This window comes from Rhipicephalus sanguineus, chromosome 2 (genome assembly GCF_013339695.2).
Source record: "Rhipicephalus sanguineus isolate Rsan-2018 chromosome 2, BIME_Rsan_1.4, whole genome shotgun sequence".
In the NCBI taxonomy this organism is placed as follows: Eukaryota; Metazoa; Arthropoda; class Arachnida; order Ixodida; family Ixodidae; genus Rhipicephalus; species Rhipicephalus sanguineus.
In genome coordinates, this window is record NC_051177.1 from 56,767,779 (window position 1) to 57,344,494 (window position 576,716).

General features: G+C 46.9%; 14 protein-coding genes across 15 annotated transcripts in view; 8 read left to right on the forward strand and 6 right to left on the reverse strand.

The window, feature by feature from the left end:
• The first annotated feature begins 5,001 nt into the window (after window positions 1–5,001).
• On the forward strand, window positions 5,002–16,731 carry LOC119383007 (acid ceramidase). The gene is made up of 13 exons (XM_037650964.2): window positions 5,002–5,176; window positions 9,476–9,513; window positions 10,264–10,348; window positions 11,649–11,732; window positions 11,809–11,887; window positions 11,995–12,069; window positions 12,961–13,006; window positions 13,105–13,249; window positions 14,158–14,212; window positions 14,629–14,795; window positions 15,447–15,620; window positions 16,487–16,543; window positions 16,634–16,731. The coding sequence occupies exons 1-13, from the start codon at window positions 5,117–5,119 to the stop codon at window positions 16,721–16,723; spliced, it is 1,155 nt and encodes a 384-aa protein (XP_037506892.1). The 5' UTR covers window positions 5,002–5,116; the 3' UTR covers window positions 16,724–16,731.
• An 8,307-nt stretch (window positions 16,732–25,038) lies between these two features.
• Window positions 25,039–27,014, forward strand: LOC119383009 (copper transport protein ATOX1). Its single transcript, XM_037650967.2, has 4 exons — window positions 25,039–25,057; window positions 25,848–25,893; window positions 26,435–26,510; window positions 26,639–27,014. Exons 2-4 carry the CDS (start codon window positions 25,882–25,884, stop codon window positions 26,773–26,775), a joined length of 225 nt encoding a protein of 74 aa, XP_037506895.1. The 5' UTR covers window positions 25,039–25,057; window positions 25,848–25,881; the 3' UTR covers window positions 26,776–27,014.
• A 4,088-nt stretch (window positions 27,015–31,102) lies between these two features.
• On the reverse strand, window positions 31,103–55,171 carry LOC125757150 (uncharacterized). Its single transcript, XM_049412382.1, has 3 exons — window positions 55,003–55,171; window positions 53,394–53,576; window positions 31,103–31,533 (listed from the first exon to the last, which is right to left on the reverse strand). The coding sequence occupies exons 1-3, from the start codon at window positions 55,093–55,095 to the stop codon at window positions 31,300–31,302; spliced, it is 510 nt and encodes a 169-aa protein (XP_049268339.1). The 5' UTR covers window positions 55,096–55,171; the 3' UTR covers window positions 31,103–31,299.
• Window positions 55,172–55,607: 436 nt separating this feature from the next.
• LOC119381607 (PDZ domain-containing protein 8-like) lies at window positions 55,608–88,319 on the reverse strand. Its single transcript, XM_049412838.1, has 20 exons — window positions 88,161–88,319; window positions 86,669–86,787; window positions 85,846–85,924; window positions 85,684–85,776; window positions 83,819–83,995; window positions 82,374–82,454; window positions 78,120–78,324; window positions 75,793–75,902; window positions 71,742–71,828; window positions 71,101–71,183; window positions 70,717–70,798; window positions 69,489–69,549; window positions 64,328–64,434; window positions 63,170–63,307; window positions 61,318–61,424; window positions 60,448–60,633; window positions 58,720–58,813; window positions 56,242–56,336; window positions 56,043–56,080; window positions 55,608–55,618 (listed from the first exon to the last, which is right to left on the reverse strand). The coding sequence occupies exons 1-20, from the start codon at window positions 88,314–88,316 to the stop codon at window positions 55,608–55,610; spliced, it is 2,109 nt and encodes a 702-aa protein (XP_049268795.1). The 5' UTR covers window positions 88,317–88,319.
• A 43,817-nt stretch (window positions 88,320–132,136) lies between these two features.
• LOC119383011 (serine/threonine-protein phosphatase with EF-hands 2) lies at window positions 132,137–368,309 on the forward strand. Its single transcript, XM_037650970.2, has 15 exons — window positions 132,137–133,275; window positions 283,040–283,167; window positions 294,972–295,068; window positions 299,693–299,859; window positions 302,334–302,495; window positions 310,444–310,610; window positions 315,078–315,114; window positions 317,675–317,824; window positions 319,522–319,584; window positions 322,277–322,462; window positions 343,803–343,948; window positions 349,866–349,972; window positions 357,021–357,187; window positions 359,287–359,371; window positions 360,048–368,309. Exons 1-15 carry the CDS (start codon window positions 133,197–133,199, stop codon window positions 360,365–360,367), a joined length of 2,061 nt encoding a protein of 686 aa, XP_037506898.1. The 5' UTR covers window positions 132,137–133,196; the 3' UTR covers window positions 360,368–368,309.
• Window positions 368,310–370,280: 1,971 nt separating this feature from the next.
• LOC119383010 (cleavage and polyadenylation specificity factor subunit 3) lies at window positions 370,281–378,295 on the reverse strand. The gene is made up of 2 exons (XM_037650968.2): window positions 376,676–378,295; window positions 370,281–370,869 (listed from the first exon to the last, which is right to left on the reverse strand). Exons 1-2 carry the CDS (start codon window positions 378,293–378,295, stop codon window positions 370,396–370,398), a joined length of 2,094 nt encoding a protein of 697 aa, XP_037506896.2. The 3' UTR covers window positions 370,281–370,395.
• Window positions 378,296–389,192: 10,897 nt separating this feature from the next.
• On the forward strand, window positions 389,193–390,452 carry LOC119381609 (serine/threonine-protein phosphatase 2A regulatory subunit B'' subunit beta). Its single transcript, XM_037649382.1, has one exon. The coding sequence runs from the start codon at window positions 389,193–389,195 to the stop codon at window positions 390,450–390,452; it is 1,260 nt and encodes a 419-aa protein (XP_037505310.1).
• Window positions 390,453–402,315: 11,863 nt separating this feature from the next.
• Window positions 402,316–403,575, forward strand: LOC119381610 (serine/threonine-protein phosphatase 2A regulatory subunit B'' subunit alpha). The gene has a single exon (XM_037649384.1). The coding sequence runs from the start codon at window positions 402,316–402,318 to the stop codon at window positions 403,573–403,575; it is 1,260 nt and encodes a 419-aa protein (XP_037505312.1).
• A 21,747-nt stretch (window positions 403,576–425,322) lies between these two features.
• LOC119381611 (serine/threonine-protein phosphatase 2A regulatory subunit B'' subunit beta) lies at window positions 425,323–426,582 on the reverse strand. The gene is made up of 2 exons (XM_037649385.2): window positions 426,217–426,582; window positions 425,323–426,156 (listed from the first exon to the last, which is right to left on the reverse strand). The coding sequence occupies exons 1-2, from the start codon at window positions 426,580–426,582 to the stop codon at window positions 425,323–425,325; spliced, it is 1,200 nt and encodes a 399-aa protein (XP_037505313.2).
• A 19,158-nt stretch (window positions 426,583–445,740) lies between these two features.
• Window positions 445,741–446,865, forward strand: LOC125757344 (uncharacterized). The gene has a single exon (XM_049412839.1). The coding sequence runs from the start codon at window positions 445,741–445,743 to the stop codon at window positions 446,863–446,865; it is 1,125 nt and encodes a 374-aa protein (XP_049268796.1).
• A 7,287-nt stretch (window positions 446,866–454,152) lies between these two features.
• LOC119381612 (serine/threonine-protein phosphatase 2A regulatory subunit B'' subunit alpha-like) lies at window positions 454,153–455,337 on the reverse strand. Its single transcript, XM_037649386.1, has one exon. It carries the CDS (start codon window positions 455,335–455,337, stop codon window positions 454,153–454,155), a length of 1,185 nt encoding a protein of 394 aa, XP_037505314.1.
• Window positions 455,336–470,412, forward strand: LOC119381613 (uncharacterized). The gene is made up of 3 exons (XM_049412840.1): window positions 455,336–455,347; window positions 455,391–455,484; window positions 469,085–470,412. Exons 1-3 carry the CDS (start codon window positions 455,336–455,338, stop codon window positions 470,410–470,412), a joined length of 1,434 nt encoding a protein of 477 aa, XP_049268797.1.
• Window positions 470,413–472,569: 2,157 nt separating this feature from the next.
• Window positions 472,570–507,401, reverse strand: LOC119383012 (septin-2). Its single transcript, XM_037650971.2, has 11 exons — window positions 507,205–507,401; window positions 506,661–506,787; window positions 504,081–504,194; window positions 501,736–501,817; window positions 499,819–499,959; window positions 498,999–499,116; window positions 496,122–496,211; window positions 495,884–495,980; window positions 486,672–486,883; window positions 485,774–485,863; window positions 472,570–478,784 (listed from the first exon to the last, which is right to left on the reverse strand). Exons 1-11 carry the CDS (start codon window positions 507,232–507,234, stop codon window positions 478,605–478,607), a joined length of 1,281 nt encoding a protein of 426 aa, XP_037506899.1. The 5' UTR covers window positions 507,235–507,401; the 3' UTR covers window positions 472,570–478,604.
• A 225-nt stretch (window positions 507,402–507,626) lies between these two features.
• The window catches only part of LOC119383013 (neurobeachin), a 292,413-nt gene continuing 223,323 nt past the window's right edge, over window positions 507,627–576,716 (forward strand). For both annotated transcript variants that reach the window (XM_037650973.2, XM_037650975.2), the window contains exon 1: window positions 507,627–507,907. In XM_037650973.2, the coding sequence (XP_037506901.1) occupies window positions 507,749–507,907 (159 nt within the window). In that variant the 5' untranslated portion in view covers window positions 507,627–507,748. The remainder of the gene's footprint in view (window positions 507,908–576,716) is intronic.

Here is a 576,716-nt window from a genome sequence, read left to right on the forward strand (position 1 = left end):
TGCGAAGACTGGGAACAGCAGAGACGGTGCGTTCCCTTCCCTACCCTCACTTTCCTTTCCCATCCCCTTGCTATTAGCCTCGAGGAGTTACGGAGTCGCCCTCTGTCGGACGCGCCTCGATTGCGTCGATTGCGTGCTAGGCAGGATACGGCCGGCGCGCTCCCCATAGGTTTTGCTGTCGGCGCTCTACAAAAACACCTCGCGGAAGCTCTCCAGGGCATTTCTGTAAGTACTTTCGAAATGAACTGTGTTCTGTCAAAATAATTATTTTCGACGAACTGAAAGCACAAGATGGTCTACAGTCGCTGTCTCTTTGCAGAAAACCGAGCACCCGCGTCACTCTATCACCGCGTTGGAGACCCCTGAACCGGCTTCTTGCGTGAAAGGTAGTGACTCGCTGCGTGCAAACTGTGAAATATCTCGTTAGAGTAGACAGCTGCCTGTATAACCAAACGGAGCATACCAGAAAGAAGCCTCAAGCCAGCGATCGCACGGGTTCTCGACGACGGTGCCTCTGCATGTATGAGCGTCTGCATGTATGTTCGTACTGATGGTTTCGCTTTTGCTACGAGCGCGTTTTGGCACCGCGCTGTGAACTTTAGGCCGCAAAATATGAAAATTTGTGAGTAAACAAACAACTACTGTTGCGCAGACGCTATCAGAGCAGTTCAAAAACAATTTTTTTACAACTGCGGCTTCGGCGCGCATGGCAACTTCGTGATCTGCCGTCCCGACGATTCAGTGTTTTTTTTTTCTTTTTCAGTCTAAATTCGGGTACGTTTCAATGTCATTTGACAAGTTGTCTCGCACTGCGTATTGATCGGTCTTCTCTGCGGGCAAATGCCGCTGCTTCTGTTTCTTTATTCAGCGCATTCGTTTCGTTTGGTGCTCACACAAAACGTGAGCAAATGCGACGCCTTTTTTTAATGCTCCTTAATTATCGTTCCGTTTGCATTCCAGTAACTTGCCGCTCTCTGTCATCAACAAATTCATAGACCAAAGCTTCACCACTTCGAGATTGCTGGTGGAAGAAGAACCAGACTACGAGACCGAGCATGCATGCGACGCCTAGGAAAAGAAAGAAAATACAGTAACGTTTGCCGGACTTGTTTTGCAAACGTCGGCTGTGAACTAGGACCCACATGAACTTGAAATAGCGGTGAATAAAATAGAAGGTATTGCAGCAACCAGCAGCCGCAAAACAGGATAGTAATTATTTGGCGTGTACCCGAGCAATTTTGGCAGCAGTGTCGTGTCTAACGCCAACAGGGTAGCATCTTTCCCACGTAAATAAATGAGGCTCCAAGAAAATACATGGGGTTGGCCGGTGGGCCGATCACGGAGGCAATGCAAAATTTATGTACAGTGTCGTCCACTCTTAGGGTGAACACGGATCAGCATGGCCGCGCTCTGCGCATCGAAACGAAACGGCGCAGACGCTTGGGAACGTGCTCCTCTTGCTGTACTACAGGGAAGCGATCACGGGCGTGCCAGCACCGGCGTTGGCTGGATGCACTGGCGCTCCGCAGAGCGCGGCCACGCTGAGCCGTGTTCACCCTAAGAGTGGACGGCACTGTACCTTATGAAGCAATGCATGCCTCCAGGGTTACCACTCACTTTCGAGTAAATGTCGCCAAATGGCGAGCAAAAAGTCGCCAAAAGTCGCCATTTTTTTTACAAACCTCGCCAAAAGAGTCGCCATTCTAGATATGTGCGTCATACCTAGTAATAAAAATTTCCTCTCACGTATAGCCCCATAGAATACAGTACCATCCAAGACCCTTAAATTACATTGACGTTTCTCAATGCCAGTCGTATCGCCCGCTTCACCATGGGAGTGCATGGTGCTGCTTCTCCAACTAGCCGCAAGATGTGCGTGGTGGCGCAAGGGTGAATGAATGAAACGCTCATGATATCCTTCCATCCCTGTCCGCTCGTTTCAAAGGTAAAAGTGTCGCAAACCTTGGGAGAAAACCTTGAAAGCGTTGTTTGCAGACAGCTTTACGTACCCTTATATGAATTAAAATGATTATAAAAGGTTTATTGAAGGTAACACGACAGAAGTCTTATAGGAACCGATCATTAGTGAGTCTTACACCTTTTCAGTGTGAACTAATATGATACCGGACGCTATCGACCCTTTCTTACAGTCACTTATATCTACACGCGTCAATCCGATGCGTTATTAATGAACAGGTAGGCAATACAAAATGTTGTATAGCAATTGTTGTTATTGCACACGCTCACCGAAAACAGTAGAAAATGCCTCAATAAATATTTCTTTGTTGCACAAATAGCCGCGTATCCTCCTCTCTTCGCTATTCCCAAACAGTCTTTACCAGCTGAATTGGGGGTACTGCAACAGTGAATAAGTCGCCAAGCTATTCAGAAAAGTTGGAGCATTGGCGGTACAAATTGTCGGAACACGCGGCCAACCCGTCGCCTAGCCCCTTCAGAAGCGATACTTTTGAGAAGCTTAAAGCGCCGAAAGCTATTAACTCACAGTCAAACACTGTCTCCTCGCGGTTTACATTTTGCTAGAATGTCTCTGGGGGACGTTCCCGTGCCTCCTGCTTCTAGATGAATTTAGGAGATACACACGAGTTACAGGACGGACATACGGAATGACGCGTAGTGTGCACCAGGCACGTAGCCAGGATTATTTTTCGGGGGGGGGGGGGCCCAAGGCCTAAATATTCGAAAGAAAGTCTTTTCATGGCAAAAAGAAAAAAAAATTGCCCGGGAACATAAAAGGCTGGACGAATTTCGGGGGGGGCCCGGGCCCCCCCCCTTGCCTACGTGCCTGGTGTGCACACTCTACTGTTAGGTCTAAAACCAAGAAAAAATGCAGAGAATGTTGCCGCTCATTCGTTGCGAAGACACTGAGCTTAGGATGTATAACTCAGCGGAGACCTAAGCCGAAAATCGCCAAAAATTCGCCATGTCGCCATTCATAATTTTAGGTCGCCACGGGCCCCTCAAATTCGCCAATTTGGCGAAAAGTAGCCACCATTGGCAGCCCTGCATGCCTCATCAAACGGGAAGGTTGCCCGTCGGCGGCGTCAACACGAGTGATGCAAAAAATAATCGTCACGTGATGGTGTCACCATATGACGTCATCATGATGTCACAGATCGCCAATATATGTAGCGTCAATATGACGTCACATGATGTATTCACACGTCATAGTCGCTTTGCATTGCCTCCGTGATCGGTCACGGAGGCCATGCAAAACCGCGTTAGGTGCAGAACGCTTTTAAAGGGGGCGCGGGAGAATCAGTACATCGACTGACAAGAAAAAGATGGCTTTCGCCTTCTAGTCATCTTTAACGAATGCATAAGGGACCCTGTGCGTTTTTTAATTTAACGTATCTAAACAATGACTTGCGCATCTGCAGCCGATTTTGTGGACGCTGACCACGGGGCCGACGATCAAGAGGTCGCATTGGAGGGTTCTGAGATGGCATCGCACGTGGTAAAAGGTATCGCTTTTACCATCCTGTGGCAGATAAGCATCATTTGCCGGCGGGAAGCGCGCGCGAGCCATCGTCTCAGTGCGCGCTGTCTGCTACTCACCGAACATCGCGGGCCCGACGCAGTAACAAAAGTCTTCGTCGCGGAAGTGCTTGTTGCACACAAGACTCGTAGCGGATGGCTACTTCGGTTCTTAGCTTTACAACCCATGCTTCACGCTGTTTCTTGTCCCGCGGTTACCGGTGCAGGCTGACACTGGGCTCCGTTGCGTAAACGCGGCACTGCGTCACCGAGCGGTAGAGCCCCATGTTCGTCGCCTTCAGAGGCAGCCACTCTATTACAATGGTTTCAATTGAGTAGAAAATCAGAGAAAACTTCCGAATTTGAACAGACAGCAGCGCATGTGGGACTTGAAACTCGTTTTCAAAGCACGCGGCAGTGCGCCACAAGCAGCCGACGCGGCCGCTGAGACCACGTGATCCTGCCAAGCACGTCACGCCGACGGTGGCGCCGGCGTTTCCAGTGGTGGGCCTCGAGGCCAATACTGTACTATACTATGCTTTGCTCGCCCTCACTTCCATTTCCCGCCACCTTGCTATCTATACAAGGCTATGAATAAATGAAAAGAGAATTTTGAAGGCTCGTTTCTTTGCTTGACACAACGTTAATGAAAACCAACAGATAATGAAGCCAGGGGAAGTACAGGGGACGTTAAAGTGTATTGTAATTGGGATATAGATATGAAGTTGAAGTGGACGAAAACCCGCCGCCGGCAGAGACTGAACCCGCAACCCTTTGCTATGGTATGCCACCCATCTCCTCACCTTGACTTCCCTTTCCCACCCGTTCCAGCTACGCGAAGATATGGAAGGCGCAGCGTTACGAAGCTAGGACCAAGTGGTCGCTAGGCAACACGCAGTAACGTCAAAGCTAGGCGAGCTTTTTCGCGTTACACCGCAGCGCCGAACCTCCAGCTTAGCTCCGCCGTTAAAAGGCAGAAGTTGAGGGGAAGGTTGAAGCTTGAATAGATGAAAAATTCGTGAACACCGCGGGAAGAAAGCACTTCGCCTTGAAGAAGAAAACGCTTGTCGAAATGTTGGCTCCAGCGACACCGTCACCCTGTGTTCTCTAACTAATGTTTCGTATCTACACTCGAAAGTGAAACGTGAGGCTAAATAGTGCTTATATAGGCGCAAACATTTGAAACAGCTACTTATTACAAAACGCCTTGTTAACATCTCAATGCACATTGAAGCCCGCAGCAAAATAAAAATTGCCTAAAATATGCTCTTGTGTGAACGCCCTAAGCCTCGCCATGAAAAAAAAAAAAAAAAAACGCTCTCTAACGATGACTGCTCACTGGATGAGGCAACGTGCGAAAAAGTCTTGTACAGCCTCGATACGCGGGCACTGTCTTATTCACGTGGGCAGTGACGCGCCGGTGTTTTGCTTCGCTGACAGTCAACGGTAAACGGCGCGGTATGCGGTTTCATCAGTAGCGTGATAGCCCGCATCGAGTGGGCAAGGTCGATCCTTGGAGTGGGCGCGTGTGTACGCCTTATCAAAACGGTAGCGCTGATTAAGAGGCCTTGGACCGCAACAAGTGCGGTCTCGCTCGCCGAGTGGTTCAGTGTTGACAGCGATGGCGCCCCTCCATCTAGCCTTTCTTGTGGTTCTCGGCCTGGCCAGCGCCAGCAACGAGGTAAGGCTTCGAACGCTCTGGTCTTCTCCATGCGCATTGCGCAGGTTCGCGGGTTTTCTGAAGAAATGCGAGGCACGCGGCTCGTGCGGGGTCGTTCATCTGAAGCATGAAATGGCCTCGGTTAAAACGTGACAAATGTATTGCGCTATCCTGAAAAGATGTCCGGTTCAATAATTCAGCTATATAGCACATAAGTCAGCTCGAAGTCGATGAATATCCAGCTGGAATGTAGCCGAATTCCATCCGGGAACTAACAAAGTTCCAGCTGGGTATTCATCCACTTCGAGCTAAATTATCGAACCGTAAGTATTTCCAGCTGTAAAGATTTCTGGTTAAGTAACCCAAATGCAAATGGAACCTTTTCGTGTGGAAAACCGCAAATAATAGCCAGGAATATGCATGTAAATAATTACGAGGTAAGGTTACGTCGGTGTTCATCAGCAGTCTTATGGTCCTTTGCTCGAATCGGGCCCAACAAACACCTGCTGTGAAGACGCACCGTAAGCTTCACGGAATTCGTTCTGGTGATATACCGCGCTCTGAAGTGCATTGTAAAGATGCGATAACGCACATACTGCAACAGAAAAGCCCCCATGGGTAAAACAGCGCAAAGGAAACGCGGACAACTAGACACGGGATAGCATTAGTCCTGCCTGCTTGTCCATGTTTCCTTCGCGCGCTGTTTTATCCATGGGTACCCCAACTGGCTCGCATTCAGACGTTATGAAGAAATTTCAGACGAGTTCACAGCCTCCGGTGTTGTAAAAACAAAGCGACTGCTTTACGGAACTTTAACGCATGCATGTTACAAGAGTACCTAACATAGTGGGTCGAGTCTCGCTTTGGACGACTTTTAAAACTATACCATGAGTTTCGAGATAAGGGCTGTCAAACTTGCGGAAATATGCGCTGTTTCCATTTATTTATTTGTCGAAACATTTTTCTGGAACTGGGGCACCAGTTTTATTTTGTCGCAGCTAGAGCTCGGGGAACGAATGACCCGAATCCGGTGTCATCTTCAGAATCCGTTCCAAGTTGACTCGAAATAAGTCACCAGCTGTGCAGTATGTGTTGTAATGTCATTAGATCAAAAGTTCATTTTAAAAATTTCAATAATTTGTCAGTATTCATTTAGATTTCTCGTGTAAATAATCTGCGCCCCTGAGAGCAACCTGTCCCAACAAGACGAGTGGTGCTACATTATGCCACGGACCATAGGCGTGCGCAGGGTTCCCCTTCACGGGGGTTGGGGGGGGGGGGGGGCGAAGGTTCATCGCAGCGCGCACCCTCCCTATTAAGTCAAAGTATGGGGCAGACTTTGCGCCCCCTCCCCCTCTTGGGTGACTAAGGGGGGCGGCAGCCCCTGCCCCCCCCCCCTTGCGCACGCCTATGCCACGGATAATTCTTTAAAAAAAACAAAAAGGATGTTAAGAATAAAATAAAACCTCTACACTCGAGTATTTGGGGAGTATTAGGGGCGAAGCACCATACGACCTCACAATGTCCGTCCGCCCGCCGTAGTCTACAGTCGAAGCGCAGGTGCAAAACATCTGTGCATAAACCGTCTACAGAGCGAGCATGGCGCGCATATGGTTTAAAAATAGACCGTACTCGGCGCGGCGCCGCTCGAAAGCTGCTCGAAAACAAGTGCATCGATTAACAGGTGACAACGTGCGCAAAACTGTCTACAGAGCGCGCGTAGCGCGACCTCGTCTTTGCCGACTTCAGGCTTGATCCGATCGAAGAACCACTGGCTCTACATTTCACGGACCACAAAGCAGTAATAATGAAGGCAAAACGGAATCCACAACTGAACACGACCTACGAGTTATGACCAACAAAATATTGTATATAACCACCCACGCATTGTCACTCATTTACATGCGCGAGTGGGCAGGCAATGTTACGGGAGATTCACGTTACCGAACGATCCCCAGTGCTTCGCCCACTCATCATCATTCACTTAATTCGTAGATATGCGTGGATTTTTTTTTAGTATATCTGCCACGCAAATATGACCCCCACCTTGCTTTCCTGGCGTTATCACCGCGGTCCCGGCACTTTGTAGTCACGAACGGCGAGCGCGCTATCAGCGTGACATAGCATTCCTGATAGGCAGGGGCGTAGCCAAGGGGAGGGGGGGGGGGGGGGTTGGGGGGTTCAAACCCCCCCGAAATTTTTCAATTTTGCATGTGTATATATACACGCACACATACAAACGCACGCACGAACATATATAAAGTATGGTTGAACCCCCCCCCCCCCCCCCCCCCGAAAAAAATTTCTGGCTACGCCCCTGCTGATAGGAAAGTGGCGACAGCCGAGTTTTCAGGAATGGAAACGCGAGCAAGCCAGATGACGATTATAGTTAGTGTGGCAGAAATACTCGATTTCTCTCTTAGAGTGTACATGAAAAGCTGACGGCAGCTAAGATGTGATGCTGCTAAACTCGAGGATGCGGGTTCGATTCCCTGCCACGTACGGCTGCGACATTTTGCTGGAGGCGAAATGCAAGAAGACCCGGGTACTTAGATTCGAGTGCACGTTGAAGAACCCCAGGTGGTCAGTATAAATCCGGAGCACGGTGTCCGTGATCCGAAGTTACGGCGTGCCCCATAATCATATCGTGGTTTTGGCCCGTAAAACCTCAGAACTTAATATTAATTATTGTAAAAAGCTGACACTTTCCTTATAACAACTGTAACGTGTTATGCCTGCGACGCGAGGTAAGACATCGAAAGGGAAGCAGTGTCATAAGATCTCGAGGTCATGCCGATAGATAATTTCGGAGCGCTGACGGACGATACGTGATAACACGTTGTTCCGCGTTGAATGCCGCACAGCATTGAGTGCGAGGGCGTGAATATATGTTCGGTTGCAGATAACAGCGTTAACATTCCGCTGCGTATGCATGTTGCAGAAATCCACGCTCGAATGATCACTTCGCCGTGCTTGCCCCTTGAAAACAGGCGTGAACCACATCGCTATAAAAGCTCAATGCGAACCCACACGCAAGCGCGCTTACTCGGAGACTCGCTTATCTAGGCGAAGCTCTCACCTACGTCACCAAGCTTACAATTCGCACAGCGCACGCAGCGATACATTTAACGCCGGTTTTCTTGGAGTTAGTGGAATCGCACACGATAAAACAAGAGACATCCGCGTAGCAACCTCGGACGAAAAACGTTGTCTGCATGGGAGCAACCACAAATATGGCACCGACACCGATCGGCACCGCAGCGCCGCATCGCGGTCGAGTTCCAGGCCATACACGCTATGGAAGCGTTTTGCTGCGAGGGATTAAGATGTATTCAATGCTATGGCTACAGATTACATACTGAGAAATTCAAACTTATTGTAGTGAATAACGGAAGGCTTATATTGCATGCTGATTTTCACTCACGATTGTATACGTAACGCCCGCGTATTTCCAGAATTTTACTGTGGGATAATAAACTTCAATGGAGATGTCTTAATATCGGGAGCAACAAGAGGTGCATGACGCAGTGTCTCATTAAAAAAATTACTTGCGAAGGAGAGTGCAACGGGAGCGAGCGCGCGCCGCATTATATACGAGCGCACAGCTGTGGCGGAGAGAGAGAAACAGGAGAGGAGAAACGAAGCGGAGGCCAGCGGAGGCGGCGCTCACGCGAGGAGAAGGGGTAGAGCTGGCGCATGCGCAGTATGGGTGCGGACGCCGCAGAACGGACACTGCCCCGAGCATAAGATGCTTTCGCATCTAAAACCTTTTAAGAATAAAAGCGTACAATCATTATGCTAATGCAGCAGTGGGCCGAACTTGAAGCCCCCTTTTTGTCATCCAGACCATCAACATATGCTTTAAAAAATGATCGCGAAGAGCAAAGCTTTCAATTTCGAAGTCATCCACTCTGGCGTTGACCCGCCGTGCCTTAGCAGCTGAGATACAGTGCCAGGCCACGGCGGCCTGGCACTACGACGAAATGCAAGACCGCCATGTACCAACTGTATTAACATACGCGTCAAAAAGAACATCAGACGATGAAAGTTAATCCGTAGTTCTCCGCACGGCATGATTCATAATCACTCCGTGGTTTTCACACAATACCTCGGATTTTTTTTGGCTGCCGAATTTTACATATCCTGCCGTCATATTTCGACGTATTGCATAATATAACACTCTACAGTGCTGCCACGTTATAGCACTGACAGTAAATCATGACGGAATACGGCAGAAATCGATTACCAAACGTACGCAATTCCTATATGTAGTTAGTGTGCTGCCACTGATTTTGTTTTGTTTTACTTTGTTTTTTGCAGCACGTCAAGTGCGAACGTGGTTTGGTTCCACTTAATAGGTAGGTGATCAAAGTTCCTTGAGTGTGGAGAAGTTATGCATGTTTCTTGCCTATTTCAAAGCAGCTCCAGAGCCATCGTACTATTAAAAAAAAAGTTGTAACACCGGTGAATAACGTGTTGGCATTAGGTGGCATGTATACGCATATTTGCATATTCTACTGCGCTCCCGTTTTGCAAGTGCGTGTGAGTCAGCTGCCGCAGACGACCGCATATAGCATCCGTAAATTTTATCCTTGGCGTATTGCCGACTGGAAAAGTACATGTCTGGTCGTACGGCACAACCACTACATGCATTCCTATTTCTCTGATATATATATATATATATATATATATATATATATATATATATATATATATATATATATATATATATATATATATATATATATATATATATATATATATATATATAGTCAAGTAGATCCTTTCGACGTTGTGACTTCTCACGGAGGATCTACTTGCAACGCTACGGCCACTCCACCACCATGCCTGCCTATATATATATATATATATGAACGAACAGCGCCTTGCCTGTCGTCCTCCCTCCGTCCCGTCTCAAGCTCTTACGACAAAATTTCGGCCTACTTACGTCAGTTTGATAGATGTCCTGTTTTTTGTTGTTCCTTTAAAGATTCTTTATCGCCTTTTCGGGGTAAAAAAGAAAAGGAAAACACGAAGCTACAGTTAACATTCAAGCAGCATACACCACGTGCACCGGAAGTTCAGGCCATTTTATCTGTTCACTGCAGCTCCGTCGTGCCTTCCTTCGTCATAAACCTGGATTTGCCGCCAAGCGAAAGATGGACCGAAGTCGCAAAAGCCAAGAAAGCCGAGGTAATCGTTTCGAAAAGCATTGCCATGTTCGAGTAGTCGTATCAGAGCGCTTCGGGGGTGGTCCAACGGTCGTTCGACTAATTCGGAGGCGAAAATGTTCGAGGCCCGTTTACTTAAATTTAGGTGCATGTTAAAGAACCCCAGGTGGTCGAAATTTCCGGAGCCCTCCACTATACGGCGTCCCTCATAATCATATCGCGGTTTTGGTACATTAAACCCCACATGCTATATTATTATTATTATTATTATTATTATTATTATTATTATTATTATTATTATTATTATTATTATTATTATTATTATTAGTCTAATTCGAGCACGTACAAAGGGGTCTTCTTTAGTACTAACGAAGGACCATTTGCCGCTTTGGTGCATTTCACCTTTAAAGTGCTTCTAAAACATTCTGCTGTGACCATGCGATTAAATGCATATTTGGTCTAAGTTTCGCGCAAGTATATGGCGTGAAACATGATAGTCACGACAGACTATACCCGAAGGTAGCCTCTAATAAGGCTTGGTGTATAGCCATTGCTGTCACACTCTTAAAAAAGGGAAAATAGACAACCACCCGTTTGTAGCACGAAACCACAAGGAAATCCATACGGATTTCTCAGAAATAAAGCCTCTTAGTTGCCGAAAAATTCGTCCTGGTCCGGGGATCGAACCCGGGACCAACGCCTATCCGGGGCGGTCGCTCTACCAATTGAGCTAACCAGGAAGCTAGCAATTGGCAGCGCGAGGGCGAATCCATCGACAACTCGAAGCAACTGGACACATATTGCAAATCAGTTCTGCGGAAACCCGCAAGGTGGCGGAAGGGTTAAGAAAGGGAAAATAGACAACCACCCGTTTGTAGCACGAAGCCACAAGGAAATCCATACGGATTTCTCAGAAATAAAGCCTCTTAGTTGCCGAAAAATTCGTCCTGGTCCGGGGATCGAACCCGGGACCAACGCCTATCCGGGGCGGTCGCTCTACCAATTGAGCTAACCAGGAAGCTAGCAATTGGCAGCGCGAGGGCGAATCCATCGACAACTCCAAATATGTGACACTCTTGTGTCACATATTTGGGGTTGCACGAATGGTGGAAAATATTAGTTTTCGATAAGCAAGATGTCACATGTACAATTCCCGATCTTGGCTGAATGGGAAAATACTTGTGTTAGTTTCAAAGAAAACACGAAATGGTCGAAAATATTTCGGAAACATGCTGCTATAGCAATTCTCACACTCACCAAGAAGTCGCCCGACGTGTAAAACTCGTAATTTATTTTTTAAATTACAATTTACGCAATTTCAGGTGTACAAAATGCACGAAGCGTTGAAGAATTTGACCGAGGACATTCTGGGAGCAAGAGTTCTGAAGCTGATTGACTCAGCCATGGTATCGTAAAACTTTACCACATTCGGAGAACTCGAGAAAAGCACTTCAAATAAGCGTCTCTCTTTCTCCTATTCAGCCAAAGCTTCTCAACACTTTGCCCTGGGAATTCACCGAGGAGATGAAGTCCCTTTCGGAAATATCAGGTCTTCCCTTAGGTAAGATTAATTGACATATAGTCGGCCGTCATTGCTTGTTTTGATACTGATCATAGCGATCTTGAAAAATCCGATAAGTAATTTTTTTTTTTTTCATCTGTTCAAAGGCGAAGTTGTGCTGTACAACGTGTTCTACGAATTCTTCACTGTATGCACTTCTATTGTGGCTCAAGATCCAAACGGTAAGTTCAATTTATTTCTTTTGCGAACTATATACGTATCTCGAAGCTGCCATTACAAGCTTATACATATGACAGTAAACGCGAGAAGTGCTGCTTCTGTAGTTCAATATACTAACAAAAAGATTTATCAGAAAAATAATTTTTTGTTGCTAAAATACACCGAGCTGTATTGTTTTGATATTGAAAAACTATACTTTAATTCATAGATATAATTAATATTAAAAAAAGGATTTGTTGATTAGAATAACATACGTTTAAATGAGTAATTAACACTGCCAATGGACTGCAGAGAAATAGGACCTAAGAAAAAAATAACAAATGGCGACGCCACTGCGATTATCCGCTCCGCACCTTCGAAACTTCCACACTCGGGGACATAAAATTTCTGGCATGAATCGCTTGGCTTAGCTTGTATATGAAAGAAAAAGAAATTAACAAAGGAAAGAAAGGATTGGCATTGAACACACTTAAAAATAGCGAAAAATACCAAACTAGGCAGGCAGTTCGTGCAAACTTTGAACAAATTTGTGGGACATCGCAGCGACGTCAGCTGTGGTCTATAGTTACTAATTGGTTAAGGTGCGTTAGAGATGAAAAGATAGATTTTTCTTCATTTTTCAGCGCTTGACTAATTTGTAGTGAGTAGTACCTTTCCGACGAGTTGCATCTGGACTTGAAAAAAAGAAAATTCTAGACACCGATACGATATTGTGCGAGCGTTCTTGTTGTGTATCCCTGCCGACATAAGTGGTAACATGTGGTCCTGACTCTGTGTACATGCTCTGAGAGACCAGTCGTTCAAGTGATGAAGCAAACATTTTTTGACGTCTGTTTTTATTTCGAAAGCACTCTAGAAAGCGAATTTCTGTGACGTTTATTCCTCTTCCCTAGGTGAGATATACCACGCACGAAACATGGACTTCGGACTATTTCTTGGGCGAGTATACCTTATAATTATTCATGGACATTAAAAATGGTCGCTTCGAGTTCTCTCAGGTTCTCTCAGGTCTCAGGTTCTCCTCCTTGTTCTTGCAGATGGGACCCGCAAAACCACACGTGGGCAATGACCGAAGTATTGAGGCCGACGGTCATTAAGCTTGATTTCCAGAGGTCACAAAAGACGGTGTTCAAAGCCGTCACCTTCGCTGGATACTTGGGTATCTTGACCGGTGTGAAGCAGGTACACTCAGCTTGCACTTAACCTAGGGAATAATTTCAGTGTTACTTTTTAACACGAAGCAGTGCATGACTAGGCGAAACCGAAATTTGGTCGTCCTATGTGAGCAAAAACTTCTATTGCGCATGTGCCACAGAAATTCGGCAAACCCCACTACTCCCCAGCAGTGGCGTAGCCAGGGGGTGGCACACCGGGCCCGTGCCCCCTTCCTAAAATTTTTTTTTTCTGCCATGGGATTCGGAGCACAAAATGACATTCGACCACACTTTCCTGTGCGGACCCCACGTCGTATCAAGGGCGTGCCCCCCTTCTCCGAAACAAATTTCTGCCTACGCCACAGCTCACCACTGGTCTACTAAAAATGAAGTCGTCCGCCGGCAAAAATTTACGTCCCACAGAAATCTGGCAAATCCCATTACTCACGGCGGGTTCACTAAAAATGAAGGGTGAAAAACACCGTGAGGATTTCTGGCAGGCGCAACCAATCTTTGAGAAAGACCTTGATGAACCATCGGAATTAACCTAGTGGTAAACACAGGGGCCGCACGTTTCACTGCCCAAGCGTTCGATACAGCCCAAGCACTCCGTCAAGCACAAAATTACGCCCAACCATCTGTATAGAGTGGGAATTTTTTGTGCGCCATGATCCTATATATAGATCGTGGCCACGGCGGTCGCATTTCGATGGCAGCGAATTGCTGGAGGCCAGTGTGCATGCTTAGATTTAGGTGCGCATTAAAGAATCACAGGTTCTCTGTATTTCCGGAGTCCTCCACTACGGCTTGCCTGATAATCATGTCGTGGTTTTGGCTATACGTGTATACTGTGACTTGTTTGGCTTATGTCAGCAGCGCGGGAGTTCACGTCCTTAATGTATACCTCATATCTGTCCCTTTGTTGTACGTTTGCAGGGCGCGTTCTCGATGACAGTCAACGAACGTTTCAACCTGAATGGGGGATTTATTGGTGAGTTTTGCTAATTGAGGTTGTTGCCTATGCTCTGAGCGTTGTTGCTTCCTTGTGAACCTGCACGTGAAATTGAATACTGCGTGAACGAGGCGCAGATGCACGTCCCCCCCCTTTTTTTTCCAAGGAGAGGTTCGCCTTTGAGATGATTGCCAATAACAGCGATTGCACAGATGTTTGGGGTCGATAATAGCAGTAATAATAAATTTATGTCGAGGTAGCTTCTTCTACGAAGTAGTGTTCTGCGTGCCGGTGATTGTCAACTTGCCAGTGTGCAGCCGACAGGTAGTATTCATCTATATAGGCACAGTTGGACGGACTGGTTATCATACAGATGGTTTGTACGGAATAAGTAGGTCACGTGCAGCTGACGACCGTGGCGTAATGACGTACGAAAGCGCGCGCGGGCATTTCAGGACTGCTGGAATGGATCCTGGGTGATCACAGCCAGCATTGGGTAGGCTTCCTCACCAGACAGCTGATGCAGAACGAGACCAGCTACGAGGCGGCCAAGACGATGCTTTCCACAACCAAGCTGATTGCCCCTGTCTACTTCATCCTAGCAGGCACCCAACCAGGCCAGGTATCAGTGATTTATGATTGCCGTACTCCTCATTGGATAGGCTTGTTGGCAGATATTTAAAGCGTGAATTGCTGGGCCAGTTGGTTCATGTTTTAAGCGAAAAAAAAAAAAAACACCATGCGAAACTTAATAGACAGGACAAAATCAGCGACTGTTTGTGCGTGCCCTCTATTTTGTCCGGTGTCGATTTTCGCTGTTTTTTTTTTCTCGCTTCAAATTGGCAGATATTCAGGCGGTGCACGCGGCAGTGCCGTTTCCTTAGACGGCCCAAGGCATTCTCTGTGACGTCACGGAGGGTGACCGATGTTTATACTAAATATCATACCTTAGAAGACCCGGTATCGTTCTCGTTGTCTGGCGTCGACCTTTAGATTGAATTTAGGCAGTCGGCATACCCTTGCGTCACCACAAACCAAAGCAGGGGAACCGTTGTTATTCTTCTGAATGCTGTGCTCGGCGTTCCTACAAGGGCCTGTATTCACACGTAATCGTCGATTAAGGGGGTAACAGCGCGAACACACACCCACAAGAGAGACGACACGGACATAAGCGCTGTGGGTGTATGTGGGCGTGTGTTCGCGCTGTTACCCCCTTAATCTACCATGAACCAACTCGCCCAAGAAGAAGTATTAATGTAATTATTGTCGACAGGGCGCCATTATCACGCGGGATAGGAACAGCAACGAAGCGGACGTGTACACGCTGGCGGACGCAGCGGACAAGTGGTTCGTCCTGCAGACCAACTACGACCACTGGAAGACCCCGCCATCGTACGATGACCGGCGCGGTCCTGGAATGCACTGCATGAGGAACCTGACGCAACAGGTACAGTATAGGCGCGCGTATACATGCACGCGCTCGTGTCGGCTGGGGAGCATCCGGCAGGCAGGCTGACAGGGTGTGCTGAGAGAGTGGGCAGGAAAGCCGTTTATGGAGCAACGCGGTGGGGCAGCCAGGACAGCGGCTCTGGAAATCTACAGGATATCGTATGCGTGATACCCCTTGTACCAGCTAAAAAAAGAACAGATCGGCCTATGACTAAGCGACGATGTCATGTGATGACGTCATCGTGTGACGTCACGTTGTGTGACGATGACGTTATAAATTTTGGTTATCTGTGACGTCATTATGATGTCATCATCACATGATGACTTTTTGCATCACTCGTGTTGACGCCGATGGTCACTTTTCGTGTTTGATGAAGTATCTAAGGCTTTCGCCTTAAAATCGCAAGCACCTCCACCTCCGCTGGGCATGCAAGCGGTGATGGAGGTGCTTGCGATATTTTATGTAGAGATGGAATGGTGCATGTATAGTGTTTATTCTATATGAGTGAAACACAACCGTATGCATGCGTCGAACGAGACTCTGGTGCATATATATTGAATGACTGGTTCGGTAGCCGCCGCGGTGAAATTGGTTACGGTGCTTGGCTGCTGATCCGTAAGACGCGGATTCGATCCCAGCCGCGGCCGTCGCATTTCCATGGAGACGAATTACTAGGGACTCGTGCTCTGTGTGACCCCAGGTGGTCGAAGTTATCCGGAGCCCTCCACTTCGGCATCTATCCTTGTCTAGCTCTCATAACCAACAGACTTGGTTCTGATATCTAGTGATTTTGCGGGTATAGCATACCTACAGCAGATCTTGCATATGATAGCATTAGGAAGAATTCCTGTTCTTTTTCGCAGGGTCTTGGTTTCAGTGGCCTCTTCGACGTCTTGGGCACCAAACCCGTGATCAATATGGTAAGAATGCAGCTTTTACTCACGTCTTGTGTTAACGTCCCACTTCTGCGCTCCAATGGCTGATACTCGAAAATGCCGATTTCATTTCAGCTGACCGTGTACGCAGCGTTGATGCGTCCATCCACTGGCGAACTCGACGCGTACCTTCAGTCTTGCGAGCCCCCGTGTGCTCCGTGGTAACGATGCCGGATAACACGAAAAGGATGAGAATGTTCGTGAGCTGATGACGTCAGCGACAACTGTGATTGTTTCTGTAAATACTATTTTGTGTTGTAATTTCGGGAATATGAAGAATCATTGAAATAACGCAAGTGGTCTTTTTGACTCTGATCTCCTTACACACGCGCATATCAAGTAAATATCCGGTAAAAATTGAGTGAAGTCAGGAGAATAGATCCGTTTAGGAGGCGTTTAACATGGAGGATGGGAAAAATAGGAGAGAGCATACGGCAACACGATTGAGCACAAAATTGTAGTGGGTCATCATGTGAATGCCATGTGAGAGCTCACTGCAATATGGCAGGGCAGAGTTAGGCCGCGTTGCGACATATGGCAACGCGGCCTAACACATTCTCGGTCAATACGCTGTCCCTCGGAGTTCACTTCTTGGGCCGACACTGAATGTCTTCATGGAGAGTTTGCTTGCAAATGCTGGCTGCTAGCATATTTCTTCCTCTATGGGTGTTGTAGCGTTCACGGCTGCTGCGCTATTGAAAATCCAAACGTTAGGAGTCTGCGAATATTAGAAAATCTTGAATAAAGAATCGATTAGCGTCCTGTTCGATTCGGTACTCGAATTGAGTAGTGCATATTCGGGGTACCGAACATTTTTCGGGTACTTTTCGAATAATCAGCCCCGGCAGGAAATCCCCAAGGGAACAAAACATTGGAACAACGAGGATTTACTTATTCTTGTTTCAGTTATTGAATTGCCATGATGCAAGCAGCCCGAGCTTTTACGGGGCTATCGACGCTATATTGATCACCTGATGACTTTCTTGCTCAAAAATCCTTTGTCACTGAATCGAAAGTGCCCTAAGCCACTATCATCATCATGAGATTCATGATGTTGATCCATGGAACATTGATTTTTGTCTGTTTTATTTGTAAGGTGATAACGAAGTGACACCTCGAATACTATATAGTTGTCACTACTCTATTACAACCTTAAGTTGCAAGATATTTCGAAGGCTATGTGGTAGCTATGCTGTATACCACCTCTCACCAGTGCACATTGATTGATTGATTGAAATAACTTTACTGAGGTCCTGCGGGACCCGCCCTAGCGCGCAGTGGGCGACTCCCACGTCGGGACCGTCAGGCCAAGCCCCGATTCCTCCATGGCCAGGTGGGAGGCGGCCATCCGCAGCCCGCTCCTGGCCGACCAGCTTTGGGCTGTCCCCAGTGCACATGTTTCGAATAAAATTTTGCGGGATTCTAAGATTGCTCTAAAATGGTGGCCTTATTATTCGAAAACTATTCGAATAGTATTCAATTCCGTTCTGAAATTCACCATTCGGACACCCCTACCAAATATACTTAACAGCATAGCGAGGACAGTGGGCGGTAGTGGAACACATGATTTAATGGTGAACATTGTGCCTTTGCTGGACGTGCTTGGCGTTCTTTAGTGGAGCCAGCCCTCACGAAGCATTTTGTGTGGCAGAAAAGACTTGCAATCACGACAATATGCGTCTCGTGCTCAGCGAAGGCAGCCAGCCATTTACAAATAGTTCGTGCGAATGAAAATGTGAGTGGATTGTGCACATATGTTCCAACGTTTTCGTTTCCTTGCTGTACATTATTGAAAAAAAAAAGGGGGGGGGAGTTATGGCTTTCTAAAAAGACAGGGCGTGCAAACACGGACACAAGAAATAAGTCGGGACACCACAAAGCGCCGCCCCTGTGGTGTCACGACTTCTTTCTTCAGGGCGTGCAAACACGGACACAAGAAAGAAGTGACCCCACAGGGGCGGCGCTTTGTGGTGTCCTGACTTATTTCTTGTGTCCGTGTTCGCAGGCCCTTTCTTTTTATAATGAATACTTATCAACTAGCTCTGGCATTTTCGATGGAGGCGAAAATGTCTGAGGCCCGTGTACTTAGATTTAGGTGCACGTTAAAGAACCCCAGGTGGTCTAAATTTCCGGAGCCCTCCACTACGGCGTCCCTCATAATCATTGCCGAGTACTTGGCAAGCCTTCAGTCGTCAGGTCTTCAGCGACGCCAATCCCGCTCTCCGTCTCCTCGACGTTCTACATCCCCGGGTCAACACTGCACCTTCGCCGACGTTGTTGCGGGACGATCGCCTAGGTCCCCTAGCCCACGCCGGGGAAACTAGGAGCAGCGGCCTCCGGGGGTGGGACCGCTGCTGCACGATCGTTAAAACATCCTCCTCCGACTCGTCCGCCGACATCCGACGATACCTTCTCGCCGACACCCCCCATCGACGACAAACGCGTTTCTGCTGACATTTCCATTCTTGTCGACAACCATCCGGTAACTGCTCTGGTCGACACTGGCGCCGATTATTCTGTTATCAGCGCTGAACTCGTTGCTGAACTAAGGAAGGTTACGACTCCTTGGGGGCATGGACCAAACCTCCGGACAGCAGGAGGTCACCTCTTGACACCGATCGGGAGATGCACCGCCAGGCTGCAAATCCGTGAGTCGACATTCATCGCTTCTTTCATCGTGTTGCGCGAATGTTCCCGGAAAGTTATCCTTGGCATGGATTTTCTCCGCGAGCACGGAGCTGTTATTGATCTTCGAGACTTACTCATAACGTTTGCGGACGGCCATGTCCCGAAACCAAGGGATACCAATGTGCAGAGGACAGCGCTTCGCATTGTCGACGACGCCGTCACACTTCCGCCGCGAACCAGTATGTTCGTGACAGTACAGAGCGACACAGATCATGGCAGTAGCGGTATCGCCGAAGCAAACCTGTCGGTGCTCTTGGCTCGGCAAATCTGCGTTGCCCGCGGCATAATCCAAATCCAACGTGGGATGACTGAGCTCTTGCTTACGAATTTCAGCGGCGAATACCAACATTTGGCCAAGCGGACGGCCGTCGCTCACTTCGAAGCAATTGACGATGAAGCATGTTCAACGATTGCTCCGATTTCCGCAGCCGTCAAAGGTGACACCTCGGTGGCCAATACAGTCGATGTCAATCCGAAGCTGTCATGCGCGCAGAAGGAGCAAATCCGCTGTATGCTACACATGTTTAGTGACTGTTTCGCATCTACATCCAAAATAAAGCAAACCCCGACTGTGAAGCACCGCATTATAACGGACCCTGCTGAACGACCAGTACGCCAGCACGCCTACCGAGTGTCACAAAAGGAACAAGAGGTTATACGTTCTCAGGTGAAGCAGATGCTCGACGACGACGTAATCCAACCCTCGACCAGTCCATGGGCGTCCCCGGTCGTACTGGTAAAGAAAAAGGACGGCACTCTTCGATTTTGCGTCGATTACCGGAAGCTCAACAAAGTGACGAAGAAAGACGTTTACCCTCTTCCACGCATCGACGACTCACTGGATCGCCTTCGACATGCACGATATTTCTCCTCCATGGATTTACGAAGCGGCTACTGGCAGATCGAAGTCGATGAACGCGACCGCGAAAAGACAGCCTTCATAACTCCTGATGGTCTGTACGAATTTAAAGTGCTGCCATTCGGCCTGTGTTCTGCTCCCGCTACATTCCAAAGAATGATGGATACAGTATTGTCAGGTCTTAAGTGGGAATCATGCCTTGTTTACTTAGACGACGTCGTTATCTTTTCACAAACGTTTGAGCAGCACTTGCAGCGGCTCCGATCTGTCTTTGTCGCAATTCGTACGGCAGGCCTATCACTGAAACCAGAGAAATGCCATTTTGGTTACGACGAACTAAAGTTCCTCGGCCACCTTGTTAGTCACGATGGTATTCGGCCGGACCCAGAAAAGACATTGGCTGTCGCTGCATTCCCACCACCTGCCAACAAACGTGACGTGCGTCGATTTTTAGGCCTCTGCGCATACTACCGACGTTTTGTGCAAAATTTTTCAAACATAGCCGAACCTCTGACCCGTCTGACAAAAGAAGATGTTCCCTTTGTGTGGGGCCCTGAGCAAACACGCGCCTTCGCCGAACTTCAGCAGCGCCTTCAGACTCAGCCCTTACTCGGACACTTCGATGAAGATGCGGACACTGAACTGCACACAGATGCCAGTAACATCGGCCTTGGTGCAGTCCTCGTCCAGTGGCAAGACGGCGTTGAACGTGCTATTGCTTATGCTAGCAGGATTTTATCATCAGCGGAGGCGAATTACTCAACCACGGAAAAGGAATGTCTAGCTGTTGTCTGGGCAATAGCAAAGTTCCGACCGTACCTGTATGGCCGCCCGTTCAGAGTTGTTACAGATCACCATGCCCTCTGCTGGCTGGCCAATCTCAAAGACCCGTCAGGACGTCTGGCCAGGTGGAGCTTACGCCTTCAAGAATTCGACTTGACAATCGTTTACAAGTCTGGACGGAAGCACACCGACGCGGATTGCCTTTCACGCGCTCCCCTTACAACGACGTCAAGTGATGACGACATCGACGGTCGTTTTCTTTGCGCTATCAGTGCATCTGACTTGGCTCAACAGCAGAAGAACGATTCCGAGCTTCGACAACTAATCGAATATCTCGAAGGCCGCAGTCCGCACCCTCCACTAGCATTTGCGCGCTCGCAATCGTCGTTTTGTGTTCGCAGCAATATCCTTTATAAAAAGAACTTCAACCCTTACGCGACTCAACACCTGCTCGTCGTTCCATCAGCGCTACGAGCGGACGTCTTATCTGCTTGCCACGATGAGCCTTCGTCCGGCCACTTGGGATTCACGCGTACCTTGGCTCGGATTCGCCAACACTACTACTGGCCTAAGCTCACGCAGGACGTGAAGCATTATGTAAAAACGTGTCGCGAATGTCAGCGCCGTAAAGCACCACCTCTGCGCCCAGCCGGTTTTCTCAAGCCTGTTGCTCCTCCAACACAACCGTTCCATCAAATTGGCATGGACCTGCTTGGACCTTTCCCCAAGTCTCACGAGGGAAACCGCTGGATTGTAGTCGCCACTGATTACATGACGCGATACTGCGAAACTAAAGCATTACAACGAGGCACTGCCAGTGAGATTGCTCACTTCTTCATGAAGAACATCGTTCTCCGCCATGGAGCACCAGCAGTAGTAATAACCGATCGTGGAACAGCTTTCACCGCACAGATGATGCAAGACGTCCTGCAGCTTAGTGGAACAACTCATCGGAAAACTACCGCATACCACCCACAAAGCAACGGCCTTACAGAGAGACTCAACAAAACGATCGCGGACATGCTATCCATGTACGTTGACCGAGACCACAAAAACTGGGATGATGTCCTGCCCTACATCACGTTTGCTTACAACACCGCTGTTCAAGAAACTACTGGGTTCACACCATTCCGGTTGCTTCACGGCAGGGAGGCCACAACAATGCTCGATGCCATGCTCCTACCCGACAGGTACGACATTAGTGTCGATACGAACGAATTCATCCGACTCGCGGACGCAGCTCGCAAGCTCGCATTTGAGCGGATCAATAACCAGCAACGCATCGACTCCCAGCGGTACAATGCTCGTCATCGCGAAGTTATTTACCAACCGGGTGACCAAGTATGGCTGTGGATCCCCATTCGCCAACGGGGCCGGTCGGAAAAGTTATTGCACCGCTACTTTGGCCCCTATAGAGTTCTCCGTCGCATCAGCGAAGTGAACTACGAAGTTGTTCTTGAAGAGACAGCTCATCGATCCCGTCGTTCCAAGCAGACAGACATCGTCCATGTTTCAAGGATGAAACCATTTTATCAACGTTGACTATTCGTCAAATTCTCTTGTGTAACCTTGTGAGCACTTCGCTACCGTTACGTCGTGTGTCCTGGTGATTGTGTGTGTGTGTGTGTGTTTTTTGTTTCTCGTAATCTTGATGTGGCATCGGGTCGATGCTCTCCGAAAGGGGGGGGGCAATGCCACGAGTAAAGATCGCCTAGCACTGTTCTTGGCAGGCTTGTATGTGCCGCTGTCGAAAAGAGGATGAGGACGAGCTCGTGAAAAAGACGATGAGGTCGTTGTGCCAGTGATCGGACCAGCCTGACGTCCTGCTGTACTGCTAGTTACAGGTTCCCGTTACAGTATCACGTGACATTATCGTGGTTTTGGGACGTTAAAACCCCACATATATAAATTATCAACTAGCTCAGCTCTCTGTTATTCTAAGTTCGAATTACGACGTGTTACAGAGGGCGTGTGACACGTACGATATTATTGTACGTGTACTCTTCCCCCCCCCCCCCCTTTTTTTTAAAGAACACTCCTCAGGTGTTATCAACCGTACGTACGTACACATGCATCCCACTGTTTCCGGCCGTCAAATGTATCTAAAGGGACACTAAAGAGAAACCGGAAGTTGATCTTCGATGGTAGATTATCTTATTACGATTATAACGGTACCATTGTTACGGCGAGCAGAGCTTTCGTAAGCGAGAAAATAGCGAAAAACAAAATGTGGGTGGCGACGCCACCTTGAAGTTTCCGCACTATTTGCCGTGACGTCACATGTTTTGAAGGCGCCTACTAGGGACTACGTAGTTCGTATTCGGTAAAAATGAAGTACATTGTCCTCTGAGGGGGCCATAGACTTAACATACAAAGTTTGGCGTAATTTGTCGAGCCAATGGCGCCAAAATACGATAAATACACTTTGAAATCAATGACGTCACTGCGGGGAGATTTCGGCGCGAAATTTAAAAATGAGACTTTGAACTTGATTTTCTCCTCTATTAAATAAACTTATGATGGCGAAATTAACGGCATTAGAGTTCCCAGAGCACAATTTATCGATCTAAACCGATTCATTGTTTCTCTTTAGTGTCCCTTTAAGAGGGACGCAAATGAAAGGGCCAAACTTTTGGCACAGTAACAGCTTTACTACCAGGGGCGGCGCCAGCGGGGGGTGCGGGGGAGCAGTTGCCCCCTTAATATTTCCGCCTTCTGCCCCCTCCCCACCCCCCTTTTGCCCCCACAAGAGCAAACATATTCAAAGCACAACGCAAAAGTTCCCAGCCTCCTTGCCCCCACTGAAGAACTCACTTGTCGTGCCCCCCCCCCCCCCCTCCCATTAAAAACATCCTGGCGCTGTCCCTGTTTATTACATGCGTTAGCTGTCTCTAATATAGTGCATAAGTTCATTTGAATGGTACATTTGAATTCGAACTTTTTATTCACTTTCGAGACGACTAATGCAACGTTGCGATTAGGCTACAGAACAATATCGCCAGGTCACCATCATACCCTTGATTTCGCACTTTTTATTCACATTCGAGACGACTAATGATCCGTTGCGATTATGCTAAAGAACAGTCGCTATCACGGGGGAACTCCACAGCACCACCAAGCACCAATGTAATGATTTTCCGTTTCTTTCTTTTTTTTTTTTAGCTTGTCGTTTTTCTATGTTTGTTGCTCTTCTATTATAAACACCATTTCAGTCAGCTAAAGAACTTCAGGTGGTCAAAATTGACATGGAGTCCCGATTGCTACGCCGGTATGGTAATCATACAGTGGTTTTGGCAGGTAAAAAAAAAGAACTTAGAAATTATAATCTAATTCAGCTGTTATAATTGCAATTGGATATCACTGAAGTTTCGTTTCGGTGCATATTAAAAAGAAAAAGGATCGGGCGTGTGTATGAACTTCTGGTGACTGCATCTTTTCCGGCCCGTCCTGTCTTTTAATATCTTAATTGTTAAAGATAATCTGCGCATGGCAAATCTGCAGTGGCGTTGCCAGGAAAGTAGTTTGGGGGATTCAACAACCACCTCCGAAATTGTGAAATTTTGTATGTGTATACAAAGAAATGTATACGAACAACCACAAATACAAGCATGCATGGACGTAAATGAGGGGGGGGGGGGGGGAGTAGGACGCCCCCTCCCCCCCCCCCCCCCCCAAAAAAAAAGGTTTCTGGCTGCGCCCCTGCAAATCACCCCTCCCCCTTATCATCACATGTATTCATGCTCAAACGTGCATAAGTGCTCATAAAAGCAAGCATATTCGCTCACTGAATGTAAGGCGATTCGAATAAAGTAAAAGCGAAAAAAACTGAATCAAGAATTTCCGGGCGAGAAAAAAGAAGACATTGTTCGGTGCGAGTGAATGTGGTTATTGAGAAATGTGGGTCGTGCACTGCCCGGACTGTGTTTTGCATAGAAGGAATGCGCGCGCCGTCGTAACTTCCTCCTTATCCTCGGAGTGCGCGTGGTCGCCTGCACGCTCGCGTTGCGAAGGGTTGCGAAAGCGAGTCACATCGGGCTGAGTCAGAGGGGGCGCCGTGTTCGCCGCGTCCACTTTCCTCAGCTGTTTCATCTTTCGAGTCCACTACGCTAGCGCGTCATTCGAGCTCGGAGGGCGTCGAAGACCCATTCGCACTTGCCGAGATCCAGGAGGTAAGTTTTGCTCACTTTACCGATTTAGACTTTGTGTTTCAGTAATTAGTGCCTTTTAACGGTGAATCAGCTCATTTAAAAAAGTATAAGGTTCACTCAGGGAAGAAACAGCTGTTAATGTGCCACACAATGTCTTTGACATTTGACAGGAACGTGTGCATACCTCATGGGTACAGACATTGGTTGATGCATCATATGGGACCGTATAAACTTTCTATTTCTGGTAATATTGAAGTACAGCTTCAATGACTTTGTCGCTGTTCAGCTTAAGAATAGCCCACGCTGGGCACTTACAATTTATTGGATTTATGATCACCATGGGCAAATTTTTATCAGGTGTGGGGTTCAACTATATGTATTATGTTCGTACACGCGTTTGTATGTGCACGTGTATATATACACACGCAAAATTGAAAAAAATTAGTGATCTTTAACCCTCCCCTCCCTCCCCGGCTACGCCAGAAAATGTTCACCAACGAGAGGATCGAAGTTTTGCATTCACGTATTATCTGGTATTATTCTCACTCAAGCGGGAAAGTTTTACGAAGCACTCGTCACACCAAGATTGCTTGATGTTGTCATAAAGTGTTACGAAAGTCGTAGCGTTCATAGCGTAAATAAAAAATCCTTTGAGGCTCTGCTCTTTCTGCCATCATTCAAAAACAAAATTTCTACGAGCGTCTGCGTCGTTTAAAACGCCTGCGCGCTATATTTGACGTAGTTTCGATATTGTGCTAGCAACAATGAAAGTGCGATGTTTTTGTTTTGTTTCTTTGCACATCGAGCTTAGCCGGCCGGTTTGTCAGCTGCTTCGTCTACAGAAGATGGCTTCTCAGGTACGCATACTTGTGAAGAATAAGTGCAACATTTCGTACTTTCGCTGCGTGCAGATTGTGTTGTTTTAACGGCCATCAGTGGGATCGGCTGTGCCCGCTTCTTCACGCGCCTGCATGCATATTCCGCAACCGCCTGTTTCGAAATTCGAATGGCCTTTCGGAATTCGCGTCCGCTTAATGGTGCTGTGTATTTTATGTAGATATCGCCGCTTGCCTAGCGTTTGAACCCCGAGTCTAGATTTATTTACGCGTACAGTATTAGTGGCAGCTACTGGTGGGTATATATAGTCGACACGTCGTATTTTCTTCGGCGTTGACCGGTGGAATGCGCCGTGCGGAACTGTACACTCGCCAATATGTAGCTGCGGCCGCTGTCGCTACGGCCTTTTTTTTGTGCCTCTGTGTGCCTCTGTGTTCGAATATGCTATGCGCGTCGTATGCGAGTAATTGGCGCGCGGCGTTTCCTCGCCGAATTTCGAGATTTCCGGTGCGTTACGACACGTCGCAACCTCTCGGATTTCATTTTTCTTTTCTCGTGTAGGTGCACGAGTTTAAGGTGGAAATGACCTGCGAGGGTTGTTCTGGCGCTGTGCAGCGAGTTCTCGGCAAGCTGGAAGGTAAACACGTATGGTATTTCACCAATAACAAAAAAAAAAAAGGAAAAGAAAAAGCGGTAGAAGCTAGGTGTTTCACTGGCGTGCAAAACGGAAGTGACTGAACCTTGGTCTTGAATTGATATCCGCAGGACAAGGCGTAAACAAGGTTGACATCGATTTGAAGGAGCAGCGGGTGTACGTCGATTCGTCGCTGACTTCTGAAGAACTTCTCGGAGTTCTAAAGAAAGCTGGCAAGACATGCTCGTACGTAGGTGTGAAGAAGTAGGCGGCACCACGCTGGCACCGTCGAGGTGCGGCCAATGACCGACTGGTTGAACAGCCCAATTTGCATAACTGCCTGAACCTTTAACTGTGTGTTCGTGCTGCTCTCTCATGATATATTAAAGCTCGATCTTATTATTATCTTTCCGGTACTATAGATATTATGACTTCGGTGTACAGACTCGTGTTTGAACTGATTATTCTGTTGTATGTCGGTGTTATAATAAAAATAGTCCCGGTGTATTTGACTTGTTTGCCGGCATGTTGCTTTGCACTTTTGATGATCACGCGCTTCTATGCTCCTTTCATGCCGGCAGTACTAGCGTGGATATCTGTGCGAACGTTGGCGTTGCTACCGGCATTTTAGTTTATTTTAGTACATTAATCTGCTTGTGAACTTGGTTCATATTAGCTGTGAATATTTACTCTGCATGCAACCGAGTGTGTATGTATATATGTATATATTACCCTCGATTTCTACGTGTCTCAAAAGATGAAGTACCGCCAGCCTCTCGTTGCCTAGAGCAACAGGTGTTCTGACCTCAAAATGGTGAAACAGCGACTTTTATATCTATTGTGACGATAAAATGCGCATAAACACCAGGGACAAGGAAGGAACGCGAGACGGGCGCAGACTAACAACCGAAAATTTCTTGTCAGAAACGCTTATTCACAAGAGAAAAATTAAAAAAAAAATGACGTCGCAACCGGTAGTGGTAACGTAGCCCTTTTACGGTACGTGGCGCGAAGTTATGTAATATTACTTGCTTTTGATAGATACGCGAGTTCTAATTTTTTTTTTTTTTTGCGTCTTTAATGCTCGCTCATAGCCGTATGCGACAGCATAAGACGACGAATAAGTGATCTGAGAGGCAAGCTTAGTTTATTAGCCATATATGTTGCACTCGTGTACACCAAAATGCTTTGCGGATAAAAAAGAAAAACAAACAAAAAAAAAGACACAACGACTCACAAACACATTGCACAACAGTTCAAAAACTCGCGTCGTCCGATCAAGAATAAATCACTAGAGCTAGACACCAGCTGTGAAAGGGTCACTTTTGCAGCCGCACAAAGTGCAGCGTTCACCGTCACGAAGAGCGACAACCGGACGTGCGCTAGCGAAAGCAGTCACAAGAACTATTATCTGCAGCTGCTGTGGGCTAGTTTAGCTTCTATGGAGTGTCACGCCACTAACTGACACGTGCGCAAAGAAATAGACGATGGTGGATAAGCGCGAAACCATTGCACAAACGCGATACTTTGCTTGACCGGATAATGCGCCTAACTAAACACAAGCACTCATTAGCAGACTGCCTACATACGCTCCCCAATTTCTGGCAACATCGGCCAAAATAATGAGGCAGTCAACCATTTAGCCAATTCAGGGACCAGATAAGCCCGTAAATTGCTTGTTTATTTTGTCACATTTAAAATAAATATTAGAAAAACAAATTTCGTTGAGTTTGTGGTTTGCATTATTTGTCCCACCTCGTATAGTCGCACTTCAATCGTACGCCGCGCGTTGATGTCTGTGGCAATAAGTTTTCGACTGATATAATGCTGGTCGCTTCACTTTTCTTCATCAGCATGTAGCCTTCCCACGTAGTTTACGTACAGCTAATCAAATCTTTAACTAGCGTGCGCGAGCGGCAATTCTTCTGCGCGTAAGTTCCGTATGACTTGCGGACAGGATGACGGTAAGCGCATGCGCTCAACCCATCTAATCGTACGGTCTCTCGCGCACTAATCTAGCGGGTTAGTTCGCTCCGTACGATTACAGACATTTGTTTTTCAAACTATTGTCCCTAATCGTTCAAGTTGCGGTTGTTTCCTCGTGATCCCGCTGATAAAAGGGGGATCCCGTGCCAACTCCTCTTTTGGCAGTGGTGTCTTGTCAAGTGGTCTCTCGTCAAGTGTTTGTGAATACGGGTCTACGACCCGTAGTCACAAACGAATCATGCCCTTGTCTCTAGTTTTTCTTATCGTTTCTGTGCCCTTAACGTGCTTGATAAACAAGTTAGACCCGTATTCACAAAGCAGTCTTGTATAGTCGACTTCTGCCCTGCCTACCGTATTTGTCCTGGTGATTCTGTTCGGAATCACAGGAACAAAGAGAGTGTTACGGGCTTCAACACACACGCATTTAGAACTTCTAAACGGTTAGCAAAAAAACAAAAAAAAACCAAGTGTAATCTTGGTTTGTGAAAACTGTAGGGGCCATAGTGTGGTTCCTACTTGCTTCGAGTCCTTTCTCTCTCTCTCTCTCTCTCTCTTTGTTACGGCGAAGGTGTATATAACTAGGCGACGCCAAAGTTCGTCCTTACCATGTAGGTATGCAAGAACTCCTAGCGCCTATGTGCCACAGAAATGGGGCAAGCCCCACTACTCACCATTGGTCCACTAAGAATGAAGAACGGAACACACGGGCGGCAAATACCTAATACGATGTCAGACCAAACGTAACCAATAATTGAGAAAGACACTAACGAACCGTCGGGATTAAGTCGGTGATAAACACCGGGGCTGCACGTTTCAGCGTCGCTACTTGACCATCTGTACGGAGTGCCTGGGCGGTGATCTATTTGTTAGTTTATGACACCATTTTGTGGTCGTGAGCGTATTTCATGGCTTCGATCAGCGTAACACGAGTTTCCGCCAGCGCGTCGACATTCTAAAGATCACCTCTTTCGCCCAATGCGAGCTCCACGAGAGACGGCTAACAGTGCGTACAGAAGCTTGTGTATATATATATGCGGCAAGTGTGTAGCGCGAACTCGCGTCTTCGAGCGTACACACTTGGGTTTGTCGAAGTGCTCCGTTTCTCGCAATCGACTTGGACTCCCTGGCCCTGCAAGATTAGAAGTGGTGGGCCACCGGCTCGGCGGTCTCGCATATATGATAAGGAACATTCGCACTTATATTTCTATTTTATCGCTAGCAACGTGCAGAGCGCCTGATAAACTGCCGATAAACTTCGTTTCGCGTGCTACGCGTTCCGGCCGGCGTCATGCTTAAGACGGACCACCTCAACCTCCAACTCGATGGGTTGAGCAACTGTAGCATCACTTCGAGTGGTCGGCGCTTTCATCGTATCGCTCTGGTTTGAGAGATGTAGAGAAACGTAGAAACATTAATGATATCTATTAGATGGAGATAATCTGTCTGACCGCCAGGCCAGAGTTGCAGGTGTTTTCTATTTTGTCCTCCTGGTAATTAGAAAGCGCTTTCCAAGATGCGAAAAAAAAAGAAAAAAAAACACGTGCGTACGCGTCAAGACTTATCATCGCTCGCTTCCAGACCCCTGATCATGATTTTGTTGAGAACAGATGCCCGTAATGTGATTCCTTATACGAAGTATAACCCATGGGATTCACAACTGTCTGTTCAAGGAGTTTACGGACAAGTTGCTCGCACTATCTTGATGAATTTATTGAATTTAAATGCGCTTTCACGCATGCTTAAACGTGTGGTATTCTTATTCCATTGCATTCTTTTGTTTCAGCATTCATCTTCAAAACAAATACTAGGACAGGAGCAAAAAGCCGCTATTATAGCAGCTTGACAAAGGCCGCAACCTGTACAGTACTTATTTAAAAATTGTAGCGCTACATTAGACGAAAGGTACATGACAGGACGGGCGCTGTTCTTTTCTCACAATCTTCAAAATGTCAGGCTTGGCGGTTGAAACACAAAAGAAAGGGCCCACAGTAGAAGAAAGTTCACTTAACAAAACACAAGAATGTATCACCAACTAGCCCCGCAACGTGATTTGTTAAGTGAACTTTCTTCTACTGTGGGCCTTTTTTCTTGTGTTTCAACCGCCAAGGCTGACATTTTGAAGATTGTTAGGAAAAAAAAAAAAAAACAGCGCCCGTCCTGTCATGTACCTTTCTTCTTGTCCTCGTCTAATGTAGCGCTACAATTTTTAAATAAGAATGTATCACCAACTATAGCCCCGCATCGTGTTTTGTTAATTGAACTCTACAGTACTCCTTTATACGTGTAGTATTCACGCCTGTGGTATTCTGCCAGGACTTTCCTCAACAGGCTTGAGCAATCGAGTACTTACTCAAATTTTGCACGCCGCTCATGAGTGAGTGAACACGTTAAAACACATTTTTGTGCAGTTGAAGACGAATGCATCTTTGGCGTACAGCCAGGTTCCTGGCTGGCAGCTGCTGAAAGTAAAACAGGAATAGAAACTGAGGTGACACATTATAGGTCCCGTTTATCGGTTATCATACGAAACAGTAAATAACTCGGAAGTTGAGATTTGAGAATTTCGTCAGCTCAGTTGTAGGGTCAATTGATCGAGGGCCCGTACTTATTCATATATGTATAACACGTAACGCGAATGTCACGGAGCCGCAATTTCCGATTCAACAAGGCGGCGTGCCACTATATTTTCAAGCTTTGCTTCGTCACGGTTTGGTTTTACACACGTATACAAAGCGCGCGCGAGTGAATAATACATTATATTTGGCCGCTGTTGACCATGTATGTAAATGCGCGCAGCCGGTATACATTAGGCTTGCGCCTCGGAGTGGTCCGAGGCCTCTTCGCGCTCTTCGTAGATGCACTTGAGGCCCGAGGCGTAGTAGAGGAGCACCAGGTTGAGGCCCTTAAGCCTCTGCTCGCACTGTTCGAACGAGGGCCGCAGCTCCTGGCGCGTCGCCTCGTCCGGGGCGCTCGCGATGTGAGTCTCGAGATTGTCCCTGCGCTGGCGCTCCGCTTCGAAGGATATCTTCACCCGCTGGTACTGCGTATATAGGCAAGCGAAAAAAAAAAAGTTCACCCAGTTCCGCGCCGTGAAAACCGTCGGCCAGCGAGGCTGTAAACGCGCGAGTGCATGTGACTGGCTAGAGATATCACGTGCATCATTATCATCATCATCATTTAGCATCATCATTACCACCATCTTTGTTCACTCCGCCCTCTGGTAACGTGACCTGTGCGACTACTACTACTACCACTAGTATCAGTAGTAGTAGTAGTAGTAGTAGTAGTACGATGATGACGGTCACGAAGACGCAACAATGTCGTACCCTTTACAGCTTGATCTGGTATGACATGGTTGAGGTACTGTTCATATAGCCGTGCAACACAAAAGGCACGTGGGCGACATCTTAAAGGCTGTGTAAAGGGAATTCCGGTTTAAAGATAGATAATACAATCTGAATTATAGGAGAAACTTACTTAAGGGAACTTTACCATATCTCAAGGCGTAGTGATCACCACAGCTAGAAGATTGAAAAGAAAGGTGGCGCTATTTTCTGCAGCCCTCGAGGGAGCAAAGCTCAGCGCCACAGGGAAAGGAGTGAAGGAGTAGGAAAATACAAGACAGAGAGGAGTTGGGAGGTTTGGACCAACGTGCGGAGCCGGCGTCCGTACACCTGCGACCTCCATCGACGAAGGCAGACATGACTGTGGATTGACCAGGTGCACCAAACCATGAACTTGGGAAAGGAGGCATAGAGTGGCTTGCTTTATCACACTGCATTTTCATCCATCCGTTTTTACACCTGTACTTTATCAAAGCTATATGATAGTTGTCTGAGCAGGCATAAGTTTATCAGACAGGCTGGCCGACGTTTCGATGTGTGGACCTATATTCGTCAAAGGAAGAAAATATAGGTGCACCCATCGAAACGTCGGCCAGCCTGTCTGAGGGACATATCCCCGTTCAGTCAACCTGCATATCCATCCATCCGTTCCCACCTTTACTTTGGATTTGCTTCATCAGAGAAAATGTTTTCCTTATTTTTGATAAAGCAAGCCACTCTTTTGTGCTCTTAATTTTTTTATGGGCTGCAGAAATAAGCGTCATATCCTCCTATCAATCACAAGTATCTCTACTACTACTACTACTACTACTACTACTACTACTACTACTACTACTACTACTACTACTACTGCTGCTGCTGCTGCTGCTGCTGCTGCTGCTGCTGCTGCTGCTGCTGCTACTACTACTACTACTACTACTACTACTACTACTACTACTACTACTACTACTACTTCTAGTGCTAGTACTACTACCACTACTACTACTACTACTACTACTGCTGCTGCTGCTAATACTGCTACTACTACTGCTTGCTACTGCTACTATTACTACTACTACTACTACTACTACTACTACTACTACTACTGCTGCTGCTGCTGCTGCTGCTGCTGCTGTTTATGACGTACATTTGTGTCACTGCGGATACTCGGGTACCGTTTGTCACTTTATTGCTTAATTCCGAGGAGAACAGAGTCGTGAAACCACGGAAAACTGCCTGCACGTGAGTACACTCTTAGCAAACGACCGCTTAAAACAACGCATATAAGGCGGAAAGTAGGTCAAATTTTCGACGCTTATAAATGGCTCTCTAAGCGGCCTACTTATACGGCTCTTTCATGCGGCCCTTCTTTATACGGCCTCTGGCTAAGCGGCTCTTTCTTATGCGGCCTAAATTTATGCGGCTCTTCCCTATGCGCGGCCATCTCGTTGCCAGAAGGCCGTTTAAAAGTGACCGCTTAAAGTAACGCATACCGTCGATGTGGTTAAGCGGTATTTCAGGTCAAATCTGTCCGGCTTATATACGGCTCAATATGCGGTCGAAATATATGCGGTACTTTTCGCAAATTTTTAGAAAAAAAAAAGAAATTCTTCTACGTTGTAGTTGATCGTGCAGTGTACCTCTTTTTTTTCTTTTGTTCTCTTCAGCCTTTCAACTCATGAATATGCATTTACACATCACAAGAACACTGCACAGAGAGTCACAAACCATGTATCAACACACACACACTCCACCACGGGGATTTGAACCCAGGCCAACCGCGTGACAAGCAGACACTGTAACTACTACGCCACCGCACCACACGATCTGGGTGGACTTCCGCGGCTTTATATATGCACTTCACGTTATCTTGGACGATTTTACGATCGGCTACAACGCTATAATTTTGCATATATGAGAGGCATCGTTCGCGTATAATGCGCGTGTATACGTGTGCACGACCTTAAGCGAACCCTCGCGGGCAGTCACAGTCAGTTTGTGTGTGGCTTGCGCATCCCGCACGGAGACAGAGGTGAACAATGAACGATGCGTTTCCGAGTGCATTTCCATTTGCCGGCATCATACAGCAGCCGAACGTGCCCTGATGTGCAACCAGCCGCCAAAGAAAAGTTTTCTGCGATGTTTGACGCAGTACAGGCGGTGGAAGTCAGCTGATCTCATCTCTACTTGGCGAAGTACAGTCTCCCACGTCCTTCGCGAGCATCGCGTTGATGTCGGTGCGTTTATACGGACAGTATTATGTAGAGGTTCATCTCAGAGAATCGGATTAAAACACATAATCGCTTATTCGCGCAACTGATGGGTTTGGTGTAGTGCAGCGCGTACGAGGCGACGGACCAGCTTTCAGAACGGGCGCGCTCATTTCTCTCTCGAGTGTAGCATAGGCGATGAAGAAACGTTGTTGTTGAGTCGAAAGAACAACGAGCCTTCGCAGAAAAAGAATGCAGTCTCCCGAGCTCGAGGCTGACGGCGCGGACGAGCGATGCCGTGGGATTGTCATGCTGGGGAGGACGGCGGGTCTGAGGTTGTTCGTTCTCGTGGTTCGTTCGTTGTTGACAGTTGGAAGTGATGCTCCCCTTGGCTTCCACAAACGATGAAACGTATAGTGCATGACTGGCGCGGAAAGAGCACGCATGAAATCGCTTGCATCACCCGTTAGAACATATGTTTCCTGCCAAGCGTCGCATCAAAAATAGCAATGCTTGAAATCGAATGAAGTCACAATATGATCCAGCTTTCAAGGATAAAACCATGCTATTTCTTCAAAAGTCAGAAGTGGCCTGAAGGATTCAGAAGGATCATGTGAACAATTATACTGAATGATGCAAAGATTAACTTGAAACATTCTAATATTTAATAGGTGCTGTTAAATCTAAATAATAACCCCAAATTAAATATGCACTTGTTTTGCACCTTGAAGCTTCATGAACGTTAAGCTCTATAACATGCCTCAGTTGACCACATATCAGCGCCGAACAGCGATCTGGTGGAGGCCCTGTGTTGGGAAACATAGCAGGTTGAAGGTTGTTTTCGTATTCCACCCATTGTCGACGAGTGAAAGTGATTCTTTCCTTGGCTACGAGATGTGATCGGAGCGACAAGGGCCAGTATTACTTCACTCCACGTCATCCAGTCGAGTATGCTTTGAGCTTAACAACGCTTAAACGTATAAACTAGCAGAATGCTAGAAGTGGCTGAACTCGGGCAGTAATCTTGACTTCTAGGAATAAATGTTCACCTGTCTTAAAAATGTGCACTCAGTAGCATCCTGCTTGATTCGGATCATGGGACACGACATGCAAACGTAAAATACTAAATAGTAGATATAGAGGAACAATTCTTTTACTCAGTAGGTGTCATAATTGCAAATAACAGCTGCAAATAAAAAGCACGCTTTCACACTAATAGCACACCCATAAATGTTGAGCTTTACGTGTCCCAGTCAACCTCCCTCATGTTCAATACCCGGGGCGTAGCCAGAAATTTTTTTCAGGGTGGGGGGGAGTCATCCATGCTTTATGTATGTTTGTGCATGCGTTTGCATGTCTGTATATATACACAAGCAAAATTGAAATTTTTTTTTTGGGGGGGGCGGGGGGTTGAACGCCCTCCAATGCCCCCCCCCCCCTGGCTACGCCCCTGTTCCATACCATGTAGCTTTACGTGCACCTTTATTTAAATATAAGCTGTCATGCAACATCCTTAGCTTTGGCTGGTACAGCAGGTAATACAAACTGTGCTTGAGAATCCAAGATTTATTGCCAGTACCAACACTAGCTATACACAATAACATTCTGTAGTAGTTCAAGCGCAAGTGTTGCAGCTTTTTTTTCAGAATTAGCAGCTCATATAGCGCTCACATAAGCATGCAGACATACACGTCTAAATGTGCAGCTATTATTCTTTTTTACGAAGAACTGCGTGAAATAAACTGGCACAAGGAGACGCACGGACAAGCGTCTTCCTTGTGCCAGTTTATTTCGCGCAGTTCTTTGTAGTCATGGATTACCAACTTGCCCAGCGATCAATTCTTCAATATTATCCTTTACGTGCAGCCCCCTTTACGTGCAGTTACCACGGCACACCATCTGTCAGACATTGTGCCACATAAAGGGTATTTGCATATAGTACAAGATTTGTCCTTCACTAAATGTTGAGACCTGAAATGTATTTGTTATTTTTCTGGTACCATTTCAAAACATGACCTTTCCCTTGCAGTGTTGAGACATATATTTGCAATAAGTTAGTCAGGCATCGAGTCCAAATCCATCACTGTGCCAGCCTGGCACTTAATTATGTATGCATGGGTCCCTTATTTCCATTCTCTGCTTCAAGCCCTTCCCTTCACCCATTACTGTAGAACTGTGGCATTTAGGTGTTCCATCTGGCACCGCTAATTGTTGTTACATTTTGTGCCATTTCTTCGAGTACCCATGCCAGTATTTAGTGCACTAAGTGAATGAAGGTACATGTTATGCTGCTGCGCAGCTGCATACTGAGCAGAACAATGAAATGAATTAGAGCCATGAGAGAAAATATAGAGAATATTGTCACGCTACAATGCAAACACAAGACAGTGAGAAGTTCTACAAGAGTAGGAGGACAGCTTGTTGACACAAAAAAAAATAGCAGGCACAAACATGTCTAGCAAGACTGAAACTTGGGCTAGTTGGTTGTCCTTCATGATGAACCAGCAGCACAACCACACACAGAGGAAAGGTACACGAAACACAGCACTGTGTTATGTGCCTTCTTTCCTATGTCCGTGTGTGGTTGCACTGCCGGTTCATCATGGACAAACATGATGTCTTCGGCAAAATCCCAAAGACCCACTAGACATTGATGGTCATTGATGTCCCCATTGTCTTTCTCACCTGCAGAGCACACACATCACTACATATACAATAGGATGCATTGCAAGGGTTCTTCACCTATATGCTCTCTTGTTGGAGTAATAGGGCATTGTGTGAACAAAATAACGAAGGTAAAAATAAAATCACCCTAAAATACATGCCATATTCTTTATTGCTCAATTTTCAACCTCCACGTGTTCCACTTCAGCACCTGTGCACATAATGGCCCCCTAAAGGATCCCGGCAGTAGTTTCTCTGAAGTGGTTTTCAAAGCTGCTATTGGATTAGATTAAGCTAATTGAATCTCATGAACTTATCCTTTCAAAACAAATAAGGGGGCAGTCCACTTGTTATTTTCTAGCAAGCTACCTTAGCAATTTGGCTTTGAACGTGTGCACTTTCCTTGCAATTGTGTCCCAAACAATATTAACTACAAGACACATCATTCTACACTCTTAAAAGAAAAGGTAGTGCTACTTACTAACTTTGAGGTAGTAAATTGCTGTCACAACATTCACTACCTAAGTAGTAACTGCAGGTAGTAAACGGCAAGGTAGTAAAGTTACTACCATGTCATTTACTACCTGCAGCTATTACATACCAAAGGTAGTAACAGAAAGTTAGTAAATTTACTACCATGACAGTTACTAGTTCCTGTTACTACTTATTGGAAGGTAGTAAGCTAAGCTAGTAACATTACTACCACGACGGTTATTACTTAGTTACTAAATGCAGGAAAATAGTATTTGTAAGTTAGCAAATTTCCACCGTGCATGTTAGCTATTTGCAGCAACTATTGATGAAAATTTGCTACATCATTTGATAACGTCAGTCAACTTCATGAACTAGAAAAATGGCATCTTACTTAACACAAGGAGCATGCATCAGCTAATCTCACAGAAAAAAAATTAATGTATTTCAATAAAGAGACTAATGTCTTTAGACATCAGAATCATTGCCCCGCCACGGTGGTCTAGTGGTTATGGCGCTCGACTGCTGACCCGAAGGTCGCGGGATCGAATCTCGGCCGCGGCGGCTGCATTTTCGATGGAGGCAAAAATGTTTGAGGCCCGTGTACTTAGATTTAGGTGCACGTTAAAGAACCCCAGGTGGTCAAAATTTCCGGAGCCCTCCACTACGGCGTCTCTCATAATCATAGCGTGGTTTTGGGACGTTAAACCCCAGATATTATTATTATTATCAGAATCATTAGACTGTCTTTTGCCAGTCTAATGCGCTTTCTCATGCACACCTAATGAGGGTCTACAAGGAATTGGCTGCTGTTAGTGTGTAGAATTCTGATGTATGAGTTTCAGCGTATTGCAGCCTTATGCCTGCAACAGCATGTTTGCTGCACACAGGTCAATAAATCTTTTTGTGGTTAACAATACGAAAGTGTGTAGGCTTTAGAGGATTATAACAAAAATATCAGCAGAACATTTCCAGCAATGACTATATCAACAGCGTTCTTTACATGTAAGAGTATTTTGAAGCCAATAAGTAATCTTGTAGGCCTATGATGCAGGCATTTGGAAACAAGCTCTACATTGTCAATTTATTTAGTTTCAATGGGACAATAAATGGGGCTAGTTGATTCAATTCCCATGAAAGTGCAGTTTTATAATCACAATCAAACCAATAAGATGATACGAGAAGTTTCCAGGAGTAAGTGCTTTTTTATTTAATTTCTCGACGCGGCACTGACGATAGGCTCTCCTGTGCTGCACTGTTGTGGTGGTACAGTTGCTGTATTTGAAACCTGCAAGAGAGAGTGTGAAAATGTAGTTTGGCATTGAAGCTAACAGCTTAGCGCAACACATCAACAGATGCTGCAATTTATGATTGATGACTTTCTGTTTCGAAATAGTGATATCATTTTTACCATTTTACTTGAATAATCCACGTGTATTCAATGCCCAACCCCATAGCCTTGGCTTAATGCTGCTTTGATCAAAAACATAAGAAAACAAACCGCTATACAGCACTTCTGAGGGCTGTGGTGTCATAGATAAACCAGCTATCATATACAGGCCAATTAGCTCGGTCAGCTTCTTTGATGTAACGTTGCATAACAGCATCCTTTCGCTACTCAAATGGTACTCCATGCATGACTCCTGGATGACTCCAGGAATAGGCTATTCTGCCATGAGAAACGCCCTCATCCGATCATGCCCTCAGTGGACGGAAACAAGTTTTACGATTCAAGTGGAACGCTCGAGGAGCACGGGGTTCCCTAGTGCTCTTTTGAGCTCCCTAGCTGAAAAGATGCTCGTCACTCTTAGAACGACCAGAAATAACAGGCCAAACAAGCACACTCGCTCTCCCTTGGCTGACGTTCCCTACATTCACGGTTTCTCTCATAGGTTGAAGAAGACTGCAGGCAGAGTAGGCATAAGAGTTTTGTGCTCCATCCCAAACCATCTGGCCTCCCTATGCAGGCTAGTTAACAGGGATGAAACAGTATCCTTTTGCTGTGACAAGAAGCACAGAAATCATTTCATTGAATGCGTGAAGAACGTCATTTATGACATTCCATTATCATGCAGAAAATCATATGTAGGACAAACCGGACGATGCATAAATTACAAAATGGGTGAACATGCCAAATCTTTAAAAGCAACAACGGGCAGGAACCTGGCATTGTACATCATGCGGCTGCTCCCCATTGCTTGACAATGTGCAAGTTCTCATGAAATATCGGGAGTAATGTGCTCACAAAATTTGTGAGGCGCACATAATTCACAAAAGGGGAGCAGCTTGCGTTAGCGCGCTATCACTAGCACTATTTGACGAAGAAATTAGCTGCCATGAGCCTCAATTGTGATCACTAAGCTTGTTGTCACGTTTTGTTTTCTTGTTTTGTTTTCTGTTTTATTGTTAGTGGTTGCAGTTTTCTAGCCTTGCTGTCACTTGCTTAAAAACCTTTTTTTTTTTCAGACCCTGGTTCTTCGTTTTTGTTGATTTATGAATGTCAGACTTTTAGCGGTTTTAATCAGTTTGGTATTGACCACCATGTCATTGTTCTTTTTTGCCATTTTTTGCTTGTGTTTATGTTTTAATGAAATCGGCTTCTGCCGCATCTTGTAAACCCTATCCAAAAAAAAAGCCGGGCGGCCGAGTCACTTGATAGCATTTGTGCCATTTTTCGATTTTTGCTCGCCTGCCTACAGATTCTCAGACTTTCCAATAAGGAAATCAGCTGATAGTCAGCTCTGTGCCCTGTATGTTCTTCGTCCCGTTGTCTGCGCTCTTTTACCACAAAGAAGAATCCACATTCAAGTGCGTTGTTACTTGTTAAGCATCTTGACAGGATAGCACAGCTACTCAAGAAAAGAGCACATAGCAGTGCTGAACTCACGACTAACTTTTCTAGAAATCACGCAGATACTTAAGATATCACCTGAACCCAAGTGTTTTCACAGAGATAACATCATTTACAATGGTCGGTTCCACGAAAGATAAAAAAAAAGGTGTATACTTGATGTTTCCGATTTTTCTGATAATTTTGTATGTTGTGCACATATGACTTCACAGCACGAAATCCCAATTTGTTTTCACATAAAAATTTTTTTCAACACAGGAAAATTCCACGAGCGTCGCCGGTTGACGACGACCATCTTACGAAGAGTGCGTTTTCGTAAATTCGCAACCATGCTGGCAGCTACTGAAGCTATACATTACAAATATCTTTCTATTTAGCATAAGTAGAAGTGAAGAAGAAATAGCTCTTATAATTTGATGGAATTCTGAGCAAATTATGCATTTTTAAAAATTCACGACAAACGCTGCGTTAGTGAAAATTAGTCAAATTTGGGACGCTATGGTTACTTCTGTGAACATCTTAGTTTGTTCATATTTGCTGTATGAATAGGCCTTTATGTGAATAATGAACCTCTGCATTTGTATTTCTCTAATAATTTTCAAAGTAGTAAATTTTCATGTATTATTTGTATGGTCGCCCATTTGATGTCGTCACCGATCATCATGCACTATGCTGGCTGTCATCATTGAAGGATCCCTCGCGCCGTCTCGCCCGCTGGGCACTTCGCCTGCAAGACTACGACATCTGCGTGCTGTACCGCAACGGACGCCAGCATGCTGATGCCGACGCCCTCTCGCGCTCCCCCTTGCCTGACGCCAATGCCTCCTGCTCAGTATCTCACATTGCTGTTTCTTCCATCGACGTTCACACCATCACTACCGAGCAGCGCAAGGATAAATGGATCACCTCGCTGATAGACTTGCTCACTGATCCGTCGGCAACACCAACCACTCGCCCGTTGCGTCGTCAAGCCCACAATTTCGCCATTCGTGACAACCTACTGCACCGACGCAATTACAATGCCAACGGCCGCCAGTGGCTACTTGTGATACCCCGAAGTCTGCGTGCTGAAATATGCGAGTCCTTCCACTCTGATCCGCAATGCGCGCACTCTGGGGTATCCAAAACTTACCACCGCATTCGACAACGATACTTCTGGCGAGGGATGTACCGTTACGTGCAGAAGTTCGTCCGCTCCTGCCTCGATTGCCAACACCGAAAACCTTCAACGCACGTGTCACCAGTCGGTCTACAACCATTACCTTGCCCTAACCATCCGTGCGGGCGCGTGGGCATCGATTTGTATGGACCACTTCCTCTGACCTCGGCTGGTAACCGTTGGGCCATCATCGCCGTTGACCATCTAACGCGATCTGCCGAAACCGCTGCCCTCACAGCGGCTACAGCGTGCGATGTTGCCTCCTTCCTGCTACACCGATTCATGCTGCGTCACGGTCCACCCTAGAAGCTTCTCAGCGATCGAGGCCGTGTCTTCTTGTCGGAAGTCGTCGAAGCCATTCTCAAAGAGTGCCATGCTGTTCACCGCAAAACTACTGCTTACAACCCGCAGACGAATGGCCTAACCGAACACTTTAACCACACGCTCGGCGACATGTCCACGACAGTCCACGTTAGTCGCCGGAGCGCTCGTATGGCTCTCGGTCCCTACCACTGCAACTGGCCTCTCTTCAAAACTACTGCCGAAATACGAAGGCCCCTACCGGGTCATCGAGCGCACATCACCGGTCAACTACCTGATCGAACCCATCGAACCAGCTTTGGATATGCGCCGTCGAGGGCGCGACATAGTCAACGTGGAGCGCCTCAAGGCCTACTAACCCACTAATAGTGACAAGCTGTTAGGTCGCCGAACGGCTCCCTTTTAACCATTACGTTTATTGCAGAGAGTAGTGAAGACAGAACAAGAAGGGACACAGATAGGCGCTATCTTTTAAGTGTTTTTTGGACTCAGATCACACATATTTATAATTTAAAAAGAAAAACTTCAACATGCGCAGGCACAGCTGCGTCCAGGAAAAATAGTTATTTCTTTGACAAGTAGTGTAATGACACACTAACGCAATCTCGGCCAAGATTATGAATACTTGCTGACTCAATAATCAATGTAGTATAGTTTCTTTACTGTTTGGCAAACAGGCAATCGCTGCGTTTCTTTACATTGTTGCAATGTTCCCTGAATCTTTCCTTGAGATGTTGCCCCATTTGCCCTCTATAATGCTTACCCCATGATAGGAGTATCTGATAAACGGTACCTTATATGCAGGGCACGTAACGTGTCCTGTGATTCTTATTGCAGCCAAGCCTCTCCTCTGAGTATCTGGGTTGCTGCTTTTCCATAGTTTAACATGCTTATTTGAGGCCATGAACATTATGCTGATGATTCCGAGCACCAACAGTTTCTATATTGTTGAATATTCCGTGTAGATATGGCATCGTGGCAAACATTTTTCGGCCATCAAGATTTGGCTTTTTTTTTTTTTGGCTTGGCAACTGGAAGGTGGTTTTCTGGGTAGGGCATATGCAAACGATACAGCAAGGTGAACAGGATATCCTGCTTGTGTCAGGGGAGTTCTTTGGAAATTAAGGCTTGTCCACAAGTAATAGGAACAGAAATTTTACTGCGTTAGCGAGCTACAGTGGCATAGGCAGAAATTCACTTCGGGGAAGAGGGCGAGTGGGGGCATGGGCCCGGTCTGCTACCCCCTCGCTACGCCACTGTCCAAGCAGTGTCAGACAATGCACCTTTCTACCATTATTGAGTGGGAGAAACTAAGAGGCAGCAATGGCTTGTTTCCCATCAGTTCGTATAACTAGCTCATGCACTTTTTATGCAAATGAAATTGTACATTCAGGAACCTGATATGGTACAATCCTTGCCCGGATGCTCGTGGGTAAGCACCAGTGGGTGTTAGTAATCATGTGCCAGTGTTAATATGTTAGTGGCTTCAGATTCGAAAGAACCTTTGTGGTATTTAATAAAGAAAGACGCAGTCATCCTCATATCTAAAACATTTAAAAACTTATGTGCTTGCATATTGTACTAAATAATCATGTTCCTATTTCTTGTGGACGAGGCTTGATTTCAAGAACTCGCTGGATGCAAGCAGGATATCCTGCTCCCCTTGCTGTATTGGCTGCAGAAGCCCTACTAAACAAACACCTTCCAGCTGCCAGGCCAAAGAAATGGCTAATCGTGATGGCCAAAATATGTTTGCCACTATGTCATACCTGCACGGGATATCCGACAATATAAGAACGGTTGGTGGTCGGGCAATCATCAGCATAGTGTTCACGGCCTCAAATAAGCGTGCTAAACTATGAAAAGGTTGCAACCCAGACACTCACTTGGCTGCAATAGGAATCACAGGACACATTATGTGCTCTGCAAAGAAGGCATCGTTTATCAGATGATGGGATAAGCATTATGTGGGGCAAATGGGGCAGTGTATCAAAGAAAGGCTCAGGGAAGACTGAAACATAAAGAAAGGCAGTGATGACTGGTTAGCTGAACACTGGAGCATGTGTGGTTGCTTCCCACTTTTTGATGAGAGTTTCATCGTGCGTATGCACAGCAACGAAACTACTACATTAAAATTGAGTCGGCAACTATTAATAATCTTGGCTGAGATTGCATTAGTGTGCCTTCACAATCTTTAACAAAGAAATAATTATTTTTCTTCAATGGTGCTGTGCCTGCGCACGCCCAATTTTTTTTTCATGGCAGCACCACACAGTTTCACCACAGTTTCATGGCAGCACAAACATCACAGATGTTCGATGGAAGATGGAGGAGGCTTGAAGAGACGAAAAAAATCTTCAAACGGTATGTCACTGCAACCAACTCTTGTACGAGTAGACTTGCCTTCATCAAGATGGCAACATCAAGAATTAACAGTTGCTCCCTTTATGAAGACAACTCCAAGTTTCAAAACGTTGGCTCTGGCGACATCCCATGTTCAAAGATTACAAGCTCAACAATACAAACTATTCGACGTTCCATGTTCAAGGAATGCAAACTAAATAATATGCATTGCACTGAAGTGCAGAAGGTACGTTTCTCACTCCTAAGCTAAAGGCCAGTATATGCTGTATATCAATAGACCTTATGCAAAATTGCTGCTATCTGTTGGAGGTTTGACGAAGCTAACGATTCGGCGCCATGTTGGAGGTTTGTGCCCGAATTCTATTGCTGTCGCCGCTATCACTTCTTGCTTGTATCCGCTTTGGTAGTCGACAATCAGGGCATAAAAATGTCAGGCGGGCCTGTACACGTTACCGGCATTTCCTAGTTTTTACGTTGACGGTTATTACGTGTAAAGAACCGCCTCACAGCGAGAAGAAGGTGCAAGTTTGACACTGCTAGTCACGTGCAGGCCTGTCGTCGTCGATAATGAAGCTCTGCGCTAGGTTACAAATTGGCCTGTCTGTTTTCAGTGTAGCGAATAAAGCGTTGTTAGCTATCTGAATATCATGCTTGTATAATGTAGGATGGTTGGGAAGAGGCTTTATTTAGCGCGGCTAGGCGCAGCGATGACGGTAAGAAAGTGCAGTTGACCCAATTGAAAGCATATTTCATGAGGGACAGCCTATGTCGAGCCGACGTAGTGTCCATCTAATTTTAAATAAAACGTTGTCCTCTTTTTATCTTTGAAATAATATTATTTCGCTGTTGTAGTCATCCGACCTATGTTATGTACAGAATTACCGTGCGATTAAAATGCAGAAAATTGCGCATCTCATGCACGTGGAAAGTGAACATGAAAAGTGTAGTGTCTCCTAGAAGTAGATGCCGATCAGCTGGTATTTTATTGAATATCCTTCCGATATGTGATCCTATATAACAGGAAACGCCAAGAATATTCGTGTTCACATTGTTGCTTTAGGGGCCTACTGGTGCTTTACAATTTAAACCCGTTGCGGCAAGGCAGTTTTGCTTCGCCGACTGAAACCGCCTCAGCGCGTAACCAGCGGTAGCGCACCCACGGTAGAATGTAGCACATTTCCCGGAACAGCATTTTATTTAGTTTCATAAGAAAAGTACCGCGCACTTGAAGCACCTGTTAACATTTCACAGCAAACTGGAGTGTACAGAGGATTTTTCCGAAGGGGGGATCAGCTTTTGGGAGAACCTGATTTGCTCTTCCTGGGGTATAAGTTAAACAAAAAAAAGTAAGGGGTGGGGGCGGTCAGGACATCCGGGCAACCCGTCTGAACCTGGCAGTGATACCACATGAAATGCTTGAAAAATACGCATAGTGAAGAAATACACACGCAAAGCATCCCACCAGACGCTACCATGTTAAACTCCACCATCGAAAACAAACTACAAACAACATGCTCCAGCACAATCGGTCCGTCCGCTGCAAATCAATGACGCGCACGAGCTATCTGTCTAACATGTAATTGTTATCGCAATTTAATAAACAAGCTAATATCAACAGCAGCGCAGGCATGCGCGAGTAGCCGCGATGCAGCTTTGAAGCTCGTACACGAAGCGGGTTTGTGCCTGCAGCAAGCACACGGTGCGAAAACTTTCTTGTTCTGGCATGACATGAAAGAGTGTTCTCTGATGAGTGCCGATGCTGTCACATACCGCATATATTAACGGTGAACGGAAACACGGCGTTAGTCGTAAGCAGTAACCGAAGCAACGGAACGATCTGCTGATTCTCGTCGGCCACGAGGAAATGTACTAACATGGAGGCTTGGTTCCTGCAAACCTTCTTTCAGCATCCCAATTTCCTCAATCTCAGCAACACAGCACTCGAAAATATGTTGGCATTTTCGTTCTTATCAGCCGCCACACGTTGATATGTACGCTCCTTGTCTACATGCGGAGCGCGCTTAGCCTTCATGGCGGAAATGCACACAGCGGCCGCTAGATGGCAGCAGATTTTGCATAAGGTCTATAGGTGCTATGTGTCCAAACTGTCGCAATCTAGTGATGAAAAGAAATGCCTACCACTCATTATGGCTTGCAGGAAGTATGCTCCTATCTTGTACTGCAATCTGTCCTCTGTGTCGGTGCCATGAACAGCTCTCATCGCTGATACATGCATAATAGATACCACAAGGAAATGTTGATTTTCACTCAAGACAAACCCAACCACACACAGATAGTGAGTACCAAACATGTCCTCAGGCAAGTCTATATTCATATGTTAAAGAGATCGATCCTTGAATGAAGGGATCAGGGTGCAATAAGAACAGGTATTAGTGGACCAGCCACTTGCAGACTATTGAAAGAGTGCCATTGCGTGTTCAACATTCACACATGTACACAGTAAGCAATCAGTCATGGGCACGTTACCAGTAAAATGTAACAGTGTTACAGTTACCTAAGCCAAAAAAGTGGGATAGGTTTCAAACAGAAGAAAGTGCCTCAGACAGGCTGGCCGACGTTTCCATAGGGGGACTTATCTTTATCGAAGGCACCTTGTCATCCTTGGCGTGTTAGTTTTAAAGGGTTAGTGTTGACGTCATGTCTAGCGGTGGTGCTTGTCGCTGTTGGTAATTGCTGCCTGGAAAGAGAAAACTAGAGAGAGGAGTGTAGCCCTTGCCACATCATTTCAAGAAAGTTTGCAACGGCGCTCAGGCCTCTCATCTCAGAAGTAAGGGGAGCTGCAAAGAAGGAAAAAAAAAAGCAAGAAAAAGGAGAGAAAAAAAAGAAAAAAATGGAAAGGGGGGGGGGGTCTATTGAGCGAGAGCCGTCAAAGGCAAAAAAAAAGAGTGGAGTATGAAAGCCACTTGGAAAGGCTGCAGAAGGGCGGCACGTCTAGCCCTCACAAAGGGCTGCAGAAGATGGTGGATAAGGCAACTACAGGCGGGGAAAGCGGGCGGCGTACTTTTAAAAGCAAAGCCCACATGTGGAATTTAAGTGATATTGAGAGGGGTGTCTGAAAAACACGTGCTTGATGGGTGAAGTCATTGGCTCTGTTAAAGTAACTGTTACAGTTACAGAGTTTCCAAAAGTAACCTGTTACAGTTACACTTACTGTGACAAGTAACGTCGTTACTTTGTTGCAGTTACTGTGACGAAGTAACGTCGCTACTTTTCCGTTACTGTATAAAATAAATAATAGATTACAAACCAAACGATAGAATTCATTTATTAAATATGTATGAAGGCATGCGGGCAGTCAAAATTGCACGTGGGAAAACCCTAGACGAAGTAAACCTAATAGGGGGCCAAACACAAGCATTTGTTGTGTACACCTCATTTTGTTGCATCAATTTTGTTGTTCATGCACCGTTGGTGAAAAAGGGAATTTATTTGCAAATAATAATAACAAATGTCCTCTGATACTCAAAATGGAAAATGTGGTTGATGCACTAGAACGACAGCAGTATCATAGGATGTTTATTAACGACACCCAGAAGCGCATGCAAATAGCAACGGAGAGTGTGTGACGAATGAAGACGACGTCCATTGTGTCTGTTCCATATATATGTTCAAGGTGTATCAGACCCTGTTCGGTTAGCTTTGCGTCCGCTGGGCATACAAACCGTTTCTAAGTCCCGTTATACTCTGGGGCATGTGTTCGCGAAACCCAAAGATTGCACACCTGCAGACGATCAGAGTAGGGTGATATACAAGCCCGATGCGGGCATTGCGACGCGACTTGCATCGGCGAAATGGGAAGGAAAGAATCAACGAGGCTTAAAGAAGGCAAACGGGATGTTGTTAAAGCAACTCATGCAACGCATTCTAAGACGGAGCTTGTTTAACACTTCCGGAGAACAGGGCATAGCTTTGACGTAAACACTGTGACGACGCTGGCTCGTGAACGAAGGTGAGGGGAAGGAACTCCTGGAATCGCGGTTCATTCGCCGCGACGCGTCGGCTTGCAATATAGTTACTGTATATGGCACCTTTAGGAGCCATGTCGTAGCATATATAGTAACTATAGTCGGATACAACTTAAGAAGTCAGGAGAGACTAAAGAAAAGAAATAGTCCCGCTCATGCACGCGCCGATGTTCTCCAAAGGCGAAGCCACCGCCATCCCGCTCATGATGTCCGTCCCGAGTGCGCGCCCATTGGTGCAGGCTTGTGTTCATCTGCCTTTGAGGAGAAAATGCCGCTGACTTCTAAAGTTGTATCCGACTATAACATGCAACAACCACATTCCCCTACTGGTTTACATGGACGTATGGGACACTGGTCGATCTCCGCGAATTTTTTTCTTTCTTTCCCTTTCTTTTTCTTGTCGCCAGTGTATACTGAGGATGTCACATGCATAGGAGGCAAAACGTCCATGTGATTTTGTTAATAATTGTTGTATTAAGTTGGAGTAAACCTTTTACAATTAGTTTCAAAGAGGTTTTGAAAAATTACTTAGTTCACAGTATTTGTGCCTCTCAACCGTTTCGCGCTCTGCTGCTTTCTAGCCGTCAGTCAAACACGATTATTGCGCAGCCTCGGACGAAGGAGAATATAAACTTGGCGTCGTGATGTTCCACCGGTACACCAAGAACCGAGCTAGAAGCTCAAGTGACAAAAAGGATATATATACGCCGGAAAAAAAAAAACTACTTGAATTTAGCAAGTTGTTCAGTTCCAACATGATTGACTTACGACATGTAGTTTACAAGTAAACTTAAGTTGTGTTAAAGACTGACTGCTGACCTCGGTCTTCTGCAGGGTAGATAATTCTCTAAGCGACCTCCACCCCTAAATTGGTAGGGGAGCCGTGCTGTGGAAAGATGAAAGGTGGAGAGGATATGGGAAAGTAACTGTAACGGTATTTCCCATTACAGTTACTCTGTAAAAAAAGTAACAGTGTTACCGTTACAAGTTCCTATAAATTAAAAGTAACTAGTTACAGTTACAAGTTACCGAAAAAAGTAACTAGTTACCGGTAATGCGTTACTATACTCTGTTCCAGAAGTTCCGTGCAGCAGAGCCAAGGCTACACGACCCTCGAGCGCAGGTTGTTGCGAAGCGAGATGTAGTGCCCCATATACGTAGCCCGTTGTTTGTCCTCATGACTTTTGCAAGCGGTCTCGTCGGAGGATTTTTACTTGAAGGCTTCTCTGCGTGTTGTAGCTGTGATTTGTATGACGATTTTGTCGCATTTTCTGTATAAAACAATTTTTGTGGCTCCATGATACTGAAGAAAGAGTTCTTGCTTGTACGTGTTATAACATGCAAATGACGAAAGAAATAACGCTGTTGTGGCTCGTATGTGTTATGTTTTTACTTATAAAGTACGAAGGAATGGTACGACACTGTCTAAACTTTTATGAGTAGTCCGCACAGCCCGAGCGTCCACAGCGCCGCGGAGGACCCAGTCTTGGGTTGTGATTAGTCCGCGGTGGCAGATTTGGTCACTCCTTAGTCAAAATGGCGGCGCCTGGTTCACCTGTGCGATATCGTGCAAGTATCTCGAAGACGCGCGCTTTTACGGTGCCGAGGAGAATATTTAACCGCTTTCACAATTACAGCTCATCTCGCTGCGCAGTTGCACAGTGTCCCGAGACGCTCTTGCCGCTTTCGCTGCAGCGCTCGCCGCTATACTCGGCGACAACTTTCCTTGACAGCACTGTGGAAGCTACAGAACCGAAGTGCATGCCTGCTACCGCGCCAAGAAATAGTACTTACGTTTACTGATAATTTTCTCGTTTTTCTTGCTGAAATAAATGTTGCTTTATTTATTATGAGACTGAAACAGTTGCGGGAAGTCGTAGGTAAAATACAGTTATTGTTCACCTCGCAAGAATGCCTTCCTTTTCTTTCCATTTCTTAGACAGCACCACCTTTTCAGCATGCCCGTTTTCCAAAGTAAACATGACGTCCGTGACGTAGTGGGTCAGTGTGCGGCCGCAAACGCACCGTTTAGTTCTCCAAGAAAAATGTACTCGTAATATGACACTAAAATGTACTCTGAACAATCGAAATGTCTCTCCCGTTCACATTCCCTTCACATTATTCGTGAATATGTTTTCTAAACGCGTTAACGATGCGAGCGAGCAAAACCGAAATCAGCCGCAAGCTGCCGTACTACTTGCGGAGCAACACGAATGTGCGGAAGCCCCGCCTCCGTAGCCTTCGCTCCAATGTCAAGATAAGTTGTCGTCGAGTATAGCAGACGACAGGGCGCGGAAGGATACACTTAGATGTGCTCGCCCTCCTGATTGGTTGAGAAGGCCTGTAGCTTCCACAGTGCTGCACGGAACTTCTGGAACAGAGTATAGTAACTAGTTATTGCCCAAGACTGTAAGGAATACCCGAAATATGCACATAGCCCTATGGGCGATCCACATGAAAATAACGATATGCACACTTTTATCGAAATATAAAAAAAATGAAAGAGTGTGCGTGGTCCATGTGCACTTGGTGTGAGGTGGGAATGAGCCATGCATATTGTATTGCATCATGAATGTAAGCCATTCAGGGAACAAACTTTTGGTTCTCTAAAGCGAATTCCCGTGTAGTTTGTCTTGTAGAGTTGAGCTGTCAATTTGATTTCATTTTAAGTTATGTAAGGCCTTCACAAAACCGATAATATTTTCCAACTTTCTGTGAACTTCTGGAAACATATATGAGAATTGAGATCTTTTTCTTTTAATTTATGACCTTACAAAGCTCAATAAACCCTAAATCACTGCATACTAAACCTTAGTTATGCATTTAAGTAAGAGAGCAATATTGGTACTATGCTGAGTAAAAAAAAAGCGTGAAAATACAATAACTTAAAGCACCACACAATAAAGCAACATTCTCGCAACATGAGCACAATCTAAGTTATTTGTGATAGAGAACCTCGTGTGCTTAAAGATGCTAAGAAAAAATATATAATGGCAGAACACGAGCTCACGCATATTTTCTCAAACACACAATATTGAAACAAAGAGTAGCATGTGTTAGCTTAATTAACCTAATTGAATTGACATATTCGTCTACTAACACTATTTGATATAAACATGTGCTTCTTCACATTAAGTACGCATTTGTTGGAGTGTGCACTTAGTACCAGTACGTAACGTAATTCACTCAAATACATTACTTCGAGTGAGCTCCTTTAAAACATTTATGAGGCAGCTAGGTTAAAATCCTAACCACAAAACAACTGCATGGATTTCTGGCGAAAAGCTCGGGGACGCAACCACGAAAACATATCCATCATCGTGTGCGCGTGTCAGGGCTGTGTGTTTTGCTATCACGTCAGGGGCGTAGTCAGAAATTTTTTTCGGGGGGGGGGGGGGGGGGGTTCAACCATACTTTATGTATGTTCGTGCGTGCGTTTGTATGTGGGCGTGCCTATATACGCAAGCAAAACTGAAAAATTTCGGGGGGGGGGGGTGTTGAACCCCCCCAACACCCCCCCCCCCCTTGGCTACGCCCCTGTATCACGTCCCCAGTCTTGTGACAATTTTGCGTGTTATTGCCGAGTTTGGTGAACTCTCGCATCACCACAGTGAAAACATTATGGGACGACCCCATGTGTTTAAAAGCACACACTTTCTAACGGCGACAAGGGATTCTAGAAACACTCTCAAGCGATGACCTCGTACAGTAAACAGTCAAGGAATAACAGCACAACGACACGAGGCCTGCATGATCGAAGCATAAGATTGCGTAGCGCAATGCGCATCCTTCAAACAAGAGCACCCAAAGCACAAAACATACCTGCCTATCGGGTATCTGTTGATCATCATCGCTGTGCCAACACGACGGTTACTGCAAACAGTTGTCATGCAATGAAGTAACAAAGTTACGTAGTTCAGCGACCTTCTTCAACTTACCCAAGTTTGGCACTGTCGCTCGTCAAAAGGCTGAAGCTTCCGCTCCTGTGGAACCGCGGTCGCCGCTTGTTAAAACACTCGGACGCGGATTGTCTTCGGAAGTACACTCGATCACTCGATCAACGTGAGTAATCGATGAACGAAGCAAGAAAGCACTTTTGAGCGCGGACACAAAGCTGTGCGTCCCGTGAGGCTGTGTTGAGTGGCAACGAACAACGACCATCATCCGCCACTGGATCAAGGCAGGAGAACGCCCCAACACGCGGAAAATGCCCAGTCGACGAATGTCGCGTACGATAAGCACGCAATAAACGCACACAATACACTATAAACATGTAAGCGCGGCACACATGTGTTCACGGGAAGCTGGTGGTGCTCCGGCAGTACGAGACCTGTTGCAACTATTAGCTTACAGTCTAAACCAAAAAGAAGGTAGGTGGCAGCAGTGTCGTGATATGCTACAGGCCATAATTTTTATTAAAAATAAAACGTATTTGTGGCTTTTCACACAGGCGAAGGTCAGGGAGGCGGGGCTCTGTATATAAGCGTTGCGTCCGCCTTTCGCGTCGGGCCCCATATAAGCGTTGCGTCCGCTCGAGCCATTTCCGCATCGGGCTCCATATAAGCGTTGCGACCGCTCGCGGCCGCATATAGCGGGCCCAATCCGTCACCGCAGAATTTGTCACGCTTAATGGCGATTGAAGGGCCGCTTATATGCAGTACGTTGTGGTGGAATAAAAATGGGCCGTTTATGTGCCGGACGTTATACGGTACTTGAATAAGAGTGTACTATCCACATTACAGTGTACAAAGCAGGAGTCGTGCACCAAGCGAAACGCGGACAGCCTCCACCGCGACACACACGCGAAACCAGCTGGAGTACATGCACCTGTCAGCCGTGCGAGCTCACGAGCGGCCAGCGGCGTTTGAAGACATGCGGGGGGAACACCTGTGATTAGCTTTGGGTAGAAGTACGACACTTGGTAAATTTATTGGCGAAACAAGCCGATTAGAGTGGTTCAGATGGCGCGACAAGATCTTCGTTATAGAAAACACAAGTATTAAGGCGAAAGCCTTAGATGCCTCACCAAACGCGGAAATTGATTGTCGTCGGCGTCCCGCGGCGTCGGCGTCAACACGAGTGACGCGAAAAATCACGTGATGACGCCACCTTATGACGTCACGATGACGTCACATAACACTAATATTCGTGACGTCATCACGACGTTACTATGACGTCACGCTGCGTGGCATAACGTTGACGTCAGATGATTACGTTGTCACTTAGTCAAACGTGGGCCGATCAAGGAGGCAGTGCAAAACCAAGTGACATGCAGTAAGCTTTCAATGCCTCTGATCCTGGAGGCAGTGCAAAACCACGTTAGGTACAGAAAGCTTTCAGAGGTGGGCTTGCGAGGATCAATACATCGACAGAGACAAAGAGGAAGAAGGACAAGAAGATGGCTTTCGCTTTCGCGTCGCCTTAGGCGAATGCATAAGGGGCCCTGTGTGCTTTTTCGTGTCGACCCGATCCAACCTCACAGATCCCCGGTATATACACCAACCAAGTGATTCTACGGGTCAGAGAAGACACAAAAAGTGCAACTTCTTACGACGTTTCTGACGCGCTCCAGTCGCGCCTGAGGTTCCAGGTCACGGTGTATGCGTTTGGCGTAAGTGACAGCCTTGGAGAAGACCTGCACGCCAAACCCGCGCTGTGTCAGGTCGCGCAGCACGTCTTCCAGCCGGCTCGCGTGGTCCGTCATCTCGAGCTGCTTGAAGAAATCCTCGTCGTACTGGGAGACGCAAGGGAGCGCGCGCACACGAACACTTTGAGTGAGGACAGTAATGAAAGCCGAGGAGCACCTAACCTAACTTGTAACCTTTAACGCAAATCATTCTGCAGGGTCTGTCCGTTAGGTAATGAGACTGGATCTGGGAAAAATAAGTTACTGATCCGATCGGTACATGTACATAGTATTTAAATTCCTCAAAATAGTTTCCTCGGGCCTCGATACATCGATTACCACGCGATTCCGACGCTGCAAAGGCTCCCTGAAAGTCAGCTGCCGTGACCTCTCTCAGAGACCGTATGACAGCCCGTTGGATGGCGGGAACACCGTCGAAACGGTGTCCTTTCTGGCTCCTCTTGAGCTTTGGGAAAATGAAGAAATCTGCCTGGCTCACATCAGGGCTGGTGCAACCCTGACACAGCCCTGATGAGAGCCCGGCAGGCTGTTTCCTGCGTTCAGCAGACTTCTTCGACTGTGTTCTCGCCATCCAACGGGCTGTCACAGAGTCCCCGAGAGAGGTCACGGCAGCCGACTTTCAAGGGAGCCTTCGCAGCGTCGGAATCGCGTTGTAATCGGTGTATCCACGTCCAAGAAAACTATTTTGAAGAATTTAAATAATATGTATCGATCGCATCAATGAAATCTTTTTACCAGATCCAGTGTCATTACTTTACGGACAGATATTAACTGAAGTGCGTGACGCACTTTATGGGTCTGCATAAAGGAAACACAAAAAATATTAAAGAAAAGGGGAAAAAGAATCTGTGGTGATGTAATAAAGGGATTTACAAGTTAGCGTATATGTAAAACTATAATCTATACGAAACACGCACTCTGGAACATTGATTAATTTTAAAGAAAGTATCTCTTTCGTGAAGCCTACTTAATTTACTCACACAAGAAGAGCTTTGGCTAATGTTTCCGAACAGCGTGCTATTCCGTTAGCTCTTAACACCAATGTAATACGATAACGCTTATTGTGCTATACTGTGCTTCTACCTCACTAAAATGCTTCGCAGACTATATGGCGGCCTCCCTTAGGGAATCTCGCCACGAAGGTGCACGAACATACATAAAGTATGGTTGAAGCCCCTATGCATGTAAGCACAGTTATACGTACAAGTTCTAAAAGTTCTCCGTGCACTGCATTTTGCCCTCATAGTGTCGTAGTAAGCGTCACTCACGACCACATATATATGCGGGAAGATGTAACAGCACGGGTAGCATATTTCAGACGTTATATATCCTCTCGCACGTAATTGTAGCGTCATCATCACCGCCCATCATTATCTTCACTTGCCACCAGCCTCGCTTCCTATAGTACTGTGGAAACTGCGATACGTCCGGTCTAGTTTCCGGATGCTTTCTCGCTGTCCGCGGGCACGAGAAACGGCGTCATAGCTTTTGGATACGCAGCGTGTATGCTCACCGTTGGCGCAGATTGCTCCGCCTGTGTTTTCGTCTTTGCACTGCCCGGCTGTGCGGGCATTGCTGCCTTGACTTGGTTCGCCAGCATTCGCATCTCCTGCTCTTCCTGCGTGGAAATGGTGCAGCGAGCGAGTGAACCGCCTGGTCGTGCGAGCTCACGCACTTGACGCCTACATGCGTCACTTGTGTAGGGAGCAGCCATCTTTGAACAGGCGCTGCGGTTCAGGTCGAACGAAAAACCACGATGGCGTGAGGCCAGTCCTTAACGCCTGCTTGCCGCCTGTGGTCATTCGTCATTTGCCGTGACGTTACCAAGCACGCAGCCCCTGTGCTGGCCGCACAGACCGGTGATAACAGTAGCCAAGATTATGTGCAGTAATTATAAAGCTGGGGTTTTACGTGGACGGTAGAGGGCTGCAGAAATTTTGACCATCGGGTGTTCTTTAACGTGCACTAACATCGTACAGTACACGGGCCTCTAGTATTTCGCCTCCATCGAAATGCGACCTCCGCGGCCGGGATCGAACCCGCGACCTTCGTGTCAGCAGTCGAGCACAGTAACCACTGTAACATCCGAGGCGGATGATTGTGCACAGCACACTCTCGTTAAGTGGAACCTGAAGGGACCAGAAAAAAGTGTTTCGCTTAACAGAAGTTCCGTTTACCGAGAGATAAACTGGGGTGCAGAATTTAAGTAGGAAACCAATCACATTAGAGGCGGCACTTCCATTTTCGCAGATATTCCGTTTAAGAGATTTCCGTTTACGGAGAGATATGTTTGCTCTAAACACGCGGGTTCGAGAGTGAGAGAGTCTGGTATACAGACAGGTACAAATATCATGCACATGGTGTTCAAGGAAAAACCGATGAAAATAAGCAAAGCGATGAAACAAAGTAGTCTAAACACACGACGTTCTCTCACCTTCGAGGTGGTGTCAAGGGCGCCTGGAACTGTGAGCAAAAAAAAGTTGCGTATGCACAACCTTTATTCAATAAAAAAAAGAAAGACAGAAAGAAATCGTTGAGAACAATGTCGCTCACCAGCTACAGGCTCTGCATCTTCCTCCGGCCACATTTTCCTGAAATGTTATAGGGGTCGTCAGTATGGTGGGCTCGCGAAAAAGGAAAAAAAAAAAGACTTTTGTTACGGGTACAAGGTAAAACTTCGACAGAGGCGCTGTATACTTGGCATTCTGAATGTATGTAAGCAAAACATAAGTCCCGCGTGTCCTCAACTTACTGCTTGCACGTGGTCATCTGCATAGTCTTATCGAGGCACTTGTTGTGGATGATCATCCTGCAGACCTTGCAACGCATGCCCCTGTTGAGCCAGATCTGATGATGTATAAGAACATGAGAAGGGAAAAAAAAGAAAAATTAAAAAAAGCAATTAACCTTCATTGCGGAGTACGTTGCTCTTGAGCACAGCCGTCGTGTATCTCGTTCTGCAAACACTACCGACATCGAATATTGAGTGTCGAAAGAAAAGAAGCAAAGAAATCGTCGTGATGTTTACACGACGAGATTGTGACGTTTTGTAATCTGCATACTCTAAATGTCAGTACAATACTTGCGCAACCACAGGAATTACAAACAAACAAACAATCAAACAAACTAAACAACTAGCTAACTAACTAAGCTTTATGATTGCAACTAGACTAACGCCAAAGAGAACGCTCATGCAACAGAGCTGCTACCAGGGATTCGTTTGTTAAAACTTTGATGACCTATGCATGACCATAGGTCGGCAAAAAAGTGCAGCTCACTCGGACTCACTCAAGAAATGTTTTACGCCTAGGGCTCACTCAGACTAAGAGTCACTAAATTTTTTTTTTCGACTGGACTCACTCGAACTCAGTCTCACCAAAATTTTGCCCATCCGGACTCACTCGAACTAAGACTCACCAAGATTTTCCTCAACCGGGCTCACTCAGATTCTGACTCACGGCCCGATCTGAGTCTGAGGTATCTTTATCAAGAGCTTCTTGTGAAAGAGGTTGCGGAGGGAGGTGAAGGCACCAGCCCCTTCATAACTCACGCCTCTGTTCAATAGGTATTGAGGTGTCTTATTAGCGACATAGTGCGTTGAAATGTGTGTGAGTAGGCGTGAGTATAGACGTGACGTGAGCCGACATAAGGCTAACAGAAATGCTGAAGACGAGTAGACAGACGACAGTCGCATGCTTACAGGCTGGCTGCCTTCTCTATCAAAAATCGCTCGTACATCACTCGATTACGTCTCAACAAAAAATGTACTCAAGGCTAATATTAGGTTAGTATATACACGACATGCTTGTTATAACCTCTGTTAAAAAGGCTTTTGGGAGTGGTTGTTCCGTCTTTTAAGCTTTGTATTCTGCGGTTTATTTTTCGGCAACTCTCGAATTCTGCTGTTGAGGGTATGCATATACAGTCATGGACAAATCAAACACAAACAAGAAATTACAACGCAGAACAGCTTTTGCATGCAATAACCCGAGAGTATACTATCTCGCACTGCTGATTACGTGGTTTCCAGAGATGGTTTAGGCCTCACAATAAGCGTGCAAGCAGAAATTATGCTGAAATCACGCGAGCTAGAGAAAACGAAAACGAAAGAACGCGTATTGGTTAGCCCCCAATTTGTTCGTATTTGAATTGTTCACGACTGTACATTACCCGCTCGAGAGACGGCGCTGGTGCGCCGTCAGTGACGAGTAAAAAAATTACAGCATATCCACGGGGTGAATGATGATGAGTGGGGCGAAGCTCCGGAGGGCATCATCGGTAAACCGTGAATACGAGTAATTCGCCCCACTAAAGGGGCACACTCGTCACCTGTGCGTACCTTGGATCATCACGGCCTTGTGTCACACGGCGTCGAAACCAAAGCCCACTTCACATCACATCCCACTTCCTCTGCTCGCTTAGCCCTGACGGCGGGATCCGCCCTACGTCGGCACTGCCGTTCTCGGGCGAGCGTGTGCTGGCGTTCTCTGCTAGCAATGTGAAGATGTGAAGTGGGAAATGATGTGAAGACGCCGATGAGTGTTCTTTGCGGTGCACCCGCAGGTACCGTGGAGTTCCGCCATGGAGGAAGGAAGACTCAGGAGAGGCCCTATCGTATCCCAATTCATTGCGAAACGTGTGGCGGAAGTAAAGGCAAAGGCGACAACCGGCGGTGGCCATTTCTCCTGATGTAGGGCTTGGCTGGAGAAGTTCCAGAGGGATGGCCTCGGGACTAAGGCCTCGCAGTCGGCGACTGTAGCGGTGGACAGGAGTATGCACTGCAGGAACGGGTGGCGGGATTGGACTGGCAGAACCGCTTCGTGAAGGGGTGGTGAGCATCAGGCGTTGAAGTCCGAAGAACCGAAGATCCGAGCGTCGTATTCCTCAGAGAAATCGTGGTTGCTGCTCGAGCTTCCCACTTCGTCGTCCTCAGTTATCTAGCCGGCCTTGAACACGTCCGAAGAACCGAAGACCCGAGCGTCGTCTTCCTCAGAGAAATCGTGGTTGCTGCTCGAGCTTCCCACTTCGTCGTCCGCAGTTATCCAGCCGGCCTTGAGCCGTGTTTTCATCATATACAAGTACCGCCATCTAGCGGACACTCCACGAACTAAACGAGAGGTGGCTACTACATACATCGGGGACGCACGACCCACGGCTTAAGGAGCTTCGCCCCTAAAAATTTCTCGACTGCATCTGGTGGGGAGCGTATACATAATTAGATGATACGTACCCTGGTATTGCAGAACTTGCAAGTCGTTGCCTTCTTAAGTATGACTTCCTCGAAATCGTGACACAAGGACTTCGCGGACGTTGGAGTCGTGGGCCTGCTCGCAGATGAGGCGACGTGTACGGTGTCAGTGAGGACGTTTGAAGCGCTTGGAAGGATTCATTTGCAAATCGGAACTCAATATGTACAGTGCCGTCCACTCTTAGGATGAACACGGCGCAGCGTGGCCGCGCTCCGCGGAGCGCCATTGCACTCGGCGCGGCCGCGCGCCGCGCACTGAATCGAAGCGGCGCAGGCGCACACGAGCACGCCACTCTTGATTTATTTCAGCCAGGCAAGAGCGGCGCCACGGCAATGGTCCAGATCTGTTGCAGACCACGCACAGTCGCTCTCGCTCTTCCCTCTGCACATGCGCCGCTACGCTTCGATGCGCGGAAGTGCCAGGTGCGCTGGCGCTGTGCGGAGAGCAGCCACGCTGCGCCGTGTTCACCCTAAGATTGGACGGCACTGTGCATAAATTCACGCATCAAATTGTAGGTGTAATTAAAGAAAGTCACAGTTTCGCCGCAAGGGCGAAGCAATAATTGCATTTAGCAACAAATTGGAAGAAGTAAGGCTAGCAGCTTCACTCATTTAGCATCCGACCTGGCGTAACTCAACACAACGCTGGCGCAAGGAAACGCGGCCGCTGCAGCGAAAGAATTGACCTTCGTGCTGTCCATCGCTTCAACGCAAACTAAGCGGTGATAACTAGATGCCGGATTTTTAGGCATTAAAAAAGCTCGTTTTAGACGCCGAAAATAGACGGGCGAAACAAGGTTTAGGCCTCCAACATCGTAAATATATGCACAATAAATTTTCACATAAATGCAAATAATTTCAAATGAAGACGCGCGCAACCTCTATCTACGAAAGAAAAACAAAACTGTTATAGCTTAAGATGACACAATGGCGCCAACAGTTGAACATAGCCGTGCAATTGTGGTTTGTCCCACACGACTCGCAGAGCATTGCCTCTCCCGTGTTCTGCACGGCGAGTCAAGTGCCCACTGTCGAATCAAAATGTCTTTTCGGCATGACTGAGGAGGGCAGGGCAGGAGGAGATAGCCAGATCGCTAAAAGACCAGAAGGGAGGGATTCCTCATATTGGCCGGGTCGAATTGCGTAGAGCCAATATCTCCTCTGTCAGTGAACCACTAGCGTAGGCAGGGTGGTGCAACCCCCCCCCCTCCCCCGAAACGTTTCAGTTTTGCATGTGTATATATGCAAGCACACATTCAAACGCGCGCACGAACATACAGAAAGTACACGAAAGTATACAGAAAGCACAAGAACATACAGAAGACGGCCGGCGCGTTGCATCTACGCTTGAGCAGTGATCGTCGGCGACCTAGCACGCTCTCGCTCACGCTATAGAGCGTACGACGCGCGGGGCTCACGGCGACGCCGACGCCGACGGCTAAAATGTGCCTGGGGTGTCCATATAATTGCGATCACAATAAAACTAAAAATAAATTAAAGATATGAAAATGGAACGTCGTTTCATCTCTTCTTCGATTTTATGTGAAACACCATTCCGTTTATGTAAGCGTAAAACGTTCGCATTCTCCGCGTAGTACCTGAAATCTTGCGGGAACGAGCACGCAAATAAACCAACTTCCTACATCTAGCAACTGCTTGTTCTCAATAAGTAAACAGATCAAATCACGTGTGTTTTCCTTTGCTGCTCACCGCGTTTCGTCGACGGCAGTGACGACGGGTCCCGCAAGCTCATCCTCCTTGTGCTCGCGGGTGCGCTCGAAGCTGAGCTGGGCGCCCTTGACCTTGTACTCGCCCTTGAACAGGAATCGAAGCGTGATGTCGCCGTAGCAGTGACGCGGGTCGAAGCCCGACAAGGTGGCGTACTTGTGGAAGTCCCTGCGCAGTGCCCGAAACTCACCTATATCCAAGCTTATAATAAAACCTCTGCAGGGTGTTCAATTGTGTCTCAACATAAAATCTGTGGAGGGTGACAAGTAATTCGATAGAAAGTCAACATAAGTACCCTCATTATTGTTCTAAGCGTCTGTTCAAGCAAGCACCGCTGTGCGCGCAGCCAAGTTTATGCGTGTTATAGCCGATTTAAAACGCGCTAAAATACTAAATCAGGTTAGATTAGTGCCCTCTTCTTGAAAACAATGTTTTCTTTACTTTCACATATGAGGTTGTTTATTCTAAGAAAAAAAAATGCAGGTTAAAGTCCCATTTCTCATAATTTTATGCCGGAACCCGAGTGCCACGGGCCATACGTCAGCGGGAAATCACGGATTTCGATATAGTTCTTTTTTTGTTTCGCATTTGGGGCTTTTGTGGGATTAAGTAAATGCTATTGAAGCTTGATGAGTTCAGTCTTGGGCTCACTTGTAAACGATCTAGTCCACGGCTTCGTGTATTGTGCGCAGTAGATTCACTTGGACTTTTGAGTCATCTAGCTCCTTGCTGTTGAAAGAGGGAGATAGCTGACGTGTGACAGAGCTGACTTAAATTCGGTCACGGTGTTCACTTATGAACATAATCGCATTTAATATTAACGGACGCATACAAAGGTTCGTGGTTGCTTACTTGGGAACCCTAGTGAAATGTGGACACAAGAGCTTGACGACTTCGCCGTGGTAGCCTTCGGTGGTCTTCAGGCACTCCTCCAGCACGTGGGACACGGGGATGGCGGTCTGTGTGCAAAATATTATTGCAAGGTATCAACGTAGCCCTCCTTAAAGGGGTACTGAAACCATTTTTCGAAGGTGACATTACTCTGCCATACAATTATCCTGTATACACAGACGGCTTTGAGTAAGTGTGAAGCTCAGTAAATGCTGATAAGATATTTTATTTTGATATTAAAGTCAATTTTACCATGGCGCACCTACCGACATCGACACTAGCTTGACGTCAGGCTACAGTACTAATTCTGGTGACCACGCAGCAGTCTGGCTAGTTGTGATGAAGTTGGGTGCCAAAACTTCCAAAATGGCCGCTTGCGTGTCACCCTACCCATAGAGTTTCCTACAGAGGGAACTCTGGCGCTAGTGTCCATGGGAGCTGCAACGCATGGCGCTTCAGCCAGCATGGGAATGATGCAGGGGCGTAGCCAGAAATTTTTTTCGGGGCGGGGGGGGGGGGGGGGGGGGTGTGTTTCAACCATACTTTATCTATGTTCGTGCGTGCGTTTGTATGTGCGCGTGTATATATACGCAAGCAAAACTGAAAAATGTCGGGGGGGGGGGGTTGAGCCCCCCTCCCAACCCCCCCTGGCTACGCCCCTGGAATGATGGGTAGTACACGGATTTGTCTGAACTTCGTTCTTTCAGCTCCGTTTAGCTACGCGTCGCCTGCATCCGCTTTGTCGCAAGGCGATGTTCAGCATAAGTTAGCAGTTCCAGTTCACCACTTTAACTTTTTTAGGCTCACCAATTCAAATCTGGTCACGAAGTTCACAACAGTCCATTCTTTTATCCGAAACGAACGCCACAACACAGCAATAAACAAAGCCACAAGTGCGTTCGAAGCCGCAAGCACGAAGACTAGGCAAATCCGTGTACTACCCTACAGTGGCTAACTACCCATCATTCCCATGGTGGCTGAACGATCGCAGCGCCAGAGTTCCCTCTTGGTAATTGTAGGAAACTCTATGGCCCCACCAACGGAGTTATGGTGCGGAGCGGCCGTGCAAACGCCACGATACCTTGCGCGAGCACGTGACGAGAAACTCGTACCGTTTTGTTACGTAAAGGTACAGTAGGAACCGAAACTAGCTTTTAAAAACACACTGTATTTACATTTTCAGGATGCACTCACATGTATAGGCTGTTGAGGGCTTGGCCTTTCATCTGACGCAAAAAAGAAAACTGAAAACTTTCGTGTCAGTACCCATTTAAAACAGTTACGCGCACTGTAAGAATGCTTTTAACTCGGATATCTAACCGAATGTATATCGCGTGTCTGTGATCGCGCACAACGAAAGGTTCAGATAAGATCGGAAGTGCCAGCGTAACACGCTTTTCTTTTTTCGCTTATAAAGTGCTGCCTAAGTCTTCTCCAGGGGTAAGCAATGCGACAAGCCACCTAATGTGATTTTAGTTCACATTAGGCGGCTTGTGGCGGCAGTTCTATTATCGCATGATGCATTACGTTAAACCTTACGGTGAATGGCGATTGTTTGTATCATGGTCTTTGGTATGTTGTCACACGCCAGGGGCGTAGCCAAGGGAGGGGTTGGGGGGGTTCAACCCCCCCCCCGAAATTTTTCAGTTTTGCTTGCGTATATAGGCACGCACACATACAAACGCACGCACGAACATACCATAAAGTATGGTTGAACACCCCCCCCCCCCGAAAAAATTTCTGGCTACGCCCCTGTCACACGCTATACTGTGAACATCGCAATCTGTTCTAGAGAGAATAGCGGCGAACTCACGTATCCAAGCATGGTGTCTATGCGGGGCTTCTTGACACCTTGCAGGCTAATGATCTGGCCCTTGCTCCAGACACCCACGTTGATGAAGCGGTAGTGATTCTTCACTTCGAAACTGAACGACTCCAGGAACACAGGCTCCTGCGTGCGAGATAATTTGGTCGCGCGTTAACTATGGTTTACACTGTAAAGACAGCGTGAACGTGACCTGCTGCGGGAAGACAAAAAAAAAAAAGAAAAGAAAGAAAACCTGATCCGATGAACTTGTTGGGATCTGCAGACGCACAGCTTTCGTTCGGCGTTCAATTAAACGCCTTAAAGCTATTAATCATACGCGCCGCGATTTGCGGCATAGCCACTGCGTGACAACCCCAGAAGCAGGGGCGTAGCCAAGGGGGGGGGTTGGGGGGGTTCAAACCCCCCCCCCGAAATTTTTCAGTTTTGCTTGCGTATATATGCACGCACACATACAAACGCACGCACGAACATACATAAAGTATGGTTGAACCCCCCCCGAAAAAAATTTCTGGCTACGCCCCTGCCCAGAAGGACGCGAACATCTGCACATCTGGGCCTTCGTGACCTATGCGACCGGGGTCAGATTACGCTGGGTATTTTCTATTAACCATCCCTGACTGTACTCGACAACACGAAGTGGCACTTTCAGCCAGTGAGCGTGGAGTATGCAGTGCCCCGGGCAGTCCTTGACAGTCTGGGACGACAAGTCGAAGAGGCCTATAAACTGTGTCTTGGAAAAAGGTCGTTTTCATTTGCACCATATCCACGATCGATCCACTTGATTTAGTCGGAGGAGGAGGACTGCCCAATTCGAGCGACAGCTTCACTGGTCAACGTGCTGAAGATATGCTGCTGGAGAGATGAACCGGTTGTTGCTGTTAGTTGTGCTGGTTTGGTGATGTTACACTGCACATGCCTCAAGGATCGGCCTTCTTACCAAACGGGCTAATGACCTTGCGACGAAATATATCGTACGCTGGTGTTAGGATCGAATTGCTAAGTCACATTCTTAAAAATTTTATTATTACGTTGTCTGCGGAACCGGTACAGGCCGTAGAGCAGTTCGCGCAAATGAGATGGAATAGCCAAAGAAAGCTTTGCTTTAAAACAACAACATCATCAACAACAACAACAAGAACCTACCCGGTTGGAGAGAACGTAAGTAGTACGTTTTATCGGAAAGCCCTTGTTCTTGGCTCTGATAAGAATCGCCGCGCTGTCGCCTTTCTTCTCCGGACGGTCGCTGCTGTCTGCGTCGTTGTTAGACAAAAAAAAAAAAAAAATGTCCAGTAATTAAATGACACGTATACCACGACCAAAGTTATGCTTTTGATCGCACAGCTGTTACAATAAAACTGCGGTCTGGTTTAATTATCCGCGTCGATAATCACGGTGGTTGCCTTATTGCTTGACTGGATCTTCGAAAAGGCAGAAAAAGAAACTGGCGGTGAAAGTCACTTTGATAAATGTACAACGTTCAAACACCCCCCCCCTTCCGAAAAAAAAAAAATTCTGGCCTGGCTACGCTCCTGCTCTTGACTGTGTGTTGGCAATCAAAGACTTAATACATCCCCGGTTAGCGTGTTTACATTTCACCCAAAGTACAACGGGGTCTACTTGCCTAAATATTTATAATCTCATCACAGTACCTAACTTTCTGCCGTTTTCGTTGGCGCTTTCCTATCTCTTGATGCCCATTCCGTCGCTCTAACTGGCCACAGGGCATTGGCGTATCCAGCGGTGTGTTACATGCGAAGCATTTCTTAGCGAACTTCTGCGAGTTTGAGCGTATCTATCTATCTATCTATCTATCTATCTATCTATCTATCTATCTATCTATCTATCTATCTATCTATCTATCTATCTATCTATCTATCTATCTATCTATCTATCTATCTATCTATCTATCTATCTATCTATCTATCTAGCCGCCTACGACTTTGTGCTCTCCTGGTCGCTTGGTTAATCAAATGTACACCAAAATTGGTATGTTGTAACATGACTGTATGATGAACATAAATGACAAGTCATATTTCTATGTGTGCTTGTATTAGCACACATGCAAAGTTTTCAATTTTGCATGTGTATATATACACGCACACATACGCACGAACATACATAATGTATGGTTTAACTCCCCCCACCCGAAAAAAATTCTGGCGTGTATGCCTTACGATTCATTCTAAAAAGACAAGGCGTGCAAACAAGGACACAAGAAAGAAGTCAGGACACCACAGACGCCGGCGCGGCACCACTGACGCGGCGTCTGTGGTGTCCTGACTTCTTTCTTGTGTCCTTGTTTGCACGCCTTGTTTGTCCCTCGTAGTCGTCGTAGTAGTCGTAGTGCGTAACCAGTCTTACGGTTTGACCTCCAAGGTGGTGCCGGTGGGAGATTTTTCCTGTGCGTTGTTGAACAATAAAAAATTCGCAGCGTGCGCGTTAACTAAAAGCCGAATTCGTCTGTCTCGCATTCCCCATTAGCAGCCATTGGCATGTTCCAGTAGGAAACATTAGTAGAAGTAGAAGTGTAAGTGTTAGCTAAAAGCCGACTTCTTCTGTCTCTCATTCCCATTAGCAGCCATTGTTTACCTCCAAGGTAGTGCCTGGTGAGATTTCTCCTGTGCGTGATTAAACAATAAAAATTTTGTTCAAAACGCCGTTGATTGATGAAATAAACCAACGAAAGACGCCAGATGTTTTGTAAAAGCAAAACGAAAGAACGCCAGATGTTTCTAAAGCAAAACAAAAAGACGCCAGCTGCTTAACGAAAGACGCCAGATGTTTTCTAAAGCAATGGTTTTCTAAACAATGAAAATTCACAGCGTACATGTAAAATTAAAGTGAGCTGCAAGTCGTCATAACTCATCGAACCTTTAGTATAAACGCGCCCGATCTCACGTCGGTGATGATGTACTGGGCAGAATTCACGGAAGATTCACGGTTTACCGATGAACCTCCGTAGCTTCGCCCACTCATCATCATTCACTCTGTGGATATGCTGTGATTTTTTTTAGAATGAATACTTACCAACTAGCTCAGCTCTCTGTTATTCTATGCCTTACGAATTACGTGGCCTGTCCAGCTCCATTTTTTATTGTCTACTACAATATCGGCTCCCTGTCTTCATCTCTGCTATCTTCCCGTCTCAATGTTACACCTGTCATCTTTCGTTCCATCGTACGCTACGTAGTCCTTAATTTCTTCTCGAGCTTCCTAGGTATCCTCAAAGTTTCTGCCCCCTATTACGAGTGTTAATTGTAGGACTTCGCCGACAGCTCGGGCAGCCCCAGCAACTTGCGCTCGACTACACCTGCAATCGCCATGCACACCGTGTGTTGCTGATCTTGGAGTTCGTGCGAGGAGTTCGCCGAGAATTCGCTTGAGGGCGCCACAAGTGCCACACCGCACGCAGCCCGAGGTTGATCGAGGGCAACGCGGAAGTTTTTGCATTGGTACATAAACTTGTACCACCGCAAACTTGTATACGTAACGCGTTACGAGTAATGAATTAGTTGTAATGATTAGAATTTACTGTAATTTTGTAACGTTTCAATTACTTGCTTCAAAGAGTAACGATCATTGCAATTCAATTCCTTTTTTTTGCTGTAATCGATCACAAAATTACGTAAGTCTAGTTTTCTTGTCAGATTTCAAGCTGATATTTGTGAAATTTGACACGGTAGCGTGCGCCACAAAATAACCTTTGACGAAAGTATAAGGTACGTACGTGTAGGTACTGTAGGCAGGGCCGTACCCAGGAAATTTTTTCGGGGGGGGTTTGCGTGTAGAACGGCTGCCATTTTTTAAGATTTATACTGGCTTATTTTCGTGAATAAAACAAGTACATCGCTTACTTGTAATAATTCGATGGTACTTTTCAATTATTTGTACCCAAATAAAGAAATTGGTATGTCAACCTCAAATTCTGGTTAAAGCAAGAAATAAGTTTGGACAATAGCACCACCAAAGCCGGGGACACCGCGACCAACGGCTCCTGATGAAGTAACACAATGTAACCGCGGTTCAAAAACGGTATGTATGTGTTACAAGCTGCCACTGTAGCGTCGCCAGCACGAAGTCGGCGACGGGAATGGCAGCAGGTTAGGTCGTTCCGTACGTAAGCAGAGACAGTGAAGAGATCAGAGACGTGTGAGGGGAGGCGAACCAGAATGTGTAGGTGCCATGCCACTCACCTTCCTTGGGCATTGCCCAGTGGTAAAGGCGTCACTTTGCCCAGCGTTGACTGTAGAACAAAGGTCACTAGTAGTTGCACTGTGGCCACCATCATTTCCCGGCGGCGCATGGGTGTCCTGCTTGTGTTCGTTCTCAGGTGATTCATATAAACCGGTGCATTCTCCTGAGTCGCTACAGAAGTTCGGACGCGCTTGGCTTTCCACCAGTGCTGAGGAGGGCGAAGTTTTATCCTTCGAAGGAGGCGGTTCTTCTCCGTCCGCTTCATCGGTTCGAACTTTCTTGAAGTAAGACGCAAGACTCCTTTGCTTCGTTGTTGCAGAGTGTCTTTTCATTTTGCTGCCGCAATCCTGTGCACGCACACAGAAGTGGCCAGTGGCTCCAAAAAGACGTTTGCGACTGCTTCGACTGCCTGGCGTGAACGGCGGGCGATGTTTTCTTCCTCTCTTATCCACTTTACAGTGGCTAGAATGTAGAAGTGTGATGAACGCGCCGGCTCCCGCGTGGCGCATGTGTTTTCTGAACGCCGCTACAGCTGGTGTGCATGCAGGCCCATTATTGTACTCCAGCTGCAGCAAACTGGATTAACGCTACTTAAAGACCTTTTCACAGAAGACTCCATGGGCACTGCATACTCCCCTTAATATACGTGAACCCCCAAGAATGCACTGCCGAGACATTTGCACTCCCGTGGTACAGTCCAGAAAGGAGGTGTTGCTCCGTTCCTGTGAAAAAGTCACCTTTTCACAGACGGCTCCCTGGGCGCCTGCATAATTCTCTCTGGGCTGCGCTAATTAAATAGCCGTGACCCCCCAAAAATGCACTTTGTAGGCTGTGACGTCAGCCTCTGTACTCCCGCGCGCAGCCCAGCTTGGCGGCGTTTTCTCTCCTGTGAAAGTTGACCGCTGGTGCCGGATTGTGTGCCAGCTGTATCCTCGCTTTGTGCGCTTTGTAGGGAGGCGCATATACCTTCTGTGTACAGAAGAGGTAGATTTCCTTGCGTGTGGTTAAGGTTGTTCGAAGTTGCTCGGATATGCCAGTCTTTCAGTAGATGTCATCTTCGATGATTCGTTTCGGTGGCGAGGACTACAGTTTGAGAAAAGTTTACCCTGCAGCCTGCGTCCTCGGAATGCGCCGCTGAGTTTTTCCGCTTAGGGGTTTCGTTCCCTGGCAAATTTGCGCACGTCGTGTTGGTGTTGCCGTTGCTGTCGAACTGTTTACCTTCACAGAAGGAGACGCGCTTTTCGTAGGAACCCAAAGCCGACACGTGCGGTCCGCACAGACGGATAACTTCTCCAGCGGCAATGCACAAGGAAAGCATCTGGAATCAATAAAGGAGCTGCTACGGGGTGAAAGACGAAGGAACGCGAGGGCGAAGTGCAAAGCTGTACAAATAGGGCAGGTGCGAGGGAGGGAGCGCTGAGGTGTTCTGGTAAAAGGGTAGGTTTGAAGAAAGGAAGAAGAGGGAAGCAATGCCAGGAAAGTTGCAGTGTAACTTTGGCAGCTGGTGGTCGCTGTGAAGGCGTGTAAATATTTTAGTATCACCCGAAAACTTAAAGCATCAAAAAAATTTCGGGGGGGGTCAGAACCCCCTCAACCCCCCCCTAGTTACGGGCCTGACTGTAGGTACCGATTTTTCCCGACTCGATTTACCGGTGGCAAGGTATGCTACGCTAAAAAAGTTGTATTGAAAGTAACTCAGGAAGTAATCGATTACGATAAAGTAATTTTCCGATTACGTTAAAGTAATTTTTTGATTACTTTTTGTGAGGCTGTAATTGTAATTGGTGTAATCGGTAAATGTAATTGTAGTGAAGTAACTAATTGTAATCGGTTACTTTTCTTTTTTTCAATAACGTGTACAAGTCTGACTTGGACCATGGATTAGCTTCAGGAATGTGCTGTACATGACACTTTCTGCGAGTACCGTCTCGTAATTAATTTTTCGATTTTCTATTTCTCAAAATTGTGTGGCCGAGATTTATTCAGAAACTTAATGTCCGAAAATAAAGAAGGGCAAGAACTCGTTAAAGACCGCTTGTCCTACGTCATACTTTAGTCGTTGGCCAATCGCTCTAAAGCAGGCACATAATTGCCAAATGCGCACACTTACTGAAATCGGTAGTCTTGTTACTTATCTTCGTTTTGTCTTCCTGAGTCAGCGTATGGTCCTCCTGCGCGGATCCGCACCAAGAATGTTCGATTTATCACTGAATGACGTTTTTTCGGCTCTCACTTGACATCTCATTTTTATCAGTTTTGACCTCGTCTCTATCAGTAGTTTTAAGCCTGCTCCGTGGTTTTGCCGGGCATTTTCGCAGAGCTCCAGCCACACACCTGATGATTGGACGCTTAGGAAAGCGAGAGGCGTCTTGCGTTGCAGGGCTATCTGTGGCGCTATTTTGATATGCAGTGCAGGTTACAGTGTAACATCGTTATAATTAAGCTGAGTCTGACGAGAAAATGTCTTCGCTATATCGAACATTCGTTAAGCGCGCATTCGTTACGTGCTGATGCTCAAAATGAATAATATTCGTTAAACACTGATCTTCGACTGGAGCCTGAACTCTCTCGAGAAACGGTGTACAGATAGCGTGTTGGATAAAGTAAAGTGTAGCAGTGAACCAGTACTCTTTCGTGGAGCTATGCCGGATCTCTTGCTTGAGCTGCGAGGCATTAAAGTACAATGTAGAACATGAAGAAATTGAGACACTGGACGAGTTGGGTCTCTACTGTCTCGCGCGTCGCCTGTAATTCGTCACATACTGCCCTCATACACAAACGGATACTTCGCAGCGCAATAGTATAATTACGAATGCGGCTATGAAGCTGTCGTGCTCTGCGGCTGAGCGTAAAGCCGCAGGTTCGATCTCTGGACGAGGTGGTCACAATTAAATGGGGGAAAAAAAAATTGTCAGTAACCCTCACCGTTGTGGAAATTAATCCGGAACCTTACACTGTGGCGCCCCTCATAACCCTATAAGTAATTCCGGAACGTTATATACAGGTTATTTTTCAGTGATGTATTCGTGTTTAACGACTCGTTGCGGCAGCATTTGAAAAGGAAAGAAAGAAAAGAAAATAGCTAAAAATTTTGCGTGTCCTGGGCTGTTCACAAAGCTTTTATATCTGAAGTGTTCTTGGCATGCACCACAGCTCTCTTCGCTTGCATCAGGATTAGCTGTAGTTTTCTATTACCAACAATTCTTTAGCCTAAGAGGTTTTTGCGATTAAATGGCTCTAAATTTTAACTACACTCTGCGCTTTTCCGCTTTGTACAGCGGATGCACTGATTAGGATTGAACATCCCGAGCCGCGGTGAAGCGTAATGGGGAACGCACGTATTCTGACGGCGTTGAGAAGCTGAGAGCCATTTTCTTGTCCCACTTGAAATCCTTCTTTCTCTGGACGTTCATGATGACCCTGAAATGAGCGGTCAGTTCATCGGTGTTCGCAGAGACGAAGAACGCTGTTACATTGCAGTAAATTTGCAATTTCACTCCATACTCAGATATATGAATAATCAAAGTTGCACTCCCACGCACGCACGCACTAAGGAGAAACGTGTGGTTACAGAGTTTGTAAGCTTTGTTTAAGTGTCCCCTCTCACGAAGTACACAAAGGCAAGATATAATTGAATACACGTTGGACGCTTGCCAGTTTTCTGCTGCGTAAGTCTATGCAGCAAAGTGACTACCACACGACAATGCCTAATAGGCACTCACAGCTGTCCGGCTTTAGAAAGGACCTTGGCGGCTTGCTTGAAGTCGACGATACGGATTCCATCGATGGTGGCAATCAAGTCGCCCTGAAGACCGGGATGGGAGAACAGTCAGTCTATTCGTGCGCAATTTCCACTTTCGAAATGCTAATAAAGATGGAAATACCGTGCACCAATCGAACGCTGACGTTAATTTTTGCTGACTCATCCCGTCGCAACCTATAGTGCGAGTGGGACCCAAAACTACCAGCTGCCATAAGCGATAAAATAAAGGCCTAGTATTTCTTACCGCATCCTGCAAGTCAAGCTTCCCGAATTCACAATTATTTCATTATTGCCATTTGCCACTGACAAGCTAATACATTCTTACGCTAGGAATGCCAGCAATAATGTTGAGTTCCTTTTATAGCGAAAAATGCATCCTGCGCGGCATTCTTGAAGGCGTCCTGACGTTATTACATTGCAGTAAATTGGCAATTTCACTGCATACTCAAAGATTCGAATAATCCAAGTTGCAGACTCGAGGGTCCTGTTGCAGTCGTTAGACTTTCCTTGGCACCCTCGTCCGCGTACTACCTGTACTTAATTCTTCCACGTTCAACTTATATTAACAAACTGAAACTGAAGTGGTCTGTGCGCTCTTACCATCTGAAGCCCGCCGGCGGCGAGCGGAGAGTTGCGAGCGAGGCTCTCGACGTAGACGACTTCGCGGCGTCTCCCTTCGACCGTTTTCTGATATGCAAAGCAAGAAGACTTAAATGTAAACATTTCGACAGAAGTCTGTCTGGCTGGGTGGAAGAACTAAGAAGTTGAAATCCCTCCAGCCACAAATTCTTGGAGGAAACCCGACGTTTCGAGACCGGCTTGGTCTCTTCTTCAGGGGTGACTGTGCTGATCAGGGAGGCTTCGTCGCAGCTTGTTTTTGGTTCCGCCTTTCTCTTTCCCTCACGTTCCGGAGGACGTTCCGGAGGCCGTGCACGGCCTCCGGAACGTGAGGGAAAGAGAAAGGCGGAACCAAAAACAAGCTGCGACGAAGCCTCCCTGATCAGCACAGTCACCCCTGAAGAAGAGACCAAGCCGGTCTCGAAACGTCGGGTTTCCTCCAAGAATTTGTGGCTGGAGGTATTTCAACTTCTTAAAGCAAGAAGACCACGTGAGGTCACACGTGATGCGGTGTTGCATGTGAGTTGTGACATGACGTCACAGCTGCGCAGGGATAGACCTGCATGCGAACTTGTGCAGGGCGTTCTTGCTGTGAAGTACACTGTAGCACTTATGTTCAACGAAAAGGATCTACGAAAACCAAATTAATGCATGGGTATACACTGAAACCACATACCTCTCTCGAAGTGGGAAAATAGTGCCCGTGAAGTCAGAGGTGACACATTATCCTTAATCGCCGGGGTTTAGGGGGTTAAACACCCCCCGTCCACACGCATGATATTCTAAAACTTTTTATGTATAGGTAATATATATATATATATATATATATATATATATATATATATATATATATATATATATATATATATATATATATATATATATATATACGCACGCGCGCGCGCGCGCGATATATATATATATATATATATATATATATATATATATATATATATATATATATATATATATATATATATATATATATATACGCACGCGCGCGCGCGCGCGCGCACGCACGCACACACACCACACACACACACACACACACACACACATGCAGACACGCACGCACTCACGCACACGCACACTCAAAGTAGGGTCGCGACAGACCCCCCCCCCTGAAAAAAATTGTCTGGCTACGCTGCTGGTGGCCAAACTTTAATCCTTACATCCTTCTAGCGACCAGAGTGGCACATAGCACGGCTATGACATGTGCTGCTAGCGTGTCGAATGGCTGTTAGCGAAAGAATGCGCTTTTTAAATGCGAAGCATTTCTTAGCGAACTTCTGCGAGTTTGAGCGTATCTATCTATCTATCTATCTATCTATCTATCTATCTATCTATCTATCTATCTATCTATCTATCTATCTATCTATCTATCTATCTATCTATCTATCTATCTATCTATCTATCTATCTAGCCGCCTACGACTTTGTGCTCTCCTGGCCGTTTCGTTAATCGGATGTATACCAAAATTTGTATGGAATAACATGACCGTATTACGAACATAAATGACAGGTCATAACATGAAAATCATGACATGCATGTCATGAACATCATGATTTACATTCCACGGCCTTGGGGCTCTTGCGGCCATTCCGTTGATTTCATATATACCAAAACTGGTATGACGTGACAAGAATTCACGGCGAACATAACGACGTCCTAACGCGCAAATCATGACACGCATGTCATGTGCGACATGATTTGCATGACATGGTCTCGGGGCGCTCGCGGCCGTTTAAATGAATGGATATATACAAAAACTATTATGACGAGACATTTCGACATGACAAACATAACTGACACGCGGTAACATGAAAATCATGACATGCGTGTCATGCACGTCATGATTTACATGCCACGCTCATGACGCACTCGCGGCCGTTTCGCTAAGTTGATATACACCAAAATTGGTATTGCGCGATGCGACTGTATGAAGAACATGAACAACAGGTGGTAACATGAAAACCATGATATGCATGTCATGTATGTCATAATTTACATGCCACGCTCATGCTGCATTCGCGGCCGTTTCGCAGGCTTGATATACACCAAAATTGGTATTGCGCGACGAGACTGTATGAGAAACGTAAATTAGAGGTGGTAACATGAAAATCATAACAGGCGTGTCATGCACGACATAATTTACATGCCACGCTCATGATGCACTCGCGGCCGTTTCGCTAGGTTGATATACACCCAAATTGGTATTGCGCGATGTGACTGTATGGAGAACATGAATAACAGGTGGTAACATGAAAACCATGATATGCATGTCATGTATGTCATGATTTACATGCCACGCTCATGGTGCATTCGCGTCCGTTTCGCGGGCTTGATATACACCACAATTTGTATTGCACGACGCGACTGTATGACGAACGTAAATTAGAGGTGGTAACATGAAAATCATGACATGCGTGTCATGTAGAACATGATTTACATGGCACGCTCATGGTGCGCTCGCGACCGTTTCGCTAGATTGATATGCACCAAAATTGGTATTGCCCGATGTGACTGTATCAAGAACATGAATAACAGGTGGTAACATCAAAACCATGACATGCATGTCATGATTTACATGCCACGCTCATGGTGCATTCGCGGACGTTTCACTAGCTTGATATACGCTAAAATTGGTATTGCGCGACGCACCTGTATGACGAACGTAAATGAGAGGTGGTAACATGAAAATCATGACAAGCAAGTCATGTGCGACATGATTTACATGCCACGCTCATGATGCGCTCGCGGCCGTTTCGCTCGCTTGATATACACCAAAATTGGTATTGCGCAACGTGACTGTATGACAAACATATATGACGGGTGGTAACTTGAAAATTATGATATGCATATCATTTACGGCATGATTTACATGCCACGCTCATTGTCCGATCGCGGCCATTTCGCTAGCTTGATATACACCAAAATTGGCATTGCGTGCCGCGAATGTATGACGAACATAAATGACAGGTGGTAACATGAAAACCATGACATGCATGTCATGTATGGCATGATTTACATGCCACGCTCATGGTGGACTCACGGCCTTTTCGCTCGTTTGATATACACCAAAACTGGTATTGTGCGATGTGACTGTATGACGAACTTATATGATAGGTCCTAACATGCGAATTATGTTATGCATGTCACGTACGGTATGATTTACATGACACTGTTATGGTGCGCTTCCGGCCGTTTAGATAACTCGATATATACCAAAATTGGTATGGCATGACAGGAGTGCGTGATGAACATAAATGACCGGTCGTGCAGTGTATACACCAGAATATACGTTTCATTGGCATGGAGTATATCACATTGTGCATGCACGCGTGCATGGCAAACATGCGATATATGTTGAACTAGATGCCATGGCATGAATGATTTCATTTGGCTCGAAAATAAACAAAGCGATGTATGCAGCTCTTTGCTGGCTGCTTCGCATTACATCGATTCCCACAGTGCGTGGGATCTGCCGGATTTTTTTCTGAAAGGCTCAGGCAGTATGTGCGAAAGTAAGGCAGTTCTCCGAGCGGCTCGTTTTCTGAATCATACACAACTAATGAAACCGACAGACAGTTAAGCCAAGGAAAGCATAGGGACATTATTTGTGGTCTCTTAACTGTATTTTAACGATTCTCACTTAAATTGAGAGAAATTAAAGTGGACGAGAAATCACCCTTTTCGTCGGTGGGATCCGAGCCAACAAAACATTCGAAGGTTGTGGTTTCGGATCTCACCGACGGAAAGGGTGGTTTTTCGTCCACTTAAATTTCTTTCTGTTTAAGTGAGAATCAATGAAATACAGTTAAGAAACGACAAATAATGTCTCTCTGTTTCCCTTGGCTTAACTGTCCGTCGGTTTCATTAGTCAGGCACTATGTGTATCACATCGATGATGCCAGTATTACGGGGGCATTCATGACAAGTTATAAAAACACAAACATTCATTGAGATTTTTTGGATGCGTAGTTTGAAACATTGTAATGCACATGCGGTGATGATATGTTCCAAGAGTTCTTACGTTCCTGAATTCGACTCCGACGGCTGTGCCGACCGGCTTACACAGCTCGAGGGAAATGTTCTGCCACGGCGTCCCCAGCACTTCGTCCATGTCAATCCACTCCAACTCGTCTGTGGCGAAGATAAATTTCGCGAAAAGGCTCGTTGATGATCGCGAACATACATTATTGGCGCACACCATTACATTTTTTTAAAAATAATATCGCATGAGCGTCGACTCCAGGATCCGGCAGTTTCTATTATCGTCGAGAAGCAGCGAGGTCGGCAGTGCGACGATTAGCGTCACGCTGGCTTTCTGAACGCATGATCGCACTAATAAGGCTGACAATGCGCATATGCATCTTGATCATGCGGCGCTCGTGCACAAGTATGCTCTCACGCGCTTGCGCATCATGCGGGGAATCTCGCTCTTTTAAAGACGATAGTCTCTCTTGGGGAACTTAAACGCAGAAATTTTGGTCTGTTAGTCTGTCTATCTGTCTTTTTGTCTTTTTGTTTGTCTGTCTGTCACCCGATTCAGCGACCCGGCCAAAGTTGAATCACTTGCTTACCGCCCACCCATCTTGAACTGGTACGGCTGTTCATGCTTGGAACGTTGTCGATCAAAAAGTAAATATTACGCATATCTGAGGCGCAACATTACTAGGTAGGTATTAGGTGGTGTGTTCCTTTAATAGAAAATACATAGATACGTAATTCTAAAGACCCTAGTTCCTTAATCTGCGCTGAAAATGCGGCTGCGCTGAAAATGCCTATGCGCGCCGACGAACGCCCTCTGCCACGGAGGAAGGAAACCCTCTGCACAAGCTCATGTTTCCCGACGTATTGCCAGATGGCGTGCATATCTCACGCAGCGCCTCCTCTATCGTCTTTACACGGCTTTTGCAGCGGAACACGTAGATACGCGGCCAATTTTTTCGCCTATATTAGGCGCTGCCATGTCCAGGGGTCAACGCTCGCGCAATGTTATTAAGTAATTGCGAGGGTGTACACAGCCGACCAGTGACAAGGGCCGTTGACAAGACAAGCATTTGTGCATTTAGTCCGAGGAATTTCTTTCGAAATTAGAATGTACGGAACGTGCATGATTACATGGAGTTAGGATTTGAGTGAGGAAGAAAAACGACTCGACTAGCCCTAATGATCGGGACCAATCAAAATGCAACAAGCGTACAGATGGAAAAGAAAAGAGAGCTGAAAAGTGTGCAGCGATAGAAATATGCTACAGCCTTTCACTTTTGAGGAAATAAACGAAAATTAAGGAATATTGCTATGACAGTGCAGGATAAGATTACGTACAAAATATATTCTTGAACATCTTAAAACACAGCACAGAAACGACATGAACACGAGGGGAAAATGGGACACACCATAGTGCTGAGGTGTGTCCTATGTTCTAGTGCCCGTCTAATTTTTGTGCTATGTTTCAAGATGCTCTAGAACCAATGCAAACTAGTCCATTTGTTTAAGGCTCTACAGTGCAAAATCCAGTTGAAGCACAACAAATAAACATAAATTAAGTCGGACTCACTTGAGGTAAGATACACGCGATAAGGAATACGTGATTAATCATTAGAATTTGCAACGCGTGAATTTTTTTTTTTCGCATTAGAAGTGTTCAGTCTAAAAATGATATGAATAAGTGAAATAGAGGTTTCCATAATTTTATGTTATGCAGTAGCTTGTAATATATATGCTCTTTGATCCTGCTGAGATGTTGCTGACCCTGTACATATCAGATGTCTTGTTTTAGATGCGAAGCAGCTTTTGCTCGGGGCTGTGTCCCTCGTCGGTGGTGGCGTGCGCGCTCCACTGCGCATGCGCCTACTCTCCTCCTTTACGCATGCGTTCGGTCGACATCTCTCATCTCCTCTCCCGCGCTGCAGCCGCGGCGCAGCCTCTCCTCCCACGTGATGCAGCCGCGCCGCAGCCAAATACAGCCTGTAACCCACTCTCTCCTCTCCCTCCCCCAGTTCATGTGTATATAAGCGCGTGCACTCGGTCGGCTTCCGTCATTCTCGATTCGCTCCCGTTCAGATGAGTTGTCAACGTCGGCGCCACTGGTACACTTGGCGCTAACGGAAAGCAATGCACAAACACAACGTAATGATAACACAAACAGTAAATACAAACCTCACACACTAACGGAAACGCCGAGTGAACGTAACGGAAACTTGGTGTGCGCTCCCAATGCTGCTTCGCATCCCCTCATGGTTCCCTCGAGTGGGAGATGGTGTAATTTTTTTGTTATACTTTTGATAACTAAGAATTACAGGACTATAAAAACAACAGAAAAGAAGATTAATGAGCGTTCCATCTCCTCCTCACCCAAGGAGATCATGCAGTACAGCTGGAAGGAGCCTTCACAGAGCACAAGCCTGGAGCACTCGACGACCGTTATCTCGAGGGTCCCGTTCTGGCTCAGCTTCTCGTGGTGCGTGGACAGGACGCGCAGCTCGGGGATCAGGAAGAACGGCTTGATCATTATCGAGTAAGTCGGCAGGTTGAACTTGGCCCGAAGCTTGCGTCTCACCTGGAACCGATTTCACGAACGTTCCCGTTAGCAACAGCACCCCCCCCCCCCCTTCTTTTTTCCTGATAGGTGGTCAAAGTGTTACGCGTCGCTATTTGTCAGGTTTTTGTTCTTACGAACTTCCTTAGTAGATGAACTTATTCAAGCTTATTATTAGGAGGAAGGAAACGGTTAGGAGGGAGCATTGTGCAATGAGAAAGAAAGAAAGAAAAAAAGAAAGAAGAAAAGAAAGAAAAGAAAAGAAAAGAGTTTGTCACGTAGTTTATTCACGTACAAACGTGAAGGAACGACGAGGAACGTCAAGGGGCCAAAATCCAAGCAAGCGCAAGCTCGGGTCCCGTGGCTGCCACCAACGTTGTGGATTGCTTTGCTCCCCGTGAACTTTTGAGCGACAGAGGGCGTGTTTTCCTGTCTGACGCTATTCAAGCCTTGCTCGCTCAGTGCAACATCGTTCATCGCATGACGACTGCATGTCACCCGCAAACGAATGGCTTCGCTGAACGATTTAATCTCACTCTCGGCGATATGCTGACAATGTACACCGTACCAGACCAGACCAATTGGGACACTGTCCTTCCATTTGTCACGTACGCGTATACAACACCGCTACGCACGCGACCACAGATTTTTCGCCTTTCTCTTGTACGGACGCGAACCGTCATGCACGCTGGACACTATGCTTCCCTACACGCCTGACTCATCTGACACTGCAATTTCTGACGTTGCCAGGTACGCCGAAGATTGCAGGCAATTGGCCCGTTCGCTGACAACCGAGGACCAAGGCCGCCAGAAGCTAAGGCGCGACACTGACCGACCTCTCCCTACTTTCACGACAGGTGCCCTGGTTCGGCTTCGGATTCCATTGAACACTCCTGGACCTTCGTCGAAATTACTGGCCCGATATCGCGGGCCCTACCGTATTCTCGCTTGTACGTCTCCAGTCAATTATGAGGTTGAGCCTTTGACACCGTCCCACGACTTACGTCGTCGTGGTAGGGAAATCGTCCACGTGAGTCGCCTCAAGTCCTATTAACGCCAGAACAACTTCAAAGCGCCAAAAAAAAAAAAAAAATGGGGGACGCTTAAGCTTCGCCTTTAAGAGTTGAACGCGATAGCGATATCCTGCCCCTAGTGCGTACTTCGACCACTACGAGTGTTTAACAGAATGCGCGCACTAAGGTGTGTGCTTTATGTAATGGGTAGCACGCTTTAAATCAGGAGTATTTATGCGCGAGAAACTTTTTCGAAGTTGCGATGCACCCACTACGCGGTCTTGAGGGAATACGCGCAGTAATGTGTGTGCCTTTTGTAATGGGTGGCTGTCTTTAAACCACCAAGTCGCTATGATATTGACATGGTGTGACGCCCGATGGCAATGTACGCTTGTACCATGCAATATTACTGCGATATTACATCTCGTACTGTGACACCTGTATACAGGAACTGTATTTTTGTGAAGCATTAAAGTTACTTCAAGTGAAGCTCCCAGCAGAGGCGTGGCTGTGTGGTAGAACACCTACTTGCCACGCAGTCGGCCTGGGTTCGATTCTCACTTGGACCCAACTTTTTTGTTATTTATTTTATTTCCAGCTTTTTCGATTTTTAGGTCACGGACAAGATGATGATTTTTCGCTCACAACCAACGGCGCCGTCACCGACGCCGACGGCGGAATTTCTGTGATACGAGCTCTTTAACGCTATCGCGTTAAAACAAGGACAGACGAAAAATAGTGGACACAACGAGCGCTAACTTGAAACTGAATTTATTACAAAAAATGTGTGGAAAAGGTAAACCCCATTAGATGGCGCACATGCGCGCACACTTGCGCGGACTGCTCACAAAAGCCCGAGAAGAAACACCACAAAATCACTTAGGTACGGCGCCAGAATTCTACAATAGTTTACATTCGCTTTCCAGCAGACTCAGTGAATGCTGGCTGACACACGCTAGCCAATCTCATGCTGTACCGAGATAAGCTCGAACGCCACTCTTCAATGGTAAAGCGCGCTTGTGAACAAAAGGCTTCTTGTTTACTATCGCGAAGATTAAGGCTTGATCCCTGTATGAAAGTATAGGTAGGTTGAGCTCTGAACGGAGATTGCCTTGCAGGTGTTTTCAGGACTGCAAGGACGGGCGTAGCCAGAAATTTTCCTCGGGGTGAAAAGGGGGGAGAGGTTGAAGCCCCCCTCCCTTCTTTGGCTACTCCAGTTACTGCGACCTTATCAGGAAACACATAACTCGAAATTGTGTTTTCTTTTCCTTCCAACCCAGAGTGAGAAGATCTTCAGCGCAGTTCATGATTGCGAATGCGTTTCAAGTTAGCGCTCGTTGTGTCCACTCTTTTTCGTCTGTCGTTTTTTGGCGCTTTGAAATTGTTCTGATGTCTTACAAACTCGCCCAAGCTTCCGTGCTTCCGACAACGTCTTAGGTCGCCAGGATGGATACGATATTCACCGGGGGCAAATGTAGTGAACAATACCAGACGACGACGAAGCAGCCAAGAAAGCAAGCCACAGCGTTAGTGGTAGCCAGGCGACCCGAGCTTACGCTTGCTTGGATTTTGGACCCTTGACGTTCCTTGTCGTTCTTCCACTTTTCTACGTGAATAAACCACGTGACAGGTTGTACGTCAAGCACGCAGACGCCAAGCTTCGCTTGCCCCCATTTTCCCGATGGCAAGTGCTACCAAATTTTTTGTTCTTACGGATTTCCTTAGCAATTCTGAATACGAGCCATATGTTTCTGACAAAACACTGCCATCACAGAGACTGCACTAATCGTCGAATCGAAATGTGCGCTTCGTCCTATGCACATCGACCGCGGACTAAAACGACTGAGGCCGTAGTTAGGTTCATTTTTATTTTTACGATGCACATTAGGGGCCAAATAAACAAAGCTTTTCGCTCCTTAGTGCTTTCTTGCGATTAGCCGAACTCCTTCGCTAATATTATGCCGAGCGTCAGAATTGGCTGAAAGTTGCTATTACGTGCACTATTTAGCGCATAAGAGAAGGTGCTAGCCAATCTCATGCTGCAGCGAGATGCTTAATCTCGAACGCCACTGGCCAATGGTAGAGCGCGCTTGCGAACAAAAAGCTTCTTGTTTACTACCACGAAGATTAAGGCTTGGTCCCTGTATGAAACAATAGGTAGGTTGAGCTCTGAACGGAGATTGCCTTGCTGGTGCTTTCAGGACTGCTGCAATGACGCGCGTAGCCAGAAATTTTCCTCGGGGCGAAAAGGGGGGAGGGGTTGAAGCCTCCCCCCCTCTCCTTTCCTTGGCTACTCCAGTTACTGCGACCTTATCAGGAAACACTGAACTCGAAAGTTGTGTTTTCTTTTACTTACAACCCAGAGCGAGATGATCCTCAGCGCAGTTCATGACTGCGATTAATATACAACTCTCTTTTTTTCTACGCGGAGAGAGCTTTGGATATAAACTTTCGAAAGCAAGCTGTCAGCGGTGTTATGTTCGTAGGGCGCAGTAATTACTTTCGCGGAACGTGGCAAGCTATAGAGAAGTAGGCTCCTGTTTCAAAGAGCTGAAATTTCAGATTAGGCACAATGAACACACACACAGGCGTGGCGTGTGCAGGTCTCTCCATAGAGGAGAGGGGCGGGGGGGGGGAGGGGGGAGGGGGGGGGGGGGCTTGCTGCGCCGTTGCTTGAGTCCGAAAGAAAACGAGCTCCTCAATAGCTGCAGAAATGAAAGAAATGACGTGCTTCTCACAGAGGCCTGCCATTGGTCCCCGGATTTAAAGGTGAGAAGTAAACAGCTCATTGCAATATATCAAGGGTCATTGGTCGCCATTACCGTCAAAAACGTGCATATAGCCATACAGCCGCACATTAAAAAATGATGTGAAAGGTGTGGCTGAGTAAAGGTGTGGGGCGGAATTGGCGCCCCTTTAGATCATTAGGGGGGGGGGGGGGGCGGCCTCCCCTCCCGTACGCACGCCTATGCGAACACATCAGACTAAGTGAAAGCCCCGGGAAAACGAGTCACCTTGAACGAAGGCTATTGTTTTCCTGAACACATGCATACTCACCAGTCCAGTTACTGCTCTCGCTAACTGCGGATAATTTTGGCCCTGAAGCGATGACTCGACTGTTAGGGAGACTCTCGGCTCCTGCAATATTCGTGAACAAGAATGCGCGTGTTTGATGTAGCTAAACCGACATTGAAAAGTTCTGAGTCCACACTCACAAAACAACGTCTTACGCAAGAATTGTTCTTAAGAGAAAATTTCAGCCAATGGTGATGCTATATAGGCATACCATTAGCAAAGCCGGCGGACTAATGGCAAGGGTCATTTACGAACTGAAGGCTTTGCGAATTTGGCCTGGTACTTGCCTTCAACACCGTGGGTGAAGCACGGTGTTGCGTGCCGTAATGGACTATGACAAGCTTTAGTTTGCTACACGAGAGCGCGCAATGATTGTAAATATTAATGCGGAGCATCCCGCGGGATGTAAACTGAGGCCGAGTTAACGCAGGTCATCATTTTTCAGCGCTCTTTGTAATTGGCCGGACGCCTTGTTTAACAATATGCCAAGCATCATGAGTGGCTGAATTTTTTTTCGCTCAGGAACAATTATAGCGCGAGACGAGTTTCGTGAATACGGGCCTTGATGTTCTCCGAGATGCAGCTTCTCGGGCTCACCGAAAAATACACCCATTTTCAGGACTAATATTGGGGGGTGAGGAAATTACTCTTGAAGTAAAGTAGGACGTAAAAGCTATCGGATGCGACTATGCAATCAATCAATCAATCAATCAATCAATCAATCAATCAATCAATCAATCAATCAATCAATCAATCAATCAATCAATCAATCAATCAATCAATCAATACAAAATACTCGTATGATGTTCAGGACTAATTAATTTTGAAAGAAATGTTTATTAGGAAGCCATTACGAATTCCAACCGAGGAGTGAGAGGTCCGTTTATGACTGCACTGGTTAATTTTGGCTGCACGCCCTTATACCAACGTGACAAAGCAATACACGTGCGCTACTACGCCTTGGAATCACTCCGCTAAGTGTTCCACACACTACGACAATTCGCCCTGGGGAAAAACTCCTCGAATAAAACAAACAAAAAGACGTTTAGGCATTTTTTTTAGTAGGAATGCCGACATTGCGGAACGGCCCAATAATAACTGTTGGGGTTTTACGTCCGAAAACCACGATACGATCATGAGAGACGCCGTATGGTGGAGGGCTCCGAATATTTTTTACCATATGATGTCCTTTAACGTGCTCCTAAACCTAAGTACACAGACCTCTAACATTTTGCCCCCATCGAAATGCGGCCGCCGCGGCCGGGATTCGATCCTACGACCATCGGGTCAGCAGTCGAGCACCACGACCATTAGACCACCGTAGCGGTAGGCCCAATAATTCGAGCGTGGAGTTGTTCCGTTATCCGAGATAGTGTTTACGTGGGCCGTCTAGTATCAGTGTGGTCGTGGGTTAGTCATCAATTAACCTCGTAACAGGCGAAGGACCAATGGGTGTACGGCTTCCGGGAAAACTGCAGGCGGCCTTTGACTGCCAAGTGTTGAACCTTGATGACCACGGACGCCAGCGCTCCCATGTTGAGCTCGGCGTCGATGCCGATGGTGAAGCCGCCCGGGTACTCGACGTTGCAAAACACGTCCAGCTCCTGCCGAGAGCCGCGAATGCGTCAACATAGCACACCTAACATAGCATAGCATAGCATAGCATAGCATAGCATAGCATAGCATAGCATAGCATAGCATAGCATAGCATAGCATAGAATAGCATAGCTTAGCATAGCATAGCATAGCATGCATTCGCCTAAGACGACTCGAGGGCGAAAGCCATCTTCTTCTTAGTCGATCTATTGATCCTCTTCCGCCCCTCCCCGAAAGCTTTCTGCCCCTAACGTGGTTTTGCACTGCCTCCAGGATCGGAGGCATGGCAAGGTTTCTGCACCTCACCTGGCTTTACACTGCCACCGTGATCGGCAAACATTTGAGACGTTACGTGATTGCATCCTAATGTGACATCACGGTATGTGACGTCATGATGATACCATGACGACGTAACAAATTCGGCCTATCTGTGACGTCATCACGTGATGACGATTTTTTGCATCACTCGAGTTGACGCCGACGCCGCGGGATGCCGACGGTCAGTTTTCGCGTTTGATGAGGCATCTAAAGCATTCGCCTGAACAAAGCACTTCGATTCGCGTTTCTGCTCGGAATTAGCAGCGGCTGGGATACACGCTGAAAACGCCAGTTGCCAACCTGCCACGCAACTTTGGAGATGAAATGTAACGGTCCACTTCCTTTCGTTTGTGCCATCGACGCGAGATGCGCGAGATTAATGAACCCGCTGACAGTATATGAGTTATGACGACAGAAGCACCAACAGAAACACGGTGGTTAGATGGGGAACGAATGAAAAAAAAAAAAACATTCTGGCGTCCCACGCACAATGGGAATCGATGCTATACGAAGCACGCTCCTCGTTGCCCGGCGCAGCATTGTTGGGGGTTCCACCATAAAGTGTTATCAAATGGACCGAAATGTTTGTATAAGGGGAACAGTCGTGTGTGGGTACGCGTGTATGCGTGTGTGCGCAATACTGACGAAAGTGGTGCTCTTCGTGAGAAACTTGTTGACGTGGAAGTGATGTAGGTGAAGGACATTGTAGAAATAAAAGTAACATAAAAAATAACGTCTCCCATGTGCTTTCCTTGGCATCATTATCTGTTGGATTGGTATGGTTGTGTCTAACAAGAAGGCGTTCCTCTTTTCACACTTCTTTAGTTTATTTACCGTCACAAGACTTCGAAGCATACTTCTAGAACTTCTAGATCAGGCGTTAGAGCTTTGTACCGGCCCTGAAACACGCGAGTCCACATCCCCAACTATACAAGAGGGTCGCCTCGTCAAAGCGTGAGCAACCATCCGCATGCTCTACCAGGGCCGTTATCATACTCTCCATGTAAGTGTGTGCGGTCCATGAAAATTTCTGTGACAAAGAAATATGTTTTCGAATTCCTAAGTTAGAACATAATACTCTTTCACGACAACTTAAAGCCGGTGAATCAAAAATGAACCAAGAGATGACAGGTAAAGACCATGGAATCAGGGTGTATCGTTTCTCGCTGTTAGCGTTTGTTTTGACAAGCTTATCTGCTTTCGGCAAGGCTGAGCTGATTATCTTCGACCGCGCTAGGATTAACACAACTTATCGTAGCAGCCCCTAATCGAACGACGAGAGAACTGTCATAGAGAATACACCATGTACGGTGCGAACTTAGACCGCCGTCCTTACTCCACCGGTAATATGTACGTTGTGTTCGAAATGAGCGCTTACCTCGATTGTCTTCCATATCTCGTGCAGGGTGACGCTTTCAACAGCTATCTTGTTGACGCTCACAAAGTCGTTACCGAAGTCAATCTCTCGCACCTGAAAATGCACAAGACAGAGCGTTGCTCTAGTGCGCTTACATTCAGGAACCGCAACCTGCGTTCTAACCTGAAGTTTGCTTAAGACCTTGCTGGCCGGACCACGAAGAACCGCGCGAAACGCCTTGTTCAATTTCGAGAAAAAGACGCTGTAAAACGAGGGAGAGAGAAAAGAAAGAAAACAGGTGTCAAAAGTGTGCACTCTTTGCTTTTGTGCACGTTGCGATCTTAACGCGAAAGACACACATTTAATCACTATTTTGCACAGTTTGGTTTCCGAGGCTCCTTGTCATTCGGGCAGTTGCTGAATGCAAGTGTCCCGAATGATTCCTGCTCATGATGCAAATCCTAAGATTTTGAAGCCCTGCCTTCCCGCGTCAAGTCGAGGAGCACAGGGTCGCCCATACCTAAGGTGAAGAGCTCATTAGTGTTCAAGACCCCATTTATTTATTTATTTAAACATACTGCAGCCTTTAAGGTTATCTTAGAACCTTATATTAGAAGCTTATATTAAATACACAATTCAGAAAAATTATTGTTTATCGACACTATTATTAGGCGTCATGTAACGCGCATTTCCCTCGTGAAGTAGAATAAACGTTCTAGTTTTACCGGCTTGAATTCGACTTGAATGTGGTTGACCCTGTACATGACTGGCATAAATCACGTTGCTCCCTCTCCGGCTTAACATAACGTTGCATATTCACATAGCGTTTATTTCGTAAGGGAACATTCTCATTGACTGGTTTCCTGCGGTAATGATACGTCCGGCGTCAACACTGGATGATATTTTGTCCTACAAACATTCCTAGCAATTTTTTTTTTGGTGAGTACAGGCTAAGACCAAAGTGAGTGATACGCTATCTATATACAGGCACCATCGGATGACTTACCGGCGGATCAGAGCGGAGTCCTTCCACTCCCGGAATAAAAACTGGGAAGCGAGGTTGGCCACGAGCAATGTGTCACGCTCTTTCTTCCAATCTTCGTTCGTGACTGCTTTGAGAAGTTTCTGCGTTACGGAAAATTCTTCTTTGGTCGACGCGTATATGGGGTTGAGAAATTTGGATTAGTTTCGTTATCTCGAAAACACTTCGGTATGCATTAGGCGTGGGCCCTTTCTATGACATGGACCGATTTTCTTCTTAAAAGTTCAGATCAACTTACCTTGCGCACACTACAAAAAGAACTGGACAACGCGAAGCAAACAGTAGATGGTTTGCGCTGATGTGTTTTGTATGTGCTCTTCGCTGTTTCCAGTTCTTTTTGTAGTTTGCGCAAGGAAAATTGACGATGTTTAACCATCAACTAGCCCATTGTCAGGTTTTTCTTAGAAGTTAAGATATGCATTGCTTGGCTGATTTTGTTTGGCTGGTCTGGTAATAGTTCCACTAGAGCTTATAAAACAGGTCTGAAAGAGGACGGGGAAGTAGGTACTATAAGCATATGGCATTTGTGCTGGCGATGTCTACAAAAGTGGTTCTGAACATTAATTGGAACAACAATAACGTTCAAAAGTGCTTCAACTGGGGATAGCTGGCATGGCATAACCACAAAAACACGCGTCCGTTTCGCGTCCGTTTCATATCTTGTGGTTATTCGTCTGTGTGCACCTCTGCAGCGCATTATTTACACTACAGTAAACAACAGGAAGATGCATTCTTTCGAGGGTATACATAAAGCCGAATTCATAAGTGTTTTCATAATGCTTTTAAGGCGCGAGAGAACACAAACACACGGACACGGGACAGAGCGCCTCCCGCGCTCTGTCCGTGCGCTGTCCGCGCTCTGTCCCATGCCCTTCCTTGTGTTTGTGTTCCCTCGCGCCTTAAAAGCATTATGAACGTTCACCAACTCGCCCAACCAAAAATTCTCATAAGTGTTTTCTTTGGAGTCTTTATCGTTGTCAGTGCTTATCATAAGTTGATACCCAGCCTCGACGTTGACTGGCATTTGCTCTTACGAAACAATACTAGCGTAAGAGCCTTTTCTTTTTGAATACGTGGCTATACTCTTGCTCGTTAATATTAGGTATAATGTGCGTGTACAGGCACTAAATATGTTAAAACATTTATGGGTGTGTAAAAGGCCATATGTATATTCGCACGGCTAATATCCTCACGTTTAAGCAGTAAGGTCTAATCGTACGTAAGAACAAATATGATGTTATTGTAACCGCTTTGCAAAACAATTTTCTTGTTTGCTGAGTTTTCGTCGCAAGTAAGAATGATAAGTTCTGTAACAGACTACGCAAAGAAATAAAAAAGTGACCCTCTTTAGCGCTACCGCCACGAAGCTTTTACAGACGTAAAAGTAAGGGTGTGTTACTCCAACAACGGAACGCCCTTAAGGGTGTAAAATGTGTGCTAGCACGTCGATGTTCACCTGAGGTACGGTGGCGGGTATATACTTCTTGCCGACCTTCTCGCGGTGCAGCGCGGGTAACGTGATGACCCGGAACATGAGGTAGAACTGCAGCAGGATCACAAACATGGCGCCCGCCACAAACGAGGCGCCGAATGCGGCGGCCAGGACCATCATCTTGGCTGAATACGCAGCGTGGACAGTCGCGACCTGCGCACCGTCGCTGGCGTCAGTACCGGGTTATTAAAGGACCCCTGACAGCAAAATTTTTGTTGGTGTCTTTTTTACTGTAATTTGTAGCTTTGGGCCTGGTAATCCCTAAGTTAAATCGTAAATGCTCTAGCGTATCGTATAACTAATTCTAGCGTAGTTAATTGTGACCATTTTAGCGTCACTTCAAAACGCCCGCCTAAAAACCACAAGAAACTAGCGACCCATGCGGGGAGCGTCAAAGATCACGTGCACTCAAGCTGTGGTGACGTAGAAAGCGCGGTTTTCAAATCGGGGCCCCGCGCGCGGTAGAGATTGAAAGTATGTGGGTGCCTCGGTATGGGTTAAACCTGTTAAGCGCGTGACCCCTCACGAAAACTACCTCGAGAGCAGCCCGACAACAAAGCGAGAGGGGTGCGGAACAATAGGCCTCGCCGGGTGCCAGTCGTCGTATTGTGCATGTGCGCCCCGCAAACGCACGCCGCACGCTTCGACACAGCAAAGAGAGTGAAAGCATGGCTGGCAGTCGGCTCCAAACACACTCAGAGATCGTCGACGTCATTGTTACTAGCGTATCGTCACTCAGGGTGATTTTTGTGCAATGTATCACACCGAACACGTAGCACTAGTGTCGATGTTGCAGGGCAGCCGATTTTTTGTTTTTTCTCCTACGCTGTTTGACATCGAATTAAAATAACTTCCACGCGACGGATGCCGTTCAAATTTGGCCAAGAAGACCTATGCATAGACGTCAGACTCTGGAGTTTCCAAGATGTGTGGCGCCACCTGTCGGAGAAGTATTGAGTAGTGCATAGACCGACTCTCTCGCATAGTTTGCTATGGGACCAGGTGCAACTAGCGAGTGCGAAACAACGATTGAGCTTAATATCGCGTGTGTTTGCGCATTTAGCACTCAGAACGAGAGCTGTGAATTGCTCTCCGCTAGTCGGACGCGCCACCGAACCGTCGTGAAGTGCTTGCTGGATAATTCGCCTGAACGACGGCGAAAACAGCAGCAGACGAGAGCCCTCCGCACGCTACGAAGAAACTCCGCAAAAGACGCACTGTTGCGTTGTGAATTGCCACGGACGTAAAAGACTGAGTAACAACGTTCAGTTTTACCGATTTCCATAGTTGTCGTACGAAGAAGAAAGGCGAGAGCGCTGGATACGGGCCGTTGCGAGCGTGTTCGGTAAGCGAAGTACCCGCGTTCTCCACAGCCGGTGGCATGAATGTGTGGCTCTGCTGTTGTTTTGCGTAGCCCTGATGCAAAACAGTGGTAACCTTGACTATGAAGCTCAGCAGAGGCTCTGACCGCGGTGCTTGTCGTGTAACACGAAGTGAGCAGCTAGAGGCAGACTGGAGACGCGTGATACGCACACCGCGACGAGTTGGTCGTCACAACACAGCATCGCAGACGTATGTACGTTTTGAAGGCTCAGAGTTCTGGTTCTAACTAGCTAACACCACGTGCGTCATACAAGTAAATCGCAGAATGTTGGTCGTGACCCCCTTCAGGTTTGTTTCGCCCGTGTCCTCCGCGGTTGCCGTAGCTATCTCGGAGGCCACGGTTTTGCCTTTGGTTGTACCCCGCGAAAGTGGACACGCACGTATCCCCATTTGCAGTACATACAAACGGAAGACGACCATCAAGAGACCATTTGAGGATGCGTAATAAAACACTCCAATGCACAGGAAGCGAGATGAATTAAGGGAGAATGCAACTGAAAAGGCGAAAATCGCCGGAGCCATTCGCCCCTGATGAACCGAGTTTTGTACCATTGATCGTAAGATGCATAGCTAAGTAAATTGATCGTGTATGTAGGTACTTTATCGCTGTGGCATACGTATATACCCGATTTTAACGCATTTAGGCTCTAGAGAACGGATGTCGGAGGGCTTGCCTCGAACTCGGTGTCGTGTGATGCTCGCTTGTACTTGCGAGTTGCAGCGCGCGGGAATAACTAAAACTTATTTTGTTGTACTCGCAGTTCGCTTTGATCAGCTTCCTTTGTTTCTGAAGCGTGGATTGGCGGAAGAAGCTTTCCAGGTCCTTGATTTTCAGGAAACCGCGCCTCGACACCAACGAAAGAGGAGGGTTATATTGCGGCCTATGCACATTCGCTTGCGGGCGGCTCTCTTTGCACTACCCAGTTAGGGCCAGGGCTACGGTGAGGGCGCTGGTGGCGGTGTTTTTCGCAGCGCCGCCTGGGCAGAGTCTGACGTCTATACCAAGCGATCGAATGATGGGCACATCTCGATCTTGAAATTTGATGTCAGTGCTCCTTTAAGGAGAAAGTCGTATATGCCTCATCACACGCGAAAACTGACCGTCGGCTTCCGCGTCCCTCGGCGTCGGCGTCAACACGAATGATGCAAACCATCACGACCACGTGATGACGTCACTAAATGACGTCGCATGACGTCATAGATCGGCAGAATCTATGACGTCATCATGACGACGTCATCACATGACATAGTCGCTTGATCAAAGGTGGGCCGATCCCGGAGGCAATGCGAAACCCGGCGAGATGCAGAAAGCTTGTAATGCCTCCGATCCTGGAGGCAGTGTAAAACCACGTTAAGTGCAGAAAGCTTTCGGAGGGCGAGGGAGGATCAAAGCATCGACTGGATAGAAAAAAGATGGCTTTCGCCTTCGAGTCGTCTTAGACGAATGCACAAGGGACCCTGTGAGTTTTTTGTGTTATCAGTAGGAGGGGCACGTTTAGAAGTGTGGCCGATCGATTGTTTGTGGCTGGCCTACCGTATTTACTCAGTGTTACCAGCACCACTGACCGACGTCGGCTAGTTATGGGTATTGTTAGTCTTGGCTACCGAGCTATTTGTGGGTAATCAGAGGTAACTAAATGTAATATCAGCGCATTTTTCTCGCATTTTCCTATAAATCGCCACATAATTATTATTTTTCCTGTATCGTTTACTGCACTTAAGGGGAAAAGAAGCGCTGCATATATAACAAGAAGACGGGGGACATAAACGTTACACGCGAATCGCCAACAAACTCGCTCTGAATGTACCTAACTTGCCGCGCTGGCACAGACGTTCAATGCGGGCTTTCCCCCGCTGCGCATAAGATCGTAGGTTCTATGCCCTGCCGCAGCGGTCATATCCATATACGTGAAAACGCTCGTGCAGATAATTTAAATTCACGTTAAAAATAATATACGAAGCTAATCCAAAGCCCTCCAATACGCTCTCTCAAGTCCTCTGTATTGTTTAGGGTCGTTACATCATAACAAATATATTTATTGTAAGTGCGAATATACAAATACTATTACTAGTGACAGCCCTTGCAGTTTCTTACTAACGAAAAGATCCGGCAGCTTCACCACTGTGAAACTTGAGGAAGTGCGTCGCACGGGCACCCAGCGATTCCCGTTCGTTGAGTTCCCACTGCTCCGTTTACGAAGCCGCCGATGACGTCAATGTTTGAGGTAAGCATGTAGGTTTTCCCCGGCACCGAGTATAATCTTGTTGGGGAGATTCGCAAACTCGGTGTGCGTCACGTGCGCTACATTTTGCTGCGCTTTATCGACTTCGTGCTTGTTACGGCATTTGAGATACGTTTCGTCTGTAGCAAGTTCCATCAGGTTGTTTCCCCTTTCAGATGTAGCGCCGTAGAGAGCCAGTGAGAGGAGAAATCGTGCGCTCTGCGAGGCGGTGGCGCCTTCTCTTGCACGGTGCCGGAGTCAGCTGCATGTTTTAACGCGATAGCGTTAGAGAGCTCGTGTCGCAGAAATTCCGCCGTCGGTGTCGGCACCGTTGGTTGTGAGCGAAAAATCGACCGTGAGCGAAAAATCGAGAAAGAAGCAAATAAAATAAAGAATAAAAATTTCGGTCCCATTGAGGATTGAACCCGGGCCGTTCGCGTGGCAAGCAGGTGTCCTACCACAAAGCCACGACGTTACTTGCAGCTGCTTCGGAAAACACTACATAAATGCCATGTAGTGGAAGGAGTCTTCTTAACGCATTTTGTTCGACAGGTGTCACGACGAAAACGAGCCCATTCGGCGATTTGTAGGCGCATTTGGGAGGCCATCAAACTATGTCGAAAAAGGCCGGGATAGTGCAGCCATCGCGGCTAAAAACACACACGAACTTTCAAACAGCTCTAAAAATGGACAACTATGTCTATCCAGCGGAAAACATATCAACAAGCAAACAGCAAACGCTAGATAATGTGCTGCCATCTGTGAGGCATTGTGAGACTGTTCATGGCCTCCGAGATGACGAGCGCGCGGCGTGTATCTTGGAGGCCATGCGACTCTTGCTTTAGATCAAAAACCTGTACCATTCGCGCGCGCGCGCGCGTGTGTGTCTGTGTGCGTGTGTGTGTAACAATACACATTAATAAGTATGCACTTAGTGGTTGAAGTGCGCACTAGGGGCCGGATTTCGCTATTGCGTTCAACTCTTAAAGGCGAAGCTTAAGGGTCCCCCAATTTTTCGAAACGTTTTTAGCGATTTTGAGTTAATTATTGCGATTAATTCTCGGTTATTTCTGTTAACTATATTATTTAGACCTCGTTCGTTTCTTTTAACCCGGTTTTGAGCATTGCTAGCCTTGTTATGGCTTAGTTATGGCTGGCATTGAGCGTTTACTGTGATCGTGGCCACGCCACATGAGATCCATGGATGAACGACAATCCGGGCCCCTAAAGAGCTACGCACCTAAAAACGTTGGTGGACGCTTGAGCTTCGCCTCAAGAGTAAAACGCGATAGCGTAATCGGGCCCCGTTCGCATCTCCTCAATCGGTGATCTCACCTTGCTTCTCGGTGGACAACCACGCCGCAAGGAAAGGAACATCTGTGCGCCTAACATTAGCCACTTCAAACTATCCTAGAATACCCACTGCAAGTACAATTGCGAAATGTCCACTACTCCATAATTCGTCCTTTTGCGAATCGGCGAAGTATCCACTACGCGTCCGTAACGCAACAAGCGAACCTACGCAACTGCTTACTTTGTTGATGCTTTAGCTGATGATGATGATTAAGTATGTCTGAGCGCTTTGTAATGGGTGGGCATTTAAACCCCTCACTCGTTGTGCAATCCACAAGTCGTGCGATTCTACGCTTATGCCACGCAACATTACATGCGTTAAGGAGATCGTCGCATTGCATGACATATATGTATAGAGTTTTTTTTTTTTTTCGAAAGAAGTTCCAAGCAATGGCGTCGCTCTGTGGTAGAACACTTGGTTGCCACACAGAAGGCCTGGGTTCGATTGCCACTCGAACCAAAGCTTTTTATTATTTATTTATTTGCATCTATCTCAAACTTTCGCTCACGGACGACGCTGATTTTTCGCTTACAACCAACGACGCCGACACCGGAATTCCTGTGAAAGGAGCTCTTTAACGCTATCGCGTTAAAACCATAACAGACAGGACCGGCCTCAGCACTGGTTCTCCCTAACTGGCCTTAGCACTTGCCTCCCGCGTAGACGCTCGCATGCAGCACAGCGGTGACATCACCAGGTTAGGTAACCTAAATTAAGATAATGAGATTGTGCGACCAGTCGCTTGCCCTATTCCATAGACCTCCCTAATTCCATTTCCTGTCCACCGTTCCACTCTTGATTTCACAATACGTAATAAGGCCTAACTCAATGTATTGTCATGCTACTCCAACGAAACGATTAATGCTACTGGGCATGCCATGTCATCGAGCTTGGCTTTCCCGTTCGCTGTGTACAGATCGCATCAAGCGTGCACAGACTGAGACTTGGAGCGTTGCGTAACCGTCGGAAGGTAAACAGAACGCTGTGGTGCTCTTTGCGTGTAATAGAGGCATTTACATTACTTACGCTGTGGCACGCCTTCGACGAACCTACGCGGCTTAGTAGCAGGTAAGGCAGACGCAAGCCGTTGAATGTAAATCTGGACGCATATCATCAGACGGGCGATGGAACCAAAGCACGAGGCGGGTGGCACGAGACGGGTGCAGAAGAAGAAGTAGTAGTAGTAGAAGAAGAAGATGATGATAATGATGTTCCTTCTCATATGGATCGTACCCACACTGGGGGATTGGCCAAGAATCGTTCATATGAAATTTTAAATATTTTGAGTATTGAATAATGATTAAACAGAAAAGAAACGCAAACATATAAAGGAAAGAGTGCAATCCCGCACTTCTTTTGACCATGCTGAAGGTACAACACATTTCTACAGTGCAGGAGTGACCAGAGAGCTGTGTAAGACATCAAATAGAAGTTTAAGGCATATATAAGAAAAGGCATATATAAAAACGAAAGCCGGGTTAAGCTCGGATTTAAGCAGAAGATTATTGAATTTATTGAGAAAGCTTAGGAATAAAATAATTCACGCTTAAAAAGTTAACGTCTACAAAGTTGATGTCGGGAAGCTTTACCTCTTCACCGGCAACTCTGTGTATCGTGCAACCAATATTGGGCGTCGTAGGTCTACTCACTGACACCGTGATTGTATTAGACGCCCGCTGCTATGGGACCTTAGCGTTGGCTCCGTCGCACATCACCGGGGGAAGCGTCCAGCCTATTTGCGTCACATGTCACATCGCGACAGGTTGAACATGATCCGCTTTTTTCACGATCGACCGAACTCCAGAAAAAGACCGTGACAGGTTGTTCCGCCAACGAAGAGCGGATACACGTCAAACAGCACAACGGACGTTATTAGATTCCACAAAGTCTGGCCTCGTGCGCTCGGACGAAATGTGGCGCCTGTGTTGCCCGTATCTTCTTATTTCAAGGACGACGGTAGCGGTGTTGAGATTTCGCTAAACCGAGGGTTAAAAACACAAGCTCCGGAAAGGACAGCCGAGATAAACGTATTGAGGACAGTGTTTTCTTGATTTGACAGCGCGGAGTTCCGTATTGGTGTAACGAAACGGGGTGTGGTTCGTGTAAGCATGCCGTTCCTACATCAGGCAACAGCCTGCTGATGGTTTAGAAGAACAGAAAGTTGGGCGAGTTTGTACTGATTCATGGAGGTACTTGGAAGCGCAACACACACAAAAAAAAAAATACACTAGAAGAACTAAACAATACGAGCGCTCACTTCAAACTAAAGTTTATTGACAGGAAGTGGCCAGATTTTATCGTACACCAAAAGGCAACAACAGCAGGAAAACGCATGCGTGAAACAACAAACTAACAACTGATGAACAAGTTTCACCTCAAAAATAAAAGCCATAACAAAAACAAAAGCGAAAGCTACCTTTTGCGCATGAGGGTCACGAAAGTAAGGTGAAACAACTGCGCTGAAAAGACCCAGATCATGCCAAGCGTGTGCATGGCTTTCGCTGATCTATTCCCAGCGCGAAAGACTTATCGAGATAAGCAACTTCACTGTTTAGTAGGTTAACAGACGGCTGGCTGACGCACGTGGGAGCATTTCTGTGGATATGGAAAGCTTCGATTATTTCTCTCGTTATCTTGTTGCGTTGCCGGAAACGAACGGTGTTTTTTTTTTTTTTTAGTTCGAGATTGCACACCGCACTGTCGACAGTGACACGCGAGGTGTGAATAAGGGGCACCTTTTGTGTAAGTAAACTTTAGTTCGAAGTGAGCGCTCGTCTTGCCTAGTTCTTGTCCGGCGCACAGTCACGTTAGTTCCTTCACACACACACACATGCACACGCGCGCACACGCACATACACACACGCACACGCACACTACTCACTCACTCACTCACTCACTCACTCACTCACTCACTCACTCACTCACTCACTCACTCACTCACTCACTCACTCACTCACTCACTCACTCACTCACTCACTCACTCACTCACTCACTCACTCACTCACTCACTCACTCACTCACTCACTCACCAATGTTGTTTATTTAGAGGCCTTGGAGCACGGTTCTTACACCCTGTGTTTGGATACATCACCTGACTGTGCGACGAAGGTAAAACAATGGAATAAACTAATAAAAATACTAAACAAACTGATTAGAAACGAAGAGCAATAGTGTGTTTGCATCATACCAGGCTGGCCATCGCTTCTCCAGCTCTGCGTGCTTCCTTTATTTTATGTAAAGCTACAGCATAGGCTCTGGTAGCAGCAAGTAATGATCGGGGATAATGCAATAAATATACATAATTAGCAAGAACAAGTAGCGGCAAGTATAGCAAAAAATAAAAGATTCACACCATCAAATGTGCATACATGGGCTTGCGGAAATGTGTATATATTTTTAACGCCGGTGATTGCTCTCCTCTCTGTCCATTCCTATAGATAAACTCGTCCACATCCGCACCTACCTTGTCATCGCGCATTCTCTGCTTCTGGAAGGCGAGTTAAGCTTGCTTTTATATGTGAATGACGATCGCGACAGTTTGTATGCATGGCTGGTGCACGTGCAACAGTCGTAACGAGCTGTAATCTGCGTTCTCGCCCCATCCCCTTTCGACGCTTCTCGGGGCACACGGTTACGACAGTCGCCGATAGTGCGCTGACAGTTAGGCGCGCCATACTTTGCTCTCCGGTCGTTGTTGCCACATACGATTGCCGGCGGATCGGTAGAAACTTTTGCCATCGATCGGCGCAGTGTATGCAGCGCCCATCGCCTTTGCGCGTGCGCCGTTATAATAATTGTCCAGTCGTATTTCTTCACTGGAAGACGGCATTACGACGTTTCACCGCCTTGTTTGCTCGGCACAACTCTGCGGCGCACGATTTCCGTACGGACAGTTAACACCGCGAACAAAATGGGAAGGAAAAGCATACACTTGGTGTCATTACACGTGGTGTCATTACTACTCGACCCGTGTCTATATGCTTATCGCCCCCGCGTTGTTTATCGCGCTGTTAACTGTCCATATAAATCACCGACTAGCGCAGGCAGCCACCGTACTAATTTCCATATAGCATCGTTCATGGCGGGACGAAGAGGACTGTTTTGCCATTGCAAACGAGGAATAATAACAGATTAAAGAGAAAACCTGGCGGCGGCCCTAATGCTTGACTTATGTGTCTGGTAGTCGCACTCGCACGTCGACGTTCGTGTGCACAGCTGTATTTCTTGATTTGACCTTGTGTTTCGTCGCGCAGGCGAAGCAGATCTCCGAGGCTACGTAGAAAGAAGCACGTGGTTGAGATCTTCTACGCCAGGTGCTGAAACGAACCCAGCAGCTTTCAAGAATAGCGTCTGCTCTCTCAGTGAACTCATTTAATTAAAGTTCTCTAGTTATGCTGACAGTTAATTCGCCCTCATCTTAAGTAAACTTACGTTCCGATATCACATGTATAAAATATAACTCGTCACTCGAACCAGAACCATTGTTTTCGTACCAATTATATAATTTAAAACGCATTTTCTGAATATTAGGAAAGCCGGAAGTAAACGCTCGACCGGAAATACTTGGATGAGAATTGCAAGACTGTCACTCGTTACTCGCGCCACTATTAATAATAGCAGTGCAGGCCTTGTCCGAGAAAGGTGCCTGATCTTGAGGTGTTTATTTGCGCACCAAAGACACAGGCGGGGATCGCCGCGGTATTTTAACGACTGTGGCGTAGGTCGCTGGTTCGATAGCAGCCGCCGTGCGGCGGCTGCATTTCGGTAGGGTGAAATGCAAACAAAAACACAAAAAAAACATGGCGGATCCCTGCGTCACAGGAATCGGTATAACACGAAAGGTAAACGTGTGTTCACAGAAGTTGTTGGTTGTTTATTGCGTATCGATATGTGCCACACGTGTCTTGAGGAATGAATTTGACGACCTACGCGACAGGATTTTCACGTTATTCGTGTCATGACCAGACAGTCATATTCGTCAAATCCTCTTACCCTCCCGTGCCAATATTGGTCTACACCGAGTTAAGGAGAGGGGAGAGGCGATAACGAGAGCCCCCAGACGTAGGCGGCTAGATAGATAGATAGATAGATAGATAGATAGATAGATAGATAGATAGATAGATAGATAGATAGATAGATAGTTAGATAGATAGATAGATAGATAGATAGATAGATAGATAGATAGATAGATAGATAGATAGATAGATAGATAGATAGATAGATAGATAGATAGATAGATAGAAACGATCAAGGTGCTTTGGGTTCGCTAAGAAATGCTTTGCATTTATTAGCGAGAAAGAGAAAGAAATGCACAGAGAGAGAGAGAGACAAAGAAGGAGAAATAAAAATAGGAATAGCGAGAAAGAAAAAGAAAGAAGGTTGTCCAGGCCTAGTAGCTGAGCATCAGTAGCGACTACCCGGTATCACTTGGCTAGACTCGCCAACCCCTTGATGCGGGGGCTCCTAACGGGAATGAAGTTGAGTATAGCCTAATGCAATAATGTACAACTTATCCAAACCAGGTTACTACCTAGGAGCGACTTCGTAATGCATCGCAAAAAGCAAGCATCACCTCGCAAAAGTTAGCTCCTCGCAAAACTTACTAAAAGCAAGCATAATCTCGTAAAGGCCACGACCAGCTAGGTGCCGATCAGCTCCTCCGTTTCTCTAGTCTTGCGCCACTAGTGCAAGCTGCGCTAATTTTTAGATGCGAAGCAGCTTTTGCGCTGGGCTTTGTCCGTAGTTCTATTGACGACCGTCCGCTTTCTAAAACCTACCATAGCCATCTGTAACATATTGAGCGCGCTCGCGCCAAGGGGAAGTCTTCTTCGTCTTGTTCGTCGGCCGCCTTGGTGATGATACCTGCAGAGCGCGCGCTCGCGCCAAGGAGAAGTCTTCTTCGTCTTGTTCTTCGACCGCCTTGATGATGACACGTGCAGGGCACTTTAGGGGACCGGGCTGCCGTATGCTGTCCGATCTTGACGTAACGCAGACAAAACCACGTGTGCTGGCACGCGCTGCAAATGCGCGATGAACCAACGCGCTGTATCCTAGTCAGAACGCGCTGGCACGCGCTAGCACGTTCGGGCCTGTGTAAGGGGCTGGGTAAGACGCTGTGGCCTCTCCCCGTTACACTCAGCAATCACGTGATCGCGTCGGGGAACAAGATTCTGCAGACGCGCGATGAACCCGCGTGACGTGTTCCAACAAGAGCTCGGGACGAGCAACAGCAGCTGAAGTGAATTGATGGTGTGCTCCACATGCAAGGACGCGTGAACATCGGGCAAAGTGCCCGTGATGAACGGAACTTTAAGTCGACCCACGCGCTCCTTCGCATCCCCACATGGTTCCTTTTAGTGGGAGATGGTGAAACTGTTTTAGGGGCGAAGCTCCTTATGCCGTGGGTCTGTCCATCCCCCGTTTGTTTGTTTGTTTGTTTGTTTGTTTGCTTGTTTGTTTGTAGTAGCCACCTCTAGTTCGTAAGAAGCGCGCGTTCTGGTATGCAGTAGAAGAAGAAGACGACGTGTTGACAAGTGAGACTTTCGTTTGCGTGTTCACCTGTGTGGCGTTCTTTCTTCTTTACTGCGTCTCGTGTTTTCAACGACGCCCGAAGACAACATTTCAGAAGTAACGCGCAATGCTGAACGAATTTCAACGTCTAGACCAACATCGACTACCCACGTTGACGAAGCGGTACCTCCGAGCCCCGCAAGAAGACGTTGACTCTACCAACGAGTTTACCATTGCCCTCCTCAAAGTTCGATCTTTACATGCCCACGTAGACGATGCGGAACGGGACCCCATACTTACTGCGGTGGACGTTCTCTGTCTTACCGAGACGTGGAACGCCAAAAGGCCGTATATCAAAGGATACGTTCCAGTCGTGTGCATCGATGATGCAGAGCGTCCTGCAGGTGGTGTGGCCGTAGGTGGTGTGGCCGGTGTGACCGCAGCGTGCGCGTTAACTAAAAGCCGACTTCTTCTGTCTCTCATTCCCCATTAGCAGCCATTGGCATGTTCCAGTAGGAAACATTAGTAGAAGTAGAAGTGTAAGTGTTAGCTAAAAGCCGACTTCTTCTGTCTCTCATTGCCATTAGCAGCCATTGTTTACCTCCAAGGTAGTGCCTGGTGAGATTTCTCCTGTGCGTGATTAAACAATAAAAATTTTGTTCAAAACGCCGTTTATTGATGAAATAAACCAACGAAAGACGCCAGATGTTTTCTAAAAGCAAAACGAAAGAACGCCAGATGTTTCTAAAGCAAAACGAAAAGACGCCAGCTGCTTAACGAAAGACGCCAGATGTTTTCTAAAGCAATGGTTTTCTAAACAATGAAAATTCACAGCGTACATGTGAAATTAAAGTGAGCTGCAAGTCGTCATAACTCTCATCGAACCTTTAGTATAAACGCGCCCGATCTCACGTCGGTGATGATGTACTGGGCAGAATTCACGGAAGATTCACGGTTTACCGATGAACCTCCGCAGCTTCGCCCACTCATCATCATTCACTCCGTGGATATGCTGTGATTTTTTTTTTTTGGCAATACGGATTTTTAAATAAAAATTCTATGACAATAAGCCTTTTGCCGTTTTCACACATGAAATCTATGTCGAGGCGGAAAAACTTTGCCGCAGTTAAAATGACACTACTGTCGCTATTAGCAAAAACTCGTTAATTAGCTTTTTAATTTTTGGCTTGAGGGCAGGTGTTTCTATTGGAAAGTTGTAGTGCGTGCCATGTTATGGCACATCCATTTTTTAAAAATCGCTAAAGTTGCACGTAGTTCGAGATATTCATCATCAAATTTCAAGGGTGAAATCGCAACTGATCAAACCTGAGTGGGCACTCAGGTTAGAGCAGAGGCGTCACTTTTATCGCCACGAAGCATAGATGTATGACGAAAACGCGATGATGTGCATGAACTGTATAATAAGTAGCGGTCATAGGCGTATTCTCGCAACCATAGGCGTGCGCACAGGGGGGGGGGGTACGCTCCCCCTAATCACCTAAGAGGAGGGGCGCAAAATCTGCCCCACTGACTTAGTAGGTTGGGGGGGGGGGGGCGCTGCGATGAACCTTTGCCCCCCCCCCCCCTGATGGGGAATCCTGCGCACGCCAATGCTCGCAACCCTTGACTCAGTGTTGCGTTGTCATATCCGTACATATGTGTATGTTTGCTATATTGATATAAAATCGGATGGCCAACGCTGAAACTATACTATTCAACCACAAGCAAACGCAGATAAATAGACAAGGGAGCGTAGGGAGTTGTGTTTTGAAAAAATGGTTGGTGGTTTATGGTACATTCGACTGGTCGTTTTCGAGCGCTCCGCAGGCGCTGAAAAAAGTGTGTAAAATAGCAACTAACCATTGCTACTAACATCATCGGGTCAAAACATAATCAGGAAGGAGAAAGATGACTTGCACAACTTGCATACCTGCTTGTTCTCGTTGAAAAGGTTTAAAGCTGTTGAATTCAACAGTTTCAAACTCAGTCAGAGCGCTCTCAAACGACCAGTAGAATGTACCATTAGAGTACTCTACAGTGGGCGAACATTCAACCGTCCCGATAATCTAGAGTACAATACTTTAATGCACCTGCTACGACTCACTGCGCACGGAGCCAATGTCAACATGACACACCTCGAGTAAATCATCTTGAAAAGCCTCCGTCCTAAATCTGGTTTTATGGCAGAGTTCGGGTGCCTAACCAAAGTAACTTTAATTGTTGCCTGCACAATAAATGTACAGAAAATAATAAATTAGATTTACCTTTTACCCTTTAAGCAAACAATTACAGGGTAAAGAAATTGTTTGGAATGGTGGCGTTTGCATACCTGCTACGACGTCGTCACCAAGCAAGGGCATGGTCTACCAAAAGAAGCATGAACGAATGAATTAATAAATGAATAAATGAAAAATGCACGCAGAATATCTTCTGAGAGTTGTTCAAGGAGGTTTTTTTTTTTTAACCACGGCCGCGGCCGTGGTTGAAAGCGGCCGTGTTTTAACCTACTTGGTGGTGTTATAAGTGATGCGTAAGCGTAAAGCTTTATTGTAGGTTGTGGCTTTCCCTTACTCCATCTCACAAGCTGGTTGTAGCAGGGTGGAAGCTACGAGGTGTAAACAAACCACACGCTTCCGCAGCAAAACGTAGTTTTGTTCGTAACTGCATTATAGTGGAGGAAGGTTAAGCAAACTGCGTTTGTTTGGCACGTGCTACGTCACAGCAATACGTGATACACTCATAACAATTCGCATATAGGTCATATGCACTTAATAATTGTATCGGTACTGCAAGAACCAACATGGCAGCGCCCATGCAGACGCGATCGCCCGCTTTGATCCGAACTTGTGATTGCTACTCGCCCACTGTCCTGACAGCAATAACGAAACGGTGGAATCGGCTATCGCTTTGTGTCATCTCACGCTGAGGGCCAAGCATCAGGTAACGTTCTGTCCTTACTATTGAGATTAGCTGTTCGTTCAGTCACGCCTGCTAAGCCTTGTAACCGAGAATTTAAAAAAATGAATCTTGGTAACAGTGCAAAATAGACACAAATGCAGTGCTGTCGAAGTGCCCGGACGCAAATCGCAAACACAAGCGTCGGTTTAAAACTTAGGGGCCACACAGGTCACGATGGTGACTTCATAATTTCGAGGCGCAAGTAACCAGCGTCGATGTGTGCTGCCATGTTTTTTAGGGGCGAAGCTCCTTAAGGCGGCACCCGTTCGTCCCTCGTAGTCGTCGTCGTCGTCGTCGTAGTAGTAGTAGAGTAGTCGTAGTCCGTAACAAGTCTTACGCTTTGACCTCCAAGGTGGGGCCGGTGGGAGATTTTTCCTGTGCGTTGTTGAACAATAAAAAATTCGCAGCGTGCGCGTTAACTAAAAGCCGAATTCTTCTGTCTCTCATTCCCCATTAGCAGCCATTGGCATGTTCCAGTAGGAAACGTTAGTAGAAGTAGAAGTGTAAGTGTTAGCTAAAAGCCGACTTCTTCTGTCTCTCATTCCCATTAGCAGCCATTGTTTACCTCCAAGGTAGTGCCTGGTGAGATTTCTCCTGTGCGTGATTAAACAATAAAAATTTTGTTCAAAACGCCGTTGATTGATGAAATAAACCAACGAAAGACGCCAGATGTTTTGTAAAAGCAAAACGAAAGAACGCCAGATGTTTCTAAAGCAAAACGAAAAGACGCCAGCTGCTTAACGAAAGACGCCAGATTTTTCTAAAGCAATGGTTTTTCTAAACAATGAAAATTCACAGCGTACATGTAAAATTAAAGTGAGCTGCAAGTCGTCATAACTCATCGAACCTTTAGTATAAACGCGCCCGATCTCACGTCGGTGATGATGTACTGGGCAGAATTCACGGAAGATTCACGGTAACCTCCGCAGCTTCGCCCACTCATCATCATTCACTCCGTGGATATGCTGTGATTTTTTTTTTTCGGCGCTACCTTTGCTGCCCAACGCTAAGGGCGTTGTTTGCTACAGTGTGCTCGCTTTACCAACTCGCCCAAAGCGCGTTGCTGTTCTTTTCTTTTTCCTCTTGTTTTGTTTTGTTTTCTTTTTTGTTTTTTTTTATTTCTGCGGATGTGCTGTTGCTGCCCAACGCTAAGAGCATTGGTTGCTGCCGTGGGCTCAGACCCCGGTGTAAGAAAAGTGACGCTATGGGGCGCCGAACAGTCGACGCGGGTAGGGTGCCTTGACGCGGGATGGATGAATACATTTTGAGGAGTGCTCGCTCTTCCTATTGGCGAAGCAGTCCCGTAGCTTCCACAGTGCTGCAACCAGCTTGTGAGATGGAGTGGAACGTTGTTTTCTGGTGGCATTGGCGTGGCGTTTTTCATCTTCTTCCTATCGTTCCTATCGTCCATAGAAATAGAGTCCGGACTATATTTGTTTGTTTGAAAAGTAGAACTGGATCAGCTGCATGCGAGTACAAACTGTTTCAGCCCTTTTGATATCAACCGCCCCGGTCTTCTGTCGAAAATTTTGCGATATTTTTCTCTGTTTCTTCTACTTTGTCATCCGTTAGTGTGCACTTTACCAACGTCATATCCGTGACGGAAATACGTCAGGGAAGTCTTGGCGGACCCTGACAAAAAATACTTTCGTGTTAAAATGCTGGCGCACTTAGGTTAGGTACACGTTAAATAGCCCTAAGTGGTGTATTACTACGACGTGATGCTTCACAATGGGATCGTGGCTTAGCATGTAAAGCTTGAGGATGAGAACCTTTTGAGAACCTTTCGTTTAACATACACGACGGATGGAACGCTTGGGTCGCTTCGGTATCCCCAACGTGGGGGCCACATATCCCCATATGGGGATGTCCAATAATATTTCGCGCACCCCCTACCCCCATCTCGCAAGGTTGCCCGAAATATCATGCGTAAAGTGCTGTACCTTGCCCTAGTGTATGAACGTGGGCGAAGGATGTAGACCCACTACTTGATCTCGTATATTTTACAGCCGCTCAAGCTCGCCCACAGCTAAAAAATGAATGCAAGAACGAAACATTAGGAAGAATTTCCACGCGTGCATAACACTCAAAGTCAATGTTATGCGTGCTTTTACATTAAGAAGCACTGGCGATACGGCGCAATATATAATATTAAGTGTCAAGCACCAAGAGTCCATTCCGACGATAGAGAAAAGTACGAATCTTCTTTATCGCTGAACCGTTCCACTGAAGACGTCATTGCTGCGCCACGGTCTTCTAAGCCTCGTCCACCGTCGAACAGAAATTAAGAAAGCAAAGCCTGTATAATGTAAAAGGCAAACCGCTGCCACGTTGATTACGGTTGTACCGTTCCTATCTACGTGGGATCGGAATTGATCGTTTATATTTCTTGGGAAGCGAGCGCAGTCCGACCGCCGCGCATTAAAGTCCCAATGAAATGCGAGATTTAGGACGAAGCTCGTGCAAAAGAGAGAGAAAGACGACTGGTGATAAATTTGCTTCCTGTACCTAATCGGCCACCTCCCGTTCTCGACTAACGGCTCGCGTTGACAGGTCTCCAACAGCGGGCGCATTACAAAAATTTGTCGCGCGCAGCGGCTCGAATGGTCCTTGTTCGATGCGAAAGGAAAGCCCAACTTATCGCGCTGTCTTTCTCTTTTTTCGCCGGACTCTACGCAGCCTTCAACGAGGTACGGAGGACGACAAAAAACTTCCAGATAAACGTTAAAAGTCTACGTTAAAAGTCTACGCACAACGCAGAGCGTTGTGCGTAGTTCCTTTTGAATGGCTCAACTTTCTCTGTCAAGAAAGGGGAGGGCTCAGGTGTGTGCTCTTGAGACGCTCACTGCGGGTGCGGAGAGAATATAGCCCTTCGCACCGGTCCTTGCCCGCCAAGTATTTAAATGACGATGACCGAGTGGGGATTTTCATCTGCACGGAGCGGAGGTTTTGCCCGAGCTTCTCATTTACGTTTTTGTCTTTTTGTTTTGCCTTAGGAATGAAACGACACAGCCAAACGATTCCTCTCTAGATTCTAAAACTCAGAGTTTTAGTTTCTATTTCTTTCTCAAATTCTTTTTTATAACTTAGCGTTATCTACTTTGGTCTTATTCCCCCTCTTTTTCGTGTTCGCTGTTCGCCGAAGTCGTCGTTGGAAGCTCGTCTCGTATGTCACGTTTTACGTTCGGACCAGCGAAATGAAGATAGTGCCTGATGCAAGACAATATACGCAATTGAGGTATGGATTTTGACTTCCGGCAATGAACGTTATTCGACACGTCTGATCTTTTACGTTCCAGGCTTGCCCCGGGCCCGCATACACAAATACATTTACGCTCGAATTCTTCGTTCAGCTACTTCTCGTGCTGCACACGTTATTAGCGAATCCGGCTGGTCAGTGGCGAAGAACACTTATGCGAGAGGAAAGCGAGTGGCGTCACAGAACTCCTTTTGTCGCGTGTTGTTAGTCCCTCACATTTCGACACTGTTACTGCAGCTCCGTTGTGGTACATGTATTAAGCCACCCAACGTGGCTTTGAACTGCCTCTGAGATTGGAGGCTTTCTGCGCCTCACGTAGTTTTGGGCTGCCTCCGGGATCGGCCCACCTTTTGGCCAAGCAAAGTTGTCACGCGATTGCATCATCATATGACGTCCTTTAAAGTAACGTCATATTGACGTCATAATGACGTCACAAGTTTTGGTTACCTGTGATGTCGTGACGACATCATATGGTGACGTCATCATACGATGCTTTTTTTTCATCACTCGCGTTGACGCCGACGACGACGGTCACTTTGCGCGTCTGTTGAGGCATCTAAGGCTTTCGCGTTAATAGGCGGATCATGTTTGCAGCAATGCTCCACTCACACTTCGGAGCATATCTGAATAATTGAGAGAAAAAAAAGAAAGTCTGTGAAGGTTTGGAGGGGCAGGCATGGTGGACGCAGGCCGCACATATCATAGTGACTCTTTCATAGTTACCCTTCGTACAAAGCATGGTTTTCAGTGAAATGTACCTTCATGCAAGTGATGGTGCCGTCAGAGCTCATCTACTCACTGCCATCCACACAGCACGTGCTCGTGTATCGTGCTTTTCTCGTTGATAGGGAAGAGGCGGGTATTCTTTTCTTGCCCCGCCAGTCTTCTAGCACCATTCCTCAAGGCGTGGATGCAGGGCAGCAATTCTCGTTTTTGCTGCAGGTACTTTAGTCACACCAGGTAGTCAAGTGACTGCAGTAGCCTGCTATACTGCTCGGTTACGTTATGTAAATTACAGCAGAAGAGGAAGCGACACTCTTATGTCGTGTCCTTCTGTCCTTGTTTATTCAAGCAAGCCAAGTTCGGGGCTAAGTCAGCGTGGCTGGTAGAGGAATGCAAAGCGCTTGGCTAGCAGCTATGATTGACGCCGATCATTTTCCGTTTGACCATAAAGCAGGCAAAAATGTTGCAAGTGCGATATTTTACTGGAGCTTAAGGTTACCGCGTAGTGTTATGCTAGCATAACTTAACTGACTATCTAGTGTAATGTTTATCTTCCTATTGTTGTACTTAGAGTAAAAGAAGAACAAATGCCAAAACAACGTGCCAAGCTCTGCACAAGAGCCCGCAACGGACCGTCTTGCGAGGAATTTTCCTCTCATTGCACTTTTCGACATAGATTGAGTTCGGCCCGAGCGGCCCGTTAACGACCTTCCAATTTCACCCGTCCTAATTCCTTTACTGACCGGTTCTCCACTCGTTAAAAATATTGCTTTGCTTCTATCTTATCCAGCGCGGGTTAACTGGCGTCCGATGGGCTAACTTAACGGGGATTAATAAGGAACGAGGAAACAATTCGCCTCAACAGCATAAGTGAAATGAAAACTCGCAACGGACGTCCTTGCGCGAGGAATGGGGCTAGACGGGGAGGGTAAGTTATAAAAGAGGCAGTGTCCATTAAAAAGTAGGCAGTGCCCGTATCATTCCAAGGAGCAGTGAGCGGCCGCCCGAACGACCGTTTATGCTGCCGCTCGATCGATCTTTAATTCGGGCTCGAATAAAATCTGATAGTGGTCCGACGGCAGCACGCTTCTATTGTTCGGAGCTTCTGACCGCGCCGTGATGGCGGATCAATAGGCACAGATGTGCTCGGCGGGATACCACGAAACAAAAGCAGCCAAAGCTTCTCTCAAGCGCGCTTCCCCGTCTGTATATATTGGGCTAAACCGCCCACCCCCCCCTCGCTTCCCCCTCTCCCCGTTTACCCCCCCCCCCCTTGTTTCTTACAACTTTGCATTCGTCTCCCCCCTCAGTCCCCCACTCCCGTCGCGCTGTCCAATCACCGATAGTGCTGTGCGAGCCGCGTTAATGAGCAAAGATTCGAGCTAAATGACCGTGGCTTCAGCAATATCCCTGAAAAGATATTTCATTAACTAGTGTAACGTATATGTGTAAAGCTGGCGAATAATTTACTTCTTAGCTCGCGGTTGTGGCACATAATTAGTATACTTCATTGCAGCTACTCATTGAAGAAAAAGATACGGTTCGGTCTAACTTGCTTCTTCTTTTTTGCGTAATTCCGGTTATGCGAGGGTCGCCTCAAAAGTATTTTCTTACACCGTGCCTCAAACTGACGAGCGCGCACCATGCATTAGCCGCTGCGAGCTGTCTCTTTGCTTACTTCGTGTGTTTTAACGGGAAGTTGCCAAAAGGCGTACATTCTGTTTGACTAGTGTGTGACGCTGAGATGTAACACTAATGTTTTTAAATGTTTAGTAAGAACACGGAAATCAGTGCGGCAGTCCAAGACCAGCTCGTCAGTGTCAGCGCTGGAGGATTCCATAGCTGTTGTCAGCATGCAGGATGAAAAGTGCGGTCAAGCGAATGCACGTCTCGCTGTACCGCATAATGTTCTGTGCCGGAGCGTCGTCAGTTCCTGGTGTTGAACCGGCATTCTCTACTGTTGGTAGCCTGTTTATTGCAGGTACTCAGCTGACTGTTGGTAGTCAGCTGACTACCAGCGGTTAGCGCTAATGTGTCACCTCGGTGCTCACCAAGCTGAGCACCATGGTGACATTCACTTTGGTTATCGTCACTCCAACGACACATTGTTGTCAAACTGTTGTTGTTTCGTCCACGTAGAAATTCAGCTGCCACGGCTGGGAATCGAATCCACCACCTCGTGATTAGCAGCGCAGCTCCACAGCCACTAAGCCACTACGGCGGATGAGGACGGGAATAAGAGAAACGACACAACCTGGATTACGTTTTCTCGCTCGTCACTTGTAGTGGTTCTGCTCCAAAAGCGAAATGCAAACTGCACAGATGATATCTCTAAGCCCTCAGGTTAACTCTAGTCGCGCTGGAACATTTTTCGGCTCGACATGTAAGCAGCCCCTTTTAGTTCTCTATTTTCTTATCAGTCTTTCTACCCTATTTGTTGTTGTCATTGCAGTATTTGGCGTTTTTGTATTGATCTAACTGTATTGCATGTATAATGTATTAGTTGAATGCATTTTGTATCTACTCCTGCTAGGCTCTCTTAATGGCCCTGCAGTATCCTTCAAATAAAAAAATAAGTGTAGGCTCTTTGGGCTGCGCGTCGTCATGTCTGAAGCTTCGTAGAAGTTGAATGTGACTATGTGTAAGAGAGGTTCGGAGAAAATATACTGATATAAAGTGTCGAAAGAAAAATGTCTCCATAAATCTTCTACCCTGCTCTTAAGGATGCTTTACGTTTAATGTATGCCCAACCTAACTTCTAGCTACGTCATTAATGTTCAAAGAGACGGAATGATTAAACATTTTTTGCTCTATATACGTTAGGTCTTTCGTAACCAGTTTAGTTTGTTTCTGTCCGAAGCTTCGACAGTATGATTTAGTAACACAGAGTTTTCGTCTCTTTCTCTTGTCTCTGTCTTCAATTCTAAGTATTCGTAATGATCAGCTTTCGTGAAGATTAATGATCAGGTTCTTTGAAGTGACCTGCTCGCCACAGACGACTTCAACACGGCGAAAGAACAAAATGTCAAACGTAAGGGAATAAATGAAAGGACTAATCGATTATTGCCAAGACGTCTTCAGAGTTCTACGCTTTATTGCGCTTGCCGGAAAAACTAAAAAAAGCACCGAGTACTCTCAGAGTAATCTTTGGTGGACATTTTGTTTCAAAGTATCGCGAGTCTTTCGTCATTCTCCTAATATATCCCCAGTCCGTAATCTCGAAATCATTTTAAGAGCGTCGCACCGACCCGTGTGTCGGACCCCCTGCCGTTCTTCATCTTAGAATTAAATTGATTCGCAAGATGGCCGCGAAAACTATTGCGCATTCTCTCTGCTAGCCATGTAACGCTCGTCGTTCGCAAGGGTGAGCCCATCGCAAGACAGCAAATTTCGCCAACGTCATTTGCATGCGAAAGTACTAGGGTCACGGCGTTGTAACAGGTGTGCCTGTCACGTTCAGGGTTGGGCCCCCTGACAAGCAGCTGGCCTTAAAAAGTTTCGCGGGCCTCCCGCCAACACAACGGAAAGAAAACTTCGGACAGGCGAAGTTTTTTGAGAACGTAAGTTGCAGCCGTGTCTTGGAGTTATCGGCGAGTGCTCGATGCTGGATAGTACGGAGCTAGGCAAAACTTTTGTACCAACTGACCCTTTGAGTTTGTCTATCTAACCCAAACTTTTACTCCGGATTCGCAGTGAACTCTCCGGATTTGCAGTGAACTCGATTGTTTCTTTCAGATGATATTGGGGAAAGGCAAATACAGCTTGCCGCGCTGTAGCTGTCTTTCTAGATGATGATACTAACGCCTGAACGACAGCAAGCAATGGGAGAGTGCTCAAGGGTAAGGAAGCATGGCGAGATCATGCGGGACAGTCGCTGTTTCGGCAAAGATAAAACGCATGGAACGCAGATCTCTTCTTTTAAAAAAGTCCCTATTTAGCGTTTTTTGAATGACATCCACATAAAAGACACCGTTTCGACTGTCAGCGAAAAAACGTTCTAAGAACGCGCAGACCTGTCGCGTTTAGAAACAAACCCTCCCAGCGTATGATAGGCGAAGCGGGATGGTTCAGCGTTTATTATGGAGGAGTTTTTTTTTTGTGTCCGATTAAGCGACCGATCCCCCCCATTTATATCTAGGAGAAAAATAGTGAGCGAAACTGAGGAACAATAAAAGACGAGATAATGTCGCAGCTGTCCGCCTCGAAGAAGAAATCGGACGGAATGAAAAGTGATCGATATGTGAACGATACAAACGGCGGCATGCAATCTTGCACTTTCGCGTAGCTTAACACGTAATTCAATCCTGAAAGCAGAATGCGCATGTAACGGCGAAGAACGCGTGGCTGATACCTAAATAGGAGAAGGAGGAGAAGGATAAAAGAAGTCTTTCTGTTTACAACAATGATTTTTTTTTCGCTTGGGAGCGCCTCAATCTCATAACACAGCAAAATAAAAAAAGCTCACAGCTATAAAATCCTGCATGGTTGCCTGGTGGCTGTGTGTGTGTGTGTGTGTGAGAGAGAGAGAGAGAGAGAATATAAGAAAGCGGCAGGGAGGCTGGTGAATGTGACGTTCTGATCTTAAAGGGACCGAGAACTGGCCAGAGCGTGTGATTAGATCCTCTTGGAAATGAAAAAAAAAAAAAAACCGTGAATGGTAGTGACAGATTCAAGCATCCTTATGGCGATCTGAGTAGCATTTATGTTTTTAAACCGCGCCTAAATCTTAAAAAAAAAAAAGAACCTTCCTCGCGCAGCTTAGCGGAAGAGCCTTGAAGCTGTACTACGGAGTTGTTCACTTTGCTGTACGTAATTCCATAATTAGTGCTCAAAATTATTGTATGTATATTGATACTGGACTTTCGACGAAGGGTGAAAGAGAACAAGGAAGAAGTGGAGTTGGATTCTGGGCTAAGCCTTCCGCGACCATCCATCATCCCGCCTTGTAAAATAAACATCTCTCACCGTAACAATATTATTATCCGCCCCGCTCTATGCTATGCTGGTAAAAGGAGTTGCACGCTGAGAAGAAGCGCTGGCTTCGCGGCAATTAGTGGAGCATGTCGAGCCGTGGCGCATGCGGGCGGAGTGCACGCATGCGCAGCAAACGCCGCGCACGAACATGAACCGTTCTCGCGCTCACCTCTCATCGTTTGCAGCATGTGTTGTGTGTATACGACTTCATAGTTGCGGATGACAGAGAACTTTATTTCAGTCCTGAGGAACTCTGACCTAGAGTGCCGGAAGCCCCCCAAGATCAGGTGGGTGGCTCCGTTCACGATGGGACCGGGAGTCGAAGCCCCGCCGCGATGTCGTGTGCCCTCTGGACCGCCTGGAGTAGAGTGTGGAGATCGCTGCTCTTCAGGGATTCCTCCCATTGCTCCTTCGTGATGGGTGGAGAGGCGCTAAGGGCTGGTCACAGCCAGAGCATGTGATCCAAAGAAGATGAGTCATGGCCACGTTTGGGGCAAGACTGTGGGCAGTCACAGTCAATCCTATTAAGGGACCGAGGGGTGGGATATGAACGGGTTCGCAGAAGTCTGAGTGTGCTAGCCTGAGGTTCAGTTTAAGGTGGGGCGGGGGTGGAAATTTTATCCTGACCGGACGGTAGCGGGGAACAATTTCGTGGAAAGTATATAACGGATCTTTGTAGATGATGACCTCACTACGAGCCTGGCTATCCGCAGATAGAAAAATTTTGATTACAAATGTTTCACGGTGCTTTATGCGTTGTCATTCCTTGATTAGACACTCTGACCACTGAGCTTGTCGTTGCGCTAAAGAAAACAGATATTGAAAATTATTTGTCGGTTCCTTTAGGTACGAAGTCGTGTATTCGACGTCCGTATTCTGACGAATACGCAGAATTTTCGCTAAATTGCCTGCGTGTTCACATTTTTCGGCGTTCTAAGGATATCTGTCCTCTTTGATCGAAGATTAGTGGGCTCTAGAAGGCGTAATGGCGTTCCTATTGTTATGCATGTGATAACCCAATAAGATCTGTAATAAAGCTCAGGTCTTGCCTTATTGCAGTGTCAGTGGAATCGCCAAATTGAATAATGTAAGAAAAGAAGGGAGGATTAAGGATAACAATAACCTTTTGATTTAGATGCGCCCTTTACGATGTTCGAGATGCACATTTAGATCTAGATTTTGTAATATGTCCTATTGCGTTGGTGTTTCATAGTAGCCTTTTTTTTCCCCTGTCGTTAGCTGCCTCTTCTAACTTCAGTTTTGCGACGAGTTCGATCATTGCCGCATCACTATTTGCAGATAAGTCGACTGGCCACTCCTCGGATGTTTATGGCATAATCTTAGTGCGCGCGCGGGTTTGTGTGCGTGCGTGTGAGTATGTGTGTGTGCGTGAGAGAGAGAGAGAGAAAGAGAGCGCGTGCGGTGTTGACATATGTCGTTCAACAACCAATTGAAGAAGTTCAGTGCAAACGAACTACCACTCACAAGTTCGACAGTTGTGATGCCTCTCTCTGGCCGCGATCTCACTCTTGACATTTGGCGCACCTCTGGGCAAAAGAAAGGGCCGTGAGGGCCTCTCGCGATAGCACGAGCACGGAACGGGCTATAGGCAGCTATAATAACGGCACCCCTGGGATGCCGCGGAACAACCACTGGATCCGGCTCCTTCCGAGACGGAAGAAAAAGAGGAAGAAGCTGCATTCGCCGCTGCGGTTGCTCACTGGGTATGCAGTGTGTACACGCTGGCCTTGGAAGCTCTGGCCAACAGAGAGCCGGAAGTGAAGGAAATAGGTCCCCCTTGACGTGTGCAGTAGCTATACATGTATGCGTAGAATGCCGTCGCTTTTAGGTGCGTAGCTCTTTAGGGGCCCGGCTTGTTGTCCATCCGTAGATCTTATGTGGCGTTATCACCCTCAAAATCAAGTGGTCAATATAGGCCTAAAAAAGTTAGCAATAAACGAGAAAGGTCTAAAATAATATAATTATCAGAAATAACCAAGAAGTACTCGCAACAATTAACTTAAAATCGCTAAATAAGCTTCTAAAACATGCAACGGACACTCGCGCCGCGCAAGAGAGGGCGCCACCGCCTCACCAAGCGCGCGAGTGCTCCTCTCACCGGCGCTTCTCCGGTGCCTTCGTCGATACATCTGAAGGGTGAAACAACCTGACGGAACTCGCTGCAGACGACACAAACAGGCAGGAGGTCGATAAAGCGTAGCAAAAAGTGGCGCGCATGTCACACACCGAGTTTGCGAATCTCCCTAACAAGCTTCTCCGTGTACCAGGGAAACCCTACACGCTTACCTGATACGTTGACGTCATCGACGGTTTAGTAAATGAAGCATTGGGAACTATACGAACGGCAATCGCCGGGTGCCCGTGCTATGCACTTCCTCAGGTTTCACAGTAGCGGAGCTGCATTTAGCGCAGGATTTAGAACTACAACAATCGCTACACAAGAACGTGTTTCGACGCGTTTGCCGGCGGCGGTCGCACGAGTACGGCCATCGCGTCAGCTGGGGCGACGGCACCTGACCGTCGGAAAGCACGTAACCGACGGGCGGGCCGCTCCGGTTCGAGCTCGGAGGGTTCTGCGGCGCGCGGGCGACTCGCTCGAAGGCGAAACGGAGTGCGGGGGCGGCGTTTTAACAGCGAAGCTGTTTAGCTTAGAAGGCATCAGTTAGCCCAACAAATGGCTGCGAAGCGACGGTGGCGAGCTGAAAACCCCGAGTACGTACAACGAGAGAATACTTGCGAACGGGAAAGGCAACGGCGGCTGGGAGAAGACCCCGAAGCGATGGAAGGCCTACGGCAACGACGACGTGCCTGTAGATCTACGAGAGGTGACCACGCTTGGTTTCAGCGCGAGTTTCTGTATCTGGAGTTTGGACATCCGTGTCGTGTCTGTGACTGTCTGTCGTTTAACTCGAACCTCTCTGCGCTGAGAATCAATCTAGAAACAACCTAGCACAACCTAGCTCAAGCCTAGCAAGGACCTCGAAGCAACCTAGAAACAACCTGCATCATAGCTAAGGCCTAGAAACAACCTAGAAGCAACCAGATTAGTCTTCAGAATCGTCTAGTTTCGCTGTTTCATGCCTTACTCGGCTTAGTTCAAGCTTCGCCAATGTTTTTTTTCTTCTTCTCATCTTTTTTGTCACTAAACTTTGCGAGATCTTTAAGCGTGCACATTCGTTATCTATGGAGCCTCCTCTTGTGCGTCCTTTCTTTTTTATTTTTTTTTAGATTAAATGTATATATGGAGAGTTTGGTGCCGATCTGTGGCGCCGGCTACTCCTCTTCTCTTTCATAATCGCAAAGTAGTGAAGTAGGGAACATAGCAAAGTAGTGAGCAAGCCCAAGACCCCCCCCCCCCCTCACACACACACACGCATTTTCACCAGCATTTCTTGTTGCTTTTCCTCTGCGATTCATTCTTGTAATGACGCCACTGTAGAGGCTGAGAGACTCGACATTGCCACATCCCGCCCAGTGGCAGCGCGACATCGTACGGTGAAAGAACATAAGGAACAAGTGTTATCGGGGGCGAAATGTCGTGACAAATTTTGCCTCGCGACAACACACGAATAACACGGCGGTTGTTAAGCGAAAAAATGGAAATTTTTTCGAGGGGCTCGTTTCATTGTTGGACACAACCAAATGAATCCAACAGACAATTAGGCCAGTTTCTCAAGGTGAAATGGTTTATAATATTGAAGTAACTTTGTTAGCTCCGTCTGTGGGTCGTTATAGGCTCGCGTGGGGCGACCCGTTTTTCGTTTCAGCAGAGATACGTGGGCCTCAGGTGTCTCAGCTGCACGTAACGACGGCGAGTGGCTTAGGCGCGCTTATTGCACCTACATTGCACGAACTCGACTGCAGTGAGATAACGGGGCTAGGGATTCGTGACAGGATTACGTATAAGACGGTTTCGCTTCCGAAAAGTACCTGAAAAAAATAAAAAAAAATATCTTTCTTTTATTCACCGAAGAGCTCCATGAAATAGGTGAGATGAATACGGTCAAGCAGATGACAGAAACAATCGGGGCTTGTGAAAAAATCCACTTGTACTCCTGCGCGAAGCCGAGAGTTAAGTTTGCGCCATCTTTATTATTGTTCCAGCAAAACGGTTAATAATGATAACTGACGGGACTTTACGTCGCAAAACCACGATATGATTATGAGAGACGCCATAGTGGAAGTCTAAGGAAATTTTGACCGCCTGGTGTTCTTTAACGTGCACCTTCAATCTAAGCACACGGGCCTATAGTGTTTTGCCTCCACCGAAATGCTGCTGTCGCGGCCGGGATTCGATCCCGCGATCTTCGGGTCAGCAGTTACGCACCATGACCACTAGACGACCGCGGCGGGTCCACCGAAGCGGTTGGACACATGCCAACAATTACGGTGTCATACACGCTTTCCGTTAAAAGCGCTTCGTCAGGCGGGGAACCTGCACAACGTTTTGGGCCTCATTCCCATCTGCGTGTAAGGTTTAGAAACTCTATAACCTCGGGCCCAAGTTTTAAACCGCATTCGTTACTTGACATCTTAGGAGACCGAAATGCCACGCGGCTTGCTTCTACTTTCTTTTCGCTGTAGCGTCGTTCAGCGTGATTAGAGTGTCTAGTACAATCTAGCGTGACAAATGAGCCATTAAGCGTTGCCAGCATTTTCTATTCATCACGCCGCGTACGGCCTCCCCTCTTCACCGTCTTGGTTATTGCTCAGTCTCGTGCCCATAAATTGTCTCTCTATGCAGACCAAAGTTTCGAGGCGATCAATCAAGTGGCCCTTTGCCCGAAGCTCACTTTGTTGGCGCTAATATATGCCACCGCTTGACCAAAGTGGCCAGAGAGGACGCTTTTGTCGCTGATGACGCGGAAAAGTGCGAGTAACAAGAACAAATTTAAAGAACGCAATCCAATGACAGCGCGCTCTATTATAAAATCATAAAGGAGACAATGCAAAAGCAGAAGGGTGTAGCGGAGTTCCAACGTTGTTGCTTACTCCGAAACAAAAGCAGCGCGAGAAGAAGTGTTTCGGGCAATCAAGGACGGCCCCTGAACTTGCGCTTCTGGCGCCAATAAAAAAAAAACTGCCGTCCCGCGAGGAACTTTTACTTGAACCGCATAAAGTTCTCAGAACCTGGGGTCCAAAACGAATGACGCCGAGAGGCCGCACGGCTCCAAATTACGTCCACCTTTTTTTTTTTGCTTTCAATAAAGGCCGAAGTGTGGCTCCGTAGAAGTTAAGGAAATATTATTCTATAATCAATATCTATGCCTCCAAACAGCGGCCTCAAAACCACCGAGAAAAATGTCCCTCAGTCTCCCCCCCCCCTCTCTCTTACTCTTTTTCCCGCCGCCTCTCCTTACTGGTTTAACAAAGTCCGCCAGTTTTCGAGTTTTGACAGGACATGTTGCGGATCATTCATTTATGATGGCGCAATTTCGGAGGAACGTCGTTTTCAGGTCGCCGGAAGATAAGATGTTTATTGACAGAAAAGGAAAAATATAGAGTGGTTGTTTGCGCACGCTATTATTTTTTAATAAATAAATAAATAAACAAGCAAGCAAGCATGCAAGCAAGTAAGCAAGGCAAGGCAAGGAAAAGCAAGGCAAAGCAAGGCAAAGCAAGACAAGGCAAAGCAAGGCAAGGCAAGGCAAAGCAAAGCAAAGCAAGCAAGCAAAGCAAGCAAGCAAACAAGCAAATAAATAAGTAACTAAGCAAATAAATGAATAAATAAGTAAATAAATAAGTAAATAAGTACATTTATTTATTGAGCTGTCATCTTAGGGGTATTCGTAGATAAAGGATAAGAACGCGAAAGGGATAAGAACGTTCGAGAAAACCGTGACACCTTTCTTTTTTTTTTAGGTCGTTGTATACATGGGGCTAAATTTGTGCAGCCACAGTGATACTGCGCTTGGAAGAACACGCGCCGGTTGTTTCCGTTTGTCTCGCGCATCCGTGAAATAATGTCTTGTAAGTCCTATAGCACTGTGTATGGGCCCTCTTAGCTACAACGTCGTCCACTATGTACATCCCCCTTCACGCAATTTTGGACCGCAGCAATCGTGCCCCCGAAGACCGACCGTTGTTGCATACACGTAGAGGTTACTTTCTGATAGGGCCACTCATGGCTCGCGACTCGCAGCATCGCGTTTTTAGGCGCGCACAATATACATATTAGGCGTGATGCAATTGAGCAGCCGGCCTATGCTTAGTTGTGCCTATTCGGTGTGCCAGGGAGGATCCTTGCACGTACAAATCTGTCACTGCTGGGGGAATCGTATAAGAGCGATCGTTTTCGCGGGGTGACGCGTTGGCGATACGCGGGACTTTCAAATGTTGTTCGTAGCTTGGAAGGGCGATCTTGTTCGCCGTCTAATATTATTGTGTTTAGAACACCGGTTATAATATACACTGAAGCAAAAATACAGCTGTCATGTTTTTAATGTATCACTGAAACCGTAATAAGCAGAAAAACACCAATTTCCAGTGATGTTTCCATGTTGAAGGTTTTAATTTATTTAGATACAAGCAACCATGACAGTTTTCCTGTGCTGACGACAAAAAACAGATCCCTCATTAATTGTAATCGGTTGTTTCGTTAAAATAAGTACAACAATATCAGCTATAATGCTGATCCGCTTATGCTGCCTCTTTCTTTAATCGCTGCTGCTTCTCAGCGAGGCGCGGGTAATCTAGCAGCAGTGTCTGTACAATGTACTCCAGCAAGCAAAAAGAAAACTATAAAGAAACCCCTAGAAGCAAATGTGAAGGCCCAGCTTCGTTAAATGCGCGAAGGAAAAGTCTCGCTGTTGCACCGAACGCTAAAACAATGAAACATCTTATTTTTATTCGTGAAAAAGAACGTATCCTTGTTCGAACACCCGCTGCCAGGCCCGTAGCCGGGTGAGGGGGGGAGGGGTTAGGGGCCCGCCCCCCCACTCTCCCCCTCAGAAATTTTGGTGCAGGTGTTTTTACTAAAAATAAAAAAAATTCTACAGCATATCCACGGGGTGAATGATGATGAGTGGGGCGAAGCTCTCGTACGGCAGGATCTTGGCGGCGTCGTCGCGCAGCTTCACGCCCAGTACATCATCAACAACGTGAGATCGGGCCGGTTTATACTAAAGGGTCGATGAGAGTCATGGCGACTTGCAGCTCACTTTAATTTTACATGTACGCTGTGAATTTTTATTGTTTAATCACGCACAGGAGAAATCTCACCAGGCACTACCTTGGAGGTAAACAATGGCTGCTAATGGGGAATGAGAGACAGAAGAAGTCGGCTTTTAGCTAACACTTACACTTCTACTTCCACTAACGTTTCCTACTGGAACATGCCAATGGCTGCTAATGGGGAATGAGAGACAGAAGAAGTCGGCTTTTAGTTAACGCGCACGCTGCGAATTTTTTATTGTTCGACAACGCACAGGAGAAATCTCCCACCGGCACCACCTTGGAGGTCAAGATCTGGTACTAGCGTTAAGACTGGTTACACACTACATACAGGGGACGAACGGTTGCCGCTATAAGGAGCTTCGCCCCTAATAATGAAAACAGGTGTTTTTCTCAAATAATCAAGGTTTTCAGCAAGTACCCCCTCCCCGGGAAAAAATTCCTGGTTACGGGCCTGCCCGCTGCTGTAATATTGACCGAAAAATTAAGCCTTTAAGTTTTCAGAACATTGAAAGGCCGAGCTTTTTAACAAGAACATTGATCAGAGCAGAAGCTTTAACAAATTCAGGGAGATAAAAATGCAGGGACGATAACAAAATCAAGACTGATAATACAGGCGAAAAAAGGTAGATAGGACAGGAGGGAGGTCAAATAAAAAAATATGATTCAGTGTACAAGAAGTTGCAGCTCTAGTGATAGTGTCAGCAAACACTAAGAACACTGAGGCATTTTTTTTTCTACTTGTTTGGCCAGTACCTAGCGTATATAATGTGGTCCTGTACGAAGGGTTGACTGCCGAAGACCGCATTTTTCAAATTTTTGGGCTGATCATCATCATCATCATCATTTATTTACCCTTAAGGGCCCCTCATGGGGCATTACATAAGGGGGGGGGGTAACAATAGGTAACCACGGGTCACAAGGTCACATGACATAAATACTGTTGGAAAAACAAGAAAAAAAATACAGTAAGGGGGAAAAAGCAAGAAAAACAATAAAAACATAACATGAAAATGGGAAGGCAGGTATAAACGCGCAAAGAACAGGGCTACTACTCGTCCTCCTGACAGTGGTGCTGTAACAATAAATCTTTAAATTTCACACAGTTTACCTCATTAACAATACCATCAGGAAGTACATTCCAATCCGATATGGCAGTCGGTAGAAATGATTTGTTGAAGGCGTTAGTTGAACCATGAATGCGTTGAACACTGTGACAATTAAACAGACGTCGTGATGATCTCATGGGCGGCAGGATTAGGCTCTCGCGTAAATGAGGAAAGTTATAATACAGCTTATGGAAAAGGCAAAGACTTGCTATTTTGCGACGGGATGCCAAAGGGGTTAGACCAATCGAACTCTTGATGTTAGTGACGCTCAATCTAGAATCATATTTGGAAGTTATAAAACGAGCAGCTCGATTTTGTATTGCCTCCAACGCCTCGATTAGGTACTCTTGATGGGGGTTCCAGATAGGGGATGCGTATTCAAGTTTGGTGCGTATAAAAGTTTCGTATGCCATTAGTTTAACTGTGGGCGAAGCAAATGTGAGTGATCGTCTGATGAAACCTAGTGATCTAGAAACGCTTGCAGAAAGTGACGTGATGTGCTTAGACCAATTTAGATTATCTATTATTTCTACGCCAAGATACCTATTAGATTCCACCTGTTGTAGAGCGGTATTGTTTATCGTGTATGGGAAGTGTAGATTAGATTTCTTACGGGACACGTGCATAAACTTACATTTTGAAACGTTTAACTGCATAAGCCACGTCGAGCACCAGTTTTGAATTAAGGTTAAGTCATCCTGCAGCAATTCCTGATCGTTAATAGTAGAGATACGCCGGTAGAGAACGCAATCATCCGCGAACAAACGAATGGTTGATGAAATTTGAGCAGGAAGATCATTGATGAAGATTAGGAATAGAAGCGGGCCAAGGACACAGCCCTGTGGGACTCCGGAGATAACGTTAGTGGCGGCAGATGGATGGCCTTCGATGACGGTGTACTGGGAGCGATCAGTTAAAAAGCAGTGAATCCATGACAATATCAGCGGATCAATTGAAAGGCAAGACAGTTTAGTCATGAGACGCTGGTGAGGAACGCGGTCAAAAGCCTTAGAGAAATCGAGGTAAATGACATCGGTTGCAAAGGATGAGTCTAGGTTTAAGTGCAAGTCAGTCGAGAATTCAACAAGTTGAGATTCTCTTTTACTCTTTATTCACTTCTCTTTTTACTCTTTATTAATGATATAGCCAACCAGTGTGAAGTCAAAATGAGATTATTTGCAGATGACTGCGTGCTCTACCACGAAGTCAAACAGATTTCTGATCAAATTAAACTTAACAGTGCCTTAAACAGTGTATTCCAGTGGTGTCATGATTGGAGCATGACCATTAACAAAGAAAAAACCGTTTCCATGTCAGTTACTAAGAAAAAAAATTCCGCTCAAATTCACTTATGGTTCCGACAGCACTGCACTGCGTTCTGTTAACGAATACCGTTATCTGGGTATTTACATCACATCCGATTTGAACTGGACAACGCACGTCCAGCAAGTAACAAAAAAGGCCATGAACGAGCTCTTCTTTCTTAAACGTGCCTTGAAAGACTCACCCCCCGAGATAAAACTTCTGTCTTATCTTTCCCTTATACGTCCGATATTGGAATATGCGAACATTGTCTGGTCCCCGTACACGTCTACCTGCATATCAACACTGGAAAGGGTGCAGCGCAAAGCAGCACGATTTATCTACAACCGGCACCGGCGCACAGATTCACCTACTGAATTATTGCGACGCGCAGGGCTCGCTACTTTATCCAGTAGATCGAAACTCCATCGTCTAAAGTTTATCTACTTACTTTTGCACAACTCATTTAGGATCAAAGCATCAGACCACATCAATATAAGTCAGTCTAGAATTACTCGAAACAAATACCCACTCACTCTTGAAGAATTCCTTTGCAACAACAACACTTTCTTTTATTCCTTTTTTCCGTTATCCGTGCGTGAGTGGAATGCGCTAGACGCATCTACGGTGTTGCAAACGACAGTACAAAAATTTCTAGAACTTGCCAAGCTGTCCATTGCAACACCGATCTAGATGCTTGACATTGCCAGATTGATTCACAAATAGTTTCCTGCTTGCTTGTTGCTTTATCCTATGCCTGTAACATAAGATGAATACTACGATGATGTAACCTCAGTGAATATATTGTAACCTAAGTATATTTCTGTGTTTAGCATGTATGCCATCAGACATTTGTCAAGACATTTATGTATGAATTGTACAGATTTATTCGATTCCGTCTTCATCTACATTTTCACTGTAACACTTTTGTGTGTTTGCTGTTTTTCTCTAAATGTACCCACTCCTGTAAAAACCCCATTTGGGGTTGACAGTATACTGAAATAAATAATAATAAATAAATAAAAGCCGGATCGAAATCCGTGTTGGTTCGGGAAGAAAAATGAATTATTGTCCAGGTGTTTTGCCAGGTGGGAGTAAATTATATGCTCAATAAATTTGCATGCAATACATGTTAGCGAGATGGGACGGTAATTAGATGTATTGGAGCGGCTTCCTGCCTTGAACACTGGTACAACTCTGCTAACCTTCCACTCAGACGGGATTTGGCCGCTGGAAATAGACTGCGTGAAAATGATTTGTAGGACGCGACTAGATATTACTTTTGTGCCTTTAAGAATTTTAGCAGATATGTTGTCAGGCCCAGGGGCACTAGATATCTTTAAGTTATCAATCAGCTTGCAGATTCCTTCTGCCGAAATATTAACTGGTAGCATTTGAGGAAAATTGGGATTCAGCGGAACAGGAATATTTGCAACCGGTTCGTGGGTGAAAACTGAGGTGAAGTAGGCATTCATAACGTCAGAACGAAACTCCTTTGGAACGACAGAACCATCTTGATTTAATAAAGAGATGTTATGCGAGCCACTGTGGTTGGGAGTTAATAAAGTCCACAATTTTTTTGGATTAGTTCGAAGGATGTCCAGTATGTCTTTGTTGTAGAAGTGCCGTTTAGTGCTCCTCAGCAATTTAGTATAATTACTCAGACACTCGAAATACTTTTCCCATTTTATTGCTGAAGCGGAGTTCTTGGCTTCCCTGAATAATCACTTTTTCTTATTGCACAGTTTTCTTAATGAATTTGTAAACCACGGTTTCCCGGCATCACCGCAAATGCAAACTAAGGGTACATATGATTCTACTAGCGAGATAAGTTTTGCTTTATACGAAGACCAGTTTTCATCGATAGTCCTGTTAGGAGCTGATTGTTCAAAGTGTTGAAGAAATATGGCCATTTCCTCATTGATTCGAGAAAAATCTGCTTTTTTGTAGTCACGAATGTACTTTACTGAAAGTTGTCGTGGAGGAATGGAAACTGCAAGGCTGAAAATTACCAACTTATGATCGCTAAGGCCATCGATGGATGACAATGATTGAATTTTCTCAGGATTTGACACAAGGACCAAATCAAGAGTGTTACTGCCACGAGTTGGTATTCCTACAGTTTGAGCAAGGTTAAAAGAGAGAATAAGATCCAAAAAATCTCTGGAATGACGCGAAGGTGCAGTGATGTTGACCCAATCGATGTCTCGAAAGTTGAAATCACCGCAAACCATGAGGTTTGCGCTGGGAAACTGATTCTGCATATCAAGTAGAGTACTGCTTAGGTCGTCAATGAAGGAGCGATCAGAATCAGGTGGTCGGTAGCAGGCTATGATAATAGTGGTGAGATGAGCAAGTGATATGTTCACACAAAGGATTTCGCTTTTAGACATTTTTGCAACGGGAGAAGAAACCAGGGTATCCTTAACAAGAACCATCACGCCACCTCCCCTGCGATCAAGTCTGTCACGCCGAAAAAAAGAGAAAGATTGCTTATCTTGCAAAAGTTCAGCATTGCGTATATCACTTGTGAGCCAAGTTTCAGTAAAGATGGCGATATCGGTGCGGTTGTCATCCAATATAGCTTCAACAGCGTCTTTCTTTGGGAAATAGCTTCGTATATTTGTTAGTAAAACCGATATCGATCTATCTCTTGAGGGATGGGTAGCGCGCGTGGCGGCCCTCAAAGGGAGGTGCGCAAGAGACATGGGTAACTGCGGTGAGCGCTACGAATTCAGCTCGACAACGGAATCAGTTCCAGCATCGTAAACAAACTGTTTGTTGCTCATAATAAGTTTGTCAAAACGGATCTTGAAGGAAGTCGAACTGTGCTGACCAAATGAAAAAAGTTTTTTTCTGGCCAAGCGCACACGCGCAGAGTAATCTTCCCGGATTGAAAACGACGAGTTTTTTAGCTTTGAACTGGCAGACAGAATTTGCCCTTTGTCTTTAAATCTCATGAATTTGACAATTATCGGGTGGTTTTTTCCTGGCTGGAAATGGCCAAGTCTGTGGGCCCGCTCAATATCTTGACTATTAATGGTAATATCGAGCTCCTTAGAGCAGAATGAAAGGATACGTGACCCAGACTGTGACCACGTTTCATCTTGCTTATCGGCAATACCGAAGAACAGCAAGTTTGAGCGTCGCGGACGATTCTCGGCGTCGTCGCATTTATTCGACAGTAGTTGAATATCTGAGGTAAGTTTAACCATACTTGGGTCTTCTGCAGAGCTTGGGCTACCTAACTGATTTGTTTGTGCGATTTTTTCTAGGGTGTCGACTCGCGAGGAAAGGCTGGAAATTGACTCCTCAACCTTTGCTTGAGCGGCGCGAATCAGCGCAAGTTCGCTTAACATAGTATTTTGAGAGCTTTCAATGCGGGATATGGCCATAGCGATAGACTCAAGGGAGGGCTGAGGATTACCATTCCCTTTGGGTCCAGGGTTCAATTCAACATCCCCCGCTAACATCAGCAGAAGGCAGACGGTATACGCGTTGATACACTGGTAACAAGTAATAGACAATGTTTTCCGAAAGCAATCAATGGCGTCGGTGGGGCACGACACCGCAAGCAGAATTGCGTTATCAGAGCGAATGCAAGTCGAATTTGGCAAGTAACCAACCTGCATGAAGAAAGGCATTCTCGTGACCAGCATAGCTGCGGTGGCGTGCCCCAAGTGCTTGTGGCGCGTAGGCGGTATTTGTAGTCCATCCGATGCGGCTGCGCAGAGCGTAGCACTTGGTTGCCAGGTGTGGAAATGATCCGAGGTTGAAGGCAGCGGGTAGTTCCTGACATTGCTTGCGTTGACCGTGCCGGCGGGTTGTCGCCAAAAGTGCCGATGGTAGTCCAGGTTGCAGCCGCTGCCTCGGAGGCACAAGGGCATTGATGCGGTGATCCACATTAGGGCGGCCTGCATGAAGAAAGGCATTCTCGTGACCAGCATAGCTGCGGTTGCGTGCCCCGCAGCTATGCTGGTCTGGATGTCCGGATGTCCGGATGTCTCGTTTCGTTCTCGCAAGAATGCCCGCATAATGTCGTTTGACAACCCTCGTGTTATCCTGACCTACAGCAAGGTTATCCGAAATCGCAACATTGACACACGTCACATACCGCGCATAATCTTCAGTTCAGCTACATTACACACACGCTGCCTCGCCGAAACGAAGCATATATATATTTTTTTTACATTCACGGAAAGCCTTTTAAATGCGAATGCATTTCTTAGTCGGGCTATGTAAGGCATCCGGCGTTGTCCGCGCGCCTCTCCGCTCTCACTCCCCCTCCCATAGCAACAGCTGCGGGCGCGCGCGCTTATCCTCGCCCCGAAGCAGGTGGTGCGGGCGGAGTAACGGAGAGTGAGTGGAGAGGAGGAGCGTGCTCTGGCGTGTGAGGGCGCTCGCATCGCGGGAGCTCGGCCAGCGCAAATTTTTTTCTAGGTGGCATTGGCTCGGCGGAGCTCCCGCGTGTGTGGAGAGGGTAGGTGCAGTGCTTCGCCGCTCCTTCTCTTGCCGTTCGCTCTCTCTCCTCCCTGCGCCACCGCCTCAATGCAGTGCGTTTGAAACGCGTTTGTAGCGTTTGTGCTACCTTGGCACAGCCTGAAAACAGCGCGTTCTAAACGCGTTTGTGCTGCATTGAAGGCGGTGGCAACATCCCTGAGGTGATTACGAACGCACGTAGGAAGCGTTCGTTGAAAGAGGCGCCCAAAAGGGAGACACTTGAGCGCGTCGATGTGTCCAGCTTTACGCCATTAAAATTACTACGCCGTGTACTCTCGGTGCAAGAAATGCATTCGCATTTCCTCACGATTCCCTTCGGGGAGGTGGGGGCATTTTTTTTCATTGACAGAGGAAGCGGAGGAAACCACTAGCCACTACGACGGTCTGTGGGTGCGAGTAGACGATCGGTCATAGTTTGTGCCCTCGTCATATAGCTTCATTAAGTGCAGACGACAGCTTAGCAAGAAGAACGTACACACATCAGTACACACATAGACTAATGTACCGCTCCAGCACATCAATCGACTATAGGAGATCATCCGTCATCGGTACACGCATCGACTAATGTACCGCTCCAGCGCATCAGACACGCGGTGCTTTGTTGACTGATATGTAGTCTGGACTATTATTGGATATTGCGTGCTGAAAACCTTTCATCTCCTTTTTGCTCCATACATGTGTTTGTGTACCACAAGCCCAACTTCATTTTACACTTACGAGTGCTCCCTCAATGCCCCTTCTCTGATGACACAGTCACTAATGTTGCTTGTATTGACATCATGTACTTTTACGTTTCGTTGAGTGAACGTGCTGGTTGGATCCTTGCTTGAGAGGATTGGGGCGTACAGGAACACAGAAATAGGTTCCTGTAGAACAAAGGTGTACAGTGTTCTACACAGAACATTATATAGAGATTTTGCAGAGCCCAGCTATATGGTGAGAGGACTGAGTGCTAGGGATATACACTGCAAACTTTCAGCCGTTGCAACGGTGTCTGAAGTGTGGCCGCAGCTCGCAAGGGAAAAGTTCGACGAAGTATTCTGTAACGTGCCGCTCTTTATGTCGCTTTCAGCTACGTAATACATCTTGGAAGTAAATTTCTGGCGCTGTTTGCGTTGGTTCTTTTTGCCAGAGAAAGGCGCAGAAAATAAAGTGAGAAAAAGTGGAGCGTTTAACCACAAACAAGCTTCGTTTCTGCCAGAAACCACACAAACATTGTGTGCGTTCGTCCACGTGTCCAGCAAGTTGATGCCTCCAGAACAGTAACAAGACTCATTTCTGACTAGGCGCCTCTCGTTTCCGCAGTCAAGTTGCTTCTGTGTTCGTACATGTGCCCCAACATTTCCAAAATTCCCAGCACACCCAACCTCGTCCCCCTCCTCCAACCCCCCTAACCTGTCGAGTCGCTCTGCTTTTAGAATAGTGATGATCAGGTAATGTATTACTTTGCACGGAGTTATAAAGGCAAGCCCATTATAAAACGTACAGGAGCGTGCATACATAGGGTAGCGTTGGAAAGGGTAAATTTGGCTCTTAACACAGTGTGAAATAATCACAACGTTCATATCTCTGTGCATACATTATTGTGCATTTTTCTTAACCGTATACTACTTAGTAGTCATTGCACTGCATGTGCCTTGTTAATGATTTACTTTTCTACAAGTTTATTCATCGTGTGCCGAATTAGAAGGAACTTGCGACGCTTATGAAAACATTAAGGAAACAATTACATTCAACTTTTACAGGCCTGCAAACTTTCTCGCTTGCATCGTACAACGTAGTCGTCCGGCGAGAGCAGTGTCCCGATTTTTTTTTTAATTCTTAAAGCGGGCTAGTGTTTAGACCGTCAATCGCAGTACACAATACTTGCGCGGTAACGCATTGTAACCCACCGTAACTGGGGCAGATACGAAGCAGCTGCACGATCGCCTCATGACAGCTGCAGCTGTCACAGGTACGGCTGTCGACCACTTCATTGAGCTATACTCAACACAGCTGTCTCTGGCTACTTGCCCCACAACTTGCTGTGCCTTGCCTCTCATTCATTCAAACGTCTAGCTTGTCTAACACTACTACGTTCAATACTAGAGCACGGATGCGCAGTATTGGAGCCGCGTCAATGTGACTTGGATATCGACAGCTGCCGGATTTAATCAGGACCGCGCCTCAGTGCTTACTTTGTTCGGATATGTCTTTTAATTCTGCTATTGCTGCTCTGAAATACCGATCTAATGTTCCGTAATTAAAATATCTGGACGAAGAACCAAGATGATATTTTTTTCCTTTCACGAGTTCTACTATTCCCAGCTCCGTAACTATATCATTGTTCAAGCAGAGGTCACTTCATACAGGAATTAGAAAGCCCAAGGAATGAGAAAGCCCATCTACTGGTATACATGCCTTATCTATGTACTGTACCTTTGTTCTGTTTTTGTGCGTACCTCTAGAGACTGGAGTGACTCTCGACATGACGTCATGCTGCTTACCAATCGTACTTGCTTTTAAAGCACATAAACTGATATATTCAATCAAACATCGACTCAGTTCATTTTTATTCATATGTGCAAACAACCTACAAGTATCCAGAAACTGTCCGGACTAACTTTTGGTCGAAGAAAGCAATAAATTTCAGGTTAGAACATAGCTAGACACATGACAACGAAAAAACAAACAGAAAAACATTTGAGGTATACATATTTTACGCACACCACACACACAAATTGTTTACAGTAACAAGGACATGTTAACAGCTTAGATGACGACATAGCGAATTATTACAATGAAAAGAAAGAACTACGTATTTCAGCACTGAAATTGCAAGAGTGCTTTAAGTGTAACGGTAAATTGTTCTACATTTTATAACGTATAACTCAACCCCTTGTGCAACGCTTTTTAAATGGGGCATTTGAGTGTACCACTGAATAAAACAAGAGATTCTTTATTGGGTGAGCTATACTTGCAGTTAAACGTGTCACACTGCCTTAGCCACACACTGCACAGTAGAGTCCCTTCACACCGTGCTACTTGCAGCTCCGTCTTGCGCAGATAAGCAAACGCTTCCCACTCAATGCAGCTGCCATACAATTCAACATATGCCGCACTTATTGCATGTAGTGGTGGTGTGCGTTCGTTGCCTGCCGAAGAATAATTCTTGCTCCGCGAGGCAGGCGCCGACAAAGGACAAGATTCCCAACTTTCTCGCGTGCACAGATTGGAATAAAGAATGATGAGCGTTCAATGGTAGCGACGCTGCCCAGTGTGGCTGGGTTAGCTATGAGACAAGTAGTGGCTGTCAGCTTCCATTTTGTGGGCTGCCAGATTCCCCGCAAAGTGGCCCTGGCGGCTGCTTTGTAGCTTAAAAGGACGAGCTCCTTGTCGAGTCGCAGGACGCGTGTTTCTCAGCGACGGCATACGCAGGTCCTAGCAGTGGGAGCAAATTTAAAAATAAAAATAACGAAGAAAAATTGATGTGAACGGTTGCAGAAGGCCATAATTGAATGTTTCCGTTACGGTTGGCGAACGTTGCCGTTGTTGAGTACTTACATAAATGCAATCGGTATTGCATAAGTTAGCGTGAAAGGGTGAATTGGGCAGTCACTGTCTTGCCCCTTCTTTCCTATATTTTACACAACGAAGTTATTTTTCGGGGCTCACTATAGAAACAATAAAACACGAAGAAAATATATGTATTGTTGGCCGTGTTTGCCATATCTGCATCCCGGAGGAAAAAAAAAAACTATGGGAGAAAGAATTTAAAAGCTAAAGATGCACCAATTTCGTACGTTTATTTACGGTAAATTAAGCGCGGCAACGGGCCAAAAAACATTTCGATTCTGAACTGCGGTTGAATGCAAAGCTGGCCAAGTTGGTTTGTGGTCTGGTTCTGCGAAGGGCATATGGACTCCTGGCTGTCTCTTTTTCGTCCGTGACAGTTGTTATTAGGGCGAAAGCCTTAGGTGACTCATCAAACGCGAAAACTGACCGGCGTCCCACGTCGGCGGCGTCAACATGAGTGATGCAAAATATCATCATCGCGCGATGACGTCACCGTGTGATGTCACAATGAAGTCACAGATCGCCAAAATTTGTGGCTTCATTACGACGTCATCATAACGTCACAGTGACTTCACGTAATGTAGCTTCCCATGATGGCGTCATCACATGACATCGTAGCTTGGTCAAAGTGGGCCGATTACGGAGGCAGTGCAAAATCAGGTTAGGTGCCTCAGATCCTGGAGGCATTGGAAAGCCACGTTAGGTGCAGAAAGCTTTCTGAGGGTGGCGGGGCAGGACCAATACTTCGACTGGGAAGAAAAAGAAGATGGCTTTCGCCATCCAGTCGTCCTAGGTGAGTGCAGAAAGGACCCTGTGAATTTTTATAACACCGCAGGGACTGGAACACAGTGTAGAGATCTGCACAAAAAGAACGTTCAACTATATACATATAAAAAAAACCTCAAATCAGTTGTTAGTCAAGTTGTTAAGTTCAGCGCCTGATAAACCTGATACGACAATATACCCTTACACGACCACTACCGATAACACTCTTACCTTGCAAAATGTCTGCATAAGCCACAAAAGGCGCATAAAATGAAATACGTGTGGCGATGCCGCCTTGAACTTGCCGCACCAGTCCACCGTGACGTCAGGCAAAAGCATACTAGAGAGTTTATCACCTCACGCTTACGCGACGGCCGGCGCTGATGTTCCCTGCTTATTTCAGAAAGCGCCACTTTGAGCTTGATTTCTTCTTCTACTATTGAACATGTTACCGCTAAAATAACGAAAACAGCCTTGAAAGAATACCTTATCAGTGAAAACTAATTTGGTGTTTCTCCTTATGGTCGCTTTAACACCAGGTCATTCGATCGCAAGATTAGAGATAACGCATATAAAATGCGTAAAGAAATTTACTATGTTTGTTACTTTGCAACTAAGCAACAAAAACAGCATCACAATTCTGAAATTGCAGAAACGCCGCACTCCGTTATATTCAGTTTAAGCCGACTGTCATGTCTACGAAGCAGTTTTAATATCCGTAAGCTTCCAGCAAAAATTGTTGGAAGATGAAAAAATGTTCGCATTAAGCGTCAGATCACTGTAAGCGGGAATGTTATAAGTTGGCTCTGCACAATAAAAATAATGTTACTTAATTATCACAACGTAAGACACTTAAGTGAACAAACAGGAATAGTAAGGACTACACCATTAATCGAAAATCAACACTGGCCTAAGCTAAGTATTGTTTGGGTACTTTAGATGTGAAATCAAATTTCGATCGTGCATACATAACACAAAATAAAAATGAACAAACGACGCAGCCACACTCTCTCGACTCGCCCGAGAACTGAAGGTAAGCCGTGTGCATTGAATTTAATTACATTGTGGTGCACACATTCGCTTATCAAAAGTCTTATCGGCTCGTGCACATTTATCGCTTTTGATCGGTGTCGTCTTCTGTTGTACATTTCGTTTAACAAGTTCCAGTTCTCGACACCTATGTGGTATTTTCCTTCTGCACAAGACGAACGCCAGGCAAGATAGAAAACTTAGCGACGCAATGTTGCAGTTTATTTTCGTTGCAGTTGTATCACTGTAGATGGTATAGCGTATAGTCTGTTCTGCCTCGCTTTTTCCTACCGGCAAGATCGCTCAGACGAGCGTACAGGAACAAAATGAAAAACAAGGTCGATTGTTCTTTCCATGCACCTCATTGTGGTTTGTTCTGGTTCTGTGGCCTTATATACTAATTAGCCGCCATTGAAACAGCGAACAGGCTATGCGATGCAAAGGAATGGCTTTCGTTATCATAGGAGGAGGAGGAAGAGAAAGAAAGAAAGAAAGAAAGAAAGAAAGAAAGAAAGAAAGAAAGAAAGAAAGAAAGAAAGAAAGAAAGAAAGAAAGAAAGAAAGAAAGAAAGAAAGAAAGAAAGAAAGAAAGAAAGAAAGAAAGAAAGAAAGAAACGTTTTCCGCTGCGCAATTTATCACTCGAAGAAGAGAGAAAGTTTGAACGAATACTTACAGGAAAGCGCCATTCCCAGCACGGTGCATTAACAAATTGCCCGCGATTTCTGGTGTCATTTAGCGTCCGATTTGAGCGCGAACGAAAGATTCCTGACGAAAACACGAAAACTGCGTTGCGATCTCTGAACGGGCGCGCGAGAGCGCAAACGGATCAACGAAAATATGTGTGTGTGTGCGCGCGCGTCTGTGTGTTTTTGCGTTATGGCACAAACGTCTTTATTTTTTTCTTCTCCCCAAGGGCGCCCACTCCGCACACGAAGAAGAAACAACTCTTGTGTCCGGGCGCTCTCGCCGGGCCCCAACGAGCGCGGGCGCGTTTCTAGCGTCGTCTGCTTAGCGCGAAAACGCGCCGCGCGGAGGCGCTACGCGCGTGCGCTCCTTCGAGCCGTCCGGCCGGCCTCGCGCCGTTTTTCGGAGCGGCCGAGCAAGTGGCATCTCAAACCGCCTGCGAGCGGTGCTTCACCGAACACGTCGATCGGCGCTTCTCTCTCCTCAAGCATGTAGTGAGCGGCGGCACCTCCGTTCAGCGCGCGGACTTTTTTGAGTTTCGTTCTTTTCTTTAGGTCCCTCGTTTGTTGGTGAGAGAGCTAGAGATACTTCTCTTTTTTTTTTATTTTCCTCCATCAGATATCCTCGACGTGAACTGCTCCCAAATCCAATCTTCCTTCCCAACAGTTCCTCGCTTGCGTTCGGGTTCTTCCAATCACCGTGAGAACGCGTAAATTTATTGCCCGCACCAGCGCGAGTCACTCGCTCGTGCCCTTCGCCGTATCGAGACAAGAACGAGCCAAGAAAAAAAAAAGCCCGCTTACAACGCCGTGGGGACCTCGTCGAAGACGACCACTGGACCCTGGAGTTTTTCGGGAATCTTCCCCAGAGGACAAGCCGGCGAAATCGTTGACTGACGCGCCTTGCGGGCGCTCCGTGGTGTCGTCTTCACCGCGTCGCTTGTGTTCATCCAAGCGTCACGCTTTCCCGCGCGACGCTTCCCGTCATCGCGGGGAATGTCGTGACTTCACGCGCGCCGCTCCTTCTTCACTTCGTGCTAGCTCGGCGTCGACAGCGCACGGCCGTACTTACGTACGCGTAATGCCCTTCGACGAGGACGCTACTGCTTGGAAGCCTTGACATACTACGAACGTCGTCCCAACATCAAAAAACCCTCCCGAAACCAACAAGTGCACGTGTCCCTTGAGTGACCACCGCCGCCCCTCCAGCGCATGTGAGACGCGGCAAACCCCAACGTCACTCCGTGAATTGTGAACTCGTGCTTTGTTCTTGGTTCTCGGGGGGTGGGAGTGTTTTTGGTGCGTTGGAAAGGTGGGGTCTCTGGCCCCCGGGAGTGTTGTTTGTGCGGAATGCAACCTCGCACCGTCGTTGTGTTCTGAGAGTCGTCTTATCGTCGCACAGTCTCGCTGTGCCGGCGCGCGATAAGCGGTATCCATCGTCCCCAGGTGAAGACAGCTTTCCAGGTCGCAGGAGGAGAAAATGGGCTGCACGGGCACCAAACAGAGCAGCGAGTGCGATGCGGTCGAGAAGGTTGAGGCCATGGGCAACGCCGAAAGGGGTGAGTGTGCACGCCAACTTCTTGGGACGTTCCCCAATTCGATCCCTCATTGTTTCCGCGAGGTAATTGAGTGAACAGTACAGGTGCCTCCGGATTCTGTCGGTAACTGGATCTTCATAAGAATAAGAAAGCCGTTCTTCTGTTTTCTTCTGCATTTGTTATTTCTACTCACTTATTCCTGAGTACCCGGATTAAAGGCGGTAACTTTCCTGAAAACTACCACCTCCGGTACGTAAATACTTCGGGGAAAAGAAAAGTTTGCGAGAGATACTGTAAATTGCCGCGGCGTTCTTATATCATTCTCAATGTTCCTCCAGCGGCTGGCTTTTACTCAGTTGTAAACAGTGGGCCTTCATCCAACGAGACCACCGGACTATGATTCGTGGCTCTATGGGCCCAACCATAGAGTACTGTTGATGTATATCGCTGTTGACTTTCTTGAGGGCCACGAGCCTGAACGAAACGTTGTAAACTTGTGTGGCTGTATGTGTTATGCGTTTATCAGTGTATATGTCATATCATATCACCCAGCACCTGGAGTAGCATGTCAGGCGAATAGCCGGGCAAACATCTCCAGCTTTTCATTGAAATCTTTCTCTCTCTATCGCGGACCCCGGCCTCCATTTGTATGTTTAATTATGTATACAGTTAGGCAAACGCTCGAATTACAAAAAAAAAAGAATCTGTTGTACGTTTACGAGTTCGGGTGTTCAACAAGAATAAATGAAAGTATTGGAAAGAAACAAAAAAAACGACAATAATGAAAATACATAGAATATAGTGACAATAATTTGTGCCTAATAGATGGACAGTAATATTATTGAACGCGTCGCCATTGAGATAGCAGTTCACACATCTCATAATTGCGGTACTTGGGCCCAACGTGCTGTGATTTTACCAAGATGAAACGCTTTCACGTTTAGCGAAAAAAAAAAAAACTTGCATAAATTAAATCGTTGTACTTCTGGTGCATGAATCAAAGCGGTCAAAATGAAATTTGTTTTACACTCCCCCCCCCCCTTTTTTTTTGTCGAGTAGTCGGCGATCAAAAGCCTTCGTTCCGTTGAAAGTTACATGGCTGTTAGAAGTGTAACAGCCATGTTACGCTTCAGTTGACGAGCATGCAATAAGGAAAGCGTGTATGTTTGAATACAGATCACAATAACACGCGAACGTCGCAAGCGTTTACAGTGAACGTAACCAACACTTCTGATGGATCTCTTTTTTTTTAACCCAATCCTTAAACCCTATTAGTGTGGAACACACATAGCAGGCCAGTGTAAACACGGGAAACATCGACTGCCTGAATTCAGTTTGAGAATAAAAGAAGTTTCCAGGCAGCAGAAAAGAAAACCTCGTTTTTATTTAAAAAAGTTCCTTGCGCTGAGTCGCACACTTCAGGATTTTTCAATAAAGTTTTGCACCCATCCATTCATTACGCACCGCCACTTACATAGTGCCAGAATCGATGCCCGCTTATTGAAATTAAAGTGCACCAAATACGACACCCGTTTTAAGTCGCTGACATAAGCGGCTAAGGTGCCCTCTAACTATCCATTAGTAGATGATGAGTCGATATCTGTACACCGCATCGTGGTGTTACATAATGGTTGAAGAGTTGCGTCAGTGTGACTGACAATTTCGCGAGTGGTGAATATTGAATCTGAATACGCTCGAACTGTTAACCTACGTCTCGAAGGGACTCTATTACGTAGTTATCGTATACACGCATCACTTCTTTCTGTCCCCATCGTCGTTATCTTTTATCGCTCTCTCCATTCTCCCCATGCAGAGTAGCAGCTATGCCGGATCACACTAGCTCTGGCCACCCTCCCCGCTTTTCTTTAATAAGTCCCCGTTATCTTCTATGCCCATTCTACAAATATGCCCATAAGCGTACTTGCAGCCTGAGGTCTAACTAGCCTACGCCAAGATCAAGCAATCTAAAAAAAAGAAAAGGGTGCTAAAGCTTTATCTTCGACATCAGTCACTTTCGTTTTCGGCTACAGCTCATTAGCATTTCAAATGAAGTACTTATATTTTCATCGCGTTCTACATTGTGTAGTTTTAACGGGGTGGCCTAAGCCCACCTCCCTACGAAGGTGACAACTCAGGTTTATTCGGAGATTACGTTAACGGCGGAGGGCTTTCGAACAAGGCAACGGCTTAGGCGACACGTTGCTCTTGAGCAGCCTCTTTTTTGTATGTATATACTTCTTTAGTCGCCACTACAGCGACGACCCGAAGCGCGAAGAACTCGGTACGGGATTATATTCCCATAGAGATGCAAATTTCGCAACCAAGGTGACACGAGCTGTGCTTAGGCGCATGGCAGTGAGAAGGCTCCTGCACTTTCGGGGTTTAGTTGTAGAAAATAAAACGCGCTGCAAACTGTATGGCATCATATGCTGCGCATACACATTGAAGCCAGGCTCACGCGGTAAATATTAGAGCAGTAGGAATAAGACTTCACTTTAAACGCGATGACGAAAATAAAGGTATACATCTGGTGGTGTGATCAACTTCTCTGTACGAGAGATATTTATGTTCCGCACTGTTCTAACTAGCTTGCTGTGGAGAGGTTGAGTTTTACGTATGTCACCTCGGCTATTCGTTTCACGAGTACTTCACAGCACGACTTTATGGCTGTATCTTAACGAGTTTGCTGACGTAGTACATCCGTCTTCTAGCTGGAGTATGGCGCTCCCGTTTAATGCTTCCTTCGGCGAGGCGGCAGAGGCAAGTTAAACGGGATTCCGGTCGGCTGCGCAGAAGGGAACGCACGGCATTAGAATGCGGAATGTTATAGACTACTGGCACCGCCACTCTGGACCTTTCGTGGTGACTGATTATGTTACATTCCACCGCCGTGCAATGTATCACGTATTAATAAATATGAAATAAATGGCTTTTAACTACATCAAAACATTTGCTGCAAGTGCTTCCGTGTAGATAGATAGATAGATAGATAGATAGATAGATAGATAGATAGATAGATAGATAGATAGATAGATAGATAGATAGATAGATAGATAGATAGATAGATAGATAGATAGATAGATAGATAGATAGATAGATAGACATACAGACAGACAGACAGACAGACAGACAGACAGACAGACAGACAGACAGACAGACAGATAGATAGATAGATAGATAGATAGATAGATAGATAGATAGATAGATAGATAGATAGATAGATAGATAGATAGATAGATAGATAGATAGATAGATAGATAGATAGATAGATAGATAGATAGATAGATATAATACGCTCACGTAATACGCTTCCGTGTACACGGTGTTCGTACATACGTGTGTAATGCACGTCATGTGTGTTACCGGGCCTTCTCCAACTTCAGCCTTTCTCTCTTCATCACTTTTATGCAGTGCTAATATGTACTACTACTACTACTACTACTACTACTACTACTACTACTACTACTACTACTACTACTACTACTGCGAATAATAATCAATCAATCAATCAATCAATCAATCAATCAATCAATCAATCAATCAATCAATCAATCAATCAATCAATCAATCAATCAATCAATCATTTATTTAACGTGCCCAGGAACAACCGTGAGGTCTTTGTGCAGGCGCACGCAAAAAAAAAACAAAAAAAAACAATACAATACACACAGTCTTCGGAAATAAAAAGAGCAAAAACACGTAGACAAAGAGAAATGAACGTAAAAGGGGAGGAGTAAAATAAGACAACATGAGAAATATTGAAGGGGAATAAAAAATTAGATTGCATATATACAACTATGCGGAAAGACGGAGAAGGGAAGACTTTGTACATTGTGCCATACCATGTCAAAACAGTGCAAAGCTCGGATAAAAACAATGATTGTGGGCTATGAAAAACGTCAAGATCAAGAAAATTAACATTATAGAGACTTTGTATTCTGTGAACGGTAGAGTGTTGGAAGAAGCAGGCGGGTACATGAAACGGTCTGTTCTCTCTGGTTAACTTACGCGGAATTCGAAAATTAACACAATTGAGAAGTACAGGGCAGGATATGATACCGTGGACTAGCTTGTGAAGAAATAAGAGATCAGAACGATTTCGTCGGCAGTGAAGTGATGGCAGTGATAATGATTCAGCAGTATTTGAACGAGATCCAGAGTCATTTTTAGCAAAGCGATGGTTATATATGCTGAGGAACTTTTTCTGGACTCGTTCAATGGTGTTACCGCTGGATTGAGCAATGCCATTCCATATCACGGACGCATACTCCAGTTGTGGAAGACATATTGCCGTGTACAGTTTGTGTAGGGCCATGGGAGACCCGAATTCTCGAGATATTCTACAAACACATCCGAGAGAACGAAGGCCCCGCATAGCAGCAGGCTTAACGTGAGAAGAAAAGTTTAACGCGCTGTCAACAACAACACCAAGATCACTGATTTCATAAACCTTGCATAACGACACAGAATTGACAGAGTATTGAAATGACACGCTAGATGTTTTGCGAGTGATAATAATAATAATAATAATAATAATAATAATAATAATAATAATAATAATAATAATAATAATAATAATAATAATAATAATAATAATAATAATAATACCTTTCCTGTTTCCCTTGTTCCTCTCCGAGGTTGGTGGAGTTCCTGCCGCACGGCAAAAAGCAAAATAAGGATTGACGCTTGCGCGTTCATTAACGGGAGATTTACGATGTAGACAGTTACAATCGGCGACCTACCAATGCATTTCCCATACAGCGTCACGGCACTGCAACAAATCGCGCGCGTGGTCGGTACCGCGGCACATTAAGAGAATACAGAGAACGAGAGTGAAAAATACGAACCTGCACGAGCGAACAAAACAATACTATCAGTGGAAACGCAGTCGTATGAAGCGGGCGTTCGTAATGTACGACTCACCGAACGCGTGCACGATCGCGTGTCGCGACTTGGCCCGCCCAGCCAGTTCCCTTGCAAATGGGTCACTTCGCGGGGCGAGCGGTGTATAACAGGCCGTGGACTCCGCGCTGCCCCAGCCCCGCAACCGCCACGGCGGTGGTTCACTGCTCCTGTAGCAGCGGATTCCTTCGTCCCGTCGCGTTGACCGCACGTGCGCGGCGGGGGGTTGCATGGGCGTCCATTACCGCACCTTTAGGCCACCGTTTCGTGAGCGATGATGTCCCGCGTGCGCTCACTTCGATAGCATCTGGCAATTATTGCGTCTGCGCCACTCGGCGCGAGAAGCCTTCAAGCGCGCCTTCATTAAGACCGTCGTCGTCGTCGTCGTCCGATTGCGCAGTCGCGGCGCACACGCAAGAAGACGGCCACTTTTAATCATTTCCCGCCAATGTACACACGCATACGCGCGCCCGTCTGTCGCCGATACCGGCGCTCTTATATAGGCTTAATGTGACCCCGTAGATGAAAAGATAAGAGCAGCCTCGTTCCAGTGCCATCGATAAAGACGTGCACGAGTCTTTCTTTTATCTATTTTAAACCCCGTGGCGGCCGGCCCTCGGCGGGCGCTATATCTTTCTTTCGCGTACTGCGCGAAAGATGAATTTCCGCGAGGCAGAGGGCGTAATATATATATGGGCGCCAGTGAACAAACTCAAAAAGCTTTCGACGACGTGGCCCGGGATTGAAGAAATGGATGGGCAAGCAGCTTCATTGGTGTCGATAAAGACGTCCATACGTCTTGCTTCTGGCGTCGACGAGTGTGTTATGTATACACCTTTAAGCCCTTTTACTGCTTTGCTTCGTGGAGCGTGAAAATTTCTCGAGGCTGCAGGGTATAGTAGGCAGGGTACGCGAGCGAATCCTGGAGATGTCGTTATTACGGGAATTCACTGTACGCGGTATGATGACGTCCCGTTGGCTTCGCCGTTAGCATTTACCGTCCAAGCTGTGACGCTCTGTGCAAAGCAGTGTTTGCTTGCATGTGCCCTATTTCCATGTTTTGCATTCTTTCGTTTCTACACCCCCCCACCCCCCCACCCGCTCCCCTTTTCATTTCATCATAATCATCAGCCTGACTGCGCCCACTGCAGGGCAACGGCCCCTCCCATGTTCCGCCAATCAACCCGGTCCCGTGCTTGCTGTTGCCACGTTATAGCGGCAAACTTTTTAGTCTCATCTGCCCACCTAACTTTCTGTCTCCCTTTCGCGCGTTTGCCTTGTCTTGGAATCTAGTCTGTTACTTTTAATCTTGCCTACGCGGCACATGCCCTGCCCATGTCCATTTCTTCTTGATTTCGACTAAGATGTCCTTAACACCAATTTGTTCCCAGACCACTCCGCTCTCTTTCCGTCCCTTAAGGTTAAACCTATCATTTTCCTTTCAATTGTTCGGTGCGTCATCCTCAATTTAAGTTGAACCCTAGTGAAATTTAAGTTGAAACCCTAGTTGAACCCTAAGGTGAACTCTCTTTGTAAGCCTCCAGGTTTCTGCTCCGTACACTCCAAGAAAAAAGGTCTCCTTTGACTCTCCTTTTATACATGTGACCCTCCCGCGTATAGAAGGAGTCATAGTTCTTAGAGTGTAGGTAAGTACAGGTCAGATGCAGCTCTTGTATACCTTCCTCTTGAGGGATAGTGGTAAACTACCATTCATGATTTGAGAATGCTTTACGAATGTGCTCGAACCCATTCTTATTCTTTTAGTTACTTCAGTCTCATGGTTTAGCTCCGCGGCCACTACCTGTCCTAAGTAGACGTATTCCTTTACCACTTCCAGTGCCTCGCTAGCTGTCGCAAAGCGCTGTTCTCTTCCGAGACTGTTGCACATTACTTTAGTTTTCTGCATATTAATGCTCAGACATACCGTTCTGCTTTCCTTGTCCAATTCAGTAATCATCAGTTGCAATTTGTCCCCTGAGTTACTCATCAATGCAATGTCATCAGCGAATCGCAGGTTACTAAGGGACTCTCCATTAACTCTTATCCCTAACTCTTACCAACCTAGGGCCCTGAAGACCTCCTGCAAGCACGCGGCGAATAGCATTGGAGAGATCGTGTCTCCCTGTCTTACACCCTTCTTTATTGGAATGTTGTTGCTTTCTTTACGGATGACTATGGCGGCTGTGGAGTCGCTGTAGACTTCTTCCACCCTTTCAAGTGTAGGGCAGCAAAGCAGATATTTGTTCCGGGTAACCTGTGTACCACGTCCATCTTTACTTTCTCTCTCTCTCTAATCTCTTTGTTATCTACCGCACTTGATAGGGGGCGCTTAGGCGAGGCAACAGCAAGAAGATGCCTTCCATTTACAATACGTTCATTGTCATCATCATTATGCCGACAGCTTTTGGAAGGCTCCGCCTACAGCTATAGCAACACCTATCCCTCTTCCCTTCTTGCTGGCTGTGAAAAGGTGTGCAAAACTGTCGCCCTTTTTACTGACGCAAATGTTGGACAAAAAAGGCTCATAGTCACAACAACGTGAGCGAAAGAGGACTCGTTGGAAAGCCCTTCTGAAACCGGTGCGAAGCGGTTACATCCTATTGTTTAACCGTTTGCGCAGTGAGTACGCATTGTTACGACCGTCCCTTGCATTGGGATTCCTTCAACGTTTGCGAACCCGACAAGGAGATCGTCGACGCATTCCAGGGGTAGCATGCACTTGCGACGACCTCAGAGCCAAGCGAGAGCGAAGGTCAACGGACCGGTCTTGCGCGGAAAGGACCGAGTAGTCGTCAACTCCTCCCCCATCTCCCCATTCAGGCTCTTTCCCCTCGCCGGGAGAATTCTGGAATGCGCCGTGTGCAAGGCCTTGGTGCTGTGGTTCGTGACCATATTTGGGCACAGTTTGAGGTTTTGTGACCATATTTGGGCATCGTGTTAGTTTGTGCCCTCTCCATGTGTGGTGTCTTTCCCCTCCCTCGTGGGCAAGGCGCCGAGGCGACCTTATTGGCTGAAGATGCGGACAATGCGCCCAGGGTTGGCAACGCGGCGCTATAAAAAGCCGAAGACGTTTTGTATGTGTGTCACTTGTCTCTTGATCACTTGATCATTTCTACCATGTAAATAAATCTCTGTCGTTCGTACGAGCGCCTCTTCTCTCTGAATTGTTGGACGATGGATCCTACGACGAGAGCCAGCTACCATAGATGAGACCCGCAGGACCCGGAGTCCCAACAACTGGTGGCAGCGGTGGGATGACACGAATTCACCAACTTCGAGAGACAACCGAACGGCACTTCTGAGATTCACGACGCTGGAGGCATGACTGCGAGCTGGGTGAGTGCTGACTTTCTCTGTTAAATTTTACCAGGCATTTACTCTTTGTGATATGTAAAGGCTGGTGGAGTCGTTGTAGACTGGGTAAAAGGGTAACTTGCGACAGGACAGAAATCTGTGTGGTAGCTTTGTAAAGCTTAGCTGTCGTTGTCGTAAGGATTAACCAGTTACAAGACGGGAATCTTTGTGGAACAGAGGAAACGGCACTGGAGGCAGCCATGAATCTGAAATCCCTGCGAAAGTCAATGTTGTTGCTTCTTGCAAGGGAGTTGAATCTAGATGTATCGGACTCCCTAAGAAAGCCAGAACTAATAGAGGTGATTCTCGCGTTGGGAGCGGAGGATGACGAGCTTTCAGAAAGTGTCGAGGTGACTCAGGAGAGGGAAGCGGCAGAAGCCGAAAGAAAGGCAGAGGCCGAAAGAAAGGCGGCAGAAGCCGAAAGAAAGGCAGATGCAGAAGCCGAAAGAAAGGCGGCAGAAGCCGAAGAAGAAAGGAAACGTAGGCACGAGCTTGAGATGAAGCGCCTAGAGCTAGAGCTTAGTGGTAGAGCAAGAGGCAGCGAGGCATCCAGTACAGCAGAGCGTGTCGTGTTCAAAATGACGGACCTAATGAGATCGTATAAGCTAGGGGAGGACATTGGTCTGTTTCTCGTCAATTTTGAAAGAACTTGCGAAAGGCAAGGATTTTGTCAGGAAACATGGCCACAACGCTTGTTATCACTGCTTCCGGGTGAAGCATCGGAAGTGATCGCGCGCCTGACGAAAGAGCAGGCCGACGATTACAGTGAAGTAAAGTCGGGCCTCCTCAAGAAGTATAGACTGTCGGCTGAAGGTTTCCGTCAAAAATTCAGAGACGCTGTAAAAGAGAAAAACGAGCCATACCCGGAATTTGCCTACAAGTTAATGGCTAACATGGGGGAATGGCTGAAAGAGGCAAGGGCGTATGGGGATCATGACAGGGTGCTTGAGTGTTTCGGCCTGGAACAATTTTACCGCGGGTTACCGGAAAATGTGAGGTACTGGGTGCAGGATAGGCCGGACGTGAACACAGTGTCAAAAGCCGCCGAACTTGCGGAGGAATTTGTTACGCGCCGCGACCTCGGAGCAAGCGCAGAACACAGAAAAGAACCGAAGGGAAGGTTTGAACGGCCGCAGACGACGGCATTCAGAAAGGAGGCGATCAGTCACGCGGGGACTCCTAGTAAGAGTGAGGGGGACAGGGAACAGCACCATGAGGCGTCGGCAGAGACCCAAAAGAGGTTTGAGACAAGGAGACCTCGAGTGTGCTTCAATTGCAAAGAAACAGGGCACATAGCGATACAATGCAAGAAGCCAAAAGTTGTTTTCCTGTCCTTGAATGAAGCCGACGAGAACATGAAGCTGTTGGAGCCCTATATGTACGACCTTGTCGTGAACGGCAAGCAGTGTCGGGTTCTTAGAGACTCCGCAGCCACTATGGACGTGATTCATCCGTCATTTGTTCAACCCGGACAGTTTTCCGGAGACTGTGCCTGGATTAGGCAAGCCGTGGAGGAAAACAGTCAGTGCCTTCCCGTAGCTAAAGTTGTCCTTACAGGTGCATTTGGCACATTGGAGACGGAAGCCGCGGTGTCGCCTAATCTCCCACCTCAGTATCCTTACTTGTTCTCAAATAAGTCAGATCAAATGCTTAGAGAGAAAGGCCTCACGCTGGGAGAGGGCATAGTGCAGGCACTAACCAGATCAAAGGCGCGAGAACTGGCTGCGAAAGCCACAGTCGCAGAGGCAAGCGAGCCTACAACCGACAATGAGACCAGTCCAGAGTTGGACGCGGTGGTTGACACCCCGATGACAGAGCAACTAGAGATCGCCGTTGCACCAGAACCACTTCCTAGTAGCACAGAAGATAGCACAGAGGGTGACTCCTTCCAGTTGGAAGAAGCTACACAGGAGCTGTGTGTCACGCCAATATCGGATAACTTAAATCGGCTGTTGGGCGTGAGCACTTCCTCCTTAATAGCCGAACAAAAGGGAGACCAAACTCTAAAGAATTTCCAAGACAGTTCGAAAGAAGGGGTCGCTAAACGGAACGTTAAATTCCAAGAAAGGGGTGGCATACTCTATCGTAAATATCTGGACAGGAGAGGAGTGGAGTTTGACCAGCTAGTTGTACCTCAGGCGTATCGCCAGGACCTGCTTTGTTTGGTGCATGGAGGATCGTGGTCAGGCCACTTAGGAGTAAAGAAGACGAAAAGTCGTCTCTTGCAGGAATACTACTGGCCAGGATGTTTTAAGGACGTAGAAAGTTTTGTAAAATCTTGTGATGCTTGTCAGCGAGTGGGTAAGCCAGGGGATAAGGCGAAGTTTCCAATGAAGCTGGTGCCCGTAATCACGGAGCCCTTTCGACGGCTGGTTATTGACACCGTAGGTCCCTTGCCCAAGACAACCTCGGGCTACCGTCATATCCTGACAGTAATCTGCCCAGCTACTAAATTTCCGGAGGCGGTCCCGCTAAAAGAGCTAAGTTCCGTGGAAATAGTAAACGCACTTCTGTCCGTGTTTGCCCGTGTAGGTTTTCCGGCCGAGATACAGTCGGACCAGGGCACCGTTTTCACTAGTGCCTTAACTACAACCTTCCTAGAGAAGTGTGGTATAAAGTTAATACACAGTTCAGTATACCATCCACAATCAAACTCGGTAGAGAAGCTTCACTCCGTAATGAAGCGAGTGTTGAGGGCCTTATGTTTTGAACGAAAAACTGACTGGGAAATGTGCTTACCTGCAACGATGTTTGCACTGAGAACTGCACCACATGAGACAACAGGGTTTACACCAGCGGAGCTTGTCTACGGCCGTAGACTGCGGTCTCCTCTTCGCATGCTCAGAGAGTCGTGGGAAGGTCAGGGTGATGATCCCGTGGTAGTAGAATATGTCCTCGCTTTGTTGGATCGTCTAACAAAAGCCCAAGAACTGACAGAGAGTGCGATGACCAAAGCACAGCAGAAGGCTAAGCTTTACTATGATCGAACAGCTAAAGCACGACACTTTGCTGTAGGAGACAAGGTCATGTTATTGAGGCCCTCCCAAAAGAACAAGCTTGAAGTGCAATGGGTCGGTCCGGCCGAAATTACTCAAAAATTATCTGACACCAACTATGTGGTAAAATTACCAGGAAGTCGTAAGGTGCATCAGGTGTATCACAGCAACTTGCTCAAGCCGTATAAAGAACGTGAGGCAATCGTGAACATGATGTTGAATGTTCCGGAAGAAGTTCCAATAGAATTCCCTGAATTAGTTCCTGAATCTGGTGAAGTAACGGTCGAACAAAAGATCAATGACTTAGTATTAAAGGCGCAGCTGACGACGGAGCAAAAACAGGAATTGCATGCTCTCTTGACGGAGTTTCAAGACAGATTTGTGAGCGAGCCAGGCCGGACATCCGTCCTCACTCATGACATAGAGCTTACCTCGTCGGAACCCGTAAGATCTAAGACGTATCGGGTATCGCCTCGCCGGCTTGAGCTACTAAAAGCAGAGGTTAACAAGATGCTGGAATTGGGCGTGATTGAGCCATGTGATAGTGATTACACTTCCCCGTTAATTCTCGTGGAGGTACCCGGCAAAGATCCGCGTCCTTGCATAGACTATCGTAAATTAAACCTCATCACCAAAGATCAGACATACCCAATACCCCACATTGAGGAACGCGTCGAGAGGGTAAGCAGCGCGAAATTCATTTCTACGCTAGACCTAGTGAGAGTATACTGGCAGGTGCCACTCACCGATAGGGCGAGCCGGTACGCTGCATTTATTTCACCGTTGGGGACATTCCGCCCTAAAGTGTTGAGTTTTGGCCTAAAGAATGCGCCTTTCTGTTTTTCAAACTTAATGGATAAGGTGTTGCGTGGTCAAGAGGACTTCGCGTTACCTTACTTGGACGACGTCGCGGTATTTTCTTCGTCCTGGCCAGAACACTTGGCGCATTTGAGAGCCGTACTGACACGTCTACGCGAAGCGGGCTTAACGGTAAAGGCGCCCAAGTGCCAGCTAGCACAAGCGGAGGTACTCTACCTCGGGCATGTAATCGGTCGAGGGCGTCGCCGTCCCTCTGAAATGAAAGTGGCAGCTATCCGAGACTTTCCCCAGCCCCGAACGAAAACCGATATTCCGGCATTTCTTGGAATAGCTGGTTACTATCGTAGGTACATCCCTAAGTATTCCGACATTGCCAGCGCTCTTACAGACGCGTTGCGCAAAACCGAGCCCCAGATGGTCGACTGGAATGAGGAGAAAGAAAAGTCTTTCCGTGTTTTAAAAGCGGCCCTGTCGAGCCAACCCTTGCTTCGTTCACCGGACTACTCGAAGCCTTTCATAGTCCAATGTGACGCTAGTGATAGAGGCATGGGGGCAGTGTTGAGTCAAAGGGACGAGGGAGACGAAGAGCATCCCGTCCTCTATGTTAGCCGGAAACTCACCCTTCGCGAGCAGGTTTACAGCGCTAGCGAAAAGGAATGTGCGTGCTTCGTTTGGGCAGTCCAGAAACTGGCCTGTTATATTGCCGGAAGCAAGTTCATTGTAGAGGTAGACCATTGTCCTCTCACATGGCTACAGACCATGTCCTCTAAGAACGGCCGCCTGCTGCGTTGGAGCCTCGTTTTGCAACAATATACGTTTGACATACGTTACAAAAAGGGGATACTTCATGGCAACGCTGATGGCTTGAGTCGATGCCCCTGACGCGAGAGGCTGTCTCGAGAGTTCTGGCATATTTTTTTTCCTGACCTAGACAAGGGCTAGAGATTATGTTTTTTTTTATTCTTTTGGAGTTCGATTGAACTTGTTTGAAAACATTGAAGACACTGCTATGCAGGGTTTCAGTTTAGTGTGCTTCCCGTGTTGTTGTTTTGTTTCACCTTAACGTGTGAGTAAAGTTTTGAATAAATAGTGTACTTCCTTTAAATGCCAGTAAAGGGGGAAAATTGCCTGGTGGAGTTTGGCGGAAATGTCCGGCGCTCACCGGCTGAGTAGTTGTGTTTTCATGTGCGTATGTGATGTCTGTTGAGCCCACAGTGAAGCAGGTGGTCGTCAAAGAAAATCTTCACCAAACCGGATGGCGGCGCTGATCTCTCCGGACTGTGGCTGCAAACCTCAGCCCATCGAGATCTTTACCCCCCCGCGCGAGAGACTGTTACGACCGTCCCTTGCATTGGGATTCCTTCAACGTTTGCGAACCCGACAAGGAGATCGTCGACGCATTCCAGGGGTAGCATGCACTTGCGACGACCTCAGAGCCAAGCGAGAGCGAAGGTCAACGGACCGGTCTTGCGCGGAGAGGACCGAGTAGTCGTCAACTCCTCCCCCATCTCCCCATTCAGGCTCTTTCCCCTCGCCGGGAGAATTCTGGAATGCGCCGTGTGCAAGGCCTTGGTGCTGTGGTTCGTGACCATATTTGGGCACAGTTTGAGGTTTTGTGACCATATTTGGGCATCGTGTTAGTTTGTGCCCTCTCCATGTGTGGTGTCTTTCCCCTCCCTCGTGGGCAAGGCGCCGAGGCGACCTTATTGGCTGAAGATGCGGACAATGCGCCCAGGGTTGGCAACGCGGCGCTATAAAAAGCCGAAGACGTTTTGTATGTGTGTCACTTGTCTCTTGATCACTTGATCATTTCTACCATGTAAATAAATCTCTGTCGTTCGTACGAGCGCCTCTTCTCTCTGAATTGTTGGACGATGGATCCTACGACGAGAGCCAGCTACCATAGATGAGACCCGCAGGACCCGGAGTCCCAACAGCATATACTGCAGCGTGAAGCACGCTGTGCATGTACAGACATCTATGCGTGCACTTTTGCCTAAAGCGCTAGAACGCAACGCTGAGGAGCACTAAGAGAGTAACAACTAAAACAGAAGCGGGGTTCAAGATAGAGTGATGAATGCTGGGTAACCTTCAGATCACCTACGCCTGCTGCGGATGCTCGACAGGGGCGAGAAAAAAAACGCAATAAAAATTTCGTCATCTGCTTAAGAGCGTGTCGTTCAGAGACATCGAAATCAAATGTAGATGTCGGTGTTCAGTAACGCAGTTTTTCGGTATAGTTAACAATATATAGCTTGCTACAAACCTCGAACTTTCAATTGAAATTTGTTAGCGCACTACGCCCAGTATGTATGTATATACAAAGCAACCCCGCGCAGAAGCTATTCTTGAAATTCCAAGGCTTTCTCTCGACATTGCAAGGAGGAAGTCGTGTAGAATGAGAGGTTTCGTCGGTTATTCGTGGCATAACGTCCAGGGACTGAAAGTGTGCATGCATTCGTACACCTGCGACCGCCTATTTCGTATAGCTGCGACCGCCTAAGTGCGACCGCCTATTTCAGCCTGTCTTTGCTTACTACTGTCCTTTGTGTTGTGCTTAGTTTCTCACATCGGACACAGTTTTAAATATTGTTTTGTGAAATCTACAGTACGACATAGGTGAGCCGGCTCCGTGCTGTATTGTTTTTTAATGGCACGAGTACCGATCGAGTGACTCTTTGTTATCTTCCAGGCCACCCTATCAAGCGCCGGTGCGAATTGTTCGAAAACCTCGATAAAAAAATTGAAGAAATATGATTCTATCCCTTTCTACATTTTAGGGCGAAAGCCTTAGATTACATTTTATGGCGAAAGCCTTACATTCTTCATCAAACGAGAGAAGTGACCGTCGGCGGCGTCAGCACGAACGATGCAAAAAGTCACGTGATCAGAATTACCGCAATGCTTTCGATCCCGGCGGCAGTGCAGAACCACGTTAGATGCAGAAATATATAGAGGTAAGGGGGCAAGAATCAATACATTGACTGAGACGGAAAAGATCGGGCTCACAGTTAATCACAAGTTTACCAATCCAGTCAGTGCGAATGCCACTATCATACCCCTAATCCTTGCATTAGGGTCGCTTTACTTTTTTTTTTTTCACTCTCTTCGTCTAGTCACATAACGAAAAAAAAGGACGCCCGACGTTTCGAGCTTTTGACTTAATGTCGCAGCAGGGGAAGAACGAAGAAATAGCTAACCACGCGAAGTAACTAGACCAACCATTTTCAGAACGCAGTGCGAGGCGACCGAAGTGCTCCGCAAACAGGCTCACTTATAGAGCTGTAAAGCACTAATTTGCGCAGTGTATACGTATGAGTACTCAGAAGTTGTGTTTCGTGTCGCGCAGTGAGTTCAATTTACGCGGCGCGCTTTTCCATAACGGAGGCTTCCCGCTTGGGCAGTTGGACAGGCTCGGAGTTACATGTGTTTGCCAGTTCTTACTTTTTTTTCTTTTTTTTTTTCGCTGTCGGCAGTTGGGGTTGGCTCCTTTTTAAACATATGTATTGATTTTGCCATACGTTGAATTTTCTTGCGCGAGATGAGCTTCCGGTATGGGATGTCACTATACATTCATCGCTCATCCGAGCTCCAAATGCTTCGTCAGAGATAATTAAAATGGCGCCGCGTTCAGGCAACACACAAACACGCGGCAAATTAACCTCTGTACGCTGCAGACCATGAATAGCTTCCTGCAATAGGCTATGCGCTTGATGGAACAGCTAATCAGCCCTAAACTTTGAGGTTGGCGTTGTACTATATTATCCGTACGTAGGCTGGACCTATCAGCTTGTTGCAATTAATCTAGTTTGGTAGGTTATGGCTAGTCGTACCTGGTGTTTTACGTAACTATAAGAACCAAGAATTAAAAAAAAGTGGTTAACCGCAACTGAACGACGCCAACGACATGCTGCTTGCCTTCATGTGGCGCTCGTTAGAATATGTTTATATATTGCTTGTAATAAAACTTCACTTCTTAACTGAACACAAGAGACTACATCTTGTTCTATCGAATTTCTTCTTTATTGTCTTCTCCCCCCTGCCCCTTGTGTTGTTGTCTTGTTTCGACTTCTTCTTCTAGGTGTAGGCCGCTCGGCTTGCTTTACTTCTGTCAATTGATTAATTAATTTATATGAATTATGCAAAATTTATAATATTCACTTTAAGGCCAAGTGGGTTTTGTTACATTGTAGAGGGCATCCCAAAACGGCTGGTCCCATCTTTTGTGGCAACGTACTACATGCTGCAATGCATGCGGTGATTTTTCCCGGCGTTTAAACAAAGCCCGCGAAATATGAAACAAAACCGCGATATATGAAATGAAAATTGGATCGGTCGTTTTGGAGTGCCCTCTATCACATAACGTAACGCACTTGGCCCCAAAGTAATTATTAAAAATTGTGCATAACTGATCTTAGTTACTGACTAATTAAGTGCAGTATAAAATATACATTAACGAGCGCCAAATGGCTGCAGACCACGCTGTCGTTGGTTTCATTCAGTTGCGGTCACCCACATTTTTTTAAAATTCTTGGTTCCAATTACGTGAACACCCGGTATAGTTGGTGTGTGTTCATGGAAAACAAAAATACACAGAATACGTGTGCGTCATCAAATACTTACGCGGATTACTTTTTATATTAAAAAATATTATTCGCACATCTCCGTCGTGTCGGTTGATTCGAAAATTTCTGTAAAAGGAGACAACATGTTGCGAGGCTGAGTGCAACCACTGCATGCCGACTGGGTCCAATATCTCACGGTGTGATGTAGTTGTATTCATAACCAGCTGTTGCGGATCGGCAAGCGGAAAGTGTCAGCCCTGTATACGAGTGCCTCATGAACTGATAAGCTCCGAAGGCTTAAAACACAGCTGGTACGTGGACAACGAACGTGCAGTGCTTTTTCACAGCGGTAACATGGGCTATTAATTTATTTTCCTTGCGTCGTGTAATAACTGTCCTTGTTTTTTCTATATTTATTTTTCTTTAAACCCGACTATCCGTAAGTTCCACGCGCTGTTCAGGAAGTAAAGAATGACGTGACACTTACAACAAACGCTACACAGATTATAACACGGCGCAAGAGCGCAGGTTACTGCCGCGTTAGTATAAGCACTTAAAGCACGATCGATTTATTTCGTGCCGTCACGTCATCACATTACAGTGATGCTACGAAATTGTTATGAAATATGGGGCATAAACATTTGCACATAAGCTTAATAAGCGGCGAGCACGATGCGCAAGCGGCGCGGAAACATCCAAATGTGTTTATTGTTTACTTTTTATTTTAGAAGAGTAAAAATAGGAAGTACTCCTCTCTACGCCAGTTATCCTGAGCTCAATCATCAGCAGTATGAGCTGGGCACTAAGAAGTGGCAAATGCGTATGGATCGGCCTACTGGGGCACTAGTGTGGTTCGAAGGTACCTGCAAAAAGAGTGAAAAGATCGTGACCCGTCAAGCACTGCTTACATGAAGCAAGGAAAAAGTTAGGAGGGAGCATTACGCAACGCACTCAAAGCCTACTGTGCCGGCCCAACGCGTGGTCGAAACGTCATAGGTAGGTTTTAATACTGCCGGTTGAGTTCTGTTTTTGAACCTGCTCCGAGAGCCGGGTGGTCTGCGCCGAACAACCACGCTTGGATTAATAGCTACCGGGGCGCCAAACTCCAAAGGTTCAGCAAATCTCATTTCTTGCGTGATCTTGACGCAAAATGACGTCACGGTTTGGGCCCACACTCAGAGGCGTGTACACTGTTATCCACAAGGGAGGAAAGGGGGACGGGAAAGTTTGGCCGCAGCCCCCCTCTTCCTCAACCCGTCGGTCGAGTCCGAAATAAACCAAGCTCCGCATTGGATGGAAAAAATGAAAATGGAGCGATCACGTGCTCCTCGCAAAGGCCTGCCATTGGTCCCCGATTTTCCGGGGTAAACGTGGGACGTAAACAGTTCTTTGAATGCAACATCAAAAGTCCATGGTCGCCAGTAACGCCAAAAAACATGCCTAGCCATAGCACTGCGCATTAAAAAAAATGATCTGGAAGGACTAACTTAGTAAAAGTATTAGGCAGAATTAGCGTCCCCCTTTAGGTGACTAGAAAGAGCGCCCTTCTCACCCCCACCCCCCCCTTTCCCGTGAGCACCGCTATGCCGACAGTGCTGGCTGCACAGAGCGTTCGCCTTACAAGGCTGGCAACGTGAGGTAATGCTCCCTCCTAAGTTTTTCTTCCTCAATGGAAATATCTATATGCCCAAAGCTGTGGCATTCTTCTTTAAGCTTTGTTTTGTTTTAACGGCACTGTATATATATATATATATATATATATATATATATATATATATATATATATATATATATATATATATATATATATATATATATATATATATATATATATATATATATATATATATATATATATATATATATATGTATATATATATGCGTGTTTGTTTCTGTCTGAGTAATGCTATGCAACGGTTGCTCTTCTTTTTCTTTAACATCACCATGTCTACACAGTGTTGCGAAGTTTCCACTCCGGAATTGGAATGACTCCGGAATCATTCCACATTTTAGCGACCCCGGAATGGAATGGGAATGGAATGAGGACAACGCTTGGAGGAATGGAATGAGAATGGAATCAAGTGCCTTTTGCGCGGAATTGAATGAGAATGGAATTACGTCTTTTTCTGAAGATAGAGTACCTTTTCGTCTACGTGCTGTTTTTCGAACGTGAAGCATTAGTAAGTCAGAGCCTCGAATTTAACAATAGAGCAGTATTTTTAAAATGGCTTGGCTGATTACAAGCATGGTACATTTATAAGCAACACACCTACCACAGTTCTGTCCTTATTCCGTATTCGATGCAAATGCACAAGGTGCCCGAGCGCTGCACTGTTGCAACTAATACCAGCATATCTAGAGGGTTTTGGTCCCCATTAGCCAAATCTTAGCCTTTCTCCATATTCACAACCGCTCCAGACGCGTGGCAAAACTGCTTAGTCTTCTTGAACACTACTTCTGTCAGCATAAAAATACGCTATGCCATAATTTCAGCATCAACACATTTATGCTTAAACAATATTAAAACATCACCATTCGATCAAACATGCTGACCATGCAAATACTATAGGTAGCGGTAGAACTGTGCCTATGAGAATTAGTAGGGTGGTCGTATCGCACGTGATATGTGGTTACGTGTTTTGCGTACTTTTGCAGTTCTTAATGCATCTGATGACATCAGCTATATGGGGCGTTCACTCTTAACTCGATAAAACAATCAAGATGCATTTCCTATGTTGATGAATTACAGGAGTGGAATTGAACTGCCCGGCCATTCCCGGAGTGGCAATGGGCTAAGTTTTTTCATCCGAGGAATTGAAAGGAATGGAATTGCTACAAGTTCTAATTCCCCGGAATTGAATTGGAATGGAATGGAGGCGCCCATTCCGCAACACTGGTCTACACATATATGTGATTGTTAAATATGTTGTTTTGACTGTTACGTTATGTCTTGAGTGTTACGTTAAGTTGTATATTGTATGTGCCGCGGGTTAGTTGTCCCTCAATAAGTATCGAGGGACCATGGTTGCGCTTAGAAATTTGGACCATATGTGCTCTATGTTAGACACATCTGGGAGCTAAGGAGTAGCCGGCGCCTTATTTGTGCGCCAACATCTCTACATCATGTTAAAAAAAGCAAAAAACCGTAGTGACAACGACGACGACGTGAACAATAATAGCAACATATCAATGACGACGATAACAAGATAACATTCTGAAAGTTGCCGTTTTGACATACTTTTGATACCATTTCTTTGCTTGGAAGGAAATGAGAGACATTTTGAATAGTGGCCGGTCACGCACGCTATATCCTCTCGAGTTAGCGAGGCGCCGCGAAGACCCTGTTAGCTGGGAAATGCAAACAGCGCCACTGCGGCGCTGTCGAAGGAGTTAAGCAAACAGGGTGGCGCGCAGCCAGACATTTTAGGTAAACTTGCGTAAAAAAGAGCGGGTTGAATGAGTATACGCTGAGTCGGCTGTGTGTTTCAGCCTCTGAGCATAAAGCATCGAGATGGAAGCATATACTATAACAGCGCCTGTGCGCACCGGACGAACAAACTAGACGGTGTGTTCATAGTATAGCGCGTCATAAAAATTAACTCGTAACAAGTTTAATTCTTGTGGTTCGAGTTGTGCGACTCAAAAGTGAACCGAGGTATGTTGCAAACACCGTAGTGAAAGGCTTCGGAATGCCTGTCATCAGGGGTTCTTTACCGTACGCACGAACTTAGGTACATTAACACCTTTCTTTTTGTTTTCATTCCGTTTCCGTCGGAAAGCCACCAGCCATAGAACCCTCTACCTTGAGCTAATCAGCAGAGTGCTACCGTGCCTTAGCCATATCACAGCGGGCAAGATCTGGATTACTTGGAACATATAGTCTCCGCGAATTTCCGGCGCTCACGTTACTGCCGACACCGGCGTCAAGTTCGAAAGAAACTATTAAGTCGAATGATGAGCTACAGCGCAACTATCGAGACCGGGACGATAAGAAGAAGGTGGAAAGAGGCGCTGTCCTTGCAACTGGTTTATTTTCCTCAGAAGCGCGCATATATAAGCGGCGCTGAAGGAGAGAATACAGCATGAAAACAACAACAAAGAAACACAGAAAACAACGTGATAAGCCAGCAAAAGATGAAGCCAAACCATTGACCGTTATCGACCCATGCTCCGTTAAGATACTTAACTCTTTTTGGTGAATGCTGTTGACGCCACGCTTACGCATTGCTCGCCTCAGAGGTGAATCGCTGCTGGCTCAATTACTTCACGGGTAAGTGTGTCCGAACTTTTACGAATTACGCGGCAAACTCTGAAACTGAGAGTTGCCTTATTATTGTCGTCCTTGTCGTTTAGTTGCGCTGTGGTTCATCGTGCATCGCCAACTCGCCCAAGTTTTCACGTCATTAAGACGAAGTATTGAACTCCTCATTTCATTCCATGCTACCTTGCGATCCCCTTCGCGCAAACACTGTCAAGGCGATAGCATTGGATGCCTCATCAATCGCGAAAATTGACCGTCGACGTCAACACGAGTGATGCAAAAAAAGGATCATCAAGTTATGACGTCACAGATCGCAAAAAAATTGCGACGTCATCATGACGTCACTATGCCGTCCTATAACGTGACGTCTCATGACGACGTCATCATATGACATCGTCGCTTGGACAAACGTGGTCCGATCACGGAGGCAATGCGAAACCAGGTGAAGTGCAGAAAGCTCGCAATGCCTCCGATTGTGGAGGCAGTGCAAAACCGCGTTAGGTGCAGGCAGCTTTCGAAGTGGGTGGTGGAGGATTAATACATCGGCTGAGTAAAAAAGCAAATAGTCGTCGAGTCGTCTTAGACGAATGCATAAGCGAACCACTGAGTTTTTAAGCTGTGTTCAAAACGCATTCTCCAGGGTGCCGACAATCCTCGACGCGCGCACTTCGCAAACGCCCGTCAGCGGCCAGTCAAACACCTCTACACCGATCCGCGAGTTATTGCACACTCGTCACGAAGTGCTCGCACTTGCTGTCGGTATAATGACTCGCTAATGTCCCGTGCCTTTCTTTCACCTTCTCGGCCAGCTCGAAACGATAAGGCGGACCTGAATGAACAAGCCCGGAAGCGCCGCCAGTTTCTCCGCAGCGAATCGCAAATTGCCGCTGCCCGTCCGGAATGCACGGCTGCACGCTGACTGCTCTTCGCTGCAATGCCGCTCGGCTGTCGTAAAGCCGAAATAATTGCGAGCTCGTATTTCAGCGCCGCCGGATCCCCGGAAGCTCGCCTTGCTCACCCTGACACAACGTAACCCGAAAATTGCTATGAGCTGCCCGCGCCTTCGTGACTGCCCGTCATTTACTGCAGTACTTCCCGGCCGCCGCCATGTGCAGTTTGCATAACTCGTGCATTCGACCCAGCCTCTGCGTGGCAATACATCTGTCTTCCACGAAAGTTCGCGGGGCCAACTTAGAGCGTTGTTCGCACATTGTAGACACACACTTCTTCGCATTTGCATACTTTTCCTATACGCGCCCCGTGGTAGGTCATTACAGATGCGAACTCGGGATCGAGCAGCAAACGACGTGCAAATATCATCGCCCCTTGTGTACACGGAAACGCCCTCCCAGCCTCGTGCCGGCATGGCTCTCCGATGCGGCGGAAAAGAAAAAAAAAAGCGTCGATTGAGTTAGCGATGGGCAGCGTTTCTGTAAGTAAAGGGTTGTGTGACTACACGCAATCTTTGGGAAAAGAGAAGTGGAGGACAGCGATACCGCGTGCAGTAGTGCCGACTATCCCGGCCAGCGTTTGAGGCGGCTTCATCTATCATCATTTGCGAGCTGCGACCGCGCCAAATCGGCCGTGCGCCCTAATCACTGACCACGAAAATCGTCCGGCTCGCCCGCTTCGTGAGGAGGCGGATCCGCTCCCTCCCTCCCTCACGCACCAAGGCGATGCGTGCGCCTCGTGCGCGTGTGTCCGCAAGTATAAATAAGCGGCCGTCTTCATCATTTGCGCGTAAATCCGGCTTAAGCGACGCCCAGTTCCGTGCAGTGCCATCGCCATGTCGTACCGAGTCCCCGCCGATCACGCGTTCTTGCATACGTATGCCGTTTCGCAATAACAGTGTTTTCGGAGTGGAAGCTGGGAGCGTGATACGGAGCTCGAGACGGGGATCTATGGATTGCGGCGGAGACTGAGTAGCCGGAGCTGTAAATGGCGTGGGTTCATGTGTAGCTGACTAGCACACCCCTGTGCTTGAGTTCTGAGTGGCTGGCGCCAGCGGCAGGCTTCTAATGAAATGTCGCACGACCGCGAACCGGAGTATAGTCTGAATCACAATTGTCTTGAGCAGTTGAGCGCGTAGCTGTGAAGGCTGGTGCCGTCCACAGCTGCTACCTCGCGGCAGCTACAAGCTTCCGTTCAGGCACATGGGCCTAGCATGTGGTAAGATTTTCTGGTATCATTACAGCGTCGGTCTCTGCATATTTTTGCAAAAAAAAAAAAGCGGCAACTTAAGCGGCCGGCTGGTCGCTCTAGCCATGTGTGATTCAGACTGTATATACAAGCTGCTGCGTGCTCCTTTAGCGATGGTTCGGTGAATATAAGGTACTGTGTTGCTAAGAACGACGTCGCAGGTTTTCTTTTTCTTTTTTTTTTTTTTTGCGGCCGTGGTTTTCGTATTTGAATGGAGGCGTAGTGCCAAAATGCTCGAATACCTAGTCGAGATTAAGTCAGAGCCCTACTCGTCTAATACGGCAACTTCCATGTAGTCCCGGGGTTGCATTGGATCTAATACATTTCACCGATCGATCAACTCGCAGTTAAACGCAAAATGAGTTCACACATGCGATACACCCACGGTGAAAAACACGAAGCCAGATAACGGAAATGCAATTCAGACGCTGAAAGGAACATGAGGTGAGGCAAAGTAATTCATTCATAGCTGACAAACACCTTATAAACAACAACGTTTCTTTTTTGCGAAATTCATATAAAATGATGTTCGTTTTATCGAGTCAGGGATACCGAACCAGATACGAAAGTTCACAACAGAAATATCGAGGTGGGCACTGTAGAATGGGTGCCTTGGGGGATGATGCCATTTCTTTGGAGAACCATCTTTTTTTAGTCCTCGATTTTAACCACTTCATTACGCATAACGTCTACATTGTGAAAGTTTTACAAAATTCCACTGCTCCTGTCAATGTGTAGAGTCATACCGATCTCAGGACTTTCTTCATATAGTGGCTCTCAGTTCACTTGGTTTGAATACTTTCGCATAGCGAACTGAACGTGCATGCGGTTTTTACCTTCTTGCCTTTTCTTTGATCGATGGTGCGCTTTCGATACCAGCCGTATTTCTAAAGAACAATATTTGAAAATGGTACAAGTTCTCGTGTACTCAGGTATATGTGTACATAAAAAAAAAACAGGTGAAAAATATTAATCTCAAGTGATATCCACTACTGCGCGTATACCATAATACCTCGCTTTCGAAACATAAAATACCACAGCTTATTTTAATCTTTACTTGTTTTCTTTCTCTTCTTTGTTGTCCTTACTGAGATATAAACCTTCTCGCGTATGTATAATGCTGCGCATGTGCAATTTGTCATTATTACCCGCGAAAACGTGCTATATATTTTGTATTGCGATGAAGCTTGCCATAACGATTTGTGTATATAGGGGTATTCCATGTGCGCAGAAAGGCCTGTGTTCTGTATGAAGTGATGTCCTGTGGAATCCCTTACCGTGTATCCAGAGGTCATTGCTGGCCGTGACACCGTAGCGAATTCCGGCTTGCAGTAAGAAAACGGGAGCATTCCGACTGTAAGCCTTGCAATAAACGCTGCCGCTTTACTATAGCTGCGACTTCCGTCGAGATCTTTACCGATACCGTAATTGGCGCCGCGACTAAGACGCTTCTTCGTGTGAGCGGCAACGGTGCCTGCGTTGTCGCGCGGTATATCGACCTTAGAACCGCTGCCTGACACTTCATAGAAGCTGAACTATCTCGCAGCAGCTGTAGATAACCGTTCGTGCGACTGCCTTCGGTGGCGCACGAGAAACGCAAATAGCCAATCCTAGAAGGCGCGGCCTCGCGTATATAGTACTTCTCTCAGCGTCCTTCGGCAATGTGTGCACTCGCGCGATTTTCGACGCGTGCGTGCACCGGAAGCGTTTTACCCGTCTCGAGATGAACGCGCATTCCAGACAGCGCATGCGCAGGCGCCGAGACTAAAAACCCTTGATCGGTCGGTAGCCGACGATGCGCGCGCGTTGCGCCGCGTCCGATAATCGTCGCGCATCAGCACTTTTCGAGGCCAATTTACCAGCGCGCAATTTTACGACGGTCATATAGTGTATGATGGGCGCCTCGCATATGCCGAACGAGGTATGCCAACGCCGTGGCGAAGTGTTTACGTTAATTCTGACATCGTGGGCGTTTATGAACTCGCACAACGCGGGCCGAAAGCGATTGCCTCGTGTCTGCCCTCGCGCGCAGGTGTGCGCATGCCTGTAGCGGAACGCTTGCGCCGTGATAAATTATTCCTCTCGATCGGGCTAGCAGATAAAGAAGGAAAACGGCCGAGATGCGAGATGAAGTACGATCTTGTTAGTGGTATATAATTTCGGGGGACTACTCCGCGGATAGCGCTGCGTGGCCATTCTGAGCATAAAGTGTATTACGGGCGGCCGTGTGCTCGCAAATTGGAGTAGCCTTCCCCGTGAGGATGCATAACTGACTGTCCATTGAGCGTGTGTACACTCGTGTCATCGCCATGTCGTTGTTCGTTGCGCGATAACCAGCATTAGGCACTTCGCGATTGCAGATGGACCATCTCGGTGAAACAACTCGCCGGTAATTGAGGGGGAAACGTATAATTCCAGCGCGCGTCCTTACTTGTTTATCGAATTAAAGACACAAAGCTCGTTTGGTTTGTATCCGAAGGTATTTCGCGTGTTGTAATTAATGTATCCCCTAACGAACGATGGTCGTTTTTAATGGGGCGACGCTATTTAGGGCGATATGTACGGGCGTCCCCAATTTGGAGGCACTATAGGGGGGCCCACGCTGAGCGAGCATTTATATAGGTTCAAAACGTTTAAGCTCTCGAACGGTCTTATCTGAGCAATATTTCTTCGCCTACGTTGCACGCAACAAACTTTACAGTTGGTGCCACCGCAAGACGCCCAACACCGACCTCAAATTATCGTAATAAAATAAAAAGCTCGACGCTGCGGAAGCTTGATTTCGTTGGACTTGTTTTATTTATAGTCTCTCGAATGGTCCATTAATTTGGTTTTGCGTGGGGAACTTGCAGCAGCGCATGAAATTCGTGAAAAGAAGCATACATCGTAGTATAACTTCCGGGGTGGCCTAAAGGATGTGTCTTTTCGCTGCTAAGCATTAAGGCATGGGTTCGGTTTGGAAGCCGCGTTGTCGATGGGGTCAGTATGCGAAGACGTCGTGAACTTAAATTTAAGTGCACGTCAAAGAGTTCCGCGTGGTCAAAATTAAGCCCCCACTATACGGCGTGCCTCATAACCACGTCGTTGTTTTGGCGCGCAAAGCTCTATAACTTCAAGTTCAATAACACAGAAAGAATACCTAACCTCCAGGCATTATCCGACAACAATAAGGTAGTTAGCATAAGTGAGGAAATTTACGGGCATGGTATATAGTGAGCTGACGCTAGACAGAGCTTGAAAGTCAACTTAATGCTACATGGTGGTGACCGGGGTGATATGATAATTAAACTGATGACGACTATAAAAAGCGAGCGACAACAAGTGAGTGCAGCACACGCAAACAGCGTGGAATCAAAACAAAGAGGTGCACGACATCATTATAGGTCCACGTAACTAAAAGGCAGGGGAGCCAACACGAATACAAGAATGAATTCGTGAGTCAGTGATCGCACGCATGTCTTTAAGATACCCGAGTATTAATAACATCTGTGGTCTTACGTCCCAAAACCACCGTATGATTGTGAGGCACGCCGCACCGGAGGGCACCGGAAATTTCAACCATCCCGGTTGTTTTTTAACGTGCACTTGACACCGCGCAGTACACGGGCCTCTAGAAATTGGCCTCCATCGAAACGCGACCGCGGCGGCTGGGATCGAACCCACGAGCTTCGGGTCACCAGAAGATACGTGAGCACCAACGAACTTGCTCACCTTACTTTCAGTCATTTCATTAACTGCTCGTGTTGGGCGACGCAAGCGCAGGTGGGCAGGAAGGAGCAAGACTACGAACCACGTCAGCGGTCCCGTTTTTCTTACGAGCTGTCAACGCGAATAGAAGTGGCTGCTCGATTCTCCGAAGCCACACGCCATGAATTTCAATGATGGACACGCGAGCAGCTGCATTATTGCCACCGCTGGCGCGAGTGTTCTTGGAGCGGGTCTTGTGGTATTCATGCGAAACGCGGCGCAGGCAAACCTTATACGCGTCATCGAAGCTGCAAGCTGCTCTTTCAGCGTCACGCGTGCACCGAGTGACATTCTCGTTTTTTTTTTCCAGGCACTTCCGGTCGAGCACTTATTTCCGGTTTCCCGAATATTCAGAAAAAGTCTTCTAAAGCCACTTGTTCTATAGTGACTTGTCCAAGTCAGTGCCTCGTAAACGCGGATGTAAAATTAAACCGTAGGAGCCCGAGGGGCTATGCTCTGGAGTTGCCCCTCAAGCTCCGATGGTTTAATTTTATACCCAGGTTTCATGGCGCGCTTATACGATCGTGATCAACGCGAGCACGATCGAATTTCTCGGATTCGATTGCCTTAGTTGGGCAGGTCACGAAAAGGAGACAATCGCGGTAGAGAAAGTGGACTCGGATTGGACTCGATCGCGATCTATAGTGGCCGCGTTACACCGAATGAAAGATGAAGCACTTTTCTGCCTATATGTCAACAATATACTTCCTAATTAAGGAAATTCACCAGGATTCATTGTAACGTTAGCCGCGGTATCACGGAACTGCGACGGTAATGTGAAGACGCTTCAAACATTATACAGCCATGCATGCAGCCGGGGCGGCGACAGAACCATCATTGAGAAGAAGCTTATAAGTTTTTTTTTTTTTTGAGTACGTGTTTTGAGCGGTCGAAGGGAGTAGGCGGAAATTTGGCGAGGGAGGGGGTGGGGGGCGGCGTGGGTGCGGCTGCCTCCCCACGCCCCCCTCTTGTATGCCGACCGGTGTCGGACAATGATACAAAACACACGCACCTCTTTCACATTATGTAACTGTCGCGACTGCGTTACCGAAGCGTACAATTGCCGGCATGTATTGCAAGGGTAGACCCGCTCGTAACCAACAGCATCCTCCTGCACGAACAGAACCGCTTGCGTAACGCAAGTAGAGTCAGTCGCAAAAGAACGTTCGAATCAGGGGCGTAGCCAAGGGGTGGGGTTCAAACCCCCCCCCCCCCCCCCCCCACCCGAAATTTTTCAGTTTTGCTTGCGTATATATACACACATACATACGAACGCACGCGCGAACATACATAAAGTATGGTTGAACCCCCTCCCCCCCCCTCGAAAAAAATTTCTGGCTACGCCCCTGGTTCGAATGCCGCACTTCCTGTTTATTCGAAGCGTTATCGCGCGGTGCTCGAGACTCTTCGCCAGTTCGCATTCTATTACGCGTTTCGCACATTCGTGTCATTGCCACGTTTCGCACCAACTCGGTCTCTTATACGCACTTTGTTTGCTCAGTGTTTCTTTTATTCTCGGTGCAATGTACCTAGAACATAGCACGGTTGTTGCAAAAAAGAGTTGCCACTTTCACGCTGCGCCGACAACGCTGTTGAATCTACGGTAGTACAGTACCATGAACTCGCTAACGCTTTACCGCGCGCTTTATGCAAAAGGAGAGATAGCGAGAAACAAGGAGAAGGCAAAAAGATTGGCCGAGGTTGAAACTGCTATTTTCAGTTCAGGTTAACCGGAAATGAAAATGAGTTGCTCATGAAGGAAATGCGGTAAATTGAAGTGTTGCACAAAGCAGCTTCACGTAATCTCTTCTCTGTTAACACTCTTCTTCCGTCTGCCAGTCTTCCTTATAATATATTTCACCATGAAGCAAAGTGATTCACGGTGAAACACGATGATAATTTCTGGGATTTCTAACGCCAAAACCACGATAAGGTTATGAGGAACGCCGTATAAGCTCCGGAAATTTCGACCATCTGGTGTTCTTTAACTTGCAGCGACATTACACCGTACACGGGCCTCTAGCATTTCGCCTCCATCGAAATGCAACCGTCATGGTCGGGATCGAACCCGTTAAGTCAGCAGTCGAGCACGTTAACTACTGTGCCACCGAGGCGGACATGGTGAAATATGCAATGTGCAGGGGACGCTCAGGCCGAGTAATCGCCGACCGGGTATGCCAGACTAATCCCGCCTGTAAGCATTATGATTACTATACATCTACTATCATAACTACCTTCGAGCTTTTACGACACCACCGGTTCCACACCAGCGGTTCGCCAATAATCTCTGTCGTACAATGTTCATTTTGTACGCTAAAACGAAAATACGATGTTTCATCCAGATAATTACGTGGCACGAAGGTAAACACTCCTGTTGCCCGGTTTTCCGAACGGCAGCGCCGTTTTAGGCGGACCTCAAGCGACGCGGTTTAGAAAGGCGCGAGGGATTGACGCCCTCCGACTTCCTGACAGCACGTTGTTCGGAACGGGTGAACGCGAGCCGCCGAGTCAGGCATGCATGCAGTGCCGAGGCACGTGTGGACATGCGTGCCTCCAAGGGTGCATGGCGAAAGACAATGACAGAAAAAAACCGGTGAATAACGCGAGAAGAGACCAGGAGAGAAGGGCGGGGGTGAAGTACGAGCGAACACAACACAGAGTACAGTGGTTGCGGAGATGCGTGCTCGAACAATGGCGTCCGATAGTCATGTATAGCGTCAGCAAAGCGGGCCTGTCGCCTCTAGCCGGGCCGAGTCCTCAAACTGTCGGGCGACGTCGAAACTGTCCGGCAACCGGTGTGGTATGCGCGGAGTCCGGATGCGTGCCTTCCCTCTCGCGTCTCCCTTGACGTCGTATCGCGGTATAGCGGCTGCTGAACTGAACGAGTCCGCTGTTGGGAAACAAGTGCATGCTGCAGGCGAGGTGGTTGTGGTCTCGCTCGTTCTTTCTCGAGTGCCGCGGGCGCCGTAAAAAAAAAAAAACGGCTTGCGCGCGAGTCGTGAAGAGTCGTGAAGCTAAACGGATCTTCCTTCGAAGCCAACCCCCAGGGGCCCGATAAGGACGCGACGCGACGAAGCAGCGTGCGCGCCAATAAAATGCCAAACGCGGAAGACTCCGAGCCGTATAAGCGGCGAGAAGTGTCGACAGTCGGAGGAGTGGCTCGCGAGACCCGTCAACGACTGCCTGCCTGCTCGCTTGCCTGACGCTATATAATACCGAGCTAGCGCACTTCGGCTCGTCGGCGGCAATCGGCAGCATTTGCGGAGAAACTGTTTGTCGACTCGAGACGGCACTCCCGAAGTGCGGGCACTTTTCTCCGAGAAGGTCCCCCCCCCTCCTAACTTAGGCTTCGTTTCTTTCATCTTCCGTCGGCCAAGAATTACCCACCCCTCCTCCACCTCCTTACTCTCGCCACCGCTTTCCGCCACTCTTTCCGTCGCCCATATAGAACGAATGTTGGTAAACAAGGGACCCGAAGGAACTTAAAGGAAGACGGCTCACAGCTGAGGGTCTGAAGAATGCGCCGTTATACGGCCTCTCTTCATAGGGAGAGGCTGCAGAATGGAGGGCAGAACAAAGCGACGACGAAAGATCCAAAGAAAACGAATTGCAACGAATAAGGCGGCGGGGTAAAAGCTCTTCGCTGTCGAGAGTGAATGCCGGCAACGTCTGTGGTTGGGGGTGGAGAAGAGAAAGAGAGAGAGAGGTGGAATAAATCGACCGAATGTAAGAGGCGTGCCGCTGAAATGCACATCTGCTCCGTAAAACGGCGGCGGATCCTTGGTATCGCTTTTATGACGCAGTTGCGTGTTGTCGGAGCAATGAATGAAGCGACAGCGTCGCTTACGGTACGGTTTACTTCTTTGCCTAACGTTTCCAAATCAATTCCACCTCGTTGGCATGCATGGGACACTCGCAGGAGTTCTTCCAACGCTTCGGCATTAAATAGTTATGAAACGGGTGTACACCTTTCCGGCTGACAACGGAGAGGTTTTTAAGAGAGTTTTGTGCCGGCATTTCTTTTTTTCGAATGACATTTTCGCACTGAGGATTCATATATTCATGCGCTGTGAACTCGGTGTGCTGTGCGAAATTTCGACCGCTAGGCTTCAAGAAAAAGGTTTTGGATCTCCAAAACGATTGGCATAGACCAAAGGTATCTTCATGTCCTGGTGCCCTGCATGCATGTACATACCATGAGCGAACGTTGAAGAGTTCCCTGAGCTGCCGACACAGTTATAACGTTGTCGCTACCATATTATACTTGAACTTGCGTATTGAGAAGTATATTCCTTTTTCTAAACGCTGGCAGCCCTTGCTTTATGGGATTAACGCTCACTCTATCCCATCTAAAGCCACCAGCATTTCCTAAGTATTATATGATGAAAAAATAAACTGATGGTGTGAAACGTGTCATATTGAAAAGCGTGTGGTTGCATGTGTTGGAAACACTGGAGAGGAGAATGTACGGCATGATTACGCTTCGAAATCCAGGTCGCGTTACGCACTTACGTCCATATACACACCAAATGTGTTGCTCTTTTTTTAGGGGCGAAGCACCTTAAGGCCGAGGCTTGTCCGTCCATCCGTTTACACAGCACCGTGTAAAGTGGAAACATCAGTGTTGACGATATACTAATAACAATAATAATTGTAACGAAACAATATAAAACACCTGCAAGCGCGAACACTTTATACTAGTCGGCAACTTCAACGTACACATTATGGACCTTAGAACCTAGCTTACTGTCCGCTCTCACGGTATATAGAAAACCGTTGCAATAGTCGAAACATATAAGTTTGTATGTGAATAAAAAAAAGGCTGACAATAGACGAACGTCAATCATAATTGTGACAGAACAATATAAGACACCTACAAGCACAAACTCTTTATACTAGTCGGCGATTTCAACGTAGACAATATGGACCTCAGGAGCTAGCTTTGTCGTCAACTCTTTATGCCAGTTTATGTCACTTTATGTCACTCACTTTACATTATATGGGGCAACGCTCGGGTAACGTACGGTTACTCACCCATACGATACCAGAGCTTCGCCCACTCGTCATGATTCACTTCGTGGAGATGCCTAGATTTTTTTTTTGTTCTTTAGTGTGATGAAGTACCGCCTGCAAGGAGCATTTTTCGTTCTTCCTACTGCTTATGTGTTGCCCTTGTTCGTTTTTTTTCCTCTTCTGCCTAAAATTATATATGTATTGCCAGCAGAGAGCGATAGAGAGAGGGGGGGGGGGTCTTCAGAACTTGTTCGCCGTCGTCGCATTGAGTGCGCCGATGAATCGCTGTGCATATAGCATGTGATAATAGCTCTCTTTTTTCTTTTTTTTGGGACGTCATTGTGGACTAAGCCGTGTGCAGAGACAGAGATGTTGCATCGGAAGCGTGTTAGGACATCAGGTTTTTCGTTATGCTTTGTCAGCCTCACGTGTTTTCTCTCTTTGTAAACTGATATCCACCTCCCTTGAAAAGCAGACGGCACAAATCGGCAGCATTTGCAATCAATCAATCAATCAATCAATCAATCAATCAATCAATCAATCAATCAATCAATCAATCAATCAATCAATCAATGACATTCTTTCTCTTCTCCTTTGTCTCTCTTTTAACCCATTTGTCAATTTCCTTTTGTTCAGAGTAGCAAACCGGATGTGCGTCTGCTTGACCTGTTACTTCTTCGAATCTATCTATCTATCTATCTATCTATCTATCTATCTATCTATCTATCTATCTATCTATCTATCTATCTATCTATCTATCTATCTATCTATCTATCTATCTATCTATCTATCTATCTATCTATCTATCTATCTGTCTATCTGTCTGTCTGTCTGTCTGTCTGTCTGTCTGTCTATCTATCTATCTATCTATCTATCTATCTATCTATCTATCTATCTATCTATCTATCTATCTATCTATCTATCTATCTATCTATCTATCTATCTATCTATCTATCTATCTATCTATCTATCTATCTATCTATCTATCTATCTATCTATCTCGTCTCTTTGTCAGACGCCGCTTGGAGGAGAAACTTTACCAGCAAGCATTCGAACGAGTTGAGGCGGGGAGTGCCGCGATTACATTTAAGTGCAGGGACATTGTCGACGAGCGCGTTTTCTCACAGGCATCGAGTTCTTCGATGCCGGTCATGCGCTAAACCCGTTCACCGACGCGTGAAGATGGGGCTCCGCCACAAACGTGGTTATGGTTGCGGCCGCTTGAATTTTTGCGCTGTCACGTGCGCAATTCTACAAGTGCCCGAGCCGGTCACCTTGGTCGAACGAGAACCCGTTCACGCGGTTCCCGGTACCGGAGGCGAACAACGCATCTCGAATCGTAATTAGCCTGCCAGTGGCCTGTGAGCAGAGCTGTGTGGTATGTGGCCTTGCGTCGAGGTGTGGTTTCATGCGCCGCCACCGACGCAGGCGTGCTCGCGCAAACAATATCGGGGTGTACGCTAGTGCTTAATCAGGGGTCTTTATCGTCGCACACCATAGCAACACTGCGGTACCGTTAAGGCCTGCACTCTAAAAAAAAAAGAAGAAAAAGGAAAAAAAAGAGTATAATGATCTCCTAAGAGAGCTCACGTGTCTCTTTAAAGAGAGTAATGTGCGTGGCAAGTCAGGGCTCTTTCTTTTTCTTTTTTTCTTAGAGTGTGCGGAGTATGCGGCTTTCTAATACATTTATTTATTTATTTATTTATTTATTTATTTATTTATTTATTTATTTATTTATTTGTCGCTTGGGGACATCGAACTTCCACACAGTTCTTCATTCGTGTTTCTAAGATCATGAAACGCCGTAGGAAGAACCCTGTTTCGCTTGCTGCTTTAATGTCACTCAATGTTGTCCAATATTTGTTTGATGACGTAATAAACCCTGTAGTAAGTGCATGCGGACAGCTGTGAAAATAAACGCTCACAAAGAAAGTACTTCTCAAGCGTTTAATAACAAGCGGCCAATGCCCCCCCTCCCCTTTATATCCTTTCTTGCGGGCTCGCCAATATCACCGCTGACATAATAGCTTCACCGGTATAACGACCAATATATGTTGTTCATTCCTGGTACGCAGGGCATAAGATACTCTACTTTTATTCCACCTTGTGGCTTCATATATTATTGTCCAGGCTATTCTGATGTTAATGTATATTGACAAGCTCGGTACCGTACAACGCTGTGTGCCGTGACCGCGAAAGACCTGGGCTTTGTTGTGCATGTTGAACCTTCATTACGCGGCACCGTGCGGTCGATAAAAGCATAAATTTTGCACAACTTGCTCGGTGCGTTGATCGTACAGCTTTGCTCGCAGACTGTTCGCTCTCATCCCAGGAGAAACTGCTAGAAAGAGTTGCTTTGAAGGGGCAGAGTCTGTTAATTACGAGAGGACCAGGTAGCAATTCAGTAAAAAGCCGAAACAAACAAACAAACAAACAAACAAATAATAAACAGTCTTATAGATACCTTGAGCAGGGCATACATAAATGATGCCTGCATTTGCATGGTGTTTTAAGAAATAAAGAATTGCCGGACGTCGAGAATAATAAGGTGCGTGAGGGAATTCAATAATGATCTAAAGGCCCGGTGCACAACTAGGATGAAGTCGAGTGCATACAGTTATAGTAACACTTAACCAGAAAAAGCCTTAAGGCGCCTTGCCGCGCTCAAATTCATCGCGCATTTCCTTCACTAACATTTCCCTCTCTCATCTTTCTGTTTCCCTTTACCATTCCACCAATGTAGTGTATTCAACCAGACGCTTTCCTGGTTAACCTTCCTTCCTTCCTTCCTTCCTTCCTTCCTTCCTTCCTTCCTTCCTTCCTTCCTTCCTTCCTTCCTTCCTTCCTCTTCCTTCCTTCCTTCCTTCCTTCCTTCCTTCCTTCCTTCCTTCCTTCCTTCCTTCCTTCCTTCCTTCCTTCCTTCCTTCCTTCCTTCCTTCCTTCCTTCCTTCCTTCCTTCCTTCCTTCCTTCCTTCCTCATGTGGAATGGTTGGAGATTTCTGGTTTGGTGTGCTCGAATGCGTCTGCCAAATTCGTTCTTTTTACAATATATTCCATGCTTGCTCCCCGTGGCCTCGCGTTTGTCAATGTTAAGGCGCTAGATAAGTCTTCATTGTTCGGTTAATAGCCCGCCTCAGTGGTCTGTGGTTATGGCGCTCGACTGCTGACCCGAAAGTCGCGGGATCGAATCCCGGCCGCGGCGGCCGCATTTAGATGGAGGATAAATGCGAGAGGCCCGTGTGCTTAGATTTCGGTGCACTTAAAGAGCATCAGATGGTCAAAATTTCTGGAGCCCTCCACTACGGCGTCTCTCATAATTATATCGGGCTTTTGGGACGTAAAACCCCAACAATTGTTAGGGAACACACCTTAAGGCGCGGTGCTGTGCTCTAATTCACCACACACTTCCTTCAGTACCCTTTCTCTCTTTGCCATCTTTTTATTTCTCTTTCCCACTCCACCAGCGTAGTGTATCCACGCAGATGCTTCCCTGTTTCCTGCCTCTATTTTTCCTAGCTTCCTTCCTCATGCGGAATGGTTGAGGAGTTCTGGTTGGTGTACTTGAATGCGTCTGCCAATTTCGTTCTCCTTCCAATATATCCTATGCTTGCTCACCACGGCCTCGCTTTTGTTAATGTTAAGGCGCTAGATGTGTCTTTATTGTTCGGTTGACAGATAAGTCTTGTACGAGTAAAGCCTGTCGGTCGCTGCTCAAATATGTAAACTGTTGCCGTTTTTCTCATGCGTATGAAGAGGACAACCACGCAATACATGATAGAAGAAATACTCGAGCGTCCGCTCAACATATCTTCCGAACATACTGACCGCAGACGGTACGGTAGTCATGCAACAGTCGCTCATTCGCAACTGACAGCCCTGCATAGCTTACGCATTATCTCAGCTCACAGGCAATGCTAATGAAGAAAGGCCGTGCTATCTTTTCCTTTCTTTCTGCGCGCTGGGTGCGAACGCACTGACGCCAAACTTAACGCGCCTTCGTCTTTGGCAGTCCTCGGCGAACGGCGATCCTATGGAAGAAATCTGAAGGCTAAAGAGGAGGTGCGCCACCAGCAGGTATTTCACCGGGGTGAACGCGAAGCGGCGGCTGGAGCCGTCGTTGCGAGTGGTGGGCGTCTCACGATGCGGCCCTCTCTCGGCGCCAACGACTCGAGAACGCAACAATGAGCAACGAGCACTTCCTCAGCCAAGGACACCGCGATCCCGGCGCTGCATGCAGCGGCTATGTACGCGCTCTCACGAGAGCCCGCAAGTCGATTCTTCCGCACACGTCTCCTTGCCATCATCGTTCGCGCGACCCGACCCTGTTCATCTTTCTTTTTTTTCTCTTCTTTATTTATTTATATTCCAATCTTTACCACCCTTTCCTCGACTATGGCAGGCCGCCGTCGCTTGGAGGTTTCTACAGCAATCTACGAGCCACGCTCATTCAGTGGGGGTTCCAGAGGATCGGAGAAAGACGAGAGAGAGAGAGGAACAGGGAGAGGGACATATTTATTACCGTATAAAGATGTCGGCTCCCTCGACGCTCTGAGCAGGCTACTCGGAACCTTTCGATCTGATAGCACCACTGGTGCGTGACTTCATTAACTGAGGAAACAACCGAAAAGTAAAAGTAGGCGCAACAGGACATATGTCGGGGTCATGAAGTATGAGCGTGGACCAGGGACGTTGTGTCTTTTCGCGTTAGGCCATGTGTGTAGGTCGGAGCCGCTGCAGTGCGTTGAGTGCGGTCGTCAACATCCCTATCTGACTTCTTTCGTGCTTCGTGTGCTTTACCGAGTTGTTTGGGTGTCAAGGAACAGCGAGTGACCTCCATAAACGGCTCGAATGGGGAATGCTGGTGTTGACGCTGCACGAAGAGAAACGCTTGCTGTTTTTATGCGCGTCTTTTTTTTTCACTCTAAATGTCACATAATTACGAGACAAAGCAGTAGTCGTGATGCTCTGGGCACTATAGTTTAGACTGTAGAGTGCTACAGTGAGTGGCAGTGGTCCACGGCTTCTGTGCATGCCGGTGGCATGCACAGAAGAAGGCACGTCACACAAACACTCGGGGTTGTGAAATGTTGAGGCATTTTTTACACTTGAGTATTCAAGCACGTCAACTATGGGACAGGGTGCGAAACGGCGGCTTTGGAAAGCGAAGATGCGATTGCGTCGTCCAAACGCCTTCCCGAGCTTTTTATTCAACGCACATGTTTTGTGTACCAACCTCGGAACTTTTGCGTTTTCTCCTTCCACCGACTAGATAACCGTTCTTATCGTATAGGGGACAGTAATAATGCGTTCCTTCCCTACCTTCAATCGGACTACAGGACATGCAACCACAAGAACGAGCGAAGCGAAATCGGAAGGAGTTGAACAGGAGGTTAATCTGGAAGTTGAATATCCTTACAACACGACTGGCGTTGTCGAGTGTCTCGAAGAAGACTCAACAATGTTTGTATCGATCGTCTTGTTCACTTCGTTTTGAATTACTTGGCGTTCCGACGCCGATACCGCGGTGAATAGGTGTATATAGCATCACCAGTACGAATTCGATGCTTAATAGAGAATGCATGACCTAAGGTCGGAGACGAAAATGTCCCGGTGGGGTGATAAAACGCGAACGATGCAGAGATCTTCAGCCAACACACGCGAAAAAACGGCTCGTCGCAATACACGCAGATGTCCACGGGAACATAGCCGACGCGCTCCGCCTCCCAGCACACCAAACACTTCCGACATCCTTGCTTCTCAAGAACAGCAAAATAGAAAGTAAATGACAGGCAAGCAAGCCCGCATGCACTTCTGGTTGGCACTTCCACCATTCCGCGGAGCAGCATCAGGAACTTTGCTTTTTGGGCACGCAAGGAGTCCGGCACCTTCACTCCCGAGCCGTTGTGTCGTACTACTCCATTTTTCTTTCTTCGCACCAGCGTGTATGGAAGGATGCGTGTTTTAGTGAGTACGTTGTCGCAAGCAGAAGCGGCTCAGACTACATTCAGTGCAGCAGTGGCCGGCCGCTGCAGTATTAACAGTCCCCGCGCTGCATTAGACTAGCGCGGAGTGAAAAGGAACAGGGTTCGACCCACTTAAGCTTACCCGACCACGCATAGACCGTCAAGAGCCTGGCCTTCCTCGCCCGCCTCAACACTCTCGTGCCACCGCCGCATGTCCGAGTGTTTCTCTGTTCCCTTAGCAAACACATAGCTCAAGGAAGAGCCTTCAGGCTCGACGAAAGGAGGGCCTTGGTTTTCTTCGCGAGAGTGTCCATTGATTTGCCCCTTCGCACGAACGACTGCCCTGAAGAGGACTTTGTTTCGACTCAGTCGGTGAGAGCCGGGGCGCCACGCTGCAGCCGTTGCACGGGCGATGAAATCCTCTCAATAGTGCCGAGGACGATGGATTCGATTCCTGCAGTCGCGGCTGTCACTCTTCATTTAAGGAAAATATGTAAAGATATAGAGTTTAGCAATGTATAAACGCCACAATGTATAAAGTGCCGCAGCAGGAACACCTATAGAGGATAGGTAGTTTAGCAAAGTTATAACCGCAAAAACACAAAAGACGCAGATAGCGAAAATGCGAAGCGGTTTGTATGTTCGTTTAATGAAACAACACCGAGCTTATGTAAACCAGAAACCCGTGTGCGCCGCCAAACAACAACAAAATAACACGATAAAAAACGATGGACAACCTTCAACAAGAGTGCGCACAAGGTGAGTAATAAACATACGAATATCACGGAGGAGCCGCGCCCTTGTATATTACGTGGAAAGGAAAATAAGTTAATTCTGGGTAACTCAGATTCTGTTTCCCGTGTGGTTTTGCGGTTACCTTTGCTAAGCAGGAATAACCAACTAGCCTATACAGAAACACTCTTCTACGCATACGTAGCGTGTAACAGATTTCTGAAGCAAACAGTTCAAGAAGTTCAGAAGGCATCAAGTAAAAAAAAAAAGATGACGATGACGATACATCGCACCACTAAGTCAGAATTCTCTAGACCTGGTTCTTATCTAAAGCAAATGATACGCTCGTGGTGGCAGCGACGTGAGCACACGTGTAAATGGGTCCCAGTTATAGCACTTAGCATGAAAACAAGGTGAACAACCTGGTCATTGCGAATGCGTCGGTGTGATCTCTTGAATGACGCATATTTGGCTCGTAATTTTGTAGGTTTTTGGCAGCGGCTATTGGAACAGCCGTTAGCTGGAACATGTGGCGTGTGCACTGTGTTTCATTCACTGCATTTTTATACTCTCGGTAAACATCGCAGGCTCCTCGTGCAAACAAAAGGAAAGCATTTAAGCGAGATATTGGTCTCGGTTGTCGTTTGAATTCAAGCGGGAATATTTACTGCGGCATTAGTACGTGTTGCTCTGGGACTGGACATTTACTTTATGTCTCTGCAGAAGCACTACGAAGGTCACTTGTTGAAACATAATGGGTTTTCTCCGTTAAGGGCGTTGAGCTCGCAAATAAAAAAAAGATCTTTGCCCGGGGCTGCTTTTGTTTTGACTGAGCTAACAAACGCGTCTTATCCGACAGCGATTTTGAATGCGTTGGACCTTGGCCTGCATCAAACAGCCAGAGCAAGTACACGCTGTCAAGTTGTCTGCCGTCTACCTTTAACGATATTGTTAGGGTCAAGTGAGAAGTCGTTTTTGTCGGTATGCGTAGATCGACAGGCAAAGAGCGTCAGTGAAAAAAGCGACGAGTGCTTGCACAGTCTTCTTTTGTCACGTTCACGTCTTATTCGTATAGATACCAGTAAACGAAGAAATGTATTCAACTACGAAATCACTCAGGTACGCAATTTGCTAAAAAGAAGATAGCGTAGTCGACTGTGTATTCGTGCAAGTTTCGGTATTTGGTTTGCTTTGTTTTCTTTTTTGTACTTTGGTAGGGAGTGACATCGGAAGCGATGACCTTTCAACGAGATGACTTTTGGGGCACGGCGTTTACTCACCAAACGCAGGAAGTTGAGCTTCTATATTTCAACCCTGTGCACAATTTCGGCCTACATCTGTCGAGTGGTGCTTACAGAACTTCGCCGGTGCAGAGTTTGTATGCCGATTGTAACGAACCTCCTCTGTGCCAGCGAAGAGTATTATTAGGCCTGTCCAATCTTTTGAGAATTAGGTCGTGACCTGTACACATAAACCACGACATTGTCACGAAATGTGATTCACGCGGACTCTACTTAAACAAACCATACCTAATCAAGCCGATTATTTTACGCTTCGAAGAATACTGCCGTACGTATGTCGTATCTGTAGAGGCACTCAATGCCGCAAAGAAACCACCAAGACTACCGTCATGGTTTGACGTGACGCTGCTTCGCGACTTTTCCCTAACCCACCTAAAGAAAGAAAGACGTCCCATCAGAACACATAATTCAGGTATTACGTGCACTTCAGCATAAATATAGAGACTGCATCGAATTTTACACAGACGGCTCGAACACTAAACTACATGTTGGTATTTGGATCGTGACAAGGGAATGTGCTGTAAGTGTTAAACTGCCTCAGTGCGTGTCCGTTTTCACAGCTGAAGTCTATGCCCAAGCAGTATGAATCGGCTCGACATGTCGCCACTGGCGAACACAAGAAAGCGATAATATACACTGACTCGTTAAGTGCACTGAAAGCTCTACATCTGAAATCTGGGTGTGAACCCTAAGTTGGCGACCTTTTGAATACGATGGCTCTGAATAATGAAACCGTTTCTGTTCGTTTCTGCTGGGCCCCAAGCCATGTTTGGATACCTGGCAACGAAAAAGCAGATAAATATGATTCTTGGGCGTCTCGGGAAACAGTTGCAAAATTAAAGTTCCCCTTAAAGACAGCCAGCGAACTATTCTTATAGCAATGTTAGCTAAATGGCCGCAACAGTGGTACTCGTGCACAAATAATAAGCTCCATCTAGTAAAGCCCGTACTTGGTGCATGAGAAGACCTGTCATTACCAAGAACGGTTTGTTGAAGTTGTATTATGCCGACTCCGAATTGGGACACACAACTTCTTAATCACAAACGATGATCAACCAACACGCGAAAATGTCAAGAACCATGAACAGTAATGCACGTCCTAATCACATTTCCCCATGTTTCTACGCAGAGACGGAAATATTTCGGCCAACTATACAAACAACACACGCCTATCCACCCTACTCTGATTCTTGGAGGTGATCCCCTTGTACCCTTGTCTGCTGTGCTGAACTTTTTAAGAGAATGTCACTTATTAAATAAGCTTTAAAACGGCATCATTTCACTGTTCATTACCTAGCAACTTGTGCCTGGCGCAGCATAGCGTCAGCTGCTTTTGCATCATAAAAAAGCGAATGAACTAACTATTACTATTTTTATTTTAAGCTAATACCCAAGTGAAAAACGATATCCATCGGCAGAAGACGGCAACAACTACTGGCTTTATTTCTATTTCAATGAAACCTAGCCCTTGAGAATGATTTACACGGAACACTATTTAGTTAGAATTCGTGCCCCAGAGCGACATCGCGTCGAACGTGTGAGGGCTTAGACCGTTTAATTTGCATATGCAGCTGTTTCACGGTTGTACAGTTGTACGCCCTAAATGCACGGCACGGGACGCTATCTGAGCTGGGAGATAATTATGTTGTTGCCAGGGCGTAGTGTCCAAGCTCTGATATTCCACCCAGCTAAGGTACTTGCAAAGTTTCTGCGAGATACAGATCTCATTAAGACTGTAAATAATTTACGTGCGTGTGAATTTCGCGCGCACCTGTCTCTTTCCGTTCTTTTTTGTGCTTTTTTTTTCTACGCTCCCCATTTCTTATGGAGGTAGCAGCGCGGCGAGCCTGCCGTTTGTCTCAGCAGGAGTTAAACCTTATTTATCTCTTCGCAGTGGGTCTCCGCTGTGCTCTGTACTTTACCCCTTAAGTAACCGCGGACTGTTAATGAAAGACAAATTACGAAGCATTTTGCATCTTCTAAACTAAACGATGCGTTCCGCTTCACTTATCCGAAGTTTTCGGGTCGGCTGCTTGGCAATTACCAATGAAGTGTGTGGTTCTGCAGAGCATTCATAACCGACAAGAGAAGGCTGCCCGAAGGTGTTCTCGAACCGCGCCACATCGTACCAAAATGGCGGACCGAGCCCACGCATCCGTCCGCGATGCACTGAGCGATTTCGGCAACGTTCGGTTACGGAGATTTCGCTGCTCTGGCGCCTGGTGCGTCGATATTCCCGCGGGACACCTTTTAGATTGTTTTACATTGGTTTTTGTATGTGATACGTTTTAACTAACCTCTCAGTTAAGCACGGTTCGTTATCACTTTTTCTAATTAGGAACGTGGGCGATTGAGTGATCGCTTTATGAACGATACATACTAAGGCAATATGCCTCGTTGTAACACGCTGCAACGATGCGTAAAACTTGAACTTTTCCTTGCTTCAGTCATGTTTCAAGTGAGTCAATCTCAATGAAAGAGCGCCCAGAAAGCCATATCTAGAAGGAAGGAAACAGGTTAACCACGGGGAAGCGCCTGGTTTACTACCCTACACGATGGGGCAACGGGAAATGAGAATAAAAATAAGGGAGATAAAAAGAGAGAGAGAGAGTGAAAGAGAGAGATGTGCGGTGAATTCGCGCACCCGTGCACGACTGCATCTACAAATTAGTCTAAGGCGTTTGCATATGAAGGTCACTCGTCCTCAAGAAGCACATTTCTCAAGCTTTTAAGGTCTACAGGCCCGCACCGAACAGCCTTATCGCTGCATGCTACCATTAGATTGTTTGCGATCCTCCCTTCTACTGTACACCCTTTTTATCCCTTCTCTATTTCCGCAGAATAGGAATGTAGAGCTACCTCCCATTAATATCCCTGTCTCTATATGCATCGTTCACCTCTCTATGCTTGGTTAAGTTTAGTTTAATATCGTGTCACACGAGCGATTTCCTTACGCGCACATTGCAGTGCAACCTTCACTCTAAAAAAATAAAGGGTCCTTCGACCCTTTCTTCTAAGTCCTGGCTTGCGCCATATGTAACTCTCTTTAAAGAGGCACGTTAATTCTCTTTTGAAGAGACGTGCGTCCTAAGACTCTCCGAAGAGAGTATATAATCATCTCCTAAGAGAGTTCATGTGTCTCTTTGAAGAGAGTAATATATGCGGCAAGTCAGGACTCAAAAGAAAAACAAAAGTCAAAGGACTTTTACTCTAACGGAATTTCGTTTATTTGCCCTGTCTGCGCGAGGTGTAACGCTGATAGAGTAAACGCACTATTTGGTCTGATTGAAAATAGAAGCCAGAAGCCAGGAGAAGCAACTGCAACCTCCCCAGTACTCATTACAAAAAATCTTTCTTACTCAACAGTAACTGAGACGCAGCGGGACAGCGGTTGTACATTAATTTCAGCCAGGCGCCGAGTTATTTGTAACGGGCGCGCGCATCTCAGCACACTCCAGGGAGTTGGGCGATGCTTCCCGCATTTCAATGTCGCCATCAGTATGCGAGTCCTGAGGCCTGTTCCGGAACTCCGTTCCGAAGCTTAGCGCCTCTTCGCTTTCTGCCCGTTTCGAATCATTTCAATTTAAAAAGATCACCCGGTTTTTTTTAATTTTTTAAAGTTTACTCCCCCACGCTAAGGCCTGCTCCAGGGCTTTAATTTCTAGGTTAAACGTATCGGTTGAGAAAACTTTGAACTCTCCTCTCGACTCGTCACGGGGAAATCGACGCGATAGTGGATATTTTGATGCGTTCCTCTCCCAGCCACGGGATGTGCTCACCGAAAGCGGTTTTCGCGGTGTCAAGTGTGTGACCCATTTGCAACCACATTTTCCGTTTCGCAATTGAAGTCGGAAGCCCTCATTCTCCACCTAACCTATTTATTGCATGTGGAACGGCTGTGCAACGGTTGCCAGCAAACGAATCGTCGACAAGCCACCAGATGCCGCCGCCTTTCGCAGCAGGCATTCGGCTCATTAGAAAAAGGGAAAAAAAGAAGACTACTCTTGATGCTACAAGTTAGTGTTGTGATTGGGCCCGTATTTCTATCTTTGCGTTTTTATTATCTTTTTTTTTTTTTGAGGCAACGTTGTGCAACCTTGTTTCAAACGAGCTAGGACTGAAATGTTTGCAGCACCATTTTTTTTTGTTCATTCTAATTGGAAACACCTGCGACCTGCTCCTCACTCGCTGCCTTGTTCTGTATTGTTTGAATTATACTGGGATACAGTATTGCAGAGATAAACCTGAACTGACTGTTCTAATTTCTGATTTTGTTTTCATAGTTTGAACACAGGAATGCGTACATATTCATTTCTTTTAGAAAGACCAGAGACGCCAAAGGTGTAGCTGTCAAGATATTTCCAGGATGTGGTCGTGTTGCCTTCAACAGTTTTATTTTAATCCCATGGTTTAGTTATTGCGGTAAGTTTAGTAGGGTAGCAAATCAGTTGTTTCCCTTCCAGCCAACCTCCTTGCCTTTCCCTCCTCTCTCTCTCTATGTCTCTGCATTCTTTCCTCGCACAAAGCATTACAATGAAAACGAAAATGAATTTACAAAGGAAAAAAAAGAAAACAAGAAAATAAACCTTACCGAGAAGAGAAGTAAACAAGCGCCTATAGCGTACTCGTCTATACTTGTAGTCTTCCTGTTTTTCTGTGTACTTATTTCTTCCTTTCCCTTCTCCTTTTTCATTCTTACACTTGCCTCGAGTACAATTTACCGGCCAAGAAAACCCGGGAAGTCCCCTCGCACTCCAGGGTGTTCATCCGCTCGAGTTGACACACTCCTTCACTCCTACACTTGGCTCTCAGCAAATTGAGCCACCTTCCCAAATTAGTCGTCGACATCACCAAGGCCACAATGATTATTCATGAACTCCAGAAGGTGCCAGTTGACCATTACACGGGGGCGAAGAAGTTTGCTCCTCGGTGCCCTAAGCTCTTCGTGTGTGTGTGTGTGTGTGTGTGTGTGTGTGTGTGTGTGTGTGTGTGTGTGTGTGTGTGTGTGTGTGTGTGTGTGTGTGTGTGTGCGTGTGCGTGTGCGTGCGTGCGTGCGTGCGTGCATGTGTGCGTTTCCGTGTAGACGCGTGTGTATCAGCGCTTGTTTCGAGCAAGCTTGTTTTGTATCCGCACACCGATCTATACAGAAGAACAAACAAAACTGCACACCTTCATCTGCTAATAGAATCCCGTCTCGGCCCTTCATTCGAGTGTAAGAGCATAGGTGCAGAGTAAAACGGGGAGGGCGATGGTGAAGAAGGTATATAACTGATGCATTCACTGGCAACACCATAATCTCGACGCTTTAAAGGCAATATATCAGCTTGCACGGCTAGGTGGGCCATAATTCTCAGTTTTCGCCGCGCATCGCAGTTGTGCTTTTATCGATGCGTCTTCTGACAGCAAAATGACAGGGTGCTCTTGCTTCTCCGCGGTGCTCGCAAAACTCGAGCAACAGTACGGCTCGTATAAGCGTGCCATATAATGCACTCCCGTTGACAGCGTAATAACTGGACTTCGCGAAACGCTTTCCGCGCGCGTTTTCTTTTCTTATTTACTTGTTGTGCTATAGTCTCAGAAAAACCGCGAGATCTTTCCTTTATACTTTTTTTTGTACAGACCTGTAACGTACCGACTTTTCACGCCCTATTCAATAGCGAGATCAAGTATCGGAGAATCGATCAGTTAATTTTTTTATTATACGACAGCGCTACGTTTATTTATCTCTTCTCATTCCAGATATTAGGTGAAGCGCTGAGCGATAAGTAAGAGCTCTTTTCTTTATTTTTGCAATCTATAGTTTGTGTAGTTCGTTTAATGTGTTTTGCTTTGAAGGTTAAATTATTTCAGCTTCTCTGCGACGTGTAATATAAAGCGGCTCGGTGTCCTGTATAAGATGTCCAACCGTTATCTGACATGTCATGCCTCTAGCGCAATTTAAAATTACACTCCGAAAACTCCCGAAGACTCGCACGCTTTCTTTAGTGCGTGGATGCGTGCAATTTCTTTCGTCGCCTTATTATTCTGTTTAACGTCCTACTATCTCAAGTTACCCCTCACTCAGCGTTCGGGTAGCAGATGGCCTGTTTCCTCTTTCATTTATTCTTTCCAACTGCGCGTTATTGGTCTTGAAAACCGTTACGTTTGATATCTGTCGAATAACGAGCGTCGGCTTATTTCGATGATAGCGTCGCTCCGTTTTTTGTGTTTCAGCTTTCTCCGCTTTTAAATGACTGCTAACCGTTTTTCCGGAGGATAGATTGTTCTTATACTGCTGCCTCTATTTCAAAACTTTGGTTGCGATCTCTTCAGTTCAGGTTCTTCAATAAATATGAAACCCGTGGTCTTCAAAAACGGAATAGCATTAAGCGGCCCGTAATATTTTGGTAAGCTGTTTCTTCCGTTGGTCTTCTAAGAGTGTACTGGTAACTGCTGAAAAATAAAGAAAACAAAGTCAGCGAGAATAAATGATGGTGAGCGGCAAGAAATCATCTGGCAGTCTGAAAAAACAAAAGAATAAACGAAATGTCAGAGTTCCATAGGCAACTATGAGCAGCATCCCGGATGTACATGGGTACCAGAGAGAAAATAGTTTATTCAAGTCACTACAAAGCAAAAGTAGGCAAATAGTAAACATCGATCCTGAGCTCTTGAGCCCAACACTAAGCAAAATTTCTACGCGACGCTCACTTCGTTTCTCCCGGTCTGTGCTTCCACACAAGTAAAAAGAACAGCTAGCAAGTGTACACCCGACATCGTATACGCGTGTTAGGAATAGTCAACAAAGATCGCAGCGATGAAACAAAGAGCAACAGCAAGTGATGTCAAGGGACGAATGAAAAGGAGGGCATTTTGAGACGAGCTATTTAGTCTTTCTCGGTATATCATGTAGCGGCTGCTCTGGACACCGGCCAAATGTGCGCAGCATTGCGGAGGGACGAATACTCTTCCAAACCACGCCGGTGCCGCAGCGCGTAGTCTATACAGGGCTGATTTCCCGAAGCTTTTTGTTATTCTGTGCTTGTGTCATTGGCCAGGCACTGATAATATGCCCGACATCTTCATTGGCAGTCATCGTTTCTGAGGGACGGTTATAGCGTAATATCGTTCTTGTAAATACGGGGCCCAATTTCGGGAAGATGTATTGCCTCCAAGGAGAGCGTTTTCTAATAAGGCACAGATCTCCTCCTTGTGTAAACAACTTCCTCTCCCCCTTCCCGTGGCATCCTCAACTCCCTTCCTCACTATCTATCTATCTATCTATCTATCTATCTATCTATCTATCTATCTATCTATCTATCTATCTATCTATCTATCTATCTATCTATCTATCTATCTATCTATCTATCTATCTATCTATCTATCTATCTATCTATCTATCTATCTATCTATCTATCTATCTATATATCTATCTATCTATCTATCTATCTATCTATCTATCTATCTATCTATCTATCTATCTATCTATCTATGTATGTATGTATGTATGTATGTATGTATGTATGTATGTATGTATGTATGTATGTATGTATGTATGTATGTATGTATGTATGTATGTATGTATGTATGTATGTATGTATGTATGTATGTATGTATGTATGTATGTCCACTTGTGAAGGCTAAAGGTGGTGTCTTTGATGGGAAAAGCTCCGATTCAAACAACTCTTCAGTCGTGGAAGCAGGGTCCGTGTTTACAAAAAGAAAAAAAGAAAAAAACGTCGTGTGCCATATTTCTTCGTAAGAAAAAAGAATTTCATCCAATCCCGATACTTGACGTGCCATTAATGAAGCCGGCTAACCGCCGGCATAGAGCACTTGCAGAATAACAACTCTGTCAATTCGGCTCTTCTTTCTTCGATGGGTGTCTTGGATGACGTAACACCTGCGTACTGCCAACGCAGCCTGTTGCGAAAAGTCTCTTCCGGTATAAGACCAGAGAAATTAGTTAGAAGCTGGAATCAAACGTAGCATTGACGATCTGCAAAAGACGGGCCATAAATTGCTATTCGTAAGCCTTTGGGAACGTTCTTATAAAGGTCGGATTAAAGCGGTGCAAATTCATGAAGACGCAGTTGGGCTATTGATTGGTATCGTTTCAATTCACATAGCCGAACAAAAAAAAAAGCAAAGAAATCGTTGAAGTCGAGCATCTCGCGTTGGGCACATATGCCGCCAGAACATGCTTAGGCAACGATCCCAAGGACGATAACGTTCTTTATAAGTATCGTTTATACGTTAAACCGAAATAGCTTATGCTTCGACTTTCTATCCAGAAAATGCATATCACGTAACCTTAGCCGAGCAACTCGTGGAACGCAGAAGAAAGCCTCGCGTACCGTGAACCTTTCCGCTACAGCAACCGCATATTTCTTCCCTCGCTTATTCCTTCACAAGGACACGCACGAAGGATATTGCATAATGAACGCGACACAGGCTGGCGCTGTCGTTTCATGTGTTCGCCGCTTCGTCCCTGTCATTGCAAGCTGACGCAGTAACGAAAAAGCCCCAACTGTGCTTCAGCATAACGTACCGTACAGCGCATTTTACTTGTTTCACGGCGTGGGCGGCAAAAAAAAAGAAGAGAAGTGTTATCTGTAGAGAATAGGTATTTGTCATATGCACACTAAAAATAAAAACGCCCAGGTGGGTGTTTTTTTAAACGCCCTGTGTACGTCTTTTTAAGACCACACAGTGGGTGTAAACGATAACCCCCACATAAATTGGCGTTCTTACGGGGCGCATCGGGAAAATAATTGTACTCCTCACGTGCCTCTTTGAGGACTTCGTCGAGGCACAGTGGGGGTTTTATTGTTCACATTTGGGAGCATTTTCGGTGAAATCGGGGTGGTTTTCGAGGTTAGTTCGGGTGTTTTGTGGTACTAATGTCATATTGACACCCTCCCGAGTGTTCTTGCGGAGCTTAATGGGAGCTTTTATACTCCCGTGAAGTTGTCTTTTTTGGTGTTCACTTACATAACTGTAGGAGTTAATTAGTGGAATTTTTTTAGTTTGCCTCCTTTTAGCAGTGCTTTCGGTTGTAAATGGGAGTAAAAATATTCTAGTTTATTCCTTTTTATTTTAGTATGTCACGTCTCTGATGTATCTCGCAGTGCGCGCTGAATTCGCCATGTGAATTCTTAATAAGTTTTACGTGCCAAAACGACATGACTGTGAAGCGGACGCCATGTGAATTCTTGACAGCCCCCCATCAAAAAAAGAAAAAGAAGGATTGAAACACATTGCGCGCTGGGAATTATGATTAACAGTGAAGTTGATTCGAAATGCTAGGTTTGCCCGTTCCATGCACTGTAAATATATTTTGCGTTTCCCACGGGAAAGACGCGGGCCCTTCTGCAAAGCACGGCCTTGAGCAAGATCATATACCGCGCGAAGCTTCACGTCCGCAATCCGCACACGTTCCACTCGGCTATCTTTTTATTACCCCCTTCATGCAAACCTTATCTTTCGCGCTTTTCGTACGTTGTAGAGGCGGCTTGAAATGCGGAGCCGCCACTGCCATAGTTTACCGCAGCCAGTCAGCTATATACGGTGCCTATATGGCCCCTTGAGCGGCAGGTTGCAGCGGCCACTCAGTCCGTGCGCGGCGCTCTCTGGAGTTCTGAGAACTATAAGTATGGCTATATAACTCTTATCACGAAATACAAGAGTCGTGCGCTTAGGGCAAGCCAGCTGTCTTCTTTTGACCAGTGCCGGCAGCACGTCATCACGGTATCTTTCGCTGCTTCCATGTGTTTGTAAACTCACGAAGAATGGAAAAGTTCTCAACCGTGCACTAGCCGATACAGCATCGCTGTACAATGGAAATCCAAGCAGATTTCATTAAAAAAAAAAGAAATATTCGCAGCTCGGTGTTCGCTGTAACCTGGTGCGATACAGTCGGGTGGGAGATGACAACTGTCCATTTCAAGAACATTTCCCCGCCTTGCGGGCCTTCGCGTAACTGTCTATTTTTCGTAAGTATATATATGATGACTCTGCAACGATCGAAGCCGTAGAATTCCCAACACGCTGAGGCAAACCCGCGCTTTATCTTTAGTTTCTGAGCGCAGGGTGTGGTTTGGTTGTGTATGTGTGTGGGGAAGAGGAGGAACGCTGATAAAACACCAAACCGCCACCATCAATGTCCTTGTCTTTGAGACTTACTGCTTGGAGAGCAAGTCAGGAACTTCGGTGATAAGGCTACAGCGTGTAGCCTGTAGGTGCAACGTTGACGTTATCGCAATCGCGTCGCAATGCCAGGCGTGTTATAGTTGCCGCAGGTCGAGAGCAGTTGAAGTTTGGGAGAAGAGGGATATTGAAATGTGTTAACACAAGCGGATTCATTTCGTTTTTTTTATTCACTTAGATTTAAGGAAAACAAGACTTCGCCAGGCTTGAGTCCAGAAGTTCTGGTGCTGGGGCTTGTGCAAACACGCAAGTTGATGAACACAGAACGCAGGCAAAGCCTTCAACAACATTTCGAACACCACTATTGGCGCCGATATCTAATCGATGCAGCCGTTCACCCGCAGGGTAAAACGTGACTGGTCGTTCAGCTCTCAAAATGGGCAACGCAGGAGCACCATCAGGACAGCGCGTCGTTTCCGGTAAAGACAAACCAACTTCACTACCCCCTTTGCACTTCGATAAATAGAAAGTTAGGAACTGCGTACTACGTGTTCAAGCCCAAATCAGAGCTCTGTCGCTCTGTCGTACAGGTGCGCGCAAGAGGCCCGAATACAACGTGAACGCCTGAGGCCTCTTTTGATAACGCTCAAACGTCTGCTTGCTTTCTTCTTTTATCTTTCTCTGTTTCGTTTACCTTTTCTCCTTCATGCTCATTGTACACCTATTGCGGCGTCGCTTGCGCTAACACGAAGACGTTCTGCTCCACTGTGGGCAAGAACTTCTGCGAGAAAATAAAAAGCATTTTCGCAAATGTGCTTACGCGGGCTGCTTGCCTTGAGGGCATTGAAGGCGAAGCGCCATGCTCGCGCTTTTGTGTGTGCCTTTGCAAGCACCGGGAAAAAGAGAAGAAAAAAAATAAAAGGAACGATGGGTGGGAGAGCCCGAAAGACGGCAGCCCGCAAACGAGCCTTTTTGAACCTCAACGTGCTCCATATACCAGCGCTTCGCACTAACTACACACGCCCTGTAGTTAGTGCACGGTGTGTGTAGTTGATGCGAAGACGTAGTTAGTTCACTCCGTAATTCCTGTGTCGTTTGTTGAAAGATGGAAAACGGGGCCGCATGATCGAGGCTGCCGAGTGGCCGTCTGCATAGCCCACCGTCGTCAATTACTCGCGCGTTTTGTGCGTCCGCGGGTTCTAGTTAGCTGTGTAGTTATCATGGAGACAAACTCTGGAGGCTGCGCTATGTGTTTGCCTCCTTCCTCGAAACTAGAGTCGGTTCATTAGCGCCGTCTGCGCTGTTGTGCGCCTCGAAGGTGTTTTTGGTCTTCTCGTGGCACTGCAGAAACTCTACAAAGGGGATTGCAGTGCAGCGGCGTATATTAGTGGCTAGCTGCGTTTGAGTGCATCGCGTTTCTTCCGGAAGCCAGATTAGCAGTCAGGGCCCTTTATGTTTCCTAGAATGGATTGCATCCCTCCAGGCGCTGTCATCAGTGATCAAGGCAGGTGGTGGAAACAACAACAACAACAACAACAACAACAACAACAACAACAACAACAACAACAACAACAACAACAACAACAACAACAACAACAACAAACCACTGTTCGAAAAAAGCGAAAAAAAAAAAGAGTCTTTCAAACTCTAACGCGGATACTCTGGCCCAAAGATGCCACCACTCAGGACGCGAGCGACATCACTGTGAACATAAAAGCTCTGCTGACATTATACCCACACTGCTTAGACAAAGAATTGCTGAGCTCAACCAGGCTTACACTCTTAATCAGGTCCTGCTTAAAGTGCTTGATATGGCCAAGAAACCGGGCATTTTTCGTCTAGTTTCCTGCATATAGCCAGTATTTAACCAGGACCTGATTAAGAGTGTAGTTAAGGTTCCTGCTTTTTCTTTATCATTCCGCTCTCTCTCTCTCTCCCCCTATTTCTCTTCTGTTCTAAATTTCACCGATGCGTTTAACGTTTATGGCAGTAAATGTGATTATCTTTTATACCTTAATCTTGTATTAGCAAAGATGTCTATTCCCGTGTCTATCCTTGCCATCAAGTATACCACTCCCCTGCTGTAATGCTTCGCCGCGGAACTGCAGGGCAATGAGATCAATGAGATAAACTAAAGAAAAAAAAAATGCCCCCACCTCCCCGAATGGAATCGTGAGGAAATGCGAATGCATTTCTTGCGCCGGGAGTACACGCCGTAGTAATTTTAATGGCGTAAATTAATGACGAGACGAGGATTTGTACCGTAACCATTTATTTACAGATTCATCAGCACCTGTTTGTGTTGTCATTGTACCTGACGGCCATAATCTCAGCCTTGTGGTCGCTAAAGTGTACAGTCAAAGGGTCTTTGAGAAGCATGCGCACTTCACAGTTTCGGGTAAAGGCGAGATCAATGCAACTTCCGTGAATGGTAGTCGGACACTTGTCGGACTCGGCGGAGGCACACTGCATAGAGTACTTTGTCCGCATGTACTCCACCAACCACTCGCCGCTCTTCTTTCTCACGTCCACGTTAAAGTCATCAACCAAGACGACGGGGTCGGATACTTTGGAGCGCACACACACACTTTCCACAGCCGCGTCCAGTTGCGTGGCAACGGCATCACGAGCGAGGTTGGGCACGAGGTACACGGTCACCACAAATACTCCGTACCGTTGCTGTCAGACATTCGCCTTCACCGACTTCTGCCATCGCCTTGAGAGGCGCCCAGCCAGCGAACGGTCGAGAGTGAGGCGCGAGCGCACGGGAGAGTGGGGCGCCAGCGTTCTCGGCTCGGCGTTGGCGTTTCACAGCGGCGTCTCAAGCACACATTTCCGGATGTTCTTGAGAGGCGCCCGGCCAGCGAACGGTCGAGAGTGAGGCGCGAGCGGGCTGGAGAGTGGGGCGCAGGGAGGAGAGAGAGCGAACGGCGAGAGAAGGAGCGGCGAAGCACTGCACCTACCCTCTCCTACACTCTCTCGCACCACATGCTCCGGTTGCTAGGGGCGAGGATAAGCGCGCGCGCCCGCAGCTGTTGCTATGGGAGAGGGCGCCGCGGACAACGCCGGATGCCTGACATAGCCCGACTAAGAAATGCATTCGCATTTAAAAGAAAAGACAGCGGACAGAGTTAGAGCGGATAATATCGCTTGTATCGTGCTCAACCTCTGTCCGTGTGCGTGTGTGTGTTTCCGCTTGCTTCTTTTTCAGACTAACTCACCATAACGATGGGCGGGATATAGTGCAAGTAAATACATCAAAATAATGTTATTGTTACATAAGAGTATGGAAAAAGAAATTCAGCGTACGCCTTCATTTTATCTTGTTTTTAAAATCCTACTTCTCAGTTATATTAGCGACATGAGCGAACAGTCTGTGCTGCCGCGACCGCGGCAGAGCATACACACACGTATATTCCAGACCGGAAAAAAGAAACGTCCGCCCGCAGGTGCTTTTCCGCTTCGTTTCGAAAAGAGTGCTTCAGAGTGAACGGGTCGCTGCGACGCTGTAAGAGAAGACAGAAAATACCTAAATACGAAAGGAAGAAAACCGAAATGCAAAACCGTGAAAGACGGAAACACGTGCGCAGTTCCTAGGGGGACCTAACGCACGGTCTCTTGTAAGAATCGTTTGAGTACATTTGTGTTCGAGTATTCGTGTACGACGAAGCTTATTGATATGGAGCATGAAATTCGTGCGAGATCACGTACGCCGTGCCATTCCCGCGTCATTAGAGTGACGATGTGCGCCACTTACCGAATGTAGACTAAAGGCTCGTTTGACTGGGAAGCTTAAAAGAAAACGTTCCCTGTACTCACTGCTACGCGCAAAAAAAGAGTTCCAGCACATTATACTGGAACGAGAGTATTACAGGTACTACTAACAGTGATAACCGTGGTTAGTTAATCTCGTTAATAATAATAATAATATCTGGGGTTTAACGTCCCAAAACCACCATATGATTATGAGAGACGCCGTAGTGGAGGGCTCCGGAAATTTCGACCGCCTGGGGTTCTTTAACGTGCACCTAAATCTAAGTACACGGGCCTCAAACATTTTCGCCTCCACCGAAAATGCAGCCGCCGCGGCCGGGATTTAGTTAATCTCGTTGAAGACTGCGTTTGTTCGCGATGAGGCTTTTAACGCAGTCCAGAATGAGAATCAGAATTTTATTACTGAGAGTTGGGCAATATTGCAAGTATTTAGTATACAGAAGGCGGTCTCGTAGTCAAGGGCTGCATCGGGACCTCCTATACAAAAAAAATTATGGGAGTTTACAAATATACCCCACGTTGAGATGACCTTCAAAGCGTTTTAAGACGACTACTCGAAAACGCTCTATACGTGTTTGCACGCGGCAAGTGGTAGTATTCGACTGCCCTGGGAGTACTTTCAGAGTACTTTGAATTGATCTTGTAATCTCTTGAAATGGTCAGCGCAGAAGGTTTACCATGCATGCGTCGACAGGTGGCGAGCGTATAATCGCATCTGCGAGTATCGCTTCAAATGACGTCATTTCCGCTTTTCTCATCCTTGCAACTTTCCCTCCTTCTCGTAAACCAACGTTGGAAGAAAGAAGAGCGCTGCTTTACAAATCTCGAAGCAGCGCATGCAAGCTTCACGGCGTGACGTCAATACGTTCGTTTAGTTCATCGAAAAATTTAAAAAACGTGGACGTACACAGTCATCGAAGGATTGACAAAACAACGAAACGAAAATCGAGTTTGAATTGTCGGTGTTTTAAAGAAAATGGTAAGGGAAACTTAATACCATGCAACGCCTAATTACGCACAGAACACATGCAGAGTCAAAAGAAATTGCCGTCCACTGAGTCCACATAAGTTCGCCGGCAATGTAGCATAAAAGGAACTCGTTTGACTTCTTAAGCAGGCAGTAATGACGACGAACAGTGTAAAGCGCGCGCGCGCAAACACACACACACACACACACACACACACACACACACACACACACACACACACACACACACACACACACACACACACACACACACACACACACACACACACACACACACACACACACACACACACACACACACACACACACAAACACTCACACTCACTCTCTCTCTCTCTCTCTGACAAAAAGGCTTTTCAATGCCCGAGGCCAAAAATAATTCAGGAAGGGCTATGCATTCCCTTTTATTTCGTGTAATGTCTCCTTTTAAGGAACCGTACAACTGGGCTCGCTCAATACTTTCTAGGCAAGAACATGTAACGGGCATTTGATGACGCAGCAAAGATATCCCGCACGGAAGGAGCAGCTCCGGTCGAAAGGAAGCGCTGTTATCGCCTATATTTAAATGAAGTATAAACCGTAAAAGTATAAGACTGCGAAGGAAGCGTCCTAATACAAGTATAGTGCCCAAAATTACGTTGAACGGCTGCAAAATAACAAACATACAAGGAGGGCAGCATAGATAAATGAAGGAACCGAACGGTACTACGTTGTTCTGTATAGACAATTGGAATAAAATTGGAGCAGGCACCCCGAAAGCCGACCCGCGCTGTCAGAAAAATAGCTCGTGTCTTCGATCACAGCCCTTGGTCTCATGCGGAGATGAATCGATAGTTCTCGTCGTTTTGTGTAGACATTCCTTATAGGAAAACGCGTGTTCGTAACCGGAGGGGTAATCTACGACGTTACTCGTCGGATTGACGACACGTACTCTCGAAGCCGCGCTGTTAAGCGTCTCGAGTTCTTGCTGCACGAAGTTTTCCGTGCCGAAAACGCAGTGGCGATAGCACGGACGTATTGTCATCCACGTTAAACCAACATGTCCTTAAGAAATTAACAAAATATGTCGCGAATCAGCGTATGCGGGCTAAGTTGTTAAAAAGCGCTGCCAAGCTCTTCTTTCACAAATCTCGAGCCAAGATGAAGGAAAAGGAAATCGGGCGAAGTAAAAGCAAAGCTAGCTGAAGAAGCCTGTGCTTTCATTATGGGCCATGAACGTACGGTAAACACGATAACTTACGCACCACAACATCTGGAAACGTGTTCAACTTTCCAGCAGTTTCCTTTCTGACCGTATACTCGGTATGAACAAGCCTACGACACTACGTTGCTCGCGCATGCGCTGTCAATCCGAATGTCATGCAGGATGCGTTTCGAGGCTACAGAGACACTCGGTTTTCTCTAGGATCCCGCGATCCGCAATCTCTTGCGACTGACTGTAAGTCTATAACTGAATAATAGGCATGTGCATAAACCGATTAAGCATATAGCGCCGTCTAAGGCTTAAGGCTTGTTTGCCGGTAGTTATTGATTGTTTGGGTTTCACGTTCACTGTGAAACGTGGGAGGCCGTCACAGTGGAGACCTACAGATAATTTTAAAACCGCTTGTTCCTAATCATTTAGTGCGCAGGCGTTAACTGAGTGCAAAGAGAGCGTTTTCGCGCTCTAACCATACGTAAGGACGTGGCCTCTACATGTACCAATAAAACTTTGACTTGGGCGAGTTGGTACATGCCCTGATATATGCAGCGCGACTTGGACGAAGACAAGAGACACATAAAACACAGACGAGCGCCGTCTGTGTTTTATGTGTCTCCTGTCTTCGTCCAAGTCGCGCTGCATATATCCGAGACTCTACATGTAGTCTGGAATCGGACCCGTAGCCTTGCTCTAGACTGCACGTGCTAAGCAACCGCGATACTATAGACAGTCTTTATCGTCATGCTCACTTCATAACTCTAAATAATGCGTAGCAGTGCAAGACAATATGATTGCAGTGTAATTTAAAGTCCATTTTTCATTACGAGCCGAGGAGCTAGTTCCACATCTAAATATCGTGAAGCACAGATCGAGCTATTAACGTAGCAAGGACCGTTACTGCTATAGATTCCGAACACGTATTACGCGGAGAAGCTATCGAGTGCCAAGAGTGTTGCTTGCGCACAGTTTCCCGCAGAACCGAAGCTATAAAATGACATCCTTCGGGCGAATAATTAATACTCTCTGACTAGCGCACTGCTCGAAACGCTTGCATCGCGGGCTGCATATTATACAGTCCTTTCATACAGCACGAGGTAGCGTATTCTGGTCACATTCAACGCGCGAGAGACGAGCACGGCAGTTGAACTCCACCCTTTTCAACTGCTTCGCATGCAACGCAATGCTGCGCTGTCGGGTATGTTATTGAATTTCCTGGCAACCATGGAAAACAATGTGGTACGTGGGAGTCGTGTCGATATTGAGCAGTCGCGGACTGCTCGCGATGAGTCCTACAGTATGCAAAAAAATCACACCATCTCCTGCTAAAGGAGACCATGAGGTGATGCGAAGCAGCGTTTCGGCATGTAGAGCCCGCGTTTCAGAGGGGGAGTGGAGAGGAGGATGAGAGAGGGGAGAGGGGGAGAGAGGGAAAGGGGAGAGGTGAAGTGGAGAGGGGAGGGGAGAGAGAGAGGAGGTGTGTGGAGATGGCTTGCGCATGCGCAGTAAGGGTGGTCATGCCGCACACCACCACCACCACCACCACCACCGGATTGAACTCCGCCATAAGACGCTTCGCATCTAAAATAGACATTTGTGCCTGTTGGTTAAAGTTTACGGGATATTTTGCGAAATATACAACGGCGGCTAGAGACAGGCCCTTAACTGCCAACTGGGATTCCATTGGCTTGGAACGTAGAGAGGAGCGGGCAAAGGCTCGTATGTCTATCGAAGATGGGACGCCATTCGGTTGTTCGTGTTCGAGTATAAACGACCGTTGATTGATGTAAACAACTGTTGTTAGCGCAAACAACCGTTGTAGCCAACAATCAACCCTAAAAAGTTATAACGAGGAAAATATCCGCTACGCATCGCTTTGACAATTTGCAAAAGAAAATTTTCAGATTCGAAAGCATTTATGAGCGGAAAGAATTGTTTATATTAGCGGCAGTTCAGTTACGCGAGTATGACATCACATCCGTCGTTGTTTGTTCAGGCGCTCAAATTAGGGAAAAAAATGCCGTTTTCTTCAGCGGCAACATCATACGCGGTAACCATTGGTGCAGCCGAGAGATCAAATCCCTTTCCCTGCAAATTTTCAGTTTTGGATGTACACGCACGCATACAAGCGCACGCACGAACGTGCAGGTTGTTTGAACCCCCACAGAACAAAATTTATCGCTACGCCCCTGGCGGTAATCTATTGAGCGCTCTTCAAGACCATCCAGGAAGAAGCAAGCATTGTTAGGTTCTGCATGTAATGAGAATGACGAAATTAACGAGTGCATGAGGTGTGAGCGCGGCTTACAGTCGACGTTCAAAGACGGTGGTGGTTGAAATACGTCTGCGTTTTCTTCAACATCACATGCGCAAGCTTGAGTGAAACTCAGGATATTGAAGTTTCCTCAATGTACATACAACTCGAGGTTGATTGATTGATTGATTGATTGATTGATTGATTGATTGATTGATTGATTGATTGATTGATTGATTGATTGATTGATTGATTGATTGATAACACAGTGATATAATAATAACTACTGGAGCTTTAGGTGTGAAAGCCACGATACGATTATGAGGCACGCCGAATAGTGGTGGTTAATTTCGTCCACCTGAGCTTACATAACGTGCATCTAAATCTCAGTACACCGGCGCTCCCGCATTTCGTACCCATCGAATAGTAAAAGGACGGCTTCTTTTTTCTGAACAGATCTTTGCTAGCATATTTATTTATTTATTTGTTAATAACTGTTGGGGTCTACCATCCCAAAACCACGATATGATTATGAGAGACGCCTTAGTGGAGGGATCCGAAAATTTCGACCGCCTGGGGTTCTTTAACGTGCACCCAAATCCAAGGAAAAGAGTATAAAGCAGTTTCGCCTCCATCGAGAATGCGGCCGCCGCTGCCGGGATTCGATCCCGCAACCTTCGTTCGGGACAGCATTCGAGCACCATAATCACTAGACCACCGTGGCGGGTGTTGTTTGTTTGTGGATCATGCGTAAAGAAGGCTGGTTCACTCGTAATTAAATGTATGGCACTTACGAAGTTAGCTGAAGAAGTGCCTAGTAAATGGATGGCTTCTGTCTTTATTCTGACAACTATACTGCAGCGCATGGTAATATGCCGAGCGCGCCCTGCTGATGTCATGAAACCTTATTAGACAGTGCAGACTAAATTTAATTCTGCAATGAAGGCTAGACAAGCGACGCCGGGACTGCATGTAAGCCTCGTTTCCAGTAGTGTCACCGTGTCTGTGCTCTTTCCTCATTCACACTGGGGAATCCGCCCGCCACAGCGACCGGAATTCGCGTGCCGCCGAAATTCCACATTGTTCACACCACTTAGCAACCGCACCGCCGAAACTAGGGCGCCTAGTTGTCATCGTCCCTTCGCGCGAAGGAACGCTGGCATCGACGCGCTCTGCGTTGTGTACGCGTTTCGTCACGGCGAAGCGCATAAACAGGAGCAGGGTCGTCGAACTGCTGGGCCTGCTGGAAAGGAACTTTCTGGCGATGTCTGACGAGGATAAACATGCATTCGCCGAACAAAAGAAACGACGCAAGCACTTGTGGTTGGTTCGTCCTGATTTGCAAGACGCGAGAAGCTTGGTCGAGCCGAGGTAATGCTACCCGTTTTGCGAGATCGCGATGATGTATTGCAAAGATGCTAATCGCGACAACACTTGGCAGTTGTCGAGAGCTACAGGATCATTAGGAAACACTTCGCTGTTGCTGCGGGCTTCGACGACTGCGATATCACAAGCGCGCCGCCATTTTTCGAATGTTCGACTCGCGTTCCGATTGGTTCGCGGTGAAGGAATCCGGCGGCAGCTGCCGCAAAAATCGGTCCAGGACCGATCGACGCGGAATGGGCTTTTCCGGCGGATCTCGCTGCCGCCGAAGCGGATTCCGCGCGCTCTAGCCGCCGAATGTCTCAGTGTGAACGCGCCTTAAGTGTGGCTACGCTTCCGTAAAAAAGAAAAAAAAGGTAAGCAGATAAACAGTTAGAGAACTCCGAGTTTGAGGAAGAGAAGTTCGCGTTGAAGGGCGCTCCGGAGGTGAAGCCAGGCGACGCGAACCCGTTGTTCTGCGGGAAAGGCCCCTTTAAAGCTCCGGTGGTCGCGGCAGCGCGGCTGTGGAGGCTTTTACGGCACGCCCCCGACCTTTACGGCAGGTCGCCTTGCGCGTTGCCTAACCAAGTGCGTCCTGCGCCGTTCAGCTCCGGTGTTTATACGGGTGTTAGCCCACAAGGACCGCGCTGACGCCATTAAGGCGGCTCCCCGACGCTGTCGTTTCGTGCCTTCCGCAGCCCTGCCTACACCCTGCATGCCTACACGCTTGGGTCACCTCTTTTTACATTTACTTTTGTTTTGCCGCGTAACTTCATCAATTTTTTTACGCTTACCTTCGCGACCGCTGGGTGGCCTAAGACCATCGCATGCTGCGACCTTTGGATCTGAGCAGCTGGCTCGTTGATTGGTTCCTCAGTTCAGTGGCTGTTTGTTCCCTTTTTTCTTTTTCGGTATAACTGAGCACTTGAAAACGACAGCCACATAAACGTGCATACCTGACGTATCTTAAGCAGAAATGTGGTTCGTTGGGCTAGCTTTTCCTGCATTTGTAATTGGGAAAAAAATTACACCATCTCCCGCTAAAGGGGACCATGAGGCGATGCGAAGCCCGAGCACTTCCACAATCGCGTTCCGTTGGCGTTCGTTGGGCATGCTACCGACCTCGCGTCGTGGAACGCGAAGAGGAACGCTACGCGCGTCGTGTCTTCCCTCTAGCCTGGCCGTTAATTCTCACAGGGCGTGCGAGGAACGCAGTCGACAGGCGCGCGAGGGGGGAGTGTAGGAGAGGAGAGAGAGAGGGGTAGGGGACACGCATGCACTGGCGCTCATCGCGGCGTTGCGCAGGAGAGGGGGAGGGGTAATGGCGTGGGGGAGAGGGAGTAGAGACGGGGGAGCGGAAGAGGGGGTGTGGAGAGGAGGTGTGTGGAGAGGGTTCGCGCATGCGCAGTAAGAGTATTCACGCCGCACACTACCACCACCACTCCGCTATAAAGGCTGGTTCACACCGGCGACAAGCAATGGTCGCGCGACTAAGTTAGTCGCAAAGCGACTGGTCGCAAATGGTCGCAAATGGCCCTTTTGGTCGCAAAGCGACTGCTGTGGCTCAGTCGCTCGCTGCTCGATTTTTCAGTCGCGCGACTGTAGTCGCAAACCTCTGAGCCAATCACATGCTCAGGAACAGGACGTCACCTTATTTTACGGGGCAATGGCAATACGAGCTAGGATGCGAGCAGACGTGAATTCTGTATGGCGACGGTTATAAGTCGCATGCAGGTGTGAACATCGGTTGCTTTGAGTCGCATTTTGACTTCCAGTCGCAAGCGGTCGCGCGACCGTTGCTAGTCGCCGGTGTGAACAAGCCTTAAGATGCTTCGCATCTAAAAGAAGATGGCCTTTGCCTCCGAGTCGTCTTATACCCCTGTCACACGGGGCAACTTAAGGGCACTTTGAGGGAGTGCACTTTGCCGCTAGTGTCATTTGCACGCTGTCACACGGGAACGTTTAGGGACACTCGCTGCAAAGCGCACTTGCCAGTGAGTGCGTTCGCCGAACTCACTTCACTGCGACGGAGTGTCTAGCCTCGGTGGCAGTGGCTCGAAAGTAAGTATGTTATTATCGAAAGCCGAGTTTATAGTATTTTTTAAGTATCGTTTTCGTTATTAGAAATATTTTTATGCATTAAAACATACTATACAACAAAAAAACTACTCTGCTATTCTCGCTCTCAGGCAGTTTACAGACACGACCGCTAGGGGCATGCCCAGAACACGCTGTGCAATGGCGACAGCCGCCGCGTTTGCACGTAAAGTTCATTTTAAGGGTTGCTTATAGCTGTAACACATTATTACCCAATAAACATGGCCTTAAATGACAAATATATGCTGTGCTACTGAATTACTCATCGCCATTACCATCATTTCCAAAGTACACTTCCCTTTCTCGTGTAGCAGCGCGCCGTCAAAGTGACATTCTGGAGGTGTAAGTGCACTCGCTCAAAATGACACTAAATTTGCCAGTGTGACCGAGGTATTAGGCAAGAAGTAAGGAGCAAGCAAGCAGTGAGTTTAGTTAAACTGCAACCTATGCGACCTACGATATTAAGCCCAAAGCCTTCTATGCCCCATCAAACTTAAAGTTGACCGCCGTTTCGCGGCGTCGGCGTCAATACGAGGGATTCAAAAAATCATCGCGCGATGACGTCACCATATGACGGCATCTTGACGTCACAGATCGCCAAAATTCGGGACGCCGCCATGACGTCACTGTGCAGGCAGTGCTACAGCAGATGAGGTGCAGAAAGCTTGCAATGCCTCCGATCCTGGAGCCAGTGCAAAACCACGTTAGCATAGAAATAAAAAAAAAGTTAAGAGAGGACACTCCCATAGAGCCCAGCGGCCCAATCGAGCCTAGCACACCTGGCGGTTGGTGAGAGCAAGTGCCTGCGCTTCCTGTTTCGGTTTCACTGGCGCGAATTTTGGACTACTCTGCGTAACAGACGTTTGGCTATGGAGAAAGTTAATGACTTTAGACCAGTTTTCTTCGCCCAAATGGCACAGACATTGTTTGTCGTTTTGATTTAGCGATTCCCTATTTTGTCTAGTTCAGTGGTTCGTGCGAATTGAGGTTGTGACGTAATTTTTATTGCGATTAAGTTATAATAGAAAGAGATGCAGGTAATGATAATTCACTACGGTTTTATTCATCGCGCTTGTGTTTTTCTTTTGGAAGAAGCGGTCAATCTATATATCAATCAAAGAGACAGAGTATCCGTAATGTTTTTATTCCAAGGCACAGTAAAGGCTGGGCATATAAAAATCACAAAATGAGAACAGCATCTCACAGAAATGCAAGGTAGACAACAAATGCATCTCGCCTTGCAAATAAATTGTAACAAATATTGTAACAAATACAGAGAGAACACAGACAACGCACACATCATCGCTAGAGTTTGCAGAAGCCGACAAGCTGGCGAAGTATGACACACTGGGCCAGTGGGTAAGGATCTGTGGCAAAAACAGAACGCACAAAACCGAAGAAGGAAGAAGTAACCTTTTTCTGAATAAATGAGCCAACTAGCCCAACAACATGTCATTCTACAAGCTTCGCTTGAAAACGTGCCTCACCTGTTGTCTCACACACGAAAACACCGCCACAGCCGACGTTGACGAAAGCTTCCCGCTGTCATGCATGGGCTTGTAATGTATGGGCAGTATGGGTAGAGTGACTCTGGGTGTGTTCCAATACTCACCGTAAACGGCTAAATAGACAGCTAAGTGGACAGCGGCCATCTTAAGTCCCATTCCAATTCTCATGTAGCTGTCAAAATAGACAGCTTCGAGAAAGACAAAAACGATGCAGGCTACTTTGCTGTCCAAACAAGATGGCGGCTCAGCGCAATGCTCGCGTAGCTCGGATCTCGCCGGTATGGTCGTCTGTACACGAGTAGGCGCTTTTCCAGGCGCTCAATGTAAGCTACGTTAATTTTTTCATAGGTTTGAACACGAAAGAGGCTAAAGAAAGAACATTTACGTTTGTTTTTCTTAGCTTTCTCTTCTCGACGCGAGGTGGCATCACGTCGCGTAGACGTCTTCTAGACGCGTTCCATTTGTCGGACAACATGACCTCGATGCTGTCTTCTAAGCTGTCAGCGTAGACTGTCTACGATGCTGTCCAGAATTGGAACACAGCCTCTACTATGGGCTTCGCGCTGGGTAGATGGTGTTTATGACAGTATGGCTGAAGAAAAGTAACCACGTAAGGCGTGTAGAATAAATTATTTTTATGTATAAAGAACATGCCAGATTTGGGCGTATAATTGTTATTTTGTAAAAACAATTCTGTTGGATTGATGATAACTTGTCTTTTTTTTCGCGCTTGCGTCCTCTGGCGTTTGGTGAGAGCACTAGTTCGTTACGTAGTCGTGACGCACTTCCTGAGGCCAGATTTCGCGGAGTGTCCTCTCTTAACTTTTTTTTCTTTCTCTATGACGTTAGGTGCAGAAAGCGTTCGGAGGGGGGGCGGGGAAGGTTCAATACGTCGACTGAAGAAAAAGACGGCTTCCACCTTCGAGTCGTCTTAAGGCTGTTTCACATGCCGCATTGCAGCGAAGAAAATCGCTCGGTTCGCTCTATTCGCTCTGTTCGCAACCGCCGCTAATGGCGGTTTCATTTCACATGGACTGCGAATGCTCTGCGATTTTCGCTCTGCGACTGGCGCGGCGCGCAAAGCTGCTTACTGCCGTTGTTTGTGGCAGACACTGCATAATTTTTGAATGTAATGTAACAATCTGTGCGTTATGATATTCTTAACTTTTCATCACCGGTAGCGAAGAGCACGCGTGTTTTGTCATTTAAAAACACTTTCCAATCTAAATTCACTTGAGAATACGCAACAACGGCCATAACCAAAACAAACTCCTTGGCGCAATTTCGACGGCTCGGCCGGGTTGGCGCAATTTCGACGGGTCTCGACTGAAAAATCGCTCCGCCGCTGCGAACCGAGCGAAAAATTTCCAACATGTTGGTCGCTCGCCGCTGACCGCTGCGGCGAGAGCGATCGGCCGTTTTTTTCGCTGCGAGCGAATTCGCAGCCTGAAAATCGCTCTCTTTTGTGTCATGTGAAACGGCCTTTCGTCTTAGGCGAATGCGTAATGCATGCACCCGGAGGGTATTTTGTCCGCACCTAGACAATTCGCCTTTTCGGTCGGTTTCAAGATTGTGATAGTAGCAGCAGGTGTTGCACCCAAGAAACTTCCGGTCACTTCAATTATCACTCTCTAACGCTGAAGCAGAAAGCGTGCTTTTGAAGTTGTGCCAGAGTAAGGAAAGACTCTTTTTCCGCTTCGAGGTAAAAAGAAGGCGCTTAAAGTTAAGGATTAACTCTTATAATGTTGTGTGTGCAGCTTAGAAAAATATTTATTTAAAATATATGGCCAGACACAGGGAAAAAAGTGTTGAAAATGTGCCGGTTACTCGCTAAGGCTTTTGTTCCTTGCCAACGCTACTCGGCTACGCCGGTGCACAAAACCGGAAGCCGTCCAGCAGCTTTGTTTGTAAACAGCGAAATGGTCTATACCCAGAACTCTGTATGCGGGATGTCGACCGCTCATGGAGCCAAAGTCGTTGTGCAATGTGCGCTCCCTCCTATCTATACGGTCACCCTACAAGGTCTGGCACATCGGTAATATTTATCACAATAATGGAAGTCTCAAAGGAAACTACGAGTGGGAGCCCTGGTGTATTGCACACATATCGCCACTAAGTTCACCCCTTTATCTTAGGGCCTAAATTAGTGTGTTGAAAAATATACTCTTCTGTTATTTATTTCTAAATATCTGCTTATTCACTGGCTCTGCGAGACGCACTTCTCGAAAGTTGATAATTTTCCAGGGTGTATAACAATTCCTTTTGGGATCTCCTTGGGGAGTTGTCAAGTGATGCTTGAGCGTTGCGTTTCATTGTAGTTAAACGCCCTCTTCGGAACGCCGTTTTCGGCCGGCGTCGACATGGCGTCTTTCGTCTTTCTCTAGCCATTTAGCGGCCGCTCTAGCTCCTGTCCGCGTTTCACCTTCTCTCTACCAACCACTGCTACCAACTGCTCGCATGCACGGGACGCTGTCCCACATCACGCGCCTTCGTCATGGAAATTTCGCAAAATTTGAATTTTCCTTATGTCTACAGTCCTACCTGTCCATAATCTTGTCCATGCAGGAGGCTTTTATTCCTGTTTCACAAATTTCAACGAAATCTTCATAGAAAGTGTTATCTTGATGCAATTGTTTTGCCGCGCGGGTACAACTCATTCATGTAGCATGAGGTAATAAGAGTACAGCGGGAACACAATTCATTTGCAGAGTGGCTGTGCAAAGAGCTTTCGAATGCAGTAGACAGACTTGACAATCTCTCTTTGTCGAAGGAGAGGGTCTTGGGACACTGGCCGAGGCCTTCATCAGCGCTGAAGGCGTTGAAAGCGTTGTTGCTCCTTTTACGGGCAACTGGTCTTTAAGCAGACTTTAAGCGTTGTCGTAATCTCATTTCTTTTTTTTTTCTTATTATCATTCATTCCCCTTTCCCTGGCGCAGGGTATACTGTCAACCAGCCTAAGAAATGGCTACCCTCGCTGTCTTTCCTCATGTTTCTTCCTGCTGCTTAAAGGGACACTAAAGAGAAATAATGAATCGGTTTAGATCGATAAATTGTGCTCTGAGGACTCTAACGTCGTTAATTTCGACATCATAGGTTTATTAATAGCGAGGAAAATCAAGTTCAAAGTTTCATTGGTTCAACAAGATTACACCAAACTTGGTATGTTAAGTCTACGACCCCCTCAGAAGACAATGCACTTCATTTTTACCGATTAGCAACTACGTAGTCCCTAGTAGGCGCCGTCAAAACATGTGACGTCACGGTGAATGGTACGGAAACTTCAAGGTGGCGTCGCCACTTACATCGTTTGTTTTTGCGCGTTTTCTCGCTTACTAAGAGTCTTCTCGCAGCAAGCGTGGTGTTTTTGGTATTGTGAAAGACTACTTTAATAATATGAGAAAAATCGTTTTGCTCTTTAGTGTCCTTTTAAAGGGACACTAAAGGCAAATATTAAGTCGACGTTAATTGTTGAAATAGCGGTCCAGAAACCTCGTAGTGCTACTTTTATGCCAAGGAAGTGCTTATTTTGAAATAAAATCACGTTTTAGTGGTCCGCATTGCGTTAGCGCACTTCAAATCACCCGCCTGAAAGCGGTATTTCGCACGTCACTGTTTCTGTGCCCAACGTTACCCGCCTTTACTGCGCGGCGGCGTGCACTGGCGGCGTGCGCCATTCGGACATCCGACAACATCACGTGCATGCGGCATTTTGTGAACTTTCTGTCAGAGCGACTTTCACGAGCGCGCAAAACACACACAGCAGTACGCGATACTGAACCTACCACTGAGACACGACCGCGTGAGCGAATCAGGGCGCCGGGCGAAGCGCAGTTCGGCGAGCACGGAACTTTTGAACCTACCGCACCTATCCCCATGGCAACGCCAAAGAGGTTCTTTTTTCAATGAATCAAACAGAAACGAACAAGCAGCATTTTATTACGTCTCTCGATGCACGGAAGGTTCTTTTTGTATTGCAGCTAGTTTGATTACTTGTGATAATTGTATGCAGACTCTCTCACGTCATCGGGATCACTTCCAAAATGTCCCAATCGTGGCGCTCATGGTGTGATACATTTAGCTTAATTTCTCGGTAAGTAGGGCACTGCTGTTGATAATATTACCGTTTTAGACGTTGTCATACGTTGAGTTTTCACTCTGACATAAATTGTTATTTGCCTTTAGTGTCCCTTTAAGCAGTACGTAGCCCACATAATGAGACCAGACAATGCCATGCCAGATAAAAAAAAACAGTGCGGTAAATATCTTTCGGCTTTCGGCAATGAAAGGCGATCAAATCTCATTAATCATGTATGCTCGTTGACTCCTTGACTCCAGTTACAGTGACTTCTGGAAGTGTTTGCTGTGAGAAGCAGTTTCCAAATATCGCGCCTCTCAGTGGACGTTAAAGGGGCCTAGCATACTAACACGCAGCATAAAATAATGGCGGTAGGGGGCCGGCGGCGATGCTGAATCACGTTCAGTTATACTGTTTATGTGGCGCTTGCAACCAAGTTCAGAAACAACAGAGGTTCTTTAGGTGACGGGGCAACAAAGGTCGAAAACAGGCTCGTATATCATTTAGCATAAAATGTATACCCGTCAAACTGCATAGTACAGGAGTGGAACTGAAGCTTCTATTCACGAACGGACGTATAATTTTATCTCACTAATCAGCACAATGCACCGCGTCAACGGTGCATTGTACTTGCAACGCTGCATTGTATTGAGAGCCCGTCAACATCGTTCCCTATCATTTCACCGCGTTTCATTAAAAAAGCTGCGCGTCGTGTGCGGATTGAACTACGTCCTCTCAGTTTCGATTTCGAAAGGCTCCGCTCGCCCAAAGAGTCGAATAAATAGCGGCGAGCGAATGCGTTGAAGAGAGCGTATCCGCTTTGCACATATGCGTCGTTTACGCAAATGCTACACCATTTAGTTCACGCAAAACAAGAAAAAAAAAAGAACGAGGAAAAGAGAAAACGTCTCGGGAAACAGCGATGTTTCCAAGTTTTGAGAAAAGCTTTCGACGACTGCGCTGTTCCAGATTACCGGTTACGTGAGGTATACGCCGGCCGTCATTATTCTCCACGTCTTCACGCCTCAACCCCGTTCCTTTAGTTCGCCTCGTCGATGTGCATTGAAAATTGAATGTTTGTAAAAGTAAAAAAAAAAAAAACCTTTTTTTAAGCGGTTCAGCCGCTTGCACGCTGGCGTGATACCGGGAAATATTTGAAGCGTTTCATCGTTCTCTTTTCTTTTTTTTTCTTATTCATATTCGTTCTTTCATGCTCTTGCATCGGATGTTGCAATCACCTTACGTAATAAGAAACATCTCTCGCTGAAAAGCGGGGTAGTGACAGTTGCGTGATTCAGCAATCGGTGCGCTTTATTATGCTAAGCACGGAATAGGCGATACTTCGGAGCGTGCTCAGTCACTATTAATTTTTTCCGTTCGTTCTTGACCTTGACTTCTTTCCACTGACTTTCAGAACTCGCGCGTAATCTTAGCCTTCACGTTGAGTGCGATGCTGCAGCGTCACTTCGTGCGCAGCCTTGCATCAGGGGAAGCGGAACACCCTACTCGGAGGCTCGTCGAGTGTCGCGTCTCTTCGTGACACGGCATCGTTGTCGCCAACGCGACCTTTATCTGGCTTCCTTCCCGAAGAGCAGCGTGCGCTGTTCCATTTGGCCCGGCTATTCTTTCGCGGTGCCCTTCCGCGACGCAACTCATTGTCGATCGCGGAAAAGAAAACGCGAATCGATCGCACTTTGGGTTCGCCGCTGCTGTCTCCTTGGCGGTCGAGTATTCATTAGCAAATCCTGGCTGGCGCCCCTGAGGCCAGCTATAGGCGCCGAATTAAGCGCCTCACGCGAGCCGCTGGCACCATGTCTTCTCCGTATGTGCTTACATACTTGCGTCAGGCCGTTTCCGTGTGGCGCCGGAAGAGTCGGGGCACGCTCAACCTCGGACGGAACGCTGGAAACGCTATGTGACGGCAAGTTACCTGGCCAGAAGCGTCATCTGGCTTGCGAGTTTCAGTTCTTCGTCCACTGCAAGTTGTAGTAGCACGTGGGCGCCTACCAATCACACACCTTTACCATTTACCATACAAGTTACCTGACCAGAAGCGTCATCTGGCTTGCGAGTTTCAGTTCTTCGTCCACTGCAAGTTGTAGTAGCACGTGGGCGCCTACCAATCACACACCTTTACCAAATGATAATTGTTATAACTTACTTTCTTACATTTAATGGCTTAACCTTTAACATGTACGTCCTTTAACATGTACGACCGCGCCGAACTGGCTTAGCCCGTATACATTTTTTAAATGGGCTTTTTGTAAAGTGTACTTTTGGAAACTTCCCCTATTCATTTATTTCTGTAATTTGTTTAAGCCCGTTTTACCTTAGGGTGGTGCGGGCTACCCCCACGTGCGCACACACACACACACACACACACACACACACACACACACACACACACACACACACACACACACACACACACGCACACACACACACACACACACACACACACACACACACACACACACACACACACACACACACACACACACACACACACACGCACGCGCGCGCGCGTGCCAGGCCCGTAGCCAGGAACATTTTTCGGGGGCTGGGGGGGGGCACTTGCTGAAGGCCTTGGCTATTTCACAAAAAGACCTATTTTTATTATTTATTTTTGGTAAAACATCCCCTCCATGAAAATTTCGGGGCTGGGGGAGGGGGGGGGGGAGAGGTGGGCCCCTAGCCCTCTCGGCCCTGGCGGTGTCAATTGACACCACCACACAACATCTCCCCTAGCACCTCGGAAATGAAATCAAAGCTGCTCATTCTTGGGGGGATAATTCTTCAATGATCCCCACTGCGATTGACACCAAAGTTGGGACCAGTTCGCGCAGGTGGGAGCCACAAAGAAGAAGAAGCTTGATCGAAGTCATGGGTGACGCCGAGGCGGGTCAGGTGAGGTGGGTAAGCGCCATTTTCGGGACGACGTACCGAAGCCGTTTTAAAATGTGAACCAACGACAAATAAGTCGTTGGTTCACATTTTGTGTACTTTAGCGAGTAGCAGGAAAGAAGAAGCCATTTTTCTCATTTCACAACCACCGAGCTCTGATGACCTAATTTGACTCCATGTTAATTAATCCATAAATACTTGCACCACTGACTCAATTTTTCAATTGAGGTCTTCTGAGGTCCTAACTATTAGAAAAACACGCATAAAAAAGGTCTCCGACCAAAATAAAAAATCCAGGGCTGAAAGGGCTAGGGCGCCCCCCCCCCCCCCCCCGTGGCTACGGGCTTGATACACGCACACACACATACACAATTATTTGTAACAAGCATGTCGGCGAAGTAAGCCACTGAGCGCACTGTTACCGTTAGTAAGAGTAACTGAGTCATTAGGCGTTTATTTCAATGGCAACACGAGCGAACAAGAAAAACGAGAAATGAAACGCGTTGGAAGTTGAGAGCCAGCATTGCCAGTGACGGTGTGACGCCGGTTGAAAGAATTGACGACGGCTTCTCGTCTTTGCGTTCTGTTTTCTATACGTACCCTTCGTGTGCCGTGTCTAAAACTCAATGATCTTAGTGAAACTGGGAAGGAAGCACTTGTTTAGCCATGACAACCAAGGGGGCATTCGGCAGCCGCGTTACTTGAGTCGAGCAAGGTCTCTCTATCGGCTCTCTTTGTTCGCTCTATTCGTAGAAAGAAAAAAGAGCTCCGAACAAAGAACAAAGCTCCAGTTGTGTGATGAAAACGAAGTGCAGGCATCGTCGTGCGCTGACCCGAATTCGATATGCACGTCAGTACTCTGAAACTGCAGCTGCTGAAAAATATGTACACCGAGTGTACATCCTCCGTATGGATATCGAACTGGGGAGGCGCATTTGACAATGGTCGTAGTGCAACCGCGGCCTATACGCACGAGTCGCTTGCTTGCGACGAACAGATCGAAATGCCATCTGCAGGTGCGCCCTAGACAGAAATGCGCTCCATTTAAGAGCGCCCAAACAAAACATTGTACCCGCCTCTCCACCTCCCCTCTCCCTCTTCCAGCACTCATCGACCTCGATCACGTGTTACAGTTGCGGGATGACAGTAGGCTAATGAACTGTCAAAAATAAATGGATCGCGGGGCAAACATTGCTCCCTTTCGTGCTGCAATTACTTTTTTTTTCTTTTTCACAGAACCGTTATACGACAAGAATATGCCTGAACTGTAATCGAGGGATCTTTATCACTGTACAGTCAGTGGTGTTTGTGTGTGCCTGTGTTTTCTGACACGGCACGTCGTGAACAATCGCACCCCTCGTGCATCTTAAGGAAGGCGGCTACTTGCACAGAATCCCGAGGACGCGGGTTTGACTCCATGCCACGGCGGCGGCATTTCGCTGGTGGGCGAAATGCAATACGTCTGGATACGTCACGATACAAAATGGATATGAAGTGCCGGATACGTCTGGTCGGCTGCGTCCATCTGATGTGTACGTCTGGACTGCGCCGTGTTTCGTGTTCCTTTCTGCTGTGTTATCGTGTTTTTTTTTTTTTTTTGCGCACCACCGTTCTAATACTTCTGGACTGCTCCGTACAACGGCTGCACACGTCTGGCACGTCTGGCTGTGTACGTTTGATGGGCTTTGTACATCTGGTCGGTTGCGTACATCAGCTATGAACGTCTGATACGTCTGGCTGTGTACGTCTGTACACCGCTTGCGGCTGGATACGTGTGGTCCGACACTCGCGCTGCGCGCGAATATGCGCATGCCTGGCTTCGTATTCGCGCGCAGCGCGAATACGAAGCCAGGCATGCGCCGCATTCTGGTCGATCAGTCTCGCTGACGCGTGTCTTGTGGGTCCTTCCTCGTTCCATCCGAAACGACACCGGTCGACGTGCCTCTGAAAAGCGGTATTCGGCTGCGGAGGAGCAAAGTATGAGCCGCCGTCAACCACACCCTCCTTTTCGCTTCAAGGACCGACAGGTCTTGGGAAAGAGCGCGCGCGAAGGCTGCGCGCAACACGTGCCACTTTGACACGCAACCTCCGCATAGGACTTGTCAAGATCCGGGGTACTCGCTCTCACTTTCTTTTGCCTAATCCTTACACTTACCTGCTACCCGACAAAACACGTACCCTTGGGGCGCCGAGAATGGTGTAAATATGGCTTAGGGAAGACGACACGTTGGCACTCAGGATATAATTGACAACGTGCTTTTACCCAGCCGCTGGAACGATGACTTAGCGAGCGACGATCTGTGGCAGAGGATGTGCGAGGAAAGATGTCGACAATGCTCGAATCACAAGAGCGAATCGAATGGAACGCATTCACAAAGAAGTTTGTTTGTGCGCTACCTACACATGTTCGTATAAGAACAAACGCTGGTAATTCGGGCTAGCACACATATAATTAGCGAAAGCGTGTGACAAGAAGTAAATAGAGTCTTCCGAGACGGAAAACTTCGCGAATTGTACATGAGCTATCGACACTGTTTTTCGTGTAAGATGCAAAATATAAGGCGGCAATGTATTGTCGATACACTCTTCGAACACCCCCTTCGAGAACTCATGACAGTCAACATACCATTAGCAAATGTTTCTCGCATATGACGAAAAATATCCTAAAAAATAAAATCACAAAAAGAAACCCGTGAAGCGTTGGCTTGAAGGGCAACTTTCAATAGATTTCGTTCGTAAGAACTGTTTCTTGTTTGCGTGCTAAGAATATTGATAAGGAACAGCTAAAGGCCACATCAGCGTTACTGCATTGGGGAAAACAGAAAGGACGAAGTGGTATTGCCTCCTTGGCCATCGCCATATTGGTTGTGTTTAATAGAGCGGAAATATATTTTGTAAACAATCTTGTACTTGAGTTTCACTTAACAGGCCTATAGCGGAGGGAGGCTATCCCCCCTCCCCACCCGAAGTTGACAGTGTAAAAATATTATATTATTAGGAATATGCATCTGAAAACTAAAAAAATAGTATTTAAAATTCGCATAATTTACATGCGGCGATTTTTACCGAAAATAATAATGCAAAATAGGTGCTTTCCTTAATAGTCTAGGCCTTCGGCAAGCCCCCCCCCCCCCCCCCCCCCCCCCAAAAAAAAAAAAAAAGTTCTGGCTACGGACCTGCTTAACAATATGTGAATTATAGCCATTGGTCCAAACCTATTTTTTACTTAGCGCTTTGCCATAATAACTGGGGTTGACTTCACAAAGGTCTCTATTCATTTAAGTGCCCTCTGAAGTTGGCTGGTCGCACTTATTACACAAGCCCCCTGTTTTCATTTACTGACATATGTTTAATGAACAATCCCATAGCTCAAGAAACTTTCCCGGGAATACTGACCCTGCTCTGTGATTCAGGGTACGCATCTGGCTAGTCATTTTCTTGCGCGCGTCATCGATGTGATTCGCTATCGCCGCGAGGTCAATGCCCTTACAGCGTCACTCGTTAGAGTATGTGGTAAGCGCCCGATTTCTGGCCAGTCCTGAGATGTCTTTAATAAAAACAGGTTCTACAGACACTGACGGTGAAAGAGAGGGGGAAGAGGCAGATGCATTTCTTTTTTTTTCTGATATTCTAGTGGTTTACGTAAGTAACTGTCCTTATCGTTTATAAGTTATAACCCGTCTTGCCACGTGCTCGGTCTCGAAGCAAGGATGAAGTCTAAGAATGGCAAATGGATAGCCGTTACAAGAGACGGTGCGTTCCTTAAGGATATATAATTGGTAGAGCTTGAGATCGTCAAGGCATCACGAGAGCTGTAAGCAAGGCCACGATGGAGCTTGCAGATGACATAATAAAATTTCGGCCAACCACATTACACTCGGTGCTCCATAGACGAACGAATTTCGGGGTTCTTATTTCTGTCCCTATCAGAACGCGGAAGCACAAGCCACTATCTCGTGCTAAGCAGCAAGACGGCGTGCGGCAACTTCAACACCACTCTTGCAAATCATTTTTAGAGGCACTTTATAAGAGCACTCTCTACAGCTTCGCTACGTGTTTTTCTTGCGTTCTAGCCCGCTATCCCTCATCTGTCGTCGTCGCGAACGCTCTCGTTCAGGCCTGATGCAGCACATGCGGCACTTCCGATAGGTGACTAATCACCGAGAACGATTGGCTCTTTCGAATTTGATTAGGTATTTTTTTTATTCACCCACAAACCGGCCATAAATCAATGGCGGGCTCGTTTGATCCCTTCAAACAGGTCCTCAAACAGTTCCCTTCGGTATTCAGTGACCGGGAGGCGAGCACCGAGACTTAATCAAAGGAACGAGCTATCGCAAACGAATCGGGATGTTGCAGCTGATGACCTGGATTCTGTGCTTGCCCTTATGAGGTTTGAGGCAATGAATGAACCTGCTTGGTTGGCGTTCTCAATTGCATTGCGCTTAGCATTACACTGACGGAAACACGGTATAATCAACAAAGATAACAAATGTGTTGCGCCATGTACTACGTAGACGTTTTTCTCTTTTTTTTTGGGGGGGGGGGGTTCGTTCGTTAACGAAAGAACCCGCAAGAAACAACGCAATAAAATTCAACGGAGCAGTCTAATGATGTATCACGAGGCCTACAGGCTACCCGTCGCACGCGTGTTGAATAATAATAAATAACAGTTACAGAACGAATAAACTATTGCGACGTTACCATCTGTACTGTACTAAACTTAATCGTGCTTTTTTTTTTATTTCGCTCGTTACATCATTGTGCTGAAATCGCCGAGGAAATTAAGAAGTCGGGCCAAGGTCATCGTGAATATGCAGAGTGCAAAGCAGTGATTGCGAGATTGAAGCTCTTTCTTTTAATATGTCGCAATTTGGGCCGTGATGCTCATTGAAAAGGATGAAGCTATTTCTTTTAATGTGAGTAACAGCGACAAAAGGTTAGGACTTACAGCAATATATATATATATATATATATATATATATATATATATATATATATATATATATATATATATATATATATATATATATATATATATATATATATATATATATATATATATATATATATATGTATATATATATATATATATATATATATATATATATATATATATATATATATATATATATATATATATATATATATATTGAAATAAAGCGGTTAAGCCGACGCTTTATTACGCCAAAGGCAAGATGGCGCCGACCAAGAAGAGGCCCGAGCCGACCGAGCCGATGACTGATGATGGTTATGTACAGATGAGGAAGATGAGGTCCAATTAATGCCTACACTAATTTCCCCCGTTGACGAAAGCGGCCAGCCTGGCCGCGAATTACGTTGTGGAACGCAGATGAAAGGGTTTGAGACGCGAAACGTGCACAACCTCTGTGCCACGGCAGCGTTGGTCAGTGGAGGCATGAACAGGTGTAACACGGTAGTTCACCGGCGAGGTCTGGTCTATAACTGTGTAGGGGCCAATATAGCGAGATTCAAGCTTTTCGCATAAGCCAGGTGTCCGTGCAGGCGTCCATAGGAGTACAGGGTCGCCAGGGCGATAGAAAACGTCGCGGTGAGTGGCATCGTAGCGATTTTTGCGATCTTCTTGGCTAGCTTCGGTGTTTATACGGGCGCGACGACGGCATTGGGCAACCCGGTACAGAAACTGGTCGCAAATGAATGGTGAAGAATTGACGGGTCCAGAGAAGAAAGAAACGTCGAGTGATGAGGTTGGCTGGCGTCCGTATACTAAGAAAAACGGAGAGTAGCCTGTGGTCCGGTGAACTGACGTATTATACGCAAACGTTACAAATGGGAGAACCGCATCCCAGTTACGATGGTCAGGTTGGATATACATGGATAACATGTCGCACAGCGTGCGATGAAATCTCTCCGTCAAACCATTTGTCTGTGGGTGGTAGCTAGACGTTGTCTTGTGGATTGTGTTTGACGCTTGGAGAACTTCACTAAGCGTGCTTGAGAGAAACGCCTTGCCTCGGTCGCTCAAAAGAACGTGAGGGGCTCCGTGCCGTAGGTAGATAGCTTTCAAGAAGAAGGTTGCCACTTCGGAAGCAGTTCCTGAAGTGATCGAGGCCGTCTCAGCGTATATATATATATATATATATATATATATATATATATATATATATATATATATTTCGGCCATGATGCTCACTGCAAGGAATGAAGCTCTTTCTTTTAGTGTAAGCCACAGTTTGGACGGTGATATTCACGAAAGAAAAAAACTATATATGCGCAACGAGACTTCGGACATCCTGTCCACATTCTGCTTCGTTTCACTCGGCCTGGCTCGCGCTGTGCTCTCCCTGACTGGACGATCAGGCTGCCGTCCCCAGCCGCAGACAATGACGACACATCGCATTAGGAACGGCGCGCCGCCAGAACTCCGTAGCGGCGCATTCGCCGCATTTCACATTGGCCAGCGCGCGTAATAGTCGGGCGCCCCAGTGGCAGTAGCCCCGTAAGTGTCTTTTCTACTGCTCATTGCCAAATGAGAGCAAAGAAAAAGAAAAAGGAAAAAGAAGCTGATAAAATTGGCAAACATTGCACTATAGGACTATAGGGTATACAGCGTCGCGAAGCCCACACGTGTCGTTGACCACTGCGGAAGGTTGCGCAATTCTTACGCGGTCCGCGTCCATCCTCCCCGGGCTATTTGCCTTGAAACTTTTTTAAGTTTCGACCCGCTGTTTCCCAAACATGGAGGGTGAACTTATGTGGTTCCGAAACGAGCTTTTTCTCTTCTTTGTTGTTTTTTTTTGCTTTCTCTCTTTCGAAAGTTCGCGACTGACGAAAGAAAGGGGGGACGTCAGTCGCAGCGAAGTCTCTCTGCGTCGCACTGACGCCTTTACGATGCTCCCCTTTTCGCGCCCCACGATTGACTTCGGGATAGAGCAGTAAGCTTACCGAACGAATCCCGAACAAAGGCGCGCAGTCTTCGAGAATTTCGGAAGTCACGCAGTTGTCGAGGCTGTCGTCAGCCAAACATTTCGTAGTTCGTTTTCTTTTTTTTTTTTTCTTGCATGCCAGAGCTCTTGAATATGCAAAGTCGGTCTACAAAGGGGGCGCTGCTGCTTAACCGATGACGCGGCACTTCTCGAGGGGGGCTTTAAGCTGGCAATTTATTCTTCATTTCAGCCGCATATGGGCAAGAGGGGTTGTCGACGCCATGGCTCCTGCCGCGCGCAATCCGGCGACAGCGCACACGCTGGCCGGGGCAACCAATTCTGGGAGCACGTCGCCGAAGCGAGGCGAAAAGGGCGCCCGACGTTTTAAAAGTGTTCTAAGTGTCGAACGCTGTCGCGCTGAGAAAGAGCGAGATGGGAAGGGTGTGCCAAACACAAAAGAATGCCGAGGCCGCTTTTAATTGAAGGCGCCATTCTCCGCTCGCTCACGTTACCTGTTTTCCCTGCGTTGTCTCGGGCTCGGTGCGCTTAATATGCATGCGACGACAAGCGACCCGGGCCGCTGCTCGTGTGTGGCGAGAACCGGTGGGCGATATAGTTTTTGCTTTTCGTTGGTGGTGGTGTTTACTTTAAACGTTCGGGGCTATCGCGTCAATACCTTGCCATGTGTGTACTCACGAAGAGACTGCTCTGATCCACTCTCTTGTCTTCTGCCCTTCTCCCACGGTTGGCCCTTTGCTAAAGAAAGCCCGCCTCTTGCCCAGCAGTTTGATAAGCTGGCCTGTCAGACTCGCCTTGATTAGCCGCGTTCGGCCTTTGCGTTTCTTGTTTAGACCTGCGAAAACCAGGCAGTCATACGCCGCTCCTGACACAACACAAAACACGAAGTCCTGTTTTGGCTTTTCTTCGTTTCTTTCGCTTCCACTTCCTTTCATGCTGGTTTGTTTGTGTACACGAAAGGCTTGTGACGAAACTAATTTTATTCTTTTTATTTTTTTTGTCCTTAGCTGTGTTAATGTCCACGCCACATGCAACTGGCACCGCGCGATGGACTTGTGATATCAAGTGAATGAGAGAGCGCTCTTGCCTGTCTCAAGAGAAGAAAATAACACAAACGTGCCTAAATGCTTAGATCATGTCTCCCTTGTAACGTAAGCAAACGAGGGGATGCTGCTGAACGCTACATGAACAAGGACCGCGTCGCAATGCAAAGGTATACCGTCAATGCTCACGGTATAATTGATGGACACAGTATTATTTGCCTGTTCACCGAAGGGGCAGTCTTATTGCAGAAAGGAACCATTCATAGCAAGTACAGAAGAAGTATATGGAAAGACAGGTTGGTTAGCCAGTTTCTCAGACCGGCTGGCAACCCTTTCCCGGGAAATGCGGGAAAGGAGAATGAAAAACAAAAGAAAAGACAAGAAGAAAAAAGGAAAGGAGAATACGACAGCACTCCTTGTCTGTCTCTGAGGCCTGTCCGCAATAACGCTTTCAAAAACTTCTGTGCTGAGGACGGTCTTGGCCAAACCCTTCATGTACAGGATAAGCTGGGCGCCTGTGCCTATGTTGCGTTTACTCGTATCCGAACTGTTTGGCTGCTGCCAAAGAAGCGGGTCGGAAATGAAGGCAATTCTCCGGGGGCACGCCGACGGAGATTACTTTATAGCGAGGCGAGAGAAAACAAACATGCCGGTTAGCGTGCTCAGCACGCCCACCCCACTCACACAGATACATAGGCACGCATGCACGCCGGCCATACACACAGGAGCACGTATGTTTACAGCCGGCAAACTATCGCGGCTATCGTGCGAAGTCACGCAGCGGGGTCGACTCGCAGTCGGCATGAGTGCGCTAATGATCGCCGAGGGCAACGGCTTCCGTCACGTCGTTTCTGTTGCACGTCTCGGACATCGACACCTCGACATCAACGAACGGTCCATCAAGCAGAAACTACTACTACATCACATTACTGCAGAATGTCGCTGTTCCCGCCAATGCGTGAGTGTATATATTTGATAATTTGTTTCAAGCACTACCGCCTTGAATATGCGGCTATAACGATAGAAAAAGAGCATAGGGGCGGCTCGGTAGCGGCGGTCGCATTCCGATAGTTGAAAAGCGAGAAAAAAAAAATAAAAATAAAGGAAACTCGTCTATATAGATTTATGTGTGCGTTAACGACATGACAAAGCCGTCAACCGGTTAGCCGTATAATACGGTGTCCCAAAACGCCCACGTCTATGACGTCACACCCTTCCATCGATCAGCAGCTTAGAGCGTTGGCGTAACTCTGGGAGGCCGTCACAGTCAGGCGGAGACGTCCCAGTAACGGGGCGAACGCTCGTCAAATGGGGTGCCTGCTTTATGTATTGCCTGCGAACTCTGTTGCGCTCTACGAGGCGCCCCTCATTGTCGCACATGTATAAATGTGTACTGCGCGCAACAAAAGTTACAAATATGTATGCACGACACTCCGTATACTCACAAGAAGCTATTACACTAGAATGAACAGTAAGTAGATATTCCGTGCAGTCAGTATGATGAACGTATCAATAACACAGGTGGCAGGCCACTGGCAAAGAGAGCGTTAAAAAAATTCGGCAGATCCCACGCGTTGTGGGAATCGGTTTCATGCGAATCAGTCAGCGAGTACTTCTATGCTCTATTTTGTGGCTTTGAGCCGAGCGTTACGAGATGGATCGACGTGTTTTTCCAAGTGTAGTAGCTGTGTGCACATCGTGCGCTTACCAGGCTCGTCGAGAACACTGGCGTTTGAAGGGTAACTTATGATGCGATGTAACGTCAGCCCTCACGTTAGAGTACATACGTCAGTATTATCGAAACTAAGGGCACTTGATGGTCCGGTCATGTGAATATCATACGTAAATTTCGTTAATGTATTCCTCCGGGGTCGAGCAATGCTTCAATATGGCTTGCTGAATCATAGGAATACAAAGGTAATGTTTGTTAAACGGCTATAAAAGCCAGGGGCGTAGCCAGAAATTTTTTTCGGGGGGGGGGGGGGGGGGGGGGTTCAACCATACTTAATGTATGTTCGTGGCTACGTTTGTATGTGTGCGTGTATATATACGCAAGCAAAATTGACAAATTTCGGGGGGGGGGGGGGGGGTGTTGAACCCCCCCAACCCCCCCCCCATCGCTACGCCCCTGATAAAAGCGGAGCCAACACTGGAACCACAGACGTTAATCTGATATGACGCGTGTATCGTAGGAGTACGTAACCTCCTTGAGGAGTACATATGTAGTGTTTATCGCTTTCTTATAAAATCATAAGCCGGCACCACAACCACAATTCACGTTTCACCGACATTACGCCTGCAGAGGGTGTTTTTATCAGTCACTTTCTAGACCGGGCGTGGCTCTGTGGTAGAATACCTGACTGCCACGCAGAATGCTTGGGTTCGATTCCTGCTGGGATCCTAACTTTTATTCTTTTCATTCGTCGGGTCAACGCTGCCGATGTCGGTTTCTCTTAATGCACAGGGCAGCACAGGGTCGTTGTTAAAAAATAAACAAGAAACTGTTAGTAGGAGCCAAGATTTTGTGACCAAACAACAGCTGTGTGGTGTACAACGCCATAAAGATAAGCCTGCGATACGTATTGTCTCATTTGGAAGATATTAACGTAAGCAAAACGCGACTCACATGCTAGCATGACGAAACACTCAGAACCGCACGCAGTGGCCGTCTTTCGTTTACTTTGGAGTGTCTGGAACAGTGTGACAAAAGCGTCGTTGCCAAGACACCGAGTCTCGAAGCAAGAAGCGCTGCATCTCTCTCGTGTTCATACGGACCAGTGACGCTTAACCGGGGATTGCGACACCGTCTGTTCCGCCTGAGTGCTTCGCTGGACGGCAGGCGGCGAAGCGAGAATTATTTGTCCCGAAAACATGCGGGTCATTTCGTAGCATCTCGAAAAAAAGTGACACAGAGGCGTTTAAACCAAAAGCCGTATGCAAGAACACTTGCGATTATTTTGCAAGAAGTAGGCTGCTTCTTGTAGAAAATTTTGAGCTCAGCGTATTTTGAGCAGATGAACGCTTTTTTTTTTTTGAGCAGATGTGTAGCCAGAAATGTTTTTCGGTGAAGGAGGGCGGGGAAGGGGTCAACACTCTTTATGTATGTTCGTGCGTGCGTTTTTATGTGGGCGTGTATATACACCCATGCAAAATACAGCCTTGCATTTCAGGCGGGGGAAGGGGGGTTGAGGACTTTGACCCCCCCCCTCCTTATTACGACACTGTTATTGTGCACATCTTGTTTGCGAATTCACTATGTGTATTAATTACCCAGTCTTTAGCGCGACGTCTGCGACGGTATCAGGATTTTCTTTAAAAATGGGAGGGGGGGGGGGGGGGAGTGCACCCACGACAAGTTAGTTCCTTTCTGGGCGCAGGTAGGCGGGGAACCTAAGCGTTGCGTTTTGACTATGCTTGCTTTGTAGGGTGGACAGGGGGGGGGGGGGGGGGCAGGAGAAAAAATGCTGCTGCCCCCCCCCCCTGCCGCCGCCCCTGCGCGACATCTGCATATGTGCGTGTCTTAGTTGGGGGCGTTGATATTTTAGTTTTGCAATAGCCGACTTTAGACGTTGGTCATCAGCTTATGGTTGATTGCTTCTAGTTCGCTGTGACTTGGGGCCCACTTTCTCCAGCCTCGTTGCAACAGAGAAATCTTGGCACTCTTCCGAGAGTCGGACAGAGAAGCTATCGCGCTGGAAGAGCGAAATGGTCTACCAGTACACGGTCACGCTGACTGGTACGGGGCTCGGTCATTGAACCACGAGTCCCCGAGACAGTATGACGGTGGCGGTTAACCAGTCTTCTCTCGTCTTAAAAATGACATCTAGATGCTGCATACGTTTGCGTAAATATGCGGGTCGTCACGAGCAAATCATCATGCATTCATTTTTAAGGAATATCGAATGACTTTTTTTCGTTGAAACGCGCATTTTGTCGCTGCCAAGTGTAAAGGCCTCGTGTACAAAACAGCGCTACTTCAACGAAGATGTCTTCGTTGAATTCGCGCAGTTTTGTTCAAGAATGCATTACCAACTCGCCCAGCAAATCACCTTTTTTATGCAAAGGCCTGGATATATTGTCGTCGGTATGAGTTGTTTGACGCTGAAAAATAAATAACGAAATTTTGAGGGATGTGATGAAAGAGGGTCTGTCAGGTGGAACGTTTAAGTGCGTTGAAAAGCGTTAAAAATATGCTTGAACAAACCATTGATTTCGTGCAGGCGTTTCCTTACGCCTCGCCTTAAGCATCATTTGTTAATGGAAAAGAAAGAAAGAAAGAAAGAAAGAAAGAAAGAAAGAAAGAAAGAAAGAAAGAAAGAAAGAAAGAAAGAAAGAAAGAAAGAAAGAAAGAAAGAAAGAAAAGAAAGAAAGAACTACGGAAGCTTTATTTTCTGAAAAGCATTTCATTCGCTTTTTCCTTGAGTAGTTCTCACCTTCTAATAGACTTGTCGGTCTGTGGGATTGTCCGGGTGGCCGTGCAGCCATGGGTAAGAGCCTTAAACACATACCTACCAATCTAAGACCTGCGACCCTGGAGGAGTGGCTGGCGGACTCCTCCCCAGACATCACGAAGGCACTACTCGGACGTTTGAAACTTCTAGGCCTGTTTGATGGCTAAGCCTTGCCTTTTTTTATTAGTGGACCCGGACTGGGGTTCGTTTATTTTTAATAAAGTTGTTCTCTCTCTCGGTAATAGCAGCTACAGTTAATCGACTGTGCTTTTGGCGAACACGGCCGGTCAATGCACGGCAAACGCTCACTTGTGAGTGTTTGCCGTTCGAATTATCTTCTAATCTTTCTTTCTTTCTTTCTTTCTTTCTTTCTTTCTTTCTTTCTTTCTTTCTTTCTTTCTTTCTTTCTTTCTTTCTTTCTTTCTTTCTTTCTTTCTTTCTTTCTTTCTTTTCTTTCTTTCTTTCTTTCTTTCTTTCTTTCCATCTCTCAATAGTAAGGAATAGACAAGGATGTGGATGTAGAGGCTCGGGCTAATTACGAAACCAGACTACGAGACGTATATAGTGTAGAGTAAAAGCTGGGGCAGGGTGTACGGCGATACAGGCGACCGGCTGCATGTATAACCAACTATTCGGGCGTCACGGAACGCGCTCTCCTGTCGTGACAGCGTTCTTCGGTGTCGAAAGATACACGAAAGGGTGTGCCGTTCTTTCCAAATGTGCTGTCACTCCAGCCGAGAGGTGGCCGCCGGGATCGACCTCCGGCATTGGCCAACGTGCACACGTCTATCCGTTCCTAGACACGTCGGAACGGGAACGAGTGTCACTCGACTTCCGTGGGAACAAGCCAGCTGCTTGCCGGCCGGTTTCGAGCGGTTCCTGTACGTAGCGTCTGTCCAGTGGCGCGCCAATATACGCCTCTACACTGGCAACACCACCACCCTCCAACCTTACGCCACTCGCCACCTCGCCTATAGTCTCAGGGGGCACGCTGTCTCCGGTGTCCAGACGCCTGCAGAGCATCTACTCTGAAAGCGCGTAGTGTACTGTACCTGCTTTCACATCGCGTGAGAAAACGTCCTTATTTATGTTGTTTCCATTTTGTATGCGTATTTATTGGCCGTCAATGCGTTTCTTGAGAATGCGGAGCAAATTGAATGCGCGTGCAGTCCGGGCAATCCGGTAGGAATCTCCTGGTAACACCGGAGTGATTCTGGGACTGCGGAATTTTCGACGAAACACCGCGATGGCGAAGAAAAAAAAAGCGCAAACAGCACGGCACAGGGTTAGAAAAGAGTGCAGTTGCATATTTTATACATCCGCAACAATGTAGAGTATATAATTGAATTGTTTTCCCACCCTGGTGTTGCAGTTCGCGCTTTTTCTTTTTCTCCGCGGTGTTTGCTGCAACGATTCGCTTTCTCGATAAGGCTTGCATAGCGTGAAGTAAATTATCATCAAATAAAGGGCCCATAAAGCTATTTATTCTTCCAGGCAGACAGGGTGGTGAGATACAGAGAGAGAGAGAGAGAGTGAGGGGGAAGCAAGGCATGATAGTGAGGTTAACCGGGTTATAACCTGATCTGCTGCTATACACGTAAAGCTCTTTCGGAAGGAAGAATCCTGCGCCATCGCCAGGACCTAACGTCACAGAAGGCTGTGCTTTCTGCGCTCAACCGGTCTATCAGAACGGCTCTGATTGGAACGTCCTGCATGTGTGCGCATGTGTGCATCTTTTGTTTTTTTATTTTATATCTATCTCTGTCCTCTTTCTGACCCCCATTTCCCCACCCCTGTGAAAGGTAGCAAACCGATTATAACTACCAGGTTAACCTCCCTGCCTTTTCCCTTTCTTCTATCCTCCCTCTCTCTCTCTCTCTCTCTCTCTCTCTCTACACAGGAGGAGGTAAAACCCGGCAGAAAAAGAGAGGGAATGAAGAAAGAAAGCGCGAACAGGTGATGCGCGAGCACACGTAGCAGCGTTCACTGCCCAATCACAGACAGTCGCTGGGCTCAACTGTCTTTAAAGAGCGCAGCGCTACCATAGCGGTCCGCATTGCTGATTGCGGTCGATGCTGTGGTACCAACATTCTTTATTAGATGAGCGCTCTGGCGCCCAGACGTTCTATAGCGGTGCACCATGTACAGCGAGCTGAAAATCAAGATAGCCTAGGGGTCTCTTACGCCTGGCTGATTGCCAAACATTTATCGCTTTAATAAGGCAGCAGACGATCTCTTATGCAATCTCCTGGTATTGACGTTCGCTCTGTCCCTCTCTCTTACTTTCTTATTTTTCATATCCATGCCATTCGATGCTTGTACAATTACCTACACGCAGATCTTTAGAGGACTCGTACATTGTAACTGTAGCGCGATAAGGCTAACGAGACTGACGAAGCGTAATATGATAAGCTTCAGCTAGACAGATCAAAACGCAGATAATATTCTGGACTGACGCAAACCACATCGTAGTAAAGAAAAAGCCAGCGCAACCGCTGAAATTGATTTGTGCGCGGAATGTTCGTGAAGAACTCGCCATCTCGAACTTCGTGCCTGCCCGGCGTGCCTGTCGCTCGGGTCTTTCGCTAGTATTTCTTTTTCTTCAAAGTAATGTCAGCCTTCTGACAAACGCATCAAGTAGGCCAATTTTCTTTTTGGTATTTACTATGCCATGTGCTCGCTAGAGCAACATCCTAATTTAAATATTTAAATGTTGTATCACGGGGCTGGTAATTTTCGCAGGAATGCCTACTTCGAAAAGTACAACACGTTGCAAGCACGAGGTTGCTTGAAAGACCGCGTTGTTAGACAACGCAACCACTCGAACAATGTTTCGTCCAGGTATTGTCTTCTTCATCTTTGAATGAGCAGATTGTCCGTCACATGCATGTGTCTGATACGTGCAATTAATCTCGTAATAGTGAAGGCTCCTCCATAAAAAATAAAACAAAGAAGATGAGGAATGGGTCATAGTGCTTTTGTTTGAACGAATAACAATAAAGCTACATTAATAAATAAACGTGCACGAATACTCAGAATCAATTGTACGCTCTAATACATTTACGAATGCTTTTTCACCAGGTACAGCCTGTCCCGCGATGATGATGATGATGATGATGATGATAATAATAATAATAATAATAATAATAATAATAATAATAATAATAATAATAATAATAATAATAATAATAATAATAATAATAATAATAATAATAATTGCTGGGGGTTTACGTGCCAAAACCACGATATGATTATTACGCACGCCGTAGTGGAGGGCTCAGGAAATTTCAGCCACCTGGGATTTTTTAGCGTGCACCTAAAGCTAAGTACCCTGGCCTCTAGCATTTCCGCCTCTATCGAAAATGCGACCGCCGTGGTCGGGATCGAACCCGTGGTCCTTGGGTCAGCAGCTGCGAGCGATGATAAGGAACTTACGCATACAGGAACAATCAGAAACACGCCTCAGCGGCATAAATCGAAAGAAGAGTACACACATAGGCGTGCGCAGGGTTCCCCTTCAGGGGGGGGGGGGGGGGAGGCGAAAGTTCCTCGCAGCGCTCCCCTCCCAATTATGTCAATGTATAGCGCTGACATTGCGCCCCGAGGAGGGGGGGGGGCGACCCAGGAGGAGCCCCCCCCCTCCTGCGCATGCCTATAAGTACACAGCCTTTACACAGGAAAGAATGGATCGACCAAGAGAGACAAACGGCCATCGCGTTCGCGCATGCCTCTTTCAAGCTGATGCCCACCCGTATAGACCAGTGCGGAGGACTGCAGGTCTAGGCCGTGCGTCTGTGTCCGGCGGCACACATCGGGCTTGCCTGAAAGATAGCGCACGCTCACGTCCGCTTAAAGCGAGGTCCGGAGGGCAACGCCTATGGCGGCCTCGGCTGCTGCCCCGAGGGACCCATTGCGGCGCAATCTGGGTCACGCCGATCATGTGCGGCACTCCTGGCTGCCACCACCGCACCGCAGCAGTCTTCTCCGTGCCGCCCCTGGTAACAATCTCGCGATGTCTTCTCTCTGCCGGCGGCTTTCGCAAAAACCGCGATTAGGCAGCTTGCGACGCGATGGCCCGCGGATCAAGCAGAACCCCCGCTAGGAACGTTGGGATCGACGCCCCGGTGCCCATAGTTTGCCCTGAAGCGAAGCCTTTGGCAGGCACGACGCATTTTTCATGCGCGAATTAATTCGGCGCAATCTGGCCAGCGGAAGGCAGAACAAAGAAGTACAAGAAGACGGGACAAGGTTGAGATGTGTTGAGGCAACTGGTTCGGTGTCAGTTTCATAGTTTTCGTAAGAAGGTTTTGATGCAACCTGTCTTCCCATGTTTTCATACCTAAGTAATTACCGTGAAATCCCGAGCAAGCAACCCCCCCCCCCCCATACGGTGAAAGATATTCCGACAAGATTTGGGGGGGGGGGGGGGGGGGAGAGGCTTGCTCGGTCACGGATCAGAATTAAAGATGGCGGCGGAAGAGCCGCGCGTGCTTCCAATGAAATGAGTTATTGAATAGGTATGCATTCACTGTCGTTATTAGCCCTCGTCAAGCGAAGAAAAACAGCGAATGAAGCAGTGCAAATGGCAAGGGGGGGGGGGGGTAGGGTAGGGAGCTTGCTCGGGATTTTACGATAGGCATCAGCAACAACGAAAACAATAAATTGATGATTTGACGATAGCCGGCTCTCGCGCAGCCTACCATATATATAGAATTCAGAAATTAAATAAGCAAGCATGTATGCATGCTTGCTTATTTAATTTCTGAATTTTAACAGCAATATCAACATCTACAACAACAATGATGACGACGACCACGACCTTTGGCCAATCCCCCATAAAGAGTAAGCTTCATATTAAGGTGCAAGCAAGAAAATATGCTTTACTCTAACGCGGAAACCAAGCCAAGAGAAGCCGTCGTGCGGTGGTCTTCGACTTTTGTGTATACGCGGTGCCTTCCGCGGGATTCATCCCATTTGAATCTTGCACCAAATGCTCCAAATATCCATCTTGTTGTATGCAAAAAATTTAGCCTGTCGTAATTTCTCATTGTCAATATGTGGCAACCTTGGATCAAGGGGATAGTTCTTGAGTGGCACAGATACACATTGAGAGCACAAGGTATCACTTCGCGAGATGTTGCGTGATATTTCGCACGTACAGGAACTTACACGCATGTCGTACACTCAGGGACATGTCATGCACGTCACTCGAATCCTTCACGAAGTCACGCAATAGGAGTGGTAGTTGACTGTCGGCACTGTGCCGTGGTGTCATCATGATGCCACACTTTGCAGCTGACCTATTAGTGTAGACGTTGCGCAAGTGACACTGCTGCTGCGTCTTTTGGGATAATGGGCGTAATATTATACCTTTGCTCCGGAGTGGTCGCCAGTGTATATGCGGTAGAGGCTTTTGGGTGATATTTTAAAGGGTGACATTTTAACCCGAAGCGTTTGCCCACATAATAAAGTTTTGTTTTGCTCCTTTCGCACATGCTATGTCTGCCTAACGGCTGGTGACCTACTTACTTCTTGCCTAAGCGTAATTGGCGCTCAGCAAGATCGCCGGTTAATGGAAAATGGGTGCTTTTAAGCTTCACCCGAAATTTTCCTTAGGAGCAAGCTATATATATACTCTAGCATCAGACTGCAAGCCACTGCCAGTATCGCAAACCTTTGGTATACGTTTAAGTATTCGTTGCTGTCACGAACAGTGTGCGCGGGCATGAAAACGGGAAAAAGAAGCAACTATGCACTGAATGCGTGGCGATGTAGCATACGCACCCGAGTCATATTACATATGCCTTCAACATTACCACTAATGCAGCCGCACTCCAGCGTGCCCGCGCCAACTAGAGCACAACGCAAATGCTTAGGGTAGGGTCTGACACACCCTTAAACAACATTATAGTGTCTCGAGGCGCTTGCACATTTTGTTCACGGTGCGTTACATACACCAACGGACCTATTCGATACCACGGAATACCGTGTTGGTCCTCCCCGATTGGTCAATTATGCCTGTCAGTCAACTATGCGAGTGCCCCCGATGCTACGGCACCACGAACGTTTTTATTTGGTCATATTGAAATACGTCAGGGTACTCCACATTCGGCACCCGAATTCTGGTGACACGGAGTGAACGGAACAGTATTCAGTATTCCGTGGTACGGTATGTAGGCCCGCAAATTTAAAAGTTGCTGGACGATATACTCTACAGCCCACTGTATATTTGAAAGTTCATGGTATTCTGGAGATGCCGCCACTGTCAAATTCGCCATCCTGCTATGCCTGTCCAGTCACATCTCATCGGTTCACTTCCCTTGCTTCGTCTTACTTGTACTGGGTAGCCAACCGGAACAGTGGTTGGCAGCAAGGAGGTGTAAAACCTCCTTGGTTGACAGTTGGGCCACGACTTCCGTACGTCATTTCTTCTTCTTTTTCTCTATCTCTCTATTTTCCTCACAGGCATATTGACTTTAACGAAGGAATGCAGTAACGCGGTGGAATCCTCCATAATTTATAAAACAGCCACTTCATGGCCAATATTACACGTGTCTCTAAGACCCGCCCAGTCAGCCGTGCGGTTTACCTGCAGGAGGCGAAAAGCGGCGCGAGTGCTCTCGGGTTCCCACTGCCGCGTAACGAAACCTCGGAATGCTGCTGATGTAGGCGTGGTGGCAGGAATTTGCGTACCCCGTGGCACGCTGTGGGCCATGCCGAAGTCGCAGCGTATAGATACATACCCCATTAGCGGCCCGTCACGTCCGCGTTTCGGGGCTCTCGGTCGAGCCGAGTCCTTCGCGCGTGGCAGGCGCTGCATCGTTGTGCACTGCTGTGTATAAAGCATGCGTGCTCAACCCGACAGGTGTTGCCTTGGCTTTCCGATGAGGTCCTTATTAGTTTGCCTCGTCCCTTTGCCTTGGTTTCTCGACGTCGCTGAGTGTTCTAGCGAGCGTCAGTCGCGGAGACAGCAAGAATTAAAACTACAAGAAGGGCGGGTCTTGCAAGGTTTCTCTTAGTTTGAGTCATGGAAATGTTTGGCTGGAGATGGCCTTAAAAATAATGTGACGTAACTCTAGATCAAACAACATACCAATGTCGCTAGGCGTAACGTACTTCCAAGGCAGAACGCCGTGCACGTTTTGTGGCAGTTCGCATAGCAGTATAGTGTGACTGGGGAACTTTAGGAAGAATGTAGTATATACTGTAGGTGTAAGTATGTGGCTGGCTGATCTTCCTCTTGAGCGTTACGCACGTTGAGATTGAACAGAATACAACAGCAACTTTGTCATGTTACTAACGCTGCGTCAAAGGCTGCGAGGTGAAATGCACGCGTACTGCTGTGGATGTAGTGTCTTGTATACAATATATCTTTTAGAGAGCAAGAAGGAGCAGTTCCTTATTTTCTTGAGTGAGGGCGTAATCTCTTGCTTTTTCAGACGAAGAATTTTCTTTTAGGAGAGCATTTACCACAGCAGCTTTCTTACGTTGCACTGATGGTTTTTCTCTCTCTCTCTCTGCTACACCCTTATTCCCTCCCCATCTGTAGAGTAGAAAACTGGACACAGTTTAATTATCCTTCCTGCCTTTCCTGTGCTCTCTTCCTCTCTCTCTCTCTCTTTCTCATTACTCTTTCTCTTCTGTCACTGAGCACTGCTCTTTTCTGCTGAATCATTTGTACGAGTCGCCGAGGAAGGACACTCAACTTCGTCAAGAGGCGTTATTCTGATTTTTTATCATTATTGCTTTTTATTTCACATCTTTCCAGTATCGCATACCTGACCGATGATTCTTTTCTGTGCAACTCATCATCGTCCCAATTTTAACTGTAGAAGCAAGATGTGCAACCTCGTCGCGCACAATAGGCTCGTTTGGAGCGAACAAATGGCCTTACTTCTTTAATGGCGGTGACGACGCCAGTATTTGAAGTCGGGGTCAGCGCCACATCGGAAGACGGGCCGGTCAGAAACGGAACAGCCGCCGGCGTGCGCGCGCTTCTGGCGTGGATTAAATGATCCTTCGTGACCGAAACACCGACGAGATGCTGCGATGCCACAGACCTCTCATGGCAGCCAAACTCTGCCAAGTCACTCGCTCAGAGGACTCTGTCTGTATGTACACGCGCAAATGGGTTTCGCGTCTTGCATTTCGCCCACGGTCCTGTCGAAATTTCCTGCCGTCATCTGGCTCAATCGCCTTCGAAGCGTGCCCGTGTGAGCACTCTAATACCCGCTTCTTTCTTTCTTTCTTTCTTTCTTTCTTTCTTTCTTTCTTTCTTTCTTTCTTTCTTTCTTTCTTTCTTTCTTTCTTTCTTTCTTTCTTTCTTTCTTTCTTTCTTTCTTTCTTTCTTTCTTTCTATGTGGAGCGTGAGAAGAGTCTAATACCGACCGCTAGCGGAACGTCCTTCTCGGCGTAAGTGTCTGGCGTTCGACTTGAATCGAATTTCGAAGTTTAGGCCGTAGCAATAGCGTCCGTCCCCAGGAGGGTCTCCTAATACTCACATGAGAAAGGGAACGGCCAACTCGCCGGCGTTTCTCGACGTTCAACGGTAGGTGTTCGCGTCTTTCTAAGACCTCTCCAAGAAAAGAAGAAAAAAAGGAACAGCAGTGGGCCACTTGCCTAATCCGATCCTTTTACGAACGGTCGCATACGGAACAATGACTCCACGTTTGCTTTCACATTTGACTACTTTTTGGCAAACGACAAAGGATAGAGGCAGCGTGGCTGTATGGGGTGGCTCTCGAAAGCCTCCTTGTTTCAAGAATGGCCTCACTTTGAGATGTTGCGCCATAGGTGCTTCCTCTGCGAAACGCTGCATCGTGTACCCAGGGAGCTCCACCGCCTGCCTAAGACTTGCGCACAGCACTGGGGGCTCTTCAGGAACAAGCTGCAATAACTGCGAGTCTTCGACAAATCGAACTCCGCGAAATGAAAGCAGGAGGAACTAATAAAACATTCAGAATGTGTGATGGACCTCTTTCGTACATTGGGATATCGTTGTTCGTTTTGCAATTCTTTTATATGAACCTATTTGCGGAGAGGTTGCCGCATATACGGGCGCAGGTTAGTCCTGTTTTTAACGAGGTTGTTTTTCCCGTAACGTTCTTAACAAACACAACACTCGAGAAAAAAAAACCTCACGGACGGATATTCGCAAGAACGAAGTTTGAGTATATATATATATATATATATGCAAGGAAGGGGCGACGAAACTTTCTTGAAAGCAGATTTACTTAACGTTGTCAGCTGGTGGACCAGCTTTCGTCAGAGTAACCTTCGTCAGAGTAGTCTGACGAAGGCTGGTCCACCAGCTGAAAACGTTAAGTAAATCTGCTTTCAAGAAAGTTTCGTCGCCCCTTCCTTGCATATAATACGTCGGGTCCAGCGTGAATGACGTTCAAAGAATTCGGTATATATATATATATATACACGTTGCCTTCATTTCGTGATGAAGTACTCGCTTCACTCACTGCTCGAGGTTGTCAGCAGCAAGAACAACAACAACAACAACAGAAAAGCGCGTCTCAGGTAAACTTCGCTTCGTTCTTTCGCCGGATCGTACAGACGCGAGAACGCTGGGATGCAGTTTCGAAGGTCTTTTTTTTTTCGGTTAGTTTAACGCTTCATTGACCGACAGAGCCTGTGGACTGATATATCGATAACTAAGTGTGATTGATCGACTTGTACGAGTACGTCCATTTGTAGATGGAGTACGCAGTCGATCACTCTTTGACCGATTGTTCATTTGAATGACTGTATTACTGATCGATCACTGCCGTGCACCAAATAATGCTTAGTGCATTTCTTCAAATAGAATAACTAGTTATGGTCACTTTAGTGGTCCTTTTTTTTCTGCCGGCACTTCGATGCTATCAAATACGTGCGCCTTGATGATGCTGTGGTGAAATCGTACAATCAATCACGATGTGATATAGCTTTCCGTCAATAGCTGACGTGAGCCTCTACCTTAATAATTTAAGCTGTCTCTGTTTTCTTCTTTCTATTCCCTTCCACCCTTGCATTCAATGTTCTGTAGCAAACCGAACGCTCCTCTTGCTGACCTTCCTCCTCGCCTTAAATTTTCTCTCTCTCCCTAAGCAGCCATTATCAACACGAAAGAGTTGCGATATAGCCAAGGATTTTCTGATCTTTAACAACGTTCATATGATCCTTATAGATTTAAGTTTTCGACGGACGATGCTGTGCAGAAACTCATAGCAGCCTCTTTGATTATTATGTTCAGGTACACCTACTATATCACTTTCTTCGATTCTCGCCTCGATAACCCGCAAGCACCCACGTGTTTATGGTACAAACTTGCCTTACAAAACTTCTTAGTTGAATATACGCTTACGAAATCTTTGCACCTTGGCCAACGCGCGCTACCATCCTGTTGTTGTTGTTGTTGCTGCTGTCATAGGTTTAGAAATATTGCGCCATGCGTACACAAACGAGAAACGTAAAGATAAAATAAATAGTAATACAAAAGAAGAACAAAGTAATAAATTTCATTGCGATAAACGCTTCTACCTTTAAATGGAGTGCCCAATACTCTGTAATCAATTACAAAATTGACACAAAAGCCTGCTGACATTTTTTTATTTGTGCGAAAATTGCCAGCTGCGTAATTGCGTCACGTAATTGCTTATTGCAATGCCGACCTACTGCGCAAATGGAGGTGTGTTAACCGCATTTTCTTTTAATGAGGTGTTACAAATGGTTTCCTTGTACAAGATTTATCACCAATCTAGTGTTCCCATTAAGAGTAGCCAATACTGTACAATTTACCTTAGTCGAAATACGTGCGAGTCTGAGCAAAGCAGGTCTGTTATGCCTGTTATGCGAACATATCTCCTGCAGCTGTGAATGTATGTTGGCGCACGTATAAACACACGCATGAAGATGCGTAAAAGATGCTTTAACCCCTCCTCCTCCCTTATTCCCCCCTCCCCCACGAAAAAGTTTTCTGGCTACGCCCTTGACCAATACTGACCACTTCAAGCCTCGGGTCCGTATGTTATCTATCTTGTTATTGTTCGCTGTATATACTACGTAGGACGAACACAGTCGACACAGCCGCGTAAATCCTCCCGCCGAGAGTTTTAGGTTGTCTGTTTGTCAGTCAGAATAGCGCGCGCGTGTTCTGGCTGGAGCAGCACAAGTGGGAAAGCCACACAGAAGAGTCACACAGAAGGAGGAGTACGGTCAACCTCTACGCTGAACAAGGAAACCTGCGCACGTTCGAGCACTCACGCACACAGAAGCATTCGTAAGCAAGCAAACAAATGTATAATGAAAAAGAGAACGACCACTTCGACAGAACGAACCGGTAACTGGGCTCGACAAATCCCATTATGCCACGCAAGTCGCTTGCATTTCCTTTCTCTTTTTCGACCCTATGTTCGGTCCATAGGAATGCACTGACCAGGTCACTTCACCTCTCAGTAAGCTTCCAAACCTTGGCTCCTTGCTTTTTTTTATGTATGTATACGACTGTATTCGCCCTTTCGCCGATTTATCAGTTTTTTGGCGAGTTTCTCCACGGCTGAGACGTTTGGGGATCTGGTCAGGTGAACAGGGGATTTCGGTGCAGCGTTGGCACAGACAGAGGGCGGGGAATAGACTCGTGCGGACGTTTTTGTTCTTGAAGGACAATGATTCAGCGTCCGTATACGTATTGAATCACGTTGTCTCGGCTTACTCGGCTGTTTTGCCGCCGACCTCGATTTGTTGCGTGCTCCTCTTGTCTTTACCGGTGAATCGGTCTTTTTTACCGGTCTTCTATATCCTTTCTTTCTTAACAAATCGCGTTTTGGTGACCAATACACTATAACGACTGAGGTCACTGCGAATTTTAGTTTATTTGCACGTCTGTGCCAACCCAGTTCTGCTTTTGTGTAAGACCACATTTGTGATTGTGTTGTTTAGTGAGCAAAAGCGCCTACAGACCTAAATGCTTCCATTGTATTAAATCGATTCAAATGCACAGTCTGATTGTCACACTCGTACACGTGTACTGCATAAACGATTCGCTTATGCGGACAAGGAGATACCTGCCGCATATTTTTTCATAGTTACATATTTATGTATTCTTCACGCCAGGCCTTTCGTGTTTGGCTTCCACCCTACAAATATGATCTTCATGAACGCTGATTCTTGGGCGAGTTAGTCATTCATATTGTTCTCTATATGAACAGCCAGTGAAGTCATGCTGACAATGCGATGTTATTGTTTTCTATATCGTATCCCCGCAGTGATGTTTCAAGCCCGATGTTCTCGAGAGAACAGGACCAAAAGTGTTCACTTTTCGCTTAGCGACTAGCTTTCTTGTGCTTTTCGCGACAAGTTTGCGAATACCTCCAAGAACACTTCTGTCGTAAAACGCGTCAGCATGCAGCGTGGAGTAATCTCAGCGCTGCGAATTTCGTCAGACGGAAAGGTGTGGACACGAGCTCCGCCTGCGTCTTTCGTGCTCCTGACGAGCATCCTCTTCAGGACGACGCGCTGAGGTCGGGGATGCCGGACTCATTCCCGGGGGAAATCACGCAGTGTGTGTCCCTGCGTGCGTCTCAGCGCCAAGGTCAGCTCGCCCTGTGGAACCGCTTCGTACATCCGCACGGGAGGCCACAGGTGTCTTGGGGAGCCTCCATCATTTCCGTCATTGTGGCACAGAACACTGCAGGCTCTCTCGCTCGGCAACGGCAGGGGCAGTTCCGCCAACGCAACAAGCGCTTAAAGGAGGAGAAGGAGGAGGAGCAGAAGAAGAAGAAGAAGAAGAAGAAGAAGAAGAAGAAGAAGAAGAAGATATTGGAGTTGACTCTAATCCTTCACTTAGGTGTCTGGTAGTGTGGCACTCGCTTGTCGGCGTTTGTGTGCCCTGGTGTATTCCTTGAGTTACATGCGTTATATTAATGTCCTCTTATATTAATGCCCGTTTCGGGTGTTTCAAATTCCAGTGAAGATTGATTGATTGATTGATTAATTGATCGATTACTTGATTGATTGATTGATTGATTGATTGATTGATTGATTGATTGATTGATTGATTGATTGAGTGAGTGAGTGAGTGAGTGAGTGAGTGAGTGAGTGAGTGAGTGAGTGAGTGAGTGAGTGAGTGAGTGAGTGAGTGAGTGAGTGAGTGAGTGAGTGAGTGAGTGAGTGAGTGAGTGAGTGAGTGAGTGAGTGAGTGAGACCGCACTCACTCCAACTTCGCCGCGGTGGCGTAGCGGTTACGGTGCTTGGCTGCTGACCTGCAGGTCGTGAATTTGATCCCGGCTGCGGTGGTCGCATTTCGATGGAGAGGCGAAATGCTAGAGGCCCGTGCACTGTGCGATGTCGGTGCACGTTAAAGAACACCATATGGTTAACGACTACGGGCCGTAAGGGGGACTTCGAATTAATTTTCACTGCGTGGAGTTCTTTAGAACGTGCATTCAAAAGCGTTTTTCAACTATGCGGCTGCAGCTGCCGCATAGTTGAAAATTCCAGTGAAGAATGATTGATTGATTATTTGATCGATTACTTGATTGTTTGATTGATTGATTGATTGCAGCTCAGGAGAATTCCGAAGACACTGGGGCAAGACGGCGGATACATTCAAGTGAAGCACAATGTAGCTCACTACTCATCTTAGTTAGTGCACGTCGCGGCATACGTGCTCGGGGCACTGGTTGCGCACTGCGGTTTCATACAAAAACTAGTTTTCACCCTTTCTGATTACTTATGGTTATGCTGTAAGTTAACAAAGGGCCTCATATGCAACGTTGCTAGTCACGGGCAACACCAGCGGTGGCGGTGGCGTCTGGCAAATCCCAGTATCTATCGTACGCAAACAACTGAAGCATTGTTCCTTTCAAGTTATACCGATGCAGATACGCTGGAGGCGCCCTACCAGACAATAGAGGCCGCTCGGGGCGTTTCAGCGAAAGAATAACCGAGCTCGCATACGTGCGAGGACCCGCAGCATCGGCGACATGAACGCCCGCAGAGGCTAGACGGCAAATCGCGACTTTTCCACATATACGCTGTTTTCGCATTGTCGTTAACATATGTGCGCGACGTGTTCCCGACGCTCCCGCTCTCGAAGTTCCAACCTTATTTCTTTTCCTTTTTTTTTCTTCGTTATTATGACGTTCTTTCTCGGCTGTGCATGACACCGAAGACGTTCCTCACATTCCTTGTAACGCCTTCAAGGTGCCCGAAGAAATAACGAGTTTAAAAAAGAGGTAATGCGAATAAAAGGATTAGTGGTCGATTTTTCGTCTCGAACCGATTCCCGCGCGCTCCGGCACTGACACCCACCGCTCCGGGGCTTCAAAATCCATTTTTTTCTCTTACCCAAAGATTTGCACACGGCCCCGTACACGCAATTCTCGACCCCCCCCCCCCCCCCGCTTCCGCCGTATTCGCAGAAAATTAACTCGCAGTTTTCGGAGCCGTGGTGGTCTTTGTGTTCTTGCTCGAGACGGAAATAAACGAGCCCGGCGCGAGGAAACTCGGGAGTTTTTTTTTTTCCTTCGAAGCGAAACCGAAGAGCTCCTTTAATAAGAACGACAACTCTGCAGCTTACGCGTGAATCACCCCTGGGAAACGAGGAAAACAAAACAAAAACGTTATTGTTGTAACGCGAGGGCCCCAACTATTTTTTTTCCTCACGCTTCCGTAATCATCCTATACCCACCTGCCCGAAACACTTCATCTTTAAGCAAACATTCCCAGACATTTCCTCCTTTGTCCCCCAAATTCTTTGTTCACATTCTTTAAACACCGCAGAGAACATGTAATGCGCGTGGGAGTCCAGCGGCTCATCCGCACCAGCATGACATGAATGGTCATCGTTATCATCTGTGTTCTGTAACGGGCCTCGTAATTTTTCCGTCGCTGACCGGCGTGAGCGCTTCGTTAGCGTGCCTCGCTTCGTGCTTCCTCATTCGTGCGTTTCATTAATATCCGTGGCGTCTTCGTACTTATCATTAAGGACTTGGTCGATGTTGTTGCAATGTTTTCCCCGCACCGAATCTTTAACCCCTGCGTTCATTCTAGCGCGAAAAGAGCCTCTCAGAGAATGAATTCTTCGTCGTATCGAGATAATGGATTTTTTTTTCTTTCGTTTTTAATTAGAGACTGCCGGAGAAGGAAGAAAGGAAGGAATACGAAATGGGGAAGGCAGGGAGGTTAACCAGACAACAGTCCGGTTGGCTACCCTACGCCGGGGGAAAGGGAAGGGGAGTGGAAAGATGGGAGAGACAGAGAGAGAGAGAGGGGGGGAGCGAAAAAGAAGGAAATGATCAATAAATGCACTGACACGTATGTGGGGGTGAAGAATCAGAAGATATGGCGAGCGCGCAGAGGAGTTTTTATCAAACAAAGCAAACAATGTTTCAAGAGCAATAACGTAACAGAGTTTTGATCGAGGAAGCGTTTCCCGCTTGAACAAATTTTTACCTGGGAAAACTACGTAGCTTATGAGAAGTTCTGACTGATGCGCCGGATTAGGTCCGCAGCGACTGTCACTGTTTTCCCGGTGTTTTGGTTCAATTTCGCTGCGTGCCGTACTTTAGGCTTCTGGAAAAAAAAAAGTGAACCCGAAAGCTAAATTCTCGATCAGCTTTTCGCCCGCGAGTGATGTTTTGCCAGTGGTCGGACACCATCGCTAACGACATGAAGATATAAGGATTGATTGAAATCTCGAAACTTCTTTTTTTTTTTTTACAAACATTGATGACGACAACAATACCACTACTATACTACTACTACTACTACTACTACTACTACTACTACTACTACTACTACTACTACTAATAATAATAATAATAATAATAATAATAATAATAATAATAATAACGCATTTCTCTAAGCTCACGTTAACATTAGGTTCACCGGAGCCCGCGATAAAGGTTAGACTCAGTGCACCACGGCGCAATTTGGAACCTCTGGATTCATTGCCAATAATAATTATTTCGAATTTCCTACCTCACATGTGACCACAGCGTCACTGTTCAAATGGTTTTTGATAGAGAGAGTGATATGAACAATCCGCAACCTTTTTGGTGTATCTTGCTTTATCTACACCGCACATACGGACCCGGCAACAGAACGCTCTACTGCAGAGGCAGCATTGAACGTACTGCCTGCAATTCTTTAATTTCAAAACTTCCAGCCACCAACTTACTCGCCTTCCAATCGTTTCTGCAATCGCGTGATATATTGAAAACATACTTAGGTTGCGTACAGGTGCTTTCGCTTTACGAAATGACCTGCCGTATCTTCTCGTTCGCAAAACGGGGTCGAATTGATTGCTGCCTCGCCAAGCTCACAGCGTTCGCTGACTCGCTGAAAGCGCGCAAACGAAGCAAAAAAGGACAGGGAAAAGAATGGAGAAAAAAGAAAAAAAAAGGCGAGAGACAAGAATTGACGGCTTGCAGTTCGTGGTACAAATAGGGCGTGGTTGTTTATCCCGGCGTAGCGATACCGCGCACAGCTTTTTTCCGGTGCTGCTGGCGCCAGCTTAGCGAATTCTCTCGCGGAGGACATTGTTTCCGCGGTCGCGGTTATAGAGGGGGCGGTTAACCTCTCGCGGTTTAATTAACGCATCACGGTCATCTACGTTATCATCATTAGCAAGTCGCTTTCGGTTTCTCCGTAAATAGGAGAGAACTGCAGCGTGGAACCAGTTTGCGGATGTTTTTCGCAGGTTTGAGAGCGAGAGACAGAGAAGCAGGAAAAGGCGGGGAAGTTAATCAGACGCACGTCAGGATTGCTACCCTGCACCGAAAGAAGGGATAAATGGGCGAATACGGAGACAGAAGAAAACAGAGTGATGGACATAATTAAAAGCACACATGGGGGAGCACATTCAGTCTACAGGCCATCGCACAGGTACGACCGCCTGCGGGCTGTTATGCATCGATATCGAAGGTCGTGGGATCGAATCCCGGCCGCGGTGACCGAATTTCGGCGTAGGCGAAGTGCAAGAGGCTCATGTTCTTAGATTTGCGTACAAAATTTAAGAACACCAGGTAGTCGAAATTTTCGGAGTCCTCCACTATACGGCGTCCCTCATAATCATATCGTGGTTCTGGGACGTAAAACCCCAACAGTTGTTAATTATTATAGTTATGCATCGATTGCTGCAGTTGACGGGGTCTTCGTTTACGACTCGTTAAAACGCGAGAGTGAAATCGGTATTGACATGAAGAGGTTTGAAGAGGCATGTTTGCATAAAATCTTACAATAACAGCGAAACGGAGGGGCTATTGCGAGCTCATAGACACTTGCAACTCATAAAAAGGAATAATGAACACAGAAACTAATGAAGAGACAAAGTAGCAACAACAAACGAAACGGTCGCTGCGAACACGCCTATATCTATGTGTTTTGAATACACCAACACAAGTCTCTACTGATGAAGATTACTTTCAAAGCGATAAAAACGGATCCTTTGTAGGCCTATAAGGCCAGCAAGCGTGTTGCCCCGTCCTCTGTTATCATAGATGTGTATAATGTTTGAACGTTTAGGCGCAGGTGTTTCTGGCTTCACGCACTTCCGTGTAAACATGTGTGTCCGCGTGACTGGCCTTGGTATTGATTTTAGCGTTGTTATTTGTGCAACTGGTCTTCGTTATCTTGTGTTTTTTTTCTCCTCTCATGATGACACACAAAAACGAAGAGTTCGAATGATCTATACGAGGTGACTTCTAGTACGAGCGCAATTTTATGTGTTTGTTGTGTATGACCTTTTTCATATTGTGCTTTGTATATGTAGCCGGCGCCCACATAAGAGCGCGATATCTCATAAGCATCACGGAAGGAAAAAATAAGAACGGCTTTAATCTTTAAGAGAGTACGTTGCCCACGAAGCATGTTATGTCTAGGGATGGGGACCACAGGACCAGGCTCACATCTGACCTTCAGAGCAACTTATACTCAACAGACTCAAGTTTATGCTCAGTATGACTTCACAGCCTTTGTCCCTATTCATCCACTTAGCCTACGCTACACTGGGTAATGTATTCGACCGCCACAACTGGGACAGTGAGAATGAATGAAGAACTTCGCGTGCCGGAAGAGAGGCGTACTCGTAACAGGCGCATGCCTTTCGCGAAGAGCGGTGCGACGAAGCGGGTTGAGTGCCTCTGTTCCCTTCGCCAACCGAGGTTCGGTACTGGGACAAGAAAAGCAAGACGAGACGCCTCTACAAAGCGGCGCGCCCAGCGGTCGTCCGGGACTCCCGTGGTCAGCAGCCGTGTTGATCTTGGCGCTGTGTGTTTGCGTGTGTGTGTGTGCGTTCTCCTCTCCTTTTCCACGGCACCCAAGCCGACCAAAACAAACAGACCCTCTCGGCCACTTCCATTCCAGTTCCGCGTATACTGCCTTGCTTGCGCGTCGGGTTTCGCGTCGTTTACGGCGATCCGGACGCGCATGGCTTCCCAGCATGCCACGCTCGCGCTGCTGTGCAGTGCGACTCGGCGAGCCAATCGCGAGTGGCCGGAGCGTGAAGAGCGCGGGTCCTTTCACGGTTTTCCGCGTAGTTTTCGGACTCCCTGCGGGAACCAAGAGCAGGGGGACGAACCCTGGACATGCGATTCTCTTGAATCCTCTTCTCGTTGCTGCTCTGTTCTCTATGAGGCCTTCCTCCGACTTCAATATTTATTTGATCCTTTCTCCCTCTAGCCCTGTTCTTTCTACACTACGAAAGCGTTTCTCCGGGTTCGGTGCAGCAGTGCTCGCGTTATCTGACCACTCACGAGAAATAGGGGTTTGCCTCTTCCATTAAATTATTTTCTCAGAACAGCCGCTGAATGAGCTGTCTTGAGGAACACTGTTAGCATTTCGTCTAGTTTGACTTGCACATGTTTCTTCAACTGAAAGAAAAAGTATCTAAAACATCCACTCCCATTCGTAGTATCGGAAGGAAAACAGTGCAGTAGCATTTCAGTTCACATCATAAAAGAGTCGCTTAATGTGTGTGGCGTTTAGCGTATTTGAATGCGTAGTCCACAACAGGGATCCACACAGGCACTCATAATTTTTAGCCAGCACTCGCGACGCTGTTTGTTTTTACGATCGCGTTTGTTTTCGACTGGCACTACATCGAAATAATCGAATCCTCTGTCACAAGGTTTGAGATTGGGCTAGTTGGTAATCCATCTTCAATAAGCAGCGTAGTAGCGGACGACGGACAAGGAAGGGAACAAGGGCAAGCGCTTGTCTTTGCTTCCTTCTTTGTCTGTTGCCCGCTACTGCGCTGTTTTTTGTAGTTGTCTGTCACGTTTGAGCAGAACTTAATCGTAGAAGCCGTTGGAGTGTTGATACGGATGTGTATTCGCACATGGGACAAAGCGAATGCAACCTGATAACGAACATGCAAACCGACACGTCAGGACGGCTGTGACTGATTGCGGCGCACAAAAGACCGTACGTTCAACTAACTTTACACCCACTCTATTTGAAGGCCTCAGTCTCTACAGGAGCATGATCTCGTCAGCCAAGCAGTGTATGGATCACTGGATGACCTTAACAAGTAGATGTAGAAACGCAGTTCCATTTAACGCACCTGCGTTAATGCAGGGCAACCAATGAATGACATTCTTGCATTGAATGGCGCATAAATGGATTTCGAGTTTACGTTAACGTGGGTACCGGAAGTGCGGCCCCCAGATGTTCGCGTAGAATTAATGAACTGCTGAAACCCTTAGGATCGCGGTCAAAGTCTCTTGTCTTAATTCAAGTATTCAGGTCCATTATTCGATCTCAGGTCAAACAAAGCAGACCATCTCATTCAAGGGGAGCTCAGCTTTGTTCAGGTTCGCATCAAGCGTATCGAGTACAGGCGCATAAATACGTCGACCATAGGGAGCAGCTTTGTCGTTAACGTCATCAGATGATGAAGGTGAGGACAAATCTAGTTTAATAACATTAGGCGCACCTGTAGCCCGATAACATTCCTTTCCCCATTCCGTACCACAGCTTTGAAAGGAAGTTGAGTTATATTTACAAGATTTCACTACCTCAGAGAACTGAAAGGCTTCTGTGGTACTACATACTACCTGCGAGATAGAACAATGCTCAGCCGTTTTCTCGCGTGCTATACGAAGGCATTGATGGTGTATTCCTGAAGATTTGTTCTCGATAATCTTCTGCGTGTGCCCAGCTCAAGAACGCTGGTTTGAACTCCGGTTCGGTGTGGCATATCGCTACGGGAAACGCAGAATGATTAATCACTTACAGGCTTTCGTAATTATTGATATTCGCGCTCTGCAAAATCGGTGGCTGCCAGTCCGGCCCACGTATTATATTCCACATTTGAAGAAGATAAAGTTTGCAGATATTTAGGTTTGACTTTCAGGTAAGCAATACCTGCAGTATAATCTGCTAGGAGTTTACAGAGAGAGAAAGAGAGAAAGAAAGATGAGGAAGGAGTTTACAGTTAGAGCTTGCAAGTTCCTGCAGGTAAGCATTACCTTCAGTAGAAGCTGTAAATCGCATCCTGCGCGTTTTAGTGACTCTTGTCATGGTACATCCAGTAAGATGATTATGAGGAGGAGGAGGGGGAGGATGATGAACAAGAGAAGGAGGAGAGGGTGCCCAGCACTCTCCCCCGATTAACCTGTCATTCACATACGTGGCAATTTCATTTGGTTTGGCTCACTCCTGCCACCTAATGAGCCAACGATCGTCACAGGGAACGCTCCAGAGACTCTCCAGAGGTTATCTGTCAATCAGCGCTGGGCACAGCTGAGCAAATTTGGCCCGACGGGTCGATATGTCTACAGAGCAAGCGGCTGAGTGGCATCCACAGCTACGAAAGGGAGCCCTAGCAGAAGGAGCAGGATACCGGAACCCTTTCGTGGGAAACCCGACAGCCCTCGAGAGGAGGACCGCAGGTGGAAGGAGGCGACCGTGGTTTAGCGGTCGTCACGCAGGCAGCAGCGTCTGTCGGCGGCACCGCAGGGCTACACCGCGGCTCTCCTATTTGCTCGCCACTTGCGAATGCTAAGCGGGGGAGCTTTCCGCGCAGGACGCGAAAATGAAGGAAGAGTAGGATTGCCAGAGTGCCTCTATGTCCGCCTCGAAAGAGAGGGGTCGGGATCCGTGGCCTGCCTTCCCATACAGGAGCCCTCCCCGTCGAAGCATGACACAGAATGTGTTGCCCTATGTTCACTATGACTGAAAGTGATAGTTGAGCTCATAATAATGAATAATTGCTGGGATTTTACGACACAAAACCACACGATATGATTATGAGAGACGCCGTAACGGAGGACTGCGGAAATTTCGACCACCTGGGGTTCTTTAAGGTGCTCCTAAGGCTAAGCACACGCACCTCTAGGATTTCGCCTCCACTGAAATGCGGCGGCCGCCGCGGCCGGGATTCGATCCCGCGACCTGCGGATCAGTAGTCGAGCACCATAACCACTAGACGACCGCGGCGGCCTATAGTCGAGCTCGTACTGATTCATGGTTGAAATAAACCACGTTTGTTTCGTGTGTTCGTCTTTGTCTACGCTTGCAGTACTTCTGCGTGCGGTTTAGTGCTTGAAGTTAGAGGTTGAGAACTTCTTTTAACAACAAGAGTCACGAATACAGGCGTGGCCAGTTTACACTCGGCTAAGAGCGTGCTATACCGCCGAAATGTATTCCGTTCAGCTACACGTGAGAGCAAGTACCAATCACATACCCGTTTAACCGGCGATAACTGTAACGTCGGGCGTTTTAATGCGTCACATAAAATACATACGTAAAACGTGACTACAACTTGTAGGCGACGCTACGCAGTAAATGCGTCCGTGGTGTTCCGTGTGTTTCGTGCTTGCAGCTGTGAAGTATTCAAGAATAATACGAGTCTCTGTGAACAACAGTTACTCGCACAGACATAGGCATGAGCACAGGGGGGGCAGGGGGGGGGGGGGCAGCGGCCCTCCCTAATCACCCAAGAGGGGGGGGCGCAAAATCTGCCCCACACATTGACTTAGTAGGGTAGGGGGGCGCTGCGATGAACCTTCGCCCCCCCCTAATGGGGAAACCCTGCGCACGCCTATGCGCACAAACATGCGCGGGGCCGGCTGTTCTATATTAGTTCATGCAGGTAAGTTCATTTGCGTCGGTGCTGTGTTCCGGCTTTTGTTTTTTCTAACGTAGTGTCTGGAGCCATCTCGAAGGTTTGCTTTATGCGTTCCCTACAGGAAGTCACTCACCTTTCCCGCGAATTGCGTGGTAAGAGGACGCAGGTGGTTCGTTGCAGGTCTCTCTAACGAGCAGTCTTTCGGTTCTGGCACCGTGCCTTGTTTCTTTTCTTTTTCCTGGTTGAATAGGCTGAGGCTGCAGCCTTCCTTCCTGATGCAGGGAAATACTGGCACTAAGCAGGAGCCTGCGTCTGGCTTGTCTGTTACCACGTTGTCCTGGGACCGTCTCTCGGCAAAAGGAACGTTCCATGCAAGTCAAGCCATTGGTATTTTTTCTATGTTTTCCCCCCGATCTGTAGACGAAAGGTTCCGGCGAGTGTTCGAGAAAACGCAGCCATGTGCGCAGTAGCACCCGCGAACCACGGTGTGGTTAATTGCTTCCTGCACGCGGTTCTGCCAGTGACAGGTGGTGCGTGGCTGCGGCTAACGACGATGCACCTCGCTTTCCCTCAACGCAATCAGAGTCGGCCTGTCTCTGTCGTCCAGAGCCACATGCAAATAGATCATTCACAGGAAAGCGTTGGGGCCGCCTACTTCGTTTTTTTGTGTGTGTGCGTAATCCACCTCCTTTATGACACTGCCGTATGAGTCCTGTTGCGTTTTGTTCGTCACTGAAAGGTATGCTGTCTCCCGCATAAGCGGCACGAATATACTGACAGAATAAGAAATTCTCGCGGAATATCGTGAGTTTTTTGAACGAAAACACGCGACCACGTGTCTGGCAGTGCGGTTTCATTTGAGTGACGACTCGCTGCGGTAAAACTGAAAAGGTTCAAAGTACAGAGATGCTGTTACAAGACTTGAGCATGGAGAGAGAGAGAGAAGAGGAAGGCAGGGAGGTTAACCAGATGGTAGGATCCGGTATGCTCCCAGCACTTGGGTGGGGAAACATGGGATTGGAAAGAGAGAGAGAAATATTCTATTAATGGTATAGGTCAAAAAAGACACTCACTTGTCACCCTTAAATGTGTTTTTCAGATCGTGTCGAAGCTTAAGTGCTAAGCTGTGGCGAACAGAAAACTAACCAAAATTGTAATCAACCCTCCGCAGTCACTCGTTGAATAGGACATACTGCCAGCTTTGCACGAAGTTGCAGTTTAATTCCCGGCTGTGACGACCGCATTTCTGTTTTAATCATGATAACGTTCCCGCCTTTCTCTTTTAGAGCGAAAGATCTACTACGTCATGTCTCGTAATGTAATACATGGCGTCGCAATTAATTTCAGCCGCCAGAGTGCAAGTGTCGTCACGCCACGTGATCCGTTGCGGAGAGGCGTCGCAGCTGCGCTCGCTCGGAGCCTCGCCGCTGTGATACCACGTGACCAGGCGAAAGTTTAACGGCTGCCTCGCCGACGCTTGGTCGCTCAGTCTCGAAAAGGATGGTACGCCGGCTGGGCCGTCTCTGCGTGCGTTTCAACGCAAGCGACAGGATCGATCCAATCGTCCAGTTGATATAGCTATAGACGGCATCCTGCGAAATCACAAGCAAGGGCAAAGTTGCTTGCTGAAACACCGGAGGCCATGTTAGCACATCATAGAGAAGCCAAAGTTGCCAACATTGCTAGCTACTTCACGGATCATAAGATTATCTTCGTCAGCATTCAAGAAACACGGAGAGACACACCATCGGAATTGCAATAAAGCCTGACTTTCATGAAACTGTGTGTATAGTCTTTGGAAAACCAAGCAGAACAAATCTTTCGCTCGTGATAACTATACTCGGGGACAACTTTCTGTGCCAATGAAGGAAAAGCTACAGAGCCACAATGCACGTATCCTACCGCTAATGAATGTAGTCCCACCATTGCGTCCGTATTTTCTGCGTGAGATATATAAAATACTCCTTCATTTTCTACGTGTAGCTTTTTGAGACGGAACGCAGCGCACACAAGCGAGATATTTGTATTTCTTTTAATTTACACGTTGTCACTTTGCGTTTTTGCGTGCTTGAAAAAGTCGCGCCTTTTACCCGTACCTTAGACGCTAAGCAGCGTTTGCGTCGAAATGCAACGCTAGCCATCACTTTCCACGGCGTTACGAGACGCGCGCCAAACCGGACTACTTCGCGTAGCAGTACATGCGCAGACGCCCCGCCCCCGTTTTTTGGTTGGTAACAACTTTATTGATGGTCCGGCAGAGCTTTCGCCGACTGGGCTTTAGGTCTCCCACGTGGGGACGTCGAGGCCTTGCCTCACCGCCGCCTCGCGGGCCTGCTGGACAGCCCAAAGTTGGTCGCCGAGGCTGGGGCTGCGCAAGGCAGCGGCCCACCGCGGCGGAAGGGTTCCGGAGTTAGCACCTAGCGGGTTTTTGTCACAGTCCCAGAGCATGTGATTTAATGTGGCGACCTCAGTGTGGCAGACCTTGCATATATTTGTCGGGTATGTATATGGGTAGAGTCTGTTACACTGTGCGGGGTTGGGGTACGTGTGCGTCTGCAGTTGTCTGAGGGCCGCCGCTTGCGTCCTGTTCAGCTTGTCGCTGGGCGGAGGAAAGGTTCGGCGGGCCAGGTAGAAGGCCTTGGTAATTTCATTATAGCTGGTCAAGCGGTCTTTGGTGTTGCCCCATAGACGGCGGTCGCCGGTGCGGTTTGTGAACTCGCGCGCCTTGGCGTGTGCCGTCTCGTTTAGGTTGCGTTGCGTCTCTGATACCTCTCCCATGTGAGCCGGAAACCAGATGAGCCTGGTCTGACATTCTACCGCTCGATGGACTTGGCTATTGAGTAGGATTCGGGCCGCTCGTCTCGAGATCCATCCTTTGGCGAAGTTTCTGATTGCTTGTCTCGAGTCGCAGATGACCGTCGTGCACGTCGGATCCGTGAGTGCGAGCGCCACCGCCACTTCCTCCGCTTCTTGTGCGTGCTCGCACGGTATACTTGCCGATATTCTCGTTTGGCCTTTCCAATCGACGACCGCGACCGCGAATCGTGAGCGTTCTGCGTATTCAGCGGCGTCAACGAACCGCGCCCCCATTTCGTCTCCGTAAGTGTGGAGGAGAACTCTGGCCCTGGCCACTCTTCTGCCTTGGTTGTGCTCCGGGTGAACGTTCCGTGGAATTGGGTCAACCCTTAGCGTTTGCCTGATCGTGTCTGGAACGGCGGCTTTCTGGCCTTGTTGTGTGTGGTAACGAATGCCGAGACTTTCCATGATCTGGCGTCCCGCTCTCGTGCTCGATAGTCTTTCTAGTTGTGAAGTGCGCTGCGCCTGGGCGATTTCGCTGAGCGTGTTGTGAAGCCCAAGTTGAAGCAACAGGTGCGTGCTGGTAGACTCGGGTAGCCCCAGAGCTATCTTGTACACCCTGCGGATGAGGACGTCGATCTTGGCTTCTTCTGCCTTGTACCAGTTGTGGAATGCAGCGACGTACGCAATGTGGCACATGACGAAAGAGTGTATAAGTCGTATGAGACCTTCTTCTCTCATTCCGCTTCTTCTGCTAGAAACCCTCTTGAGGAGTCTCATGGCGTTAGTCGTTTTGTGCTTTAGCTTAGCAATCGTTTCGCCGTTGACGCCGTTGGCCTCAATTATCATGCCAAGGACCCTTATGCTCTTTACTATCGGGATGGTTGCTCCGGTGCTCGTGTGCAGCCTGATCTCCGTAGCTTTCCCTTTATTGCCACAGAAAGTTGTCCCCGAGTATAGGTTTACAATATTCTTTTCTTCTCTCAGTGGCGCCCCCGCCACGGTGGTCTAGTGGTTATGGCGCTCGACTGCTGACCCGAAGGTCGCGGGATCGAATCCCGGCCGCGGCGGCTGCATTTTCGATGGAGGCGAAAATGTTTGAGGCCCGTGTACTTAGATTTAGGTGCACGTTAAAGAACCCCAGGTGGCCGAAATTTCTGGAGCCCTCCACTACGGCGTCTCTCATAATCATATCGTGGTTTTGGGACGTTAAACCCCAGATATTATTATTATTCTCTCAGTGGCGATCGAATAGAAAGCTGTTGTGCATAAATTGTTTTAGGTTTATGTCTAAAACCTCAGACCATCAAAGTTAATCTCTATCTCCCCGCTATTATGTCTCTCCTGACCCAACGCGCAATTTTGTGCCCATTTTCCCTTCGTCTGCGCAGGGTAGCAAGCCATAGATATCCTTTAGTTAACACTTTGCCTTCACTTCTCTCAATCTCTTTCGCTTTCTGTCTACCTAAAAGGCACAATCAAGAAATTCTTATATCTTGAATTTCGGCGTAAACCAATACCTTCTCTCTTGATTTAATGTAACACACGCCTTCGCATCCATCGGAGATCAGCTTTTCGTAACTGTATTTCGTTTGCGATATGTGTTCGAGCCCCGCCGTTTGGAACGGCATCACGGACGCACTCTCGTAGGCGCGATTATGTCGAAACAGAGCGTGGATTCCGTTGCTACGCTGAAGCCAACGGGACAGGCGGAACGCGCGAACCTCGGTGTTGCGAACGACAGGGATATGTGACACGTGCACTTGACAGGCGGCCGACGTGACAAAAGCTGAAGCCTCGCAGCCACGAACGAGCGACGAGGAGGATATGACAGCTGTTATTTCGACGTCGTGCCATCCTATCTAACGCCTCTTTTGCGTACATTACCGAAACTGGGTGCAAGGATTCAGTTAGCTGTCATATAGATTCGCTCAAGAACATGAAGGTCGCGGACGCGTTTATAAGACTGAATGAGGCAGTGTGTACAAAATCGTATTTAAATAAAAAACAGACAAAAAATTACTGAAGCCTACAACATCCATTTGAAAACGGATTAGGGTCTGCCGCGGTTTTATAGTGGTTGCGGTGCTTGGCTGCTGACCCGAAAGTCGCGGGTTCGATCCCGGCCGCGGCGGTCGCATTTCGATGGAGATGAAATGCTAGCGGCCCGTGTACTTTGCGATGTCAGTGCACCGTTAGAGGACACCAGATGATCTAAATTTCCGGAGCCCTCCACTACAGCATGCCTCATAATCATATCGCGGTTTTGGCACGTAAAACCCCACAACTTATTGTTATTATAAGTGGATTAAGAGGGACGAACACAACCCCGATTTCATGACCGGTTTGTAAACTTGACTACAGCAACCATCAATCAACTCTGGTTGTTGAAACTATTGTCCAAGGGCAGAAAGATTTGTTTAACAGGCAGGCTCAATTAATCGATGGCAGTCGGTACGTACTGAGGTTAATACCTAAGAATATCGTTAATTCTAGATATTTAGGGTGCTAATTAAAACAAAAAAAATATTCACGCGTATCCACGAAGTGAATGATGATGAGAAGGCGAAGCACCAGGGATCATTCGGGTAACCGTGAATGCCCCGTCATTGCCCACTCGAGCATGCAAATGCGTGACAAACACGTGTGTAGAGTATATACAATGTTGTTTTATTGATGTCATAAGGCGTATGTGGTGTTGAGGTGCGGACTTCGTTTCCCCTTCATTAGGACCGCCTTCTGATCGGTGAAATGGAGAGCCAGGGGTTCTTGAATGGGATGTAATATGAAGTTAGCGAAGACGAGGTCTATACACGTCCCTCTGGTTGTTGTTGGATGTTTATGGTCATATGAAATGCATCTGAAAGCATAACGCCCCCCTAGCGGTCTCCATTCAAACCAGAGCACCCGCCGGGAGCGAGCGCAGCTACCGCAGTGCCCCTAGCGGTCTCCATTCGAACAAGAGCACGCGCCGGGGGCGAGCTCTACTACCGCAGCGCCCTTAGCGGACTCCATCTAAACCAGAACTGCGCTAGACACGGGGGGTACAAGGCTCGGCCCTATGGTGCTTCGCCCCTAAAATATGTAATTAGTTGTGCGGCGTGACTACGAAAAACGATGTAGGAGCCTTACCCGCATAGGTTAAGGGGTATTCAGACGGGGGAGAAATGCTCGGGGGGTAAAGGCGGAGCCTAGTGACGTCAACTCGCGAGGAGAAGTCGCCACAAATGCCCCCCACTCACACGGACGGGGCGAACGGAGGGGGAGACCAGTGTTACCAGACTACTCCTGTGGCTTGTACCGCCCGTTTCACCAGCTGCTGACGACGATGACCCCAGCTACAGATGACCTCAACTGCAGACTGGACACCCACTGCCGCTCTCTGCAGGAGCAAGTGCAACAATGTGGCCAAACAAGAGCCAGAAATTCCGCCACATCCCCCACCGCCGGGGGATTGTTTGTCCTTTCGGGGAAAACGTCCCCGTCTCCTCCGAGGAGGCGCGGGGGGGTCACGCCCACTCGCTAATCCGTGACGTCGCGGTCACGTGATCCGCAACCCCCCCGTCTCCCCCGAGCATTCCTCCCCCGTCTGAATACCCCTTTAAATGGTTTTTAAGAGCTAGGCTGACGTCATATGAAACACCTATGCCGACGGCGAAGTTGTTAAGACATTACGCGTGCGGCTGTTTCACCACTTTGATTTCGTCCTGTACCGCACGGTTCTGTAGCCTCCCTGCATGGGATCGGAATAGTTGTGCAGATGCGCATATAGCGCAGCGTACAAGCACGCACGGGGGTTTCCTTTCAAGTGAAAACATGAGAGGCTTATTACGGCCGAGTAACTCAGCTCTTCGCACGAGCCTCGTGCACCATCCGGCAAGTGATCGATGGGAGGCATCGGACGAAAGCCTGGTGTGCACGATTTCTCGTCCACGCGTCGCCCTTCAGGTGTACGGGCGACGTCGTTGCGAGCCGCGCCGGCTGTACAAAATTGAGTTACCGATTTTTCGTCGACGACCCGTCGTTGACGAATGGCGTTTCCGGATAGTTGAGACGGCGTCGCCGACAGGTGTGCTCGCTACTCAACGACATTGTAGGGCAAGCATGGTCAAGAGAGGGCACAGGTGCGGGAGAAACGTGGAGAAAAATGAAATTATGAAAGAGAAGTAGTTTATCCGTAGTGGTTGACCGGTTTGCTGCCCTATATACGTTGAAGGAAAGAAACTTTAGTGTATGGCTGAAGTGGCTAGTCAAGTGACCTATCGTTATTCGTCGAGTACCACTAAACTCGGCGCACAAAAGAAATGCTATAGAAGAGGAGTGCTAGGCATATTCAGGACTTTTGCCCGGTCCAATAACGTTATTTCACAGCTGAAGGGTCATGTCGGGTGATTATATTCGTAACCTTCTATTTTGATATCAGGTCGCGTCGTTTTAGTCATATATTGATATGTTCAACTTTTGTGCGTATATGAGCATTTCGCGTATTTACTTACGGAAACGTCTACAAAGTTTACTTACGGAAACTGTGTACGGTAGTTTAGAGGTCGTACAAGAGTAAGTTGTGTCTGAAACAGTGATGGTTCGCAGCTGGTCACAATGCAGTAAGTTCGATTGCCTGCCGCGTCGCACACCAACATTAAGAGTATGCAAACGCGCGTGTGTATACGAGGTTTGTGCGAACGTTCGAAACTACCAGCGGACAACAGTAATCTCATTACATACTTGCCAGCAGGCTCCCTCCCAGATACCTATCTGCGGTTTCAGGATAAGAAGTACCCTTTTCCGCAAGCCTTTCCGAATACACGAGTGAAATGCTCGTTGTTCATTGACAGCACCTGCTGCAGCTGTAGAAACGCTATAGGGTCTCAAGTTATATCAGTCAATTTACTGTATTATCTCACGGCGCCCCGCTGCGACCTCATTAAGTATGTATTATATATTGGTGTACACGGTGTTCGCATTACGATCGGTTTTTAGTGACAAATAAAGTGCCTAAAGGCTTTGATTAAGCCATCAATTGCTGCTTATTACTCAGCTGCTTCACTGCTGGGAGCAACAGGCATTAGCCGTGTTGGTCGGCCGAGTCGATTAGATAATATTGAGTCGGGGCGTGTGCGAAGCGAGAATGGCGAACGCATTTCCAGTCCCCCCGTTGTTTTGAGTCAGGGAGCCCATTTAAACGAGATACCAGATGCCAGTTGGAACATATTTATGCACGAGTCTACTGCGTCTTCGGATAAAACAAGATAGAGGACATAAGAAAAAAGAAAACAAGTCAAGAAATTCACGCGTGGTACGATCGTTCGTCTGTGGCAGCCGGTTCTCAGGAAGGAAGAAAGAAAGAAAGAAAGAAAGAAAGAAAGAAAGAAAGAAAGAAAGAAAGGAAGAAAGAAAGAAAGAAAGAAAGAAAGAAAGAAAGAAAGAAAGAAAGAAAGAAAAAGAAAGAAAGAAAGAAAGAAAGAAAGAAAGTGTTTCTAATTCTAAAGCCGAAAAGACGCCCGAAAGGGTTGTCGGGAAATAGAAGGCAAGGAAGAGTATGACAGACGAGGATCGCTTTTTCGAGCCGAGACTGGTTTCGGACTCGCGGCGAGCCCGCCTCGCGATGTTCGAGTGTTTCGAGCGCAGTGCGGATGCGCGGCCCCCGCACTCAGCGATATCTGAATCTCGAACTCTTGCTCGAGAACACGAAAGAAAAAAAAAATTCGGCAGATCCCACGCACTGTGGGAATCGATGTAATGCGAAGCAGCCAGCAAAGAGCTGCATACATCGCCTTGTTTGTCTTTGAGCCAAATGAAAAAATCATTCATGCCATGGCATCTAGCCCACCATATATCGCATGTTTGCCATGCACGCATGCATGCACAATCTAGTATACACCATGCCAATGAAACGCATATTCTGGTATATACAATGCATGACCTGTCGCTTATGTTCATCACGCACTCGTGTCATGCCATACCAATTTTGGTATATATCACGTTAACAAAACGGCCGGAAGCACACCATGACAGTGGCGTGTAAATCATAGCGTACATGACACGCATAACATAATTCGCATGTTAAGACCTCTAATTTATGTTCGTCATACAGTCACATCGTGCAATATTAATTTTGGTGTATATCAAACGAGCGAAATGGCCGCGAGTGCACCACGAGTATAGCATGTAAATCATGCCATACATGACATGCATGTCATTATTTTCATGTTAACACCTTTCATTTACGTTCGTCATACAGTCGCTTCGCGCAATACCAATTTTGGTGTATATCAAGCTAGCGAAACGGCCACGAATGCACCATCAGCGCGGCATGTAAATCATGACATTCATGGCATCATGCCACGGTTTTCATGTTACCACCTGTTATTCATGTTCGTCATACAGTCGCGTCGCGCAATGCCAATTTTCGTATATATCAAGCTAGGAAAACGGCCGCGAATGTATAATGAGTGTGGCTTTCGAATCATGTCGTACATGACCTGCATGTCATGTTTCCATGTTACCACCTCTCATTTACGTTCGTCATGCAGTCGCGTCGCGCAATACCAATTCTGGTGTATATCATGCAAGCGAAACGGCCACGAATGCGCCATGACCATGACATGTAAATCATGTCATGCATGTCATGATGTTCATGTTACCATGTCTCATTTACGTTCGTCATACAGTCGCTGCGCGCAATACCAGTTTTGGTGTACATCAAGCTAGCGAAGCGGCCGCGAATGCATCATGAGCGTGGCATGTAAATCATGACATACGTGACATGCATGTCATAGTTTTCATCTTACCAACTGTTATACATGCTCTTCATACAGTCACTTCGCGCAATACCAATTTTGGTTTATATCAATCTACTGAAACGGCCGCTAGCGCACCATGAGCGTGGCATGTAAAGCAGGTCGTACATGACTTGCATGTCACGATTTTCATGTTACCACCTCTCACTTACGTTCGTCATACGGTCGTGTCACGCAATACCAATTTTGGTGTTTATCATGCAAGCGAAACGGCCGCAAGTGCACCATGAGCGAGGCATGTAAATCATGACATACATGTCATAGATGTCATGGTTTTCATGCCAGCACCTGTTATTCATGTTCTTCATACAGTCCCATAGCACAATACCAATTTTGGTGTATATCAATCTAGCGAAACGACCGCGAGTGCGCCATGAGCGTGGCATGTAAATCATGTCATACATGACATGCATGTCATGATTTTCATGTTACCACGTGTCAGTTATGTTCGTCATACAGAAATGTCTCGTCATACCAGTTTTCGTATATATCCCTTCATTTAAACGGCCGCGAGCGCCCAGAGGCCATGTCATGTAAATCATGCTGCACATGACATGCGCTTCATGATTTGCATGTTAGGACCAGTCATTATGTTCGTCATGAATTCTTGTCACGTCGTACCAATTTTGGTGTATATGAAATTAACGGAACGGCCGCAAGAGCCTAAGGTCGTGGAATGTAAATCATGCTGTTCATGACATGCGTGTCATGATTTTCATGATATGACCTGTCATTTATGTTCGTAATAAGGCCATGTTATGACACACCAATTTTGGTATACATCCGATTAACGAAACGGCCAGGAGAGCACAAAGTCGTAGGCGGCTAGATAGATAGATAGATAGATAGATAGATAGATACGCTCAAAGTCGCAGAAGTTCGCTAAGAAATGCTTCGCATTTAAAATGCAAAGCTCCCGTCGCCTACAGCACGCCTCTTGGTTGATACACAGCAGTGGCGGAGTGCCGTTGCGAAGGAACAGCAGCGGCCACAACCAACACGTAAAATCGAGTGGGTGGAAGCTGTGTATACGCGAATCTCCAACCGGCACGCGTATACCTTTCCAGACAAGGCATCGGAGCGTGATAGGAGGCTTGCAACGGCTGAGCCAGCTTGTATACTCGACGGAGTATAGTGTCCATCATGGTCTATGGAATCTGGCATCGTCCTGGCACGGCTGCCTTCACAACGCTTTACCTTAGAGCATTGTTCAGTCTTCCTATATCATTTGTCACCGTTTTTGAGGATCAGTCGGAGCAAGACATTCTGACCGAATTGTTTTTTATCTCCAAAAGTTGCACGGTTGGTTCGAGCAATAAACAAAGACGAGATTAATCGACAGTAATAGACAAAATCACAATGTGACGAGGAGCGATTCTTGTCGTGATCACCTTGTAATTCACAGATCGCGTAAAAGTTGAATGAAACGCTTTGTACAGTATTTGCGAAGGCACTTTTTGTTTGCGCTGTAATTCACGTCATGTATAGCCTATCGAGTCTAATGAACGACGCGGCACAGTGTAAAAGTGTGCAAGGTGCACTGATGCGTTTCTCCTTGATTCGCCATTTTGTTTAGTACATGATCTTCATCGAAAGGATTGTTGCTTACCAATAATAAATGGAAAAGGTAGGGCTCTCTTGCAAGAAGAGAGATGATGCTTTGTATGTATTTTTCCACTATGTCATTGGGTAGCCGCCGTTCGAAGTTGTCATTTCGTTTTTTTTTTTTTACTGATTCAAATAGTACTATAACTGTGGCAATCGTGAGCAGAATCGGCTATTCGTTATTATCTGAGAACAGTCAAGCAATGGATGTGAAAGAGACGAAACAAGTTTAGATAAACAAGGTAATAATCTATCTATACCCACGACTGTGACGAAAGTACCTGTGTTGTCCACTAGTTCTCGGATGACATTCTCCGCTGTCATTGGCAGTGCCCTATCATTCATACGGTATTGATTTATCCTCGCTAAAGAAAACAAAAGAAGCAAAGACACGACGTTACCTATACTATCGGCGCATTAGAGACAACAAGCTATCACACTGGCACTGCCAGTGTACAGTACCCGCATGTTTACTCTATCGTGGGCTAGTCTATTAAAGTACATATAAAAACGAGATGGCTGCTTGTAGCTGCGAGATCTACGAGCCTCGTCGGAAGAGCTTCCTCTCAGACATTAGATCCTTAACAAATTGCTTTGCCGAGTCGCCCACTCTTGATACCTCTTTACTTTTTCTCACCCTCTCGTCTTCCTATACGTTACACGGCGGTAATACCTGTACGGTAGAATACATCCGGGCATCCTTGACGCTATCGCGACAGTGTATAGGTGTACAGCAGAAGGTGCTGTTGCGTTAATAATAACCAAAGAAATCGAACACGAAACCGACCGGGAGGGGGGGTGGGTGTAACAACGATGTACAATCAGTCAGAAAGACGACGCGACGCTATGGTCCGCCGGGGACCAATCAATCCGATTCGGCAATGGTAAACGTAAAGACGTGAGGAATCAACAACAAGGGAACGCGGCAGGAAGAACACACGAGTGAAGTCTTCGCAATCAGTGGCGAAGACGGTGAACCGAGTAGCATGAGTGGAGGATCGCAGCAGCTACGCAGGTTCCTATTTTCGTCTCTCGCTTTTTGCGTCCATTTATCTGTACACCGCGCAGCGACCGAGTCTTGATCTCGGCAGAATAGCGTGCCTGTACTCCTCTCCCTCCCCCGTTCCTTTCATTATCTTCGGGATAACAACACTTCCCTCGGCCCGTGTACTGGTATGGTTGCATCGAACGCATATGAGGCGGGTTCCGGTGGAGAGCCGGGGTTTGCGTGCTGCGCGGTTCGGCATCCGCATACAATTTTCGTTGCAATTGGAGTCTTGTCACAATTATATAGGTGGCTTCTGCTGTTGCTGTTTTTTGCCGTTGCTACAGCACCTATAGGTCGCTTTGCTGCCAATAGAGATGGTCTTTCATGGTCTTACTGCCGCAATTCCCTGGCAGTCGCGGAAGAGATGAGCCAACTGCCGTCGTTTTGCCTGGCTGGACGGTTAGCTTCAGTGATGCTGAACAGACACGCTGCCATGCTGTCATGACCCCTCCTCGCCCAGTTTCCTCCCGCTGCGATTTTTAGCGAGACATTGCTTTCTGTTTCTCGGTGGTCCCCTACTGCTATTCTGGTTCTCCGGTTCGCGTTTTCTATTGCAACCATCCCGGGTCGCGATAGTATGTAGCGTGGCCTTTCTTCTCGGTCATGGTTGATGCGGTAAATACCATTGGCGCTTCTGGCGCTTTCCTAAGTTCAGTCGCGACGGCAAGTCGCCTCGGTGTCTATATACAACTTCCGATCAGAAGTGCAGATCAGAAGTCCAGATCAGAAGCTGTGCATAGGCAGCGTCCAGCAGTGCTTCGCCTTGTCATCGTGGACGAAGAGAACCGGCGTGCCATCGCTTCTGACTGTAAAAACCTTTATTTAAGAAATTGCAGGATTTTGGCAACTTCCTTTTGCGGAAGCAAATGTTCTTCCCAAGATTAGCCTTTTTGATGAGTCATTACGCCATGGTCAATAGATTACACTCCCACAACGCACTGTCACCCTCCTACATTGTCACCTCCTCGCAGCTGCTCTCCGAAACCACTTTTGATTCCAAGTTAAGCGTGCCTTCAGCGCATTACCCACATGGGCAGGGACTAGGGCAGAAGCTCCGTTTATTTAATTCGCATAGCACGTTCTCAGATTCTCACTTGTCAATTTATTAGGCCCATGGCCATCGAAAGTTCAACATGGCGGAGCAGTGGATGCACTTCGGCGCTTCCCTGAACACGCTGCCATTTGCGATGATTATTGACTCGACTACATCCTGTGTGGGTCTCGCACTTAATTATGTGACCCAGGTATTGGCTGAGGTTATTACAGCGAGTGCATCCGTAGAAATACTCTTACTCACTAAAAGCGAGAATTTATTTCCATTTTTCTTTTTTGATGTATACTGTTCGTCAAATGAGAAAGGGTAAACGCCGCCAACAAACCGCGACAACACCTCTTCCGTTAATTTTTATATAAATAAATACTTAACGAGAAAATAATTATCTAAATGAATAATTACCTTGCTCGGGCCTAAGAGAGAACGTATTCTACTGAAAAGACGGAGAACACTCGGAAACTCTGTGAAATACGGAATGACCAAGCTAAGTACCACGGCCCGTATCCTCAAAGAAACGTCTTACTCTAAAAAAAAAAATTGTAAGAGAATATCTCAGCCAATCACGATGCGGGATATATCATTAACGAAGCCGGCTGACCAATTGGAAAGCGCACTTGCGAAAGAGAAGATTTGTGAATTCGGCCCCGAATGAAACAGTTGGCCACACACCCTTCTTTCTCAGGGTGTTGTGTACCTGCCACTGAAATGACAGTCTTTTTCTGTTAGATGAAGAACGGTGCACTCCGATTCGGACCGCTGACCCCCGCTTCGAAACACACGAATAGATTCAGCATGCCAGGAAAACAGGGAAAAGATGTCAGACAAATGCATTTTGTTGTATCTGTCGAAATACGGAAGGAGAGAGTGGGACGGGTGGACTGATAGGAAGAAAGAATTACGATAAAGAAGTAAGATAGAGAGCGAGAAGGAAGGCATCTGGCCACGGTGATCTGGCTCACGAAATGTGCAGCGGCAGAGTGCACTCATGCAATGACTACCCCTCTTGAAAGTCCCCGCTGTCATTTCCGATTTCGTTGGGTCAGAAGTAACGGCCATATGCCAGCGACAACGGCCTCCACAACGACCCCCTTTTTTACCGTGTGTGTACTTTTCTACTAGCAGCGACTCCACGAGAAAGAAGTTCAGAACATTGGCTTTGACAGCGCTGTTGTTCCGTACGTAAGAAAATGCGGCTACTTATACCGCCAACCTAGACATAAAACTGCGGCATAGTACGATGCAAGAAGCGCACTTCATTTAACCACCTTTCATTCTCGATTGCGTTTTCTATTCTTTTGTGTGCCCTTTCTGCTATGCTCTATGAAGCATATGAAGCATAGCCTCTAAGCGTTAGATGACCTCTTGAACATTATTCCTCCTAATCTTAGTTCACTTACTAAATACACTTCTGAAAACACTGATAAAACCCGAGCACTTGCGTGCGTTATTTCTTGCAAAAGCTGCGAATAATCCACACCTTTCGAGCATTTCCTACGCGTTACCCGTAATGTTAATCTTACTTCACTGAAGTTCATTAAAGCTAGTGGGCTATTTTTTCCAGAGAACCGCATGATGACTGGCACATAGCGTTTTGCAAATAGCTTTTACAAGACGCGTCGTGTTAAGTACGAGAAGACACAGTAATGACGAAGGTAACGAAGTACGCAACTTTAATTCGATAGTGGCCTAACCCGCTCAGAGAACAGACACGTTCCACCGCCGGAAGAACATATTCTTGTAAAAAAAAAATATGATGTGAAAATGGCCGCCGTTTCCGCATGGCCATTGTATCGTGTTGTGGATGGCGAATAATCTAGCGTGACAAACTACTTTCCCCGAGTACAGCGGAAAGTAGCTTTATGGTTGAGAAGGTGAGCAATAGTTTAGGACATATAAATAAAAGCATTCTCTTCAACTGACTGAACTGGGATTGGGCGTTCCTACATTCTAAATATTTTCACGCGTAGTAAGCGTGAAACACGCCCCTCGGCCTCCTAAAATTCGTTTTGTGTACCACGTGACTCAAAATACGCGTTGTTTTCCTCCACCCAAGCGTGACGCCAGTCGAGGAAACGCACATTCGCTGTATTTTAAGCGTGATGTGGGATTCCATGCGTGAGAACCGGAAAACTCACGCTAAGAAAAAGTCTGCGCCGCCAATCGCGCTTCTCCCCATCACGCTTATCTATCTATCTATCTATCTATCTATCTATCTATCTATCTATCTATCTATCTATCTATCTATCTATCTATCTATCTATCTATCTATCTATCTATCTATCTATCTATCTATCTATCTATCTATCTATCTATCTATCTATCTATCTATCTATCTATCTATCTATCTATCTATCTATCTATCCGCCTACTTCTGGGTACTCTCATGATCGCCTCCTTAACTTGGTGTAGACCAAAACTGGCATGGGAGGGTAAGACGATTTGACGAATATGACTGTCGGGTCATGACATGGATAACGTGAAAATCCCGTCGCGTACGTCGTGAAAGGCTTTCCTCCAGACACGTTGGCACATACCTGTATAACACGGGCCGCGGTATACGGCTATGGGCCACAAGTGATTGACAGTTTATATCTACCTAAGAACGGCGAGAACAGACATTGGTAATTTAAATGCGAGAACGTTGAGAAAAACCGACATCGGCAGCGTTGACCCGACGAATGGAAAGAATTAAAATTAGAATCCCAGCAGGAATCGAAGCCAAGCATTCTGTGTGGCAATAAGGTATTTTACTACAGAGCCACGCCCGGTATATAAACTGGTTTGGAAAAACAGCCCACGCAGGCGTAATGTCGGTGCAACGTCAATTGTGGTTGTGATGCTGGCTATCTAATTTTACAAGAAAGCAATAAACACTACATATATACTCTTACGATACGGGCGCCATATCAGATTAACGTCTGTGGTTTCAGTGTTGGCTCGGCTCTTATAGCAGTCTAATAAATATTACATTTGTATTCCTATGATTGAGAAACCTATATTGAAGCATTGCTCGACCCCGGAGGAATACATTAACGAAAGTTATATATGATATTCTCATGACTGCACCACGAAGTGCACTTAGTTTTGATAATACTGGCGTATGTGCTCTAACGTGAGGGCTGTCGTTACGTCGCACCATAAGTTACCCTTTAAACGCCAGTGTTGTGGACGTGCCTGGTAAGCCCACGATGTGCACACAGCTACTACACTTACAAGAACACGTCGATCCACCTCGTTACGCTTGGCTCAAAGCCATAAAATCGCTGACTGCTTCGCATGAAACCGATTCCTACAACACGTGAGATCTGCCCAATTTTTATCTTTCTGAACGCGAGATCTCCTCGAATCCAGTGATACTTAGGGCTCACGTCTTTGCTGAGGCGCACATTGCGAAATTCAGCCCAAAAACTACTCTCAGAATATTACAACTTCGCGCCACCTCACAAGCGATGCATCATGACGCAAGGAGTGTTGTCACTCGAATGGAACTTAGAATTGCAGATGCGCAAAGTACAGCCGAGACACGAGTTCATGTGCTTTCCTTATACGGTGATATGCAAATTCACTCGTCTACGCTGTGTGCGGCTCGTATGCGAACTGTCGACGTAGACAGAAGTGCGCCTTCTGCATTCGAACTTGGCGCGTTACGTCAGAAGCCAGGTACGATGTATTTCGGTGCATTTCCACATGTTACGGTATCTCTGTAGTGAAGATAATGTGTCTGGCAACGAACGACAAGATATGAACAGTGCAGGGCAAGCGTGACTACTGGCAATGTTGTTCCTTAGCTAGGTCGCTTGACCGAGGACTAATATCAGTAGATAAGGATAAGTAGGTTTGAATAATTCTGTTCTCCGTTTTGGTCGTCGCTTAATACCTTTACGTATTGTATATCGACAACGTAAGAGTAAATTTAAAGAACTGGGGCAGAATGCACGAAGCGCTTCGTTCGTAAGCGCTCATTGTCATTGGCCAGCAGGCCTCGCTAATGATATGCCGAGCTTCATGATTGGCTGGCACTTTCTCTTACGAACAATTCTAGCACAAGGTGTGGCTTGTGAACACGGCTTCAAGACCTAAACAGCAAACACTAGAGAAGATCAGAATCAGAGAGAGAGTTATTGGACGTTTAGGCACAGAACTTGTCTCTCGTGTCCGTGTTTGCACGCCCTGCTTTATTTTGAGATCTATAGCTGTTTCTAAACACCCTCTTACCATAACCACGGTCATTTTGAAAGTCTTTCCCCCTTTTTACATGCATTTCTCTTATCCGAGCTGCATTTTCAAGTACTTGTTGCGATGTAGAATTCAGACATCCCCACGCAGAAAACCACCTCCCAATCTCCTCTGTACAGATGCGTGCCACGCAAACCAATCACACCACCGAGCATCGAAGTAAAGCCTTGAGGGCTTCGGTGCCAAGCGTACACTCTTAATCAAATCCTGGCTAACTCATGCCCTGTAGGCGGGACGCTTCAAAACTCAGGAAAACTCCCGGCTATAGTAGGCCTTCGACAAGGAGTTAGCCGTGACAAGTGTATATAAAAAACGTGCACCCTTCACCGCCGTCTTATAGACGGCCTGCAGTATTAGTCACGCGTCGGTGTGGGCCGCGTAAGTGAGAATCCTGGCTACAGCTCAGCGTATGCTCCCGCATGTTACAACTTGTCGGCGCAAGCGTCGGTGTATACGCATGCGCCGACAGCGTCAGCCGCAAAGGCGAGCTATGCTGCGAGGAGGCATACGCATGGAGCTAACTACGCGCTCTCTCTTGCGTGCGTGAGAGAGAATAGGGGCTGCTACGCTCTCCGTTGCACTCCGCTTCTGCTGTTTTTGCGCAGAGAAAAGAAAGGAAGGAGGTAAAAACGAGAGTTCGAAGATATTGTGCGACGGGAAGGGGGTTGCGTTTTTGGCGCGAGTGGGCGAGTGGTTAGTTTTAGCGCATTCCACGACAGCGGCGGATGTTTAATAGGTTGGTGTGGTTTGTTGAGCGTGCCGCGTGAGCCGGTACTCGGCCGCCATGGAAACATTCTCTTATCTCAATATTAAGGGGGTGTTGCGAGGACATAGCGACATCCCCTTGCACGTGCCATGGCTACACGCAAGCAGTTGACGCAGGATTACACGACGCTTTCGCGCCATTTCTGTCTCGCTGGTGCGCACACTGCGGACACAGCCCGGCGCATCATACCTGCCTGGGTGAGTGCTGTTCTTTCTTCACATATATGTTCGTGCTGTTAGCGTTCACATTGTTGCATGCTTGCGCTTATGTATATGAATGACTGCATTGAACCGCCAGAATATTCTTTTGACGGCTTTTGAAATAACTATACGAGTATGCGTACGAGTAACTTAGGAGTATACGAGTGCTTATCTTTGTTGTAATCGTCATCCGTCTCTATAGTCGCGCACGTGTTATCGCGCTGGTCGCATTTATTGTGAACTCTCATACAGTTCAGAAGCTTTCGTCGCTCTTGACAGGTGTCACCGAGATTATCAATGCGTGTTGCTTGACAAGCTGTGTAATTTTAGCTCTCGCGTGGCTTCTTATCTTTCGGCTAGCAACTGTTCTCTGCATTTATGGTCAATGATACAGTGCGTCAATCAAAGGAAGGATATTTTTGCTAGCAGTTGAACGATATTAGGATCTGCTTGCATGGTAGGTCGTTATATTGGGCATTTACATTTCTTTTTTTACCTTTAGGAAGCGGAAAAATTTTCCACAATCAAAAAGTAATGAAACTGCACTTACGAGTACCGAAGACGTTAGTAGGTTTCATTGAATCAGGCGCTCATAGATACGACTAGCGGCATCTCTTGTTTTTAGGAGGAAAAATCAGCAATTTGACTTTCTGAATAGCGACAGTCTTTAAAACGCGTTTTGTTGGCTAATTTCTAACAAGTTTTAAAGCCAGCCTCATTCATGCTCGTGAATACATTTGCGTATTTACTCTGCCCCTTCACTGATTTCTGTGGTTTCGGGTCACATTTGCCCATTGGTCTTATGCAGTGCCAAGTGAAGTGTGGACAAGTACATCAGTGCATCATGCACCAGCGGTGACGCCTGTGCAAATTGCTGATCTCGATGAAGGTAAAGTAATGCGTCATATGTAATTTAGACGTTAGCTAGTTGATGGCAATTTTGTTCTCTCATCCATCATTTCATTCGATGCAAGAGCGATATATAACCGTGGTTGTATAAAAGTATTGTTGTTTTCGTTGGCAGCTTATTATTTATGTTGGATTGCTCATTGTTAATGTTATTACAGAGAAGTGAAATTCATACAGCAGTCGTAATAAGGGATATAATTGTTGTTCATCCTCGTGAGAGTATACACAGAATTTGAATACGTTTGGAGGTGACAAAACCTTCTGACACAAGAGCCAGGCGCAGTTTTATCGAGCAACTGGCCAGGAGCTCACACCTTGCAAGGTCTCCAGCAGCAGCAGCAGCAGCAGCAACACCGGCCGTGGTGTTGTTTACAATGCCGTAACTGAGCATACGATCTTTCTTCTTGTGTTTTTTATTCATTTTCTTTTTTTTGCGTTTCACTCCCATCTAAAAATCTTATTTACTTAACGAATGAATCGTGAGTCTATTGTAAAACTGCTTTCCTTGTACCTGATTCTCATCAAATTGCGACTGTGCTGTGGTTTTCACTTGCAGCCGACATTCGAAACAGAGCTTCACTTCTAAAAAAAACTGGAAGTTTCATGTAGAAGCTCAACAAAGTCAGTCATCTTCGGTCAGATGTTCAATGCCCGCATGTATTTATTTCGTGGAGGTCGACGAGTATTTCTGAGGAAATGATGTTAAGCTTTCTTTCATAACTGTGGTAAGTTTATGGTAAAAATACTATAAGAAAGCTTCATTAGGAGCTTCTGAAAACACTTTTGTAATTTTCAACTTCTGTGACGCTATCTATTTAAACAAAATTCGACAAGGTGTACAACAGAATGAAAACAACCGCTTCCCAAGTAGAAGTTTTTGTGTGATGGGCGAAAAGGGCAGGTGATCTAAGAACATAACGTCGAATGTGTCTTCTTGCTTTTTTTTTCGTCAGGATGACATGCCAGCAGCCCGCCCATCGCCTGACCCCGGAGTTTTGGAGGGAGTACGACAACAAGCCTTTCTACTGCGATCAAGTGCAAGAGAATTTGAAACGTTCGGTTGGCACAGTTCTAGAGAAATTTGTGCTTGACGATGTACGATACGATTATTTTGTGCTTGACAATGTACTATATTAAAGTCCTCACATACCCAACTGGGTATGCTCAATGCTTCGTCTTGTGCAGAGTGCAATGAGAAATACCCAGTTGTTTCCCAGGTGTTATGCCGGCGGGAAGCTGCTGAAGAAACATTGAAACGATCAAAAGAAACGATCATTGAAACATCAAAAACGATCAAAAGCACCAGAATATCGGATGTCACGTTTATCGTTTCCTTCAGCGCTGAGTATTGCTTTAAGCGCTGTTTGTATTTTTTTACAATAAATACTTATTTTTACACGTGAGTAGTACCTGTTTCTCGCATGCTTATACACGCTAGACACAGCAGGTACTGTTGAACTATGAAGCTGATAGGGCCAGTCAAGTCATTCTCAACGAAAATGATTCCGCTGAACGATACATTTACGAGGAACATGGTGCGTCCATGTTTTAACCGCCGTTACTGAAAAAAAAGGATGCGAAGTTTTATACGCATGTCTAAACACACTTCATGCTTATAGTTTCCAAGTTACTTGTAGTGGTTACTCTAGGAAACCATCAAGGGGAAACTGAGCGTAAAAACTCTCCTATGTGATGTAGTCGGTTCACGTTAAAAAAATCCCAAGTGGTTAAAATTAGGCACTATTAAAACTCGGTACCCAGAGCTTCGTGTGCACAATTTCTTGTGTTTGTTGTCATTGCGCATCTGTCAAGAATAGACACTGGCATACGCGCGTTACTTTCCGAATACAGTATAGCGTACGTGCCCAGCCAACGCAACGTCTGCGTACACAATTCTAAAACTCCATTAGCCAACAATCAACCACTACACGGCGTGCCATTTGACGTCAAGGGAGTCCGCATTAGGGATACCGCAACCTGACTGCTTTCTTGGTTCTTGTGCATGCCACAAACACACAAAAAATAGTAATGAAGACGCTGGATAGGATCAGTGGGGGATTAGTGGAGAGACCTTCGCCCTCAAGTGGACATAAAATAGGTTCGTAATGATTAAAAACAAAATGCTTCCTTGGACAAATGCGCGAATCGTTTGCCGTGAAATGTACATATCTAATTTAATGCTCTATTAAAAGCAACGGCATGCTGTCGAAATCAAGTGCGAGCAGTAGAGCTCCCACGAGGTTTCTAGATTTCGCAAAAGCGTTCACGCTTTTCTCCTAAATCTATGGTAAGCAATGCCTAAGTCTGGAAAACAATATTTGCATACTTAAATTACCGTCCTCTGGAACGTACATATGTGCCAGCGCGAAGTACGCACGCCGGTGGGTGTACCTCGTAATAACATCGCTTCATTGGCCTAAAAAGTTCAGCAATCGTTAAACACCCTCATGTTCGACAAATGGCCACTCTACGTTAACTTTCTTGGGATAATATATCATAGTTTAGCAGTTTAAGTTCCTCGTGACGACTGCCACAGTGAGGCGAAACCGCTTTGTATGTGCGCAATAAAAAAAATTAAAAATCCAGCTTGCACCAAAAGTTGCATCCTTCATAGACCATACGTTGTCTTTTAGCATCTGCGCATAGCTCTGCAACACTAGAACCTATTACTCGATGGTGTCAAATTCATTTTCCATTAATGCGCCACTATACTACGTTCTGGATTTCTGGTGTGCGCAACACCTCTAAGTAATCCACATATAAAAAAATTAAGTGCGTGTACAAGTAAAAAACCCCAGAAAGCTATCCCATGCACTCTATAGCACAACAAACTAACAGTCGCGTGCGCATGCAAATGCAGCTGTGCGGATGTAGCTCGCCAATTTTGCGTGTACCGCCTTGTAAATCGCTGCGAAATATGCCAAAAATTTATTGAAAGGTGAAACTTGTATACAGTTAGGCACTGCATGCCCATGAAGGTGCCTTTCGCACAAATACTGCGTATAGTACATTGCATGGACTCGCGCTTCCAGAAAATATTCTAGTAAACTTATGTGAAAAATATTGTATCATCCAGTGTGATTTTAGCGAATTCTCCGCTTTGAGACGAGTATGAGGTGATTTAAATTGCGCGGCGGGACCGCTATACCTGCATGAATCGAGATGTTCTAAAAAATATGGCCACTGATGGAGTCGTAACAGAACGTCGCAAATATTTCGGCGATAACTACCGCCGGATATAAGATCCTGTTCATGTTAGCAGCCAATTCCCGCCTGCGTACTTCGTGTCAGACAACGGCGAATGCCGAGCCGCCATGTCTTTAGCGTGGACAGTCCACTTCACGAGTCACGTCTGTCGCGCGAGTGTCGTCCAAAGTAAGCGCATGTGAGAGGCATTTCTTCCGCGGCGCAGTCCTCCGAGCGACCGCGAAGCTGCATGCAGTCAGCTCTACCTCCTCGCTTCCATGGTCGGCCGAAACGTGGGCCACACTTTCTGTTGAAGCAAAAATAATATCTGCGGGAATAGTGTCATTCGTTTGAGGGGAAGCGACGTGCCCTATCCAACGTTTAGAACCAAGATGAGTTCCTTTACAAGTGAAGTTCATCTGCAGTGCGTGCGCGGCACACCGCACCTGCTCGAGCGTGTTCGCATATTATACATATTGCCGACAATACCACGGTTATCAGCGCATGTTCATTTCAGTGCGTAATTATTACGCGGAGACGGTCGAGCCAACAACGGTAAGAAGTAAAAGATCCTGGCATATGAGCGTGAGCGCTTTGTTCTGAAGCACCGCCGACTACGGCTTCGAATTAAACTGAATAGGCTTAGTGACGATATCGGCTACCGGCCCGGTAACCGTCGGCGGTGAAGCGGCCAGCGACGTTACTTAGAACACGGCTAATCTCCATCGTTGCTACGTCGTTGCTACGGCTACGCCGCTGTGCGGTTGGCACGGATGGATTCCGAGCTCACGTCCCACGGCAAGCGAATCTTGACGTTGAAAACTCGTTCAATCCATGAAAGGCAACAGGCTGGCGGCTTACGTGAATAGAACTGGGGTATTATGAACGCTAAGATTGCTTAAATGTCACTGAGGTGCCAGTGCCAAATATATGCGGAACAGTTTTATCTTTTATACCAAGCACGCAAATTCGCTTCAAGCATGCTCCGAGCAATAACTTGAGTGACCCCGTATATATTTTCACGAATGTCATTTAAACAATGTCTCCTTACGTATCAGTGAACGCTGCATGTATAATAACGATCTCCACTGCACTAATACGCCAGTGTGTAGCGACCCATTGGTAGATATAAACCCCCGTTCTTTTACAATGCTGTCGCCGCGGCGTGCTGTGGTGTAGTGGTTAGCGTACGCGCTTGCTGATCGAGTGTTCGCGAGTTCGAATCCGCGAGTGTTTGTTGTGAATTTTTCTGTGGTTTACTTCTGAGTGTAATATGTGTATATGGATTATGTATATCATGAAATATGTGTCTAAGCCTCCAAATCCCCGATTAGAGATTAAAAGGTGGCTTAAAATCAATTTTTTGTTTCGCCGCTTCATACACCGCCTATAGCTAGGACGTGCCGTAGTTGGGACACACCGTAGCTAGGCTCACGCGGAGCGAGGAGATCTCCATAGCCGGCCTCGTAACTAGCCGGGATTCGAGACGAAAATTCTCCGGCCTATTTGAGTCCCGCCTATGAGATGAGCCGCTGAGAAAACTACTACGCCGCGGAACGGCTACGGGCGGCTCCGCCTACAGGTTGTGCCGGCTAAACAAACAGTCTATAGGCGTTAGATTTTTCGTCTCGTTTCCGGGCTATAGACTGCAACTTTAAGCAGGACATGATTAAGAGTGTAGTAAAGGCAAGCAGTGCTAGAAAAGTCTTTCTTTCTTTCTTTCTTTCTTTCTTTCTTTCTTTCTTTCTTTCTTTCTTTCTTTCTTTCTTTCTTTCTTTCTTTCTTTCTTTCTTTCTTTCTTTCTTTCTTTCTTTCTTTCTTTCTTTCTCTTTTCTTTTCTTTTCTTTTCTTTTGTTGCTGACTACACCTGTGTGCTTCGTGCCGTGGAACACTGGAGCGTGTCACGCCGTCACGACAGGTCCTGTTGAGTGTTGCACAAACCCGTTATCGGGCCAGACCTTCCGCGCAATTCGAGGCACGCGCTCGGAGCGCTCACTCTCAGCTGCGTAACCTTCCCTCGTGTCGAGGGCCATCGTCACGTTACTATACGCTGGCGTGTCGAGAAGTGCCCGCCATGCAGCCAGCTCCTGGGCCTACTCGTTGGCCACGTTGCAGTCTTGCAGAATGCAGTCTTGTGTCCGTGCCGTACGTTGAAAGATGAGGGGAGGGGGGAGCCTTAATTTGCTTCTGTCTCTAGCGTCCAGCCTCCTCGATTGTCACGTTGAGCAACAAATATTTGCTCGGACGTCGAAGAAGCTTTCTGTGTCTGCAGTACTCGGGTTAAGAAGCTGTCGCGTAGTATACCACAGCTGGTGTTTTCGTACGGGACCATTGTAAAACAATGTCGTGTCCTTGATTAGCGGCGCGATGACAAATTGTATTGATATCAGACACCAACTGGTGGTAGTTTCCACGTCGTAGACTTCGTACGCATTGAAGGGCTGCCTTGGAGTCGCGCATAATGCCACGCTTGCGCACTGGAATTCCACGCTTAACTCCAATTCTCGCCCTAAGAACCTTGAATCATTACTCCAGCTACAACTGCCATCCAAGATTTCTCGACGTGACGCTACAATGCTGTGCCGGTTGTGGATCGGTGTAGCGTTTACTAACTCATTCAGCCATCGCATTGGCATGGCAGATTCATCCATGTGCGAAAGCTGCAATTGTATAGAGACTATTGATCATCTCTTGTGCCACTGTGCCCAATTTGATGAAGATCGCCGGACTCTCCAGTGTGCCTTGAAGAGACTGGATGACCGGCCCTTTAATGAAGCAAAGATCTTAGGAGCCTGGTCGCGCAGCATATCATCCCAGAAAGCCACACGAGCCCTCCTGCGGTACTTGAAGAGAACCTTATTGAGCGACCGCCTGTGAAACTCGGCACTGTGTGTGTTATGTGACATGTGTCTATCCTTCTCTCTCTCTCTTTTACTCCTCTATTCCCCCTCCCACTGTGTAGGGTAGCAAACTGGACGCATTGTCTAGTTAACCGCCCTGCCTTTCCTACATTCATTCTCTCTCTCTCTCTCTCTCTTCGTACGGGACGGTGTTGTGCCACTCCACGTGGGTGAAAGCTTAGCTATAAGCAAGAAAAGGTTGCTGGAGACGGCATCGTGCTAAGTATACCATAACAAGGAACCGAATCCACAGGCATAAGCGTGCGCAAGGTTTTCCAGTAGAAGTGGGGGAGGGGCGAAGTGCGCGAAGTTAGGGAGTCTACATGTGCGCGCCTACGTGCCTCATACGGAGGCACGGAGGCACATGTAGGCTCCCTAGGCGAAGTGGGCGAAGTTTCACCGCAACCCCCCCCCCCCCCCTTTCTTCCCTACCCACTCCCACTGCAGCCATTACGATCAAAACGCTGTGCAAGGACGAGATATAAGGGTTGGGTCTTGCCCCCCGCCGCACCCAACACCCTCTATACGCATGCGTATGTACAGAAAGCTTTTCCTTCGTAATGCTCTCTACCATTCACCAGCCAGCCTCACTAACGACACGTCTACATAGCATATATAGATTGGCTGAAACTTTCTGTATGTGAATATTTTCTCGCTCTACATAGCATATATAGATTGGCTGAAACTTTGTGTGTGTGAATATTTTCTATGTGCGAAACGGTTGCATGTGTGAACGTTTACGTTCAGACACGAACCGAGAATTCGAGGAGAATACGGGTTTTGTTCCTGATGTCACTCCATTACTTCTGATAGGAATGTTTACAATTGTAAACGTTTGTACAACGCCCATCCATCTTGTCTCTTTTGTTCAAGATGCTTGCTTTATACTCTGTCGATTTGCATCTTTCAGTTAGCGTCATCGCACTGAAGCTACGCTGGATAAACGTTCTTTTTGCTTTTGTTTTATCAGAAATGCATCGTAGTTATGTAACTAGCTGCGTGTTTTTCACAAGAAAAGGGTTGAATAGGGTGCCTCACTCTATCTGACCGCACCTAAATACTGTACGGAACTGCGCGCCTTTCTGACAAGCGCACGTCGGCCGCTGGCAGGGACTACGTTGTCCTCTTGAATGGCTGCCGGGACTGGCAAGCGCGTGCCATATTGGGCACTTTTACGGACTCACGTTCCGGGGACGGGCTTCAGAGGCCGCAGCGGGGCGGAACAAGAACTAATGCGTGAGTTCCCGAGGTCAACGCGCAATCAAAAAGGAAGCGGTGTAATCAAGAGAGGCAAGTCCGTATAACAACACGGAGTATGACATTTCCGTCTCAGGGACTTCTATGGTATCTCATGCGAGACTGCAATGTTTGGACAGCGTTACTTTACTGCAATAGTGAGAGCCCGGAGATCAGCGCTACGTGAATACACAACATCGCGGCAGAAGGCGGTTTTACGTGGTTATTCACTTCAAAAATGGTCGAAGTCGAGAAGCAGCCATTTTTGTGGAGAATATACTTTTCGCGGCTTTTATTGTCGTTAGTTGAAGCGTGGTTATATTATGATACGGACCAATAAAAGCAAGGCGAATCACGGAACCCATTTTTCCTGGCAACCTCCTCGTTTCAAACTACAGAATTAAATGAACGGATGCGTGACTATTTGTCACATTCGTTGTATAGACTCGACCTGTTCATAAAACCTAATCACGCAAAATTGCCAACGCATTCTTCGAGCGTTTCGTCTGCGCTATCCTCTGGATTATCTCAAGAAGGTGCCAGGCTAGAATTGTTCGTAGGAAAAAACGCCTTTTAATCCTTGTGCCGGACATTTTATTAGCGAAGGTGTTCGACAGTGGCAAGTACCACCCACAATCGAAAAGTTGTGTGTATTCGGCCCCTTAATATTATTTGAATTATTTTTTTTTTCTGATGCACGCAAACCTTCTATCGCAATCAGCAGGTTGCCAGTCATCGCTACCGGCTTATCCCTAATGTGTACCATGTAATGCAACATTATTCTATACACCTGCAAGACTTAGCTGAGAGAGTGCATTAGGCAGCACATAGTAGGTTTACGCTATACGTAAGAGCGTTAAAAGTATGCAGCATTGCGTTGTAGACTTGAAGCAATGCGCTGCACTGCGCACTACGCACATCGCTACAATATAGTTGCCCCGGTCCTCGCATCGTTGAGTTACAACGTAATGCGTATTTTTGCCGCGCGCGACGAGGTCCTACGCCATATACGGGCCACATCTGAGCAGTTCTTTTCAAGCGAGATGCTTTTAGCGGCGGAGAATCGTGCGCTAATGCGACACACGAGGGGACCGCTGGGATGGCTCGATCTTGGCACAGTTTCAACACTGCTGCTACATTTTTTTTTCTGCGAGTCGCTGCGACCTTGACAACTTCTTTCTGTGTCTTTCTTCTTTTCGAACCTCGGCTCGGCCTGTCTATGTATCGCACCGTCACCTGCGTTTTTCCACAACGTACTTGCAGACTGCCTGCGTCAGCACGGCGGTGCACTCATACATGCGGCGATCGCCGTGCGCGAACTTCGCCTCGCAACGAGCTGTACAGCTAGCGTTGCGCAAAAAAACGCTCGAGCACATGGCGTGCCGACACGAACAATCGCTCTCAGCCTGTAGGAGACTGCACGGAGAAGACGCCTGGCCGCTTAAGATTTGTTCGTCTTAAATGCTTAGCACGTTGACGCGCGCGCTCGCTCGCTCGGTCGTCGCGCTGGCAGTGAAATAAAAAAGAAATGAAGGAACGATCTGTATCTCCGTGTACCCTAAAATACAACCAGTAGCCGTTTGAGTTGTTGCGACGAGTTTCTTGAAGTCGACAGCTCAGCTACCCTTTCAGTTTTTAAGCGTTTCGAGATGTTCCACGCTTGCTTCTACAAGACGTCGTGCTATTTACGAAATTACCGTCTGTGTTTGTCTGTTGTCGGTATATATATGTCATAAAAAGCGAAATTTCGTGCGCTTCTAGGTCACGGTGTTCTCTTGGCAAAAAGCAACAAACGTTTCATATATTTCTCTTCGATGTCTAAGTCGTGCCTCGAGGGCATGTCTACTTTAACGTTTGCAAGGGTATACTAGTCTCGTAACACTCGCAACCTGATTTTGACTCAAGCACAGCTACTCTTAAAAAAAGTTATTCGATTCGAAACTGGGCATTTCCTGCGAGCACGCGCAATGCCGCCGCGAAACAAACGGTGCTACAAAGCTGAAAGGACCGGCAATGAAGATCGTACCCGTAGGTTAGTATCTCATAGTCGATCCAGCTGTAATTTATAACGACTTAATAGACCCGCTCTACGCCAGCTTTCTTCCCGAGTCCGTGTTTGTCCATCTCTGGAACGGAGACGTTAGACGCCGCACTGCGTCTTTTTTTTTTTAATAGTCCAAGGCTTGGGGAGTGCGTTCTTTGCAGTCGATAGCCTTCGCAGTACAGGGGCTCACGTATCACTAGAGAACAATGACACGGTAGTTCACGCATGACCTCGAGACGATGACAGAGAGAATATTTTTTAATGACTCTTTGTCCGAGTCACTGACAGGACGCTGTGCAGTGTTAAGAAGCAAGACCTTTGTATTGCTCGAAGGATATCTTTACTGTAACGTCAACCTCTCGCGTTATATGATTGATTGATTGATTGATTGATTGATTGATTGATTGATTGATTGATTGATTGATTGATTGATTGATTGATTGATTGATTGATTGATTGATTGAGTGAGTGAGTGAGTGAGTGAGTGAGTGAGTGAGTGAGTGAGTGAGTGAGTGAGTGGAAGTCAACATCCGTAGTAAGCGTCAAAAGTTTAGAGACCACTAGGTCTCTAAACACGCGCGCACACACACACACACACACACACACACACACACACACACACACACACACACACACACACACACACACACACACACACACACACACACACACACACACACACACACACACACACACACACACACACACACACACACACACACACACACACACACACACACGCGCGCGCGCGCGGGGGGGTGGGGGTCCGTTTGTATGCAAGTGGGAAAATGGACGTAATCTGTGCCTGATACGAGCATTTAAACGTCACAGTATCGTAAACGAAGATGAAGCACCCTGAGAATAATTGAAATCTAAATAACGAGGGCTCAAAACTTCGCGCGGCGCATTGTGCATAATTCAAGCATGAAGATATTGACGACGTCGTCATTTTCTTTTTCAGAAAAGCGTGGCTCCGTTGTCTCTTTCATGACCTTTCTCTCGGCAAAAGTCGCATCTGTGTTCTAGGGATATTCGCTTTTGTTGCCGATTTTAAACGCCGGCGCGTGCCGACTCAGAAAAGGCCGCTTCCGTTCCTGCTTATCGTTAAAAAAAGCGAGCACGATGGATCCATGTGTGGCGCTCGGTGCCACAGGGTCTCCGTGAAAAGCAATACGGTAAACCTCAAGCGTGGTTTAATTAAGGGCCTCTGTAACCCTTAGCGCGAACATGCTATGCTTATCTTTAGTCAAATGTAAAAAAAAAGAACGCTTAAAACTATGCGCCCGTATGCATTGGTTGAAAGTAACAATGAAAGCTATACCAATGTATATGTATTATGCGAAGGACTCAGCGAGAAACGAGCTTTTTCTTAATGTCATGAACGCATTGAACACTTGACACTGGACGCAGTTCTACATACAGGCCGCGCCTGTCTGCTACTTATTTAATCCAGATCATGGCCTCCGCGATTCACTCTGGCAACGGCGCGCTGTCGGAGCTGATCGCGGAGGCCACGCCCTGATTTCGAACCATCTTGTAGTTCTCATTCGACTCTCACGTATCTTTAGCTGAATTTAGTTGGAAGCAATTCCTCGACCTCGATGATGTTGTTGCTGTCTGAGAAATGAAGGAAACAACAGCCGAGCAGCCTTCAATATCGCAGAAGCGTCCACAACGAGCTCAAATGGCTCAGTCGCAAACACTTTTACTCAGCCCAAGTACAGCTGCACCTTTGGACCCATTTTCACAAGAATTTTTGCTCGCGTTAACTGTTTGTCATTGGTCGTCAGCCTTTGCTAATGTATATATCACGCATCATGATTACTTAAACAATTCTCTTACGAACTATTTCAATGCAAGCGGTTTTCTTGAAGGCGGGCCTTTGTTTTCAAGCACAGAAAACTCACTCTTTTAGTTCGCTCGAAAACTTTCAGAGTTTACATTATATGTGGAACAGCCAGTTACACGCATAGGAGGACTAGGACGGACAGGAAGGGCATGACTTCAACGAGACGTCTGTCTGGTGTACTATCCTGCACAGGGGAAAGGGAATTAAAGGACGAAAAGGAAGAAAGGAAAAGAAGAGAGGTGCTGTCAGTGCAGAACACGTGCGGCTGTCCATTACACCTACAATCGATCACTGAGGCCAATTGAATTCACAAACAGTAGCAATGCCCACGTCGCTTTGCAAGCGTCCGACGGGTACGGCCAGGGTACAAGGATCTTTTGGTCTGAAAATGGGCTAAAGTAAAATAGGAAGGTCGATAAAACTCCATTTGTTCATACAGTGCGGACATCGACAAACACAGGAAGCAAGCGATGACGACGTTATCGCGTGCTGCACTCTCACGGCCTCAATACGGTATGTTAGATATAACGAGCGTGTAATGCGTAATCAAGTTCGACGAGTAAGAAGCCTGAACGCGAACTCACTCTCATTGATTCCGAAGCATACTGATAAGAGTCGCGAGTGGATGATTCCTACGAAGACCACTGTGTACCTCGAGTATCCAGCGCGCCGTGGTATGATTACATCGCGTGCCCCCTGTCGTTTTCTATGCATGCCGTGTACAGATCTAAGCATTCAGAGCCGCCTCATGCGCCTGCGTATAGTAGACGTAAAGGCGACAATGAAAACTTTCTCGCCTGTCTGTATGTGGCGACGGAATCATTGCAAAGCTGCACCCGTCGGTGCTCGCGAACAACGTGTCATTCGCTCGGGACACAACCGTGTCATTCTATACAGCCCAAGACGGGGATGCAGGCCTTTTGTTTGCGACACATCGATTCTTCCGTTTTCGCCTGTGCCTTGGTTACACTTTGCGAATCCCGAAGCGGTTGCGTATAGGTTGCGTGCCCTTGTAGTGGGTGACCCGAGGTACCGTATGCAAAAAATATCTAACAGAGCTCAATAACTTCGTATGCTGTTGGGCTAGTTGGTGCATAGCTGGTTAGAAAATCGTTGGCGCAAAGCAAGAACGTGGACGAAGAATTAACACGGACAAGCGCACTCCGTGTAGACAGGCGCTTGTCCGTGTTACTTCTTCGTCCACGTTCTTGTTTTGCGCCAACGATTTTCTAACCAGATATAGCAGATAGCCACCTATACTATACTGTCCGCTCTATCTGGGTTCCATACATTTCCTTCCTTCCTCCTCCTCCTGTCTGGTTAAGCCTTGTTATAGTTGCTTAACTTGCTCGGAATGCGAAGAGTGCGCTTTATGCCGGGTAGCAGGCGCATTTAACTATATTGCCTGCGTATAGCACAATGACTGCTCAGAACGCGCAATAACTGCATACCTCGCATGTACATTAAACGAACATGGCAGAGGGCCTTGTCGTCTACGTGTCCCTTTCATCTCCATTATGTTCTAACGTGTCGTTTACTGCTGTATAGAACCAGCTAACCCAACGATACCGTTTTGATCTTGGAATGTTCTTGTAGGGGCCTGTATAATGGGATGTAGAGAAAGAAACAGGGGACACAGCAGACTCACCATCGAATACGGCCACCATTGCAGCAGGCTGTTACTGACTGCGCAATATCTGATGTTGATCGCAACGAAGACCGATTCATGTGCAAAATCGGCTGCAGCCTGAATGTAGGGAGTACGTACATATTGCATTGAAAATTGCAACAGTGTTGAGTTCGTCACTCTCAGCTGCGATAAACTGTGAGGTCGACATTCCAAACTAGTCACGAAGATACAGACAGAGAGGAGAATGGAAAGTCAGTAAGGTCACCCAGGAGAGCGTCCGGCTTGCTACCCTTCACCGGGCGTAAGAGAATGGCGATTACAAAGAGGAAAATAATGCAATGCTTTATGCACCTGATGTCTGACTTGGAAGCTGGCATGCGGAACAGCCAAGCGTACGGGTTGACCATCCTACGAAAGCGATCTCATAGAAAAAACAATTGGAACGACGCATCTTGATAAATAATTCTAGTGACGTACCTCTGCTTCACCGTGAGAAAAACAATTCGCACATCCGCGCGAGACTGAACCCTTCCGCCCAAGTGATACGACCCACATAAAGAACCGCCCCTTAACCTCTGTGAAAACATTTTATAGACCCAACAAGCGAACTCATAAGATTTTAGTGAAAATGGGAAAGATGACGTCTGTATACGCTAGCGCACCGCACGCACGGTTTCCGACCTTCAGAAGTTGTCGAAGACCAGCAGGAGTATGTGCTATATATTTCTAACTTTCGAGAAACGCGGACGGGGATATTTATTGGCACTACTCCTTATACCGCCCCTTCCGCACATCGCATACGTTTGCATTACCGGCAGCTTCGCATCTAAAGCGCGCACGAAACGCATGTAAAAATTTTTTTTTCAGCTTCCAGCCGCGCGCCGGACAGTTATACGACGCGGACTGCCAGCAGGCATTCCCCGCACCTGTCAACCAAGATTTTCATCTCTCTGACCTTACGACATTTCCAACATCCAGACTTCGGTCCCGCAAACAAAAATTGAAAAAAAAAATTAAAGAAACACGTCTGAGTTTTTTTAACTGCTTTCTTTTGCCTCTGTTAATGCAGCAAGCGGGACACAAAATATGATTCTATCGCATAGCGGTGTCCCTGCTTTTGAGCCAAGCACCGTTGCCTCGACATCATCACACGTGTCGTTCATTTCAATATAAGTGAAAAAGTGGGGTTGGGGAGGGGGGGGGGGGGGTTGTGACGCGCACCACGATAGTGCTGCGTTAAGGGAAGAAAGCAGTCCTGCCGCTCGCAGTTCTCGTTCCATATCAAAGATCAAAACGTTCTCATATTCAACGTGCGCTCGTAACTTTCGAATTTGTCGAAAGAGCCTGTCACGACTGCGGTGCGTGTTGAGCACTCCGGTGAATTTTAGCATTTCGAGCTCACCACGAAATTCCTTTCCTGCGTTGACGTACAAACCGGGGACCGCGACAGTGGCTGCTGCCAGTGCATTGCTGGCAGCTCCTTGACGATTGCGGGCACGTTCAAACCGCGGTCTCGCTCACGAATCTGGCGAGGTCTCCGAAGCAGATGCGACCATTATGCGCGCGCACGCACGCGAACACACACACACACACACACACACACACACACACACACACACACACACACACACACACACACACACACACACACACACACACACACACACACACGCACACACACACACACACACACACACACACACACACACACTGCGGTGAGGCATCATGGAAAGCTCTGAATCCAGGACGATGTTGCCGCCGATCGCATGCTGGTGTGTGACTCCGAAAAGATGAAAAGGAAAAAAAGACCCAGCTTAGAAAAAAATAATAGAATGGTTTTCGAAAAAGAAGGAAAACCATTTGCGTTCAAGTCGTGCGTTTTTTTTTTCCTTCGTATCTTTAACTTTCAAACTGTTGAGTCCCGCTGCGAGGGCGTGCCCTGCATCGTGGAACAGCTCGTTCTATGCGGTACGGCTACCACCTACCTAGAATTTGAAATGAACTTTTCCTGATCGTAATTAAATTACGACACGTCCTCTTACGTGGAACGTTTAAAGAAATTCGGCGGTATATAGTTTCCTGAGATGATGAGAAACTTGATTACGAGTGACTGGCTCATTGAGATCAGTTTATGGGCAGAAATCCCGAGAGGCCAGTTCTCGATCTTCAAATGAACCTTGAGGGCCGTTCTATTACCTACGCACTCCAGTTCTTATGTTCATAAGCTGTTAGAGAAGAGTGGACTGCCTATGCTAGTTCATTTGTCTATGCCCTCCCTCCCTTCTTCTGAAAGTTGGTCACAATCTGCCGGGTAGTTGACAACCAATCATTTAAGGCCTTACTGAACTTTTTGCGTGCCAGCGGCCTATTGAATAGGCTGTAGTACTCCCGCTCTACAGCTTCCTTTTGTTTATGCCTTTTTTTTATCGCGCGCCTGCTCTTATCTCCGCTGTCCTTTCCATCTTTCTTTCCCTTTCCCTCTCGCCTTAGTGTAGGGTAGCAAACCGGATGCTACAATTCTGGTTAACCTCCCTGCCTTTCTCTCGTTTTATTATCTCTCTCTCTCTCTCTCGCTCTCTCTCTATGTTTCGAAAGAGCTGCCTTATATTACGGCCGTACACTTTAAGAAAACAGAGTCCTTTGTCTCTTTTCTTACTACGTACGTGACTCTCACATGCATAACTTTCTTTAAACAGACACGTTGACCCTCCTTTGGCGAGTCGTGGGACGTGTAACTCAATTGAATGAGACACTAATTACCTTTCGGATAGTACAGACAGTCAACTTGTCTCTCTAAAGAGAGTCATACATGTGGGAGTCACGTATGTAGCAAAAAGAGTCAAGTGACTCTCTTTTTTTCTAAGAGTGTAGGAAACTGTTGCGTCCAATATCGACCTGATTCATAAATGAAGTACTACACCGAATGACCGTCGTTTTCCGACTCTCAGATCAGCCACTTGTCACTGGAGTATGCAGTGTATTCGCGCGCATAGTAAATCACGCATATAAACAGAGTATAATAAGGGGTGTCTCATCACGGAAGCATCCGCCTCAAAATAAACGAAACGGCAGATAACAAGACAGCAGATCCCTCCACGTGACGAAATATTCAAAAGCTGAAAAACGCGCAAGTTATGTATGACAGCGGACTAAGCTCCATGTATACCTCGCATACTATACACGAGTTGGTCTGAACTATTCCATCACGCCATGGTCTGCGCGGGAAGCTACATGCACAATACCGGAAAAGGCCTGCAAGATTTCACGCCGGGGACACAGCAGCATGCAGGGGTTGCCGTCGGCAGCAGTGTCGTGTTTACCTAGATGGGGGAAGACGGAGTAGATCTGAGATTTGCGCGGGTGTACTGGCGTTGTCCGCTCGAAGATTTTGCGCAGGAAAAAAATGAAAGGCGAAAGAAAAGAAATCTCCGTACACGTGAGAGAATGAGGAACAGAGGAGTCGATGAAAGAGAGAAAACTACGAAAAGAAAAAACAGCGGTGAAAAGAACTGTCCATTGCCATGTCATTTTCTTTATTTGTTTCAGTTTGTCATACGTATTTTCTTTGGTTGTTTATTTTTGTTTTCGGGTAACCATTTTTTTCTCGCTGCAGTACCTCTAGAAATAGAGTATAGCCGAGGGGATATAAACATGGACCTCTCCCCAGCCAGCCAGCTAGAACAGAACAGAGCTTTACAAGGAGAGAGGGAGAGGGAGAACTGGGAAATTCAAGGAGGAATAAAGAGAGAAAGCTGAAAGAACAGGAAAAGAAGGAAACATAACGAACGAGACGATTGTAAAGAAAAAATAAGATAAAGAAAGAAAGAAAAGTTGACGTTTAAAAATAAAACGTGCGAAAAATGTACAAGAAAAGAGAAAAGAAAGAACAGAAAACTGAAAAAAAAAAAAAAACGTCTGAACCGTAATGCGGATACCACTCGTGGCTCCCCGTTTCGCGAGGATGGGAAGCGAGAACGTTGCGTGGAAACGTCATGCGTGACAGAAAGTTCGGTTGACGCCGGATCGGAGAGATGAGATCCCGTTATAGGCGGTCAAAGCTTGGTCGTGCAAAACGGACGCCCGAACAAGGATCTCCCGTGCGCCTGTATTGTTCCCCGTCGCGTTGTTTACAGACCGCACAAGTATACAGTAGTGAGTGCTTCGCGCATTCGCAAAGAACAAGTACTTCCCGGATTCGGACGCCGTTCGCCAAAATACCGTCGCGACGGCGCCAGAATGTGGAACTGGTTGGGCCGCCGTGCGCTTGCAAAGCATTCGGAGAGCGTAGTCAGCTACTACAGCGCGACAGTGACGAAGCGGCCCTCATATTTCCGAGCATATCGAGTTTGCCAACACTAGCAGAAATTGCAACCACCTTGTGCGCAATGCATACCACACTGTAACGGCAGCAGATATTTACTTGTTTACAATTAATTAATTAATTATTAATTAATTAATAAGAAAGCCTCAGATGCCTCATCGAACGCGAAAATGGACCGTCGGCGTCGGCGTCCCACGGCGTCGGGGACAACACGAGTGATGCAAAAAATTATCATCACGTGATCACGTCGTCATGACGCCACAGATCGCCAAAATTCGTCACCTCATCATGGCGTCACAAATTCTGGCGTGACGTCAGATGATGCCGTCATAACATGAAATCGTAGCTTGGTAAAAAGTGGACAGATCACGGAGGCAGTGCAAAACCACGTTAGTTGCACAAAGATTTCGGAGGATGGCGGGGCCAGGTCAATACTTCGACTGAGAAGAAAAAAAAGATTGCTTTCGCCTTCGAGTCGTCTTAGGTGAATACATAAGGAACCCTGTGATTTATTTATTTATTTATTTATTTATTTATTTATTTATTTATTTATTTTGGTAAGGTGTTTATTTGCCGTCACTCAGCGATAATACGTAATGGCGACAGTCACGGCAAAGCACGAGCTCTCAGCGCGAGCGGCGTCCTTTCAAGAGGAGCCAAAGAGGACGACCCACTAGAAGGCGCTCGACAGCGCCACCCATTACTAAGTTCCAAGGTTTCGCTACAGCTTATTTATTTATTTATTTATTTATTTATTTATTTATTTATTTATTTATTTATTTATTTATTAAGGTAATTGTGAAGTTGGTAGAACATCGGACGCGTTATTCGAAGGTCGCAGGTTCGGTCCCTGCCCGCGGCAAGCTATCTTTTCGTCCACTTTTCTTTCTTCACAATTACCTTACATTTATTACTAAAAACGTCCCCTATACTTTCCTCGGCATTATTGTCTGTTAGTTCTCATTAATATTGTGTATAACAAAGAAAACGAGCCCTTGAAATTAACACTTCTTTCCTTCATTCATAGCGAGGGTCTCGTTCTGGCAGACTTGATGCTTTCAGGTAGTATGCGAGGGATTATTGGTCAGCTGCCAGCTCGTAATAAGTTCACGTGCTACGTGACGCCAACAAGGCAGAAAAAGAGTGTTCCACACTCGCCGTCATGGCTACTGGCGGCGCTGACTGACGCTCCCACGTTTAAATGCACATATATACCCCATAAAGTGGATGGGGGGATGGCCGCCGCGGTAGCTCAGTTGGTAGAGCATCGGACGCGTTATTCGAAGGTCGCAGGTTCGGTCCCTGCCCGCGGCAAGCTATCTTTTAGTCCACTTTTCTTTCTTCACAATTACCTTACATTTATTACTAAAAACATCCCCTATACTTTCCTTGGTGTTATTGTCTGTTAGTTCTCATTAATATTGTGTATAACAAAGAAAACGAGCCCTTGAAATTAACACTTCTTTCCTTCATTCATAGCGAGGGTCTCGTTCTGGCAGACTTGATGCTTTCAGGTAGTATGCGAGGGATTATTGGTCAGCTGCCAGCTCGTAATAAGTTCACGTGCTACGTGACGCCAACAAGGCAGAAAAAGAGTGTTCCACACTCGCCGTCATGGCTACTGGCGGCGCTGACTGACGCTCCCACGTTTAAATGCACATATATACCCCATAAAGTGGACGGGGGGATGGCCGCCGCGGTAGCTCAGTTGGTAGAGCATCGGACGCGTTATTCGAAGGTCGCAGGTTCGGTCCCTGCCCGCGGCAAGCTATCTTTTAGTCCACTTTTCTTTCTTCACAATTACCTTACATTTATTACTAAAAACATCCCCTATACTTTCCTCGGCATTATTGTCTGTTAGTTCTCATTAATATTGTGTATAACAAAGAAAACGATCCCTTGAATTTAACACTTCTTTCCTTCATATATATATATATATATATATATATATATATATATATATATATATATATATATAGAGAGAGAGAGAGAGAGAGAGAGAGAGAGAGATATGAGAGATGACGTAGCGACATAACGATGAGTCCGGCACTTGTTGCGCTCGCAATATATAAGTACGGTTATGCTGCGTGGGTGCATGCGTGCGTGTGTTGAAAGAGAGAGAACCAGGACCTCTTCCTTCGCTACAGGCGCTTACTCCGGTATTGCTTGTGAGAGAATATATATCCTACCTATTATAGTTCACTATATCCTAGCCAATCCTGGCGCTTGGTTTGCGTTAGCGTAGGCGGCCGACCGATTGGGCTTACGAACGAAAAAGAGCCGCGGATTTGGTGCCACGCGTGGAATATCAAGAACATTCGGCTGTTTCCGTTGGAGTGCACGTTCGCATTTTTTGTGTGTGTGTGTGGGGGGGGGGGGGGGTCATGCTATCGCACTATATGGGCCGCTGCGAATCAAAACTGATAGTTCTTGGAATTTCTGCGGGTTGAAAACATTTGTGGCTACAGGATAAATAAATACAAATAATAAATATGTTAGAAATACCCAACAGTGGTAGATCTCGGTTCAGACTGTTTGCCTAAACGTGATAGAGCTCGGGACCGGTCGTGTTTTCTCAGCATATAGTTGCCGTTCTTCTTCTTCTTCTTTCTCTATCTCTCTTTTTGCGGACTTTCAGCGAAAGGAAATAAAATAATGTTCACAACGTGCTGTACACGAACGCACCTACAAAAAAAAAAGAAAGAGAGAGAGAGCGCACTCCAGTATAATACAGGCTCTGTGTTTACGTAAGCCCTTCCGGCTTTTGCGTTTTGTCGCACTGCGTCGAAACTGTTGTTATCCTTTTCCGGGCACAATATTTTGACAGTGCTCAGCGCTCTCGGAAGTGCCTGAAAACACGTTGTAGATTTCCCCCGAGAAGATCAAGCAGAAGAGCGGGGCTTGGTGTTCATAGTTCCGAGAATGAATTGCCAATCAGCCACAGCATACGAAAGATTAAGTCCGCATAGTGTGTCGCTAAGCTTTTCTAAGAACCGGAATGCTGATTTGGCAATCTTCATCCCACATGATGCGCGATTCTCCGAGTTTTTGTTGGACCCGCTTTTTGATATACGACTTGCTTTCAACACACTGTCGCGCTAAGAGTTTGAGTGCGAAGCGAGTGTATAGGTTCGATTGCTTTGTTATGTCACGACAGAGAATAATGAATTGTCCGCCCACGGACGTTTTTCCTATACAAGTCTGCCTGAAAAAAAAAAACGTGCTGGTGGTCAGGCTTATTTTGGTTTATTGTTTTGTCATTTACGTCTTCATTCTTACATTGTCCTCTTTATTAAGGCATTGGACACGAACTGAACAAACTAGCTTAATTAATTGCCCTTGTGATTATCAGCTAAGATAGAGCCCTTCCTCGTAGGTAACTGCATAAATATGTATGGCAACGAAAAAAAAAAAAACTCATTTTATTTGTCTCTTGATCGTAGATCCTCGTTGCAGCCTCTAGCTGCGGCGGGATCGTCGTCTTCTCACTGGCTTCTCTCGGATTTACGCTACGGTCCCAAAGGATGTGAGCCGCAGTAGCTCTCTCCTTCGCGCACAGTCTACACACAGTCACCGACGTACACACTCGGACACACGTGCTTAGCTAGCACCGGGGTGAGCTGGGAACCCTTCTGTAACTGCGTGGATCCGAGGGAGCCTGATCGTTTCTGCAGACATTTTCAATAAAGTTATTCTCTCTCTATATATATAGTTTTTTTGTAATGACTACTACACAGATTGTGATGAAATTGGTAGCATTTAAAAATGAAAGGTTACATTTATGCGAAATTTATGCGAGAGCAATGCGTTCGGTGTCACTTCATCGGACGCGTAGAGTTGAAATTTCGACGCTTAATACTGGCGCTGTGTCTACATCAACCACAAGAATGTGCTAGCAATGCTTTTTTTTGTTCATTGCGGTTGCCTTTCAGCGAACTTTAACACTAACAAGATGAAGGAACGCTCGCGTAATGACGGAAACTAGATATCTGTTAAAGAAGGCCGTTGGGCCTCTTATTATATACGCGTAGGCGAACCTTGTAGTTTGAGTATTCGTCCTGGGATGGGGATCGAACTCGGGACCTGGAAAGCTGGCACGAATCTAAACTTCAGGAGCGATTGCTTCCTCATATCACCTGACCAGCGGGTTAGTAGATGGTACAGCGCGAGGACAAATCAGCCACTGGCGTCGCCAGGGGGATGGGGGGGAGGGGGGCGTTAAAACTCCCCCCCCACCCACCCCGAAAATTTTCAGTTTTGCATGCGTATATATACAGGCACACATACAAGCACACGCACGACCCCCCGCCCCCATTTCTTCAGAAAAATTGCGGGCTGCGCTACTGAAATCAGCCGCTAGCTCGCACATTTGAAACTGGCAAATTAAGTTTCGTGCAAACTCGCAAGTTTTATCACTACATAGTTGAAGCGAGTTATGCTCAGTGCCTCTATATTTTCTTCCTTGTTTCATTTCGTTGTCTCTGCAGCTTGGTTCTCTTGATTACAGTTTTATCATCTTTTGCGAATTACATAAATAGCCAGGACATTAGTCGGCCCGTGTCCTCGTTTTATTATTATTATTATTATCTTTATTTTTGATGTTGCAACGCGAAAAGGCGCGTTGCAACATCACTCCATTACGTCGCTAATTCGAAACGTTTGTTATTATTTTCCCCCAGAGTCACGAATTTCGAACCGACAACACTTCAGGGCGAGTCCCTCCGCTCTCTTTATTTGCCGAGTGTCTTTTATCTAACAGTCTTATTCGTCTCGAATAAAGTCTGCTGTCTGATCGATTGCCGAAAAGCAGGCTCTGAATGCAAGTCGGTGCCGAGGTCATATCAAAGGCGTGCTCACTATGGCAACCAATTTTTTCAACATTATCTTGACGCAAGGACTCTAGATGAACGTTTTGAGACAAAACATATACTTTTTACTCTCTTTAGTAATGGAACTTCGCTCGTTGCGCCTTAGAATTGGCGCGATTGCTTCGTGGCGTGCGGTGTAGCGCCCCAATTCATTACTTTACAATACACGCATCTTCAATGGCGAATAAAAGTCGCAGTCGGAGTGCTGCAGCGCCGTTCTATGTTCATCTTTTGTTTACGCCTACAAACTTTTTTCGACACCGGCACCGCATCGCGCTCGGAAGTGCGACTTCATTCCGCATGAAGAGTCGATATTGTTTCGTGCTGGCGCCAACTTGTGTACAAATGAGTGTATACAAGTCACAACATTTTCCCATCGAGTTGTGACGAACAGTGGTGCGGCAGCTGGCCTAAAGTGTGTTCTGCTGTGCGTCAGCTGGATTATAGTACGCTACGCCTTCGACCAGGTACATGTCTCCAGCGTTATAATAAATGGTGTCTCTTTTTTTCTAATATACCCGCAACTGTGGTCGCCCGCAATGGGGTACGATCGAAAAACGTGTTCTTCGTTGCCTCGGCAGGTTTACGCCCTTTACGGAGGCCCTTTACGAAACGGCGCAACATGGACAGAGGTAACTGCCGCAAAGGCGCTGCCAGAGGGGGCAGCGGACACGCGTAGATCTGTAGCAGGCACACCACGCACGACACAAGCGCACGAGCGGTCACGCAACACGAAGGGACGCGGCTTTCACTTTAGAAAATGCTCAGGGACCACTGTTCGCTCGACGATTGCCTTGTTTTCACATGCATCGGGCACACACTGCATTTCTCGACAGCTTCTCCGTGTTAATGCGATTACATGCTTCGATCACGAAGAGCGTATTACATGCTTAATAAATGTTTGCGAGACAACAGTCTCGTGGTTGCCACACTGCCGTCCAGCATTTGCGATATTGTCTACAACGAGCACTACCTAAGAGAACTGCCGACGATAAATTTTACCGCGATCTGTAAGATAACTTAATGAGCCGACAAGGGGCAAAATTCGAAGTTTAATGAATGTTGGTGTCTAGGAGAGTTGGGGGGGGGGGGGGGGATGTCGGTGATACAATATCTCAACGTATCGCCTTCGCTGAACTTCCCGCGTACTTTTGAAGCTTCGCGAGGCTGGTTTACTGCAACTGTAGTGACTAGGAACAATGACACATCACTCGTGCTCATTTGCAGGTTCTTTTTGTCTCACTCTCTGTCCCATATCACATTTCAAATAAAGAATCATTACAATATCGCCGTATACAGACTAGAAGACTGCATATCGTCTGACCCAATAGTTATCTGCAGATGAGATATAACAGCTATAGTTTATCGCAAACAACTAGGTAAATCGCTTATGTGGGCGTGATATCTTTGCGATATCAGATTCACACTACAGCCACTTATATTGCGTTATATTTGGTACTAAGTCCCCATGGCGTCTTTGCGATGACCGTCGTTTGAGGTACTCCTAGCGCTGCAACAGGAACAGCTGAATCTTACACGAGACACGGGGTTTAAGCGAGCACGCAATGTGTTGGCCATAGTCGTAAGTAACGATGTTCTTTAGCAGCTACGGAAGCATTCGCCGCGGGGGAAAACGTGACCGTAAGCCTGCACAAATGGAAGGCCATAGTCGTATGTCTCCCATATGGCCACAGGTGGCCGGACGAGGAAAATGCGTGGTCATTCGAGATAAAGCGAGATGTAAAGGTAGGCGTATTATAAGTCGCTATACCGGTGAGCAAAAAACGCGAATGCACATCGTTCATACTTCGAAAGTGTTATTTCCAGGAAGTTGGGGTTGGAGACGAAGCTGAATAGCGCCTATTCACGCAAGACTCAGCAGCTTAGACCCGCTCACTTATGTACTTCAATATTCGCACCGGATCACTGCCGTGCACAGACACGCTATCACCTTCACCCTGACTCACACACTTCTAAAGAAGGAAGACACTACACAGTTACATGGTTGTTATTTATGCACTGCTTTTGAGTGGCTCTGGTTATGGTTAACAGGTTAACAGGAGTGCGTTTGCAGTCGCCTGTTCCTACTAAAGTACAGGCGTAGAAGCGTTGCCATATCTCGCGTTTCATTGCGTGATTAAAAAAGTCCTGATTTTCAAGTCTGCCAGCTACCTAATGCTCACGTAGTCGTTATAGAAATCCTGTACAGCAGCTCCTTTAAGGCTTCGCCCGCTATCTCGGATTGTAATTATCAGGAATAACTACTGATATTTTGATAACATCGTGTCATATGACGATTCCTTGGTAACTGGATGCCTCTAGAGCGGTCACAGAAAGAGCCAAATTATTATTTGCGTCCTGTATGATAGAAACACCGGGACTACTCTGCTGTAAGCCTACCGTTCGCACTTCAGAAACTCTGGCGTCTCACACGAAATCAGTGTAGACCGTTAAGAGCTTAAAATGATAGCTTCTTGTTTGCAGGTGTGTCATTCTGTATACATTTTTTTCTTGCTCGACACTTGCGGAAGCTGCACTAAGGACGAGCATTAAATGTGTCGTATAGTGTCAAATTAATCTCTACGGTCGACTTTCTCTCGTGAAACTTCCTGAAAGTCCAATCTGAAACTTGCCCGCGAGCTGTTAAGTACGAAATGTTAAAGTATAGTTGACAAGCGTAGCTTCGAGGTAAAAACGCCGGCTTTATGTTTTCACGTTTGCAACCAGCTCACGCATAAGTTTGTTGCACAGTTAAGCGCTGACCATCAACAACATTTTAAATGTAACCAACTTAACTTTTACCTCTGCACGTAAAGAACAGTTTCCAAAATGCAAAATTGGTTTTTACCAGTATTACCGCTAAATAGCGTCAAAATATTTATCTGGTTAACTACTGTCATCAAAAGCTTACATTAAGCGGTCAGCATTCTATTAGTAAAAATAACCTCACTCCCTGGAGGAAACGAAGGATAGTCGTTTGAGACATTGGAGACTTCATCGACCAACAAATTCTTTCCACGAGCGGCAATGAGTTTTAATCACGAGAAATTCTACCCGAACAAAGGAGTCGTGAGCAATCGAGAAAATCTTGCATCATCAGCTGATTTAATAAAGTCGAACTTGTTGCTCCAATTTGTCGGAAAACAGATCAGTATGAGTTAATGCGAACGAGACTCTGTAATCGCGCTGAAGATTAAAAAATGTACTCCAGTCAAATTCAACTACTTTAGCACATGTTAGGTCCTTTAAGTCCTAAGTCTGAAAGAGACTAAGTACGTTCTTAAGCAGTTTCCAAATCAAACAGCCTGACGGACGCATTCCTCTGCAAGGATAATCCATTGAGAAGTAGCCGAGAAATCCGGTTCCTTAGAGATTGGAACGTGCAGACAAGACGTTATTTACAGAGCGGTCAAAGCGCACTCCCAGGCAACTCGAGAGATAGTCTGTCGGAACCTTCAAGGTAATCCGCGCTGATCCTTTAGACGGTGATGGATTAGGCAAGCTCGTGTTTCTTTCAGGTGGCACGCTCGCACCGCACAGTGCACGGTCTAGCACCGAGTTGAAAGAGGAAAAAAAATATCCCGTTCACTAATCACGCTGCATGGCTAAACAGTTGCCGCTAAGTCGGCTGCGCTGGAAAGAGTCGCGGCACGCTGATGGTCGACGTGGAGTCTCTGATTTCACGCTGCTTTTTTGTATCTTTGTTTTCGACAGCGATCAAGGCTGCCCTGCTCATCCAACGCTGGTATCGTCGCTACCTGGCCCGTCAGGAGATTCGCAAGCGCTGCTCGTGGAATATATTTCAAAGCCTCGAGTACGCCGGGGAACAGGATCAAATTAAGGTGAGTCCTTGCATACTGCCTTTTAGATGTTGTTCTTCAAGACGGTCTCAAGTTTGTCACGCCCCTTACTTAATCAAGAAGATGAGACTCGGTCGAGGGACGGCTTGAGCCTTTTCCTCGAGCTGTGTGTGTTTACGTGCCACGCGAAGATTACCATGCATCAACTACGTCCTTACTCGATGCACCGGCGGGTAATCCTCGCGTGTCATCGGAACTCCGGTTACGGCGAGCGCTAGAGCACGCCTTTGGGTCCTTAGCGGGCCCACGGTGCACTTCATTAAGTCCGTGAATATTGTAACTGGAGACGTTCAGTAGAAATTTGAAACAGATACCCGAGAAGTTCATTAAGTAAGGCCTTCAACGGCCCTTCACGTAATTAATAATTTTATATTTATTTACGGCCTTGCTCGTTCAAGTGCCACTTGGTGTTACAGGAAATTATTGAAAGAAAAAAGACAACATCAGGTCAGGTTATCAGGTTAGCACATCAGGTCGCTTATTTACAAGTACAAAAATAAATAAATATGGGAGAAGTGAGAAGCATGCCTCAGCTTGGCTAATGTAAGACACTTACGTTATTAATTAGTTGCAAACGATTGCATCCTTATGTTATTGTCAATTTATTACATGATTGCAAGTGTACGTACTGCTTTACAACTCATATCCATCAAAAGACCGTTCACAAAAGTGTAAAGCGACATGGTACTTGAAGTGCCTACGGTTTTGAAATGAGAACGTGTAAAGTTGAAATAGACTAACACGATCAACGGAGCACCCTATGCTTTTTCTTTAAGAGTACACGCTGCATGAGAACCTCGCAATCACGCGCATGTGATCGCATTGTTGCATTTCGATACTCCGCTAAACTCCAACCGTGGTTTATAAAACCTCGGTGTGTAATTACAGCGGTGGTTACCAAAGAATCTTTCGCGGCATGGCGCAAAGCTGCAGTGGGTCGACGCTTAGTAGGCTGCTGCTTCACTAATTGACGTGGTTATCGCATTGACATGGCTGAATAATTCGTGTTTGCTAAATCCAGGAGTGAAGAGACCGTCGATTGCGACCTGTGCCACTAGTGCCGCTTCGATAAACAACGCCAAACACTTCAGTACATTTTGGGTAGACTTAAGGATGGGCCATTTACAGAAGCAGCGCTTTTGGGCGCCTTACTTCACGGCTCAATCACTGCAGAAAGCCACACGAGCTCCATTGCAGTACACGAAGGCGACAGACTATAGATACTATCACGTAGTTGTGACGGTAAAGCAAGTGGCACCCGCCACGGTGGTTTAGTGGTTATGGTGCTCGACTGCTGATCCGAAGGTCGCGGGATCGAATCCCGGCCGCGGCGACCGTATTTTCGATGAGGACGAAAATGCTTCAGGTCAGTGGGCTTAGATTTAGGTGCACGTTAAAGAACCCCAGGTGGTCGAATATTCCCAGATGGTCGAAATTTACGGGGCTCCCTTTTCTTTTTCTTTAAGAATCACTCCCCCCCGCCCCCTCTGCTACAGCGTCTCTCATTATCATATCGTGGTTTTGGGACGTTAAACCCCAACACTTAATATTATGAAAGAAAGTGGCCGTCAGGCTGTCAACAATTAAGCTATTTATTGGGCGAACTTGTGCTCAAAAAATCAAGTAACACTAATTGTACAAGCGAAGAACAGTCACAAGACAACGGTAGCGGCGAGTAAAGTCGTCGTCAGTCGTCGAATAACCTGATGGTCGGCAGAACACGTCGTCTTTTATACATGAATGATCGAAAGCTCCAGCGTTATCACTGGAGGTCGCCTTAGCTCTACAGAATAAACTTGACTACTCGCGTCGTGCGCGCAATCTGTTGGAGCACTCTAAATCTATATCGCGAAATTTCCTCGGACAGTGCGGCGCAGCGTACGCCGAAAAAGTTTGTGAGTGAAGTCCGATCACATAAAAATAAACAATTAAGCGCGCGTGGCAATACACTGAACAATGGTTATGAATGATGTGGACTCGTGTCTACTCTTGCTGTCTTCTGCTCCGCCTTCTTGCTTACCCCATTTAGAGTGGAAAACCGGATAAAGTCTATAGTTAACCTTCGCGGATTTCCTCTGTACCCCCTTTCCGTAGTTCGTGCTCAGTTTCGTCTTGTGGGGGACATGGATAACCGCGAACTCCCTTAAGAACTGCCCACTGTGCTCGAGGCATAACATAATACCGGTGCTTTGAGCAACTATACCTATCCACGTCTGCATCCAGCCTCTCATTAGACTCGCTCGACTCTGCCGGGCGGGAGGCGATGTTTCTGGTTACGAAGTTACGCGTAAGGTACAATTTACTCGTCTACAACGCGGGCCTAATTACCGCGCCGCGATTACGCCCAAGTCTCATTAACGTAGCTACGCATAGCCAATCAGGCCAAGCCGTCGCGAGGCAGTTTTGAAAGTGATTTCTGCGCTCCCCGCATACGTGAGCGAGCGAGCGCTCTGTACCCCACGCGTGGATATCGGGTCAAGCCTATATCCTCGACGCTGTCCAGATCGTTTGACGCGTCCGCTTATTAGGCAGCCTCGGCGGTCGCGACCGGTTTTTCCATGGCACGTAATTCGTAGCCGTAGGAGAGGGGACCTCTCCGGAGGCACGCACTTCGCTTCCTCTTAGCTTCGGTACTCCTGCAGCGCCCCTTCTATAGAACGACGCTGAACTAGACGAAACTAAAACCCGCATCGCGCATCTTCGCATAAGTGCGCGCATCCACTCGAGCGCTCCGAACATGTTTTGTCCATTTTGCGAGCCTCGGTTTCGCATTGATCAGCATACGACGAGAGCTCCTCCCGGAGAAGCCATGCGTGCCGGGGACGTTTGACGACTGCGGCAGCCTGAGAAGTTTCGGTCTGTCGCAATGTGCTCTTCTCCGAAAGAAGAGGATGAAATAGACGAAGAGGGAGAACAGCTTATCCGCTGTGACCGAGTTCCACAGTATTCCATGAGTGAGCGCTATTGTTGACGGACCATTTTCCGCGCTGAGTGGTTCACTTCTGTGTTACTTCCTTTCGTCATAGTTCATTCCTGGTACAGATGTCAGAAAGAAGCAAATGGTCAGTGGCTACGCAACGATTCCGTCATTTCTTCTTGACGCAGCCCCATTTTCCCTGAAAGATGATTGCTTCCAGTGCCCGCGGTATTTTGCACAGAGACGCTCATTTTGTGCTATACTCGATCGGTTGAACTCTCGGGTTATGTTTGAATAGGTAGTTTTCAACATCACGTGACCTGCGTAGACAGTCAAGACTCCATGTTAAGCGAAGAAAGGGAGTTTGGACATCAGTCATAACTTCTTTCTTCTTCTAGCCCTCCTCCCACATTTTTTACCTCCTTTATCAGGTCCCCGCAAGGGGTATCGAAACGATACCGCATCTGATGTCCTCTGTTGTCTCCGACTTCGTTAATGAAGAAGATAATTGTTATGAAATCTTCAAATCACCTATTTTCTTTATAAATATGCTTGTTGTTCCCATGCCTCCTCCCTTATCTTCATGTGCAGCTGATACAGTAATATTTGATGGTGTTTCCATTTGGTTGCGTAGGGTGTTGGTTCACGTCCGTAACGCTGCGGCTGCAAGTTCACCCAGTGTGTGTGTCTGCGTGTGCGTGAGAGCGAGAGGGGAGGGGAGTGAGAGAGAGAACCTCAATTTATTACTCTACTAATATCATAATTCTGTATAGTAATATCATAATTCTGTATTAACCCCTCCCCCCCCTCATCCCACCCCTCGTGGAACAAGCCTCAAGCTTAACCTAGGACTAAAACTTCACTTTGACCTCACTACAAGCACAGAAACGAACAAGCAAAAGGAATGCAATCCCAGCAGTACCACTTCCAGGCAAAACGATGTTGCTCGGGCCCATGCCTTCCCTATGCCAAAGCCCGATGCTATCCTACTCGTCCGATATTTGCGAGCTCCCCGGAATACGGGACTCACTCACATCCGCATCCACGAACTCGGAAGTTAGCCCAGGGTCGAAAGCGCGGCTTCGGAATGCGCGTCACGAACTTCGTGTCCCGCGCCACGTGGTCACGAAACGGAGTGTGCCGCCTGTTGCTACAGCAGAGGAGCCATTGGATTCCCAGCTGCAAGCAACAACTCATAGGGCGAGCCATACGTGTGAGAACAAGCACAGCTGGGCGGCCGCACGCTCTTCGCGAATGCGGAGTACACAGATCGCGTTTATGTCCGCGATCGAAGGTGTTTTCGAGGAAAAGCTCCGCGCATTTGGGACTGGTTCCAGTCGGAATTCCGGAAGACCACGTAAACGTTAAATGGCATACGGGGGAAGGGTAAAGCAAGGTGCGCGCCTAAGCCATGATGCGTGGTAATTTACCGTGGTCGTTTCTGAAACATTTCGAGGGGGAGAAACTGCCTTTCTTTTCGCCGTTTCGTAACGACGTTACACTTCGGGAAACTCCACGGTGCGTTCTGTGGCTGATGATGCTGCCCTCGAGAGTCCTTCCGAAACATTTGAAGGACGAGGCTGTGGCGTGGAATACTGTGCAACGCAGGCGCATTCGTATGCAATCACGCTCTGTCGACCGAGTACAGCTGCGGCTTCCACTCTGGCGCCGTGTTGTGACAAAACTCGATACAGTTGCGAGTGTGGCAGTGCCAGAAAATGAAGTGCGTTTCTTACATTGCGTAAAACATTGTGTCGTAGGGCCGTTATATTATAGCGTAAAATCCGAAATGTTTAAGACGTATACTGCATGCGTTAACATTGATTGCTGACCCTGTTAGGCACGCCTTGAGGCCGTGGGTCGGAATCCAGAAAGGGCTTAGTTGGAAGTGCCCTCTGCCAGTGACAAGTCATCCTGATCCATTTTTTCCAACAGGCATCACTTTTTTTTTTTAGAAATTGGATAAGGGTCGATATGAACATCTAAATAGCGCGAACTTCAGGGATGAAAGACAGGAGAATGCGACACACACAAGCGCTAACTTCCAACTGAATTTTATTGAAGAAAACACATGAAAATATATAGGGTAACACCACGCCTGCGCAGCTTCACATGTGTTGTCTTCAATAAAATTCAGTTGGAAGTTAGCGCTTGTGTGTGTCGCATTCTCCTGTCTTTCGTCCCTGAAGTTCGCGCTATTTAAATGTTCAAATGGACTACCAACTAGCCCAAACATGCACCTTGCTAAAGGGTCGATAAATTGTTTGGTTCGCTTTCATTAATTTCTTAATGGCTTCATGTATGGTTAGCTGGGAAAATTCAGCTCAAGAAACTTATATCTACCAGTGATACTAAAAGGATAAAAAATTGGTCGCCCTTTCTAAATGATTAGAGAAATTGGAACGGGGAATGTTGCTGGCGCTAACGTACTGAAGAGCTGACGTGTTAGCTGAAGAGAGAATCCCTGTTGGACGACTTCTCCATCTTCTCCTCTCTCTATTTCTTTCGTGTTTGAGTCGCTATTTCGAAGAAATCTTGGAATGAGCTATGCAAGTCTACCTAATTATAAGTGAGAGAAAGCGCATAAAAGTAAGGACAAGAAATTACGCAGATTCCACTCACTGTTCGAATCGATATTGTGCGAAGAAAGACAGAGGGCAAAAGCAGCGTGGTTAACGAGAAGCAAGTCAATAGCATTCTGTGGGTATCTTCTGCAAGAACCTGCACTTAGCCTAATTGTTACTTGATCTGAGCGCGTTCAGAAGCCTCCTTTTCAAAATTCTTATGGTTCGAGAACTTTCCTTCGGGCAAGCCATGCGCGTTGAGACGCTGGGCGCGCTTTCACAACGATGACGGAGTGTCGTCAAGCCACCGTTCGATCAAATGTGGCTGCATAAAGGCACTTTAAGAAACGCTCCGTCAACGATAATCCTATGCACAATTACTGACAGTCATCGTTATATGGTTTCTGCTGTAGTTTCTTTTTCTCTTTTGCGCCTCACAACTCCTTCGCTGGTGTAAAAAGAAGTGGCTGAACTGTTTAAATCTGCTTAGTTTTTCTGCAGTTGTAGCTGTATCACCACAGCGGCGCGACTCTTGTTTCTCCCTGAGATATCGTGTAACACACAGGTAAAGTCGTTAGCAGGAGCTTCGCAGGGTAAAAATGTCACACGATATTGAAAAAAGGCACCTCCTGGACGAACCGTGGAAGACCAGAGCGTATAGGCTTCGCTTACCGGACTTACTCTTTTCGGCAGCCTTTGCAAACAAAAATATAAACAACAACAAAGGAATGAGAAACGTACGGCCAATAACCATGCCTCTCTCTGACGGAACGCAACTCAACGAAGAAGAAACGCCCGGCACCGCTGAGCCTCCGTCCGCGAGCTCACCTTATCCTTCAGCAAGTACGGCCATTTTCTTTGCTTTCACGCGTGCTCACTTTACATCGGGAGAACGGTCGTTTTGAGAAAGTTTCGAGAAGTGCAGCGGGGATCGCGGCTTGTGACTCGTTGGAAAGAAGCGTCCACGTCCTAGACACCGTTGACTTATTCATGAGGGCGGGTGTCACTATTTTTTTCCTTTATATTTTATTCGGAAAATCCGATTTGCTTCCGCTCGTGGAGCTGAAGCCCAGCCATGTTTGTGTTTGCCGACGACAACACCGCGGGCACCCTGCACTCTCGGGGGTCGGCTCTGCCGACGTGCGAAAGAGTTTCACAGAGAAGCCTGCCACTCGGGCGCCACGGCTTACCTGAACTTCCAGGAGCGCACCGTTTGTCGTCGCGAGCTTGTTACCTGCTAGCAAATTGAGTCGGCCCACCCACTTTTTTGAGAAAATATATGCGAGGGCTCCAAAGAAACGCCGCCAAGAGTTGCGAAATTGTTTTCGACGAGTATGCAAGTTGGAGGGCCGTCGCTGGCGCATGCACGGTTGACACGAGATTTCTCTTTGGTAGATGTTCACAGACCGTGCTTGCTTTGAAGCAGGATCGATGACAAAGACGTGCTCTCCAAACTCCGAATAGAGGTCTGTCTGTAAAGTGCAGCCGGCACGAAAACAACGAGTCTCTGGCTCGAGGAATTTTTCCCAGAACTACGGCGTACGGCCGAGAGCTCTGTGCTGGCAGTCCTGTTAGCCCTGTTAGCGTATTTACTTTACCCGAAGTGAAGGAACGGAAGTACGTTAGTTTTCTTAGCGCTAACTAATGCGTAAACACGACCAATGAAGGTTAGGCATTCGAGAAAACGTCCTGCACATTATCTTAGGTGTATCCATGGTATATTTAAAGAAACGAAGACCTATATACAAAGAATTTGTGAGCAGCGTAGAGTAGCTATCTCATGCACGTGAATTGTTTTACGTACACATTTAATGCTATCACTACATACTCGTGTAAATTCTCTACGCTGCATAATCAATTATATATAGTGTTTGTGTGGTTGTTTGTATTAGATATCATGTGTATAATGTGACAATTCGTCTATGTTTATTGGTATACATTACGTCTATTACACGTGTGCGGAGAGCCGAGTTAGTAGCGATAAATTCAAGGTATCGGAGCTGAAACACGTCCGCACGGTCTCGGTACTCTTCGTCTCTGCGCTAGCGCTGCAATCTCCTTTAGATTTATATACGTGACGTCCAAAGAATTGAGCGCATGCTAAACGACCAGCCTTTTCCGATTCACAAAAGATGTGGAGAGCGACCGCATTCCTGATCAAACGCGGCGCTCGCGTAAGCACGCCATTTGTTTCGTTGACCGCGACACGCATGCCATTTCTCATCTTATGCATAGCAGTAAGAAATGTAGAAGAAACATTCGGCAGATCCCACGCCTTGTGGGAATCGGTTTAATGCGAAGCAGTCAGCGAGTACTTCTATGCTACATTTTATGGCTTTGAGCCAAGCGTTACGAGGTGGATCGACGTATTTTTGTAAGTGTAGTAGTTGTGTGCACATCATGGGCTTACCAGGCACGTCGACAACACTGACGTTTAAAGCGTAACATGGTCTGACGTAATGTCAGCACTCAGGTGCGTTAGAGCACACATGTCAGTATTGTCGAAACAAAGTGCGCTTCGCGGTGCGATGATGTGAATAGCATACGAAACTTTTGTTAGCGTATTCCTCAGTGGTCGAGCAACGCTTGAATGTAGCTTGCTGAATCATAGGAATATAAATGCAATGTTTATTAGACTGCTATACAAGCGGAGCCAACACTGGAACCACAGACGTTAACATGGCATGACGCCTGTATCGTAGGAGTACATATGTAGTGTTCATTCCTATGTTATAAAATTAGATAGCCAGCACAGCAACCACAATTGACGTTGCACCGACATTACGCCTGCGTAGGGTGTTTTTCCAAAGCAGTTTCTGAGCCTGGCGTGGCTCAGTGGTAGAATACGTGACTGCCACGCAGCATGCTTGGGTTCGATTCCTGCTGGGATCCTAATTTTTATTCTTTGCATTCGTCGGGTCAACGCTGCCGATGTCGGTTTTTTCTTAACGCTCTCGCACTTGAATTACCAATGCCCGTTCATGGGCAGATATAAACTGTCGATCACCTTTGGCGCATACCCGTACACCGCGGCCCGTGGTAAACGGGTATGTGCCACACGTGTCTGGAGGAAAGGGTTTGACGACGTACACGACAGGATTTTCACGTTATTCATGTCATGACCCCGCAGTCATATTCGTCAAATCCTCTTACCCTCCCATGCCAATTTTGGTCTACACCAAGATAAGGAGGGGATCACCAGAGCACCCAGACGTAGGCGGCTACATAGATAGATAGATACGTGGGTAGAAACGCTCAAAGTGCCTTGGGTTCGCCAAGAAATGCTGCGCAGTAAAAAAAAAAAAAAAATGAACCAGTACTTGGCCGATCGTGCTCGTTTCTCATGCAAATGATCTTGTGACCATTGTTTCTCGAGCCAAAATCAGCCTTTCCGGACTACGCTTCACTCATCCGAGTTTCTTCATCTATCTATCTATCTATCTATCTATCTATCTATCTATCTATCTATCTATCTATCTATCTATCTATCTATCTATCTATCTATCTATCTATCTATCTATCTATCTATCTATCTATCTATCTATCTATCTATCTATCTATCTATCTATCTATCTATCTATCTATCTATCTAGTACTGTTGCACGTTCCATTTTGTACGCTTGCTTTGCACATGTCCACGCTGACGAAGCAGCCGGCTGCCGATGCTCAGCCGTGCAAGTGGACTCACATGATGACTCCTTCCGCGCCGGCTGCTGCCCGTGTTGCTGCTGTGTGGCGCATCCAATATGCATGGCAGTGGCGCGGCTGCGGCCCGTGAATGCGCAATGAGTGCGGCCGGCAGAGGGAAAAGGGGGCAAGTGGGGCTAGCCACCCCTGGACGCGTGTCGTGTTCGCAACGAACCCTCACCGACGTCCGTCTGCCCCTTTCCCGTCTTCCAAACTTTGTTAGCCGAGTTACCAAACGGCGCGCGGCTAGCAGGTGTATATACCGCGCTCTATATACCGCGCTTGACTTTCTTGCCACGGATATAGAGAGATGACCGTCCTCGATCACGCTAACCGCCCTGGTCACCTGACGCTCCTGGCGTACACGAAGGCCGGAACGGTGTTGTTGCTAAAAGCAAGGTCACTGGTACAACTACCAGTGACTATATTTCTTTTTTTTTTCCTCGAACATAGCTCTTTGTAAATCGCTTTGGGCACACTGCGCACTTACGCCTGTACAGATCAGTTACCTGAAGGAGCAAGCATGCACGAAAAATCGCACTGTCCAGGTAGCTAATCATGAATATTCGCTTTATGATTAGCCTCTATTATTGTCGACATAAGGATACGTGCTGGAATAGCGAAATTCAATTCGAAAGGTAGTGAAGTCATGCCTGCTTAGCAGAAATTTTCCTCTATTCTGTTCTGTTCTGTTCTTGCTTGTTTGCTGTGGAAATGTTGAGGTTTATATCGATGAGGGTGGCGATTTGGGCTTGTTGGTATAGCATGATAATTCATTGGTAGCGCAGGCTAAGGACAAAGACAAAAGAAAGACACATTCGACACCACACAGCGCCGTGTGGTGTCAAATGTGTCTTTCTTTTTGTCCTTGTCCTTAGCCTGCGTTACCATCAATTATCATGAGGTTTATATCCCCTCGGATACTTCATTTCTATAAGTTCTACAGCGCAAAAAAATAATAAATGTTACCCAAGAACAAAAACAAACAAGCAAAGAAAACTACATATAGCAAACTGAAACAAATAAAGAAAATATCGCGGCAAAAATCTATTTCCAGCAAGCCGAAATTCTAATACCAGCGACAGTTTCATATATGTACCTTCAAATTCTGCTGAAAGATGCACCGTCATTCCAGCTATAGAATTGTCCCGAAGAAAATGTTTGAGGTCCGTGTACTTAGACTTATGCGCACATTAAGGAACCGCAGGTGGTCGACATTTACGCAGCCCTCCACTACGGCGTCCCTCATAATCATATCGGGGTTTTGGGACGTTAAGCCTCCGATATAATTATTATTATTATTATTATTAATTGGCCCGAAGCTTGTAACACGTCACTTATCTTTTGTTGTAAATTGCTAACGGAAACATCAAAAGTTCTCGCGGCACATTTTAATAATGGATGCTCGGGAAGCGCTGCTATTCTCGAGGTCTAGTTAGACAACTTCTTCATCAAAGTTAACTTATATTTCATCATTGCAACGTGGGCTGTCAGTGATTTATTTCATGCTTCAAACGCAATTTTAAAGAGCTGCCACAACGTTGTAATTCGTCACGAAGTCAATCTACACGTCTTCCTGAAATGCACCTGAACAAGCACTCAGGTCTATTGTGGGTGCCGTCGCCATGATTATAATGTAAAGCGTTACGGTTGGTGAACTGAACCGTAGAGTCTCCCCTGAGAAAAGCGCGCTCGTGGAACGAGTTCCACGGAGGGCATTAAATATTAGGAGGATTGCGCCTCGGATCCTCCCCCAAATACATCCGCGATCCACAGGAGATGGAATGCGAATGGTGTTCCGTGCAGGCCGGCTAGCCTCGGGCGAGCTGGGGTGTATGGTACGCAGACTAACTCGCCCAGTTACGCCTCATTATGGCCGCCAGCCCTGCCTATTTGAGTCAGGGTGGGCTTCTGGCCCTGCAACTCTCGATAGCTAGCTGTTGCGAGCAGTTCTTGCTTATGTTAAGTCCTTCTGTAGCTATCAACATTCCTGCCACTCTGCTGCGCGTAGGCAGGAATATTATCATAATGCACGCTCTCTCAAAGCGGGCCAGTTTAAATGGACAGAAATAGAAGCGAAACATAAGTTGGTTTCCGATGTTATAGATTAGGGGAATGACAAAGAATGAAGAGCTGAACTAGCTATCTCGTCTTTCTAGAGAGCTTCGCCTGACGAATTCTGGAGGCATAGGCCATAATCAGAGTTGCACTGAGAGACTTCTTTTGGGTATAGGTGGGCAGACTAAGTGGACCTCACTCAGACTCACGGCTTTATCCGAGTCTGATTGAGTCGACTCATGAGTGAGTTTACCGACCTATGCGTGTAGATCATTAGTTCGTGACGTCGACTGATAAAATTACACAAATCGGTGCTCTTTTCGGAAATTAACCACATGATCAAAACAACTGTTCCTGCGAACTTTCTGGACAGGTAAGTCGCAGGCTCTATTCAAAATTTTGAAGTTTTTTTTTTTTTCCTTCGAATGATGATATTTAGCCCCATATACTGAACTCACAGTTTACGTATCGTGTCTGGGCCTGTGCTTCTATGTTGGCTTCTCTGCGTAGTTCTGATGTCCGATTGACAGATGTTTCTTTTTCTTGTCTTTCTTTTGCAGTTACACAATTTCTTCCACGACCTCCTAACCCACCTCTCCAACGTGAAGCCCTCCGTAGCAGCAGCGATATCGAACAGCCCGGCGCAGTCTCTCAGGGGTAAGCACATATACGAGGCACCTAGATGCCCTAAAAATGAGGAAAATGTCTGTAATAAGCACCCTTTCTTGAACTTTACCGCTGTAGACCAATGTAATTAAATGCACAACGTTTTCAAAAGATGCATATTTCAAAATGTTAGCCTAGTTTAGTTTCGATACTATCCAGGATTTAAAAAAAAAGAGAGATGGGGGGCAAGTTATATCTTCTTGAAAACGGATCTGAAACAGGTGTTACGTATTTGTGACGATACTGGTCTGGAGAAAGAAGAAAAATATGTCTATCATTAAGGTCGGTATTAATTCTTTATGTGTAGTCACTATATTGAACTAATGAAACCGACAGATAATTAAGCCAATGAAAACATAGGGGGCATTATTTGTGGTTTCTTAACTATATTGTAATGATTCTCACTTAAATTGAAGTCTATTAAAGTGGACTGAAAATCACCCTTTCCATCGGTGAGATCCCAACCCACAACCTTTGAATTAAGCGTCCGATGCTCTACCATTTGAGCTACGCGTCCACCTTTTGTAGGGCATTTATATGTGTTTAATACCTGAGAGTTTATGTCAGTTTTTGTATGGCGTCCTGAAGCATGTTTTGCTTTATTCAGCACCATAACTCACGATAACATTACGTTACTTCGTGTCACGTCGTGTCACGTCAGGTTTCGCTGCCTTCATTTCTTATTGCAGGTGAACTTGATTATGCGACAGGAACATCTCCTATGAAAGTGTGCCGGAAGAGTCGGACACACGAGCAAACTTCTAAAGCCCGCCTTTAAGCAATAACTGCAGTCGATGTAGTAAGTTCGCCACAACACTGTTCCTGCCCACTGGTTGCATGCGCGTTCTCTTCCCCGCGATTATGAAAAGACGTAGCCACGCTGCGGATTTCCCACCTACGCGAATCTTTGCTGAGCGTTAAGTTATTGAGCTCTAGGCAGGTACATTTCCGGTCCTACAAGGGCACGCACATTACTGCAGCGTCTGAATGCTCCTTTATTGCGAGACGCAACATCTTTTTGTCACTTTCTTTCCGGCCTTTTTCCTCGCGGGAATTTCGAAAACATGCGAAACAAATGTTTCTCAAGTGCGATAAACGGGCTCCTAAACTGCAGAATTGAATTGAGAACCTCTTTCATCATCGTTGTAAATGGCAAGAAGCGTTTTCGTTCAGGTGATAAAGGTTCGGCACTTGACCGGAAATGATGTCAGGAACAACGAGTCTCTCTCGTTACATCCCACTTCTTACATGCATAACCGCTCGACCTTCGCTTATATTAGAGCGGCTATAAATGAAGCCTCAGACGTGTTGTCATGCCAGATAAAGTTGCTCCGCTTTGGGCTTTCAGAAAGGAAGTGTTGCTTCGACTACGTGCGAAAGCGGACTTCACTGTTTACTGCCCATTCTTTTGAACTGTCAGCCGAAGAGGGTCGTGTTTCTGGTCAAGCAAGCAACTATACGCATATACCTTACGATGCGTTGCGTTGCAACCTTCCATGCGGCAGAGGTGCTCTTCCTGCAGAAACATAGCGCTTCTGGTTTAGTTTCAAAACATGGGGTACACAAAAAGCGAAATAAATATGAAACACAGAAACGGAAAAAAAGGAAAGCAGCAGGAAAAGACCCAGCACCTTCACTGCGCCCTTCGGAGAAGAGAAAAATAAGCAGAGGGGAGGCAGGGGATGAGAGAACAAAAAAAAAATCATGTTTTCTTTTTCTAAACATTTGCCGACGTAAGGTACTAACGAAAGTTTGTATAACGCAAGGGTCAGATAAAAGGGCACGGATCGTGTTACGGATAACAAAGAGGCCCTCGCCTCTGTGTAGTTTGCGAGTATCCCGGGCCCTACCCCTCGATGTTTTTATCCTGTGAGGTAATCGCGTCAGCTCGTCGATGAGTTCATCAATCTATCGTTTGTCCCGCCATTTTCGGGTTTAAGCTCGGAAGAACTTTTCGAGAGTCGAGTCAGCTATCACTCGATCCGTTTAGATCGAGTGATACCGAATAAAAAATAATAATAAAGGGTTGAAATATACTACTGGTCAAAACACAAAACAACGAAAACGAGATGTTATGATCTTGTCTGCCTTGTTTTGGCGATATATACTTACGTTCGCCGCTAACTGAAATCCTAAGTCAGCAAAATAAATTTTAGAAATATATACGAAAAGCACTGAAAGGAGCAAACAACAGACCTTAGCGGGTAAATTGAGAAGAACAAATTTGGTAAGCCCATTTGAAAGCTCCCGCTCGTCAACTTTGTTGCTGAGAAGCAAAACAAAGTAGGACAAAGAGCCAAGCAGAGTACGTGCGCAACTTTGTTGCTTAGAAAAAAAAATTAAAAGATACGCAAGACAGATAGCAAGGTGCGTGCACACTTAGCTGCGACCCCGGTGTTTCACTTATTGCTCTTCTTGCACTCCGTGTTCGCAAAATGGCAAAAACATTGCTCCGGGCATTGTTCGCTCCTAAGCTCAAACCTTTTAGCTCCAGACTTAGTCTTCACTTTGGTCGCTTACAGTGCTACGTAAGCCGTTTGCAAACTCTTTCTCGTCTCAACAAATGTTACGAGGAAGAACAACAGAGCTCCCGGAAGCGTCGCTGAGTTTTCCCCGCTAGAGTGGTTCACTTTGCGTTGCAAGTGTTGGAATATCTAGTTTAACCCGCGAACAGTGCAGCTAGTTCGCTGCCGTTTGCGTCAGCGCTGGCGCCTGCTTAGATAGTTGTTTGCTTGCGCGGTCACTGAATACAGGCATGCCGTGGCCATCTCTATGGCATTGGTTCTCAGATGGGGGTCCGTAGACCCCAGGGGGTCCGTGAAGCCATTTCTGAGGGCCTGCAAAACCCATCCTCAAAAAAAAAAAAAAAACGTTTTTTTGGAGGCACGCTAAATCCCGTGAGAGCGGCCCCTTCTAATTTTTGGTATGCTTCCCCGCATAACAGTTTCACATTGCGGCGGAGTTGACTTATGTTTCCTCTTATCCATGAGATGGCTGTAATGCTTTTGTTTCAGTTTTCTACAACATATTCACGCGAGCGTATTTTTCCTAGGCTTGCATATTTGAAGAGCAAACACAGCTAGAAATAGGTTGAATGTGGCTGCAGACCGCACGACTTGTTGACAAGCTTTTGAGATCGAATCGGCGTGGCACTTTAGTTTGACTATTTTTTTGCCCAGGAGAAATAAAAGGCGCCTAATTCACGCTGAATGTTGTGTAAGTTTATGACCCCTTCAATTCTCTCACTTCAAGAGGTCCCTCGTCATTTCCACTGGTCCATAAGCGGTCTCCGAAACATCCATAGCTGAGAACCACTGCTCTATGGTCATTAAGTAAAGCCATGTCTTAAAAGTACTTGCAGAACTTTTACGAACTAGTCCTTCAATTATGCAGGCTGAATGGCCTCCCACATTAAGCTTACCGGTGCGTCTGTTCCAACTAGAGGACGCAGCGTACGTGAACGTCATTCGTGTAGCGAAGCAGCGCTCTTGTTGCGAGCCGAGTTGTATAGCCGCGGCCGTTGGACTGACCGTAAATCGCAAGGTGGACGGTGCAAGCCCTAAGTGGCCCAGAATGCGTTACAAGCAGTGGGCGCTAAGTTGAGCCTTAAGCCTCTTCTAACAGCGGTTCACTAAATGTCACTTCCGTCGACGTTGCAACACTTTATCAATAATTATGTGCAGTAAAGCCGAAGCTACGCGACCCATCATCCAGTCAGGACAGAGAACCACAAGAATGCCCCTCTATTGTCCGCCACTCATCGCCCTACGCCCTACGCCCAACCGTGGCTGAATGGAACTTTCATGAAAAGATCAGTACACCAGCGAACACGTAGCCGGCTTTTGTAAGAAGCAATTGGCACGACACTTCGCAGCAATGCATGCAGTTAGTGAGACGGAGTACAAGTATTGCGGGTTTTCGAGCCGGATAAACATTCGCGGCCGCTGGTGAGGGAGAACAGTGAGAGAAAACAGTAGAATCCAGAGAAATGTACGCAGCTGGTAATTACGCAGAATATTTCCCACAGCTGCCCAGCAATTTAGCGGCGTTGATCATACCTCCCTCAGTGAAACAGCACGCAAGACGCGTGTTCTGTCGTTTCCTTTAACCGTTTGATCCTGCCTCTTGTTCATTTATTCGACAATACAGTTGCCAGAAGCGAAACGTACTCTCCAGGAGGGCAAATCTTAAACCTTTTCAAGCAAGAGTAGTAGTTAGGGGTTGTTTATTTGGGCAAATGTGTACACAAGGGGAAAAGGAAGACGACAATCGATGGCCGTACTTTAACTGTCTAGCTCGAGCGGCTGACACCTTGACGGCGGCCATAAGTGTATGAGAGAGGAGAATGGGCAGAGAAAGAGGGAGAGGATAGAGGTGAACTATTTACAGAGGGCATTTGTTGCTTCTAAGGCGATAAACACGGTCTCTCGTTCACTTTAACGGAGATAGTGGTGGCGTAGCGAACGTCCGAACTGATCGCTCTAGAAAACACGTACTGCGACTTGCAAGAAGGGGTGTATGGTTAAGAGGGCGCGCTGCCTTCCTGCCCGTTCATACGCGTGCTTCGGGAGACGAAGCTATAAACATGCGCCCGTACGTGACTGGTTTCGAGCAGGTCGTCCGAAGGAGCTGGAGAAGAGTGAGCTGGCCGAGCAGGAGCTGTGGCGCAACACGAACCCCGACGAAGTGGTCATCGAGGAGGCGTACAGGGGTCCACACCTGCGGCTCCCGCTCACCACCAATCAGGTGGACGCGCTCATACAGGGCTTCAAGGACCGCAGGGTGAGCGCACAACCCTGAAATTGCAAACTGAACCTGTCGGTGCAGCCGGCGTCAAAAGTTTAGAGACCGCTATGTCTGAGAAACGCTTGAATTTCTCAGCAATTTGGGAATGTATCCGGTCGAACTGCGAAAATCTACAAATTCAAGGCTGCCTGCCGGAGTAGCAGGAATAGTCAGCTTCTTCTTGTGTGTCGTGGTCTATAAACGTTTGACACTGACTGTACGTATTCATGTTGTTGATCGAGCACCACACGCAGAAACAACGACCGAGGAAGAAAATCACAAGACTGTGGTGTTGATATGTGTGTTTCTTTTTCAATAATGTAATTATAGTTGCGAATGAACGCTAGTCTTGTGCGTTTTCTTCAGATGCCCTCGTTTCTATGAGCAGTCCACGATCAGCGAATGTGTACAGCCTCGCAATCTTATTGACACGGGTATCGGCTAAAGTCGTCGAAATGGATTTGCGAAAGGTGAAATTGACACAAACGAAACACAACTAACCCTGAAAATATTAGGGAGAACCACGAAAACTTCTCGAAAAGAGAACTATTCAAGAAAAAGGCTGGGCCCAGTCAGTGTTTAAAACCCTGGACCACTTCCTTATAAAAACTGTCGACGTGCCAATTGAGCTAATCAAGAGGCATAGTCGGGCGGTAAGAATAATCCCTTCGCTATACCAGTTGCAGAAAAAGAGCGAGTTGACCGACTACCGGAAGTGGTGGAGCATTGTTTGAACAAACACGTTCCTTTGTGTGCGGCCTGATTTGCCGCTTTTCCTATCTCTTGTCGGTAACTGGAGAAGAAGAGCGTGATAAAAGTGAATAACCTCGCTGCTTAAGTCGAATTGAGGGAATTTCGAATGCGCGCTCAGATACCTCTGTTTGACGGACTATGTGGTCATGAAATTTTCATGAAATTTCGGAGAGTGCCTCCACACTCGAGCTGTGGTGCTTGTAATGCGGAAGGCATTTCATTCTGCTTCCATGACAATACGTGCGAGGCAATGGTGCGCATCTGGCAGTAAAACAGTGGAATCAAAGCGATCGGGTGTAATCGGGTGTGACTCTGTCTTGAGCGGTGAGCTGATGCCTCGAGAGCGTTCGCTTCTCAACAGTGATGCTTTCACGGAGGAGACGCACGTGCCTCACTTCTGACACTCAGTGGCTATTGGTGCGATACAATGGCCACTCCGTGCGGTGGCATCCCACGGACCTCGCGTTTTCTTCGCGTCGCCGGCGCGAGGAGATCGGGGACGTGTGTCTCTGCCAAATGAAACGTAGCTTAAGCTCGAACGTGACGCTATAGATTAAAGTATAGTAGCCCCCTGGGTCATTGAGCTCGAAACCGAGAGAAATGAGCCGTAGATACCGTTTGCTGCGCTTCGGATTGTACCACTCAAAGGAGAGAAAGAAAGGAGCCATACTAAACTTGAGACGCCAGATTATTGTCGAATGGAGACACAAACGTAGCCCTTGCTTTCGTAGGTAACAAGCTAAACTGTAGAAGCCCATTCAGTGAAGACTTTGGGCAATTACAGCTGTTGCTGCGTTTGGTAACCTTCCCATATGACCCTGGCGCTAATGGCTGCTCTCCGCCCTCAGGCAGATTCCTTCTCCCGCGCTATCTTTTTTTTTTTCAGGAACAAAATGTAATATTTAACTTATACTGTATTCTTCGCGAAAGGCGTCTTCAGTGAATCGGTCTAAGATGTTGTTTTGTTTGTGTTTTTTATACGTAAAAAAAAAACTTCCATATAGCGTCTTAAACGATTTCTTGTGCGGCGACTGGTAAGGTCGGCATTCTAGGACAGCCTGCTCCGAAAGTGGCCTGTAGTTAAAAGTGGCCAAGAAAAAGTATGAACTTGCCCAGAGACGCATCAGACCGATGACATCGATTGGACTAGAAGGCTTTGACGATATTGACCACTTAAATTACTTGTCGGCGCGTTCGCATCGAATTTAACTTATGCTTCTTCTCTGTTCACCCGTATACTTAATTAATGTATGTGTACTACCTATTGACCACATCACGCTGTATACTTCGACCTTGTTTCTCGTGAACCCACCAAAGCGGAGGAGCTCTTGCCCTACCAAGTCCTTGAGATGGGGACCACCTTTGAACACCAGCCTCCGATAGCCTCCCCTTGCGTTCTCGGGGGTCAGCCTTGGGTGAGACAGTTGCAATGTCCGTAGCTGCACGTGACCACATTCTTCTACACTTAAGCAGCAACTATTTTAATGGAAAAAACGCTTTCATGCTCCACTTCGTCTACTTTAGCTTACGGCGGCCTGTCAGCTTTATATATGCTCTGAAGCGTCCCTCTCGCAGTGCTCGAGCCATGCCTCACACAACTTAGCTGTTTTCAGTGTATCAGTTGCTCAAACTGGCATTCATCTGTGTATAACTTCTTTAAATTTGAGTGTGTTTTTTCTTTCTTTTTTGACAACGCTTTCGCCCGACTGCATGCGCAGACACTGCACGCCCGGTACGTGCTGCTGGTGTTGCACGAGGCGCGTCGCTACCTGCAGACCAAGCCGAACGTGAGCGCCGCCTCGACGGCGTTCGCCAAGCAGATCACCGTGGTGGGCGACTTGCACGGAAAGCTCGACGACCTGCTCACCGTCTTCTACAAGGTCCGTCTCATCTCTGTGTATTCTTCTGTGGCATACTTCGTTGGTGCGTCTTCTTTTACACGAGAGAACGAACGAGATTCTTCTTAGAAAAATCGTGATTGACAGCAGCCTCGCGGACACTGATTCTTTCTTTTCTCTTTTTTTCATGAGGTAAAAATAATTAAAGCCGTTGTCATCTATTCCTGACGACGGCTTTTCGCCTGGGTACTAGCACAAGAGACAAAAAAAGAAGAAAACATGCGCATAGCTGTCCCATAAGTGATAGAGGAAGCAGAAACATAGAAGCCAGCGAGTGTGTGAATTATCACTCTTACTAAAATCCTGTTTAAAGTGCTAGTTACAGACAGAAAAGGATAAAAAGTAAAAATTCTACTGGGCTATCGCTATCAAATTAAGAAGCAACTGATTAAGAGTGTACCCAAGTATGCTTCACGCATTCGCATAGTCGTTGTGTTTACGCTGTTTAGAATGCGCATTCATCTGCGACAAAATCTGTTGTCGGTACCGGCATCTCGACAGAGCAACCGCCATTTCAAATGCCTGTTGTACGCCAAACTTTTATCCTAACACCAGCCATCCTCGGTTCATAAAACTTTCGAACTATCAGGCGCTTACCTGTTGTTTGAGCAAACAGGTAACAGCCACTTGTCTCTCTTATAGCGCCTGCAATAAAGAATGAGTCACGTAATAAATGAATATACCCATGGCTGTACAAGTGATATAACTTCTCATCTGGATCACAGGAACGTGACAGCGCACCCTCAATTAAGGCGGCACCGTTAGCAACGAACGACTCTTTTCTGCCCCAATGCAATAGCCTCGTGCGACTTTCTTCAATAACGCACGTCTTTCCGGCAACAAAACTGCCCAGCGTCCGACACACACCCTCGCTTTTTGGACAGGACATGTCAACGTCGCTTGGTTGTCAGCGCATGCCGTTAAGCCTTGTGGTGCTCTCGTCCTTTCTGCACTTCTCTTTTTGTATTTCATTGAATACTTACTTCTTCATGCTCCCATGTTTCTAACACAAGATTGTTCTTCTGCATGTCTTACACCCATTTGCATAACCATTTAGTACCATTTGAATCTTCGTATTTTACTTTTATTCCTTCGCTGACGTCCTTGTTATCATGAGTTGCGCAGCCTCGTTATTCGCAGGTGCACATTTTGTACAGTAACGCCTTTGGGTCTCGAAGGCTTCACTGAATAGCACTAAATAAAAACGCCGTGTGTACAGACGCAGTCATTTCGAGACATTCAAACGGAAGTTTTAAATTTCAGCGCGTTCGCGCCACTCTCGAACTCGTAACAGGTATTTTCGACAGAATCCGCTTGAATGGCAGGCAACTTTGAGATCTGCGTAATGCAAGCAATGCAAGTGACAGTACGCCCAGCGGCAAAAGTTTACGGGACGTGGGCTCCACTGCATATGCGCATTTCTGCTCCGATGGCGCACGGCGCTTCTAATCTAGCGGGTGACGCTACAGGTCACAAGAACAACAACATTAATTGGGGGCGATGTTCCCAGCCAAAATGGGAATCCAGCTTTCTGGAAAATATCGCGTCCCGTAAACATTTGCTGGAGGGTGTACTTAGTAAAATTCACGCGCGCAGAGCCGTCTAAATCGACTGTGTATGCTTTCCCCCGAATCGGTGGCCGCGCCGACATGCAGCGCGTCATACCATGACAACTAAAAGCGGTGCCCCGCGACCAATCAATTTCTATTTGCTCCTTCGGTGACACGAGACGAAACAATGTTCCCTTCCCTGCCGGTTGAACGTATCCTCTCTCCCACTCACCTGTCGCACATTGCCGTTGCAGACATGCATTCGCCCGCTATTCAGAAATCGCTTTATCCGGCATACTTTTAATCAGATGTCTTATTTGTTCAATAGAGCCCTTGGTCCTTGCACAACCCTTTCGAATTTGCCTGTGGCAGAACTCGCTCAAAATATTGATATAAGTAGTATTTATATTAACGTTTAACTAATAGCCTGGGTGTTTATCCTTGTGAATGTGCGTGTACTGTGAATTCAAACCGTTAAATAACGTTTTGTCACTACTGCCAGTTACTAACCCCGCCCTCAACTCAACACTACGCACGCTAAGTCGACCCTTATTAAACACATTTTATCACGGATCGTGTGATTTAATAACATTAAATGCGGTTACAGAGGCTCTCCGTTGTTTTAGCGCTGCGCATAATTTACCCCATTATACGCACTCCCTTTTGCTTTAACTGTGAAACCATAGATGATCTAGTCGGTTGCAGCAACTTTCTTTCTTTCTTTTTTTTGCATAATGTACCCGTGTGGTAAGTGCGCTGCTGTGTCGCGAGGTTTTCTTTTTTCTTTCTTTTCTTTTTCTTCTTTTGCTACACTACACGACACGAACGGACCAGAAGAAGTCGGTGGTCAACTCGGCTAAGAACACTGCGTGTTAAAAACAAACGAAAAAAGCAATACCTGCGTATTCCGCATCCGCCATATTCTCCGGCTTTCGCTATCCTCAAGTCCATTACCAACTCCCAAGCGGCCAGTTCTCAAGACGACGTTTCTATTACGAGCTTTATGGTGCGTCGAAACTTGTCAATTATCGAGTTATCGCGTCGGCGACTTAGCGTCGAACTTTACCGCGGCTTTATATATGAACTCGCCGAAAGTTGTTCCCTCAAGACGTGACGCAAGTTGCGCCGCGTCCATCGTACCACCAGCTCGCTAGGACTCTCCGCGCGCAGCGAGGGTGCGCGAAAAGCTCTGTGCAACGCAGGTTGTTCTTCCCTAAACACTTTTATTATTTCAGTTCGCTTCTTCTTTCTTTCTTCTTGATCGTGTCTCCTGTCGTCCGTCTTCACGAAAGAGCGCTTGATTTTTGCAGTTCCGCAGCCTCTGTTGGGAGAAACATTGCCGGTGAAAGAAAGAAAGAAAGAAAGAAAGAAAGAAAGAAAGAAAGAAAGAAAGAAAGAAAGAAAGAAAGAAAGAAAGAAAGAAAGGAAGAAAGAAAGAAAGAAAGAAAGAAAGAAAGAAAGAAAGAAAGAAAGAAAGAAAGAAAGAAAGAAAGAAAGAAAGAAAGAAAGAAAGCAAGAAAGAAAGAAAGAAAGAAAGAAAGAGAAAGAAACGCCAGACAGCGATTGGGAGCCTAATTTGGAGCACCGTACCGACAACCTCATTCCGAGACCGTTCTTCTACCTCCGTCCTTACCTCAGTGCAGCTTCGCTTTGCGGTGGCCGAAGTCAACCGCAAAAGGAAGCGCGGTTTCCCTTTGGTCTTTGCTTCTGTCGCGGTGGAGGAGGGGGGGGGGGGGCGTTGCGCTGTTTGGACGTTGTTTTGGCCCTGACGAGAGCGACGAGCGCAAAAAGAAATGGACGGAAACGACAGGCTGACGCTTTTTTGCGCCTGACCGGCTCCTATTTCGTTATGAAACGCGCGGAGGTGATCTTGCGGTTTGTACTCGCGTCTCCGATGACGCCGCGACAGATCTTGTGGTCACGTCTTGTCGTTTTTGTTTCGTTCCGTTCTGTCTTTCACACTCGCGATGTTTGACGACGACGACGTCCCCCGTTTCGAGAATGGACGACGTGCCATTTTTCACTACCGGCTGTACGAATGGTCTATGAGCCTGCCTCTCCCCAAAAACGCAGCGATGAGTGAAAATTGACGATGACGAACAAAACTTTTAATCAACGTCTCCCGCCAGAAAGGAAAGTTGGGCCTTCTTAATCATCTGTCAGCGGGTGAAACGTTATACACTTTTTACGCACAGGCGCACTTTTGATGTCGTTCCTGTTCCGTATTCGCGGTCTTTCTGTTGAAAGCGCGGCGTACAAAACGTTGTCGTATCCGGCCCGTCCCCGAAATAATGGATGTCAGTGAGACCCGGGTTCGGATTACGTGGGTTATGCCGCTGCTAGTGAACCGAACGGATAAAGGAAATGATGAGCCCGGATGTAGCGAGAGAAACGCCCGAATCGATCGTTTTTCAGCCTTTGTTGGCGTGCGTGCGCAGGAGAACAAGAGGCGGAACGACGTTCCAGTTGGCATGACGTGTAATACCGTTCAGTCGGCGAGCCGGTTTAGAGCCTAAATAGGAGAGGTAGAATTAGGAACAAGAAAAATGGGAAACACTGAAAGTCTGTCGTTCACTCGGGTGGGTTTCTCCACAGGGGAACTTGGGCATTCTGCATTCGTTTTATCTTGACATGCAGAGGCAATATTCACAGAAAACGTAACATCGGCAATGAATGCATGAATGAATGTTTTCTTTTTTTTGGAGGGAGCCTAAAGAAAGCGAGGATGGCTTAGTTCCATGAGAAAGCATTAACAACGCATACATGAATAGGAAACGGGACATAACAAATAGATACAAAGAGCGCTGACTTCCAACTAGATTTCCAACCAGGCTCCAGTTAACTCGCGAAGTTATTGAAACGCGATTGATAAATAAGCTGGGTGAAATGTGTTTCAGCGCACCCTCTATTGCGCTTTCGAGTCAAGATTTCTATTTCCCTACCGGGCTTTAGGGCAAACGTGATTGTACGTTTGAAGCATGTCAGATGATGTGGCAGCGATGCGCGTGCCCTTCTTTGCCTTCTCCCTCGCCTTGTATATATGCACTTCACCGAAATAAATCTGCTTGGAAGTCAGTGCTCTTTGCACCTGTTTTAGGGGCGAAGCACCTCCGTGTGTTGCCTTGTCGGCGCGTCTTGTCGTCGTCACGGTCCATCATAAACGGGTATGTGCCACAAAAATTGGATAAATCCCACTACTCGCCACCGGTCCATATTGCGCATATTATGAGTTAAAGGTTCGTCGTTACTGCCCAAAACATTGTGTTTGGCTTAGCAGCGGTGTCAAAATCCCCGACAAAATTTAACAAGGCGCTCAAGTTTTTTATCTAAAACCATAATGAAAATCACTTACATCAAAACTTTCTTCACATCTATATCAAAATTGTTATATTACACTTAAAACAGCACAATTAACGCCCCCTATACCTTCCTTGGCTCCATTATCTGCTGGTTTTCATTAAGGTTGTGTCAAACAAAGAGGCGAGCGCTCAAAAATTTCCTTCTTTCATTTATCTCAAACCGGAGACACAAATGTGCATCTCAACGGTAAAATCGTCTATTTGAAACACCTTCTGGAAACACTTCTCGAAACACGTCATCTCCAAGTTATCTAAAATAATTGGTGTCCTTTTCCGAAATCAGCATGTTGTTTCCTCAAGCACCCCGAAGTTGTTGTATCATTCGCTTTTTGAGTCGCGACTTAATTACTGCCACCTTATTTGGGGTAAGACATCAAAAGAAAACTTTAAAAATTTATATATTCTCAAACAAAAACTATTAGGATTGTTGCAAATGTCCCTATACTACAGCATACTAAAGAGCTTTTTCGCAAATATAAAGTACTTCCGGTTGAAAAATTATATGAATATCGTTTATCTGTAGCCTTCAAACGCGAAATAACCCAAAACGCATCGTTTCTGCGACAGGTTTCTAATCTGTCAAAACGCGAACGTACCCACACAGCTCGGCAAAGTGATGAACGGATTGTTCAAACGTATAAAAAAACAGTATGGTTGGCACTTACTAGAAAATGAATTGCCACGACTTCTAAATAATTTATGCAGAAAGAACATTATTCTAGAATAGAAAACATTACAAAAAAGCAATTTTTGAACATTTTCTTCACGAAGATGCTTAATATTCTTAAATAAATGCATTGTTTCTTGTTTGATTATATTGTTTACCTAATGCGTTTAAGTCACTTTTTTATAACATGATGACCGTGTATTCTGCTTACATTGCACCTGATGTTTCAATTTGCTGTCTTTCATTTTGTATGCACGACATAAATCACGCAGTTGTTCTATAATGTCCTTTTTTTTTAGGAGCTGGCTCGCCAAGTCGCGAGTCGTAAGCATAACCTTAGTTCTAGAGGCGACCGCTACAGGCGCAGCTCGCGCGAAAGAGAAGTCTTCTTCCTCTTGTTCTTCGAGCGCCTTGATGATGATATTAACGCAGGCAAAACCACATATAGCATAGCCAACGGTAGCATGCGCGCGCTCGTGCGAAAGAGAAGTCTTCTTCCTCTTATTTTTCGAAAGTCTTGATGATGATAATAACGCAGGCGAAACCCGATTATCTCCGAGCCAGCTCCTCAATCACCATTCATTTCGTGGATATGGCGTGACTTTTTTTTCTCTTTTTGCTGCTTAGTGTTGCATTAGCTTGTATTATTTAAGCTTATATTGTATCCGCTTTCCACTGTGTGAAATGTTTTTTTTTATGCCTTCTTTTCATGCGGTGAAATACCACCAAGGTGTTTGTTGTAGGTGTCCACGGCGTTGTCAAACTATCGAAAGATAGTTTTTACCGTGGGCTCCTCACTCTTAGAAAAAAATTAGTGACTGGTTAGTAAATGCTTGCATTTACTAGTTTCGAGCGTATTTTACTAACTTCGCGAAATCTGTTTACTAGCCAGCAGTTAGTAAAGGTCGTAAAGTGCTGCATTCACTAACCAGAAAGTTTACTTGGTGTTTTTAACTAAGTAACTACTAGCCACCCTTGCCAGATCTTTCGTAGATGCGCAGTATACTTTGCCGTAATCGTGATGGTCTTTAGCAAAATATAAACAAACTTTAATTTTATTGATTACCTTGGAATTAAAGTTTCGTGCTACGTGATGGCACGCATATAAGCAAATATAAGCGCACTCGATAATGTGTAGAAAACATCAATTATTCTTCTAAATTCTATGGTTGCTAACCAGAACACGGTGCGCTATCCCAAAGCAGGAGCATAAATAGTCTTGAAGCCGCTGCTAAAGTAGATATCGGCTACGTAGAAGTCTTGCTATTATGTGTGTGCTCTTGCGTGTGTGTTCTCATACGTGATCAATTCATGCTTCTATGTATGTTGCTGTGATGTGTACTTAGCATGGTAATTACATGAAGTAATTAGCGGCCATTAGTTAATGTACGAGGACAATGCCACTTCGTTCTTTTTTAATCCTTTAGGTACTTTTGTGATAGAATCATCTTGATATGGCAATGCACGTGCACATATAAAGAAAATAGGCGTAAACCTCTAATTGGCTAAATGTAGTAGAGTTAATACGGTTAGTAAGTTGCTAGCGCGGTTACTAACAACTTAGTAATGGACTAGCCATTCGAGCTAGTACTATTCACTCACTAACTAGGTAGCAAGTTCCACTAACCTGCATTTTACTACCTTCACTTACTAAGAGGCTAGTGTATTTTGTGACAAGTAAACTGTCAGTATTTAGTTAGTGAATATGCCGACCTTTCTTTTTGTAAGAGTGCTCGGCTATCACGCTTTGTTTTTGATGGCGAAAATAAATTGAAATGAATTGAAAGTGATGGTGCGTTAGTGGACCGGTGGTGAGTAAAGCAGCAAAGAGTAAGGATTTTACTGTGGGAAACACCGGCGCACACTGCATGCATCGCCTCTCCCCAGGTTTCACGTTAGTGGGGCCGAAACACCCTTCCCTACATGCCTCGCCCCCTCCCCAGTATTTTGTTCTGTCCCATTTCCTGTTCTTTCTACCTTCTAAACCTTCTAAAGGATCCATACCAAATGGCCCAAGCTTCAACTCTTTCGAGGATGGTTAGATTTACTTAGGCTATAGCTCGATTGTATTAGGTCTCTTCAGGTGTGTTAGGGAGGCTATAAGTCAACTGCGTGTATTGCAAAAACGCGGATGCCAACTGATTGATTAGCATCTGCTTTTATATACGAGCACATCTTGAGCACAAGCTTCGTTTTGGAAGTACAGACCTTGATTTCGTTTTTTAATAGATATCGGCCTTTGCTTACTGTTTAGACATACGAGCACGTTCACGAGCACAAAAGGGACGTGTTTTCGTGCTCGCGGGTGTAGAAACAGTGTGTGTTGCGATCTTTCTGTGGTGACGCATGCGCAGAACGGCCTACCCTCGAGGGATAACCCGTACGTGTTCAATGGGGACTTCGTGGACCGTGGCATGCATTCGGTCGAAGTGCTCATGCTGCTGCTCGTCTGCATGCTCGTATGGAGGGACGCCGTCTTCCTCAACAGGGGAAACCACGAGGACTTCAATGTCAACCTCAGGTGCGTGTGTGTCTCAACACCAGCGTAGTCGTGGGCTGTAGAAGTGAATATGGTCCTGCACTTACAGAACTGACGTCAAAGTGTCAAAGTGTCAACGTCAACCTTGGGATCTCCTCGCAGCATGACTGCCGCAAAGCTCTCCCCATCAGTTACGTCAACGCGTGGGAGATGCCCCGTCTGTGTTAGTGATTATTCGGTATCGGCTCTAGTAACGTACGTTACGGCATCGTTCTCTGCCCGTTCGCCTACACATTCCGCCTCCGCCACAGTTGGTGGTGTGCCTGTTAATCCATGTCCGTTATTTGGCACACATAAATTAATGGCCTTTTCTTGCAGAAATGTAAATTTGTAGCCTCAGCCTATAAAATGTGTAGCATAATATTTATGTGACGTTATGATATCCTAATTTGCAAATTTTTTTAGCTTTAGTAACGTAGCGAAATTCTCACCTGGACATTGCTCCCCTCCCTAAATAACACGTGCAGATGCGCACGTGCTGTCTTACAAATTTCGAGCTTCCAGCATCTTGTATCTCTTCATGTCCACCTTGCGTATCACTCTGCCACAGCCAATGCCCATATCCGACTGCTACTGCTGCCTCTACATTCTGCTTTCAGTTAAGAGCTTTCTCTCTCTCTCTCTCTCTCTCTCTCTCTCGCTCTCTCTCTGCATGCAACATTTGGTACCAGCCGTCCGTTCAGTCATACATTGCATCCGTTGGGCAGCTGTAAAAGTATAAAAGCAGGAATATTATTTTCGTTGGATATATGTTTTACGTGTTAAAATTTATACAGCACAGTTCTGCCTACAAGAGAGAGAGAGAGGGATGATGCAAACCTCAACCTCTCCACAACACGCCATTTAAACCAGAACAGAACAGAGAGAGAGGGTGATGGGCGTGTAGGAAGAGGGGATGTATACAATACCGCTGGGAAGTCACCGAGAGGTAGTTCCGGTTAGTTACCCTGCGCAAGAACGGCTAATATCCTTGTCACACGGTACCCTTGCACCGTGTGACAAGGGTATTAGCCTTGTAAGCTTAACCGCTGTTATACGCAACTGCAGTTAGCGGACGTAACCACAGTTACCGTAAACAAGACAGAGGTGATGTCACACGTTTGCAGCGCTTCCAAGCGTTGTTTAGTTGATACATGGCTGCGGTTGTGCAACACCGCCATAACACCGCCTTGTACAGGGCTTCACGCTCGATTATGGACGCGTCAGCAGCGCGTTTCGATGCGCGTCTATCAAATAGCGTGAAGCCCTGTTCAATGAACGAACGCAACCATGTATCAATCTCGTGAATTTCACACGAGATTTTTGGAGCACGGACAAACTTGTACTTCAAAGCCGGTAATTTATCTTCCCAAATGCTTATCAACGCTTCCGTCGACGCAACGGTCCAGTTGACACACTTTTGGCTCGATGTTTCGCTGGGAGCCGAGCTGCTCGCGTCCGACATGGGGGCCGCCATGTTGTCAGTTTACGGCGCTAACGGGGGTTGCGTACCTCCGTTTACGAAACGGTTGTTAGCGGATTAACTGCGGTTAGAGTTGTCGTGTGACAAGGTACAACAGCCATTAGACTTAACGGCCGTCGTACTTAACTGTGATTAGACTACCCGTGTGACAAGGGTATAAGAGGATAGTAATGGAGAAGACGAAGATGACTAATCAACATAAACCTCTTGCACAACCCAGCAATATAGTCAATGCAGCAGAAGGCGTTCACAAATTCTAGAATGTACGCCCATAGACCTCGGGAAGTTCTGCAACACAGATATAGCTTTCTGCGCGAAGCTTGTGCAGTGCATTTCATTCTTGTAGTGGACGAATGTTCAAGCCTATCCATGCAGCGCTGCGCACATCGCTTGCCTATCGGCACAACAGCGCGGGCTATCGCAAAGGAAATTCGTGAAAGCGTTCGCCTTAGCTGCACGTGTCGCACGTAGAGCTGTCAGCCATTCCGACAAGAAAGTCGGATAGGAACTGTAGTATAATGCGACTTCTAACGACGAATACCTCCTCCATCGGCTTTGTTAACATTGCTCGTGTGTGTACGTCTTGTCATCATCTTTTGCGATGGTTAACCCACAGTTTGTTAACTTGTTGGAGGCACAATGGCTTCTGTACTGTGTACTTACATCTACCATTAGTGTCATTTGTCAAATTGTAGTAAAGTAAGAGTACCAGCGTAAGCGCGAGCCAAAACAGTCGCCCATCGACCGTTGCGTTTTGAAAGGCGCTCCCGGACTTGACAGCGAACGCCCGTTACGAATAGGTCGCTCTACACGACGGCTTATTGATGTACCACGGCATCAAAGAGAGAGAGAGAGAAGGGGAAGGTGAAAGGACGAAAAGAACGAGATGTGGACGTATAGGTTGAGACAGATGTCTCTGCCGTGGCGTCTTCGATCGCTCCGCGGCTGGCATAAGTGGCATATCGAAACCATCGGCGGCGCACCGACGTCCTGAAGCAGGCGTGGCCCCTGCCGTGTGATGACCGTGTTCGAACGTGCGTCGGGCTTCCAAACGTGGCTTTCTTTTACTTTCTTTCCTTGCCACGCCTCGCGGTGGCCTTATACGGTGACGAAAATGCATCTCGCAAATCATAGCGGATGCGCGTCTCGTCGTTGACATTACGCGCTCCACGAAAAAAAAAAAAAAAAACAGCGCCAGCGAGGAAACGATAGAACTCTGCACGAAACCTGCGCACGTGGAAGAAGAAGGCAATGCGAGGAGGAGGGTCCGGAGGAGCTCCCGAGATTCGAGGCAAAGCGTTTGTGCGAAAGGATAAGAAACGGATCCGTATTTTGATAGGAGCCCGGCTCGAATTCGAGGCTGTGATCTGTTCGCGCGCGTATGATATTGTCGGGCCGAGTTTGAAAAGGCGTTTCGCTCTTAAAGGGCGCGTCGAATTCTCCGACGGCAGAAAGATGGGAGGCACGCGCCCCGCCGTCCTGCCCGGCGGAGAGAAACGTCAAAACTTGACGGCCGTTTAAAAAATTCCACGCTTCCCGCGACGTCACGAAAGACTGTTTGTCGGTGAAGTGGGGCGAGCCTGCGACGAGGAACGCGATTGAGAAAGCCTATCACAAAAAAAGAAAAAAAAGGGAGGCTGGCGGCTGGCGAAAAAAAAAAAAAAACTGAAGAAGCTGCGGTGTTATAATTCGTAGCACGCTCGCGTAGTGCTCAAAACCTCGCTCCGCATGCTAAAGAAAAGAGTTCAGCTTTAGCTTTATGTATGTTCTCTCTCTTTCTCTCCCTCCACTTTACTCCCTCAAGCCTACGGAGACCACGATGGATGCAAGCGTTGCAAACACCCCTGCCATTTTTTCTCTACACTTCTTTCTCCTCTGCTCCTGCTCCTCGCTGTTATATCCATCATTTTCATCATCGTCATGATGATGAAAATGATTTATCGCTCTAAAACGTTCTGGTCTTGTGTGATCTTGTTACCCAACACCATTTTTAACGCACACTTCCCACTCGTCGAACTTTCCATTTCGGACCTTCCTTTTCACGCATCGGTACTTTTTTTTTTTTTTTTTAGGAAAGAGCTCGTCTCTTAGTCCATACGCCCCGACGATATCTCCCGGTACCAGCGTGCAGATGTCATGCGCTTAATCGTGATCCGCGTCTAAAAAAGAGAAAGAGAGAGAGAGAGGGAAAGTACGAAGAAAAACAAATATTAACCGTAATAAAAGCTTATCGTGCGTATGTACGCGAAGCGTCACATGCACGCCGAACACAAATATACGCGCTGACATTCGCACGCTGGTATCTAACTATAGAGCTGCGTGAACCCACGGGTTAAGTTAGGCTTGTACGGGCTTCCCTGTGTGTCGTGTCGTTTGATATTATGGCTGCGGAAGCGGAAGAAAGTTATATTTCATGTTGTATACCCTTATAACATGTTGACACGCTTTTCATAACTTGTTTGTCGTTTCCGAAAGAGCGCATTGTTTGAAAAGATGGTACAGATTATATAAACATGCGAGAAAGGCTTTATATTATGACAGGCGATTTGGATGCCTTTTTTCTCAGCACTTTTATGCTGGTTCTGGTAGTAATTTGAAGTTTTGAATGCTATGAGAACAACGCAACACATTCGTATTTATGAAACGCGAGTGCATCATGCCTAAAAACGTCACTGAAATCGTTGTTGAATATTACTTGCCGGCGTTTTGAATAGCAACTTTTCCTAACAACATACATTCCTAGTGTTTTCCTTGCCTGCAGTAATTGTAGGAGCCAAATCTACACGCTGTAACATCTCTCCTGATAAATACAGTGGGATCACTCCTCTTTTATCACGCAGTCTATAGTTAAGGCTGTGATAGAAGTCTAAGCGCACCATAGCATTTATTTCATCGCACTTAAAGGTCCTTGTTATGTGAAAGGACCATGCTCTTGAAGTCTACGGAACACACTTATTACTGATGACTCTGTTTTGTTTCCTACTTAGGTATGGATTTCTCAAGGAAATCATGTTCAAGTACACAGTAAGTACCTCGCCCCATATTGCCCTCTTTTTAACTTGTGCTCTTAAAGTACCCCGCACGAGAATTCGGCATTGCAAACAAACACGCGTGGCGCGTAGGTAACGGTAACGATCGTGTCTGCAAGTTGTATTTAACGCCTGCCTGGTGCGAAAGCGGTCGAAATTTAAAACATGAAGCCACACACCCTTCCTCTCGCGGGAGCCGCAGGTCACGTGCACGCATGTCTACGTCAGAGGCACGCCTTGGAACATACACGACCGGTGTGGAGATAGCGCACAAGATATGACTCATGTGAACAAACCCGCACAAACTAGTTAGCTTCCGTATACTGTTCCTGGCACGGTTAGCTTGGCGCCACTTCGTAGTTGCGCTTGGTGAAATGACTTCCAAGGCCGTCCTTGTAGCTGTGTTTAATGTAGAACAGTGCACTAAAGAAAAGCAATACAGCTCAAGAAATACATATGCGTGAATCAAAAGAAATACGCTGTTTGATTAGTTACAGTACGGTCAGTTTTTCAAATGTCTTGCGTTATACCACGTATAGTCTGTACTGAAAGCAAGGTTAATCTTTCGACCTGTTGTTGTGTCGTCGGGTGCCTGCCAAAGCCGCCGCCTGTTCTTTCACCTGCACCGACTGAAAGCTCATCTTCCGCAACTTTCGAAAGGCCACTATCGAAATACAGCTTTTGTTTCACGACGTCAAAGATGCCCGTCTTAAACCGATGTTCCGGTGCATCTTCGAAATCTAACCAAGAGTTTCCGCATAGCCACGCGTACGTCTAGAATGCTGTAGACGTGTGGCTGGATAAGCAACTTGGTTCAGGTTGTGTTCTAAAGGATACGAACAGCACAATAGGAGAAAAAGAAATACTAAAAAAAGAAAAAAAAGGTGAGAGACTTTCTCCAATGCCGACTTCTCTTCAACCCTTTTCGTTGTTTCTTAAATCAAGTTTAAAGGCCTTAAAATTTGCGCGAAGCCCGGTGTTCTAATGTAGCTAGTACGCGTGGTGACACGAAAGTTTAAAATGTGTGCAGAGAAGATGTCTTTAGAGGGAGATGTTTAAAATGCTTACAAAGTTTAGAGGAGATGATGACAGTGTTTTCATGACAAGAAAATTCACACGCCGCTCGGCTTTGTTTTCTCCTTTCTTCGAATTCTATAGCTTCAGTCACTTTTATAATGTTATCGCGTCTTCTTCATTTCCAAGCGCTCCTTAGTTTGATATTGTTGCGTAGCGCACGAATTACGTTTCGCTTTTGTAAATCACCAGATTTCTCCTTAATTTCAAGCGCAACTTTATTTAATATTCTTACTGGAATGAGGGACGTGCGAAATATGTTTATAAAATATTCAAAGGGACTTTAGTGGTCGTTAACACGCAAAGGCTGTGCGGTTGTCGTTCCTAGTATTTTTTTTTCAATGCTTTCTTCATCAACCTGTGACAATATTTTATTCGACATAGCTTACCTAAGAAACTTATAAGCGATATTTGCGCCATAGTAAAGAAACCTTGCGATGTTTGCATCTGTTCGGTTTCTTTCATTTGCGTGTATTACGTGCCTTTAACGACCGTTTTACTGCTTGCGTAAGTTCGTTTCATTGCGTGTCGTTTTTCCTCATACATTCAATCATTTATCATGGCAGTAAGGACGCTGTATACGATTTCTGTTGGTTATTTACGTGCGAAATGAACCACATGTCTAAAGTCCCTGCGATATGTAGGGTCATCATTTTCTTTCTAGTACAGCGCGATCGATTTCTCAAGGGAATACTGTAACGTGCGACCGCCGCTTCTTCAGCACCATAGCTTCATGTGCTGGCTGAAGCTGTGTGAACTCAATGCCCAAAAAATGAATAAAAACGCCATTGCCGCCAACCAAGGAAGGAACATGAGAAAGAGAGCAGAGGCAGAGATTTTAACCAGTCTAGAAAAACTTGTATGCTACTCTACTCTGGGGAAAGGGGTACGTTAGAGGTAGAGAGAAAGTGGGAGAGGGAGTGCACACTGAGCGCAAGCACAGACAGTTACACTCTTCAATGTCCCAATATCGCTACTGGTCTATAACTACCTGTGCAAGGAAATTCAACTACAATTAATGTGGCATAGAATGTGTGCATCCGCAACTGATCTATAGGCCTACGTAAATCTATATACACCAATGTGTTTCCATTAACAGTGGACCACAGTGATTTTGATTATGCCACCATCCGACATCCGGTCAGAACCAACTAGAGACAAATTTTGTCAAATTTGTCCATGGTGGTGGTGGTGGTGGTGATGTTGCCACAGGCGGGGTTAGCCTTGCAGATCTGGCCGGCAAATTTGAGCGGCTCTTTCCATGTATGTCTCACCATAGATCACTTAAACCTGCCTCTCGTAGAAAACGCAAAAGTATACTAGCCACTTCCTTGCGAATCATCCGCACACCTGCCGGAAACACAATGTCTTCACAGCATCCGTGGGGAAACCCTCTTTTCTTGATGTTGTGGTCAATCAAGTAACTATTCGAAAGTAGGCACCCCGCGCGTGGAACTCACACCTCGTACTTCATTCCACAGCGGCAAGCCTCCAAGATCGTGCAGCTTACCGAGGACCTGTACAGCTGGCTTCCCGTGGCGACACTCATCGACAATCGCGTATTCGTCGTTCACGGGGGTGTCTCCTCCGTCACCGACCTCAAGATCGTCTCCGCCATCAACCGGCACCAGGTGACACAACGTTCTCTAATAACGTCGTTATAGAGTGAACATCTGGAGCTAGTGTCGACAGGAGCTGCTAGCCATGGAGGTAAGAAAAAGAAAGGAGGAAGCATTACGTCACGCAGCCAGCCTTGGCAAGCCAACTCGTTTTGAAGCCAGCAATGTCGGCCCAACACGTGACATTTTGCGTCAATATTACGCATGAAATGAGATTTGCCGAGACTTCGGGTATGGCGCCCGGTAGCTTATAATCGAAGTGAGCTCGTTCGGCGCAGACCAGCCGGCTCACGGAGGAGGTTCAAAAATAGAACTTCACCGGTAGAACTAAAACCTACCGCGTGCTCTCTGACGTTTTGATCACGTGTTGGGCCGACACAGTGGGCATCAATCGCGTGACGTAATGCTCCCTCCTTTCTTTTTCCTTCCTCCACGCTGCTAGCGATGGTGCTTCAGCCAAAGCGAAATACGGCATTTTCATTTTCCTTGTGCTGCCCTCTGCCGTTTTGGTAAGGTTTTGGTAGGGGCCGGGACAACCGGTATCGCCAGAACGAAGAGCCTCCGAGATCAAGAGGCGTTTCGCGACATTTCCGCTAGGGGAAGGGCGCATGCGCCGTGGCATCGTGAAAAAGGCGGAATCACCCGGGTTCGCTCGAGTTTCGTCCTCGCAGTTTCGAAGTGGAGCTTCGTGGCTTTACGAAATGACCACTTCTAATGAATCTTCGCTACAATTGCAACAATTACATCAATGCCTATGCATAGGCGCAGAAACTTGTTGCATCGTTGTGTTTAAAGAACTATTGCTGCTCTGAATTTTAGAAATATTTAGGGTAATCAGTAACATGAAGCGGATGTCTGCAGACAAGACACGAAGCTTAGACAATCCTTGCGCTCGACACACCATCGTAATACCCCATATTAACGTTCGCAGCGATATATTTTGCTTTGTATTAGTTTAATTAAGCAGATCAATTGCAATAAGCTGACATTCTATAAAGAGGGCACCTAAATCAATGCACACAAGTACTTTGCGTGCTTATTTACCATTTAGTTCAGCGACCGACAATTCAACCCGCGGCATCGTGTTCGGCAGCAGCAGCAGTGGCCATAGCTACTGACCAGTATTGGCGGATAAACAACTTGTTTAGTCACTTATAGTGAGCTTTCCTGTACACCACCATAACACCAAACAACAGATTTCGTGCACTCACGAGTCCCGACCAATTAGCCAGTCTTGCAAAGTCTCGCGAAACTGTCTTCGTTACCGGTCTGTAGATAATGTATAGGACGTTAGGAAATCGGAATAAATTATTTGCCACATTCTTACACTGACGGTAATCGACGCTGGAAACCCCCAGCATCCGAGTGTAGCGCTCTGCGCACTATATACTGTAACCCCTAACGAAATTTGCCAGGGCGTTAAAGTTTACGACCTGAAACCTTCGACACGAACATGTGTCTGTATGGGAAAGTCAACGATCCGAAACACCCGAGAAGTGTCTGACGTCACGAAAATGAGTAAGCGCTATTGGATAGGGGCATCTGTGCAAATTATCTGTGGGAGGGGCTGCGATTGCTGTGGGCGGAGCTAACACTTTTTCTTAGGTTGTAACCGACTTTAGTGCTCAGTGTGCTGTGTCGTGTGTCTACTGCCACGTTTGCCGAATGATAGAACAACGTGCAGCTTCATTCAACTTTTTCCCTTGCAGTTCGTGACGGTGCTGCAACCACCGCTTCACCACGGTAGCTACAACGCCAACGAATGGAGGCAGGTGAGAGTCGCAATGCAGGCACGTAACCTCGGATCGGAAATGTCAAGAATGTTTAAACTTATGCCCGTGTTTTCGTACTGTGTTTATGCCCGACGACGTAAACCTACGAGCGCAAGGCGACAGCGCCGATTCGCACTCGCTGTTTTCTTTCTTTCTTTTTCTTTTTTTTTTTCGCGACCTAACGAAATGCTGCACGAAAGCCAGCTTATAATAGTCTGCAAACCTGGACGGTTTCATTATGCGAGAAACTGCAGTACATGAAGTGAGCTTTATGGTTCTAAGGTGAAAACGTCGTAAGTTTTATATTAAAAGGTGTCAGCGAGATGTACGTTGTACTTCGCCGGTCTTCTTGCATTAAGTTTTATTATATATTTTTATTTTATAGTGCTTTATATATCTGTCTATAGCGGCAAAGGGTTTAGGGTCGTCTATGATTAGGTTTACTCTCTATGATGCTTCGAATCGCGAGCTTTTATTATTCTTGCTATGCCATCGTAAGTTACGGTGGAGCGGTACGGCTAAGGGCTCTCCCACGACTTGTTCGAAGCACTTCGACTCTTTCAGGTTGAGAATCTTGGTGCTTAAGGCTATGGACAGCGTTGTGCCCTCCCATAGTAGAATACACTGGTGCTATACATTGTCGCCTCTCATTCTAAATACATCTTCAATTGGGACAGCTAACCGCTCTCCCATAGAGTATCACTACTCTAAATCGTCTATACTGCATTTCGTACATAGCGTGAAACGCTGTGAAAGGTACGCAAGAAGTTCTGTCATCGAAATCTATAACTCCGCTCGTCTCATCGACTTGCATCGTTAAACACCAACGGTCTTCTTTTCACTCTCTTCGTTCCTGTTTTTTTTTCCTAGTTATGTGTCTTTTTTTTATGAGACAACTTACCCCTCGCCAATAGTAGGGTACTTATATAGTGCTCTAAATCTAAACACACAATAGCGTGTGGTCGTTACTTATGCTTAGGTCGAGTTCAATATATAGTGACAGCTTACCACAATACTCGAAGCTGTCCCCCTAAACACACAAATATTATTTCAATGAAGGAAACGAGACGATTTTCTAAGGGCTCGTTTATCTTTGTTAGACACAATATTAATAAGAACTAACAGACAATAACGCCAAGGAAAGTATAGGGGGTGTTATCTGTAGTATTTAGAACATAAATGTGAAGAAAGTAAAGTGGACGAAAAGATGACTTGCCGCCGGCAGGGACCGAATCTGCGACCTTCGAATAACGCGTCCGATGCTCTACCACTGAGCTACGGCGGCGGTCATCCTCCCGTCCACTTTTTGGGGTATATATGTTGATTTAAACGTAGGAGTGTTAGTCAGCGCCAATCGCAGCCATGGCGGTGAGTGTGGAACACTCTTTTTTTGCCTGGTGGCGTTTTCACTACTCTGTGTTTCTGCGGAAAGAACTGCAGAACAGCTGTGTACCGGAGTCTGTTAGCAGAGAAGCAGCACCCTAATTCTCAATGGCTGCAACGCCACGTTGCGTGTGCGCCTCATCTGTGCAGAGCGGGGGCAAGGGAACACTTGCTGCCGCTCTGGCCAGCTCTGGCTCAGCAAGTGTTCCCTCGAAATAATAACGAATGTGATGACCTAAGCTGCACAACGTTAATTTACCGCTCTAGCGTGTGTAATTAGCACTACAACGTATTTATATTAGAATTATGAAAGAAGTGGAACTGCCCGAGGGACTCGTTTTTCTGTATTATACACAACTAATGAAACCGATAGGCACAACAAGCACAGGGGACCTTATTTTGTGGCTTCTTATCTTTAGTGTAATGATCCTTACTTAAATTGAAAGGAATTAAAGCGGACGCATAATCATCCTTTCTGTCGGAACGTGTATTTATTCGTGCATTTTAGTTCCTTTCAATTTAAGTGAGGATCATTACACTACAGTTAAGAAGCCACAAAATAAGGTCCCCTGTGCTTTCCTTGGCTTAATTGTCTGTCGGTTTCATTAGTTATATTATAATTATGATATATGTTCTGAGTAAACATCCCTTTTGTGATTGTGTCCAGGAAAAGCTTCGCTTTACATAGATTCCAACGCGTCAGATGATCAATTTTAATGCGTATATAGCATTCTGAATTATTTGGCTCGGCGATTTGTAGGCCCACGTGACCAAAATTTTTGTGTGGTGTTGCCTGGAAACAGTAGCTCCGCACTATACTCGTATTGGCTTATATGCAGCCCCGTCTTAAATGTACTGCTAACAACTCTGCGAAATTACGCAACGAAACGACGAACGGTACCTGAATATTCTCAGTGACGCAAATGTACTGATAAATAGCGCAGATCGTTTAATGAAGCAAATCTCGTTTGTCAAGTTCGTGGTTTGGTGCGTTTGCTTCTTAATTCGGTCTAATAATTGCGTGTCGGTAGAGGGCCGTTCGGTATCGTACTACGTCCAGGATCGGCTCACCCTGTAGTCTGCGGAGAGATTGGCTTGATGAGCATGTCTCCGTTCTTTTACTTGCAGTATTAGTTAAAGGGCAAAAGTTAGGTCAGGTTAGGTTAGGTTAGGTTACGCAAGATACAGTATGCGCATGAATGGAACGACGAAAAGCAGTTATACTCATCGCGATAGCGTTCCCATTACACGCTTCGACGTGCTAGCCTGCGTCGGTCACATTTGTAAGCGATCCACTGGTCGTTCGCAGCTGGTGGACCTACTGTGGAGCGACCCGCGGCCCCAGCCCGGTTGCCGCCCGAACGAGATGCGTGGCGGCGGCAGCTTCTTCGGGCCGGACGTGACGCAGGCGTTTCTACGGAAACACAAGCTCGACTGGATCATCCGCTCCCACGAGTGCAAACCGGACGGATTCGAGTACACGCACAACGGAAAGGTGCGTATTCACTTATCCATTCCGTCAGCTTGGTCTCCATTATCATTTACCCAAGTAAAATGTCTCGATTCTCCCGTACAAATATAAAGCTCCGAGCTGTTGAACTGGGGAGACACTGGTTTAAACCAGGACGCGTGTTTCCCTTTTTATTATCCGCAATGCGAATTATCAATGTGGCATAAATGTAGGAGTTTATGTGAAGCGTTCCACTTTCACCCGTGTAATGCAAGCACCGTTGACTAATGTTGTCTCGTGTAGGCTATCGGGGTAATTAAAGGTAATTAAAAGTAATTCTGGCGCATTTCTCGAATTAACCGCTTAGTAGCCACTGACTTTTCTATTTACAGAAGAGGCCCAAAGCGATGCAAAACAGGACCATGTATTCATAGATATACATCACGAAGTGTCTGGCACACGAAACACTCGACTCGATATCCAAAGAACGACTCGATATCCAAACTAATGAACTATACAGACCAGTGTTGGCAGGATGAGTCGCTACCCTATCTTCTTTTCTTTTTCTTTTTTTTGTCATTCTTGTTCCAGTCATTCCTCGCATGCCTTTTCATTTCAAGATGGACGCATAAGGTCCGTTCTGACGCGGCGCTGGCGATATCACCGCGGTGGGTCTCGGTTGCAACTAACAAAGTGGACCTAGACGCGTCGCGAACCAAGAAAAAAGAAGCAAGAAGCCCTGGATGGTGCGGTCAGTTGCGCTGCAGTATCGTATACACTGCGCTGCGTCGGTGTGTGTAGCTGCAGACTCCCTGAATGATTCACTCGCGACCAACATTTGGCGCGGCGGTCGCAAGGCGCCTGCCTCGCTCGTACCCGTGCGCCAGTGCGACGTCTCCGCATTTCAGGGCACTTTGGACAATGAGCTGTGCGCGCTTTGTATCTGCAGGCGCCACGTCACCCGGTGACCTTACCTCAGCGAGAATATCGCAAGATCGTCAGCGTCCTTGATGGCCGCGCGACTTTTACTATTAACGCCACAGCGTTTACAGTGACCGCCAAGTGCGATGCGGCTTTCGTGTCCGCTGTGCGGGGGCGGGCCATAAAAGGAAGGCGGGATGCAGTTATTGTTTGCGTGCTTCGGCCGGAAATGACGCGCAGCCTTCTCACACAATTACACAAAGTGCGCCGCTCGCGCGGCTAATGGAGGAAGTGGGAAATGCCGCTATTTTATTCAAAAGCAACCGGAAGTGAGAGAGGAAATGAAAGTTGGAAATGCTGGACTCGGTCGCTCAAGGCACACGCTCTGTGGGACAATTTCTTCGTGTCTGGTCCTTGCGCCATACCGGAGATGTAGGCCTATGCATAAGAGCTGCCCATCGAGTTTATGCAGGTGGTCGCTGAAGTCTGTCGATCCTCAGGAGCTGCATGAAGCGTACGTGTCACTCTATGAGTCTGTGACACATGCGCCTATAATTCGAACACCTCTATCCTCGTTTTAAGGCGAAAGCCTTATATGTCTCACTCGAAGGTAGCCTTTAACGAAAAGCCGGCCTGAGCACGATAAGTCCAAAAAAATCACGCGACCTTTCAAGCGTGGCTCGAGCTGCGCACTCGCTTCGTTTTTGCGAAAGCGTGAGGCCGAGGCGATAACGAAGACAAAGAAGGCGATCTCTTGGCGCAGCAGACGTCATGCAAAGCTTCTGCGAAGTGGCGCCGGCTTCTTGGAGAGTGTAAAGAAAGCTTCGCTCGCGTGACTCGCCTATATTGACGGCTATGGAGTAATGCGGAAAGGGCGCGCTATGGAAGACGCTAAGCCAAGGCCCAGTTGATGGTGTGTTAGACCCCAGAAGTGTGCACCGGCAAAGGAGGCTCAACAAAGTTTTTTTCCATGAGGCTTTGGCTCGACAGACACGAGATGACGCACGACGAACCAAACGGCTTGTGAGATTCTGATGTGACGTTTAAGTCTTTAATGTATCGCCAGTAAGGCTCTCGCCTTCGTATTAGCGATAGTAGAAGAAACCTTAGGAATCTTTTCGTTCCCATTCCCAATGAAGTAATGGCACGCGCAGTCAAAGGCGCTGGCCATCTCCCTCTCCCTTTTTTTCCCGTATAGTGTAGCGAATGGAAGTGATTCTGGGTTCCCGTGCGCACGCAGTAGCGACGTTGAAAGCTGTCGTGTCATCCCACTATGCCATGCAGCAATAACGCGAGGCACCCTTCGTTAATTAGGGCACTCAACTAAATCACGAGTCACTATTCACTACTGGGGACTGCAGCGTTTTCCCCGTCATTGTTTTCCTTTCCAATTTACCGCTTTGTCCTTAGCTTACAACCGCGCCGTCCCATTATTTCCCGCCTCCGTATCTCTTTGCACAACCCGCCACTTTCTGTTTGCACGAAGACACAACGCCTTGCTCCTCCGAATCTTAGGTCTTCCATTCCCAACACGGGCGCGCGGGAGCGTTTGCCATACGGCAATTTGCTTGCAGACCAATTCCTCGTACCCATGAGCGGGCACGCTTTGTATAGCGTCTAACTCAGCGCCTTGCTGGGCTGTGATGGGGGATGGGGGGGGGGGGGGGGCACGTTAATTAACTCGGCGCTCGAAAGCGTGTGTCACAGTTCCACCCGTCTACACGTCACCGGTCGCGATTTTACGTCTGAGCTAGCGCGAAGTGCGCGCGAACCGCACGCATGCAGTAGCGAAGACGTATAGCGAGTCTGCGCATCTGGATAAAAAACGTGACCTGACGCTCCTATACGACGGCGCTGCAGAAGACGGTGGCGGCGGTCCTGTTTTACGGCCGCTCAGCGCGGTTGATTCAAACCCGGCCGCTTATTTATAACGGGCGCGTTTGCCGCCGTAATTGCGAACTCTCCGTCGTCCCGAATCGAGCGAACGGCGAAGCGATACTGTTGTGGTGATTTCGCTGACCCTCCCAAAGCCCGGATGTCCTTGCTTAACCGCACATATATTCTGATGTATCGCTACTGCGCGCGCCGCCAGAACCTTAAACTGCGCTAGAAGCGGAAGGAGGAAGGGGGTGGAATTGAAAATGTCTTACTGACAGAAAGAAAAGACAGAGAGAACACGAATGTAAGTGTAGAGGAAGCGGGAAAGAAGAAGCAAGGAGTAAATTCTAGTAATTTATTTAGCGCATGCGTATACATGAGTTTAAATTATGCCACTCTTCCGATTTCGTCGTTTTTCTTTGTATGACCGGCGCAGTTATCTGTGATTTAAAACAAACATCCTGCGCTCGGTGTCACCGGACACGCACTCGCATAGATTGTTGATAACGCGAATATATATATATATATATATATATATATATATATATATATATATATATATATATATATATATATATATATATATATATATATATATATATATATATATATATATATATATATATATATATATATATATATATATAATGTTCCGTAAAGGACTGACCTTTCGGCCGCGGGACCGGCCTTCGTCGGAGTTATGCGAACATGCGACGGTACCGCAATATAAAATGCGCAGTAACGTATCATAGCGCTGTTAATGACTGACAAGCGGTTGTTAAAAGCACGTGGGGAAACAGTGCGCGTGATAGGACAAGAAAAAACGAGAATACACGCGTGCGCACTTGCGCAAGACAAAACGAATAAAAGAGTAAAAAATAATTAACATTGAGTAAAAAATGATGAAGCCACATAACGACGTCACCGGCACAAACATCAATAGCACGTCATAGGTACAACTGCGAGCAAGTTATCGATAAACATAAACGCGGGTGTAACATCTTGTCATGATCCGACAAAGCTCAAACAGGGAACTAATCTATCTGCGTGAAAGCATAGCGGCAATAATAGCGGGGGTAGTCAAGAGTGTTTAGGAAACTAATGTGTAAAAAATGAAAGTTTCCCAGCGCTTTCATTCATACCACAAGTGACGGCTTTAAACTTATAGATTAAATACGATTCTCGAAGCTCTCTTTCGTGGTGGGTACGGAAACCAGATTGAAGGATTGTAGCTGTAATATTATCAAATGAGTGGCCCGGAATGTGCACGTGTTTTGATAGCGGAAGGTTAGGAATGGTGGAAGCATGACACTTGTGGTTGTTGAACCGATATCTGAAGGGCGTTTGAGTTTGTCCAATGTACTGTAATTTGCAGATGGAACATTCGAGCAAATAGATGCAATTGTAAGTGTCACACGTAAACTTTCCTTTAAGTTTATAGAAGAAATCAGAAGCAGTGCTTTTAGCAATGTGTGACGTCGTCATATGCGCGCAAACCTTGCATCGTGGTTTTTCGCAAGGTCGGCAACCGACATTATCGGGAACCCTTGTTTTAGATGAAGTTAGGATGTCATGCAGATTGCGAGACCGTCTGAAAACTACCCGAGGTGGCAATGGAAAGATTACTTTAAGATGAGCACTCTGCGCTAGTATGTTGAAATGTTTTTTGAGAATTGAGGAAACGTTTGGCACCGATGCTGAGTGTGTTAGAACTAGATTACTTTGTGCCTGAACGGATGGTTGCTTTTTAGCGCTGAACAAATCCTTGCGATTCAGCGCATCGGCTCTTCTGACGGTGTTGTGCACCGTCGCATGACGAAGGCCGGTACCGCGGCCGAAACGTCAGTCCTTTACTGAACAATTTTAAATGCGAAGCATTTCTTAGCGAACTTCTGCGACTTTGAGCGTATCTATCTATCTATCTATCTATCTATCTATCTATCTATCTATCTATCTATCTATCTATCTATCTATCTATCTATCTATCTATCTATCTATCTATCTATCTATCTATCTATCTATCTATCTATCTATCTATCTATCTATCTATCTATCTATCTATCTATCTATCTATCTATCTATCTATCTATCTATCTATCTATCTATCTATCTATCTATCTATCTATCTATCTATCTATCTATCTATCTATCTATCTATCTATCTATCTATCTATCTATCTATCTATCTATCTATCTATCTATCTATCTATCCGCCTACGACTTTGTGCTCTCCTGGTCGCTCGGTTAACCGAATGTACACCAAAATTGGTATGGCGTAACATGAGTGTATGACGAACATAAATGACAAGTCATAACATGAAAATCATGACACGCATGCCATGTACAGCATGATTTACATGCCACGCTCATGGTGCTCTGGCGGCCGTTTCGCTAGCTTGATATGCACCAAAATTGCTATCTTGCGACGTGACTGTGTGACGAACATAAATGACACGACTTAACATGAAAATCATGACACGCATGTCATGTACAGCAAGACTTACGTGCCACGCTCATGGTGCGCTGGCGGCCGTTGCGCTAGCTTGATCTACCGCGAAGTTGGTATTGCGCGACGTTACTGTGTGACAAACATAAATAATAGGAGTTAACATGAAAACTGTGACACGCATTTGCCTTAGTGACATACAAGATGATGTATGCCGCTCTTTGCTGGCTGCTTCGCATTACATCGATTCCCACAATGCGTGGTATCTGCCGGCTTTTTTTCCTACCTACGTGCTTGATTTTTTTTAACTATACATATATATATATATATATATATATATATATATATATATATATATATATATATATATATATATATATATATATATATATATATATATATATATATATATATATATATATATATATATATATATATATATATATATATATATATATATATATATATATATATATATATATATATATATATATGTGTGTGTGTGTGTGTGCGTGTGTGTGTGTGTACAGCAAATAGTCATATCACAAGAAAAAAATAAAATTTGTACGCACGAAAGAAAGTTGGCATACGTTTTGATTTAGTGTTTCTCAGGGCTGCAGCGACGTCATAAACAGTTCTGAATGATTGCCAGTAAAGTTTTTAGACGTCAACGATCATACTTGTACTCGTAAATATACGGTGCATACGCGTGTGTGTAATAAATGAACCATATGTGTTGTGCCCCGTGACCGCTAGTAGCCCTTTCCTAATCTTACTACGCTTTTCTGCATGACATTAAAGTACTGCGGCGAAAGTGACTTAAGAAGCGCTTTGCACACGATGGCGACGAGGCCAAGCTCCTTCGCCAAGACCGCCCGCTTCGTCTCCTGGGGTCTTCGTCCACCTTCAAGGGGACTTCATGACGGACCCGCAGCCCAAGTTTCAGTCTTGTTTCAGAGAACGTCTGACTGCGGGGACATGGATTGCATCGACGTGACAGGCCCGTGTTACCACAGTACAATGAAGCTGCTGCGTCGAGAAAAAAAAAAAGCGCGAAGTTAACGTCATCTGTAATCTGAACGCGAAGGCGCATAAATGCCTCCAAGATTCGCGCGCACTATCTCGTAGGCAACGACGCACCGTTAATTGATGGTCGCGCAGCGCGTATGCCCGCGCCCGCGCGTGACTGCCGCGTCTTCCGCGACAGCGCGGGCAGCAGCTGTTCGTACCTGTGCGCTAGCGTGCGTTCGCATCAAAGGTCGCGGGGTGCAAATAGGTTCGCAGCAACCGTACTCCAATACATTGCAGGCTAATTGGCCTTGGCTGGGACCACAGAAAATTTCGTATCACCCCGAAATTCGTACGAGCCGTGATCGTATCACCGAGGTTTTAGTGTAATGCTTGTTTGCATTTAAATAAATAAATAAACCAATGCAAAGCCTTAAACAACAGCTTGCTGCTCTGCCTGTTAAGGAGCAAGACTAGCGACGTGGTGGCAGTGCTGGGCAGTATCGAAGATACATGTATCTTCGATACTATTTTAGATACTTTTTGGGTATCTTGTATCTGTGTCGTGATACGTCTCGCAAGTCGTGTATCAGTATCTGTATTTCCGATACATTGAATAATGTATCGTGTATCTTAAGATACAAGATACTGCGATCGTAACACCGCGGTGAGAAACAATAAACATTGGTTGAACTCCACTTCTCAAGCTGATACTGCTAACACTAAGCCACCAGGTTAAAACTAAAGACAATGAGATTATTTTGTCTTTTCGCCAGAGTGTTCCAGCGAGGGCAGGTGATGAGCTCTGAGCGTCCCTACTGAGGGAGCAGAGTCACGTGGTGGCGCTCGCGTCGTCCCGACATACGCGGGACCGTCTACGCCCAGACGTGTTGGCGCTCGCGTCGTCCCGACATACGCAGGACCGTCTACGCCCAGACGACATTTTGTTTTCACGGTTTTTTTTTTCTTTTTAGTTGTGTGAGCGCTGTGGCACTTGGCTCTTAGCTACTATCCTGTGCCGCGTACGTCAATGCGTGCGGTGTCTTTTACACAAATTCTGATGCCGCTGTAGTGTCGTTATCGAAGTTTTTCTTGCGTTGTGCGTCGTTATGAAGTCTGAAGAATACAAGAAAAGGGGTTGCTTTGCGTCTCGTGGCTTTCATACACCGGCGATTTGAAGGACTTCGTCGATGCAAGTTTGACTTACATACAATGAAATTGACTTATATGCAAATAAGACTCTAACAGCTATAAACCCACCGGTACGGATGCTGGATTTAACAGAACAAGCATTCACTTAACAGAAGCTATCTTGGCGTTCGTCTCCTTTTCTTTTATTCAATGGGTTTTCAAAATCATAATTGGATTGTTAGCACAAGTTCTTTCTAAGCTGTCCTTTTTCATCCCATGCGTCACCTATGTCTCTGTATTGCTGCTTACGGCAATATGTCTTTAATGTGCTGGCAACGTAAGCTCTCTGCTTTATTCTTGCTTTTAGCTGTCTGCATTATTTCTGCTACTGTTTACAGACTTATATTCTACTTAAGCTTCCTGTTATATCAAGGCGACGAGAACAAATATATAATAATCTGCGCGTCCTTGGAGCATACAGTAACAAAAGTTCTGCTTATTGCTTAATAAAACAGCGAATTTTTTTCATGATAACGTAAATTATTAAGAGCCATCTCAAAGATGTTAGCAAAGGGATTGGAGAAACATTTTTATACAAAACGCTCCCGTTTTCCTAATGAGCGTCTCAACGAGTCGGTTTACGCTATTTTACATAGGCACTGAATTTTCTGTGGTCTTGCCTTAAACGCCCAATTGTCAAGGCTTACCCGCCGCGGTGGTCTAGAGGTTATGGTGCTTGACTGCTAACCCGTAGGTCGCGGCGGCTGCAATTCGATGCCCGTGTGCTTATATTTAAGTTTTATAACACCACGTGGTCGAAATTTCCGGAGCCCTCCACTATGGAGTCTATCATTATCATATCGTGGTTCTGTGGGACGTTAAATTCAACAATTATGATTAGCTCTTGGGAGTGCCGCCTGTATCGTGTTTCTATACTTATTCACTGTGTTTGATACAGAACCGCTTTTCTATTTTACTTAGTTATAATTTTCTTTCTTAGTCTTCTCTAAATATTTTTACTGTTACTAATCACCACGTAATCGGAGCTTAAGTGGCAATACAGTGTGAATAGCGGCGGTGTCCAGCGGCACATCATGCAACTATTGAACACGTCTGACACGTTTTCTGGGCTGCAGATGTTCGCTCATAAAAGAAAAATTGCTAGAAGATCGCGCATTATTGAGTACACCGCTAACGAACGATTTACGCCAGCATATAAGTAGAATATAAAAATAATTGCAGTTTTATGTCCTCTACGTAAACAAGATGCGTCGCGAAGAATGTCACTACCAGAGTTCTCACTGATGCACACCTGTCCGGTGATCGGGTATTGCGAAAACCGTGATACGTTTACGGGCAAGGTAGAACTTAACAACGGTATTTGCACCATTGTGCCGAGGCATCTTATTGAAGATGGCAGCCCGCTAGCTGGTCGGCAATCAGAGCATCGACTCCACCCATTTACAAAAGCGGCAAGCAAAAACCGTTTTTAGCGAAGTGTACGAAGAGCAGTGAAGGTAAGCAGCTAAAGCAACCCCAGTAACTTCTTTCTTGTGTCCGTGTTTGCACGCCCTGTTTTTTTAGAATGAACCCCACTAAGTTGTTTCGGAACAACAGTAACATACTTTCAGCAACAAATACAAAACTTTGGAGATAGTAACAGATATTTCATTCAAATGAAACAAAATTGGTCGCAGTTATTACACTTTCAAGCGAACATTTTTGTGCATCGGCGTTCGGTGCTACATTACTGTATATACAGATATATATAATAACAAATTTTCGAATGTATCGAAGTATTTTAAGATACAATTGGAATGTATCGTATCGGATACAATCGACATTGTGGTATCTTGTATCTGTATCTTAAATACTTCATGCCTGAGTATCTTGTATCGTATCGCGATACAATTTGAAAGTATCTTCGCCCAGCCCTGCGTGGTGGAATACAGTGATTATATCTTTTTCTTTTCCTTTTTTTTCAATCTGATCCAGAGAAATTGCGAAGGGGCGTGGACACGTGGCCAGAGCTAGCGAGGTTCATCCTGCACCTTTGAACAGGCTTTAGGCTCGGCGCGTGTGTATGACAGCTCGCCGAGAACGTGTCTGTCTCGCCGTGATGAATTTGCCCGTCAGACTATACTGTTCACGAAATCGTTCCTCGTACAAAAAAAAAAGACCTGCACATCCTCATTTAACTTACCGACGCCCATGCGCTGCGTCGGCGAAATAAGAGTGAAAAAACAAAGTTTTCTCCGTCCTCTCTGTCCTGATGAGTTCTTTTTTTTTCTGGATTAGCTCTTTTTTTAATGGCGAAGGCCTTATGTGCCTCTTCAAGCGAAAAATCCAGCGTGGTCACGAAATGGTACATACGATAGCACAAACCGAGAAATACCGTGGCTCAAAATGCGCGAACTGTGCATTCACTTCGTTATTGCTGCGTTCGCGTAAGTAATAAATAAAAAAATAAACTGCGTTCCTCTCAACCTTGCCTGAATTCGCGCGAGCTGCGCCTTCGCTTCGTCTTTGCGCCAACACGTAAACCAGGTTAATAAAGCGAACACCACCTAGATTAGATTTCTTTTTCTAGGTAGTGTTGATCAAGCACGCGTCTGGTTTGCTACCCTACATATGGGGAAGGGGAGACGCCACAAAAACCCTATTCTATTTCCTGAAATCCACTGGACTTCACGAACGTTGGCTAACTGTTAGCGCGCGCGTTCATGTTCCGAGTATTCCCATTACCTCTCCTTCTTTTCTTTTTTTTTTAATTCTCGCTGTTTGCAGAAGAACGATCGCAGGTTTACGGGTCGTGTCCTAAACGTATATCCGTCTAAACATTTAAACGAGCCCGCCTTAAGAAATAGAAGCAAGGTATTTAATAGGGCGTACCGAGAAATAGAACGGAGCGCACCGTATACCGCTATACGTCTTTCCGAGGCACGCATCTGCCTTCGTTGGGCAGCCGCTTTAAAACTTGCAGAAAGCCCAGGCTTAACGCTTGCGTGCGTGATACCCTTAATAATAAAAAAACGCAAATAAAACGCCCGTGCCAAATGTGCGCCAGGGGAGCTAGCGCGAAAATCGCTTAAGAGGCAGCGTTCGCAACCCTGTGCGCGAACAACTTCTGCCGCCGCTCCCTCGGGTAGCCATAAAACCGTGCGCATAGAGCGTGCTAGCTTGCGAGGCTTATTCCGAGTGGAAGGAAGATTTTGCCCCAACTGAAAAAAAATGTCCTTTTTTTGTAGGCAAATTAAACTACGAGCGCCTCTCATCTTGTTATACTTTTGAATGGGTACGAGCAAAGCTCTCGCAACAAATTTCGGGAGAACGTTTGTAGGTTGACCTGGGAAAAACATGTTTTCAAGCTCTCTTTTTGGATTTTTGTCTAATGAGGCTGCTCGCGGTATATGACATTCTGAACTTCCTCGTTAATATTTTAACACGAAAGAAATTTATGCGACCCTAAGGTCTAGTGTTACGTTGTATATGCATGAAAACGAGTTTTGAAGTGGTATCGACCCGTTGTAGTGGTTTAGTGGCTATATGCCGCTGCGTTGCTAAACAAGAGGTTGCTGGTTCGATTGCCGGCCAGGACGATGGCGTTTCGGTGAGGGCTAAATGCATAAACGCCTGTGTACTAAGGAATAGCTCCTCCTTAAAGAACTCCACGTTGTCAAAATTAATCAGTAGCCCATCACTACGGCACGCCTTGGTTTCGGCGCGCAAAATTCAGGAGTTCTACCTAAAGTGAAGTAATATTTAACCTCCTCGAGAAGTAGCGAATGGGAAGCTTACCGTCGGAGACACTCGTTCATTCATGTAACCTACATAACTCTGATTACGAACATATAATCGGGAGGCTTTACAAGCCAGCTACTACGCGTCTGAACGGAGAGGTGACAGCGAATCACCTTTCGCAACTTCACACTTCCCTCCGCAGCATTGACACGTGATTGTTTCGGCATCTCCGTAATCGTCTACAACTGCGTCTAATTTATAGCTCGTCTTCCACAACACTGGGAGTGCTTTCGGTATTCCTGGGGGTCTCCTCCTCATGTGCTTGAGACAACAGTCACGCTCGCCTCCGAATAATGCATTACGTGAGTTCGCCCCACGTACGATGCACTCGATACGCCCTATTTCTCGTCCGGCTACCTGAATGTCGTACTCGGCTACGACAGTAATGAGTGCCCCAGCTTGCTGCATGAGTGCTGATTGTAGCTTTGCGAAGCACTGGATGACTTGGACGTACGTAGATGGCGGATGTCCAGTGGCACATCCAGGGCCCGTGCACCCCTCCCCCTGAATTTTTTTTTTGCCATGGCATACAGAGCCCAAAATGACACTCGACCACATGTGCCTGCGCGGCCCCCATTTTAGATCGAGGAGGTGCCCTCCCCCCCCCCCCCCAAAAAAAAAAATCTGCCTACGCCCCTGCAGGTGTCCCGACAGTGTGTTAAGCTTGTCACACAACACCCGCACACTCCGATTGACTTTCCCTGTAAAAGTCTTGCAAACTCCTTAAGATGGATGGATGAAAGAACTTTATCGAGGCCCAATAGGTCGTGCTAGTTTCCTAGCCCGAAACGGGCCGCTCCCACGTTGGGACCTTAAGAGCCTATCGAAAATTGGCATACTTGTTAACAATGTGGCCAGACAACCCGCACTGCGAGTGAGGCATACAAGACTTGACTAAGGAGATTATTGACATCAGTGATAGTTCTATTGTACGGTCAACTTGTATCTCACTGTTTTATCGGCTTAAAATAGTCAGGTATGCCGGAAACAGATTTAAAAGAATATTCTTATAGGTGTTTTTAAATATTCAGGAAATCATGTTCTTGTGGTAACCGTTCTGCCTCTTGCAAGTCATGGTAGCGTCGCTGCATCTTCTCTATTTCATGACCACGATCTTATTGCTTCAATTCAGGTTGATAATTATTTGTTACTAGTTGCTTAATTATCGCTCAGAGTTTCAAATTACCAGGACACATAATGTTTCCATTCCAGTGCCTGCCGTCTCTACAACGTAGAAGAACAAATAGGTGGGCTTCCCCTCACAGAGCCTCTTATTGCACAAAAGCCAGCTTTACACAACGTAAAGACGTATTCGAGATCTGTTCGCACGTGCGGGCGTTGTGTAGTGCTGCAGTGGCTCAGCACTACACAACGTCTTCCGATGGCCTTCACTGTCTCGTGCAACTAAAGCCTACTTGTTGACCTTTCTTCCCATACTCTTTCGTTCTGCATAAATTGGCACGAATCCTCGGACTGTATGCTGAAGTTTGTTTAGGTGTTACGTCTTAATAATATTTGGGGTTTTACGTGTCAAAACCAAGGTATGATTGTGAGGTACGTTGTATTTGAGGGCTCCAGAAATTTGGACCATCTGGTGTTCTTTAACGTGCCCTGACATCGCACAGTCGACGGGCCTCTAAGAGCGTTTCGCACAGTAAATGAGCCTCTAGCAATGCGACTGCCACGGCCGGGATCGAACCCGCGACTTTGGATGAACAACAGAGCACCGTAAACACTGAGCCACTGACGGACATGTTCAGTCTTTACTAGTGGTTAGCGGCTATGCCTTCGTTTTCTTCTTGCGATAAGGCATGGACGGCGCCGCTAAATGGCTTCAACATCTCTGCACTTTAAGACTGCGAATTGGGTCTAGATGGATCTTATTCAGGGCAACAATCAAAACTTGGGTGTAAAACAAAGTGATTTCCTTCTCCGAGCACTGCTAGGTTTTTGTTTGCCCCCTTGAACACCAGGTGATTCATTTCAGTAGGAAGAATATTTCCATTCCGTGACTCAAGTTCAAACCGGGGCCACAGACCCCACTCTTTTCGAATCTCTGACTCGAGCAACGCGTGCGCTTGCTTTTCTTTTACCGCTGGTCCGTGTACTCGTTGCGTGCAGCGCGCAAGCCTTGCGGCCCCGTTCTCTTTTCCCGCAGCGTCGGCGAGGCCGATCCTTGCTCGCGCCGCACGCAATCGGCATGACGGACGAGCAAGCGCAGTTCTATTCAGAAGAAAATGTGCGAGCGTGCGCACTTTCCCGCCGAACGACGTCCTTTCTCGCCAATTAAAGCAGCGAGCGAGCGCTTATTTTCCTGCTCCCACCTTCGCGATCACGCGCCGTCTTCCTTCGCAACCCTTTTTCTGCCCTCCCAAGTCATCCGTTTTAACGTCCCCCCCCCCCCTTTCATGACGCGCAGCATTAAAACCGTTAATACCGTGCAGTGCGGTGGAGGCTACCGAGCTGACGTCGACCAATCAGATTAATTGTGGGAGCTAACAGCACGGTGAAACACAACATTCGGGATTGGCGGATGCCTTGGCTAGCTCATCATAATCTGTCGCAATCACCTGGTGCGCTGACGTGGGCCAATTGATAGACTACGGCAGCGCACACCGAAAACAAAAACGGGGACCGTGAGCCTAAAACGAGCACGGGAGCTGTTACTCACTTCTTACGTGTACAGCACTTGTGTTCATTCCTTATGTGTACAGTCCTTGTTTTTGATGCACGCTGCCGTATTCCATTAAGAATTACGAATTCAATCGTTCGGTTTTCGGACCCCTGTGCTTTTGAATGACCGTTTCCATTTTTCAACGTACCTAGTCGTGCACGGTTTTAGGGACGCACGATCTCAGTATCCTCCGCGCATCCGGGCATGCCCTTCGAAGCTTCCCTGCCTGTCGCAACCATGGTCAGTTACCCGCGTGGTGCCATTCGTTCTTCTTTTTAAGGTGCTACGCCGTTTCGTGAGCGCGGAGCATTAACATGGTGGCACAGAATCCCCCGAGGAATGTGTGAGCGCTGCAAGTTGGCACACGCAGGCGCTGTCAACTTTATAGAGAAGCAGGACGAGAGCGCAGGAGACGCCATCTAACGTACTTCTTTGGTGGAAACGGAGTTTCGCGTTCAGCTGCGTCCGTTTTCCTCTTTAGCCACTTCGCGTGAGGCCGGTATAGAGTGTTTTATATACGGATGCCTTCTGTACAGCATACACGTATAAGGGAACTTAGACACAGAGCTATTTTTACTCATTTCTTTTTTCGACATATGCACGCACATCACTCACTATACGGTGACACAGTCCGTCACTTTAACTGCACTATAGTGCGAGGGCAACAGCTGTCATACACGTGCTGTGGCCGAATCTTTTGGCGACGCAGCAATTTTCATTTGCGTGCGCCCGTGTCACTTGGGCGCACATGACATACGACTAGGCCGCCGCGCAGGTATGACAGGTGTTCCCGCCGTACATATAGTGCAGGTGTTAAAGTGACGGGTGCCCTGATTGTAGTCAGTTGCTACATACGTACACCTACATACATTAATTATCAACCGTGGCTTCCGCAATCAGCTCCGGCAGCGTAGCGACGGCGCGCTGCCGGAGGTAATCGCGGAGGCCACGTATCAACATAGGTGTCAAGTAGCCAAAATGCGGGGGGGCAAAAATAACGCTTTTTTTTTTTACCACGTGACGAAGGGATCAATGTAACAAATAACACCCTACTTGCGACCGCGACCGAAATTCGAGCTTTTTTTGTTTGTCAGCTCCCTCGTATCAACACGATGTCGAGTTTTTTATGTTATCGGTACTGGTCACGGCTTCGTAATCAGGAATAATGTTTGTAGGGCTGAACAGTGCTCGAAAGTACGCGAGGCCTTGCCTCCTGGCCGGAGTTATACGTTAGCAGCTGGAGCGTGCTAGTGACCAACAGTTGATACGAGCTCATATATTTGTTATAGGGCCCCCAGACGCAAAGCATACGAGATAGTGGTTTCTTCCTCATCTTCACTACCCTTCCTACAGACGCTATCTCTTCTTCGCCACTGATTTCTTCATAAAACGCGTGGGCAATGTCATCAATAAGCTTTGAATCTGTCAGGACATCGCGCTTTTCGGCTACACGCTGTTATCTCCGCTTGCGCAGTCTAAAACGCCCAAAACGAAGTGAAATCAGATGATCGCGCACGACAGTTATGCCAGACAATTCACAACGGGAGTGTGACTGCATGAAAAAGCAAGGTAGGAGATAGTCCACAGCTGATGTCCCTCGTATATGGACCAATCGAGAGCTTATTTTTTCACGACGTCGCCCGAACAGACTTTAGGCGTCACGAATTGTGCCGAAGAGACGGGAAACGACAGGACAGGATAACACGCTCGCTCTTTGTATTTTCAGAAGCTCTTTAGGAGCCCTTTATGACCGAGCCTTGATTTGTTGGTCTTTCCAGGCCATGTGTTGTCAAATGTAACTTATCGGTCTCGACTAAACCCCCGAAAGTTTTGCAGAAGACAACCCATCTTCGACGACCGATTCGACAGTTCAGTGACGCCGACGCAGTAGTGTCTGAACGGCACCAGAGGCAACATATGCATGACTCGCTTGTCAGATCCCGATTGCCGGGAGTGCATCCTTCTGCTCCGCAATCGCCGAGTTCATTGTTCGCTCGTCAGTGACGAATGCAGCCAACAAAAGACTCTTCGTCAGCGCTCCCTTTGTGGAGTTCAGTAGAAGCCTCACGTGACCGCACTGCCGAGGAATACGTCGCAAGATGCTACCAGCATCTGCACTCACACCTTGTCCGCGCGCAGTTAGCTTGGGCGAACTACAATGAGGAATAGTGTTAGAGAAGAAAGAGACACTGGAACATGTTCACGTTCTCACTAACGCGAAGGATTTTTCTTCATTTATTTTTCACGAAGTATAGAGTAACCAATCGTAACGTCCAATCTCACTGTCTCCTGTGGTTCTTGGTGTCCGCTGAGTGACGAAATCGCGAAAACACTGAACAACATCATCAATGATAAATAATCCGCGGGGAAAAAAAAGCAAAGGCCAGAAAGTTCACATAAGCGCAAAGCATACAATCTAACAGTGACACAGCTGAGAAAGCTATTATAGTCTGTAGACAATGTATTTACAAAAGGCACAGAAAAAAATAATACTACGAAGGCTTTTTTCGCGCAAAAGATGAATTCAGCCGCTATACGCTCGATATACCGACACGACATGGTACTTCCGTCACACCGCATTGCCGCATCGAGCCTTTCAACACCACATGACAATACTGTAGTGTTATGAAGAAAAAGTGTATTCTCTTGGTTGAATCGATCGACTGCCGCCCACCACATTAATGCGAGTTTCATGTCTACCTGCTCCCTCATACATTACTCTTAGGCGAGAACAAACATTACCATTCCTGACAAGGGCATACAGAGGCTCGGCATAGCGAATACAGCGTGAGATATGCACAGGTAGATCAAACAAACGTTGCTGAAAGCCAGCACCGTGTGTCGCTTTCCACATGTGTCTCCGTCTTTCGCGATGTGCTAGTTTTGCCATCATTACTCCTGTTTTAAGGTATCTATCAAATGAAAGAATCGAAAATGCGGGGATTTACGCGCCGTAACAATCCAAAGTGCTCGCCCGGTAGTGTCTGTAGGCGCAGAGCACGTAACGTAAAGTCGGTATCAAAAGTTTAGAGACCACAAGATCTGAGAAAACTTTTGAATCTGCCGGCAATTTTTTACTCTGTTCGGTCGAACTGCACAGTACATGTCGTGAGAGCGTTTCAGAAGAGGCTGGAAATTTAATTTCAAGGCTGCCTGCCGAAGCAGCGCCAATATTCAGTTTTTTTCTCGTGTGTCGTGTTCTCTAAACTTTCGACGCTGACTGCACATTAACGCGTAGTGTGTAACGTTGCCTTCGCAATTTGCAAAGGCTTACGAAGATTCAAAAAGCTAATAATGTGTGCAGCTTAAAGGGACAGCAAAGCGAAACAATGAATCGGTTTATATTGATAAAGTGCAGTCTGAAAACTCTAATATCGCTAATTTAACCTCATAAATTTAGTAATAGAGGAGAAAACCGAGGTCAAAGCTACATTTTTAAATTTCGCGCTGAAACCTCCGCGGGTGATGTCACGGATTTCAAACTGTATTTTTCGCATGTTGGTGACATTGGCTCAACGAAATTTCCTAAAACTTCGTATGTTAAACCTCTGGCCCCCCTCAGAGGACAATGTGCTTCTTTTTTTACTGATTCGCAACTACGTAGGCCTTAGGAGACTCCGCCAAAATCTATGACGTCACGGCGATTGGTGTTGGAATTTTAATGTGGCGTCGCTCCTCGTAATTCCTTTTTGCGCGTTTTATCGCTTACCAAGCGTCTTCTCGTGGCAATCGTGGTGATGCTGGTATTGCGAAAGACTGATGTACTGATACGAGAAAAATCGCTTTTCTCTTTGGTGTCCCTTGAAGCAATGGCTTTGGAATTCGTTATGACGAAAAACTCCAAAGTAAAAGCATTTTTTTCCTTGTGACTACAGATGCCGGAACTGATAAGAACGTAACGAGATAATGACAATTGCGATAACGATTCATGTTAATGAATGTCTGCGCAAATACTTGGTTGTTGTGCCTGCAGAGAAAACGTAGTGAATTCCTACGTGACCCTAGCGCGCGCGCGCGCTTTTCTTTGTCTTTTTTTTTTATCGGCGACTACACGCTAAGTTATGACCATCGGTAGTATAATTTATGGTTGTGCAGAGCCACAGCTGCGCAAACATGTAGTTATTGCGGCGGAATGTATCGCTATTCTAACCTGCTATTTTTTTCCCGGAAGGACTTGCTTATAAACTGCACCCAGCACAGGGCCCATATTCGCAAAAACTGCTGTTTTGCGATGAAGCCATTCGTGTACACAAGACCTAGCGTCGCCCAATGATTACGGCGAGCATATTATTAGGGAGCAATATCGACCGACCACAAGGAAGCTGTGGCGAAGTAATGGCATAACTAGTACGGGCATAGAACATTCCGTTGAATATTTTGTAGACGTACTTCTAAATATCATGTCTTCTAACTAGCGCTTATCTCAGAATCACTACTGAACGCCACAACATCACAATTTTAACATGCGCTTTAATATCATATGTCTATTTGTTTTGATATCATACCCAACTCTATTACGGATTGTCTCTACCACCTAGCACAATTTAAGCCTTCGAGCTGGATTTTTTTCGAAGAGATGGACATTATTTGAAGGTGGATTTAAGGAAACAGGAAACAGAAAGGGAGCGAGGTTTACCAGAAAAACTTCCGGTTGGCTACCCTACACTGGGGGAAGGGGAATAGAAAGAGGAGAGAGAGGGGGGGAGAGGGAGAGAAGAAGACGAAAAGAGAAAAGACAGTGAATTCAGTGCAGCGTGCGGGACTGCACCACAAGTCAGAGGCGTTCGCACAAGCCCGTCGTCCTCAAAAAGCACAAGAGTGCCTTCGCGGCCTTGTGGGCCGTCGAGAGATGCGGACGGTGCTGTAGTAGCACCTGCACGGAAAGTGGCCGATCATCCAGTTGCCGCAGTTCGTTGTGTCCGTGTTTGCACGCCCTGTCTTTTTAGAATGAATACTTACCAACTAGCTCAGCTCTCTGTTATTCTAAGTTGGAAAGTTCTTGTCTCTCCGAGGCGAATCGAGGACAGAGGCATAGCAAGTGTTCAATGTTTTCTTCGGTGCAGCAAACATCGCATGCCGCACTGTCAGTCATTCCGATTAACGTTGTATATGCCTTCGTGAAAGCAACTCCCAACCAAAGGCGATAGAGAAGCGAAGCTTCGCATCGATGAAGGCCGGATAGAGGTCGGAGTTGCAGTGAAGGGTTCAGTTGATGTAGTCTGGTGTGTGTTATGCTTGGTGCGTTCCACTCCGTCAGTGTGAGACTGCGGGCCAGTTGTCAAATCTAGAGTATACAGTAACTCTAGTCAAATCTGCCTCTCAGCGCCTGTCCTTGAAAGCGGAATTGGAATGATGTTTGCGTTATCTGCGGAATCATTTCCACTGATACCGCAACGGCCAGGTAACCACTGAAAGTCAATATCTTGGCCTCTTTGTATTACGTGGTGGTGAAGTTTCGCGGCTTCATACGTCAACTGTTCGCGACATCTGCGCCGGAGAAATGACCGCAGGCACTGTAACGCCGGTTTTGAGTCGGAAAACACAGCCCATTTACTTGGGCTTTCAGTATCAATAAATTCTAGTGCGCTGCGCAGAGCCGCGAGTTCTGCCGCCGTAGACGTCGTCGCATGTGAAGTCTTAAGACGCAGAGTTACCCCTCGTGATGGTGGAAGTAAAATGCGTAATTCGGTAGTTAATAAAACTTCGGTGTTCCACGTTTAAAATAATTACTCAAGAGGATATAGTTCCGCATTGTAGTCAGTTAACTTACAAGGAACATCCATTTGGAACTAATTTTGAGTACAAAACCAGTTTCAGTATAGTGGCCGTCAACCTTTGCTAAAAATGCATGAATGTTCTATTTGCTTCAGAGGAAAAGGGCCTTTTTATGCCTTTAGACCTAAATATGACAAGAACTTCAATACACTTCCTCTCAAACCTTGACAACTACTTTTTTTTTTTTCATAACTGCTGTCACTATGAAAATTAGCTCCAAGTCAATACGCGTGGCACACTCACTGGCCACCTTCAGTAAATTGCTACGCGCTTACCGTAAAGTATTTCATTGAGAATCTATTTAGCGAGATAATTAAAGTAGTCTGGAATGAATTTTGATTTCTCTAACAAGTAATGCCCGTAGTTCTCGTCCACTCGGCTTAGAAATGCCTACGCATTTAAAACTATCGTATTCTATGCACCGGACGCACGTCATAACACCAAGCTGGTCAAAATTACGGCCGAACGCTTCCCTGCGGCATGCCTCATAATACAGACCGTAGTCTTCATTCAGTCTCATTTCAGTGGTTGTGCCGAGTACATCTACAACGAAATTACCTATACAACGAATAACTTCTCGCGTACAGTCCGTATTGCGCGCGTTATCGTGCCGCGACCTTTACAACGAAGTAATCTGTATAACAGGGTATATTGATGGTCCCAAGCAATTCAGTTATAAAGGTCGGCGCTTGACTGTATCGGGTCATTGTCTCAAAAGGAGGAGGCGGAGTTGGAGGAAAGGAAGGAAAGACAATGAGGTTAACCAGACGCGCGCACGATTTGCAACCCTACACTGGAGGAGGGGATTAAAAAAAGAAGGGATGGGAAAACGCTATCGGCGAGAAACGTGTGGGATTGTCCACTGGAGGCCTACAAGCGATCGCTTAGCCCGGCCGATATTAAAAACTTTAGCAGCGCGCGCGTCGCTTTGCTGGGCTCCGACGTGTAGGGCCATGGTCCGAGGATCTTTTTCTCTGCAAACGGTCTTTCGTCCAGTCGGTGTAACATAGTGCGAATAGCGTCGCGTTCGGTGGCATAGTGATCACAAAAAAAAAAAAACACAGTAAGTGTTCTATCGTCTCGTCACAGTTGCAAGAGTCACATCTGGAAGTGCCCAACATTCCTATGCGAAATAAGTATGCTTTAGTACTGTGGTTCTCAGCTATGGATGTTTTGGGGACCCTTGTGAACTGGTGCAAGTAATGAGGGACGCCTTGCAGTGAGAGAAAAAAAAAAGGGGGGGGGATAATAAATCAACAGAACATGTAGCGTGAAATAGGTGCCTTTTGTTTCTCCCTGGCGAAAAATTGTCAAACTTGCCACGCCAATTCGATCTCAACAGCTTGTCGATAAGTTGTTCGGTCTGCAGCCACATTCAAGCTGTTTCTCGCTATGTTTTCTCTACAAATATGCAAGCCTAGAAAATGTATGCTCGCGTGCATATGTCGTGAAAAACTGCAACAAAAGCTTTAAAGCCATCTCATGGAGAAGGGGAAACATGAATCAGCACCGCCACGATGCGGACGTGTTATGCGGTGAAGCATACAAAAAATCCGAAGGGGCTACTGTCACGGGACATAGTGTGCCTCCAAAAAACGCGTTTCTTTTTCTTTGCTTTTTTTATGATTTTGTGGCCCGCCAAAAATGGCTTCGCGGACCCCAAATTTGAGAACCATTGCAAGTTTAGTAAAAGTCACTCGTAACCACAGGCGGCACGGCAAAGTTCCGTCACGGCACGCACTTGATTGCAGGTGCTGACTATCTTCTCAGCGTCCAACTACTACGACATCGGCAGCAACCGCGGTGCCTACGTCAAGCTAGTTGGCCCCAAGCTGGTCCCGCACACAGTCATGTACGTCAGCACGGCGCAGACGAGGAAGGCCACCATCCAGCAGAGGTATGTAATCCGCATTGCTGCAGCAGCGCATGTATTCTAGAAAACCTGTATTTTGGCACCCAAGTTTTCAAAGAAAACTTAAGCATTTTCTCCTGTAGTCAAGACGTGTATGTGCCAAATGAAAGAAGTATGCTCCATGCATTTAGGTAACATACCTAGCTTTTCTATGCGTTTCAAAGTAAATCTTACTGACGAAACAGCGTTCAAATAGCGCGCAAAAATTAGTGCAAGGTATGTGGTACATACCTTGCACTAATCTGGTACAGGCTAATGTACTAATGTGGTATGGTATGTGGTATGTGGTACATACCTTGTACTAATGTGGTATGTGGTACAGGCTTCTCAACAATAGACTATATTCATACTAGAGCTGTGCACGGGCCGTACTTCCTAGCCCGAGCCCGGCCCGGGCCCGCTGACTTTGTTGAAGGCCCGCCCGAGCCCGACGGCAAAGGGCTGCGAGCCCGCCCGGCCCGGCCCGGCCCGGCCCGGCTTTTTTGAAGGTTGGCTGCGAAAACAAAACATCGTTTTCTGGTAATATGGAATTTTATTGAGCATATCAAGTATGATCAAACGACACACGACGAACAGTCTCTATTAGACAGATTACAAACTACAAGCAGACGGCCTCATGACAGCGACAATAGAGTTCGCTCGCCAAAGCCGTCACGTGTATGGGGTACGCCCATGCAAGCGTCAGCTTGCACGAAGGCGATCTATAGATACGTCGGGTCGCTGTCGCGTGCATTTTCACTCATATGGGATTTGGCCTTAAATCTAACGCGAATAGTCGCGTGGCGCCGTCACTAGCTCAGGTGGTGTTACTTCTCTGTTTGTCGGAATGCATCAGAGGCAGTGCTTTACCTGCTCTCTTTTTGTTTAAAGTAGCGAATGGAAAGGAAAAGCGGTAAAGGGCGGTCGCGGAAAAGGCGCTGTATGCGTGCTGGAAAACAATTCCCGCTCATTCTCTATATTTCGGGCTTGAGTCGGGCTTTGCGCCGGGTTCGAGCCCGGCCCGATAAAACTCCAAGTAGCCCGAGCCCGGCCCGGGCCCGAGGTGAAAATACATCGGGCCGCCCGAGCCCGGCCCGCGGGCCGGGTCGGGCTCGGGATTTCGGGCTACCCGGAGCCCGTGCACACCTCTAATTCATACTATCAATCAGGTGATAGAGAAATGCGCGGAATACAACCAACCCCTATACATAGCCTTCATAGATTACGAGAAGGCATTTGATTCGGTGGAGACATCAGCAGTCATGCAGGCACTGCGGAATCAGGGTATCGACGAAGCCTATATAAACATAATGGAAGAAATCTACAGCGGATACACAGCCACTATAGTCCTCCATAAAGAAAGCGACAGAATCCCAATAAAGAAGGGCGTACGGCAGGGAGACACGATCTCTCCAATGCTATTCACCGCGTGTTTACAGGAGGTTTTCAGGGCCCTAGATTGGGAAGAATTAGGGATAAGAGTTAATGGAGAGTATCTCAGTAACCTGCGATTCGCTGATGACGTTGCATTGATGAGTAACGAGGGAGACGAATTACAGCTCATGATTACTGAACTGGATACGGAAAGTAGAAGAGTAGGTCTGAAAATTAATATGCATAAAACTAAAGTAATGTGGAACCAGGGCCGGATTAAATGTGCGGAGGGCCCGGTTCAAAAAATTAAGGGGGGCCCCTTCCCCCTCGCCCCGCCCCCTTTCTTTCCCACTTTGTCATCTGGTCATGCTTGAGACTTGACGATTTTTAGATTTAGCTGCAAAGAACACAAGCCATATTTATTCTAAGCCTCTCCGGAGTGTGTAATATCACCTGGGCGTTTTCTTTCTTGCGGAGCACGTGGAGAGATTGTTATCGTAATAATTAACTATATCAGGAGACGAAGACACATGGACAGCATTAAGATTTGTCTGGTTCCTTGGATCATACTGAAAGAAGACTAAACTCTGCGAGAAGTTAAGACGAAAAGAAGGAATGCAGTCCAAGCGCCGTGTGTGTTTCTTCCATTCGTCTTAACCTATAGCGTTGTTTACCCTTATTTCAAGAGAGGACATCTTCCCTCGAAAATCAGGGAGCGCCTTTGTGAAAAATAGCTTCATCTATCTGCTTCGGGTTCACTGATTCGGTAGCGCACGCTTTGGTTGCCTGCGTGCGAGCACTGCCGAAGTTGACAGGTGGGCCTTTTTCAGAAACTGTTCGCACGTACTTACAGTAAATACGCTACCAATCGTCTAGCTACTTTTGATTTCATACAACAACACACATTTAAGCTCTTCTAAGGCAGCATTTCGATATAGTGCTATTATGCATATTGTATATGCCTACTGATCACAACAAGTAATACAGATGGTTTAAAATTAAAATATCTTCAATATGGGAAGGGGGTGGGCCAAATCTTTCGGAAAAGGTGGCGCCTATAAAAAATGAGATCCGTGTAGAACTTTCACAAAAACGTTTTTAATAAGACTCGAAAAACGACCACACATGCATATTTTCATTTATGCACAAATCGGTCGCTTTTAAACATGTAATAGAGTTACATTTTTGCCGGCAATATTCACTTTCATAGGGCTATAGGAGAAGGAAACACATTCATTGCACACATCTTTTCTGCGTTTAAATGCGGAATATCTTGATATTTTTACGAAATATTTCTTCTTAAACAACAGTGTACAAAATTGGTGAACTCTTTCGCAAAAATGCAACCTTGAAATGGGGCGTGTATACCTATTAACATGTTCTCTGTTTTCATTATTCTTTTAAGTAGAGAAAGAAGGTATGTACGTTTCTACAAGCGTTTTCGTGTCTTTTGCTGAGACAGTTGGTTGATCAGCTCTTCAACATTTACCCTCCTAAGTACCTCCGTCTCTACGCTCAGCAGTGACAAATCACTGAGGCGGCTGTCGGTCATCGTTGATCGAAGCCTGTTTTTGATCAATTTCAGTTTGCTGAATGATCGTTCACCAGCGCAATTTGTGACCATTAAGCAAAAAAAAAATTATAAGAGCCACATGGACATCAGGGCAAGAACCTTCAAGCTTTTCACGAATTAGAAGTTCAAAAGTGTTACAAGAAGTTCAAAAGTGATGGTCAGTTGAAGACCCCCACCACAACGCTCAAGCAATCGCGGTGAGGGTCTGCTGGCGGCGAGATAGTGGATATATGTTGTAGATATTTCCTGCGCACAACCTTTACCAAGTGATGGTCTCTTAAGTTTCCCTATATAACCATCAAGCAGGAATTAAGACAGAACGGCAATGCCAGAAGCGAAGAATCGAACCATTACTCCTTCGGAGTCCTGTCATAATCAGGAAGTTCCGTACCATACAAATATTTCATGGTACGTTGTTTACACTATAATGAAAGCATACTATAGCATACCTATGCGTCAGCTTCATACCGGTTATTTTCATTCAGCGCATTAAACGATATTTCAAACAGGAACCACTCTCTATGCGCCTTCGCATTGCGTGTTGGACCGTAGCTGCTAAAATCCTCGTCAGGCTGCTCTATGTGTCCATCCGCTGGATCAGCTCCTTCCCTCTACACGATGCATGGTCTTGGGCGAGTAAAAGGTTTTTACCACAGACTGCAGAACTGTGAGCTGACTTCAAGATTATGCACGTTATGCAACGAACAACCTCTTAGAAGCATGTATATTGATTATTGAAATAGACAATCTGTTTCTATCAGGGGAATCCACCAGGAGGGTTAAACTTTTTCGAACAAAACAACGAAGTCGGCCATTTTTTCTGGCCCTTGGGGGGCCCCCTAAAACCGGAGGGCCCGGTTCATTTGAACCCTTTGAACCCTGGATAATCCGCCCCTGTGTGGAACAATCTTGGCAGAGTACAGCGCTTTGCGATAGGTGGCGAGACACTGGAAGTTGTAAAACGAGTACGTCTACTTAGGACAGGTAGTAACCGCGGAGCCGAACCATGTGAGTGAAATAACCAGAAGAATAAGGATGGGATGGAGCTCATTCAGCAAGCATTATCAAATCATGAATGGTAATCTACCACTATCCCTCAAGAGGAAGGTATATAACAGCTGCATCTTACCGGTACTTACCTACGGAGCAGAAACCTGGAGACTTACAAAGAGGGTTCAACTTAAATTGAGGACGACGCAGCGAGCAATGGAAAGGAAAATGATAGGTGTAACCTTAAGAGACAGGAAGAGAGCAGAGTGGGTCAGGGAACAAACGGGGGTTAAGGACATCATAGCTGAAATCAAGAAGAAGAAATGGATATGGGCCGGGCACGTAGCACGTCGGCAGGATAACCGGTGGTCATTAAGGGTAACTGACTGGATTCCAAGAGATGGCAAACGCGTGGGGGGGGGGAGACAGAAAATTAGGTGGGTAGATGAGATTAAGAAGTTTGTAGGTATAACGTGGCAGCAGAAAGCACAGGACCGGGTTGATTGGCAGAACATGGGAGAGGCCTTTGCCCTGCAGTGGGCGTAGACAGGCTGATGATGATGATGATGATGTGGTTCTAAATATTTACGGGCAGTTGCGAGTTCCTGCACTGTATACGAAATAGTGACGTTGTTAGTAGTGTGTCGTGAGTGCTACGTCGGGACAGCTTTAGGGCTCTCCCATGGGAGAGTACGCCGTACTGGTCGTATTCTGAATCGTTTAATTTTTGTTCTGAACAAAAAAGGGTGCAGCTGGTTGCGTCGTGCTGAAGCACACGTGCACAAAGGGGAACACACACACTAAAAAAAAAATGGCCGCGTATCTGCGTGCTTCGTTGCAAATGTCGTCTAAAGACGATAGAAGAGGCGCTGCGTGAGATATAGACGCCATCTGGCAATACGTCGGGAAACATGAGTGCTGTGTTGCGGGCTGGTAGTCCCGGCGCAGCAGCAGGCGAAGACCGGCGGAGACGCCAGCCAGCCCGAACACGCGGTTTCGCGCGAAGCGCTGAAGCAGAAGAAACGTCCGCACTCAACGAGTACTCTCCACACGCTCTTTTATTTACACGTCGCCTGGGTAAAACAAGAATGCCAGAGCGGCGCCCCATGGCATTCGTACAGTGCAATACAGAACCGAAACCGAAACACAACAATGAGCTCGTGCAGAGGGCACGGAGGAAGGCAAGTTTCAGTGCAGTCGCATTTTCAGCGCAGCTTAAGAAACTAGGGTCTTTAGAATTACGTATGTATGCATTTTCTATTAAAGGAACACACCACCTAATACTTACTAGTGATGTTGCGCCTCAGATATGCGTAATCTTTGCTTTTTGATCGACAATGTACACAAGTATGAACCTAGTCAGCCGTTCAAGATGGCTGGCCCTTGGGCAAGTGGTTCAACTTTGGTCGAGTGACTGAATCGAGTGACGCGCCGACAAACAGGACAGACAGACAGGCCAAAATTTCTCCGTTTAAGTATCCCAAGAAAGACTATCGTCTTTAAAAGAAGGACTGTTGGGGCTTGCTGGGGACGCTGTATCCCGCCATACATGAGCATGCCGACGAGCCGTTGCGTTCCGTAATGTGGTTCCGTTCCGTAAGGCGGCTCCCGTTGTTTTCACTTTTTATTAGTTTCGTCCCTCCTCGTAGGGACAGCTTCCCACTATCCTACAGTAGGTTACATGACGCTCTAAGATAATTTCCCGGCTAAATAAACACAGTTGGGCATTCGCCTATCAGCCAGTTCATGTAATGCCCATGGTACTAATTGTTGACTAAATCGTGCCTACCGTTCGATATATCCTCGGTTATTCTGTTCGCTCACTCTTAATTAATAATTATGCTATCTAGATGCCAATATTTTTGGATAAATTTCAATATTATCACCTGAATCTTCCTCCTGTGGTGTGTTTTTTTTTTTCCCTATGTATTCCATGCTTTGTGAATAGTGCAACTACTTTGGAAAATTTCACGTGACCCGTTGCAGGAGCGGCTACATCGAGCACAGCGCTCTCAGGGAGCTCAAGCAGCACATCTACGCCTGCCAGACGCCACTACGGGCCGAGTTCCAAAAGCACGATCCAGAAGGAAAAGGTGCTCAGAAACTTTACCTCGTGTCACTGAGTATCCTACAAGTATGCCTCACTGCGATTCATTTAAATCATGCGCGCTCAAGCCGCGATAACTGTTCCGTGCAGTAAAATAAAGCGGGCCGCGGCGCGATAAAATTTGATAAATTTGGACGAGGGAAAGAAGAGAGGGGAAAGGAGAAGCCATCTTTCTTATGGGTTGCAGTTATGAGCATTTTTTCTTGCCTCTAACCACAATCATTATCAAAACGGGAGCGGTGGACAAGTGGCAGAGCGTTCGCCTCCATTGCGGGAGATAGAGGACTCAATTCACAGTATCGCTGGGTATCCACCGGCTTTTCAGTACATGGTCATTCCACGCCAAACGTCCCAGCACCACGTAGTGTAAATTGCGTCTCAATGTGGACCAAAATGATGATTTCCTGAAAGCAGTGATATCTTTTTCTCGTAAAGCTTAGAAATTCTGTGGTCTGAAAATATCTTTAACGCAAAATATACCTTGCGTAACGTAACTATTCATTACTCAGATATGCATACTTGGCGCAATATTGCAATGAAAAAAATGCGAACATAAAACATTGCGGCGAGATTTCTGGAGGCGTATATGGCAGAAAAATTGCAGTAATATTACTGAGCTTCGAACACCTGACACAAACGCATTTCCTTAATACATAAACCAAATTTGGCATTTAAACAAGAAACTATACTCTCAAAATAAATTTTCTTACAAACAAAACTTGGACGACATTCTGGGAAATTCAGATGGCTCCCACGTGACCAAAAAATTTTTTCCTCTCCGAGACATGCTATCAATTCACTGTTTTCAATGCAATCAATCAGCACGATTTTTTTTTTCGAATACATCTGAGATGGTCGCCAAAATGGCTGGGATGTTTGACGTGGAATGACTCTACACAGATGTGCTGGTCAACATAGGCGTGCGCAGTAGGGTCGGGGAGGGCAAGTGGGGCTGCCCCCCCCCCCCTAGTCACATAAGAAGAGGGGACGCAAAGTTTGCCCCATACTAAAAAGAGACAGGGCGTGCAAACACGGACACAAGAAAGAGATCAGGACACCACAAACGCCCCATACATTGACTTAATAGGGGGGGGGGGGCGCCGCGATGAACCCCCCCCCCCTTGAAGGGGAACCCTGCGCACGCCTATGCTGGTCAACGATTCTGTTCCCTACGCACTGAAACTACAAACTACAACGCCACCTAAATATGCCCACTGCAACAAATATCCTTGTTAAAAGACTGTGGGCGTGGAAACACGGACACAACAGAGTCGGGACAATACAAGAGTAGACTACCAACTGAAAAGGCGGCCAGTGACGTAAATCCAGAAAAACCACACAGGGGGGACACACTCCTGGCCACGGCGGCCATTTTGTTTTTTATAAATGTAGGTTTTACTTTTAATTATATAAAATTTAAAATCATGGTTTCAAATAAAATTTAAAAAAAAACAATTAAGAAACGAGCATGGGTTCACACCTCACGTAATTATATTGTGCTATTGCGTGTTCTTGAAAACCGGTCGAATGGCAGTTACAATTTCAATACATCTTTGCACAGCTGAAGAGAATTGAACACAGGTACACACGCACTACGAAATAAACCAGCGTTAAAAAAGCTAAGAGCGCTATACTTCACTGTCAAGCAATTGAAAAATGATGTTTGAAAAATAAATCTCAGGAGGGAGACACTTGCAAGGGGCGTCCCCCCCCCCCCCCAAGCCTGAACACAAGGGGGGTCAGGGCCCCCTTCCCCCTCACCCCCCCCCCCCCCCAATATTTACGCCAGTGAAAGGCGCACAGCGGCGGAAAGGAAAGCAGGCAGAAAAACTCATCCGCGCGTGCCTAGCGCCTCTTAACATGAACCCCCGTCTTAAACATTAACCCCTACCAAACTGGCTCAGCTTTCTGTTATCTTAAATATTCTTACGCTACGCGGGCACGCTGTTTGATAAAACATCACCAGCTACGTTCAGCAAAGACTGGGAGGACTTACATAGAATGCTTCGCTTCAATATATAAAACGACAATAAAGAGAAGCGACAAGCGTATACGCATTCGTGGTCAAGGCAGGTTAAGCTGCAGCGCCGGTCCACCTCTTGTATAGTAAGCGTGTATTATGCTCCATGGTCAAGATAAGGATCGACGCTCACGGTGCACAGCAGGAGCATTCACCGAATGTCTAAATGTTAGGTTCGCGTGCTGGACGCCGTTTCATGCCGGTGCTATATAAATAAGTGTCCAGACGTCGTTACCGGCGAGTTCTTTTGTACACAACTGCACGGAGAAGAGCGCTTGCGAGCGCACTCAGCTCGTCGAACTGCAACACGTGGTCGATAGGCTAGGCGAGGGCCGCTGTCATCATCTCCGACCCTCGACAGTGTCGTGGCTGTGCAGTTGCACAGGCCTGTATAGATGGTCTTGATGTAAAGCTAGGTGATCACCGCTGCTCCGCTCAAAACAGCGTCGTGCGCATTGTAACGATGATATATTGCGAAGTCACCGGGAAAGCAAAGAAAGAAACACGGTCCTTGAGTTACAAGGCCTAACCAACGAGAAGAAAAAAGGTGAACTATCAGCTGAGAAGGAAGAAAGAGGAGGATCATGACTGTAGCTCACTGCAGGTGAAAGGCTTGACGAAATGTCTTTTCAAATAACTGAAGGGCAGAGTACTCAGGTAAGAGGTCATATACGCAAAGCGTTTGTACTTTACATCAGCACCACGCGCCATTCGCAGCCGCAGGTCCCGAGCACCGGTGTGCCGGCCTGTAAGAAACAATCCACGCATTATCTCCTTTCGCAGTTGTCTAAGTAATGCGAAAGCGTCGATTTTAACCGCAGGAATGTCTATGGTTGCGGTTTTGCCTGAAACTTTATTTTCTGGCCGCATCGGTATCGCGTCTTTCTTCTTCTTTCTAGCGTGATCGTCAGCGGCTTGAACGGCACAACCAAAAAAGCTTATCCCGCGATCGTTGAAACGCCTGTTTTACAATCAATTTCCGCAAAGTCAGAATTTTCCGGAGGTTACAATGCTCCACTTCGATTTTACATGTTCCTCAAGTTGGTGCTACCAAAAGTGCCGTTAAAGTTTGTTTTCTTTCATTCATTATTATGCACGTTCTTCTAGAGATGGTGTTGATTCCAAGATCGCCATATCAACAAAGCAAGTGTTTTCCTTTTACATATATTTTTTTTTTGTCGGCAGCAGTACACATTCATTTGCTTCATATTGTGCAGGCGTTGGCATGTAGCCTGGTCAGCAAGACACTCGCCTTCGGAGCGTGAGGCCGTAGGTTCGAAACCCAGCAGCGCCGTCAAATTTTAGTTTCTGTTATTGACTTATTTCACATGATTTCCTAGAGAGGGCGTTGATTCAACGATAACAAAATACATCAATAAAACAAGTGCCTTCCTTTTACACTTTTTTTTTTTGTATCGTAAGTACGACACTGAAATTCATATGCTTCAGCTATATTCACATTGTGCATACGTGGTCGGGTAGCTTGATCGGTAAGACACCCGCTTTCGGCGACTGAGGCCGTAGGTTCGAAACCCAGCAGCACCGTCAAAATTTATTTTGTTTTATTCACTTATTTCACATGTTCTCCTAGAGAGGGCGTTGATTCCACGATAACGAAATATATCAAGAACAAGTGTTTTCCTTTTACATTTTTTTTTTGTATCGCCGGTTCAACGCTTCATGTGGTTCAGCTGTATTCACAATCTGCAAGCGTGGGCGGGTAGCTGGATCGGTAAGACACCCGCTTTCGGAGCGTGAGGTCGTACGTTCGAAACACAGCAGCTCCCTCAAAGAAAATATTATACATTTGTTTCATTGTAGCCATTCGTCCTACGTGATAGAAGAGCCAACGGACGGCTGAACACACAGTTTTTGTTGTTGAGTCGGCATAAAAATGCTTACGCATTTAAACCCTCATAATTGACTATTCTGCTCATACATATTTGCATTTAAACTGCCTCGAATACGTGCTTTTTGCTCAGGCTATGAAGATCACAACTATGCAGTGAAACGACAAGTCGCACCTGAATTTCCTCAGCGTAAGGAATGTATGCAATAATGAACACAGTTTCTTTAATAAAGCAACCTCTCCATACCTCATTTCTTGATGTATCCGGTTTGGTGCGCTTGCTGGGTCAATTCTTGTCTATTTAAATAGGACACTTCTGACCTATAGGTTCCCCTGATGTGTTTGCTTCACCGCACTAGGTGCCGAAAAGCAGTCGAAAAAGTTTAGGCCCTTATCACCAGTGATAAGGCTCAACTTTTCTCTGGCGTCACACCTTGCAGCGATGGCACTGCTATGAACACCTTGCGAGCTGAAGGTGCCCCTGATGCGTTTGCTTCACCGCACTAGACGTCGAAAAGCAGTCGAAAAAGTTGAGGCCCTTATCACCTATGATAAGGCTCAACTTTTGTCTGACGTCACCAGGGGCGTAGCCAGAAAATTTTTTTTCGGGGGGAGGGGGGGTTCAACCATACTTCATGTATGTTCGTGCGTGCGTTTGTATGTGTGCGTGTATATATACGCAAGCAAAACTGAAAAATTTCAGGGGGGTTTGACCCCCCCACCCCCCACCCCCCCTTGGCTACGCCCCTGGACGTCACACCTTGCAGCGATGGCATTACTGTGAACACCTTGAGAACTGAAGGTGCCTCTGATGCGTTTGCTTCACCGCACTAGACGTCGAAAAGCAGTCGAAAAAGTTTTGAGGCCCTTATCACCTATAATAAGGCTAAACTTTTGTCTGACGTCACACCTGGCAGCGATGGCCACACTATGCGTATTTTTTGTTCCACAAATCTCTGAAACGACCCAAAACTGCGTTGTTGGGAAGCCAACATCATGTCGTGACCACTGGAGGGAATGCGTCTGACAAAAGGCCCATGGGTGATAATGGCCTCAACTTTTAAAGCGAGAGCGCTAAAGAGCTTGTTTCCCAGAAATTAGTGTCGGCGGCGGCGGCGTCTTTGGTTGTGAGCGAAAAATCAGCGCTGTCCGTGAGCGAAAATTCGAGGTACATGCAAATAAAGATATAATAAAAAAATCTTCGCTTCGAGTGGTACCGGGATTCGAGCCTGCGACCTCTCGCTCCGTGACGCGATGAGCCGCTCAGCCACCACGCATGCATTCTTTAACATGCTAACGGCGAGCTATTTATATACACCATCTAACGTTGGTGGCGCGCACATATTGGAGGTTCTTCATCGGCTTATCACCCGCGAGATGGCGCAAAGGGCACACGGGGCGCGCTTTTAAACGGCATCGCCCCGCCGTGTGGCCGTGTTTCGTCGCGCCGCATGCATGGATATTTTAGCCGGAGGGCGTCCGCACTTTGGCTTTGTTTACGGCGCGGTTTAGGTCTCCACCGAGAAGCGAAGCTAGGCTAGTGATTGGGAAGGCGATACGATCACGGTCCGATTACACTATCGCGTTCTACTCTTGTTTCGATTGCGTTTCGATATCTATTGCAGTGAAGCAAATGCGTGCGAGAGGGGCCCGGGGCTAGGGGGACATTTAGCTCGAAAGGCTCCTGCTGAAGTACATGACGACTACCCAAGCAGGCGCAACAGACCGGAAACATCAAGAAATGAGGTGTGGAGAGGTCTGCTTTATTAAATGAACTGTGCTCATTATCACACACATTCGTTACGTTGAGGACATTCGGGTACCGTTCGTCGATTTACTGCATAGTTGTGCAATTTACAGAGTGAAAAACAAGCACACACTGAAGGTAGTTCAATCGCAACCGCATATAAACCTACAACGTATTACTGAATATTGAGACTGTGTAGGCATTTCTATGCCGAATGAACGAGAAAACTGTGTGTTCAGCCGTCCACCCGCTCCTCTGTCACGTAAGACGAATCGCTATAATGAAATCAATGCATAAAAATTTTTGTCGGCGCTCCTGGGGCTTGAGCCTACGGCCCCACGATCCAAGGCGAGTGTGTTCCGACCAGGCTACGCGTCCACGCTTGCAGAATGCGAATATATGTGAGCCATAAGAATGCGCTGTACCGGCGATTAAAAAAAAACTGCTAAGGGAGAACAATTTGTATGAAGGGTTTGTTGAAATATTTCATGATAGTCATATACTGGTAACGTGATGATAACATCGAAACGCATGCCAAGCATGCGTTTCGATATCATAGCACTGTGGACTTTCCTACGGTAAAACTACGCTTACCCATAGTTTATACGACGCCCAAATTATATACTCTGTGTAGATTTCCTTTTTTTTTCTGTCAGTCATTTCCTCAGGTGATGCAGTACGATATAGAAGTCGTTCGTGATGAAGGAAGTGGCGCAGCCCTTGTGTAAGCGCTCGGTCCCGGTGGTTCGTTTATGTAGTTCAACGTCCCAAAGCAACCTACGCTGTGAGAGACGCCATAGTGGAGGGCTCCAGATAATTTCTACCACTTGGGGTTCTGTAATGTGCCCTTACGTCGCACAGAAGACGGGACTCTAAACGCCCTCAAATCTTGCTCGCTCGCGAACGTGCGTCATAAGGGACACTAACGAGAAAAACAATGTTCCTCGTATTGGTATATTACTCTTTCACGATACCAAAAACACCAGGCGCTTGGTAAGCGAGAAAAAGCGCTAAAGGAAAGTGCGGGTGGTGACACCAACTTGCAGTTCCCGCACCAGTCGCCGTGACGTCATCGATTTTAGCGGCCTTTACTAGGGCCTACGTAGTCCCTAATCGCTAAAAATGAAGTACACTGTCTTCTGGGGGAGCCAGAGACTTAACATGCCAAGTTCCAGGAAATTTTGTTGAGCCAACTTGGCCGAAGTACGAAAAAAAAAAAGCATTTTGAAACCGTGACGTCACAATCGAAGATTTCGGCGGGAAATTTAAAAGAGAAAATTTTGACTGATTTTCTCATCTGTTAGTAAACCTATGGTAGTGAAATTAACGACACTAGAGTTTACAGAGTATCATTTATCAGTCTAAACTCATTCATTGTTTCACCATAGAGTCCCTTTAAACCGCATGTTGTCTCGCAGGTCAAGTGAGCCTGTCGGACTGGTGCACGGTGATGGAGAACGTGGTGGGCCTGCACGTCACATGGCGCATACTGTGCCCCAAGATCGCGCAGTGCGACCCCGTCACCGGAGGCATCCTCTATGAGTCCACCTTCGATGAGTACGCGCTCACCAACAAGCTCACTCAGGTGAGATATGCGCTTGCGGTGGTTCGCAACGCTTCTTATAACATACGTAGAAGAATGCGATGATACCAGGGGCGTAGCCAGATTTTTTTTTTTTTTTGGGGGGGGGGGGGGAATTCAACCATACCTTATGTATGTTCCTGCGTGCGTTTGTACGTGTGCGTGTATATCTACACATGCAAAATTTCGGAGGGGGGGGGGGTTGAAACCCCCCTCCGCCTACGACCCTGGATGATACGGTGTCTGGACCTAAATAAAGTTTACTAACAACAACGGTGAAAGTAAAGGTGGGGAGGGGTGAACTTCTATACGGCGCCTACCTGGGAGAGGAACAAAAACTCATAGGGTCTGTTATGCATCCGCCTCGGTCGACTCGACTCGAAGGCGAAAGCCATCTTCTCCTTCTTTTTCTTCTAAATAGATGTATTGAACCTCCCGCGCCCCCCTCCGAACGCTTTCTGCAACCAATGTGGTTTTGCAATTGCCTCCGGGATCGGAGCTGTTGTAAGCTTTTTGCACCTCACCTTGCTTTGCACTGCCTCCGGGATCGGCCCACCTTTGACCAAGCAATGATGTCATGCAGTCGCGTCACCATGCGACGTCAGGTCATCTGAAGTTACAGTGACGTCATGATGACGTCACAAAGTATGGCGACCTGTGACTTGCTGATGACGTGATGTGGTGACGTCATCACGTGATTGTTCCATCACTCGTGTTGACGCCGCCGACGTGGCATGCTGACGCCGGACGCCGATCAATTTTCGCGTTTGATGAGGCCTTAGTACCCAGAGAAACGCACCCGAATAACAATGCGGTGTCTGTAACAGTGTTTCAATAGGGATATAAATTTGAGGTTCGAAGCGAACAATGATTTGGTCGAAGAATTCCGAATGGAATAGTCTGCATCACATATTGTAAATAAAAATTTGCATTTTTGTCATTACCCAACTAACTTGCACAATATTTTCAACATTTGAAAAGTAAGAGGGCGCAAGTTATAAGCTGCAAAATATGTTACCTTTTAAAATTTGCTCTACTTAGTTCATACAAGTCCGTATAACACGCTTTCATACTTCACAAAAAAATTAATCAAGGTGTAGGTAATATGTACATACATTTGACCTTGAAGTATGACTTCGCGGCAATGCTTTTACTGAAGAGGTGGTTTCACGGCACTGCATTTCCACGTCGGAGTGAAACCATCTTTTCAGGGGGTTATATTTCGAACTTTTCGAAATATTGAATAATTTAGATTCGCGTCGGAACGAATTCGAATGCTGTGATGCTGGTTGGAATGTTCGAAGCGCTCGATTATTCGCCCATGCCTGTTTTTTAGTCGAATATGATGCAGACACACAATGTGGCACTTGTCGTATAGCGATGTTCAAAAGAACACCAGCCTTGAGCGTGACATATGTAGGCATTTGTTCGTTTGCATCACTTGAGGTTGCTACAGGTAATGTGAAAAGGTAAATAGTAGATACAGTGTGGTATAAGCTGCATGGCACAGACGTTAACTCCGGGTGGTTGACTTCACAGCTTCTTGTTATTTCGCCGCTTATGTTGTTACCACTAAATTGTCAACGATGCCATTCGAGTATGGCAGTTATCCGAGATGCTGATAGCACCAGGGAGGTTGCCATATTTGGGAGACTTAGTAAAAATATTCACATTCACTGGCTGTAACTTTAAACAAAATTGCTCTCTTTTTTTTACTGGCTTTGTTATATATGTTGTCAATGTGAACAATGTGCCCTGTGGGAGAGCTAGTTTGTTTCGAAAGCCTATAGTCCTAATAAAGCACTATTTCTGCAACTATGCTCGTATTTTAGGCCAAGCTTAATGTTCTCCATGTGCTCGGAACTCTTTCGAAGACATTTGCATAGACAGTGATGCAACACTCTTACCATATGCAGTGTTGCCAAAGCTGTATGTTTTTACCAGATAACTTTTGAAAGATAATAGTGCGAAGCGAAGCTAGTAGTGAGACAGCGAAGCTGCGCCATTACTTGAACGGCAACGTGTTCAGCGCTGAGGTTTCTGTATTGAACGCAGGACGAGACTAAAACTATTCTAACGAAAGATCCTCTGTTCATTTGCAGAATGGCCCTACCTTTCTCGAGTCACTGTACAGAAACAAAGACAGCTTGGAAACAATATTTAGGATTATGGACAAAGATGGCTCCGGTAAGTTGACTGGCAAATCATTTAGCGTATTGTCTGAAGGAGCAACCATGTTGGGACGGTAGCGAAGGCCTGACAGGCTCCTAAGTGTGATCTAAGTGCACACGCAATAACAGTAGTGCAAACGAACGCAATAAAACCACTGCGAAGCTGCCGACGCATTAAAGGGACACTAAGGAGAAAAACGATTTTATCACATCAGTAAATTACTCTTTCAGAATACAAAAACACCACGCTTGCAGTGAGAAGACAATTCGTAAGTGAGAAGACGCGCAGAAAGAAAATGCGGTTGGCAAAGCCACCTTGATGTTTCTGCACCAGTCGTCATAAATTTTGACGGCCTCTACTACAGCCTACGTAGCTCTTAATCGGTAAAAATGAATTACATTGTCTTCTGAGGGAACCAGACACTTAACGTACAAAGTTTCGGGAAATTTCGTTGTGCCAATGGGCCCAAAATACTGAAAAAGAGAACTTTGAAATCCGTGATGTCATCATCCGAGATTTCGACGAGAAATTTAAAAGAGAAACTTTTGACATTGATTTTTCTCGTCGATTAATAAACATATGATGGTGAAATTAACAACACTAGAGTTTTCAGAGTATACTTTGTCAGTATAAACTAATTTATTGTTTCACTTAAGCATCCCTTTAACTTGCGGGAACTGTCACTTCGCAGGGCTGATCTCCATGGAGGAGTTCAAGGACGCTTGCGACCTCCTTGCCAAGCACGCCAACACACCCATGTCCGAAGAGCAGGTCGAAGAGCTGGCGAAGAGCATTGACATCAACAAGGACGGCTTCATTGACTTCAATGAGTTCCTCGAGGCATTCCGACTCGTGGACAAGAGGCCGCTCACGCCGCCGGCCTCCAAGGAGAGCAACGGCACGCCGTGCAATGGCGTGGCCAACGCCACCGCACCCGTGGCCACCATTGACGAAGACGAGGACGTCGAGGAAGACGAGGACGAACAAGAGTCCTACTGCACTAAGCTCTGAGGCAACAGCGTGCAGTGTGTGGCCCAGGCAATGCATGGGACTATCTTTCTTAGCAAGGGCACTCCAGGACTCTTCGTGACGCACATTGTGCATTCCTCTCGGCTGTTGCCGAACTTGGAACGAACGCTGGGCTGATGTCACTGAAAGAACGCGACAAGTTTTGTTCAGTGCGGCAGTGTAATGTTCGGAACAGATATTTTGCGACCCACATCCCATCGCTGGAGACGATGCAGTCCCTTGCTATGGGAAATGTAGAAGCGAAGCCCCTGCTGATAAAGGAGCTGGTACCACAGTAGAGATACAATAGAAAGGCCAGAAAATTGCGCCTTGCTAAACGAGACTGTCACCTGCTAAACTGAGCTTAGGATTGCCGGCATCGCACTTGAACAAAAATGGAAATATTGGTTTAACTCATTCAGGTAGAGGAGTAGACATTTACATACCCGAAGTATAAAAGCCGGACTTGACGTTTCTTATTTAGCTGTCAGTCGGTTTAAAAAAAGTTAAATACGTCATGGCACATTCCTATCGGCTATCTGAAGATATATGCTTAGCAAGCTTCGATTGTATGGACTAGCGCTGTTCTTCAGCCAGTAATTAGCTTACAGGGTGGTCTCTAGGTCCGGTAAACGTTGTGGTAAAGCAGCTTGTAACATGAATGAAGGTGCAAGAGAAGCAGCAACGTATAGACGAACTCGCAGCTAGGTGTATCCAGCTCAGTGATGGAGGGAATCCACCGGTATTAAGTCATGTGGCTGTGGAGTTGTCACACGCATCCATGCAGGAAAATGTACTGTTCACACCTAAGTAAGCTCAAACTGCAAATCGGTTCCTGACCCATGTAGTGGTACAGTAAGACTGAGGCAAACTTTCATGATGTTTGCCAAGACATTGCTAAAACATTTCGCGTCATTTGCTAAACAAACTTTCACGAGCTTGTTTTAGCGCTCAACATGCTGCAGCTCACAGGAAAATGTTTCTTTTTTTTTAGCATTCCATAAGTGTTGTCAAAGCAGGAGTGGCGAGGTCAAGAGAGAATTCCGAATTGTCGCTGTTACGGTTCTTATCTTTGAGCTTGTAATTAGTTCAAAGTACCTCACCTTCTCTCCTGCACCGCAGGGGTGGAGAGAGGGTGGCGTACTCTAGAAGATACAGAAATATTACAAGGTATTTCTCACTGCAGCAAAATTTGCCTTGAAATGTCACTTCACAGCGACACGGTTCATGCTGCCGTAAAGCCACATGCCATGAAGCCACTTCTCAGGGCGAAATTTGCATATAAATCGCATCCCAGTCTTACTGTTAATTTTTTTTCTTTGGTATGAACTATACGCTTAAATATACGGTACTGTTCCTGCAGTAAAGCTTTTCAAGCATGCTATCGCTATGACACAGAAACGTAGGGGTATGCTTCAGTGGGTGTGACAATTTGCCTTGCTAAATATGGCTAAAGCCAATCATGCATTCTGGGTGCTCTGCTACAGTCCTTCATACCTGTTATTCGATACAAATAGCTCTTCGTCACCCTCGAGGCATAATATATAGCTCTTATTTAATACTCTCTCCTATTTATATGAAACACTCAAGTGGTTCAAAAATCATTGCCCAGCTAAGTTTACCTTCAAGCATTAACAGTTGCCACGTGCAAGGACACCCTAGAACTTTTGTTCTGCTAAAGGTAGAGAGACACAATGTTGCTAGTTTTGCCATGCTTAGGAACACCCGTTTTATGGAACCTCTGTAACAAGTTTTGGCGACACACTATGCATTGGATATGTATAAGATACTTTGTGAGCTCAACAACACATGTAGTGAAGTGGGAACAGAGCTTTATGTTTGGATGAGCTCCCAGCTGCATTGATGCTGCTGCTGGCTGAAGCTACAACTATTGGTGTCACCTGTGAACACTGAACTTACGCTAATGAACGCATCTCGAAAATGCACACATGGTGAGCTAGACTGCTCGCAGATATCACTACGTTAAATAAGCATAAATCAAATATAGTTACCTATTTGGAGAACTCACCCTTTCTGTTTGTATGTTATCAACCAGGCAACCACAACAGGTGTTTCTTTCATTCCATCTCTTTAACATCAGCAATTCTTAATTACGCTAAGTTCAAGTAGCTGCAAGAAGTCAACATTTGTTTTCTCCTTCGGTATTTTTGTTGTATGCCACACGCACACCCATCGAATAGTGCCGTGACGGCAAAATATTAGAAAGATTTTAAACCGCCATGAGTTTTGCTATCATGAGTACATAAGGATTATGCAGAACATTGCGAGCATGTGCCTACATACAGGGTCATATAGGAGTCATTCAATTTGATGAGTTGCTTCATGGTGCCTGCAACAGGCACACAGATGCCACATGTTGTTTCATAACAGTGCCCAACATAAGAAACATAATAGGGGCACATCTAAGTAATGTGGGGAAAAGTTTGTTGTCAGGTCTTCCTGGCGCTCACCTGATCATAATGCCAGCTCCATTTAACATAAGTGTGCTAACGTATGCAGTGTCGTGCACACTCATTCAATTCACAAGAGCTGTTACCGCACCTTAGAAATCCGCTCAATGAGGCGTTGAATGGCACGTCAAGATATTGAGACGCGGAACAAAGCAAGTTTCTGCACATTCGCAAGGCTAATGCTAATGCGTTAAGCCTTTCACACTCACTCACGCACAACGTGAGTGTCATTAACATCGTTATATTGCGATGCTACTCTGCTTCTCTCACCACAACTCAGCCAAGTATGTTTCACCTATCTCCATTCTCACACTTGTGCCACTTATCTCCTATATTCGAATCATACCAGAGAGACCCGCGAAAGTCATCCCATGAATCTGTTTGTGTCACGCACATGTACTAATGCAGTTCAAATGCCCCACATCAATCGCCAAAGCACACTTAACGCCGTTCTCACAACTTCACACTAATTATTGCTGAGACCTTGCACACTCTGCACTAATCTATAGCCGTGTTCCACGTCAACATGCGTTTTCATGCACACTTGTGCGCTGCATTCTGTCTGATGACCGTTGCCTGTGCTTGCTGTGCCCATGTGTATGTCTCTGTGCGTGTGCACACATGTACGGTCCCTGCACTTATACCATGTCTTATGATTTCACCAGCTGGTTTGAAACGGTGGTCCAGAGACTGAAATAGAAGGCGATGTCGTATAGAACCTCTTACATCGCCTCAGGGTCCAACTTGCTGCCGAGCTCTACTCGAGATTCCCGTTTGCGCATTGCGCTGCCCTTTCTGTCATACGAGGATGGATGAACACTGGCCATAAGACCACCGGATGGTTCTGTAACTCATTACCAGGCATGCTGACAAAGAGACCTTTTGTAACGATGAAGTAAGGTGAGTGGACGAGTAACTAACTGAGTGGAGGAGTAATGACTATTTGCCAAATAGGGGCACATTAAAAATACAGTCAGCTTCATTCCAAGCTTAATGCTGAGCAGAACAGCAATATTTTATCAAGGCGAACTGTCATTCTGCCTAGTTAAGTGATTTTAAATATCTTTAACATAGGATATCTGGCCTCCCATTACAAGGAACATCCGCTGGTTTTGCCCTGATGTGTGTGCATTCATTTTGACATTCGTACATGCGCTTAAGATGACCTGATAAACACAATTTATCTCCCAAGCAGAGCAGCCCGCACGGCTTCTAAGATTTAATGGTTTGCGGTTTCTAGGCATCACATGCATACAGTCAGGATGCTTTATCTCTGTGGAAATGAGATTTCTTAAAGATAGGCAATTCACCTAAAAAAAATTAGGTAACCATGAAATAGATGCAGAGCTTTTTCTTTTACAGATAGACAACTGGGTGCATATTGACATACAAATTACGTGTGCATGCACTTAATGCCGTTGGCTCAGGATAACAGTTTCCTAGACTCAGATTCAAAGGTTTCGTGAACAAATAAAAAATGCCAAATTATTGCCAATGAAAAGGACACTTGTTATAATTGCTGCTGCTGGAGTTGTGTTCGAAACTTCCTGCTTCTATTAAATTTTGCCTCCTGAGTAACCTGTACACAAACCAGTAGATTACACACAAATATCTAGTTAGGTGTAAGTTTTTAACGGATACTTAGTGATGACAGAACTGACATGCCTAGCTAATCGAACACACTTAGCTATTGCAATCTGGAGACAAATGCTGTACCCTTTGTTCGAGTTAGCAGCAGCAAAAGAAATACAAAAACTTCGCAATGAAAAAGACTTAATTTTTTAGTTGGTTTTGCTTCTACTTCCTTATTTCAATAAGTTTCTAGTCCCTATCAACTTGCTGCAAATGCACTCCAGATTTATGCACTGACATCAAATGGAAGCTGTTGCTCAGCGAAAAAAAAATGACATGCCCGGTCGGTTGTTCGTTGGTTTTGAACCCTGTTCCTGCAGTATAGAAGCATGATTCTCAGGTCACAAATTCATGCCTCAAATTCCAGCAAGGCCCTTTTGGCATTTCTTAACAGAAGACATAAGGTGAAACATTAACGAACTGTGCACAAGAATTCATTTTTCAAACAAAGGCTGTCAGGGCTGCTGCTGCTGCGTGAATCTCGTGTTCTGTGACCGTATCCTTTGTTGAAATTTGATAGTACTAGGCTCCATTATACTCTGTCACAGCACTCCTCATGGTATAATGTAGCTTCTTTAGGTGTTGCCTTGTTTTGTACCATTGCAATTACACAGATGAACTTGCATGTTTTTGACAGTGTGTGTCATGGCGTATATTATAGCATACGCCATTATTTTCACTGTGCTGTTCTGTACTGTTGTTCCTTGTTCAACATGCGCTACCTCTGTAGCTGCGCCATCTAATGCTACCAATGCAACAAAACCGGTGCTCCTCAGCGGGACACCTGTTCGTTTTTGACTGTTCCCGAGATTTGTGCTGTTATATCTTGTGTATGATATGAAAAGTCCCACATATAACCTACCTGTTAGATTACCAGCCTATAGTGTTTAGCTACCCCGAAACATAGATTGCATAAGTGTGCTAAGTTAAACAGCCAGATGTTTTCTTTACTAATGACTGCGTGCCAAGTTGTGTGCATAGTTCGGGCTTCAGAATGCGGCTTGTTCTTTGGAGACACACCGATGGAACGAGGCTGCATCCTTTTGCCTTCGTACTTCAGGAATGTTTGCAATCCAGTCAAGTTAGAAATCAAGTCGTAGAAAAGTCACTCGTTGCATACTTGCTGAACTGTGCTATTTGAACACTCGCCTTATTGCTGTCATTCGGAATGAGCCCTATGAGCTAAAGTGTCACAGGTCGCAGTTGCATGTGCTAGTTACGTCTATTTGTATATGCACATATACTATCCACAACTCTTCTACAACACTGTTTCAAGAAATAGGTATTTAGCCTTTTCTACACATTGGTTAGAACAGGTGATTATTTTGCTTTTGCTCCTGTACAGATGTCCATTAATCTAAGAATCTAAGTGCATGGCTACAGACAGTAAACATGCGTGCATTGCACTTCGTCCTATCTTCTCATTCTTCTTGCCTCCTATGGCTTGTCCTCAAATATTAACTCATTCCAACTTGTAAAGCAACCAATTGTACTGCTAATGTTACAATTTGACGAAAATCCTGAGTTCCGGAAGAGCTGTGTTTTAATTAGGAGCATTCACTGGTATTGAGCACACATTTCCGCCTTAAATTGGATTGAGACCTGTACACACACTTTCATCATAGGTAGTAATGTTGGATGTAGATGCCATAAAGAATTAAATGCGAGTTGGAGAAGCCCTTGAAACTACAAACGAACTTGTTCCACGAACACTGACAACACAGTATCGGTCAAAAGTATACAGGTCACTGCAAATCATTGAGAGCATAAAAATTGAGTAAATTCAGAATTTTCAGTTCGGACAGTGTGTGCACTTGTGGGCTCACAGTGGTGTCTGTAGGATGTCTAGACTATGCACAGACAGCAGTAAACCTATACCAGTGACAGTTTGACCATAAGATAGCTGTAGACAGTGTGCCAACTGTCTCAATGTGTTCTCATAAAAGTGGTTATGCTCTTGTTATGCTGTTAAACTTGTCCTCCTCCCTCTCCTTCATATTACTATATGAGGATCATGAACCCGGAGTTCCCCACAATGTTCGGTGCACCACAGCAATACTCCACTACACTCTCTGGAGGTTGTTTCACTCAAGAGTGGAGTGACCCGCACACTTTTGACAGAGACAGCACACCGCTTATGGCCTGTTGAACCAAAGGAGAGAACATGCTCAAAGCTAGCCAGGATCGGATAGCAAGGTTGCCCAGTCGAGTGGAGTGCTACTTTGCACTGATAATCGCTGTGCTGGACCGACAATGCCAAAGGCTGAAGCCTGAAAGCGGGCTAGTGCATCCTCATTCGCTTCTTTCATTCACTGCTCTCACCTGGTTGGTCATGGCCACGATTACCCCAGCAAATGGCAAGGATGTATGCAGATTAGGAATTGCTCTATACTTAATGTAAGCGTCGCCTGCCACATTAGTTCAGGGCACAAGTTGGGCTTTGGTCATACCTGTGTAGGCCTTTTTGAAGGCATGACTATCTTATACACACAGTAAAATGTGCCAGTATTGACCAAGCTAAAGGCACCTTGCATATTTTCTTTTATCCCAGAATGCCTTCTGGGACTCTCATTTAGGAAACACCATAGTGACGTTTCAAAATTGCTTGAAGAATGTACTACATAATGTCAGAAAAAAAAAATGAAGTCAGTGATATATGCATGTTTGATGCACCTCTTCAACAAAATGGTTCTACCAAATATCGCGTTAATTACATGTCTCGGGCCAAAGCTAGGTGTTTTTCTGCTTATAAGTGCATACATTATTGCTGTTGCTCGCAGTCTGTGAGTTGCTCGTAGCAGACCAGAAAACACAAATGTACTTGTATTGTCTGGTTCTCTTCTCTCATGCCTGTGTTTGAGCGCCTTGCTTTCTTTCACGACGAATGCCTACCATCCAGCTCAACCTGCTGCAATTATAATTCTCTCCACTTAGCGTGTTGCTATGTGCACAGTTCTTTAGGAATAGTCAAGGATTAAAAGAGTAAGAAACTAGTAGCCTATATAAGACACTCTTGCATCAGGATCAAAGAAATGTCATAAAGAAACTTTGTAATCAACTTGCTACTAGGTGGCGTACATAACGCTACCTGTTCATTTTCCTTGTCTAATACTAAGCAGTTTTTTGGAATTATGGCAAAATGTTGAAGTGAAACTCCCTTTTGGTGCTCTTCTGCGAGCCTCTCGAATCTTCAACAAATGTAGCAACTCTAGTCACCAGCTGTCACACGATGAAACCTGAGCCAACGCATGTTGCCGTAACGCTGTTTCTTTCATACCTACTTGCTGAACTGCACTTCAGTCTTGCACGGCCAGCTGCTCTTCGCAAAAGCGATATCCGGACCATTAGTGTGAATCAGTAGACACCCAGATGGATGTCTATAAAATAAAGGAAGATGGGGTACTAGGAGGGCTAAAATGCTTGTTTCAATAAAAACATGGACATGACCCACAGCTCTTGGACATAAGCTTTCTTTAAAAAAAAGGCAATTGTTGCTAATACTGCAACATGTGCCAAAGGGGCACGACATTAATTTGTAAGGAGAGCTGTGAATCAATATTGCTTTTCTGCTCTCTGTTTTTGTTAACCCAAGTGCGAAAGCACCAGTTTAATAGTGAACTAAAGCACAATGGCTGTGGCAAGTCCCATGTGCACAGGACCGCCAGAAGCACGGAGAGGGTGCCGTGATGCGACACAAATGTGTGCGACCCAAGTTTCCTGCTGTGTGTATATCACTGTGTACATACATCTCCCAATGTTAAGCCAGTAAAGTGATACTGTGGTATGCACTATATGCACCCACGCCCAGCACAAAGATAATAAACTTGTTATTTAAGCATAAACATCTTGATGTTGTTTGATCAATGCCATGGAGCAGCACCATTCCATGGAAGCAACCAAGCATACACTGATGCAACGCAATGCAATTTAACAAAAGACACAAACCGTCTTTGTGTGTCTCCTGTTCTCAATACACCAATAAAAAAATTCCACTGGATAACTAGACAACCCTATCAGTAAAAGTGTAGAGTTATAAACAACTTATAGAAGGACGCATTGTCTGCGCAGAAGTGGTACAGCTGGTACTTTGATGGTCATCACATGGCGAAATAAAGGTTCAAACAAAGTTAGGTCCTAATTTATAGAGCTTTCGTGACTATTTGGGAGGCTCCAATCACTCTCAAGATATTCTCATTACAGCATGCAGTGCCAAGACACCATGCCTTGCCCGCTGCAAAAAGATACACAAGCTGTACTGTTGCTGCACAAAACCGAACAAACATGAGCTACTCATAAAAACCATATTGTTCCTAAGGAGCTTCTCCCATTTGCCCTTTATAGTGTACATTTATAATTTAGCTCTATGATATTTCTGCATGTTGTCATGCGGTACATTTCTTTCTGCCTCTTTACCTATGCAGACCCCCTTTTTTCTGCATTCTACCTAGCGAAGAAAGATTATTTCATAACATTAACTCTCAGGAACAAATATTGAACTTGGAATCCTCTGTGCATATCTTCCTTTCGTTGGGTATCGTCGTAGTTGGAAATTATATGTTAATCAAGCTCTTCCATTCATGTTCCTGATGCAGATAACAAAAAAAGTTCCGACAAACAATCGGGAACTCCAAGTGCACCTCCATTAATGTGCGATAAGCATCAAGGTTCACCATAACTAATGACACTACTGCCTAGAAAGGATAAGTTTCAACTTTCAAGCTGTGTAAGTTTTTACAGTTAACCCCTTCTGCATCACGGGTAACTTAAAATATAGTACCAAGTTTCCCAGAAGTGTGGCACTGTATCACGGGTAATTTAAAATACAGTACCAAGTTTCCGAGAAGTGTGGCAAGCTGGCAAGCTACATTTCCAGGGCACACATCAAGCACTTGAATATAAAGAGAGACTACGTGTACGCCCTCTACTGACACAGACACCCACTAGAAAGGAACTGAAAGATGTAATCATAACCTGTTTCTACTGAAGGTACTCTTCACTCATGACAACAACAGTAGTCACTAGTACAAAGAGGTTAATATCTTGTCCTACTTCACATTTTACAGAACAATGGTGACCAACAAACAAATCATAGACCCACCAAGATGTCTTCTATATTTACTATTCATTCGTGCCTGCAACAAGGGCACTGTACAATTACATGTACAACTTAACAAAAATATTTATGAATTTGCCCATGACCACAAATCAATGGCTTGCAGCTCATGCAGCTGCAACAGATCAACTTTGCCACGACTTAAAGTAGCAAAAACAAACGTGAAATGCCAGGTGAATTTTGACAGCAAAATGCATGCCACTACATTATCTCTCCAATGCAGCAAGACCAATGAGCGAGTCACACAGAACAATGCCCACAAAAAGTACACCCGACCACAGGGCCATCGGTAGTATCACATTCAGCACCATGCCCGAAATGGTGCGTGGCTTTTAAAGGGACTGCATTATACTGATGCCAGTGAGACTACTTTCTTTCAATTGGGCAACAAATGACTGAGGCACACTATGCTGCTTCCTCACTAATGCTTATTAACCTATATTACTTCGAAGCACTTCAGTGATTCAAACATATCATGTTTTCAATGACAGGCAGGTAAGATCAGACTGCTAGATTGAGACCAATGTTCACCACAGTGCTATATAAAAATGAAGCGTTACTGCACCAGCACAGAAGCCTTACGTTGAGGGTAAGTGTGGCAAGGCTTGTCTAAAAAGCGCTACTTGACTGCTTTAAGGGTAGATGGTAGAGAAAAGATCACAGACACAGTATTCAGACAAGTGGAAGCAGTTGTAACAACGCACAAAATGTTTAATGTTCAACTATTATTTACTGACATGATGAGAAAACAATACTTGGTGACAGAATATGAAGAAGAAATGCGGTCAACCTGCAGTGAGTCCAGTATGTGTACATCACACCTTAAGTGGCGCCATAGAATTGTACAACTTTGTGACTGCCGTCGAGACAATCTGCTGCAAAACGTCGTCCCCTTCACACTGAACTTCAAGGCTCCTCAAGTTAATGTGGGCGCACCTGTCATTGACCGTGACCATCATACGTTCTCCCTTGACCACTTTACCGACAGAGTCCTCGCCAAACATTTCTGCCAGCGTCTCCATGAGACACTCCGTGAAATGCATGCGGTCAACCTTTACCAGAGTGGAAGGCAGGCTTTTGGCAGGAACGGCTGAACACTGCGCCCGCAGCACGACCGTGATGACAGCATCAGCAAACAGGTCATTGACGGGACTCGAGTTCCACTCCAGAACGACCATGCTTGGGGACTCTTGGACGATTGTCACTTTTCCAAACACACGCAGCGCCTTCTTTGAACCCTCCACGATTTCAACATCACCAGACAGCTGATTCAGAAAAAAGTGAAGCATCTGTAAAAAAAAAAAAAAAGCCATTTCAGACCATTGTTTTTTTTTTAATCACAATATCATAACCAACATATGTTGCATATTCTTTCTTTATTGCTCTATAGTGTCGTATGTGCAAGTGACTGATTAAAGCAGCAGATGCAAATACAAATAAACAAGTTAAGCCCAATCAGAGTTACCCACAGTGGCAAGGCAGACAGTATTCTAAGTTTCTAACTGCACATATTCGCTATAGGAAAAAGTCAAATTCAACTAACATGAAAAAAAAGTGAGCTTGCAAGTAGGTAAGTACTACCGTGTACTATCGAGACAGGAATACATTATGAGTACAACTACTTAGAATGTGTTATTTCGTTTGTGCTTCCTCAAATACATAAAAGGTCACTCTGCTTTCACGTTGTATGCTTAGTACGGGGCCTATAACACCTTTCACAACTGGGTACGCTTCCTGTTCCTGTGAAGGAATTACAGCTGTTGGGATTTCCATAAAGGCAATGTGTGTAACACAGGCATAGCCAAAGAGAGGAGGATGGGATCAAGATTTAAAACCCCCTTCCATTTTTTTTAGTTTGTATGTGTATACATACACACACACACACACACACACACACACATACAAATCATGTGGTCAGGCCCTTCCTTCCCCTGCAATAGAAGCCTGGCTATGCCCCTCATGTGCACCATGTCTGCTGCAATTTGACGGTGGGTAAAGCATGTACCCCTGCATTTATACAAGATTCAAAAAATTCGAAAGGCAAATTTGGTAGCTTTGAGTGATAGTAAACGTATGGTTTTCAACCACCATACAAACATGCACGTCTGAAGCAGCGTTGTGCGTGAAATTATGTACAAAAGGTGCCACAAATGTTTGTTTGTTATGGTTTCAACAAGATTAGGCTTCATACACTAATTAAGAGATTATGAGAAAAAGGAACACAAATTTTTTTGCATCAATTCTTTGCCAAGCAAATTAACCTTGTTTCTCCCATGCTTGGCTTGAAAATGGCATTAAACTTTCAATGTTGTCTGAAGATATTTCTCTTACATAGACTGATACTAGTATATAAAATACACTGTACAGCATAAACTACCTGCACAACTTGAGTTCTTTTTACTGATTTGCAGAGCTGGGCAGAAATACTGAGAAAGGTATTCCAGAATACAAATACCAAAATACATGTGCTGGAGGCCTAAAATACAGATACCGAAATACATTTGTCGTTGACGTAACGAGATATTTCGGTGACACTTTTGCAGAAAGATGAAAAAAGCATCCCTGAATAAAGATACAGCGATACAGATAAAAAATACCGATACTTCAATCATTTTTTAAATTTCATGGATGCTGATGATCCGCAAAGACATTTATTAAATACCGGATAACATCGTGAATATAGTTTGCAGCGCATTGAAATTTTCAAATAAAGCATATCGCTCGAAGGGCTAACGGACACCCATGAATTAGGAAGAAGTATACTTTTTTTGGGGTGTCAAGAGTGTTTCATTAATTGCTTAAGCAACAGCAGTGTCCAAAGCTGGCTGCATTCTAGACAGTGTTGGTTCTGCCTCAACACAAGAATCGCGAACAAGAAAAGTCTCTCTGCTGGTGCAGATGAGCGCAAGTTCGTGCTATAACGAACAAGTATAGCTGGAAAGTCCTGTAGCATGGTGATATCCCTTCCCGGTTCATTTACCTACCGAAAACCTTCTGCTCTCACATGGGCCATTCTATGTGTGTGCGAAACCCCTCGCCACCCTTCCTGTGTGGCCGACCGGATGCACACCTTTTCTTAGCTTAGCATAAAAAAAAGTCTTCCTTTCTTCCTTCAAAACATGTCAGATCATTCCCACCAAAAAATAATACTCGTGTTATGCACAGTAACACAATATAATCAATACATCATAGAAGTATTTCACTGCTGAGATACAAATACGTTTTTCAAATGTATCTCGATACAGAAATACAGATACTTAATGTTATCTCTAAGATGCTATTGTGATACTCTTGTACAACAATACTGCCCAGCCCTGCTGAGTTGGCAAGAAGAAATAGGTATTCATTAAAGGGCCCTCATCTGGTTCAGACACCTCATACGAACAAGTGCCCTGCTTAGACCTCGCACAGACTATCGTTTCTGTAGAGTGCCAAACTGCTGCAAGTCATGAAGACTGTCAGAGTTACGAATGAAAGCCATGGTCCATCTCCAGTAAGCCACAGAGCACACTGGAAAATCATCGGCATGCACATAAAACATTGCTACATCAGATTCATCGCTTTCAATAATAATAATAATAATAATAATAACAATAATAATAATAATAATAATAATAATAATAATAATAATAATAATAATAATAATAATAATAATATCTGGGGTTTAACGTCCCAAAACCATGATATGATTATGAGAGATGCCGTAGTGGAAGGCTCCGGAAATTTCGACCACCTGGGGTTCTTTAATGTGCACCTAAACCCAAGTACACGGGCCTCAAACATTTTCGCCTCCATCGAAAATGCAGCTGCCGTGGCCGGGATGGAGATTCATCGCTTTCGAAGTCATGAATTATGGCATGCAGTTGTGGGTGAAATGGAGTGCGAAGTGAGCAAAATGAACACTGGAATGTCTGTTCGCAGTGAACTTTGCTTGCTAGCTACATGGTGACATAACATTTGACGTCTGTTATCTTCTAAAATAAGGCACCAACTTCTGTTTTTCTTGGGACAAAGTTTTCAACAACACTAATGAGGGGCATTTTAACATTGTTGAGGCAGATATGCATGCTAAGTCTGGCCATTGTAAATGATTGCAGAGGCAACAATAGGTGGATAGCGAAATGGTGCGTCGTGTGCTACAGCAATTCCGTTTCGAGGCCTAGCCCTTTGCTGCTTCAAGGTGCCTGCCGTTCAGCGCAATCGGGGGGGAAACACGTATTTCAGAGACCTGCAAGTGTGAAGTGCCAATACCTTTTAGTGAAACTTGAAAGAAAAATATATGTTGAGTGACCAGAATTTCTCATGCCTTGAAACACAAAGTTTGAGTGCATGAGAAAACGAAAGCTGATGTAAAACGAGATAAGACGTGTAGAATAAAAAATCAGAAAACTGCGAGAGTTCACTCTCAGAGTAAGAAACACTTTGCTATTGCAATATGCACTATATGGAACCCAAAAAGGTATCTTTGCAATACAAAAGTAAATAATTAATTTTAAGAGTTCGCAACATGAAAACAGATATACACTGTCGTCCTTTGTAAAAGGGAACACGCGAGCGTGTGGCCTGCACTCGGTGGCGGCTGCCTACAGCACCATCAACCAACAACTAAAGAAAGCCCGTCCACTTTTGGAGGGGCATCACCTGTTGCGAGAGCGGAGTGGGAGCATAATGTAACAGCGCTTGTCTAACGGCCATGACGTGTTATTTTGTTTGCCAATAAATGACGCCAAAAGTGGATGTGCTTTCTTCAGTTGTCGGCTGATTGCTCTGTAGGCAGCCGCCGCAAAGCGCCACGCCACGCACTCACATGTTCCCTTTCATAAAGGACGACAGTGTACAAGTCTTACATCGGGCAAATATTTGATGACACTACAACATGCAACAAATGTGCAAGCAACCTCTATATGTCCCAAAACAAGTGCGAGAACACTCTTCGCTGCAAAACAACATGTATGTGCCCGGAGGTGCATGCGACTTTAATGAAGAAACGACCGGTCACACCTTTTATAACTATCCAGTAGTGATTGCATTTGTTATTCAACTAAGCTGCACAGAGCTCCAAGGTGTTATGCAGTAATTTGTGAGAAAAAAGGACAATGGCTGCTTGGGGGAACATGGAGAAAGAGACAGCACAGGCAACAGCACCTGTACGGCAAAATAGCACCTCGAATCGGAAGCTGATGCAGGCGGGTGCCGTAGCCCACAATCCTTTGCGAGTGTCAGGTTTTTGCTATCTACCTATAGGGAGTATGCACTGAAACTGAGCCGCAATGTGGCGCTGCGGTGCGCCGAGCTGGGCGCCATTTTTGCGGTTCTCGTGCAGCAGCCGACCCACGCTTGCTACTGTGTTTGCTGTGTGTACGCGCTAGGTGTTGTGTGGTATTTCCTTGACTTCCGTGTACTCGCGTGTTTCATTAACGATAGTACGGCGTTGGAACTGTCCTCTACCACTGCGTGTTGCACGGATCTAGTCATTTGCCTGGCTGTGCAAGCGATCGCCGTGTTGCTGCAGTGAAAAGATGCTGCTCAGCGACTACGCCAAGTCGCTGTCTGATGCCGAGCGCAGGAGATACCACATCAAAGTCGCAAAATGCGGTATCGACGACCCCTTGGCGCTTTCCGATGACCAGTTCACGAACGATGTTGGCTGCTATCCCAGCGTAGACCGTGCGGATATCAACGATTATCTTGTTCACGGGACAAGTTTCGTGACGCGGAAGCAGCTTAAGAGCTACAAATCCTTGGAGGCTCACAATTATGTCACAAGCGGCCTCGTGGAGCCACCAAGGGTGAAAACTCTTCGTGATGGCAACATCGTCGTCGTTTCAAAGGTAGGCTGTACATATTGTACCGCATGTTCCCGACTTAACGGCTTGTTCTAGGTATCCGTAAAGTTAGTGATCGGGTGCTAAAGTGGTAAAGCTTGCTATCAGTCGCTGATATGGCGTCAAGCCCATCGCACTTTCTTGCCGCTATCACTAGATGGACAGCCAAGTTGTCGCTGTGTTTCGCGTGTTTTTAGCAATTGGAGCAGGGGCGGCGCCAGGATTTTGATGCTAAGGGAGGGGGGCACCGAAGACAAGCGAGTTCCTTCAGGGGGCCAGGGAACATATGCGTTGTGTTTTGACCATGTTTGCTCGAGGGGGCAGGCAGAAATTTAGGGGCAGCTCTAGCACCCCCCCCTCCCCGGCGGCTCCCCTGGCTTGAAGTAGTGCTCTAAAAATCTAATCGCGCGCGCTGAACACTGATTTATCTTACTATCTGCGCAGGTCCGCCACTCACAAGCGTTTAAAGAAAAGCCGCTGCTGCCGTGGCTACTAATCAAGCCTGATGGTGAAGTTCTGTGCGCGCACTGCACGTGCATGGCTGGCCTTGGCGAGGCGTGCTCACACGTTGGAGCAGTGCTCTTTTACTTGGAGGCAGCAGTGACACGCCGGGATGGTCGATCATGCACGGATGGACAGAATGCATGGCTGCCACCGCATAGAGCTCTCCGCTTTGACGACAGCTCCGTTGTCTTCGCACACTGTCCTGATATAACTTTCGGCACGACATAGAACCCTACCCGTTGAAAGTTCTCGTCGTTTGGGCTGTTTCTTGTGCGGTTGGAGCAACCGTAAACAGCGCAGTTCACCATAGCCGATTGACGCAGCTCGACGCGCAACAACGTCCTGCGGCTTGGGCACTTTTACAAGTCCATGCAACACGCAGTGGTAGGGGACAGTTCCAACGCCGTACTATCGTTAATAAAATACACGAGTACAAGGAAGTCAAGGAAACACCACACAACACCTAGCGCGTACACCCAGCAAACACAGTAGCAAGCGTGGGTCGGCTGCTGCACGAGAACCGCAAAAATGGCGCCCAGCTCGGGGCACCGCAGCGCCACATTGCGGCTCAGTTTCAGTGCATACTCCCTATTGCACAATGAAACCAGCAAAACATTTCTGTGCAAGTATTACAGTGGGACAGCAGGTTAGTTCCATACTGAGCATAAATAAGCTTGCCAAGTTATAAAGGAAAGTGGACCACAAGAAGAAGTGACTTTCGAAGATATTCTGACGTTTGCGAGGAAAACAGCTCATAATCACATACCTGGAATGAACCCGTGTAGCTAATGCTCATTCGCTGTCCCACGGTGCTCATGACCATGTCCGTGTACTTGCCGAGGTCAGTTGGTGCCAGGAGGTGGTAACTGAAGTTACGCTTCACCAACACGCCTGAAAGCTGACGTCCTGGCTCGGGCGGTTGCACAGCAAGCGAACCCATCACCTTGGCAGTCTTCTCACCGCGGAAATGTAGCTCAACGGCTTGCGTGTTGCGCGGGTTGTGTACCTCAATGCGTGTTTCCAAGTCGTCCTCATACTCGCGCACGATGGCCGCCTTCAAACGTCCCATCTCGTTCTGTTCTCCGTGCACGAGAACTATGTGTGGCGGCTTCAGTGTCCGAATAAACTCGCTCGTCTGCTGGTAGTCTGTGTGTGCCGAAAAAGAGATGTAGTCCACACTCATCTTGAGTGGCAGCTTCTGACCCACCATTGTGGTGATCTCTTCCGGCTCGGAGAGTATTGTCTTGGCTAGAGTTCCTTCGACGCAGTAACCAGCGATGATTACGCCGTTCTTTGGGTCCGTACACCAGCTCTCGAAGAGCTCACGGGACAGGCCGCTCTGCATCATTCCCGGGCTCGCCATGACGACGCAAGGCCCGATGTCCTCGAAGTGTTCGATGCTCTTCAAGTTTGAAATGTGCTTGAACACGAACGGGTTGTTAATGGTGATTTGGCGTCGGATGCGCTCGTTCATGGCGTTCACGTACGTCTGATAGACGGCCATGCACTTCTTTGCCAGCGACGACGCGTAGTAGATGGGAATGTCGTGAAGTTCTGGATGGTTGGACCAGTACTCATCCAAGATGAGAAGAAGCTCTTGCGCCCTACCCAGGGCGAACACAGGTATGAGGCAGCGGCCGCCGCGGTTGACGATATCGTGCACGAGACCCGTAAAGCGGGCTTCACGCTCCTCACGTTTCTCGTGGATATGTGTGCCGTAGGTGGACTCGATGATGAGCACGTCCGGGTGGATGTTTGGTATTTCGGCAGCCATCAAGTGCCGGTCCTCCTGCCTCGAGAAGTCGCCAGTGTAAAGCACCTTGACACCCGCGATTTCTATCATGAACATTGCGGCTCCCAAGACGTGTCCTGCGTTGTAGCACCAGAATCGGATGCCGTTGACGTCCTTTTCTTCGTGGAAGTTTATTGTTTCAATCTTCTCCATGCTCGATTCAAGGTCTGCCTCCGAGTAAAGCATTTGCTCGGTGCCGATGTTGCTCACTTTGATGTAATCAGCCAGCAGCCACCGGTAGATAGCCTTCGTAGCGTGCGTCATGAAGCAACGACCCTTAAAGGTTGTCTTCTGGAGAAACCAAGGCAGAGCCCCACAATGGTCCAAATGGAAATGACTCACAAGTAGCAGGTCAATTTCATCAGCTTCGATGAGATCTACATAAGGCAATGCGTCCAATCCGGACATGCCGGGGTGTATACCGCAGTCCAGCATTATACGCTTGCCCTTAAATTCGAGCATAATGCATGACCGCCCTACTTCTTGACCGGCTCCGAGCGGTCGTATCAACAAAAGGTCACTTTCCTCTGCAGGAATTTGAGAATCTGCTTTTCTTTTCGGGCTGTCCACCGGCGTGTCCATAGACGCAGCCATGTTAGCCATGTTTAAACAAGATGAAAATGGAATCGCTTGCGCTCGTTGCCCCACGTTACGGCGACGGATAATATTACTGAAGTCAGTTTCGGTTCTCTGAAAAGTTCTCTGAAAAGGAAAGTTCTCTGAAAATAACCTAATGATTTCACAGTTAATGCATAATAATTAACCATACTAAAAACTAGAGTCCGAACACCTAATGTAATAAAGAATTTTTTAGAAACATTGTACTTGCCGCGCTACTTTGTGTTCAATGACATACCATATGATGCAGCTTTGAAAAAATCCGTAAACAGGAGGTGGGTGCTCGAGCCGTTTAGGGATTCTTTTTATTCTAAACAGACAGGGCGTGCAAACACGGACACAAGAAAGAAGTCAGGACACCACAAATGCCAACTAGCTCAGCTCTCTGTTATTCTAAGGGATTCTTTTATCGCAAGGTTCCGCCTCCTGCCGTTTTTGCATTTGTAGCTTTGTCGCTTTAGAATAGCGCGCGCAACTCTAAGCGTTATCGTTTGTTGTCACTGCGCATGCGTCATACGCTATCCTCCTGGGTACGAGCGTGCAACGCTAACGCTACGAACCCTAATCTATCGTATTTATGACCTCATCTTTTATCGCTTATTGCCACTGCGCATGCGCTCATACGGAATCTTCCTAGGTACGAGCGTGCAACGCTAACGCTACGAATCCTAATCTATCTTATTTATGTCCTCAACTTCCAGTAAAAATCACATAGATACCGTGAATTGTCGGAATCTACGAATTAAAATCAGTTTTCAGGCAGTTGGCACAAAAAAAAGTTAGACTGGCCAATATTGGGCCATAACGGAAGCGGCCAAACCCCTCAGGGCTGTTAATATTATGTGTGACCCCTCAAAAATGCACTGCCGAGGCTGTGACGTCACCTTCTGTACTGCCGTGCCACAGTACAGAAAGGATGCGATCCTTCACTTCTTTGAAAATGTCTGTAGTGTGCGAAAATTACACAGTAACGACACTAGCGCACTTCGGAATCACACGAGAGCGATCTCGTTTCATGACGCGCGCTCAAGGTCATGGCGTGCGCGTGACCTAGCTTTTTTTCCCCTTTGTTATCTCCCCACCCCTCCTATGTCGCTTCCAGCGCGCTCGGCTATCCAGGTTGACATACTCCCCACATGCCCTTTCTGTGCACCTGAATACAATAACTTTGAACACATGATCTGGCTGAGCCCGGCCAACGGCCTGGCGGAGCTGAAATCTCAAGAGGCAGTGGAACGAGGCCATCACAAGCTCCAAGTACGAACTGCAACTCAGGGCGGGCCAGAGGGCCCGGGATGTCGCCGAGAGTCTTCGACTTCCAGCGCCATCCTGGGCGGAGCCCCCGGGCTAGCGAGGTCCTCACGGCCTCCCGTTAGCCTCCTCAGGATACGATCAATAGTCTTTTCTCTCTCTCTCTTTCTCCAGCGCGCTCGTCGGGACGGAGAGAAAGCACTTATAGCGTACGTGAAATATCCAACTGCGGTCGTTCTTGTCGGTTTCGAAAAATTTTTACGGCGTTCGATATTCGTGAGGCAACAAACTCCGATACTGTGGTCAAATGATGATTACTTGGAAAAGTGGTTCAGGACCACACGAGAGCACGCAGACTTAGGTGGCTAGGTAGATAGATAGATAGATAGATAGATAGATAGATAGATAGATAGATAGATAGATAGATAGATAGATAGATAGATAGATAGATAGATAGATAGATAGATAGATAGATAGATAGATAGATAGATAGATAGATAGATAGAAACGCTCAAAGAGCCAGGGGTTTGCTAAGCAATACTTCGCATTTAATAAGAGCGACGCGATGACGTGCTTGTGACAACTGCCCGTCTCTGGCCTGCGGCTTTTCGGAGCTTTGCAACACCTGTCTTCCTCGGCCGCCAATATTATCAAGAACCATCGTGGCCATAACCCTGATTATTAAACAGTGACGCGACAGACACGAATGCATGAGGTAGACTTGGCACCTCGTCTTGGAAGATTAGAAAGGAGGCAGTCTCCCCCCGCCCCTTCCCCCTCTGCTTCCCTATGCGCACACATATATGGTTGTGAGGACAATCATTTTGGTGCCGATGCCGACAAAAAAGGTGGCGGATTTATTTTTATATGATCAGGTATTGTAACTGAGATTGACATTTATTTGAAAGGATGACTTTTTGGTTTCATTTCAGAAGAACCAAAAAGTTCTGGGTGCTTTCATAAATCTGCAGAGCGCGTCTGGCGAGATTTCGAAACCAAACGCATGTCTGGATCTCCCAATTTTCTACTTTGCGCTTATATACATACACAGCGTGCTGAAACATCTAGCATATATTCTCATGCTTTATAATATAAGCACGTAGCAATGCACAATTTCGACGAATGCTCCTACATTTATATTTAAGTTTATTTAGGGTTGAAGGTAACAATATCCTGACGTTTTTAATAACGTTAGAAAAACATTAAAATACCTTAACGGTGTTTCAACGTTCAAGCTTAACATCAATGTAACGTAATCATAATGTATTGCTGCTACTTGGGGTATTCTATTACCCTACCACGCACGTAGCTGGAAATGCACAATTTCGACGAGTGTTATCGTCCCACTCGTCGCAGTTCTGTTTGCTGCGGCGTCACCGCAGAATGGTGTATACGCAATGGGGTAAATGTCACACGGATTCGCGAAATGCCTTTTAAAACGTCATATTTAATTCGCCACGTGCGTGTGACTCCGCCGTAAGCTATAAGCTAAACAAGCGAGAATATTATACACTCTAATGAGACCAGGACTGCAATTAAGGCAAGTCGTCGTCGGAGGAGTCATCTTTCTCGCCTTCTTCCACGAGAAGAGTGAACCTCGACTTGGCAAACTGTTCCCACTGTGTAAAACCATTGCGCGAACGCTCTGTGTCGAAGCGGTCGAAGACCTCGTGATGAATGAAATCGTCGATCTTGATGAAAGTGTTCAAGAACGCAGATGTAAACGCACACCGCTCCACGTCGGACAGAGCGAAAATGCTGCACGACATGAGCTTCACCAGATCGATCATTTGTCGACAGAACTTTCCGAAAGACACCGGGTCGTTCATTAGGAGAGACACGCGGTCGTACTTTTCGTGAAAGAATGTCTCGAGTTCATACATCGTGATATTACCGTCGCCGTCGAGATCTAGCCGGTTGAACCAGTACTCGATGCTCCTTGGATGCGCCTGTCCTTCTCGGCGAGCAGGAAGACGACGAAGTCGACGTACGTCATGGCTGATGTACTGAGTACAGCATTGAGATTCAGAAATTCTTGTTTGCAAAGCGAAATAGGCACATTCTCATTGGATAAAGTTAAAGACTTCGCACATCTAAGATATTGCTGGAATAAACAGTGGTGTTTATCTCACCAGTCAGAAGTTTCATACACCAGATTGCGATGTAGGATTCCGCAATTGAATTATTACCTAAATAAAGCTGGACTCAAGGCGCCCTCGTTATGCATGTTTTAAATGAAATTGAAACAATAGAGCATTTCTTTTTATTCTGTCGCCGATACTCTAATCAGAGAAAACGATACCTTGTAGCGCCATTTAAGAAACTAGGTTTAGCAATGAATGTTCCAGAAATTTTATCATTTGGCGGTACTTTGTTAGGGTATAGCCACAGGGATGTCTGCTCTGCTGTGTTCGATTACATAAATGAAACAAAAAGATTACCGTGTTAGTCTATTTATCTCTGTCCCTAATCTTGATTCGAAATCTGTTATTATTTATCTTAGAAACTACCGAAACGATAGTCTGACCGCTTGCTCCTTCAACAATTACATTTTTTAACCTAAATTTAAAGATTTCTTTAGCATCATTGGTGTTTACCTTAAGCATCCTGCCGCCCGGTTCTTGGCCCATCCTCCTTTGTGGGTGAGCGCCATCAAGACGAGGACATCATCATCACCATCAAGTCAAACACCCTATCTATTGCCTTGGGTTCCAGGGCGCCTTTTTCGTACCTCGACAGGTCTTCCTTGCTCAGCAGACGATCGTTGTCCTTGTCCAGCGAGTTGAACATCGTGTGGATGACGTAGGCGTCCTTGTACGAAAAGGCCCCTTCCACGTTCATGAAGTCGTTGTTGAGTTCCAGAGCGTCAAGCTGCGAGAGGAAGTCGCTGCGTCGCAGCTCTGCCATGCTGAGGTGCCACGTCCACGTCTTTCCGACCTCGAAGAACAGTCGAGCCACCACGGTGTCGATGTACACGCTGTGTGATCTGGTCACTTCCTTGAGAAACGAGAGCCCGCCGTGGTTGTCGATGAGGTCCTGAATCAGGTCCTAGAAGTCGCAAGGCTGCAGGAATGTACGGCAGCCCTAGTCAGCACGAACACCGCCTTGGACAGTCTGTCCTTGCCGGCGACTTGGTGCATCTTAATAATGCATTTAATAATGTTCCATAGCAAAGTAATTCCATATGATACTTGGCAAAAGTGAATGCTTCATCGATGTGCCATCTTTTCAGGCAGCGATCAGGAAGGGGGGAAAGCGTTTGCGATAAAAAACATTCGATAATTCGGCGGCGATGGTGGCCACCCACCACTGAGCCCAACAAGAGTACGCTGAAAGGTAGAAAAGACCTACAGACGCCAGCCTTGCATCGCTGCTATAACCCAATATATTTACTTACCCAATTAAGGTTGGATAGCTACACCAGGTTAACTTTTGCCGCCAGGTACAAGTGAAGCAAATCGAAGAGAGAAGAGGACAGGAAAGAGTAAAAGCAACAGAGAAAGACGAAGATGCAGGAATTAAGAGGAGTACGGGCGCTAGGAGTCTGTCACAAACGAGCGCGTTATAAAGCACGCGCGCGGCCGCTTTCAAACAGCAGCAGGAGAAAACGGCGCGAGCCGCTCGCCCAAGAAGGGCGAACGACGAAAAAACAAGCATCAGAAGGCGCCGACGCGCCGCATCCTCCTCACCCACTGGAGCCAGACGCAGACAACCCGATCGAACGCCCGGCAAAGCCTGGATGTTTCTAGAAGGAAGGGGGGACGCATCACCGAGCGACGCCGCCGCGAGTAGAACCAGCGAGAGAAATCTCGAACTCTCCTTAGCCTTGGCTGTACTGCACGCCGAAGAGCCCTACCGACGCTTCTAGAAACCGGGGGAGAAGGCATAAAAGCGTGCGAACGACGACCAGCAGACAGGCAGTGAAGAAGTGAAGGAGTGAGTGAGTCAATCGGCCCGGTGATGGTGAAGTTATGCTAAGTGCGGCTCTGTTAGCCAAAGAAGACGTGCTTATGATGGTGTGCGGTCAGTCGATCGTCGATCTGGAAGAATTGGATGACGACGCCGTGTGAGCCGTGACAAGTTTCGACGGCGGTTGAGCTGCGACGATCAACGCTGGAGCTGGCGTGAGTGTTTCCCAGAAGAGAAGCATTCGATTACCGTCCAAGAATTGTGGACTGGATACGCCCTTGTATATTCAGGACTTTAACTGTCCTTGGATAGTTGTAATGCGTGCGATTGCATTTGTAGCGTGTCACCTGTTTGTTTAGCTCCCGTTGTGTAAAAACCATCTGAGTTATATTGTGGAGTTGTAACTGGTACCAGCCGAGTGTGCATGTGTTTGTGATATTTGTATTGCCTTAACTGAGAATATATTTCATTTTTGTTTGTGTTATCGACTCTCGGCTCTGACTCGGTCTTTGGACCACAACCGGCGTTCGCTGGCGCACCAATAGGACCAACTCTAAATTGTCCGCGCTTTCGTGGTGCGTTTCGGGGGGCTGATACGTCCGCCCTTGGAATCCGCCCGGCGATTGCCAACCCGATCAACGGGATCAGTGACAGAGTCCTGCGAAGATTTTGCAACAGACAGACAAAGAACTTTTATTTGGTCCTGAGAAGACGAATGCCCCGTCAGGGGGTGACGTCCAGTCGATCGGGGATGCGAAGAGACACACTAATTATGATAAGCAAAATGTACGCACGCCCAGTATGCGTTTTATATTCGGGTGCACAGGCTTATAAATTGCGTCCTGTTGTACTGCTGGAAAGGGGGGGGGGTCTAAGGTTATGCCTTTGATTACCGAAATTCGTAGCCAATAATGTCCTCTACTTAGAAGCAAGAGTGCCCTCTCTTTTGAGCAGATTTAGGATACTAACGGTACAAAGATTGCTAAAGATGTATGAATATCCTATAAAACTTAAAATTATTTTCATGTCTCAGACAGACAGAGTTATTTTTTCAATCTTACTGGCCTCGTTTTCATACACCGCAAGTGGGCTACGTACAAGCACTTGTTGGACCATTAGATGTTACACTCATAGGCGTGCGCAGAGGGGGGGGGGGGGCAGGGGGGGCGGCCGCCCCCGCTAATCACCTAAGAGGGGGGGGGCGCAAAATATGCCCCGTACATTGACCCTTCTATTCACCTAAGAGGGGGGGCGGAAGACCTGCCCCTTACATTGACTTAGTAAGGTGGAGGGGCGCTGCGACGAACCTTTGCCCCCCCTAATGGGGAACCCTGCGCACGCCTATGGTTACACTGAGTGAAGTTCCTTCCATTCACAAGGAAAGACAGGACCTTGAAATCATTTTTGACGATATATATTCAAATTATGCCAAAAATTTGCCTTACCAGATATTAAAAGGCCTACTACAAAGACCATTTAGAGGGAATAAATACAACAAATATTATAGCTACAGATGCCCCACAATCCGAAGAAAAATCTAGCATTGGTATTTTCTCCGAGACATTCAACTGGTCATTCTCATTAAGACTTCCTGATTTCTTATCAGTATTTCCGACGGAATTTAGAGCGGTGATTATGGCTTTACGAAAGCTCAGCCCACCAACATCAAATGTGGCCATAGTTACAGAGTCAGACAGTTCTCAATTATCACGTACTTTTGATTTTCTTGCTCCCACCCACGTAACTTTAGTCAGATTAATCTGGGCACCGGGCCACAAAGGAATAAAACTGAATGAAATGGCGGACACTCTGGCGAAAGCCGCTCTCAGTGGTCCGATACTCTCAATTATTCCCACATCAGCACTCATAATTCGTGACAGATTTAGAAGGCGTGCCATAATTCAAGAGTCCGGTAAAATACTAATCTCTCATCTGAACGAATATCGGCACCTCTTGTTCCCTTGGCGTAGGAATTTCTGTTCAACAAGAAAAGAGGAAGTTATTATTACTAAATTACGCTGTCGCGTTCCAAAACTAAACTTTTATATGCATAGAGCTGGTCTGGCTTCTTCCCCTCTTTGCTCGTTTTGAAACAAGGACGAAACAGTCGAACATTATTTTTTATCATGCAACCGCTTCAATTTACTGATGCAAAACATTCTCAAAGCGGTGTTTAATCAAGTTAGATTGGAGTTCATTGCTTCTAATATTCTATGCTTGGGAGCCTCCTCATTAGGTCGTTGTCACCGGGATGTCTGTTCCGCTGTACAAAAATTCTTAATCGAATCAGGCCGGTTTTGATTTCAAATTTCTAAATTAGCATTATTAATTTATTCTAACTATTCTATAATTCATTAGTAATACAATTCATATGTGACCACTTTTATCTAAAACTTATTCGTTTCTTGGCCAATCCCCCAGAGTGAGTGAGAGCCATTCATAAAGGCAATCATCATAATCAGAAAGACAGGAAAAGGCGACTGCCGATTTCCCCTGGGTGGGTCAGCCCATGCAGGGGTGCCGTCTGCATGATGCCGAGGCCAAAAGGGTGAATTGCCTCTGCCAGGGAGCCTTAAAGGTCCAAACACCCAACGTCGGCTCAACCCCCAGGATCCCCTTTCCCCGGACAAGGCAAAGCCACGCGCGGCAAGGCGTGGGTGGGGGTCGAAGCTCCCCTGTTGGATCGGGCCCGTGGTGGCGCTGCTCACCGAACGCCTGCTCGCGCAGATGCCCTTGCGGGGGTGGCAACACTAACAAAAAAAAAAAAGAGAAAGAGAGAGACGGAGGGAAGGTTTCATTCTAGAATCCGTTGCTTCGCGCGCATTCGTTGCTTTCTTTTCTTTCTTCTTCTTCTTCTTTTTTTTTTTTTTCGCACGAGTATATTGTTCCCGCAGGTGCATTCTGGGGATCAGTGTGGGCTATATTGTTCCAGAGAAAAGGTTTCGGCAACTATTAAGAAATATTAATTTGGGAGCTCCACATTCACGTCATTTCGGTAGATCTGAGGGAGATGGTGTGGTTTGTTGGGTCTGTCTATTTCTCGCTCCTTTTATCTTTCTTCCCTTTCTTTTTCTCTTTCTCTATTGCTCGCTTCCTCTTTCTATCTCTTTCTCTTTCTGTCTATATATTTCTCTCTCTTTCTGTTTTCTTCTTTCTTTCTCTCTCTTTCTTTCTCTGCTATGCTTTACTTTCTCCTCTCTTCCTTTCCCTTCTCCTCACCCTCACTTTCATTTCCCACCTACTTTGTATCTATTCTATGCGATGGTATGTTATGCTCTGCTAGCGTGTTCTGTGAGCGACGCACAAGATGAAGAGGACGAATAAGAAGAGGACGAACATATCGCGTGCCAGCTCATGATGATGATACTTTTCTGTTGACGAATTACAACCAACGGCTGGCATAAACAACTCTTGGCCGATCCCCATGAGTGGGTAGGTGCCAAACATCCCAGGAGCATCATCATCATCATCAGCTCAGCTGTTAAAGAAAAATGATTCCGGTAGTCGGTAGCACTAGCAACGTAATCTTCCGGACGCTTGAGTGAATTTGTGTAGCGCAGTCAGAACAGCACTGCGGCTTGCACCAAATTGCGGCGTCCAGCTCGGCCAAGCACCCGGAGTGTTCGACCTGGCTCGCGCTAGCTGAGCCACGCGACGCTCCTCTTCTTTTTCCGAGGCCGGCTGACCGACCCTGGCGCAGTGCTACGCTCCTCTCCAGCACCGCATTCAAGCACCTCCCACGCCGGAACCCTCCCGCCTGCTGTCATTACACGAAGGTAAGGAAGACATTCGCTGATGATGATAAACTTTATTCAAAGACAGACAGAGCCCTTGCCGATTGCCCCGAAGGGGCATTGCTGATGGTCGGGGCCCCTAGTGCAGGGCTCCGCTGGCTCTCGCCATCCTCTCTGCCCTCTGGATCAGCCTGATCTGGCCGTCGAGGGCCGATCTGGACAGCAGTGCCACAGTGCCTTCCATTTCTCTCTTGCGGTGTTCATGCTGTGGTGTTCTATGTTGTGTAGCGTACACTCCCACGTTATGTGGTACAGCCCTACGAACGGATTTTCGCGCTTCGACCCGGCTCGCTGAGAGATCCGAGTGAACTCGCTCGCCGTTCCCGTAATACGCGCCCACGCGGTCGCAGACTTATCACGTCACCGGGCTGACAGAACAGTGTCAGCGGGCTTATTATGTCAATTCAAAGGCCCCTTTTGTTCATGTTGACATTTGTTGGATGCTGGGTAGAAGAACTGAACGGCAAAAAGGTGTATATGACAGTTAATTAACGTGCCTAAACTGAAAACAACGTGTGAATTTAAATGAAAAGAACTTCTATCTGTAATATAGATTCCGTTTGATGGCCCTTACAACCGCAGTAACTTCCACCTGTCATGGAAGAGAAAGAATTTCAGCACATAAAAAAGAAAGTCTACGATGCGAAAATGACCGAGTCATGGCCCCAACAACCGTAGTGCCTTCCACCTGTCATGGAGGAGAAATAATTTCAGCACACAAAAAAGAAAGTCTACGATGCTAAAATGACCGAGTCATGGCGCCAACAACCGTAGTGCCTTCCACCTGTCATGGAGGAGAAATAACTTCAGCACATAAAAAAGAAAGTCGTGGATGCGAAAATGCTTGAGGCCCGCCTACATAGATTTAGGTGCACGGGAAAGAACCCCAGTTGGTCGAAATTTCTGGAGCTCTCCGCTACGGCGTCCCTCATATTATATCGTGGGTTTGGGATGTAAAACCCCAACTATTATTATTTTACATAGAAAAAGGTCGTGCGTCCCAGCCTTGAGCGGGAGAAAGGAATGTTTTTATGATGACTCCTACACTACAAACTTTCGCCTTTGATATACTTTTCCTTATCGAAAACGTTTTTGCTCAGTGGGAAAACCCTGGCTTTGCGTATACTGCTTGACAAAGTCCGTATAACGGACCAGTTAGTTATACAGTCGGACGGCGGTATTGAGCACTGCGTTGCACATGATGCTAGTTCTCACTTCCATTTTTCTTTACATAAGGACCTCGTTGCGTCACCGACAAGAGCTGATTTTGACACATTGCGGAGGACACCTGCGCGCACAAAATTAATAGAAAATCTTTTTGAGTTCCATTACAGCAGTGTGGAGTAAATAACTGGAAGTGAACTGGCTTGTACAGCCCGTTGACTAATGGAGAACTGTTATGGGCTGGCTTCTCGTTGCACATTGTATGAAAACTAGGTATATCCCATCGCATAGGTGTTAGCAGACCAGCTTCTTCAGTGAAAAAGCGGTCTCGCTCACTGCCTGCTATTTTATTTTGACGGGACAGACGATCCCGTTAGCGCGTGCGTTATAATTGGCGAGTAGGTCAAATGTTTTAGTCTATTATACAGGCCCGTAGGCAGGAATTTTTGCTGAAAGCCTTGAGTATTTGAGAAAAAAGCCCATTTTGCTTATTTATTTTTGGTAAAACACCATGTATCACAAAAATATGGGGAGGGGGGGGGCGAGCCCCCCCCCCCCCCCCCCCCATGGCTACGGGCCTGCTTTTATAGCCTACCATTTTCCGATTCCCACACACACAGGCATACCGGCCTTTTACAAAGATCATGCAATCTCGTGCTAATTTTAATTGCCCTCTTGCACTTCTGTGTGCAGCTTCTCATCCTGTGCAAGTCGAAGTTCACCGCCAGAAGTTTAGTCACCGCACGCAATTCTGAATGGCGTCCAACCCTAACGATGGCGCGGCCAGCCCCGTCGAGAAGACTGGCGACCAGGAGGACAGCAGGGGTGGCGGCGGAGGAGCGGACAGGGCAACGTCCATTGTCGCCAGTCTCAGCGTGCTGTCCACCGAAGAAGACTCTGACCTAGTCACCAACGTGTCCGCTGAATTGTGCCAGATTGGACGGCGGCAGTCAAGACCCCAATACATGGAGAGGATCGTCAAAGTCTGCAAGTTGCCACTGCACCTCAAGTATCCCATGTACCAGGCCATCACCAAGACACCGACTAAACAGGCTCTAGTCGAATTCTGTCGCAAGATGCACCAAGTCGCCGGCAAGGAGAGACTGTCCAAGGCGCTGTTCGTGCTGACCAAGGGCTGCCGTACATTCCTGCAACCTTGCGACTTCATGGACCTCATTCAGGACCTCATAGACACCCACGGCGGGCTCTCGTTTCTCAAGGAAGTGACCAGATCACACAGCGTGTACATCGACACCGTGGTGGCTCGACTGTTCTTCGAGGTCGGAAAGACGTGGACGTGGCACCACAGCATGGCAGAGCTGCGACGCAGCGACCTCCTCTCGCAGCTTGACGCTCTGGAACTCAACAACGACTTCATGAACGTGGTAGGGGCCTTTTCGTACAAGGACGCCTACGTCATCCACACGATGTTCAACTCGCTGGACAAGGACAACGATCGTCTGTTGAGCAAGGAAGACCTGGCGCGGTACGAAAAAGGCGCCCTGGTACCCAAGGCAATAGATAGGGTGTTTGACTTACTCAGTACATCAGCCATGACGTACGTCGACTTGGTCGTCTTCCTGCTCGCCGAGAAGGACAAATCGCATCCAAGGAGCATCGAGTACTGGTTCAGCCGACCAGATATCGGCGACGATGGAAAAATCACGATGTACGAACTCGAGACATTCTTCCGCCAGCAGTGCGACCGCGTGTCTCTGCTGACGAACGACTGGGTGTCTCTCGAAGACATCTGTCGAGAAATTATGGATCTGATGAAGCCCAAGTCGTGCATCATTTTCGCTCTGTCCGACCTGGAGCGGTGTGCGTTTGCATCTGTGTTCTTGAACACTTTCATCAAGATTGACGGTTTCATTCATCACCAGGTCTTCGACCGCTTCGACACAGAGCGTTCGCGCAATGGTTTTACACAGTGGGAACAGTTTGCCAAGTCGAGGTTCACTCTTCTCGTGGAAGAAGGCGAGAAAGATGACTCCTCCGACGACGACTTGCCTTAATTGCAGTCCTGGTCTCATTAGAGTGTATAATATTCTCGCTTGTTTAGCTTATAGCTTACGGCGGAGTCACACGCACGTGGCGAATTAAATATGACGTTTTAAAAGGCATTTCGCGAATCCGTGTGACATTTACCCCAGTGCGTATACACCATTCTGCGGTGACGCCGCAGCAAACAGAACTGCGACGAGTGGGACGATAACACTCGTCGAAATTGTGCATTTCCAGCTACGTGCGTGGTAGGGTAATAGAATACCCCAAGTAGCAGCAATACATTATGATTACGTTACATTGATGTTAAGCTTGAACGTTGAAACACCGTTAAGGTATTTTAATGTTTTTCTAACGTTATTAAAAACGTCAGGATATTGTTACCTTTAACCCTAAACAAACTTAAATATAAATGTAGGAGCATTCGTCGAAATTGTGCGTTGCTACGTGCTTATATTATAAAGCATGAGAATACGTATGCTAGATGTTTCAGCACGCTGTGTATGTATATAAGCGCAAAGTAGAAAATTGGGAGATCCAGACATGCGTTTGGTTTCGAAATCTCGCCAGACGCGCTCTGCAGTTTTATGAAAGTACCCAGAACTTTTTGGTTCTTCAGAAATGAAACCAAAAAGTCATTCTTTCAAATAAATGTCAATCTCAGTTACAATACCTGATCATATAAAAATAAATCCGCCACCTTTTTTGTCGGCATCGGCACCAAAATGATTGTCCTCACAACCATATATATGTGCGCGTAAGGAAGCAGAGGGGGAAGGGGGGGGGGAGACTGCCTCCTTTCTAATCTTCCAAGACGAGGTGCCAAGTCTACCTCATGCATTCGTATCTGTCGTGTCACTGTTTAATAATCAGGGTTATGGCCACGACGGTTTTTGATAATATTGGCGGCCGAGGAAGACAGGCGTTGCAAAGCTCCGAAAAGCCGCAGGCCAGAGACGGGCAGTTGTCACAAGCACGTCATCGCGACGCTCTTATTAAATGCGAAGTATTGCTTAGCAAACCCCAGGCTCTTTGAGCGTTTCTATCTATCTATCTATCTATCTATCTATCTATCTATCTATCTATCTATCTATCTATCTATCTATCTATCTATCTATCTATCTATCTATCTATCTATCTATCTATCTATCTATCTATCTATCTATCTATCTATCTATCTATCTATCTATCTATCTATCTATCTATCTATCTATCTATCTATCTATCTACGTCTGGGTGCTCTCGTGATCGTATCCTCAGCTTGGTGTAGACCAAAATTGGCATGGCAGGGTAAGAGGGTTTGACGAATATGACTGCTCGTCATGGCATGAATAACATAAAAATCCAGTCACGTACGTCGTCAAACTCTTTCCTCCAGACACGTGTGGCACATACCCGTATACCAGAGGCCACGGTAAGCGGGTATGCGCCCCAGGTGGTTGCAGTTTATATCTTCCCAGGAACCGCGAGAACAGAGGAGGTCGGCGGGGATCCCTTGGGATACCGCAGCGCAGCCTCCACCGCGCGCTCTAAGCAAGCGCAACCAGTCTCCACCACCGCGCAACCAGTACACCACCACCGCGAGAACAGACATCGGAAGTTTAAATGCGAGAGCGTTAAAAAAAACAGGCATCGGCAGTGTTGACCCGACGAATACAAAGAATACAAATCAGGATTCTAGCAGGAATCGAACCCAAGTATTCTGCGTGGCAGTCAGGTATTCTACCACAGAGCCACGCCGTGTCTTGAAACTGCTTTTGAAAAAGATCATACACACGCGTAATGTCAGTGCAATGTCAACTGTGGTTGCTGTGCTGCTAATTTCATAAAAAAGAAATAAACATTACATATCTATCATGATACACGCGTCATACCGTGTTAACGCCAATTGTGGTTCCAGTGTTGGCTCCGCTTTTATAGAAGTCTAATAAACATAAGATTTGTATTCGTATGATTCAGCAAGCTATATTCAAGCGTTGCTCGACCCCGGAGGAATACGCTAACGAAAGTTACGTATGATATTCACATCATCGCACCGTAATGTGCACTTCGTTTCGATAGTTACCCTTTAAGCGCCAGTGTAGACGACGTGCCTGGTAAAGCCACGATAGGCACACAACTACTACGCTTAGAAAAACACGTCGAACCACCTCATAACGTTTCGCTCAAAGACAAAAAATACAGCATAAACAGCTACTCACTGATTACTTCGCATGAAACCGATTCCCACAAGGCGTGGGATCTGCCGACTTTTTTTTTTTGTTGCATGAATTAAGAAGCTTACTTTCTTTCATACTCGACCAAGAAAAGAGGGCCAGAGGCGGCACTGAGGTGAATCTCGTCAAGTGTCTTATGGGACGTCGAAGACCGCAAAATGCGGGAATCCTTTGCAGCTGGAGTGCAACAAACCCAAAGATCTATTTAACATCTCAAAATATTTACACAGATCCCGGTGTTGTTTTTGGTAATTCGCCATTTACTCACAGAGGAGGGAAAACAGGTGGCTCAACTTCTTGGCCTGTATCCCTCATCATGGATCTCAACGGCAAGATGCTCTGCAAGAAGCGATTGACAGAACAGAAATATACCTGGAAGCATGTGGACTGACGTGCGCACCGGAAAAGTCTGAGCTCTTGGTACTAAGAAAGCGCACAAGAAGCCGACAACAGCAGCAGACACGAGACTCGGAAATGAAGGTAGGGAAGCGTCATAATTCCTCAGGTTTCGACGCTTCGTATCCTGGAGCAAGGGGTGGGAGCGGGCTAGTTGGTATTCCATAATGCTAATATTCCATAATGCTAGTATTCCATTTGCCCCGTGCAAAACGGGTGTGCAGGATCTTGCGCTCAGAGGCGTTGCGGCAAGCAAGACCTTACCGAGAGTCCCTTCAAGATTGTCGTATCCTGGGACTCCTGATTCACAAGGACGGAGCCGGGAGAGCAGAGTTAGAAAGGATTCAGAAAACCGCGCAACAAGTAGTCACCTCATCAAAAGAGTGACTAGCAGAATTCACGGACTCAAAGAAGATTGCACGAAAATTATACAAGCGCTGATCACAAGAATTATCACGTACGGGACCCCATACCTAGACATGAAGAACAGTTATAGGGGTTACTTTGTAACAAGCAGATCCGCGCGTGCGAAACTGTCCCGTCTTTGAATCACACCGCGCACTAGAGGAGTGTAGTTACTCACTACTAGTGCTACGCAGCAGCCCTAACAGTCAGAGCTGTGACCCCCTATCCCGCGGTTCGCGTAAGTTGCGACCGCGGCGGGTTTCAGGCCAGTGGGGACAGAGACAAGTCTTTCAACTGAAGGTGTTTATTCACCCCAGTTGCCAATTGCAACAATAAGTACAGCACATCAAGTTAGTTAACACCTCAGAGGCGGAGCGTTCCGCACTACTGGGGGAAACAACAACAAAATAGCAAGCACACGTCGAGGGAATGATAAAGGCTCATCTCACCTCGCGTGGCTGCTTTTGCACTCCGGTCCGGGGCGGTAGTTCGCACTCCATGGCCGGAGCGCTGCAGGGGTTGATGGCGGCGGTGGTGCTCACGGCTTGGGTCCGATGTGGTCAATCACACCGCCCAAAACCGAAGACCCGGGGGCCCCCAAGAAAGCAGCGCGCGTTCCCGGGGTCTGGAGAGGAGTCTCTCCAGAAAAGGGCAAGGAGGGAAAACGGGGCATCTCGACTTCGGCCAGGGTGCAGGGCGCGAAAGGCTGCGGGAGCGGCACAGTGCCCTCTCCCACGCAACCCCCCTCGCCACTGCGCGTACGAACGTAGCGCGAAGCCGAGGTGCCGCCGCGTTGAAGACAATGGGTTGCGTGTGCAACCCCACATCCCCCCCTCCTTAATTGAACCCTTTAGCCAAAAAGAGGACCGCCATCACCAGGGGCTTTCTAAGAGGGGGGCTAGCGACTCCACCAGAAACACGGCGACGTCCGTGTCGATGAGGGAGCCGCACGGAGACGCAGATCACAGCACCGTTATCGCTGAGTGATGGCACTAGGGAGACATGACAGCTGATGGGGGCGCGGCAGGAAACCAGGCAGCTCGGACCGTGCACGCTTTTGCTTGCCTCTGGCGTCGATCGCTGGCTCGGACTTCGCGGGCCCGTGGTTTTGAAAGGGGGGGGGGGCACCCGGCTTTGGGCTCGATTCTGGTGGCCGTCCCGAGGTTAGATGTTCGCTTGTGGTGGAATGGTTCTTTCTTTTTCTTTTGAAGATTTCTCCGTGTCGCGCGCCTCCGCTGCTCTGGGACTATCGGCACGCAAAGCAGCAAAGAAGGCGCCGACCCGTCTTTAGCGGCTCGCCACTAGTTGCTCAGCAGGGGTCCGCTCTGCTCCTGCGGCCTCGTCCTCTCTCTTCCTCGTCGAGCCGTGCCTTCGAATGCCATTGCCTGCGGGCGCGGGGGAGCGTTTCCCTCGGGCCACTCGTTCCCTCTGTCATAGCAGGGTTTGAGATCACAGACATGCACCGGTCAGCCGATCGGTCTTAGCGTTAAGTCCGTCAGCTTGTACACGAGAGAAGAGGCAGTCTCTCCTACCCGGTACGATCCTATCCACTGCGGTGCCAGAGAAGCTGAGAGCTTCTTGCTGGCATCGCTTAGGACATGATTGCGCTTCAACACCAGATCGCCCACTTTTTACTGACGTCCTGATGAGAGCGGTCATACTGCGCTTTCTGCTCCGCACGAGCAGTGCTCAGGTTCCGTCGTGCTTTGCACAAAGCCTTCGTCACTTTCGCGCGCAGCCCAGCTGCATAATCAGCGCGTGCTGACGAAGCAACCAGTGCCATGCTGCATTCCTGTAGAGTATGTTCTACGGTACTTGGCAGCTCCCTTCAAAGATTGAGGGTGGCGGGGGTAAAGCTAGTTGAGCGTGTTCACAGTAGCCCTGAGAGCAATTGTGCGTCCCCGCAATTTCAACGAGCATGTGCTTGATGTTGCGGTTCCCACGTTCAATGATATTTGCCTGGGCACATTACGTGGTCGTTCTCCTGCGCTTAATGCCGAAGGCTACGCAGGAGTGCACGACGATTTCGACAGATAATCAGGACGAATTGTCCGTCATAAACTGCTTTGGATATTCGAATCACGTGAACACCTCAATGAGCTTACGCACGAGTATGCGTGCCAACGTGCGGGAAATCACCGCTTTGAAGGACTCATGTGTATCCTTCTCCGCGGGGATTTATCTTAGCAAGGAGTGGTCAGTTCTCAGCGGGCAGGAATCGAAAGTAGGAGGAAACGCGCTCGCAGCGTTACTAGCTGCTTCAGAGCGCCGCGCACTAACAGCAATACCAGCTGCGTCAACGTGCGCCGCGGCCGCGCCGCCGGGCTCCCGGAGCCCACCAAAGACTTACAAAAGTATTTACAAAAGAGATCCTGCCGCTGTTCCTCTGACAACTCCCTTCGGCTAAGCAAGCTTTCCACTAAACTGACGCAGTCGTAGTGGTTAGCGTTCTCGTCCTGCGAAGGTGGGTCGTCCGCCCTTCGTTTCGGACCGTCGCCGTTGAGCATTGTAGCAGTTACTATATGCTCTCTGGCTGAGTTTCAAATTATCAGAATGAGTAGTAATGTTACCCCCCCTGATAACAATGAGCGTCGCAGCAGTTACGTCGCTCTCAGGCTCGGCGTCGGGCAAGGTGAGTGGAGTAGTAATGTTACTCTTCTCACAGACAACGAGCGTACGCGTAAGTGCGTCCGCTACACGCTGTTCGTTCTCCCTCTGCAGCGAACAGTAAGTCGCATCGCTGCAGGAGGGGTGCCCATCGCGCCAGCCAGCCGCTCATACCCCTGCTCTGTGCTACTTCTACTTCCTTTGGCTAAAGTTCGCCGCAGGAATCGAAGGGTGCAGTAGCCGTTACCGCATCTTCGAACTGTTGCTTATTGGCAGCATCCGTGACAGCAATTGCAACGGCTGTATAAGTCAGCCCCGTCTGCTGCCGTGGTTGTTCGTGTAGTGGCCGTCACTCACACAAACTGACTCGCTCTGTCGCACCACTGGCCCCACGTTGGGCGCCAAATATAGGGGTTACTTAGTAACGAACAGTTCCGCGCGTGCGAAACTGTCCCGTCTTTGAATCACACCGCGCACTAGAGGAGTGTAGTTACTCACTACTAGTGCTACGCAGCAGCCCTAACAGTCAGAGCTGTGACCCCCTATCCCGCGGTTCGCGTAAGTTGCGACCGCGGCGGGTTTCAGGCCAGTGGGGACAGAGACAAGTCTTTCAACTGAAGGTGTTTATTCACCCCAGTTGCCAATTGCAACAATAAGTACAGCACATCAAGTTAGTTAACACCTCAGAGGCGGAGCGTTCCGCACTACTGGGGGAAACAACAACAAAATAGCAAGCACACGTCGAGGGAATGATAAAGGCTCATCTCACCTCGCGTGGCTGCTTTTGCACTCCGGTCCGGGGCGGTAGTTCGCACTCCATGGCCGGAGCGCTGCAGGGGTTGATGGCGGCGGTGGTGCTCACGGCTTGGGTCCGATGTGGTCAATCACACCGCCCAAAACCGAAGACCCGGGGGCCCCCAAGAAAGCAGCGCGCGTTCCCGGGGTCTGGAGAGGAGTCTCTCCAGAAAAGGGCAAGGAGGGAAAACGGGGCATCTCGACTTCGGCCAGGGTGCAGGGCGCGAAAGGCTGCGGGAGCGGCACAGTGCCCTCTCCCACGCAACCCCCCTCGCCACTGCGCGTACGAACGTAGCGCGAAGCCGAGGTGCCGCCGCGTTGAAGACAATGGGTTGCGTGTGCAACCCCACACAGTCAACGGATTAAAATAAACACTATCATCAGAAAAGCCCACAGGATTGTCATAGGCCTGTCGCCCTCCACATCCACGGAAAAGTTGCTCAACATGGAAGTGCACAACACATGGGAAGAGCTCGTGGAAGCGCACAATGTCAACGAGCTGCAGAAATTGAAGCTGACGAATACGGGTAGAGCCTTACTTCAAGATATGGGTTACCAATTCGAAGATGACATACACGTTCCTCAGCGTATCCCGCACGAGATCAGAAACAGCCTACACATAAGCAATATAAAAAGAAACATGCATCCCGAGTACGACAAGGGAAGAAGACAGGCTTGGATACAACTGCTCAAGCAAACAATAGAATGCACCAACAGCAATGAAGAAGACGTGAGGTAAACGGCTTACATTGCAAACGACAGTCTTGCAATCAGCGTCATCGACGAAAACGGTAAAGAACTGACAGCAACATCCATACGTGCCAAGGATGCAAGTACAGCGGAAGAGCTGGGCATAGCCCTGGCCATCGCTTCATGCAAGAAGACGCAGATTACCGTGATAACGGATTCGCAAGAAGCATGCAGAGGGTAAGGGTCGGAAGAGCACTCCATGTCTTAAAAAGCACCAGGGTGCAAGAAACAACCATCCTCGGACACCGGGACACGAGTCTCTCGCGGGGAACCAGGCGGCGCACGCTGCGGCTGGAGATCATGCACGCCGAGCCATCTCCGACACGCAGAGAACGCGTACCGACAGCTGTCACAACGAGGATGAACGCATACCGAAGAAGTATTCAGACATTTTGGCGCATTACAGGAAGCAGAGGAAGCGGTACCCGCCAGCACACAAGAGTCTGAGTAGGGAGCAAGCGGTTACCTGGCGAAGACTCCAGGCCGGAACTTACCCGCACGGAACATTGATGCACGCAATGTATCCAGGGACCTACAGGCGGGACTGCAAGTTCTGTCCACTGGACACGCGCAACACCGTGTGCCACATGGTGCTGGAGTGCAAAAACAATCCGGACGTGCCACCGTCATCACCCCCAAGCGAAGAGGAAGGAGTGAATCCAGAGCAGGCCCGTAGCCAGGGGGGGGGGAGAGTCCCAGCCCCCCCCCCCGAAATCTTGATGACAGATAATGTTTTATCGAAAATAAATCATGAAAACAGGCGTTTTTCTCAAATAGTCAAGGATTTCAGCAAGTGCCCCCCCCCCCCCCCCCGATAGAAATTCCTGGCTACGGGACTGATCCAGAGAAAGAATGAGAAGACCAAGTGGGAGGCTCTGCTGGTGACGCAACACCCTGACAACCAGCTACGATTGGTGAACAGGGCTCGGGCGGCGGCAGCGAGCCATGGCTACCTGGACTGAGGAAGCCACCCACCTTAGGGTTGAAGTACAAAGACCCTGGTCAAAAATAAAGTTCATTTCTCTCTCTCTCTCTCTCTCTCTCATTATGGGTGCGTGTCATGTTAATTGGAGGAACATGGATCATCATCATCATCTCCACTCGATTCTCGGCGCCTCTCGAATTGTGGGTACGTGCCATTCTTTAAAAGCCACACCACCACCATCATAATCGTCCTCCTCTTCGACGGCCCTGGCTCGCGAGCGGCAACGCATCGCCATGGCCGCGCCAGGGCTGGACCCCAGGCACGCCAGGGCACCAGCTCTTTGAACGCGCCGAAGCGCTTCTTCAGCACCGCATTCAGGCGCCTCCCATATCGGAACCCGCCCGCTTGCTGTCGCTACACGACGGTAAGGAGCCCCACGAGCGATTTCTCGCGCTTCGACCCGACTTGCTGAGAGATTTGAGTGAGCTCGCTCGGTCGTCCCTGTAAAAACTCACAAGGTCCCGTATGCACTCATTTAAGACGACTGGAAGGCGAAAGCCATCTTCTTTTTCTTCTCAGTCGATACAGGTGGGGAGCATATACGGTAACCAGGGGCGTAGCCAGAAATTTTTTTCGGGGGGGGGGGGGGGTTCAAACATACTTTGTGTATGTTTGTGCGTGCGTGCGTTTGTATGTGTGGATGTATATATACGCAAGCAAAATTGAAAAATTTCGGGGGGGGGTTGAACCCCCCCCCCCTGGCTACGCCCCTGACAGTAACTCTAGATGTGCATATTACCTTATTTCATTTTGTACAGGAGGTCCCGATACAGTCTCTTGACTGTGGGACCTCCTCCTGTATACCAAACGCTTGTAACTTCGCTCAACTTTTAATAATAAAATTCTGATTCTGATTCTGATTCTGACTGATGCTACCCCGCCACCCGCCGGAAGCTTTCTGTACCACGGCCGGTCTAGAGGCGCGCGCTCTCTCCTTCCCTTACGGCCTGAGCAGCCGCCGGGAGTACAATGGAACTTTTTCTATACAGTCACGACGGCGCGCTCCGCGTGAGGGCGTCGCGAGCCAACCGCCGAAAACGCGTTTCACCGCATGCGCTTCGTGTTGTAAACCAGCTGTGCCCGGCCAATTTCTCGTGCTAATTACTTCTTTCGGTTGTAGCAAGCGGTGAAGGAAGTACAGGTGCGTGTGGGGACAGTCTGCCTTTCTCGGCACTCGGCAATAGAAGACGCAACGCAGCGCTACTAGCAACAACAATATATTTTAAGACCCGACCACCTTATATTCGATGGAGGCGAAAATGCCTGAGGCCCGTGTGCTTAGATTTAGGTGCACGTTAGAGAACCCCAGCTGCCACAGCAGTGCATTTTTGGTGGGCCACGCATATTTACAACGTCACAGAGGGGATTACCCATCTAACCTGAAATGATGAATGTAATGCGTGCAGTGCAAGTATTCTCGCTCCAAGTCATTGGCGCACTGGAACATCTGCGAAACTTGAGGGGCAACTCCTCTATTGTTCTATTCAAGGATGCAGCATCCACAATCAACTTCATGAAAGCCATAAAGAGATGGTTCGACATTCACAACACTACGTACAGTGGAAATGACTGCAAACTTCCCATCTCAAGGCAGGACGACAGCCGATTGCTGTGGCTGGAAAATGAATTTTCAGGCTACATTAAGCGCATCCAGGATTCTTCTGTCGCCGCTGGCGTAGGAAACTTTACATACGAGACGTACACTGCCCTGCTTTTCACCACAAAGTCCACAGTGGAGACAGTCCGATTTCTTCTGAGAAAAGGAGTAAACTATGTGCTCACGAAGAAATTTAACAGTGATCCTATAGAGGCAATGTTTGGAAAATTGAGGGCAATGTGCGGGGGCAATGACGCGCTAGACGCAAGAGCCGTTACAGCTGCTTTGACTCACATTGTCAAGGAAAAGGCGTTACCTTCAAAAGACATGGGCATTCACGACGAAAACATTGAAGACGCGGCGATGTCTATTTCGGAAGATGTTATTGAGGAACTTGAAGCTCTGCGAGAACCTCCTCGCAAACCACCGAACTCTGTTGCCTATTCAGGCTTGGTGTATTCAGGCTTCGTGTAACAGAAGCGGGCTTATGAGCGGCCTGCGCCACCACTTCTGTAAAGCGGAATTTACCAGAGTCATCATATATACTTGCTACCATGTTTCTATCGCATTGGTACCATGAATACCTTATAGAGTAACTTCAGAAAGCGCCACGGTAAGTCGGAAGCCGAGCACTCCCTGCGCGCGCTAGCCTCCGCAACGGCCGGGAGTGAGTTAGGGAGCAGTTGGCTCGGAGCGCCCCCACGAAATTGCGGCCATAGGTAGCAACAGCCCCCCGCGCGCAGGCCGTAAAGGAAGGAGCGAGCGCACGCCTCCAGACCGGCCGTGTCTGTACCTAACGTGGTTTTCCACTGCCTCCAGGATCTGAGACACCTAACCTGGTTTTGCATAGCCTCCGTGATCGGCGGCCCACCTTTCACCAAGCTACGATGTCATTTGATGACGGCATCATGTTACGTTACGTCACGCGACGTCATTGTGACGACGTGATGACGTCATATAGTGACGTCATCGCGTGATGATGATTTATGCATCACTCGTGCGGACGCCGACGCGGGACGCCGGTCACTTTTCGCGTTTGATGAGGCATCTAAGGCTTTCGCCTTAATACGCGGACACGTGGTCGCAGACTTACCACTTCACCGGGCTGACAGAGCAGTGTCAGCGGGCTTCTTGTCAATCCAAAAGCCCCTTTTGTTTTTATTGGCATTTGTTTCCTGCTGCATTCAAATACTGACCTGCAAACGGGTGTACATGACAGGTAAAAAAAGGTGCGCAAACTTGTGGAAGCTTTTATCATCGGAAACAACATGTGAATTTAAAGGACAAGAACTTCTGTCAGTGAGGTAGATTTCGTTTCAGACAGAGGGAAGGGATTTCAGCCAATAAAATAAGCTATGCTTCTCGGCATGGTGGGTGCAAAAATGAATGCTATGGTGATTCCTCCACTGTAAACCTTCGCTTTTTATATATTTTCGCTTATTGAAAACGTTGTTGCTCAGCGGAAAAACCCTGGCTCAGCGCATACTTTTTGACAGAGCGTAACTGATCAGTATGGTATACGATTGATGGTGGTGTTAGCACTGTGTTGCACGTGACCCCAGCTCTCACTTCCATTTTTCTTGCCATGAGGACCTTGCTGCGTTTTTTGGCAAGAGCTGATACTGAGCCTTTGTGGATGACACCTGCGAGCACACAATTAATAGAAAGTTCTCTTTTCGAGTTCCATTCCAGCAACGGGGAGTCGGTTTTCTAACGGAGTTACAGTTCTGGGCTCAATGTCATTGCATAGTGTAAGCTATTTCCCGTCGCAGTGAACGTGTTAGCAGACTAGCCTCAGTGGAGAAGTGGTTTCGCTCAACACCAGCTGCTGTTTTATTTTGAAGAAGAGACTAACGATTCCGCTAGCGCAGCGCGTTGTAATTGGTGAGTAGGTCTAATAATATTTTAGGCAGTCCATCATAGCCTGCCGCTTCCGAGATCACACGAACAGCAGTATACAAGCCTCTCATCGCCATGCGGTATAAGAGTTCGTCTTCGACAGATCAGCGCATGCATGCTTGTGCTCACTGTAATTGCCCTCTTGCACTTCTGTGTGCAGCTCCTCATCCTTTGGACATCGAGGTAGACCGCCTGAAATGCAGTCACGTCGCACGCCATTCTGCATGGCGTCCCACTCGAACCATGACGCCGGCGGCCCCGTCGAAAAGACTGGTGACCAGGAGGACAACGGGGGTGGCGGCGGAGGAGTGGACAGGGCAGCGTCTCTTGTCGCCAGCCTCAGCGTGCTTTCCACCGAGGTAGACTCCGACCTGGTCGCCAACGTGTCCGCCGAATTGTGCCAGATCGGACGGCGTCATTTGAAACCCCAAGACATGGAGAGGATCGTCAAAATCTGCAAGTTGCCACTGTACCTCAAGTTTCCAATGTACCAGGCCATCTCCAAAACACCTACTAGGCAGGCCCTACTCGAATTCTGTCGCAAGATGCACCAGGTCGCCGGCAATGACAGACTGTCCAAGGCGGTGTTCGTGCTGACCAAGGGCCGCCGTACGTTCCTGCAGCCTTGCGACTTCAAGGACCTCATTCAGGACCTCATCGACACCCACAGCGGGCTCTCGTTTCTCAAGGAAGTGGCCAGATCACACAGCGTGTACATCGACACCGTGGTGGCTCGGCTGTTTTTCGAGCTCGGAAAGACGTGGACTTGGCGCCTCGGCATGGCAGAGCTGCGACGCAGCGATTTTCTCTCGCAGCTTGACGCTCTGAATGTCAACGACGACTTCATGACCGTGGAGGGACCCTTTTCGTACAAGGACGCCTACGTCATCCACACGATGTTCAACTCGTTGGATAAGGACAACGATCGTCTATTGAGCAAGGAAGACCTGGCGCGGTACGAAAAAGGCGCCCTGGTACCAAAGGTCATTGACAGAGTGTTCGACTTACTCAGTACGTCAGCTATGACGTACGTCGACTTCGTCGTCTTCCTGCTCGCTGAGAAGGACAAGTCGCACCCAAGGAGCGTCGAGTACTGGTTCAACCGGCTAGATCTCGACGGCGACGGTAAAATAACGATGTACGAACTCGAGACATTCTTCCACGAACAGTACGACCGCGTGTCTCTGCTGATGAACGACCCGGCGTCTTTCGAAGACATCTGCCGACAAATGATCGATCTGGTGAAGCCCAAATCGGGCAGCGTTTTCGCTCTTTCCGATCTGAAACGGTGTGCGCTTGCATCGGTCTTCTTCAACACTTTCATCAACACCTACGAGTTTATACATCACGAGGTTTTCGACCCTTTCGACACAGAGCGTTCGCGCAATGGCTTAACACAGTGGGAACAATTTGCTAAGTCGACGTTCACCCTTCTCATGGAAGAAGGCGAAAAAGATGACTCCTCCGACGATGACTTGCCTTAATTGTAGTCTTTGTGTCATTGGAGACTATAAAATTCATGGTTATCTAGCCATACTGTACGGCCAGTGGCGTATCAACTAGTTCTCGTGTATGTGTGTGTGTGTGTGTGAAAGAAGGGGCAAACCGCCCCACTGCCTTCGCGCACGCACACACACACACACACACACACACACACACACACACACACACACACACACACACACACACACACACACACACACACACACACTATATATATATATATATATATATATATATATATATATATATATATATATATATATATATATATATATATATATATATATAAATAACCATTCATATTTATTATTGTTCGCTAGATTTACTATTTAAAATGTGAATTAAGCAATATTTGTTAATCACCCAGCTTGATAGAATGAAATATTTATCGTGATATGCTCCACATGGCTCTAAACAAAAGTGTACCGATTAACGCGATTGCGTTAAAAAGATCGGTTCGCAGAAATTTCGGTGTCGGCGTCGTTGGTTGTGAGCGAGAAATCGGCGTTGTCCGTGACCGAAAAATGGAGAAAGGTGCATATAAGATAATAAAATTGTTCGGTTCGAGTGGGAATCGAACCCTGGCCATCTGCGTAGCAAGCAGGTGTTCTACCACAGAGCCCAGTCATTGCTTCAAGCGGCTTCAGAGAAAAAATTCAGCAGATCCCACGTACCATGGGAATCGATGTAATGCGAAGCATGCGGCGGGAAGGCGACTGTGGCATAATTTTTTACATTGAGCGAGACGTTACGAAATGACGTTGAAGACAGGCGCAAATGGTATACACGTACATGTTGAAGAGTCACACATGTGTTATATAACCAGTTGTTTACAGTTGCGTAACGGTGCCAACAGCAACATAGGTATTAACAAAACCAGACGCAGTAAGCTGATATGCAGTGCTTATATTTCTCGGTTATGATGAACGCACGCACGTTTCACGAACCCTGTGCAACTGTGCATGTGTGGAAGGTGTTCTTGGTAGTTCTCACGTAGATAACGGCGAGCGCAATGTCCTTGTTATTCTGCAGAGACTTTGTCTGGGCAAGTTGGTGCGGCATTTGCAAAATAGAACAGCACGAAGGACGAGACGAAAGACACATTAACCACAGGACGAGTGCTGACTACCAACTGAGATTTATTTGTTATTGTGATTGATGTGTGCAACGCAGACTTCGCCGATTCCGCTGCTTGCATGTCCAGAAATTCTGGACTTTGCCCCTTCAGCTTTTTCGGGAGCTTCACTGCAGTGCACCACCGTAACTGAATGGGTGGTGTTTTAAAAACACTATATCTCAATACATCCGCCGAGTTTCAAGAAGTTTCAACTAACACCGATTAGAGAGGGCTGTCTTTGAATGACATGCGCAGAAACGGAACTTTATCGTTACGCCGTTTCTGAGTTACAGCGACATCTTTTGAGACCATGCGGTGAAGCCACATTCCAGGGGGTTTTGGTTCAACATCTTCCCAGAGAGGGCAAACTGAATTGAAATGTGCGAAGCTGGAACTGTAAAACGATTGAAAACGGTTCGCGTTGGTATTGCAGAACATGTGTTGTTATGCTTTTGTGCGAACGTGAAAGTTTTTAGGAGGTCGAAGAGAGAGAATGGAACATGTGTTGTTATGCTTTTGTGCGAACGTGAAAGTTTTTAGGAGGTCGAAGAGAGAGAATGGAAGTGATTACGCGGGTGCAAGGTGTGTGTGCGCGTGCTCGTTGGTTCCTCTCATGGGGCATTACGTTGTGTTTGTACGTCCATCTGCGTAACTAAGATTCCATCCAAGTGCATATACTTTTACTTGTGTGTGCAAAAGGTTACTGCGTGCACATGCGCATGCGTGCCTCTATGTGTCTGAATCGCTGTGGCTTCAAGTACATTAGGGTGAGGATTAAATGCGTATAGGAGCATAGAGAAGATGGATTAAGCTGTAGAGCAGTATGAATAGTACATCACCGTTAATTGAAGTGAATTATAACGGCTTAGGGTGGATTGAGGCTTGCATTAATGCTTAATGTAATAGAGACAAAGTAGATTAAGGAGGATTAAGGTGTGGGGCAGTGTGGAGAACTTCATCAATGACAATTGAAGTGAATCGCAGTGGCTTAAGGCAGATTAAGATGCATACAAATGCGTAGTGGTATAGAGAGGATGGATCAAGGTGGATTAAGGTATGGAGCAGTATGAGGTAGTACATAAAACTTAATTGAAGTGAACCAGAGTGGCCTAAAGTGGATTAATGCATGGATTAATGCGTAAAGTTGTATAAAGCGAATGGATTAAGCTTGATTAAGATGTCATGCAGCATGACATACACCACAAATGTTATTTGAAGTGTAACAGAGTGGCGTAAGGTGGATTAAAGTGTGAAGGGGTATAGAGATGATGCATTAAGGTGGATTGGGGCGCGGATTAAGGTGTAGATTAATACAAATAGGTGGATTAAGCTCTACATTATTACAAAAAAGCTGGATTAAGGTGCGATACGATATGGGGTACTATAGGAATGTTATTTAAAGTGTGTCAGTGTGGATTAAGATGGATTAAAGTGTGAATGGGTATAGAGATGATGGATTAAGGTGAATTGTTGTACGGATTAAGGTGTCGATTAATACAAAAAGGCGGATTAAGGTGCGATACGATATGGAGTAATATATAAATGTTATTAGAAGTGAGTCAGAGCGGAGTAAGGTGGATTAAAGTTTGAAGGGGTGTAGAGCTGATGAATTCCTAGCCCACCAAACCGCCCTATTCACTTTGGCAGCCCGGCAGTTTTCGCATCGAGACGATACAACTACAGCAAAATGCCCAAACCTGCACAACTGAACGGGTGTTAGGTATTACGCCACTATAATTAAACTATGTATAGTGAAATATTTAACATTCAGAGAGGTGAAATCATGCGACCGAAAGTATACACATATCCTTTGATTGGAATTGTTTTAAAAAATGGACTGGACACAGCGACCGAACTAGCGGCTCCATCATCAGGAGAGTCGCAAGACAGTTTTCTGTTATATGGTTTCCACCAGAACACTTCGGACGATATCCCGATAAGTGATATCCAATAAGACATTTTTACTAATCGTTGTTATTTTCTTTTCTTTTTTTGCTTTGGTTTCTCAGATGCCAAGAGCCAGAACGCCACGGCTTCCTTTCCTGGATCAGCTAATCAATCTCCCATAGCACCGAGGCTCATCGTTCTCAGCACGGCGACAAACGAAAACAGGTTTTAGAAGTGACGGAAAAGGCGGAATACTTTCCGAATCATAGCGCAATAAACAGTATTTACGCTACGAGCCTTGTTTGTCTGTGATCCCTTACTTATAGCCGTGGTGCACCAAGTTTCGTCGAGCTATTGAGGCGCATGACAAAATATTAGAGCCAGTTCTCCGCGGCGAAATCCGTCGCACCGCGACGCTGTCGGCCTTTTTGTCGGAAAATTTCTGCCGTTTTATTTGTTTATTTATTGGCTCCGACATCTGGTCACGTGACCTGCGTGACACCTACTACTACTATGACAACGACGGCACAGGTTAGACAGGCAGCTATGCCTCATTTCAAGCATGATAATCACCGTCATAATTTGTCACCATAATCCATGGAGGAAAAAAACATCTAGGAGGCAGCGTCACGCGACAATCTTGAAGCCCAACCATAAAAAAATGAAACGCAAGTATGCTGGGAATTGTGACGATAGCATGGAACACGAGGCGTCGGAGGAGGTTGGATTGTGTGCGCCAGCCGTGCTCCCTCCTAATTTTTTTTCCCTTCATGCCATAATCATTTAGCGCATCATCATCAATATTTAGCATAATCATCATCACTTAGCATCATCATTTTGTTTTATTTATTTATTTATTTATTTATTTATTTATTTATTTATTTATTTATTTATTTATTTATTTATTTACTTATTTATTTATTTCTTGGCTCCCCCCTCTGCTCACGCGACCTGCGTGTCCTACTACTACCACTATTACGAAGACGACGACGGCACAGGATAAAGGATCATTCCCTAAATAAAAAACTTATTTATTTCTTTATTTCCTTTTTACGTATCACGACCGCCACCTTATTCTATTTGAAAAAAGCCACTTTCCCTGACTTTAACTTAATGTTCCAATTTACATTAAGCGCCGGCCTCTTGGCCAATCCCCCGTTGTGGGTGTGTGAGCGAAACGCAAGAAACAAGCAGGCAAGCTTCGCCGTAAAGAAAATAAACTCGTAACAGTAGCGTGGCCAGAAAATGCTCCCGGGAAGGACGGGGGGGGGGGGGGGGGTCAGCTATACTTTATATGTGTTCGTGCGTGCGTTTGTATGCGTTCGCGTATATACACATGCAAAATTGAAAATTTTCGAGAGGGCGGGGTGGTCAAAGTGCCTCCCCCCCCCCCGCCTTTTTGGCTGCGCGAGTGTCTCGTAACAAGAAAGATGCTTTATTGCCTGGTGTTAACCTCATCGCATGTGTCACAGCATTATCCAACGCACAGTGTCACGGCAACTGCACTTGATACGATTAAGTTCGAAAAGGGAAATATCACTCGCATGCATGATTAGCGTTTGCGTACGTTTGTTTTGACCAGGCGAAACAATGAGCGTAGTGCTGCAGATTGTATAGGAAATCCTCAAACATTCTTTTAGCTTCGTTTTCTTTAAATACCTATTAATTGAAGCAGCCCTCCACAGTGTACATGTGTGGGCAAGATATAAAGACAAGCGCCAACTACTCCGTGAGAACCTAGAAAAGCTCGACCAAGCCTCCCGACTTTGACGCGATTACGCAAAGCCCTGATCTTATAAATGACGTCATAGCACTGAAAAAACAGGATGTGAAAGACGACAGGACGTACGCTAACTACCACGTAAATTTCACTGCAGAAAGTCATGTACTTATACTGGTACCCTGGGTATACAGAAATATAGACCAACGACATCATTACACAGCAAAGATTACGACAGCCGCAAGCCGGCATTTTCCAGATAGGCAGCTTGCTGGTGTGGTAAGCTTAAATGTGTAATCACGATGTTTCTGGTGTATATTTGGTGTAAACAACCGCGACCGCGTGCAGTTGTTTACAACGACTGGAAGAAATTAACGATGATGTTTCGGGAGCCCAGTAAAACTATTGTCTTATTTTCGCTCTTTTAACGCAATAGCGTTAAGGAGCTCGTATCGCAGAAGTTCCGGTGTCGCCGTCGGCGTCGATGGTTGTGAGCAAAAAGTCAGCGTTGTCCGTGAGCGAAAATTCGAGATAGAAACAAATAAATAAATAATATAATAGCTCTACCACAGAGCCACGCCACTGCTTGAAACTACTTCCGAAAAAAAAAAAAAACCCTATACGAATGTCACGTCATTCTATGAGTCTCCTTAATATTGCTGCGTGGCAGCAGCGTAGAATCGCGCCAGGCGTCAAAACTTGCGAATAGGACAACGAATGAAGGGCATAAGGACACACGAATTACAAAGCACTCAGACATAATCAATCATCATCGACAGCCAAAGCATCAACAAAGTGAGCAGCTGCGTAGGTTGACGTGTTCGACGCGTAGTGGGTACTTCGCCGATTCGCAAAAGGAGGAATTACGACGTAGTGGACACTAGGCAGCTGTACATGCAGTTGACATTCTAGGATAGTTTTAAACGGCCAGTGTTAGGCGTACAAAAGCTCCTTTCCTTGCCACATGGTTGAAGTGTCCACCGAGAAGCGGAGAGAGGCTACCGATCGAGAAGGCGATGCGAACGGGGCCCGATTACGCTATCGCTTTCTACTCTTGAAGGCGAAGCTTGGGCATCCTCCAATTTATTATATTTTTTTTAATGCGAAGCATTTCTTAGCGAACTACAGGCACTTTGACCGTTTCTATCTACGTATCTAGTCGTCTACGTGTTGGCGCTCTCCTTAGCTTGACACGTACCAAAATTTGCGTGGGAGGGAATTAGTGTACGACAAACACGATGAATAGGTCATTACATCAATGGCGTGAGATACTTGTCGCGTACGTCATAAAACCCTTTCCTTCAGTCACGTTTGGCACATACCCGTATACCACAGCCCATCGAATGCGGGTATGAGCCACAGGTGATTCACAGTTTGTATCAACCCAGGAACGGCGATAACAGACTTTCAAAAATCTTCACGCGATCCCGTTGTGGAGCTTGTGTCGCAGAATATGCAGGACATGCTTCGGCAGCGTTTTCCGTGATGGAAGTATTAGAGCGACGAAAAGATTGAAAATCACTGGTTATAGAGCCGCAATCTAACACAGGCATTCTTCGTGGCAGTCAAGTATTCATCGTAAAAAGATCGATAATTGGGCTAGTTGGTACATATTCAATGAACTGGGAGCGCGGAAACAGACAAAGGACGACGAAGTGTAGCGGGTACCTCGCTTATCCGCAGAAAGACGAAGAATGGCGTAGTGGGTGATGTCCTACTTCACAAAAATTATGATTTATGGCATAGTTGATGCCTTGCGACAATCTAAAACTTCAAACACAATTGGCCTTGCCCCAACACGAACCTGCGTTCAGAATTCGTATTAGGCAGTATCGTAACCGTCGGTGAATTTTTTCGAACGACGGTCCATCTGTGCACATCGATGCGCCAATGAAGCATTCTCGAACTCTCTCTGCCACGTATTGTATGTATTTGTGGTGACAATCATGCTGCGATCGCTTCCCAAGCAATACGTTACTGAGTCATCAGAATCGAATATTGATGCTAGTAAAGAGGCTGGGTATTTAGTAAATTTACGATGGAGTACATTTTATCGGCTCTGCGATATCGCATTTATTATAGGAAATTTTGGCTATCCCCAGGCGACATTCGCGAAGCAGCCGTGGGAAGTGATCTATACGGCGCTCACAGCTTCTTCACATGGACGCGCACTAGCAGAAAAAAGATGATCAACCCGAAGGCCTTGAGCGCGAACTTCGTCCACGTGGACGGCTTCAACAGGGTCATGGTGCGGTACTTGTAGATGCGGTACATAAACCTCTGGACCTCGACGTGGATGGCGACCTCGCTGGTTGCCCTGGACAAGGTCAGCTCCCGGAGTTGTTCGACGGGTGAGAGCAGCGTCGCCTTGAGCTTGTCCGAGACGGCGCACAGGATGACAAGATAGGTGAGCTCGAACATGGGCACGCTCAGCTGCTGCCTGGTCAGGGCGGTGGCAGCGCCGTTGGCCGAGAACACTGCGGTGCAGAGGAGCGTAATGAGGCAGACGGCTCTGAAAAACAGGTAGCAGTACCAGGTGAACACAAATCCGAGAAAGTTGTGGCTGAGGTCACCCAGGTAGCGGCAGCACTGCTCCCACTTCAAGTGCAGCCGGCTCAGGGAGTCGTGGCTGATGAACTGGTACGTCCGCTGCAGTTCTTCGGCGGCGCACTGCATCGTCCTGCGGACGTCCAGACAGAAGACGGTGTACAATGTCATCGTCAGGTAGCCCTGGGTCATCGCGATCAGAGTGAGGCAGAAGAAGAGCGTGGCCTCCAGGGAGGAGTCCTGGGCGACGTCCTCGCGCATCCACGAACACTTGTTCGAGGCCAAGTAGAGCGAGAGGCCGCCCATGGCGTGGCCGAACAGCAGCAGCCGGACCAATGTGTCGTGCCAGAAACTCGGTGGCCTCAGAGAACCCTGTCCCGGTTCGAAGCCGCCTTCGGCTTCAGAGGCCTCGAAGTAGCGTGTGGAGAGCGGGGTCAACTTGGACTTGTAGGACCAGAAGCTCTCGGCTCCGGCGACGGCGGCCAGACCGAGTAGGACCTCGCTGATTTCGAACATTACGTCAAGGCTGTCCAGGCCCATCCACGGTAGCCAGAAAATGTAACGCAGCAGCATAAAGACGAAGTATAGCGTGAGCAAAATCAGGATCAGCGTCTTGAACGTCGATGTCGCGTTGAAGCCGCTTGTCGACCTGTGTGAAGGCGAGTGACGTGTGACCACGAGAAGATCGCATGGCTAACCTACGTAGATTCTTTCTAACTCCGTAGGTTGTTGGCTAACCTCCGCCGCAAGAGCGAAGCAATGAATGCGATAGCAACAAATTTAAGCGTTATACGAACTAAGCCTAGCAGCTAACGCATCCGATCTGGCGTAACTAAACACGCCGCAGCCAGCAAAGCAACCTCCGTGCTGTCTTTCACTTCAACGTAAACTATAAGTGATGAGAACACCGCACGCACAAAGAGCCGTCTTTTGAACCCTGTCATAATGACGTGCATTATTGCGAGCGTACGCCTCAAGCCGATCTAAGAACAAAGTTCCTTTCGGAGCCCTACCTTCGAGACTCCCCTCCCGTATGTGCCTCTCTCGCGACGAAAGACGGCTGGCGTATTTCCGCTTGAGCCGCGATCGCTGGCTGCGCTCGCACGCTTTCACTCTCATATAGAACGTACGACGCGCGGAGCGATGTTATTGATTTGTACTTTATACCGAACATCAAGGCGGGGCGCCGTCAAAAACTCGCCGGAGGGTGCATATAATTGATATCGCAATAATAGCCGCACAGGATAGCTTTCGCTTTCGGGTCGTCTTAGGCGAATGCAGAAGGAACCCTGCGAGTGTTTCCCTCAGCATTCGTCAAAAGCTTACGTCGAACACAGGCTTTTGTATTGAATATAGGTGAGCACGGGGAAACAATAGAAAATGCATGCGCTCGAGATTTGTGTGTGCTCGTTTTCAGGTGTGCAAACGTGCACGTACTGCGTGTGCCCGCAGTGTATCTGGTAAATGTAAACAGGGACAGTATCGGAACCAGGTGCACTTAAATGGCATAATACTACTCGCAAAATTACATACGAAACTACGCTGGTTGAAACAGTGACACCAACCAAGGTACTGAGTAAAAGAAAAACCTTTTTTAAAGTAATTTTTACGTTTAATCAGTACCTTGCTTGGTGTCACTCTGTTTCAACCATAATTTCCTTCTCAACCAGAAAGAATTCTGTCCAATCTTCACCTTTAAACTACACTGAGACAAGCAATTTTAGTTTTGTTGCTAATAAAGAAGAAGCTCTTGTTATTTAATAAATATCTATTTGTGCATCGTTAAGCTTTCGGTAGAGTACGTTTGAAATAATAAGAATTGTTGGAGTTTTACGCCCAAAAACCACAACATGATAATGTGAGACACCTAAGTGGAGGGCTCGGGGAATTTTGACCACCTGGGGTTCTTTAACGCAAACGTAAATCTAAGTACACGTGCCTCAAGCCATTTCGCCTCCATCGAAAATGCGGAAGCCGTGGGAGAACGTTTCCGAGGCTGTGTTCTCGCAGTTAAGACACTGCAAATTGACGTCTTTTTTAACTAACACTACGGAGAGAACATGCAGAAGCATACGCTCTTACGAGACACTAATTAAATTACACTGATGTCCTCCGTTTAAAAAAAGATCGCAGGCTATTTCGGCAAGCAAAAAACTAGACATCGTGTTACACACCGTAACGCTTCAAGGTGAGAGCCTGCTGCACACGTGGTAATGCATTAAATTATACAAAATACCGGGGACCAGACTTCTTGCAAGGGATAACGAGCCACCCAGTAGGAGACACGCGTTAAATCACCTTCACTCGATTAAAATGCCGCCTCGCCCCTCCCCCCACCTGAAGTGGTGACCTGTGAAGTCATAATGACGTTATAGGATGTAGTAACAGCGAGACGCCATCGTTTTCTTTCCACAAGCCTCTTTTTCGGAAAAAAAGCCACGTGGGTTTTTGTACAGCTTCGTTCGCCTTCTGCATTTCAGTCAAGCTCACCGCGCAAAGGGACACGGCATGGCCTTCGGCTTAACTACTGATATGCAAGTAAGGCAGCAGATGTTCTAGGGAAGATGGAGCCTTGAAAAATGTTTGGAAGAAGGCAAGTGCGCTTGTCGAAACGTTGGCCCGTGTTCCAAGGAACAACTGTGATGGCCACACAGGCTAAGCAACCTAGATCAAACGTCTATCGCGCTCTATGCGCATCCAGACTTGCCCATGACAACATGAAGGCTAGGCAGTCTCCAAGACCACATGACTCTTCGTTGCATCATTCACTACGCGGTACTTACCCGTGGAATACCTTTAACGCGTTTCTGGGCGTCTGGCCGATGTACTCGTAACCACGACGGTTCAGGCCTTGGACTACGACGACTTCGGGTCGCCGTGCAGCGGTCGCGTTCCCCGGTGCGGAGCCCGACTCGATCGTGATGGCCGCAGTCATGGCGGCGGCGGCGGCGACGACGACACGGGCCCGCTGTTGTTGTTCCGGGGAGCCCCTGGCCGGGGGACAAGTCAGCTCCTGCGCCCACGAGCGGCGATCGAGCACGCGCTTCCCTTCGTTCTTCCTCGTTCACCTATTCACTGTGGCTCAGGTTATTCAGGTATTATCGGCATCAACATTTATTATAGGTGCGAGATTAAGGAGGAAGCTGTTGTTAGATGAATTTTCCGCACCGTCAATAACGAACCCATTAGAATTTCAGCATTTGAATGATTATTGGAATAGTAAAATATGTCAAACACGAGCAATTGAAGTCGCAATCACTAGACTACGTTGTCAGACTCCATACCTAAATTTTTATTTACACAGAGCTGGTCTGGCAGCTTCCCCTAATTGTTCTTTTTGCGGAGTACATGAGACAACAGAACATTATCTGATTCACTGTAATAGATACTCTACCTTGCGCAAATTGACTTTAGGTACCGTCTTCCGACTCCTTAGATTAGATTTAAGTGCACCAAATGTACTTTCATTCGGGGCTTTGTCTCTTGGATATAGTGACGGGAAGATTACAGATGCCCTGCAGGAGTTTCTTAAAGGTTCGCAGAGATTTAGGCTATAGAATCAATCTTTACTCTTGTTTTTCTACTCTTCCAAATTTCTTTATTATTTCTTATTCAAATTCTCTGTTTCATTGCTTATATAATATTATATTATTCTATTCTTAAACTTTTTTTTCCGTTTTTACTTCTTTCCTCTTAAATCGCAAAAATTTACCCTTTACTTTAAAAATTATATTTTAAAAACTATTCGGTTCTTGGCCAATTCCCCAACGTGGGTGTGTGCCAGAGTTTATAGGATCTAATCTACTCTACACTGTGGTTCACAACCACCGAGGGAGATCTTCTGGTGGCGCATACCCACGCGGAGGAAGAGAAGAAGAAGATAACGTTTAAGAAAGAAAAAATAAGAGAGGTTTGCTGGTTTCTAGCCTGCTGCTCCTCAAGAGTTAAAGGGAAAGGGAGGGAAAGATGAAGGTATGATGACAGGTGTTAGTGGCATAATACAATGAGTCACTGTACACATACTGTCCTGTCTGGAGACGTGTACTACGCGCGAAAGCTTTTACACCATAGCACGTGCTCTAAAGACGAGCATCTAAACCTGCCCCATTTAAAAATCTCCATGGGCACATTAAAGTGCGTTGGGCGTGGTGTACATTTTTCCAATCACCGAAAAGCATTTTATCCGAAAGGGACCGGGATTCCAGACAATCTACGACGCAATGAGAAGGTAACAGGAAAAGTATGGAGGTTAAGCAGGGCTTGAGCCCGGTAGGCTCCTCTGCACTGGGGAAGAGGGGAAGGGAATTAGAGAGGAGCCGAGAAAACTCACTGTTGCGGGCGACGTAACAACTGTTCCACGTTTGATATCAGAGACGGTGGTATACATGGGGTACATCCGAAGGAAACCAGTTTATTAAGCCGAAATACGCCTGAAGCGAACATTGAACTAAAGACCGTTGTGAGAGAAGTGAAGCAAAAAACATGACTGAACCCTCTGTCATAGAAATCGGTATAACACGAAAGTGAAACGTGCCTTCACAGACGTAGTTTAGCGTTTGCTGCGCATTCTTTCGCCCCAAGGGCGAAGGAATGAATGCTACAGCAACAAATTGTAATGTCACGCGAAGAACGGCAAGGAGCTCGAAACGTGCAACGCGCTGCTCAAGTATACAAAGAACGCACGGAACGAACATACACAGGATGAACGCGAACTGTCACATTTGTAACTTATTTTTTCGTGAGCACCACGCTCCTTTCACAAAAGCGGCCGCTGCAATGAGCCAAGTGACCTTCGCGCTCTCAACGCGAGAAGTACAAACCACCGCGATCGCGAGATAAGTGCACGCATGAGCGACCACGCCCTGTAGACGCGGGCGCTCGTCGCAACGGCGACGACCTTTAAAGGGGTCATAAAGCACCCCTTGGGCTTGTTGAAAAAACACATCCTGCGGAAAGCTGACACGGCTATGAACTGCACAGACAAATATTGCAGTCGTGCGCGCCGCGTAAAGGCTACAAGCGGAACGCGAAGTTGCTGTTTTCGCAGGCGCCCTCTTTTCAAACAGAGGCCGGTTCTCACTCTCGTCGGTGGGCGGGGCGTCTGCTGATTGACGTCGCGATATGCATCGCCGCGTCGCAAAAGACATAGCATCATCATTGGCCGATAGCCGACGTAAATCGAGAGCGGCGTTCGGATCAGATGTGCTTCTTGCCACGGGGTGCCGCCACTTGCCGGCGCCGCACTCCTCAGTACACGGTAGCCGCGCTCGCGCACACGAATCACAGCGGGAGAGCGATTACGTTTCATGACGCGCGCTGACGTAACTTCTTTCCCCCGTGCCATCCCTCCCCGTGTAGCTTCCAGTGCGCTCGTCGGCACGAGAAAAGAGAGAAAGTGCTGAGAGCGTGCGCCTAAACCCCGTAACTCCGCTCACTCTTGGCGGATTCGAGAAATTTTTGCGGCAATCGATTCGGGAGGCAGTAAACTCCGATACTGAGGTCATTAGATGATTACCTGGAAAAGTGATTCATGACCCCTTTAAAGCGCGCTCCTCTAGAGTTAAGGCTCTGTTATACTCCGACTTCCGACGCGGGCGCGAGCGAGGACGTTGCGTTTCGTCACGCCAAGTCGGCGACGCTACGCCAGGCGCAAATCGGTCTCCGCTACAGTCGAGCCGGCTCCCACGCACCGGTGCGATCGCATCTAGAGGGGCGCATGCGCAGTCAAGCGAAGAAGGCGCCGCGCCACCTGTCGGGAACCGACGAAACAGCGCGCGAAGCAGGTTCCTGTACATGCGAGTACGGCGCGTCCCGCGCGAAGTGTAGCAGGATCTATTCGGAGCCGAGCGACGCCCGAGCGTGCCAGCAGCCGTCGGCTGCGTCGGCAGTCAGCCGACGCCGGACTCTAGAGGGCTGTTTTTTGCTGACGTAACGTCGCCGTGACGCGCGCGTCGACGTTACACTGGACTATATCAGAGCCTTTACTCTACGCTCTTCGAGCCCTTCGCGCCATCTCGCTAGTGATAACGAAAACACACTGTAACACCGATCTCTGAGTACCGCCACCGGCAAATGGTGTATATAAATAGCTCGCCATTACCATAACGAAGAACGTGCCGTCCGTGGCCGAATCGTTTCGCGCTGCGCGTTGCGGAGCGAAGGGTCGTGAGTTCGATTCCCTGTGGCGGAACTTTTTCTTCTGGTTTTTTTTCTTTGCCCACTGTTAGTCTTTGTGTTTTACAACGTCATATCCGTGACGAAAATACGTCAGTGGAGCCGTGGTGAACCCTGGTATAAAACACTTTCGTGTTAAAAAAACGAAAGAAAAATTGCGGCGGCTACGCATTAGTGGTGCGAAGACTGAGGAAGCAGCGGGGCGTTGCCCTCCTCCTTTCCCTCCTTCTCACTTCCCTTTCTCACCCCTTGCTATACTATACCATGAATGGCAATGCTTGCTCTCGCTTTTTTTCTGTCTCCTTCTCTGTCTTTCCATGTTTTTCTCTCTTTCTTACCTTTTTTCTCTCTATTTCTCTCTTTCTCTTTGTTTCTATCTCTCTCTATCTCTGTACTCGTTCTCTCCCTCATCAGAGTTACTCCATCCCAGACTGGACAAATCGGCGCACGTGTTCTGGGAGAGAAGCAGAAGACGAAGAGGGCGAATATGAAGAAGAGCATGAAGAGAGTGAGTGATGATAGTTTTCTGGTGTGGCCACACGCATAACGAAAAGCTGAACAGCTCCGCTGTAAAGAACGCCAACCTGTGATACTTTAGTGGTGCAGGTGGCCTTCTCACTTTTCTGTAAAGAACGCGCAGCACAGTCACAGCCAAAGCTGGAAGAACGGCCTTTCTAGAGCCCATTTTAAACTCTCTTGGGCAACGACTACAAGTTGCCCGGCGAAGTGGGATGCTGCTTACGCTGAAGTTGCGCATAGCTGTGTTCTTATATGTGGTGACGCCACCGCGCCTGCAATGAAGCCGCTTGCTGTGGACGACACATTGGAATCCCATGATTGCAGTGGGCCCATCGCTCCAGGTTTCAGAAAGTGCTAACACGCCAATTTCTGTAAGCAGAGCGTCTTTTTCGAGGTCGTGCACGTGCGCGTGCACAGGCTGTACGTTGAGAGCGGCGAGCGTGAGGTGATTGTTGTGGTTGTGGCACCGAATGAAGGTAGTAGCCCGGTCCAAGACAATGTCTAGAGGTCTCTTTGCTAGCCAGGTCATGTCGTCGACAGACTGCGTCGATAGAGCCCGTGACATGTCGGAACCTGAAGCCACCTTTTGCGTTGGTAAGGTATATATAGGCCGTCGAGGCTGGTAGCCCTGGACAGTGTTACGTAGACCAACTTCAGTGGATGGCGCTTATCGTATCCAAACACTACCTGGACGTAAGTGGCCCTTTGTGACTTATATATAGTTATGGCGTGTGCTTGCGCAATGGAAAACTGTGCCCTCTTACACGATATATTTTTCTGGCGTATGTCGTGGTTGTGGTGTTTCGCAGTCCCACGGGCACTCATTTCAATTCTATTGAGGGTGTGCGGTAGTGACGTGCTTCGTCCTGGCAAGGACGACAATGCCTACCGTGGACGTCGGAAATTCAAGCCACAGTCGCAAGAGGTCACCGTGTTCGTCACGCTCGATGTACCGCAAGGTGCCCATGTTTCCATTAACGGGACCGTCGCTTACGTCGATATTGGCCGTGGTCGTACGGCTTGCCGATGCTCAGGTAAATTGAGGCCGACATGTTACCCATGTCGCTTGCGTTCATGTTGGCCACCTTGGTCAGGGCATTCCGGTGTACATGCACCTTCTTACAGCCAGTTATGTTAATCGCATGCGGGATGACATAACACGTTGGCGGCAGCGTCGAGGAAAAGTGCGTTATAGCGGTCGACGTCTTCATTGCTGTAGTATGGCGGTATGTCGTCAGGGTACTTAGCGTCGGCTTTTTTGCCTGTCACTGACGTCATACTCGGTCAGCATGAGACCATCGCCCAAGCTCATAAGAAACGAAGAGAACACTGCGTCATTCTGGCGGACCACGTGGACGAGTGGATGGCAGTCGAGCGTCTTCCAGAGGAGTTCTGCCTTCAGCTCCCTCACTCACCTTGCGTTTAAATGTGTATGTTCGCCGTTAATGTGTTGATTGAGACTGTGAATCACGTGTGCACAACATACCCGCATAACATGAACTGTGGTATGCGGGTATGTGCCACCCGTGACTGATGGAAAGGATTTCATGACGTACGCGACGGGCGTTTTGAGTTATTCATGTCATGACCAGCGAATAGTATTCGTCATACACTGATCCCCTGCTATTCCAATTTTGGCATATTACAAGTTATGGAGACGACCAGGAGAGCGCGAAGACGTCGACGGCTACATAGATAGATAGATAGATAGATAGATAGATAGATAGATAGATAGATAGATAGATAGATAGATAGATAGATAGATAGATAGATAGATAGATAGATAGATAGATAGATAGATAGATAGATAGATAGATAGATAGATAGATAGCCACCCAATTGCATTTGCTTCCAGATCGCTCACAGACACCCAGGTTAAATATGCACAAATAAAGAAAGAAACCCTTGCAACCTTCCACGGTTGCACAAAGTTTCCCGACTATTTGTTTGGTCAACACAGCGTAGTTGTTGTAACTGACTACCTACCTTTAGCTTCCATATTTTCCAAACCTCAGCATCAGTGTCCGCGCATGTGTCTGACATTGCAACTATACCCTGTAAACGTGGCATAGAAATCTGGCAAGGAGCTGTTCCTCGCTGATGCTCTATCAAGGTTTCCTAGCAAAGCACGCATGGAAGAAGAAACAGCGTTTTCAAGTAAGCGCGCTTGACTGTGTTTCGGGTTCGGAGCAGCGCCTGAACGACCTGTTAGCCGCCACAAATGACGACAGTACCCTGACAAAGCTTCGTGAATATGCACAGACTACATGGCCCCTTACGAAGCAGGAAGTTCCTGATCAAGCCCGAGCGTACTGGCCATACCAGGAGGAGATATATGAGCAGGACGACTTCGTATTGAGCAGCAATACGGTAATTACACCTCTGCCTAATTAAGAGAGTGGAAATGATGAACGTTCTTCCCATTGCGCATGCGGGAGCACGGAAAATGAAAGCCAGAGCACGAACGGTCATGTTCAGGTCCAGTATGTCGGGTGATATTGAACAATTTTGCAAAGCGTGCAAGGCGTGCCAGAAATATCAGCCAAGGAGCGTAAAGATACCACTTTTATGCCATGAAGTTCCAACTCTGCCGTGGCACATTGTGGGAATCGACTTTTTCTATACTGTGGTGCACACCAGTTTGGCCTAATCATTGATTTGCACTCTTTCTTTTTTTTGAGGTAAGAGAAATGCGCACGACCACTGCGCGCATGCTCACATCGTGGTGCTCCGACGTTTTCTCGGTACATGAATTACCAGTCAAAATGTGCACAGATAACGGTCCACCGTTCAGGAGCGGAGAATAGTCCTTATCATCCACGTTCCAACGGCCTGACGGAACGAGCGGTGGAGGAAGCCAAGAAGCTTTTATAGAAGAGTTCCTTTAACATGCACAACTTGGCACGCCAGACCCGGACACTTCTGCCAGTACCAAGCAGCCACCTGGAACCCCGGACAGTGCCCAGCAGCACGGTCCACGGACGATTTTGCGACATATGTCGGAAGCAGAGAATCTACTACAACCGCGGCGTTAGGGATCTGCCGCCTCTGTCACGTGACCAGGAGGTCGCTACCTACAACACCATCACGCGGTCCTGGTCACCAGCAGTCTTCCTGCGGTCAGCTGACGAACCGCGCAATGCCGTTCGTCAGCTGGCCCCAGCTAGTTGAACCCCCAGCTACGCCCAGCTACGCCCCTGCTCCCACGGCATCAAGAAGCCGCAGGACCTGCATAAGCCGTACGCCACAGCACAAGGCAACGACGCAAGCCTTGCTGGTTCCCGCAAGCCGAGAGATGTAATGGCTTGTTGTTGGTCCAGAAAGGGAAGATGTAGCAGAGCGGCGCCGCATGACGTCACCAGGCCAAGCATCAAGCACCATGTACACGTGACCTCTGCGTCACGTCTCTGCTAACATAAGATCACCGTCGGCTCAGCAATAAGCGCTGTTCACTGTTGGATTAGGTGCTTGCTTAGACAAACGAGGAAAACGAAAATTATAGTTGGGGGGAAAAAAGAGACGATTGCAGAAAAAACGCACTTCACTCTTTGAAGCACGCAAATTGTCTATGTTTTAAATATTCAGTTTTTATGCAAGAATTGTGAGAAAATGTTACAAGAAGCATATTGGACACATGAAAATAAAAATCGCTGCTTGCAATAAAGTTTCCACAAGGTGGTCGGTGCTGCTGACCACCGTGCCGGAAGGGTCTCTATAGTAGATAACCGTTTGGACTGTGACGGTAGAATCTGCATATATTTCGGTGTCACATACGTCACTGACATTTTCAGTAACATTTGGAACCGCGGATTCGTCGTCGGACAAGAGATCGCGGATATGCTCTTCCTGGGCCCTCGCCATATTTGCTATCACTTCAACTGTCGCCTCCAGCAGAGCTGTTCGTGGCGGTTGGAATATCTTCATACCGAAAAAAAGAGGCGTTTTGGGGATAGAATGTAACTTTATGGTGAATTTCGCCCGTACATTCTGGCACCCCACGTTAACCTCTTTCATGCACGGTGGTTAGTGTAACTGACCACCATAAAAAGAAATTCGTCATACACTATCAGCCTGGCACACAGCGTATTTCTACCAATATAGCCAGTAAAATACACTCTCGCGCTGCACGTTACATCCAAAGAACGTTCCGTCTATGTTCACATAGCTTTGAGCACGTGGGAACTTTCAAGTCCAGCGCGGGAAGCGACATGCTGGATCTAAAACTGTCCCTTAGCAACAAAAAAAGCTTCCCTAGAGGACCATCACCACCTGTTGCACTTTCAGAGAAAACAGGAAAAGTAAACACTCGTTCGGTGGCACTGCAAGAAAATTTTGAGTTGGTAGTCAGCAACACTGACCACCGTGCCTGAAAGAGTTAAGCCTTTTTGCGTATAATGGCATCTGTTTTAGAGCTCTTACTAATGATATCGGGGAAGTGTTCATCTTCTTTCATGTCGTCTCCAAGGTAGATTCATACTATTGTCTTGGTTAATTATTGTTTTAATAAAAGGAACTGACAAATGGATATCACAAAAACGAAGACTGCATTATTTCGACCACGAAAATGAGTCGAATAAGCTAAATGACATAGAAGACCTACTGCCATTAACAATTACCAGGGGCGTACCAACTCGTTCGCGAGTGGGGGGGGGGGGGGGGGGGGGGGCTGGGATCGCTCACTCCGTCGGCCGGAGTGAGCGATATATATATATATATATATATATATATATATTAAGTCAAGGAAGAATCTGCACAAACAGATTGTGCAGGCGGGGCCGTCCTATAGATACGATGAGTATGAACAACCTGCTATGACTCTAGTACCTCAAATTCTCACTTATTAAACAAAACATGTGGCTGACAAAGCAAGCTACTTCGCAGAAGTCTTCAGGGTAAGCCGAGCGCCAATTTCTTTACTGTTAGAGCCCTCTAATATAAAGTCTTTCTTAAGAAGAACACCAAGTTCACTCGATTATTACTTAAACAAACCACATTGAGTCGGTTGTGTATAGTTTATACACACAACCGACTCAATGCTACTTCGCAGAAGTCTTCAGGGTAAGCCGAGCGCCAATTTCTTTACTGTTAGAGCCCTCTAATATAAAGTCTTTCTTAAGAACACCAAGTTCACTCGATTATTACTTAAACAAACCACATTGAGTCGGTTGTGTATAGATTATAAATGACTACGCAATTTATATACTAGGTGTCGTTCCTTGCCCTCCTACTTTTCCCAGCTTGGGTTGGGAGTGGAGGGAAAAGCGGTGAAGTGGCCCTGTACTCCTCCCCTCCGGTTCCTCCGAAGTAAATAGCCTACGTGAACTAAGCTCAAATGTTCCTTGAAAAAAATGCGGGCGACTATAATGTCAAGATACCCCGCATTGTTTCCTTCCGCATAGGTCGTTAGCTGTCAATGATTGGTCGAAATTTTCTGGGTCATGCTCACAGCACCTGCTCGTAAAATGACGCAAGATATGACGAGTAAGTGATCCACCACGTAATTAAATTACCACGTACGCATGACGGCGTAAAAAAATAATAATGAACTATTTTCAATGCGGCGTATTGTTTGTCATTGGTTCTTCCTATTCGTCAAAAATTTTCGATGTGCCATAAAAATGCCTCCTTGTTACGCGATGTCACACGTCTGCGAAAACTCGCGGCGTTAAAATGAAGTGTGCACAATAAGCAGCACATTACTGTGCTGAAGAATAACTCTTTTTTTTTTCGGAATAGCCAGACAGTGTCTCTTTCTGAACGTAATTTAAGAAGGCTGCCCGCCAATCTGATTGGCAGCGGCTGCTTATAGCAGCGGGCGAGATGGATTCATATGTGTATAATAGATACTTTCAGTTGTATAGTATAACGATGTTGAGCTGTTTTTGCGCGTGTACAACTCTATGTGAACTCATCGTTGATGACAAAGAGGTAAAGAGAGAAATAAACATTATTAGGAACAGACACAACCCTTTGCAGGTAGGCAGCCTTCTTAGTCCAGAAAACCGTGGACGCTGATCATCTTCCTGGTGAGGTAGTCAAGTAACGGGGCAAACTTGAAAGCTGGGCTTCTCAATGTGCTCGAATCCTCTGTCTTATTACAAGCTGCCACGATCGCTGCAGGCTACCATATGATAAGCCAAGTGAAGCAGGCTAATCGGTGACTAAATAGGGGATCTATTTTAGGTGTCCTGGCTAGGCACAACTACAATACTGGACACCTCTGCATACTCATCAACTCACAGGAGCTTGAATATGGAGCAGTGGCGATGCTATTCGTTTTCAAAGAAACTGAATTTCTTATAAGGGAGAGCGTTTGATCGGGCTATAAAACGTTTACTGGTTCCCGCCCATATTTGCGTCGTGGATTACTTAAATTTCAGGCCTGGCAGAACAAAACAAAACCATGACAAATTGCTGCAATGTTATAGAGCCCCTGCTGAGCGATAGCCTCCTCTGCAATGCTCGAACGCAAGACGCACAGGCGTGGAATAGGCAGCCCACACCGCAGGTAGCCTGCAGTGCGAGCTCATGACACACGGAGGACAGTCGTCCCAGTCTGCAGCCGACAGTAACCACTCTCGAAAGTGTGTGTGTGTGTGTGGGGGGGGAGGGCTAGCGCCCCCTTGCCCCCCCCCCCCCCCCGTAAATACGCCTATGACAATTGCCAAAGTGCTTCTTTACAACCCGCTGTTTCTTCTCAACAATAATTTTCGTTTTCATCGTTTGAGGGATAACTACCCACTAATAAATATATTTGGTTGGTGCCTTCGAAAAAGCGCGTTGTTCGCGCAATATGTAGTCTAATTGTAATTTCACACCAGTGACCTTTTTTTAAAATAAACGAAGTATTATTCAATTTAACTTGATGTACAATGACAATTTGTGCAAGAAATGCAAGCTCGGGCTAATTGATAACATAATGTTAACGTGCCAGGTACAATAGCTGGAATAAAAGCAATCAATACAAAATACAATTAATACTTGCAAAGGTGAAGACTGGCAAGAAAAAGCCTTTATTATTCGTGGAAAACATGTTACAGTTTTCGTTACTTCCATTAACAAACACCATACGAAATAATTTAATGATAAGAAGGAAATTACTTACGATATGTACAGTTGTCAGCAAGCTTAACTCGAACGCTTCGCAGCGTGGCCTGGTCTGGTTTGACTGATGTCAGCCGCGAAGCGCTGGGCGCTGCTGCCAAGATAGTACCTCGGTATGCTTTGACAGTATGTCGGCATGCATTGGTAACATCTCGGCAACAGAACCCAAAGCTACGTGGCGCTGGCGTCTTCAGCGCCGCGTAGCGATGCGGAGCGTTCGAGTTAAGCTTGCTGACGACTGCACTACTGGAAAGAACACTATTAACACCCCCCTCTCTCTTCCCCACCGGCTTATGCAGGGTGTTTCAGCAAACTTGCGCCCACTCTGAAAAAAACTAACTTAGCCCATAGTGCGGGTCGAATCGGCGCACTATTGTTCGTAGCCATATGGAGCACATCCCGATATATATTGCGTTGTATCACGCGCTGGGTTAACAAATATTACTTATTTCGCATTTAAATAGAAAGCTGCGGGGAATTAAAAGCACACATATATAACATAAAAGCACACATATATCCATAAGGAGGCATTGCGAAGGTTTGCCGCCCCCCCCCCCCCTCCTCCTACCCCCTCTCGAGAACAGGTTGATACGCCACTGGCCGTAAGTTATGGCTAGATAACCATAAATTTTATGCTCTCTAATGAGACAAAGACTGCACTTAAGGCAAGTCGTCGTCGGAGTAGTCATCTTTTTCGCCTTCTTCCATGAGAAGAGTGAACGTCGACTTGGCAAACTGTTCCCACTGCGTGAAACCACTGCGCGAACGTTCTGTGTCGAACGGGTCGAAAACCTCGTGATGGATAAACTCGTAGGTGTTGATGAAAGTGTTGAAGAACACAGAAGCAAGCGCACACCGTTTAAGGTCCGACAGAGCGAAACTGCTGTACGACTTGGGCTTCACTAGATCAATCATCTGACGACAGATGTCTTCGAAAGACGCAGGATCGTTCATCAACAGAGACACGCGGTCGTACTGTTCGTGGAAGAATGTCTCGAGTTCATACATCGTTATTTTACCATCGCCATCGAGATCTAGCCGGTTGAACCAGTACTCGACGCTCCTTGGGTGCGACTTGTCCTTCTCGGCGAGCAGGAAGACGACGAAGTCAACGTACGTCATAGCTGACGTACTGAGCAAGTCAAACACTCTATCAATGGCCTTTGGTACCAGGGCGCCTTTTTCGTACCGCGCCAGGTCTTCCTTGCTCAACAGACGATCGTTGTCCTTGTCCAGCGAGTTGAACATCGTGTGGATGACGTAGGCGTCCTTGTAAGAAAAGGCCCCTTCCACGTTCATGAAGTCGTCGTTGAGTTTCAGAGCGTCAAGTTGCGAGAGGAAGTCGCTGCGTCGCAGCTCTGCCATGCCGAGGCGCCACGTCCACGTCTTTCCGAGCTCGAAAAACAGTCGAGCCACCACGGTGTCGATGTACACGCTGTGTGATCTGGTCACTTCCTTGAGAAACGAGAGCCCGCTGTGGGTGTCGATGAGGTCCTGAATGAGGTCCTTGAAATCGCAAGGCTACAGGAAAGTACGGCGGCCCTTGGTAAGCACGTACACAGCCTTGGACAGTCTGTCATTGCCGGCGACTTGGTGCATCTTGCGACAAAATTCGAGTAGAGCCTGCCTAGTAGGTGTCTTGGAGATGGCCTGGTACATGGGAAACTTGAGGTACACTGGCAGCTTGCAGATTTTGATGATCCTCTCCATGTCTTGTGGTTTCAACTGACGCCGTCCGATCTGGCACAATTCAGCGGACACGTTGGCGACCAGATCGGGGTCTACCTCGGTGGACAGCACGCTGAGGCTGGCGACTAGGGGCGTTGTCCTGTCCAATCCCCCACTGCCACCCCCGTTGTCCTCCTGGTCGCCAGTATTCTTGACGGGGACGCCGGCACCATGGCTCGGGTGAGACGCCATACAAAACGGCGTGCGTTGACTCATTTCAATTGGTGTGCCTCGACCTCCACGGGATGAGGAGCTGCACACAGAAGTGCAAGAGGGCAATTATAGTGAGCACGAACATGCATGATCTGTCGAAGACGGACTCTTACAGAGTGGCGGTGAAAGGCCGGTATGCCGCTGTCTGTGGGAATTCGAAAGTGATAGGCTATGATTGACTGCCTAAAATATTAGTCCTACTCACCAACTACAACGCGCTGCGCTAGCGAAATGGCTTCTCTCTTATTCAAAATAAAGAGCAGGCGGTGAGCTAAACCGCTTTTCCACTGAAGAAGCTGGTATGATAACATGTTCACTGCGATGGGAAATTGCTTACATACAATGTGCAATGACAAGCGAGCCCAGAACGGTTCTCCGTTAGCAGACTGGCTGTGTTAGCTCTGCGCATTTCCCCCATGTTGCTAGAATGGAACTCGAAAATAAAATTTTTCATTCATTGTGCGCGAGATGTCATCTAAAACGGGTCAATAAGCTACCTTCGAAGGTTTTGCAACTCGTCGTTATCAGCTCTTGAAAAAAACGCAGCAAGCTCCTCACGCCAAGACAAATGGAAGTTAGAGCTGGGATCGCGTGCATAGCAACTTAATGGTCAACACTACCTAACGCGCTCTGTCTAACCTTGTAAGCTGAGCCAGGGTTTTCCGCTGAGCAACAACGGTTTCGATAAATTGAAATAAATCAAAACGAAGGTTTATAGTGTAGGAGTCACCACACCATCTCTTTTCGCACCCATCAGGCCGAGAAGCATAGCTTATTTGATGTGCTGAAATGTCTTCTCTGTGCCTCAACAGCTGGAAGGTATAATTGTTGCTGGGGCCCCCAAACGAAACCTACACCACAAACAGAAGTTGTCATTGAAATTCACACGTTGTTTCCGGTGATAACAGCTTATAGACGTTTGCGCACGTTAATTACCTGTCATGTACACCTGTTTACCGGTCAGTACTTCAACTCAGCAGCCAAGAAATGCCAATAAGAACAAAATGGTCTTTTGAACTCGGCAGCCAATAAATAGTACAAAATGCGCTTTTGAATTGACGTAATAAGCCCATAATGCTTTCTATATATGGTGTAGTCGAATAAAGGTGTGGGTATTCATTCGCTCAACATAGCTCCGAGTCGCGTGTGTAGATGCGGTAAGCGTCTGTCAGTATCTTGCATCGTACATGGTGTCAGAAGTGACCGCCGTTCACTCTCTGTAATGGCGGACAAGCCCGACCATGGGCCGACGCTGCATTTGCCGGGGTACCTCAACAGACACCGAGCTTCGACTTCGACCCAAGTGCGTGGTCCACCTGGCTTAAGCAGTTCGAGGACTATGCCTACGCTACAGGAATGCACCGAGCTACCGACTATGTTCGGGTACGAACGCTTGTTTATTGCATGGGTGCTCAAGCTCGACGTGTGCTGGCGTCTTTCAACATGTCGGCTCAAGAAGTTCAGTCGTACAGCGTAGTAAAAAGCAAGGTCACCTTGTTATTCGTTCACCCGCTAAACGAAGTTCACGAGAGTTATCGTTTTCACAAACGAACGCAGCAAGCAGACGAAAGCGTCGATGCTTTTTATTCCGCGTTGCGAAACATGGTCAAAAGATGCAACTATGGCTCAGCGTCCCTCGAGGACAGGCTCGTTCGAGACCGATTTATCATCGGGTTGTTGGACAGCGGTTTATCGCAACAATTCTGCCGCACTTCTGACTTGACGCGTGACAAAGCGCTCCTGCATGCACGGCTGCATGAAGATGCCGAAAGAGAAAAACGTGAACGAGAAAACCAGTTATCTGGGCCAGTCGCCGTGGATGCAGCGAAGCACAAGCCAGTGAAAATAGTGACGGAATCGAGCGTCAGGATCAAGAGAAACCCCCTTGCCGAAGCGACGCGCGGATCGCGTCACTTCTGCGGACGAGAAGTGCACCAACGGAAGCTACGTCCTGCCAAGAAAGTCTTTTAGAAGTTCTGCAGAAAGAAACACTTGAAGCAGTTTGCATAGCCAGGCAACGTTCGCACCGCTCACAGTACATGCCATTGAGATACATGCTGTCAGTCGTTAAGCGAACGCTAACTTCGTTCGGGTTCACGTGAATGGAGTCCCACTCAAGTTCAAGGTCGAGTCAGGAGCAGAAGTTACCGTCGTTCAAAGCACTTTTCCGGGAGCACCGTCTCGACTCGGAAAACCGGAGGGTCACCTCTCAGGTCCAAGAAATTATGCTTTGAATATCACTGGCCAATTCAAAGCTACGTTCGAGTGGAAGAGCCGCGCCTGCGTACAGTCGGTGCATGTCATGCCTTCGCAGTCTATGCCTCTACTAGGCTACCCTGCTATCGCATTGATAGTCGTGAAATTCATCGATGCCGTACAGCGACCAGAAAAGCCAGCCAGCTCTGCAAGCGACGCAACCTTTGGCCAGGATATAGTGTACTCCTCCCCTAGGGGAGGAGTACACTATTCTACTCAAGCCAAATGCCAGGCATTCACTCTCAGTGTACCTTGCAGAATTCCCATTCCTCTGTACGACAGAGCTGGACCAAATGGAAAAACAAGGGGTCATCAGGAGCATTACGATGCCGACGCCATGGTGTGCCGGTCTGGTCACAGTACCGAAGGCATCAGGCAGCGTCCGAATACGTGTGGACTTGCAAGGAAATTCTCCGTGAAAGGCACTTGCTTTCAACGGTCGATTGGGTTCTCGAGCACCTGGGCGACGCAAAGGTGTTCTCGAAACTCGACGCGACAGCAGGATCTCACTAAGTGCGGTTGTCTCAAGAATGCCAAGAGTATACCACATTCATCATGCCATTTGGACGCTACTGCTGCTGTCGTCTGCCTTTTGGTGTGACCCCAGCGCCGGAGTATTTTCAGCGAGAAATGGATCGCATTCTAGAAGGACAACCAGACGTCAGCGTGATAGACGACATCCCGATTTTTTGGAAAAGAACGTGAATAGCACGACAAGCGACTTGTTGAGGTTCTTGAATATCTGAGGAGAGCCGTAATTAAACTTAACAAATCGAAATGCTGCTTCGGTCAAGACAAAACAGACTTCCTGGGTGTGGTCATCGACGCCAACGGTATCTCGCCAAGTCCCAGCAATATCGAATCACTGTGCAACTTAGAGCCGCCCAAGGACGTTGCTGGTGTTAGACGCCTCCTCGGCGTGGCTAATCATATAAGTTGCTTCCTGCCCAACCTTTCGCAGGCAACCGCCCCTATTCGCGCCTTGCTAAGCGAGAAAATTGCATGACAATGGGGATCGCTTCAAGAGACAGCTTTTAACCGGGTCAAGGCGATACTCACCTCGGACCTATGCGTCGTGAAGTATCATCTCGTTCGTAATATCCTTTGTATCATGCGACGCGAGCTCATTTGGATTGGGAACTGTTCTTCTTCAAGAACCATCGAAGGAGCGACGCGCGGTAGCGTTTGCGTCATGGTCGCTAACTGACGCAGAACAACGCTACAGCCAAACAGAGAAAGAAGCGTTGGTGGTAGCATGGGTAGTGCACCGTTTTGACCAGTACGTGCGGGGCCTCAACTTCACGGAGAAAACTGATTACCAGCCGCTGGTGACACTACTTAAAAACGCCGACTTGGACAAGATGCATCAAACTTATGCGCTACCAATTTGACGCGGTCTCTGTTCTGGGCAAACAGCTAAAGAGCTCCGGACGAGAAGCCGTCGATCAGTCTAGTGGATAGTAGAAGAGTATGTGGAATTGCGAGTTGCAGCGGTCACTGAAACGAAGCTATTTACTGCAGATGATGTCTGCAGGCAACAGTAGCGCCACGGCCGCTACATAAAAAAAACAGTTATGTAGCGGCCGTGGTAGCGCATAGGCAGAAACTTTTTTCGGGGGGAAGGGGGGGGGGGTCAATTATGCTTTATGTATGTACGGGCGTGAGTTCGTTTGTGTGCGTGCATATACACATATGAAAATTGAAAAAAATTTCGGGGGACACTGACACTGCTCTGTCAGCCCGGTGACACTGACTGCTCTGACAGGGACGACGAGCGTGTTCACTCGGATTATAGTGTACTAGAACACTATAACTCGGATCTTTCAGCGAGTCGGGTCGAAGAGCGAGAAACCGCTCGTAGGACTCCTTACCGTCGTGTAGCGACAGCAGACGGGCGGCTACTGACATGGGAGGTGCCTGATTGCGGTGCTGAAGAAGCGCTTCGGCGCGGTCACAGAGGTGGTCCCCTTGCGTGCCTGTGGTCCAGCCAAGGAGGTTAAAAAAAATTGCTGGAGTGGCGATTATTGCGCAATAGTGAAGCAGTGCCCACCAAAAGATGGCGGCTGCGCCCGCCATCTTACTAGGGGCATGATAAACCATCGGCGTTTGGCGAAGGAAAGCGAGCGTTTTCCACGCACGCCAGAGAAGTTTAACATGGCAACTTTTACGGGTCAGATACTGCTGCAAGTGTGTCTTTGTGTTACTAGTTTTCGTTACCAAGCCTCAAAGTCATGGCAAATTTTATTGGACATCAATCGTCAATACTCCTCTCGACGGGTTACTTTTGTCGGCAACAACGATCTTTTATTTTGTACTTAACGTAGTGTTTACACTAACAGATCAAAGCCGTTTGATCTCCAAGTAGGCACCACCAGAAAAGAGCATGTTTCCGAGCTCTTTGGTGGGCAAAAAATCACAGCATATCCACGGAGTGAATGATGATGAGTGGGCGAAGCTGCGGAGGTTCATCGGTAAACCGTGAATCTTCCGTGAATTCTGCCCAGTACATCATCACCGACGTGAGATCGGGCGCGTTTATACTAAAGGTTCGATGAGTTATGACGACTTGCAGCTCACTTTAATTTTACATATACGCTGTGAATTTTCATTGTTTAGAAAACCATTGCTTTAGAAAACATCTGGCGTCTTTCGTTAAGCAGCTGGCGTCTTTTCGTTTTGCTTTAGAAACATCTGGCGTTCTTCCGTTTTGCTTTTACAAAACATCTGGCGTCTTTCGTTGGTTTATTTCATCAATCAACGGCGTTTTGAACAAAATTTTTATTGTTTAATCACACACAGGAGAAATCTCACCAGGCACTACCTTGGAGGTAAAGAATGGCTGCTAATGGGAATGAGAGACAGAAGAAGTCGGCTTTTAGCTACCGCTGCGAATTTTTTATTGTTCAACAACGCACAGGAAAAATCTCCCACCGGCACCACCTTGGAGGTCAAAGCGTAAGACTGGTTACGCACTACGACTACGACTACGAGGGACGAACGGGTGCCGCCTTAAGGAGCTTCGCCCCTAAAACTGGCTTCACTTTCGCTGGCAAGGCGTTTCGAGAGCTTCCACTCCAGAATTTTTTTTAACCTCCTTGGGTTACCCCTCGGGTTAACCCCTCGGGTTAACCCTCCTTGGGTTAACCCCTCGCGCGGCCATGGCGATGCGTTGCCGCTCGCGAGCCACGGGCGTCGAAAAGGAGGAGGATGGTTATGATGGTGGTGGTGTGGCTTTTAATTGCACATATCCACACTGCGAATGAGAATCGGGTTGGGATGATGATGATTATGATGATAACGATGATGATGTTTTGTATTCCTCTAATTAACATTACACGTACCCCCAATGAGGGATATGGGCCAGGAATTTTAGCTTCCTGCTTTCCCTGCTCTACGAGTACATGACGAGGTACCAAATAGAGCGAAGCTGTTTAAACTATCGGTTACTTGTGCTCCGTCGGGCAAAACTCCACAGGTGAGTACGTACCGCAGGAATTGGGCAAGCCCCACTACCGAGTACTCTGCTCGGCGAAGTGGAGCACGTGAAACATGTGAAAGAGAGAGGAAGAGGAAATAGAGAGAGTTAAAGAAAGAAAAATAGAGAAAAAGAAAGCGACTGAAAGAAAGAGAAAAATAGAGAGATACAAGGGGAATAAAGAGATAAAAAGATAGAAAGACAGAGGACTATAATAAAAATAAACAGACACGAAAAAGAGATTAAAAAAACAGAGAGCAAGATAGAAAGATAAATTGAAGTAAATATGGAAGAACTTGCGCACGTCTTTCGATTACTTTCTAACTCAGTCCCACGTCCAGCTCTACGTCAGGAATGTTAAAGATATTATTCGACATCTATCCAGAAGATCTTCTTAACGTCGTCAACCACTTACTTGGAAATGGTTCGGTTCCTCCTAACTGCAGACTTGCGAAAATTGTTCCCCTGTTTATAAAACAGGGAGCGGGAATGCAGATAGACAACATTTGACCTATCGCCCTGACGTCGCATGTAGTAAATTAATAGAAAGAATACTGTACACAAAAATTATGAAGCTTCTAACACATAATGCCAGATTGGATTTAGACCCGGTTGCTCGATATGGTGCACGCATGTCGATTTAGACGCTCGTATTAAGTTTGCCCGGCACAGGCGGCAATATGCGGTCTTAGTAATCCTAGATTTAGCTAAGGCATATGGTAGCGTTGAATATATCATTCCCCTCGATGCCCTGAAAGACTTAAACTTTCCGCAATATATTACAAATTGGATGTGTTAATTTTTAAGATGGAAAGTTTCATTGCTCCCAACGAGGCGTTTCAACGTCAAATTATAGACAGAAAAGAGGTGTTCGCCAGGGCTCTGTTCTCTCCCCTGTTTTATTTAATATTTTGTTAAGCTCAATTCTATAGTGTGATCAGGTACACGTTTATGTGTATGCAGATGATATTGCCTTTTTCGCGTCCGACTATGATATAAACTTACTGCATACAACACTGCAATACATTTAGCAACATTAAAATCCTGGTTTGAACATATTCGAATGACACTAAGCGTTACCAAAAGTTCCTCAAGTATACGGTATTAAATATCTAGGTGTAATATATGATGACATACTGAGCTGGCGTAGTCACACAGGGCATGCTAAAGTTAAGGCAACACGCACTGTGTAAATGAAAAGTAAACTTGGCGGGCTCCGTTCAGGGCTATGCAGAGATACTTTGATCATGATCTATCGCATGTATGTTCGCCCAATGCTTGAATTTGGTTGTGTACTATTCTCTGGTGAGCCAGTATTCAAGATAAACCTTTTGATTCTTTTAGAGCGAGCAGCTCTTCGGAGTTGTCTTGGCGCACCAAAATTTGCAGCTAACAATGTTTTATATCAAGAAGCTCGGATGCCCACGCTTGCTTGCAGATTCAGTATTTTAGCAGTTAAAACATATTTAAAATTTTATTAATCTACTCTAAGACGGTAGCAGTTCGCATTTTTACCGAATCGAGTGCTTTTTTCAATTAGCATTGGTCCCATGCACATAAACTTCAGGTTTTGTTTGTACAAACTCTGCTAGATCATTTAAATGTTAATATATGCGAGATCATTCCGTCAGATATTGAATATAAAAATATAATTCGATTACATATTTCCGACAAATGCCAAAATCCTGCCCTCTAAGTATTTGATTGGCATGTTAAAAGACCATCACTTAGAATTAGGAATTAATAATATAATTGCAACGAATGCATCTATGAGTGATAAGAAAGCAGGTGTGGTAATTTTTTTCTCAATCATTATCCTGGTCATATTCACTACGCCTCCGAGATTATACACCCATATTTGAAGCGGAATTAGTGGCAATTATTTTAGCTCTTAGAAAACTTCCAGCAAATAATTCGACAGCTGTTATAGTGACTGATTCGTTATCCGTATGTTCATATATCTCACTTCTTCGCAGTCAGTCGTACATTTAAATCGTTAATCCCTGCGAACATTCGTCCAGTGAATTGCTATGGGTGCCAGGACATCATGGTACACTTGTAAACGAGGAGGCTGACTCGCTCGCGCGAATATCCTTAGATGGTCCGATTTTGTCAGTTATGCCTCTTACAGCTTATGTTACAGGGGCGAGGTTCAGAAAATTCTCTCTTGAAAATTCATCAAAAGTTGAAATACCGAAATCAAAATTTTCGCACCTGCATTTCACGTGAGATAATAAATTGTGTCCCACGCAAACTAAGAAGTATCCATCGGAAAATTACGATGCCGTATTTCACCGCTTAATTTTTATTTAAACAGGTCTGCTCTGGTGCCATTCCCTATATGCACTAGCTGTAACGAACCTGAAAACATCGACCATTTTCTACTAAGCTGTTGCCCCTCAAAACTCAAAGGAAAAAGTACTTCGAAGTTTTATTTAAAAAAATAGGAATTTCACTAAGTACTCTAAGTATTCTTTCCTTTGGGGCTGCTTCATTGGAATATAGTAACAGGAACGTCTGCGGCGCCCGCTGCGAGTTCCTGGGTGACACAAGGATATTACCTTGTTAATGCATGAATAATCACTATTCGGTATTAGGAAAATTTTTTAAAATCATGTATTCAGAATTATTTTTAATTTACAACATTTATTTATTTATTTATGTAATTTTTCCGTGTCACTAAAATTACGATGTCCTTTCTACAAAAATAAAAAATAAAATAAAATGTGACTTTTTCCTTTCCCTGCCTTTGCCTTAATGTTTTATCTACATTAACCACCGGCTTCAAGCAAGCAAGCAAACTGCCCGTCTCTGGTCTCCGGCTTTACGGAGGTAAAGTAATAGTTCTTGCTTTGCAACAATCTGTGGTACTCGACCGCCAATGTCGTCGAAAAACTACGTGGCCATAACCGCGAATATTAAGCAATGACGCGAGAGGTCCAAGTAAGCGAATGTATGAGGCAGACTTGGCGCCCCGTCGTGGATGATTAGGAAGGGGACGCACCCCCCCTCCTTCCCGGCGCTCACTCCTATCATTACTGCGAGGACAATCATTTTGTGTCAAGGATTATTTTCATGCGATCAGATATTGTAACTGAGATCAAGATTTATTTGAAAGGATGCTTTCTGGGTTTCATTTTACAGCGAAAGCTGTTATGAGATCCCAACAAGGACCGTTTTCGCGCCGTAGTTGTCCGCCGCCGCCGGTGTCCGTAACCGCTATCGCGCGAAATAAGAAAAAGAAAAACGAGGTCAGAAATATTTTCCAGGATGGAATGGGCTTCGAACTTAGGCCCGCTGCTTTGGAGCCCAGTATTCTACCTCAGAGCCATACCGGTGCTTGAAACTGCTTTGCAAAAAAAGTCACAGTTTCGCCGCAACGGCGAAGCAATGAATGCGACAGCAATAAATTGGAATGTAACGCGAAAAACGGAAAGCAGCTCGAAATTGCTAGCGCGTTGCTCGTGCCCAAAGGACGCACGAAAAGGACGCACGCAGGACGAGCGCGAACTAATGCGTCACTGCTCGACACTTGAAGCGCACTGCTCAAACATAAAGCAGGACGCACGAAACGAACGAACAGGTACACACAAGACGAGCGCGAAGTAATTGTCACAGCTGTTACTTATTTCTGTTCGAACAGCGGGCTCCTTTCGCAAACGCGGCCGCTGCAGCGAGCGAAGCGAAGCACCCCACCGGCCGCCCCTTCTTTCCTAGAGATAAGCGCACGAAAGCGACCACGCCCTGTAGGACGAAGAGCAACGGCATTCGCAGGAGCGAGGCGACGATCTTTAAAGCGTGCCACACGCGCGCACATCGCGCCATCTATGCGGCAACTAAGAAAGCATGCTGAAGTGCATGGTGTATATCATAGAGTTTCTTACAATAATACCTAGAGGGGAATCTGGCGCTAATGTCTACGCGGGCTCCTTGAGACGCGCTGCAACCACCATGGGAATGATGGGAAGTACAGGCTTCGGATTTGCTTCGGATGGATTAGGTTCTTGAGATTCGCAACGCTTGTTTGCCGAGTGTAAAACAAAGTGATATGAAGTTAATTCCAATTAAAACTTGCTTAATTCTTTTGTATGTAAAACATATTGCAAAAAGTTTGCGTGACAGTGAGATGGAACTCAAACCTGAACAAATTCAACCACCAGGGTATGCATTACTCTGCAACTGTGTTCCAGATTTGGCATCACCAAATAATGAATTATTTTTGTACAACACTTGAAAACAAACACGCTTGTTTTTCTCTCGAAATTACGCATTATCTATTTATGGAAATAACAGTACTGTGTTGAGTGAGAAACACTTAACGTATCATCTGCTGCGATGCCTGGTGCGTCTGTTCAAGTGGTCTGCCTCCAACGCATCTCTCGTTTTGTCGTGAAGTCGAGTCAGAGGAGCGCGACGGTGCGTCTACTTAGCTTCGCCGTCGTTTTGCAGCTGATTTGAACTGGTTTTGGTAAGACGCGCTTATCAAACAAACGGGAACTCGATGCAGTTTGCTGCACTGACATGGGACGCTACATCTGTGCGCAGCGGTGAGTGCACGACGCTTTGCTAAAACTTTCAAATACAACCTGTAAAGCTGCAGCGTCGCAGCAAACCAAGAGATCTAGCGGTCTTCAGCCTCTTTGAACAACAAAGGCGCTGCTTGAATGCTTTGAAACGCACCAGTTATGTTCGGGGGACGATTTCCCCAGTACGGATCAACGGTGACTAATCGCAGACGGCGCGTGACGGAAAAGGGGCGCTCGGAAGGGCCATTAGGCCGTTCGTCTCTACCCGCGCCTTTGTAGCCGAACCCCGCGACCTTTTGTCGACCGCTCCTTTCGCGGCGGAGTCACCCGTACGGCGGAAGCGATCTCACGGAGACTGACAATGTGAACAATGTGTCGCCGTCGCGACGGTCCTCACTGAAGGAGCACCGATGTGGTTTTGCAGTAATTGCAACAGGCGGCGGCATCTTGTCGCAGACAAGGTTCGAGACGGCATAGTAAACTGGGCACGTTGGTGTGGTGCATTTCAGTGTACGTTGACTGTGTATGTGATTGATGGCGTTTTAGTTGGCTTGCCGCATAGTGAGGGCAGCAAAGCGTGGGAACGCGGAAGCGGAGACACGTCTCTGAGAGAAACAAAGTTCTCTGCTTCATTGGTGGAGTATCAGAAAGGGTTGGTCCCGTAAGGCGGTCTCAGACGAGACAGGGGGGATTTAAAGGAAGAAATAGGAGAGGAGGGGGGGAGCTTGGTGCTCGACGGAGAGATTGCGGAGGGGACAGAGGTCGTGCTTGGCGCCGACTCTGATCCAGGGACGAAGGATTTTCTCTTAAGGGCTTGAACGCTCGGTGCGGGCCCAGCCCAGTTGTTGTCGCGAGAGCTGTTCAGTGGCCGCCCCGGCCTTTGTTTTGTCATAAAGTGTGTAAATAAACTCAAATTTACCAGGATCTTAACAACCGAGCCTGTCCAGTCCTTCAACGTGTCGCCACGGTCATCCGAACCATCGGGATCACCTCTATCGACCCAAATTTAACTGGCGTAGTCGACAGGATGACGTGGCGGCTTCCTGGAGGACAATGAGACATCCTGCAGTCCTGTGTATACACACACAAACCTAAGCAAAGAAAGGTAGGGCGGAGAACCGAAAAAAAAAGGTACCTCGGAACGGTGCATGCAAGTATGCAGTTCGAGAAGGCTGAACGTGAGACAACACCGAGTGCGGCAATCAACTGAGCTGCAGTCAAGATCGGCAGCGTCCTCTCCCCGGACATTGACACCTCACCCGGAGCGGCTGGTGACTGCTGGAGCGACGAGGATTGCGAGAGGCATCGCACGATCGACCGTCGTCCCAAACAAGAAGGCAGAGACTGAACGGTACGAATACGTCCACGTACATTGGAAAGCGGCTCCCATGATCTGCCGACTGAGGCCTCGACGAGGAGCCAGCGTGGCGACGCAGCTACCGACAGAAATCACAGGTGGGTCCCTGTTCTGTTTTCTCCGGGAGCACCATGGCGACTAGGGTGACCAGAAGTCAGAGGGCAGATGGGACTAGTGAGAACCACGAGCTTGATCGTGATGAGGCATCGGTAGATACTGATAGCGCACATGTGCGTGCTGTAGAAAGCGCCGATCCAGCTGTACAAGTTCGTGTAAAGGAGCTGGAAATAGAAGCGCTAAAGCTCCAAATCGAGCTGCAAAAATTGAAGCTTCAATCGCACGCGAGCAATGAAGTGGGGCGGAGTGACAGGTGTGGTTTGGCGCGGTATGCGGATCAGTTGCGAGCAGTTCTTCCGCCAATGCCGGTTTCCGATGAGCTCGTGCCGGCGTGGTTCCGGAGCGCAGAAAACATGCTGAGAAGCTGCGACATCCCTGACGAGGTACAAGGCGCTATCATAGTGCCATTTTTGAATGAAAATAGCCGCACATTGGTGGCAAATCGAGCTGAGGACCGAGTACTTTCGTACCAGGAGGTTCGTGACCTCGTCCTGCATGAACTAAAGCTCACCCCTGAGGAGTACAAACGCCGCCTTTATGCCTGCCGGAAAGGAGATGAGACGTGGGGACAGTTCGCCACTAGGCTCGAGATTTTGCTTGATTATTATCTCCGTAGTAGAGAGGTCAGTAATGTTCAGGAGCTGCGGGCATTGATCATTTCAGACCGGGTCAAGCAGTTGATGCGCGAAGACATGCGCACATATGTGCTACAGCACGAGACGGCGGAATGGCTTAGACCTCATGACCTCGCGAAACTGGCGCAGAAATATGACGAGAGCACGAGTAATAGAAAGTCAGGTAAAACAGCCAACGGTAGTTCGAAGAATGGTGAAAAGTTCGATCGCCGCACGACAGACAGGCTATCGCAGGGAAACGAAAGAACGGGTGTCCGCTGCTATGCATGCGGCGAGAGTGGACACTATCGGTGGCAATGCTCGCAAACGACAATTCCACCCGCGGAACAGGGACAAGACCGTGTCCCTACGGAGAGACTCGCCGCGAGGGTAGCGTGTGAACCGGCAGTGGAGAGCATAATCCCCGAAAGGTGCTATGCCGGTGTGTCAAGATTAACATGGATCGACTTGATAAGTGCGGGGCGCAAGTTCACCGCGTGCTTAGATTCAGGATCAGACATAACAGTGATCAGGAAGGCGTTAGTTCCGGAAGGGGCAAAACTACAGGGAGTAGGCAGAGTGAGTTTGAGAGGGGCATTTGGGCAGGCTGTCCCCGTTGACCTGATGTACGTCCCTTTGGCACTGCATATCCCAGAAGGAGGTATTACTCCGGAGCTGATGGAACTGTGCGCGGTTACTGAGAAACTCGCGGAAGGAGTAGACGCTCTCTTAACGCCGGACACGCTAAAGAAGCTTGAACAGCTTCAAAGAAACTCGCGGGAACTGGCGATTCATATTGTGAGGGCGGAGCGGAATTCCGCTGAGGAAGTTGATCACGAGGATGAAAAGAGTGCTCAGGAGACGCCGGAGCACCGGCAAGATTCAATGGGGTCGCGAACAGGACGGGTAACGGCGAATGAGGCGGGTAATGAGATCTTCGTAAAAGAGCAACGGGAGGACAGCTCCCTGCGTTTGCCATGGGTGCAGGCGCGTGAGGGTACACACGGAATGTTCACAGAGGGTGAGTTATTGTTCCACCGGGAACTCTTGGACGGGAGGCAGTGTTACCAACTTGTCTTACCTGAAACACGTCGCAATGAAGTGCTGGTGCTCGCTCATGATGTACCTTCCGGTGGGCATTTTTCAGGAAGGAAAGCGAAAGAACGCGTTCGTAGTGCATTCTCTTGGCCAACAATGGCGGCGGACATTAAAAAGCCTTGTGAACCTTGCCTTACCTGCCAGAAATTCGCGAATAGAAAGGTGGCCGATCGAGTGCCAATCACTTAATAAGTGTGCCGATGCCTTGTCGCGCTTTGTCAGTTTTTTCTTTCTTTTTTTTTTAGATTAGCCAGACAGCGAGAGCATTGTGCCTATATGTTGACTAATTGCCATGGTGCTTCGAGGAATGTACAGTACAGGGTCCAACCTGCGAGTGACGTTCCAAACAGTGCGCGGGTGTGCCTGCTTGAATGCATTTCGGTGTGTGTGTCGTGTGTAGAAACCCCCCTCGTGCTATTATGCGTGACTTCATGCGTTTGACTGACCACAAACAATAGGGAAGGGGCCATCCGGCATGACGCTCGGTAGTGATGTTGGGGAATCTTCTATAACGTGTTTAGTGTTTGTTTATTTGCTTACTTGCCTAAGCGAGATGAAGCGTTGTCGGTGCCTTCCAATGTGAATACCCCCCCCCCCCGCATGGAATTTTGAAGTTGAATGTACAACAAGCGTACATACAACATTCTTGGGTTGGAAGGAGTTATGTTCGGGGGACGATTTCCCCAGTACGGATCAACGGTGACTAATCGCAGACGGCGCGTGACGGAAAAGGGGCGCTCGGAAGGGCCATTAGGCCGTTCGTCTCTACCCGCGCCTTTGTAGCCGAACCCCGCGACCTTTTGTCGACCGCTCCTTTCGCGGCGGAGTCACCCGTACGGCGGAAGCGATCTCACGGAGACTGACAATGTAAACAATGTGTCGCCGTCGCGACGGTCCTCACTGAAGGAGCACCGATGTGGTTTTGCAGTAATTGCAACAGGCGGCGGCATCTTGTCGCAGACAAGGTTCGAGACGGCATAGTAAACTGGGCACGTTGGTGTGGTGCATTTCAGTGTACGTTGACTGTGTATGTGATTGATGGCGTTTTAGTTGGCTTGCCGCATAGTGAGGGCAGCAAAGCGTGGGAACGCGGAAGCGGAGACACGTCTCTGAGAGAAACAAAGTTCTCTGCTTCATTGGTGGAGTATCAAAAAGGGTTGGTCCCATAAGGCGGTCTCAGACGAGACAGGGGGGATTTAAAGGAAGAAATAGGAGAGGAGGGGGGGGGAGCTTGGTGCTCGACGGAGAGATTGCGGAGGGGACAGAGGTCGTGCTTGGCGCCGACTCTGATCCAGGGACGAAGGATTTTCTCTTAAGGGCTTGAACGCTCGGTGCGGGCCCAGCCCAGTTGTTGTCGCGAGTGCTGTTCAGTGGCCGCCCCGGCCTTTGTTTTGTCATCAAGTGTGTAAATAAACTCAAGTTTGCCAGGATCTGACAACCGGGCCTGTCCAGTCCTTCAACGTGTCGCCACGATCATCCGAACCATCGGGATCACTTCCATCGACCCAATCATAACTGCACCCCACTACCCACGCCTCGCTAAGAACGAAACTGAAACTGTAAAAAAAGATTCGTAGACAATTCGCTAGCTAACGCTATCCAATCCGAAGCCTGTACTCCCCATCATTCCCATGGTGGTTGAACGATCGCAGCGCCAGTTTCCTCTCTAGGGTATTGTATGAAACTCTATGGTGTATATAAATAGCTCGCCGTTAGCAGGCTGAAAGCCGGTGCTGTCGTGGCCTAACGTCTAACGCGGCGGGCTGCAAAGCAAGAGGTCGCCCGTTCGATTCCGCGCGCCGAATTATTTTTCTTTGTGGCTTTTCTGTATATATACATACTTATACAAATACGGTGCATTACGGCGGCGGCGGGGACGGACATTTTCCAGCCGAGACTGTCCATATAATTGCTATCGCAATAAACGACCCTGTACAGGCTTCAGGTCGGGAAGGAACCACATTAACATCTGTAAAGTAGTGTGGTAGAAGAATAAAATAACAACCAGGCGTCACACGAGGCGAATTCTGTAAACCGGCGTAACACACGCGAACTGCGCAACGAGTGGGTTGTTGAATGCTTTTAACCTATCGCAAAGGGCTCTGCCATAATTCTTCATCGTATCCCCTCCCACTCAGCAGACGCTGGGACTGCGTCCGCGGAGGCTGAGTCCGTACCCATCACATACTCTGCAATACTGCAACATCAAAGGCTAGAACGCAGAGAGTACCCCCACCACATTCAAAGCTCAACAAACAGGACAGCACCGTACCAGAAGACTGCAGAGCAACACTTACACCCACGGTATACTGATGCACAGAGTGTACCCAACGTTGCACGACTACCTCTGCCCAATTTGCGGCGTACCTGACACCTTGGCCCACATGCTTCTCGCGTGCCCGTGCAGTATACAGACAGACACAACGCCTTCGCCGAATGCCTGTAACGCCGCTCAAGAAAACGAGGACCTTCTCGAAACGTGGGAGGCCAAGCTCGCCCCAGAGGACCTGGACCAACAGCGACGTCTCGCCGTCATGAGCCAAAGAGGCAGCGAAGGCCACAGAGTTCCTGGAATGAGGAGACCTCCTAGACGCGGGCCTAGCACCGCGACACCGTTTCGTGCAATAAACGTTTATTCCTCCTCCTCCTCATCCGCCACAGCATCAACAAAGTGCACATAATGCCTTACAGATGTTTAGCGGGTACCACGGTTCTCCGCAGAATGACAAAAAATGGCATAGTGGCTGCTTCCCTACTTAACAAAAGTTATGATGATTTATAGAGTAGTGGGCTCCTCGCAAGTGCACTTCTATTGTTTGCCAAGGAAGCCCGTAAGGCCCCCATGATCCATTTCCTCAGGGTCTCAATAAAGTTATTTCCCCCCTCTCTCTCTTTCTCACGTTAACGTATGTTATATAGCGTGGTGGCAAAGTGAAATAACGACCGGGCATCACACAATGCGAATTACGCAACTAATGGGTCGTTTAAAGCTTCCAACCGATTACAAAGGGCTCAGCCATAATTCTCCATCAACAGCCGTCATATCAACAAGGTGCACATAATGCCTTACAGATGGTACCTCGCTTCGCAGAATGACGAATAATGGCGTAGTGGGTGCTTCCCAACTTCACACAAATTATGGTTTGTGGCGTAGTCTGTACATTGCTAGTGCACTTGCCCCAAGAGGGTTTATGACGGGCTCTAGAAATGCCGCTCTTCCAGCCTTCGCTGTGACTGTGCTGCGCTTTCCGCGCAGGCCTGGCGTTTTTTAAATGCGTAGCATTCATTAGCGAACCTTTGGCATTTTGAGCGTTTCTATCTACGTACGCGTATCTATCTATTTAGCCGCCTACGTCTGGGCGCTCTCATGATCACCTCCTTAACTTGGTGTAGACGAAAATTGGTATGGGAGGGTAAGAGGATTTGACGATTATGACTGTCAGGTCATGACATGAATAACGTAAAAATCCTGTCGCGTACGTTGTCAAACCCTTTCCTCTAGACACGTGTGGCACATACTCGTTTACCATGGGCCGCGGTGTACGGGTATGCGCCACAGGTGATTGACAGTTTAAATCTATACCCAGGAACGGAGAGAACAGACAATGGTAATTAAAATCTGGAGCGTTAAGAAAAACCGACATCGGCCGCGTCAGTTTTTTCTTAAGTATGGAAATAATAAAAATTAGGTTTCCAGCAGGAATCAAACCCAAGCATTCTGCGTGGCAATCAGGTGTTCTACCACACAGCCACGCCAGGTCTATAAACTGGTTTGGAATAAGAGTTGAACGCGATAGCGAAATCCGGCCCATAGTGCGCACTTCAACCCCTAAGTGCATACTTATTAATGTGTATTGTTACACACACCCACACACGCACAGACACACACACACGCGCGCGCGCATGGTACGGGTTTTTTAGGGGCGAAGCTCCAGGCCAACTCCGGCGATTTTTCGATGTCGATGGATCTCATTGAAATTCGCTGGGTACGTTCCGTTGCACGTTTCCGTCATCTGTGCCAAATTACAGGCTTGAGACATGCGCAGATTGTTTGCAAATGAATTTTAAAGATTGTCTGCAAACGCCCTCCTGGCTTCCCACAATTATTGGCAACATTGCGTCTGTGACGTCAGTGTTGGCAAGGCGGCGGAAGTGACGCAGCCGAGGGCACCGCTAACTTCGGCGCTTAGGCCGCTACAGCGAGCGTCTGCTGTGCACAAGGCGACAGACAGCGTTGGTTTGGCCGGCGCTTCGCTGGTCGTCCTGGCTGTCACAGTTCATACTCCGCGCCGGCGTGACCGGCATGCCTTGCACGACTTCCGGTTCGTTCGTAACAACATCTACGTCATACGTAGACAGCACACTCGGTTGGGTTTCGGTTTCGGTGTTGCGTTTTTTTGCTTATTTAAAATTATTCTCCAATTTGCCGAGTATTTCTGCTATCGGGCGCGTAACAGGAGCGTCTCAGGAACATAAAAGCACCATTACTTTGACATGGCCAAAAAATCGCCGGAGTTGGCCTTTAAGGCGGCACCCGTTCGTCCCTCGTAGTCGTAGTCGTAGTCGTAGTAGTCGTAGTGCGTAACCAGTCTTACGCTTTGACCTCCAAGGTGGTGCCGGTGGGAGATTTTTCCTGTGCGTTGTTGAACAATAAAAAATTCGCAGCGTGCGCGTTAACTAAAACCCGAATTCTTCTGTCTCTCATTCCCCATTAGCAGCCATTGGCATGTTCCAGTAGGAAACGTTAGTAGAAGTAGAAGTGTAAGTGTTAGCTAAAAGCCGACTTCTTCTGTCTCTCATTCCCATTCGCAGCCATTGTTTACCTCCAAGGTAGTGCCTGGTGAGATTTCTCCTGTGCGTGATTAAACAATAAAAATTTTGTTCAAAACGCCGTTGATTGATGAAATAAACCAACGAAAGACGCCAGATGTTTTGTAAAAGCAAAACGAAAGAACGCCAGATGTTTCTAAAGCAAAACGAAAAGACGCCAGCTGCTTAACGAAAGACGCCAGATGTTTTCTAAAGCAATGGTTTTCTAAACAATGAAAATTCACAGCGTACATGTAAAATTAAAGTGAGCTGCAAGTCGTCATAACTCATCGAACCTTTAGTATAAACGCGCCCGATCTCACGTCGGTGATGATGTACTGGGCAGAATTCACGGAAGATTCACGGTTTACCGATGAACCTCCGCAGCTTCGCCCACTCATCATCATTCACTCCGTGGATATGCTGTGATTTTTATCTAAAGCAAGAGTCGCATGGCCTCCAAGATATACGCCGCGCGCTCGCCATCTCGGAGGCCATGAAGAGTCTCACAATGCCTCACAGATGGCAGCACATTATCTAGAGTTTGCTGTTTGCTTGATCAACGTCTCCCCAAGCCGGCGTTAGCTTGATATGTTGTCCGCTAGATGGACATAGTTGTCCATTTTTGTTTGAATGTTCGTGTGTGTTTTTAGCGGCGATGGCTGCACTGCACTATCCCGGCCTTTTTCGACGTAGTTTGATGGCCTCCCAAATGCGCCTACAAATCGCCGAATGGGCTCGTTTTCGTCGTTACACCTGCCGAACAAAATGCATTAGGAGACTCCTTCCACTACATGGCATTTATGTAGTGTTTTTGTCCGAAGCAGCTGCAAGTAACATCGTGGCTTCATTCTGCTTCTGGTCACCGACGCGTGCGGACGCAGGATGGTTAGCTCCCAGAGAGCTGCGACAGCGGTCGCTTACGGCCGTGGTACCCCATCTTTTACCGTGCCAAAGGACTACAGGATTGTACTGCCCACTGTTTCATCAGGTGATGCTATGAAGCGTGCAGTCGTATTGCACTGCGATATTTCAGGAAGGCCGTATCGCATCGAAGATTTTCGAAAGCCCTTGCAAGACGCCGGTGTCATCAAAGATGTGGCTGTTATCGGTGCCTACCAGATGTCACACGTCTGGCTTGTCAACCTGCGGACAGATGAGGCCAAAAAGAAGCTTGTGGAAGCAGGTCGCTTGGTAGTCAAGGACCGGCTGTGCATCGTCATTGACCCTAACAGGCAAGAGGTGCGTCTAAAGTTGCACTGGGTGGCTTTAGATGTTTCTAACGAAAGCATTCGAAGGACATTTAGCGAGTATGGTGAAGTAAAGGAGGTGACAAACGACAGGTGGAAAGTGGAAGGATTTGAATGTGCTGACTCCCTGACGAAGTTTGTGAGACTAATTTTGAAGGAAGGTGTTGCACTTGACGATATACCGCATCAGATTCGTCTAGGCAGCGGTACAGCGCTCATTGTTGCGCCAGGGCGAGCACCGTTATGCCTTCGCTGCAAACATACGGGCCATATACGGCGGGACTGCAGAGTTCCAAAATGCAACGAATGTCATGCATTTGGCCACACACAGGAGGCTTGCACGCGGAGCTACGCCAGAGCGGTAGGACGGCCTGCTGTTTCAGACCAGAGCGAGCTCATCATGGACGAGGAAGAGGCAGAACAGGCTGCGGCACCTGCAGCAATTTTTATGAACGGAAACGACCAGGGAGCGGCCAAGGACGATAGCGTCTCCGGGTGCCCACCGTCGGCGATGGACAACGCGGGCGTCGGTAAGCGTCAAGAGCCGGTGGAAGCGAACCGGACGGCGTCGACGTGGGAAACCTGGCGGAGGAATCTGCCAGAGAACAGCGGGACGCATGCAGCGTCTCTCAAGTTCCAGAGGCAGCGGGCAAAGAACCGGCGGTCATCGCAACTGCAGCGGAGGAGATGGACGCCGAGGCAGCACCAGCAAAACGTCGCCATGAGGATGTGGTTGCCGCGTCGCAGGATCAGCGTATGAGGCAGATAGAAGCGTCTGTGGGTGTCAGTGGTGCAAAGAAGAAAGCGCGCGGTGCTGTTCGCATGCGTGCTTCGTCCCTATCAAGGGGCGACAAAGATGCAAATCTTTAGCCGCCACAATGGCGTCGGTGCAAGGCGTCGATATGCATGACGAGGGCGTCTTGCCGTCGGCCTCGAACGGCGGCAGAACTGTGTCATTGGAAAGGTCCCTGCGCGTAGGAACAATTAATATTCGTGTATTGGCAGCTAAAAGGAGACAAAACCAATTGTATCGTGTTGCGACGGAGCAGGAATTAGATATAATTGCAGTTCAGGAAACGAAAATTGAACGTGCAGAACGGACCGATGACATGGTACGCCCTTTTTCGGCGCGTTACAATGTGTGTGTTAGTCATGCTGTTGGCTCGTCCGGAGGATGCCTTCTCTTTATTAGTAACTGCTTGGGCATTGGTATACAGTCGGTCACAAGCTGTAAATCGGGTCGCCTTGTTATTTGCGACTTTGTTTTCGCCGGCAATGAATGGCGAGTTGTTTGTTTGTATGCACCAACTGACGTTGCTCAGCGTCTAGACTTTTTCTGCCGTGTATGTGATTATTGTAACACTGACCGCATTCTTATCCTCCTCGGCGATTTTAATTGCGTTTGTTCGGCACGGGACAAAACGAGTTCTACCCCATATCGCGAGGCGAGTACAATTAAGTTAGCAGATATGATAAATGATTACGCCCTTGAGGATCTAGGTGAAAGTATTTCTAGTGGCCATCGCGTCCAATTTACGCATTTTCAGGGATTAAGTCACTCTCGCCTTGATCGTGCCTACGTGTCGCTTGATATTGTACCTTTTTGTACAGATTATTCTGTAACTCCTCTATCTTTTACTGACCATTGTTTGGTTAAGTTTACCATTTGCAGCAGAAAAGAAAGGAAAGGAAAATTTAATTGGGATTTATGGAAAATGAATAACAAACTCCTTGATGACGACGTTTTCCAAACATTAATACAAGAGAGCATAGAAGAGCTTAATGACGACAATAGCTCTAGAACTGGTCCAAAGTGGGAAACATTTAAGCAAAGAATAAAAATGAAAGCTATAGAAAAGTCCACTATTCTTAAGTTCGAAGGACGCAGAAATGAGCACGTTTTACGTTCAAACTTGGAGGCACTTTTAGAGGAAGAGAGCCGAATGCCGGGAAACTTTAAGGAAGACATTCGTGCTGTTAAAGAAAAATTGGAACTTCTAGACATCGAGAAATATCATGGAGCAATAATTAGGGCCCGCGCGGTAAAAATGGTAACTGATGAGAGTCCGACGAAACGCGCTCTGGGTATGGAAAAGAGTTATGCCCAGCGTAATTTAATAACACAGATTGTGTACAATGGTGTTCTAACAAATGCCAGGGATGACTTTGCGCAGGCTTTTTACGAGTATTACAGCAAGCTGTTTGCAATAGGTCCTGTAGATCGTGACCACTTCACAAAAGAATTTTTTCGTCCATGCCGCAGGTCGCTGATGAAACTAAAGATAGATTGGAACTGTCTCGGTGGGTGAGGTAGAGAGAGCGATCGATCACCTCAACTGCGGCAAGTCGCCTGGACCGGACGGTCAAAGTGCGGCTTTTTACAAGAAGTTCAAGCACGAGTTGTCTCCAATTTTGGCGCACCTTTTCAACGAAGCATTTGAGGTGAAATCTCTGCCTCCGTCATTTCTGTCCTCCCATACTATTCTCATTCCTAAAACAGATGATCCAATCAAATTGCGGCAGGTTTCCGCTTATCGACCAATCAGTCTAACCAATGTAGATTACAAAATCTTTATGAAAATAATTGCACGTAGGTTACAGGGCGTAATAAAAGAAATTGTAGGTCCGCATCAAACATGTGGAATAAAGGGGAGGAGCATCTTCACGAATATTCATAAAGCGAGGTGCGTACTAGAATGCAGCGATGTCATGAACTCTCCGGTTGCGATGCTTCAGGTTGATTTGGAGAAAGCCTTCGATCGCGTTCCGCATGACTTGCTCATAGCAGTCTTAGAGCACGTGAACGTTGGTAAAGTGATAACAGAAGCCGTTAAGATGGCATATACACGATGTACTACTCGCCTGATAGTTAACAAAGAGGTAGGAAAGTCTATAGAATTGCAGCGCTCTGTACGCCAAGGGTGCCCGCTCTCTCCTCTCCTTTTCTGCATATTCATTGAAAGCTTTTGTCTCAGTATATTGAACAGTAACGCAATTCAAGGATTCAGGCTTCATGCATGTGAAGTGCGGCTACTGGCGTATGCTGATGACATAGCGATTTTTTGTACAAACCTCGAAAGTATTGCAGAAGCAGTTAACATCGTAAAACGCTTTTGTGAGGTTAGTGGAAGCGCAGTGAATTGGGGAAAATGTCTTGGTTTCTGGCATGGAGATTGGGAGCTCACGCCAAATTATTTCATGAACGTCCAGTGGCTCACAACACCGGTTAAGTATTTAGGCATTCCTCTCGAAAATTACAGCGACAGTGAACCTTATTGGCACGGGCAGACATCTCAAATCCGAGAAAAAGCAGAAAAATGGAAGGCCAAGGATTTATCCATTTTTGCACGCGCTACCATTTGTAACGTGTTCTTTATTACAAAATTGTGGTACGTGTTGCAAGTACTTCATTGCTCTCGAGTCAACCTTCAAAAACTTCATCGTATTTTTGCCGTCTTTATTTGGGGTTCCACCTGGGAGAAGACTACTAGGACGAATCTTTTTCGACGTGTGCGTGACGGTGGTTTGGGTTTGTCGCATTTGTTTCTGCGACAGCTTGTAAATCGCTTCTTGTACCTTCGTGACGTTCAAGACCCGTTTTTGCGCACGGTCTGCCAAGTGCGGTTGGCCAATGCTTTGCCTGAGTTTGTAGTGTCTTCTGTTAGGTTGAAAGGTCGAACACAAGGTTACTTTAAAGAGATTATCGAGTCATTTCGCTTCCTCAAGGCACGATTTTATATTGAATATTTAGGCACTGTGTCCCGTAAAAAGTTATATAAAGACTTATGTGATGTTGTTCTCCCCATTCCCTTGTACCGCTCTCAGTACTGTGGTGGAAAATGGAGCAAAGTGCTAAAACGCGTAAAAGGCATGCCTGTGCGTCCGGGGGTTAAAACTTTCTTCTTTAAGCTTCATGCTGGTGTCTTGCCAGTTAAGACGTGGTTGTCTGAAAAGGGGTTGTTCGTTCCGTGGGGTGACCAGTGCTTTTTATGTCGCAAACCAGAAACCATTGAGCATGTCTTTCTGGAATGCTGGGACGGGGTGTTCTTCTGGGACGTCCTGCAAAGGACACTAAAGAAAGATTTCCCATTGGACGCACAGGGCATAAGGTATTTGATGATTGAAAATGATGATGGATTCCCTTATGATATCACAATGTTATTGGCGCTTTACAGCATTTGGAGGTCCCGAATGGCTGTACGTAACGCTGATGTTGACGCTCGGCGAGCCATAGATTACTTTTGTGAGACGCTGACTTCGTTTCTTGAATTGCAAAAAAATGCAAAAGGATGTACCCGATTGGGTACCTCGCATGGAATTGCTGTTGCACATGAAACAATTGTAGACAGGATGTACTCTCTTCTCACGGTTGAAAACTGAAGCCCTGCAATAAAGACAAAAAAAAAACAACATCGTGGCTTTGTGGTAGGACACCTGCTTGACACGCGAACGGCCCGGGTTCGATCCTCAATGGGACCGAAGATATTAATCTTTGTTTTATTTGCTTCTTTCTCGATTTTTCGGTCACGGACGATTTTTCGCTCACAATCAACGGTGCCGACGCCGCCGGCGGAATTTCTGCGACACGAGCTGTCTAACGCTATAGACGTCAGACTCTGCCCAGGCGGTGCTGCGAAAAACACCGCCACCAGCGCCCTCATCGTAGCCCTGGCATTAACTGGGTAGTGCAAAGAGAGCCGTCCGCAAGCGAATGTGCATAGGCCGCAATATAACCGTCCTCTTTCGTTGGTGTCGAGGCGCGGTTTCCTGAAAATCAAGGACCTGGAAAGCTTCTTCCGCCAATCCACGCTTCAGAAACAAAGGAAGCTGATCAAAGCGAACTGCGAGTACAATGCAAAATTAGTTTTAGTTATTACCGCACGCTGCAACTCGCAAGTACAAGCGAGCATCACACGACACCGAGTTCGAGGCAAGCCCTCCGACATGCATTCTCCCTAAATGCGTTAAAATCGGGTATATACGTATGCCACAGCGATAAAGTATACATACACGATCGATTTACTTAGCTATGCATCTTACGATCAGTGGTACAAAACTCGGTTCATCAGGGACGAATGGCTCCGGCGATTTTCGCCTTTTCAGTTACATTCTCCCTTATTCATCTCTCGCTTTCTGTGCAATTGGAGTGTTTTATTACGCATCCTCAAATGGTCTCTTCATGGTCGTCTTCCGTTTGTATGTACTGCAAATGGGGATACGTGCGTGTCCACTTTCACGGGGTACAACCAAAGGCAATACCGTGGCCTCCGAGATAGCTACGGCAACCGCGGAGGACACGGGCGAAACAAACCTGAAGGGGGTCGCGACCAACATTCTGCGATTTACTTGTATGAGCACGTGGTGCTGTTAGCTAGTTAGAACCAGAACGCTGCCTTCAAAACGTACGTCCGCGATGCTGTGTTGTGACGACCAACTCGTCGCGGTGTGCGTATCACGCGTCTCCAGTCTGCCTCTAGCTGCTCACTTCGTGTTACACAACAAGCACCGCGGTCAGAGCCTCTGCTGAGCTTCATAGTCAAGGTTACCACGGTTTTGCATCAGGGCTACGCAAAACAACAGCAGAGCCACACATTCATGCCACCGGCTGTGGAGAACGCGGGTACTTCGCTTACCCAACACGCTCGCAACGGCCCGTATCCAGCGCTCTCGTCTTTCTTCTTCGTACGACAACTATGGAAATCGGTAAAACTGAACGTTGTTATTCAGTTTTTTACGTCCGTGGCAATTCACAACGCAACAGTGCGTCTTTTGCGGAGTTTCTTCGTAGCGTACGGAGGGGTATCGTCTGCTGCTGTTTTCGCCGTCGTTCAGGCGAGTGATCCAGCAAGCACTTCACGACGGTTCGGTGGCGCGTCCGACTAGCGGAGAGCAATTCACAGCTCTCGTTCTGAGTGCTAAATGCGCAAACACACGCGATATTAAGCTCAATCGTTGTTTCGCACTCGCTAGTTGCACCTGGTCCCATAGCAAACTGTGCGAGAGAGTCGGTCTATGCACTACTCAATACTTCTCCGACAGGTGGCGCCACACGTCTTGGAAACTCCAGTGACTCCAGAGTCTGACGTCTATCGCGTTAAAACAGCCCGTGCAGGCGTAATGTCGGTGCAACGTCAACTGTGGTTGTGGTGCTGGCTATATAATTTTACAAGAAAGCAATAAACACTACATATGTACTCCTACGATACAGGCGTCATATCAGATTTTTGTCTGTGGTTCGAGTGCTGGCTCCGCTTTTATAGCAGTCTGATAAACATTACATTTGTATTCCTATGGTTCAGGAAGCTATATTGGAGCTTAGAATAACAGAGAGCTGAGGTAGCTGGTAAGTATTCATTCTAAAATATTGAGGCATTGCTCAGATGATTGCACCATAAAGTGAATTTAGTTTCGATAATACTGATGTATGTACTCTAAAAGTGAGGGCTGATCGTTACGTCGCACAATAAGTTACCCTTTAAACGCCAGTGTTGTCGACGTGCCTTGTAAGCCCGCGATGTGCACACAGCTACACACGTCGGCCCACCTTGTAACGCTTGGCTCAAAGTATAGCTCAAAGCCATAAAATACAGCATGGAAGAACTCGCTAACTGCTTCGCATGAAACCGATTCCCACAACGCGCGGGATCTGCTGAATTTTTTTTAAGAAAGGAACAAAAAGTTCTGGGTGCTTTCATAAAACTGCAGAGCACGTCTCGCAGTGCGCATGTAACGCCAACAAACGCACGTCTGGATCCCCCGATTATCTACTGTACGTGGCCTTCGTAGACGCAGCGCAATACGGCTATACGGACCACTTTGTCTCGGTAGTCACAACACTCAAAGGCGAACACTTGTTGTCTATGACTTTATTAAATTCAAACGCTGATCACGCCGAGCAGGTCGCTGTGGCACTAGCTCTCGCTGCCACCGACCGCACCGCCATTTACACAGATTCGCGCGTAGCCGCACGGGCTTTCATGACGGGCTCGGTTTGTCGGGAAGCAGCGCGCGTTCTCTCTGCTGCCAATTGGTCAGACAAAAAGCCCATCATCTGGTTCCCGGCACACGTTGGCCGACACGTACACCGAACCATCCTCAATGCCAACGAATTGGCTCACTCCCGGGCGCGAGGTCTCACATCCCACGTCGAGGAGAACCAATCGGAGGCTGAGGATGTTACTTGGCACTTCAGAGATCCGTTGTTAACATTTAATGAAATCTGCAAACATTACCAGTTGGAGAGGCGGAGGTACCCACTCCCGCACCCACACTTAAACAGGGCTCAATCAATAACTCTACGTTTGTTACAGACGGAGGCGTATGCATCGCCTTTAAAATGTTCCAAGTACATGGATGGCATAGAGCCGGGGTGCCCGCGCTGTGGCCACCCCAAATGCACCTTACAACACATGCTGTGGCAATGCCCTGCGTTGCGCGGGAGCAACGAGTCTCCCTCTACGGAGGCTGACGAACTATCTGCTCACTAGCCAAGACAACGGAGACCAGCTTAGGGCCATCCGGAGGGCTCGCGACATGGCCGTGGAGTTTAACCTCCCTGTCCCGTCGTGGGAGTGGCCCACCGGTGTCACCCCCTAAAGGGGGTCGAGCGCCGCCTCCGGATAATAATAAAGTTCTTTGCCTGCCTGCCTGCCTGCCTGCCTGCCTGTGCACAGACACACACACAGCGTGCTGAAGCATCTAGCGTGCGTATGCTCATAATACCTAACCAGATAAGCACGTAAAGGTAGCAATGCACAATATCGACGAGCACTATATTGCCCCAGTCGTCGCTGTTCTGTTTGCTGCGGCGTCACAGTAGAATGATACATACGCACTGGGGTCAATGTCACACGAGTTCACGAACTGCCTCTTAATTAAACCATGTTTAATGCGTCACGTGCGTGACTCCGCCGTAAGCTACAGCAAAATAAGCGAAAATATTATACAGTTTAATGAGACTATAGGACTGCAATTAAGGCAAGTCTTCGTCGGAGGAATCATCTCTTTCGCCTTCTTCCATGAGAAGGGTGAACGTCGACTTCGCAAACTATTCCCAATGTGTAAAACCATTGCGCGAACGCTCTGTGTCCAAAGGGTCGAAGACCTCGTGATGAATGAACTCGTAGGTGCTGATGAAAGTGTTGAAGAACACAGCTGCAAGCGCACACCGTTTAAGGTCGGACAGAGCGAAAATGCTACACAACATGAGCCTCATCAGATCGATCATATGTCGACAGATGTTTCCGAAAGACACCGGGTCGTTCATTAGGAGAGACACGCGGTCGTACTTTTCGTGAAAGAATGTCTCGAGTTCGTACATCGTGATATTACCGTCGCCTTCGAGATCTAGCCGGTTGAACCAGTACTCGATGCTCCTTGGATACGCCTTGTCCTTCTCAGTGAGCAGGAAGATGACGAAGTCGACGTACGTCATAGCTGACGTACTGAGTAAGTCAAACACCCTATCGATTGCCTTTTGTACTAGGGCGCCCTTTTCGTACCTCGTCAGGTCTACCTTGATCAGCAGACGATCGTTGTCCATGTTCAGCGAGTTGAACATCGTGTTTATGACGTAGGTGTCCTTGTACGAAAAGGGGCCTTCCACGTTCACGAAGTCGTTGTTGAGTTCCAGAGCGTCAAGCTGCGAGAGGAAGTCACTGCGTCGCAGCTCTGCCATGCCGAGGCGCCAAGTCCACGTCTTTTCGACCTCGAAGAACAGTCGAGCCACCACGGTGTCGATGTACACGCTGTGTGATCTGGCCACTTCCTTGAGAAACGAGAGCCCACTGTGGGTGTCGATGAGATTCTGAATGAGGTCATTGAAGTCGCAAGGCTGCAGGAAAGTACGGCGGTCGTTGGTCAGCACGAACACTGCCTTGGACAGTCCATCATTGCCGGCGACTTGGTGCATCTTACGACAGAATTCGAGTAGAGCCTGTCTAGTAGGTGTCTTGGAGGTGGCCTGGTACCTGGGAAACTTGAGGTACAGTGGCAACTTGCAGATTTTGACGATCCTCTCCATACCTTGGAGTTTCAAGTGACGCCGTTCGATCTGGCACAATTCGGCGGACACGATGCCGACCAGGTCACAGTCTACCTCGGTGTACAGCACGCTGAGGCTGGCGACAAAGGACGCTGCCCTGTTCACTACTCCGCCGCCACCCCCGTTGTCCTCCTGGTCGCAAGTCTTCTCGACAGGGCCGCCGGCGCCATCGTTCGGCTTGGACGCCATGCAGAATGGCGTGCGGTGACTGAATTTTTGGCGGAGTTCTTCGACTTGCACAGGATGAGGAGCTGCAGACAGAAGTGCACGAGGGCAAATATATTGTGAGCACGAGCCTGCATGACCTGTCGAAGACGGACCCTTGCCAAGTGGCCGGTAAAGGCCGGTATCCCGATGTTTGTGGGAATAGGAAAGTGATAGGCTATGATAGACTAACTAAAATATCCGACCTGTCCGCCAATCATAACGCGCTGCGCTAGCGGGATCTTCAGTCCCTTCAATATAAAACAGCAGGCGGTGAGCGAAACCGTTTCTTAACTAAAAAGGCTGCTCTGTTAACACGTTCTGTGCGATGCTATATGGTTTACATACAATGTGCAATGTAGGGGCCCGCTCCCGCCGAAATTCTGATGGAGGGGGGTGTTTTACCGAAAATAAATAATGAAAATAGATGTTTTTCTAAAGCAGTCAAGGCCTCTGCAGCAAGTGCACCGCCTCCCCCCCCCCCCCCCCCCCCCCCGAAAAAAAAAAAAACCCTGGCTACGGGCTTGGTGCAATATGACAAGCGAGCCCAGAACAGTTCAGTGAATCGGCTTATGTATAACAGGGGTTTGAAACACGCGGCCCGCCAACCTGTCGCTACCGGTTCGAGGCCTGCGCATGCCAATTTCGTCCCATTTTTTTTAACACGAAAGTGTTTTATGGCGGGGTCCACCACAGCTCCACTGACGTATTTCTGTCACGGATATGACGTTCTAAAATATAAAGACTAACAGCGGGCAAAGAAAAAAAAACAGAGGAAAAAACTTCCGTCACCGGGAATCGAACTTACGACCCCTCGCTCCGCAGCGCGAAACGATGCGGCCACGGACGGGATGTTCTTCGCAATGCTAACGGCGAGCTATTTATATACACCCTTTGCCGGTGGCAGTACTCAGAGATCGGCGTTACAGCGTGTTTTCGTTATCACTGGCGAGATGGCGCGAAGGGCTCGAAGAGCGTGAAGAGCGCGCTTGAAAGGTCGTCGCCGTTGCGACGAGCGCCCGCGTCTGCAGGCCTGCAGACGCGGGCGCTCGTCGCTTGTGCGTGCGCTTATCTCGTGATCGCGGTGGTTTGTACATCTCGCGTTGAGAGCACGAAAGTCACTTGGTTCACTGCAGCGGCCGCTTTTACGAAAGGAGCGCGGTGCTCACGCAGAAATAAGTTACAAATGTGACAGTTAGTTCGCTTTCATCCTGTGTATGTTCGTTCCGTGCGTCCTTTCTGCTTGAGCAGCGCGTTGCAAGTTTCGAGCTGCTTGCCGTTCTTCGCGTGACATTACAATTTGTTGCTGTAGCATTCATTCCTTCGCCCTTGGGGCGAAAGAAAGCGCAACAAACGCTCAACTACGTCTGTGAAGACACGTTTCACTCTCGTGTTATACCGATTCCTATGACAGAGGGATCAGCCATGTTTTTTTTATGACTTTGCGACTGTTTGTGACATTGCTAAATTGTGCTCGCATTATTTTCACGCCTATCGTGATTATTAACGCTTTGATCGGGTAAGGTACACAGACGTGACATGGTCTTGAGCATTTTTTTTTCCGTGAGTCACCTTGAGTTGAAGCAACAGCGGAACCTACAATCTATATTGCAGGATCGGCGTCCAGGTTTTAGTCCTTGTGGAGATCGGTATCGATATGTTTCTGGAATCCTGACCCATATATGAGAAATGGGAAAGGCCTTTGAAATTGCAACATAAGCCGACATTTCGTTCAATCTCGCTACAATCTACATAAAAGATAGAAGTTCTTGTCCTTTAAGTTCACACATTGTTTCCGACGATAACGGCTAAAGGCCGAGACAGACGGTACGATTTTCCATGCGATGCGACGGCCGACGCGGCGGTGGGGGAGAGGGAATGGTGGCTGTCCGATGCTATGAAAGGTCACCATTCCGCTTTCCCCACCGCCGTGTCGGACGTCGCATCGCATGGAAAATCGTACCGTCTATCTTGGCCTTAATACAAGTGTGCGAGCGTTAATCACCTGTTATGTGCACCTGTTTTCCAGTCAGTATTAAACTGGTCAGGCAACAAATGCCAATACGGACAAAAGGTGCTTTTGAGTTAACATAATAAGCCCACTGACGGTGTTCTGTCGGCTCACTGACGTGATACGTCTGCGACCACGTGGGCGCATATTACAGGGACGACGAGCGAGTTCATTCGGATCTCTCAGCGAGAAACCGCTTCTAAGGCGCATGTCTTCCTTACCGTCATGTAGCGACAGCAGGCGGGCGGGTTCCGACATGGGAGGTGCCTGAATGCGATGGTGAAGAAGCGCTTCGGCGCGCGCTGACGCTCGGGGACCACGGCCGTCGAAAAGGAGGACGACGATTATGATGGTGGTGGTGGCGTGGCCATCTATGGTGCTGTGGCTTTTAAAAGCATGGCACATACCAACAGTGCGAGAAAGGCCGAGAATCGCGTGGCGAAGGTGAACGATTTTGCTTCAAGCGACCGGCAGGCTTGGCCTGACGGTCCCGACGTGGGAGTCGCCCGCTGCGCGCTAACGCGCGCCTTACAGGACCTCAATAAAGTTTTGCAACCAACCAACCTGCAACTAACATGGCACGTACCAGGTGCGTAGCGGGAATGTTCATAATCATCGTGTCATAGAGGCACGTCCTTCGTATTACTGGTCAAAAATGGGTACATACGCAGTGGTCACATGCCTAGAACATTCCTCTTTTATGAAGGACGTGTATATACGCAGTCACCTAGCAGAGCAATGGTTTCGATGTTGTGGAATATTGTACAGTAAGTGCGATGTACAGCGCGCCCTTGAGGTGCACCAGGATTCTTACAGGAAAAAAAGAAAAAGGGTACGTGGAAACACGTGCGTTGACATCGCTGCTCAACAATAAAATCGCACCTGAACGTTGATATTACCTCTCTTTTATCGGCTTCAATGATCCCGTTTGTCCAAAACCGTGCCTTTTTCTCATTGGCATGTGTGTTACCTTATTCGTCCCTCCTTTCCTTTCTCTTTCGCGCACCTGTATATGTTTGAAGTAAAAGAGATGGCAGACGTGCAGTCAGCGCTTCGCTTGTCGCCTTATTTTGTCCTGTATTGCGCTGTTACTTGTATTTTAAACGACATGTAGCAACCAGCCCAAGTTCGCTCTCTGTTATAACTTCTACATAAAGCGACACGCAGCGTATCTTATAGACGTACCGGAATAACTGGAACGGTAGCAATGGCGGCGAAATCCTACGAGGCGGCGATCGACCATAGAGCGTCGAACGACTTCTCACTTACGAAACAAAATATAACATAAGTTTTTTTTTTTTTTTTTTTGAGAAACAAGATATACGATACCATTTCGACGAAATGCCGACGAAATGGATTAGAGATTTTGCCACCATCACTATACGAACTCAGGTATATGGATACTCCGATTACCTCTACTGTGCGCCTAGAAAGTATACGCCACAGTGTGCTGAAACACCTAGCGTACGCCTGAAACTCTGAGCGTGCACGACAGTTCGCACTGCGTGAAAGGAGCATACGAGACGCCGGAGTCACTCGGGACACGATAAGGTGGACGGGTGCCGCCGAGGACCGTTGGGTCACAAAAGGAACAAGACTTCCATTGTGCGCGCGGTTTTCGCGTGTCCTGACCACATGAGGGGGAGGGCACTGGAGCGCTGGCAGTGTTCGCGGAAAGTTGTCGCAGAGTAAGCGTGATCCGGAACATTGATCAAAATCCTTGGCCACATTGTCCTCCCTCCTCGTCGACACCTCATTGCACCGAGGCACGAGAAGTCGTCGGCTTGTACATGTATGGGGATTTTCTTTAGCCGCGTCATCTATACGGGACATGCGTTGCTCTGGCAACGACCGTCGTGTACACATGAGCTGCACTGTCAGCGTGTCCCCTTTCATAAGACGCTTCCACGTAGAGATTTACGGTGATACCTGGATGCCGCGGTAGCGCACTGCTCGCCAGTACGATGTGCTGCGGAGCCGTACGAGGTAAGGACGCTGTGGTCTGCGGCTGTCTTCGTGTGGCTGATGCCTTCGTGTAAAGTGTGTATAATACAACGTTATGGGACTGCTTGAAGGATCAGACTGCCAACACATCTCAGTGCGCCATATATTTCGTGGCGATTTACAATCCTGGGATGCTCTGTCGACCTTTTGAGTAGCTTGGCAGGACGATTTCAAGAAAAGGCGGGAACTCGATAGATCAATATGCTTCACATTAAGGGAAGGAGGGACGAAGACAAGAACGTTGAACGGGGTGGGGGGTAAGTGTGAGAGATGATAGGGACAAGAAATAATATAAATACTTATTGGCGTTTTACGTCCCAAAACTACGATAGGATATGAGGGACGGCGTAGCGGAGGGCTCCGGAAGTTTCGACCTAAATCTAAGTACGCGGGCCCTCCATCGAAATGCGGCCGGGATTCGATCCCGCGACCTTCGGGAAGGGACAAGAAAGAATGCGTAAAATACAGTAACCACGTGACAGAGTTTCCTAAAGGTCTCCAGTTCAATTAGGCGCTCTGTAAATAGTCCATAACTATGGTAAATAGCCCTCGCCCGTGACCCAGATGCAGCGCAGTAACGCAATGTATGCGGCCGAGATAGATACCCGTTCCCATTAAGCTTACTTACCTCCATATACGTGCGCAGAGGGGGGGGGGGGGGCGGAGGGGGGGGGGCAGGAGGCGGTCGCTCCCCCTAGTCACCTAAGAAGAGGGGGCGCAAAGTCTGCCCCGTACATTGACTTAATAGGGGGGGGGGGCGCCGCGATGAACCTTCACCCCCCCCTCAAGGGGAACCCTGCGCACGCCTATGCTTACCTCAACGTATATACGCTGCACGCCGTGGGTCATCCGAATGCAACTCATCAGCCGGCAGGGTTAAAAGGAATTGCGACGTGTTTTAGAGGCATACATACATACATACGTACGTATGTACATACATACATACATACATACATACATACATACATACATACATACATATAAATAACTTTAATGAAATGTCCTGCAATTTGTGGGACGGGCAGAAGGTCCCGCTGATCACTGCTGAGATTATCATCGAGAATTGTTTCGCGCTTTTCGGGAGGTGTTCAACTACTAGCTATATATATATATATGTGTGTGTGTGTGTGTGTGTGTGTGTGTGTGTGTGTGTGTGTGTGTGTGTGTGTGTGTGTGTGTGTGTGTGTGTGTGTGTGTGTGTGTGTGTGTGTGTGTGTGTGTGTGTGTGTGTGTGTGTGTGTGTGTGTAACAGTTGGGCCGCGCTGTGATGGCGCTGAGGGTTGAATCCGCAAGAGTTTGCGCATGTGGTTTGCTGGCAAACCCTCCGCCTGCGTACACCTGGTTTTTCACAGCGTTGCATGGCTTTGAGAGCACACGGCGCGCCAACATGCTGCAGCTGCTCAGCGACGCAAATTATCGCGCCGCTTCCGTTTTTGTTGCCGTAATATGGGACATTCATAATACTTGGTGCTCCGGCAACACTGGGCGCGTCCGCCATTATCTGTTGGGCGCCGTCGTGGAATCGTCTGCCAGCGTCCCCATAAGGAGAGGCCACGGAGAGGCTGAGCCGCCGTCGTTGGCGAAGCTTTCGGACGAAGAAAATGCGGCTGTTTCTTTCGTCATCCAGCGCCGAACGGCCAGTGGACCTCTCTGCGCTGCCACTAATCGACGAGAACTCAATATCGGAGCTATGCGCGCTTAAATCCGGACGGCAGCTGCAAGAGGCGCACCGCTTCGCAAAGCCGAACTGCTGTTCTCTAGTGGTGTGCGCTTCCGGTCTGAGGTAGGCGTTCAAGAAAAGTATTCGTTGCGGAGGAGGTGCCACTGTCAAACTTCTAAGATAACCTAGCTTGCACTGCAATACATCTCCACTGTACTTCCAACTGTGATTTTATACACTCGTCATAAACACTCGTCAGATATTGACACCACGTACGTTGCTTCTGCGCGACCTGCAACGCTGCGCTGCTTTCCTCGGCTCATTTCTTTATCCACAAATATCTCTACACTCTCCGCAGTAGCGTGTGTCGTAGTTTTTTTTTTCGAAATAAACAAGGCATGGACATGTGCATGAGCGGTGCGCTGCAAACCAAACAAAAATACTGATCGTGCGTTTCAACTGTATACAAAGAGAGCGGCCCGAGTAATGCTCTTTTACTGCACACTGGTTATTTATACATAACTTGCAAGTGCAAAGCACGCGTAGTGCGCGTGTTTTTAGACATTATGTAGCCTGCAGCGAAGCAGTGTTGACTGGGGAATTCAGATCCTCCGTGTCTGCAGTGTCCGAGTCCATGGTTTCGCACGCAATGGGTGAAACAACTTCGCACGAGATTAGGAAACATAATTGGCCTGCATGTTATAAAGTGACGTCTGCACGCACGAACGTTGTTCAATGTTTTTGAGGCCCTTCCTGTTTATGCGCACATAAGCCATGTGCTCCGTTTCTCGGACAGCTCTTTCGTGCGGTCGCACGGGTTTGTGATCACCTTTGGCAAAGAGTACGTCCCCGCATCTGGTCCTTTTCTTTATCTGATTTACACTTACTTCTCGCGCGGCAGTCAAATATCGCACAAATCGCCATTGAGACGTACGGCGTTGACGGGAAATGCGCACGCCGCACAGCTTGATTCGGTGTCGTCTGCTGCCATGTGCTCGGTGATGGCGGCGCATGCCGAGATCGTATCCCAGAGTTCCGCGGCGTGACGCATTTGCAAGTTATGTATAATGTTTTGTGGCCGTAATCTATCGCGCGGATCTGGTATTGTCGTTCTGGTTTTCTTGAAAGTTATACTTGTGCGTTCACATCTTTTTTTAAATATTGCGCTCTTGGCTTTCGCGCGCCACGGAGGCGTGCATAACTGCGCGCTATTGCGAACAGCATGCGAGGGCCCGCGATCGGCAGAAAGATGAGTGCGACGATTATAGGAAGGATGAATGGATGGATGGATGGACGCATGGATGCAGGGCTGGGCAAAGATACTTTGAAATTGTATCGCGATACGATACAAGACACTCAGTCAAGAAGTATTGAGATACAGATGCATGATACGACCCCAATAATACTATCCGATACGACACTTGCCTATTCACATGTTATTATATATCCATATGATACAGCAGCAAACGCCAATGCACAAAAATGTCTGCTTGAAATTCCTTTACTCTGACAAATTTTGTTTCATTTGAACGAAATGTCAGTATCTTAAAAGTTTTTTCTTTCTTGCCCAAAGTACATCAGTTCAATCCCGAAACAAATTACCGGGGTTCCATTCCGAAACAACTTACCGGGAAGAACTTCAGTAAGAAGCCTTCGCACGATGGTGCAAATACCGGCGTGGAGTTTTACCTTGTCCGTAAACCACCACTACTCAATACCTGATCACCGGACAGGCGCAGCAACAAAAGCTGGAAGCGACTTTTGCGACGAATGGTGTATACGTAGGGGACATAAGACTGCAATGCCTGTTCACATTCTACGTATCTGCTGGTGTAAAGCGTTCGTTATCGATATATACTCCCTAACGTGCAATCTTTGAACAATTTTTCTTAAACGAAAGAACATCTGCAACCCGGAAACGTCTCAGACGTATTGTACTGTCACATGGTAAAGTGACGATCAATATGGCGGCAGTCAAATTGTAGAAACGAAACTCTTTACTGAACTAACTTAAGGTAAGACAATAGAAAATTCATTGCCTATGGAAAATTGCCTGAAACGGCTCGTTGGGACGCTCATGAGAAAAACGGAGCATTTGGTACATATGTTTCTCGAATCGCCCATCTAACATCTTTTCGAGGGCCCACATCTAACGTCTTTAGATGGCTCCTAATAATTTCCAGTGTTATAATGCACACTCAATTTCGCTACTTTATTAAGCGGTAAGCAGAATGTTTGGCATTGTCTACTCAAGACCCGCCGCGATGGCCTAGTGGTTATGGTGCTCAACTGCTGAACCGAAGGCCACGGGATCGAATCCTGGCCGCGGCGGCCGTATTTTTGATGGAAGCGAAAATGCTTGAGACGTTAAATAACCCCAGGTGGTCGAAATTTCCGGAGCCCTCCACGGCCTCTCTCATAATCATAACGTGGTTTTGGGACGTTAAACCTCAAATATTAATATTACTGTATAGTACTCAAGGCACGCCCACATAATTATATATTTGTTTTTGAAATCGCCTTGGCAGAACAGTAAACTCAAGTGAAGTATAAATGTGCGAATAGTAGCAGACATAACGCAGACATTTCAAAGCAACAATAAAGCAGAAAGCTTATTTTCGCAGCAAGACAAAAGAGATATTGCAGCGACCCCACCGGAAAAAAACAATGAAGAGACCTAGGTAATGTACGGAATGCATAAGAAAGACAGCTAAGAAAGAATTTGTGCTAATAAATTATGATTTCAAAAATTCGTTGAATATATAAATAGTACGAAAAAGAAGGTATGGTACACCGAGATATCTTTTGTTAGGTAAACGCTTGTTTTATTAGATCGAGCATCGGTATCGGTGGATCTACTGTTCTTAGAACCTTATTTACATACAGGTCAATGTCATCGCATGTAAGGCAAACTTACATCCACGAGGCGCTTCAAATCGCTGATGTGTGAAAGCCATGCGACGCAAGGCAACTTCGTTCTTGCATGCCTCAGATTTCGTTACGAAGCACCACGCAAGAGAATATTCAATTACCACACGAAAGCAGCATAATAATTTGCGTAATAGACGCTGCACTCATTAGAGTACTCGACGCAGGACCGTGGCTAAGAGCAAGTGATGATGATGATGACGACCTTTATAAATGGCTCACACCCACTCTGGGGGATTGGCCAAGAAACGAATAATTTATAGGTAAAAGTGGACACATATGAAAATGAATTATAGAAAGTTAGAATATATTAATAATGCTAATTTCAAAATTCAGAATCAAAATCGCCCTGATTAAACTAAGAATTTTTGTACAGCGGAAGACATCCCGGTGACAATGGCCTAATAAGTGTGTCACGAAACTGATACAACTAAAGAGAAAGAGAAAATCGAGAAAACAAAAGCTACGTGGGATGGGCGTAGACGTTCGCGCGCTTGTTTGTGTGTAGACTGCGCGAGCGCTGCCACGTGACTCTACTCCACCAATACGGACACGCAGACTTCGTCGCCTGCCCTCAGTAGAGGTAGCCACCATAGTACACGACTCTGGCGGAAAGATAAAATTATGTCGCCGCTCTTAGTTTTATTCAGGTGGCTTAATTAGTGGCGCCAGTACCAGCTTGAGAAGCCGAGTTCAGCCAGCGATAATTGTTTCGCACGGTGGTGTTACGATAGCAGTATCCCGTATCTTAAGATACACGATACCGTTATTGAATCTATCGGAAATACAGATACAAGATACCCGAAGAATATCTAAGATCTTCGATACTGCCCAGCACTGGATCGATGCTATGAGCGCCTCCTTTATAACGGGGCGGTGACAGGTGTGCCACCAGGCTCGACAAATAAAAAAAAAAACTTTTTTCCTTCTTTCTTTAATGTTGGCCTAATGCCTCTACTTCGATTAAACGTATCTTACTACAAGAAAAACAAAAAAAAAACGTAAATTCTCAGCCCAGTTCTCAAGCCCTTTACGGCAGAATGTCTATTTTTCGCAATATTTGTTTTTGTACTTTCTCTCTAATTTTCTGCCACCAATACTGTAACCGTCTCTTACTTATTTCAATCGCGGGTGTGTTCAGCTTTCCATTGTTGTCCCTAAAACCCAAGGCTTCATGTAGGCTCGTGCCCAAACGTACACCTGGGTGGATATCTCCACATTCAATCAGAACATGCTCCGCCGTTTCCTTATCTTCCCCACAGTATGTGCATTGTTTTTCTTTTTTATTGAATCTCGCTTAATAACTACGCGTTCTAAGGCAACCGGATCTCACTTCAAACAGTAAAACGCACCCCCTTGGATTATCGTAAAATGCCTCCCTCCTTATTTCGTTTTTGCCCTTTCGGTAGTTACTCAGAGCCGGTCTTTTCTCCATAGCTACCGTCCAGTAAATTCTCTCCGCCTCTCTAACTTTTCGCTTAACGCTCTTTGTTGCGATATCGCTTATACTACCAGCCGTATATTTACTAGTGAGCCTCCTAGTTATTTTTCTCCACTGTGTGTCCACGCTCTTCCTATACAAATAACGGAACACCTTCTCTGCCCATCTACTCTCCTTCATATTCCTTAGCCTCTTTTCGAACCTTATTTTGCTCTGAGCTTCCCTCGCCTCAAAACTTGCCCATCCCATATCGCCGTTTACCGCCTCATTTGTCGTCTTCCCGTGAGCACCCAAAGCGAGGCGTCCCACAGTCCTTTGATTTACATCCATTCCTTATTGTACCTCTGACCTCATGCACACCACTGAGTTGCCAAAAGTAAGCCCCGGAACCATTACACCTTTCCACAGACCTCGAAGCACCTCGTACCTATTGTATCCCCACAACGCTCTGTGCTTCATTATTGCAGCATTCCTCTTTCCTTTTGCTGCCGAGGCTTTTTCCTGTACCTACCTCTATGTACCTATCACTCTAATTTACCCACACTCCGAGGTACTTGTATTCGCTTAACCTCGGTATTTCTTGGCCTTGTATTGACACCGTGCGTCTGATCACAGGGATCATTGAATACCATCAATCCACACTTCGTTACACTAAGTCCTAGTCCAAGAGCTTCACCTTCCCTTCCGCATATATCCGCCAGCCGCTGTATATCATCTCGACTGTCCGCAAATAAGACGATATCGTCCGCATAAAATAAAACTAGGACATAACACTAAAGAAGCATTGTTGAAAGCCGTAGAAAAATGCTTAAAGGACAGACAAATACCCGACAGTTGGCGAAAAAGTAGAATGAACTTAATCTATAAAGGCAAGGGAGAAAATGATAAGATTCGCTCGTATAGACCACTAACCATTACATCGGTACTATACAGGTTGGCGATGCAAGCAGTAAAAATGAAAATAGAAACATGAGCACAACATAACGATATTTTGGGAGAACTTCAGAACGGATTTCGGGTCGACAGGCAGTTAGACGATAACCTGTTTTTTCTCACTCAGTGTACAGAAATATCTAAAATAGAAAATAGGCCCTTGTACGTGGCTTTTCTAGACATCGCTGGGGCATACGACAACGTTAATCAGGAAATATTGTGGGATATGTTGAAAGGAATGGGCATAGGCGACGACTGTATATAGCTTTCGAGTGAGATACACCGAGAAAATACAGTTTGCATAGAATGGGAAGGAATGAGTAGCAAAGAGAACGTTGAGATTAGCAAGGGGCTGAGACAGGGATGTCCTTTGTCCCCGCTGTTATTCATGCGGTAAATGGTGGGTATGGAAAAAGCGCTAGAAGGTAGCAACATTAGTTTTAATCTGTCACACAAACAGGGCGGCGTGATGATTGAGCAGAAGCTTCCAGGTTTATTTTATGCGGACGATATAGTCTTATTTGCGGACAGTCGAGATGATATACAGCGGCTGGCGGATATATGCGGAAGGAAAGGTGAAGCTCTTAGACTAGGACTTAGTGTAACGAAGTGTGGATTGATGGTATTCAATGATCCCTGTGATCAGACGTACGGTGTCAATACAAGGCCAAGAAATACCGAGGGTAAGCGAATACAAGTACCTCGGAGTGTGGGTAAATTAGAGTGATAGATACAGAGAGGTAAAGGAAAAAGCCTCGGCAGCAAAAGGAAAGAGGAATGCTGCAATAATGAAGCACAGAGCGTTGTGGGGATACAATAGGTACGAGGTGCTTCGAGGCCTGTGGAAAGGTGTAATGGTTCCGGGGCTTACTTTTGCGAACTCAGTGGTGTGCTTGAGGGCAGAGGTACAATCGGGAATGGATGTAAATCAAAGGACTGTGGGACGCCTCGCGTTGGGTGCTCACGGGAAGACGACAAATGAGGTTGTAAAGGGCGATATGGGATGGGCAGGTTTTGAGGCGAGGGAAGCTCAGAGCAAAATAAGGTTCGAAGAAAGGCTAAAAAATATGAAGGAGAGTAGATGGGCAGAGAAGGTGTTCCGATATTTGTATAGGAAGAGCGTGGACACACCGTGGAGAAAAAGAACTAGGAGGCTCACTAGTAAATATACGGCTGGTAGTGTAAGCAATATGTCAACAAAGAGCGTCAAGCGAAAAGTCAGAGAGGCGGAGAGGATTTACTGGATGGCAGCTATGGAGAAAAAACCGGCTTTAAGTAACTACCGAAAGGGCAAAAATGAAATAAGGAGGGAGGCATTTTACGATAATTCAAGGGGAAGCGCTTTACTGTTTGAAGCCAGATCGGGTTGCCTTAGAACGCGTAGTTATAAAGCAAGATTCAGTAAAGAAGAAGAACAATGCACATGCTGCGGGGAAGACAAGGAAACGGCGGAGCATGTTCTGATTGAATGTGGAGATATCCATCCAGGTGTACGTTTGGGCACGAGCCTGCATGAAGCCTTGAGTTTTAGGGACAAAAATGGAAAGCTGAACACACCCGCGATTGAAATAAGAGACGGTTAGAGTATTGGTGGCAGAAAATTAGAGAGAAAGGACAAAAATAAATATTGGAAGAAAAAATAAGGACATTCTGCCTAAAGGGCAGAGTAGTAAGATAGATTTAATTGAAGTAGAGGCATTAGGCCAACATTAAGAAAAAGAAAAGAAAAGGGAAACACCTTTTTTTTTTAATCGAGCCTGGTGGCACACTTGTCACCGTCCCGTTATGACGCTCATAACATCCATCCATCCATCCATCCATCCATCCATCCATCCATCCATCCAGAGTCACTGGAAAAATTTCCAGTGACTATAAATATCCCCCTACAGCGCGAACTGAAGCAGCCCACCGTTACAAATGCCCGCTGGCCTTGAATTATTGTATCTCTGTAAAAGAACAACGGTGTCAATGATGGAATTCGAATCCTCAACTCCCTGTTGCTGTTTCGAGATTCTGAAAATTGAAAAACAAAAGCTGCTTAAATAAGCGTTGTTACGGTATAATCCTTGAGCCCGAGACCGCAGCAAGAAAAGGTTAACTCTTTATGCTAAAGCACTTCGTTGCAGGAAAACAAGATGCATCAACAGAGCTCTCAGGAGGCTCGCACTACTGGCAGTGGCCCTGTCCGTTGCGCCAGCAGCATATTTCCTTGTACCCTTGCTTACGGCCAAAGGTAAGACTGCGTCCTGTCTCTATATCTAGGGTAGGATGTGCTTTATCAAGGCGCCTTGGAATTACAAATCTTATCTCCCTCACATGGTTGTATATCGTGACATAGCCATCAGCAGAGTGCATTTTTTATAAAGGACGACATGCGCAACATTCCAGCGACCTTAGCGTGTAGCCTACGTTAAAGAACGCCACAACGAGCGATGTCCTGGGTAGTTTGTAGTATTATATAGTTTATTGTATTTCCTCACATTTCGATGCATAGAATGAATATTATCAATTGTATATGCTTCGGAGCCGGGGCGTCGATGGATAGAATGAATATAATCGATTGTATATACTTCGGAGCCGGGCCACGCCCCGAGTCCTCGCCAGCCTTCCTCGAGGTCGGAGCTGGCCGTTGGTGTGGAAGAGTGCCGGTGTTTGTCTGCAGCGTCCTCACCCGTACTTAGGAAATGAAAGAAGGGACCGGAAAATGTATTTAAGTGCCTGCCGTTTTTTTTTTTTTTTTCGTTTGTTTTCGCAGCCAGCAAGTCACAGTACACATGCAACAATCGAAACTACGGTAACCTGACAGCCACTATTCGCAAGTTCGATGCTCGGCTCGCCGAAAAGCTTCGTGAAAATGACTCTGGCCAGGAGACTGTGTACGACGATGACCACACGTGGATCCAAGTTTTGCCACGTACGTTCGTCTACTCCGCGTACGTGGACGACTCGGAGCCGCAGGACTGCCAGGTGCGCATCATCAGCGTTGTGCCGAGAGACTCCGCCCAGGAGACGGCGGTGCAGTGCTGGCTGAGCATCGGATCAGCCGTTTTCCTGTCCGAGGCGAGCCTGAAGGTACTACCCGAACACCACGACCTCCCGTACGCGGCAGCGTTTTTCCTCTGTCCCGTTAAATTCCCTTCCGAAGTGAGGAACCAGCCGAACATGAGGGTTGCCCTCGGCACCAACTGGAACATGACATCGCCCAAGTGGCTCAGTGTGCACAACCGACGCAAGCACCCCCTCAAGTTCTGCTCCGTCTGCGTTCGTCCAATGGTAGAACATTACCGCGCGCTTGCGTCGATTACGGAGTTCGTAGCCTACTACGTGTCGATGGGCGCGGCGCATTTCAACATCTACCTGTGCCAGGTGCCGCGGGAAGTGGAGCTCCTGCTGTCGCACCTTCGACACCACGGAAAGGTAGACATTCGGCTTCACCGGTGGAACTTGCCGCTGAACGACTCCTCCGTACTGGCGTACGGTCAGATGGCGGCTATTCAGGACTGCATTTATCGCTCTAGACTGGCCTCCGAGTACATCATTAACGTCGACTTCGACGAGTTTCTAGTCTCCAAGACGAGGAACAGGTTGACTGACGCGATACTTGAAATCGAGACCTCGGTCGGCAAGAACTCCTTGGGGAGTGTTTTGGTTAAGAACCAGTTCTTCTGCTACGAGTACCCGTTCAACGCTGCTTACCTCCGCCAGAAGCCGCCGATGCTTTCTCGTATTCTGTTCTTACGCGAAGCCAATGTCTGGAAGCACTACGAGCGCTCAAAGTACGTCGCCAGAGCGGCAGCGGTGGTTTCGGGCGGAGTACACTTTGTTTGGGAGCACGCAAAAGGCGCGAGAGCAGTCGCCATCTCTGAGTCGGTCATGGTCATGCACCACTACAGGTCATGCTGCGGCGTCCGCAAGAGCAACTTCTGGGGTACCTCGTACTGGGAATTTTTGGGCGAGGAGGATGCGCTCGTTGACAAGTCGCTATATGCGATTTCTGCGAGGATGGCCTACTCGAACGTGGTCGCGTCTATCAAAGAACTGATGGATGAATCGTCAACCGAGCCACTATTCTATACTGACTGACGGACGATAGGTTTCGCATGCGCACTTTCAGGCGACAGCACGCAAGCACTGCAATGCACGTCAACCACCTTCGAATCTGCGATGGGGGCATACGCTGCAAGTGGAACTGTGTGCACAGTGGCTACAGTAGCACAGGAAAGTGTCGCACAGCAGTGGAGAGTACTTCAAGACAGCTGAAAAATGAGGGGTTTTACGTGCCAAAGCAACGGTATGATTGAGGCACACAGTTGTGGGGAATTTCGGGTTCATATTGAGCACCTGGTGTTCTTAACGTGCACCCATATCTAAGTACATGCGTTTTCCCATTCTGTGCCCATCGAAATGCAGTAGGGAATCGAACGCGTGTCCTCGAGCTTAGCAGCGTGACATATTACCAGCTAAGCTACCACATCAGGCGCATTTCATGCTATTTGTTTGCAGAAAATCAGTAGTATAACCAATGCAACACCCTAATCACATCTTGCACAGTCGTGTGAAATGGACGTGGCGACTCTGGACGCAACACCACATGGAAAGTATCGGCAAATGTCTTTTTGTTGCGATGCCGCTAAACGAATACGAGTAGCCTTTTTTCAATTCCAGAATCTGTGTTCTCATGTCATCATATTGTAGTGCACACGTGTGTGCTTGATGCTTTTGCTGTATTTATTTCGTTTCACAATTGCAATAAACCATAAAATCGTGACTACAACCTCCTGGTTAACTACATGCATGCAACTGCAATGAAATTTCGGAGTAAAATAATCAAGAGTGAATAAGCTTTGTGGCAACTACTCTACCACCACTTCTCGTTGTCCCGTGCACTTATTCTCAAATTCAAGCAAAAATAGGAAGCACTCTTGTGTCAATTTAGAAAATTATAATCTGTGTGGATAGGAGGCTGAATGCTTGATTGTAGTCAGCAACTGAAAAATAGTACTGGGGACAATCTTGATTGAAAGGCTACCTGCCTGTGCAGTTACTGTCACGTTACTGTCACATTGATTCAGCCATTGCGCCATTATAGAGCAAGTGCACTCGTTAAATCATTTAGGCAATGTGATGCTGCACCTGCCAGAACACGATCCCTGTCTACCTAATTACTACCTTACCTATGGCATAACTTATTCCACTATGCCAGAAGCACCATCATGGAGGAATGCAAAAAGCATTGCTTTGTCCTATTTTCACACTGATGTTAAAGGGGTCATGAAGCACCCCTTGAGCTTGTTGAAAAAACACATCCTGCGGAAAGCTGACATGGCTATGAACTGCTCAGCCAAATATTGCAGTCGTGCGCGCCGCGTAAAGGCTACACGCGGAACGCAAAGTTGCTGTTTTCTCAGGCGCCCTCTTTTCAAACAGAGGCCGGTTCTCACTCTCGTCGGTGGGCGGGGCGTCTGCCGATTGACGTCGCGATCTGCATCGCCGCGTCGCAAAAGACATAGCATCCTCATTGGTCGATAGCCGACATAAATCGAGAGCGGCGTTCGGATCAGATGTGCTTCTTGCCACGGGGTGCCGCCACTTGCCGGCTCCGCACTTCAGTACACGGTAGCCGCGCTCGCGCACGCGAATCACAGCGGGAGAGAGATCGCGTTTCATGACGCGCGCTGACGTAACTTCTTTCCCCCGTGCCATCCCTCCCCATGTAGCTTCCAGTGCGCTCGTCGGCACGAGAAAAGAGAGAAAGCGCTGAGAGCGTGCGCCCAAACCCCGTAACTCCGCTCATTCTTGACAGATTCGAGAAATTTTTGCGGCAATCGATTCGGGAGGCAGTAAACTCCGATACTGAGGCCATTAGATTATTACTTGGGAAAGTGATTCATGACCCCTTTAAGTAATAAAAAAATCCGTAAACAGGAGGTGGGAGCTCGAGACGACGTTTCGACAAGTGGACTTGTCTTCTTCAAGGCTGAAGTTCTAGCCTTGAAGAAGACAAGTCCACTTGTCGAAACGTCGGCTCGAGCACCCACCCCCTTTTTAAGGATTTTTTCATCGCAAGCTTCCATCTTCCACTTCCTGCCGTTTTTTTATGTTAAGTAAGAGATACGTAGCTTAGGGTTCTTCTGTATGAAACTTCATTTCTTTGTGGCAGCGGTGCTATAGTGAAAAAAAGGCATGCACCAAGGCTTAGCACTCTGGTGCCTTGAACTGATACAAAATCCTTTATGAGAGTTCCTTTAATAGCACAGTTTATACAGTGACTAGGTATGAAGCACACAGGATGACACAGACCACAAGGACCAAGGACACTTAAGATCTGCGAGATAAATGCAAGCAGAGTTCTAGGCTTTTAGGTCTGAGGTTATACAGCTGGAGGTTTTCCTTTGTTCTGTACAAAAGTAAATATGTCAGTGTACCACTCACACTCATGGTAGCAACACACCACCTTAAGGGAATGTCAAGGGAGATGGAAAACAGTTTGTGAGCAATCTCCAGGTCATGTTTATAAAAGCATGAAGTAGGGTAATTCATTGTATTAATAAGCAGACATGAAAAAAAAAACTACCTTTGTTAAGGAACTTCTCTGGTATATGTTAAACGGTACATCGTCTTAGTCCCGTGTTTGGCAAAACACCGAAAAACTGTCAGGTCACTGTAAACTGTGAACCAATGGCTTTTTTCAGCAGGTACCACTTGTTAGACTGATACAGGACAAATTACAGAATATTCAAGAACACAATATAAACATTAATTGGGCAGCAAGAGAAAAAAAATAAAAAAAAACGTCAGAAACCACTGAGAAGACACCCCTGAATCATGCTTTTTAAAGCATGTATACAACATATAATTTTGCGAGCAATTATGAAAACACATGTGCACTTCAACTGAGGCTGCAAGGTTGTCTTCCCTTCATATCTATTCATAGACACAGAGGAGCTGCAAAACCACCCACAAAAGGCTTGCAACCTCTGGAAATGCAGATTTCATGTGTAGTAGGGAAACGTTCTATCAAAGACGTGCACTAAGTAGACTACACTCAAAGCTTGATATAATGAGCACAGATACAACATATTATCGACTATAACGAAGGAAATGAAGAATGGCCTTGGTAATAGATACAGTGGTTCGAATATAGTACGCTTATAAAGTATTTTCGGATATAGCGAAGTTATTTTCGTGTCAAACGCAACTTTGTTACAATGAGGTTTAAGTGTATCCAGATTAACCAGGATGGCCACATGCAAAATACAGGACACCACAAGTGCATGTCCTGTCTTTGCCTACGCTAGTCCGATGCTACAATCTACTCAACACAGATCACAACAAGGAAGGAGCGGTCGATCAATCACTTTACAGGATATTTTTCCCTTCGTGCAATGAACATGAAGCTCAACTGAATTAATAGAGACTAAGTCGTTCAATGTGTTCAACTATACTACGTGGAACGATTCAAAGTGGAGGAGTGCAGATCCCCTTCTGCAAGGCTGGCCAATCTATGAACAATGAGGTCAAGAACTAGAGAAAGTTGAGCTATTTGGTAGGGGTTGATCGTGTCTGCCTGCTCACCTTACTTTCTTATACAATGACATCAAGGTCATCAGTGAAAATAAGTTTAAATGTGCCACAGCTCTTCAGCGTGCTGGGGCAATATTCTCTGGCGGTCAGTTCAGAACATACTTCCACTTTTGTGAAACCAGTGTCAATTGTCATCTACGTTCAGTAGAATCCAAGGCAATGTGTTAGAACAGCGTGCTTAGCATTGCACTATGAACACTGTTGCCCCTAGACGCTGACTCAGCCAGCACTAGTCTCATGAAAGAGTCTTCGAAAGTTATCACCTGACGATACAGCCTCGATTTCATTGCCAAGCTGACATTTGGGCTGGTGAGGTCTCTTACAATAGTGACACCCAGCACTGAGGAAAGTCATTAGTGTGTGTTTAACTATCAGTTACTGATGTGTCCCTTAGCAAAGCACACTACTGCGACAAGTAGCAAATGGACTTTGGCTCCAGCACTTATGTCTTTCCCACAGTGCACCAGTGAAGCTCTGGAATCACCACTAACGTACTGTTCTAAATGCCCTGAACTAAGGTAAATATATAGCCAAAGGCACAGGACATGGTAAAAATGTACATCAAGACGAGAATGCTGCCCCCTCTAAAGTGGGCAACATGACAAAATTGTAATTAGTACAAATATGTGTAGACAGTGTTTAATAATTGGCCATTCCAATGCCTTGCAGACGCAAATCTGCAGAACAAATCTCTTTCCGTTACTTTGCCAACATTAAGCACATGAACTATCAGTAAGCTTTACCATTCATTTTCAACTCGCATCGGTAGCCATGTTTCACACGACACAAATCGCACTTGTCTTTCTTACATCCGCCAAAGAATGCAGCTGAGAACGCCAGCCCAACACAGTTTTGGTCACAACCGTGCTGAGCAGCAAACGAGCCTGAACATCACGACCGGTATCACATCACAAGCGTTAAATAAATTCATGAGTCAAAGTATAAAGCAAACTGCACCTATTTCTCCCATTACAAACAGTGCAGTAATTTTGCCACCAGCACCTTTTTCATATGGTATGACAAAGAGGTAACCAATGCTACCTAACAACATTCACACTGACATCTCCGCAATTAATACACCTTGACTCTGTCGGCAACATGGCATAGTAGGTTGATTTATCGCAGTATAGACTTTTCTGCAAAAAAATTTTACATCAGAGTTCACCTACAAGGCACACCATTCCCTGTAAAGCTTGAAGACCACATTTTGTTCTCTACAGTATTCTGAGTAAAAACAAAAATTAGTGCAGTTCGCATTTGACAAGTGTTTTTTTAAACCTTAATGAAACATGTTTTCAAAACACTTCAACTGATTATTTCTGCCAAACGATTCAAATGGACAACAATTAAGCTACAACATAATATATGGAAGTATATGATGCAAGAACCTGTTCTTTAGATAAAATGATAGAACACAACATCTCTGCTTCTCTAAAGTAAAAGCATAGTTAACAAGGCTGGCATAAAGTAACAATTCCTTTCTATCGATTCTATTTCTTTGTTACCATCCACTGCTTACAACTGGCCAATTTTGATTATAACATAGGTAGGAGTGCCTGTCAGACCACTGACGAATCACAAACGAGAAAAGGTTTCGATGAGACTGTTACATTATCTTTGTTCAATATTCATTTTGGTATACACTCAAACCTCAATATAATGAACACGGATACAACGAATTATCGGTTATAACGAAGTAAATGAAGAATGGTCTTCTTACACATACAGTGTTACAAATATATGTTTATAACGAATTTTTGGATACAACGAACTTATTTTCGAGTCAGATGCTTATAGTTCTTCTCTCTTATAGATCTGCTTATAAGATCTGCTTATAGTTACCACAAAGGAACATTTACATTCTACCACGGTAGAGTGCATCCGCATTTCAAGGCATCTTTATCCTAATGATTGTTAGAAGATCTCAAAAGAAAATCACTAGGTGCACAATTGTTTTAACCTCTTTTGTCTCAGCTTCCCCCCCTCCAATAACAGAATAGTATGTGGGCAAGTACTTCTTCACCAACACACCTCATTACATTAGAATGAAGTACTATCTCTCTGAAGCGATTTTGACCATTGGCTCCTTCAATGTCAGAAAAATGCCACTGTCACAGGGAAGTGTGGTGGGCAAGAGTGCTTAATAACCTGACTATATGCACAAACATAGTATCTCCTGTGGTGAAAGAACCACACAGTAGTACAGCTGAACTCCTTTATAAGAGGCACCGATGTAACAGAGAATTTGGTATAAGAGACACCAGTGTGCCTACATCGAAACAGAGGTTGATCTGAAAATGAGAACATGGTACCCTGCTTATAAGAGACACCTCATATATGGGACAAGAACTGCTCCCCCAAGTGTGTCTCTTATAAAGGGTTCAACTGTATAAACTTAAGTAAGACACTATGCACCTCTTGTCCATATAAAACAAAACAGTTACTGGGAACTATCCTAATATAAAACATACAAACAAGGAAACACCCGTGGTGGAATGATACTACAAATGAAGTAGTGCAATGGCAAGTCTTTGCTACATTAAATTAACTCGGCAGTTGCCAGCCTGCCAAAGTGCAAGTCAGCAATCTACGCAGCCATACGAACTTATTACATCAGAGCGACTTCCATGCGTCGTGAGAACCTTAAGTAGCGATAAGTAGAGCATCTTTTACCATGGTAGAGAGAACATAGCATGATTTAACTTGCACGGACACTGAAAAGTGAAACGGTGCACTGCAAGACTGCACTACCACTACATTTTCTTCAATGCTGCGAATTAAAAAAGTAGTACACGAGACAATACACATGCTATGTCCACAACAGAGAAAAAAAAGGCAGTTGTAAATAAAATTCATTTTGATCTGAAAACACTCACGTTCACCTCAGTTTCCTTGCAAGCTACAGTACACATGAGCTCTTGGATGCTTGCTGCATTTGTCCAAACCATGGCACCACCATGCCAGCACAGGTAAATAATTTCTTTGAGAACATGGAACAAAGTACTCACACAAATAAAGCTAACACAAGAAAATTCATTATGTGTTCATTAAACTACATTATTTCTGCTTTTCTGGAAAGAAAATCACTCATAAGCACAAGCTGCAGAGATGCAAGATACACCATACAAGCAACAGTTCGCAAAGTCTGCTAGAGCTGAGGAAGCTCTTGACTTTTGAAACAAGTTCACAATCGACAAGGTGCAAAAAACAAAAGCTTAGGGAAAAAAAGCTATGAAATAAGTTAGTAGGAAATACACATAAGATTTCTGTTGATTTGGCACTGGTGCTTTCCACCCACACCTTCTGTTCAAACATGCTTCTTGAACTTTCTAGGGTAGGCACAATTAATTAATTTTGACATCAAATTAACACATGACAACATTTACTAAAATGATAAAAATAAATGAGAAAGAATGCGCAGTCTGCCACTTGGCCTGCATCATCTTGAAAAGTAGCACCAGAGCCGATATGGTTCAATTGCCAGCTTAACATGGCTACAAAAGAATGAACATACTATATAAGGAGACGACATTTTGGCTGGGTGTTCTCACCGGCCCACCTACAAGGATGATTTTACTTGGCGCAACTGAATTCCTGCACCATACCTTGTTGGCATATTCTTTTCGAAAGATCAACTTTAGCAAACTTTATCAACCAGAGCACACTGAAGGCAAGAGTTCCCAACAGTACCAATTTGGGATATGGCCAGTTTGACATAATAGAAACTCGGGCGGCGGATGCTGCATTTCCACAAGCATGGATATTTCATTTCATGTTTATACACTGCAAGGAGACGACGAAGAACGCATACGTATTTACATTTTTCAAAAGAACAAAGTTCAAAGCCCTTTACTTTCCTTTGGATCTGTGTGATGATGTATATAAAAGGAACATGAAGCAATTCATTTGTGCATTTGCGACTATCTCTCACCTCCCCTAGTTACTTGTCTGTGTGCTAGAATGAATGGCTGCTGCTGAAAAAGTCACAAGCTTCGGTTAATAAAGTAAATACGTTGCAGTTTGTGCATTTAGAAAAAGATGCTCACAAGTATGGCTGTACACCCTCACTAAAGAAGAAAAGAACTTTCGGAGGTTGTAAAGCCTTTATTGGTAGCAGCTTGTTTCAAGTTCTCAATGACTGCTACTTACACTATACCAGTAAGCAACTAATTCCTAACATTGTTGACCTTTTCAAACCATTCACTCTCCACACTAAGTCAGACCAAAGTGTGCCTTCGCTGATCTTTCAACCTGTTAACAGTATCTCAGAACAAGACATGCCATTCTATTAAAGTAGTTGCATTGACAAGATGCAGCACGGGCCACATCGTCCAGAGAAAAGAGGGGCACCTGAGGACGCTTTGACAACAATATCAGAGTCAGTTGTAAGACCTCCCTCCCCTAGATGCGACGTTCTGGACGAGACGGACTTGCCGAGGTTCACTTCAAAGAAGCCGCATTTACAAAAGAGCCGCACCCACCGCGTTGTAACTTCGCACTCGAGAGAAACAGCAAGCGAGGACACTTGGCCACACTACCAAGGCCTGCCAGCAGCCGCAGCCATAACTTACCCTCTGCTTGACACAGTGGCGAGTGGAACAAAGAGGACGCCCCAGAGTTGCGTCGATAACCCCCAGTTCCCGTGGTGACAAGCAGAGTGGTGTGATGTGCCAGCCTGGAGTAAGCAGACATCACTTCTTCTTGCTCTTGCCCAGGGTGAGCGTGTGAGAGGAGTGGCTCTGCACTTGCTGCACCAGGGCTTTCTTGTCGTTGAGCTGCCGAATTTCGTCCTCGAGTCGCTTGCGCTCATCTTCCAGCTTGCGTTTCTCCTCGGCGTGCTGTTTCTTCAATGCGTCAAACTTGGCATGCAGCTGGGAAAGAGAAAGTTTTCGTTGGGACTTTTAGCAGAAGCAAGATATCTGAAATCAGATTTGTTGTTTAGAGAGCTAAACAAAATTTGAATTCTTTGTTCCTGTAAACAAACGCGATATCAAAGCTTTCAGTATAGCGATTGGTATGTGCAACTGCTCGAGATCATGTTGTGTCGCTGCGAAACAGGCCGCTAAAATTAAGGTTGGCTCTAATGCAAATGTTCAGGTCCAAATTAAGTCGGTACGACACTTAGCGAAGGCGTTAGGAACAAAAGTATGTTCATTACAGTAGACTCTCGATAAGTGAAATTTGGGGGACTTCAGGATTTTGTCTGAATTACCAGAAGCTCTCATAAATACGATTTGGGGCAACATAACAACTAGAGTTGTGATGTTTCTCAGTGCCGCAGCACAGACAGCTCTGCATGTTTTCCAGTAATGTTTTTAGGCATCAGCGATCATACTGGTACTCGTAATTATGTATACAATGCGTGCACGTATGTGTAATCAAAGGGCAAAATGTGTTGTGTCCAATGCCAGCTCATAGCCTCTTCCCAGTCTTAGGACACTTTTTCGCATGACAACAGTGTATTGTGGCAAAAGTGACTTTAAAACACATTCAGTACGCTGTAAACCAATGTCTGAACATCTCGGTATTGTTTTTTTTTCTCCTCATTCAGTATGCGATTGTTGGTGCGTGCAGTTTGGCCATTTTGTAGGCAAGCAATCAGCTTTATTTGCGATTGTTATTGACATAAAAAGTTGAATGTCCAGCTAGAAGCAACTTAGGCAGGAAATATTTTGAGGCATGGACGAGCAAAAAGTTTGAATTAACCAAATTTGTGCGACACGGCAGTTTGAATTAAATGGCTTCAAAATACAGCATAGACCGCTTATAACGTAAGTCGCCGGAGTCGCGAATATCCGCACTATAACCAAAACAACATTTTTGAAAGGTTGCACGTGTACAAAACATGACCAACAGGCAGGCGCGCGATTCCGACTATCACGGCATGCGACTGGGGCGTAAGTTTGCATCTGCTTACATTTGAAAATGTTGAACTGTTAGCGTCCGCGGACCTGCGGTGCCGACATAACGAACGCGGAAAAAATGCGCCGTCACGGGAAGTCGCCGCGGTAACACACTGCGCGTCCGCGATGTCGAAAACGGTGGCGACCACAAACCACCACTCGAGTGTTTCACACGCACGCCCACGTTTTCGTAAAAGATGTAAGTCACCCCTTCTAAATGCAATAATTGCAAAATGTTTCATTGACACGGCACCAAACCGCAACTTCTGTAGTCCGCGGCCGCCGACATGGCAGCTAGCGCTCGTTAGGCCTAGCGTGCGCGTTGCAACTTGGCATGCCACCGCGAGAAGCTTGCCCTAGGCAACACGGAGATCGGGAGTAGAAGAGATCGCACTCGCGAGCTAAACTGAGAGCATCACGCGTGAAACGAAGTTTCGGTTCGCGATCGGGAGAACAGCCGCGGCAACTATCCTGAAAAAGTCTTTCAAGCTTGTAAGTCCGCCTGTTGGTGGCAAAGGCGAAAGCTCAATCGCGTCTCAAAGCATTGTTACTTGCGGGGGAATCGAGGTTGCACGCGCGATATCTGCTCTCTACGACGAAGCAACGACGAAGCGCGCATGTCAAGCGGCTGAAGGGGGCAAAGGCTTCTCCGTCGGCCGCGCAACCGCTCCCCCTCCTCACACCACGCACCTGCGCCGGGCTGCTGTCCCCCACAGCCATCCCTTTTTTTTTTCTCCCCCCCGCTCCTTGTTCATTCGTTCCGCGACCCCTCCTCCTTTGTAATGCCGTCGCCGCTCTCTCCCCCGCCGCCGGATCTCCGCTGAGAAGCACGCTCGCACCCTCGCATCTCTGAGAATGTTCCGGCAGCCGCATTATAACCGGTCTTTCATCTCGGGGGTCTGCACAATAAGCGGTATGCGTATACATGGAGTTCTATGGGAGAGTAAACGGGAGTCAGAAAAAACCGCATTATAGCCGGTACTGCACTGTAAGCGGTTACGTTATAAGTGGTCTGAGCTGTACAATGAAAACCTAGCAGGCCAACTAAATCTAAGATTTGTTTGAATTAACCAAACGTTTATCAGAATTATCAGAGTTCAAATTATTGAGAGTCTATTGTACTTAGCCCTTAATTGTCGCAGCTACATCCGTGAGGGCTGTACATCATCATCTGATGCGCAGCCAGGTATGACATTGACCGAAAAAACGAGCGACACCACAGGGTGATTGCACATCACCCTGTGTTGTCTCTCGTTTTTCCTGTCCGTATCATAGCTGGCAGTGCATCACAAGATGAACATGTACCAACTAGCCCCTGTTGCAGCCTTACTGACTGTACATCAGTTCCATGTGAAGATGCTGCTATTGTAGTGGAGACCACTTATTTGGCACATATCTCAAACAGTAATTGTGGCATATATCTCAAACAGAAACTCAGAAACGATGCATTTTACTCAGTACAGCAGAGCTAGAAACTAGATAAAAGTATGTAATCAAACATCCCGATTGATTCCCAACACTTCATGTGCCACAAAAAATTTGGAGTAAAAAATAGCCTGGCTCGACTAATTACAAAGGCCCCAAATGCCGTATTTGTACACACAAGCAGCCTCAGGGCAATCTCTACCCAACAATTCAATCAGTGACCTCAGGCACTGCAATCAACAAACTTACTTTTACAACTACCCTGTGCCGCCATCATTGTCCTAGTAGTAGTAGTAGTAGTACAGTTAAACCTGCCTATAACGAACCTCCTTACAACAAATTCCTCAATAGTACGAAGTTTTTAAATGCGAAGCATTTCTTAGCGAACTTCTGCGACTTTGAGCGTATCTATCTATCTATCTATCTATCTATCTATCTATCTATCTATCTATCTATCTATCTATCTATCTATCTCTATCTATCTATCTATCTATCTATCTATCTATCTATCTATCTATCTATCTATCTATCTATCTATCTATCTATCTATCTATCTATCTATCTATCTATCTATCTATCTATCTATCTATCTATCTATCTATCTATCTATCTATCTATCTATCTATCTATCTATCTATCTATCATCTATCTATCTATCTATCTATCTATCTATTACTATCTATCTATCTATCTATCTATCTATCTATCTATCTATCTATCTATCTATCTATCTATCTATCTATCTATCTATCTATCTATCTATCTATCTATCTATCTATCTATCTATCTAATCTATCTATCTATCTATCTATCTTCTATCTATCATCTCTATCTTCTATCTAGCTATCTATCTATCTATCTATCTATCTAGCTACTATCTATCTATCTATCTATCTATCTATCTATCTAGCTATCTATCTATCTATCTATCTATCTAGCTATCTATCTATCTAGCTATCTATCTATCTATCTATCTATCTATCTATCTACTATCTATCTATCTATCTATCTATCTATCTAGCTATCGATCTATCTATCTATCTATCTATCTATCTATCTATCTATCTAGCTATCTATCTATCTATCATCTATCTATCTATCTATCTATCTATCTATCTAGCTATCGATCTATCTATCTACTATCTATCTATCTAGCTATCTTCTATCGATCTATCTAGCTACTAGCTATCTATCTATCTATCGATCTATCTATCTATCTATCTATCTATCTATCTATCTATCTATCTATCTATCTATCTATCTATCTATCTATCTATCTATCTATCTATCTATCTCTATCTATCTAGCCGCCTACGACTTTGGGCTCTCCTGGTCGCTTGGTTAATCGAATGTACACCAAAATTGGTATGGCGTAACATGACTGTATGACGAACATAAGTGACAAGTCATAACATGAAAATCATGACACGCATGTCATGTACAGCATGATTTACGTGCCAAGCTCATGGTGCGCTGGCGGCCGTTTCGCTAGCTTGATACACACCAAACTTGGTATCTTGCGACGTGACTGTGTGACGAACATAAATGACACGAGTTAACATGAAAATCATGACACGGATGTCATGTACAGCATGACTTACGTGCCACACTCATGGTGCGCTGGTGGCCGTTTCGCTAGCTTGATCTACCCCGAAATTGGTATTGCGTGACGTGACTGTGTGACGAACATAAATAACACCCGAGTTAACATGAAAATCATGACACGCATGTCATGTACAGCATGACTTACGTGCCACGCTCATGGTGCACTGGCGGCCGTTTCGCTAGCTTTATATACACCAAAATTGGTATCTTGCGACGTGACTGTGTAACGAACACAAATAACGCGAGTTAACATGAAAATCATGACACGCATGTCATGTACAGCATGACTTACGTGCCACGCTCATGGTGCGCTAGCGGCCGTTTCGCTAGCTCGATCTACCCCGAAATTGGTATTGCGCGACGTGACTGTGTGACGAACATAAAAACACGAGTTAACATGAAACTCATGACACGCATGTCATGTACAGCATGACTTACGTGCCACGCTCATGGGGCCCTGGCGGCCGTTTCGCTAGCTCGATCTACCCCGAAATTGGTATTGCGCGACGTGACTGTGTGACGAACATAAAAACACGAGTTAACATGAAACTCATGACACGCATGTCATGTACAGCATGACTTACGTGCCACGCTCATGGGGCCCTGGCGGCCGTTTCGCTAGCTCGATCTACCCCGAAATTGGTATTGCGCGACGTGACTGTGTGACGAACATAAAAACACGAGTTAACATGAAACTCATGACACGCATGTCATGTACAGCATGACTTACGTGCCACGCTCATGGGGCCCTGGCGGCCGTTTCGCTAGCTTGATCTATCCTGAAATTGGTATTGGGCGGCGTGACTGTGTGACGAACATAAAAACACGAGTTAATATTAAAATCATGACACGCATGTCATGTACAGCATGACTTACGTGCCACGCTCATGGTGCGCTGGCTGCCGTTTCGCTAGCTTGATCTACCCCGAAATTGGTATTGCGCGACGTGACTGTGTGACGAACATAAAAACACGAGTTAACATGACAATCATGACACGCATGTCATGTACAGCATGACTTACGTGCCACGCTACTGGTGCGCTGGCGGCCGTTTCGCTAGCTTGATATACACCGAAATTGGTATCTTGCGACGTGATTGTGTGACGAACATAAACAACACGAGTTAACATGATACTCATGACACACATGTCATGTACAGCATGACTTACGTGCCACACTCATGGTGCGCTGGCGGCCGTTTCGCTAGCTTGATCTACCCCGAAGTTAGTATTGAGCGACGTTACTGTGTGACGCACATAAATTATAGGAGTTAACATGAAAACCATGACACGCATTTTCCTCAATGACACACAAGACGATGTATGCAGCTCTTTGCTGGCTGCTTCGCATTACATCGATTCCCACAATGCGTGGGATCTTCCAGCTTTTCTATTCGCCACCGTTACTACATAGAAGCACATGTATTTGTGACCTCTATGTAACAAAGTGGCAGTGGGAGACGCCCTTGATATAACGAATTTTCGCTGCTGACAACCTACAGATTTTGTCCCAAATTTTGTCATTTTGGCACGAGCAGGAGCCGCATGCATCTTCTGCGGTTGCTGCCCCGCCGACTGAGAGGCCAGAGCGAGCGCTCGTTTGAGCGTGGGGCTGTGTGCGAGGCAGGCAGGCAGGTAGGTGCCGACGCAGCGCACATGCCCTCCCCCCTTCAAACCTCATGCAGCTGCTCGCAGGTTAACCACTCTGAACGCGCCGGCTTTCTTTAAAAGGAAAAAAAAAAAAAGAAAGCAGGAAAATTGGCTTTTCCATTGGCAGCGCCACTCTTCAGTTGTTGCAGTAGTCTCTGAACTGCACTTCGGTAACGTGACACCAGATGACGCCACTGAAAAAATTCTTGTTCCGTGTTGTTACGCTTTGAGTTCGCGCCGCATGTGGAGTTCGCTCATTCGTTTTCGACGCCGGGTGCGTGTGCGTGGTTTTACTGCACACGCACTGTGTAGCCCCTGACGGCGTGCAGCTCTTGAGATTTTTTTAATGCCAACAACCTTGTTGTCACTACCTAGGAGATGTCAGATTGGGCGCTGGTGGAAACTGTCCACAACCACCATGACAACGACAGGTCTTCGGGGGTCGACTTGTCACTGTCGTCACACGCTTTGCCATCTTGAGCCGCGCCACGGGTTCGCGAGACCGTGGCCTCCGATGTTGGCTCATTGCCGGAGTGAATCTCTGAGGCCAGGGCTAGACGATGACGGAGCAGCGTTGCATTAATGTCCTATGAACGTTCAGTATTGCCATCCCTCACAAACATACAATAGAGCTAAATATGCAGTTTTTTTATGCTAAATAAATGTTTTGTGTGCGCTCTGCCTTCCATTCGCCTTGTGTTTAATTTGTGCGTTTCTTTTCCGAATTTTCGTGCTGAAACTGGCTATACCAAAAACCTGTTTAAACCAATTTTTGGGGGGAATTTGTCAATTTCGTTATATGCAGGTTTAACTGTAGTAGTAGCAGTCACGCGGGTCACATAACCAGAAGGGGGGAGTGAATAAAGATGATGATGCTAGATATAATGATGATAATGCATGTGATCTCGCTAGACAATCACGCTTGTGCTCTACCAGCTTTGCTGTCCAAGGTTTGCACGGCGTGTAACTGGCTGAATTTTTTAGCCGATATTGTCAACAAATGTAATAAAACCTGAAGAAAATGCAGCATGTAACACTTTTTAGTTGTGAAATTGTTTGCAGGTAATTTGCTGGAGAAGCTCCACTCTTCTTGAATACGTTTTGGCAGCTTCCCAAACTCTTAGATGGCAATGGAAATAATCGGGAAGTGGGAGTTGGTACCAGTTTTGAAACCTGGAAACCCCATCAAATTAAAGATGGCTGAGTACACAGACTGGTATGCTTGGCATGCAATCGAGCAGCACAAAAGCTTGCAGGTGCCACGCGTGGAAGCCATACCTCCTTTTCAGCTTCCTTGAGCTCGGCCTCTTTGTCCTTGACTCGAACCACAAACATCTGGCGCATCTCATCCTCCTTCCGCTGCAGCTCCTACAGAGATGAACAACAAAGTGTGCAATGCTGCTGCAAACTCCTCGGAAAGTGGGGATAAGATTGTACAGAAATGAGCACTTGGGAAGTCCGGATTTGAACATGCAACCTTCAGGCCAGCCGCACAGATATTGAATAGGGTATCGAATGCCTAGCATATGAGTCATTGCCACTTTTAAGCATTTTGGAATCATTTGAATACAAAGGTTTGGCTGAAGGCATGATGAAATATGGTTTCTGAAATATGTTCAACTTGGGAAAACTTCCATTTCCTTCTCTTTATAATAAACTTGCAGCAATCACCCTCCTTAGCCAGAGTGGCTGCGTATGTTTTAAATGAATGCTCATCAGATAGCAGCAGGGGAGACGCTGGCAGGGGGCACAGGGGCAGCTGCCCCCTAGAGATTTTCGTCTGCTTGTGTGCCCAAGAGCAAACATATCCAAAACACAGCGCATAAGTACCCGGCCTCCCTGCCCCCCTGAAGAAGCTCCCTTGTCATGGGTGCCACACCCAGTAACAAAATCCTGGCGTCACCCCTGGATAACTGTGAGTCGCCCATTAGCAGTTCAGGCCACATCACATTACATTTTAACGCACAGACCTTAAATACACGCTCAGGTGCAACACTTGTTTTGGTTTCACGTTAAAACTTCTAAAATGCTCTCTATGATAACCCTTTTTCAGAGTGCCAGCCTCACGAGCAGCCCTGCCTGGTGGCATTGCCAGACTTCCACATTTGCTAAACTTGCTGCAAAAACAATTCCTGTGCAGATGGGTGGAACTCAAGGTAGTATTCACAGAACTCACACTGAGGTGCTCCTGCCGCTTCTGTTCATAGGTCTCTTGAAAGCTGACTGGCTTGTTGTCAGTGCCGACATCCGAGAAGCCCATCTGCTCCAACCGCATGCGCCGGTACAGCTCATAGTGGCGTGTGTGCGTCTGCTCCCTCAAGTCTTCCATGTTTGTCCGTAGAAGCATCTCCCGAAGCTTCACGAAGTCACAGTGGTTCTCATTCTCCACTGCAACAAAAAATCACAGTCCTCATTTGGATGAGCATGCATAAGCAGCGCGTTGCCACTCAATCCTTAACGCATTCCTGTCTGCAGGGAAATAGGCCGTTCTGGGTACTGTAGTAAACAATTTTTCTACTGCCACACAAAATTATTTATACTATAACATATCATACGTGTTTGCAGAACAAGGAATGCACTTTCAAATGATATTAAATTTAAGCAAACATTTCTAAACAATGTTACAGAAAAAGACTAATAGGAAAATTTTTAACAAAAACGCCAACATTCTGTAAAAACATCAATGCTACTTTGCACCAAATGAACATAAAAAATTTTCAAGATATACATTTTGACAAAAAATGTCATATCCAATATCCCTGCAAATGTAAACATTCTATCTGCAGACATTTAGATACAAAAGAAAATGTTAGCCCTACCGGCTATGGTGCCATCGCGCAATGGAGTTACGTGATGCGGTGAAGCACAGGTTTGCGCAGCATGTCCCGCAGAAAGCATGCGTTTTCTCTTTACTTTTCGCTCAAGAGCATGCTTCCATGCATATTTATCAGTTGTGTTGCACATTTCGGCAATTATTTCTCAGGTAAAGAACAGCATGAAGAAATCGACAGCTCCGACGAAACGCCGTGCGGCACTACGGAGCGCAATGCCGAGATTCACTCCGAGTGGTCTTCTCGCGCTGAACTCCACTCGTTGAGCATCTGCCAACAAGTGGTCCCGCCCAAACAATGTTTACACCTTGCAGATAAGAACTCTGACCTTTAGAACAGGCCGGATGTCATTAGAATGGAGCGCGGCAGCGACGACTCGGTTCAGAGATAAAAACGAAGCTTATGACGGATACCTGTTGAGGTTCCGTGGCTGCTTGATATACTTTCACTATTTGTGCAGAAGTCATATGAGTTAAAATCATGTGTAGAGTGTGCGCTGCTACCATCACCAAAAAATTCTGACTCGGACTCGTCTCAGACTCAGGAAGGTGGGCGCGATGTCAATGCCACATTTGAACCTATGAGCGCTCGGCCCTATCGATTTAAGTAGCACCTCAAAGCTCCCTCCGTGGCGGAAAAAGTAAACAGAAAAAGCAAAACCACAAAAAAGAGTTCCTGTTTTACATGATGGATGATGCCAGTTGTCCTTAAAGGGACACTAAAGGCAAATAACAACTTATGTCACAGTGAAAGCCCAATGTATGACAACTTCTAAAACGGCAATATTATCAACAGCAGTGCCCTACTTAACGAGAAATTAAGCTAAATGTATCACATGATGAGCGCCACGGGTGGGACATTTTCGAAGCGATCCCGATGACGTATGGAAGTCGGCCTACAATAAATCACTAGTAATCAAACTAGCAGCAGTAAAAAAAAGAACCTTCCGAGCATCAAAAGACGTAATAAAATGCTGTTTGTTCGTTCCCGTTTGATTCATGGAAAAAAGAACCTCCGTGGCGTTGCCATATGGGGAACGGCGCGCGTGGTTCCAAGGTTCCGTTTTCGCCGAACTGCGCCTCGCCCGGCGCCCTGCTTCGCTCACGCGGTCACGTCTCAGTGGTAGTTTCGGGATCGCGTACTGCCGCATGTGTTTTGCGCGCTCGTGAAAGTCGCTCTGACCGAAAGTTCGATGATGCCGCATGCATGTGATATTGCCGGATGCCCGAATGGTGCACAACGCCAGTGCTGCAGCAAGGAAACCTGTGTGTCTTTTCACTGGGTGCCGCGTAATGAACCCTTACGCTCGAAGTGGCTTAGCGTCATGCCATTGCGTCAGTGTGCTGAACAGTCAAAACCTCTGCATGTGTGCTCACTGCGGGACTGCGGGACTGCGGCAAGCTTCGATGGCTTCGATGGCCGTTGTTGCTACTGTGGGTACCGCTACTTCCGCTCTGCTGCTACTAGTGTCGGCGGCCGCGCAGTAAAAGCGGACAACTTTGGGCACGGACGCAGTGACGTATTAAAGTCGTATTTTCAGGCGGGAGATTTGAAGCGCGCTAACGCGATGCGGACCACTAAAAATGTGATTTTATTTCAAAATAAGCACTTCCTTGGCATAAAAGTAGCACTACGGGGTTTCTGTACCGCTATTTCAACAATCAACGTCGACTTAATATTTGCCTTTAGTGTCCCTTTAAGCGTCGTGGCAAAACTTGATGTTGAAAACCGTGGATAGCGGGCTATCAATAGCCGGGTATAGGTGCGGACAGGAAAGCGTTAAAGGGGCTGTCTTACACTTTTCAAGCCTTTATAATAACAATTGTTGGAGTTTAACATCCAAAAACCATGATGTGATTATGAGAGACGCCATAGTGGAGGGCTCCGGAAATATTAACCACCTGGGGTTCTATAACGCGCACCTAAATCTAAGTACACGGGCCTCTAGCATTTCCGACTCTTATCGAAAATGCGGCCGCCGCGGCCAGGATTTGATCCTGCGACCTGCGGGCAGTAGTCGAGCCCCTTAACCACTAGACCCAAGCCTTCGCCTTTAGTTTTGGGTAATGCAGACTAATAGTGGGAGATGCCTTTAGCATAGGTAAAACATCGATATCAAAACACTTAGTAATTTAATCACACAAAGAAATCAGATCATTCCTGGCACCCAAATCAGCATGTGGTGGTGACCAGGGTTGCCAAGTTTGGCTACTTTGCACCAATTTGGCTACCTTTTTTAGGCCAGTAGCGGCAGAAAAAATGTCTTGGCTACTTGGCTAGTTTCTTGTTGCCTCAATTGGAACCAAATTAGCAATGTATTGTGACGTCGCAGTGGCTGGCGTTCGAGTATGCGGTGTAAAAATTGGTGACCTACGAGTGTTTCCAGCTCCCAAAAGTGAATTTGGCGGTTGCATTACACAAAAGAAAAGACTTTTGAATAAGTGGCTTGAACTCGGGGAGGGGGGGGGGAACTTGCATGGCGCCTCATTTCGCAGGCCACCTATTGGTGAACGCAACTTTAAACTGTAATTGGAACTGAACAGGACAATCAAAAGCACTCCACGTCCAGGAAGCTCTGCACTCATCGACATTAGAAATCAGATATCTGGCGAACTGCTTGTGTCGTTTCTTAGGATTAGGTACGAACTGCGACTCCAGAATATTAACTGCTCGTACTTCGTCACCACGCGGGAAACGATTGTGGGCGTGACTACAATTTGTTTCATAAATGTCATAATAATAATAGTTTTTAGGGTTAAATGTTCCAAAACTACCACTTGATTATGAGAGCTGCCGTAGTGAAGGGCTCCGAAAATTTTGACCATCTGGTGTTCTTTAACGTGCACCTACAATTTATGTTTCAACAACAGCAACTGTGATTTTGAGCACACTCATGCAGTACTCATTTGTATTGTCGCTGGTACTTCTAGCCCTTTTAGGAAAAGTCACTAAGATGTGTGAGGAGAATTTCATTTCTGCAATAGCATAAAAAACTTTCTCATCCTGAACGAAAAGATTGCTAAATTCAACAATTTATGCTTTAATCTCAGAAATTGTGATTTTGAAGAATTTTTGCTGCACTTATTTACACTTCCACCAAAAGGCTCTTGAATTTACTCATTACAGCAACAACGTCGCAGTTGTTTTCACACACGTATGAATATGCTTGGCTACTTTTACTGCCCTTGGCTCAAGTTGGCTACTTTTTTGGCTACCGTATTTACTCGAATCTAACGCGCACCTTTTTTCCGGTAAAACGAGTCCAAAAATCGCATGCGCGTTGGAATCGAGTACCGAAAAAAAAAAAAAAAGAAACTCGGTTATTGTATTGCCATCGGCATTTCAAAATGGTCGCCTCCTACGCGCCTTGGCGATTTCTGCCATTATTGTTTCAGTTCGTACGTGTGCTGAGGAGATTGTCATCCCGTTCTGCGTTCGCATCGACGGCATGGAAGTGCCGACTCCAAATACTCGACGAGTGCACCACGTTGCAGCATTTAAAAGAATAGTTATTACATGTGCTGAGACAAGCGGAAATCGGGCCGCATCGCGGTCGTTCGTAGTTCCCGCAACGTGCGTGCGAGACTGGCGCAAATAGAAGCAGAAGATTTTTTACAGCAAAGCTTCACGAAAAGGTTTCAGTGGACCAAGGCAGGGCCGGTTTCCCGAAATCGAAGAGCGTTGACAGCGACAAGGAGTTGTCCGACAGCGACGAGGACTGATCCATTATGCGACTCGTATCGCCGCCGTAGTGGTGACAGTTTTAGCGGCAAGGCCCGCTTTTTGACTGTGTTTTACTTTTTTGAAACTTTAGTTCTTTAAAACCCAAATACTTGTTCTTCTGAATGTGCAAAGTTTGACTCCTACGGACATTTTTGTTCTTCCTTTTCTCTCACGAAAAAATGGGTGCGCGTTACAATCGATGTATTATTATTTTTTTTTTGGTCGCGGAAAACGGGTGCGCGTTACAATCGAGGGCGCGGTAGAATCGAGTAAATACGGTACTTTTCCTCATTTCATGGCTATTTTTTGTCGTTTTGACCTGACAACCCTGGTGGTGTCCACCAGAAGCATTCCAGACGGAAATGGCGCGACCATGCACTCATTCATAATTGTTTAAGAACAAAAGTTGCACATAATCCCTTTAATGCTGCATCATCTTAGCTTGAAATTTGTTGTTTTGTGTGTTGTACCTTTTACATTATTGGAAACAGATTCAGCTGTAAAGAATAGAAGCTCTGCAACAACGAAACATGGTAGGGGTGCTGGCTGCCTGTGGCCTCCGAGTACAGAAATGCACACATGAGGTTCGCCTTTGTGCAAAAGCTTCTCTTCTCGCTTTTGTACCTTTGTGAACAAACTGATTTCGTAAATGCTGTACACTCGTGAATGTCATTCAAGAAGTGAATGTTTTTCATCCCGACGTATCATTTCCATCGCACCCTTTTCCTTGCAGTGTGGGGCCCTGTTGCTTGTTACTACTGTACTGGTGTGATCGATGCACTGGATGGAACAGGCAACTGCGTGGCGCCAACTTCCGCTACGCAGGTGCTTCAAGTTCTGCCACTAGCAGCGCTGCGTTACATAGTGGGCAAGAGAAGTAAGGACATGCAACCTCGCGAAACTCCAGTTAAGGGCACGCATTTTTTTACTGGTGTTTTGAATTTTTAGCAATCGATAACATTGGACTTTATCCATCAATCCTTCACTCGACACAATCCACTAATAAAAAATACGTGTTTGAAAAGTGTTAGAAGGCCCCTTAAAGGTACACATTAAAGCCAATCTTTACTGTGACTAGCAAAAACTATATAGGTGTGTGTGCAACACCGAGCACAGCCACAGCGCAAACTAAAGGAGCAACCTCCCATCATATACTTTTTGAGGACACTTATCGCAAGTACTCAGCACAGAAAGCATCGGTTTAATGTGCACATATTTATTGAAATAATGTTAGGTGTGCTTTGTGGACCAAAAAGTAAATTGTGAAGAATATGCAGTTCGGCATTTTGTTGTTTATATATATACACAATGTCCACATAAGACCACGTCAAGCAAGAGTCATGGCAGTCAGCTCACTGCTATTGAGGCTATAAAAGCCTTTCCAACAGCCGGGTCATAAAGAAACCCATGGCCAGACCCCAGATGAAGAATTGTGGCATAGCCTTCTAATGGGTGTATAGCTTTAAAGCACCCGCCTGTTATACAGTCCACATGGCGTAACTGATGTGATACTATGCAACTGCAAAACAATGTGAGTAAATTGGCAGGAGCACATGCGACTTTGCACGATAAAATGCCATTGCTGTTGATGATGAATTGTGGCTTGATTCCATGGGCACTTTGTTGTTTAGAAACACTAAGTAAAAACAAGGTCATGGCAATGAAAAGATGTGGGAGACTGCACACTGCTATCGAGGCTAGGAAAGTGCCTGTGTTAACTAGTCAGAGAAAGCTATGGCTGGTTTGCTGGTGATAACATGTGGCATAGCCCTTTGTATCAGTTGGGTAGTTTTTAAAGCACCTATGTTTCGCAGCACATGCTGCGATACCTGGTGCATTATACTATGCATGTGCAATGCAAGGCTTGCGACTACACAGCTGCTAAAAAAATACACAGCAATCTATTAGCACAAAGTTATCAAATTTAAGTACGACTTCATCAGATAGAAAATTTCATTATATAAAGTAGGAGTGAGCGAATATTCGAAATTTCGAATATTTTTCTAATAGCGTAAGCCATTCGATTCGATTCGCACCAGAATTTTACTATTCGAACTTCCCAAAGACAAATACAGTCAACGTCCGATTAAAAATGACCCCTGCAGATTTTCAATATGCTTCACCTCATTACACTCCCGTACTGCGGCAAAGCTGCCTTTCAAGCTCCGTTACGGTCGAACGTAGCCAAGACACAATGTCCGATTAGAAGTGGTCCCTAGATTTTCAGTAAGCTTCACCTCATCACACCCCCGTATTGCGGCAAAGCAGCCTTTCAAACTCTGCCACGGTCGCACGTGTCTTAACTCAAGAAATTGCTGGTTCCAACATGGAGATGAAAGACGTGGCAGAGGTGGGGGGCTCAATTAATGCTGTTTTGGACCTCAAATTTGGGCAGGAAGTCCGAAAAATCAGACGCCGAAGCTTTTTAGCATCCAAAATTTCAGATGTTATTATATATCGAGGTCTACAGTGAAATCTCGGTATAACAAACTTCAGGGGATCGCGGAAAAATGTTCGTTATTCTGAAAGGTCGTCGTAGTGAAAGCCAAAAATTTACCATAACAATAGAATTTCAGTAACGCGAACGTCCTACGTTTGCAACGGTACATCCTTGAACTCGTTTCTCACAACAATGCACACGTGAACGTCAGACAAGGCACGTTTATTTGAAATAGTCCGTGATCGTTTTTTGACGGGTGCAGCACAAACTCTGCGTCACTAACGATTCTAGACAGTCTGCATTTTTATGCGCCGCTTCGGTCGCTGTTCCGCTTTTTTCTATGAATATGCGGAGTTTCCTCAAGTAGTCCAATGCATCTGTGGCCGACACGGACTCGTAGCGATCTTCGGGTGCTACCGTGACATCGTCGTCCATGTCATTGCTGCAATCCTTTAAGGCCCAACTGCATGCACGCGAGTTTTGAGCGACGGCCGACAGGATTTACTGTCACGGAGGGCCAGCCATCGCCGTCGCCCGTCGCAGGTTTCTGGAAAGCCAGAAAACATTGCTTGTCGCCCGGAAGTGAGCATGACGATATCCGGCAACATGGCAGCATCTCTGACCCTCGCTTCGGTTGCAATTTGCTCGTGATGCTTCCAATCGGCGCGTACTTCAAGGAATGCAAGTTATAGACTACCTTCTTTACAGCCCCATCTCACGCGGAGAGCGAGGCAGCGGCCGTATTTTGTCGTTAATTTTGATCGACGGTTCGTTTTGATGTTTCCGTGGTAGCTTGCTGCATTGGTGGTAGCTTGCCGCAATGTCAACATCGTCGCCGTGTGAGGTAGCCCCAGTAGCCCTTCTCCCTGCGAAGCAACGATGTGAGGCGCTGCGGCTTTTCTTAAACGTTCTAAGACAGCAAGAGGAAACGTTGTCGAGATGCGCCTCGTGGACTAACCCCAACATAACGCAGTTTGCAAAGTGCGACGTAGCGTAGGCAGTGTACGCTTGCAGGCGCCCCATGGGATCACAGCAGATACTACTGTCGCGGTTAAACATAAGATTGCGAAAAAAGAAAGTCACGAAACGCTTTTATGGCATCCTTATCTCAAACAAGGCAATAATAAATTTGGCATGTTGTCATTCCTCTACTCTGTAATTCTTTTTCGTAATTTGCCTGCGTGCACGCAATAGTTTTCAATCGTCGCGAACATGTGGGTGGTCCCGTCGCAACAGTGCGACGGAGCCCGTTTGTCGCAGTCGCCTTCGCTCGTCGTGCGCAATGCATGCGGTTGGGCCTTTACAAAACCTGATGCGTTGTCGCCTCCGCAACGGAGAGAAAAAAAAAAAAAATTCTCCGCCCGCGTCTTTCTCCTCCCGCACCATCTCAGGTTTTTGCGGGAGGGCGTCCACTCTTTGCGCTGCGTCGTCTGCTACCTTACAGCTCCGACTGCCATGACCGATACACTGAAATCTAAGAATCCTCGCATTTCGGGATATAAGTTCGTAGTACTGAGGTGTTGTTAAGATTACACGAGAATTAAATAATGATTGTTATTCTGAAATGTTCGTTATTCTGAAGTTCGTAGTAGTGAAATATTTTTACATTGAAACTATAGGCAGTCGGCACAGGATTTCTTAAAAGTTCATTAATTTGAAATGTTCGTTAATGTGGTGTTCGTTGTAACGAGGTTTGACTGTATAAGGCAGATTTGGAACTCCGGACTTGAACGGAGCACACCCTTGTCCACCACATCAGTTGGGCTTCCACAGAAGTTGATGGAGGAGAGGAAATGGCATTTTTGCTTACCACGTGTAGAGTGTTGTCGGCAACACTTTGGTTGCACCAAATCATACACATAAATACAAATCGGCCTCTACACTGCGCTTCAACCTAGCGAAAAGAAACACTTTCATGCTGCTATCTCATAGGAATATTTGACTGTATAAGGCAGATTTGGAACTCCGGACTTGAACGGAGCACACCCTTGTCCGCCACATCAGTTGGGCTTCCACAGAAGTTGATGGAGGAGAGGAAATGGCATCTTTGCTTACCACATGTAGAGTGTTGTCGGCAACACTTTGGTTGCACCAAATCATACACATAAATACAAATCGGCCTCTACACTGCGCTTCAACCTAGCGAAAAGAAACACTTTCATGTTGCTATCTCATAAGAATATGCTTAGGAATCCTCTCCAACTTTTTTTCCTGCAATATTGCTTCGAAGTATTCGAAAAATATTCTATTCGATTCGCACTCACACTTCAATATTCTAATTCGCTTTGCACCCCCAATTTTGCTATTCGCACAGCTCTAATATAAAGGTTTAACTATAGTACTGCATATCAGCATCATCTAGCCAACCAGGATAGACCAGTAATACTGTTTCACCTTGAACTGTTCCCCAAGGATACTGGCGTGCTCGGACCATCTTGTTTCCGACTCGGACAAAATCTGTGCTCCCTACAACAGCCAGTGGAACGTGGGCCTGCAAGTTTATCACAAGATGATTTTTGTAAAGTGCCTGCACAAGGATGAAAGATGGCAAGATGCTCACAGTAATGAAATGGCGCACAGAGGACAGTATTTCAAGGCATAACAACCCACAATAGTAGGAAAGCGTACTTACATTCATGCTCTGATTAAGCTCCGCCGATGCTTCATCGTCTGTTGGGAACTGGTAAATCTGAACTCCATTGCTGACAAGCTCGCTCATTATCTGCGAGTAAGGGCAAGAGATTCCAAGTCACTTCAATGCAAATTTCAGTGTTCCTTCAACAAAGGCCAGAAATAGACTACTCAAGCAGAGACATCTACGATGCGAGTATGTATAAGAAGTCTAAGGGGCTCTTTATTTAGGGATTTCAAGCAAAGTGTATACAACGTAAATTATGCATGCCCACTAGATTTTGTTACCCATTTATCTCATAAAGGCACTTTACGAGACCATTATGGAGCATTTAAATTGCTTACAGAGAAGGAACAGCAGTAAAAAATGTCGATAAGATAAGGCTTGACATCATGACGAGAAATTTATAGTTTTCCTCACGGTTGGTTACATTAAGCTGCGGAAAAATCATTCTCCTCAAATTGTCATATTTTTTTAAGCATGCCACCTAGTCCTAGAATTCTACACCAGTACAACACTCACCAGGCACGCTTGCACACCTAGATATACAGCGGAACCTCACATGTTCCCACAGTTGTGTTGACCCACATTTTACGACAAATCTGTTTGGTCCCGGCAAGATCCCTATAGAAATAATGTACTAAAATACTCGATTATACAACACAATTCTATGCTGACCCCGCTTTGTATCGTGCCTCTTGGTACCCTCAGAGGAAAAGATGCCGTATTTACTAGAATCTAATGCACACCCAATTTTCGGCGGTTCAAGACAAATTCCCCTGAATACAATGATACCATCTTTTAATATAAAACTGACGTGCCCCTATGCTGATGATCAAAAAAAAAAAACAAGGGGGAAGAAACAAAGGCCAGTGCAATTTGTCTTCATGAAATGAGAAATTTATGCTCCTGGCAGTTCTTTTTCTGCAGTGGTCCAGTTTTCGTGGCTCTAAGATCGCATCTCAGATCACGTTCATATATAAGAACTGTTACCTAGACAAGCTTTATCTACATGGAGTTGCTCGAGATTGCCAGCAAGGCAGTCTTTGAGGTCTGGATATTTTTCTGTTTTCAGCCTATAAAAGCATTTCCTTGTCGACATGCAGTTTATCTCCCACCTTGTTCCACACTACTCATGGTCGCAAGCTTAGAGCATGCAAAAATGATACGACGTAGCTATGTTCAGTGTGCAAAAGTAACTTTCCCTTGGCATCAGTTTTCGTAACGAAAAGTGGCACATCAACTGCACTTTATTGGCAACAGATATGATGCACACAGGTCGCAGCTGTGCACGAAACGAACCTTCGCAAACTCACAAAAAAAATGTGCTCCATCGCCATTTTATGATGGCAATGACACTCTATCGAGTTCTCTGATGAAAGGCTGTTGCCAAAGTTATTTCGGTTTTTACCAAACTCTAAACTGCAGGCAAGTTTTGGATTCGTTTTATTGAAAAGATGCACATTATATTCAATTATTTAAAGGTGCGAATAAATACAGTCGAATCTCATTAATTCGAACTTTCGGTTTATTCGAACTGACGCTGCAATCTTGGTAAAGTTATGTGTACACTAAGACCTCATTATAACGAATTAAACGACATGCGTAGCTTAGGGTGCAGGGCCCCTTGATGGGTTTGGTGTAGCTTGAAATGCAAATACACACGAATAAAGCTTCGTGTACTTCCCACTCGAGTGTTCATTCATTGCACATGTGCAGCTGCAGGTAAGTCCTCAATTAAATTAGCTTTCTTTAATTCGAACGAATTTTCGGGCTGCTTCGAGCTTGAATTATATCGAGATTCAACCGTATGCGCTCACAGCTCCCAATTATATGCTTGGCTATCTTTTTAAAAAATACTAATTTAATACATGTTCCATGTAGCAGTGCTGGTTTGTGCCGCAGGCTTGTTCAGGCGGTCTGTACCTGCTTTTTTGGGCAAGACTGAGCATCACTGCCTATATGGTTAGTTTTTAGATTATATAGTAAAAGCTCGTTAATTCGGATTTCACGGGACCGGAAAAATGTCTGAATTAACCGAACGCCAAATTATCAAAAGTATCAAGAAAACAATAATGAAATGTTTATTACATCAATACACTTTAATTTCCTTGATGACTACGCAAATCCTGTACTTATTTTGCATAAGAGCAGAGTAAAAGTCGCTATTTTCGTCACGTTACGACTTCGTTCACAACGCAACCACGACGCAAGACTCCCATGTTTAGTTAACCCGAAACATGCTCTGCACCCCTCCCTTATTACGTACCACCACCAACGGCAGCACGTGCTCGTGGTTATAGCTTTTCCGCCGGTAAACTGGCCGGCAACTGACTGTTCGTCTATCGCAACGTTGCAAGCGAGTTTTATGACAGCACGTGGACCACGGCTGAAAGTACTTCATCTTCAACAGCTTCGAACATGCTTGAGTTTGGCGACATAGCGCGCGCAATGCATCAAGTGAAAACGAAGCTACTGAGTGCTGGATCCGCTGTGGATGAAGCTGTGGTAATTAACTGATGAAGATAGCGATGCATACTGCGCCACCTCCTTTCAGTTGTCCGCTAACACTGTTTTTGCTTTTTGTGTTGCACTACTGCGGGGCTTCGCGCTCGGCATGCTCCGTAGATCATCCAAATTGACTGGGTTGCGGCCAAATATGACCGAATTAACGACAGTTTGATGCCATTAAACAATGCATATGCTGGCTTGGACCAGAGAACACATCCAAATTATCAGATTTACTGAATTAACGAGAGTCGAATTAACGAGCTTGTACTGCACGGCAGTTTGGCATGGTCTTCCCAAAGTAGTGTGATTGGGTACCACTGGATTGAGGAAAAAATGAGGTTTCAAGGAAATGAAAAACAAATTAACCTTAATCTTGAACCTCTGTAGCTCTGTCTTGGAAATGGTGTCTGCCTTGGCAATGATGGGAATGATGTTCACCTTGCTGTCCAGTTTCTTCATGCACACAAGGTCAATAGACTTGAGCCTAAGGGCACACAACAACAAAGTGTCAGGGAATGACTTCAAGCAGAACTTTGAAGCTGCATAAGCATACCCTCAGATAGCATTAATGTTTGCACAGTACACGTTTACATCGCAATGCATTCAAATTCAGCCGTCAGAAAAAGACTAGCATAAATTAAAAGAACAAGCCCAGACAATTATTGGGACAACGCGAAATTCTAGGTACAATTTCATAATGAGGTTTGAAGAAAATGAGACACAAGGTGGTGAAAAGACAGGGAACTAGTGTACTTTCGAATGTAGACGGTGGTGCATAGTAGTGCATAAAAGCCACATTCCTGTGTCGAATTCCAGCACATCTCTACATGTGGAGTCACAGGCTTATGCTCATTTGACACTACCAACCATCAACACATGCCAGAATGGCTTTGATAACTAAAGCAGAATTCAGGAACTGACAGTAGCAAAAGGCTGAACACTATAGCTAAGTGATCAATCAGTAATGAGATACATATACAGTACATGGCAGTAGACAAGCAAACATTGAAAAAATTTAAAATTTTAAGACTATTCAGAATCTCAAAAGTATTTTTAATAAATACTAAGAGTGAACTCATACTTGGTGCAGTTTCTAACGACACTGAGGTAGGTGCCTCAGAGGCATGCTGTGAAGCGGCCTTTCGCTCACATCTACGTTGTCGGGGTTTTATGTCCCAAAACTTACCCATGTCCTGTAGGGCAAATGAAGTACAGGCAGGCATGGATACGGGTATCATGGTACAGCGACAGGCAACGCTTGATCTTAAGCTCTTCCTGGAGGTAGTTTTCAAATTGGGCATTGATGTAGTCCACAATGGCCTTGAAACTGTAAACAGAGAGATTGCAGAGAGCATGTAAAAGAAAACACATTCTTAAGTGGCCAAAAAGTACTCAAAGTAGCAGTGCCAATAAGAATCTATGAAAGCTAAGCAGTTTCACTTTGACAATACTCCAGGGGTTATATTTAGGCTTGTGCGAATAGTAAATTTTAGGTTTGAAGCGAATAGTGATTTTGGTCGAATAACTTCGAATCGAATTCGAATAGTATATATCACATATTATAAAGAAAAATGAGCATATCTGTCATTACCCAACCAACCTGCACAATTTTTTTTTTTAATTGTAACAAGGCATGTGCAAATGTCATTCTTTTTGGTTCAAAGGAAGTGGAAGCAACTTTGAATAGTAGCAGGATGTGGCTTTCGGTAGAATGCAAATGATAACCTGTAAAATATGTTACGTTTTAAAATTTACTATACTTGGAGCATATAAGCCGGTATAACAAGTTTTTAAACTTAAAAAATGATGAATCGATGTGAGCGTAATGTGTTCATTTAACCTTAAAGTGGGGCTTCGCGGCAGTGCGGATTTTCTTTGGAAAGGTGTATTCACGGTACAGCACCCCCTCACTGCAGTGAAACCACCTTTACAGATTACAAACGGACCGTGCGGATTTTTCCTGGAAAGGTGTATTCACGGTATAACACCTCTGCACTGCAGTGAAACCACCTTTACAGGGGTGTTATAAGCGGGCTAATATACACCTATTCGTTCAGTTCAAATACTTCGAAATTTTCAATAATTTAAATTCGAATCGAAGCGAATTCGAATACTGTATTATTCGTTCGAATATTCGAAGTGCTCGAATATTCGCACAAGCCTAGTTATATTGTGAAGTGTAAGTAGCATAATTTTCACTGCAAACCAACGTGTCTGTCACTTTCTAGAGCCCACTGCCCACTCCAGAAAACCCAGAGTAACAGAAACAAGCACATAGAACACCCATGGAAATAAGAAATTGAGACATGAGAGCAGAGCACTTTTAGGACTTCATGCCCTGCCCTCAAATCTGCTGGCCTGGTTTTAAGGCCACTCACCACGCCTACGAGACATAATCGTAACTAAGAAGACGCACACAACGCAACAAAAAAAAAAAAGAAAAAAGAAAAAAAAAGAAAGAAAAAGTAACAACATGCCAAGGGCAGCATTCAAATTTCATTTACACGAATGCTGTAAGGCACTGTCAAAGGAGAGCTCCACCAAAAAAATCTTTTTAGATCAGCAAACTTTAGACACATTAAAAGAACTGAACTGCCGTGTTATCATGACATCACAAGACTGAGCCACTGTCAACAATATCACTCTCCCCCTTTGCCTCGGCTAATCTTTGCAAGCAGTGTGCCTCCCTTGTATTCTCCTATGTGCCAAGGCTGAGGGAGCATGTTGCATTTACGATATGCAACGAAGCTTGCCTCCTCTCCAGTCTTCTCTTCCTATTTTGCTCTGCAGTGCATTTGCAGAGGCAGCATTTTGTACTTCGCAGTGAGTAATGAACTGACGACGCTGCACGATCAGTGATGTTCCAAGCATTGCATGTTGCTTAGGGCATTCATGCATGCAACATTTGCTCTTGCTCGATGCATGGCTCCCTCAAAAGGAAAGATACACAGCTTACCATTTACAATTTCAGTCGCATTTTATATATGCAGTCATAATTTTCGGACAATATCAACCCTCCCCCCCACCAAGCAATCTTCCACAAAACCCACCTCCAGACGTCATGCGCAGCAACAGACAAACAGATAAAACAATAAGAACAAACCTGTCTTCCTTGTTGATTTGGTCCCCATAGCCAACAGTGTCCACAATTGTCAGTTTGAGCCTTACATTGCTTTCCTGCAATTCTGAAAGATGCAGAGTGATGATATAAGCAGTGACTAACTGCTATAGCATTTAATATCAGTGAATGCTACATGAATAACATATCCGTGCAAAAACACCACCACACACACTTATATTTAAGAGCGACTTCAGACAGCACGTACCTTAAGTTCGTACAGCCAAGCTAGGAACTCTGTATATGGCTAATCACACGGGCATTGAAACCGATAGTCTGTCGACTCAACGGCCAAGGTTTCGAAGGCTATCAAGTCAATAGTTTATCGATTCAATGGAGCACACCACAACTAAATTGAAACTTCGAGGCCCAATGAGTGACGGAAGTGGAAACAGCATGAACGTGCCTTCTCGTTCACAGTGTGCTCGTACTCACGATCAGAAAAAAAAAAATTTAACCAGTATGCTTTAAAAGCAGTATATGTGAGTGTTATTAATTATTTAATAAAGTATTGTGCCCCTTGAAACGTGCAAACTGCGCATACTCTTGACAAAAGCAACGTGCTTGGCTTCATCGCGTTGTCTTGCTGTGTCTCACTCGCCACAGTTTCGCTGCTCAATAAATTAAAAACTAAATATGTATTCATAACTACGAATAAACAATTTATTTATATGTTTAACCAAAAACAGCAGACATATTTGTGCTTTTAAACGGATTTATGTTTAACTTTCGGTGACATGAAAAAATGCCAGGCCTGCGCTGAAACTGCAGCACAGTCACAGCGAAAGCTGGAAGAGCGGCGTTTCTAGAGCCCGTTGTAAGCTCTCTTGGGGCTACTAATACAAGTACACTAGCAAGGTACCCACTACGCCATAAATCACAATTTTTGTGAAGTTGGGAAGCACCTACTAAGTCATTATTCGTCATTCTGCGGAGAAGCGAGGCACCAGCTGCACGTCTGTAAGGTATTATGCGCACTTTGTTGACGCGAGGACTGATGACGAACAATTATGGCTCAGCCCTTTGTAATGGGTTGGAAGCTTTAAACAGCCCACCAGTTATGCATTTGCATTGGGTGACGCCCAGTCACTATTTCCCTCTCCCGCCATGCTGTATAACATACGTTGACGTGGGAGAGAGAGAGAGAGGGGGGGGGGGGCGATGAACTTTACTGAGACCCCGAGGAAATGGATCATGCACCTATGGGCTTCCTTGGCAACCAATACAAGTGCACTTGCGAGGAACCCACTACGCTATAAATCACTGTAATTTTTTAGAAGTAGCGAAGCAGCCACTATGCCACTTTTCGTCATTCTACAGAGAGCCGTGGTAACTGATAAACGCATGTAAGGCATTATGCACTTTTTTGATGCTGTGCCTGATGACGATGAAGCATTATATCGGAGCCCTTTGTAATGGGTTGGAAGCATTCAACAACCTACTCGTTGCGCAATTCGCATTGTGTGACGCCTGGTTACAGAATTCACGTGCGACGCTTGGTGCTTATTTTACTCTTCTACCACGCTACATTGCATATGTTAATGTGGTTCCTTCCCGACCTGAAGCCTGTATAGGACCTTTTTGCAAAGGAGTTTCAAGCACCGGATGGCTCAGAGGTTGAATACTGGGCTCCCACGCAGAGGGCTCAGGTTCGAACCTCGTTCCATCCTGGAATTTCTTATTTCGTTTTTTTTCTTATTTCGAGCAATAGTGGTTACGGACACCGGCGGTGGCGGACAACTATGGCGCCAAAAACAGCCGCTGAAGTGATCTCATAACAGCTTTCGCTGTAATATGAAAATAAAGATCCGCAGTACCACACAATTTTTCCGAGAAATGCCTGAAGTACACAACAACCGTTCAAATCTGATGTGTAGCAGCGCAACAACTCTATCGAATCGATAGAGTTGTGGCGTTTTGATGGCCATCGACTGAATGGTCTTTCGAAAGTGCCTCTGTAACACCGGTATAAGTTGTAAGATTTAGCCCCCCAAATATGCATAATAAGCTTTCAAAGTTGCTGTAGTGGATTCAATGGTTCCGGTTTAATCTTGACTATCAGAGTTTTTGCACCCATAGTATACGAGTGTTTTTTTGCATTCCCCCCCATGAAAAGTTGCAATTGTGACTTCATGATCAGCAGCACGCCACACTCATCGATCCATCACAGCTGGTACAGAACACTGTACATACCCATATAAAATTCCATTATGAAACAGCAAATAGGTTTAAGTAAGAAAAATTTGAAGGTAGCATGTGTAGACCTAATGTCCCACCAAAGGCTTTCACTGTTGCATTATTACAATGATTTCATAAAGAAGCATTCTTACCAAAAGTCTTCGGTTTTAGCACCACATTGGCCAAGTTGTGTGGGCTTTGTGTGGTTTCAAAAGAACGGTTGAACAGAGACTCCATTAGGGTTGACTTCCCTATGCCCGTCTCACCTGCGGCAGAATACGTGTCAGTAGACGAGGTAAGTCAAGGCGGCATTATAAAATAATTAATGCCTGGAGAGGTAGATGCCAATGTCCTCCGAGCATACGATCAGAGAAGTAGGTAAGTGGCAATACCTGTTACAAAGATGTAATTCCTAATAACAAATTTTCACAGTCTGCCCCACTTTGAAAAAGTGAAAGTATTTATTTATATCAACTGCAGTCATCATCCACTCGTACATGAAAAAGCTGTACCTGCAATTGTACTACCTTAAAATGCACACTACATATTGGTTTATCTAACATAATCATGGCACGACCGCCCCAATAAATGAGTGATCAGACAATAGCAAGGATTCTCGGTGCATTCCATATGTTTCTGCTTACTTACTTCATTCTATTTTGCTGGAATGCTACTGCACACAGTGGCAGCGGTGCTTGACCCTGCCAACAGTTGACACATATGCCCCCAAAAAGGTACACCCTTCGTCAAAATATGTCGGGACGCACGAGCGACGACTGCAATCAGATAAAACTGCATCGCCGCGCCATCTCACGTGGAAACTGCTTGTGCGCGGCCTTTCAATATCGCAGCCATGTCTTTTTACTCGCTTGCAGCGGACCAGCGATTACATATAGCATTTTGCGCTAGGCGTCGCTTCCTTTCTTCAATCCGTGACGCGCTCAATTCGACGGGGGCACGGTAGCGGTGAAGTGTACGCGGATCGCTATGCCCCGATTAAAGAGATAGCATATCTTGTCTCAGTGGCAAACCGGTGCCACACACATTTTTACTTCTCTTCTCTGCACGTTCGTTTTAGTTGAAGCGTACCATGTGGTACCAAGCGTACCAGTTGAAGCGAACCACGAGCGAGGGCACTGAAAACGAAAAGGCGTTGAGCCGAAAGAATGATTCAGTTTATTGACGTAACAAGAGGCAGGCAGACCACCTTGCACATGCAACAAAATAGGCGAATGGACTAAAAAAAAAAAAGAAGAAAAAAAAAACGCTCGTTTTAATTGGAGAGGTCATGGGTTGGCCGTGAAAGAACAAAAAAGGAAAGCAACGGAGGGCGAGCGAAAAACAGAAACGGCGAAACTTATCACCTATGCCGTATTGAGTTGTCATTAAAAACAGTAAAACCGTTGCATCATGTGGTCACACTCAGACACTGATCGGCATGTTTTAGGACAGGATACCAAACGATGCATATCTTCAGAACTATTTGCGGTGATCACGCTTCTTCAAAGCTTGCGATATCCTCTATAGAGAGCATGTAAATCACAACGCATTCAGCGTGGCTGCATAAAGTTACAAAAACACGTGGTACCAGTGATGAGCTCAAAAAAGCTGAGTGACAGCTCAAAAGAACATAGCGTGTTCATCAATGAGTAGAAGTTCACTGCTTCTCTGTGCTCTAAGCGTGAGCTCTTCGAACCACAACAAAACGAGAAGGGTGCTTGAGCTTTGCCTCCAAGAGTAGAACACGATAACCTGATCGGGCCTAGTCGGCATCGCCTTCTCCATAATTAGCCTCAATGTGCCATGAGGAAAAGAAAGCGTGTGCGCGTAACATTGAACACATTTTCATTGCGCAGAGAGCGCTGATCTTTCGCGCACTACCAACGACGCTTACGTAGACACCGACACCGCAATTTCAGCGAAATGAGCTTTTAACATCAGCGCGTTAAACGAAAAGTTCGGCTGCTCTGCGTTGTCTGTGAAGCGAGCCGCGTACAGTTCACCGCTACCATGGCCCCGTTGAACTGAGCGCATCACGGATTGAAGAAGGAAAGCTACGCCTAGCGCAAAACGTTACATGTAATCACCTGGTCCGCTGCAAGCGAGTGAAAAGATATGGCTGCGAAATTGAAAGGACGCGCATGCGCACTCTCTACGTCAGATGGCGCGGCGATGCAGTTTTATCTGATTGCAGTTGTCGCTCGCACGTCCCGACTTATTTTGCCGACGGGTGTACATGTTCGTTGAAAGTCCCTCAGTTGACAAACAAGGAAAGCATCTTGACAACAACAAAAAGCTGCTATTCATAAAATCTTGTGGTATGCACTGTGATTGCCACCATGGCAAGAAAGACGTGTACATTTGCAGGTGTGGACACAGCATATGTGTTACGCCAGCACCTTGAAACACATGACGGTGTCTTTAGTATGATATTGTACTATGTCACATTGCCAGCGTTCATCAGAAACAAACTGTGGTATAACAGCCTGGCTTGTATGGCGAGCCACTTGGTTTCATGAAACAAAATCGATATGTCAGTTTTACATAGCACGACAATGCTATTTATAATGGTTAATTACATTAAACACTGGCACCTTGGCCCTGTAGTCTTCATCGTTCATAGCTTCACGCTGTTAGTTGCTGCAAACGTAAGATGAATTGTTTACGCATTGCAAAGTGAAAACTAGGTTTCACTGCCAGGGCCCATTACAGCATTTCAGCCCAATGCTTACCTATGCAGAGGATGTTGAAATGGAAGCCCTGCTGCACAGATTTGCTAACCAGCTGTTCGGGAAGGCTGTCAAATCCGACATGGCTCTGCAACTTGAGTGTGCGAATGTGGTCATCGATGTAGTTACCCTGCAAAAATTAACGCGCCAAAGTGGTTCACTGGGGAGAGGGGCACGCACAATGAGAGATCGAAATAGTTCTTGCGATGAAGCATCATGCCTCGCTTCTAAACTTTGTAATACGTTTACATTATAACCATCTCGCTCATAGTTTATTAAGCGGCCGGATGTTTATCTAGATCATTTCCTGCGTGCCAATTATAAGCGTTCCCGGTTGCTCCGGGCGTGGCACCGCATGACTCAACGCCAGCAGGTGCACACTTAGCGTGCGATACGATAATTTTCGAAAATAACTTCCGCGTACTAAGCGCTGTCAGAACAACGAAAGGTTAACGGGACTGCCGCTAGCTCGATATCTGCGCTAGGCTTACACGAGATTGACAGGTCAAATGTAGAAAAGTGACAGAAGACTGGGAGTTTCACTTACGTTGGTCTGTTCGACTTCGGCGGCCGACATGGTGCTGAAACAATGACAGTTTTTAGCTTTACTACTGCTGCTGGCTGCACAAGCACAGGACACAACGCTTTTATTTAACTTTTGACAGATGCCGCTTACAACAAGCACCAAGCGGAGGTTGCGATCGAAGCGCCACCGCTGCGGCGCCGCCTCGTAGCTTTCGCAAGTCTAGTGGCGCCGCCGTGTACAAAGCCAACAAAGCGCACCCGCCCCAAATTTTGCAGGACCGCAGACAACTCCTCGTACAATGTTTGCTAGGAATTACTTAAATAATTTAATACATAATTAGCCTAATTTATGAAATTATTGTTTATATTTTTGCGTACAATTAATTGTGCCAATTGTCACTTTGAGGTGCGCTCGCTTACGACGGCTGCGAGTCTATTAAAAGGATCCACTTAGCTTTAAACATGGCGAGAAGCCAGGGTGGGAGTGTACGCCTTTTTCGGTGGATGTAATGTCTTGTAAATTGTTTTCGCCCGTTTCTGTGTGACAACATTCCCGCCGTGAAATCATGGATGTGCCGCCGGACACAGCGATGGCCCAGGCCAAGCGTCCTGAGGATGTGATTAAGATGCCTTTGAACGACAATCTGAAATTCGCCGTGCTGATCGGATTTGTCGAAGTCGGCCAAGTCTCCAACAAGGAGGTGGTAAACACCGTGTTACACTTGGTGAGTGTGCACCTGTTTCCTCAGTCGCCGCGCCTCGACCCGACGCCGGCATTTCTGGCAGTCGCTTCGTGAAACGGATTTAATCCGCAATCAAATTAGCGGCATACGCGTCAAGTGGCGTAGTCTAGCTGACGCTCACGAGCACGGTACCAAGCGAAAGCTAAGCTGAACAAGCTTTTCTTTCAGGAAAGATATGTGTTTAGTGTGAGATCATCGCAAGCGGCGTTAGGGGAGTGGATAGATGAATAAAATTCGCTATTTAAGCCGACCGTGTCCCGATTGTTACATTATCAAGCTCCTTATCGTGGTAAGAAAGTCGCCGCGATCCCACACTCGTGGAGGTAACGGCCGGCCGTAAAGATAACGCCGATATTCTTGAAATATTCTCCTTTCGCCACATGGTACCTGAAATGTTATCGCGGAATCCCGTGTTTCTGCACTAATTATGGCATTTATTCCAGAAAATTAGAGCGATTTTTTCACGCGAAGTTGTATCTCGCGCAATTAGGTAACGCAAATCTCCACTGGTCTTATCTGATCCCTCAATGCGGGAAGGTAATGCGCACAAAAATTATTGAGCGAGTGTAACGCGGTATATACAAACTGAGAGTTTCTAACGAGCCGTAGGGATGAGAGAGATAAAACCAGGCTTGTTTTTACGGGATTTTTTTCTGTTTCAGTTTGCCTCTCCGCACGTTTACGTAAACATGTTTGGCTGGGTTCGAAACGCAGTTTAATAGAAAAGACAGGCAAAGCTCGTATCACGCATAGCTGGCGCCTATCGGTGCGCGCTTTTGATGTGTTCTCATCTTGTGCTTGCAAAAACAGTGTCCAACTGTTGGAATGCAGCTACGGCAAGTGAAACATGGGCGGCCGTTTTTTGCTGCTCGTCGACGCAAAAATGATGTGACGCTTTTTTGAAATCCTTTATAAACAAGCTTTGCCGGCAGTTTCAGGTCGTCGAGTACGGCAGCTGCGCTGCGTCCTTATGTCTCTCTCCCTCGTTATTTCCAACTCTCTCTCGAACACGGCGCAAAAAGCTGCACGCACTTCACCACAGCGTGGGTTTGAAGGAGGTCACTGCCGCCAGTTATATAGAGAGAGGTGTGTCGCATAGGTTCGGCTCGGTGTGCTGGAATCTGTGCCGCTCTTAATTTAAACATGGCCTATCAAGTCGATGTAATCGAGCGTGTGATTCGACTTTGCGTGGAATTGAATGGCGCGGACTTTTCCGAGCGATCAGGCGCGCGCGCGGGCTGACGTTTTATCGTCGCTGAACGGCAGTTTTTTTTTTTTTATCAAGTGCTTTCACAGCGAAATAGTAACGACTGTTTTCAATTTTGTTACCAGCTTAAAGAGGGGGAAAAAAGAGAGAATTAGCGGCCACATTTCACTTTTCGAAGAGACCGGCGAGCCTGTGCTTGCGGAACCAATAGGATATTTCGTTGAATGCTGAGCGAACCCCCCCCCCCTCCTCATTTTCCTGTGCTAATCAGGTAACGCAAAAGTTGTGACAATAATGTGAGTTTGCCGTATTCACTGTATTATTTTGCGCCTCCTGTCGTTCATTCAGTTAGGTTAGGCTAGGTTACGGGGCGGAAGGGGGAAGAGTTACTATGACATATTTTATTCAGGGGTACAGCAGGGCAGCAGGTTACCCCCTTACCCAACATTACCCCCTTCTCTCCCCCCATTCCCCCCTAAGGTTCCGCCCAGGCCTGCTTTCGCTGAGACTAACGCGAATGCCGGTACTCGCCTGGTAGTTCGATTTCGTAAACAAATCCTTTTGTGTTCCGGAATTCTCGCTGTTCTACTGCGAAATAACAATAATAAGTTTTTTTTTTGTTTTAGTTTAATCTCTGTAGTAGGGTTATCGTCCAGATGTTGACCGTCCATCCATTCACTGTTAACTTTTCCGACTAAGCGGTGGTGAACCAACTCAACATATGCGGGTAATACGCACGAAACTGCGTACAACGGGGACATCTAAATATGTCCAACTAAATAATGGCCGCTATCAAATTCTTGTGTTTTCCGCTTCTGTGCGCTGTTACACGCGTATGGTGCGGAATAAAAAAAAAATAAAATGCGAGAAGTCCACCTCGCGCGCTCTTGTCTTGAAAACGGTACAACGGAAAACTCTATATCAGATATCGATGCGAGTTGCAGCAGCTGTTGCTTGGCGTGATTATACGTTATCGCTAAGACGCCGTCATGCGCCTTCGCGAGCAGCAACTGTTATCGTTCCATAGAATAAAGCACGACATACGGATATCGTTGCGGTAAGCTTTGCTAACGAGCAATTGGGTTTCAAATGTAGGATTGTTGCAGGCGCTTCGTGAAACATCCTACTTTCCTCGAGCTTTGAGTTACAAACAACACCCGTCGCTATACCTGTTGTCGCCTCGCTTCCTTATCGGTCAATTACCCGATAACGATAAGCCGTTATCTAGTTGATGATAGAGATGAAACTTAGGCGTTTAGTATCGCTGAAGACTGGTTAGCTAGTCTTTAGTATTGTGTGGTGTATGTGATATCATAGCCAAAGGCGTGCGCAGGGTTCCCCATCAGGGGGGGGGGGGGTGAGGTTTATCGCAGCGCCCCCACCCCTCTGCTAAGTCAATGTACGAGGCAGATTTTACGCCCCTCCTCTCTTAGGTGACTAGGGGGGTCCATGTACGGGGTAGATCTTGCGCCCTCCCCCCTCTTAGGTGACTAGGGGGGCAGCCCCCCCTGTGCGCACGCCTATGATCATAGCTATACAGAGTCGGCCACGAAACGTTACGGAACACAGGTTTTACGAGGAAGCTTAATTCCTTTGAAGGTTGCGCGGGCGTAGCTTCTAGCTCAATGTTTCTGCCAGGGGCGTAGCCAAGAGGGGGGTTGGGGGGGTTCAAACCCCCCCCCCCCCCGAAATTTTTCAGTTTTGCTGGCGTATATAGGCATGCACACATACAAACGCACGCACGAACATACATAAAGTATGGTTGAACCACCCCCCGAAAAAAATTTCTGGCTACGCCCCTGGTTTCTGCAGTGCTGTAGTAGTCATTACGACCAACAGACTATTCAGATTTTGCTCTCAGCAAACAAAAATCTGGAATATAAATGTAAAAGAAGGCGCAAATACAGAAGGAGGACCCCGCCTGCTGTTAATAAGATTATCAAAGCCAACCAATCTGACAGTGAAGAGCCTCAGGGGCTGTTCAGAAAAATAAAGCGTCCACGGCAAAAAGCGCCTGCAGCGAAAAGAATAGATGCAGCATTACGATTCACTATAGACTGTAGTTATAGCATTAACTATTAGCACGAGTATAACTATGTATACTCGACAAATATGTGCGCGAGTTCCTCCTGAATGAATTAATAGAACGTTCCTTTGTACGCGTGCAGGCGGCGAATAGCCTAACGAAACATACGAGCAGTGAACCTGGCGTAATTAGTTCCGCGCTTAGGTATGCGAGAAGTCATTTAACGAAGCGGAGCGGACTCGATAGAACGCGAGAACTCTGACTATAGGATTTAGCAAATAAATGGAAGCTTTCCAGACACGTACTTATACGTTAAAGAAAAAAAAAGAAAGAAAAGAAGACGTAGAGAAAGTATCCGTTAAGCTTATGGGCAGCGGTCTGTTCAATTAGAAACGCCGTGCTTTAGCAGTAGAGGAACTCACATTCGCCTGTGTTCCGTATAAGCTTTTGTGACCGTCTGCATACGGTCTCCTATAGACCGCAGAAATAAAAAAAGGGATAATGAAAGAACTCGCTTAAGCTCTCTCTGGCAGGTCGTAAGTAAATAAAAATGAATTGCGATTGCAACAGGGCTTTCTAAGGTAGGCTTCCTAACATGTCTTTTTTTTTTTTTTGTACTACCCCCACCCCGGTGAATTGATGAACTTCTGGAACGATGCCCATGTTCCAGAATTTAACGATCTCCCCGACCTCATTTCGTCGTTCCTTGGCTCCGACTTCAATTCACATTTCAAATAGTCAGGTTTGGTACACATCATCTGTTATTCTAGAGGTTTTAAAGAACTATAGTTAACTAGTTCTAATATGACGCATTTTTTTTAGTATAAAAATTTGTCTTTTCACGCATAGAAACTTACTTTTAATATGCTATCCAATGAACTCTATTATGTGGGATTCCTGTTTGAATAGAAATCGACGTACCAAACCTCTCAGTCGCGCTTCTTCGTTGCATTTGCAATCTGTAATGCGAAAACCTTCTCATATCCGCTACCGCGAAGGGATTCCCGCAAACAGTTGTTGCTCCATACCCCGTGATCGTCTGCGAGGTCGCACGGAAACGGTGTTCCCTGCCTTTTGGAACGAACACGCAGTTATTTTCCTTCTTCTTTTTGTTTGCACGATACTCCTCCAGGACTGCCCAATTCATTGTACGTGAAACGTAATTAGAAAGTTTGTCTAGTGTATATAGCTGGTGTAGCAAAAGCAAGCAGCAAACCGCCAAACTCGAAAGGTCAAGCGCGACTTCGCAGGCGTTCATTGTATTGTTCTGCGAATCGTGCGCGCATATATCGTTTGTCTCCATGCTAAACCACGTGCCTCGTTGATCGATGCCGTGTAGTCTGTTTTGCGATGCAGATTGGTTAGTCGATCGATTGAATTCCGACCTTATATACGCCGTGTGTAGCGACCTGTTCGAAGTATCGCGTGGAATTCAGACGCAGGTCGTAAAGTAAGTCGGTGAGTCTGATGAGATATCAATAATTAAGTGGCCATTGTAAGTAAAATATTGGTCATAGCGTATACCGCATCAGCTAAAGTTATAACTTGATCGCATTATTGATGTTAGCAAACGGGCGCGTTTAAAAAGCATGCGTTCCTGTGACTACACGTGTTTCTCTTGTTGTTTTAATGCTCAGGCGTGGCTACTTTAACACTCTGTCATAAAAATTCGACGATAATTTTTGTAGTATCCGCATACATTGTATATTTGGTCAGCTTAAGAGGGAGCAGAGTTTTTTCTGCGAACCCGCCGTGGCATATCTTAGCATGGAAGGTGTTTAGCGGTACTAAGCGCGAGGGCGCGGGTTCGATTCCCGGTCACCGCGACCGCATTGCAATGGGGGGCAAAATGCAGAGAACAGCCGTGCGTGTGCTTATATTCAGGCGCACGTTAAAGGACACCGGTACGTCGACATTAATCCGTACTCCGCCACTATACGGCGTAATAATTTCGTGGGTTTTCGCGCACAAAACACGAGAAATTATTATTATTATTATTATTATTATTATTATTATTATTATTATTATTATTATTATTATTGTTATTATTATTATTATTATTATTATTATTATTATTATTATTAGAGCTTTGTGCGAACTTTGTAGGTCGATCGACTGATTTGTCATAGCGAAACAAAGAGCGTTGAACATAGACGCTTCGAAAAAAAAAAAAATCCGCCGAGGTAATTGAAACGGCAGGTTGTTCTGCGAAAATAGAGAATTTTGTCGGCAAAAGTCTTTACGTGTGACCTTTTTTTTTCGTTTCTTTATTTTTCTGGAGCTCAGCGTTATATCACGATTGCTGCGTTACTGAGACCATCATTGTGCCCAGTCTTTTCATTTCCTCCGTTTGGGAGCGGCCGGCGATCTGAGGTTAATCTCCTTTCCTATCGATGTAGAAAGGCACGAAACGCTCGGGGGGTTTCCACATTTCAGCTATTCAGTCAAGTTAGGCGGCACAGTTTATTCGCAGCAGCGAATCGATACGAGATGTCTATAGATACCGCTCGCATACACCGATCTCCATTTACTTTCAATAAAAGCGTCGAGAGGCGTATGGACATGTTCAAAATTGGTTCACTAACTCTGCAACCATTACACTTTCTCTTCCCCTAGTAAAGCTCAGGCTGTACAGTTGGCGTCAAAAGTTTAGAGAGCATTAGGTCTCTGAAACCTTTATCTTTCTCAGCAATTTGTCACTTTATTAGGTTGAAATGCACAGTACATGCTGCTAGCGTGTTTTAGAACAGGCCGGAAATCTCCGTTGAAGACTCCCCGTCGAAGTAGCAGGAATATTCAGCTTTTTCTTATGTCTCGTGGTCCTTAAACTTTTGAAGCTGACTGCATGTCATTTTTTCTGAGAAAATATTTGACCTTGAAGCTTGATGAAGTTCACTCGTACATTTTTTTTTGCTGAGTGGCTCTTGACTCGCCGAGGATTATTGCATGATTATTATTTTTGGCTTGAAGTTACGCCCGTCTCTCGATCGCACTTATTTTGGCCTGCAGCCACCGTCGCCATGATTGCCAGTGAGCCACAGTGTCCCCCCACTCCGCTTATTGAGTCCGTCTCGACTTGCGAAATGACATGCTGTTACATACTTCATGTGGACATGTGAAACCAAAAGCTCCTGGCTGCGCAACAGAGTCTGTCTCGCAGTGACGTTTCGCAATGCCTGGACGGCGCTCACTCCGCGGGCAGCATCAACACCACCTATGGCAGCATGTCTCTCCCTCTCCCCCCCCCCCCCCTCCCTTCCGCTCTCTCTCTCTCTTTTCGTGTGGACCGTCGTTCGACTGCGATCATTACCCGATTCTTTGTTTGTCGTTTTCTGCAGTGCAGCATCGCAAAAGTGCCTCTTGGGATCGTATAAGCGATTGATGGCGAAGCAGAATGTTTTTTTCTCGGGAAAGTTTCGGGGCGTGCTTTTCCCGCGTGGAGCCCACCCGACCACAAAAAGAAACAAAAAAAAGTTTTACGAGCCCGAAATAGGAGAGCGAAATTTCGCCGCACTAAATGCGTCCGACCTTAGACCAAAAGTGCAGTGGACAGGGCCTCTCAATTTCCCCACATTCGAAGCTGACGGGGAGCGCTGTCTCTCTTACTGTCGCAAAGGTTAAACGATGAAGAAAGAGAGAGAGAAAGAAAGATGGAAAGAGCGAAAAGAGAAGAGCTAATGTCGATAGCTGCGCACCAACTATATAGATTATATCAACATTGAACTTTATTAAGGCGAAAGGCTTAGACGCCTCATGAAACGCGAAAAGCGACCGTCGGTGTCGGCGACGCCAACACGAGTTGTGCAAAAAAAAAAAAAAAATCATCACAAGATGACGTCGAAGGTCGCCATAATTTGTATCGTTATCATGACGTCAAATGACGTCATCACATCATTGGTCAAAGGTGGGCCGATCCCCGAGGCACTGTAAAACAACGTAAGGTGAAGAAAGCTTCCAATGCCTCCGATCCAAGAGTCAGTGTAGGAACACGTTGGGCGTAGAAAGTTTTCTCTTTCTTTTTTTTTTTTTTTTGGGGGGGGGGGGGGGAATGGGGGCAGTACGAACGACTGAGAAGGAAAGGATGGCTTTCGCGTGCGAGTCGTCTTAGGCAAATGCATAACGGACCGTTTGATTCATTGTACTTTGCTGACTGATGGTGTTGCTCTAAGGAAATAACAAAATTTTTTTCGCCAAAGAAGTTATGCTTCGAGAACTTTTTGTGTGCGCTGCCTTCGTTATCTTTATTAAGGAGCGCGCTCTGTATTTTCTGTTGAGCCCTGACTTTCTTTTGTCATTGGTAAGTTTATGTCGCTTCGGGTCTCTCTTCCAGTGAGGAGGGATCTTCGTGTTTTTCCACACAGCTTTATACATGCAACTAAATTCGCGAAGAGTTGATAGTAAATCCGCTGGTTCCACATGCCCGATACATGCTCGGCTTTTACTCGGTCATTGCGCACGTCTTCATCTTCAGTTAGAGAGAAAAAAAGGTGGGGGGAGGGGGAAACGAGTAAGAGGCTTTTAAAGCTTCTGACTGTTGCGAAAATCTCGAAGGAAAAAAAATCTTCAACCACCCGTTCTTCGTATAGCAGGGAGCGTTACAGATGAATTCCACATGCGATTTTCTGAAAGAAAGCTTCCCAGTTGACGAAAAAATATTCGTCCTAGTCCGGGATTCGAACCCGGGACCGACCCCCTTCCGGGGCGGTAACTCTATCAGGGCGGATTTCTTGTCGACTGGTAGGACCTGCTTTCCTTTAAATTCGTACGGGATATCCTCTCTGTAACTCCGTGGAACGGATGGATGACAGCTGCTTCTTTTTTATGAACTTTTGCTCCACCTTGCGGCCTTCTGCAGAATTGATGCTCGAGAACATAATACAGGACGTCCGTTTCCCAGCGTCTCAGCCGAGTATCCGCAGCATGCGTCATCCAGAAGGTCTATAAGGCGGCCACTCCTATATACTCAATCTAAGCACCCCGCTCTGAAAACGGCTTTTAATATATATATAGTCTGTATACATGATAGGCATATCAAGAGCAAGGTTTGATATACAAGCAATGAGATAAGCATATTGGGCGCGAGGACATACCGTGGCGCCACCATGCGGCGGCATCCCTGTGACGTGCAAGGTTGGATTGCTCTGCCAGCCCCTTCCCACACAGCCGCTTTCGCGTTTCCCTTATTATTATCGTTGCACTTCCCTTCGATTAAATCAGTAAAATACTGCGGCGGCTTCGCCACTGATCATACGGAGTGCTAAATACCTGCTCTGAAAAAATGTTACGCTCCACATAATACCTTAGACAACTCCCATGACTGCCGACGTCGTCTGCTGTGGCCGCCTATACATGGAAGCCACGGGGGCCGAGCGCGCTTTTTGTAGAAGCTGACGAACCATCTTGTGTCAAATTGAAGCATCAAATGGGCTTTAGCGCGTGTTTGCGTCTAATACAAATATTCTTGCTCCATGAAATGTGTGCAACCATGTAACTTCATCTAATACAAACATTTTTGCTCCATGAAATGTGTGCAACGATGTAACTTCATTCATTATATGTTAGCATCTAAAAACGGGCCACTGCTGACACGACAAGCATGCGCACCTTTACATTACTGTTTAGCACACATACCTCTATGAAGCACGACGCAAGCGGATTCTCTGTTTTGTAGAAAGCAACCAAGCATGCTTATAGCTGCATGCAGCCGCAACCTTTCTGATATGATAGGAGGCAAACGCAAGAGAGCCATACGCACGCGCGTGCCTCATTCGGAGTTATAACATTTCACAAGAGCACAAGTTTCTCTGCGGCAAGATCTTAGTATTGACCTGTTGATCCTTATTGCGCAAATTTTCTACGGTTGTCGCACGGTGCACTTTCGATCGCCATCGGGCCACATAGGGATACAATTTTTCGATGATTGACTTAGTTCTCCAGCTTCGATCTACAAAGGGGTCAATCGCGATCGAAAGATAAGGTCTCGATAGGGCTCGATTGCGATAGAAAATCCACCGTGTGCTACCGTATTACTTTGCGCACTTGAACGAGCATGCTGCAAGGTGTGGATTACCGTGGTCTAAATGGCAATGTTACGTTTCAGCTAAAATACCAGCGTCCAGCCTTTACAGCTTCATTGATAAGTAGTATGGCACTTCGCTGCGGCTGTTAGAAAGTGAATCAGTGTCACATGAGGAAAATTGAAATGGACACCCGAGGGGCGAGACAGGTAACCTTCAGCAAAGATTGAAGCAGCACATGTACGACGTAAGAAAGAAGGTTTCATCGAACAGCAATGGCCGAGCACGCAGAAGCAACTGGCCACGAAATAGAGTGGAATATGGCAAGAATAGCGGAGAGGGAGAAAATAACTGGACTTCACGACTTAATTTTGAATCTGACAATCCGGACAACGGCGAACACGCTTAAACGTAATGACGGCAACTTTCCACACGTGCACGCATGTTCGTCATATTTTAAAACATATATAACCGGACTGTTTACGAATTCATATATCGTTGTGAACAAGGCTCCCGTGCGGGAGCAGAAACTTAACGTCTTGCTTTTATGTGAACATTCGTGATCGGTGTCCATTTTAAGTTTTTAACCCCATGGTCTAGAAATAACAATAAAAAAGACAGGTGACAGCGGCATCATGCTCTTGCAAAGCAGGGTGTATGTGAAAGCTCACGCCTGGCGCGCTGTGGCACGGAGCAGAAAAGTACCAGGCCGCCGGTGACTTTTACTGCACTTTTCCGGATTGTGTAGCCTCTGGGGTTTCATAGACATAAAGTGAGAGCAAAACAATGCTGTTGAAAAGAGAAAACGCCATGAAATCGTGGTTAAAAACAACGCATTCAACCGTCCGCTTCCCTTCTCCAGAGTGAGGTGAGACCACGTGATCCAATCCTGCACGTCACAGCGATTGCAGCGCTCGTGTTTCCAGTGGTGGGCCTCGTGCCCAATACATAAGCAGTGTTTGAAATTGGGCTATATAGTTGATAATCCATCTTCAACAAGTACGCTCCTGCGCTGTTTGTTGAAGATGGATTACCAACTATAGCCAATCTCAAACCTTGCGTCTGTATATACATAACTCGCGGAGGATATAACGCGCGTCATCGTATGCACTGTTGTAAGCAGCTGAGAGTATATAGTGTTACTATGTTACAGTCTAGGTTATATATATATATATATATATATATATATATATATATATATGCGTGCTATTACGCAGGGTTCCCCTTCACGGGGGGCGAAGGTTCGTCGCAGCGCCCCCCTCCCTAACATGTCAATGTATGCGGCTGCCTTTGCGTCCCTCTTCTCGCCCCCCTACAATGTATAGGGCTGACTATGCGCCCCCCCCTTCTCGCCCCCTTGCCCCCCCCCCCCTGCGCACGCCTATGTCTACGCCTACCAAACACGCCCGTGCTCGTAGAACTCTTATTCAATGTTCACGTGGCCGTATAGAGTTTCCATCCTTCGTCACTTGCCCTTGAAACGGCATGTTTTGAAAAGAAGGTATATATTATGTACTCCCTAGGCCAAAATGCTGTTGATTTCAAGAGTGGCATATCGCGTGCGAATGCGGCTTTATGAGAAGGGACAGAGAGCAAGGTTTTGCGGTGGCCGTGTTGAACTAAAAAACTTGCGATTAAAGGACCCCTGACAGCGAAATTTTTGTTGGTGACTTTTTGGCTGTAATTTGTAGCTTTGTGTCTGGTAATCTCTAAATTAAATCGTAAATGCTCTAGCGTATCGTACAACTAATTCTAGCGTAGTTAATTGTGACCATTTTAGCATCACTTCAAAACGCCCGCCTAAAAACCACAAGAAACTGGCGCCCCATGCGGGGGAGCGTCAAAGACCACGTGCACTCAAGCTGTGGTGACGTTGACAGCGCGGTTTTCAAATCGGGGCCCCGAGCGCGGTAGAGATTGAAAGTATGTGGGTGCCTCGGTATGGGTTAAACCTGTTAAGCGCGTGTCCCCTCACGAAAACTACCTCGAGAGCAGCCCGACAACAGAGCCAGCGGGGTGCGGAACAATAGGCCTCACCGGGTGCCAGTCGTCGTATTGTGCACGTGCGCCCCGCAAAGCTTCTGTGACGTCCACAATACTTGCTTTACACTTGGAACGTCACACGGGGCCTCTATCTACGTCATACCAGGATGTCGCAAGGTGCAGCCAACTCAAGTGAGCACTCACGCTTACTTTAAAACCAAATTAAGATATCTTAAAGGCAACGTTCGTCACTAATAATCGGTCAGATGTGCCCCCGTATACAGGAAAGTCAAACAACACAAAGATCTCGAGGTTTCAATTTTGGTGTCAGGGGTCCTTTAAGCTCGCGACAGGAAAAGCGTGCCCGCCTTTAATCGGCGAGCGTCAACGAAACTCGCACGCTTCAGCTTCAGGGGCGCGGCTTTTCGATTTTATTGCGCTTCTGTGCGTACATGCACGCCATTCCTCCTCTGTGCTTGAGCGTTTGCAGAAAATTTCGGTGCGCGCCGCCGCATCTCCATTATTACATTCGCCGCCGTCGAAACGGTGCCGCGGTATTCAGATCGCGCCGATATGCGGGCCGGTCGTCGATGTTTATTCGCAGCTCGCGCGGTTAGTCATCTATACATGCCTTTTCCTCATATATATACGTTCTGTTTTGTTTCGCATCTCGCGGTCGTTCCACGCCGCAGTCTGAACAGAATTGAACTGCTTGGCCCGTGTATATATCGCGTCGCGTGACAAGGTAAAAGCAAAAAAAAAGATTACGTACATACACCGAAAAGCAATATGAATGATGCACGCCCGATATTGGTTTGTGTCGTGTGTGCGATCGAGCTTGGCATATGAATGAGCACCAACCTGCTTTCAGGCTGAATAACATATGCGTTCTCGGGAACATTTGCATGTCCGTCAAGGGACGTTGAGTGGCTATAAACTCGCGAATGGAAATTTGTGCGCGTGCTTTTCTAATGGCTGATGGAAGTGTATCTTTTAGCGCTCATTACAGAGCAGACAAAGGTCGTCAATGCCTTGAGTTGGACTTTCGTTGTAGTGGAGCAGTTAAACACGGCGACCAGATTGCTACACTTTCTTTCTTTCTTTCTTTCTTTCTTTCTTTCTTTCTTTCTTTCTTTCTTTCTTTCTTTCTTTCTTTCTTTCTTTCTTTCTTTCTTTCTTTCTTTCTTTCTTTCTTTCTTTCTTTCTTTCTTTCTTTCTTTCTTTCTTTCTTTCTTTCTTTCTTTCTTTCTTTCTTTCTTTCTTTCTTTCTTTTATTAGCAGTAAGCCTGCTCAGCGATTTCGCCCAATAAAGAACCACCAGAGCTTAATGAAGGATGATTCGCCGTGGTAGCAGCTATAGGGGTTGCGCGAGAACGCGTGTTCGATACTCCGCCTCGATGGCATCATTTCGATAGGGGCGAAATGCAAAGAACACACGTGTGCTTAAATTTAGGTGAACGTTGAACAACCCCAGATGGTCAAAGTGAACCCGGAGTCCCACACTCGTCTTCGAACGTAAAATCCTAGAATTGTTTTAGAAACAATCTTGTCGCAATCAGTGCTTGCTCCTCGAATTGGAATGGTCGGGACGTACGCTTCCCTGTATACGCGCGGTTATCAGTTTCTACACGTAAGTTCCAGGAGTATAGTATAGTGGCGAATTTGTGAAAAACTTTCTGGCGAATTCCTTGCTCCGAAAACTCTTGCGATTGGCTGTATTATAGGTTCATACTGCGTTGCCCACCAGATGCTCCTCGCGTGCTCCGTGTATAGGAGCCGAAGCACGCTATACATCAGCTATCCACCTATATAGGCACTCCCTCCGGCACTTGCAATACTTTGTTGTCGTTCCCCAAGCGTCGCTATATAGCGTATTACTGGTATACGCATGTGTGTAATATAAACAGCTGTTTGTGTACACTGCTGTGCTCTGGTTTCAATCAAGTAGCGACAGTGTCTCGTGCTACACGACCGCGCAACTGCCGGATCACGCCATTCCCGCTTGCTCGCTGCATTCGTCATTCGGCGTACCTTCGTTGCCGCGTTGTTCTTGTTATTCGATGTCACGTGACGACTAAAGAGTACGCGCTGCTTGCATATAGGAGCACGTAAACTGTGCCGTCCTGGCGAAAGCGAGCCTAGAGGGGAGGAGTTGTCGGCATATGACCGAAGACATTTATATATATGGGTTTGCAGGAAAACACTAAAGATGAATAGTTTCTTTAAAGTGGCATTAAGTAAGCGCATGCATGCAGCTTACGTTTGAATTCGGCCTCCCTTTGCGTACTTGCGTGAATGTCCGCAGCATGGCAACTGGAGCCCGGCGCTTCGGGGAGGGGACCACCACGCCCACGTTATTGTTATTCTCGGGGCCTACACGTGCCGAAGCCCTCGTAGACGAACGGATTTGTGAAGGAATACAAAGGAGTGAAGCATAGGCGAGCGCACAAGGGGCAGGGTGCCCCCCCCCCCCCCCTCTAGTCATCTAAGAGGGGCTGCCTATCTATCCCATACCTACAATCACTCTGACCTAAAGTCCCTAGATTTTTAGAAAAAAAAAAAACAGGGGAAAATCTAGCGACTTTACTCGGGCCTATCCCATCATTCATTAATGTGCAGGCTTGTGGCCATGCAGGTTTTTGACGATAATGGCGGCCGAACATTTATAATGCTGGATTTTAACAACTTGTTTACGTCTCACCTTTACCTTCCCAAAGCCGGGGACTAAAGGCAGGCCGTCGTGAGGAGCACGTTATTGCTTCACTTGCACTTGTTTTCTTTCGGACTCGACAAAAAAAAAAAGACCCAACCCCTTCTCCATACAGCGTCTTTCCTTTAATCAAAACGCTACTACCAATACACAGAGAGCGATACATGAAGAACCTGGTGGTGGCAGCATTTGCATCCCAGCAGGCGTGCACGATACCGTATAAGTTGCAGAGCGCATCATTCAGTCACTCAATCAAGTTTTTTATTTCATTCTTTTTTTTTTTCATTCATTCCGAGGATGGCGAGATGAAAGCAGTGTCAAGCCACTGTTTGACGGCTCATGGCTGCGTCTTATATTCTAGGGAAACGCAGGATGGGTTACCTAAAACTACATCACTGCGCAGTTTTACGCAAATGCTTTTAGTAATAAGGGAAGAAGAGAGAGAAAGAAAGAAAGGGAGGGAGTGAGTGAGTGAGGGCGTTAAGTAATTGGTAAATGTTCATATTTAAAGCAGCGCAAAAGACAGAAGCACAATACAAAAAAAGGTCAAGCGCCTTGTCTTGTGGTCTTATTTGTCTTGTGCTTCTGTCTTTTGCGCTGCCTTGTACTGTGGTCTTATTTGCCTTGTGATTCTGTCTTTTGCGCTGCTTTAAATTTAAACCCTAGCCAACTCGCTAAGCTTACACCGTCTTGGTAAATGTTCTATGGGCTCGGTGTAGGCGCATTCACACACTGACCTCCACTAAACTTTCGGAGAGACGCCTGATGGCCGTCGCTTTTGATCCGAGTGCGCGTGTCTCTGTGCGTGCCTAGCGAGCTGCGTTGCGTGTCAGCGTTGCAGAGCGCGGCTGTTGGCTGCGCGCGTCACAGCCGCAGATGCGCACCGCGCGGTCCTGGCAGGCCGCGCGTGGTGCGCGCGCGTGACAGCTGCCTCCGTCGGGCCGCGGCAGCGTCGGAGCGGTTTTATCTCTCCGTGTGCATATTTTCCTTTTGTTTTTCAAACGCAGTCCTCGGTGCATGCGGTACCAGCGTTTCCGCCGTTGCAGCTTCTCCATATGGTCGCTGCCGTTGGGCGGGACTCTGCCCTTCCACATTGACTATGACATGCGAATTACGCGTATGCGATATCGCACGTCCGAGGACCAAGCTCTCTCTCTCTCTATATATATATATATATATATATATAATATGCACACACACGCACATATGGAAAGAAGCAGGCCACTATACATAATATCCAATGCTGTTACATCAGTAGTCGTTTTTCGTAACTCGGTACACCATTTCTTAAACAGTGAAGCTGTTGTGAGTCGACCCTTCGCCGGAGACGGCGGTGTAACGCTGATCACGTGGCCCTGCGGTGTGGCGGAGAGTGAGGCTCGGTAGGAAGGGGGAGGGCTGCGCCGTGCCGAGAGAGGCCTAGTGTCGGAAAGGAAAGAGGTGCGTTGCCGAGAGGCGCGCGAGTGAAGCATGGTGGAAAGGGGCGAACCAATGGGAGGCGCGCCAAGAAAGGTGAGTGTGAGGCTCGGCGGAAAGGGCGAAGCAATGAGGGGCGCGCCAGGAGGTGCGAGGTGTGAAGCTCGGCGGAAAGCGCATCAGAGCCCAGCTGCTTGCAAGTGTTAGGCCAGTGCACGGCCGGTCTGGAGGCGCGCGCTCGCTCCTTCCGAAGGAGCGAGCGCGCGCCTCTAGACCGGCCGTGGCCAGTGAGGGGCTCGATGGTGTACAAAGGAGGGTGTCGGTTCTTCGAGAGTTCGCTCTTCCAGAATGGCCAAGACAGTTTGCACTCCCAAGGAAGAAGCCGCCCGACGTATGACGGAGTGGAGGAGTGGAGCTCGCAGGATTTTTTTTTTTTTTCATCAGTTATTACGGACTAGCCATTGAGCCAAAGTTATTTTAACAGCGTGGTAGTTACTGTTCGCCACATTTCGCCTCGCATTCAACATTATTCTTTTCAGTGGTGACCAGCTCGCTACACTTACTTATTTTTTTTTTTTCGCGTTTAAAAGATGTAGGGCCAGAACGCGAAGTGCGCCCGCTCGCGTGGCCTGCGCGATGGCTGTGCTATCGAAGGTGATTTCGAACTCTACCAAATGGCTGGCTTGGCGAGTGCGTTAACTTGATAAGGCGTCAATTTAACTGCTGCCTTTATGGTAAGGCTGCGCAGTAAATTTGGCGCGGTTGTGTTAGCCCGCGTGTTTCCTGTATTATTGGCGTAAATAGATGCGCCAAAATTATATTGCGATTAGGTGTTCCCGCCCTCAGACATACTAGTACACTGCCCGCTACAGGATGCGAACATACTCGAACATGGTCCGGCACTTAATTAAGTGGCATACACGCTCAAGTAGAGGAACCCTTGTTTTATATCTTGTCTATATACGCTTGCTTTATGGTGACGAATTAGATGACGACGGTAGTTTTTGACACAAATCTAATACCGTATTTACTCGCATGCTAATAGCACTGGTAATGTTGGATAAGTATTGGCTAAACGATGTCTGAAGTTGGCTGTCTGGTGTTGTAACAGTTTTAATGCGATCTCAGTACAATGCTCCCAAGTTTTCTTTTTCGTCTGCTTTCATGTAAACAGTGTGCCTCTTTCGTAGTTTTGATTGTCAGATTCTCTTTCTCTCTGTGTATGCACATGTGCGAGTTTTCGCGGGATGTTCAGGCGCTGGAATGTGAATATATAGGCGCTACCACCGCCACCACAACACGCAGGCGGCGCAGGGTGTTTCGATCGAACGGGGCCGTGTTCCGCGGGGCGAGATGCCTCGCATGCGTCCTTGTATAACGCGCGCGCGAACGCATATGTGTGCGGTGTCCCTTGTGAAACATTCTTTGCATTCTGGTCGGCGGTGCCGAGCAGTGGAGCATGAGGAAGCCGCGCGTTACGCTGCATGGCACATATCCGCAGCGGCCAATATGTTGCGGGCCTTCCTTTCTGTTCTTTTTTTTTTTCTTTTTGACTCGCAAGAGAGCGAAATCCGTCGCTCGCGCTATTCCGAGAGGAGGCGTCGCTCGCTGCGCTTGAACGAGAGGCCCTTTGTATTCCGTGCGAAAGGGGCTGCCGAATGTCGAAATGGCTGGTTGCTCGCGGTGATTTGGTGTGCGTGCGTCCGTGCATGTGCGTGGAAAGGGGAGGTGGAGAGTGTAGCGAGATATGTTGATTTGTAGTCGCAATTCTGGAGGTTCTGGGTTCGATTCCCAGTGCCGCCGGTCGCCCACCGGAATGGGGGGAGTACCCCGATCTGGCGCTCGGTCTACGGTGTGTGTGGCCACCTTCTCGATCACGAGAGGGTCGCTTCTCTTTTCCGCTTTCTTCTATTTTCACTCAACCGCCCTGCCCACCACGACACCGCCTCGTGCCGCCTTATGATATGCGGAAACAGGTGTCTTTCCTGAGCTCAAATAAATATCGTCAATGTATTTTAAGGTTTGGCACTCGTCAGTGTACTGCATTTTGAACTAGCGGTCGTTTTTGTTTATTACGATGTCCTCAAGCAATATGAGGCACGACACGGCTGGTGAACGCAAACGAAACTTAATGGTGTGCGCGGAACGTAGGCGCATTCACTTGTGAATGAACGAGGGCCGGAATTTGAATTTTGAATTTATTTGCCGCCATATACATAAAAAAAGTATGGCAGGACTGCAGGCAAAACGCTACATGTGTAGCTGAACGAGCCCGCAGCCCTCTCCTTAAGTACATTTGTACAACAGGAAATGCTAGACACGCAATTATTTACGAAATTACAAACCACAAGCAGAGTACTTCACGCGTGAACAAATTAAAAATAACGTCAAATGCAGTAATCAAGGTATATTACACAACACAACAGAAGCAGTGTACGAATTTGTCGGTACAAACTCCGCGATAATCGGAGCGTTTGTCCGCCTGAACTTTACTGCATCACCGGTGGCTTGCTGGCGACACGGAGTTGATGCATTGTGGCTGAGTTTATCCCCTCCCCCTATGCCCAGCTATCACCCGGCGCTGCAAGAAGCGCCGGTCGCCATGCGGTCCGATTATCTCGTTTGGACGACACTGTTCTTGTATTGTCCATAATGCATAAGAAGGAAATTTCGAATGTAGCGCGTAATGCCGACGTTGCATATAACTGTCATGCGTTACTGACGTCATACAGAGTCAGGTTTCCGACTAACGTACAGCGGTGAGCATTCTTAGGGTGAACACAGGAGCGCGTGGCCGACGGCACTGTCAGCGCCGCGTAACGGTCATCGCTTGAAACATTGCACATGCGCATCATGCGTTCTACGAAATAATCTTTTCATCGCGCGCACACAAGCGTATCCAGAACAAGCGTCTTCATGACGTGGTGGGTGCGGTGGAAAGAGTGTATCGAAAAACACATGCTGCGCATGTGCAATGTTTCCAACGATGGCTGTTGCGCGGCGCTGACAGTGCCGTTAGCCACGCGCTCGCGTGTTCACCCTAACAGTGCTCACCGCTGTACATCTGCAACACGCAGCGTCTAACGAGTACCGAGCCTTCGTTTCGGAAGTGTCATCGCTCGGCGTTGTCACGGCCTTCATTCTGCGTACGGGCCCCCTTCTTCCTTCAAGCATTGTTCCTCCCTCATTAATCAAGCAGCGCGTCTGATGTTCCCTCGTGTCTCGCGATATAGTGCAGAGCCCGCTGTAGACGGCACTTAGAATGTGTTGTCCTAAGTGAAACGAAGTGTTCTGTGCTTCCAATCTTTCCGAGTCTAAAGCAGGCGGTTCCGACAGTTCTCTTGAGAGACGCCGTGCTGAACTTGAGACGTCCGTGCGTGCATCGTATAAACGAGCCGACCTAACGGTTAAAGCATGCTGTTGGGCTAGTTGGTTCATTTTTGATCAAACGTTAGGTCTTCGTATTTTGACACGACCTAACTGCATGACGCACAAGTGTAACTAAAGCTCCACGCGCATCCTACAAACGGGAGCCGCAGCCATTCCGCACAGACATTGCAGTGACAGCACAGACAGCGAGGCCTCATCAACGATGCTAGATAGCTTCGTGTTTTGCGCTCACTCTGAACTGCTGTGACGTTTTCAATGCCTCGCGCTTGCAATCGAGCCAGTGTGAGCACGTAGTGCACAGCTCTATCGGCAATTCCTCGGCGTGCATCCCATCCACATTATTTATATACGTGTGTATGTATGTGTGAGAACGGAGTGTCTGGTAGCTCGTACGATACTTTAGTGCCAAATGCACGACCTGACGAGTCTCTGGGGCGGCGAGCTTCCAGATAATGCCCTCGTTGGAATCTCCCCGGTACATCCCTGTTCTCGATGCGTTTAGTAGGGGAAAGGCACCGCCGGGCGATTGCTTACGGATTCCGGCGGCGCTGTATCACGGGCTGGATTGCTACTCTAATCTGCTCGCATAGGCTCTCCTACACTAATCACCCTTCCCAGCGTTGCTCGCAACCGGGTGCATGTACTTAACGCCCGCGCACGAAGGAGGCGTCGGCGTTCGTCGCGTTGTTGCCTTGTTTGCTCTCGGGCTTGCCGGTCGCGTGGGACGAAGCCGCGTTCGGTCGGACACTGCTCCCTCGCTCGCTGGCTCGCACGCCTTCCGCGCCCTTGCGTCCCACCTCAACTGCCAGGGTATACCGTCGCCGAGGCTCTTCCTGGCTGGCGTCGTCCCGCTGGGAAGCTTTCGCGCGTTATCTCGACCCTGCCACCGCCGCTGCAGCGTGCCGAAACTTTGGCGTTTGCGCCGTTAGAGCATGTGGGCTCGAGGCAACGCCGCCGCGCCTTGGGTGGCGGTTTATTACGTGCGCTCCTATATACTCTTCCGACAAGCTGATATTTATCGTTCTTGCGCGCTAATTACTTATATATATATATATATATATATATATATATATATATATATATATATATATATATATATATATATAGTTCGCATGCGTAAGGTAAAAAAATGAAGCGAGAACGAGCGGTTTGTACGTGATTACGCCCTTTATTTAGGCAAACAAATCTTATAAGGATTGTGCGAGTGCGCCATCGTCGCGCGCTTGAAGAATATGCCGCATGTAGAAAATCCGTTCCTGACTTTGCTTTGCTATATCATATATAACAATCCCTAGAGCGTTTTCGATCATGGAAGAAGGAAAAACACAAGGGGGGAGCGTCATGTAGCAATCTTTGAGCCTAGTCAGAAAAAAGAATTCAGGGAGGAGTGCAGCTGCAGCAATGAGACGAAATGCAGGCATCTGGAAGGAGGAGCCGTTCAGTCCTCGTGCCTCTTTCGCCATCATTCATATCTATATTATAGAGATAATACCACAGCCATGGTGTTCGTCCGCGACGTTTAATCCGAGCGGCCCGCAACGCGCGCTGTCCGCGACACTTCGGGACGATCAATCGCAACCTCACATCTGCCACCGCGGTCGTGTTCTCGAGACTGATCGATCGGCGCGCTTTCGTGTCCTAATCGCGTTCCGGCGCCACGGCGCTCAAGGCCCACTCCTCCTTGCTCCGCTGCCCAGCGCGGCTTGCCATTGCGAGCTCGGTCGTGTCCATATGGCAGGCACGCGAGACGGACTCGTCACGCTGACACGGTTCCGAGTCTGTCCATCTCGGCAATCTATATGTATAGCTTATGGATCGACGTTCCGGTCTTCACGTATGGACCAGCAGTCGCCAGAAAGATAGACATGTTGTACCCCATATCGTTGTGTATAACGCAGTTCCGCCCGCCTTTGTATACCACTTGTATGCCAGTGATGAGAAATCGTTGAACAGAGAATGTCGCTGGAGTCCACGTTTCGACAAGTGGACTGGTCTTCGTCAAGGCAACGGTTGCCTCCCTTAGCAGCATGTACGCTCTGCTCCAGCCTCCATCTTCCCCTGAACTTCTGTCTTGGATTGGATTGGATATCCAGTAGTCTGTTAAACGTAAAACAAGATTACTCGCTAAGTGAGTCGTGCAGCGCTTGCAGCTGTTAACCAGTCAAGGAACAGCCATACTGTAGGATGTCTATAAATTGTGTATTTTTGCTGGTCTGCCGGGCTTCGCTGGAACGTTTAAACAAATGTTCCTTAGATTCTCACGCGCACCGTGACGTTATGACGAGCGCGGAGAGTGGGAAATAACTGCAGACGCAGAGGGTGGGTAGCGAGAAGCATTAAAGAACTTGATCGTTCATTGTCAGGCGGACCGTATTTAGTAGGGAAGCCTTATTCTTCATGCTCATATACGTGCCGTCCCGCTACCCTGTGCGACTTCTTCGGAACCGGTCGTGTGTGAACCTGCGACGGCGTCGCGAGTGCATCGGGTGATGTTTTGGCGTTTGTCAGGCATGTCACGTCGTCCGCTTTCGCTTCTCTGTCGCTTTTCTATTTCCTTGCCTGTCTCGCGGAACTCTGTCAGCAGCGCACGTCGCTCAGCATGATATAACACGGCTTTGTAGTGTATAGCTTGTGCGAATCGCCGCTTCTTTGTATGGAGTTCGAAGTTGCTACAATAATAATAATAATAGAGAGTTTTAGTGCCGGGGACCCCAAGCGGCTTACGTACGCACGCTCTTGCATTTCTTTGTATACTCCCAGCCGCACCCATGGAGAATACAAATAACGCAAGGGCTTACGTGCACAAGCCGCTTGAGGTCCCCGGGGTTTCACGTGCCAAAACTACGATGCGATTATGGCATTTGAAGTGTAAGGCGCGACGACGACCACGGACAAAAGGGAGAGTACACACACACGGAGCCGCTCCGTAGGTACTGCCATTCTTACGTGTAATTATGAGGCACGTCATAGTGGACGGTTCTGGAAATTTCGTGCTTTCACGTGCATCGGTGACCAATGCGACCGCCGCGGCCGGGATCGAAACCGCGACCTTCGGGTAAGCAGCCGGGCACTGTAACCACTTTACCACCGGGCAGGACAATTGGAAGTGGTTGAATTGTTGTAGCGATGTTCCTGAAAATAAAGATCTCACTGTACGTTTTTATGCGAGAGTTTCGGCGGACACTTTAAGTCGTTACCAATATGATTGCCTTTGTTTTGATTGATTAATCGTATTTGACGTCTCAAAGACTACGGAAGCTTATAGGGAGAAGACTTTATACTAAAGGGATATAGAATGCGCGCACATTTGGTTACTCTGTGGACTATAGGTTCATTACTTGCTTACTCGTTTCATGTCGATTTTGCAAGCCCCGTCATACAAGTGTGACTCGTCTGGACGCTCTGGCAGTGCTGTGACTCGCAGCAAGGATGAAAAGGAAGCGCTCTGCTAACTATGCTGGCAGCTGTGAACGTCACACACGCGTTCTCGAGTCGTGCATTCCGTTACGCCTGACTCAGAGCTTGAGAGAGTGTGTGTGTGCGCGCGCGTGTGTGTATGAGAGTGGGAGAGAGAACTTCGGAAAGGCTGAGCAGATGCCCTTTCTCCTCATCCTCTGTCGTCGGACTGCCATTCTCCTCTGGGAGTTTTCGGCCATCGGGCAGTAAGTAAGATTGTGTGAAGCGTTGTGGAAACGTCATATGCATTCGTTCTCATAGATACACGGCATGACGTGATAAGTAAAGAAAAAAAAACGTTGTTCGTTTTACCCGGTATTCGTTGTCAGACAACGCACGGAAATCCGCATTCGGCTTTGTGCAAGAAAGCGTTCGAACAATATATGTTGACTTCGAAGCCATGACCCAACGGGCCTGTATACCGTACCACGGATCACGGAATACTGTTCCGTGTTGGTCCTCCCTCATTGGCCATTTCGAAATACGTCAGGACACCCACATGTGCAGCGCTAAGCATGATGACACAGAGCAAACGGAATGGTATTCCTTATTCCGTGTTACCGTGTACGCCCACTGAACGTAAAACATTGAACGAGACACTGGGAAACTTGCGGTGTATCGTTGTAAATGTGCACATGTCGTCGCGGCATAACGCCGCAGCTGCCAAGCCGCCTGTCTCACCGCTGCTGTCACTCCCCCTTTCCCTTGTGCGCACAGGCACGGTGTAATGCGTGACTAAACATCTAGCTGTACTCAAAACTACAATATCAACGTAATGGCATATAGAGGCGGCCTAGGAAATTTTTCATTGGTCTGAAGGCCTTCGTGTTGAATTGCGATTTCTACTGCATATACCGGGAGCGCTGTCGAGATGTTAACCTTAACGTTTGAAACGGCGCTGCACGTTCGAGCCCTCGTGTTCAGTCCTTCTGCTGCTGTACTGCTGCTGTACTGTACTGCTTCTGCTGCTGTACTGCTACTACTGCTGCTGCTGCTGCTTCTGCTTTTACCGATACTGCCGCCGACGCTGCTTGCCGTGTGCTGTCAATGGTGCAAAGACTGTGCTGTGCTATGGGAGTATGGGGAGCTCTTCTCCGGAAGTGGCCCGTTACGCGTCGATGGCGCACTTCCGTTCGGACGCGTGCTGCATCGCTGCCTCCCTGTTGTGCGTGTGTTTGTGTATAGCCGGCTGTGGCCTTCCTGGCTGCCGCCGGCTTTGAGCCCAACTGTTTGTCCTGTCCTCTCCCCGTCTTTTCTCATTTTTTCTTGTCCTTCCTTTGATTCATTCGCGGCCGTGCGCCTGTTCGCGCAGTTGGCGCCGCATCTTTGTTTCCTCTTTATTTCTACAGGTTTGCAGTTTGCCTCGTATTTTCATGTGGGCGGCGAAAGCGACGGCTTTCGTGACACGCTTTTGCGGGTCAGCTCCATCGTATAGCTGTGCAAATGGATATGATCTGCTTGTGTCCACAGTTTGACCACAGAGAGAGCTCATCACGAACTCTACTGAACGAAAGCTCTTGAGAGCGTTCCATGGGTGGTGACGTTTGGCGTTGTAATTTTGTGGACACCTCATGACATGGAGATGAGCATCTCTGTGGTGATACATACTATACAGCCATTGCTGAGGAGCATTTCCCGCCTGTCTAGTTGACTCGTCCACATTATCCAACTCGTGCACTGCTGCGTCCCTGTCATCTGGCTACCATGCGTACAATTGGTAGCGGTACATAGATTTCCCCAACCTTCGCGCTTGTTGCGTTAGACGTTCTCGTGACGTTTCATTCTTCCGCTCTTAGATATATAAATGAAAAAAAAATCATACGTTTTGCAAAAAATACAGCAAAGTCCCTGCGCATGCATGCATAATGATTCCGAATCACTGCATCTATGCAACGCAATATCTCGTGGGAAATGATAAACTTGAGAAGTCATGAATCCGGTTGAAGCGAAAAGGACGAAGTTTAGGCAAATACACGCGCTACCCATGCACTGCCCATGCCCTTAGTGACTCATATATCGCCGTGCTTGCAGCTCCCGCGAGACATTACCACCAGAGCTTCCCCGAGCGGTTTTTATACGAAACACTGCGCAGTCTACTTGGGCAGCATGTGATAGCCAATCGATTTCTTATGAATAGATCGACTAAATAATGCGCTTTCTTCATTTTTTTTCTTTTTGGCGTGTGTTTTCAACCTTCTGATCCCTAACACGACCATTTATTCCTCCCCCCAATCGGCGTTTTTCAGTGTGGCAGCGCTTTCACACTCAAGCCGAAACGCTTATCTCGGCTTTCAAAAAGCCTCCGCATTCAAGCTCCAGTGATCGCGGTGGCGAAGGGGCGCATCGACGACAACCCAATCGAGCTTCGCCGGCACCCCTGTCATTAGCGTTTAGAGATAGGAAACATGCCCCTAGACATTCTTTTTTTCTATTGTCCCTCGCTTGTATGCGTGCTGTTTTTGAGGACTATTACAGATACGTTTGTTTCTGGCGCCTTGGGAAACGCGCGTAAGAATTGCTGGTCTCCTCTCTCCTCCCTCCCCGCTCGTCGTGAATTCATTCTCCCGCTCCTCGTGGGACCGGACCACGACGCAGCCGCGTCTCCAATTGTCTCGGCACGAGTGCGCGTGCTATCTGAATGCGTGAGAGAAAGCCATTCCCGCGTGTCGTTCTATTGCCCCCGCGGAAGACGGAGAGAATGAGCGTGTGAGATCTTTAGGGAGAGCGCGTGCACCGAGCGATATGTCCTCGTTAGCATTTGCTGTGCGTGCTTTGCTGGTTTGTTTGTTTGTTGCGCGCATAATGGGACGTGATTTCCACCTGGTGGCGTTGTGCCACTTTACGTCGGAATGTGATGTATGCACAGTGCATGCATCACGCCCTGACGTCCCTATGTGCTTGCTGCAGACAATGCTCATTAAAATTAACTTACTTTTCTCTGCAGTGCAGTCAACTTGGCAGTTAATGTGCCTAACCTGTCTGCCTTTTATCTTCTAACTCTCTCTCTCTCTCTCTCATAAAATTTGATAGTGATTCTCGTAAACCGCTTCTTGTATAGACTCATCTTTTCGGCGGTGTAGACAAGTCGTTGTAAGTTATCTCTTTTCTATGGTTTTTTGTGGCTTTCACGTTTACTAGCGAATTTTTTGTGGCGAAAAGTCTACAGAATATCAGTGGGCAGCCCTACTAAATGCCACACAGGTTGTCTATGGTCGCATCCGATAGACTTGAATGCATTTGTCTTTGGCCCTACATGCACGCGGAATAACTTGCAGCTGTGCAGGGAAGAGCGTTGCGCGTCATGGAAAGCTCGTTCAGGCTCTCTATAGAGCGTTAGAATGAATTTATACCACGGTTTAATTGAGCGCTTTAGGTGTGAGCGCGCTTGAAAAAAGTGCAATCAAATTTCTTCTGCGTCGTCGTTCTCTGGACAAATGAAAGAGGTGTGTAAAATACGTGAAGACTGGATAAGCTGTACGATACCCTTTTCTCTCTCCCTCTGCTGATTTCAAGTCTCCGACTTGAAGTCCTAAAGCTGGAGGAAAATGGAGTCCCCTGTGTACAAACGAAATAGGTTATTGAAGTTTCCCGGATTACGAGCTGAAGACCTTATAGTCTGAAGAGCTCGCATATTATATCAGTTCTTACGGGATCTGTTTTTTTTTTTTTTTTTCCACATATATATCGTGTCGCCAGGCAGGAGCCTAACACGATTCGACGGTTCATATTTAAAACGAGTCGGCATGCATACTGCCACATGTATTCCGACTTGTTTACTTTCGATTGCACAGTCGTGTGCATGTGTGTACAGGTCTCGCGTAAATCAGGCGCATTTTAATTCTGAGTCGGTCGAATCCTGTTAAAAAAAAAAAATCGTGGCGAAGTAGAGACATTCCGAGTGGGCGCATTTACGCGAAGTCGCGGGATAATCGATTGCGTCGGCCGCCGAGGCTGATTTAACCGATAGGAACAAACAAACAAAACGACATTTGTATTGTACTAAATGGTCATTTTACGTTCTAGTACTAAATTGTGCTTCTACAAAGCTCAACGCCCGCTCTCACCGTGAGAGTATAATAACCTGCTCGGTAAGCCGGAAAAGACGCGAAATCAAAAAGACAGACAGGTGGCGACGCTTTAATCAAGTTTGCCGTGACGTCATTAATAATTTATTGGTAAACAAGTACCACGGTCCTTCTTTGCTGCAGCGCCTCTGTAGCGTTGAGTTTTCGGGGTGAAGTTCAGTGGCAGAGAGAGAGAGAGAGAGAAAGAGCCTTGTCCTTATTCTCTATGTCGTAATGCCTTTTCGATGTAATGAAAATAGACTTTTCAAAGAACTGTTTGCCAGTCTCAACTTACATATACTTTTACTCCTTATGAAACCCGCTTAGAAAGGCTCCACCGGTCCTTAAATTAATCCCTAATTAATACTAAACGTCTCTCTGGCAGCCACACGTCTGGCCTTGCGACACTGCACTTGGTCACGGATCACCACCGCCATCTTGCGCTTATTAACCGGTGTCGATCACCGTGCTTCAAGTTTTCTTGCCTCTTGCCCTGGTCGAGGGCCGTATAGCGTTCTTGCGTTGCTCTCGCTCAAGCACATCGCTGCAGACGATGAGCTTGAGACGGCGTGCTTAACGTGAAACGGTGACTCAACGCAGACGTCTTTGTGTCTCATTTTCTTATTCGCCTCTTCGTCAAGCGCTTCTTTACTACCGATCGAACCAGCAGCGTGCCACATTTGCATTAGAATATCGGCCGCCTGCGCCAGACGGGAAAAGCAAAATAAAAATCAGCCGTTTTTTTTTTCTTAAAGCTGTCTTACGCATGCTCTAGCACTGAGATTAATTTTCAGACGTCGTCGTTAGCCTCCATCTCACCGTCAAACCGTATAATGACGTCTGGAGATAACAACGTGGTTTGCTAATCGCGAAGCAGCAGCCGGCGATACGTCTGTATATAATTACTGGACGCGCATGCGCGTGTATGTATTTTCTTCGTAGTTAGGCCTATAGTTTCTGAATACGCGCGTGCATTCCTTATCTCGGGTGTATGCGACACAATGGCGACTGTGCAGTCGTGCCGAAATCGCGAGCACTTTTAGTCTCTATCTATACGGGAATCATTTTACCGCACCTCGTAAGATGCCTATAGGGATGAGTCACTGGTCTCAGCTATATCATACGGGCGATCGATCCACTGCAGCGAGCGGCGTTGTGCATAATGTAAGCTGCCGTCTCTCTTTTTCTATATACACGTCTCCAAGATTTCGCCCTGCTTTTATTTTCCCATTCTTCACCGTCTTCTTGTTATTCTTATTTATCGAAATATCGATCGACGTTTTGTGACCGCTTACTCCTCCCTTCACCCCTCCCCCACCGCCGCTTTACAAACGTTGCTGTCTGGGAATAAAAAAAAAAAGAAAAGGGTGAAAGGCGCTATTCCGCAGACGCCATAATTACCCGGACGCGCTCTCAGACGAGCGCATGGCTATTATCCGTCGCAAAGTGGAAAAAAAAAAAGGAAGAAAAAATTTACAACCGCGCGCCTGTGCGCGCGCTGCCCTTGTCGCTGCTTCAGTGTTGTGCTTGCTTTAATTCCGTGCCGCGTAACGGCGTCTGTAGATCGCGTTCCGGCGAACTCCGCGTGTTTGCCGAGCGGGGCAAAAATCGGCAAACCGGAGACATTCCGCGCGCGCTTTTATGAGCCTTGCTTAAATTTTGTTATTCCTCCCTGTGTTTGTGTATTTGTGCGCGCGAGTGCATCTACTCTATATCGCGTGCCGCGATACATTCTCCGTTAAAATGCAGCTCATTAGGCCTCATCTGTGACGCCGCCAGCGGTAATCGTCTTGGGATGCGAACGGCGTGGATCCCTAAGTTTATTTTTTTTTTTTTTTGCACTGTGTATTTCGTTAACAGGACGTGCAGTGGAGTGTTTGTGGAAACGATGGCACTTGTCTATGTACTAACGATGGACGTACATTCGGGATTCGCTTCGAAGAGAGTTCACCGCTTGCGACGTTTGAGAGATATGGTGGATTGTAGATCTTTGGGAGATGCCTTAGTACTGCAGTGAACACAAAAAAGTTCTTGTTGTTATTGTTGTTGATGATGACGCTCTTGTTGATGACGCTACGCCGTTTCCACATGTTCAGTGAAAAAGTCTTCGTTGCGACCGAGTGTAGAGACAGGGAGCGCGGCGAATAACGCGTGCAACATAGATAGGAAAAAAAAAAACGGGGAAGGAAAGTGGGAGGGGGTCGGGGGGGGGGGGGGGCAGGTCGTGGAGGCGGGTGAAATGTCAGAGATTAGAGTTTTAAAGGACCGTCACACTTGCACTTGGCAGCGGCAATCGATCATATCACAAAGCTTCATCTTCCGAGTTCTTCGCGAATTTTCGTACGTGAATAACTATGGATCGTACGTACAGGGTGGTTTTCCCGGTATTCTCGAAATGACTCCGTTTCTGAAATGCTTCGATTGCTTGAATTGCCTACGCTGGCTCAACGCCGGAAACTTGCTAGACTTAAATTTCTTTTTATGTTATCAAAAGGACACTTTAATATTGAATCTAAGCCTTATCTTGTTTCTAGGCAAACCAGCAACGTCAGATCAAGCAATCAATTTTTGTTCTTGGTTCCAAAATGCTGTCTTGATGTGTACGCGTATTCTTTTTTTCCTCGAACGATAAAAGAGTGGAACGAGTTGCCAGTGTCTGTATTGACTTCAACGAGCATTGAAAGTTTTGAAGAGCGAATTAAAGATCTATAACAAAAATGATTATTACTAGTGTTATACGTACATTGTCATGAGTTCTCATAACGTTCGAAACTCTGTAGTTTTTTTTTCTTTTTTTGTCATATTGCATACTGTAACATCGTCCAAATGTCTGTCTATGTATTTTTTTCTTCCTACAGTTTCTTATTGGTTTTTGAAAAATATGTATTCTTTTCTACAGTTTTGTTTTCATTATACTATGTTCTACTTACTGTATTCTGTGTTAGCATTAAAATCACTGTACCCACCCTGTTACGGCCATGACGGCCAACAGTATTTGGAAATTAATAAATAAATAAAAGTTGGCCGGCCGCTATCCCACCTATGGCAACGTGGCCTGCGAACTTTTGACCGCCCCTGTACGTTATCATTCCCAGTCATCAGTGTCAGACTCGTTCTTATCGGGGCAACAATTTGTCAAAACGTTGTTTTTAGCCAGCGTTGCTTTTTTCTCTTGTTCGACCGCGCTGCTCATCATTAAGACTGCATCTACACTTTTGAATCTCCGTTCTTTTTGAACGCTTTGCAGGGGTTGTATGATGGAAACAAATGTCGCGTAGCTTTTCATTGAGAACTATCGCGAAACGTAAAACAGTCCCTCCCCACCCCTCTATTTACCGTATATTTAGGTATATAGACAGTCTCTTGTCGGCCGTTCCTTACTTTTGAACATATAGTAAGAGTATATCATGACGTCAGTGGCCTCAATAGCCGTAAGGCTGTGCAGCTGTCGCTCTATAAAGAGCTGCTCCTGCTTACCTCGGTCTGCTTATCCACGACCTTTCTCCTGACGCTTTAAATAGGAAAACAATAAGCGTCCGAAATGTCAAGCAAATGCCTCTTTTAGGGCACTGTCGGAGCCTGTCTGGCATCACGCTATGACGTCATCGAAACATGTCAAGCCCACCTCTTTTCCCCGTGTGTCTGTGAACACGGGTTTGCTGTGCTTTCTCCAACATGCCGACGAGCAATTTATGTCTGTGTTATGTGAATTATGTATGTGGTTGCCTCCTTTGCATTGTGCGTCATGTGTAACCAAAACTGAAAGGAGCAATGGTGGGTGGCAGTCTTCTGGCATTTCAAGAACATTTAGGGAGGGCATAACATCTTATACAAGGATCCTAAGTCTGTATACTGCAGGATTTACTCATGCCTGTAAATGTCATGTGATGTATGTTCTATATACAAGTACATGGAGTGTCTATGTAGGCTAAGGGCCTTATACATATTATGTGATGAACCCGCCGCCATGTTATGCATGTGCTTCGCTGCTGACCCGAAGATCGCGGGATCGAATCCCGGCCGCGGCGTCCCCATTTCGATGGAGGCGAAACGCTGGAGGCCCGTGTGCTTGGATTTAGGTGCACGTTAAAGAACCCGAAATATCCGGAGCCCTCCGCTAGTTCGTCTCTCATATGATTATCGTGGTTTTGGGACGTAAAACCCGAACAGTTATTATTATACATTTTATGCGATGTCAGCTGTGGCGTAGTAGCGCTGCACGTTTTAATATACGATCGAAGGGGCGTTATTATAGTACGAGACAGTATGGTATAGTATGAGGGGGCAGTAACAAGGCGTGGACTCGAAGGTCACGTGACTCGGCGTGCGTCGCCGTCTCGGTGGTCCTCCCATTGTCTTCCGTAAGCCACTGCCCCGTGACGAGTCGTTCCCATTGTCCGATTGAAAATGCGTTCGATCGTTTAGCGCTTGGGACCGGCCGCCATCTGCACGGGGTTGACGACTTCCGACGTTCTCGCCGAGAGCTCGCCGACGCTTCGGGCGCTGCCGAGTGAGAGGGGATTCGGCAGCCGCGTTTTACGGTCGCTTCTGGCCGAACGCCGCAAGACGTACGGCTTGCCTTTTTTCCAGCAGGCCGCGATCGACTTTGCTCCTGCCATGTGCTGCAACGTTACGGGCTATGCCAGAGCGCGTTAGGTTATTTACTCTTTTTTTTTTCGCGCCTATAATTTATATGTCTGGCTATACAGTCTCACTTTGCTTGCAGTGCGTGCCTTGTTTCCCGTCTCGTTCCGTTCCTTTTTTTTTTTTTTTCGCAGACGGGAGGATATAATGTAGCATATATATGGCCGGCATTGTTCTTACGGTCTGCTTTGTCGGCTAAAACTGGCCCCTGGCGTCTGGCCAAGTGCAGAGTCCGCGTGCCTGTGAAAGGCAGCAGCTGAATGGTTTTCGGCCCGGCTCTCCCGGCGTTTAGGGCCGACACATCTCGCGGAACCTGTATCCGCCGTTACGTACATCGCCATATCTCTCCCGCGAGCAGCGGCGGAAGCGGCCGATATATGTGTATACGGCATCTTTACTGCACAGGCAGAAAACGGAATCAACTCTCGCAAGGCAGGGCAGATTGGAGACCCTCGGGAGAGGCCTCAGTCCCGAAGTGGACGTTAAAATATGATGATGATGATGATGATGATGACGATTATGGTGGTGGTGGTGGTTACAATGGCTTCCACCTGGGCTAGTTGTTGATCTTGCATGTTGAGTGGTTGTAGCAAACATAGGACGAACCGAAAGAAACACGACACTGCAGTGTCAACATGTTTCTTTCTTTCCGTGCATCTAATGTTTGCTGCAACCACTCAACATGATGATGATGATGGCGATTATACGCCGTGAACAGTACCAGTGTGAGTTTCAGTTGGCGCTTCTGATGCTCGGAAATACTTCGATGGAGGGCACCGTTTTTTACGAAAGAGCGTGAGAAGCGTACACGCTGCTATGATAGCTGAACGTCGCATGTATAGAAGGATAACGCATAGGCGTGCCAGCTGTTTCGTGTTCATAATGACGCTTACTTCGGGCCGCGTTACAAAACGAGTACGGAGGAGACGACTATAACGCTTATGCAGCAGCGGAAGCTCCACCGAATGAAAGGTCGTTGTCATCGCGTGCCAGAGGCGGTTAGTTGGCGCACGCACCTCACGAATTAGCGCGGTATCGCGAAATTCGGTAAACAACGTGATCCTCGCGCAGAGAAGTAGTAAAAGCGATCGACCGGGTCAACGCCGGGTGGAACACAAACACAAGAAGCGTATTCGTTGTACACCGCGTGCATGGTGTTTCTGTCGATGCAACTCTCTCTAGGCAGCTGTGCCGTGAGGCGTTGGTTCTTCTACGATATCGCGTGAAGCTAAGCGATGCGACCCGAATGTCACCTGACGCAAGCAAATGCGTGTTTACACAGATTATAGTGGCACCTGCGCCGATCAGAATGTTTTGTGACTCATTTTCGTGCGACCATTGCAGATACCTACACCGTTTGGTCTTAGAATGAAACCAAAATGTGTGAGTCATAGACATCTCTAGAATACCAGCCGCGCTGCTGACCGGATAGACGCGGGTTCGATTGCGGCCGCGGTAATCACATTTCGACGGAGGCGAACTGCTAGAGGTCAGTGCACGTCAAAGAACATCAGGTGGTCGAAGCTATCCAGAGTCCTCCGCTACGGCGTCTTTCATAGTCTGAGTTTCCTTGGGACCATAAAGTCCATAAACCGACCAAATCTCTAAAATACCTTCGTAGAAGCCCTGAACGCGTTTGTATTCGGTGTCATTTACGAAGCAGGCCAACGATTCCCATGAATCCTTTCAGACGCCACCTATGAAGAACTGTCTGTGAACGCGCCAAATCGATACGTTATTTCAAGGCACTCGATATTCTATTGCAACAAAAATAATCTCATAATGCGTTAAATTATGCGTGTAATAGTACAATTCTAATTCAATTGTAACTATTTATCTATTTATCGTGAAGTCATTCATGCTCCGTTTTTGCATTAATAGAATGACATCTTACGCCAGAAATATAGAATGAAATCTTACTCCAGAAATATAATGCCAATTCGTTTTTGGGTATGTCCATTTGGAGCAAAGAAAAATTATACTTTTGTCGTGGCTTGCGGGAAGGGGCACGTCGAACGACTCGTCGAACTGTGTAGTGCCTTCAGCAAACTGATCATATACAACAGCACACTGCAAAATGAAGTTAAATGAAGACAAATTTATTATGCTGGATGTTTATTTCATTTAAAGCTCAATGTATCTTGCTCTCTCTTAGCCCCCCGGTCGTTACAAATAGCAAAAGCAAGTCGTGTACACCATTGTGTACATGCGTGTCCGAGGGTTAAAAAACATGCTTTGGAAAGAATCCGACATGTAGCTAAGCGTTACCCGTGTACCAATACGTATGTCTTTCCGCGCTTGCGCAAGACGACACGCCCACATAGATACGCAGGTACTTTGTTTAGTAGGTTATGCGCAAAGGTTTGTCCCGCCCACGGTGACCACGGAAACGAGGCATTGTCAGTTTGTGCTTCCGCATTGGAGCAAGACGGAGCCAAGACATAACAGATATGAGCATTTGTATATACGTTCTCTGACAACGCCGACGCTCTCGTTCCGAGATAGGCCGCGGGTGGTGGGCGACGCGAACACGTGGCGCGCTTCCCACAAATCTTGCTCTTCTCGTGTTACTGCGCTTCTGACACTATATGTATGGGATGCTTCCGGTGCAAGCGCCATATATAGTATATATATGGGCAACTGCGGCGGTTCAAGAAACAGCATTTAGTACATTCGTGTGGATTCGCTCCGGAATCTGCGTGTGTGGCCGCTATGTGGTTTTGCTGTCACTTTCCTCTGCTGCTCTTCCGTTAATATTTGGAGAAGGTATAGATTATAGCATCTGCCGGCGCGCGCGCACGCACACACACACACACACACACACACACACACACACACACACACACACACACACACACACACACACACACACACACACACACACACACACACACACACACACACACACACACACACACACGTGTGTGTGTGTGTGTGTGTGTGCGTGCGTGTGTTGTGCCTGTTTAACAGTTAAAGCACGGTTGCACTACAGTATGGAAGCGCTCCTGGCTCTACGATAACATAATCATCGGCGGGCTTTGTGCTCTTGCGTTATGGCGCATGGTAAGATTTCCACTCCTCGAACCTATAGAACTTTCTACTTTCTGTTGTGCGGGGGACTGGGCTCACAGTGAACGCTGCATCAGTCGTATAAAACGGCGCTTGTATGCCCATTGCAGTAATTTCCCGTTTCCGTTATTTTTTTTTTTTTTTGCCGAAAAATGCGTCCGACTGCATGCCCTACTGTATGGGCTATAGTATTCTTTAAGACAATGAGCACTGCGTCAGCGTTGAAATTGCAGCATAGAAACTACACAAGGAAAAGAGGGCAAGAAAGCTTAGTCAGACAGGGTGAGTGCGCGCTATTCTTGCAGATATTCTCGTTTGCAAGCACAGGTGTCCAGTTGTTCATGTAAAACGAGCGCTTCGTGCATTGTATATGGCGGGCGCGAGAATTGAGGCCTGATGGGCTGTGGTCCGCGTTGTTTTTTCCTATTGTGCACGAAGAGCGCGTTTGTGGTTGCTGCATGGGACTGGTCTACACAGAATTAGGCCTGCACGCAGTGTCGATTGTAGCGGCTGCCTTGTTCTGCTGCATACTGTGTTCTGATACTCAAGCGCAAAGAAACCATGTCGGCAAACAATTTGTCCGTGGTTTCTCCCCGATATTCATGACTCTTGAAACGCAAGACCCGATGGATCGGTGCAAAGTGTAAGTCGACAGCGAAAGTTTGGTGACAAGACATGCTCACCCAGGTATGTCTCTCTCTCTCTTATTTATTGTTCTCCGACCACAATCATCGTCATCGCTGACGCCGCATCTGCTGAAGCATTTTGCTGCGTTCAGTGACATTTTGTTTTCACGGCCTCGCCGTCGCTGGCTGGTCTTCGCGACTCAGTCACTCTGATACGTCATGTTAAAAAGATTGACGGCGCAGCTCTTTCTGACTCGTTCACGGTGCGAACGGCTGTGAATTATTCTTTCGCCAGTGCTTTCAAAATAATAGAAAGTTATTTTTTTTAACACCTGACAGCGTGGATGTGAATAGCGTGATATACAGATGGTGTTTGACTGCTCAACGTGTATGGTCATCGTGTGTACTCATGCAACTGTTGGTCTCGTAGCCGTGCCCGATAGGAGTCGAGCCTCTTATATATTTATCGAGTTTGATAGCGAGAAGATAACGATGGCCGAATCAGTGGCTCCCAGAAAGGTGCGCTCTGTGTCAACGCTGTGCGTTTTAATTATGATGGTACTGTGTTAAATGTTCATTTCTGTGGTACTTAATTATCGTATAAATTATTGCTGACAGATTGTTTTCTCTATTCACACTGATTAGGTTACGTTAGGTTAAGTTAGGTTAATTACTGAGGCATTCCCGATTTCATTGTGGCAACTAACTCTAAGAAACAAGGCCTCAGCGACATCCGTGAGTTCAGCGAACTCATGCATGTCGCTGAAGTCAAAGTTGGCTTCGGCAACATTCAATTGTTGGACCGCTGTTGGATCACTTCGAGCCTGCATCTTTTTCCGAGTCCCTTGTGGCAGCGAGGGGCACGTTTTAAAATAAATCTTTGCCGCACAATTACGAGCGTTCGCATTTTAAAAATTGCTTCTTTTAGTAGCTTTGCATTTTCGCCAGCTTGTGGTTGGAGGAGGAGGATGATACAACGTTTAACGTGTTCTGACAGCTCGACATTTGCAGCGGTAACGTACTTGCAACTCGATTCGAGAGTGGTTTGAAACCTGGCGCTAACAGGAAACGGCAATTGACGTAGCAGACAGTACAGGAATGTATACGGTTCCCGTTCGGACATGGGTTTGTCTCGTCTATGTGCCTATAACATAACCCTCCTATCTTTTCTTTCTTTTTTTCTTTTTTGCTTATTGCTGTGCATTACAGACAGCGCTTTAACAGAATTCGCTACGGAGACGATGGTTTCCGCACGCCGAATAACTCACGTGCCGCTGCATACGGGAACCGATACCTACTGTGCGCAAAAGGCGTGCTGTCTTCCTTTCTACGCGCAGCAACGTAGCGTATACTTAGGGCAGATTCGCCGGTCTCGCGCAAAGCCATGTGAAATACGTTTAAGACCAACGCTGTAAACCTTTTTTTTTTGCCTCATAAAGCAGTGATAAGGCCTATAGTATATTGTTCCTTGCGGATTGTATTTCTTTACGCTTTTTGTTTATTTTTTCCGTTTATTTCTTCGTTTCTTCGCACTGTTCTTCCTACCCTAATACGTACTCACTAATAATAGGAAGTCCTCGTGACATTTTCTAACTTCGGGACTTCTCGATGCTGTATATATTACGTAACCCCGTTTATTTTGTACACGTAGGAATAATTAATAAGCCCGAACTTGTTAGGCAGTGTTTAAAAAATGGAGCACTGTCGAGGGCGATTGTTCTATAAGAAACGATACGGTCACGAAAAACACGCGTCTTGCGCGAGCGCTAAGCTAGTTTCAGACTCAAAAGCCGAGCATTTTGTCGTTGTTAATTAGAGGCATCGTTGGTAAACGAGAGTGTGGCTAATTAATCTTTAAATCAGTTTAATTGCTGTCGAACCGCGGCCTCCCCCTTCCTTGTGTCGCTCGTATAAGTAATTAGACCTTGCTGAAGAACCGAACCTCGGGCTTTCGACGCTCTTTTATTCCCGCGCGCGGGCTATTTTAAGAGATTTTCTTATTCACGTAAAGTTAAACGAGCCCTTGTTACACACTGATGCCGCGCGGCGGCTCGCCTTGTTTGATGGTGCGGAGGGCGTGGAGATGTGTTTGTCCCCGCAGCTGTTTGCTCTAGCGCGTCTCTCCTTGTACACGGACGCTCGACAGCGGCGATCGAATCGCTTGTATATCGGGCCGCGGACGTAGACACTGTTTATTCGGGCCCTGGAAACGGTTTAAACGGTTGGTTGCTTTCTTTTACCGTTGCCGGAAGCGTTAAATGAACGCGGAATGAATTGGAGAGAGCGATTTGTGTCCCGCTGTTAGATCTCGCTCCAACGGCGTTGCCTATCCTAAACTTGCGTTTATTACAGTGTTATGTTTATGTTGTCGTCGTGTTTATGTGTTTCATTGTGTTTATGCGTCATGTTACATCATTTATGTTGGTGTCATCGTTTTCGATACAGATTGTCAAACAGCGTGCAGAATTTTGTGCGTATGTAACTGTTATGGTTTTAGATGGAGGCGTGTTTCTTTTCCCCGACTGCTGACCCGATGGTCGCGGGATCGAATCCCGGCCGCATCGACCGCATTTCGATGGAGGTGAAATGCCAGAGGCCCGTGAGTTTAGATTGAGGTGCACGTTGAAGAATCCCAGGTGGTCGATATTTCCGGAGCCCTCCACTACGACGCCACTCATAATCATATCGTGGTTATGGGACGTAAAACCCCGGTAGCTGTTATTATTTTTTTGTTGTTTCTTTAGGCGAAATCTCTTTTGTGAAGTGGTATTGAGGGCTAATTGCAGAGGTTACTTGCCTACATTGAAACCGGTACAGTCAATATTAATCTGGGGCCTTTTGGTAAAGCGTTTCCTTTCACTGTATTGGTGTGAGATAAAATGTTTTTGAATTCATGAATTTACCATTTTACCGTTATCGTGGTATCTCGGACAGCTGTCACCTTCGCATCCGCTTCTGAGTAGCGCTAGCAGTCGCGCTAGCAGCCTGTGAGACCTTGCCGGTGCGGCAGCGATAACCAACGGTAAACAGTTCGGCTGCGTATCTTTATTGCAGGCCTTAACGCTGTTATTCCCCGCTCTGCCACACTGCCAGCTGAATGACGTGGAGTCAGCTCCTCCTCAACCCTTTAGCTGAACGGATTACCCTTTTATATTTTTCTGTCTTTCCATTAGGCTCCAGTAGAGTGTCCGGCATGGTTACTTGACGGACGGGGTTTGGTATCCCATCGACAGTTTTGTCCTTATTTATCCACACTGATTTAGTGCAGAGAACACTGTTGTTAAGTGTTAGCGGACTCCATTAGCCTATTCGCAAGGGATCCTTCGTCTCACCAGCACTTTGCACTGTGACTAAAGCTGAGGGCCGGACCAGCGAACCGGAAAGGACAACAAGAGCTCATTCATTGTCAACCTAACTGGATCGTAGTTGCTCTTCGGGCTAACGTAGCTTTGAGACAGACATTCAGCCTTAGCTGATAAAAAAAAAAGAAAAAAAGGGGAAAAAAACGAAGACCACGATTTCGTGGGCCTCTGCTATCCACAATTGCTGCAACTCTGTGAGGTCCACAGGAATGTCTTACCGAATCCAGCTTATCTCGAGCTAAGGCTAACGTGCACTTGGCTAACGTGCACGTTAGCCAACGTTGGCTAACGTGCTCTAATATTGCTGCCGTGACAGAAGGAGGAGGAGGAGGAGGAACGGAAGGAAAGGCACATAGGTCTGCCAGACGCGTGTCCGGTTTGTTATTTTGTGCTGGAGGGACGCGATCAAAGGATGTACTGAAATGGAGGAGGCAGGGATGGCGATAAAAGTTGTATAACGAGATTCTTAAAGAGCTTAACGAGGGCCTTAAAGAGTCTTAAAGAGTCTTAAAGAATCCTAACGGGAGTCTTAAAGTAACGGGAGTCTTAACGGGAGTCTTAGACACTGGGCTTGTCGGTAGCCGGCGCCTCTGTCTCGTTTTTCTTTTTTTCTTTCGCCGAACCTTCGTTACGTCTTAATAGCGCTACGTGTACAAAGGTCGCCATCTTGGATTAACGGTCATGCCGTAACCCGGACCGAGTCGTTGCTGCATGGCTGATAGCTATATATAGGGTTCAAGGTCAGAAAACGCGTTGGCAACAATGCTCGCACAGATGTCAGCGTAGAGGAATACCTTTTATTTCCCCGCTGTCCAGGTCGTAAAGACGACTCGTCTGCCCGTTTACGACGAGGATGCAGGGCGTACGTATGTGCATCTATCTACACATGCTGCCGCAGACCGCGGTCACGTTGGTCTATCTCGCGTCGTTTCGTCGCGCGTCCTTGGGTTCTGCTAACGTAATGACGTCTTCGGTTTGCTCGTGGTGGGGCAGCTTTTATGGAGCTGGCCGGGGGTTTGCACAGCGCGCTCGGTTTCGGTCCCTCAATCCCTTCCGTGAGCCCCGTCGTAGCATTGCTTTTTTACCATTTGATCGATGTCTCCATTACCCTTGCATTCGACCCTCTTTTTATTTTGCGTTAGACGTATATCATCCCGAGTCGTCTTGGAAACCTTGTAATGACGGTCTGGAAAACTTTATCACGGGTTAGCGGTATAGCTTGTACATGCCTGTCAGTAGCAATAAGCTGCGCTAAGTGTTTGTAGAACTCCTTGTACCATGTACTGTGTCCTTGTCCCTCTCGTTTTGCACTGCAGTTAACTACGACCTAACTTGCTCAAATAAAAATCCTGTTTGATAGAACAGGCCGCCGTTAGATTTTGATCGTGTTTTGGTCGAGGAGCGGGGATAATAGATATAAACGTTCCTGTGCTCGAATTTAGGTGCACTTAATGGAATCCGGATGGTTAATAAATGTTATTCCAGAACAGCGTCATTACAGGCCGCATGTCAAAAACGCGGGCGCATTGTTTTCTCGGTGTTAAACATCAATGAATCGGAACGTGCTTTGCTTATCTATTGGTCATGCGGAAGACTAACTTAAGCATTTGAATATCACAGAATGCTATATGAATATGTCCTATCGTACTTGACATTTAATTCTAGATGTGCGAAGTTTAATAGGTTACGAGGCTGTTACTTGTTCGTCTTTCTTTGAATTTGATATTCTAACGCGCCGTTATGTAACCGATATAATGTAAACGGCAGAACGCGGAGCTTTTGTTGCATGTATGCCGCGCAGCCTAACGACAAGTAATAGACACCTGGATGCATGACCGAGATTCGTCTGTCACGTGACCGTATTAAATAGCACGAGTATGACTGTTAGCTCAGTAGTAATGGAGAAGCTTTCATAACTGTCATTATATATAAAGACTGTGCACCGTGCCATCAAAGCAGAATCGCGCACGATGGCTCCAGCCGCCCGTATTTAGATTGACGTGGCATGGCATGTCAAAGCAAACACCCAGGCTATGAGAGGCTCTGCATTTTAAAAAGCTCCAAATTATTATTTTTTGTGTGTTTTTGTTTCACCGCCTTGATGCGGTTCTGTGACGTGCACTTGAGGCCCAGACAGTCTATTACAATCCGTGGCCCTGTCGGTATGCGGCCGCCGTGGTTAGGGAATCGAGCTTTCGACCTTGAGTTTTGCATAGGACATGCCGGTGCTACATAATGAAAGGACACGTGCGAACACGATTTCAGCATGAATAATCAGGCCGGTGTGACATCTTACCAAACATTGTCGATCAGATGTATGCTACTCCGCTTGTGAAGTAAGCAAGTTCCCCGAGAAAACGCCGTATATATACTGGCGAGGTAAATAATAAAAGCTTACTTTATATCATTCGGCAGCAACGCGCGCGAAGCTTGACAGCTTCCATGTCTTCCTAAGCGACTTAATTAAGGTACAAATACGACATCCATTTTATGCCACGATTGGTCTTCAGCCCGCGGAGGAACGCTACTATGCCGGCAAGCTTTGCGGCAGTGCAGGGAAACCCATCGTGGCATCATTGGTCTGTTGGACCAAGTTAAGGCTTTGCTGACCCGCACACCAACTGATACACCGTGGCAATTTGTAGCTACATAGACTAGTCTTTCTCAGCCCAAACTTCAGGGTTTTTTTTGCCGAGCAGGAGAGCTCCCGTTCTCGGGAAGTGCTCTTCCTTATTCCGTATTGCCGTCACGCTGTCGGGGAATGGAGGAACAGCGCAGCCGAAGTGAGCTATCGTATAGATGTCCTCTCCTCTCTTGCTCGTCTTTTCTCCTCCCGGGGGCAGGTATGTGTGTGAGTTTGTGTGTGTGCGCTTGTCGGAAGAGGCAATTTCAAGGGAATTGAAAAGCGCTTACTCGAGGGGATCCGTTTCGGAGAGATAACGCGGCTGCTCTTCTTTTTGACGTTGCCCCCTGCCGCCGCGTGCGCTGCGCTATATTTTTTTACCCTGATCGATCGTCCGTAAGGCTTTATTGCTTTTCTTGTCATTGCTCTTATAGCTGTTTTGGGGAGAATTCTAGTGAAAGTAATGTGGCCTTGAGGTGAGAGGCGAAACGGTGGACCGAGGAACGGGGCAGTCTGGCGGCGGGTGCTTCTGCCTTTTCTGTCGAAAGAGTTTAATCGCTCCCTGAGAAACGGTAATGAACTCGTGCCGTATGGGCGAGATTAAGGGATTTAGTAATGCCGCTAATGCTGTAGCGATCCGATCCTCGCGCGGCGGCGGCGGCGGCGGTGCTGCGTTGATTCGCGACTGTTCAGGTGAGGTTTAACGGCGCTCTCGCGATGCCTCGGTGTATTTAACAACTTTTTTTTTTTTCATTTTATCCAGCGACCGTAGCATGCGATAAAATTCGCGTGGCGTGACCGTCTCGGAGTTACTGAGGTGTCCACTGTCAGCGAGGTAATCCATGTCTTCCTATGTAGATAACAAAAGAGTACGGCGCGCCTATGTCTGTAATGTCGCTCAGGAAGGCCGACATCCTTCGCATTCAGCTGAAATGGGCTTCGCCAAGAGCGGCCATCTTTCTTTTAAAAGATGTTCCATGGTTCCCAAGGTTACATTGGAAGCCTGACGTAACGGTATTGCGCAACGTGTGACCTTCAAGAAAACTGTACTTTCTTGAAAGAAAGAAAGAAAGAAAGAAGGAAGGAAGGAAGGAAGGAAGGAAGGAAGGAAGGAAGGAAGGAAGGAAGGAAGGAAGGAAGGAAGGAAGGAAGGAAGGAAAGAAAGAAAGAAAGAAAGAAAGAAAGAAAGAAAGAAAGAAAGAAAGAAAGAAAGAAAGAAAGAAAGAAAGAAAGAAAGAAAGAAAGAAAGAAAGAAAGAAAGAACTACAACTATTATTTCTTTCGCTTCATTTTCTCTTGGTGTAGTGTCTAAATAAAATTGGCCCCTCGGTCCACTTTCCTTCTTTCGTTCTGTGTGGAAGCTATGGTGTCAGCAGCAAGTGCTATAAATCACTCTCTGCGTAGTACCTTGTTGGGGACTGCGCTGATTCCGCAGGATTTCACACTCGAGACCGAGCGGCGCTCCACTTGTTTTTAGAGAGCTGTTTCTTTTCTTTTTTTCGCTTAACAAAGCTAGGTTTAGAGCCGATAAAAGCATTACGACTCTTTTACTCTATACGACGTCGATCCTTATGGCTTGAGGTGCTGGTTAAGAGCCCTATACCCTCTGGGATCGTATAGCTGTTTATACCACTGCCACTCTGCTGCGAAAGAGCAGCGAGTACCTCCGTTATGTTCTTCTGCCTCTTAACTGTATACTCGTCGGCACCTGCCGCTGCGCTGACGCCTATGTGAGACCGGTCCATAAAACAGCTTCACCGAGCGAAGACAGGCGTATGTACTCAAGAGAAACGCGCGGTGAGGGAAAGGGAGGACGAGAGGTGAAGGAGGTGATGGAAAGGGCAACCGCTAAGAAAAAAACAAACAAAAACAAAACACGTGCACTCCGCGAGCAAGCGCGTTTTCTCGTTGCGCCCGCCCACTTTGGCACGGCTTTCTTTTATCTCGGCGGTATGCACCGAGGAAGAGGCAGCCAGCCTTTCCGTCAATAAAGCTTATCTGTCACACTGCATATAACGCGCGTGTATAATATATTTCCGTCCCAGCGAGACGCATCCACTAAAACCTGACGTGTTACTCGTAAACTCTCGACAAAGGGCGTTGTAATCCTCCCGACGCCAAGAAAACGTTACGCTTTGCCTTGTTTTGTTTTGCCCCTCTCGTTTGTTGCGTCCGTTTTATCGTGCTCGCCACATAGCGGCGCATATATACTGTAGTGTGCAGCGGTGTTTGAATGCGCGACGTTCGCTGCGTGCGCGGCGGTTCGTTGCGCCAGCCCCGCTGTGACTAATCACGCTGATGGATGGGGCGGAAGCCTGAGCGAGCGTCTTTTGCGCTGCACACGCGCACGCAGCTGTCTCAGCGTTCTGGCGCGTAAAGTGTCGTGTCTCTTACTTTCTCTCTCTCCCTTCCTCCATCCTCCTTTCTCCGGGTCCTGTCAGTTTCATGGCAGTCGCGCGTGCGGTTTTTTCGCGACCCCCTCTCTAGAGTGCTCGCCATTCGTCGCGGCATCGTGATTGCGGTGTCTCTGCTCTTTGCTGCCGTCGCCGCTGCTAACTGCCGCTACTTGTGCTGCTGCTACGCTTTCCTCGACGCCGCGCTGCTGACCGATAGGCGTGCGTGTGTTTGGACGCGCGGCAGAGTAGCTATTACTCGCTGTCGCATGCCCCGGTTTTGTTGCTTTCGTTGTTTTCTGCGCGTTTCTGTATACGTAGCGTTCTTTTTTTTTTTTTCTACGGCAGTGCGGTTTGTTGGTTCGCACGCTTGTTCCGGTGTTTGTGCGTTCGTTGCGGTGATAGGGGCTGAGTGCGCGGCTAGCTCGCTGACGCGCTCGCTCTTCCATCGCTTTTTTGTTTTTGCGTGCGCGTTATTTTCCGCGGTATGTCTATATGTTTCTGCGTGCCTCCTTCTTTGCGTTGCTGATGCCGCCTCCGCGCCTTGCTGCTGCGTCTGCTGTTCTCGCGGCCGTCACGCCCCCTCGATTTCTCTTCGAACGCCAGGTCACGGAGACCCCGACGTTGGGGGCTCCGCTGTGCCTTGTCACGTCCGGGTCAAGTTTGTTATTTCAAGTCGGCAGCTGGGAAAACGTGCCCGCCCACTTTCTTTTTTGTCGACGCTGTCGTGGCGGGCACCCTCTGGGAAATGGTGAGCGCGCGCGCGAGATACGCTTTTGTTTGTAGCTAGCGTTGTCATTGTCTTTGAGACAAAAGAAAGATGGTACACTGTGTCAGCAAAAATTTAAAAAAAGAGGAACAATAATAGCATTATAATGGGCAGCAAGGAATGCACGAATGCCTTTGCGTGCTTGTAGCAACTGTGATTCGCACTGCGAGACACTCCGGTCGTTTGTTTCGCAGGTGTGCAAGCCGTGGGTTTTGTGATTGGTCAGCGTTCATAAACAACTGAGACGGGATGAATAAGGGACGTCACGTGTTAATGTGACATTAAATAATACCTGGTGTTTTACTTGCCGAAACCACGATTTGATTATGAGGCACTCCGCAGTGGAGGGCTCCGGAAATTTCGACCATCCGGTGGTGTTTAACGTGTATTGACATCGCACAGTGCACGGGCCTCGACCATTTCACCTCCATCGAAATGGGACCGCCGCGGCCGGGATAGAATGCGCGGCTTTCGGTTCAGCAGCCGAGCACCGTAACCACTGTACCACCGAGGCGGACAGTTGTTGATGTAACATTGGTGCGTATTTTGATCCCTGCATACAGCGAGCGCGCCGTTGGTCTAAGCCTCCTGTAACTGTAGCTTTTCCACAAGTAGACTGCTCTCGCGGGGAAGCGCGCGGAGTTGGAAAGGGGGAAGCGAATGACCTCAATCCGCGCGGTCGCTTCCCAAGATTTAAATTTTTTTTTCTTTGTGTTAGGCTTAACGTAAGTTCTAGCTTCGGTGTGAATTCAAGCGCGCATAAATATAGCATAAAAAGACAAAAAACAACAAAAAAACTGACCCCCTTTTTTTGCTGTTTTTAATCTAGCTGACCGGTTAATCTGAGGTACGGACTCAGATGAGGGATCTTAATCATCTCCTCCCCCCCCCCTCTCTCTCTCTTTCTGTACGATGCGTAAAATTGCAACACTGCCACTGGTGTTCGTGTTCTGCCGAGAGTTGAAGCTGTCCCTGATGAGGTTGATTCCAAGCGATGTGCTGTTTCGCTGAACTGTTTCAAGAAAAAGCATAGAAACATCAGGACTTCGTTGCAGGGCGCATTCATCATCATGTTTTAAGGTTTCTGTATCCTCTCCACAGTTCCGTGTCATTAATTTGGGCCGTGTCAAAACTTCCCAACTGATTGCAACCCCATGGTTTGTGTCGATGGAAGCAGCAGGGGACGCGCTTTTTTCGCTTTTACTTTTTTTTTTTTTTGCTATCTGTACAGGGTTTATCGATTCACTCGGTTTTCTTTCTTTTACTTCTTTATCATCGGGAAAGTTGTAATGATAGAAGAATGCTGCAATGGCGCGTCCAAATGCGGGCCAGCCACCAGAAGCAGTGCTTAATTATTATTTTTATTTTCGCACCGCAGAGTAGTTTTGCGTTTCGTTGGTGTTTTTTGCATGGAGTGTTTTAGTGTTGTAAGTGTTAAAATGGCAAGTATTTCGTACTTTTTCCTGTTTAGAGGACTCTTCCCTCTGTAGTACTCTTAAAATATCCTAGGCAAAAAGAGAAGTGCCTTACGTCAGCGATATTGTAACGACTTCCGATACTTGAGACTTTGTAACGACGCAGTATACATCAGTATTTCTTAGAGATCGTAACAAATGACTTCTCGTTGTCGTCAAGTAACGAAGGAACAACGCTGGGGCATTCTTTTTTTTTTTCATTCCGATAATTCCACGCGCTTTTCGATTCGCGCTACCCTTTGGAATTTACTAATTTACTCGTGAAACGCGTCATTTGTCGAATCGAATCGGAAAAATGTTTTTGTTCTGTTTTTTAATGCGAAAGCAGTCGCAACTACGTCGCCTGGGGCGTACATAAGCGTTTCCGCAACAAAGTGTAATAAGCGAGGCAATTAAGGGCAAGCGTCGTTTCTTCTTGAATCTCTGCGTGTGCGTCGGACATGTCCGTTGGGAACTTCCATTATATCGTATCCTCGTTTTTTTTAACCAGAGAAAAAACAAGAACAAAAGAAAGCCGATTTTTTTTCTCCTTCATTCTTTCTTTTCTTTCATTATTACTGTTCTTGTACGAGGCGCGCGAGGAAGTTACTGGGAGCTCTTTCCGAGATAATGAACTCTGCCATCAGCGCGACAAGGGATCAAGCACCACGGAGGTCGCGGGGCGCGAGACGGGGCTTATAAAGCATGCAGGAAGTAACGCTCCCCTCGGGGAATGTGTAGCTACCAGAGAGCGAGAGAGACGCCGCTTTTAAGGCTTGGGCCTGCGCGATTTCTATTTTTATTTCTATTTTTCTCGCGAGTCTCTGCTCATAGAGACTCGCTCGCCGCCATAGAGAGACTTGGCAATTGCCTCGGGAATGTCTCGGAGCCCAGCTTTATCGTTCCGCGTTCTGCTTTACAAAGCACCTCGGTTCCCGGGTAGCTGTGTCCCGAACTCGTAGCCTCACCGTCTCGCTCCGGCGCGCCCATGCCATAGCGCTTCGCAGCAACGCGTGCGAGCATAGACGTGATTGGGAACGAAGGCCCTTTGGCGAAGCTGTAAAAGTTTTGCGTAGCAGTGGTTCCCAAAAGAGAAGGAGGCGCGCTCGCGTGCGTGCGTGTGTGTGTGACGCAGTTGTTACACTATAACACATACGCACCGATTTTCGGTAACTAAACTTAAGTAGCTACTCGCTTTGCAGGTTTTGAAGTGCAGCTATTTATAGCGCAGACACCAGAACTAAGACGAGGCTGGCGCGCCGTTTTATAATCAGTCTGCACTAAAAGCTTTTTAACGCAACAGCGCGCTCTCATGCGTCGATAAGAGTCGATGGTGCGTGCCCTGAGCGGGCAGCAGCGGCGTTGTACGTACGTACAGTGAGCGCTTGCTTGCTGCGCCGTTAATACCGAGTGCATCATAGCTATACTCCACCCTCTACCTATAACCCTGTCCCTCCCTCCTTTTCTCTACGCGTGCGTCGCAGCTTATACGGCCTCGCGCGCCGCGCGTGTTTAATTAAGGCCCCGGCGCGCAGCTAGCGGTGCAGTCCATTGATTTATTGATTGGCGACCGGTCAGAAGACCCCTCAGCGGAATTCTTGGAGCGTTGAGCAACGTGCACGGAACCCAGCGATGTGCCTGCGTATATATACGCCGTGTACTGCGCCGCGCGGTGTTCCCGACTGCGGGTCCAAGCAGCCGAGCCCATCAGCCTCTTCCGCCGGCGCGCGTATAGTCGCCTCGCTAATCAGGCTGGCACCGTTTATCGCTTCACGATGGGGAGCAGCAGCTAGCAGCCAGAATTGCGAGGGGAAAGAACGGGATCGAGCTCTGGCGGCTCTTGTTTCATTAGCGAATTTCGATCAGAATTCTCCGTCTCTTTTTGTATTTCTTTTTTTTCTGTGTGTTTTATAAGCCTCCTACAAAATTGACGCCAGGAAGAGTCAACCAGCGCAACCTTAACAACATATAACCGCCGTATCAGTGGTCCAGGAAGCGGTATATCGCTGCTTATGTTTTTTTTTTTTAACATCCTTGCTTTGTGTTATGTAACTGCCCACTCAGAGAAGTTTAGATACGCGTAGAAGAGGCCAGCACGATATCCTTATAGCTGTTTCCAGTGTAAACAGTATCCATCTGGAGTGCTCCCTTATCAAACGTCTTCACCATCTGTATACGGCGCAGTGTAGGCCATGGCTATAGGTTCTGTCAATAAAGAATCGGCGGGGCCGCGCGCTCTCTGTTTACATCGTCATGAGCGCCAGCCAAGTATGTGTTACTGTAGAGGTGTGTAGTGTAACGAACGTAGCAAGTACACATCGAAAACGCAAAACGGTGCCTCCTTCCTCTCACCCCTGCCTCCGTTTTCGCATGCGTGTTCAACATTGGTCAGAGGCTGGTGACGGTGCTCTTGTTGTTTGCCACAACTATATATATATATATATATATATATATATATATATCCTCCTTTGGTGTAGGTAAAAAAACTATATCCTCGCGGAAATAATATTATACACACACGACTCGCCTATAGTAAACGGGCTGGTTCGTCGGCTTATTTCCGCGAGCATATAGTTCTTTTACCTACCCTTTGGCTCGTGCGGTTTGCAGCGCGAAATTCTCGCGACGCTGAAGAAGCGAAGGCTGTAAACGTTTCTCCCGCGCTTAATGTCGGCAAGAGGTTCTTCAAGCGGTCTTGTACTCTTGACTCGGGCAACGGTATATAGTGCATGTAAACTGTGGTTCTAATGAGACGGCTCTTACAGCGAGCTACTGTAGTGTTTGCGCTCTTTCTTATGAGAGAACTCGAGCTTGATGACATAGTTTAACTCGAGAAGGGCTCTTGAAGGCGCTTCTTTGGCTTTTTTTTTTTTAATTAAATTTGTTTGAAGGTGACGTTGCCATAATGCGTGATGTCAGCTGCTCATCCTCTCTTAGGATAACAGTGTATGGCAAAGATTGCTTTGTTAACCCCGGTTTTAAGCAAACCAACAGACACAGTACATAGAAAACATTCACCGGCTTCATAGCAAACACGCGCTTACAAAATAAAATAGGCCCCGCCACGGTGGTCTAGTGGTTATGGCGCTCGACTGCTGACCCGAAGGTCGCGGGATCAAATCCCAGCCGCGGCGGCTGCATTTTCGATGGAGGCGAAAATGTTTGAGGCCCGTGTACTTAGATTTAGGTGCACGTTAAAGAACCCCAGGTGGTCGAAATTTCCGGAGCCCTCCACTACGTCGTCTCTCATAATCATATCGTGGTTTTGGGACGTTAAACCCCAGATATTATTATGTTATTATACAAAATAAAATAGGAAGTTTGTCAGTGATCCATTGGGTATATCCATTAGTTCAAAGTAAATTGCGCGTTAAAAGGAAATACAGAAATGTACAACAAAAGAAGAAACAAAAGGTAAGTATCACAGCTGCCCTGAGTCAGCGCCATTCGCTTATTTCTTTTTTCCTGTAGTTTGGGACGTGCGGTGCTATCTCTCTATTAATGGGTGTGTAGTCCTCAGTTCTCGAACATGTACTTAACCCACTCCCGCTTTCCTCACGTAACCTACAGAGAAGTGAAAAAAGGTGACGTAAATGGTCGCGACGGCCTTTCGATCGTTTTCTTTCGAAACGTGCGTGCACGGTGTTAATGAGCATCCCCGCACACGCTATTGCCGCGCGATCCTTGTCCCACGCCTTTTCGTTGTCTGGTCCGCTGCACAGCCGTCGATGTGGCGATCGAAGTAGGTATATGCCGCGCGAAGAGGCGCAAGACGGGGCGTATATACGAAGCTGACGACATCGAGTCGGCGCGGTCGGAGGCGCACCTCGCTGCGGTTATGGTCCTCACGGTTCGTGGTCGTCTATGTAAAGGTTTCAAGGTCATAGTACTGGGTGCAAGGACAGCGGCTCCGACAGGTCCCGCGTGGCAGTGATCGGTTTTGCGAAAAAGTGTGACGGACTGCTGTATATAGCGAGAGTGGGGAACAAAACGATTTGTCTTTTGTGTGTGCTCATTTGTCCTCCTCACTCCGCTCTCTTGTCGTCAGGATACGCGGTGCAGCCGCCGCGGTGGTACAGTGGTTACATTGCTCGGCTGCTCACTCGAAGGTCGCGGGTGCGAGTGTAATTCGCCTATTAGGACCCGACCTAACGCAAGATCGCACGATCGTCTGGTTGGGCCAAGAAATATTGGGTCAAGGTTGGGTCAAGAAATATTGAACATGCAAGATGTTCAATTGACCCAATGCCCAGTAGTTATGTGAAACAATAAAGTTTAAGCTTTTGATGATACTATAGAACTACCGGTGCTTCAACAACGCTTTATTGTTCTAGACGTTATGCAATGGCGGACTTGAATGGTCCTCAACTTGAAAGGACAGGGAGCACGCGATCCGGTCTCCTCGCTGCCCGCGGAAGCCCAGTGGAAGCCATGCCTCGATTTCATGCCTGGCTCGCTGTGTGGCTTCACCTCGGCTAGTGGCTTACACTGCCCCTGCCGTGACGACGCAGCGGATGTGACTCGGGTCTTCGTAGAAATCGATGCGTCTGGGGAAACCCGGCTCGGACTTCGACTGCATGATGCGACGTCTATCGGCACACCACTCACGGTACATGAGTGACGCTAGCTAACACGAATAATAATTGTTGCAGTTCTACTTCCAAAAACCACGATATGATTATGGGGGATGCCGTAGTGGAAGGCTCCGGAAATTTCAACCACCTGGGGTTCTTTAACATGCACCTAAATCTAAGTAAACGGGCTTCTAGCATTTCGCCTGAACCAAAATGCGACTGCCGCGCCGTAGGTTTCTATCCCGACTGCTGACCTTGGGGTCGTGCACCATAACCACCAAACCAGCGCGATGGGTCGCTGGCTAACACTCAAGTCAAGTAATCTTTTTCCTTATGGCTTCCTTGGTTCTCATGGCGTGTTAGCTTCCTGCGTCACTATGGTAGCGATTAACGTATGCACATTCAGCCCCTCGGTTCCCCTTTTTCTCGTTCTTGCTGTCAATGTGCTTTGGACGCCGAAAATGGGATAACGTAATCATTTATTTCTCTCACTCATCGTCCAGCGTCTCCGGCCGAGGTAATTATGATGATAACGAATGCGTTATGCTGCTGCCCGGGGCCGCTCAGTACAAGGATGAATAAAAAGCGGAATACAACCACGACGTTATTCCTTCCGTCATCTTGGAAGCAGGGTCTTGAAGGTGGTTAGTATACAGGGACAGGAGCATAACTACGTACGTAAGAGGAAACTGATGGGAGTATGATGTTACTGGACGCTCGGGGTCGTCCGCTTTTACGTAGCAATCTGCGCGTTTTGGTACTGGGTGCTAACGATGCTACGCAATCTCCTGTCGGGGATTGCGTAGGGGATTGTCGGGGATTACTTTCTCGCTCGAAGCGAGCTCTTCAGCTCCCGCAGCAGCAAGGATGCCCCTGGCGCTGGGCAGTTCCACCTGAAATCCACTGGACTCGCCGTTGCGAGCAGTAATCCAAACTTCGAGGTAAAAACCACGCTATTTGCGTGCATGCAGATGCCTTCCACGAACGCGTTTTATAGGCTATTTATCGGCGATCTTCGCCGTCGATTTCGATCCATCGAGCGGCCACCATTTGCGTATGAGTAGGACCGCGCGGTAAATGTTTCTTTTTTTGCAACCGCGTTGGGTCGAAACCACTTGAGGGATCAGAGGTAAAAGTAAATTGAACGAATGCGAATAACGGTCGCATCTCATGTATGCACATTCATGCGCGTTATCATCATGATGGCCCGTGGCTCGTTGTGCGAGTACATACTCATCGAAAGTGCCGTTTTGAGCAGCTTTTATTGTCGGAGCGTGTCCGGCGACCCTCCTAGAAAGTATAAAAAAAAACATGTACGGATCTCCCGATGGGAAGTTATTACCGAAGGATATGATCGAAAATGCACGAGACGCGAAGTATAACGCCCCCGCCACTGGAGCGTACGGGGAGCAAATTTTCTCTCATTCGTGCAGCTATATAGCGCACGTGTCCTGTCCTCATATCGCGACTGCTGTGGGCTATAACATATATGTGGTTTCGGGTTTGATTTTCTGCTGCGTCGTGAGCTCTTCGGGATTCGCTTGAAATGCACCAAGAACGTTCGTGTGTATTGATTTATGTTGTACGCAACCCTGGACAGTCGGTACATTTCCCGAGGCCTGCGTTACGGCACCTTCCATAGACGATTTTATGCGGCTTCCGAACATGAAGTCTCATCGTTTAGCTGAGGGCTCGTCTATTAAATTGCGGGTATTGGCACGCATTGAGATATACTTACAGTAAGCTCTGTAGCGAATGAGGACGTGTGATCTAATACCAGGCACGTAGCCAGGATTTTTTTTCGGGGGCGGGGGGGGGGGGGGGGGGGGCAAGACCTATTTATTCGAAAGAAAGTCTTTTCATGGCAAAAAGTGAAAAAAGTTGCGCGGTAATATAAAAGGCTGGACAAATTTCGCCCCCCCCCCCCTTGCCTACGTGCATGTCTAATACCAAAGGTTTATGTGAGTATATAACCAGAGGTCCTCATCTACTGCAGAGATTATTTGTAAATCTTGCAACACATGCAACCATTGCTAGTTTAACATGAAATAGAAAACCTCTGAATTAACTGATGTGATTTTCCATTCCTTAAAGCCTGACTAAACCACTGCGCAAGCGGCCGTCAATCTCTCTATAAGAGATGCCAGCGGTTCGTTTACTTTCATCCTATCTTTATAGTTTTATGGCATGTGCTAGCAACTTGCAACACTCTTATGCGCGCGCTTGATAAAACGTTGAAGGCTTCGCGCTCCTCCTGTTGAATGGCCCCCATATACACTTGGAAGGCGTCACTATACACGAGTGTTTCGAAACTTTCGCATTCAATTAGCGCTCTCTTCCGAGGACAAAATTTCGGAATTCCATGAAGACGCGCGCTGTCTTCTTGGCTCTTCCTTTGAAGCATCTACGACTCGCAACGCGCTTCTCGGAACTGAGGAGCGCATTTTCGCCGTCCAAAATAGTGTCGTTCGTTTTTTTCCATATTTGCATTCTGTCTCTTTGTCTGTCTGCTAAGATTTCGTTGCTCGCTCGTGGGTGACTGGGTGTATAACACGGTGAGGCCAAAGTGCCCTGCGAGGGAGCCGCGGCGCACGTCGCCTGCAGAAGTCGACTCCTGTATGCACCGTGTTCGTATAACGACATTCGCTCTGCCGCATCCTTTTTCGCTTTTTTTCCTTTCGTTCCCTCTTACGTCCACTGCTCGTGGATTCATATTTCTCTCGCGCCTCCGCGTGTACTACGAGACTGTATGATCCGATGCCTTTATACTCGTATATACCATCTCGCATATTCATGCCGCGAGGGGCACGTTCCCGCAAGGCAGTGTCGACGATGAGAAGCAGCCGCGCATATAACATTTCGTGCACATAACTGGGACACGCCTTTGCCGTTCCGTCGGCTTGCATGTGGCTTCTTCGCTGCCGTCCGTTGCACCTGTTCCTGTTTCCTCTCTCTCTCATTTCGCTTTCCACTGGCGTCTGAAACCCTTTGCTGCCGTCCTGAATTTTTTTTTCTCCCTCTCCCTCCGACTTTCTATATCTCCTGATATTCCATTCGCCTGGGAAATCTCCATCCGTTACTTCGAAGACGGAGGGAATCTGAGGGAGAGTGGGAAAGGGTAAAGAAGTTTCGGAGTAGGGTCGATATGTATAAGTGACTACCGCCGCACACGCACAAAAATAGATTACCGGAACGGAAAACGAATGGCATGCATGCGAGGGCGAGGATGGAGAGAGAGAGTGCCGCTCGAATTCCCCTGGGAGAGGAAACGAACTCGGGCGGTGGCGGAAGCTGTAGGGCGCTATGCCTCTTCGTGGTGGTCTGGGTGGCGCTCGCTCGTTCGCTTTATAAGTATATATACTTCATTACGTGTATTGACTCCCCGCGTTTGCGCTTAGCCTGTTTGCGCGGATTCTTTCTCGTATACGACACCGTTTTGTCGGTGTTTTAATATACACAGACAACAGCCACCACTGCGCCGTTGCTGGCGCTGCTGTAGACTTCGGGGCATCCCGCGCGCATGCAACTTCGACGGCAGTGACTAATGGCGGTGCTTCGTGATCTCCTCCGCTGCTGTTTTTCATCATTCTTTTTGTCTTCTTGTCTTCAGTCTGTTGACTATATGTGCTTACAGGTGATACATGACATTGGCTATGGGCGCCCGTAAAAATATGCATTTAAAAAATTTTAAACTATTTAAGTGCGCTATATTTGTGATTTATTGATTCGGGGTTGATGAATGCTACCCTCGTGTCGTCGCTCTCACCTCGACTTTCGAGCGCCCGTCGACGTGCATATTTTATGTCCGCGTATACGAGATATGGTGTACACTTTGGTATTACATTCAGCGTATGTGTGATCACCTGCAACGTGCGCGTCTGCCGCCAACACAGTAATCGATCTTTTTTTTTTTTTTGACCCGGTGATCGTATAAATTCTATTCGCCCTGCAGCGACGCGGAAGGCGATGTGACTACGCTAATGCATAACAACTAACCCCTGAGCGTGTTTTCTAGTTACTGACGCAGTGTCTCGGCTGAAAAGGTGTGTCTTTTATGCGTAACATTTCCCTATATGCTAAGTTTTCCGCTGCACATCAGGCACAGTGTGCCGAGGTTGAATGTCGTTTTTCATCACCACGTTACACAAAACGAGCTTCCTTGTGCGAGTATAGAACCGTATTATGCCAGCAATCTAGAAAGAGCTGGAAGACGTGAAAATGCTAGACATTGGCCAGGTTTGTAAACATATATGGAGACGCATTAAGTTTTTGGTATACTTTTTCCTCACTTGACCGAAACTTCATGTTTAAACCTGGGTCAATGAGGCACGGTGTTATCCAATCAGGGCCGCCACGATGAAACAATTCCAGTTCAGCGGTCCTCCTTTTAACGCGTTGTTAGTGGTATAGCAGTAGATGAACACTTTTATTTAGGCGGAAGCCTTGGATGCCTCATCAAATGTGAAAATTGGCCGTCGGCGTAAACGGCGCCCCGCGGCGTCGGCGTCAACACGAGTGAGGCAAAAAATAAAAAATCACGTGATGACGTCACCACATGACGTCATTACGACGTCACAGGTCGCCAAAATATGTGACACCATCATCCCTGTCCTTTCCCCGTCGTGTCAGTTTCTGCGCTTAATACGAATATGTCGTACCAGCAAGGCCAGAAATCTACCCTTGCTAGCCATCATGACGTCACATGATGACGTCATCACATGACATCGTCGATTGGTAAAAGGTGGGCCGATCACGGAGGTAAAGCAAGGACCAGGTGACCAGGTGAGTTGCGGAAATCTTGCCATGCCTCCTATTCTGGAGGCAGTGCAAGAAGAGCACGTTATGTGCAGAAGGCTTTCGGAGGGGGGCGGGGGAGGACCAATACATCGACTGGGAAGAAAAAGATGGCTTTCGCCTTCGAGTCGGCTTAGGCGAATGCATAAGGGATTCTGTGAGTTTTCTTTTTTTCTCTTTATATATAAGAATGTCCGCGTGGTTAAATTTTGGGTGGTGCCTCCCGGTAGGGCCTCGCCGGCTTCCGCGGCTCGCCGAGCCTGGCCTACGGTCGCCAGCGGGCTTCCTGTGTCCATTTCGGAGAGTCCTGCCTCCCAAGATTTGTTAGTGGTTCTATGGGCGTTCCGGTCACGGTTGTTCGTGAGCAGAGAACGATAAGAAATAGAAACTCTCGCAGAGCTCGTTCGGCACGCGGCGCCAATCAATATTGAATGTACCGGAAGACCGTAAGGGCAGCATACGGGTCCTCTGGCGGCTTGTTAATGCGCCCGCATGCTTAGTTTAGTTTACTCTGTTAACCACGCTACCTGTTCGTCCCTGATGCACTTATTAATCGAGTTGTAGTTAGTTAGCTTTGATCTGTGCATCGTGAACTCTCGGTTTGCTTGTTTGCTTTCTTTGAATGCTTGTCAGGGTATAGCAGTTACTGTACAAGTATGCTCATGGGTTCAATAATGTTCTTCCGAAATCACGAAACTGTTAACGTTTCACCGAGTAAAAAAGCGCGGAATACTTTCAGTTTGATCCTGCATGCGCAACCGCTGCAGAAGGAAACGAAATAGGGAAGCAAATAGTAAATCATGTCTCACTTATTTAGAAAAAAAAAAAATGAAACTTGCGTTGTTCACTGTCATCATCATCATCATCAAACATCACTGTCAACATAGTACGACCACCACATACACCAGTACAGCTCGGGCCTGTTAATTTCTTTCTCCCATCGCGCCCCATCTGATATCTACGCATGCCATCCGACTATACCTTCATGATTTACATAGTCCTAATTTACCTACTTGACCAACGCGTGAATCTAGTGCTCCGCAGACATACCACGCTCGTTTTTCGCTTTGTTCCCGTTTAATGGGCAAGCCGTTAACGCACAATGCCTCTCGAAGCATCGCGTCACACGCTCGTAAAACGAATCCTAACGACTCGTCCGAGAGCAGGAGAGGCTTCTTTTATCTCGAGCCGCTTATATGCACGAGGGAACGAGAGGGGAGCCCGTATATTGCGACCGCCGCCGTCGCCGCTTCCAGAATCGCCTTCGGAGAGAAAAAAAGGAGCTTAAAGTCGGGTCTATAGTGCGGTGTCCCGTTGCGAGCCCGATCCCGCTGTGTTGTAACGAGCTGGCCCTTAAGTGGCCATTGTGTGCGGGGCCACAGCGAAGAAAGACCGCCTCGCGGTTCCGGCGCTCGCTATATTTCCTCCCTCTTCCGTTATATATATATACACGACGCGTGGCCAACTTCAATGCCTCTTTCTTGCCCGATGCTGCTTGTTTTGTTTCTTTTTTCTTTCTCATGGTGTTTCTTCCTTACTTCTTCCCTCTTCGCGGGACGTTAAGGAGGAAGGACATGGTGGAAAGCAGCGCTGGCGATGTCTGGCCGAGGCAGCAGCGACGTACGGGCGGGTTTTATCCGCACTGCCCATTACTCGAAGCGGCTGTGACAGCCCGCGGTGGGCGCTGCCAACGCGGCTGCCATACACGGGAGCCGTGCGCTCGAGTGGCACTTCTTTCTCTTATATCGCCAATCACCGCGGCCGCGATATAACTGTCGTCGCCCGTGGCAACGCCTGCGCGCGCTGAGTGCTCCGAATGACTTCGCGTCTCTGATCGTGGCGATGGACCCCGGGGCAACTATATAGCCGCGTAGACTGGTGCCGCCGAAGTGCGAAGGCCGCGGTTCTCTCTCGTTTGCGGAACTCGGTCGTCTTCTGTTTTTGCTGTTGGCTTGGCTGCCACGGCTGCACAAAAAATTATGATGATGATGATGATGACGATAAAGATGTTAGAGGAGATGTCATGCCAAAAGGCCCATTTAGCTACCCTTATATACGAAGAGGACCCGGCGATTGAACTAATGGCAGAGTTGCTTTCCCGATTCTCGGATAGGGCTGTCGTGCCAAGTGTAATCGAGGAAACGTACCCCTTGAGGTATTTTACCCGCCGTGGTATATATATCAGTAGCCAAGCTGTCGTGCTGCTTAGCTCAAGTAGACGGGTTCGATTCCTAGCCATGGAGACCCAGTTTCGATGGGAATTTAAATTTAAAAAAAACTCCATATTTGGGTGTACGTCAAAGAACCCATGTTCGAAATTAACCAGGAGTCCACCACTATACGTCGTGCCCCATAATCGTATCGGGGCCACGTAAGACTCCATAGTTTGATTTTTAACGTCCCATTTTGCTATTTTCCCCTCTTGCTGCCGAGTCTCTTTCACTTATGTCTCCACTTCTATGATCTGGCCACTGCGTACCAATAGGTATGGCGTCGTGCTGCTGAGCACTTGGTCGTGGGGGCTATTCCACGCTCGGCAGCGATATGACTCTTGTTCCGAAGCTTGGGAGTAAAGGCTGCTTTGTTTCAGCTCTCCGTGCTATGTGATACCCGGTCGTTGTTTCTTATACGTTGCCATTTCTCAGAGTCAGATCGCTGTTACGTTAGATAAAGTAAGAAAAGAGCAATCATGAACTCGACCGGAGGGGGTGGGGGCTGATAAATTCGGGGGCAGAGCGAGTGGGCGGGGTGTGGGCACATTTCCTCATCTCGAATGGTTCGCTGGCCGTTCTCCCATGCGCATTCCACGCTTCAGCTGCCTTATTTCTTTCTTACGCTTTTTAAGCTCACAAACTGGAATAGAATGGCGCTTGATTTATCTCTCGTGCCGCCAAGTTGGTCTTTATATCCTCTAACTTCTTTTCTTTGTCGAATCTATCGCGATTCACCGCTACGCAACCGCAGCCACCAGCTCGTTCCCTCGAATTGGCCGAGACATCATCTTGGCCGCCCATGCGGAGCCTATATAGAGACTGTCCGAGTCAGTAGGGAGACGTCATCTGCGGTAGCGACCCCGTACCCTCTTCTCTCTCTTCTAGACGACGGGTGGACGTCGTCGTTCATCGCGATGGATGTCTCGGTCCACTGCCCGCCGGCAAGCACAGCGCGGCGGTAAAGGCTCGTTCACACCGAACGCGGAGCACGCAAGCGGGCAAGCGGATTTTCGAAGCGGAGAGGCGGCGAGGGCGCGCGGCTGTTCAGACCGGTTCAGACCGACCGCGTTGGTTTTTGCCCGCTCCGCCGCGGGGGCGGAGGAATCGCCGAATCCACGGTGCACGTGCCGCCACCTTGCGGCTCTAGGCGATACTGCCAATACGGCGCGCGCGCTCTTCTGTTGTTGTGGTACATTGTCAACATTGTCGCGCTGCTGTCCACTACGCGCTGGTGCGACATGATGCGCTCAGATGAAGACGAGTTGGTTGCAATTGTACTTTCCACTTCTCTAGCTGCTATTCAAGAGAAGCGGAAGACGCAGAGGAAGACACCCGCCAACGACGGTGGCGGGTTCGGCCGGCCTTAAAAGAGCGCGATAAAATGGGTCATGAAAATGCTGTGTTGCCTCACCTTCGTTCGCGCGATTTGGAGTACTACAGAGGGTGAGTCTCCGTTCTGTTTCTCGTACAGCACCGGGTGGTGCTTGATTGTATCCAGCAGTAGCTCGACGGTGAACACCACAGCCGGTTCGCTCATGATGGCAGCCATTTGCACGGACTCGTCTCCGCCGTCTCGGGCCCTGATTGGCTGCGGCCAAAGCGGCCAACTTTGCCGCGCGGACAAAATCGGTCCGGGCGCGATCCCGAGAAGCGGCCGCGGATTTTCCGCTTTTGCGGATAATCCGCGTCCGCTTTCCGGATCCGACTCTCCGCTTTCCGGATCCGCGTTCGGTGTGAACGTGCCTTAAAAGTCTCTTCCTTCGGCGCGGTCTATCAGTGGACGCGCAGCACACAATGGGGACGTCGTCGCTGCTCTATACGCCGCCGGCGCTGTAGGGGTGGCACTGGCCAGGGGGTCTGGTGCGAGGGGAGATGAGCGTCAGCTAGCGCGGCGGTTAGCTCCGGCAGCGCCCGGACGCCGTCGACCCGCGCGATAAGCATCCGGTCCATCCGAGAGTCTCCCTTTCCGTCCCATTCTCGCGCCGCTCAATTCCATTCTCTCGCACACACGCACGCACGCACGCACGCACGAAGACAGAGAGTCGCAGCATAGCCTCCGGCTCTTTCTCCTTTTCCAGCCGGTGTCTTCTGTGCAAACCCCCTTCCGCGATACGCGCGCTTGGTTCGAGTCGCTGCCTTCTTCTTCTTCTTCCGGGCGATGTCTCGCGCAGCGGAGTTTCTTTTGCTTCGTTCGGTTTCCTCGTCGCCGCCGCGCCCTTCCGTTCTCTCGTTTTTCCCGCCGGGATGCCCGCAGTCGTCTCGTTGTTCGTTCCGTTTATTTCATTCTTTATTCGGCCACTTTGGAGAACGACGCGGTGGCTGTTAGTTTGGCCACCGCGAATGCCTTCGCGAGGCTGGCTCACGACGGGCTTGTTACAAATGCGCTTCAGTGGTTCGCGGGCATGTACTGCCTCCGTATTTTGATATTTACCGTCCTTGATGACATGGCGGACGTACGAGCTCTTTGATGGTTTCTTTAGCGCGTCGTAGGCATGGTATTTTCTAATATAGTGTGTTTATAGACTATGCGCCGTAATTACCGTCGATACTCATGCAACGTTGGAGGCCGCTCAGCCATGGCCTTCACATCTATTTTCGAGGTAATTATTTGCGGCAGTGTATCATAGCGTGATTGGTTGGAAACAGGCATGATTGGCACATGCACTCCTCACGGCGTGAACACGCTCAGGTATTTACTATTTACATGGGTCATCTTTCTCTAAAAGAGAGAAAAAAAGGTTACTAACCAGGGGCATAGCCAAGGGGGGGGGGGGGGTTCAACCCCCCCCCCCGCGAAATTTTTCAGTTTTGCTTGCGTATATACGCACGCACACATACAAACGCACGCACGAACATACATAAAGTATGGTTGAACCCCCCCCCCCCCCCCCCGAAAAAAATTTCTGGCTACGCCCCTGTTACTAACTGCCGCGGAGTCTTGTAAAGAAACGTGTTACTCCGTGCAGACGTAACTCCGCCGCCAATGAATGCGCCCCTAGCGGCAACAAGCGCAGACTTGACGGGATACTCTCACCCGCTCGCCCTGCTTGCTCAACGGTTCCGCGATGACGGCGCGCGGCCTTCTCGCGGGCTGTTCGTTTTGTGTCGGTTATGCCAAACTCTAAGAATAATTGCTGCGTTGTTGGGTGCAGTAGCACCTACAGAAATTCTCCAGGCACGCGATTTTACTGGTTTCCAATCAGAGACCATGCGCAATCTGCACGTTTGCCTAGCATGCCAATTACCGTGTGCGCCTTGGAGATACAAAAAAGAAAAAGAATGTGCCGGCCTAAATAAGTGCACTAAATGTACATCGCAGAGCAGACTCATTGCCAAGACGAAGTGTCAAAAGGTATTACTTCATACCTTTGTCGCAGTAATTATGCAGAAACGCTCATTTGCCGAAGCATTTCTGTTTAATAACATGTGTGTTGACAGTTCGGTCACTTCCTGATGTGGCACTTCGACATACTGCTTGTATATGCTCAGCAGCTTGCCTGAGAGCCTACATAAAAATGAGCAAATAATCCGTTTCAAAACAAACAAGCGCAGCGTTTGAGTAGAGGCAGGAAGGAGCTGAGGTGGGACTGCGATGCCGCGTCGCTGGCCTCTGCCCGGAGCACGTTAGACAAAGTGCACTCAGTGCTGCAGAAAAACCTCAGCACGTGCTCGACGTCGATGCTCTTTGCCCTAACTGTAGAGGCAGAAGACCCTCCAGATTATTTGTAAGGAAGCTGACAAAAGGAGAGAAAAAAAAAAAAAAAACTCGCTCACTTTTTTTCATTTTTTTTTTTGTGATTGCCACAGTTGAGTGTTTCGGGTAGACGTTTTTAATTAAAGGAAAGCCCCATTATCTCGGTTTGCTTGTCTTCGATGCGCAAGTAATTTTATTCAGGCACAATGGAACTGCCGCAGCGGTTTTATACTTTCCTGCGACTCCGGCACGGCACTCCAAGTTGGCCGCACGGATGTCCCTGCCTTAAGTGATAAGAAAACATTACATGACCTGTAACTAAGAAAAAACAAACTTAACCGACATACCTCGACTTTCACGGATCTTAATTCCCGGCACGTTCATTCGCATCTGTGGTGCGCACTTCCCCGTGACTGACGATCCGCCGTGCAACGTCTCTTCCACGAAGCCGTAAACATGCCTCGCCAGCCTCGCTTCGATCGAGAAGCTCTCTGCCCTTATTTAGATTAGCTCCTCGGAAGAAACCATCTATAGCACGTAGCTCCCTGAACGCAAATGTAATAATAATTGACACGCTTTGCAGTACCGCTCGACTGCACTGGTTGAAATCGGCGCAGTGAACGCAATGCAATCGCCGGTGTTGTCGCCTCTTTCAAGCAGCCGCCAAGTCTGCTGCCACGTTAGCCTGAGGGTGACAAGCTGTGATCGTTTAGTGAACGAAGCGGCGCGCAGTTTCGCTGAACGAGCCCGTAGCCTCCGTGTCGTCTTCCCTTGTTCATGCATTTTATGCTGCCGCGTTCCCCTGAGGGTGAACGAGGTCTGGCGAAAAGAAGCATACCCTCTCACATCAAGGGTCTGTGGCAGCTACTAACAATTTAACGTCTTTTGAAAGCGAGCGGCAACGAAAACGCGTCGAGCGAAGCAGCAGAACACGGCGCAGAGGCTTGCTGCCGCTTGCGTCGTCTGCTCCCATATCCCGTCAAGTTTGCTGCCGTGGCCGCTGTGGCGCTGGAGGCCGCGCGCGACTGTGGCGGCTCCTAACGTATGCACGGTGCATCTTGCAGAATATCAGTGGCATGGCGCTGACAATGCGCGTCTTACTATCCGCAGCTTTGAATCGTGTGCGTCGGCAGGAAGCCACGGGACATCTGTTGCGACTGTCAATCGTACCTTGAGGCGGAATAAACTGGGCACAGAAACTCGCAGGGTCCCTTCACGGGCATTCGCCTAAGACGACTCCAAGGTGAAAGCCATCTTGTTTTTGTTTTTCTAGTTCATGTATTGACCAAGCGACGATGTCATGTGAGGCGTCGTCATGTGACGTCATAGTGAAGTAATGATGACGTCATGTTGACGCCGATGGTCAAATATCGCGTTTTATAAGGCATCTAAGGCTTTCGCCTTAGTAATAATAACTGACGCTAGTCGAACAAGTGGTTCAAGGGAACATGGAGACTTGAAACAGTCATCAACGAGCCCACCAAGGGAAGCTTCAGGTCGTGCTAAGACCTCGTATTCGGTCATAATTTCAATGCGTAAAACGTATGCGGGCTCGTTGGCGCGCGCGCATTCATCGCCGCGTCGGAGTGGCCATCTCTCCCGTGCCTGCGCACACCAACAAACAACAGGTTTTCCAGCGCCACCGCCGCATCTTCGTGACGTCAAGATCCGCAGTTTGTCCATGCTAAATGGGTGGTAGGCAGTGGTGGTGGGCGCGCCTCCCTTCTCAGTTAGCTGCTCGCCTCGCGCAACGCTCTGAGCGAGGTTTCCCTTTTCAGCGAGGAGACTCTTGGCTCGGCCGCGGCATCGATCCTGAAGCCGGGTCCCGCGTCTCGCAGGCGCCTGACTGCACCTCACCCCCCCTCCCCCTCTTCTCCGTTCTCCTCTTTCGCTTCTTTCCAGCAAGTGCTCAATGCCTCCTCCGGCAAACTCGGCGAGCGGCAGCGTGTTTTCGCTTCATCTTCCTCGCTTTCCTTTGCTTTGCGGCTCTCGCGTGTCCCAGCTGGAAGAAAGAGCGCGCCAGCGTCATCCCTCGGCTTTTGCTGGTATGTGTGCGTGTGCGGGATCGCGTTTTCTACATCGACGACTTCACGCTCTCTTCCTCTCCCCGCTGCGCGCGCGTTTGTGCGTTCGTTTGTGCGCGCTCTTATGCATATACGGTTGCATACCGTGTTTGCTTATTGCTTATGCCGCCACATTTACCTTCTCTCTCTCGGCGTATTTCTAACTCACTTATAGAGATTTTTGTCACTTCCAATTTGTCCGATTTATTCAGTTACACGCTGCCTCGCGCAGTTTATATAGTCCCCTCATTGTTTTTCGTTTTGAGCCTCTTTTTCCGCTTGTGTTCCTCTCTGTCGAGGTGGCCTTTCGCCATGTTTCTCGTGTTTATTTCCTCCTTCGGAGATCGCGCCTTATCTCGCGAATTTCTCGCGCTCTCGCGCGCCTTTCGTACGCGTCGGCGAGATTCCGTCCCTTCCCGCACATTTTGCCCCAATTTGCATGCCCGAGCTTGAACGTCTCTCTCTCTTTCTCTCTCTCTCTCTATCTCTCTCTCTCTCTATCTATCTCTCTCTCTCTCTCGTCCTCCGGCACTGAGGAGCCCACCCCGTCATCCTAGTCTATGTTATTCCTTCTTGTCGCTGCACCCGTTGACGCCGTCGGCAAGCAGAGCTTTCCCGAAACGCCGACGCTTCATTTTCTCTTCCCCTTGCAATCCTGCCGTCTTCGCTGTTGCCGCGCTAGTGCAGAAGATTCGCCAAGAATATATTTTCTTTTTACACCATCTAGAAGCTACGGCGTTATTCCGTTTTCCTAAATTTTCCTTCCGTATATTTTGTGGCACATTTTTCTTGCCTGCAGCAACATGTACATACATGCACACGTAGCGCGCGGTACTGCTTACCCGTATTTTCGCAGTGATTGCGCTCGGCCTTGCATAAATTTATGCTGACGTGGCATTTCGTATAAAAGGGAGATGTGCGATAACGGTAGAGTGTTTACAAAATTTTCGCTGGATGGTGGTACTTTCATATGCAGGTGAATGCCGCCGCCCCTTCTCGTGAGCTGTGGCTCACTCTCAAGTTAGCGTATGAGGCACCTAATGCTTTCGCCTTAGATTCCTCATCGAACGCTAAAATTGAGCGTCTGCGCCATCGGCGTCAACACGAGGGAGCAAAAAGTCATCACGTGATGACGTCACCATATGACGTCATCATGACATCACAGACATTGGCGAAATTTACGGCGTCACCATGATGTTTTAACGACGTCATCGCATGACATTGTCGCTTGGTCAAAAGTGGGCCGATCACGGAGGCAGTGCAAAACCAGGTGGCGTGCAGAAAGCTTTCGGATGGGGCCGGAGGAGGATGAATACATCGACTGAGAAAAAAAGAAGATGGCTTTCGCCTTCGAGTTGTCTTAGGCGAATGCATAGAGGGCCCTGTGAGTTTTTCTGTTTTTCTCTCTCTGGCCTAGTTTGAATGCGCTACCAATATTCCAAGATGCCATACCCATAGAGTTTCCTACTATACTTACTAGAGGGAACTCTGGCGCTAGTGTCTATGGGAGCTGCAACGCATGGCGCTTCAGCCACCATGGGAATGATGGGTAGTACACAAATTTGTCTAAACTTCGTTCTTTCGGCTCCGTTTTGCTGCGCGTCGCCTGCATCCGCTTTGTCGCAAAACGAAGTACAGCAAAAGTCAGCAGTTCCACTTCACCACTTTAACTTTTTTAGGCTCACCAAATCAAACCTGGTCACGAAGTTCACAACGGTCTATTCTTTTATCCGAAACGAACGCCAAAACACAGCAATAAACAAAGCCACAAGTACGTTTGAAGCCGCAAGCACGAAGACTAGGCAAATTTGCGTACTACCCATCATTCCCATGGTAGCTGAACGATCGCAGCGCCAGAGTCCCCTCTAGCATTTTAGGAAACTCTATGGACAGACCAACAACGCCGCATTGCTACGCTAGGTCCCGTGTATCGGTTGAGGGAAAAAAAAAAGACATATTAGAGCAGTGCGTCGAGCCACCGCTGCGAAAAGTGAAGGCTTCAGACGTGCAAATTGTACGTCCCTCTTGTTCTCAAACAAAATTTGCGCCGCTTATATTGGCTGGTGACTCACAGCGCTGTAAGGAATTTCGAATATGCGCGAATTCGGGCACCCCTCAACACGCCGGCCCCACCTTGTGTAGTGCCGACGGATGCCCGTCAGCACGGCGTCGTACATAACTCTGTTTCGGCCCCGCCGTCTGAGCGCGAGATCTTGTTTAGGCGACGTGCATGGGCTTCCGCTCCTGTTTTTTCTCGGAACAAAGAAACGGCATCGAACATTGATCCGTGGAGAGCGCTGGAAAGGAAAAAAAAAATGCCGCGAAATATAAAGGGAAGAGAGAAAAGAAAAATGCACCGGAGAAACACAGCGTTCCCGTCGCCCGGAGTAAGTTATGGAACGCGCGGCCTTTGAAAAACGACGCCGGCTGTCCTAACGCGCGGGCTTGGGTCACCCTACCTCGTACTCCGCTTTTGTTCGTGCTTTTCTTTTTCTGTTTTGTTTCCTACGCGCCATATATGCGTCATTTTCCCAATTTCCTTTGCCAACTTTCTTTTCGCGTTAGGTTGCGCAGATGAGAGGTTAGCTATATAGGCTTTTACCTTTTCATCACCACGCATTCTTCTTCTTTTTGTACTCGAATGTTCTTGTGCGACTTTCTCGTTTTTTTTTTTGTCCTACTTTCCAGAGTCATCGTATATGGGGCTGGTGTTTTCTTGCATCATTTTTCTCGATCATACATTATATAGTTTTTTTTTTATACCTCATTCGTCGCCTCGTACTTCCCTCGTATATAGTTCTCGTTTTCAGTATTTTCGTGGCCTCTCCGTTTCGTCACCATGTCCCTTTTTTCTCTCTCTCTCTCTTTCTCCTCCCGTCTTGCGTCCAGCCGGGCGTTAACTTTCCTGTGCCGAGTTGCGGGCAGTTTTCGTGGGGGGGGGGGGGGTCCCTGAATTGATGCGAGGCTCTCATTGCGACATTACGTTTGCGGCCCGACTGCTGTCAGCCTTCTTGCTTTTGTACGCGCGATCCTATTTATACGAGAAAGAAGTAATCGTGAAATATGAGCTGAAAAATGGCTTCTCTCTCTCTCTCTCTCATTCTGGGCCCAATGTGAACGGTGTCTAGAAAACTAAAATAAGAAGAGGAGGAGGAGGATTTCAGCGGGAGAGAGAGTGTACCACGGGCTGCTGCAGTGCTAGCTGTCGTGGCTGTACATTTTAGGGTGCCTCGATGCCGGTGTTCCTTCGTGTGGAAGGCGGCGCTGGCATCGAGACACCCTCATACACGTTTGCCGCACAGCGCGCCCACGTCGGTGGAAGATGGACGACTATAGAACCGCTTTCCAGGCAAAGAACGCGCCTCTGCTGGACGCAGGGATGGTGAGGGCATTCTGCGCAACGCCGGGGCTGCTGCCGGCTGGGTGTTGCGTTGCGGCCGCGTTGGTCGGCACACGAAAGTGGAGCTCGCTTGCGAAAGGGTTTCGTCCCTGAACGGCGTCGGGGCTACTGAACTCGCCCAGGCCCGACGTAAACAGCCCAAAACGAAGCATCAAATGAGGAGTGCCGACCTATTTACGCGTTTACGAAACGGCCCGACTCTCGAGCGGTTGCGTTTGTGGTCGCTGGCAGCCTGGCAGGTTAATTTAGGTCACTTTAGCAGTTTTTCCGCGGAGCCCGCCTAAATAAATGACAGCTCGCGAGCTCATTTTATTTTATCCCGTTGGACAGTTTAAAGCTAGTATAGAGTAAAAGAGAGGAGAAGAGTCGCGATGGAGAAAGATTCGGGACGTGCATGGTTTACACTGTGAGAATCATGCCCGAAGTTGAATTTTGCAGCGCGCTACTAAGACACACGCAAAAACGACGCAGGAAGAAGCGCAAATGAACAGGGCAAATAGCGCGCTGCAAAGTGCAACTATGTACAAAAATCTAGACCCTACCCTGGCCCTTCTATTGTACCCGAAACTCGTCCCGCTCGTGCGACGTTTGTTAGAAAGCAAGACAGCGAGCGCGACCCTTGGTCATAATGTAATGTACGTTTCATTCATTCTTTAGGAGTGAACCTCGTCCTCGGCGCCATCTGGGACACTCGGTGTGCCTCCTCTAATCTCCACACCGCAAGGCTTTGCGCATGCTGCTTGTTATCGCCGCTGACACCTTCGTGAAAGCCGATTGCCACGTGCGCGCCACTGAAAACGAAGAAAACGCCAGCGCGCTGCGGGACGCCTTTGTCTTGTCTGTCGGGTGTCTGACTTCCTGTGAAAACGGATGGCATCCTTCCTGAGCCGCCGTCACACCTCGTTTCTCCCTCGCTCTCTTCCTGCCTTACTTCCGGCTCCCTTTGTATAGCCGCAATGCATCCACGCACGTGCGTGTGTGTACTTTTATGCACATTTTCTTTCGTCAAGAACGCATTATAACAGTCCGACCAACAACAGTCCGACTTAATTACACTAAACTGAATCTCTTAACTTGTGATCACGCATACGGTCGTGCCATAGACGAAACAGTGTCTAGACATGCATATTATTCGCATTTCTTTCCTCGCTAACCGTCTTGTACTTATCCTTCTTTGACGCCACCGTGGCCGTGTCTTTTGCAGCTGCTGCAATCGACGCGCTGTGCCACGGCCGCTCGTGGCTGTGCTGTGTGTGTGTGTGCGTGTGGGAGAGCGGCACCTGCGTGTAATCGTCCGCAACACTGCTCCGTACGGCTAGCACAAAAAAATAGATGGGAATATACGGAGCACCCCGTCGTGCGTGCTTGCGCAGTGCACTAGCTGGGCCCATCGATCGTTCGGAACCCCGGCAATTTTCGCGCTTTCTTTTTTTTTTTTTGACAACGGGTCATTCCAGCGAAATCTAGATAAAGAAAAAGAAACGAGGCGGTTTCTGTCTGCGGTCCGTTCATCTGACTCATCTTTTCCCGTCCTCTCGGGACCAACGAGAGGAAGCTTGCTGCGCAGAAGTGGCTGCGATGTACGCACTGGACCGGCAGCGAACGTATGCTTCGTTGTGGTTAACGTGGTTTGAATTCAGCGGTATTAGGCCACCGGTTATAGGGTGCGCGTGGTATTCTTGCTGTTGTCGTTGGCGACCCCCGAGAAATGGCAAATACTCGGTGTGTGAGCGTAAGCTCAGAATTGGACGGTAGCAGAAAAAAAAAAAGAAAAAGCGTGGCTTTGCTGTTGCAAACGTCAATGACCAGCGGAGCTGAGGGGAAGCCCCAGCAAAGCTGTGCAAAGCTAGGCAAAGAAGAGCCTGGTTTAGCAAAGCAGGATCAAAGCTAAGCAAGGTTCCCCTTCTCCCTCGCCTCACTAATTCCTTGCCTTGACACTCCATTGTTTTGCTATGATTTTCCCTAACCCTTTTCCTCACGATCGTCCTCTCACTTTCCCTCGCAATAACCCTCACCCTTTCCATTTCCACTCACGACGACGACGGCACAGGGTAGACTAAGATAGCATCACTGAAAAAGGGGGGAGGGGTTTACATAGAAGATTTCTATTCGAGTGACCGAGGTCGTGAATTCTACTAATCCCCGCCGAAATTGCCCGCGTTTACATTACGGACTTGAGTCAAAGCTGCACGCGTGCTCGCAAGTTCTCCAGCCGTAGTTTTACGCAGGTGCTCCACGTGTGGGGTCGCTGCAGGGGTCGCTGCAGGGGTCGCTGCATTCAATGTGGGGTCGCTGCATTCAATGATCACGGAGACCATACGGTCTTAATACAGGGCCAAAAAATACCGAGGGTAAGCGAGTACAAGTACCTCGGAGTATGGGTAAATGAGGGGGATAGATATATGGAGGTACAAGAGAAAGCATCGGTAGCAAAGGGAAAGAGGAATGCTGCAATTATGAAGCACAGAGCTTTATGGGGATACAATAGGTACGAGGTGCTTCGAGGGCTGTGGAAGGGTGTGATGGTTCCGGGGCTTACATTTGGGAACTCCGTGGTGTGCATGAAGTCAGAGGTGCAATCAGGAATGGATGTAAATCAAAGGACGGTGGGCCGCCTCGCGTTGGGCGCTCACGGGAAGACGACAAATGAGGCGGTAAAGGGTGATATGGGATGGACAGGCTTTGAAGTGAGGGAAGCGCAGAGCAAAATGAGATTCGAAGAGAGGCTGAGGAAAATGAAGGAGAGTAGATGGGCAGAGAAGGTTTTCAGGTATTTGTATAGAAAAAGCGTTGACACGCAGTGGAGAAAAAGAACTAGGAGGCTCACCAGTAAATATACGGCTG

Excerpts from the sequence above, each read along its gene's own strand:
- LOC119383007 (XM_037650964.2), top strand. The coding sequence starts at position 5,117 with ATGGCGCCCCTCCATCTAGCCTTTCTTGTGGTTCTCGGCCTGGCCAGC. Across the intron at positions 9,514-10,263 it reads GGTTTGGTTCCACTTAATAG|CTCCGTCGTGCCTTCCTTCG; the intron begins GTAGGTGATCAA and ends TGTTCACTGCAG. Across the intron at positions 15,621-16,486 it reads TGAGGAACCTGACGCAACAG|GGTCTTGGTTTCAGTGGCCT; the intron begins GTACAGTATAGG and ends TCTTTTTCGCAG.
- LOC119383009 (XM_037650967.2), top strand. Across the intron at positions 26,511-26,638 it reads AGTTCTCGGCAAGCTGGAAG|GACAAGGCGTAAACAAGGTT; the intron begins GTAAACACGTAT and ends TGATATCCGCAG.
- LOC125757150 (XM_049412382.1), bottom strand. The coding sequence starts at position 55,095 with ATGCGAATGCTGGCGAACCAAGTCAAGGCAGCAATGCCCGCACAGCCG. Across the intron at positions 53,577-55,002 it reads CGGAGCAATCTGCGCCAACG|TACGACGAGGATTTCTTCAA; the intron begins GTGAGCATACAC and ends TGCGTCTCCCAG. Across the intron at positions 31,534-53,393 it reads TGGAGCGCGTCAGAAACGTC|TACCAGCGGGTGAAGATATC; the intron begins GTAAGAAGTTGC and ends CTATATACGCAG.
- LOC119381607 (XM_049412838.1), bottom strand. The coding sequence starts at position 88,316 with ATGATGGTCCTGGCCGCCGCATTCGGCGCCTCGTTTGTGGCGGGCGCC. Across the intron at positions 75,903-78,119 it reads GTACTGCATGATCTCCTTGG|ACGAGTTGGAGTGGATTGAC; the intron begins GTGAGGAGGAGA and ends TCTTCGCCACAG. Across the intron at positions 56,081-56,241 it reads CAGATGACCACGTGCAAGCA|GAAAATGTGGCCGGAGGAAG; the intron begins GTAAGTTGAGGA and ends ATAACATTTCAG.
- LOC119383011 (XM_037650970.2), top strand. The coding sequence starts at position 133,197 with ATGGGCTGCACGGGCACCAAACAGAGCAGCGAGTGCGATGCGGTCGAG. Across the intron at positions 299,860-302,333 it reads AGGGCTTCAAGGACCGCAGG|ACACTGCACGCCCGGTACGT; the intron begins GTGAGCGCACAA and ends CTGCATGCGCAG. Across the intron at positions 319,585-322,276 it reads ACGCCAACGAATGGAGGCAG|CTGGTGGACCTACTGTGGAG; the intron begins GTGAGAGTCGCA and ends GGTCGTTCGCAG.
- LOC119383010 (XM_037650968.2), bottom strand. The coding sequence starts at position 378,295 with ATGGCTGCGTCTATGGACACGCCGGTGGACAGCCCGAAAAGAAAAGCA. Across the intron at positions 370,870-376,675 it reads GCTACACGGGTTCATTCCAG|ATGCTTCACTTTTTTCTGAA; the intron begins GTATGTGATTAT and ends TTTTTTTTACAG.
- LOC119381609 (XM_037649382.1), top strand. The coding sequence starts at position 389,193 with ATGGCGTCCAACCCTAACGATGGCGCGGCCAGCCCCGTCGAGAAGACT.
- LOC119381610 (XM_037649384.1), top strand. The coding sequence starts at position 402,316 with ATGGCGTCCCACTCGAACCATGACGCCGGCGGCCCCGTCGAAAAGACT.
- LOC119381611 (XM_037649385.2), bottom strand. The coding sequence starts at position 426,582 with ATGGCGTCTCACCCGAGCCATGGTGCCGGCGTCCCCGTCAAGAATACT. Across the intron at positions 426,157-426,216 it reads GACTGTCCAAGGCTGTGTAC|GACCTCATCGACACCCACAG; the intron begins GTGCTTACCAAG and ends GACCTCATTCAG.
- LOC125757344 (XM_049412839.1), top strand. The coding sequence starts at position 445,741 with ATGGTTAGCTCCCAGAGAGCTGCGACAGCGGTCGCTTACGGCCGTGGT.
- LOC119381613 (XM_049412840.1), top strand. Across the intron at positions 455,485-469,084 it reads GGACCCTTGCCAAGTGGCCG|CCAGCAAGTCACAGTACACA; the intron begins GTAAAGGCCGGT and ends TTGTTTTCGCAG.
- LOC119381612 (XM_037649386.1), bottom strand. The coding sequence starts at position 455,337 with ATGGCGTCCAAGCCGAACGATGGCGCCGGCGGCCCTGTCGAGAAGACT.
- LOC119383012 (XM_037650971.2), bottom strand. The coding sequence starts at position 507,234 with ATGTCGGCCGCCGAAGTCGAACAGACCAAC. Across the intron at positions 506,788-507,204 it reads CCGAAGTCGAACAGACCAAC|GGTAACTACATCGATGACCA; the intron begins GTAAGTGAAACT and ends TAATTTTTGCAG. Across the intron at positions 496,212-498,998 it reads TACAGAGGTTCAAGATTAAG|ATAATGAGCGAGCTTGTCAG; the intron begins GTTAATTTGTTT and ends CCTTACTCGCAG.